Source organism: Homo sapiens, chromosome 10, assembly GCF_000001405.40.
Source record: "Homo sapiens chromosome 10, GRCh38.p14 Primary Assembly".
NCBI classification, from domain to species: domain Eukaryota; kingdom Metazoa; phylum Chordata; class Mammalia; order Primates; family Hominidae; genus Homo; species Homo sapiens.
In genome coordinates, this window is record NC_000010.11 from 26,873,663 (window position 1) to 27,450,378 (window position 576,716).

Genomic DNA, 576,716 nt, shown 5'->3' on the forward strand with positions numbered 1-576,716 from the left:
AGCCTCCCGAGTAGCTGGGATTATAAGCATGAGCCACTGCACCCGGCTATGTTTTTGTATTTTTAGTAGAGACAGGGTTTCGCCATGTTGGCCAGCCTGGTCTTGAACTCCTGGTCTCAAGTGATCCGCCCCCTTTGGCCTTCTGAAGTGCTGGGATTACAGGCCTGAGCCACCGCGCTCTGCCCCTTTATATATTTTGGATACAACTCTCCTATCACATCTATGAGTTGTAGTATTTGCTCCCATTCTGTAGATGTTCTTTTCACTTTGTTAGTGATATCCTTAGGAGCACAAAAGGTTTTAATTTCAATTAAGTTCAAAGTATATCTTTTTCTCTTGTCATTTGTGCTTTTGGTGCCCTAAGAAACCATGGCATAATTGAGGGAACAATGGTTTATGCCTAACTTTCTTCTGAGAGTTTTATAGTTTTAGCCCTTACATTTGTGTCTATGTTTTATTTTGAGTTAATTTTTATATATGGTGTGAGGTGGAGGTCCAAATGTATTCTTTTGCATGTGGCTATTCAGTTGTCCCAGCATCATTTATTGAAAAGACTATTCTTTCCCCAGTGATTTGTTTTGGCACCCTTGATGAAAACGAATGAAACAAAAGTGTAAGGATTTATTTCTGAGTTCTCAATTTCATTCCATTAATCTATAGGTGTAGCCTAGTGCCAGTGCCACACTGTCTTGATTAGTGTAGCTTTGTAGTAAGTTTTGAAATTATTAAATGTGAATACTCCAATTTGGCTCCTCAAGATTGTTTTGGCTATGCTGGGTCCTCTGCATTTCCATATGAACTTTAGGATTGGCTTGTCAATTTCTGCAAAAAGCCAGTTGGTAGTTTGTTAATCTTATTAAATATCTCTTGTATGTGATTACATCAATCTGTAGGTCAAGTTGGGAAGTGTTGCAACCTTAACAATATTGTCTCCTGGTCCATAAACATGGGATGTATTTTGTATTTTCACTTTTATTTACATCTTCTTTTATTTCATTCAGCAGTATTTTGTCACTTTTCAGTGTACAAGCTTTTTGTTTAATTTACTCCTGAGTATTTAATTTTTTTGATGCTAATATAAAAGTAACTTTTCTTAATTTCACTTTTAGATTATTCAATGCTATTGTATAGAAATACGATTTTTTTTTTTTTTTTTTTTTTTTTTGAGACAGGGTCTCACTTTGCCACCCAGGCTGGAGTACAGTGGCTCGATCTTAGCTCACTGCAACCTTCACCTCCCCAGCTCAAGCAATTCTCTCACCTCAGCCTTCTGAGTAGCTGGGACTACAGGTTCACACCACCACAACTGGCTAATTTTTTTTTTTTTTTTTGAGACGGAGTCTCACTCTGTCGCCAGGCTGGAAGGCAGTGGGACAATCTTGGCTCACTGCAACATCTGCCTTCAGGGTTCAAGCGATTCTCCTGCCTCAGCCTCCCAAGTAGCTGGGACTATAGGTGCTCGCCACCATGCCCAGCTAATTTTTGTATTTTTAGTAGAGACAGGGTTGTTGGCCAGGATGGTCTCCATCTCTTGACCTCGTGATCTGCCCTCCTTGGCCTCCCAAAGTGCTGGGATTACAGGCGTGAGCCATCGCGCCTGGCCTTTTTTTTTTTTTCGGTAGGGACAGACTTTCACCATGTTGCCCAGGTTGATCTTGAACTCCTGGGCTCAAGCGATCCACCAGCCTCAGCCTTCCAAAGTTCTGGGATTACAGGCTGGTCTTGAACTCCTGACTTCAGGTGATCTGTCCGCCTCAGCCTCCCAAAGTGCTAGTCCATTTACACTCAATTATTGATAAAGTAATACATGTTTACATTTTTTTCTATTTATTTTCTAGATGGCTTATACCTTTTTTGTTCTATTCCATGAGTAGTACCTTTTTTCATGTTAAATACATGCTTTCTACTGTACTGTTTTAATTCTCTTATTGTTTCTTTTTCTGTATATTTTTGTGTTATTTTGTTACTGGCTGCCTAGTGGGTTATAATGAACATTTTTAAACAACCTAGTTCCAATTAGTACCAAGTTAACTTCAATACTATACCAAGACTTTGCTCCAATATAGCTCCTTTCCCTCTCCCACTTTGTGCTATTATTGTCACAAATTACATCTTTAAACATTATAAGCCCATTAACGCAGCTTTATAATTATTGATCTCTGCAGTTGTCTTTTAAATCAGTTAGAAGAAAGAGTTACAAACAAAATACATTTATATTTGTTTTATATTGACCTACATAGTTAGTGCTCTTTCTTTCTTCATGTGAATTCAAGTAACTGTGTAGTGTCTTTCATTTCAACCTGAAGGACTTCTTTATTTTATTTTTAATTTTAAATTTATTTATTTATTTCTAAAATACACAGGATCTCACTGTGTTGCCCAGGCTGATCTCAAATTCCTGGGCTCAAGCAGTTCTCCTGCCTTGGCCTCCCAAAGTGCTGAGATTACAGGTATGAGCCACCCCTCCTATCCCCTTTTAGTATTTCTTGAGAACAAGTCTCCTAATGATAAAATTTTCTTAGTGGTTTTGCTGTTGTTGTTGTTTTTAAAGCTAGGAAAGTCTTAATTTCTCCTTTGTTTGTGAAGGATAGTATTGGTGAAATTGTATACAATTCTTGGTTGATAGTAATTTTCTTTAAAGACTTTTAATATGATATTCATTGCCTCTTGATCAAGAGTATGTTACTGCATTTTCTTTCTGCTCTTCCCTTTTGTGTGTGTGTTTGTGTATGTGTTTGTTACTGCATTTCAAAGCCTTCTAGAGAGGTCTCATTCCCCAGATTTTCCCTTTTTCTATCTTTCTTTCTTTTTTTAGAGATGAGGGTCTCACTATGTTGCCCTAGCTGGCGTCAACCCTTGGGCTCAAGCAATCTTCCCCCATCAGCCTCCCAAAGAGTTCGGATGACAGGTGCATGTCACTACTCTGAGCCTCTTTTAAGTTTTTTGTTCGTTTGTTTGTTTGTTTGTTTGAGACAACGTCTTGCTCTGTCAACCAGGCTGGAGTGCAGTGGTGTGAACATGGCTACTGTAACCTCGAACTCCTAGGCTCAAGCCCTGCCTCAGCCTCCTGGATAGCTGGGACTACAGGTGCATACCACAACACCCAGCTGTCTTTTTTTTTTTTTTAGAGACAGGATCTCACCATGTTGTCCAGGCTGGTCTCCTTTTAAGTTTCTGATTCAGCTTTTTATTTGCCAGATTGGTATCACTGCCTCAGTCACTTCAATTGCAAATCATTGCCACTGATTGGTTTTGACAAATGTCCTGAGGATAGGAATGTATTGGTCAAATAAAGGTGAGTCCTGAGAATGGGATCTTTCCCAGGAGCCTTCAGTCAGGTAAAATTGTGACAATTCTCTTTAGATTAGAGTTTGGGGGTTTACACCAAACCTGTTCCTCCCTCTCAAATAACTGTTATGCTGCTGCTTTTCATAGCTACCATGATTGTCAAGTTCACCTTCAGGGCTACTGTGAAGCTGGGGAGAGAAGGATAAGAGTAAGAGAAGTTAAAATATAAAAAGCTTCCTGTTTTTACTGAGATTCAGATGTTTTTCTTGAATCAATGCTGCTCAGATTATTGCAAGCCTTAATTTCCAACGTTTTGAAAAAGATGACTTTTGCAATTTTTGCCAGTGTTCTCATTGCTTCCATGGTCTTTGAAGGTGTCTACTCCACTGTTCTGGAAGTGCCATCCCTTATTTGCTCTTTTTTTGTATGTTTGTTTTTTGAGACAGGGTCTCCCTCTGTCACACGGGGTAGACTGCAGTGATCCAATCATAGTTCACTGCAGCCTCAACCTCCTGGACTCAAGCAATCCTCCCACCTCAGCCTTCTTAGTAGCTAGGACCATAGGCTAGAGTCACTGCACCCAGCTAATTTTTAAATGTTTTGTAAAGACAGAGTCTCACTGTGTTGTCCAGGCTGGTCTCAAACTCCTGGGCTCAAGAGATCCTCCCTCCCTGGCTTTCCAAAGTGCTGGGATTCTAGGCATGAGCCACCGTGCCTAACTCGCTCATTTCTTTTAAATCTAAGCTTAACTATCCACACCTGTGTGACCCTGGGCAAGGTGTATAATTTTGCCAGGACTTACCTATGTCTTGTAAACAATAAATGAAATAATATAGATAATACCGTAAAGTAGTTAGCACAACACTCATTTAGGCCCAGCGAGATGGCTCATGCCTGTAATCCCAGCATTTTGGGAGGCCAAGGCGGGGAGATCACCTGAGGTCGGACGTTCGAGACCAGCCTGGCCAACATAGCGAAACCCTGTCTCTACTAAAAATACAAAAATTAGCCTGGCATGGTGGCAGGCACCTGTAATCCCAGCTACTCGGGAGGCTGAGGCAGGAGAATCGCTTGAACATGGGGGGCGGAGGTTGCAGTGAGCTGAGATGGTGCCAATGCACTCAGCCTGGTTGACTGAGCAAGACTCCGTCTCAAAAATAAATAAATAAATAAATATAAAAAATACACATAAATAAATTAAAATAAATACATTTTTAAAAGTGAGTGCTCAGAGGCTGGGCTCAGTGGCTTATGCCTGTAATCCTGGCACTTTGGGAGGTTGAGGCAGGTAGATCACTTGAGCCCAGAAGTTCAAGACCAGCCTAGGCAACACTGTGAGACCCCAGTCTAAAAAAAAAAAAGGTGAGTGTTCAAGAAATGTAAGCACTTCTGATAGAAAGTATTTTTTTTAGATGGAGTCTCGCTCTGTCACCCAGGCTGGGGTGCAATGGCTTGATCTCGGCTCACTGCAACCTCTGCCTCCTGGGTTCAAGCAATTCTCCTGCCTTAGCCTCCAGAGTAGCTGGGATTACACGTGCACGCCACCATGCCTGGCTAATTTTTCTATTTTTAGTAGAGACAGGGATTTCACCATGTTGGCCAAGCTGGTCTCAAACTCCCAACCTCAGGTGATCACCCGGCTTGGCCTCCCAAAGTGCTGGGATTATAGGCATGAGCCACTGTACCCAGCCGCTTTTTTGTCCATTTAACCATATATTCTGGAGATCATTCTATATCAAACATTAAAAACTTCCCCATTATTTTTCGTGCTATTCCACTGGTCATAATTATTCAGTCAGTCTCATGTTGAAAGACATTTAAATTGTTTTTAATCCTCGACTATCACCACAATATTGCAATAAATAGTTTTTATTTTACACAAGGAAATCTAGCCCTGTATGTTATTAAAACAATTTAAGTGCTACTATAATTAAAATGGCTTGGTAATGGTACATAAATAGTTAAAGAGATAAGAACAAAAGAATAGAAAATTCAGAAACAGGCCCTAAAATATATACGAACCAGTATTTTCTGGTTTTGAGGACAATTCCATTATTATTTGGAACACACCAGCCTATTGCAGGCAAGAAAAACATTCAGTTTCTGAAGGAAAACAGTCCAACCTTTTAGTTCTGACTAATCCTGGCTGAAAATAGTTTACTGGATTTGGCTTTATTGAAATAAACAAAAGCTTGAGTTATCAAAAAAAGATCTGCATTGCAAAATTAATTTTTATGTAATAGAATTTCCCCCTTTTCCCACTGTTTCCAGAGTTTCCAACAGCATATAACTTTATAAAGTTAATTTTTGCTGTTATGGTAAAATATATATAACACAAAAATGAAAATGACCATTTTAACATTTTATAAGTATCCAGTCCAGTGGTATTGAGTATATTTACTGTTATTGCAACCATCACCACCTTTTTCCCGAAGTGAAACTTGGTACCCATTAAAAAATAGCTCCAGGCCAGGCATGGTGGGAGGCTGAGGTGGGGGATCACTTGAGCTCAGGAGGTTGAGCCCAGCCTGGGGAGCAATCAGGTGGACAATAACTAGAGCCAACAAGAATTTATCCATGCAGTGTATTGGCAAACACCAGATCTAATTTATTTTGAAGATGAGTAACAGAATAAAAATAATTAAAACAACACAATCTAAAACAACTTTTGAAGGTTTAGAAACACCCTACAGCATAAATGGAAAGGAATAATTAAGAAGAAAAACATATTTTTAGTATAAAACAAAAAGAAAAATTTCAGTTCAAGAAATATAATTAAATTTCAAAGAGCATGAGTTTTTTGTTTAAGAAAAATCTAGAAAACATTGACTCTGTTGACAAAAGGGATGAACAATATGAGAAGCCAACTGAAGGAGCTGCAAAAGGACCTGACTGACGGGTGTGCCCATGGAAACAAAGGAGCCAGCTGACCTGCCTGTGGCACTTGTGCCAGAGCCCCGGAAGTGTTGACGTAGAGGCCAGTCCTACAGAGGAAAGACTGGCACAGAGTAGGCTGTCAATCAATACTAAGTAGTATACTTCAAGTAAAGCTGTTAGGAAAGAGAACGGATGGTGCAGAAGTACACAAAAAAGAAAACCCCAAGGAAATGAAACAAACAAAACTGCAATTAAATGATGTGTTTATGGGAGTAGAAAGCAGAATTCACGTTGCAAAAATTGAATCAGTGATATTGGAACACAAGTAAATAAAAGTGTATCCATTTAATAGGTAAAAAGAAGAGAGTTATGCCTTTTATATTGTTAAAAGATATACATCGCACTCAAAAATAACTTTATGCATTAAATAGAAAAACTGTAAAATGTATATAATTGACACTCTTAGAAATACAGGTAGAAGTTAAGAGACATCAATTCATGGGTGGAGATTTCCCAAATGCTTTCATAAAAACACTTAAATAAACCACACACACCCACAGTTGAAAACATTTTCTAGTAATGAAAACATATATTCCAAAATTTAGTATTTTAATGATGAAATTGTGTTTCACATACTCGTGCACTCTAAACATTTTGTAATATAAAAATGTGACTTTTAAAACTGGAAAATATAATTTGTTACACATTTTCAAACACAAAGTTTTAAATGGAGCAGCAGCACAATGTAACTTGGAATCTCTCTCCTAATGTCTAAATGTAATGTGATGTTCTAAATTGTATCCTGGAACAGAAAATGAATATTAAATAAACTGAGGAATTCTGAACAAGTATGATTTTTATATATCAATAATTCATCAATATTGATTCATTAATTGTATCAAATATACCATACTAAGATATTAACAATAGAGAAAACTGGGTTTGGGGCTTTACAGGAACACCATACTATCGTCACAAATTTTCTGTAAATCTAAAATGGTTCTAAAATTAAAATTCTATTTAAATCAATGGCAATATATAAAATTAATTAAATCTGAATTGTGGAAAATATAGCTTTTATTATAATTTTCCTTGATAGCTTCTGAAGACGAAGCTTTTATTTTCTATTTTTAGGTGAAATTGCACACATTTTCAGTCTAACTGTTTATTGTAACAATATTTGCAATACTAAAAGTTTTATAACTTATAGATTCATAATGCAAAGCAAAGCATACTGTTGGTTTTATTTTTGGAATGCTATATGAAACACATAACCTCTTACTTAAGATTTATAATAACAATTCTATGGTATTTCATAAGGGAATATAATTTCCATAAAATATAAGTTAATTTTATCTCAATGATTGTGAAATGGTTAACAAATATCCAAGCTAAAATAAGAATCTGTTTCTAGATTAGAAAGAAATATAAACTATATAATTCTTTACTTTTAAAATATTATAGACATGACTAGTATTGTAATAATAACAAAAAAGTATCAAATATTTTACATATATTCTGTAATCTGCCCTTAACAAAATTCTTTAACTTAACCTTTTTGAGAGGAGCTACCTATGAAGTCTAAAAAGGTTTAATTCAAATTTGTTTTAATATCAGCAACTCTTCAAACTTTTCCTGACCCTGCCAAGAAATTTGTCTTCCTAATATCTCTTACTCTGTAAATTTCTCTCTATTTCTTAGAGAGAGAGAGAAAGAGACTAAGACAGAAAGAGAGAATTTATAGGAAAATAAGATAGGAAGGGTTATAATAACAGCTTCCTTTGATTTCTCCATCCTGAAGTCCCCATTTTCGTCTCTGAGAGCTGATCTGGAATAGGGTAGGCTATAGGGACAGAGAAAATCAGAGTGCTAGAAAGAGCTAGGAAGGGAAGAGGTGACCTGAAGATCAAATACTGAAGAAGGGGCTAATAGATGGCAAGGAAAGTGGTGAGCACAGCATGCAGTAGATGGGGTTCTAGTTAGTGAAGACCCACAGGGTGGAGGGTAATCCCATGCAAGGGTCAAGTGTAATTCAGTGACAACATAGGCAGCATGGGAGACCTACCACAGTGAACCAGCGATTGGCACGTTTGTAAGGACTGTGTTCAGATTGCGGGTTTTTTTTTTTTAAAGATTAAGTGATCTTGAAATTGACATTCCATGTCATTTTAAAAGATAAATGGTAAAGCAAATGTTTTATTCACGTGTCTTTATTTCTCCCCTCCATACTTTTCCCTCCACTCTTCTTTTTTTAATGTGGAAGTTTAAAATCCCATCTTACATTCATTTTTTTAGAAGTAGAAATAATGGGAAAACTTCACTTGGATAGGGAACGCTTGAGTAGAGCTGCGTCATTATTTAGTCTTTACTGCCGCTTAGTGGTAAGGAAGAGACAAAAGTTGACTGAGAGGATCAATTGAGCAAGTCAGCGAGTGATAGCGATGCAACCCAGATTTATTGAAGAGTAATTGTAATTACTTTTTATATTTTGTAGGCAAAGAGCTCTTACTGCTTTACACGCAAGGTTTATTGAATATACTTTTTTTTTTTTTTTTTTTTTTTTGAGACAGAGTCTCGCTCTGTCTCCCAGGCTGGAGTGCAGTGGCGCGATCTCGGCTCACTGCAACCTCTGCCTCCCGGGTTCACGCCATTCTCCTACCTCAGCCTCCCGAGTAGCTGGGACTACAGGCGCCTGCGACCACGCCCAGCTAATTTTTGTATTTTTAGTAGAGACGGGGTTTCACCATGTTGTCCAGGATGGTCTCAGTCTTTTGACCTCGTGATCCGCCCGCCTCGGCCTCCCAAAGTGCTGGGATTACAGGCGTGAGCCACCGCGCCCAGCCGAATTTACTTTCTACGACAAAGTTTTATGTTATAAGCATTGTATGACTTTTAGTATTACCTGAAACGTAATGAAGTTTGGGCAAGTGTTGTTGGTTGTTTTTGTATTGTGATTACAGAACTGCATTTTGAGAGGCTGAATATAAACTGAATGCATCCTTAGCTGCTGGCCTAGAAACTTAACGTCCCCTGAGTGAAGCTGCACATTGGGAATTGCGGGTGGTAGAACACGTTTGTTAAAATAGTTTGTTCTCTTCTTATTTTATTATATTATGCCTTAATTTGTAGTAATTTATTAATATGTCGTATTTCCCTTAAGCTTCCTAATGTCAAGACGGTTATCATTTTTTGTGTTTCTTAATGTCTTGTCCATAATTGCTGCTCAATAAATGTTTGCTCAGTTAATCTCATCGAATAAGGCAAAACAATGTCATTTTAACTATTAATTAAGACTGGCTCTGCATTAGCAGAGCAGGGACTCTAAAGTATGTGTCTCAAAAGCACTTTTTATCCCAAAATCATTAGGCAACTGTAGAACTAGAGATCACAGAAAAGGTGTTGGAGTGAAGTCATTGAATAACCTTGGATTTACTCATACGTGCTCTAACCAAATGGATACAGATCAGAGAGTCTTAGCGTTAAAACAGGCCATAGACATCACCTAAACCAATAGTTAAACCAGAAAAAATATTCCAAGGAACATTTGGAAGGTGTATTGAACTGTTAAAAACCTGAAAGTTAAGAGAACTAAGAATCCAAATGGTGATTGCTTGAAAAAAAAAAAAATGTTAGCAGGACACCATGGCTCAGTCTTGTAATCCCAGCACTTTGGGAACCCGAGGCAGGAGGGTTGTTTTAGGCTAGGAGTTCCAGACCAGCCTGGGCAACAGGTAAGACCATGTCTCTACAAAAAATGAATAAATAGCCAGATAGGGTGGTGTGTCCTTGTAGTCTCAGCTACTTGGGAGGATTGCTTGAGCCCAGGAGTTCGAGGCTGCAATGAGCTGTGATCGTACCACTGCACTTCAGCCTGGGTAACACAGTAAGACCCTGTCTCAAAAAAAAAAAAAGCCATCTCACAAAAGAATACTACTAACTACTACTGCAAAGAACATATACTTTTAACAAAGTTAGCTTCATGTGGTTTGTGTGCATTTTTAAATATTTAAAAGTGATCCATGCTTTATACGCTGTTCTAAATGCTTCTGTAACATCTCGGATTTATTTCAGTTTGAACCTTTAATGTATTGCTTAAGCAAGTGGGTGAGGGAAGTGTGAACCCTGCCTGCCTTCTCTCAGCTCTCCCTCACTGAAGATGGGAACGCAGCCCTCCTCAGTGGCACCTGGGACCCCTGGCTGCAGTGGCCAGGTGACATTCCTGTGGAGAAAAGCACTTTAGGACCAGTCTGCAGATGCCCTAGCATGAATCTTCTGCTTTACCGTGAAGCCTGGGAGAAAACAAAGGGGAAAAATGTGAGAAGAACTACGCTGCCCTTCCTGAATAGAAACCTGTTGTGCAGAGGCACATGCAGCTGAGGACAGAGCTCAGCATTTTACGTTAAATTTGCACATAGTTTCTGTGACCTCATCTGACAGACTGTTTTTGAGCTCCCTGTTGCCAATCTGTCTATTTTCCTGTTCACTTAAACCTAAGGGAATACATCAGCTGCAAGAGGTGACTCTGTTGCACTGTTGCTCCTGTATCCTCTTACGGCTGTCACAATGACACTGATATCAGACAGTGACATGAACCTTGATGTATGGTACATGCAGAGGAAGAATGTGCCATGGTTAGCCCAGCAGTCGTTACATGAGCTAAAATTGTGATAAGGGAAAAAGAAACACGTGTCAAACACCACATTCAAGGTACCCAGAAGTGAAAATGGAATAATCTTGACCGATTCATGATGGCAAAGCCACATTGCCTGTGTCATTCATGATCCTTCTCTATGATCTGTGTTTATGGAGTAGATCTATGTATAGCCTCTCTTACATAGAATAAGGTTCAATTGAAGGTGACAGAGAATCCCCAAAATAACAGTCCCTTAGAGAAGTTAGCATACTTCTTGCTCATGTAAAATCAGGCAGAGGCTTGGCCATCCAGGTTTGCTGTGGCAGCTCCGCTTCGTGAGCCATCAAAATTCCGCACTCCCCAGCTGTGCCCAGGACACAGCTCACTTCCTCATAGTCACATACGACTGCTGGAGCTCCAGGAAACACAACTGCATCCCAAGCTGCAGTCATGAAAAAGGAGTAGAAAAAACAAAAGACCTCCTCCCGTAAGGAAAGTCCCTGGAAGTCACAGACAAACAATTCCGCCTCTACCTCACTTTCCCGACTTTAGTTCCATGGCCACACTGACCTGCAAGGGAGGCTAAGAAGTGTAGTATCTACATGAATGATGATGTTATCAACTGAATATGTGGGGCTATAGTTACTAACAAAAAATGAGAGAATAAATATCGGGAAGAAACTAGGATTTTTAGACACACAGAACACTCATTCTGTAATCGTAATGATTTCTTTTTAAGAAACTATTTTACATTAACAAGAAAAGACTTGTGAAATCCAACAGAACACTGAGAAGCATATGAATAGGTAAATCAAAGTAGGAAAAACTTTAATAGGTTGAAAAGATGTGAAGGGAAACTCAGAAAAATTAGTGATCAGATAAAGGACACAAAAGAGCACTTTAGGTCAGGCACGGTGGCTCACGCCTGTAATCCCAGCACTTTGGGAAGCCGAGGCGGGTGGATCACCTGAGGTCAGGAGTTCAAGACCAGCCTGGCCAACATGGTGAAACCCTGTCTCTACTGAAAACACAAAAAATTAGCTGGGCGAGGTGGCAGGCGCCTGTAATTCCAGCTACTTGGGAGGCTGAGGCAGGAAAATCGCTTGACCCCAGGAGGGAGAGTTTGCAGTGAGCAGAGATTGCACCATTGCACTCCAGCCTGGGCAACAAGAGTGAAACTCCGTCTCAAAAAAAAAAAAAGAAAAAAGAAAGCACTTTATATCAGTTTATTAATTTTAGAAATTTGGATTATGCCAAAATTACTGGAAATGTATGTGGACATGTCATGTTTTATCTCAAGGATTCAGACACACTTGGAGATTTTCTTCGTACTTAGTGAAAATAATTATGCATATACTTTATGTCCCCAACCATCAAATCCTGGGAATATTCCCCTGACAAGAAGCCATAGAGGACATTTTCAAAGATCTTATTTGCAACATTTATTGTACTGCAAAGTATGCTAAATTTAGATGGCTTTTACTTGGAGAATTTATGCATAAGACATGGTTGTGTTTATTGTATACATTTATATTGATATACATATATATATTTCTCTGTATATATCATAGCTTTTACATACAATTTTATGTAAATGTATTTGCAGGTGGCAAGAGGACCCAATGGTCCCTAGTATAAATGTATTTGCATCTGTTTTTTGCTTGCGTGTGTTTATTTTCTGATTGTGTTTATTTTATACATTTATATAGATGTATATATTTTTCTTTATATATATTATAGCAATTACACACAATTTCATCATGATGCAATATAGCTATATTAACTATATATTCTATAGAAAATAGATATTTGTGCACATATATGCATACATACATACAAATAAAGCACTATTAGTAGGCCTCAAAAACAGTGTTGTGTGAATACAGTGAGTATATTCTAAGAACTGGATGGCTGTCTATAAATAAATGACTTAAGCATGCTATTTCTCCCACTCCTACACTTACCAAGATGAAAGGGTTTTCCCAGCTTTTCATTTGAATAAACTCTTGGAAATGGGATTCTCTTTCTTTGATTATTTCAGGTGGACAAATTTATACCAAAATCGTGGGCTTTTATAATCAATATCTTTATGATTGTTTTTCCTAAATATTATTTTTTAAAAAAAATGTTAAGTTGTATCCCGCCCAGGCGTGGTGGCTCACGCCTGTAATCCCAGAACTTTGGGAGGCCAAGGTGGGTGGATCATGAGGTCAAGAGATTGAGACCAGCCAGGCCAACATGGTGAAACCCCATCTCTACTAAAAATACAAAAATTAGCCGGGCATGGTGGCAGGGACCTGTAGTCCCAGCTACTCAGGAGGCTGAGGTAGGAGAATCACTTGAACCCGGAAGGTGGAGGTTGCAGTGAGCCGAAATTGCGCCACTGCACTCCAGCCTGGTGATAGAGCGAGACTCCGTCTCAAGAGAAAAAAAAAATTAAGTTGTCAAAAGAAAAAAAAAATTAAGTTGTACCCCTTGCTTGCCTTTTATTTTCCACAAGCAGATGAAACTCCTCCCCCACAAGCAGATGGAAGAACCTGTGCAGCGTCACTTCAGGGAAGCTACATGGCAGGGTGGAAGTAGAATGGACCTGCGCATTTTTAAAGCATTTTTTTACTTTGGTTCTTGGAGGACCCAAGGGGCTTGTAAAGAAGAAGAAGTGGGTGGACTGTGAGTTCGTAGCTAAAAGAAGGAGAGAGATGACCCAGCAACCTAGAAAAGCAGGAAGAAAGTGTGTGTTCCACCTTCCTCTCCTCTCCAGAATTCTGCAGGGTCTGGAGAAGAACAGAGGGGTCTCCGGCCCCCAGGAGAGGGCCTAAGCCAGACCCTGCTGAATGCAGAGAGCTATCTGCATGGTGAGTATCCAGGCAGACAGGACATGGGGCGGCTTCACATAGGATTCCCCCAGTACGGTGACGTGTAGAAGCAGCAGCGAGCCAGCACTCCTGAAAGAGACGCCTGAGGTCAACTCTTCTTTCCTGAAGAGGCTTTGCTCCTGAGGAGTCCCTGTACTTCTCTTTCTGCCAGAGTAAACCCAGCTCCCACACACTTACTGTCAAGGCAGGTGACAACTCTATAGCATCCCCAGGAATCATCAAAATCAGAACTGAAGACCCGGAGCATAGGCGGTTGGCTGCTGAGGAACCCCCAACGAAGGCAAGATGGTGGGGTCCTTGCAGACCTCAGGTCTTGCTATTCTCCAGTGAGGAAGGAGGAGACTCCAAATGGTTGCTATCACCCAGACCTCCTCCCCACAATGTTCATGCAGAGGGGATGAGACAGAAGAGCAACTGGCTGCCTGGCCACTCACCTCTGATACTTGGCTGTATCCTCCATGTCTCACTCTAGGACTGTTACTCACTTCCTGGTGCTCTGGGACACAGCAGAGAGGGCTGACTGGCTGTTCCGGAATGAATGGAGATGCCAAAAGCCTATGGAACAGGGTAATATCAGGTGATCTTCCATTCAAGTCCTATCTGGTTGGTACCTCCATGAGATTTTAAAAGTAGAAAAGATGGGCTTTCTGGAGGTCCATGCACTTCAGCCTGGTCTTTGGATGCAGAGGCCAGCTGGGAAGCTAGCAGTGCTTCTGGCCAAGACTAGATCCCTAGCCCAGGGTCTCAGGGCTCTCTGTAGCTTCCTGGCTTGTGCATGTGCAGTTCGTATCTGACATGATAGACTCTCATCACTGCACAAGCTAGGCTTTAGTTTGGTGACTCCATTCACTGAGTCAGCAGTGTCCAACAGACTTTTTCTGAAGTGGTTTTCTTTGCCTGCCACCTATTTTGGAGTCTAGAAAGCCAGAACCCTGTTTTCCATGTGCTTTATTCTTATGAGAGAAATCTCATGCACCTGACTCCTCAAGTACCTCAGGAACAACTGCAGAGTTTTCTCAATCCAGATGAAACTGGCTGGAACAAACTTCCTCAGAACTGAGTAGCCTTCAGAGTCTGACCCATTCTCCTGGTTCCTGAAAGCTGTCAATGGTCCTCAGCAGAGACCTTCCCTGGCCTCACTGTCCCTGCAGCCTTTCACCATCGTGCTCCTCCCGCACTCGCTACTGCCCCCAGCACATGCTGAAGGCTCAGACCTGGCCTTTCTTTCTCTCTGCACAAAGGCCCTTCTCTACCCATTTAAACAGGACACCACATATGCACTTAAGGGGTTCAAAAGGAGAGCACTGATCCTGATTGCCAGGTTCTGGGGATGTGGACAACTTTTGCCCTGGAGGGTGACAGCACCTGGGCTGGGTCTGGTTAATGGGTGATGGGCTGGGCTGGGCGAGGTGGCTCACGCCTGTAATCCCAGCACTTTGGGAGGCCGAGGCGGGTGGATCACAAGGTCAGGAGATCGAGACCATCCTGGCTAACTAACATGGTGAAACCCTGCCTCTACTAAAAATACAAAATTAGCTTGGCATGGTGGGGGGCGCCTGTAGTCCCAGCTACTTGGGAGGCTGAGGCAGGAGAATGGCGTGAACCCAGGAGGCGGAGCTTGCAGGGAGCCGAGATCGCGCCACTGCACTCCAGCCTGGGTGACAGAAGTGAGACTCCGTCTCAGAAAAAAAAAAAAAAAGGGTGATGGACTGGTGTTTGCCATCAGTGTAGGGTCACTTGGAAGTGACGGGGTAAAACTCCTGTGGTCAAGCTGGGCATGGTGGCTCACGCCTGTAATCCCAGCACTTTGGGCAGCCAAGGAGGATGGATCCCCTGAGGTCAGGAGTTCGAGACCAGCCTGGCCAACATGGTGAAACCCCGTCTCTACTAAAAATACAAAAATTATCTGGGTGTGGTTGCCCATGCCTGTAATCCCAGCTACTCGGGAGGCTGAGGCAGAATTGCTTGAACCTGGGAGGCAGAGGTTGCAATGAGCCAAGATCGCACCATTGCACCGCAGCCTGGGTGGCAGAGTGAGACCACATCTCAAAAAAAAAAAAAACACAAAACAAAACAAAAAAACCTCTTGTAGCCTTTGTGGCACCCTTCACAGTTAGCAGGTAGCAAGATGGCCTAGTGCCCCCTAGTATAAATGTATTTGCTCTGTTTTTGTGTTTGTGTGTGTTTATTTTCTGGTTGTATTTATTTTATATATTTATATTTATATATGTCTATATGTTTATCTCTATATATTATACACATATGTCTCTATATATGATCTCTATATTTATTGAGGTATAAATATATTGTACAGGCCAAGGGCAAACTTCTCCTTTTCCCTCTAGAGTTTCTCTTAAGTAACATCTGACCAAAGGCAGATTAATCTGAGAAAAAGCATGCAAATGTATTAACATGCACATGAATTGTACAGAATATAGAAGCAAAGGGTTGATATTTTATGACATCTTCAGGTAACACAAAGAATAGGGGTATGGATATGGCAAAACAGGGAATGGTGGCAAAACCAGTTATCAGAGGAGAAAGAAAGGCCTGGCTAGGAAAGGTGGTCTTGTTATTTACAAGAATCCTCACAGATAGTAGCCCTCAGAGAAAGAGACGGTAAATGTTTTTTTTTTCAGACCTCTACAGGTGTCAGACTCTCAGTTGAACTTTCTTACATCCAGACAAGGAAGGGCCTCGGAAGCTTCAATTATGACTCTATCAATGCAGCTTTTCTATAAAGTTGCAAATCTCATCTGCAAAAGACAACTTTGCAGGGCTTATTCTGATTGCAGGCCCTCTGAAGGGCCATCTCAAAATATGTCAAATAAGTATATTCTGGGTACAATATTATAGTTTCCGTGTGTGTGTGTGTGTGTGTGTGTGTGTGTGTGTGTGTGTATTTGCGCATAGATGATTCTTACTCCTTTGCATAGAGAAACAGCACTACAATCTGGTAAACAGCACTACGATGTTGTATGCACAAATATCTGTATATCAATGTTTAAATTATTTCCATGTTGATGCATATATTCATGTCAGTAGCATCCCCACTTGAGCAAGCGCACTTGAATCCACCACAATGGACCGCCTCAACCACAAGCTGGGCCCTGGCTTGGGGACAGGCATTATTCATCCAGCTGGGAAGGCAGTGCCCAGCACTCTACCACTGAACTGTTCTTCCTTGTCAACCACCTGTATTGCAGTCCAGGGGGTTTTGTTAAGCCAGACCCCTGTTTCCCTGCTGCTCACACTAGTGTGAGGTCTCAGGCTCATGGCTCTCCTACTGCCTTTCATCCAGGTATTCCTCAGGCCCGTGAGACCCTGTCCTAACAGGTTTTCTCAGTCTACGTAGGCTTAGGCATCCAGAAGCTCTCAGGGGCACCCCGCCCAGTCCTCCTCCGCCCCTCTGGCCATGTACCACCATAACCCCCCACAACTGCACTGCCCCCAGCGCATTCTGCAAGCTCAGACCCAGCATTTTCTCTTCTCCCAGGAAAGCCTCTTCTTCACCCACCGGATGTGGGACAACATCGAGTACCTTACGTACTCAAAACATGGGCGCCTAGTCTCATTGAGAGGTTCTGGAGGTGTGGGCAGCTTTTCCAACAGAGGGCAACAGCCAGTGGGCTTGTTCTGGTTAAAGGCCAATGGCCAGGTATTTGCCAACTATAAAATGTCTTATAAAACTGGCAGAAAAAGACTCTGTGGGCTTTTTGGCTCCCTGTGCTACCACAAGGTGGCAGAAAAGCACAGTGTCTCCCAGGGAACATGGAAGTGCATCTGTGTGTTTGTGTGTGTGCGCGCGCATGTGTGTGTGTTATGTGAGATCCTCCAGGGAACTTGGAAGTGCATCTGTGTGTGTGTGTATGTGCATGTGTGTGTGTGAGAGTGTGTGCGTGTTTATGTGAGATCCTCCAGGGAATGTGGAATTGCATCTGCGGTGGGGTGGGGGGACATGTGTGATTATATGAGATTTGGGGATTATGTTTTTTTAATAAATAAATATTTGTCTTTATAGATACAGAGAAATACATGTTCATACATGTAATTACATGTAGTCTCTCTAGTTATATATACATAAGTTGCTGCTAACCTCCATGAAGAAACACCACCTCAGAATAAAAGACAGCATCACATAGTTTATGTGTAAACATCTCTATTTTATTTATTTACTTATATGTTTACCATATATTTACATATGGTATATATTACTTTATATAGTAAAAAATATACACATTATCCTTGAGGAATAATGTGTGTATTTTTAACTATGCAGCCATAAAAAAGGATGAATTCATGTCCTTTGCAGGGACATGGATGAAGCTGGAAACCATCATTCTTAGCAAACTAACACAAGAACAGAAAACCAAACACCGCATGCTCTCACTCATAAGTGGGAGTTGAACAATGAGAACACATGGACACAGGGAGGGGAACATCACACACCGGGGCCTGTCAGGGGTTGGGCTGCTAGAGGAGGGATAGCATGAGCAGAAATACCTAATGTAGATGGTGGGTTGATGGGTGCAGCAAACCTCCATGGCACGTGTATAACTACGTAAGAAACCTGCATGTTCTGCACATGTACCCCAGAACTTTAAGCATAATTCTATATCTATATATATATACACACATTAACGCGTGGGTATATCGGTTTATTTCTAGTTATATTTTGGCTGGCGCCCTCTATGTGTAAAACACTCTGATTGACAGACTGAGCCTCACTGTCCAGATCAGTGATTTTAAAACCCTGGGACCCCACCCAGTGTTGATCTTCTGGTCCAGCAGGAAGATGCAGCTGCACACTGGACTTCGAGCACCAGGACCATTTCCTCCCTTCGTGGTTGGGAGAAGTCAGTCTCCCACCAAAGGAGAGGTCAGAGAGTGTTGCCTGGCTGTTTTAGGGAAAAGAGAGATTTCAAAAGACTGCAGGACCCAGTACAATTCATTAGTATTTCATTCCAGTCCTATCTAGCCGCTACCTACCTGAGCTTCTAAGAAGAGATGAGGATACTATGGGCTAGCACAGTGAAGTAAATACAAATATTTCACCCCACTTTTAAAGGAACCTCTACCATCTACCCTCTCTGAGGGCTGTTGGCTGTAAAGTATCATCTATATAACAAGACCTCATTTGCAAGCCGGGCCTTCTCTTCTCTCTTATAGCCTGCCTTGCCACTATAACCTGATCTTGCCATCACTTGTTTCTGGCCATGCCGTGAGCCCCCATTGTTTCCGTGGCCTCTAGGTGGTAGCTGTGCTAAGCACTATTGGAGGTTGGGGTCAGCACTTTGTGGTTCTCCCTTGCGCACATCAATAGCCCTGCATGCCATTTCTCCTCTTAATCTGCACTTGGCCAGTCGATTTTTCAGTGAAACTTTAGAGCGCAAAGGGGAAGTGTTCCCTTGTGCTCTATCATTTTGCGGCTGTGAGCAGAATACCGAAACCTGCTCTTCCGGAAGCTGCAGCCAAGGGAACCCAGGACCAGAGCAGCTGGCAGAAGAGTAAGAAATCCTTATCAGCCAGGCTGCCGGCCTCTGTGTGGAATCTGTTTGAGCAGATGGTGAAAATTGTTGTCTTTTATTTCTCCATAAAATCTTGATTAGTGGAAGAAAAAGATTTGTGTGACTAGTAGTGCATGTAGCGACTCTTGTGTAGTCTTTGGCATGAATAATCATGTTGTTTGATCCCTTTTCCTCCTAGAAATAGTCTCTCACTCTCTGTTTGTCTCTCTGGGTTGTACTGTCACAAAGAAGGGCACCTCAGAATAGAACAGGGGTCCAGAACCCCTAGAAACACGATTTCGAGCCACCTCTGAAGACTGGTCAGATTTATGGCTCTGATCAGACTGGTGTCTATTCAGGCAAACTTTACTATTTGTTCCCCAAATAAAACCACATGAAGTTCCCCTCTGATCTTGTTTCATGTCCTTGAGAGCTTGGCTTTTAACCAAGTGGGAGCACAGTTGGTCTCCACCATCTGAGAAGTGTGATGTTTGGGTCCCATCCAGTGGCCAGTCTAAAATTGGCTGGGGACCTCAGACGTGTAAGATTTTAGGCAGCACATTTTTTGTTCCAAATGTGTCAAGCTCTCAGGAGAGTTTGTCTTAAGAAGTTCTATCCCTATGGGGTGTGGGGAAAAGCAAGAGAGATCAGATTGTTACTGTGTCTGTGTAGAAAGAAGTAGACATAGGAGACTCCATTTTGTTATGTACTAAGAAAAATTCTTCTGCCTTGAGATTCTGTTAATCTATGACCTTACCCCCAACCCCGTGCTCTCTGAAACATGTGCTGTGTCAACTCAGAGTTGAATGGATTAAGGGCGGTGCAGGATGTGCTTTGTTAAACAGATGCTTGAAGGCAGCATGCTCCTTAAGAGTCATCACCACTCCCTAATCTCAAGTACCCAGGGACACAAAAACTGCGGAAGGCCGCAGGGACCTCTGCCTAGGAAAGCCAGGTATTGTCCAAGGTTTCTCCCCATGTGATAGTCTGAAATATGGCCTCGTGGGAAGGGAAAGACCTGACCGTCCCCCAGCCCGACACCCGTAAAGGGTCTGTGCTGAGGAGGATTAGTAAAAGAGGAAGGAATGCCTCTTGCAGTTGAGACAAGAGGAAGGCATCTGTCTCCTGCCTGTCCCTGGGCAATGGAATGTCTCGGTATAAAACCCGATTGTATGCTCCATCTACTGAGATAGGGAAAAACCGCCTTAGGGCTGGAGGTGGGACCTGCGGGCAGCGATACTGCTTTGTAAAGCATTGAGATGTTTATGTGTATGCATATCTAAAAGCACAGCACTTAATCCTTTACATTGTCTATGATGCAAAGACCTTTGTTCACGTGTTTGTCTGCTGACCCTCTCCCCACAATTGTCTTGTGACCCTGACACATCCCCCTCTTCGAGAAACACCCACGGATGATCAATAAATATTAAGGGAACTCAGAGGCTGGCGGGATCCTCCATATGCTGAACGCTGGTTCCCCGGGTCCCCTTCTTTCTTTCTCTATACTTTGTCTCTGTGTCTTTTTCTTTTCCAAATCTGTCGTCCCACCTTACGAGAAACACCCACAGGTGTGTAGGGGCAACCCACCCCTACAATGGGGCTTTTCTCATATGAACCCTTGTTGCCCGGTTAGTCCTGGGAAAGTACACTTTCAGGAGGGCCTCCCTGGTATCGCAGATTAAGGTGCCCGTGATTGGCAGTCCCCCTGTAATTTGTGGGTTACAGGAGGTACTGTATGCACAAACACCATCCTTAACCATCTGTGGCAACAAGAGCTCTTGCCGTCTTAAGCCTGTTTCTGAGAATAAATTTTTTGAGGCTCACTGGGGCTCTCTCATCTATGCTGTCTCCAGGAATACCTATTGCTTATATGGTTATATGTGGTGAAAGTTTTTCTAAACCTGTAAAATTGCCTTGTAGGCTTTTCATGAACAGGCTTGTTGGACTAAGTCACTATTGAAATAAGATCACCATTGGAAATTCTAATCATTAGTGGTTAGAAAACTGATCCTTCATGTCAGAAAGACTCCTAAATTTAGAAAAAGAGATCTCTTATTCTAAACAATTGCCTCATTTGTATTTATGGAAAGATTAACTTAAAATAAAGACTCATGGTGGTTTCATGGCTAGCCTTAGAAATTCTTTTGACAAAATTAAAGAATGAAAATCTGGCCCAAAGCAAAGTTTAAAGTTTTCATATGCTCAGAGTGCCTGCTGTGAATCTCCTGCAGAATTTGCAGTGCTGGCCACTGCACCTTGCAGCCTGGTTAAAATTCCATCCTTTCACTGCCGTAGCCTGGGTTTGAGTCCTGGTGGGGAATTAGTCACTTTGGTTGGATATTTATGTGATTTTTATCTTTTGGGGGACCATTTGTTATCCATCCTTTTCCCTCCAATGGACATATTTTTTTTTACTTTTATTTCAGGTTCAGTGTGTACATGTGCTGTTTTGCTACATGGGTGAATTATATGTCACTGGGGTTTGGTGTACAAATGATTTCATCACCCAGGTAGTGAGCATAGGTAGTTTTTTTAACCCTCACCATTCTCCTCCCCTCCCTTTTCAAGTGGGTCCCAGTGTCTATTGTTCCCATCTTTTTATTTCTGGTATTTTTTTGTCTGTGGGGGCACACAGAGATTTAGGGCCTTTGTGTGTAGATGGCCAGCTGAGAAGTTGACGCCCTAGAGGATACGGCTGAACAGATGTGAGTTGTATCCTATTTGCAGGTAGCAAAACTTTCCTTTCCTTGGGCTGTCTTTGGGGTGGTTCTGGATCTTGTGAGGACTGGTCTGCACCTCTTTGGAGATTCTGTGTGCAACCTCAATTAAGCCATAACCTTGGTTAAGGCTTACTGAAGTTGGTGAGTCACTTGAAGGAGTACCACTGGCTTAAAAAGGTTCAAAGCCAGGAATATTAGCTGCTTGCCCTGGCTAAAAAGACAGGCAGTAACAAATGCTGGCGAGGATGTGGAGGACAGGGAACCCTTGGACACTGTTTGTGGGAACGTAGTTTAATGCAACCACTGTGGAGAACAGTTTGGAGGTTCCTCAAAAAACAAAAAATTGATCTACCATAAGAATCAGCAATCCCACAGCTGGGTATACATCTAAAAGAAAGGAAGCCAGTATATCAAAAAGATATCTGCACTCCTATGTTTGTTGTAGGACTGTTTACAATAGCTAAGATTTAAAAACAACCTAAGTGTCCATCAGCAGATGAATGGATAAAAAAAAGTGGTACTTATACAAAACAGAGTACTATTCAGCCTTAAAAAGAGTGAGATCCTGTCATTTGCAGCAACATAGGTGGACCTGGAAATAATTAAGTGAAATAAGCCAGGCACAGAAAGACAAACATCACATATTCTCACTTAATTGTGAGATCTAAAAATCAAAACAACTGAACTCATGAACAGAGAGCACAGACGGATGGTTACCAGAGACTGGGAATGGTAGTGGAGAGCTTGGGAGGTGGGCATGGTGAATGGGTAAAAAAGAAGTTCAGAAAAATAAATAAGACTTACTATTTGATAGCACATCAGGGTGACTATAGTCAATAATAACTTAGTTGTACATTTTAAAATGACTTCAAGAATGTGACTGAATTGTTTGTAACCCAAAGGGTAAATGCTTGAGGGAATGGATACCCCGTTCTCCATGATGTGCTCATTTCACATTGCATATCATCAAACCATCTCATGAATCTTATATACACCTACTGTGTACCCACAAAAGTTAAAAACGAAAAATAATAAAAGAAAAATAGTCTAATCATAATTTGCAGACAACAGTTGTTTTCTGACACCACTAAATCACTGTCTCAACTAAATACAAAATATACACAAAGTAGGTATAAAGCTTATACGTATTTGCTATTTCTGCATACAACAAAATCAATCAATTAGCAACATCTTATACATTATTACAGGGATGGATGTATTTTAGAAATACCTCTGCTAATCCTAGAAATGTTCCAACTCTTGTAGAAAAGAGAGCAGCTATCAGATTAATTTTCAAATTATACTACAGAACCTTCAGAAAATAATTTTTTTTTTGAGATGGAGTCTCACACTGTCGCCCAGGCTGGAGTGCAACGGCATGACCTCAGCTCACTGCAACCTCCACCTCCTGGGTTCACACGATTCTCCAGCCTCAGCCTCCTGAGTAGCTTGGATTACAGGCACGCACCACCACATCCGGCTAACCTTTTGTATTTTTAGTAGAGACAGGGTTTCACTATGTTGGCCAGACTGGTCTCAAACTCCTGACTTCATGATCCGCCACCCTCGGCCTCCCAGATTGTTGGGCTTACAGGCGTGAGCCCCATGCCCAGTCAGAAAACAAATCTTATGGCTTCATACGTCAAAATTCAACAATGATGAACAGTGAGAATTACATAGAATTAATTTAGGAACACTTATGGATTGATTTATGGTCTTGGACATTCATTATTTTCCCACAAGTTAAGCTCATGACTCAGTAATTAATTTCCTTTTTCATGCATGGATTTGGCCCTGGTCAGTTCGTGACCCAGAATTTTTTTTTTTTTCCCAGGAAAGGGCACATATTCTGCCTATTGATCCACAGAAAATAGACTCTGCCCACAGATTGAAATATAAACTACTTGCCTGATTTCCTTCTGCTGTTGGGACAATGGGCTCAGGTTCATGTTCACAACAGCAAATGAGTGCAAAGAGGTCTGAGATATGGGCTTGTGATCCTGTGACTTTACCTCCCCAGAGAATTGCAATTGTCATCTCACCTGTAGATACAAGGACAGTACATATTTGATGAGTTAAAGTTTAAATAATGCTGTCTTAGTTTCCAATGACCAAAAAAATGACAACTTTCTACCAAGCACCTTCAAAGACATGAAAATGGGAGAGGCTCTGTTTTTCCATGATCTCTGGAGGCAGACAGGGGCTCACATGGAGAGAACAGGACATGCCGAGTCTGAGACATGAGATACTGACAGCAAAGCACATGTGTCTTACCAGATTCCGTGCTTCCCTGAGATCTGCCTCTGCTGAAAATCTGACTTGCAGTTAACCCCCAAATTCCTGAGCCAAACTATTAGTGAATTGTAAATAGATGGGACCACACAAAGAGTTTGAGAAGGAGGTGTCAACAGGTTACAGTGCAGAGAAGAACTTAAAGACAAATATTAAAATGAAAAATAGGGACAAAATTGTGTGATTCAATGCAAATTAACATTAAACTGTGGCTCATATATAGTCTAGGAATATATATTTTAAGATCATTTACCTTATAGAGATAGAGATGCTAAATTAAGTAATATTCATAAAAGAAACAGAACATTTATTAAATATTTGTTTTCCACACAAGAAAGCACCAAATTTATATTGTTCAGAAGAAAATTTTACTCAAGAACTTATTAATATACAATATGCTTTAACTATTTAATAGTTATAAAGTAACCAATTTTCCCAATAGTTTTTAGAAAGGATATATAAAAGTGATATAACTTTGTTTGCTGTTGTATAGAATATTCTAGATAATTAGAGCATATTAATATGTAAGTAAAATTTTTGAATGTTAAAAACCATTGTGCCAACCCATTAAAATATTAGATCATTAGGAAGTCCATTTATTCCTGAAATGCAAGTGAGAGTCATCGCATTAGGAAATTCATTAACACAATAAATTATGTTAATTGAATTAATGAGAATGTCTTGTTTTCATGTTCATAGACAGAAAAGAGATAATGCCAAAATTTAAAAGAAAATTATTTTAAATGATTCAATTAGTATAGAATTGGTGCAAAATATTTCTTAAAAACATAAAAATAGACTTGTATAAATGAAAATTATGACATTACATGATTAGGCAGGTCAACATTTTTAAGACATCAAAGTACTTTAATTAATAAGTTGATTTTATGGTTGCATAGTATTCCATGGTGTATATGTACCTTTGCAAGGGCATGGATGGAGGTGGAGACCCTTATCCTTAGCAAAGGAATTCAGGAACAGAAAACCAAATATGGCATGTTCTCACTTTTAAGTGGGAGCTAAATGATGAGAACATGTGGACACAGAAAGGGAAACAACACACACTGGGGCCTATTGGAGGGTGAAAGTTGAGAGGAGAGAGAGGATCAGGAAAAATAACTAATGGACACCAGGCTTAACACCTGGGTGATGAAATAATCTGTACAACAACCCCGCCCTGCTGATAGACATTTACTTATGTAACAAACCTGCACATCCTGCACATGTACCCCTGAGATTAAAATAAAAGTTAAAAAAATAAAATAAGTTGATTTTAACTCCAATTAACTTACAATTTTATTGTAAAGAAGAGCAAAAAAATTAAAGTATCCATGAAAAATCTGAAAACTAAAAGACAGTGACTTCTCCTTCAAAACATTGTAGAGACTTGGAAATTAAAATTGTGTTGTGTTGGGAGGCCGAGGCGGGCGGATCATGAGGTCAGGAGATCGAGACCAACCTGGCTAACACAGTGAAACCCCGTCTCTACTAAAAATACAAAAAAATTAGCCAGGTGTTGTGGCGGGCACCTGTAGTCCCAGCTACTCGGGAGGCTGAGGCAGGAGAATGGTGTGAACCTGGGAGGCAGAGCTTGCAGTGAGTCGAGATCGGGCCACTGCACTCCAGCCTGGAAAGAGACTCCCTTTCAAAAAAAATAAAAATGAAAATAAAAATAAAAATAAATAAAGAAAATACATTTTTCAACTTTAGAAATACCAAAGACACATCACTATAAATCCTGTACATACTGAAAAATAATGAGCAACTACTATGAAAAATTCTTGCCAATAATTTTGATAATCTAGATTAAATGGAAAAATTACTTTTAAAAGATTAAATTAGTAGAATTCACTCTAGAAGAAAAAGAAAATTGAATTGAAATAGCTCTCTAATAAGTTAAAACAAATATATAATCTAATAATTTTTCTATGCAAAACAAAGATGGAAAGAAAACCCCAAAGATGAGATTTGTCTTCACTTGTTGTTTGTCCATTATGTCCATTTTGTGCTTCTGTAACCAAATACCAGGGACTGGGTAATTTATAAAAACCAGAAGTTTATTTCCTATAGTTCTGGAAGCTGGGAAGTCCAACATCAAGGTGCCAGCAGGTTTGGTGTCTGGTAAGAGCTGGGTCTCCACTTGTAAGATGGTGCCTTAAGGGCTGCATCCTTCAGAAGGGAGAAACAATCTTCCTTACACGACAGAGGACTGGAAGAGAAAAGAGAATCCACTTCTGAAAGCCCCTTTTAAAAGGCATTACCCTCACCCATGAAGGTGGAGCACTCATGGCCTAATCACCTCTTAAAGGTCCCAGCTCCCAATACCATTACATTAGCAAAGAAATTTTGACACGAGTTTTGGAGGAGACAAACATTTAAACTATATCATTGGTGAAGTCTAGTAAATATTAAAATAAATAATCCCAATCTCACATCAGCTACTTCAAAAACAGAGAATAAGGGAACGTTTCTCAACTTATTTTATGAAGCTAGTGTTATCCAATCAAATCCTAAGACGATTTTGGAAGAAACTAAGTTTCAATTTCTTGTGTGAAAACGTACATGGAAAAATAATATAGAACAGCCAAAACACTTTCAAAATAGACAAACAGCTGGAGGGTTTGTTATATCTGAATTCAAAACCTACTTTAAAGTTTTAATAATGAAGATGGTGGGGATAGATATTTAGATAGAGATAAAGTGCAGTAGAACAATGTAAGCAATAGAGACAGTTTATTTCTGTGAGAAATAGACTCATAATTATATGAGCTATTGACTTTCAAAAATGTACCAAGATAATTAAACTGATGAACATTAAATTAAAAGGTGGAGATTTTTGTGGGAAGATGAAACTTAAAACTTGGTGGTGAGTCTTGTTGAGAGGGTGACAACTGAGCAAAGACTTGAAGAAGGTGTAACAGTTAACAGTGCAGATGCCTGGGGGAAGAGCGTTCTATAAAGAGGGAGTACCCGGGAAGGCATCCCATACAAGGCATGTACCTGGTGTTCAGAGAACCACAGGGAGGACTGTGAACTTAAGTAGTGTGAGCAGGGCAAGGTATTATGCACGAAGTCAGAGATACCGGGCTCCAGATCATGTATATCTTACACACTGGGCTCAAGTGATTCTCCGGCCATGATACTGAGAAACAAGGGGAGTCAGTTCCAGTCTTTAGCTTTGATACTGACAGAACAGGGAAGTCAGCTCCAGTCTTGATTATGAACTTGAGCTTCATGAACTTGCACAAAATGGGTAATTAAATGTGTCATCATATCTTCTAATATAAAATCAGGAAATTGTACCTTAGAACTTCTAAGATTCCCACAGACCGTGATTCTAAGATATTTAAAATCCAAACAAAGATAGTTTTTTTTGCTGTGCAGAAGCTCTGTAGTTTAACTAGATACCATTTGTCAATTTTGGCTTTTCTTGCAATTGCTTTTGGTGTTTTAGTCATGAAGTCTTTGTCGATGCCGATGTTCTGAATGATGTTGCCTAGGTTTTCTTCTAGGGTTTTGATGGTTTTTGGTTTTCCATTTACTTATTTATTTATTTATTTATTTATTTTTGAGATGGAGTCTTGCTCTGTCGCCAGGCTGGAGTGCAGTGGCACGATCTCGGCTCACTGCAACCTCTGTCTCCCCGGTTCAAGAGATTCTCCTGCCTCAGCCTCCTGAGTAGCTGGGATTACAGGTGCACACCACCATGCCCAGCTACTTTAGTAGAGATGGGGTTTCACCATGTTGGTTAGGCTGGTCTCAAACTCCCCACCACCTCGGCCTCCCAAAGTGCTGGGATTACAGGTGTGAGCCACTGCACCTGGCCAGGTTTTACGTTTAAGTCTTTAATCCACCTTGAGTTAATTTTTGTGTAAGGTGTAAGGAGGGGGTCCATTTTCTGCTTTCTGCATATCATCAGAGTGAACAGGTGATCTACAGAATGGGAGAAAATTTTTGCAATCTATCCATGTGACAAAGTTTTAATATCCAGAATCTATAAGGAACTTAAACAAATTTACAATAAAAAACAAATAACCCCATCAAAAAGTGGGCAAAGGATATGAACAGACACTTCTCAAAAGAAGACATTTATGTGGTCAACAAGCCTATGAAAAAAAAAGCTCATCATCACTCGTCACTAGACAAATGCAAATCAAAACCACAGTGAGATACCATCTCACTTAGAATGGCGATTATTATTAAAAAGTAGGAAATAACAGATACTGATGAGGCTGTGGAGAAATAGGAACGCTTTTACACTGTTGGTGGGAGTGTAAATTAGTTCAACCATCATGGAAGACAGTGTGGCAATTCTTCAAAGAACTAGAACCAGAAATACCATTTGACCCAGCAATCCCATTACTGGATATATACCCAGAGGACGAGTTATTCTACTATAAAGACACATGCACACATATGTTTATTGCAGGACTGTTTACAACACCAAGACTTGGAACCAACCCAAGTGCCCATAAATGATAGACTGCATAAAGAAAATGTGGCACATATAGGCCGGGTGTGGTGGCTCACGCCTGTAATCCCAGCACTTTGGGAGGCTGAAGCAGGCGGATCACGAAGTCAGGAGATCGAGACCATCCTGGCTAACACAGTGAAACCCCGTCTCTACTAAAAGTACAAAAAATTAGCCAGGAGTGGTCATGGGCACCTGTAGTCTCAGCTACTTGGGAGGCTGAGGCAGGAGAATGGCATGAACCCGGGAGTCAGAGCTTGCAGTGAGCCGAGATTGTTCCACTGCACTGCAGCCTGGTCGACAGAGCAAGACTCCATCTCAAAAACAAAGTTAAAAAAAAAGAAAATGTGGCACATATACACCATGGAATACTATGCAGCCATAAAAAAGAATGAGTTAATGTCCTTTGCAGGGACATAAATGAAGCTAGAAGCCATCATTCTCAGCAAACTAACACAGGAACAGAAAACCAAACAACACATGTTCTCACTCATAAGTGGGAGTTGAAGAATGAGAACACATGGACACAGGGAGGGAAACATCACACACTGGGGCCTGTTGAGGGTTGTGGGGCAAGGGTAAGGAGAGAATTAGGACAAATACCTAATGCCTGTGGAGCTTAAAATTTATATGATGGGTTGATAGATGCAGCAAACCACCATGGCACATACATATCTATGGAACAAACCTGCACATTCTGCACATATATCCCAGAACTTAAAGTAAAATAAAATATATACATATAAATATATAAAAAATATATATAAATAGAATAAAATGCAAACAAAGAAATACAGAACAAACTAACAAAAGCTACTATGAAATTAGAAAACTGACATTTCAGTGAGGATGTATTTAAAAGAGGGTAGATATTTTTAAGTGTGAAAATCTCAGAGACATAAATTTGGCAAGTGATGGCACTGGAATTTAAACAGAAAAAAAATAAAGCCTAGTCTCTACGGAAATAAACAAAAAACAAATACATAACTGAGATGAATCTCAGAACACTGGATAATTTTGGTTTGGAAAAGTGTTTCTGTTTGGGACAAGACCTTCTTTGTCTAGTTAAAGTTACTGATGAGGCTAACAGGACACATATGCTATTTATTTATTTTTACTATAGGCAGAATATTATGTCTTTATCTTGTATCTTCAAAGAAACTAATAGCTGTGTAATATGGGGGGAATTTACAAAACGTATTTAAAGGCATGTTTATCTGTTAAGACTTAACTGGCCTACAAAATAGTCGTTTGTTGGCAAACTATCAAGTTTTTATCGGGGAATTTAGACAAGTCTGTTGGGTCACAGAAGAGGGTCTATAAATTGGAGGACTGAAAGTGGATTTACAGTTCCTGATCAGTCTAGTAACTCATCCTTGCTTTTAGATGCCTTGGCTTAAAGACCTCAGCTCTTGAGGATATATTATCACACTGCCTTCAGAAAAGGGTTGAGGAGCTCCCCTTTCAAAGAACTGGCCTACACCAGTGCTTTTCTGTTCAGCTTTTCTGGTGATTACTTAAGGATTAAGGGATAAAGGATGCTATTTAGTGTCCTTGCCTCTCCTGGTCCAGTTTCAAAGAATTCTAAACCCAGAGTCCAAGAGTCAATGCTACCTCAAAAGAAAGGGAAGGTTACTTGGTGTCCAGGTACCACGTGCAGTGAAAGAGGTGTGCCTCATGGCCAGGAAACTCAGGTCAGCGTCCTGGAAGAGATGGTTCACACTCAGGGCTGGAGTCAAAGCAGAATCCACTGGGCTGTCAATCAAATGTCCAGCAATCATTACTGGGCCCATTTAACTCTCACTAGCATGCTTTTGTTTTCATGTGCTTCTAGAAGTGTCATTGGACAGGATGATTTTGGCCCAGATCAGTGCTCCTGTTTGAGACAAGAACTTCTCTGCAGGGTTAAAGCTACTCATAGATTCTCACTGACCTCATTGCCTTCAAATAACTAAAGATAAGTTTAATTCAACATATTTTTTATACTGAGTATCTCTTATGTGCCAAATGTTACTCATGGTATTACAGAAGATTATAAAAATAATAAGGTACATTGTAGAGAAATAAGTTCTAGAGCGTTTCTGTTCAAACCAGTAGCCACTTACCTATGTGTAGCTATTGAACACTTGATATGTGGTTAGTCCAAGCTGAGATGTACCTGAACTATACAATGCACAATGGATTTCAAAGACTTAGTATGAAAAATATGTAATATTTCATTCATAATTTTATATTGGTTATATGTTGAAATAATTATATTTTAGATAAAATTAAAATATTACTAAACTTGATATCCCTACATTTTTTACCTTTTCAAATATGGCTACTAGAAAATTTTAAATGACATAATCACTCACATTATATTTCTACTGGATACCTTCGCTCTAGAGGGAAAAGACTGTCATAAATTTTTAGGTGGGATTACTAACTAGATTGTGCAAAATACTATAACTGAGACCTTTTTCAATGCACTAGAAGAATAGGAAGAAGTTCATAAGTCATGGACAGGAAAAGAAGGGATTTGCTCTGTGCTCTAAAGCATGGGTAAATCTGAATATTACACAACTATAAAAACTCTGAAAACTTAATTTATCTCAGTCTTCCTTACACATAACACCTGCTGTCCTGCACTAAACTTTTCTCCTGCCAATACATCACACAATTTTCTCTTACGATTTGGAAAATTCTATTGCTGATTAAATTCTATTTTTATTATTACAAGGGATCATATGCCTTAAGGTTTTATTTTTAAAACTTTTTTCAATAATATTGTCACCAATACCAATATGGTCATCACACTGTTTCATCATCATTAGTTTTGTTTTTTTGTTTGTTTGTCTTTTTGAGACAGAGCCTAGCTCTGTCTCCTGGGTTCAAGCAATTCTCATGCTTCAGCCTCCCTAGTAGCTAAGACTACAGGTGCACCCCACCACACCCAACTAATTTTTATATTTTTAGGAGATATGAGGTTTCACCATGTTAGCCAGGCTGGTCTCCAACTCCTGGCCTCATGTGATCGACCTGCCTCGGCCTCCCAAAGTGCTGGTGAGAGGTGACAGCATGCTGGCAGCCCTCGCTCACTCTCGGCGCCTCCTCGGCCTCGGCGCCCACTCTGGCTGTGCTTGAGGAGCCCTTCAGCCCACCGCCACACTGTGGGAGCCCCGCTCTGGGCTGGCTGAGGCCGGAGCTGGCTCCCTCTGCTTGCGGGAGGTGTGGAAGGAGAGGCGTGGGCAGGAACTGGGGCTGCACGTGGCAATCGCGAGCCAGCGCGAGTTCCAGGTGGGTGTGGGCTCCGTGGGCCCCACACTCGGATTGGCTGGCCGGCACCCCTGGCCCTGGGCAGTGAGGGGCTTAGCACCTGGGCCAGCAGCTGTGGAGGGTGCACCCGGACCCCCAGCAGTGCCAGCCCGACGGCACTGTGCTCAAATTCTCGCTGGGCCTCAGCTGCCTCCCCGGGGGCAGGGCTTGGGACCTGCAGCCTGCCATGCCTAAGCCTCCCCCCGAGCTGTGGGCTCCTGTGGGGCCCGAGCCTCCCTGACGAGAGCCACCCCCTGCTCTGCAGCACCCGGTCCCATCAACCACCCAAGGGCTGAGGAGTGCAGACGCATGGTGCGGGACTGGCGGGCAGCTCCACCTGCAGCCCCTGTGCAGGATACACTAAGTGATGCTAGCTGGGTCCCTGAGTCTACTGGGGACTTGGAGAACTTTTATGTCTAGCTGGAGGATTGTATATACACCAATGAGCACCGTGTCTAGCTCAAGGTTTGTAAATGCACCAATCAGTGCTCTGTATCTAGCTAATCTGGTGGGGACTTGGAGAACCTTTATGCCTAGCTAAGGGATTGTAAATACACCAATCAGTACTCTGTGTCTAGCTCAAGGTTTGTAAACACACCAATCAACACCCTGTGTCTAGCTCAAGGTTTGTAAATGCACCAATCAGTGCTCTGTGTCTAGCTAATCTAGTGGGGACTTGCAGAACTTTCATATCTAGCTAGAGGATTGTAAATGCACCAATCAGCACTCTGTGTCTAGCTCAAGATTTGTAAATGCCAATCAGCACCCTGTGTCTAGCTCCAGATTTGTAAATGCCAATCAGCACTCTGTATCTAGCTAATCTGGTGGGGACTTGGAGAACTTTTATGTCTAGCTAAAGGATTGTAAATGCACCAATCAGTACTCTGTGTCTAGCTCAAGGTTTGTAAACGCACCAATCAGCACCCTGTGTCTAGTTCAAGGTTTGTAAATGCACCAATCAATCCTCTGTGTCTAGCTAATCTAGTGGAGACTTGAAGAACTTTTAGGTCTAGCTAGAGGATTGTAAATACACCAATCAGCACTAATCAGCACTCTGTGTCTAGCTCAGGGATTGTAAACGCACCAATCAGTGCCGTGTCAAAACAGACCAGTCAGCTCTCTGTAAAATGGACCAATCAGCTCTCTGTAAAATGGACCAATCAGCAGGATGTGGGTGTGGCGTGGTAAGGGAATAAAAGCAGGCTGCTGGATCCCGTAGTGGCAACTCTCTAGGTTCCCCTTCCATGCTGCAGAGGCTTTTTTCTTTTGCTATTTTCAATAAATCTTGCTGCTGCTCACTCCTTGGGTCCACACTGCTTTAATGAGCTGTAACACTGACTGTGAAGTTCTGCAGCTTCACTCCTGAGGCCAGCGAGACCACGAACCCACCGGGAGAAATGAACAACTACAGATGCGCCACCTTAAGAGCTGTAACACTCACCATGAGGGTCTGCAGCTTCATTCCTGAAGTCGGTGAGACCATGAACCCACCAATTTTGGGCACGCTGGGATTACAGGCATGAGCCATCGCCCCCAGCCATCATTGTAATTTAATACGTATCAACTTGTCTTGGATACTCAGTACCAATTGAATACAAGTATTCTCTTGTTAAAGAGAAACTCATTTAGTTAACAATCTAGAAATAGAATTTCTGATGCTATTTATAATAGATATCTGAGCTCCTTTCCTCTGTAAGGATCACTGGGATCTAAAATTAACCAGTCTGCAGCAGGGACCACTCACTCTTAAACCCTACTCTAGGGCACCAATTTATTAATTCTAACCACGTCACCATTTGCAACCGGTCACATTAGCTTGATTGGTAACCACCTTAAAAATACACCATAAACCTTGGAATCCAAAATTGCTATTCCTCATTTTCATTTTCTAAAACATATTTTGATCCTCATAAATTAAACAATTTGCTGAAAATTGCTGCTTTTCACTGTGAAGGAGCTACACAGAGTCAAGATCTTCCCTTTTTTGAATCTTCTCCCCATACCCCTGACACCCTCACCAGGCCCTGAAACCAATCAAAGCCATACCTGGCAAGTTTATACAAGTAAATTAAAAAAACAAAACAAAACCACTAAAATGACTGGGCGCAGTGGCTCATGCCTGTAATCCCAGCACTTTGGGAGGCTGAGGTGGGTGGATCACGAGGTCAGGAGTTTGTAACCAGCCAGACCAATATGGTGAAACTCTGACTCTACTAAAAATACAAAAATTAGCTGGGTGTGATGGCATGTGCCTGTAATCCCAGCTACTCAGGAGGCTGACGCAGGAGAATCGTTTGAACCCGGGAGGCAGTGGTTGCAGTGAGCTCAGATCGTGCCATTGCACTCCAGTCTGGGCGACAGAGCAAGACTTCATCTAAAAAAAAAAACAAAAAATGAAAAAAAAAAACCACCTAAAATTTTGTGATCTATCAAATGATCTCTAATTTCATTGAAATAGGAAGGGTCTATCCTCTACACCACATATTTAATACAGGTATACTGATGTGTGCTCTTGTCCAAGACATGGTTCCTCATGTATACAACTTTGAAGGCTTTCATGGTAGTCCACTTTTGTGGTCAGGACTTCTTTCAGTATGGACCTTCTGATTAGTCTCTAGTTGGAGGTGCTAATCCATTATTCCTTTTGCTTCAGTCTCATTAGAAGAGGGCACCAGACTGCTTTTCAATGTAGAAGCAAGAGGCGGCATAGGAAGGAAAGGGGGAGGCAACACTTTCTGAGAGCCTTGCTTCATGTCAGAAGCTGCCACTACACAAAGCTCTATTTTATCAATTTGGAAATGAAATCTCAGAAAGATCAAGTATGTGTCAGAGAGCAAGTAAGTGGAAATGGGCTTCAAGCATGGTTCCATGTAGCTCTTAACCACCCTCTTTTCTTTTATCGTCTGTTAATATATGAAAGCACATATTTGTGTGTTTTTTGAAAGTGTTTTCAGAATCAGTGATAGGAGGAAATTTGTTGAAATGGTAAATACAGAACCTAGGCATCCCTGGGACTTTGCATGCTCAGGCCTGGTGCTGAGATCAGGAGGTGATTTTCCTCATTTCACAGCAGCCCTTAGAAGTGCAGGTGATGACATCCTGGACGCCGCCCATCTCCAGGCTCTGCTTTGAATTTGTTTCCATCTGAGGCTAATATTAGGTCAAATTTCCAATCTTCAGACTTCCAATGTTTAGCAATAAAAACCAAGTTTTACAATATCTGTTTTGTTCAAACTCTTCTCTGAGGTGATTCAATACCTAGCATATCTGGAAAACTAAAATTACTTGAACTAACTGATAAAATGAAACAAAAATCTCATAATTTTTAGGCACCACCTGTTAATTTATTGGTTTGGATGTCTTAGTGTTGTTCTAATAAACGATTTGTTAGGTCTTGGTATGTGGTTAAGTTGGAATACAAGTAAGATACCTCCACACCAAAGGTCTAAAACGTTCAGCAGATGGGTTCTTGGCTATTTTCCAAAACAGCACAGTAATGTGAACACATCAATAAATGTAATTTTTGAAAACCTTTTGAGCATACATGGCCTCCATGTAAATGGCACTTTTGGCACCGTCTAAAGTCATCATGTTGTGATAGTGTGGTACCAGCTGTGCACATACATTTATATCAGGGGATTACTAATGTCTGATTAGAATTCTTGCTTATTAATAAAATTTAGGGTAGAATAGAATGCGAATTATAGAAAGGGAAGCAAAAATATACACACTTTTGAGAAAATACCTTCACCGTTTCTAAATTAAATTTAATTTTCTTGTTTCACAGATGAGAAAATCAAAGCCCGTATCATCTGCTTCACGTCCCGCATTTACTTAACGCTGTAAGCATAGAACGCTGTTCCCAGTGACTACCCCTCCATCCCCGGTTCTGTGATTTCAGAGACAGTCGTGGTATCCTTGAGGGCAGGCATTGGTTTTTTTTTTAAATTTATTACAATATTTAGCTTATTCCTAGTAGAGAGCAGTCAATGGATACATTTTCCAAATTGAATTGACTTCATGTAAGTGAATTTTTTAATAAACAGCAAATTTACACGGTGAATATTACCTTTTCAGAATCTGTTTATTATATTAATATTGATTTCTCAACATTATACCTCTATTAAAAACTCTTTGTTAATGAAGGGTTTTGACACTAAAAAATAAACTAATATATAGCATAACACTGAAGTTTAAGAAAATTATTGTATGAAACATTCAGTAAAAGCAAGCACTTACTACCCTGTCAGTCCAAAATGTAATATTGTGCAATAGCCTTTAAATTGTATTGTTATAAAAATGTTGCTTAACTGGGCCCTTAGGAATTAATAACGGTTCTAAAAATAAACTAAATGGATTATTTTCCTTGGCCTCCATTTTATGTCCTAAATGGTATTTCTGTGTTCAGTCATCTTTTTTATTGCGAAAATTTGTCTAACATCTAGGAATTGCTTTGGGAAAAGACATTCTACCCATAAAGTTGAATTTCTTTCTTTTTTTTCTCAGAAGAGAGGAAATTAGGTTACCCACACCACCACCATTCTCATTCCAGACTGAACTTTCTTTTTCTTGAAGTGCTCTTTGAGCCTATGTGGTTCCAACATGAGTCTCCATGTGGGGTATGTTAAGGGATGCTGTCAGAACAATGACTTCTATAGAAGCCCAACGAACTGGCAGAAACATGTACCCCGAAAGATGATCGACTCAGATACTGCTGCAGTGCAAAAGGACAGGCAAGGAGAAAGTGTGAGTTATAGACATGGTTCAGGCCAGCCAACTCAGGGTAACTTGAGTCTACCCATGCGAATACTAGCCACTTGCATTTTCACATAGTCCAAGAGTTGATCTGGGCTAGCAAAATTAAGCTTATTTACTACAAGGAGAAATCCACTTTCTTAAAATCCATTTTGAATAAAAGTTTGAGTACAGCCAGGTTGGAATGTACTCTTCAAGAGCAGGTATTAAGTCTTTTTTTTTTTTTTTTTTTTTTTTTTGAGATGGAGTCTTGCTCTGTCGCCCAGGCTGGAGTGCAGTGGCATGATCTCAGCTCACTGCAAGTTCCACCTCCCGGGTTCACACCATTCTCCTGCCTCAGCCTCCCGAGTAGCTGGGACTACAGGTGCCAGCCACCATGCCCAGCTAACTTTTTTGTATTTTTAGTAGAGATGGGGTTTCACCGTGTTAGCCAGAATGGTCTCGATCTCCTGACCTCATGTTCCACCTGCCTTGGCCTCCCAAAGTGCTCGTATTACAGGTGTGAGCCACTGTGCCCGGCCTTTTTAAGCTTATTAGGCCATAAAGAAGACAGCACAATGTTTTCACATTATAGTCTACTGAGTTTTACTAGAATGCTTTTTATGACATTAAATTTGTAAATATGTTTTAAAGGTAAAAATGTTGTTTGCTATTTCAAAGAATAAATTATTTTTAGAAATTTTAAAGACTGTATTTTCATGTTAGTAATTTACAGTTAAATCTCACCTCATTATCCTCATCTGTAAAATGGGATAGTAATAAATTTTGGTTGTAAGAATATGAGGACTAAGTGGTTAATGCCATTAGCACTTAGAACAGCGACTTGCAATGTAACTTCTTACTCCAGCTCCTCACACCCTGCCAGTCACTGGAACTTTAATTTCCCTGGCCTATCAGGGGCTCTCAAGGGACTCAGGAATCCCCCCAAAAAAACTACCTGAGGCTTCAAAGGAAAAAGGCTGATTTGAAACAAACTGGATGTTCTATCCACTGAGGTGAGCTCTGGAGACATCCCAACAGCTTCTTGATGTCCCCTCAGTCTCTTGTCTCCATAAGATCACACATCAGGACAAAAGAAAATCTTCAAAGTCTCCTTCAAATATGCTGGTAAAACGCACTAACCTTACATTCAGTAGGTAACCTTAACTATGCTATAATCTTTTAAATGAAAACCATAAGATCTTTATTTGCATCTGTCTTTCCGTTCAAGAATACACACATATATATACACATAATACACATATATTATATATATAATAATTCCATGTGATACAGTACTACTTCCCATATGTTATCATGTTATGTGACAATGCCTGAATAGAATTACCAATCAATTTATAGTAATAAAATTACTTTTTAAATTTCTGTCCTAATTGGCTTAGAAAGAAAGAAGCACACACATAAAATAAATCTTCCTAAATTTCCATTCAACTGTCTTTCACGTTCACATGCGTTGGATAAATCTTTGATACAATGCCTGCCTAAGAAAACTCAGGGCTGCAAAAATAACCCATTGTTTGTTCTAGCCAACACCTGAAGATAGGGCCCCTGTCTTCCAGTCTCTGTGGGAGAGTAGGAGCCTAGTTAACTTCAATAAGTGCTGGTTAACCCAGATGGCTGTCACATTTCACTTTCACTGACAATTTTCACTTCCCTAATTCCACTGAGCCCCACTCATTCCCCTCATAATTCCTTCATTCTCCCTTTAAAACACCCACTCACCTCTGTATAAATTGTAGTTGGGGTCAGTTCATCCTGGACTCTTGCTCAACCTTCAGGAGTCAGAGAAAAAACATCTAAAGGGAGTGGGAGAAAAATCAGACAAAATGTGTCAATAAAGTCAGTAGCAGAAGAAAGTGCTCGAGGAAGGAGAAGTGTTCATTCTATTAAATGAGAAGGAGGTCACTGGTGACCCTGGGGTAGGGTGATGAAGGTGAAAGCCAGATTGGAAGAGGGCAATGAGGCGGGAGGCTGTTAGGAATACATTGTCCAGGGCCTTACTTGTTTCACTAGGAAAACTGGAATTAGTCCAATCAGCATTGGGAGCTAACAGATTTCCACCTACCAGGGGGATATAATTGTTTTTGTAATACAGAGACTTAACTTGGCAGCAGTGTGTGAGGTAGATGGGCCGTGTTCGGAACAAGACTGGCAGTAGGAATGCAATTTAGAGGTCTATGGCCATAATCCAGTTAATAGAGGGCCATCACTGAATAGCATTTAAGCAAGATATATAAAGGAAACTGATCCAGCCTCTTTCTCTCATGCTTTACCCCCCACATGTACATTAAATCATCATCTTTCTTCATTTCCACTTTATATAAGGTACCACATTTTAAGAAACATCCCTTTAGAGGAGAAGTTTCCCTCCACCCTCAATGGCTTCTAAAATAAAATATAATGTTCCCAGTAAAATAATTGTGGAAAGAAGTCTAGCTATTTTAAAAAGAACTACTAGGAAATAAAAACATTCAACTTTTCAAAACTCAAGGCAGGCAAACAACTGACAGGTTCACAATCTACTCAGTATTGAAGTTCATTTCCTATTAATAAGACATTTACTGAAGAAACACAATTATGATGCATTTTAATATATTCTAAAATTAATTTTATCACGCAATTAATTAGGACAATAAAATGCTTTCTTTTAATTGACATAGGAAGCAAATGAGGGCCCTTAGGATGCTTCACGTATTACTCATTTGAAAAAGGAGTGGAGCAACTGAAACCATAGACCAGACTTTGAAATGATTAATGGTAATAAGTAATAAAAATATCCATTCCAGTATGTTTTTTGTTTTTTGTTTTTAGCTTTCCCCTAGACACTTTTCTAAAACAAGAGGACACGTCAAAAACACTTTTGAAAATTGATAGTGCTTTAGAATTAGTGAACAACATTCCAGAAATATAAATTTGACTTAGTTAAAGGGCATAAAAATAAAACTTTCAAGACAAGCCTAAATGATCTATAATGTTGTTAAAACAAAAGCAGATAGACACTCTTACTCCAGCAGGAGCTGGAGTAAGATCAAGACCATCCTGGCCAACATGGTGAAACCCCGTCTCTCCTAAAAATACAAAAACTAGCTGGGCGTGGTGGTGCACGCCTGTAATCCCAGCTACTCAGGAGGCTGAAGGAGGAGAATTGCCTGAACCAGGGAGTTGGAAGTTGCGGTGAGCCGAGATCGCGCTACTGCCCTCCAGCCTGGAGACAGAGCGAGACTCCATCTCAAAAAAAAAAGGCCAGACGCGGTGGCTCACGCCTGTAATCCCAGCATTTTGGGAGGCCGAGGCGGGCGGATCAAGAGGTCAGGAAATCGAGACCATCCTGGCTAACACGGTGAAACCCCGTCTCTACTAAAAAAATACAAAAAAAAATTAGCCGGGCATGGTGGCAGGCGCCTGTAGTCCCAGCTACTTCGGAGGCTGAGGCAGGAGAATGGCGTGAACCCGGGAGGCGGAGCTTGCAGTGAGCCGAGATGGCACCATCGCACTCCAGCCTGGGTGACAGAGCGAGACTCCGCCTCAAAAACAAAACAAAACAAAAAAAGTCAGCTCTTTGTAAAAGTCTATCTCTTTGTAAAAGTTAATTCATAATATGCCATTGCCAATAACTGAAGATGGTATCAGTGTTCTCTAGATGTTTAAAATATTGTAAGACATTTGTTCATATACAAATTGTTAATTATCTTGTTTGCTTTTCGGCTTTTTTTTTTTTTTCTTTTTAGATGGAGGCTCGCTCTGTCGCCCAGGCTGGAGTGCAGTGGCGCGATCTCAGTTCACTGCAAGCTCCGCCTCCTGGGTTCACGCCATTCTCCTGCCTCAGCCTCCCGAAGAGCTGGGACTACAGGCACCCGCCACCACGCCAGCTAAGTTTTTTTGTATTTTTAGTAGAGACAGGGTTTCACCGTGTTAGCCAGGATGGTCTCGATCTCCTGACCCCGTGATCCACCCGCCTCGACCTTCCAAATTGCTGGGATTACAGGCGTGAACCACCACGCCCAGCAGCTTTTGGGCTTTTTAAAAAGAATTAAGGGCTACTCCTTTTAGTAAACATGTACACTCTCTGTATTGAAAAAATCAGATTGTGAATTGACTTGCTATCCTTTCCTTCAATCCAAACTTTAGCCTTGAATGCAAAAGTGGCACGGGATTCGGAGTAAATTAAGTGAAAAGAGAAATGTTCAGTAGCAACAGAAGAAAATTAATGCTAATAACTCATTTTTAAAAAGCAACATATTGGCCAGGCATGGTGGCTCATGCCTGTAATCCCAGCATTTTGGGAGGCAGAGGCGGGTGGATCACATGAGGTCAGAAGTTCGAGACCAGCCTGGACAACATGGTGAAACCCCGTTTCTATTAAAAATACAAAAAACGAGCCGGGCCTGGCTGGTGCCAACCTGTGATCCCAGATACTCGGGAGGCTGAGGCAGGAGAATAGCTTGAACCCAGGAGGCAGGGGTTGCAGTGAGTCAATATGGCGCTACTGCACTCCAGCCTGGGGCACAGAGCGAGACTCTGTCTCAGAAAAAAAAGAAAAGAAAAAAGAATGCTTATGCTTAGGATTTAGGCTGAACTACCATTTAAATAATTGTCTCTATTGTATCCTTTCATTCTTCCTTTCCTAAGATTCCACATAGATTTTGTAGAGAAGTCCAAACTCAGCACCATTTGTTTACATTACTAAGGTCTTTAAAATTTTAAATAGATTTAAGTATTTACTTTAACCAAAACTAAATGCCTAGAGACTTACTTGTCTCCACAGAAAATGAACTTAATTCATATTTGTCTCAAACACTTGCCAAAACCTTAAGCTTAAACCCATTTTACAATGCAAGTAGTGGTTAACTATTTTGTGCATGTCTTTTTGTCTTTTCTGCCATTTTCTTAGCCAGATGTGCCAATATTTTTAAAAGATCAAAGGTTTATCCAAAATAAAGAGAAACTACAGGATTTTTTTCTCAGATTCAGTCAAGACCTGGTAAGACAGATCATTTAGGGCAAGCTTTGATCTTCTCAATGTTTATATCAGCTGAAAGGAACACCTGCACACTCAGAGTCTTTCCTAGTGATTAAATAATTTGATTTTAATTAAAAATTCACAGTAAGGAATTGGAAGAAAATGCTGGATTTCAATATACCATTTTCTCCTTCCTTTTGTTGTTTTAATGGCATAATATGCTATGTATAAGGTCAACAAGAGTAGAGACGAAAAGAACAAGTTTGGCGAGGTGCGGTGGCTCACAACTGTAATCCCAGCACTTTGGGAGGCCAAGGCGGGCGGATCACGAGGTCAGGAGGTTGAAACCATCCTGGCTAACATGGTGAAACCCCGTCTCTACTAAAAATCCAAAAAAAAAAAAAAAAAAAAAAAAAAATTAGCCAGGCGTGGTGGCAGGTGCCTGTAGTCCCAGCTACTTGGGAGGCTGCGGCAGGAGAATTGATTGAACCCAGGAGGTGGAGGTTGCAGTGAGACGAGATTGCACCACTGCACTCCAGCCTGGGTGACAGGGCGAGACTCCATCTCAAAAAAAAAAAAAAAAAAAAAGAACAAGTTTATAATTGTGGTTATATTGTCTCCTAACCTAGGAAAAAATGACAATATTGACATTAAAATTGTGCATTGTATATAATTTCCTGTGCTTTTAGTCATACTATTATCTGAGATCTTTTGTGCCTCTGGCTTTCATGGGATTTTTTTTTTTTTTTTTTTTTTTTTTTGAGACAGAATCTCACTCTGTCACCAGGCTGGAGTACAGTGGCGCGATCTCAGCTAACTGCAACCTCTGCCTCCCGGGATCAAGCGATTCCCCTGCCTCAGCCTCCCAAGTAGCTGGGATTACAGGCATGCACCACCATGCCCGGCTAATTTTTTGTATTTTAGTAGAGATGGGGTTTCATCATGTTGGCCAAGATGGTCTCGATCTCCTGACCTTGTGATCTGCCCACCTTGGCCTCCCAAAGTGCAGGGATTACGGGCGTGAGAGCCACAGCGCCCGGCCTAATTTTTTTTTTTTTTTTGGAGACGGAGTCTCGCTTTGCCGCCCAGGCTGGAGTGCAGTGGTGCCATCTCAGCTCACTGCAACCTCCGCCTCCCGGGTTCAAGCAATTCTCCGTCCCAGCCTCCTGAGTAGCTGGAATTACAGGCGCCCGCCACCGTGCCCGGCTAATTTTTTTGTATTTTTAGTAGAGACGGGGTTTCACCATCTTGGCCAGGCTGGTCTTGAACTCCTGACCTTGTGATCCATCCGCCTCAGCCTCCCAAAGTGCTAGGGTTACAGGTGTGAGCCACTGCCCCAGGCCTAGTGTGTCATTTTTAATGTTACCCATAACCAGCCTTAGAATCGTGTGGGAGTTTTTGTTTCTTTTGAAAGATGTGATTCTAAAAATCAAATTAACTTTTTTAGAACATAAAATTTATCAAAGCAAGGACATTTCTAAAAGAAATACTTGAAAAGAACAGTTGATCAGTGAATTCACCAGTAAGTTTAAGTCAATTTAAAATTAACTTAGCAAATGATATGTTCATAGCACTCTGTGGACCAGTAGGGAATACAAAAATGAAAAAATCCTGACACTATTTTAACAGTGGAGAGAGACAGGTCATTAACTTACTAAAATGTAAGGTAGGATAATGTAAATGCTAAATTATGACATATACAATAAAGGCTGTGGGAATCACAAATGCTAAATTATGACATATACAATAAAGGCTGTGGGAATCACAGGATACGTCAATGAGTTTCAATAAAGGTTCAGGGACATCTTCACGGAGGACAGAACACTGGAAATTTTTTAATTTAAATTTTATGGGGGATGGTAGGAAATTCCAGGTGGCCAGATGGTTTGAGTAAATGTGTGGCAGTTAAAATGTGTTGACTCTATTCATGAAACAATGAAGTCCATATGCCTGGGACATTGGGTACTGGTGTGAACATGGAAGAAAAAATGTCAGGGCAAAGGAGAAAATGGAGAAATGGGGGAAGTTCTTTTTTTTTTTTTTTTGAGATGGAGTTTCACTCTTGCTGCCCAGGCTGGAGTGCAATGGCACAATCTTGGCTCACTGCAACTTCTGCCTCCCAGGTTGAAGTGATTTCCTGCCTCAGCCTCCCGAGTAGCTGGGATTACAGGCATGTGCAACCATGCCTGGCTAATTTTTTTTTTTTCTTGTATTTTTAGTAGAGACAAGGTTTCTCCATGTTGGTCAGGCTGGTCTCAAACTCCTGACCTCACGTGATCTGCCTGCCTCGGCCTCCCAAAGTGCTGGGATTACAGGCATGAGCCACTGCGCCCGGTCTTACAAGGATCCTATAATGTGAGCAATGTATGTACAAAGCATCTTGTTATAGCCTGGGCCATAATACTCATGCAGTAAATTAGAGCTGTAGAAATCAATCACATCTATATATTGATTTTCTTTTCCTTTTTTTTTTTTTTTTGAGACAGAGTTTCACTCTGTCTTCCAGGTTGGAGTGCAGTGGTGCAATCACCGCTCACTACAGCCTCAACTTCCCAGGCTCAAGTGATCCTCCCATCTCAGCCTCTCGAGTAGCTGGGACTACAGGCATGTGCCACTATGCCTGGCTAATGTTTTTGTACTTTTAGTAGAGATGAGGTCTCACTATGTTGCCCAGGCTGGTCTCGAATTCCTAAGCTCCAGCCATTCTTTTACTTCAAACTCCAAAGTATTGGGATTACAAGTGTGAGCCACCATACTTGGCCTTGATTTTCAGTTTACTGTGTTGACTTCACACTTGGCTTGGAGAAGGGAAAAAACAGGGCTGGGCGTGGTGGCTCATGCCTATAATCCCAGCAATTTGGAGCCTGAGGCAGGAGGATCACTTGAGCCCAGGGGTTCAAGACTAGCCTGGGCAACATAGGGGGATGCCCCTCTCTACAAAAAATTTAAAAATTAGTTGGGAGTGATGTCATATGCCTGTATTCCCAGCTACTCGGGAGGCTGAGGTGGGAAGATCACTTGGGCCTGGGAGGTCGAGGCTGCAATGAGCCATGATTGTGCCAGTGCACTCCAGTGTGGGCGACAGAGTGAGACCCTGTCTCCAAACAAAGAAACAAACAAACAAAAAACAACAGAAAAAGGAACGTAATTCTTTTTGCAGTGCAGGTTCTAGCAAGATCAAAGAAGTTAAGGCAGAAGGATCTGAGGCTTTGAGTACTTCTGCCTTAGGACTTGTATAGAGAGCATGTATGTGTCATCAGGGTGGCTGATTCCTGTCCATGAAAGGATGACACTAGCATTCCATGTTAGGTTAGGGAATGAAATTGCTTCTTGAACTCAGGACACTATTGTAGACATAAAAGCAAGTTTAGTTCTTACAGTGAAGTAGGTGAGCTCTTTGGGGTTCATTTCCTTGCCAGCCATTTATGCCCGTTTGGGCAATTATACAGAACTTCCAGGCCCGCTCAGAATGTGAATAGTCCCAGCAGTTGAGAGGAAGAAGTCTAAAATATTTTTAAATGCCATGTGGTGGCAGTCCTTAGTATTTGGATTTACTTGGTTAGGATAGATTGGATGAAACGGCAAAATGAAAGAAATGAAGCGGGTTCACAGCTGTAGCTTTGCTTCTGTGATTTTAGAGAAGTAATAAATGCTAAACTGTGTGCGCTCAAAGAAGGGAAGAAATCAATTTCCGCAAAGAACAATGGTGTAATAAGAGTTTATATTGACAGTTTATTTACTTTTTAAAGGTATACTTCCATATATTCTTATATATTTAATTGATCTGTAAATGGAAATATATAAAATATTGGTTGCACATGTTTATGTAACAATGTATAGCCGGGATGTGGAGTTAAAGAATTATACAGACAGGAAGAAATAAACATCTAAGCAGGAGACAGCTGAGTAAAGTCTGATCCTCGTTTCCCTCATGGAATCTTTTTACTTCCGCGTAGCTCCTTTCTCTGGAGCAACAGCTGTGCGTGGGTCCAGAGTTAGACCAGCTATGCTTGAGTTCTGGTTGACCGAACATTTCCTAGATGACAGTAAGCCTGTCACTTGATGCCCCACTTCTTTCTTTCTCTCTGGTGTGTAATTTTTAACAGCTTTATCGACATATAATTTACATACCATAAAATTCATTCAAGTATAGAATTTTTTTTACTAAACTTAAGAAATTGTGCAATCACGGAAGTCCAATTTTAAAACATTTTTATCCACTTAACCTGTCCTAACTTTTGTGTCCTCATTTATACTATACAGTGCATATGTATAATGGGTTGTTGCACAAACTCAATAAGATAGTGGTTGGCTGGCTCGCGCCTGTAATTCCAGCACTTTGGGAGGCCAAGGTGGGTGACTCACCAGGTCAGGAGTTGGAGACAAGCCTGACCAACATGGTGAAACCCTGTCTCTACTAAAAACAGAAAAATTAGCCGGGCGTGGTGGCACGCGCCTGTTATCCCACCTACTCAGGAGGTTGAGACAGGAGAATCGCTTGAACCCGGGAGGTGGAGGTTGCAGTGACCCGAGATCGTGCCACTGCACTCCAGCCTGGGTGACGGAGTGAGACTCCATCTCAAAAAAATAAATAAAAAAAGATAGTAGTTGGCACATGATAATACTCAGTAAATACCAGCTATTGTATTATTATGGAGTGCATTAAATATCCTTTTCATGTTGCAAACACTGGGATGAAAATAATGTTTTTTAGAAACCAGAATACTAAAAAAAAAATTATATATATATATGACATATATACATATATAACATTTATATTTATTTACATAAAACTTATATATATGTTTTACATAGTTTCAAAACATGTTTTTTTTTTGTTTGTTTGTTTTGAGATGGAGTCTCGCATTGTCGCCCAGGCTGCAGTGCAGTGGCGCCATCACAGCTCACAGCAAGCTCCGCCTCCCGGGTTCACGCCATTCTCCTGCCTCAGCCTTCCAAGTAGCTGGGACTACAGGCGCCAGCTACCACGTCCGGCTAATTTTTTGTATTTTTAGTGAGACTGGGTTTCACCATGTTAGCCAGGATGGTCTCCATCTCCTGACCTTGTGATCCACCTGTCTTGACCTCCCAAAGTGCCGGGATTACAGGCGTGAGCCACCGCCACCGGCCTCAAAACATGTTTTAAAAACTCAATAGTAGATTGGGGAAGATTTTCTATTAAAAGTTTTTAGAAATGATCTAGTTGCAAGCAATGGGAACGTCAAAGATGAGTGTTTTACAGGTCTTAGAAATATTTTTTAAATGCTCAATATTTGTTATTCTTACACCTCCAAATAACTCTAAGGAAGATCATAAACCACCAGCAGGCATTGGTCATTTCTTTTTCATGCTAAGCAGTGCCCATCCCAGAATCGTTAAAACTATGTTTAAGAAATGCATCATGGTCAGGCGCCGTGGCTCACGCCTGTAATCCCAGCAGTTTGGGAGGCTGAGGCGGGCGGATCACCTGAGGTCAGGAGTTTGAGACCAGCCTGGCCAACATGGTGAAACCGCGTATCTACTAAAAATACAAAAATTAGCTGGGCTTGGTGGCGGGCACCTGTAATCCCAGCTACTCAGGAGGCTAAGGCAGGAGAATTGCTTGAACCCGGGAGGCGGAGGTTGCAGTGAGCCGAGATCGCGCCATTGCACTCCAGTCTGGGAGACAAGAGTGAAACTCCATCTCAAAAAAAAAAAAAAAAAAAAATTCATTTTCTTTACTATGATTCTCGGGACAGGCATTGTTGATTTTATATTTCAAGAAGATGATTTTTTAATGGTGTTTAGCCCTGTAACTATAAAGATTGATAGGGAAGTAGTCATTTCTATCATTTCCTTCTCTTGTTTCTTTTCTTTTTTTTGAGTTGGAGTATCGCCCTGTTGCCCAGGTTGGAGTGCAATGGCGCGATCCTGGCTCACTGCAATCTATGCCTCGCGGGTTCAAACGATTCTCCTGCCTCAGTCTCCCAAGTAGCTGGGATTACAGGTGCCTGCCACCATGCCCAGCGATTTTTTGTGTTTTTAGTAGAGATGGGCTTTCACCATGTTAGCCAGGCTAGTCTTGAACTCCTGACCTCGTGATCCATCTGCCTCAGCTTCCCAAAGTGCTGGGATTACAGGTGTGAGCCACCGCACCCACCCTCCATTTCTATAGTTTCTTTGGAAAGAATAAGATCATCAGGCTACTAAAAGAAAACAACTGATGTCCCAAAATGAAATCTTTCCATGTATTTAAGTATGTTACCCTAGATAGCGCTAGCATTGTGTGATTGGGTTTATATTGCAAAGGAGATTTTTGTAAACCCTGAAATATCTGTATCTGCAATAAAATTAGGTTGGCCATAATTCTTTTCCCAGTACTAGCTAAATTAAGTTATTTAGCAAAAACATAACAAGTCCCTATTATGTGTATTTTTCTATAGTCAAATGGTTAAAACTAAGGCCACAAAGATGAATTTCATTCCCGCCATTAAAAAGCCTATGATCAGGAAGGGCATGGTGGCTCATGCCTGTAATCCCAGCACTTTGGGATGCCAAGGCGGGTGGATCACCTTAGGTCAGGAGTTCGAGACCAGCCTGACCAACATGGCGAAACCTTGTGTCTACTGAAAATGCAAAAATTAGCTGGGCATGGTGATGCGCACCTGTACTCCCAGCTACTTGGGAGGCTGAGGCAAGAGAATCAAGAGAACCAAGAAGGCAGAAATTGCAGTGAACCAAGATAGCGCCACTGCACTCCAGACTGGGCAACAGAGCGAGACTCTGTCTCAAAAAAAAAAAAAAAAGCCTATGATCAGCTGGGCAAGGTGGCTCATACCTGTAGTTTCAGCCCTTTGGGAGGCGGAGGCAGGCAGATCACATGAGGCCAGGAGTTTGGAACCAGCCTGGCCAACATGCCAAAATTCCATCTCTACTAAAAATACAAAAAAATTTAGCTGAGCATGGTGGCACACACCTGTAATCCCAGCTACTAGGGAGACTGAGGCACGAGAATCACTTGAACCTGGGAGGTGGAGGTTGCAGTGAGCCAAGGTCATGCCACTGCACTTCAGTCTGACAGATGGAGTGAGACTCTGTCTCAAAAAATTTTTTAAAAAAATTAATAAAGCCTATGATCTAGTGCATCAGTGATTAACATATTATATGAAACTTTGGTTGAACTTTTGTTTGGACATAATCTTCATTAACCACTGCTTAAAATTTTATTGCCAAAAGACATACAAACAGAAAATTTCAAACTGGATAAAAATGTACAGAATCAGATAACGAATCTGATATAGAGATCTAGAATGTACTGGTTTCCAAGTGGTTTATATTTTTATAATTTGATTTAGGCCGGTAGCGGTGGCTCACGCCTGTAATCCCAGCACTTTGGGAGGCTGAGGCGGGCGGATCACGAGGTCAGGAGATCGAGACCATCCTGGCTAACATGGTGAAACCCCGTCTCTACTAAAAATATAACTACATTTATGTTCTATTTGAATTTCACTTTGTGTTATCACTTTTTTTCTGTTGCAGTTTTAGCCCTGTTGATTAATTTCCACTTTTGATTATTCCTTTTTGTAAAATATCACACGGGCTTCTCACTGGGAGACAAGCAGGCAGGACAAGGTTATGCTTTGCTCTCTGTATAAACTCAGTAACAAATATGCAGTGATTGGCAACAACATACTTTGAAAGAAGTGATGGGTCACTGATCATGATTCATCTGTTATTTAGGCTGTGGTTTGTGGACTGAAGAACTAACAAGAAGTGTACTTTATGTAATTACAGGTAAAATACCATGATAACTGAAATTAGAACCATGTTGGGGAACTCATGTCGTTTAATTCAATCGTGGTTATTGGAACTAGGTAGAGTGGTGATGGCCTATAACTCTTACCTTCCTGATGTTTTCTTTTTTATCTGCAATAAACATTTACATCTTTCCTTATATAGACTTTGAAATTGTCTATCAATTCTAGACATGTAGTTCTTGTTGCTATTGTGAATCACTTTTTATACTACATTTTATAATTGAGCATCACTGGTATATAGTATATAGGACAGTTTTTGGTTTCTATAATTAATAGGTTGACTTTGTTTTTAAATTTTAAGTAGATACATCATCTGAGAATTTAAAAGTCTTTTTCATTCAAATCGTTTTTCATCCTATTGTTTTTTTTGTTGTATGCATTGGCTAGAGACTTCAGGATAATGTCGAATAATATTAATGATAATATTGACTTTAATGGTGTATTAGTCATGTCTCTTACTTTCTGAATTTGATGCTTTGACATCCAGGGCTTTGTTGCCCCTGGAGGGACTGTCCCTCTCAGGATAAGCTAATTCCTGGACATAAACAACTTGCCTGCATGTATGTCTTCATATATAAACCAACCAATCCAGAGCTCATACCCCCTTCTTTATCCTTTCTTTATCACCCTCTATTCTTCTTATCTATCTTTATCCTTCTTTATCACTTTCATGTCCCAGGCCACTATCTGCCTGCCCTAATTGCCTCAGGGCCAGGTAGCAGACAACTAGGGACAGCCTCTCCTCCCCAAGACAGCATGAAATTATTCAAACTAGCCAATCCTAAGACTGGTTGCCCTGCCTTGCTTGTTCCTTCCTGTGGAAAGTGCAGTAAAGATTCTTCCTCGTGCTTTCCCCCGTCCCCTCTGTCTCCTGACTGACCGTGATGTTTCCCTGTTTTGCCTCTTGTGGTGTGAGGTGCCTACAGCTGGTAGGGAACCCTGAGTAGCAAAATAAACTGCTTCCCTCATGACACTTATTTCTGTGTTCATGTGTCCTACCATACTGATTAAAACAAATCCTTGGTGCCATAAAAATAAATGACATTTCAATTCATGCTTTATAATTAAATATGCCTTCTGCTGTAGGTCTCTAATAACTTTTATCAATATAGAAACATCTTCCTAAATTGCTAGCTTCTTATGAAGTTTTAAATTTTTTTTAACAAGGAGTGGTGTTGAATTTTATCAAGAGCTTTTTTGATGTTTATTGAAATAGTTGTTTTTTCTCCTATGAACTTTTCTAATAGAAACTATACTGATTGAAAAATAGGTTAAAATTAAAGTTTCATCAAAGACTCCCAAGATATAATAGCTATGAAAGTCTAAATCACCGTTTGTAGGTTTTCATAGCGAATATCTGAGAACCTGCTCCACAAGTATTAATTCCCCTCACCTACTTTAACAATATGAAAGGATGTGGAGTGGAGAAGACTGCAGGGAGCTGCTGCCTTGCACTCTCCCCTACCTTGCCTTTGATAGTCATATGTATGGAAAGGAAAATAATGCACACTCTTAACCCTGGGTCTAGAGGAGGACTCTTCCAGAGGCCACCAGGACAATTGACCAAAAAACTCCTGGAACTAATAAGCATTTATTATTGCTTACTAGTTGATCAATAGCTTGCTATTGATAGCAAGGTTGCAGCATACAGGATTAGTATAGAAAAATTCATTGCAGATGCTCTCCTGCACACCAACAATGAGCAATTGGAATTTGAAATTAAAAACACAATGCCATTTATGTTAACATTCCCACCACCACCAATGGAATATTTAGGTATAAATCTAACAAAATATATAAAAGATCTATGAGGAAAACTGCATAATTTTGATTAAGGAAATCAAAGAAGGACTAAATGAATAGAGAGATATTCCATGTTCTCAGATAGGGAGGCCTAGCATTAACAAAATGTCAGTTCTTCCCAACTTGCTCTCTAGATTCAATGCAATCTCCATCAAAATCCCAGAAATATATCACTTGGATATTGACAAATTGATTCCAAAGTTTATATGGAGAGGCAAAAAAAAATGGCAGCACAATATTAGAAAAGAAGAAAAACAGAGGACTAATACCACCCAATTTCAAAATTTACAACAAAGCTACAGCAATCAAGACAGTGTGGTAGTGGCAAAAGAATAGATGAATAGATCAATGGAACAGAATAGAAAGTCCCAAAATAGACCTATACAAATACTTGACAAAGGGGCAAAGGCAATACAATGAGGAAAAGATAGTCTTTTCAACAGATGGCACTGGAACAACTTAATATCCATATGCAAAATCAAAAATCTAGACACAGATCTTACATCTTCCCCAAAATTTAAGTCAAAATGGATCATAGACCTAAGTATAATGCACAAAATTATAAAACTTCTAGAATATAGGAGAAAACCTAGATAACCTTGGGCATGGCAATGACTTTTTAAATACAACACCACCAATGGCATGATCCATGGAACAAATAATTGATAAGCTGGACCTCATTCAAATTAAAAACTTCTGTGAAACGCACAGTCAAGAGAATTAGAAGACAAGCCACAGACCAGGAAAAAAACACTTGTGAAAGATGTATCTGATAAAGTACTGTTATCAAAATACATGAAGAACTCTTAAAACAACAATAAGGAACAGCCCAATTAAAAAGTTCACAAAAGATCTGAACACACACCTCACCAAAGAAGATCTACAGTTGGCTAATAAGCATATGAAAAAATTGCTCAATGTCATATGTCATTAGGAAATAGCAAATTAAAACTGATACCACTACCTACCTATTCAAATGCTTAAATAGAAGACACTGACAATACCAAACAATGACAAGGATGGGGAGCAATAAGAATTCTCATTTATTCTTGGAGGGAAAGCAAAATGAAACAGCCACTTTAGAAGACAGTTTGGCAGTTTCTTACACAGCTAAACACACTTTTTCCATATGATCCTGCAATTGCACTCCTATTTACCTAAGTGAGTTGAAAACTGATATTCACACAAGTGTGTGCGCACGTTTCTAGCACCTTTATCCACAATCGCTAAAATTTGGTGGCAACCAAGATGTCCAGCAATAGGGGAATGAATAAATGAACTATAGTTCATCCAGACAATGGAATATTATTCAGTGATAAGAAGAAATGAAGCCAAGATCACACCACTGCATTCCAACCTGGATGATAGAGTGAGACCCCATCTCAAAAAAAAAAAAAAACTTAAAGAAGAATTATCAAGCCATGAAAAGATAATGGAGTGCTGTGGTTTGACTACGGATTGGCCCTTCCAAAACTCATGTTTAGGCTTGGTCCCCAAGGTGGCAGTGCTTTAAGAGATGGATCAATCTCTTTCAGGTGCTACGGGGTTAGTTCTCATGGGAATGCATTACTTCCCATGAGATTGGGTTGTTATAAGCAAGGTTGCCTCTCCTGGTTTGTCCCCCTTTTGCATGCAGCCACTTCTCCTTCTGCTTATCTGCCATGATATGATGCAGTCAGTGGGCCTTCCCCAGACACTGGCACCATGCTCTTTGGACTTCCCAGGCTCCAGAAGCATGATCCAAAATTATCTCTTTTTAAAATAAACTACCCATGTATTCTGCTATAGGAACAGAAAATGAGACATGGAGGAACCATAAATACATATTATTAAGGAAAAGAAATCAATTAGAAATGGCTACATATGGTGATTCTAACTATATATTTTGGAAATGGTGCAATTACAGTGACAGTAAAAAAGACCAGTGGTTTCCAGGGTTTAAAGGGGAGGGAGACATTAATAGGCGGAACACAGAATTTTTAGGACAGGGAAACTAATCTATATGATTCTATAATGGTGGATACATGCCATTGTACATTTCTGAAAACCCATAGATTGTGCAACATCAAGAGTAAACCTGCAGTAAACTGTGGACTTTGGGTACTAATGATGTGTCAATGTAGGTTCCTCAATTGTTTCAGTATGATTTTTGTAGCATTTTGGTAGTGGAGGAGGCTGTGCATGTGTGGGGATGGGAAAAATGGGAACTCCCAATACATTCTGCTCAATTTTGCTGTGAATCTAATACTGGTCTAAAACGTAAAGTCTATGTCAAAAAACAGAAACCAAAAATGGATGGCTTTAACGTAGATTAGATTGTGCTGAAGAAAAGAATTAGTGAATAGAAATTAATGTCTGATTAATATACCCAGAATAGATAAAGAAATGGAAAATATACACAATTAAGAGATAGGGAGGCTAGTGTTAGAAGATCTAACATATATTTCATTAGAGTTTTAGAAGAAGCGAATAAGGAGAGGCAATGCTTGAAAACAATATAAATTACATTTTTTTTGGAATAGTGAAAGACAGATATTTCTAGATTCAGAAACCTCAGTAAAATATCTGGCAACTTAAGTAAAAAGAAACCCACAGTTATACCCACTGTATGCACCAAAGACGAAGAAAAGGTCTTAAAATCATGCAGAGGGGAAACAAAGAGATGACCTAATAGAAATAATAATTTGACAGCTGACTTCTCAACAGCAACAGTGAAAGGGAGAAGACAGTGGGGACAATTCCCTCAAAAAGCTGAGAGTTTGTACTGTCAATTGAAATTTTACATCCACTGAAACTGTCTTTGAAGAATGAGGGTGAAATAATGATAATCTAGGAAAAAAAGAAGTCAGCTATAACTCAACTACTAGGCAATAATGTGTGTGTGTGTGTGTGTGTGTGTGTGTGTGTGTGTGTGTGTGTGTGTGTTTGAAACCAAAGTGTTCCAAAGTCCCTGTATTTCCTAGGTTAAAATTGTTTAACTTGGGACTTTATTGAGTATGGATATTAGCATTATAACTGGCCATTAAAAGAATAGACACAGTATATAACTTTTCAACAAGAAGCTTAAAAACAGGAGTAAGGGAAAAATCCTAATCACATGAAGTAGACAAGAAAGGAAGATAAAAACCCCAGAAAAATCCAGGGTAATAGGAAGTACAAAATAAGATGTTAAAAACAAATACAAATATATAATCACAGTAAGAGTAGTAAGAAGAGGCCGGATGTGGTGGCTCATGCCTGTAATCCCAGCACTTTGGGAGGCCAGGGCAGAAGGATTGCTTGAAGCCAGGAGTTAGGAAGCAGCCTAGACAATATGGTGAGACTCCTGTCTCTACAAAAAATAAAAATTAGCCAGGCAGATGGCATAAGCCTGTAGTACCAGCTACTCGGGAGCCTGAGGCAAGAGGACGGCTTGAGCCCAGAATGTTGAGGCTGCAGTGAGCTATGATCGCACCACTGCACTCCAGCCTAGGTGACAGAATGAGACCCTGACTCTAAAAAAAAAAAAAAGAAAATTAAAAAAGTAAAAAGAATAAACTTGCAATTAAAAGATAATTCCTGAAGTAGAGATAAACACAACAAAATCTGCTGTCATTAAAAGTGGCAAACATAGAACATAAAGGCATAGAGAGTTTGAAAGTGCATGAATAGATTTGTCAGGCAAATACCTGAAAAAAGACGACACAGCTGCATGAGTACAAGAAAAAAAGCAGAAAACATTGCATGGTGATGGACGGTTCAACTCACCAGGAAGTCACATACATAATTTTTGTTTACACTTAATAATTAACCATGTCAGAATATATAAGGCACAATTCACCAGAACAATGAAAAGATATTGACAAATCTGCCCTCAGAAGATTTTAAAATATCCTTCTTAGTAATTGATGGATGCAGCAGACCAGATAACAAGCTGCAGGCAGAAAATTTGTGGAACATGCTAAACAAGCTTGTTCTAAGGAACACGTGTAGTACATTGTACCCAAGCACACATAAACCATCGGTAAAAATGGATCACACATCAAGCCATAAGTCTCAAGCACACTTCAAAGGCTCAATTATCATGGAATTGGGTCATTTCAGTATCATACCAGCCAAGATTCCTATGATCAAACAAAATATGAGGCTTAAATATTCATTCTCCTCTTTGAGGACCTACTGTAAAATCTTAGTTCATATTCTATCATGTGACAGATTAAATCATGTTTTCTGTAAACTCTACCAAACCCTGTGGGTTTTGCTGCAGTTGGCCTATTACATGGGTCTTTGCCCCAGTGGCAGCATTATAAAAGAAATTATGGATTTTCATAAGCTGTGATATAGCATTACTGCCCTATATCATTAATTATACAGTTCATAATATATTATTATCCTTGCACTTCCTCTCTAATGTCCAATTTCACCCCACTTTTTGCACTCCCCCCACCTCCAGTATCTCACTAAAATATTCATAAAGGAGCAAAGTTTGCTGCATTTTCAGGGTCAATCTAAATAATCCCACTCAGGTAGAGGTAGTTCTTGTAAAGACCTCTCAGCCAGACACCAAAGATTGTGTTCCACTTGAGTGAAAATCACAGGGTTGACGATTGTCATGAGAACCCTCTATTCATGGACTTGCCTGGTTCTATTTGTCAGGGTTTTCTTAACATGAGTGACCCCATTTTGATTCTGACAACTTTCACAGCTCTCTTCGCTGAACCTTTCCTGTATTGTCCCAGAGATCGGCATAATGACCATTATGTAGTCAGGTATCAGAAAAGCTGTGTCTTTCACATGGACGCAAAGAGGGGAACAACATACACTGGGGCCTGTTGTGGGGGGTTGAGGGGAGGGAGAGCATCAGGACAAATAGCTAACACATGCTGGGCCTCGTATTTAGGTGATGTGTTGATAGATGCAGCAAACCACCATGGCACATGTTTACCTATGTAACAAATCTGCATGTTCTGCACATGTATCCTGAACTTAAAGTAAAATAAAATTTAAAAAAAAATTAAAAAGAAAAGCCGTATTATTACTGTATCTGACATCAAAAGAACATGATATACTAAAACTGGAGTTACTGTTCCTGAGATAAAATTTAATGTAAAGCAAATTTACCTTCTATCCTATTTCAAGCATATGCTCAAAAAATTAAGAACACCTTGCCAGTTTTAATTACTAAATATTTTGGTTTTAAAACTAAATTTGTTTCATTTTAAATTTCCATTTAGCCTGCAGGGGTGTCCAATCTTTTGGCTTCCCTGGGACACACATAAGACCTACTAACACTCGTGATAGCTGATCAGCTAAAAAAAAAAATTGCAAAAAGATCTCATAATTTTTTTAAGAGAGAGTCTTGCCCTGTCGTCCAGGATTGAGTGCAGTAGCAAGATCTCAGCTCACTGCAGGCTCCACCTCCTGGGTTCAAAGGATTCTCCTCCTCAGCCTCTGGAGTTGCTGGGATTACAGGCATGCGTCACCGCACCTGGCTAATTTTTGTATTTTTAGTACAGATAGGGTTTTGCCATATTGGCCAAGCTGGTCTCGAACTCCTGATCTCAAGTGATCTGCCAGCCTTGGCCTCCCAATAGTGCTGGGATTACAAGTGTGAGTCACCGCGCCCTACAAAGAGCTTATAATGTTTTAATATTTGTTGGGCAGCATTCAAAGTTGTCCTGGGCCACGGGAGCCCGTGGGTTGAGACAGCATGATCTACAGCTTACTCTTCTCCAAATACTAAAACATACCATTAATTGCCTTCCTTAATTTTAAGAAAATAGCCTTTTAGCCCATCAGAAGCCAATTTGAAAGAGAAGAGATATAGGTAACAAGAGGCTAGGATAAGCTGGGCAGTAAATGTATCTCTGAGGGAAAACCTTCCAGATTGAAATACACAGCAATAAGATTGCTTTTACCTGGCCCTACATTCTTTTTTACAGGATACTAACAGCATTGTAATAATAGAGAATTCAAAAACTATCTAAAGACTATTTTTTTAAATTACTGTTATTCAAGCACTAAAAAAGCAAAACCAAAACAGCCTGTGTCCAGGGCTCCAATCAATCAAGCAACGGGAATCTCAGAGCAAGGGAACAGGCTCTGCTGGTCATATTTCCTCGTTTTTCTTTCTCGATTTTCCTGAAAATTCTGAAGGTCACAGAGGTAGAGATGAAAATCTAAGATCACCAAGACTTAAGAAGGCATGGGATGGTGAAAGCTATTTTTAATTATAGTATTGACCTCAAGATTGACTGACCCAATAATCCTTATAGAAATACTGTAGGAAGAACGTTTAACTTTTATTCATTTATTTTATTTATTTGCTGCTTCTGAACATTGATGCTTCGTGTCTCTTGCGGGGGTGGGGCATTAGGAGGCCTCTTGGCGACCGCGGGGGGAGGGAGCACGAAGTCCAGGGGCGGCGGGAGCTCTGGGTCGTCCAAGGGTGGTGGCTGTGGCGGCAGGAAGTAGTCTGGCAGGGAGGGGAAGCCCCTGCCGCCTGTGTTCTTGGCCTTGGAGGGGCGTGGCGGGGCTGCTGCTGGTATCCCTGGACCTCTGCACCAGAGGAGGCGGGGCAGGCTGGACTTGGGGCCGTGCGGGGCCCAGAGTGCTCCTGCCGGTTCCCGAGGGCTGGCTTCTTATCCTGCAAACAAGCGACGGCAGCATTCATTATTTTAAAATTTTCGAAATTTTAAATATATTGTTATTAATTAATGGAGACAGGGTCTCCCTCTGTCGCCCAGGCTGAGTGCAATGGCGCGATCTGGGCTCACTGCAGCCTCGATCTCCTGAGCTCAAGCGATCCTCCCGCCTCAGTCTTGTGAGTAGCATTCTTTATTCTTGACAAAACAGCCCCAGTGGACAGGACCATGCCATAGATAGGCGAGGTCTCTGTCTGCCCCCTGGGGAGCCTCCGTCCCTCAGTCACTGAGACCCCTGGTTGTTCATGAGCTCATCTTCACTCTGGAATAGGGAAATGACTCTAAATGGTCTTTAATATTATTATTATTATTATTATTATTGAGACGGAGTCTTGCTCTGTCACCCAGGCTGGAGTGCAGTGGCGCCATCTCGGTTCACTGCAACCTCTGCCTCCCGGGTTCAAGCGATTCTCCTGCCTCAGCCTCTCGAGTAGCTGGGACTACAGGTGCTGGCCACCACGTCCAGCTAATTTTTGTATTTTTAGTGGAGATGGGGTTTCACCATGTTGGTCAGGCTGGTCTTGAACTCCTGACCTCATGATCTGCCTGCCTCTGCCTCCCAAAGTGCTGGAATTACAGGCACGAGTCACCGCACCTGGCTTTTTTTTTGTGTGTGTGTGTGACAGGATCTCGCTGTGTCACCCAGGCTGGAGTGCAGTGGTGCAAGCTCGACTCACTGCAACCTCTGCTTCTAGGGCTCAGTGATCCTCATGCCTCAGCCTCCTGAGTTGCTGGGATGACAAGCATGTGCCACCATGCCCAGCTAATTTTTGTATTTTTTGTAGAGAGAGTTTTTTGCCATGTTGCTCAGGCTGGTCTCCAACTCCTGGGCTCAAGTGATCTGCCCACCTAGGCCTCCCAAATAACAGGTGTGAGCCACCTCACCCGGACAGTTTACCTTTTCTCAACTGCATGAAAGTTGGCTGGTTCACCGGGTATAAAATGAGCCCTGTAGTCCCTATTATGACCTGTGTCTCAGATTGTGATGAGATAAAATGAGATATATATATATATGAGTTCTAAAAAGAAAAATTATCAGCATGCTACTGGTAGAAACCAGAATGCTAAATTTGGCTAAAGTCTATTAGAGGCATAGCCCTTCCTCTGCCAATGCTGGAATACATTATAATAATTTGTATTTATATAATGAAACGTCCCCAGGCAGCTGGATTGAATCCCTCTGTTTTAGTGGTAATTATCATTCCAATTTACATTTCATCAGGGTTCCAGTTTATTTCTTCCTCTGCTTAATAGTTTCTTACCACTGAAGATTAAATCTGCAAATTTTTTTTCTAACAAAGTGCCTTGTGATTTAGTTTCTATTTTATTTAGTTTATTTACTTAGCATGATACGCTAATTAACTGGCGATGTACTTTTTCCTTTTTAAAAAATTTCTGAGCAGGTAGGTTGGGTATTGATGTTCACATATAGTTAAGTGATTTCTATTCTGGGATTCTTTTATTTCTTTCAGCATTTTTAAATGCTTTCCTTTGATTGGCATTGTAGAAATAATGAAAATAGTAATAGCTGACAGCACATTGCATGAGAAGCAGAGGCTTGAGAAGATAATGAGAACATTAAAGAAATACAACTTTTACAGGCCTGCAGTGGTTGTCAAAGTTATAAGAAGTTCAATAAATACTAAGATGTAATTGTTTTCACCACTGACTGATGGACAAAATGAAGGGGTGAAAGAAGTGAAAAATTGCTAAAGTGAAGCACCCTGCCTGTCCTAGCTGGGTAATATGCTATTGTCACAGTTATTTAAGGTTGTTTTGAATCACATGTGAGAAATACTCAACAGAATTTATACAGTCAACTGAGAGGTTTTGAACTAGATTAGTAACTAAATCATAATTATTAACTATGATTTTAAGATAGATTTAAGTGAATCCTCATTGACCTATTTGGTTGAAAAAATGCTGTGGAGGATGTCATACCTATTGGCTATTATTTTAAAATGTATTTTCTCCTCCATCACCCTGGGGATGTATGTAGGACATTAATGGGGAAAATAGACAATGCACATTTTTAGTGTAACCCTTTTTTATCTTTTTTTAAGACAAGGTCTTTAACTATCACGTAGGCTGGAGTGCAGTGGTGTGATCACAGCTCACTGCAGCCTTGAAATCCTGGGCTCAAGCAATTCAAACACCTCAGCCACCCAAGTAGCTAGGACCACAGGTGCACGCCACCACAGCTGGCTAATTTTTTAATTTCTTGTAAAGATGAGCCCTTGTTCTGTCGCTCAGGCTGGTCTGGAACTCCGGAGCTCAAGCAATTCTCCTGTTTCGGCCTCCCAAAGTACTGGGATTACAGGCGTAAGCCACCGTACCCGTACCCAACCTGTTTGCCTGTTTTCTCTCTCTCTCTCTCTCTCTCTCTTTTTTTTTTTTTTTTTTTTTTTTTTGAGATGAAGTCTCGCTCTGTCGCCCCAGGCTGGAGCGCAGTAACGGGATCTCGGCTCACTGCAAGCTCCACCTCCCGGGTTCATGCCATTCCTCGGCCTCAGCCTCCCAAGTAGCTAGGACTACAGGTTCCTACCACCGAGCCCGGCTAATTTTTTTTCTTTTTTTGTATTTTTAGTAGAGACGGGGTTACCCCATGGTCTCGATCTCCTGACCTCGTGATCCGCCCGCATCAGCCTCCCAAAGTGCTGGAATTATAGGCGTGAGCCACCGCGTGTTTTCTATTTTTAAAAGAGCAGTTATTGGAACAATGCGAATGGTTGAGAACATGGGCTTTGGGGGACGGCTGGATGGAATGTATGTCAGCTGCTTGCTGGTTTTACCTTCGATGTTTCAGCATGTGTTTGGGCCTTTTCCAGAACAGCACTGACAGAATGTGCAGCCTGGGGCATCTGTCCATTGGGCTTGGTGATGCCTTTTATAGGTCCTGAGAGGGAGGAAGTGAGAAAAGAAGAGTGAGCAAAGAATTTTCAACATTCTTGAAAGTTAATCTGAAAATACAAAGCAGTTTACATCTATAAAGCAAAGAAAGATACTTCCTGGCTACTTCTTACAAAAAATAAATAAATAAATAAAAACAAAGCAAAGAGAGCAATTCACAGGCATGACGTGGTACACAAAACCGTATGAAAAAGCTGAGGTTCTGTGACAAAACTTTATATGAGATTCAGCAAAAGATTCAGGAAGGTGAGTAGGGTATTTGATAAAGCCCACTGAGGAGGGTCTGGATTAACTGGGATTGTGGAGAGGAATAGTATGTTTTACTTTTGAAAACCTTTCAATAATTGAAGAATAAACCTTGAAAACCAATTTTCTTTCAAAAAAATTGTATTGTTGATTTCCTTAAAATGTATTTATCTAGTTTCATACCGTGCTGAGTGCAGGAACAATGTTTGAACATTGTTCTCAACAAAGAGTATATTAAGCTGAGTGCGGTGCCTCACGCCTCTAATCCCCGCACTTTGAGAGGCTGAGGCAGGCAGATCACGAGGTCAGGAGCTCGAGACCATCCTGGCCAACGTGGTGAAACCCTGTATCTACTAAAAATACAAAAATTAGCTGGGCGTGGTGGCACATGCCTGTAGTCCCAGCTACTCAGTAGGCTGAGGCACAAGTGTCGCTGAACCTGGGAGGCGGAGGTTGTAGCGAGCCGAGATCACGCAACTGCTCTCCAGCCTGGTGACAGGGTGAGACTCAGTCTCAACAACAGCAACAACAACAACAACAACAACGAAAGAGTACATTGGACACAGAAACAATGGAAATAATCTGGAATTAGATGTGAGTTTTTTTGTTTTCCCCAAAAGTCCTGGTATTACGATTTTATTTTCTTGCCTTTTTATTTGTCCTTTTGACACAAAGCTTGACTCATGGAAGGTCTGCAGTTGTTAGAGAATCAGACAGAGGAAGCTCTACGTTGATTTCTCGGCTCCTTAGAAAGGATCCCGCCAAGGATGGCCGCCTCTCCACACCGGGGCTGTTTCTCCTTCAAGTGAATTGCTGCCCAGCCCACACCAGAAGGTCTTCCGCTCCTCTCCCTGTGAATGCAGAGATGCTTTAGCCATGCTCAGCACCACTGTTCTATCTAATATTCACAAACTGCCTGTTTATTTCTTCAACTAGTTTTCCAGTAATTTGAGAAACCTATTAATCTACATGACAACTCAAAGAATGACTTCAGGAGATTAGGAAAAAAGCAAAAAAGAAGGCAGTGGGGAATATTTGGCTGGGTTCTGGTGGCTCATTCCTGTAATCACAGCCCTAGGGGAGGCCAAGGCAGGCGCATCACTTGAAGTCAGGAGTTCGAGAACAGACTGGCCAATTTGGTGAAACCCAGTCACGACTAAAAATACAAAAAATTTAGTTGGGCGTCGTGACCCACGCCTCTAATCCCAGGTACTCGGGAGGCTGAAGCAGGAGGACCACATGAACTCAGGAAGCAAGGGTTGCAGCGAGCTGACGTCACGACATAGCATTCCAGCCTGGGTGACAGAATGAGACTCAGTCTCAAAAAAAAGAATGATACCAGGGGAAAATGGTAGGAAGGGGGAGAAAGATAAGAGACTACAAATTGGATTCCGTGTGCACTGCTTGGGTGATTGGTTCACCAAAATCTCACAAATCTCCACTAAAGGAGTTAATAACTAAATACTACCTGTTTGCCAAAAATTTATGAAAAGAAAAATTAAAAATTTTTTTAAATTGTGACAATTGAGTGTCGTACTTTCAAGTTACAAAGGCACATCTATCATGAGGCTTAATTATTCTAATGTTTAAAGAAATGAAAAGAACAACCAGAGTTTAAATAGAAAAGCTGTCAGCATTTCATCTACAGCAATGAAATCTGTAGCATTCATTTTGTATTTTGAAACTTAGTTTTCAGCCAGCCTAGGGGAAGAAGAGGAGGAAACAGAACTGGGCATTGGGGTAGGTAGGAGGAAAGTAAGAAACCGGCTGGAAACAGCAGGGAAAGAAGAAGGGATCAGGACTCGAGGCAGAGCCAGTCCTCCTGGTTGGGGCCTGGGCATAGGAAAGCAAACTCTAGGCAGGAGGAAGGAGCCCCAGGCTGTGGATGCCTCTGGGGGAACTTGGGTCAGCAATGGCCAGAGGAGCTCCTGAACTTAAGCAGTATCTGCCGCCTCCCTACCTTTGGGTGTCTTCTGGTGGCCAATGTGCTGCTGTCAGGACTCTTGCTGGCTCCCAAATTCGACTGGGCAGCCTCCAAAGCAGTGGAGTCCAGCGCTACTGCTGCCTCTGCCTCGTGGATCTCAGAGCTGCAGGACAGCTTCACCCATCACACCCTCAGATAGCCCCACTTGTGGCTGGCATTGGGGGACAGCATGTTCTGGGCACCTCTGCTCCCGTATATCGCGGCCTGCATCTTCACAGTCTGCATGCTGGTAGACGTCAGAGCCACAGGCTGGCTCTGTGAACCCTTGTGCCAATTGGGGCTGGCTTTGGTGCATATGCAATAGTTCAGTGTGGGCCCCATGGGGCACCCCTACTCTTCTCAGGCAGCTTGGGTCTTCGCTTGCACCCAAGTCTGCAGGGCTCAACACCTATCGCCTCTTCCTGGCAAAAGCATGGCTGGCACGGGCAGCCCTGGGCCATGGGGTGGCACTGCGCTAGCAGCCTGCACCCCGTGTCACCCCCGTACTCTGAGCTGACTTGTCTGCTAAAAAAAAACCTGCCAACCTGTCTGGTTTATTTTAGAAGGGCCTGGATGCAACAAGCCTGAGAGCTGTGGCCTGGGGAGGAGAGAGCACAGATTCATCCTCCTTCCACCGCTGCCCAACAACTGAAAACCACCAACTGAGGACCACCAACTGAAGAGAAACAACTGAGGGTACCAACTGAGGGCACTAACCAAAGGCAACCAATGAGGACACCCACTGAAGGCCACCAAGTGAAAGCCAGTTGCCCTGCCAACCAGACTGTATCCTGGTTACAGGAAACAATCAGGCCCAGAATCCTTTGCATGTGTCCCCCCAACTTGGAATTCAGAGCTCAAGCATCAGGCTCTTAAGGCCCCGCCCTGCCAGTGGACTCGTCCCACCTCATTTATTGCTGGCTGCTGGGAGCTTTCAGGTTGCTCACTGTGATGAAGTTCCTAGGGATCATCACCTTACAATGAATTATGCTAAAATTACTGAAACCAAATCTGCTTCATGTACTATCTGGGATTCATAGAACCCCACTTTCCCCCATAACCTCTGAAATTTTTGCAAACTAAAAAAAGACAAATTTCTGCAGCTGCTTTCAGAAAAACACATTGCCATGAGCTATGCCTACACTATAATGACAAATCATATTTCATATATATGTACATATATATTCAATCCACACATATTCCATTTACATTTTTGAAAATAACACATGTATTCAATCAAATTAACAAGAGTAATAGAAGACATTTTCTAAAATATATACACTAAGTATATCACAGTTTTCTAGTGATCATTTTGATACAGCAACTTAGAATCTATGGCTTCAACACACAAAGAGGCTTACGTAAGAGAAAAGCACCACATAATTCAAGATTTGAAATGTGATCATCATTGCTACTTTTAACTGGCAATTACCCAGGAAATGTATTGTAAACTCCTTTGTGACTATGGCGACTCATTTAATCTTTGTGATCCTTGGTCTGATTTTCTCAAAAAGATGAGTAACACCATTTTATAAACTTGCTCTAAAAATTAAATGATAGAAAAATAATCCTTCTCTATATATTGAACACTAACAAAATTATAGGCATTGTGTCCAGATTTTTGCACACTTACCTTATCGAAGCCTCATAACAACCCTATCTTTTAAATTACAGGCATTTTGTCCACCCAAATTTTTACTCATTTAACTTACGGAAGCCTCATAAGAATCCCCTCTTTTATAGATAAGCAAAGTGAGGTTCTGAGGAGTTAAAAACACATTCATGATCACATCCTAATGAGTGTTGGAACTTGGATTCAACTCCAGTTCTCTCTGATGCCAAAGGTGGTGCAAACTTAATGAAGACCAAGTTATACCCAGTACATGGAGGGATCAAACATGTGAATTCCCTTTCTCTATCCTCTTATGTGTGAATTTCAATGGCTTTCACAGCCTCAGAACAATCCTAAACTCCCGCCCAGGTTGCCTTGCAGTCATTCCCTTCTTCTTGGAAATGCTGGGAATCTGCATATGTAGACCACAAGCATCTCCTTGGAAACAGGTTTGTTGATCAAGGAATGAAATTTTTGGCCTAGGATGGTGACTCACGCCTATAATCCCAGTACTTAGGGAAGCTAAGGTGAGCAGATCACCTGAGGTCAGGAGTTCGAGACCGGCCTGACCAACATGGTGAAACCCCATCTCTCCTAAAAAGAACAACATTGGTCAGGCCTGATGGCGCATGCCTCTAATCCCAGCTACACGGGAGGCTAAGGCAGGAGAATCGTTTGAACCCAGGAGGCAGAGGTTATAGTGACCTAAATTATAGGTATTGTGTCCAGATTTTACACACTTACCTTATAGAAGCCTCACAGAAACTCTCTCTTTTAAATTACAAACATTTTTGCCTTGGTTTTTACACACCTTATGGAAGCCTCATAACAATCACATCTTTTATAGATGAGAAAACTGAGGCTTTGGATGCCTCTGGGGGAAACGTGGGCCATCAGCAGCCAGAGGTGCTCCTGAATCTAAACAGTATCCGTCGCCTCCCTACCTTTCGGGGTCTTCTGGTGCCGCTGTCAGGACACTCACTGGCTCCCAAATTCGATTGGGCAGCCTCCAAAGCAGTGGGGTCCTGCGCTACTACCACCTCCACTTCGTGGATCTCAGAGCTGCAGGAAAGCTTCACCCACCGCACCCTGAGCTAGCCCAATTGCGGCTCGCAGTGGGGGAAAGCGTGTTCCGGGTGCTTCTGGTCCTGTATATCGCAGCTTGCGCCTTCGCTGTCTGCACACTCGTAGATGTCAGAGCCACAGGCTGGCTCTGCAGAACCCCTTTGCCAGCCCTGACTGGGGCTGGCTTTGGTGCACATGCGACAGTTCAGTGTGGGCCCCATGGGGCACCCCTGCTCTTCTCAGGCAGCTTGGGCCTTCCCTGGCCCCCACGACTGCAGAGCTCAACACCTATCGCCTCTTCCTGACAAAGGCATGGCTGGCACGGGCAGCCCTGGGCCATGAGGCGACACTGCACTAGCATCCCGCAACCCGCTTCACCCCTGTACCCTGAGCTGACTTGTCTGCTAAAAAAATCCTGCCACCTGTCTAGTTTATTTTAGAAGGGCCTGGAGGCAACAAGCCTGAGAGCTGTGACTGGGGGAGGAGAGAGCACAAATGGATTCATCCTCCTCCCACCACTGCCCAACAACCGAAGACCACCAACTGAGGACCGCCAACTGAAGAGAAACAACTGAGGGCACTAAACGAAGGCAACCAATGAGAACACCCACTGAAGGCCACCAAGTGAAGGCCAGTTGTCCTGCCAACCAGAACGCATCCTGGTTCTGGGGAAACAATCAGGGCCAGAATCTCCTGCATACATCCCCACAAACTTCGGACTTGAGAGCACAGGCACATGGCTCACAAGGCCTCGCCCTGCCAGCGGCCCCACCCCACCTTTCATTCATTGCTGGCTGCTGGGACCTTTCAGGTTTCTCATTGTGAAGAAGTTCCGAGGGATCATCACTTTACAATGAATGATGCTAAAATTACTGAAACCAAATGTGCCTCACGCAGTGTCTGACATTCATAGAACCCCCTTTCCCCCATAATCTCTGAAACACTAACAAACTGGAAATAAGAGTGATTTCTTCAGGTGCTTTCAGAAAAAAACATTGCCATGAACTAAGCCTACTCTATAATGTCCAGTCATATTTCATATATACACATACAAGTCCAATCAATATATATTCCATTTACGTTTTTGAAAATAACACATATTTGCAATCAAATTAACAAGACTAACGGAAGAAATTTTCTAAAATTTACACACTAACTACATCACATTTTTCTAATGATCGCTTTGGTAGAGCAACTTAGAATATATGGTTTCAAAACACCAAAAGGATTATGTAAGTGAAAACTACCACATAATACAAAATTTTCAATGTGATCATCATTGCTACTTTTAACTAGAAATTACACAAGGAACGCATTGTGAACTGCTGTGTGACTTTGATGATCTATTTATTCTTTCTGATCATTGATTTCATCGTCTAAGAAATATGAGTATCACCATTTTTATAAACTGGCTCTGAAAATTAGATGAGAGAATATAATCTCCTTCTCCATATACTGAACACTGAAAAAATCATAGGTATTGTGTCCAGATTTTTATACACTTACTTTATAGAAGCCTCATAGAAATCCTCTCTTTTAAGTTACAAGCATTTTGCCATGGTTTTTACACACTTACCTTACCGAAGCCTCATAACAAGCACATCGTTTACAGATGAGAAAACTGAGACTCTGGATGCCTCTGCAGGATTCTTGGGCCAGCAATGGCTAGAGGAGTTCCTAAACTTCAGCAGTATCTGTCACCTCCCTACCTTTGGGCGTCTCCTGGTGCTGCTGTCAGGTCCCTCACTGGCTCCCAAATTCAACTGGGCAGGTTCCATAGCAGTGGAGTCTGGCGCTAGGGCCACCACCACCTCGTGGATCTCAAAGCTGCAGGACAGCTTCACCCTCCGCATTCTGAGCAGACCCCACTTGCAACTGGCAGCAGGGGCAGCGTGTTCTGGGTGCCTCTGCTCCTGTATATCGCAGCCTGCGCCTTCGTTGTATGCACACTTGTAGACGTCAGAGCCACAGGCTGGCTCTGCAGAAACCTTGTGCCGGCCCTGACTGGGGCTGGCTTTGGTGCACATGCGACAGTTCAGTGTGGTCCCCATGGGGCACCCCTGCACTTCTCAGGCAGCTTGGGTGTTCGCTTGTCCCCAAGTCTGCAGAGCTCAACACCTATCGCCTCTTCCTGGCAAAGGCATGGCTGGCACGGGCACCCCTGGGCCATGGGGTGGCACTGCACTAGCAGCCTGCACCCTGTGTCACCCCTGTACCCTGAGCTGACTTGTCTGTTAAGAAAAACCTGCCAACCTGTCTGGTTTATTTTAGAAGGGCCCGGAGGCAGCAAGCCTGAGAGCTGTGACTGGGGGAGGAGAAAGCACAGTTTCATCCTCCTTCCACCATTGCCCTACAACTGAAGACCACCAACTGAGGACCACCACCTGAAGAGCGCCAACTGATGGTACCAACTGAGGGCACTATCTGAAGGCAACCAATGAGGACACCCACTGAAGGCCACCAAGTGAAGACCAGTTGCCCTGCCAACCAGACCACATCCTGGTTCAGAGGAAACAATCAGGTCCAGAATCCCCTGCATGCATCCCCACAAACTTGGCACTTGAGAGCACAGGCATATGGCTGACAAGGCCCCACCCTGCCAGCAGCCCCGCCCCACCTTTCATTCATTGCTCACTGCTGGGACCTTTCAGGTTTCTCATTGTGAAGCAGTTCCTAGGGATCATCACCTTACAATGAATGATGCTAAAATGACTGAAACCAAATCTGCCTCACGCAATCTCTGAAACATTAACAAACTAGAAATGAGAGAGATTTCTGCAGGTGCTTTCACAAAACAACATTGCCATGAGCTAAGCCTACTCTGTAATATGAAGTTATATTTCATATGTACACATATATATCCCATCCACATATATTCGATTTACATTTTTGAAAATGACACACATGTTCAATCAAATTAACAAGATTAACAGAAGAAAGTTTAGAAAATTTACACAGAAAGTACATCACATTTTTCTAATAATCATTTTGATAGAGCAGCTTAGAATCTATGCTTTCAACAAAGCAAGAAGCTTACGTAAGAGAAAACCACCACAAAACACGAGATTTTCAATGTGATCATCACTGCTACTGTTAACTAGAAATTACCCAGTAAATGTATTGTGAACTGCTTTGTGACTATGGTGATTTATTTAGTCTTTCTGATCATTTATTTGATTGTCTAAGAAATATGAGTATCCCCAATTTTACAAACTTGGTCTAAAAATTAATGGTCTAAAAAATGAGAGAAAGATAATCTTCCTCGTCCACCTATTGAACACTTACAAAATTGTAGACATTGTGTCCAGACTTTTACCCACTTACCTCATAGAAGCCTCATAATAACACTCTCTTTTAAATTACAAGCATTTTGCCATGGTTTTTACACACTTACCTTATGGAAGCCTCGTAACAATCATATCTTCTATAGATGAGCAAACTGCGCTCAGACGAGTTAAAAACACATTCACCATCACATCATAAAGAGTGATGGAAGTGGTATTCAAATCTAGTTTTCTCTGACACCAAAAATTGTGCGTGTTAAGGAGGACCAAGTTATACTCAGAACATAGAGGGATCAAAACATGTGGATTCTCTTTTCTACCCCCTCGTGTGTGAATTTCAATGCCTTGCACTGCCTCAGAGCAATCCTAAACTCCCTCCCAGGTTGCCTTGCTGTGGTTCCCTTTTCCTTGAGGATGATGAGGAATCTGCATATTTAGACCACAAGCATCACCTTTTAACAGGTGTGGTGATCACGAAATGAAATTTGCTAGGCCATATGTTACTAAGTGTGAATTGTCCAGCTTCTCTGCAATAAATAAAGGGGCTATTCCATGTAAAAAATCACATCATCCACTAAATTTGTGCAGAAAGATTTGGAACTATGCTGCAGGAGCATCTTACCGACAGCTGTGCAGGAAGACCAGCCAAAACACACAAAGCAGGAGCAGCTCCCAAGGCCAGGTGTGGTGGTTCTTGCCTGTCATCCCAACAAAGCGGGAGGCCAACGTGAGTGAATCACTTGAGGCCAGGGGTTTGAGACCAGCCTGGGCAACACAGTGAAACCCTGTCTCTACAAGAAATCATTTTTTATTATTAGAATGAAGAAGCGTACCTCTAACCCTCAGCCATTACTTTAGGAGAGAGAGCTCTGCTCTAGAACTCAACATATGAAATTGGGAGTCCCAATGTGGCTAGCTAAGTTTAAATACAAGAGCTGTCAGACATTTCCTCTACCGTAATGAAATCTGTGGCATCCTTTTTGTATTTTGAAAACTTAGTTTTGACAGGCCTAAGAAAAGAAGAAGAGGGCCCAGAAGTGGGCATTTGGGCAGGGCAATGAAAAGTAACCAGCTGGATGCAACATGGAAAGAAGAAGGGGTGGGAAGTGGAGTCAGAGCAAGTCCTCCTGCTTGGGGCCTGGGCCTAGGAAAGCAAACTAGGGCAGGAGGGAGGAGCCCTAGGCTGTGGATACTTGGGTCACCAGAGCTCCTAATGCCAAGCGGTATCTGTAGTCTCCCTACCTTCTGGCGTCTTCTGGTGCCGATGTGCTGCTAGTCATGTCTCCTGAATCAGACAGGGCAGACTCCAAATCAGTGGAGTCTGGTGCTACTCCCACCGCCACCTCGTGGATCTCAGAGCTGCAGGACGGCTCCAAACACCTTATCCTGAGGTGGCTCTGCTTGGGGCTGGTATCAAGGGACAGGGTGTTCCGGCCGCCTCTGCTCCTCTGTGCTGGGGCCTGCGCCTTTGCTGGCCGCCCACTCATAGATGTCAAAGCCTCAGGATGGCTCCGCAGAAGCCCTGTGGGGGCCCTGCCTGGGGCTGGCTTTGGTGCACATGCTACAGGCCAGCGTGGTCCCCATGGGGCAACTCCGCTCTTCTCGGGCAGCTTGGGCCTTCAATTGCCCCCACCCTGCAGAGCTGAGCACCTGCCACCTGTCCCCAGGAAAGGCAACCAAATGCCACCAACTGAAGGCACCCACTGAAGGCACTAACTGAAGGTCGGTTGCCCTGCCAACCAGATCACGCCCTGCTTAGGAGGAATCAATCAGGCCTTGAGTTCCCCCCACGCGCCGCCCTTCCATTTGTGACGTGCTGTGCGAGTCCAGGCACTGGCTCACAAGGCCCCGCCCCCACAGCAGCCCGCCCCACCTTTCATTTATTAGTACCCGGTAGCAACTTTCAGGTTTCCTTACTGTGAATTATGAATATGAATTATGCGGAAATTACTGTATACCAATGTACCTCGCGCACTATCTGACATTCAAAGACCCACCTTGCCCCATCGCCTCTGATTTTTTTGGAAACTAGAAAAAAGACAAGGTTCGGCAGCTGTTTTCAGAAGAAAACATTGCCATGAGCTAAGATTACTCTATGATGTCAAGTCTTATTTCATATATCAATATATATTCATATTCATAATCCAAAACACACATATTCAATCAAATTAACAAGACTAACAGAGGAAATTTTCTAAAATTTATACACTACGGACATTACATTTTTCTAATGATCACTTTGATAGAGCAACTTAGATTCTATGGTTTCCACAAATGAAGAGGCTCATGGAAAAGAAAACTGCCACATAATACAAGATTTTCAATGTGATCATCATTGCTACTTTTAAGTAGCAATTACCCAGTAAATATATTGTGAACTGCTTTGTGAGTATGGTGATTTATTTAAACTTACTGACCCTTTGATTATCTTAAAAATATGAATAATGCCAATTGTATGGACTTGTTCTAAAAATTAAAGGAGAGAAAAATAATCCTTCTTCTCCATATATTGAACGATTACCAAATTAAAGGCATTGTGTCCAGGTTTTTACACACTTACCTTATTGAAGCCTCATCATAACCCCATCTTTTAAATTACAGGCATTATTCCCAGATTTTTACATACTAATCTTATGCAAGCTTCATAAGAATCCCATCTTTTAGAGATGAGCAAACTGAGGCTCAGAGGATTTAAAAACTCATTCACCATCACTTCATAATGAGTGATGGAACTGGGATTCAAATCCAGTTCTCTCTGACACCAAAGGTGGTGCACATTCAGGAACACCCAGTTATACCCCGCACATGGAGGGATCAAAACATGTGGATTCCCTTTCTCTACCCTCTTATGGGTAGAGAAACAATCCTAAGCTCCCTCCCTGGTTGCCTGTAGTGGACATCACTTCTTTCTGGGCATGATTAGAAATCTGCATCTTTGGACCACAAGCATCTATAAATAGTTGTTTTGATCAAGAAATAAAATTTTCTAGGCCACAGGTTGCTATCTGGGACTTTTCTAGCTTCTCTGCAGTTAAAAAAAGGGCTATTCCATGTAAAACAAACAAACAAACAAACAAACAAACAAAAAAAAAAACACAGGATCCACTGAATTTGTGCAGAAAGTTTCAGAACTATACGGCAGGAGCACCTCTAGAACTCAAGATATGAAATTGGGAGTCCCAATGGGGCTACTTAAGTTTAAATACAAGAGCTGTTGGACATTTCCTCTACAGCAATCAAATCTTACTTTTCATTTTGTATTTTGAAAACTTAGTTTTCAGCCAGCCTAGGAAAAGAAGAAGAGGGCCTCGAAGTGGGCATTTGGGCAGGGCAAGGGAAAGTAACCGGCTGGATGCAACAGGGAAAGAAGAAGGGGTGGGGAATCCAGTCAGAGCAAGTCCTCCTGCTTGGGGCCGGGGATAGGAAAGCGAACTGTCTCCTCCCTACCTTTGGGCGTCTTCTGGTAGCCAATGTGCTGTAAGTCACGGCTCCGGAATCAGGCTGGGCAGGTTTCAAATCAGTGGAATCTGGCACTTCTCCCACCTCCAACTAGTGGATCTCAGAGCTGCAGGACTGCTCCCAACACTGCACCCAGTGTTGGCCCAGCTTGGGGCTGGCATTGGGGGACAGCGTGTTCCGGGCGCCTCTGCTCCTCTGTGCTGGGGCCTGCGCCTTTGCTGGCTGCCCACTCATAGATGTCAGAGCCGCAGAACGGCTCCGCAGAAGCCCTGCGCAGGCCCTGCCTGGGGCTGGCTTTGGTGCACATGTGACAAGTCATCGTGGTCCCCATGGGGCAACTCTGCTCTTCTCCGGCAGCTTGGGCCTTCGCTTGCCCCCACGACTGCAGAGTAGAGCACCTGCCACCTCTCCCCAGGAAAGGCAACCGAATGCCACCAACTGAAGGCACCCACTGAAGGCACTAACCGAAGGCCGGTTGCCCTGCCAACCCTGTCGCGTCCTGCTTAGGACGAACCAATCAGGCCTTGAGTTCCCTCCACGCGCCGCCTTTCCATTTGTAATGTGCGAGTCCAGGCACTGGCAGACAAGGCTCCGCCCCCAAAGCTCCCCTGCCCCACCTTTCATTCATTGATAGCTTCGAGCAATTTTCAGGTTTCCTCATTACGAATTATGACTATGAATTATTTTACAATTACTGTAACCCAATGTGCTTCGTGCACTCTCTGGCATCCAAAGGATCCTCTTTCGCCCATGGCTTGTGAGGATTTTCGAAACTGGAAAGAAGACTGATTACTGCAGTTGCTTAAAAAAAAAAACTTTGCCATGAGTTAAGTCTACTCTGTGATGTTAACATAAATGTATCATATATTTATGTATATGTATATGCACACACACACATGCACTCAATAATTATATATTCAATTTATGTTTTTGAAAATAGCACACATATTCAAACTAGTAAGTATAATAGGGAAATTTCCTAAAACTTTTACACTAAGTACCTCATTTTTTAAAATGATTTCGTTGATAGAGCAGCTTTCTAGATGCAGCCCTGTTCACATGTGACTGGTATTTACCTTCTTTCATCAAACATATCTTTAGAATCGACTCAAGGCAAGACGCGGTAGAAAAATGTAAGAATCAATTAGAGGAGCCATTTAACTAGTAGGTGAGACTGATAGGCATACAAGCAACTTCAATAAAAAGATATGTATTGAACGTACCTGGGGATAAGTACTAAGATGGGCTTCAAAAGCCCCGTATTCATGAAGATGCAATCTTTATATTTAAAATACTAGTGATACAATAAAATGTTCTACTTGATCTCTCACCTTTAATTTCATGGTATTATCATCCACCCTCTCTATTCTAACTAAATATTTCCTTCATAATCCCCAAGAAATAGCAAAACCACGGAAAACAAACATTTCAATCTTTGATTTATTGTTGAAAGAAGTGTGTCGTTGGTGCCTCAGTTTATTATCATAGAGCCAAATTCTCAGTGAGGAAGCGGCATGAGCTGGAATTCATGCCCTTCATTTGGAAAGATTGCAAATCATTGACCTTCTTTTTTTTGCTAAATATGTTAGAAAATTAGAATTCTCTTAATGCAGTAAAGGGATCTTAAAATGATGGGATATATGTGTACTCTCCGTGACAGTGTACATATTCCTTCTCTTAGTTTAGTATAAAAATAATACTTAAGGAACTTCTGTGCAATAATAACAATTCTAAGTAAGAAGTAGAGTTGAGATTTTTCATAAAACAAAATGTATGAACTTTTATTGCTGTTTGTTCGATATGAGACAATCTAGCTTTGTTGCCCAGGCTGGAGTATAGTGTCGTGATCTCGGCTCACTGCGTCCTCCACATTCAGTTTCAAGCCATTCTCCTGCATCAAATTCCCAAGTAGCTGGGAGTCCAGGCAGACGCCTCCATGCCCAGCTAATTTTTGCGTTTTTAATACAGACAAGGTTTCACAATGTTTGCCAGGCTGGTCTTCAACTCCTGACCTCCAGTGATCTGCCTGCTTCTGCTTCCCAAAGTAGAAACATTTTTAAACATTTAAAATTGACCTTGCCTTTTAGAAATGTAGAAATTCATCAGGGTCCTGGGTAATTATAATCAACATTTATCTGCCCACGTTATTTACCAGGTACATCTTCTCCAGCAAGTTCTTCGGCATCCTTTCGAGAAGCATTCAATAGCCAAGAAAGCAGGCTAAGACTCACCTACTCCTTCTTGGGCTAAAGATCTCAGACTTCATTCGGGAAAAATAATTAAAGAATTATTCTATCACTATACACAACATAGAATAATCTGTTTAACAAATTATTTTTGATCATCCACATTTTGATGCCAATCCCTCATTTGGTAATAATGATTATATACGTGAATATTTTGAGCCAATTAAATTGGAACATATTCTTTGAAATATCTTTATGATCATTTTTGTTCTATTCAGTAGGTTTAATGGAATAATAAGGTGTTTTTGATAAACCACATGAGTTATTCTCAATGGTTACAAGATCTTATGACAGTTGTAATCAAAAGTGTGCTGGCTCACGCCTGTAATCCCAGCACTTTGGGAGGACGAGGTGGGTGGATCACCTAAGGTCAGAAGTTCAAGACTAGCCTGGCCAACATGGTGAAACCCTTTCTCTACTAAAAAGACCCCCCAAAAAAATTAGCTGGGCGTGGTGGTGGTTGCCTGTAATCCCAGCTACTTGGGAGGCTGAGGCAGGAGAATCGCTTGAACCCGGGAGGCGGAGGTTGCAGTGAGCCGAAATCTCACCATTGCACTCCAGCCTGGGCAACAAGAGTGAAACGCCATCTAAAAAAAATGCATTATTAAATACTGATCTAGTATTTACTGTAAATTCAGCACTTTGGGGCATATCAGTGGGTATTTAGTTTTATTATGCTCCTAGAGTTTTTTATTCTATTATAGAATTTTCAAACATTTACTAAGGTACAGAAAATTTTAATGGTTTAATGAACCTAATTTACCATTTAATCAGCTTACTAGTGATTAATACCTTGCCAATTTTGCTTCACCTACACCTCCACACCCTTCCCCCATATTCCTCATTGTTGCCTTAATTGAAGTATGATATACATGTCCTCATTTTTTTGGAAAATACAGACATTGTTTCATTTCCTCTACAAATATTTGTGTTTGCATCTCTAAATATTAATGACTTAAAATACAAACAGTCCATGACATCATATGACCTTGAGACAAATTAGTAGTAACTCCTAATGTATCACATTATTCAGTTTTCAAGATTTTCCTATTTTCTTATAATTATCATCATTATCTTATAGTTATATTAATTAATTTATTTATTAATTTATTTATTTTTGACCAGTGTCTCACTCTGTCGCCCAGGCTGGAGTGCAGTGGCGAGATTTCGGCTTAATGCAGTTTCCACCTTCTGGGTTCAAGCAATTCTCTGCCTCAGCCTCCCAAGTAGCTGGGATTACAGGTGCCTGCCACCACGCCTGGCTAATTTTTGTATTTTTAGTAGAGATGGGCTTTCACCATCGTGGCCAGGCTGGCCTTGAACTCCTGACCTCGTGATCCACCCTCCTCGACCTCCCAAAGTGCTGGGATTACAGGTGTGACCCACCGTGCCCAGCCTCTTATAGTTATTTTAATTGGGATCTGAATAAGGAGTATACATTAAAATTAGATGATAATATGTCTTAAGCTTCCTTTGATATCTTTGAGTTTATCACCTACTTATGTCACCTACACCTTTTTTCACTTACAATCTATTGGTTCCTTTAGTTATGATTGAAAAAACCAGATTATTTATCCTGTGGTATTTCAGCATTCTGCATTTTTCTGATTGCATTCTATGGTATTATTTATTGAACCTGTGATACAGTTTGGACGTCCCCTCCAAATCTCATTGATATGGTTTGGCTCTATGTCCCCACCCAGATCTCATCTTGAATTATGACCCCCATGTGTGGATGCAGGGACTTGTGGGGAGGTGATTGGATCATGGGAGCAGTTTTCCCATGCTGTTCTTGTGATAGTGAGAGAGTTCTCATGACATATGGTAGTTTAATAATTGTCTGGCATTTCCTCTTTGCTCTCTCTCTCTCCTGCTGCCATGTAAGATGTGCTTTGCTTCTCCTTCACCCTCTGTGATGATTGTAAGTTTCCTGAGGCCTCCAGAGCCATGCATAACTGTGAGTCAATTAAACCTTCCTTTATAAATTATCCAGTCTCAGGTAGTTTCTTTATAGCAGTGTGAAAACGTACTAATATACTCATGTTGAGGTGTAATCCCCAATGTTGGAGGTGGGGTCTTGTGGGAGGTGTTTGGGTCATGGGGACAGATTCCTCATAACTTGGTGCTGTCCCACTGATAATGAGTGAGTTCTCAGGAGATCTGTTGTTTAAAAGTGTGTGGCACCTCCTCTGCTTGCTCTCTTGCTCCCAGTCTCTCCATGTGAGAAGCCTGCTCCCACTTTGCCTTTTCCCATGAATGGAAGCCTCCTGAGGCCTCCCCAAAAGCTGAGCAGATGCCAGCACCATGCTTCCAGTAAAGCCTGCAGACCTGTGAGCCAGTTAAACCTTTTTTCTTTATAAATGACCCAGTCTCAGGTATTTCTTTATAGCAACAGAAAAGCAACCTAACACAACACGTGTCTGTGCCTCCTGTATTTCTGTAAATATAGAGCTTCAGTCTGATTCAGAATTGATTTATTTGTCAAAAATAATTGAAATACCAAGAATACAACTGCCTCAGTGAATGGCCACTATTTCTTCTATAACTACATTTATGTTCCATTTGATTTTCACTTTGTATTATCCCTTTTCTTTTTTCTTTTCTTTTCTTTTTCTTTTTTTTTTTTTTTTTTGCAGTTTCATGTTTGTTGACCACTTCCCTCTTTGGTTATTCATTTTTGTAAAATGTCATGTGGGCTTCTCCCTGGGAGACAAGGAGGCAAGACAGTGACATGCTTTGCTCTCTGTATAAACTCAGTAACAAATATGCAGTGATTGACAACCTCATACTTTGAAAGAAATGATGGGTCACTGATCATGATTGCTTCTGTTATTTATGTTGTGATTTGTGGACTGAAGAGCTCACACAAAGTTTGTACTTTGTGTAATCACTCACAGTTGAACTGAATTTGGAACCATGTTGGGGTACTTACGTTATTTAATTAAATCATGGTTATTGAAATTAGGTGGAGCAGTGATGATCTGTGCCTCTTTTTTTCCTGATGTTTTCTTTTATACCTGCAATAAATATTTACAATTTTCCTTATATAGATTTGAAATTTTCTAGCAATTCTAAAAATATTTTAGTTCTTGTTGCTCTTGTGACTCACCTTTTATACTACATTTTATAAATGAGCTTCACTGATATATAGTACACAGGACAGTTTTTAGTTTCTATACTTAATAGCTTTTAATGGATTGTTTGACTTTGTTTTAAAATTTTAAGTAGATACATCGCCTGAGAATTTAAAAGTCTGTCTTTTCCATTCATATATTTGTTTATCTTAGTGGTTTTGCTGTTGTATGCATTGGCTAGAGACTCCAGGATAATGTTGGATAATGTTGAATAATATTAATTATAATACTGACTTTAACGGTGTATTAGTCATATCTCTTATTTTCTAAATTTGATGCTTTGACATTTGGGCCTTGTTGACCCTGGAGGGACTGCCCCTCTCAGGATAAGCTAATTGCTGGATGTAATAAACAACTTGCCTGCATGCATGACTTTCCTACTATAACCCAACCAACCCAGAGTTTATACCCCCTTCTTTCTCATCTCTTCATCACTCTTTATTCTTCTTTATCTCTGTTTATCTCTTTTGCAGTCTTAATGTTCCTTATCACTCTCACAATTCTGGCCACTATTCTACTTCCCTAATTTCTTCAGGGCCAGATAGCAGCCTCTTCTTTCCAGGAGCCAATGAAATTATTCAAACTAGCCAATGCTAAGCCTGATTGACCTGACTTGCTTGTCCCGTCCCATGGAACTGCAATAAAGCCTCTTTCCCACGTTTTCCCCCATTGACGCTGCCTCCTGACTGACCTTGATGTTTCCCTGTCCTTCTGCTTGTGGTGTGCTGTGCCCACAGCTTCTAGGGAACTGTGAGTAGAAAAATAAACTACTTCCCTCATGACAGTCATTTCTGTGTTTGTGTGTCTTGCCATTACTGATTAAAACAAATCCTGGGTTTTATGAATGCAAATGACATTTCTGTTCATGCTTTATTGTTAAATATGCCCTTTGCTGTAGGTTTTGGGCACCTTTTATCAAGGTTTTGGGCACCTTGATGTTGAATTTCATCAAGAGCCTTTTTGACATTTATTGAAATAATTATTTGTTTTTTTCTTCTATGAGATTTTCCAATAAAACTGATACTGATTGAACAATAGCCAAGCTTGCGCCACTGCACACCAGCATAGGCGACAAAGCGAGACTCTCTCTTAAAAAATAATAATAAAATAAAACAAAGATGCTGTAGTATTGCAAGGCTAAGTAGGGACAGCAGATGAAGTTCCTCAAGACTTCCAACATTACTGTATAGCTAAACTCTTGAGAAAAAACAGTAACCTACCAATTGGACATACGGCATTCACAAGTAGTTCTTTTGACCCAACTAGGCCAAGCATGAGTTGAGGAAGTTAAAAACATTATCTGAGTTATGCTGGTAACTGCTAAAGAACAGACTTCTCTTGTGCAGTCTGAAGACATCTTTGGTCTATTTTGCTGCCCTTAGACAAACGAAAAGAGCCAATACAGATGGATCAAAATGGCCTATGTGTAACTGAAAGTGACCAAGGCTGTTGTATTGATGTCAGAGTGTTAGCTACCCTCGAAGACATTTTCTTCCAATATTGATTATACCGTTTAAAACATAATATTGATTATACTGTTTAAAACATAATATCTACAATAAGACCAGGTTTTATAGCCAAAGAGATTGTAAATATAATACCAGGCCAGACAGAGTGGGTCATGCCTGTAATCCCAGCAATTTGGGAGGCTGAGGTGGGAGGTTCATTTGAGGCCGGGATATCGAGACCAGCCTAGGCAACATAAGCAAGACCCTGTCTCTACAAAAAATAAAATTAGCCAGGCGTGGTGGTGTGTGCCTGTAACCCTAGCTACTCAGGAGGCTGAGGCAGGGATGTTTGCTTGAGCCCAGAAGTTCGAGAGTTCGAGGCTGCAGTGAGTTGCGATCGTGCCACTGCTCTCCAGTGTGGATGAAAGAGTGGGACACTGTCTCCAAATAAATAAATAAATAATCCTATGTATTACTGTGTCTTGGTTTACAGTACTGTGTGAAACATCTCATCCTGATGTTACTAGATAAATGATCAATGAATTATCCAAATTATCTTACTCTGGTAAGCACATTTATTGGGAGAAAAGGTTCAAACATTTGCAGTGAAAGGTTAGTTTCACTAATCTTTATTTTTGTTGTTAGTTTTTGTGAATTTCATAGTCTTATGCAACACTGAATTCTAAAGAATTTAATTTTGCCAGTACTGATTTTCCTGAGATCTTAAGAGAAGGGGTTAGTATGCTTTTGGAATTTTCTCTGGGGTTTTTAGTCTATGACTTATTAGCTTGTTAAAGCATCACATGGGTGAGGGTTTAATATGCCTGAAATAGCCTTTTTTGTTCCATGGCTGGTGATCACATGTATTGCCCAGCAGCTATCTTGCTGGGACGTGCATCAAGCAGTACAAAATTATAACTACTAATGGAACGTGATATGCTGCTCCTGCCCTACCAATGTGAGAGCATCATAAGGGAGATTGAGTCAATCATATAATCTAGTTAATTCCACACAGAGGCTCTCCTACAAAACAAGAAAATACACTGTTGGTTCTTTCACTTATATTGTCTGGTTTTCTGGCGTGAATGTTAAAATCTGCCACTTTTTGATTGACTACACAGTTATTCCCCCAGGATGCTACCTTGTAATACATCATGGTCTTAAGTGGACATATAAAGGGTGAAATGTGGCCCATATTAGCCAATTTTTATTATTCATTTCAGGAAGTTAGAAAATTGCTGTTGTAACTGATATTTAATTCACTTAAGCCTGGGTGGAATAAATTGGCATTACTCCAGACAGGGAGCAAATTGTCCTAATGCTACCTTTCTCCAGTGATTTGAAATGTCATTTTCACTATACAGGAAATTCTTTTATAGCTTTGGGTTGTTTCTGTGCTTTTTATTGAGATCCATTGATCTTTGCATCTATTTTTAAGACAGTAATATTTTTAGTTATTGTATTCTTTTAACATAAGCAAACTTGTTTCTCTTGCTTAAAAAAACTTACCTGTTTATTTTTTCAGATTTGTACACTAAGATTGTCTATTTCTTAAAAAAAAAATCCTGCTAGCGTATTAATTGGATTTCTATTATGTTTATTAAATAATTTGGTGATACACTTTGACAATAAATCTGTATCCAGAAACAGGTTTTCTTGTCCCTTAGTCTTATAGTTGTATTAATACACCTACTCTCTTCTATTTGTTTTTGTTTTAATTGCTTTGGATTGGAAAAACAGATTACGAGTTTAGGTATTGTTTATAAAATAAGAGTAGATATGTTCTGAGAATCTAAAGCATGTTCAAAGCTTTCTTTTCCTCTACAGCTTTTAAAATATGGTACATGTGTTTTAGTGTATGGACTTTATGAAACATAGTTTGTCTCTGCAGAGGCAATTTCTAAACTTTTAGCTTTGTGGGCGGGCAGCTATCAAATGCGGGATCTATAGCAGTTTTGTGCATCTAGTAAGCCATGTATTGCCTGGTCTTAAAGTTATTTATGTCTCTTGTCCATCTGTTTCCTTTAGCTAATTGTGTTTCCAAAGGGCAGAATGCATGTGATTGTGTGCCTGATGGATTTTGGTTCCATTGAATTAACTAGTACTATACTTGTAATTCTATAATGCAGCTCACCTCCATTTAAAAATATATATTTTGGGGTTGGGCGCAGTAGCTCATGCCCATAATCCCAGCACTTTGGGAGGCCGAGGTGAGCAGATCACCTGAGGTCAGGAGTTTGAGACCAGCCTGACCAACATGGTGAAACCCCATCTCTACTAAAAGTACAAAATTAGCCGGTCGTGGTGGCACATGCCTGTAATCCCAGCTACTTGGGAGGCTGAGGCAGGATAATGGCTTGAACCTAGGAGGCGGAGGTTGCAGTGAGCCGAGATCGCACCATTGCACTCTAGCCTGTGCAACAAGAGAGAAACTCCATCTCAAAAAAAAAAATATATATATATGTGTGTATGTATATATGTACATATATGTGTATATATGTGTGTGTATATATATATATGTGTATAAATATGTTCCAATCCAATTTGCCTTCCATGAGTGAGAAGATCTTTGAAGACAGGGTATGTGTCTTCCTGTATTAAACTTTTTCCATTTCCTAGCCTCTTGAACAGTTCCATGTACTGTCCTAAATGAATGTTGGCTAGATCGTGTTGAAATGGCAAAGTAGCCTTTAAATAACAAAGCATAAAGAAAATAGTGACTTGAGTTTCTTGAAGAACCATACACTTTCTAAGGGATATTAGTCCTGTGTATGCAACAAGTGAGAACATTAAGAAGGCTGTTTTATTTTATCAGCTGTGGTTCCTGTTGATCCTGTGGAAGAAAATTATGTTCATAAAGTGGAAACTGTATTTTTTTCAATCTCCTTCCCAACTCCTTTCAAATCAAGAGTACGTCTTGTAGCAGTTTCAAAGGTTAGGCAATATTTTTTCATAACACAAATACTTAACTCACTAAAATATTTGTTTAAAATAATTTTTTAAAGTTAATATTATTAGTCTAATTATAAATGACTATCTGTGTTTAAAATTCAAATATTTAGAGATGTCATTCTTAGAAATCACACTTTGATACTTACTCAGTTTCATCTTAAAGTGGTCTTACAAGGAAAATATGCTTTTGTGAAAAAGAAGAAAATGAGTTAAATTGTTATCTTACATATCCTTTATCTAATGGTTTAGAACAATAAATTCTAAATTGTTCTCTCATGATATAAATGAATTTGGGCTAAAAATAGGATATTTACTTTTTTCTATTTCCTTAAATGAATTTGTGCTAGGAAAAACATTGTTTTACCATATGTCATAAGAAAGCCATAAAAATTTCTGAACCATCTAATAAGAACTAATTTTTCCCAAATAGCATAAACATAGAAAGTATGGTACATCTCTTATGAAAAAATATTAATAATATATTTTCAGAAGAGGTTTATTCTTTGAATTTTCTTCCATTAAGTCTCTATTTTTAAAAATTATTAGGCCAGGCACAGTAGCTCACTTCTGTAATCGTAGCACTTTGGGAGGCCAAAGTAGGAGGATCACTTGAGCCCAGAAGGTTAAGGCTGCAGTGAGCCATGATTGTGCCTCTGCACTCCAGCCTGGGTGACTGAGTGAGCTTGTGTCTCAAAAAAAAAAAAGTACTGAAAGAAGACTTAGGTTTGTAAATTTGTTTTTCCTGCCTCAGGAAGTTCTAGAAGATATTTTGGACCTTGATTTATCAAGGTCCCTTTACCAAGATCCATTCCACTGGCTCACCGATATGGAGGCCACCAGGTAAGAGTAGCAACAGTACCATTTCCCTTATGCAAATAGAATTATTTGATGGAAATGCTGTCCTACTAAAGAAATTATTTTGCATTAGTTTTTAAAATAGTGCATTGGGAGTTCAACAAGGTGTGTCTAAAGGAATATGTCATCAGAAGATGTTTATAGATTAGCTGATGTGATTTCTTGCTGTGCTAAAGCTAGAACCTAATACTTTGAATGACATTGAGAATACTGGAGCAGCAAAAACAGAAAATTTCTGTGGGTTATTGCTAGAGAACTCATTCAGTGCACTTTTGGCAAGAGATTTTGGCAAAATGAAGCAGTACAACATGTCAGTATAAAAGGACAAATAAGCCAGGTGCGGTGGCTCACGCCTATAATCCCAGCATTTTGTGAGGCAGAGGCAGGCAGATAGCTTGAGACTAGGAGTTCAAGACCAGCCTGGGCAACATGGCTGTACAAAAATTAGCCAGGCATAGTGATGTGTGCCTGTGGTCCCAGCCATTTGGGTGGCTAAAGCAGGAGGATCTCTTGAACCTCGGAGGCAGAGGTTGCAGTGAGCCAAAGTTGGGCCACCACACTACAGCCTGGGTGACAGAGTGAGACCCTGTCTCAAAAAATAAATGAATAAAACAGACAAAAAGAAAGACGAATAGATTATAATTATATCAAGATAGCCATAGAACAAAGTTGTACAACTACTACAGTAGGAGTAAATCAAGATTCCTTGTAGGTGTTATATGGGCTGCAGAAATCAGGAAGCAATTAAGGCACATTCTGGAAATAAAGCAAGATGTTGAAACAAGTTCAGGGTATGGTATCTGACTAATTAAAAAAAGAAACGGAACATTGGACCAATCATTGAAATTTCTGTGACTTTCCTGTAAGCTAGATAAGATTAACACTCTCTGGTCGTTTGGGGGCTTTTTGGTTGAGGCTGGTTTGCTCAGGAACAATTTTTAAGACAAATAGTAAAGTATCATAGGGTTGGTGTAGGATTAGATTAGGAAATATATGAAAAGTGCTTAACATGTTAACTATTACAATTATTGTAACATCAGGTTCTGGTTTGCTGGGTTAGTTATTTCCTTTCTTCTTCAAAGTCCTGTAGGCTAAGAGGCAAAGTAATACAAGCCATTAGGAGGACTTTTAAGGGTCACCTGTGACAAACTTGAACACCAATTTCTTTTTCTTTTCATCTTTTAAGTTCAGGGGTACCGGTGCAGGATGTGTAGGTTTGCTACATAGGTAAATGTGTGCCATGGTGGTTTACTGCACAGATCATCCCATCACCCAGTTTTATATATATATATATATATTTATTTTTGAGACAGAGTGTTGCTCTGTCGCCAAGGCTGGAGTCCAGTGGCACCATCTCAGCTCACTGCAAACTCTGCCTCCTGGGTTCAAGTGATTCTCCTGTCTCAGCCTCTCAAGTAGGTGGGATTATAGGTGCGTGCCAGCATACCCAGCTAATTCTTTTTGTATTTTTAGTAGAGACTGGGTTTCACCATGTTGGCTAGCCTGGTTTCGAACTCCTGACCTCAAGTGATCTGCCTGCCTTGGCCTCCCAAACTGCTAGGGTTACAGGCATGAGCCACCGTGTTCAGCCCCGATCACCCAGTTATTAAGCCCAACATCCATTAGCTATTCTTGCTGATGCTCTCCCTCCCCTTAACCCCCTACAGGTGCCCAGTGTGTGTTGTTCCCCCCAGTGTGCCCATGTGTTCCCCCTGGCATGTCCATATGTTCTCAGACTAGCTCCATCTTATAACTGAGAAGGTGCGGTCTTTGGTTTTCTGTTCCTGTGTTAGTTTGCTGAAGATAATGGCTTCCAACTCCATCCATGTCCCTGCAAAGGACATGATCTTATTCCTTTTTATGGCTGCACAGTATTGCATGGTGTGTATACCACATTTTCTTTATTCAGTCTATCATTGATGGGTATTTCAGTTGATTCCATGACTCTCTATTGTAAACAGTGCTGCAATGAACATACACGTCTATGTCTCTTTACAACAGAATGATTTATATCCTTCTGGGTATATACCCAGTAATGGGATTGCTGGATCAAAAGGTATTTCTACCTCTGGTTCTTTGAGGAATCACCACACTGCCTTCCACAATAGTTGAAGTATTGACACTTTCACCAGCAGTGTAAAAGTGTTCCTTTTTCTCCAGCATCTGTTGTTTTTTGAGTGTTTAGTAATAGGCATTCTGATTGGCATGAGATGGTATCTCTTTGTGGTTTTGATTTGCATTTCTCTAATGATCAGTGATGTTGAGCTCTTTTTCATGTTTGTTGGCTGCATATGTCTTCTTTTGAGGAGTGTTGAAACTACTAAAAATACAAAAATTAGCCAGGTGTGGTGGCAGGCACCTATAGTCCCAGCTACTTGGGAGGCTGAGGCATGAGAATCACTTGAACCTGGAGGCGGAGGTTGCAGTGAGCCGAGGTCACGCCACTGCTCTCCAGCCTCGGTGACAGAGTGAGATTGTGTCTCAAAAAAAAAAAAAAAGAAAGAAAGAAAAAGAAACTACTTGGAGAGGCGAAATGAACGTAGTGAAAGTGGAGGTTATATACTCACAAAATGACAATATCAAAAGGAATTATTTGTACAAGAAAAGCCATGTGAACCCAGATTCAGGAGAGCTCATCTTAGGATGGGGAAATGGCAGAATCAGAAGTCCTTGATTATGAGAAAACTTTGTGATTTGACTTTCTACATAAGTAGATAAGTAGAACATCAGCTGGTAGAGAAAGTAAGCTAATTGGGCTATAACTATGAAGAGAGAAAGCAATATAAATTATTTGTTTAGGAAAGCTTCCGTTTTATGGAACAGTAGTAACCACATAATTCGAATGCACTTTTTTTTTTTTTTTTTAGTAGAGACGGGGTTTCACCAGGCTGGCCAGGCTAGTCTCGAACTCCTGACCTCAAGAGATCTGTCCTCCTCAGCTTCCCAAAGTGCTAGGATTACAGGCATGAGCCACTGGGCCTGACTTTGAATGCACTGTTGAGGTTCCTCCTGACAAACGTTTGTGGACAAAGGAAGCTGCAGTCCTATGCTTCCAATTTAATAGTTAACTTATAACTTAGTAAAGACTTAATTGATGCGTATATGTTTTATGGCTGATTAAAGATGACCACAAATTATTTGACACCTCTCCCATCAAGAGGTGGTGTCAGCCTATGCAGCATAGTGAGACCTCGTCTCTACAAAATGAAAAAAAAGAGTTAGCTGGAAGTGGAAGCACACGCCTGTGGTTTCAGCTACTCAAGAAGCTGAGACACGAGAATCACTTGAGCCCATGAGTTGGAGGCGACAGCACCATTGCACTCTAGCCTGGGGGACAGAGCAAGACCTTGTCTCCAAAAAAAAAAAGGGGGGGTAGTGTCTATTTTCCCTTCCATTGAATCTAGGCTAGCCCGTGATTGCCTGAAGCAAAAGAAGGTGGCAGAAATGACCCTGTGCCAGCTCTGGGAGCCTAGCTTTTAAGAGAACCGGCAGCTTTTGCCTTGGCTTCTTGGGGCCCTGAGCGAAGCATTAGCTTACCCTGCCGAAGGGCCACGTGGAGAGGCTCTGAGACTCCATGAAAAATAGACGGCCCCAGCTGAGCGCAGCCTTCCAGGTGTTCTGTGAAGGCACCAGGCTCATAAGAAGCATCTTGGCTCCTCCAGACCAGCCTAGCTGCCAGCTGAACACCACCCGACACCCAGTCCATATGACCACAGAACAGAAGACTCACCCAGCCAGGCTCTGCCCAAATTTCTGGCTCACTAAATCCTGACATATGATGAAATAGTCATTGTTTTAAACTACTAGACTTGCGGCTGTTCATTACAACATGTTGGTAACTGAAATATGCTAATTTATTACTCTTTTGATAATCTTTTAAAGGAGAGAACTGTTTTCTATTTTTCTCTTTCCATCTTATAAATACTATCCTATATTTACTTGAAATCTCAAATATGTAGAGATAACATTCACTTGAGTAACACTTGGCAGATTCTGTGAATACAAGGCTTGTGGGATTGATTCCATGTGGAAAGGAATTCTGAAGTTACCCTTCCTGCAGACAGGAACAACAGTGGGGGGTAGCCTCAATCCTATGACTTTCATCCTCTTTGCTAGGGCTTTAAATTAAGTATAAAATTTCTGGCTGGGCACAGTGGCTCATGCCTGTAATCCCAGCCCTTTGGGAGGCTGAGACGGGCAGATCACAAGGTCAGGAGATCCACACCATCCTGGCCAACATGGTGAAACCCTGTCTCTACAAAAAATACAAAAATTAGCTAGGTGTGGTGGTGCATGCCTGTAATCCCAGCTACTCAGGAGGCTGAGGCAGGAGAATCGCTTGAACCTGGGAGGCGGAGGTTGCAGTGAGCCGAGATCATACCACTGCACTCCAGCCTGGCAACAAAGCGAGAATCCATCTAAAAAAAAAAAAAAAATCCTAAGAAGACTTTCAACATGCAAGATCTTCAATCAAAAAGAAATATAATACTTAAAATTTGGTTTATTTGTCCCAACTATTCTATGCATAAAAATAAAAACTTAAAATAGAATAAAATAAAATTCTGTCCCCAACTTTGAATCAAAGGCAATTTTCCCAAAAGTAAGCATGACTTCCATAGAGCAAAGTGAGATATAAGCGTGGGATCCTATGTGACAGGACTCGCTGGGCTTGAATCCCAGCTCAGCCACTTGCTCAATGGGACCATCCTGGGTGAGTTACTTAATTGCTCTGTGTTTTACCTTCTTCGTGTATAAACTGGGGAGTATTGGCCAGGTGTGGCGGCACATGCTGTAATCCCAAAACTTTGGGATGCCAAAGCAGGAGGATTGCTTGAGCCCAGGAGTTCAAGAACAGCCTGGGCAATATAGTGAAACCTTGTCTCTACAATAAAAATAATAATAATAATAAAATGGGGACTATTAACATACCTATCTCAGAGGGTCTAGGGATTAAATTAGTTACTCCATGCAAAATGCTTCAAGCAGCACCTGGTAGGTGGAAACAACTCCATAACCATTGTTATCTCTAGGTGTGCAGCAGGACCCAGCAGTTAAGCACACAGTCTCTGGAACTGGAAGGCCTATGTTCAAATACATGCTGGTGAAGAATTGCCAATATATATTAAAGTGACAACAAAATATATGTGTATAACAAGAACCACGGGATTTTAGAGGAAGGAAAACACATTCTGAGGGGGAAAGTGGGAAGGGCTTCATTGAAGAGTTTTGAGGACTAACTTGGATCCCAACAGAAGATTTGGGCACTTGTGATATGGTGGATAGACAAGGGCTTTCCAGACAGAGGGGATGGCCCAGTCAAAGGCTCAGACCCTGGAATTAAAAGACATGTTTGGGCCAGGGGTGGTGGCTCATACCTGTAATCCCAGCTCTTTGGGAGGCTGAGACGGGAGGATCTCTTGAGCCCAGGAGCTTGAGATCAGTCTGGGCAACATAGTGAGATGCCCATCTCTACAAAAAATAAAATTTTTAATTAGCCACGCGGCCAGGTACAGCCCACGCCTGTAATTCCAGCACGTTGGGAGGCTGAGGCGGGCAGATCACCTGAGGTCAGGAGTTCAAGACCAGCGGGGCCAACATGGTGAAACCCTGTCTCTACTAAAAATACAAAAATTAGCCAGGCGTGGTGGCGGGTGCCTGTAATCCCAGCTACTCGGTAGGCTGAGGCAGGAGAATCACTTGAACCCGGGAGGCAGAGGTTGCAGTGAGCCGAGATCACGCCATTGCACTCTAGCCTGGGCGACAGGAGTGAAACTGTCTTAAATCAATCAATTAATAAATAAATATTAGCCAGGCATGGTGGCACACAACCATAGTCCCAGGTACTTAGGAGGCTGAGGCAGGAGCATTGCTTGAGGCCAGGAGTTCAAGGTTGCAGTGAGCTGTGATCATGCCACTGCACTCCAGCCTGAGTGACAGAGCAAAATCCTGTCTCTAAAAAAACAAAACAAACAAAAAAGCTGTGTATGGAACAACAACAACAGATAAATCGCTTGGCTGGAGCAGTTTACATGAGGAAGATATGGGAGAAGTTAGGGAGGAGGTTTGCATCTGTGTTCCATGCACTCGGTCTTTAATAGCAATAATAACAGCAACAACAGCTCATATATCATGCTTACTACATTCTGGGCACTTTTCTAGGCACCTTTCAGTATTAACTTATTTAACTCTTGCTGCAACCCTACTCGGTATACACTATTATTGTCATCCCCATTTTACTGAGCACAAAACTGAGGCATAGAAAGGTTAAGTTGTTTGTCCAAGATCACAAAGGAAAAAGGTGACAGAGTTCAGAATAATGATTATAATCAGCTCATTTCCAGATGGTTCTTTACTCCAACGGCCACCTCTCCTCCCCACTTTGCCTCATTCTGTCTCAGGATGCCTGTCTTTGTGCATGTTGTTCCATTTCCTAATAAGCCTTTATTCTTTTCACATCACCCACAATCTATTGCTTCTCCAAATTTTACTTAACCTGAAAAACTCAATTCCTGCAAACTGACCTAGGCAACACTCCAGGTCTAACCTTGAATTTGCCACACTGTACTAGAGCCACAAATTTCCTTGAATGCTCCCCCTACCAGACTGTAAATGTGAATCTGCTCTGGCACAGTCTTGTAAAATGCAGTGTCTGGGGGAGCACCTGAGACTCTGTATTCTGACGAACACCTAGTGAAGCTGATGATGCTACCATGCTGCCCATTCCTGGATAGCACATTGAATAGCAAGGCTGTGCAGAGTAAGTACAGGATCTTGATTAAGTTAGTGCACTGCCCTGCAACCAGTCCATTCATTCCCCAGGATCCACAGGGGATTGGTTCCAGGAATCCCAGGATACCAAAATCCGCGGTCCCTGATATAACAGGGTATAGCGGTCTCAGTTCAAGTCCCTAATATAACAGGGCATAGTGTTTGCATATAACCTACACACACCCTTTCAAATACTTTCAATCATCTCTATATTACTTATAATACCTAATACAATGTATTTACATTGTAGTTACCTTGTAGTTTAACAGTTGTTAAACTCTATTGGTTTTGTTTGTGTTATTTTTATTGGTTTTTGTTTGTTTGTTTGGATGGTTGGTTGGTTTTTTTTTTTTTTTTTTTTTTTTTTGAGACAGGATCTTTTTGAGACACCCAGGCTGGAGTGCAGTGATGCGTTCTCGGCTTACTGCAACCTCTGTCTTGCAGGCTCAAGAGATTCTCTTGCCTCAGCCTCCCAAGTGTAGCTGGGATTACAGGCGCACCACCACACTGGCTAATTTTTGTATTTTAGTACAGACAGGTTTCATCATATTGGCCAGGCTGGTCTCAAACTCCTAACATCAAATGGTCCACCTGCCTCAACCTCCCAAAGGGCTGGGATTACAGGCATGAGGCACCATGCCTGGCCTGTTGTATTGTGTAAAAAATATTTTCCATTAAGGTTAGTTGAATCCATGGATGAAGAAGCCATGGGTACAGAAAGCTGCCTGTAGCTGATCAGAGAACCACTCCAGACTGATTTTTAAGTTGACTGACCTTCCTTAGAGGTTTCAGCAGGACAACACCACACCCTTCTCCACATCCATAGCCACCTACCCTTTTAGAGAAAAGTTTACTCATCCCATCTGGAGATATCATTTTGGCTTTGCTCAACATGACATTAAACGAAGGGTCTAACATGCAGCTCACTCCACCACAGAGAGCTGTTTCACAGTCTCCTGCAACCAAGCAACAAATAGCAAACCCAGTGAGAAGAAATAGTGTTTGATTCATATACACAGTGGCTTCCCATCTCATCAGAGATTACCTCTCTTGGGAGGTAAACACTAAGGGTCCCCTTCTCATGGAATATAATGTGAATGGGGTCCCCTGAGGTTGTATAGTGTAGAGATACAGGACTGGAAAAATAACAGAACTGAGAATTTAGAGATTTGGAGTCTGGTCTTAGCTCTGTCACCATTTAGGGGTGACATTTAAGGATGGATATTAATCAAGTCATTTAATCTTACTGGACTCATTTCTTGGCACCATAACACAGATGGGTTAAACCAGAGATCTCTAATATTATTAATATCTCTAGCTCAAATATACAAATCTGAGATAAACTTTGATAGTGAGCTTTCTTCATTTAGTTTAAAGAATCTTGCAAAAGGGCCAGGCGTGGTGGCTCACACCTGTAATCCCAGCAGAGCAGCTGTCAGTGCAATACTTTCAACAGCCTTGTCTTTTGCCAATTGAAAAGCTTGGGTCAGGGACAAGGTAATTTATAGATTCAATGCCATCCCCATCAAGCTACCAATGACTTTCTTCACAGAATTGGAAAAAAACTAATTTAAAGTTCATATGGAACCAAAAAAGAGCCCTCATTGCCAAGTCAATCCTAAGCCAAAAGAACAAAGCTGGAGGCATCACGCTACCTGACTTCAAACTATACTACAAGCCTACAGTAACCAAAACAGCATGGTACTGGTACCAAAACAGAGATATAGACCAATGGAACAGAACAGAGCCCTCAGAAATAATGCCATATATCTACAACTATCTGATCTTTGACAAACCTGACAAAAACAAGAAATGGGGAAAGGATTCCATATTTAATAAATGGTGCTGGGAAAACTGGCTAGCCATATGCAGAAAACAGAAACTGGACCCCTTCCTTACACCTTATACAAAAATTAACTCAAGATGGATTAAAGACTTAAATGTAAAACCCAAAACCATGGAAACCCTAGAAGAAAACCTAGGCAATACCATTCAGGACATAGGCATGGGCAAAAATTCATGACAAAAATGCCCAAAGCAATGGCAACAAAAGCCAAAATTGACAAATGGGACCTAATTAAACTAAAGAGCTTCTGCACAGCAAAAGAAACTATCATCAAAGTGAACAGGCAACCTACAGAATGGGAGAAAATTTTTGTAATCTACCCATCTGACAAAGGTCTAATATCCAGAATTTACAAGGAACTTAAACATATTTACAAGGAAAAGACAAACAACCTCATCAAAAAGTGGGCAAAGGATATGAACAGACAATTCTTAAAAGAAGATATTTATGCAGCCAAGAAACATATGAAAAAAAAACTCAACATCACTGACCATCAGAGAAATCCAAATCCAAATCACAATGAGATACCATCTCATGCCAGTCAGAATGGTGATTATTAAAAGTCAGGAAACAATAGATGCTGGTGAGGCTGTGGAGAAACAGGAAAACTTTTACACTGTTGGTGGGAATGTAAATTAGTTCAACCATTGTGGAAAACAGTATGGCGATTCCTCAAGGACATAGAACCAGAAATACCATTTGACCCAGCAATCCCCTTTCTGGGTATATATCCAAAGGGCTATAAGTCATTCTACTATAAAGACACATGCACACGTATGTTTACTGCAGCACTATTTACAATAGCAAAGACATGGAACCAACCCAAATGCCCTCAATGCTACAAAGGATAAAGAAAATGTGGTACATATACACCATGGAATACTATGCAGCCATAAAAAGGAATGAGATCATGTCCTTTGCAGGGACATGGATGAAGCGGGAAGCCATTATTTTCAGCAAACTAACACAGGAACAGAAAGCCAAACACTGCATGTTCTCACTTATAAGTGGGAGTTGAACATTGAGAACACATGGATACAGGGAGGGAAACAACACACACCAGGGCCTGTTGACAGGTAGGGGGTGAGGGGAGGGAACTTAGAGGATGGGTCAATAGGTGCAGCAAACCACCATGGCACACGTATACCTATGTAACAAACTTGCACGTTCTGCACATGTATCCCAATTTTTTTAAGAAGAAATAAAGAAAAAAATTGTTCAATTTTTTGGTAATCATGCCTCATGTCTTGGTTACCTAACTTCAGCATACCTTGTTTAATTGCAAGGAAGGCGTAGTACAGTGCAACAAAAGATGATGAGCATGCAGAATCTATAGCAAAAGAGGGGCCAGTTAGGTTAAACACATAAGAAATCCTGTTAGCAGCTATGCTCATTGCAGATCCAGTGGCATTACGGTGGTTTGCATTCTTGGAGTTCTACGGGACATAAATTCATAGTCTTGATTCATAATACCTATAAAAAATCAAAAAGATTTTCAGTGAGTCTCTTACTAAAAGGAAAAAAAAGCTTTCTTGCTTTTTTACTTACCATGTAGATTTAAAAACATATTAAGATATCCATCTCGTCTCTTTCATTTACATTGGCCACGACCACTAATCATAATAAAAGAATGTAAAACCCGATGACGTGTGAGTATCCTTTACTTCTGGGAGTAAGTAAGTTTTTGTTAAATTTCATATTTTTATGACAAGTGATATAACATAGACATTCTTCTTACAACAAAATAACATTTGCCATCTCTAAAAGCACTTGTCAGTTTTGCAAAATGCTTTCGTAGACATTTCACCATCCGAGTTCACATCCTCCCATAGCTAAAGGACAGATAGATAGATATTTTTAGCATAATCTTAGAACCCATGTAAATTGAAGCCCAGAAAAGCTAAAGAAAGTCATTTAAGGTCATTTAATTTTATAAAAGAGATGAGCCAGGATGCTAGTTAAATGCTTCAGATTCAGCACACTGAAATATATTCACTTCCCTTAAAGGCTGAGCTGTCACATCACTTCAGACCACAATCTTTTTTTCTTCCTTTCTGCCTCTACCTGGGAAATCTCATTCATTCCCACGGCTTCAGTTACCATCTAGTTCTGATGACACTCAATTATCTCTCTAGCCCAATCTCTCCTACATTCCAAAAACATGTTTCTAAATCATACTCCACATCTCTCCTCCAATGGTCTACAGACACCTAAGATTCAACCACCTTACCAAGGTTGATCCACAAGAATCTCAGACTCAACGGATTCAAAACAGAATTCAACTTCTTTCCACTTCCTCAAACCCAAACTTGTACATCCTACCTATATTGTGAGTGCTTCCACCAAGCCACAAACCTCAGTGGAATCCTGGACTCCTTTCTACTCTTAATAACCTACATCTAATCATTTACCATGTACTGTCCATTGGGCCTTTATAAATTTCTCTTAAATCTGCAGACTCTTCTACCTTACTTCTGGACAGCATCCTCTCTTCCCTGAATTACTAAATTAGTCTCCAACTTGATGTTTCTGCCTCCAGCCTTGCCCCCTCCCTGCAACCCCTCAATCCGCATTCGACTCTGTGGCCAGTGTGATCTTTGAAGAATAGAAATCCAATCATGATCTCCTCTGGGTCACGCTTTTCTCCTGCTTTCCAACACTTCAGTGTCTTCCCACGGTCCTCAAGAAAGTCCAACTCCTTTATAGGTCTCCAAGTTTTCCACCACCAACCTCTCCAGACTTGTTTCCTCAAGAGATATTGTACTCTAGGACTGGCCATACCAAACTTTCCATTCCAGGAACTCAACCTGGGTTTTTTTACCTCCTCACCTCTGGAAAGACTATTCTTAAAATTCCCTATTTCTGGATGCTCTTCCTTTCATTCTCTCCCCACTTATTGGGTCACTTCTGGGCATCCTTTAGGTTTCAGCTTTGATGTTACTTCTTCCTGTGCAGCCTGCCCTCACTCACCAAGACTGAGGTTGGCACTCTCTTCCCTGTGGATTCCACAGCCCCTGTGCTCACCCTGAATGTGCTACTTGTCACTCATATAAAAATCATCTCCCTCCATGTAACTTCATGGTAACCTCGCTGTGATTCTCCCAGGTATAAATCTTCAGTAGGTACGGACAAATTAGCCCCAACACACATGAACCACATAAGCCTTCATATTCTAATCATGGTTTAATACCAAGACAGTTTCAGTTGAATTGTCTAGACACAGTGGAAAATATGAAGAAAGAAAGACTTAGTTGAGGAAACGTGGAGGCTGACTTTGATGAGTTTCTTGGTAACTTGATAAGGAGAAAATACTTAGGGCAGCCTTAAATTGAGAAGCTTGGTAAGCTTTAGTTAGTAGAATTTAGCTAGTGGCATTCCACCCTAAGTTGCTTTTTATTATAAAACAACTATTGCTGTAATACATTATTACTTTTATTAACAAAAATTAAATTTCACCAGTGCCTTATTTGAGGCTTAGAATAAAGGTTGAGAACAAGATAGGTCTGCAAATTTAAGTGCCCATTACCTAGAGGGTACCTGCCCTGGATCCGAAGTTAATTTCAAAAGACATCTGGGAGTAGGAAATCTCAGATTTCAATTGGCTCCAAGAAGTTCCTTAGGGATCCAGATCCCGTTTAGACTCTGGAATTCAGAAGCTCAAAGTTAGCCTAATATATACTCCTTGAGTCAATATATTTTCCTAATATATACTCCTTGAGTCATTGCGGTCTACACTGATCCACTAGGGTCAATGAAGTGCCCGGATCTCTGCAATCTATCAAGTTGTCTGATGTGTGGCTCCTATGGACCTATAGTCATTGACACTCATTCCAGGCTGTCAGGAAATATCTCTGTGTATAGAGGTTTTACTGGTCTTCCTGGAAACCCTGGGGAATACTGAGAAGAGAAATATGAGTGATAACTACACGGTTTTAGAAAGAGAAATGTTTTTGTGGCAAGGCTGGAGAGGAGGCAAATACTCAGTGATCATAATTGAAACCAGCCACACACATCAAAACCATAGCAAAGCTGGCCTGAGAATTGTTGTTTGATGGTTTTTGGTTTCTGTTCATTGCTCTCTCACCAATGAAGACTCCTGTCCTGGAACCAGCCACCTCCTTGGCAGGGACTCCAGCACTCTCCAGGGCTCCATAGGTGCATTCCAGAAGCAATTTCTGCTGAGGATCCAGACATTCAGCTTCCAAGTCACTAATTCCAAACAAGTTATTGTCAAATTCATTCAATCTACAAAGAACAAAATGGCATTAAATGGCCTCTGAAGAATACCTACTTAGATTAGTATTTATGCATTTTTTTTCTTCTGTAAAATGTGGTTGCCAAACTTTCAGATTATGTTGGCTCATCTCATGTAATCATTAGTTTCTGTTACCTTTTACTTTCTGTTTTTTTTTTTTTTTTAATTTTTATTTTTTTGAGATGGAGTCTCGCTCTGTTGCCTAGGTGGGACCAGGCTGGTGTGCCGTGATGCGATCTCGGCTCACTGCAACCTCTGCCTCCCAGGTTCAAGCGATCTTCCTGCCTCAGCCTCCTGAGTAGCTGGGATTACAGGTGCGTGCCACCATGCCCAGCTAATTTTGTATTTTAGTTTTGTCATGTTGGCCAGGCTGGTCTCAAACTCCTGACCTCAAGTGATCCTCCTGCCTCAGCCGCCCAAAGTGCTGGGATTACAGGTGTGAGCCACTTCGCCCGGCCCTAGTTTCTGTTAGCTGTTATTTTGTTTAATACTAGATAATTGTAAAGTACATCATAAACTAGGTGATTTCTTTGGGGCCCTGATAGAGTTTGGATATGTGTCCCACCCAAATCACATCTTGAATTATAATCTTCAGTATTGGAGGTGGGGCCTGGCGAAAGGTGATTGGATCATGGGGGTGGAATTCTCATGAGTGGTTTAGCATCACCCTCTTGATGCTGTCTTCACCATAGTGAGTGTTTTCTCGTGAGATCTAGATAGTGAGTGTCTTCTTGTGAGATCTAGCTAGTGAGTGACTTCTTGTGAGATCTAGCTGTTTGAAAATATGTGGCACCTCATGCTGTCTCTCAATACTGCTTTCCCCATGTGAGGTGCCTGCTCCCCCTTTGCCTTCCACTATGATTGGAAGCTTCGTGAGGTCCCCCAGAAGCCAATGCTACTATACTTCCCATACAGCCTGCAGAACCATGAGCCGATTAAACCTCTTTTAGGAATTACCCAGTCTCAGGTATTTCCTTATAGCAATGCAAGAATGAAATAATATAGGCCCACTCCTGCTCTCTTCTGTCTTACCAACAATACTGGGTATAGTTCAAATGGAATTACTGGATCAAGTATTAGATTAAAAGGTTCAAGGAATTTCCGTATACACTCTCGCCCGTTTATATCAGTTTCAATCAAATACGGAGCCAGCACATTTGCTTACTAAGAAATATAAGAAAGACAGTAAAAACAGGAGTTGCAGGTTGAGGAAAGAGGAAGTAAGGGGACATGATTATTTAGGTTTCTAGTTTGGATGACTACAAAAAATATAAGACAAATGAAGGCAAGAGAGACTTTGTAATAGGGCAATTTTAGGTCTACCCAGGATAGATACAGGAGTGGGGAACAGACTTGGGTGGAAAATGTAAAGAAATAGCATGTTGAGAAGAAATTAAAAAGTTAAAGTGCCCTACCAATAAATCACTAAAGAATTTCACTGGCTGGGTGCAGTGGCTCACACCTGTAATCCCAGCACTTTGGGAGGCCAAGGTGGATATCACTTGAGCTCAGGAGTTTGAGACCAACCTGGCCATCATGGCCAAACCCTGTCTCTACTAAAAATACAAAATTAGCCGAGCTTGGTGGTGTGCACCTCTCGTCTCAGCTACTCAGGAGGCTAAGGCAGGAGAATCACTTGAACCCAGGAGGCAGAGGTTACAGTGAGCCGAGATTGCTCCATTGCACTCCAGCCTTGGCAACAAAGTGAAACCTTGTCTCAAAAAAAGAGAGCCAGGCGTGGTGGCTCATGCCTGTAATCCCAGCACTTTGGGAGGCTGAGGTTGGCAGATCACCTGAGGTCAGGAGTTCGAGACCAGTCTGGCCAACATGGTAAAACCCCATCTCGACTAAAAATACAAAAATTAGCCAGGTGTGGTGGCACATGCCTGTAATCCCAGCTACTCAGGCAGGCTGAGGCAGGAGAATCGCTTGAACTCAGGAGGTGGAGGTTGCAGTGAGCCGAGACCACACCACTGCACTCCAGCCTAGGTGACAGAGTGTGACCATGTCTCAAAAAAAAAAAAAAAAAAGAAAACATAAAGAATTTCATTAACAGGATTTTAAATAAACTAACCAGATGAACTATTTTTGGAAATTCCAGCAATAATCTTACCTTTCAATAGAAGCAGCTCTTCCTGCCCAGCTTTTACCTGGCTTGGTGTCATCTGCATCATACCATCCTTCAATATTAAGCCTTTCTGGTAAAATCTCTACCGTGCAGTTTCTGCCTTCCATAAGCACTTGCCAGAAGTTGTCAATTCCCTCTCCTATTAGAAAATTATAGTCCAGTGGCCGGGCGCAGTGGCTCACGCCTGTAATCCCAGCACTTTGGGAGGCCAAGGTGGGCGGATCACAAAGTCAGGAGATCGAGACCATCCTGGCTAACACGGTGAAACCCCGTCTCTACTAAAAATACAAAAAATTAGCCAGGCGTGGTGGCGGGCGCCTGTAGTCCCAGCTACTCGGGAGGCTGAGGCAGGAGAATGGCGTGATCCCGGGAGGCGGAGCTTGCAGTGAGCCGAGATCGTGCCACTGCACTCCAGCCTGGGCGACAGAGCGAGACTCCGTCTCAAAAAAAAAAAAAAAAAGAAAATTATAGTCCAAAAAATTATTCACTCTGGTTGTAAAATAAATACACAGAAATCAAAACTTTTCCTAATTACTGTCGGTAATAAGTTAGGAATTATAATTCAGAAGTATACTCTCAAAATTCTAAAATGAAAAACCGAGGAATAAATGTACTAAGAAATGTGCAAGATTTATGTGAAGAAAAAAAACTAAAGCTAAAAATGGGCATGAAACAAGCCTTGAAGAAATTAAGAGATACAACCGCTTCTTGCTAGACTCGTTCAAGATACTGATTCTTACTTAGTAAAACAACTATAACCAACCATTTGTTCTTTTTTTAACTTGACAAAGTGATTCTTTTTTTTTTTTTTTTTTTGGAGACAGAGTCTCACTCTGTCGCCCAGGCTGGAGTGCAGTGGTGTGATCTTGGCTCACTGCAAGTTCCGCCTCCCAGGTTGACGCCATTCTCCTCCCTCAGCCTCCCGAGCAGCTGGGACTACAGGCGCCCGCCACCGTGCCCGGCTAATTTTTTGTATTTTTAGTAGAGACGGGGTTTCACCGTGTTAGCCAGGATGGTCTCGATCGCCTGACCTTGTGATCTGCCCGCCTCAGCCTCCCAAAGTTCTGGGATTACAGGCCTGAACCACCATACCCGGCTGAGGTTAAATATTTTTTCAAGCTATCTTAATGCTGGTAGGTAGTAGAGTTGGAATTCAAACAAAAAGTCTAGCTTCTGACTCCATGTTCTTAACTACCACTTGCCATACCATGCTCATATCCAGATTCCTGACCTCATTTTTTTTAAATGTTGCCTGTGTGCTTGTCAAGAATGTGTAGCCTTTCCTTGTTGAGTTCTGGCCTCGATATATACCTGTTAAAACAAATGTGTTCATTATGTTGTTCAGATTGCCTATATCTACTTTTTTGCATTTTAAAAAATTTCCTTTAGTTATTAATAATTGAGAAAAGTGTATTAAAATTCTATGAATTAATTTGTCACTTTCTTTACAAAACTCTATAAATGCTTGCTTTATCCATTTTGAGTCTATTTCATTAGGTATATATAAGTTTAGATTGTTACCTACCTAATAAATCAAATTCTTTGCAATCATTGTAGTTACCTACTTTTTCCCTAATGATGCTTTCTTTATTTCTTAAAGGTTGTCTGATTTTAATATAATTGTTATTTTGATTAATATTTGCTATTTGCCATATATATCTTTCCTTTTTTTTTTTACTTTTAATCTTTCTGTTTTTCTGGTTCAGGTGTATCTCCTTATGGCATAAGAGGCTGATTTTGTTTTATAATTTAACCTGATAATCTCTTTTTAAAATGGCAACTGTAGCCCATTCAATTTATTGTAATTATTAATATATTGAGATGTTTCCAATATTTTACTTTTGTTTTTTATTTGTCCTTTTTTTTTTTTTTTTTTTTGTGAGGCAGAGTCTCTTTCTGTCAACTAGGCTGGAGTGCAGTGGTGCAATTTTGGCTCACTGCAGCCTCTGCCTCCTGGGTTCAAGTGATTCTGCTGCCTTAGCCTCCTGAGTAGCTGGGACTGCAGGCACACACCACCACGCCTGGCTAATTTTTGTATTTTTTTTAGTAGAGACGGGGTTTCGCCATGTTGGCCAGGCTGGTCTCGAACTCTTGACCTCAGGTGATCCACCCACCTCGGCCTCCCAAAGTGCTGGAATTACAGGCGTGAGCCACTGTGCCTGGCTTTGTTCTTTTTTCTTTTTCATTTTCTCACCTGCTTCTAGGATTCATTGATGCTTCCTTAATATTTTCTCAAACCATTTTTATATTTCTATTGGTATGAATGTTACATACTCTATTCTACTCTTTTAGCAATTATCCTAAAATGATACCCTGAATACCTGAGTTAATAAGACCTAAATTGAATATATTAACCCCTTTCCTGAAAAATACTCACCACCCCTCTATACTTACATGCTATTGTTGCTCAATATTTTACATGTTCCTTTTTTAACGCCACAAATTAGACATCACATTATTATTTTTTACAATGTTCTTTTAGATTTACCTACATAATTACCAATGTTCTGGGTCATCATTCCTTTGCACATTCTAGACATTACTTCTGCATTTTTTTTTTTTTTTTTGAGATGGAGTCCCGCTCTGTTGCCCAGGCTGGAATGCAGTGGTGCAATCTCAGCTCACTGCAAGCTCTGCCTCCCGGGTTCACACCATTCTCCTGCCTCAGCCTCCAGAGTAGCTGGGACTACAGGCACCCGCCACCACGCCTGGCTAATTTTTTGTATTTTTAGTAGAGATTGGGTTTCACCGTGTTAGCCAGGATGGTCTTGATCTTCTGACCTCCTGATCTGCCTGCCTTGGCCTCCCAAAGTGCTGCGATTACAGGCGGGAGCCACCGTGCCCGGCCTACCTCTGCATGTTTATCCTCCTTCCTGAAATAGATTCTTTAGACATTACTTTAGTCCCTTGGTAATAAATGCTGCAGTTTTTGTTTATCTACAAATTGTCTTTATTTTATCTGCATTCATAGAAGGTACGCTCTCTGGAATACTTCTAGGTTGAGAATTCTTCGCTCTCAGCGTTCTGAAGATATCGTTCCACTTCCTTCTGGCTTCTATTGTTGCATTTAGAAAAGTGCTATCAGTTCATCGTTATTGTTCTTTGTGGGTGATCAGTCTTTTCTCTCTCACTATTATTAGAATCTCTTTTTCTTTGATATCTGCAGTTTTATTACAATATGTCTAGACTTGAATTTCCTATTTATCCTGTTTTATAGGGCCTCTTGTATCACTAGATTCTAATTGAAATAAACCAGGGGGTTGTGTTACAGGAGACTTGTCTTGAGTTATGCCTCCTCAGCTAGGGCATGGTTTTAACTAAAAGTGTATGTTAAATTAGGGGAATTGTTTGACTCTTTAACCAGAATGACTTCGCTAATACAATGACAGAAATTTCATGAGTTTCTGAGAATTGAATTTATGTCTACACACAGTTTCTTTTTTTATTACTTTTTAGAGGTAGAGTCTCTCTCTGTCACTCAGACTGAAGTATGGTGGTGTGATCATAGCTCACTGAAGCCTTGAACTCCTGGGCTCAAGCAATCCTCCCACCTCAGCCTCCTGAGTAGCTGGGACTGCAGGCATAAGCCACCTCGCCCAGCTAATTTTTGCTTTTTTTTTTTTTTTTTTGGTGTAGTTGAGGTCTCTCTATGTTGCCCAGGCTGGCCTCAAGCAGTCCTCTCATCTCAGCCTTGCAAAGTGCTGGGATAACAGGCATGAGCCACTGTGCCCTGCCCTCTGCACACAGTTTCTAAAGAGGAGCTCTACAGGCCTGGCATCGTGGCTCACACCTGTAATCCCAACACTTCGGGAGGCCAAGGCAGGTGGATCACCTGAGGTCAGGAGTTCGAGACCAGCCTGGCCAACATGGTGAAACCCCATCTCTAAAAAATATACAAAAAATAGTCAGGCATGTGGCAGACACCTCATAATTGCAGCTACTTAGGAGGCTGAGGCAGGAGAATTGCTTGAACCCAGGAGGCAGAGGTTGCAGTGAGCCCAGATTGCCCCACTGCACTCCAGTGTGGGTGACAGAGTGAGTATCCACCTTAAAATAAATAAATAAATAATAAATAAATAAATAAATAATAAATAAATGACAACTTACCACAAGGGTTGTTTTAGTAACGTAGGCATTACGTAGGATAAGATTATTGTTGCTTTATCACTCTTACCTCCTGGAAAATTGCATCCTATTCCCCCAATTGCAACCTCATCTTTTTTTTCCATGTTTGATTAATCTGATTGGCAGCTAAAAAAAATAAATAAAAGAACAAAAGATCAGGAAAATAAAATCTCTTTCTTCGATTAAGAAACCAATGGGGGCTTGGTTAAATTACTCAACTTATACATCACATTCTTGTTAGAACTAACAATTCCTCATCTTGCATTCTTTGCACCTCTTGTATCAGCATATCTTGTAATTTTTTTCTTTTTTTTTTGAGACAGAGTCTCATTTTGTCACCCAGGCTAGAGTGCAGTGGGGTGATCTCGGCTCACTGCAACCTCCACCTCCCAGGTTCAAGCGATTCTCCTGCCTCAGCCTCCGGAGTAGCTGGGATTACAGGTGCCCACCACCACGCCTGGCTAATTTTTGTATTTTTAGTAGAGATGGGGTTTTGCCATATTGGCCAGGCTGGTCTCGAACTCCTGACCTCAGGTGATCTGCCCGCCTCAGCCTCCCAAAGTGCTGGGATTACAGGCCTGAGCCACCGCATCCAACCATATCTTGTATGTTTCCAAGGATGTTTGCACAGCAAACATAGGAATAATGTCTTCCTCTAGGTCAGAGGATAGATTTGTTTGCTGTACAATGATAATGACTTTCTGGAAGGGAGGGCGGTTTGTTTGTAGCACTTCATATTTTGTAGCACTTCAATTTTTTTTTTATTGAGGTTTCTTAAGTTTAAGGCTTCTTAGCCGTCACACAAGCTCACTGCGTGTGCAAAGGACTTTCTCGTGGCACAGCAGCCAGGATGGGCTTCATGTGCATGTTCATTCTCCTTGGTCCCCCACACTCCTTCCAAGTCTCACTGCACAAAACAGAGCAGCCAGATGGAAGGTGCACCTGCCATGTGTTGGTCACAGCCAAGGAACCTCACACGTAAGAAATCCACTATTTTCAGAGGACTACGAACACACCTGCCCATCACAGCATCCGTGATAATGCGGCAGGCTCACCTTTAGACGATGAGTAGGGAAAGCTCAGTTCCTTCAGTGTTTGGCAGTTTGGCATTTATCAAACCGTCCCCACCCCCGGAAACTTCGATGCTTCAAGCAATAGATTTAGAAATTTGCTTAATACCTATTCTGTTATTATAACCTGAGTTAATAATACTTCCCATTTGAAGGTATACTTCAAATTATTTATAAATAGCCATTGCTTGCTTACCCAGGACCGGAACTTTTTGTGCATCCCAAAGAAAACAGATCCCATTTCTTTACTACCCGTGTATTCCCTAGGAGTAAAGTGGGTCAAATGGAGAAAAGGTCAGGTGAATGTACATCTTTATCTACATGTCTAAAATTGTATTAAAGTCTCAAAAAAGTGTTTGGAGCCAACTGGTGGATTATAACTTTCATCTATTTGAATCGAAATGAGTTCAAGTCATGGAGCCAGGGATAAACCTTTTTATATCGGCTTCTCAGGGATTTGTGGGCCACAGACTCAGAAGATATAATATTTTCTCTTTTCTTCAGAGCATAATGATATTTTGTTACATTTTGTAGCATACACACACAAAGGGATAAAATACAGATAAAAATATGCATTTTGCACAGGCAAAAGGCACTGTACTAATGCACGTTTATAATGCATCTCTTACAACTCAGGGATGTAAACTAAGGATTGATTGCCTTGTATACAATGGTAGGCTAAATTGAGACAGAGACACAAGTCCATTTTGGTCCTCTCATTAAGCACCTGATTTAATACAGGATTCACTTCAGCCAAGGCAGGTGCATTACTTTTTCCAGCTGCCTGCAGAAGGCCCTGACAAACTATACCTTCAGGGCAAAGGAGAAAGCCCGCTACTGCCCTGCAGAATGTGCCCTGCCCTACTTCTGAACGCCCTAACACTAATCCCATGTTGCATAATCAGATATTATGGCTACTTGAGAGGAGACCAAAAACAAAACAAAACAAACAACAACAACAAAAAAAACAGGCTCCCAAATTCCCCAGGAATAAAGCTTTGAATGCTTCTTTTGACTTTGCAAAGCTGTCTCTACAGTTCTATGCATGCCTGAATAAGACCTGTAATTATTTTAGCAACCATCCTTTCTCTACACTGCTGCCTTGTCATGATCGCAAACCATTCTGAGCAATTAAACCTAGAATAATTTTGCAAAGGTAAACGAGCATCTAAAGTGTTTGGAGGCAGGGTGCAGTGGCTCATGTCTGTAATCCCAGCACTTTGGGAGGCCGAGGTGGGTGGATCACCTGACGTCAGGAGTGATCCACCCACCTGCCTGGCCAACATGGTGAAACCCTGTCTCTAGTAAAAAATACAAAAATTAGTCAGGCATGGTGGCACGTGCCTGTAGTGCCAGCTACTGGGGAGGCTGAGCTAGGAGAATCGTTTGAACCCGGGAGGCAGAGGTTGCAGTGAGCCAAGATCATGCCACTGCACTGCAGCCTAGGTGACAGAGTGAGACCCTATCTCAAAAAATAATAATAAAATAAAATAAAATGTTTGGCTTATAGAAATTTGCTGTGGCCCATGTTTTGAGTTGCTGGTCATTATTCAATCTGGTCATAACTTTCTGGTATCTCCCAATTACAAGCCCCAGCCAAGAGGTGCATCCTCCCTCCTACTTGCAGAATCTGAAAATCATGGCCTGTTTCATCCTCTGCCTGGTCCTGTCTGGTATCCCTGGGATCCACGCCCTGATGGAAATGTAATGCTCTGGCCCCCTGGGCATGTATGCGCAAGCCACATGCACAGACTCTACTTATGAACAGCAACACAGTTACAATGCGGCTGCAACACAGTAATCACCGTTGGACAGAGATAAACATTTTATATCTGCTTGTCAGAGTTCTAGATTCCATTTAAGTGGATTCATAAGTGTTGAGGCCTTAGGGATATAAACTGATAACATACCCTCCTGTTTCAGTCCTACACCAACTTAGAAATAAAACCAAAAGGGCCGGGCGCGATGGCTCAAGCCTGTAATCCCAGCACTTTGGGAGGCCGAGGCGGGCGGATCACGAGGTCAGTAGATCGAGACCATCTTGCCTAACACAGTGAAACCCCATCTCTACTAAAAATACAAAAAATTAGCCAGCATGGTGGCAGCCCCTGTAGTCCCAGCTACTCCGGAGGCTGAGGCAGGAGAATGGTGTGAACCCGGGAGGCGGAGCTTGCAGTGAGCCGAGATCGCGCCACTGCACTCCAGCCAGGCGACAGAGCGAGACTCCATCTCAAAAAGAAAAGAAAAAGAAATAAAACCAAAAGGTCACATCAATATCCAAAGATGCTATTCCTGGTGAAGGATATCAAGCCAAATGTGACTTGATGCCTTGACCAAAAAAGACTTTTCTAGTATTTTCTCCTAGTCTTGACTCTGGAAACTGAACAAAGAGAAGGCTGGTCCACAAAACAGACACTTACCCAGCATATTAGGAACACATGGGACTGACTGACTGTTGTATTTAGGGCCCTTGATTGAGGGGGTGCTAAACCTGACAAAACGGTAAGGTATAGGTTTGGATTTAAAGCATGAGATAGTTTTCTTAGACACACCCATCATGCTAGTCCTTTTATTACTCTGAGGAACATGGTTTCTAAAGCAGGTGGGATTTATGACAGATATAGTTGCTCCTATGTCAAGTAAGGCAATGGAGAGCTCACGTTATGATTATATTAATCTTTCCCAATTTGTCAAGGTAGAATACTGGGAGAGGTGAAACCCTTTAACTTCCTCAGAGCACCCCTAGTCTTCCTGAGTTGTATCCTCCTGCTGTGGCTTCCACTTCCACCTAAAGCAGTCCTGTTTAAGGTGTCTTGGTCTTTTACAATAGTAACAGGCTGAGGGAAGAGTCCTCAGACCGAGAGGGCTTTTCATTATTCTGAGGCTAACAGGTTTGAGAAGTTAATTGCTTTAACTATAAATGCATAACTCTGGCAGTCTTTTGTTTTTTTTTTCCTTTATCATAGCACAGGATAATTGGTCAGCTAAGTTAACTAGTTCCTTAGTTCTGACCATGGCCCAATTTGTTATGTGGTGTTTTACAAGAGTGGCTAAATCATCATCTGGTCTGTTTTGAAAGTTTGCATTTAATAAGCGCCATTTTTATTGTTCTCAAGGCAATCAGCTGACATCCCATAATATTGTCTCAAAGTTTTATCAAAACATGAAAAATAATCTCAAACTAATTCCTTTGGGTTCTGGTGGCATTGCTGGATTTTATTCCAATCCACAAACCTTTGGAATGCTGAAGGAATTATAATTAACAGAGCAGTGGCTCATGCCTTGGCATCTTTGAGCCTGTCTTCTGAACTTTTGGGGACTTGTTGTCATCCTATTGGACCTTTGGAAATTGACTCTGCTAAATGGTCTGACCACTGTGCTTTTTCCAGCCATTCCTTAGCTTTAGCATCCAAAACCAACATGTGGAACAGCTGGTAAGGGTCTGAATGACACGGGCCATATGACGAGTGACCTGACAATGAGCTCAAATTCTTGGGCAAATCTTTATGGGAGTCAGGAAATTTTTTAACTTTGCCTCCTAGCTCAGCCTTTGACCAGGTTTGAAAGACCATCACTGGGGTTTCCCTACCTGTTACTGGTCATTCCCTATATGGTGTGATCATGAGAGATGTTCCTACAGGTTCCCCCTTTTCCACTTCTTCCAGATGAAAGGCTGCCAGGGAGACTGTTGTGAAATCATCAGGAGACGGAGTTGTAGAAGTAGACCACCCTGTTGCCTTCTGTTGAGTGAGTAGCAGACAAGGAGAGGAAGATGGTAGGCTAGAGCATGCAGGCAGAGGAAACAGATCTGGTCCAGGAAGTTCAGAGAGGTCGGAGTAAGCTGGGGATGTACCTGGAGGTGGGGGAAGAACCAAGGGGGATGTAAGCAATTCTGAAGATTTCTTTAAGAGAGATAAAGCACTAGAGAGTTATCAGTTAGTATCTCTAAGTTGTTTGTTGGCCTCCTGTAAGGAGGTGAGGCAGTCTTCCCCCTTTTTGCTACCTCTCTAGGTACCACTGAAAGTAGCTCTCCCATTCTGGCTGTTGAGTTTTTGTGCATGCATTTTCCATCCTAGTTCCCAGGTACACTAATTTGGGCATCTCAGATGATCCCCATCTAGGCCACTGTTAAGTTAGAACCTCTGTGGTTATAATGGGCCACTGTCACAGGTATTGACTATCTGGGGCTGATGTTGCATGGGTGGTAAAAAATACTTACCAAAATGGTTGCAGATTTTTAAAAGGCAGATTTATTAGACAAAGTAGGGAAATGTGTTTCAAAAAAGCAACAGGCAAGTCAGCAAAAGAGGAGCTAACTGCAAGGAGACAAAGGCATCCTGAGGATTTTATAGGATGGTCTTTGTGCTGTGTGCTGAAGAGGGCTGTGTGCAATACTGATAACAGCAAGGTTGCAGTGAGCTAACTTACGTGTTCTTTTTGATTAGTTAAGATGTCTGGTGACAGCTGGGTGCAGGAAGATTGTGACTTATTTGCGCAGTAGGGCTGTGTGTCCTGGACCACGAAAAAAAGGCAGATTTATGGCTTATTTGGTTTTTGTTCTTGCTTTCTCCTGCTCCCACCAGCCTGACTTCTTATCCCTAATTAGAACTCAACATCCACTTGACTAAATATTTGAATGATTTACCATAAGTATTTTGCATATACCCAGCGGGAGTTTCTAAGGGTAGAACTTCATGTTCTGCAGCTGCAGAGGCTTAAGCCAACTTAGAGGCCTTGTTCCCCAGAATTCAGAGTTTTCCTTTGAATTTAACCAATTCAAGGAGTGTGTCAGACCCAATGGGTTCTGCTTGTGGACCTAGCTTTCCAGGGCAATTACTCCCTGAACTAGTTTGGTCCACTCATGTCGTGGCTACCTGAATCTGTGTGGCAGGGGCTCAAGGCGCAGGAGGGGCTGACCTGTTGGGTGAGATTAGACCCTAATTATGTTCCTCTGAAGAAAAAACCTAATCAGAGCCACTGGATCTCTTAGGAATCAGTCCTCCCAGACATCCTCATGTTAATTCTCAGGAAATAGTCACCCATGTTTTTGTCTGGCTCAGTGAATCTTTATTTTAACATAAGACAACATAGACAATATGGCAGAAGAAGCAGTCAGATATGTGTTTGTCTCAGGTGAGCAGAGAGATGACTTTGATTTCTGTCCTCTGTTCTGCACCTGTGAATATAAGTGATCAATTTACATTGCCAGAGTGAATTCAAGAGAACTGTTTTAGGGTAAAGATCTTGGGCCCCAAAGGTAATTTTCTTCTGGGCAAACTGTGAGGGAGCTAAGTAGCCTTTTATCTTTGCAGCCATCTTATTTACAAACCAAATAGGAGGCGGGTTGGTGTGACCCAGTTCTCTGCTTGACTTTTCCTTTTTGCTTGATGAGTTTGGGGTTCCAAATTTATTTTCCTTTCATATTCCCCCAGCTTCCTTTTCATACTTAAAATCATTTGGAGAAAGCATTTTAAAAAGAAATGAGTCTCTAGTCTCAGGATTTTTCTTTTATGAGCTGGTCCCTTGTACCTAGGATGTTTTATTCCTAGAAGTTAAGGTTCCATGGTGCTAGAAAGGCTCATTCTTAGGTGGTCTTGTCTCATGGAGATTTAAAAAAAAAAAACAGGAGAAGGAAAGAAGAAAAAAAGAAAAACAATATGTATGTGGAGCTAGGCCAGATTTATAGCAACATAAGGGAAAGTAAACCTGGAAGTTGGTTCAGGCTATGCTACTGCCTCCTCAGTTAGAGCACTTCTTTGGGCAACCATTACTCTAGACTTCTCAGTTGCACATTGTCTTAGTTGCAAGCACATACCATTACGACAACCTAAGTAAAAAAACAGGACAGAACACAAATTATTATTATGATTCCTATTATGAGCAATAGCTTCTGCCACCAAGTTCCCCAGGATCCAAACAAACCACTCAACTAGTCGATTCGTAAGGGCTTTGGATCTGACAGGTTGGTTATCTGGGTTTTTATGTCAGTCATAAGTCAGGTTTTGTCATTTGATTCCTCTAAGATATAAATCCAAAATTCAGTTTTGATTGTGGCAAAGGTTCCACCTTGGGCTGCAGTGAGCATATCTAACGCCATACAATTTTGCAGCATGGTTTTTCTTATACGTGAGTCCTCATTGTTTAGCAAAGAGATAGCCATGCAGCTATCATTTAGGGCCTTTTGGGTATTATTTGTTAAGGCCTCTATATGCCATAGAACATCTTTAATATCTATTTGTGGTATAAAGATAGAAGCTGAGTAATCATACCATTGGAATACAGAATGTGTCCAATGAGACTGCAAATGAAAAAGGTCTGCTGGTTTGGCAGAGTCTGAATTACTCATCCTTGTGCCCAAGCATAACCTAGGGAACATTGTCCTAACCATCCTGGGGTTAACTGAGGCCATAAATTAGTGCTACATAGCCAGTATGTCCTATTTGGAGCTAGCTAATAAATACCATGTTGCTGTACCCAATTCGTGGTATGCTAGCCAGTGTCTTGTAGTAATAATATGGTCACAATGTTCTCCAAGTATCCACCACATGTCTCCTGCACTGTTTGGTCTGGGTCTTTAATGTGGTTTCTTGGTTCCCAGCATAAAGGAGCATTTTTAGCTGAGTTGGCCAAATGAAAGGGTAAGACAGATCAACCCATCCCAAATTTGCATTACCCCATTTTGAAAATGGGCAGATACTTTGGGTGTGGTTATCACCCACTCTTTTCACTGGATGGGGGGATACTTAGGTAAGTGCTAGTGAGCTGGTCCTTTCCTCTGAAAAGCTTTTCCCATGTGCCTTTCTCCTAAGAGTCTTTTCAATGGGCTAATGATACGTATTGTCCTTTTTTATGCCAGCACTAAGGACACCAGACCATTTCTGTGATGTAATACATTTTGGTGTTATAGCTAGTCCTGACCTCAGAAGGGAGATACCCATCATGACAGGCTGGAGCCACTGGAAATAGGCATGGTTGGCATATTCAGCAGGCATCTTTTTGGAATCTGTGTGTATAATCCTGAGCCACTGTAGAAACAGGTTTATTTCACGGGCTACAGCAGACGGCAGTGGCAAGAAGGCAAGAAGGCAAGAAGGCATAGGAAAAGAGCATAAATAGCTGCAGCGTTTTGAGATTCACTTTAACTACTGCAAAGACACTAAATCAGATAAACCAGGTGCTGGGTTCTCCATAAGATAGCAATTGCCAGTATCCCTAGGATAATCATCATAATGGCTAATACACAATAAACACAGGTGTTCTTTTGTACATAGGCATGGGTGGGCCAGTGTCTTGGGTTAAAGCTGTCAACAACAGCTGTTATCTGCTTCTAGTCCCAAGTCAAAGGTTGATATTGTTTAGTGAACTGGAGGCTAAGATCCTTGGCTGGAATCACTGTTCACTCAGGAGGATGTGCCTTTTTAAGATGAGACATGTAAATACATAAGTCTATACCCCCTAATTGTGCAGCACATGAATTAGTCAATACTACCTGGTATGGACCCTTCCATTGGGGATTAAGGGAGTCCTTTACCAAAGACTTTCTCTTTTGTAAGAGACAAAGTCTCTAGGCTACAGATTATGACCAGAAACCTCATCTTCAGGGAGGGCACTGTAAAAAGAATCCTTTACCAAAACTTGGCTTTTCATAAGGTGATGAATTAGTCCCTTACAATATATTGCAATATATCTCCCTGGAGAAAAGTTGGGTCGGTTATTTGGGTTCCTGACACATGGGCCTTCCCATTATAATTGTATAAGGGTATAGTTGATGTTTCACAAAATGGTGGATCAGAGTGTAAGGAGTGCCAGGAGGAGTTCTAGGCCAGGACAGGTGAAAAGCCCCTATGAACTTAGCCAATTGTGTTTTAATTATACCATTGGTCCTTTCCACCAGCCCTGAAGACTGAGGGTGGTAGGCACAACGGAAATGTTGAAGTACGAGGAAAATTTTACAAACAATTTGAAAAACCTGGCCAGTAAAATGAGTTCCCCTATCACTGTGAAGTTCAGAGGGGACTTCACAGAGTGGAATCATTTTTTCACATAGGATTTTTCCAACTGCCATCGCTGTTGCTTGCCTGCAGGAAAAAGCTTCAACCCAGTGGGAAGACACGTAGATAGTTACTAAAACATACTTTTAAACTGGAGATAATGGCAGCTGAATACTATCAAGCTGCCATACCTCAGAAGGTCCAGCCAGAAGGGGAAAATGATCCTGGGCACCATGGAGGGGGTTTCCTGGGTTATCTTTGGGAGAGAGAACACATGGAGAGTAAATATTTTGTGGCACCATGAATGATAGTTTCCAGTAATATTGTTTACACCAGGATTACATTTTCTCTGGATTCCAATGGGTCAGATTATTAACATATTCCACAAGAGGCATCTGACATCCCATTGGAATAATGGGTTTATTATTAGGTTCACATCATATTTCGCTTTCCAGTGACAGGTATCCCCCTTTCTGTTTCCAAGTAGATTTCCCTCTCATTTGGGCTATGCTCTGGGTTTTCTTCAACATGTTTTTAAGTGTTTCAGGTTTTATGACCATTCCCCAGATTGGAGCTGGTGGCTTAAATTCTGCTCTTTTAGCTGTAGCATCAGCAGATTGGTTACCCTGCTTTCAGTGGTGTCCAACTTAGAGTGACCTGGAATTTTTATAATTGTCAAAAGTTTCTGTTTTTGAATGACTTCTAACAGCTCTGACACTTCTTGTCCATTTTTTATGGGTCACCCCAAGAAGGTTAAATATCCTCTCTCCTTCCGTAGCATCCCAAAGTCATGAGCAACACCAAGTGCAGAGCAGCTGTCAGTGCAATACTTTCAACAGCCTTGTCTTTTGCCAGTTGAAAAGCTTGGGTCAGGGACAAGGTAATTTATAGATTCAATGCCATCCCCATCAAGCTACCAATGACTTTCTTCACAGAATTGGAAAAAACTACTTTAAAGTTCATATGGAACCAAAAAAGAGCCCTCATTGCCAAGTCAATCCTAAGCCAAAAGAACAAAGCTGGAGGCATCACGCTACCTGACTTCAAACTATACTACAAGGCTACAGTAACCAAAACAGCATGGTACTGGTACCAAAACAGAGATATAGACCAATGGAACAGAACAGAGCCCTCAGAAATAATGCCATATATCTACAACTATCTGATCTTTGATAAGCCTGACAAAAACAAGAAATGGGGAAAGGATTCCATATTTAATAAATGGTGCTGGGAAAACTGGTTAGCCATATGTAGAAAGCTGAAACTGGATCCCTTCCTTACACCTTATACTAAAATTAATCCAAGATGGAATAAAGACTTAAATGTTAAACCTAAAACCATAAAAACCCTAGAAGAAAACCTAGGCAATACCATTCAGGACATAGGCATGGGCAAGGACTTCATGTCTAAAACACCAAAAGCAATGGCAACAAAAGACAAAATTGACAAATGGGATCTAATTAAACTAAAGAGCTTCTGCACAGCAAAAGAAACTACCATCAGAGTGAACAGGCAACCTACAGAATGGGAGAAAATTTTTGCAATCTACCCATCTGACAAAGGGCTAATATCCAGAATCTACAATGAACTCAAACAAATTTACAAGAAAAAAACAAACAACCCCATCAATAAGTGGGCGAAGGATATGAACAGACACTTCTCAAAAGAAGACATTTATGCAGCCAAAAGACACATGAAAAAATGCTCATCATCACTGGCCATCAGAGAAATGCAAATCAAAACCACAATGAGATACCATCTCACACCAGTTAGAATGGTGATCATTAAAAAGTCAGGAAACAGCAGGTGCTGGAGAGGATGTGGAGAAATAGGAACACTTTTACACTGTTGGTGGGACTGTAAACTAGTTCAACCATTGTGGAAGTCAATGTGGCAATTCCTCAGGGATCTAGAACTAGAAACACCATTTGACCCAGCCATCCCATTACTGGGTATATACCCAAAGGATTATAAATCATGCTGCTATAGAGACACATGCACATGTATGTTTACTGCAGCACTATTCACAATAGCAAAGACTTGGAACCAACCCAAATGTCCAACAATGATAGACTGGATTAAGAAAATGTGGCACATATACACCATGGAATACTATGCAGCCATAAAAAATGATGAGTTCATGTCCTTTGTAGGGACATGGATGAAGCTGGAAACCATCATTCTCAGCAAACTATTGCAAGGACAAAAAACCAAACACTGCATGTTCTCACTCATAGGTGAGAATTGAACAATGAGAACACATGGACACAGGAAGGGGAACATCACACACCGGGGCCTGTTGTGGGGTGGGGGTATGGGGGATGGATAGCATTAGGAGATATACCTAATGTTAAATGACCAGTTAATGGGTGCAGCACACCAACATGGCACATGTATACATATGTAACAAACCTGCACGTTATGCACATGTACCCTAAAACTTAAAGTATTCAGCCACTTGAGGTGATCTGGCTTGGGGAAGAGGACCAGCTTCAATTACCTCTAATAAGGAAACCACGGCATAGCCTGTTCTAACATTTCCACCCTCTCCTCTTAAATCAGACCGATCTGTATACCAGTCTATCTCAGCATTATCCAGTGGCATCTCCTGTAGGCCTGTCCTGGGGGTGAGAAGTTAGTCAGTCATCAGAACAGTCATGAGGGGTTTTGTCAGAAGGGCCCAGGAACAGAGTAGCAGGATTTAGACTATTACAGTGGGATGAGGTAATATTTGGAGATGATAAAAGCAAATCTTCATAGAAAGTTAATCTATTGACAGACACATATTAAGTATGATGAGAGTTTAGAAGGGTCTCAAGAGAATGCGGTACATAAATGGTAAGGGAAGAACACGTAATAATATCTTCAACAGACTTCTACAGAATGGAAGTGCCTGATACAGCTCTCACACAGTGAGGTAAGGCCACAAGGTCTAGCTGTTGGCTGTAATACCCTATAGTTATCTGGTGATCACTAGGTTTCTGGTCAGTAGCCCAGGTGCCGTTTCTCCACTTTTGTGTATGAATAGGGAGAAAGGCAATTTGTAGTTAGGGTGCCCTAAGCCTGGGGCATTTTGAAACTTTCCTTTATTTGTTGCACAGCTGATTGTCCCTCTGGAGTAAACATGATGGGATCAGACTGTTCATCTTTTAGGTATGCATACAGAGGTTGAGCCATAAGGGTGAAATCTGGTGTGCAGTTCCTACAATAGCCAGCCAGCCCCACAAACCCTCTATGTTGTTTCTTAGTGATGGACATTGGGAAAGCTAAAATTTCTCTCACTCTACTAGGGTTAATACTCAGTTCTTTGATGGAGATAATATGCCCCCAAATTCTTAACTTGGGGTGAGCACAGCTGAAGTTTATCTTGGGACACTTTGTCTCTTACTGGCTTATAGTTTGAGTAAATATGAAATATATTCCTGAGAGGAAGAGAGTGTGTCTGACCCAAAGAGAATGCCATCCACTTATTGGATAAGCATAGAGCCTCAGGGAAAAATTGAGTCCTCTAAATCACACTTTAATATTTCAGAAAAATAAGTGGGACTTTCCACGCACCTTTGAGGCATTACAGTCCACGTATATCATGTAGATTGCCATTCTCTTCAGGTGAAGGCAAACAAATATTGGCTGTGTGGATCTACAGGAATACTAAAGAAGGCACTGCAGATGCACAACTGAGAAATACTGGCTGGGAGTGGGTACAGCTGATAGAAGGGTATGTGAGTGTCTAAATATTATGCTATTGTTTACTGCTCTCAGATCCTGTATAAATCTCCATACTCAAGCCGGGCATGATGGCTCACACCTATAGACCCAGCATTTGGGAAGGCCAAGGTAGGAAGATCACTTGAGCTCAGGAGTTCAAGACCAGCCTAGGCAACATAGTGAGACCTCTTCTCAAAAAAAAAAAAAAAATGTATCTTCTCCTGTTCGTTTTTATCTTCTCCTGTTTGTTTTTTCTACAAAGAATATGGTGGTGGGGAAGGGGAGTGTTGCAGGGGATGGTACAGGAAATAATGAGGACACAGCCCCCTTTTGAGATAATCTTCTATGATAGGGACAATTCCATCTATGGCTTCCTTTCTGAGAGGGTATTAATATCGGGCAAGATATTTTTTTTTCTGTTTATCTCAACATCTATTGGAGTGGCTGAGAATATTTTTTCTAAGTCTGTCTTTGACTTGGACCATAAGTGGGTGAGGATGGCCTTAAGCAAATGTTCCCCTTTTAGGGTTAATATGAATTTTGGGGGGGACTAAAGGGAATCATACAGTTCCCTGCCTTTTATTCCATTTTTCTCTTTTCTCCTCTAACATTTTCTTGGCTGTCTCTAGTTCATTTTCTCAGTCACAAGATGATGTTTTAACATTACTAAATCATGGTAAATTGTCAAGACTTTTTAAAATTTGTTATTTTTGGTCTCCTGGCTCCAATTCCAAAAAGATTCACCTTTGATGAAAAAGACTTATGGGCATTAAGGATGTTGAGAAGATTGCAGCCCAAAAGATTGACAGGGTTCCCAGGACATATTAGGAACATGTGAGACCTACCAAGTGGGTCACATTTAGAGCCCTGGGAACAGTAAATTCTTTATGCTTCGCAACTCAACCTTTGACCAGGGTTGACAGACAATTGCTGGGGTTCCCCTACCTGTTACTGATTGTTCCCTAAATGGGCAATCATGAGGGGTGTCCTTGCAGGGTCCCCCTTTTCCCATCTTCCTGATGAGAGGCTGCCACGGGGGCTGTCATGGAATCATCAGGAGGTAGGGTCTTGGAGGTTAGACCTCCTGCTGCCTTCTGTTGAATGAGCAGCAGATGAGGACGAGGGGAAGATGGTAGCCTGGAGCATGCAAGAGAAGGAAGGAACAGATCTTGTCCAGGAAGTTCAGAGGAGGCGGGGTAAAGTGGGGGTGTAAATGGAGGTGAAGGAAGCACCAAGGGGGAAGTAAGCAATTCTGAAGATTTCTTTAAGAGTGATCAAGTGCTAGAGAGTTCTCGGTTAGCATATCTAAGTTGTTTGTTGGCCTCCTGTAAGGAAGTGAGGTAGTCTTCCCCCATTTTGCTACTCTCTAGGTACCATTGAAAGTAGCTCTCCCATTCTGGCTGTTGAGTTTTTGTGCATGCATTTTCCATCCTAGTTCCCAGGTGCACTAATATGGGCATCTCAGAAGATTCCCTTCTAGGCCATTGTAACTTAGAGTCTGCTTTGGTTATAGTTGTCCACTTGACTAAATATGTGCATGGCAATTCACTAGAAGTATTTTGCAAATACCCAGCCAGAGTTTCTAAGGATGAAACTTATGTTCCACAGCTGTGTGGGGGCTTTGGCGAACTTAGAGGCCTCATTCCTCCTAACTTAGAGTTCTCTTTAAGATTTAACCAAGTGTAGAAAAAAAGGAAAACTAAATTTAAACAAGTTGGGGAGTGTATCACACCCAAAGTGTGCTGCTTGTTGACCTAGATTTTCAGGGCCATTAGTTCTTGAACCAGTTTGGTCCACCCATATCACTGCTACCTGGCACAGTGTGTCAAGGGCTTAAGGTGCAGGAGAGGTCAGTTCCTTATATGCACCTACAAGCTGAGAATAGACCCTAAGTATGTTCTTATAAGGGGGAAACCTAATCCGAGCCATGTCTATGGAGTATTCCTCCCAGACACCCTCACATGATCTCAGACACATGAGAATGTCCAGAAAGACTGAGAGGAGCAAGATGCTCTTCTTGTCTCCAGAGTGGAAATTTTACACTCATAGGCTACAGGGATTTAGACTTGGTCAAATATGATAGAAGAAAGATAAAAACATACCAAATTAAAAACCTTAACAAAACAAGCAAAAACAGATCAGCAAAATAAACACTGATCACACCAATTATGCTTTCTGAGCACTTTAATTGTAAGGAGAAATGAAGAATAAACTAACGTTTAGTCATTAAAGAGAATTAGCAAGACAAAATCCCAACTCAGCTCCTTACCTAATAATGGGGACCAGGCTAAAGACCACTCTCTGCCTGCGCAGAAGCAGACAAGCTCGACTTCCTTGATGGAAGCCAGCTGAAACTCCCAGGAAAAGGAGTTTGTTTTTTTATAGCAAAATAAACCTCAGACCCTCCCCCTCAACTAAACAACAAAATTGGGGAGGTCAGGGATCCCTGGAGGAAGGAGGTCCCAGACCTCAGCAAATCGTCCCATCGTTTAGGGTGATAAACACAGCCCAAGCCAGTACCAAGCACCAATAGGAGAGTTGCTGCAGGCCTGGGCCACCTTCATTCAGGAATCCCTTCGTGGTTGCTAGATGTAAATAAAAGAAAATGACCACGGCAACTCTCGGTCATTGTAGGAGGTTTATTTGCCAAAATTAAGGATGTGTGCCCAGGAGACAGGTCTATGCTTTTCTCCAAAGATGATTTTGAGGGCTTCAATATTTAAAAGGGAAAGGGTAGATATTGAAGGAAGGTAATTTTTTTTTTTTTTGAGACGGAGTTTCACTCTTGTTGCTCAGGCTGGAGTGCAATGGCACGATCTTGGCTCACTGCAACTGCAACCTCTGCCTCCCAGGTTCAAGTGATTCTCCTGCCTTAGCCTCCCGAGTAGCTGAGATTACAGGCATGCGCCACCATGCCCAGCTAATTTTGTATTTTTAGTAAAGACGAGGTTCTCCTTTTTGGTCAGGCTGGTCTCGAACTCCCCACCTCAGGTGATCCACCTGCCTCGCCCTCCCAAAGTGCTGGGATTACGGGTGTGAACCAAAGAAATATTTTTAAAACGTGTCTCAGTAGATAAAAAGACAAAATGGTTGCATCCTATTGAGCCTTTGATCAGCCTTTCACTGAATACACAATTTTCATGTGTGAGGGAGGCAGAGGAAATAGACACTCATGACTTCATCTGGCTTGCTGAAGACATCAGTACTTTATGCATTTTAACAAAAAATGACATAGACAATAGGGCGGAGGAAGCACTCAGATACACATTTGTCTCAGGTCAGCAGAGGGATGACTTTGAGTTCTGTCCTTTGTCCTGCACCTGCGAAGATAAGCTATCAATTTACATTGCCAGAGTGAAATTCCACATAACTGTTTTAGGGTAAAGATCTTGGGGCCCATAAAAGAATCTCCTTGTGGGCAAATTGTGAGGGAGGTATGTAACTTTTTTATCTTTGCAGCCATCTTATTTAGGAAGCAAATGGGAGGCAGGATTGCCTGATCTAATTCTTCGCTTTATTTTTCTTTTGGCTTTATGAGTTTGAGGTCCCAAGATTTCTTTTCCTCTTACATTTTCCTCCCATTTTTTCTTTAAAATCTTATGGAGAAAGAATTTTAGAGGTAAATAAGTCTCTGGTTTCAGGTTTTTTCTTTTTTCTTTTTTGAGCTTGTCCCTTGTCGCCAGGATGTTCAGGTCCCACATTACTTGGAAGGCTTATTCCTAAGGTCATGTTTCATGGAGATAAAATATGATACGTAAAAAAGAAAGATAAAATACACACACGTACACACACACACACACACACACACACACACACACACACAGAGAGAAAAAGAGAGAGACTTTCCCAGATTTACAGCAAAATGGAAAGCAAACCTAGAAGCTGGTTCAGGCTATGCTACTGCCTCCTCAATTAGAGCAGTTCTTTGGACAACTATTACTCTAGCCTTTTTGGTTGCATGTTGACTTACTTGCAAGAATATACTATTACAACATTGTAAGCAAAAGCATGGCAGAACACTAATTATTATTATTATTCCTATTATGAGCAATATCTTCTGCCACAAGTTCCCCAGGATCCAAACCAACCACTCAACCAGTCAATTACCAAGGGTTTTAGATCTGACAGGTTGGTTATCTGGGTTTTCATATCAGCCATAAGTTAAGTTATATTATTTGATGTATCTGGAATATAAATACAACATTGAGTTTTTATGATGGCACGGGTTCCGCTTTGGGCTGCTGTGAGTATATCTAAGGCCATATGGTTTTGCAGCACAGCTTTCCTCATTAGTAAGACTTCATTGTTTAGCAAAGAGATACTCATGTGTCTATCATTTAGGACCTTTTGGGTATAATTTGTTAAGGCCTCTGTATGCCATATAACACGTTCAATAGCTATTTATGGTACAAAGACAGAAGCTAAGTGATCATACCATTGGAATACAGAACGTGTCCAGCAAGACTGTAAGTGAAAAAGCGTTGCTAGTTTGGCAGGGTCTGAATTACTCATCCTCGTGCCCAAGCTTAATCTAGGGAACATCATCTTAACCATCCTGGGGGTAATCAAGGCCATAAGTTAAAGCAACATAGCCAATATGTCCCATTTACTGCTAGCCAATTAATATCTGGTCACTGTACCCAATAGGTGTCATGCCAGTGCCTTGTAACGTAATAATGTGGTCACAATGCTTTCCAGGTATCCACCCCATATCTCCTGGACTGTTTCACCATTGGCCCTTTGTGTGGTTTCTTTCTTTGCAGAATAAAGGAGCATTCTGGCTGAGTTGGCCTAATAAAGGGGTGATTCAGTTAAACTAATCACAAATTTTGCAGTATCTCATCTTGAAATTCAGCAGTTACTTGGGGTGTGGTTACCAACTTCTCTATTAGTTGCAGAGAGGGGACTAAGGTGAGGGTTGCTGAGCTGGACCTTTCCTCTGAAAACCTTTTCCCATGTGCCTTGCTCTTAAGTGTATTTTCAATGGGCTAATTATATATATTGTATTTTCTTACACCAGCACTGAGGATACCAGACCATTTCTGTGATGTAATACATTTTTGGTATTCTATCCAGTCCTGACCATAGAAAGGAGATACCCAACATGGAAGGCTGGAGCCATTGGAAAGAGGCATGAGTCTGCATATCCAGGAGGCATCTTTTTATAATCTGTCTGCATAATCCTGAGCCCATTGTAGAAACAGGTTTGTTTCATGGGCCACAGTGGGTGGCAGTGGCAAGGCACAGGGACAGAGGATAAACAGAAACAAGGTTGTGAAATTCATTTTAACTACTAAAAGGATATTAAATCAGACAAGGCTGGTGCCTGGTTCTGCATAACACAGCAATTGCCAGTATCTCTAGGACAATCATTGTAATGGCTATCATACACTAAATATAGGCATTCTTTTGTATACAGGTCTGGGCTGGTGTCTTGGGTTAAAGCTCTCCACAGCAGCTCTCTCCAGTCCTGTGTGAAGATCCTCTAAATTTGTGGATAAAATGTTATGGCTAAAATCAAGCTGCCAAACCTCAAAAGGTCCAGCTAGAAGGGGAAAATGACCCTTGGCCCCATAGAAGGGCTTCCCTGGCTTATTTTGGCAACAAAAAACAGATCAGGAGTAAACCTTTTGTGCCACCAGGAATGACAGTTTCCAATAATATTGTTTACACCAGGATATCATTTTCTCTGGATTCCAATGGGTCTGATGATGAACATATTCCATAAGGGGCATCTGACATCCCATTGGAATAATGGGTTTATTATTAGGTTCACATCATATTTCAGTTTGCAGAGACAGGTATCCCCCTTTCTGTTTCCAAGTAGATTTCCCTCTCGTTTGGGCTATGCTCTGGGTTTTCTTCAACATGTTTTTAAGTGTTTCAGGTTTTATGGCCATTCCCCAGATGGGGGCTGGTGGCTCAAATACTGCTCTTTTAGCTGTAGCATCAGCAGATTGGTTACCCTGCTTTCAGTGGTGTCCAATTTAGAGTGACCTGGGATTTTTATAATTGCCAGAAGTTCTGGTTTTAGAATGGTTTCTAACAGCTCTGATGCTTGTTGGTCATTTTTTATGGGTTGCCCCGAGAAGGTTAAATATCTTCTCTCCTTCTGTAGCATCCCAAAGTCATGAGCAAACCCAAATGCAGAGCAGCTGTCAGGGCCTATGTTCACAACCTTGTGAACATAGAGCTCGCCAATTGAAAAGCTCGGGTCAGGGAAATCAACTTGGCTACTTCAGCTGATCTGCCTTGGGGAAGAGGACTGGCTTCAATTACCTCTAATAAGGAAATCACAGCATATCCTGCTCTAACATTTCCATGCTCCCCTCTTAAATCAGACCCATCTGCATACCAGTCTATCTCAGCATTATCCAGTGGCATCTATTGCAGGTCTGTCCTGGAAGTGAGACATTGGTCAGTCATCAGAACATAGTCATGAGGGGTTTCATCAGAAGGTCCCTGGAATAGAGTGGCAGGATTAAGGTAATTACACTGGGATATGATAATATTTGGAGATAAAAGCAAAACTTCACGGAGGTTAACCTATTGACAGGTGTTGAGTTATGATGAGAGTTTAGAAGGGTCTCAAGAGAATGCGGTACACAAACAGTAGGAAGGGAACCCATGATTATTTCTTCAACAGACTTGTATAGAAGGGAAGTGGCTGATGTTGCTCTCATACAGTGAGGCAGCCCTTGAGCTACAGGGTCTAACTGTTGCCATAATAGCCTACAGTTCTCTGATGGTCATGATGTTACTGGGTCATTACCCCAGATGCAATTCCTCCACTTTCATATGCTAAAAAAAGGAAGGCAGAGAAAAGAGATCAGACCATTCACTTCATAGGTATGCACAGAAGTTGGTGGGCAAGGGAGAAATATGGTATCCAGTTCCTACAATAGCCAGCCAGCCCTGAAAACCCTTTAAACGTTGATTTTTAGTGATGGTCATGGGGAAAGTTAAACTACGCTCACTCTATCAGGGTTAATGCTCAGTCCTTGGACTCAGATAATATGCCCCCAAATATTTGACTTGGGGTGAACACAGTTGACATTCATCTTGAGACACCTTGTCCCTTATTGGCTAATTGTGTGAGTAAATATGAAATATCTTCCTGAGGGGAAGAGAGTGTGTCTAACCCAAGGAGAATGTCATCCACGTATTGGATGAGCACTGAGTCCTGGGGAAAAATTGGGTCCTCTAAATCGGCCTTTAATATTTGGGAAAAATAAGTGGGACTTTCTGTGCACCCTTTAGGCATTACAGTCCACGTATATCATGTATATTGCCATTCTCTCCAGGTGAAGGCAAACAACTATTGGCTGTGTGGATCTACAGGAATTCTTGAGAAGGCACTGTAGATGCACAACTGAGAAATACTGACTGGGAGTGGGTACAGCTGATAGAAGGGTATGTGAGTGTCTAAATATTATGATATTGTTTACTGCTCTCAAATTCTGTACAAATCTCCACCCTCAGCCCAGGCATGGTGGTTCATAACTAATCCCAGCACTTTGGGAGATCAAGAAGAGAGAATATCTTGAGACCAGGAGTTTGAAACCAGCCTGGGAAATATAGTGAGAAAAAAAAAGGCCGGGCACAGTGGCTCATGCCTGTAATCCCAGCACTTTGGGAGGCCAAGGCAGGAGGATCACAAGGTCAGGAGATCAAGACCATCCTGGCCAACATGGTGAAAACCCATCTCTACTAAAAATACAAAAATCAGTTGGGCGTGGTGGCTCATGCCTGTAATCACAGCTACTCAGGAGGCTGAGGCAGAAGAATCACTTGAACCACGGAGTCAGAGGTTGCAGCGAGCTGAGATTGCGCCACTGCACTCCAGCCTAGCAACAGAGCAAGACTCCATCTCAAGAAAAAGAGTCTTCATTCTCTACCATTTGGTTTTTCTACAGGGAATACAGGGGTGTTGTAGGGCTTGGTACAGGGAATAATGAGATAATCTTGTATGATAGGGACAATTCCATCTATGTCTTACTGTCAAGAAGGATACTATACAATGTTGGGGAGCAGTATCTTTAGGAATATTTTTCCTGTGTCTGTATTTGACTGTGACCATAAGTGGGAGAGGATGGCCTTAACCAAATGTTCCACTTCTGGGGTTACAGGAAAACTGGGGAGGCTAAAGGGAGGTTTACGGCTCCTTGCCTTTTATTTCACTTTTCTCTCTTCTCCGCTAATGTTTCCTTTTTCTGTCTTTAGTTTATTTCCCAGACACAAGATGATATTTTAACATTACTAGTACTAAACTATGGTACATTGTCAGGATGTTTCTCTAATTTCTTGTTTTGTTTGTTTTGGGTTGTTTTTGTTTTGTCTCCTGGCTCATATTCCAAAAAAAATCCACCTTTTGATAAAAAAAAATATACGGTCATTATGGATGTTGAGGAGATTGTGGCCCAAAAGATTGAAAGGGATCTCAGGGCATATTAGGAACATGTGGGACAGACTGAGTGGGTCACATTTAGGGCCCTTGGTTGGTAGGGCACCAAACCTGACAAAACTGTAAGGTATAGGTTTTGATTTAAAACCTGAGATAGTTTTTCTAGATACACCCATGATGCTAATCCTTTCATTACTCTGAGAAATGGGATTTCTAAACAAGGTGGGATTTATAACAGATATGGCTGCTCCTGTGTCAAGGATGGTTAATGATTATATTAATCTCTCCCAATTTGTTTTGTCAAGGTAGAATACTAGGAGAGGTGAAACACTTTAACTTCCTCAGAGCACCCCTGGTCTTCCTGAGTTGTATCCTCCTGCTGTGGCTTCCATTTCAGCCTAAAGCAGTCCCGTTTCAAGTGTCCCAGTCTTTTACAGTAGTAACAGGCTGAGGGAAGAGTCCTCTGAGGCGGTTTAACATTTTTCTGAGACTGAGAGGTTTGAGAAGTTAATTGTGTTGGGAGAAAAGCTGAGTGTTGGGAGAGAAGCTGAGGCAGGGCTTGGAACATGTCCGGGGTCCAGGGTCTAAAATCCCTCGTGGCCTTTGGAATGTGTCTGGACTTGCTGGCTTCTTGCTTCTAGCACTCCCATTGTCTCAGGTAGCCATGTGTTTCGGAGAAAATGCTAAACCGCCACAGCTGTGGCTTGTTTGCTTGATGCACTGCTTCCTTTCAACCCCCACATCCTCACCACTTGTTTCTTTGTTTGATCACTGATAAATAGCATGGGCTCCCAGAGCTTGGGGCCTTCACAGCATCCATACTAGCGTCGGCCCCCTGGTCCCACTTTCTCTCGTCTTTTCTCATTCCTTTGACTCTGCCGGACTTCATAGCCCCCACGGCCTGGTGTTGGGTCTGATTACCCCAACAAATTGCTTTAACTGTAGATGTATAACTGGGCAGTCTTGTTTTTTCTTTTTTATCATAGCCCAGGATAACTGGTCAGCTAAGGTAACTAGTTTATTAGTCCTGGCCATGACCCAATTTACTAGGGTGGCTAAATCGTCATCTGGTCTGTTTTAAAAGTTTGCATTTAATAATGTATCATTTTTACTGTTTTCAAAGCAATCAGCTGACATCTTGCAATACTGTTGCAAAGTTTTATTAAAACATGTAAAATGATCTAATCTGATTCTTTTGGGTTCTGGTGGCACTGCTAGATTTTATTCAATCCACAACCCTTTGGAACACTGAGGGAATGACATTTAGCAGAGAAGGTGCTCGCTCCCAGGCATCTTTGAGCCTGTCTTCTGGACTTTTGGGGGCTGATTGTTGTCATTCTATTGGGCCTTTGAGGATTAAGTCTGCTAACGGGTCTGACCTCTGTGATTTTTCTAGCCATCTCTTAGCTTTAGCCTCTGAAACAAGTATGTGTACCAGCTGGTAAAGGTCTGAATGACCTGGGTCATAGGTTCTGATAATGAGCTCAAATTCGTGGGCAAACCCAATTGGATCTTTATGGAAGTCAGGAAATTCTATAACTGTGCTTCGCAGCTCAGCCTTTGACCAGAATTGATAGACAAACGCTGGGGTTCCTCTATTATTGGTTGTTTTCAAACCAGGGCAATCATGAGAGATGTCCCTATAGGGTCCCCCTTTTCCCATCTTCCAGATGAGAGGGTGCCATTGGGGCTGTCAGAGAATCAGCAGGAGATAGAGTCTTGGAAGTTAGATCCCCAGCTGCCTTCTGTTGAGTGAGTAGCAGTCGAGGAGGGGAAGATGGTAGAATGGAGAATGGAGCACGCAGGAGGAGGGAACAGATCTGGTCCAGGAAGTTCAAAGAGGTCGGGATAAAGTAGCGGTATACGTGGAGGTGGGGGAGGCACCAAGAGGAAGTAAGTGATTCTGAAGATTTCTCTGAGATAAAGCACTAGAGGGTTCTCAGCATCTCTAAATTGTTTCTTGGCCTCCTGTAAGGAGATGAGGCAATCTTCCCCCATTTTGCTCCTCTCCAGATATCACTCAAAGCAACTCTCCCATTCTGGCTGTTTAGTTTTTGTGCATGCCTTTTCTGTTCTAGTTCACAGGTGCACTAATATGGGCATCTCAGAAGATCCCCATCTAGGCCATTGTAACTTAGAGTCTGCTTCAGTTATAGTTGTCCATTTGACTAAATATTTGCATGACAATTCGCCATAAGCATTTTGCAAATACCCAGCCAGAGTTTCTAAGGTTGTAACTTTTTGTTGCGCAGCTGCTGGGATTTTAGCCAATGTAGAGGCCTCGTTTCCTATAGTTAGGGTTCTCCTTCAGATATTATTAAGTCAGTGAGTGTGTCAGACCCAAAGTGTGCTGCTTGTGGACCTAGCTTTCCAGGGCAATTACTCTCTGAACTGGTTCGGTCCACCTGTGTCACAACTACCTGGCACAATATGTCAGGGGCTTAAGATGTGGGAGGGGTCAGCTCCTTATATGCACCTGCCAGGTGAAAATAGTCCCTAGTTATGTTCTCCTGAAGGAGAAACCTCATTGGAGCCACTGCTGCTCTTAGGAGGCATTCCTCCCAGACACCTTCACATGATTCTCAGTCACATGAGAATGCCCTGAAAGGCTGAGAAAAGCATGGTGCTCTTTTTTCCTTTGGAGTGAAAATTCCACACTCATAGGCTAGAGGGGTTCAGAATTCATCAAATCTGATAGGTTTGAGACCAAAACCAACCAAAAAAAAAAAAAAAAAAAACCCAACAAAATCCCAAGAAGACAGAAACAAACAAGCAAAACCAGCTAAGCAAAACAATGATCACACAAATTATACAATTTCTGAGAACTCGAATTGTAAGTAGAAATTAAGACCAGCTGGTTGTTAAAACTTTTAGTCATTATAGAGAATTTGCAAGACAAACTCCCAGCTCAGCTCCTTACCTAGCAATGGGGCCCAGATTGAAGATGACCCTCCGCCCACACAGAAGCAGACAAGCTCAGCTTCCCTGATGGAAACCAGCTGAAACTCACAGGAAAAAAGTTTTTTACAGCAAAATAAACCTCAGATCTTACAATTGCTTTGTGAGACCCTGGGCAGAGGACCCAGATAGACCATGCCTGAACTCCTGACCCACAGAAACCGAGAGATAAGTGTGTGTGATTTTAAGATGCTAAGTTTGTGATGGCCTATTATGCAGCAATAGGAAACCTATACAATAATGAAGAATATTCATCATAAAAACAAAAGCCTGCCATCTACATACTTATTGAAAAATATTGTTTCCCCTTTGCAATTTCAACAAAATGTGGATGCCTACTGTTTCCCCTTTTATTCAACATCATTCTTGAAGTAGGAAAGAAAAACAAAAACTCCAGGAATTGGAAAGGATACAATACTGTCACTATTACAGATATTTTTTGTGTGTATATGGGAAATCCAAGACTCTACAGATAAAATACTCAAATAAAAAATATGAATTTAGCAAGATAGCTGAATCCAAGTTTAATACATAAAATACAGATTTTACTTCTATAAGAAACAGGAAATAAAATGTAAGGAAGGTAACATAATAGAATCAAAAGTATCAAATAACTGGGAATAAATCTAAAAATGTATATATGCAAGATCTCTATAAGTTAACAAGACAGAATAGGCCAGGCACGGTGGCTCACACCTGTAATCCCAGCACTTTGGGAGGCCGAGGCAGGTGGATCACCTGAGGTCAGGAGATCGAGACCATCCTGGCTAATGTGATGAAACCTCGTTTCTACTAAAAATGCAAAATCAAAATTAGCCAGGCATGGTGGCGGCACCTGTAATCCCAGCTACTGGGGAGGCTGAGGCAGGAGGATGGCGTGAACCCAGGAGGCGGAGCTTGCAGTGAGCCAAGATCACGCCACTGCACTACAGCCTGGGCAACAGAGCGAGACTCTGTCTCAAAAACAAACAAACAAACAAACAAAAGACAGAATAACTCAATATTCTAAATGTCTTTTCTCCCCAAATTATAGATTCAATGCAATTCCAATAAAAAATGCTTGCTTTGTAGAGCTCGGCATGTTGATTATAAATGGTATATGGAGTCCTATTCTCCTTTCTCTTCCTGAACATTTCGGTTCAAAAGTATGGGGACTAAGCCTGGAAACAAAATTAGAGTTGTGGTGGCCCAGAGTTAGGGGCTGGAGTCTGGATAAAATGAGAAGGGCCTAAGCGTGGGAGTGAAGCAGCATCACTGATGGAGTAATATCTGAGGTTCATTGTCTCATGCCAAAGAAATCAAGGATGCGGACACACAAGGGGTGAGGCTAAGAGCAGAGGTTTAATAGGTGAGAGAAAGAAAAGCTCTCCCCTGCAGAGAGAGGGTCCTGGGCGGGTCTTCCAGTCCGTGGTGAAATGCACAGGGTTTTATAGATGAACTTGAGGTGGTGGTGTCTGATTTACATAGGGCACAAAAGATTGGTTAGACCAGGTATGCTATTTGTATAAGGTGCAAAAAACTGGTTAGGGCTAGGTGTGCCATTTGCATAGTGCAGAAAATCTGGCCGCCCCCACCCTAATCTTTTATTATGCAGATGGGTTCTCTGCCTGGCCAGTGCCATGTTGCCTGTTCCTTTACTGTACAAAGAATAGGGAAGATGAAGCCTCCATGTTGAACATCCCCAGCCCTGAGGTAGCCCTTTTCTATTGGCACAATTTCCGGCATTCACCCATGCAAGGTTTCAGCTTGCTTATCTATGTCAGCAGCTCGATTTTTCAGGCTGCTCCTTGTTAGAAAAGAAATGATTTGGGGCCTGCTTTTTGTTAAAAGGGAAATTTTGCCAAGGACTCTTTTACCCTTGCTATCTGCCTAAATAATTTCTTTCTATCTCCTGTATCAGGAGTGTCACCCTCTACAGGGTTGGAGGTCAAGTAAGGGCACTCCTGAAAAGTAGATGGGATAGAATGAGGTATCAAAGATGAACAGAGTCAGGAGGCAACCATACGGGGGAAAGGATAGTCCCACGTGGGTTTTCAGCACCTGAGGCAGAAGCATCAGCATAAGAGGGTGGCCTGGCACAGGGTGTCTGGGAAAGGATGGGGTGAAGACAGCATCAGCTTGGGAGGAAAGTGGTGAAGGCAACCTGATAAAGGGTGCTGGAGTCCAAGGGGGAGTGGGAAGCACAGCTGCTTAGGGGCCGGGACACAAGAGACTGGTTACACACAAGAGGATTGAACAAATCAGTAAATACAGCAGATTCTTGAACAACATCATTTCATTGTCATGCTGAGGAGAGAAAGAATTCCCAACTGGGGCCCCATCTGGGTGGAGTTTGCACGTTCTCCCCTTGTCTGCGTGGGTTTCCTCCAGGTATTCTGGTTTCCTCCTACATCCCAAAGCTGGGCATGTTAGGTTATCTGATGTGCTGACGTCATGACATGGTCCCAGTTAGAGTGAGGGTGGGTGTATGTGAGTGGCCCTGCAATGGGATATGTCCTGTCCAGGGCTGGTTCCCACCCTGCACCCTTAAGTGCAGGAGAGGCTCTGACCATGTGTGACCCTGAACTGGGATAAGCAGGTTAAGAAAGGAATGAATGAATGCAAATTACTATAAAATAAAATGTTGTAGGGTCTATGGTCATAACACAAATGCTGTGGTACACAATTATGTGGTATGAAAGTGCTCCATGAGCCTGCCATATTTGTGACTATTTTTGAACACAAAAATAGTGTTCAAATAGCTGCATGATGGCAGCAGGTGCTCCTGACAATTTTTTCACTTTGCAACATTTATTCCTTGATTTAACACAGCACCACCACTACAACCACTATCACTCACTGACGCACCCAAAATTGGGTAGTATCTTAATTTTTTAAATTAATCTTTCCTAATATATGTAGAGCTCACATTTATTTCAATGTTTAGTATTCATGTTTTGGGGTCTTTACTTAGAAGATTAGTGATGTTTTTGTGACCAACAATATGTCATAGGAACGTTATGTTTTATTTGTATCATTTAGCCTATGCCAAATTGGTTCTGTTATATGTCATTTCACTTACAGTCAGATTCCAAAGCCTATCGACGGCATTAAATGAGTACTTAATATATATTCAGGATGAAGGGAGCCAGGTTGCTGTCAGAAAAGGAAGTTAAAAATACAGTTGACCCTTGAAGTGCTCAAAGAATAAGGGGGACAGGTCAGAAGGACACAAAGTCAGCTTGAAATGGCTACTACTGGCCAAGTCCAGGGGGCATCTGAACACCAAATTAGTAAGCTTTCCCTTCTCCCCCTATTTGTTCACTGATTTTGTTCTATTTATCAATATAGAAGGGATGAAGGAATAAGAAAGTCATCATTTGGCAACCATCATAATAATAATTGATTCAAGCACAAATCACCAATGAAATGCTTTATCTTGTGGGTGAAGTTCTGAGTAGTAGCCAGATATTTACAAAGCCTCAAAGTATCTTTATACAAGATATTTATGAAATACAAAGTATATAGTAGCTTAACCATGGACAAACATGGCAGGATGTTGACTTTGATTATTTCAACAAATCAAATAATCAAAGTCAACATTGGCCAGTAATGGAAGTGAGTGACAGCAGATGCCTCCAGATGCTGCATTGCAGAGAACTCAGCCTGTGTGAAAGCCCCGCCCGAATGGCACAACCTAAAGCTAATCATGAGGAAACACTGTACAAACCAAAATGGAGAGAACGCCTACAAAACAGCTGACCTATACTCTCCAAAAACATAAATGTCATTACAATCAAAGAAAGACTCAGGAACTATCCCAGATAAAAGGAGACTATAGAAACGGAACAATTGGACCAACACATCACACCTGGTGAAAATCCCCCATCTTGAATTTTCCTCGGCTATCAAGGATATTTTGGAGACAATTGGCAAAATCTGCGTAAGGTCTATAGATTAGATATTAACATTGAACCAGTGTTAATATCCTGATTTTGACCATTATACTACAGTTATGTAAGGTAATTCCTTTTATTTAGGAAATACACATTATTTAGAAATAAAGAGGCATCGTGTCTGCAACCTACAAACAGTTTAGAAAAAAAATCTGTATTAAGTACCTATATTCATATTCATCTAGAAAGACAGGAGGAGAAGGGGGAGAAAGGATAAAGTAAATGCAGTAAAATGTTAACATTTGGGGAATAATATCCAAAAATTATTTGTACTACCTCTTATAATCTTTCTGTAAGTCTGAAGTTGTCAAAATATAACATTTCTTAAAAGAAAAACAAATTTTTAATAACAATATTAATGAATTATAACTCACTGAATAAAATAAACCATGAATCCATGGTTTATTTGATACAAGCAAATGAATAAATTGAGGGTTCGATGGGGAGTAGAGATATGTACATAGTCTCAAATTACCTCCCTGTAAAATACTAATTAACCACAAGGTGAAAAAATAACATTACAGAGGAGAAATTCAGCAGATACCACTGTTAGTGATCAATGCTAACATTACCAGTAACAGGGCAAATCAAAACTGTAGGGTCACAGGTAAGATGCAATGAGAAGATCACTGGGTCACTTCTGTGATACTCCTGCCAAAAAATCATATAATCTAAATCTAATCACCATGAAACCCAATTGAGGGACATTCTTATATTACCAGACTTTACTCTTCAAAATATTCAAGGTCATGAAGGTCAAGGAAAGACTGAGGAACTGTTCCAGACTGAAAGATCTAACAGATACAACAACTAAATACAAGCCATGGATTAGAATGGGATCCTTTTGCTATAAAGGACATTACAGAGAAGTAACAAACTAGAATGTATTAATGTTGACTTTCTGATTGCAAGGTTTGCACTGTAGTTATGTAGAATGTCCTGACTTGTAGGAATGCCCACTAAAGTAATCAGGGGTGATGACATAATGTCAGCAATTTACTCTCAAATTGTTCGGAGGAGAAAGTCTTTGTACTAAAACTTCGAAATTTTCTCTAAACTGAAGGCTATTTCCAAAAGGTTAATTAAAAATAAATAAACAAACAGAAAAGGTGAATCAGGCAAATCTTGTTTCTCCCTGAGAACAGCTATATAAATCAGTGCTTAAAATTAAAATTATGTAAATTTGATGGCACTGTAACAATTGTAATACATCCAAACATGAACAATGACCACAGTTCCTGCACAACAAAATGATGTCTAAGTCCAATTAGACATCTACCACTACATATAGTGATAAAAATTACAAAATACAAATAAGCCATCAATTAACTGCACTAAAGTATTAATGACAACTTAGTGGTTTGGCTGTTTAAACAGCTCACATTTGGGCAGTTTGAGTATGTAAAACTCAATATTCCTGGTTTTCATTGGCAAAATCCACTTAAAAGTTAAAGAAGCCAAGTAACATTGTTTAAAATACTATATAAATTTTGATCTGACATATATGATACAAAAATACGTTCCTTTAATATTTTTACATGTCATATATTAATATTTAATGAGAAACAAAATGTCACATAAACAGCCCAGTAATAAAATCTTATCTTTCAGATCATATAATTTTTCTTTAAAACCTGTACATATTCTCTTGATGCTTTCCAAACTAGATCTTGATTTAGATTTGACTCATCAGTAGACCCTAGAGGGGAAGCTATTGATCCAGATTCCAATTCAGCAGCAGCTAGAATGAAAAAGAAAGAATTATATTCCTTACCTAAAAGATTTCATAGTTAACTAAGTGGAAGTCAGTAAAAGAGTTGAGAATTTTGTCAGTATTAATAAGAAAGAAAAATATGTATGCACAACTATTATACAATATTACTATTAAATATAATTTGCCCATGGTTGCACACTGAATTAATTATCCTTGTGGTTAAATATCAGAGCTTCTGGCTTTCTCACTCTTCATTCATTTATTCAACAACCATGAGCAAAGTAAGCACTAGAATTACAAGATGAAGATGATATGATCCACCTCTAACAAACATATGCTATAATCTGAAAAAAACAGACAAACATACAATTTCCATACAAAGTCACAGATATCATGACAGGTATAAGACAGGGCACTACTGGAACACACAGAAGGGACACCTATCCCAGTTCTGAGTCAATAACGTAGGCTTTTTGATGGAGGCAATATGTAGACTGATACCTGAAGTACAAGGAAAACATATGCCAGACGGAAGGAAGAAGCAAATGCCAAGAGCTGGAGCTGAGGAAGCTCCCTGTGGAATTCCACGTGGTCTAGGGTGGCTGGATGCCAGAGCAAAGGGGCCCGAAGAACAGCAAGGGGTGAGAAATAAGGTTGAATAACGTCACAAGGACCACATTGATGTGGGTATTTTTATTCCATGCTAAGGAATTTGGAACTTCTCCTGAGGGCAAAGGGAAACCAATGACAAAGTAAATGACTGGAGATTTCAAATGTCACCTGTCAAGCAACTGCTTATGAACTGTAATTCCAGACTAGATATTACTAGTGAGTCTGGGGTCTTTGGGCCTTAAATCACCACCATAACCTTGAGAAGTTGATGATGTCTTTGTTTTCTAAGAATAATTTCTGCATGCTGGCTACAGTTCTATGGGGATGGCAGAAGTGAAGAAAGTGTAGAGCCGGAAAAAAAAGAGGTGCAAAGATTTCTTGAGTTTTTTTAAAGCTATGGAACATGATGAATTAATGAGACAAAGTAAGTATACTCTTCACTATGAATATTCATGTTTTCACATCTTTCATTAGATGTGTGTAAGAAAGAACATTTAATGTAGTATCTATTAGCCAAACAATGGAAAGGGATCCCACTCACGATTTACAATTTATTTCAGAAATCAATTAATTAATCTAAATTTAATTCATGAAGTTTGGCAACATACCTTCTTTGAGTTCTCTAGTTATATTTTTTTCCAACTCCTGCTGCATCTGAAAAAAGTCAAATGTTATTTATAATGTTTAAGTTAGACAAGAGACATTAACATAGAAATGATGTATCACTTACAAAATGTGGCCTGTAATACTCTTAAAGACTACACTTAACTTGATTGCTTAAATATAAAAATAATCACATAAATAAAATTCCTACTTGTTTTAAGTTTAGATTTAAAAAATGTGTAATGTTGTTTAATCTGATAAAAAGTACAATTAATATTGGTCTACTGCATATATATAATGTCAGAAAGGTGATATTTTCTCTTATTTGTACAAGTTCAAACAACTGAAGTCATAGTTTGAAATGAATGCATTACTTTGTAATTCTTAGCAAAACTCTGACCTTTATAAAGCTTAATCAGTTTTTTCACTTTAGTGGATTTTTCCTTAAAATAAACTTTCTGGTGGGGCACAGTGGCTCAAGCCTATAATCCTAGCACTTTGGGAGGCCAAGACAGGCAGATTGCCTGAGCTCAGGAGTTCGAGACCAGCCTGGGCAACATAGTGAAATCCCGTCTCTATTAAAATACAAAAAAAATTAGCCAGATATGGTGCCTTGTACCTCTAGTCCCAGCTACTTGGGAGGCGGAGGCAGGAGAATTGCTTGAACACAGGAGGTGGAGGTTGCAGTGAGCCGAGATTGCACCACTGCACTCCAGCCTGGATGACAGAGCGAGACTCCGTCTCAAAAAAACAAACAAAAAAACCACTTTCCATTGTCTACTTTTAGAGAATTAAAATTTTAAAGTATGTTCTATGCTATTTTTTGGTACAGAATCATCAATATATACATGAAGAAAGTGATGCTATTATAATGTCATGTGAAAATTCTACTGGCAAAAAAGTGAAAATAAATATTATCCTATCTATATATTATAAATAACATTTCTTTATTCATGTAAACACAAAATTTGCTCAAAAAATGATAAATATAAGTTGGAGCTAGTTTTCAAGCTTAGTTTCTTTGATTCACAACTTGGTAGAATTATAAACAAAAAATATATAGCTCTTTAATTGTAATTTTGATTTCAGAAATTAGTACCAATTTTTTAAATATCTAATTATATTTATATACTTAATTATGAAATGTGTGGGAATATTTCAAACTATATTGCAAGTGGCCTATTTAGAGTGCTCTTATTTAAATCTTTTTTATAAAAGGTATTCTCTCACTAAATACCCAGAACATGGTCTGAAATAGTACACTATATAGTGAGCATAATAGGTACTTTGTGGTGATAATGATAATATGATATCCAATGCCTTTAAAAATGTTAGGTATGAAGATTAAATTTTTTGACTAACAGGTTTTCCAATATTTTGTAAGACTGTTTTCCATATATTTCTGTGACAATAACATTATAGATAGGCCTTATACAATGAATAATGTGACAATAGCATTAGTAGACAGGTCCTGTAAAAGTAATAACTCAATACCAAATAAAAGGAGAAGTCTTTATTGAACGAATCTTATATTGCTATTCATTAATAAACATGACGTAAAATATACATTTTTACATGACTTGTATTAAGGAACTACTAATGTAATGTAGTTTCTCACTTCTCCTAAATATTTACTTCCTACGTGTAATAAATTTTATTATTTCTTTATACTCTATTTACAAATACTTCCATAATATGTACGTTTTGCTTAGATAAAAATGAAATACTCTTAACAAATTGCTTACTCTAATATTGAAGAAATCTTAACTGTCTAGACAGAGAAACTTCCTGCATAACAAATTTAAATACAGGTTATTTTTCTCGCCTAACACTTAAAGGGTATATGGTATAAAGTTGTTGCCTCTATTCCAGCCCTGGAGTGGCCTCCCGCTACATAAAGTCTCTTCCAGCCTCTCAATGACCCTTGAATTTATTTTTTTTCTTTTGAGGTGGAGTCTCACTCTGTTGCCCAGGCTTGAGTGTAGTGGAGTAATCTCGGCTCACTGTAACCTCTGCCTCCTGGGTTCAAGCAATTCTCCTGCCTCAGCCTCCTGAGTAGCTGGGACTACAGGCGCGCAACACCACGCCCAGCTAATTTTTGTATTTTTTAGTAGAGACGGGGTTTCACCATATTGGACAGGCTGGTCTCAAACTCCTGACCTCGTGATCCGCCCACCTGGGCCTCCCAAAGTGCTGGGATTACAGGCAGGAGCCACCATGCCTGGCCAACCCTTGAATATTTTACCACATAAATGACAGCTGAGGGCAACTACTTTTGAGAAAAGGACACCAGGTCAGACATAAAGGCTCAAAGGGAAAAGGGGCAGACCCAGAACCCAGGAGGGAGGTGCTCTGGGAGGGACACTTGAAAGCTTAGGAAAAGGGTCTTCTGTGTTGACAAGTCTGGTTTTGTCCTGGTTGGTGGGAAACTGGGATGGTTTTACCTATATTAAAAGTGAAAACTGGCAAACATTAAATGACTTTGAAAAAGTCCCTTTCATTTTATTCCTAATTTCCCATTAAATCACACATTTTCCTCATATTTCCCTTAATACAAATTTAAAATTATTGTCTCCAGTTAAATAACTTAACACAGTGCCTGATACAGACTATGGAAGAAAAAAGGAGAGAAAAATGTCTTGGTGACATTAATAACTGTCCTATTGAGGTAGACAAGGTGCCATCGATGGTTTTTGAAATGTATAGAGCAATAGCTTAGGAGAAACTGAACACTGCTAGAGGAAATTAAAAAGCTTAATAAATTACTAATCTCTTACGCTAATAATTTAATGCATAATACAAAATCGAAAGCTATTATGGAGTAAAATAAATAAACTACGTTTTATAAAAATGCTCCTCCTTTCTCTGTGGACTTTGTTTATTTCCAGGTGGGGGTTATGCTTCAGGTGGCGGAGGCAGCCTGAGGTCCAACATTAATAAAGGGAGCACATCTGCAACTTCATGTATACTTTTTCATTTTAAAATATAAGAATAGGAGAAAATTATAAAAGAACAATGTACCAACAAGTTTTGGCTAATTAGAAGGATTCTTTCATAACCAGTAGTTTTCAAACTATGTCCCACAGAAATCTAAGGTTCTACAGAGGATATTGCAGGATTAAGGGATAAGGAAGTCACAGCTTCAGAGCCCCTACCTGTCCTTTAGCCAGAGAGCTCTACTTCTATCTGTTTTATGTAATATAGTTTCATGCCATTTTTTAAAAGTTCTATTCTTTCAAAAAAATTTTTTTAATGTATGAAAGTCACTTGACCTGACAGAATGGTTCTTTTTAATCTCTTTTGTTAAATCTAACATGGTTTGGCAAACCAGTGCCCCACAAAGAAACCATGTATACCAATGGAATATTTTTCAGCTTATCTAGAAATACTAAAAATAAACACCTCCTTGCTCCCCAAAAAAATCAATTAAGGAAAAACATTTCCTCAAAAATCTTCCCTTACATTGCGTATCTACATATTCTTTCATCATCTTATAAAATGTTGTTACCTGAGTTTTCTGGTAGGAACTAATGAGAAAATTTTATATTTGCATCATGCTTAGTAAGTTACAGAAGGTTTTTTGTTATTGTTTTGGATTTTTTGAGACAGGGTCTCACTCTGTCATCCAGGCTGGAGTGCAGAAGCACGATCATAGCTCACTGTAGCCTTGAGCTCCTGAGCTCAAGTGATTCTCCTGCCTCAGCCTCCCAAGAAGCTGGGACTACAAGCGTGCACCACCATGCCCAGCTAATTTTTTTTAATTTTTTGTAGAAATGAGATCTCACTATGCCTCACTATGTTTCCCAGCCTGGTCTTGAACTCCTGAGCTCAGGTGATCTTCCTGCTTCGGCCTCCCAAAGTGTTGGGATTATAGGCATGAACCATTGCACCCGGCCTACACAAGTATTTGACATTCATTTTCTTTTTGTACCCAGTAGGAAAATTTCATGACTCTGAAGCATTTAGACCCTGATCATCTCATTGTCAGAAAAATAAGACAAAACTAAGCTAACAAAATGATGAAAAAAATTAGCTGGATAGATCTTATAATTTATGTATTAAAACAATCATTTGATTTGTTCCTTGTTAAGCCACTTGGCTGCAGTGCTGTCTAAGAAACCTTAGACTTGGTCTTCTATGATTTGTTAGGACATGAGGCCTGGTAAAGAAACAAGGTTGAGGTCTCATTTAACATGAGTCTACACTTTTTTTCTCTGCATTAAGATCATGAAAATACCATTAAATCTTAAGCTAACGTGCACTGATTAAAATGGATATTTTCATAATGATACACAACAAAAACTAGTTGCTATTTATTTATTTTTGTTCAAACAAATGTTTTATGCTTCTTGTAATTTTTTAAGAGACAGGGTCTTGCTATGCTGCCCAGGCTGGAGTGCGGCTGCTATTCACAGTTGCAGTAAAAACACATTACAACCTTAAACTCTTGGGCTCAAGCAATCCTCCTGCCCCAGCCTCCCAAGTAGCTGGGATTACAAGTGTTCACCATTGCAACCAGCTTTTGTAATTTGTTCCCCCAGTCAAAAATGGTCAAAAGTTAGACAAGTATCTTAAACTGGATCAAGCATAGTTGATTTTTTTTTTCCCTACCAAGTCTACAATTGATAAAACTTGTCATTGTTGAATTCATCTTGAGATCCCCAGAAATGAAGTCGTACTATGAGTGAAATCGTAAGGCTGGATTGCAAGGTTCCTCTTCAATGGGTTTTCTATTGTTCTAGAAGAGCAAGACAAAACTAAGCTAACAATATGAACATAATATTGGCTAGCTAGGACCTTGTTACTGTAAAGCTAGGATCCAGGGGAGATGAGGACCCTGTGAAGCTTAACATGAAATTCTGGGTAGGAAGAAAATAATTGTTTGATCATACTTACTAAACACTCTTGATATCACTGCCATCTTAGACATCAATCATTCAAGTAATGGCACAAGTGCATTTTTTAAATTCACATATTTGCTTGCTTTAACTATTTAAAAACCACTGTGCAATTGCCCAGTAATAGACACATTTTACAAAAATTGAGAGAAAAATGCTGTAACAATAGCAACTAAGAATGTACTCCTAAGTAAGAAAATGACAAAACTTAAAAATACAAATTAATCAGTGTTAGAGTTTGTTTAATTCATAAGAAGTATTTATCTTGGAGTTCTTTAAGTAATAAATTTCCATATGTGGTTAAGTGTTTGGATGCCAATCATTCATTCACTTATGATTAAGGGTGGAACACTTGAGATGGTGCCAGAAAACTATCAAAGTGCTATCAACCACAGCCAAACTCAAATCCATTAGAAGGAAAGCCAAAGTATCTCAACGTATACCTTTTGCTATCAGGCAATAGGCAATAATATTCCATTTCTAATAAATTCAGCTTTTAAAGAAATTTAAAATGTGACAGTTCAGTTACATTTATTGAATAAAGTTAACAAATGGTACCTCTTGAAAATGAGAGCTCTAGGGACTAAAAAAAAAAAAAACTAAAATTTCTGTTTCCTCACTTTATTAGCACAGATAATTATGACCTTTACTTATCAAGCATAAGTCAATTAAACAACTCGGTATTTCACCAAATTAAAAACAAGAATTATATCAGAAATTTGAGGCTGGGCATGGTGGCTCACACCTGTAACCCCAGCACTTCGGGAGGGTGAGGCAGGCAGATCATTTGAAACCAGAAGTTTGAGACCAGCCTGGCAATATGTGAAACCCAGTCTCTACTAGAAATATAAAAATTAGCTGGGTGTGGTGGCACACACCTGTAATCCCAGCTATCTGAGAGGCTAAGACACAAGAATTGCCTGAACCTAGACATAGAGGTTGCAGTGAGCCAAGATGGCACCACTGCACTCCAGCCTGGACAACAGAGTAAAACGCTGTCTCAAAAAAACAAACAAAAAAAGAATTACATGAGAAATTTGAAACCCAAAGGAAAAAAGACAACATAACTAACCTTGCTCAAGTAGTTCTCCATGCTATTATTTGAAGCCCGTGGATTTGAGGTAGAGATCACTAAGTTTTCTCTTGGAATAAGTTTTCTGTTGAGATCTAAACTATTATTAAGATTTCCCACACAAGGTGGCTCCATGACTGGCCTGGTAGTGAGAGTGGTGAACAAAGATCTGCTCTGCTGTTTTTCCACAAGAAGTTTGGTGTTGACCTCTGCTAGCCTCTCATTAGTTCTGTGAAGATTGCAGAAGACACATGCTTAGTATTTTACTTTTCCCTAAATGATTCCTAAAAGACTTGCAATTTTTAAAAAGTTACCATAGGAGTAAATGAAATTTCCCATTAACCAGTATTTTAACACTGAAAAATGTGTCAGACCATGCCTACTGTATGCAATTATAATTTTTAGACTGTTCTAAAGAAGTGCATATGTTTCTAGGGTAGTTTCCAACAAACAAGTAATTCAAGCAAAGTAGGGAAGGGAAGAAAATGGCTACCAATGATGTATAACTTCACAGGTAACACCTGCTGCCTTCTGGAATGCTCCACTGGTAAGATTCCTGAGGATGCCATTAAAAATACTTGTCTTTAAAGGGTAAATATGTGACATGATAAATATGTTAATTTGCTTGACTATAATAACCATTTCACCATGTACAAATATATCAAAAACATCATGTTTTGATACATACAATTAATAAAACTAATAACAAAGGAAAAAGCCCAGCTAAAAATACTTGTATTTAGTAAACCAGTTTAGAGATTAAAAAATTCCTCAAGACATGTGCAAGCATTTGCTTTCACCACCCTTTTACATTTATTTCACCCATTATCTGGAAAAATATTAGGCATCTGGCCCCAAGGAATAATTCAGAGCAAAAAATTGTAGGGGAAAAGAAGATAGCTGAGTTGGTGATCAAAAAGAACTAAAGAGTCTCAAAGGCAGTTAGCTCCTAACATTGTCCCCAAGGCATCAGAGGTGGGGCCTGACCTGTTTTCCACACACTCCCTCAGGCTGACCAAGGTGTTATTTTTAACCACTTTATAAAATATACTTCCCTTCATCCCTACGTTAATCATTCCCTATTTCACTAGCATGCCTTTAAGTAGTAGAAAAACTATACAGGGTAGTTTGTCTCATGGCACCCTGTAGTGATAATACCAGATATCACAATCAAGGAAAGTTCATTTATGGAGTGCCAGAATGTGCAGAGTAGTAGTGATACTTGACCCTTCTGGTTTAAGTTGTAATTTTCCAAAAAACAGCCCAACTCATTAATAATTATATTTATGGCAATGCTGATAAGCAATCTGATGACAATATCAATGTCTAAATTACAAAGTTTTAAAAGCACATAGCTGAAAGACATAGATCCAGTTAACTACCTAAGAATATTAACGGAAAAGCCATATAAAATTAAAAAAAAAAAAACAGAGGAAAGACATAAACTGTCCTGGACTCACATTTTAAAGGTAAGTTAATTTACTAACATTTTCCAAAATTATATTACCTATTTAGCTTTCACTTCCCATTAATCTCATGAACCTAAGAATTATGCTTTCAAGGCAAATTAATGAGCTTAATTTATTTCCTATGATTCTATATTTTGACTTACTTGGTTAGTTTACTTGACAAAGATTTTCTAACTTTTAATTCTTCTAGATAGAGTTGCTTATATTTTTCCAGTTCGGTTTTATTAAAGTCTTCTTGAGAAGTTTTTATTTTGGAGAGTTCAGATTCCAGATCTTTAATTCTGAGTTCCATCTGACTTTTCATTGAAGCAAAATTATTCTCTCTAAACTGCTCTAAGTTTTCTTGAGATGCTGCTTGTGCCTAAAACAAATTAAAAGCATATGTTTTAAAAATATATAACCTGAGTAAGACCATGGTCACCTACTCGGTGTCTAAGGGCTGTTTTGTTTTTAACCCAAACTCCAAAAAGAGAAAGATCTCTGTGCCAGCAGGCATTGGTCAAAGAGATAAGAGGACATCCCAGGGTTCTAATTGAAAAGGGAATCCAAATACTTCCAAAGAAATGAAAGTGAGTTTCTACTAGAGAAGCATTTTCATCCTTGATGAAGTAATCAAAACAATAAAGGCTGACTGGCAACCCAGATGTCTAACGATGGGGGGAAATGTCATATAGAAAATAAAAAATTATAATTGGTAACATAAGGAAAACCTAAGAAAGAAAATGACTACAAATGTGGAGATATTTTCGAATGAAAAATCTTATAAAAATTATTTTTGTGTTAAAATATATTCATGGGGAAGACTTGAATATGCTTAAAAATTTTGATGTGATATTCCATTTTATGAATACACCTGGCAAAGTAAATTAAAGCAATCATCTGTATGTAAGATACAGGAACTTAGAGCTTCTTAGGGATAAATGCTGTGCGCATCAATACATGCTGAGAAAAAAGCCCAAGGTGTTGGATCTCTTACAGTAATTCTACCTGCTGGAGCATAAGGTTATGGAATCACCTGGACTACAAGTAAAGGAATGTGGAGTGTGATCCTGAGCCTGACTAGCTCTATGGCTTGGGCCCTGCTGTTTAACCTTTCCCTAGGTCTCTTCATCTGTAAAATGGGAAACTACACTGGCTTATCACTAAGATTTCTTCCTATTCTCATTCCATGTCTCTAAGAGCTAACATGCAGAGCTTTGTAAGACTATCATAAATACCATGTGAAGAAATCTGTGTTATCATGGATTGTTACCACCTTGGCCTTGTAGATTGTGTTCCAAGACTCCTATCTCTCACTAGCCTGAGGGAAGGGAAAGAGCTGAGAATGAGGAGTGAAGACTTTCTACTCTCACAACGGCTACATATTTTCAAGTGGCCCAGTTGAAATTTCTCTGTTAATTTTCACATCCTTTCCACCAGTTTGCACCCTCCATCCTCTCTCATAAGCACAGGGGTCCCACGCAGTTCTCAATCGCTCTTTATCCCAACTAAAACAAATTTGTTAAATTATTGAGTTTTAATCACTCATAGACACACAAACTCATGTTATTAAGTAGATTTTTATCACTCACTCAGACACACACACACTCACACACTCATATACCCATGTGGGTAAGAGAGGAAAGACATTCCTTTGGCTTTGTTTATTTTAGAGACAGGGTCTCAGTCTGTCGCCCATGCTTCAGTTCAGTGGCACAATCATAGCTCACCGCAGCCTTGAAAACTCCTGGGCTTACATGATCCTCTCACCTCAGCCTCCCAAGTACCTGGGACTACAGCCATGCACCACCATGCCTGGCTAATTACTTTTTTAAATTTTTGTAGAGATGGGGTCTCACTTTGTTGCCTAGGTTGGTCTTGAACTCCTGGGCTCAAGTGGTCCTCCCGCCTCAGCCCTCAAAGTGCTAGGATTACAGGTGTGAGCTACCATGCCCAGCCTAATTTGTTTGTTTTGTTTTGTATTTGAGACGGAGTCTAGCTCTCACCATCTTGCCTCACTGCAACCTCCGCCTCCCAGATTCAAGCAGTTCTCCTGCCTCAGTCTCCCGAGTAACTGGGACTACAGGCATGTGCCACCACGCCTGGCTGATTATTTTTTTAAATTTTTTAGTAGATATGGGTTTTCACTATGTTGGCCAGGCTGGTCTGGAACTCCTGACCTCGTGATCCGTCCACCTCGGCTTCCCAAAGTGCTGGGATTACAGGCATGAGCCACCGTGCCCAGCTTTGTTTTTTTTTTTTTAAGGCAAAAACAACACAAGTTGTGTTAAAGTCCCAGTGGTTTCCTGGGATGAAGTAGGGGGAATTAACTGCAAAAGGGCAAGAGAGAACTTTCTGGAAATGTTCTCTGTTGAGAGGGTGGTTAAGCAAGTATATACTTGGGTCAAACTGTTAAAATGGTTGTGTTTAATTATTTGTAAATTATCCCTTAATAAAATTTAATTTATATAAAACCTGGGTAATTATTGTGTATTTTTTTCCTTTACTTTTGAGTTAGTGATTCAGAGAGTAATTTTAAATATGTGAAAAAAAAGCTGAAGTTTAAAATATTTATCAGCCAGGTTTGGTGGCTCATGCCTGTAATCTCAGCACTTTGGGAGACCTAAGCAGGAGGATCACTTGAAGCCAAGAGTTCGAGACCAGCCTGGGCAACAAAGCAAGACTCTGTTTCTACCAAAAATAAGAATTAAAAATTTAGCCAGGCATCGTGATGTGCACCTGTAGTCCCAGCTATCCAAAGGCTGAGGTATAAACATTTGAATCATTGTTTCATTAGTACTCATGAACTCTGATAATTTAAAGATAAAATTAATTAAAAATTTTAAAAAGTGAGCAATGTAATTTAAGAACAATTCAAGAATATGGTATAATTTCTAAATCACAATACTTTCTTTTCCTGATGGTTTTGTTTTATGCCAACTGGTCTTAATAGTCAAATAATTCTCTGATGAAAATCATTATTCTAAATCATCAATTTAGTTATAATAATGATGGAAACTGGAATATCTAAAGGGAGAAACAGATGCCATCATCCTTCTAGAAATCTACAGAACAAATTGCTATAAGGGATGTAGAGGAAACACATATAATGTATATATCCAAAATACAATTTGCAGTGAAATGAACAAAGGCACACTACACATAAGCTAACCTGTAAAAATAGATTGACTTCTTTTAATTTTTCTGCTATTTCCTGTCTTGCTCTTTCTTCAATCTCCTGTTTATACTGTTTGACTTGACCAAGTTCTACCATATTCCTTTCTATATGACTTCTCAGGTTGATCACTTCTTGTTCCAACTTCTTTTTATTCTTCTGTAGTTTTTCACATTTCTTTTGTACTGTTTTCATAGATAACAACTCCTCTTGAAGAATTTGGTTCTTTGTATCCAGATGTAGACATTTTGAACCTGCAGTCTCCAGTTCTGCTGTAAGATCATCAATCTGAATGAAGACAATAATATAGTGTAATAATGAAGGAAGTAGCCTGAGAATAGCCTAACATAAAACCAAGAACAAATTTTGAAATAAATTCAGTTGCAATAAAATGTCACCTGAACCATAAAAGATTCTTCAAATGTGGACCCTTAAATTACCCAGAAAATCAAGAACAAAGTCAAAGCCACCAGGAGTCACAAAAATATATTCCTTATTTTTATCATCTCTGCCACACAACATTTGCACTTGATCTTCGACTTGTATTTTTCTATGATTGTTTCATGTCTTTCCTCCTTAAATGGCTCTAAGGGGTAGCAGAAAGTCTTACTACTTCCCCCATAAACATGCCCTATAATTTTTTTTTTTTTTTTTTAGTCTTGCTCTGTCGCCCAGGCTGGAGTGCAGTGGTGTGATCTCCACTCACTGCAAGCTTTGCCTCCCGGGTTCATGCCATTCTCCTGCCTCAGCCTCCTCAGTAGCTGGGACTACAGGCACCCACCACCAGGCCCGGCTAATTTTTTGTATTTTTAGTAGAGACAGGGTTTCACCATGTTAGCCAGGATGGTCTCAATCTCCTGACCTCATGATCTGCCTGCCTCAGCCTCCCGAAGTGCTGGGATTACAGGTGTGAGCCACTGCTCCCAGCCCCAACATGCCCTATAATTTCTAAAGAAGTTTTCGGACATCCTATTGAGTTATTTAGGCCTCATCAAAAAAAAAGGCTCCCAGAATAAGACTTTTAAAATAAGACTCTAATTAATGAATCTTGTAATATAGATTCTAATGCCATAAGCCTTTTTCTGAGCTGCAAATGTTTTATGCTAATTTGACTTGCATTCCAAGGGGTAATAATTATTGGTGTTAAGGCCACAGAATAAAGAACCTAGAAATAAATTCGTGTATTTACAGCCAACTGATTTTAAACAGATGCTAAGAACATACATTGGGGAAAGGACATCCTCTTGAATAAATAGTGCTGGGAAAACTGGATATCCACATGCAGAAGAATGAAACTAGACCCCTATCGAACACCATATACTAAAATCAACTCAAAATTGAATAAAGATGTAAAAAAGTAAGACCTTGAAACTATAAAACTACTAGAAGAGACAGGGAAATTGCTTCAGGACATTGGTCTAGGCAAAGATTTTATGGCTATTTTCAAAACCGTAGGCAAAAAAACAAAAATAGAAAAATGGGACAATACTGGCCAGGTGCGGTGGCTCACTGAGCCTGTAAATCCCAGCACTTTGGGAGGACAAGGCGGGTGGATCACGAGGTCAGGAGATTGAGACCATCCTAGCTAACACGGTGAAACCCCATCTCTACTAAAAATACAAAAAATTAGACAGGCATGGTGGTGGGCACCTGTAGTCCCAGCTACTCGGGAGGCTGAGGCAGGAAAATGGCATGAACCCAGGAGGCGGAGCTTGCAGTGAGCTGAGATCACGCCACTGCACTCCAGCCTGGGTTAAAAAAAAGAAATTAATAAAATAAAATTTTAAAAAATAGTAATAAAAAATAAAGATGGGACAATATTAAACTGAAAAGCTTCTGCACAGCAAAGGAAATAATTAATAGAGTGAAGAGAGAATCTGTAGAATGGGAGACACTATTTGCAAACTATTCGAGTAGGTGCTCAGGGTTCCTGCCCCAACCAAAGTTCCAGCCAATGGCCACCATCAGCAACCAGACACATTAGTGCACAAACCAGAAGATTCTAGTCCCCCTCTATCTAGAAGCTTTAATTCTTCTAGATAGAGTTGCTTATATTTTTCCAGTTCAGTTTTATTAAAGTCTTCTTGAGAAGTTTTTATTTTGGAGAGTTCAGATTCCAGACCTTTAAATCTGGAGAAAAAACTTTCTCCTCAATAGCTCTTACGTCTTTCTCCTGGCTATCTGCTTAACATTGTTTGCCATGAATAAATTAATCTCAACATTTATCAGATTCTACTTTAAATGAGACTAATTTTTCCTGTGTAAGTTATGTTTCTTATTGTCTCTTTTTGTAAAATACATTTTTTCTGCTTATTGCTTCCTAACAAAGTACCCAAAATTTATGGCTTAAAACAACATTTATTCTGTTCAGGAATCTGTGGTTTGGGAAAATCTCGGCCAGGACAGCTTGTCTCTGTTCCCCTCAGGTTCCCTGGACACAGCTCAAAGCCTGAGGGACTGGAACTCCTAGGCTGCCTTTGTGTCCTGAGCTTCCTCACAAGATCGGGGCTGGGTTCCAACGGCAAGGAGTCTGAGATAGGAAGCCTCTTCTAATCTAATGCCGAAGTCACATGTTGTCACCTTTACCACATTCTATTCATTAGAAATGAGTCACTGAGTTTGGCCCATGTTCTATTTTATCATGGGATGAATTATTTTCTCCTTTTTAGTTGACACACAACATTGTACATATTTATGGCTAGAGAGATATTTTAATAGATGTATACAATGTATAAGCGAATTAGCATATCCATCACCTCAAACATTTATCATTTATTTGTCTTGTGAACATTCAAAATCCTCTTTTTAGCTTTTTGAAAATACACAATAAATTATATTTAACTGTATTCGCCCTGTGGTGCTATAGAACACCGGAATGCATTCCTCCTAGCTAGCTCTAATTTGGTAGCCATCACCCAACACCTCCTCCCTTCCCCGCCCCTTTGCCTGCCTCTCCTCCCTCCTGCTTTTCCCAGCCTCTAATACCCATGATTCTACTCTGTACTTCCATGAGCTCGGTTTTCTTTTTAGCACTTGCATACGAGTGAGAACCTTAGATATTTATCTTCCTTGCCTGACCTATTTCACTTAACATAATGTTACTGACATGATTTCATTCTTTTGGCTGAATAACATTCCATCCTGTATATACACCACATCTTTCTTTTTTTTGAGACAGAGTTTCACTCTTGTCACCCAGGCTGGAGTGCAATGGTGCAATCTTGGCTCACTGCAACCTCCGCCTCCAGGGTTCAAGCAATTCTCCTGCCTCAGCCTCCAGAGTAGCTGGGACTACAGGCGTGTGCCGCTATGTCCAGCTAATTTTTTTGTATTTTTGGTGGAGACGGGGTTTTGCCATTTTGTCAAGGCTGGTCTCGGAACTCCTGACTTCAGGTGATCAGCCTACCTTGGCTTCCAAAATGCTGGAATTACAGGCATGAGCCACCGTACCCAGCCACCAAATCTTTTCCTTTAAAAAAAAAAATTCCATTTTTATTTTAGATTGAAAGGGTACATATGCAGGCTTGTTACTATACTGCAAAATGCCGAGGTTTGGACTTCTGTTGATCCTGTCACCCAGATTCTGAACACATTTCTTGGCACAGATCCTGCATTCTTGGAAACCTCAGCGTCTGTTGTTTTCACCTTTATGTATCTGTATACACCATATTTTCTTTTCCATTGTCTATGGACATTTAGGTTGATTCCACATCTTAGCTATTGTGAATAGTACTGCAATAAACATGGGAATGCAGATATCCCTTTGATATGCTGATTTCCTTTCTCCTGGATAAATACCTGGTAGTAGAACGACTACATCATATGGCAGTTCTATTTTTAGTTTTCTGAAGAAACTCCACATTGTTTTTTATAATGGCTGTACTACTTTACATTCCCACCAACAATGTCTAAGAGTTCCCTGTTCTCTGCAGCCTTGCTGGCATTTGTTATTTTTTGTCTTTTGATAGTAGCGATTCTAACTGGAATAAGATCATATCACTTGGTGGTTTTGATGTGCACTTCCCTGATGATTAGTGATGTTGAGCATTTTTTCCGTATACCTTTTGGTCATTCGTATGTCTTCTTATGAGAAATGTCTGTTTCAGATTTTTTGCCTACTTTTGAATTAGAATATTCTTTTTGCTGTCGAGTTGAGTTCCTTGTATATTCTGGATATTAGTCCCTTGTCAGATGAATAGTTTGTTATTTTTTTGACTTTTTAATAATAGCCATTCTGGCTAGTATGAGATGGTATCTTGTTGTGGTTTTGATTTGCATTTCTCTAATGATCAATGATGTTGAGCTTTTTATCATGTTTGTTGGGTTGCATGTATGTCTTCTTTTGAGAAATGTCTATTCATCTCCTTTGCCCACTTTTTAATGGGGTTGTTTTTTCCTTGTAAATTTGTGTAAGTTCCTTATAGATGCCGGATATAAGACCTTTGTTAGATGCATAGTTTGCAAAAATTTTCTCCCATTCTGTAGGTTGTCTGTTTACTCTGTTGATACTTCCTTTGCTCTGTAGAAGCTCTTTAGTTTAATTAGATTCTATCAATTTTTGCTTTTGTTGCAATTGCTTTTGGTGTCTTGGCCATGAAATCTTTGTCTGTTCCTATGTCCAGAGCTAGAAGCCATTATCCTTAGTAAACTAACACAGGAAGAGAAAACCAAATACTGCAAGTTCTCACTACTAAGTGGGAGCTAAATGATGAGAACACAGGGACACACGGAGGGGAACAACAGACAATGGGGCCTCCTAGAGGATGGAGGGTGAGAGAAGGGAGAGGAATCAAGAAAAATAACTAATGAGCACTAGGCTTAATACTTGGGTGACAAAATAATCTGTTTAACAAACACCCGTGACACAAGTTTAACTACATAACAAACCTGCCCATGTACCTCTGAACTTAAAAGTTTAAAAAAAGTTTTTTTATTAGTATCAAGTCCCTAAAGTTAAAAAAAAAAATCTTTATTTCACTGTTCAAAGCATTGAGAAGTCTATATTTCCCAAAATTAAGTGACTTTTTTGGTCCCAAAACTTATTAAAAATTACCTTATGTTTTAGCTTATTAATCTGAATATCCATTTCAAATTGACTAGTTTTTAAATCTCCATGGAAACTAAATTCTCCATTTTCATATTCATTTAACTTCTTTCTTGTCATTTTTAAGAGGTTCTTAAATCTGCAGGAAGGTACAAAATGAGTAACTCAAGTTTTAAAAAGGCAAACATTTAATAATTATTTAAACAGATATTATGTTTTAGCATGTAAGAAAAACAAATGAATCATGATTCTCTCGTTTATTTCAATCTGACATAGTTTGAAAACACTCTAATGAAATTATAATCTTAGGTAAATAATGTGAAGAAAAATTATATGACATATATGGCAGATAAAGAGTTAACATTAAAATCACATGAAGTTTTTATAAATAAATTATTCCTATCCATTTTAGTATGTTAATATAAAACATTAACTTATTATCAAATATTAGCTATAAACCAGAGATCAGAGTCCAAGGTGAAGAGGAAAATCATACTTAGGCTGGACCAGTGGCTCATGCCTAAAATTCCAGCACTTTGGGAGACCGAGCCAGGCGGATCACTTGAGCTCAGGAGTTCAAGACCAGCCTGGCCAACATGGTGAAACCCTGTCTCTACTAAAAATACAAAAATTAGCCAGGCGTGGTGGTGCATGTCTGTAATCCCAGCTATTCAGGAGGCTGAGTTGGGAGGCGGAGCCAGGAGAATGGCTTGAACCCAGGAGGTGGAGGTTGCAGTGGGCCGAGACTGCACCACCACACTCCAGCTTGGGCAACAGAGAGATTCCAGGGAAAAAAAAAAAGAAAAGAAAAGCATACACATACTTATACATGAATGGTTGAAAAAGACACAAAAATACATTTGATATCCGTTGACCACTGTTTATAAGAAGAAAAGTACAAAAAAAAAAAGAAAGTACACACAAAAAACATCAAGATCATTCAAAGTAGATAAGAGACAGGAAAGAAACATTTTTGACGTCTGAGTTAAGGGGAAAAGGAAACAGGCAGAGTTTTAGAAGAAAGGAAATGAGCAGAGAAAGCATGTATAAAGACACAAAGGCTGCTTTCAGAAGAGATCCAGAAATCTTTACTAGCACAACGTTAACAAAGTAAAAGGGATGCCAAACCACGTTAGAGAAAGACAATGAGAGAAAAATAGTAATTAGAATCAGAACAAACGTAAGTACTCAGCAAATAAACAGAAAAGCAGCCATGTTAGGGGCTTCCAAGGCAATGGGTAACATTCCATTTTTAAATCTGGATAGTAGAAACATGATTGCTCATTTCACTCTTAAATCATACATACTTTTGTATATGTATGAGGCATATATGTTTTAAAACAAACAGAAGTTTAATAACATGTATACCTCAGGTATACATGGGGGATATCCATGGGAAATGAGTAAATTTTCATGATATATTTTATTACTACACACACACACACACACACACACACACAAAGAGGCAGAAAGAAAGCATAAGCTAAATCAAGATAATTTTTGATGCTTCCAAAGGATGACACAGATAGGTTTTTAGATATTAAAAGATTTGAATATCTTCTTTGAAGGGAAGGACACTACCAAAGAGAGAAAGATTACCAAAGAAAGTGAAAATATCTTCAGAAATAAAAGTTCAAAGTAAAAGATGAAGAGTGCAGTTGACATTATATGCCAAAGGCATTGTTACTGCTTTCAAAATCATTAAAGAATAAGTGTAATATTTAGGCATTCCAAAAGTTTCAGATTGTGCTGCAACTTTCTAAAACCATTTTAAAAGAGAATAATTTCATTAAGAAAAAGTAGATATTAAATGAATTTATATCTAGTTTTGAACAAAGTAAAATTATATTAAATCAATTAATGAATGGTTAAAATGATCTGAAATATTAAAATCTTACCCAGTTATCTCTCTTTCTAATTCAACATTTTTCTTCATTTCTTGATCCAAATTACATTCCAGTGACTGTTTTAATTCCATAAGTTTCTTTAATTGTTCCTTTTCATCTTCAGACTTTGAAACAAAATATTTTCAATTACTTTTAAAACTCTGGAAACACTTTTTTTCTTAAAACTATTATTTCTTATGAGTTCATGAGTAACATATGTTTAGGCATATAAAATGCAGTTTATAAACCTAATGGCAATAAGAACGGATTTGAAAAAATGACTTTTCTTAAAACAGCTCATATCTCTTTTCTGGAATTTAAATTACCAAAATTTGTTAAAAATAGAAGTTTTTACATATAAAATACTAAGTGTTAATGAAAATTCCTTTTTAAAAAGTTATTTTAGATGTACGTTCTCATTTCTGAAGTTGCTCTAGAAACACTGTCATCAGTAGTTCAAGATATTCCAGTTTTTGTTAAATCAAATCTTACTAAGACAATTTTTAGAAAACTTTCATCTGGTTCCCGTTACATTTTTTATACTCACCTGACTTCAAGATGAGCTATCTCTCATTCTCTATAAACATTCTTCTATGGGTTTCAATTTTTCCTGTTCTATTAACCATTTCTCTTTAAATAAAGTTTTTCTTCTCCACAATAAACAAAAACATAACTTTTGCCTGATTCTTGTGGCTTTTTTAATCAACCTGTTTTTCCATTGGACTCTCTTTTTTGTTTGTTTGTTTGTTTGTCTGTGACAGGGTCTCACTCTGTCAACCAAGCTGGAGTGTAATGGTGCAATCATAGTTCACTGCAGCCTTGAACTCCAGGGCTCAAGCAATCCTCCCACCTCAGCCTCCTCAGTAGCTAGGATAACAGGCATGCACCACCACATCGGCTAATTTATTTCATATTTTTTAGAGACAGAGTTTTGCTATGCTGCCCAGGCTGGTCTTGATTCCTAGTCTGAAGCGATTCTCCTGCCTCAGCCTCCTAAAGCACTGGAATTACAGGTGTCAGCCACTGTGCTCATCAGGCTCTAATATTTTTTAATACACGGTCTCATCTAGAGATCTACTTCTTCATCACTTGTCTTCTTTTATACTAAAATCTAATTTTCAGTCTTATAATTCTCATTTTAAAATTCTGAAAGTCATCAAGGCCCTATTTTTTAGTCTTTAATCTGCTTTACTTCTCAGCAGCAACTACTATCAGTGACCATACCCTCCCCTAGGCGTCTCTGACCTCACTTCATTTCTAAATGCAGCAACCCTTCATGCTGAGTCCTGTCCCCTTCCATTCCTCTTTTTTAAATTCTCTAAGAGCTCCTTAAATCTCAAGGCTTCATCCCAGATTCCCTAATCTAGATTTCCAGCCCAGACCTCTTTCCTGAGGTCTCTTCCTTCTGTTTCACTTCTCATAAACCATATTCTCAACCACACACTCATAAACCATTACTTGGTGCAGATTCCTTTTGTAGGTAGCTAATCTTGTACATTTTATGTTGATTCTTATTGGTGTTATTTTGAGTGTAGTGTTATTTTCTCATCTTGTGTGGGCACACTCACCCTTAGGATGTTGACCAGCATACTTTGTCTTTGTTTTTCTTTCATAATGCAAAACTTTTCCACAAGGGTCAGATTATTGATTGTTTGCCTTTGCTTTCTTTTGACTAATTCCCTTTTCCATAAAGACATGAGATGAGAACCTTCTGGAAAAGTTAGGGGCTATTGATGAGTTGGTTGAAAGCGGTCTCTATTAAATTTTTGATTCACAGTGTACATTTCAAAGTGACTAATAATTATATGCCATATTCCTAACTCATTTCTATGGGAATCTACAGAAAATCCCCCATTATTTTTGAATAAGCTTAGCAGGTTTTGAGTACTTTTACTAAATTTTCCATTTCTGAGATGTTGATATATTCCTGGATGACATCCATATAAGGGGATGTCCCCCACACTCTCATTCACAGGAGACTTCATATCAATATATTGTCATGTCACTTGTGTGAAAAGGATGCCAATAAAGTAGGACTAACACATGAAATCTAGAAAAAAAACTTGTCAATGTTTCTTCTGATAGGTGTATCTGTATAGGAGAGTAGCATAAATCTTCCTGTTGTGACTTAAAGAAACTCATTAGTAGAAGCATCAACCTCATTGCTCCACTTTAGTATTTACAATGCAACCTTCTGATCTTCATTTCTACACAGGAAAGTGTGAATGACCAGAGAATCCTGTTCTGCTTGTTAAACATCAAGCAGAACATCAATAAATAATCACTAAATTGGTACATCAATAAATTGGTATTGTGGATTACACGGCCATCCTTTCTGAGACTGGACTGTTAAGGTTTTGGTTTTTTTTAGTTTTTTTTTTTGAGATGGAGTCTCACTCTGTCACCCAATAGCACAATCTCGTCTCACTGTAACCTCCACCTTCTGGGTTCAAGCAATTCTCCTACTTCAGCCTCCTGAGTAGTAGGATTACAGGGGCCTGCCATCACGCCTGGCTAATTTTTGTATTTACAGTAGAGACAGGGTTTTGCCATGTTGGCCAGGCTGGTCTCAAACTCCTAACCTCAGGTGATCCACCCGCCTCGGCCTCCCAAAGTGCTGGGCATGAGCCACTGCGCCTGACAGGAACTGTTAAGGTTTTGAAAGACTGATGAACACAGATAAATGGGAAAAAAAGTTTCTGAATCTGCAATGCTAGGAGCACTGTGTTATTCTGTAATGTCCTGCTGGAGCAGCCATTTCTACTTTTTCACAGGTTTTTCTTTTTTAAAATCCAAAGAGAAAAACACATTACTTTGGGGGAAAAGAATGCTTGTATAATGACATAGTATCCATTCTTGATGAGGAATAAAAACTACCATGTTAAAAGCAATTCATTCTGAAATTCTCACTGAAGGGTTTAGATTATAAAAGAAATTCAGAATTGTAGATCAAGTCACTACTCAAATTTCTTAGAATTTCAAAAGATATTACAAATATTAGCAGAGACTCAGACAATTGTACACCATATCCATAGCAGCATTATTCACAATAAGCAAAAGGCAGAAATAATCCGAACGTCCATCAATGGATGAGTGAACAAACAAAATGTATATAAAAAACACTGTTTTTAGTCTATCATAATCTTTTTTATTAAAATCTTACTACCAAACTCATTAATGTTATGAATTCAGTCAACTTCTATAAAGTCAAGAGGACTTGCACTACTAGTAGCAAGTAGTATTACCATGAATACAATAAATATTTTTATCAATAAGGATTTTCATATTATCTAAAATATTCTTACATACAGATAGTCCCCAACTTACAATAGCCCAACTTACAATTTTTCAACTTTAAGAGTGTGTGAAACCACTACAATTTGGATTTACTTACCATGGGTCAACTTATTAATACAACTTTTTGACTTTATAATGGCGTGAAACCATCACAATTTCAACATACTTCAGATTTTGAATTTTATCTTTTCCCAGGCTAGCAATATGTGGTATATGAGATATCCAATACTTATTATAAGATAGACTTTGTGTTAGATGATTTTGTCCAACTGTAGGCTAATGTAAGTGTTCAGAGCAGGTTTAAGATAGGCTAGGCTAAGCTATGATGTTCAGTAGGTGTATTAAATTTCACCTTATAATATTTTCAACTTACAATGTGTTTATGAGGATGTAATCCCATCATAAGTGGAGGAACATCTGAAAATTTGAAATCCAAAATGTTCCAAAATCTGAAACTCTTGAGTGTGGACAGGATGTCACAAGTGGAAAATTCCACACCTGACCTCATGTGACATGTCACAGTGAAAACACAGTCAAAACTCTGTTTCATGCATAAAATTATTTTTAAAATATTCATAAAAGTGGCCGGGCACTGTGGCTCATACCTGTAATCCCAGCACTTTGGGAGGCCGAGGCGGGCGGATCATGAGGTCAGGAGATCGAGACCATCCTGGCTAACACGGTGAAACCCTGTCTCTACTAAAAATACAAAAAAATTAACCGGGTGTGGTGGCGGGCTCCTGTAGTCCCAGCTACTCGGGAGGCTGAGGCAGGAGAATGGCGTGAACCCGGGAGGCAGAGCTGAGATCGCACCACTGCACTCCAGCCTGGGCGACAGAGTGAGACTCCATCTCAAAAAAAAAAAAAAAAAAAAATTACATAAAAGTAACTTCAGGCTACATATATAAGGTATATATGAAAAATCAATGAATTTCATGTTAGGCTTGGGTCCTGTCTCCAAGATATCTCATTATGTATGTACAAATATTCCAAAATAAAAAAAAATCCAAAATCTGAAACACTTCTGGTCTCAAGCATTTTAAATAAGGGATACTCAACTTGTCCTACTAAAGCAATAAAATTCCTTTTCAGTACGACAGAAATTAAGTGGCTGACTTACCAAATTTGCATTTAACAGGTTTTTCTGAAGCTCCTCAATTTTGTCCATTTGCTTTTTGACTGTAACTTTTAACTTGGCATTATCTTTTTCAAGCCTGAAATGTATATTTTAAAATAATTATTCTCACAGATAAATTTTTAAAATACTGTGTAATTTCTTAGCAAACACCTGAAGGCATAATTACATAAATTCTTAAAGATTTCAAAAGTAGGTGATTTGGCAACTCTATCGTTTTTCTAGTTGTGGTTTGTGGATAATGCACAAAATTCTAGGATAATATAAAAAAATCCGCATTTCAAAATTGCTTAATGCTGAAATTTTTCCTTGACTTCACACAGATGTACTTATGATCATAGCTGATATAATTCTCATACTACACTGCTTATTTGCTCTATAAATAATCATGTTTTTCTGTGTGCTGCTTTAAATTTTACTTTTGCTTGTGATCTTGCATCTTCTCAGCACATCTGACAGCTTCTGTATGTCGATCCTGTGCTTCTTGCAACTAAAACAAAGAATAAAAAAAACCCACTTTACTAATAATCTAGTACACATCTGTCCATTACCTGTTTTTGTAACTAAACCTTATCGGAACACAGTCATACCCCTTCAATATGCATATTGTTTATGGCTACTTTTGTGCTGTGACTGTAGAGCTGATCTGTTGCAGCAGGTGGTATCTACGGCTCCCAAAGCCTAAAATAATACTATCTGGCCCTTTACAGAAAAGTTTATCAACCTGCGTTCTAGAACTAAAACATATTACTCTTGTTTTCAAACTATATTTTATCAGATAAATACTCAAATTTACAAACTTGGTAAAATGTAGAAAGATAGGAAATTACCTTACGATAAGCATTTATATTTTTGCATTCCAAGCACCACCACATGAACTATAAGTTTAAATATTTATAGATGTGAATGACCATGGCAATGCCAGTGATTATAAAAATTAACATGATGACATGTTAGGTGACAACTAGATATTCATGAAACTGAGAGGCCGTATCCACACAGAAGCGGGAATGGCCGGGTGGGAATCCCAGCTCCACCAGTTACCAGCTGTGTGACCTTGAGCAAATTAACATTCAGTGTCTCAATTTCTTCAGTGGTAAAATAGAAACAGAGACAGTAATACTATTACTTCACTGGGATGGTAAGAAGATTCAGTCAAGGAATATATACATAAAGTACTTAGATGAGTACATGGCATATAGTGAGCTATATATAATATTTGCTGTTTGTGTGATTCTTTTTACTGTATTTTATGTTCTAATAAAATTGTATATTTTAGGCAGATGGCATGCCAATGGAAGTGGTCTACTATAGCTGCACTGAATCATTCTTCACACCACTGAAAGTGAAAGCAAATGGGGAGCATGAGGCCCAGAATACACCCCTAGTACTTCACAGAACTTTTGCCAATTCCACTAAGCCGACAGTACTTTAAACAATTATAGATTACTTTCTCTCTGCTTTACTCAGTGGGCAATGACCACAATGCAAACAGCACCTCCTGGAATAAGTAATACATAACTTACATGGCCATCAGAGCACTGGACTGAAAACACTGGACTCTGCTGCGAAACAAGGTTCCCAAATCAAGTCATTTGCAACAACTGTCTATGCTGAGCTGCTTTAGCGAGCACTCTGGTGGGCTTAAGGCTAAGGTTATGTCGTACGGTGTAGGAGAAAAGCTGGAGCTCTTTGGGTGGGAAAGCGGTATGAATCTACGGATCCCAGCTCTGGCTACGTAATAAAGAAATGGAAATGTAGATTTCTTTTCAGGGTGAAAAACATGAGCATTTGATTGAATAACTTTCCTTTACTAGATTAAGTGGTTTCTACTTATATTTAATTACTTAAAATATATTTAGAATAACCACCTATGTTAGCTGTGGCCTTGTAAAAAAATAAAATAATAAAAATAGAATAAAAGCTTTATTATATCAATGTCTCAAAGAAGAAATTCTTAGTATAATATAAAGTAATTTTAACCTAACAATTGCTAAGCTAAAATATTTTCAATTTATACAAGGATAGGTGACAGGCATATCAGATATTATTCACCTCGTAGGCAAATTTATAATTAGACAAGTTTCTCTCTTATGAAAAAAAATAAAAGTGAAGTTAAATTAAGGGCAAATTGTTCTACACAGACTAGACAAAGAGTGCTAAAATGTGAGGTCAATGAGATCCAGAACAGTCAGAGAAAGCTTCCGAAAGGAGGGGGAATTGTGTGCCAGGTCTGAATGAATGAGGCTAGATGAACAGAAACTGCAAAGGCAGGAAGAACAGCAGGAGTCAAGCAGAGAGATGGTGAAAGCAGCCTGATTAACTCTGAAGATAAAATCCAGTGGCAGGAGAATAAAAACATATGTCTTATAAATGAATGTTCATCGCAGCATTATTTACAGTAGCCAAAAAGTAGAAACAATCTAGAGGCCCATCCGCTGATGAATGGATAACTGGTATAGCCATACAATAGAATATTATTAGACAATAAAAAGAAATGAAGTACTGATATGTGCTACAACACAGATGGACCCCAAAAACATGCTAAGTAAAAGAAGCCACTCATAAAAGACTGCATATTGTATGACTCTATTTATATGAAATGTTCAGAACAGGCAAATTTAAGGAGACAAAAAGTAGATGGTGGTTGCCTAGGATTGGAGAAGGTGGAGGGACATGGACAGGGATGGTGGTGATGGCTAAGGGATGTGGGGTTTCTTTTCAGGGTGATAACAATGTTCTAAAATTGACTGTGGTGATGGTTACACAACTCTGTAAATAATCTAAGAGACACTGAATTGTACACCTTAAATGAGTGAACTGTATGGTATATAAATTATATCTCAATAATGTTCTTTAAAAATCCAGTGGAGGGATCTAGATAATTTTCTTAATTCTCTAGTTTAGATGTACATGCTATACATAATCTAAATATTTCTATGTTTTTATAATATATTTTAAATGAAAGGAAAATGAAGGAAATGCCTATTTCAAATAGTTTATAAATTAACCTAAAACATTTGCATTTTGGAGAAAAGTTAATGGCCTTTCTGTACAAATTAATTTGAAATCCATAAAATAAATCAACACAGACTCTGTATCCATTCACAAAAGTGAAAATAAGAAATAAGACAATTTTCTGGAACATTCCATTAAACATTATCCTCTAACTTAATCTGGCTTGCCATGACAATAGAAAAATCACTATAAAATACTGTTTAACAGGAAAAAACTCTCTCAACTTCCATGAGGAATGATGTATAATTCTCAACTTTCCTAAGACTAAATATTATTTTTAAAAATGTGCAATTATAAGAAAAAAATGGCAGAATGAAAGAGTTTAATAAACAAGATGGGTGCGGTGGCTCACATCTGTAATCCTAGCACTTTGGGAGGCCCAGGCAGGTGGAACACCTGAGGTCAGGAATTCGAGACCAGCCTGGCCAACAGGGTGAAACCCCATCTCTATTAAAAATACAAAAATTAGGCCAGGTGCGGTGGCTCACACCTGTAATCACAGTACTCTGGGAGGCCGAGGGGGGTGGATCACCTGAGGTTAGGAGTTTGAGACCAGCCTGGCCAACATGGCAAAACCCTATCTCTAACTGTAAATACAAAAATTAGCCAGGCGTGGTGGTGGGCACCTGTAATCCCAGCTACTCGGGAGGCTGAGGCAGGAGAATTGCTTGAACCCAGGAGGCGGAGGTTGCAGTGAGCCAAAATTATGCCACTGCACGCCAGCCTGGGCTACAGAGCGAGACTCTGTCTCAAAAAAAAAACAAAAAACAAAAAACAAAAATTAGCTGGGCATGCTGGCACACACCTATAATGCCAGCTACTCAGGAGGCTGAGGCAAAAGAATCGCTTGAACCGGGGAGGTGAAGGTTGCAGTGAGCTGAGACAGTGCCACTGTACTCCAGCCTGGGCAACAGAGTGAGACTCTGTCTCAAAAAAAAAACAAATAAATAAAGAAGCAAGTGTATTATAAAGACAATAAAATTTAGACCATCCTGGCTAACACGGTGAAACCTCGTCTCTACTAAAAAAAACCACAAAAAATTAGCCAGGTGTGGCGGTAGGTGCCTGTAGTCCCAGCTACTCGGGAGGCTGAGGCAGGAGAATGGAGTGAGCCCGGGAGGTGGGGCTTGCATTGAGCCGAGATCGCGCCACTGTGCCACTGCACTCCAGCCTGGGCAATAGAACGAGACTCCATCTCAAAAAAAAAAAAAAGATAATAAAATTTAAATTAATTATAATGAAAACACAAAAGAAGGCTACCCACTAAATTAGTATGATAAAACACTATATATTTAACCAGTTATAGATTAACTGTTTGACATGTTAAATTTCATACATACTTGATTTCTGATTTGACCTAATTTCTTCTTTAAATCCTGTGTCTCATCTTCTAAATTAATACGATAACGTGACGTAACCTCCAGTGAAGCCTCTGACATAGATTGTTTTTTTAGGGTATCAGCTAGTTCTTGTTGAAGTTGTCTCACAACAACCTGATAAGACATTTTGTTACTGATTTTATAAATCACCTTATTATTAAGTTATGTTAAAAAATAAATTATGTTAATAATATTTAACTATGACATATACAACTTAAAAAATATTACCACATACATTGATTCACCTTCTTGTCCTCATATGTACACATTGCTGTTTATTACTGAATTCAGTTAAGGACACAGGTGTTATCTTCCTGCCAATTAGGTATGACGTTACTTAAACAACAGATTCAGCCCATTATTCATTCATCCCCCCATGAATTTACACTGCTTAACAATCTACTGAAGTCTCGAAATAGTTATGTGAGTGGAACTGGTAGTGATTAATTGTACCCTATGAAACATTTTTGCTCTTTTTTATTAGAACATCAAATCAACTTCAGAGCTCCTCAGATACTTAATTGCTTGCTCAAATTATTCCAATAGATTCCTATCTCAGAATACAGGTAAATTCCAATGGCCTTAGAGGCCCTAGGTAACCTGGCCTCCACTTGCCTCCCTGACCTCGGCTGCTATGACTCTCCCCTACTCACTCCATTCTTGCTGCCTGTGCATCCTGCCACCCCTCATTAGTGTGAAAATGGTGGTCCAATGCCAAACTAATAAATCACAAATCGCTACACTTACTTATCTTTATACTGAACAAAGTTATACCCAAATGATAGTCATTGGGCACTGAAATGAAAATTATGAGCAAATTATTTGCTCATAATATATTCAAAGTAAATTATAAATACCACTGGGGAGATTAAGTCAAATATGGTTGCTAAAATTCACATTTGTCCCAAATTATGGTTTAATAAAAAGTACATGCTTTAAAGAATTGAGAGATCATAACAATATGTAATTTGAGATTGAAATATTTTTAGACAAGTCAAATTGACAAGAATAAAAATAAAATCACATCAACTGAAATATATAAAAAGCTACTGACAGAAAAGTATTAAGAGATATAGCAATATACTTCAGTTTATCTGGAAATCTGGAATTAACTGTCAAAATAACACACTTAATTGAACCTTAACTTCAAAATCCTCATTTCAGGTATAAGCATTTCCATTTATCTGTTTCATGGTGGCAGACAAATGGAAATGTTCTTAAGATGTGGCAACATAAAGACACTAAAATTATTACTTCAGCAGTAAAAGACTACATTATTCACATTAGTTTACTATTCATACTAGTCTATAACAATTCATAACTTAAAACTCAAAATTTCATAGATGATACAATATCTTTACTCAAAGTAAAGCATCTCTCAGCTCTTTTATTTGCTGAAAACAAGGGATGTTTCTAAACTGATAGAGTAAATAAGCTTATCTATTTATTTTTATAGTTAACTACATAACTATATATTATTTTAAATTTTCTTTCAGGAGGTTTGAAAAATATTTATCTTTCTTGATACTTACTTCTCTTTCTGCCTTTTCATTTTCATATTGATACTGTCTTTCTTTTAAGTGATTACATTCACTGATTAACTCCTTATTTCTTTCTTCTAGCAGAAGACTTTGCTTTTCACTCTCAGCTTGAAGTTTTTGCACAATAGCATGAAACTGGTCTTGGATATTAATCACTGTCTTCTCTTTATTGTCAGCCTTGTTGTGGGCATCATCCAGTTGTTGTCGAAGCAACATATTCTCACTTTGTAGTTGAGACAATCTCTCCTCTACAGACTCCTGCTTTCCAATGTATTTATTCACTTTAACTTGTTCATTTTGATACTTTTGTTCCATTTCCTTCATTTGACACTGTGTTTGGCTTAGGTCCTTTTGTACCCGTTCTAAACCCAAAGTCTTTTCTCTGAGGGCATCTCTCGTGTGATGGAACTCAATTTCTAGGCTATTGAGTTTACTTTCAGTTTTAAATAGTTGTTGAGAAAGAATCTCATTGTTATCTTTTAGGTTAGACACATCAAAATTCATTTTGTCCTGTAAACGAGAACATTCATCTCTTGCTCTCTGGAAAGCAAGTTCTAGTTCTCTTTTTGATGTCTCACTTTGATCACGATCATGTATAGCAGCAGCCAATCTAGAATGGTATGATTCAACTTCTGCTTCCAGTCTTTCCTTGCTTTGCTTTTCATTCTCCAGTTTAGAATTTAGCATTGCATTCTCAGCTGTCAGAACACTAAGCCGTCCATTATACTGGGATATTGTTTGTGTTAATGTTTCCTCATTCTGTTTTATAGTCTTCTGAAGGTCTTCATTCTTTTCTTTTACAATTTTAAGGTCCTCAAAACATTTCTTTTCTTTTTCCTGGTTTTGATTTTTTATTGTGTCTATTTCTAGTCTTAGCATAGCAATTTCTTCCTGCAACATGCTATTTTTATGCGATAGGTCTTTTTCTTCTTCATGACTATGAGAATTCTAAGTAAAACAAAGGAAACTTTGAGCTAGCACCCAAGAAAATGACAGATCATGATTTCCTCTGAAATTAAAGAATAAACTGTACATTTTACAATAAAGGGTTGCAATAAGTGTATATCCAATTGAAAAAAAAAAAGTTGGATCAAAACTCAAACCGTATAGAGCATAAACTCCCAAAAGTTCAAAAATTTATTTGAAGACAATTAATCCATGAAAGTAAAAAAGAAACCACTAGAAAATTTTTAAGAATCACAGAATTGGAAAGGCCTTTTACTGAAGTACAACAAATTCAAAAGCATAAAAGATTAATAATTTGACCACATTAAAAAATTGGGTTTATACTCTGATATCTAACCCATACACCAACCCATAGTAAGAGCCTTGGCTCTACATATATTTGGACAGACGAAATTTCCTGAAGTTTTTCAAGTTCCTTTTTTCTGAGCATATTCTATAGATACTCTACTTTTCTCACATCTTTATAGTCAGTTATCAATTACGTTTATTGATGAATAATAAATCTAGGCATTGTACTAAGCACTTCTACATATATCAATGAACTCATTTAGTATCACAGTTTTGAAAAGGAAAAGTTAAAAAAAAAAAGCAGCTGTATGATTTTCCCTGGGTCTTCTGACTCTATTTATAGTGTTCTTTCACTAAATCAGTTATTTCTGTGGTATAAATATTTAAATACAAAAGAAGCCTTTTATTTTACAACACTAATGGTAAATAGGACAAAATTTGTAGAGTTCCTCTTGGAAAATCACGAGATTATTTGTTGTCGCAATAACTTTTGTTTCCTCTTCATAATGTTTGAAAATGTAATAATGTGAAACAGGGAGAAATATGCTGAACTGTTTTACTAGGAACAAAATACTTATCACTAAATTATCACTAACTATATATCATGGCATATCATTGTTTCAAAAGCTCTTTGTACCAAAATAAGATACTACTTGCAGTAAACCATTACTCTTCTCAACAGTGAGAAGAATAACATCCAAAATATGTCACTGAACTGGCTGTACTTTTCCTCCTTTCCTATGGGTAGAAGCAATAAACTAACCTCTCCATTAATATATCAAGGTGATGAAATCACTTCCAAAATCTCAAGCATCTATTGTTAGTAGCAAGGGTTTTGAGATTGTGGAAAGACCATCAATTCTTACGGAAGATATTATTAAAAGCTTCTCCTTTGGATGAGGCCATTCTGAATGTCATTACTTGACTGCTGCAGACAAGTGGAGCTGAATTAAGAACATCACTTTATCCAATGGACCAAAAACACTACCACTACCCCAAGATACACATATATGGTTTAAAAATCCTCGACACTTTCCAAGATGCATATATAGTTGGTTTTTAAAATATATACACATATAAATACATATACACACATATTTGAAAATGACTAAAGGAAATAGAAATACCTCAGAATTCATTTTCTTTTGAGCCATTTCAATCTCCTTTTGTTTGGAAAGGTGATTGGTCAGAATTCCATCTTGTAACATTCTGGCATTCTGTTCTCGAGAAAGTTGCCTCTGAGCGTCATTTCGCTCTTGAACGACCTAGAGATACATTAAGTTTTAGGTCTATTAGCATTTTGTAAAAGTCTAAAAGGTTAACAAGAGCAGAATTTTAAAACAAAAAACTTATAAAAAGGAAATAGCACATTAAAATGCAAGAACCTTTATTACTCAAGAATTACTCAAATTTTAATCACCTAAGTGACAGCTAAATTAATCAAAAAGCAAAAATGGTTCTTAATAAATACAGGCAAATATAGAATTGTGAAATAAAATGTCAAAACATTTTACTAGTTTCATCATAATTTTAGAGCTATTTAGCCTGTATTTTAACATTAAATGCCTAAATTAACATTTATGTTAGTGATTAAACTCAACTTACCCTCCATTCCTTCATTCAGAAAACAGAGACTAAGCATCTATTAGGTGCCAAGATTTATCATGAATAATTTTAGTTATAAAGGTCACAGGTCAGCTTGAGATAACAGTTTTGTTTTAAACCTAGATAACATATATTAAATCAAAAGGATGTGATAATAGTGATGAAATAAAGTTAAAAATATAAAATTTTTATCAAAAATTAATTTACCTGATTCAAATTACTTTTTACAGTCCTCAATTCCATCTCCAGTGTTTGGAGACTCAGTTCAAGCTGTTGTTTCACTTCAACTTCTTTCCTATATTGCTCTTCTTTTCTTCTTAACTGTTCCCTAATTTTTTCATACAACGTATCAGCATTTCTTCTCTTCTCTTCTTCTTGGTTTAAGCTAAATCTGCAGTTAAATATGTTTATCTTAAAATCTGTATTGTTACAAAATAAAAAGTTCATTGTGTGATATGCCGCTTTGTATGTTGGTTTATTACCCTAATACAATTTCTATGTTCTTGAATATTTTTCCTTTCTAGTTCTCTGATTTTTAATTTCTCACTTCAGTCTTTTCCAAAGGACATATATACTTGAAAGGTAGTGATGAAAGAACATTCTGCTAACTGGTAAGTTTCTGTTATGAGTACCTCTGATAAATATTATGGAAAAAGATATTGGAAATGATTCAGTAAAGATGCAAGTTGAAAATTATCTTTTTGGCTGGGTGCCAGTAGTTCATGCCTGTAATCCTATCACTTTGGGAGGCCGAGGCGCGCAGATCACTTGAAGTCAGGAGTTCGAGACCAGCCTGGCCAACAGGGTGAAACCACATCTCTACTAAAAATACAAAAAATTAGACAGGTGTGGTGGCAGACACCTGTAATCCCAGCTACTCAGGAGACTGAGGCAAGAGAACCGCTTGAACCCGGGAGGCGGATGTTGCAGTGAGCCGAGATTGTGCCACTGCACTCCAGCCTGGGCGACAGAGTGAGATTCCATCTCAAAAAAAAAAAAAAATCTTTTTTTAATTAGTCATAATTACTCCTCAATTAGGAAAGATCATTAAACTAACTAAAAAGAAGTTAGTTTACTAAAATGTTTATAAATCCAATAGAAATATATTTTTGTTTTTATGAAATATTGCAAGTATCCCTAAAAATTATTACAGTGTAAGATAACACCCTCAGATGCTTTCATACAACATATATCTGTATAATAGCATAATTAAAGATTAGGCTAACGAGCCTAATACTGGTTACCCCATACTTTTTATGTTTCTTTTTTCTGGTAACACTTTCGACATACCTTCTTGATTATTACATATTGCATAAACAATTTTAAAATCTCTTTTGGAACAAAACAGGATCTAATATTTAAGTAAACCGTAAAGAATAATATGCATTTTCAACACAGAACTTTGAATGAATTTTATCTGTGTATTAGAGAGAGATCACTTTCAGTAATCACTCACCATTTTATTTTTTAATTCATGCATCTTAAGAGTAAAGCTATAAAATTGTTCTGGCCGGGAACGGTGGCTCATGCCTGTAATCACAGCACTTTAGGAGGCCAAGGCGGGAGGATCACAAGGTCAGGAGTTCAAGACCAGCCTGGCCAACATGGTGAAACCCCGTCTCTACTAAAAAAATACAAAAATTAGCTGGGCATGGTGGCGTGCGCCTGTAATCCCAGCTTCTTGTGAGGCTGAGGTGGGAGAATTGCTTAAACCTGGGAGGCGGAGGTTACAGTGAGCCAAGATTGCGCCACTGCACTCCAGCCTGGGCAACAGAGCAAGACTCCATCTCAAAAAAAAAAAAAAAATTTAGGTTGAAAAAATGGCCATTTCATTCTCTATTGATTGAAACGTAAATTAACTAAACTTTCCTGAGAACAATTTAAAAATCTGGACCAAAGGCCTTTTTAAAAAAAATTCCTATACTTTAAACGAATAATTCTATATTGAAGAATTTATTCAAAGTAAATAATTAGAAATGTAGAAAAAGATTTATAAAAAGGTATTCCTTCCAGCATTAACTATAATACAAAAAAACTGTAAACCCAAAACTTACTGTATTAAATAATGAGTCTTCCATACGACAAACTTCTACATAGCCATTAAAGTGATTTAAAAGAATATATATTTAGTAGAAGTTCATAGTTAAGAACTAGTTATATTATTTCCAAGAATTTCACACTCCACAAGACTAAGAAGTTTTCTTCCCTGCTAAGCCCCAGAAGATAAGTCAGCAATTACAAGAATTCTATATATCTTTAGTACAAATAGTTAAACATTTCTTTAAAACTAGGCTATCATACCTCAAAGAGCACAGTTCTCGTTCCCATTCAACTTTTTGATGCTCTAACTGTGATTTTATTTCTTTTGTTTCAGATAGCTCCCTTTGTAGTACATTAACCTTGTCTTCCATTTTTTTAATTTTTACTGTAAGTAGTTCACAGTGATTTTTTTTAAGTTCTAATAATCTTTCACATGAAAGAGCTGCATCCTGGATTTTCAATAGGCTAACAGAATCTGTATCAGGAAGAAAACAAGATAGAAATATATGAGCATTTTTCCATATAACACACTGTGCACTATAACATTCACTCATTAAGACACTGACCAATTACATATTGAGGGCCTACAATGTGGAAGACATTAAACTAAGCTCTGAAGATAAAACAGGCAAGACCTCTGCACTTGCTTAGCTTAAAGTATAGTGAAGACAAAAAAAGTGACAAAATACAAAAAAAGTGACAATTATGAATTCAGATAGATGCTGTAAGGAAACAGAGTTCTATGACCACAAAAGAGAATTTGATCTATACTGGGTCCAGGGAAGATTTCCCTGAGGGAGAGGTGGCTACACTGAGAAATGAAGGACGAGAAGGCAGCAGTTAAGCAAATGGGGAAGAAAAGCATTCCAGGCAGTCTGCAGCGTGTGCTGAGGCTCTACTGCAGTCTGCTTCAGGTACTAACTTTCCTTCTTTCCTGAAACGACCAAAGACAAAACAGACAAAATACATGAAACAACGAGTTTCAAGAGAGTGGACTCAGGCAATGAACACAAGGATCCCTGACAGACAAGAAACAAAGGAAGTGGCCGGGCGTAGTGGGTCACACCTGTAATCCCAGCACTTTAGGAGGCTGAGGTGGGCGGATCACCTGAGGTTAGGAGTTCGAGACCAGTCTGGCCAACATAGTGAAACCCTGTCTCAACTAAAAATACAAAAATTAGTGGGGCGTGGTGGCAGGCACCTGTAATCACAGCTACTTGGGGGGGCCGAGGCAGGAGAATCGCTTGAACCCAGGAGGTGGAGGTTGCAGTGAGCTGAGATTGCGCCACTGTACTCCAGCCTGGGCAACAGAGCGAGACTCTGCCTCAGAAAAAAAAAAAAAAGAAAAGAAAACAAACAAAGGAAGTAAGTTTTATGGTCTTATGAATGCCCAGAGACCCGCTTTCAGAGTTTCTAGGTCATGATGCGGGGAGGAAAAACTGACATAAAGTCCAGCAGACTCCCTGAGTTGAAGTGATGAAGCTGAGAGTCTGGTAAACGCAAAGTAGACAGAGATCACAGGACACTAGAGAGGAGCGAGAGGTACAGAGAACCCTGGAGATCTACAGAGATCCCCTCTTGGGTATTGAGCAAAGTAATAAACAGTGCATGTATGCTAGGAAACTATCTGAAACCAAAGAAAAAACCCCATTAAAAAAAGGAGAGGAAATCCTGCCTGGTGCTTCCACAGCACCAGGAAGAGTGTTCATTCCCACAGTCAGGCTGAAAAAACTCATACTTCTCAAGACAATGAATAATCAGAAAGGTATTGCCTCAGGAGTGGGGAATTAGCCCAAATCATAAAAGCAATATAGGAAAAAGTCAAGCTGTTTATATGTAACTCAACTGTACCTCAAAATAAAGCTCAAGAAGATAAGTGGAGGCATGGAAGATATTTTTTAAAAACCAAATTGCACTTGTAGAGATGCAAATTACAATGTCAAAGATGAAAACTAAATTAGATGAAAATAAACACAGATTAACCATCACAAAAGAAAAGATTCATAACTTTGAGACATCAATGAACTACGGAAAAAAATCCAAGCAGCTAATATATAAGCCCCCAAAGAGGAAGGAAGAGAGACAGAAAAAAAATGTGAAGAAAAATTGGCCAAAACTTTCTAAACTTAATAAAAACTATAATCCCACAGATTCAGAAAGGATATGGCCAGGAGAGAAAAAAATGAAAGCAAACTATTATAATTATACCATATATCAGAACTATAACAAAATTATACCATATATGATGTGGTATGATATTATTTGAAGGTGGACTGTGATAAATTCAAGTCATATACTATAAATCCTAAAGCAACCACTAAGATAGCAAAACAAAGAGTCATAGCTTATAAGTCAAAAAAAAAACAAACCCAAAAACCTGAGATAAAACTCAGGAGCATCTGTAGATCAATGGAACACAACAGAGTCGAGAAGCAGAACCACATGTACGCAGCCAACATATTTTTGACAAAGGCACAATGGCAAATGCAGTGGGAAAAGGCTAGCCTTTCTGATGTATGATGCTGGAACAATATGTCCATATCCAAAAAAATGAACTTGAATCCATACTTCAATCCATACAAAAATATGAACTCAAAATGGATCACACACCTAAATGTAAGACGCAAAACTGGCTGGGCACGGTGGCTCACGCCCGAAATCCCAGCACTCTGGGAGGCCAAGGTGGGCAGATCACTTGAGGTCGGGAGTTTGAGACCAGCCTGGCCAACATGATGAAACCCCGCCTCTATTAAAAATACAAAAAAGCTGGCAGGGCGTGGTGGCTCACGCCTGTAATCCCAGCACTTTGGGAGGCCAAGGCGGGTGGATCCGGAGGTCAGGCAATTGAGACCATCCTGGCTAACACGGTGAAACCCTGTCTCTACTAAAAATACAAAAAGTTTGCCAGGCTTGGTGGCGGGCACCTGTAGTTCCAGCTACTTGGGAGGCTGAGGCAGGAGAATAGCGTGAACCCAGGAGGCAGACCTTGCAGTGAGCGGAGATCGCGCCACTGCACTCCAGCCTGGACGACAGAGCGAGACTCCATCTCAAAAAACAAACAAACAAACAAACACAAAAAACAAACAAAAAAATACAAAAAAAAAAAAAAAAAAAAAGCTGGGTGTGGTGGCACACGCCTATCATATCAGCTACTCAGGAGGCTGAGACACAAGAATCGCTTGAACCCGGGAGGTGGAGGTTGCAGTGACAGTGCACTCCAGCCTGATTGACAGAGTGAAATTTTGTCTCAAAAAAAAAAAAAAAAAGACCTAAATCTATAAAATTTCTAGAAAAAAAGCATAAGAGGAAATCTTTGTGACCCTGTGTTATGCAAAGACTTCTTAAATGCGATACAAAAAGCAAAATCCATAATTAAACAGATAAATTGGACTTCATCAAAATTAAAAACTTCTGCTCTTCAAAAGATACCATTAACAAAATGAAAAGTCAACAAAAAAATAAAAAATTAAAATGAAAAAAAAAAAGAGAATGAAAAGTTAAGCCACAAACTGGGAGAAAAAAATCCCTGCAAAAAATATAGCTAATAAAGGAATAATATCAAGAATATATCATATAAAGAACTCTTCAGCTTTGCACAGTGGCAGCATCATAGCCACCAATGAAGCACTGCAAAATGTATGCTAAATGTACATACATTTATTACATTACATACATTACAATGGGATACATAAAAAGGCCTTAAATTTATGCAATGGTCCTACCTTTACACTCCATTCCAAGTTGTTCAATGAGCAACATAAAATTCTTGTAACTAGAGTGGGGTAGCTCACAATCCTCTGAGGCTGTTTCAGATGACTGAGTTAAGTCATCAACATCATCCATAGACTGTATTTGGTTTTTGACCTATGAAATAAATAACACTGTTTCAAAATGTCCCCAGAATATTTATAGCACATACAGAAGTGGTAATTATCCATCTTTCTAAATGAGCAAAAACACAGGTATTTCTTAAAAAGAACTGATTTTTGTTAAAAGGATTTATTTATCAACAGCTAGTGCTTCTTAATCACTTTTTCAAAGTAAATGTCTTTACAACAAAAGATTCTCTTTTTTTTAATTTCATGTTTTTGTTTTTGTTTTTTTTTGACATCGGGTCTCGCTCTATCACCCAGGCTGGAGTGCAGTATCGTGACCATAGCTCTCTGAAGCTTCAAACTCCCAGGCTCAAGCAATCCTCTCACCTCAGCCTCCCAAGTAGCTGGGACTACAGGCATGCTCACCACGCCTGGTTAATTTTTTCTTAATTCTTGTAGAGACAGGGCTCCCACCATGTTGCCTAGGCTGGTCTCAAATTCCTGGAGTCAAGCAATCCTCCCGCTTTAGCCTTCCAAAGTGCTGAGATTACAGGTGTGAGCCACTGTGCCCAGCCCACTTTATCTTTTATAATGTATTTTTTTAAACAATAATTTTGATAATTTATTTTTTACAGTACCTTGTTCTTTTCATTAGATGTTTTCTTAGTAGGCCTAAAAAAAAAAAATACCTTTCAGGCAAATAGTAAACATGTAAAATGCAAGGAATATCTAAAACTATTGTTTTTTTAAATAAAAGCTCTGCATTTGTAATTTATTTACCCTATTCATAAAGTTTACAGGAATCTTTTTTACAGGTAATATAAAAGATAATAACTTTCTACAAGGGGTATTAAACTATATACAGAAAAAGTAAAAGTAAGGGACAAGAAAAATATACTAACAATATCATAACAAACAAATTTAGATCAAGCTTCCTGACAGTCAAAGCAAAATGAAAACATAGTGTTACTTGCATTATTCAATAGAAAGAAATATACCAGGTTTTTTTTTTTTGCTGTCGACCTTTTCAATAAAAACAAGCTTTTACGGGCACTAAAACCTATTTGGAATATATTACTTAACACCCTTACATGATGGAAACCCTTTTTGAATGACGGTATTAGTTAGCTTTTTTCAGGACTCACAATGCAGGTACTATGCATTATCCTAAGCACTGTACATATATTAAACTCATTTTAATCCTAACAATAATTCTGTGAGGTTGATAACATATTAGGTATTTTATAAAGGAAGAAAGTAGGCACAGGAAAACCAAGTAACTTGCCCAAGCACATATAGCTGGTCAGTAGCAGACCCAAAATTCAAACCCAAAAATTCTAGCTCCAAAACATATTTTGCTGTGCTGTGAAAGTAATATTTATTTTCAAGTGTTTTTAAGTGATATGATAGCAGATGAATCTATATTTTCATTCTATTTCTGGTTATAATTATAAATAATTTCTGAATCTTGCAAATATTTTTAAAATAAAAAGACCTTAAATCTAGCCAATTTGGAAATCTACTTTCAATAAGCTCAACATTTATTTTTTCTAAAGAAATTCATCAATGTTCATTCATTCATCTACTCAACTCTTTATTCATGCATTCAAAAATCCTTATTGAAGCTGGGCGTGCTGGCTCACGCCTGTAATCTCAGCACTTTGGGAGGCCAAGGTGGGCAGATCACTTGAGGTCAGGAGTTTAAGACCAGCTTGGCCAACATGGCGCAACCCTGTCTCTACTAAAAATACAAAAAATAGCCGGGCATGGTGGTGTGCACCTGTAGTTCTAGCTACTTGGGAGGCTGAGGCATGAGAATTGCTTGAACCCAGGAGACGGAGGTTGCAGTGAGCTGAGATCACGTCACTGCACTCCAGTCTGGGCAACGGAACAAGACTCTGACTTAAAAAAAAAAAAAAAAAAATCCTTACTCAGCATACATGTCAATGACACTATTAGCATAAGGCAACATGGTTTTTAATATTTTAGAACTTTATAATCTAAAAGTAATAGTCTGTGATAGATTGTCAATAGTTTAATTTTCTACTGTACATAAACAAAATCCTCCCCTTCTCCCCAGAATCTAAACAACTATTAAGTTAATACACCTGATCTTTTAGTCTTACAAAATCATAGCTGTTCATGATGCTACTGTCAAAAGTACTCTGATATCTTCAATTATCAAGAAATGTTTAAATTCAATTCAGTATGGCCTATATGTTTGCATGTTTATTATTAGATAATTTTTTAAAATCCATATATGATAGTTTAACTTTAAGATCATCATTGACACATTCAATTATATTACAATACTCCATTTTTGAAACAATTCCAAATGAACAACCTCTTAGCAAAAAACTACATTAATAGAAGTTCTAAGGACAATTAGTTTATTATAAATCTTTAAAAGATAATGGATCAAGCTTTCTGAGGCTTTGACATGCAAACAAAACTAAATTTCATAAGCATTTCCTTCTCTACTGGGTCACTCCCAAAAGCATGCAAATAAACTCTAAAAGCTTGCATTTTAAAATAAAAAAGAAAGAAGGCTCCCTTGAATCCCACATTCTTCTTCAGTTACCACCCATTTACCTATTGCCTCTCAGTCCAAGTTCTCTCAAACGCCGTCTGTGCCCATCCACTATAGTCAGGGCTCCATGGTGACCATTTATTGAAATGGCTGCTTGTCAAAGTCACTTGTCCTCATCTTAATCTTTCAGCAGCATGGAAACAGTCGATATTCTCTAGCTTTGGGAGACTACATCATTCTATTTTCAGAAAAAAATTACTACTAACCTTCCTCCATAGAAAAATAAAGAAATCATAGATTTTACCTTCCTTCATCCTCATCTATTTCACTTAAACTGCTGTCATCATCCACTTGTAGCAGGCCACCAGTTAGTAAACTGGCCTTCCCAAACACTGGTGAATTCACAGATTCTTTCGAGGTCCGTTTTTCTTTTTCAGTGCTCTTTACTTCCTTCATTTGCAAGGCAGGACCACTACTTTAAAAAATCCATGGGAAATGACAGTTACATAAGAAAAAAGAAAAAAAGAAACAACATGCAGAAAGAGAGTTAAGGAAAAGAAAGAATAAAAAATCCATTAAAAAGCCAATGTTTTCTAGTAATTCTAACAAAGAATAAAAATAATTTTTTATAAAATTCCAACATTTCCCCCATCTCAATTCATTCACTAATTCAAAAAACACGAATTACCAACAACATAAGAGAAAATGTATATTCCCTGCTTCAAAAACCATAATTTTATCATACCATTATGATAAAATGTGATATGTAAGGTTGATATATGAAAAGATATATCTGAACACAAGGACAGCTTTAAAACAGAAGAGACAAAATAGAGGAGTTCATGAGACAAAAAATGGGAGAAAACCATTCTACTTAGAGAATAGAAGGTGAGCACAGATTAGGCACACGGCATCTAGATGTTTCCTAGGAACTTGAAAGAAAAAGAGAAAGAAACTAGAGACAGGTGAATGCTACACTAAACTTGAATGTGACAGTAAAAGGCTGGAGCTCATTGCCTACAAACAATGGTCTTTAGACATGGAAGTAGCAATTAGATTTGGGCTATATTTTTTGTTTTGTTTTTAAACATCATAATGTTTCATTTAAATGAAGTTTATTTTAAATGAAGTTTTAAAAATAGCATGATACACATATAACATGGAAGAAGAAATCAGGAAAATATCCTGGGTGGGGGAAAAATCCTTTTAGAATACCTATATGTCATTATATGCAGTTCCAAAATAGCAATATTCTGATTAGTTATGATTTTGTTTGCAAATAAAATAATGGGCTGGTCACGGAGGCTCACACCTGTAATACCAGCACTTTGGGAGGCTGAGGCGGGTGGATCATGAGGTCAGGAGTTCAAGACCAGCCTGGCCAAGATGGTGAAACCCCATCTCTACTAGAAATACAAAAAAATTAGCCTGGTGTGGTGGTGCGGGCCTGTAATCCCAGCTACTCGGGAAGTTGAGGCAGGAGAATTGCTTGAGCCCAGGAGACAGAGGTTGCAGTGAGCTGAGATCACACCACTGCACTCCAGCCTAGGCAACAAAAGCAAAACTCCATCTCAAAGAAAGAAAATAAAAGAATTTGGTAACTTTTATAGACTTTTAGCCTAGTTGGATTTACCACCAGAAAAACTGTAATAATACTACTACTACTACTACTACTAATAATAATAATAATAATTATTATTATTATTATTATTGGAGATGGAGTCTCGCCCTGTCACCCAGTTTGGAGTGCAGTGGCACAATCTCGGCTCACTGCAACTTCCGACTCCCGGGTTCAAGTGATTCTCCTGCCTCAGCCTCCCCAGTAGCTGGGTTTACAGGCGCCTGCCACCATGCCTGCCTAATTTTGTATTTTTAGTACAGATGGGGTTTCACCATGTTTTCCAGGCTCATCTGGAACTCTGACCTCAAGTGATCCACTTGCCTCGGCCTCCCAAAGTGCTGGGATTACAGGCATGAGCCACCGCACCTGGCCATAACTACTTTTTTACGGTCTAAAAACATGCACAAGGATATCACTATCATATACCTATATAATTTACAGAGACTGAAATTTCCCACTGTGTTAAGAGTTGAGCATGAGCCCCTAAAAATACCCAGTATACTGAAATGTTTACATGTACTACAGATCTCTCTGTGCAATCCCTTGGCAAAATTCAAATTAATTTGAGAGCCCAACATTTGGGATACTATAATAAATATCCTTAGCAACATGTGTATATATGTAATGTGTTTATATAAATATCCTTAAAATACATACATTATTTAACATGTTATACATATATTATACATAGGCTTACTGTGTATTACACATAATATATAATAAATGTCCTTAACTTGTGTGTGTGCATTTTTATGTAAGTCATATTTTCCTGTAGAATCTAGTCCCAGAAGTGAAGCTGTTAGGTTAAAGATAGGAAATATTTGAAATTTTGATACATACTAAATTATCCTTCAAAAAGGATTTACCAATTTCATTTACCAACAGTGTATGAGAATGCCTTTTTTCTCACATTTGCCATCACTGGGTATTATTTTTTAAATAAAATATCAATATGATTGAAAAAACTGGTATCTCATTGTTTGCTAATTTGCATTTTTCTAATTGCAAGGCAAGGTTGCATATCCCTTGCATAGTAAAAGTATAAAATTTATTAATCATGAATATTAGTCCAAATTAGAATTTTTATAGCACAATAACAATTATCTGCTGTTAAATATGCTATCAGCTTACCTAGCATACTCTTTATTTTCCTTCCTGGGAAATTGCTGATGATCAGTTTCTCCACTCTTTCTTTTTTGAATTAATCCATCATCATCATCATCATCTTCAGCATCATCAGTAGCACCATCATGTATGTTTGCTGATACTTCCATTTCATTATTTCTGTGTTTTTTCCTTTCTTCTTCAACCTTTAATGAAAGTTTGATACTAAGGAATTGCTATTACTTTATTCAATAATAATTTCTTTGTTTTCATTGAGTTTATCATTTGACTCAGTTTAACTATGGTAACTTTAGCCAATAAAAATATTTTCTGCTTACTCTAATGGGATCATTGTATACATAATTGTTATATAATTATCAGCTATTATTATAATTTTATCAACGAAATTTTTGTAAAGTCTGCTTCATTTCTGTTTGGGTAAAACAGAATTTTCCAAAATTTCAAAGGCTCTTCTTAATTTTGTGCTTTTATTCCCATCCAATCTTCACTATCTACTATGAATTTTCACCCCATTTTACTGGCAGAAACAGAGAAATAAAAAGACAAAGACACAAGATGCATCTTCTTCTGCCTTTTTACCACCTGGATTTTACACTACGCAGCCAGGAAGAGAAAGGAATCTTCCCCCTTTCTGCACTAAGATATTCTTTTCCCCAGTGTCTTTTATAATTCTTTTTTTCGTTTGGATCCTGGGATATCAACAAAGTGAAGGTGCTCACTGAAATACAGAAACCAAGGTTTGCCACAACATAAGGAACAGAGTGAAACTGCTGAGTTGCTGGTGTGGAATTCTGGAGAATGAGATGCTTCCCGAATTTCACATTCAATAACTAAAATTTTATAGCTGGAGGATATATAGTATAAGTATTAATTATCTAAGTTAACCTCATTATCTACTGATTAAATGATCCATCCAGATTAAAACAAGAAAGATTAAATGATCCATCCAGAGCTCCTAAAGTGGCATTATCTAGCACTTTATGGCACCAAAAGAGATGATATAACTCCATAATGCTGAATCAGATAAATTACCAGATAAATTCATCAAATTAATCAGATGAATTAAGTGTGACACTGGCAAAGTAATTTAATGCCATAGCAGGGTGTGGGAAGTCTCGTCTGCTTTTACTTTTAAAGAAGAATATTGGCCGGGCGCAGTGGCTCACGCCTGTAATCCCAGCACTTTGGGAGGCCGAGGTGCGTGGATCATGAGGTCAGGAGTTTAAGACCAGCCTGGCCAACATGGTGAAACCCCATCTCTACTAAAATACAAAAATTAGCCGGGTGTGGTGGTGGGCGCCTGTAATCCCAGCTACTCAGGAGGCTGTGGCAGGATAATTGCTTGAACCCGGGAGGCGGAGGTTGCAGTGAGCCAAGATCATGCCATTGCACTGCAGCCTGGGCAATAGAGTAAGAATCTGTCTCAAAAAAAAAAAAAAAAAAAAAAAAAAAAGAAAGAAAGAAAGAAAAAGAAGAATATCTGCAGATTATTGTTTATCTTTACAACTCAATGTACAGAACTCAGCTTTCTACTTTGGAGTTAAATACTAAATTTCTGGCTGAGGATTTATGCTACTGATAGGGTATACATGCCCAAACTTATCATACTTTATTAAACAACATAATGTAAAGGTCTGGTTCAACAGAAACATTTGACTGGTGTTTTAAAAAATATGTGAAAGTACATGTATTTGTTGTCAAAAATCTTTAAAGTGATCAGAATGGAATTATAAGTTCCAACAGTTTGAGTCAAACAGATAAGCTTTACACACACGAAAGCACATTAAAAAGATCCCTTTGGCTGGGAATATTTGTTAACAATACTCAGGGCTAGATATATTTTTATATCTCTTCTCAGTCACTGCTTCTCTCCCACTGTATTGCCATGTTGTTGTTTAAATAAAAGAAATTCATCTTTAAGAAAATAGGGAAAAAAACCCTAGCACTTATTACCTTTCATAAGGCAATTTCCTTTATGCTTATACTGGTTCACAAGGTCACACGGTATATGGCTAAATTAGTTTCCCAGTCCATATGTCACTTGGAAGACTGATAGACTTCTTAGGTTGATTAAGGAACAAAGATTTTGAGAATGTTTTCCTTAACTCTTGTTACTTAGATAGCAGAATAATATCTATTTCTAAACACAATTACATATTTAGGTAACACCATTTTATACATGAGCTCTTCATAAGCAGAAAATCAGAATGGATCAAATAATTGATAGAGAAAAAAACAAAGAGTAGCAGCAAGCAAACCTCTACCTCTTTTTGAAGTTGGACTTTTTCTTTCTCCAAAGCCTGGAACTCTACTTTTAACATGCCTATCTCATTTTTAAACCTTTGCATATCTTGCTGTAATTCTTCTTTTAGAGATACTTTTGATGTTCTGTCACCACGTGGTGGAGAAGACCTCACATTTTCTAATTCAGGTTCCATGCTTTTATAGTTATTAGCACTGCAATGATCATATAATGGCTTCTGGAACAAGTTCTGTATTGGTTTTGTTTTCTTGTAAGCGTCTGTACCAGCAGAAATACTATGCCTTTTTATGTGAAACATATGATTCATTTCTTTGGAGCAGATCAAATCAAAAGGTCTTTTTGGATCACTATACTGAGGCACACGTCTGATGTCTAATTTCCAGTTAGTGGTATTTCGGTTCATATTTTTTGTCTTATCAAACTCTTCTTTCATTACACCTGTAACTACTTCTGGGTTCCTTACTTTTTTATTTTCTGTATCATTATAAAAATTCTCATCTGTGTTAAAAACATGTTCAGTGTCTGGTTTGTTAACATTTTCATGGCCTAATTTATTTTCATTTAAATAAGGCTTAGAAGATGACTGGCAAGCATATTCTGGGGACCCAGAGTATGAAGGAAATGAAAAGCCATTTTCGAGACTGAGTACTTTTTGTTCAGGCAATGCCTGGAATAGTACAGAGACAGGAGAATCTTTTTCATCGCAATCAAGTATATTATTTGTCAAAGAAGAAGGTATTTCCTTTAAGTTTGTGCCTCCTTTAGAGTTATCATGTAGTGACTCTTCCCCAGGAGAAGCAGTAATTTTGTATTTTTCACAAGTTTCACCACAGCTCTGCTTTAACTCATTTGTGATGAGTTTTAAGTTATTTTTCCACTCTAATTTGCCTTGTTTGGTCCACATTTCTTCATCATTTTGCACACAAGGAAGTCCTGAATATACAGATACATCCTCTCTATCACACTCCTTATTCAGTTCTGGTTCTTGAGACATCTTTTGCAGACATGAAAGTGGACGATTAATTTGCTTGTTTTGTTTTTCAGATGTCTTTTCTGTCAGGGTGCATGTTTTTAAAATAACTTTATCCTTGAGTAATCAAGTACGGACAAAGAAAAATTAGGAAATAATTAAAATTCAACTGTTAAACTTAGTCTATGTTTAGTTACTCCCAAATCACTGGATTGTAACTAAGAAGTAAAAACTAATTTGCCTTAGCCTAAAATAGGAGAAAAACATGAACCAGCAAAGTTAAGTTTATCACTGTTCCTTTGGATTAAACTTAATTCATTATGTGTTAAATCTACCAAAAATAAATTAGCAGATGATTTGTAGCATTATAAAGGCATCCTCATTTTAAAAGATTTTACCTTACCATACCTCAAATACTGAGCCCCTACAGTGCATTTAAGTACTTTTTGTAAAGATTTCTAACTGGAGAGTAGGGAAAGTTTAAATTATTAGGAGCCAAAATAAACACCAATCAGAAAGAAAAGTTAACTCTTACATTTTAATTGAAATTATATACCATAATATGGTGTTATGCATCTGTATAAACTATATAAGACTTAAGTCTAATTCTTAAATATCCTAAGGTTCATTAATAGTGGATTTAAAAATTCTATAATATTTACTGATTTCCTAGACTGAAATAATCAGAAAGTTATTGTGTATATCCTAACAATGGAAAGATCCCATTCTGAAAGGAATGATTCTCTTAATAACTGGGTTGATTTTCTGACCTCATTCTTTCCCTGAATGTAGACACTGAAATCAACAGGGATCACAAGGCAGAATAAATCTTTAACCTTGGAATCAGTGACCAGCAATATAAGAATGTAAATCCTGAACCACTGGGAATGATTACTCCTTTAAGATGAATCCAACTCAGTGGCCATCAGTGTTAAAATGTTCATAATTTCTACTGCTTAATAATATGATTCAATATTTGATGTTACCATCTTTATCATATAAGGAAGTTATAAAAATGAAAGAGGAAACAATACTCAGGAAATTTCTGGCTTCAATTCCAAGGGTAAAGATTAACTATAACAAAAACAAAAACAAAAACAAAAGATTAGCTATAGGTTACTACACATTCTAAGAACATTTTAACTAGTCAAAACGTTTTTAATACTAAATATTAAATGATGATCTATTGATTCTAAAAGGCTAGTCTGAAAAGTAATTTCATTTGGACTATGTTACATCATTAAAGCAAAGAAAACAATATTAAACCAGAAATTTTTAAAAATATATAATACCTGTGGCTGGTTATTTTCACTCCCTTCCCTTTCTTGCTCTTCTTCTGATGCTACTTCTAAGTCATGTTCAGCTGAAAAAATCCAAATATTTAGTTTAATGAACTACTTAGAACAGTTAGGTAAAAGGTATAGTCTTTACAGAAATAGAAAATAATATTTATTTTATTTTATAAATCGAGAGGGTTTTCTTCTATTTGTTTATGAGACAGGGCCTTACTCTGTCGCCCTAGCTGGAGTGCAGTGGCGCAATCACAAAGTTTCAATGAAGCCTAATCTTTAGTGGAATATTTACTTCTCAGTAAGAAATACTTCTAAGTATCAACTTAATGAGGTATCTAATTAAAATTTCAACCATTATCTAAAACTTCAACAAACCACTTGGGGAAACTAGTAACACTAGACAATACCAGGTTCAACCCATACAAACATCTCAAATATTCACTCACAAATTCATTCACCCAACATAAATAAGCTAAACTGTCAGAAACAAAACAAAATTTTATGATACAGTAGGAATATATAAAGTAACATTGTATAATGTTCTCTATAACAGTATCTTTTTAACAAGGCACAAAGAGTGTTTTTCATTATTAATGAATTCCAAAATTACTGCTACTTTTTACATCTTTATCATTGTACATCACGCTCCTTACATCTGAAATGTTTTCTGCTATTTTGACAAATTTTTTTTCATCTTTTAAGACTAAGACAGCTATGTGAAGTCTTCCTCGATTAGAGCTATCTTCCCCCAGATAAACAGGTGTCTCCTTCCTTGGGGCTGCCTTAGTACCTTATCTTTGTACTGTATCTTTTCCATCTGAACTGTATATTATTTATTTATATGTTTATGCCCTTGCTCCCAGACGGTAGGGGACAATCTTTCAAGTTATCTTTGTATAAACAGTCTTTATCTATTTTACTCGATAATTATTTACTGAGTTCCTGCTAAGTTCTAAACACTGAGGTTTAAAGAATGTAAATAAAACCGGGTACGGTGGCTCACATCTGTAATCCCAGCACTTTGGGAGGTCGAGGTGGGTGGATCACTTGAGGCCAGGAGTTCCAGACCAGCCTGGCCAACATGATGAAATGCCCTGTCTACTAAAAATATAAAAATGAGCTGGGCGTGGTGGTGTGTGCCTGTGATCCCAGCTACTCGGGAGGCTGAGTCAGGAAAATCACTTGAACCCGGGAGGCGGAGGTTGCGGAGAGCCAAGATCGTGCTGCTGCACTCCACTGAGACTCCATCACACACACAAAAAAAGAATGTAAATAAAAGTGTCAAAGATGGCTTTGCTAGAGATCATGCCTGAGTTGAGACTTAAAAAGTGAGGTTAGCCAGACTAAAAGGGGTAAAGGGCAGGAAAGGGTAACAGCATGCAAGGCAGCAACAAGAGAGGGAAAGAAGCCTCAAATAGCGTTATATATTTGTCTAAAATACAAGCACCAGAGAAGAGAGCATCACCAGCAGTTGAGTAATCCCAGAGAAAAGGGCAGAAAGGGGAAAGGGCTAAAGATGGAGAGTTAGGCAGAAGTCAGATGATGAAAGCCTTATATGTAATCTTAAGATGTTTGAACATTTATGCTTTCAAGAGGGACTCAAGGTCCTATTTGCATTGGAGACAGATCACCCTAAATACTGTGGAGAGAATGAATTTCAGGGGCATATGAATAAATAAAGGGAGATTAATTAGAAGACAATATTGCAGAACAAGGATAATGCAGGCCTAAACTGAGGGAATGTTTCCAAAAATATTTAGGATATAGAATATCAGTACCCAATACAGAGTGAATTTTTATTAAATGAATAGATGTATATATCTGGGTCCCTGGAGAGCTAGACTCTATTCATTACCTTATAAAAGGTATTAAATGAGAAGTGAAACAATCTACAGGCACTGTTTAAGTTGTTTACTTCATACTTTTTCTGTTTCATGTCTTCCTGTGTTAAGGGATTTCATTTAGGTATTTTGTTTTAAAAGTCCTGCTTCTTGGATCTACTAAGCTCATGAAGAAATGAGAGCAAACAAGCATATATATGTATAGGTGAGTAACTTTAGATTTATAGCTTGCAGTCACTACTCTAGGGGATAACTGATCATCTTCTGTAAAATACAACATTAATTCTACAAGTAAGGGGGAAAAAGAAAACAAAACTATTGGGATAAAAAAATTATATGATTTATTACTGTAGACCAGATCACATGATTAAGGGCACCGAGTTAAACTGGTACATAAAGTAAAACACATTAGATGCAGTTAATCAACAGACTGGGTGTCCTAAAAGAATTATTAATAAAATTGAATTTCATATATCTTTTTTAAATGATAGAGCACTCCTTAAAACAAATATTCCTAGTGAACAACTATTCATTAAAACAAGGTGACAGACTATGTGTACACAGCTGGGGATACACTATAGAGCAAATTCTCAATGATTCCCACTAATACGGGGCAGTCCACTCTATAATATCTAAAGCCATAGAAATTATAAGAAATAATATTTGATTTGAATGGTGCTTTTTTGTTACATTACATGTAGTTATAACTAACACTTGTGAATTCAGAGCTGTAAAAATAAAGCATAAAAACCACATTGTGCTTGAGTAGGCAATCTTTAGATCTCTACCTAGTTTTCCATCCAGTCCCAAAACTCTAAATATAACCCTGCTACTGACTCTCAAGTTTATGCTCTATACTGGCCTAAACAAAATTACTGTCCCTCCTAATTCTCTTTGTGATTCATAGATTGTTTTTGTTAGAGGAAGACTACAAATGCCCTGCTAAAAGGTATTTTGTCCGGTTGTAGGTTACATAAGGAGAATAAACACAAAGTACTTTCGCTAAAAATGATTCTTTTTCTTCTTTCTTTTTTTGAGACGGAGTCTTGCTCTGTCGCCCAGGTTGGAGGGCAATGGTGTGATCTTGGCTCACTGCAACCTTCGCCTCCTAGGTTCAAGTGATTCTCCTGCCTCAGCCTCCTGAGCAGCTGGGATTACAGGCGCCCGCCACCACACCCAGCTAATTTTTGTATTTTCAGTAGAGATGGGGTTTCACCATGTGGGCCAGGCTGGTCTTGAACTCCTGACCTCAGATGATCCACCCGCCTTGGCCTCCCAAAGTGCTGGAATTACAGGTGTGACCCAGCCAAAAATAATTTTTTTTAAAGTTATAACTAGGCTGGGCAAGGTTACATGCCTGTAATCCCCACAATTTGGGGGGCTGAGGTGGGTGGATTACCTGAGGTCAGGAGTTCAAGACCAGCCTGACCAACATGGTGAAACCCTGTCTCTACTAAAAATACAAAATTAGCCAGGTATGATGGTGCATGCCTGTAATCCCAGCTACTTGGGAGGCTGAGGAAGGAGAATCGCTTGAACCCGGGAGGCAGAGGTTGTAGTGAGCTGAGATCATGCCATTGCACTCCAGCTTGGGCAGCAAGAACAAAATTCTGTCTCAAAAAATAAAATAAAAAATAAAAGTCATAACTATGATATTATGAAGCCAAGCAAAGGTACTCTAGGACTGAATTCTCTGTGCTTCTGTGTTACCTTCTTTGCTTTTTGTTTTCTGGTAGCTGTGATTCACAAAGGTCATGGAGAGTATTATTCTCTAATAGAAACTAAGCTCCAATAGTAATCTTTCCTTTAGCTGTTTGTCCCAGTTCTGCGGATGCTGACTGATTTTTGGTCACTGACTGTGATACAGATAGATATTTATCATTGATTTTCAAAGTCCCAGGTCTTTGGCAAGTCTTATTACTGAGGGTCAAACTAGTAGAGTCCCAATCTGAAAACTCTGAAAATAAAGTTTTCACTTATTAGAATGTAAATAATATAGGTTTGACTAACTTTCTTCATAGAAGAAGTCCCATGTCAACCTCTATGCTACAAACACACTACTCCTCCATGGTGAATTGTATTTTACATGTCCTTTACTTGCCATTTGCTCACAGAAGTTTAACTGACTGTCATCTCTCGGATTTTTTTCTGTTTTTATTTTTCAGTATTACTTATTTACTTTGATTCACTCAGCAATGTCTGTTACCTATTTTGTTTTCCATAAGAGATTTGTTTATTAATAATTAAGATTCTTCAGGGATATGAATTTTTTTATGAACAAACTTTATGTCTAACCATTTTAGGTTTAAATATGGATGACAGTATTGTGTGTGTGTGTTTGTGTGTGTGTTCTAAAGACAAAAACATTTAATAAATAAACTTTAAATAAAAACTTATTACAATGAAATGCTCTTTCCTCAACGTACCACTATGTTCAGAATTTACTTTTTAAGCCTTGGGTAAACATCAGAAATTTATAGACAAAATGATGGCCTTGGCCAGGCACAGTGGCTCACACCTGTAATCCCAGCACTTTGGGAGGCCAAGATGGGTGGATCACGAGGTCAAGAGATCGAGATCATCCTGGCCAACATGGTGAAACCCCATCTCTACTAAAAATACAAAAATTAGCTGGCCTTGTTGGCGCGCGCCTGTAGCCCTAGCTACTCAGGAGGCTGAGGCAGGAGAATCGCTTGAACCTAGGAGGCAGAGGCTGCAGTGAGCCGAGATCGTGCCACCGCACTCCAGCCGGGTGACAGAGCGAGACTCCATCTCAAAAAAAAAAAAAAAGAAAAAAGAAAGAAACAATGATGGCCTTAAGTGACCTAATTGTTCCCACGTGAAAATAAATCTAGGTGCACACTTGATCCAGAGAGTACACAGTGCCATGAAACAAGAAATGAGTATATAACAAAAATATTTTCCTTTTTTCTTTATAAACAAAATTGTTGGATTTAAACATTTTAAGACAAGCAAAAGAAAAAAGTAAAAACCATAGAAGTGAAACTTTAAAGGCCATTTCATCATCAAGGGACCATTTATTATTTGACATCTACAAACCATACATATGGTTTAAAACTGTGGTTCTAAATTTTGATTTAAGAATCCCTAGAATCCAATATCCATTCAAGGGTACAAGAGGTCACATAATGCATAATATATTTGACATTTTCACTCTCATTTTCTGAGAAGTGTACAGTAGACTTTTTCGAAGCTAGGATGTATCGTAACATCATAAGCTAATGGTTCATGGGTCATAGCTCTAAAGTCTATTCAAATGCGTGGCTGTACATGCATGTATTTTCTATTTTTCAGTTTTAATTTCTAATATAATACATATCAACAGCTACAAACCACTTAAAAATCACTTTTCTCCTCATTGGTAAGCATGATTTTCATTTCAAAAATGAACTCCACCATGATTTTTTTTTTTTTCAGACCAGTCTCACTCTATCGCCAGGCTGGAGTCCAGTGGCGCCATCTCGGCTCACTGCAACCTCCAACTCCCTGGTTCAAGCAATTCTCCTGCCTCAGCCTCCTGAGTAGCTGGGGTTACAGGCATGTGCCACCATGCCCAGCTAATTTTTGTATTTTTTTAGTAGAGACGGGGTTTCACCATCTTGGCCAGGATGGTCTCGATCTCCTGACCTCATGATCTGCCCGCCTCAGCCTCCCAAAGTGCAAGGATTATAGGCGTGAGGCACCGCGCCCAGCCCACAGTGATTTTTATGTTTTTTTGTTTGTTTGTTTTTTGTTTTTTTGTTTTTTTTTTCAGACGTTGTCTCGCTCTGTCACCCACACTGGAGTGCAGTGGTGCAATCTTGGCTCACTGCAAACTCCACCTCCCGGGTTCATGCCATTCTCCTGCCTCAGCCTCCTGAGTAGCTGGGACTACGGGAGCCTGCCACCACGCCTGGCTAATTTTTTGTATTTTTGGTAAAGATGGGGTTTCACCGTGTTAGCCGGGATGGTCTCGATCTCCTGACCTCGTGATCCACCTGCTTCAGCCTCCCAAAGTGCTGGGCTAACAGGTGTGAGCCACCATGTCTGGCCTGATTTTTATGTTTATTATTGTTTATCCGAATGAAGAGAGTTTAATTAAATGTACAGTAATAAAATGGAATACTATAAAGAACTTAAACCAGAGCTACTTGTGTCGATACGGGTAGATCTGAAAAATATAATGCTAGGCAAACAAAAGAAAGTTGAAGAATGATATGTACAATGTACAACCATTTATATAAAATTCTAGGACATGTAAACAAATTCTATGTATTATTTATAGACGTATACATACACAGGAAAATGTTTTAAAAGAGCATGGGAATGGGAACGATAGCGAATTCAGCGTGTTGGTTACCTCTATGCAATAATTTTTAATAGCATAAAAGGACCCCAAAGTCAAAAAGTTTCAGAATTGTTGTTTTAAAAGACTATGTCTACCAAATAGTAATTAAAAATAATTACTGTCCGGGCATGGTGGCTCATGCCTGTAATTCTAGCACTTTGGGAGGCTAAAGCGGGCGGATCACCTGAGATCAGGAGTTCGAGACCAGCCTGGCCAACATGGTGAAACCCTGTCTCTAAAAAAATACAAAAATTAGCCGGGCATGGTGGTGTGTGCCCGGGGAGCTTGAGGCAGGAGAATTGCTGGAACCCAGGAGGCGGAGGCTGCAGTGAGCCGAGATCATGCCACTGCACTCTAGCCTGGGCAACAGAGTGAGACTCTGTATCAAAACAAAAAACAAAAAACAAAAAGCCGGGCATGGTGGCTCATGCCTGTAATCCCAGAATTTTGGGAGGCCGAGGCGGGTGGATCACCCGAGATCAGGAGTTTGAGACCAGTCTGGCCAACATGGTGAAACCCCATCTCTACTTAAAATACAAAAATTTGCCAGGCGTAGTGATGCACACCTGTAATCCCAGCTATTTTTCAGGAGGCTGAGGCAGGAGAATCACTTGAACCTGGGAGGCGGAGGTTGCAGTGAGCCGAGATCACGCCACTGCATTCTAGTCTGGGTGACAGAGCAAGACTCGGTCTCAATTAAAAAAAAATTTTTTTAAATCCTTCCAACAAATTTGGAGAAAAAAAGAATTAGGAATAAGAAAACTGTGAGCATTTCAAATATTTCAAAAATTTTAACGTACTTCCTTCCAAGATTAAATATATATTGCAACATTTACCTGCTTTGGATGTTTGTACATCCTTCATTCCTCCTGCTTTATTTGGAACAGAATCTTTCATTTCAATGGTAGGCTGAATGGGTTTTGAAACAAAATGATTAATAAATAATGTATACTTTATACAATATGCACTTAATAATTCAAGATAAAAATATAAAACTTATTACCTTCAAGTGAAGATATCTCTCAGGAGACTCTAAAAACCAAAAGGGACATATAATCAATTATACATAAATATGACAAAGTCAATCATAAATTCATGCAGTGTTAGTATGACCAGAATCATCACGCTTGGTTTGAAAATGATTATGTTAATTTTTGGGATGTTTTTTATTTTGGTTAGGACAGCAACATGACAGAAGTATACTGGAGAAAAAAACAGGAATATAGGTTTAATAAAACATGCAGTTATGATTTGAATGTAAGATTATGTTCCAAGTGACTATAACTAAAATAGAAAAGTGCACATATACCAATGTGAGCATGCTGGTCGATGTGGAGAAAAGTAATCTTTAATTAGAGGAGCAAATCATGACCCTGAGAGGAGAAATGTCAAGGCTGATGGTAAAATGCGACAGCATATCTTTAATGCAACACATCAGAATCATTTATACCATTATACTACAAGTATTTATCATGTTCTTCAACTTGTCCTGTAATTTAGGAAGCACACAGTTATGATGCCACTTTACTTGGATATATAACTTATTTCTCATCAGAGAAAGTGTTCTGAATTGATCAGCTTGGATATACACTTGTAGAATAACAGTTAACAAAAATACGCATTTTTTTTCCATACCCATGTGGGCTACTGGCATGCCTACATTTCTTGTATCCTCTAGTTTAGCCATCTTAAAGTTTCTTGATCCACTCATGCAAGAAGGTATATAAAACACATCTAAGAAATAATACATAATAAGCTTTCAATATTGTAATATTTATCAAAAGGAAAAAATTTAATTGCCACAGAATTAGATATTAATAACATTTTATATTTCAAAATTAGTGCAGTTTTTTAAAATCAATGCAGTGTTTATTTAAAATAACAATTTTAGTATTCAAGGAATTATTAACTGTAATTTTTTCATTTCTAAAATGTTATCCTCTAAAGGATTTTATGAAACAGCTATCGTTATCAAAAAGCAACTTTAAGAAAAAAGCCAATGCTTCTATATTCAAATTAAACTCATTTGATTAATATCAATGCAACATCTATTTTTTTTTTTTTTTTTTGATACAGAGTCTCACTCTGTCACCCGGACTGTAGTGCAGTGGCAAAATCATGGCTCATTGCTCCCTGCAGCCTCAACCTCCCAGGCTCAAGCAATCCTCCTGCCTTAGCCTCCTGAACAGCCGAACTACAGGCCCATGCACCACCACGCCTAATTTTTGTATGTTTTTGTAGAGATGCAGTCTTGCCATGTTGCCCAGGCTGGTCTCAAACTCCTGGGCTCCAGCAACCCACCCACCTTGGCCTCCCAAAGTGCTGAGTGACAGGCAAACCACCAAGATCAGTCCAAAGCAACATATATCTTTGATGTCTGATAGTTATAGAAAGGAGATATGAATCACTGTAGTTTACCCCAATTCTAGCATGCCCTCCTGCTTGCAATAATCTCTGGAGCAGAAATGATCTAATCGTCTGTTTGAGTGTAAATGCAATGAATCCATCTGAAATGAGTTCTCTCAAGTTTCCTCATCGTTAACTCCAAGATGACTTAGCTAACTTCTTTCTTTCTTCTCTTTCCCCACTCACGATCTCTCTTCTTTTGCAAAAGTAATCTCCAGATCTGTGGTCTTGATTCTTCCCATTCTATATTCTTTTTATGGAACATTCTCAGCACTTCTTTCCTCTTCATTTAACAATAGTTATCTTATATCTACAATTTCTATTTCTCCATCTCTTTGTTTCTTCTCCTCTGGAAGAAACATGCTCAGAAATAAAAGAAAAATAATGCTTTATTCTGATCCTGTTATGCCTTGAATTATTGTCCAATGACGCTTCTTTCAGATTTCTCAAAAAGGAAGTCTATACCCTTGTTACTCAGAGTGTGGTCCAAGGACCAGAAGCATCAGCATTATGTGGGAACTTACTAGAAATGCAGAACCCCAGGCCTGCTCAATCAAAATGTACATTTTAAACAAGATCCCCAGCTGATTTATTAAATTTTAAGAAGCTCTGGTCCATACTTAGTTTGCTTCCACATTCTTTTATGTTAGATTGCCCTCTTGGAATCTGGTGTCAAGCTCCTCCCTACTATGTCCCCCAAACTGAAATTGTATTGCAAGTCATAAAGTTGCTAGTGGGCTTTTAATCATAGTATGGCTTCCTTGATCTCTCCATAACCAACCCTACTCTCTTCTTTCCAATTCTTTTCTTTTGGCCTTTGAGATACTATCCTATGAAGTAACACTTTCTTTCTTTCTTTTTTTTTTTTTTTGAGACAGAATCTTGCTCTGTTGCCCAGGCTGGAGTGCAGTGGCACAATCTCGGCTCACTGCAACTTCCGTCTCCTGGGTTCAAGTGATTCTCATACTTGAGCCTCCCAAGTAGCTAGGATTACAGGCATATGCCACCATGCCTGGCTAATGTTTGTATTTTTAGTAGAGACGGGGTTTCACCATGTTGGCCAGGCTGATCTCGAACTCCTGACCTCAGGTGATCTACCTTCCAAAGTGCTGGGATTACAGGCGTGAGCCACCGTGCCCAGCCTGATGTAACATTTTCTATGACATTAAATTCTAGATATGTATGGCTGACCACATATGCCTGTATTCATCTACAGCAGATGAAATGTGCCATAGATGGTCCAGTACCTCCATCCTTGCCTTCCCAACAGTGAGGTGGATGGGAAGAGTGGGTAAATTTTGCTCTATTTCTCTGACAAGTTTTGGTACTGGAAGCTCATTTTAAACTCTTCCTACCTTTCTAATACCCTGCTTTTCCATTTTCTAAAGAATTATTTTATTTTATTTTTTAATTTTTATTTTTTTGAGATGAAGTCTTGCTCTGTTGCCCAGGATGGAGTGCAGTGACGTGATCTCAGCTCACTGCCACCTCCACCTCCCAGGTTCAAACAAATCTCTTGCCTCAGCCTCCCAAGTAGCTGGAATTACAGGTGCGTGCCACCACACCCAGCTAATTTTTGTATTTTTAGTAGAGACAGGGTTTCACCATGTTGGCCAGGCTGGTCTCGGACTCCTGACCTCAAGTGATCTGCCCGCCTCGGCCTCCCAAAGTGTTGGGATTACAGGCATAAGCCACGCGCCTGGCCCTAGAATTATTTTATTTTACCACTCTCCATTACATACACTTGCTTCTTTGCCCTTCATTCACTCCCTGTACTCTCTGCCTTCCTCACTCTCATGTCCTCTTTTACTCCTCTCCTCTTCCTTATTTCCTGGCTCCCTCAGGTCTTAATGTATTTTGAAATGGATCTAATAATTCAGTTCCCTTAGTGGCACTAGCAATTTAATCTGTTGCTGACACCTAAGATATACAACTTATCACAATTTTACCTCTCTTTATTCTTACTATGCATTTAATAGGTGATTTTCTTCGGCTATTAGAATATATCAACAGTCATGTTTTTAAATAAACACTCTGTCCAATGGCTTTTTAAAAATGAAATATAGCTCTTACCTTCTGCTTGTTCATTTCCTATATTTTTTTCTTTTCCGTCTGCAGCCCCAGCTAAAGGATCAACATACTTCTGTGGAAAATTCTCAGAGATACTCTGTTAAAATTAGTATCAATAATGAGTTTCAATTTTACAAAAAGAATGAATTGCTAAAGATTTTCTAATCACTTTCAAATATAATATGAATTTCCTATTTTAAAAGCAATTAGGCTTAAAAATAAGATAAGCATGTATTGAAAACCAAAACATTTCAATAAAGAACCTCATATATGCTCACTAGATTAAGCTTATCTTTTCATCTTCAGATGGCTATTGACTCTGCAAACCAAACATGGAAGTCCCAAGGACACATATTAACAGACAAAATATTAACTTACGCGCACAGTTCAACAAGGAACTAATATCAAAAGACCTAACTCTACTTTGTATTCCCCACCAAAAATAAGAGGGGAGCTTCTCTGAACTTATTCCGGTTCGGGGGATGCCTGATTAAGAGGGAAAAAAAAGTGTATTTTAAAAAATAGAATACACTTGCTATAGTACAGCGTTAAACATTTAAAATATTTCTAATTATAGAAATATTTAGTGTTAAGATATGTGGCATGATAAGAAACTCTGGAGTATGCCCTGTTAAGTATAAATAGAACACTGCAGAAGCTGCTTCATTTAAGTAAACAATGGCTTAGAAAAATCTAAATACTTTTTGATACAACTTTTACTGATAGGAAAATGGTTGACTAAAATGAGAAAGCAGTAAGAAAAATTTTGCTTTATGTTATGTCTAAAGAAAAGCAAGGAAATACAAGATACAGAATACAAACTCTCCCAATTAAGAAATAATTTCAAAAAAGTATAGCAAGCCTTCATAAAAATAGAAGAATAAGAACATTTATGTATTAAGCATGTGAAATGTGCCAGGCACTTATTTGCACATTTTCTTTTCTATGCCCTATAATAATAAAAATGATGGTGATGATGGTTACCCCGCTTCCTGCTTCTTGGTCATTCTAAGATGTTAAAAGCAAAATGATGAACAGATTTGAAGATTGTGCCCTCTGCCCAGAATGCCCTCCTTCTAGCCTTTCGGATGGCTGCTCCTTCTCTTCCTTTAGTTGGCAATCTAAGGTCACACTCAGAAAGATCTTCTCTGACTACAGAATTTCACTCCCATTTTGATCCCCATCCTAACTACAAACTCCCTCAATTTTCTCTAACCTAATACTTTGTTTTCTTCATATGAAGCACTTATAGTGACTTATAAGTGTTTGTGGTTTACTTGTTTTTCAGTTCCTACTAGTAGAGCATAAGCCCCCACCTTGTATATGCGGTGTCTAACAGCCTAGCACATGGTTGGTACTCAATAAACAGAAATTTATTCAAGTTCAAACATTTAAAATCTCATTGGGAAGGTCTCAAGCGTCAATTCACTATATTCCTATAGGATATCTCCAGTAACTGTCTACTGAAACTTATACCCCAAATTAGAAATCCACATTCCTGTTCCAACTTTCCCTTTCTTTTCTTGACACTACTGCCTTCACGTTTACAAAAAGTACCCTGAATATTTATTGTCACTGGAAATGATTTTGAAAATCATTTCTACTTATTACACTACCACTCAACCAAATTGTTATTATTTTCCATATTCTTCTTTCTCCTGAAATGTTCCCTGCAGATCTATACAAATATATATTAATACTTTAAAGTACCAGGCATTATCTTTTCAAGTTCTAAGTTGTCAAAAAACAAAAAAAAAAAACAAAAAAAACTACATTCCAAACTGTTTCTCTCTGAATCTCATTAGGCCGTTTACTCATCCATACATAACACAGAATCATACACTTGGCCATAGGCTAACCTGAAATAATTCTTTCTTTTTTTTTTTTTTTTTTTTTTTTTGAGATGCAGTCTTGCTCTGTTGCCAGGATGGAGTGCAGCAGCGCGATCTCAGCTCACTACAACCTCTGCCTCCCGGGTTCAAGCGATTCCCCTGCCTCAGCCTCCCGAGTAGTGACTACAGGCACACGCCACCACACCCAACTAATTTTTTGTATTTTTGTAGAGATGGGACTTCACCATGTTGGCCAGGATGGTCTCCATATCCTGACCTCATGATCCGCCAGCCTCGGCCTCCCAAAGTGCTGGGATTACAGGCATGAGCCACCTTGCCTGGCCGACCTGAAATAATTCTTTAGTTTTTAGATAAACTTAACTTCAGAACCCATACTGATTCCATGTGACTTCTAAGCCTTTTCTTTTCTTTTTTTTTTTGCACTATCCTTCACTGGATTCTTAAATGAATCCTGCAAATTAGCAGAATTATACTATGCAGCAGTAATATACTTAGCACATACTTTATTAATTATGAACTGAAAAATATAAGAAAGTAGTTCCTTATGGATGTATGCAGAGGTAAAAAAGTCAAGTCAAAGCATCTCTTTATGTTTTAACATCACTCAATGCTTATATTTTAAAATAATAGTAACAACCATAGAAAGTACCTCAGAATCCCAAGGTGATTCTATATCTTCCTCTTGTCCTAATCCTAATGCGGACATCATATCTATCAAATGTGATACACAGATATATTCATGAGAACATTTACTATTGTAAATTTTAAATACATAATTAAATACATATACAAGTCTATCTCCATTCATGAATATTTCAATAAAATAAAAATAATAGCAAAAAAAGAATTTCACAAGGTTGATGCAGTCTCAGGAAAAAATTGGTAATATGAAGAAAGACAGCAAAAGAAAAATATTTTTAAAATGAATATAATATTTGGGTCTGCATATGTTAATTGGTTGTCTTAGAATAGATTTTTTTTTTTTTTTGAGACAGAGTCTTGCTCTGATGCCCAGGCTGGAGTGCAGTGGCGCAATCTCAGCCCACTGCAACTTCTGTCTCCCAGGTTCAAGCAATTCTCTGCCTCAGCCTCCCGAGTACCTGGGATTATAGGCACGCACCACCACACCCAGCTAATGTTTGTATTTTTAGTAGAGATGGGGTTTCATCATGTTGGCTAGGCTGGTCTCGAACTCCTGACCTCAGGTGATCCACCTGCCTCAGCCTCCCAAAGTGCTGGGATCACAGGTGTGAGCCACATCTGGACCCCAGAATAGAACTTAAGGATAGAAAAATATTCAGAGATATCCACTAACTTACCACTTCTATTATTTTTGTGCACTTCATCAACATAAGTCAAATTGTCATTATTTGTTTGCTCTAGTGGAGCACTTTCAATAATATCAATACCATTTTCTTTTTTTGCAATGCCTGGCTTTGTTGGTTCTTCCTATTAAAAACAAAAACAAACAAACAAAAAACTTCAGAAAACACTGTATTTATTCACTTACCCATTCAATCACTGTATTAGTCCGTACTTGCACTACCATAAAGAAATACCTGGTCATCCAAGATGGGGGCATAGTTTTTTTTTTTTAAAGAAACACCTGACGGGGTAATTTATGAAGAAAAGAGGTTTCACTGGCTCATGGTTTTGCAGGCTGTATAGGAGGCATAGCAGCTTCTGCTTCTGGGGAGGCCTCGGGAAGCTTATAATCACAGCAGAAGGCAAAGAGGGGGCAGGTGTCTCACATGGCAGAGCCAGGGCAAGAGAGCAAGGTGGGGAGGTGCTGCACACTTTTAAAGAAGCAGATCCCATGAGAACTCACTTGCTATCTCAAGGACAGGACCAATGGGGATGGTGCTAAACCATTCACTAGAAATCTGCCCCTGTGATCCAATCAACTCCCACCAGGTCCCACCTCCAACACTGGGGATTACATTTCAATATGAGATTTGGGGCAGGACACACTTCCAAACTATACCAGTCAGTAAGACAATAAGCACTTATGTGTCTATCACATCATAGGCACTATCCTGGGAAAAACTAAAAATATAAACAGAAGACAGATTCTGTCCTATATTCATCAAGTGCGGGTAGAGATAAATAAAACCAAGTAAGAACAGAAAAGTATAATTCACTAGTTCTACAACCGAGGTGAATAAAGGACAGTAAGGGCACAAAAGAGAACAGTAAGTTCCACCTGGGAAGCTCAGGAAATGATGCAAAGATAGGGCCATACTATGAGGTAGACCCAGTGCAGTGATATGGTTTGGCTCTGTGTCCCCACCCAAATCTCATCTTGAATTGTAATCCTCATGTGTCAAGGGAGACACCAGAGGAGATAACTGGATCATGCGGTGGTTTCCCCCATGCTGTTCTCATGATAGTGAGTGAATTCTCATGAGATCTGATGGTTTTACAAGTGTTTGGTAGTTCCTCATACATTAATTCACCTCCTACGGCCTTGTGAAGAAGGTGCCTGCTTCCCTTTTGCCTTCCACCATGATTGTAAGTTTCCTGAGGCCTCCCCAGCCATGAGGAACTGAGAGTCAATTAAACCTCTTTCTGTTATACATTACCCAGTCTGGGGTATTTCTTTTTAGCAATGTGACAACAGAGTAATACATGCAGAGTGGGAATGTAAAAGGTTTCTAGACAGGGCACCATAAACAAAAGGATGAGGCATGAAACAACACGACAAATGAGGGTACCAAAGTAATGTGGTAAAACTGGAACACAGTCAGAGGGAACAGGATGAGGAGAAAAAACAGAAAAATCAGGCCAAACCACCAAGGACCTGTGTTATGCTAGAATGTGAACTTTCCCTTTCATGTACTGGGGATCCAGTCAGTAAGCAGGTGAGTTAGAGCATCACAGATACATTTCAGAAAGGTCACCCTGGCAGCAATGTAAACATAGATAAACATGGGGGTTGGGGGAGTGGTCAGGACAAAAATAGAGAAGATTATTCCAAAATTACAGGTCAGAAAGTGAACTGTCACATTTTCTTTGGGCATCCTAAAAAAAAAAAAAAAGTGAATTGCAATAATAAGATATGAGAAACGAGGTCGGGCGCAGCGCGGTGGCTCACACCTGTAATCCCAGCACTTTGGGAGGCCAAGAAGTGGGCGGATCATGATGTCAGGAGTTCGAGACCAGCCTGGCCAATATGATGGAACCCTGTCTCTACTAAAAACACAAAAATTAGCTGGGTGTGGTGGCACATGCCCTGTAATCCTGGCTACTCGGGAGGCTGATGCAGGAGAATTGCTTAAACCCAGGAGGCAGAGCTTGCGGTGAACAGAGGTGACGCCATTGCGCTCTGACCTGGGCAACAGAGTGAGACGTCGTCTCAAAAAAAAAAAAAAAAAAAAAAAAAAAAGGATATGAGAAATGATAAGCAGGTAGAAAATAAAGAACTTGGTGAGTGACTGGATTCGTAATTTGAGGGAAAACTGGAGTGCAAGATTTCTCCTGCTTCAATGTTTCAGTGCTACTTCCTAGGTGTTATTTACTAGGATGGGGAAACCAGAGGACTGAGTAAATTACAAAGAATCAGGAAAGCGTCAGGAACAATGTCCACAGTTTGGGACATATTAATATAAAATTTGAGGCACCCAGGGAACTTAGGTTTTTGGTGGTTTTTTTTTCAGAGACAAGGTTTCACTGTGTTGCCCAGGCTGGTCACCAACCCCTGAGCTCAAGTGATCCACCAGCCTTCGCCTTCCCAAGTGCTGGAATTACAGGCGTGAGCCACTGGACCCCGCCTACCCAGGGGATTTAGAAGACAGATTTGGATAAATACGTTTAGAGTAGAAGTAGATGACCTCAGGAAAAGCATATGGTCTTAAGTAGATAAATATTTGTAAAATACACTAAACTGGTAGAATTAAATAATATGAACCTACACAGAACTCTGAAATTTTGAAAATGAAAAGACAAAGAGGGAAAAAAACATGGGATTTAAGGTTTCAATTACATATTTCAACATTTGAGGATGGGTGCAGTGGGCCCCACCTGCAATCTTAGCACTTTGGGAGGTCAAGGTTGGAGGATCACTTAAGCCCAGTGGTTCAAAACCAGCCTGGATAATATAGCGAGACCCCATCTCTACAAAAAATAAATAAATAGCTAGGCATGGTGGTGCATGCCCATGGTCCCAGCTACTTGGGAAGCTGAAGCCAGACCCAGAAGATTTAAGCTTCAGTGAGCCTTGATCATGCCACTGCACTCCAGCCTGGGTAACAGAGACTCTGTATTTAAAAAAAAAAAAAAAAAAAAAGGCCAGGCGTGGTGGCTCATGCCTGTAATCCCAGCACTTTGGGAGGCTGAGGTGGGCGGATCACTTGAGGCCAGGTGTTCAAGACCAGCCAACATAGCAAAACCCCATCTCTACTAAAAATACAAAAATTAGCCATGTTTGGTAGTACACACTTGTAGTCCCAGCTACTCAGAATGCAGAGGCACAAGAACTGCTTGAACCCAGGAAGCAGAGGTTGCAACAAGCTGAGATCCCGCCACTGCACTCCAGCCTAGGCGACAGAGCAAGACTCCGTCTCAAAAAACAAAAGAAAAGAAAGCTATGATTATCCAAGTTGAAGATTTAAAAGTCTTCAAATATATCTATGATTATCAAGCAAGACCAGTATTCACACACAGAAAAGGACTAAAAAATCAAGTCAACAGGATTCTGAGTTTTAGAGATGAATGAATTTATGAGCAAGGTTTAACAACTATGAATACTAAAGTTAACAAAGCTTCCTGACGAGAATATAAAATGTCCTCATTGCTGGAGGTACTTTTAAAAGTAAAAAATCATCTTCTAGAGATTTTTTTTTTTTTTGAGATGGAGTCTCGCCCTGTCGCCCAGAATGGAGTACAATGGCACGATCTTGGCTCACTGCAACCTCCACCTCCTGGGTTCAAGCAATTCTCTTGACTCAGCCCCCTGAGTAGCTGGGATTATAGGCACGTGCCACCACGCCCGGCTAATTTTTTGTATCTTTAGTAGAGACAGGGTTTCACCATATTGGCCAGGCTGGTCTCGAACTCCTGACCTCATAATCTGCCCGCCTTGGCCTCCCAAAGTGCTGGGATTGCAGGTGTGAACCACCATGTCCAGCCTAGAGATAATTTTGTAAACTCCCTTGGCAATCTTTCCTTCCTTATGATTCTATAATAGGTAGTTTATTTTAGAAAACAATAATAAATTTTGACCGCTTTCATTTGGTGTATGCGTATGTGTCCATTACATACAGATATTAATTATTAGCACAAGATAAATCAGAATATTGCAGAAATAAACAATTGCTACATTCATTTTTTTTTTTTTTTTTTTTTTTTGAGACAGAGTCTCGCTTTGTCGCCCAGGCTGGAGTGCAGTGGCGCGATCTCGGCTCACTGCAAGCTCTGCCTCCCAGGTTCACGCCATTCTCCTGCCTCAGCCTCCCGAGGAGCTGGGACTACAGGCGCCCGCCACCAAGCCCGGCTAATTTTTTGTATTTTTTTTTTTTTTAGTAGGGACGGGGTTTCACCGTGTTGGCCAGGATGGTCTCGATCTCCTGACCTCGTGATCCGCCCGCCTCGGCTTGCCAAAGTGCTGGGATTACAGGCATGAGCCACCACACCCGGCCGGGACTACATTCATTTCTCTAACAATGCTTATACTAAAATTAATTTTCCCTAATTTTTTTCCCAAGATGACAGATGGGAGGCACTGTGACCAAGACTCTCCCTCTTGGAAAGGCAAAATAGTGTGTAGGGATTTGCGCTGCAAACTTTTTTCCAAGAAGCAACACAGGACCTTAACAGAAAAACTTAAAGAAACCAGAGACCCTGTGAAAGAACAGGCGGGCAGCAGTGTACACGATGAACCAGGTAGAAAATCGTGAGCCTCTAGAGTGTGAACGGGAGAGATGGTCCCTGGAACACACTTCCACTGGGAAGCCCGGCAATCCAGGCCACGGGGAAGCCCTAACTCCCCCCGCGCTGGAGCTGACTGAGTGAGCAGTGGGGGCACACAAGAAAAAGCGGCATCCCCATATACATTGCATGCATTCCCTGACTCCAGGAGGGACAGAGGGAAGCCATTCTTGATCCTACCTCACAGGCGTCCTGCCGGAAGTCAGCCAGCTGACCCAGGCTGCCATCACAGGTGGAGAGAAGCTCCCAAATGAGAGCTGCCATATCATCTTGAGTGGGGATAACCCCATCGGCCAGAACCACAGGGTGAACAAGAAGTGTGCCCAGGCTGCAGGAGCTGGATGCCCCTTGTTCCACAGGCGGATCAGGAGGGGCATGGCTTGAAAGTGCGGTTTCTGTCCCTCAGGAAGGCTTATGGCCTGGGACAATTTTGAGTTCCAAGCACAAGCTGACTGGAATCCAGCTTGCTGCTGCCAGCAGAACCCTATAGGCGTGAGACCTGCCTTGCCAAGCCCGTGCTGCATGAGACATACTGTTGCCTGATATCCCCAGCTCCTTCTGTGGATTCTTTTGTGCAGCAGAGGCAGCTGAGCTTCTCCCTGGAACACTACTCTAGCAGCCAGGGAACTGCCCTCTGATCCCCAATGGGGCCGCTCCACTGCTTGCACCCACATGTGGGGAGCCAGAGTGTGGACTGGCCTCACCCAGCCCCCACCCGGCTTTGCCCTCCACCTGCCATGGTAGCATAACACAATGGACAGGGACTTTTGGGAGATCCATGGCCCCAACCATTGTCTGAGACTCCAGAGTATTTCCCTTGGGTAACCTAAGGCAATCAAATCCCACCACTACCACTGCAACTGGCGCTCTTTTGCAAGCGCCACCTCCTGGCTAAAACTCAACAAGCACAGCCCATCACAACGTCTGCAAGCACAATGACACAGCACCAAGGAAGTAGGAAACTTCTGTGCATCTTCAGTTAATCACCACTGCCTGCATCTTTCTGGCTAACCAGGAGGTCCTGCAACTGTCTATGTGCCCAGCACATTAATACTACAGCTGGCATTTGAAAAAACACACAAAGGCTATTTGTAATGCAGGAAATCTCACAGAGTCTACATCATTCCCCTTCCCACCCTATCAGAGCAGGTGCTGGTACCCGCTGCTGGGAGACTCGAGGACAGGTCATCTCACTGGATCCCTTGCAGACATTCCCCAGCACCACCCTGGAGTATGGCAGCCCACTGGGTGGCTAGACCCAGAGGAGCAGCAGGATTCACAGCAGCCAGGTTCTCAGGGGCTGCTACTCCCAGGGGAAGGAATGCACCACATTGAGAGGGCACCCCATGGGAAAAAAAGAAACCAGACTGCAGGCCTTCCGCTTGTGGGAAGTTTCCTTCAGCAGAGGGACAGGTGCAGTGCTGGGCTCAGTGGAGAAAATCTAAGGCTTTCCCTTAACAGGTAGCCCTGGGGCATGTGAAGGGTCTTGGAGAAGAGAACTTCTCCCTCTTGCCCACCACTGCAGACACAGCTGGGGCTTTTCCCACGACAGCATGATGTGCGTGCATCTGTAGACAGCCTTCCTGAAGCACTTCAGGGTGACTGCATCCCACAGGACTGCCCTCCACGTTCAGGCTTGCATGAGGACCACAATCCCTCTCTATATGGAACATCAGTATTCCTGAAGATTAAAAAAGGTGCCTGTCTGATCTGATTAGCTGGAACACCTGGTCAAGAGTGTGACTGGGAGGCAGACTGCTTTCCTGTGGCTCCCTCCCTTCCCCCTGAAAACACTTTAGTGCATATCACTGAGAGCTCCCCCTGCCACATTTGTCAAGGCCAAACTTGGGGTACTGCATTTATCCACCTGCTTTAGCTGCAACCAGTTTTTACCCATGGGCTCCTTCAGCCTGAGGCCTGAAATGTTCAATCCAGTAAATAAAATACTGGGGAAAAAAATGTTTTAGGAAACAGAGTAGGCATCTGAATTTTTAAGTGCACAACACTGGAGAATGAGATAAGATTCGTGAGACTTCTGCCATTCCAGTCCCACAGGAAACAGTAAACCTGCTCACAGACCCAGTACATCGTTATTACTACCAACATCTGAGAAAATCATCACACAAAGATTCTCTGTAACGAAGGAGCTCACTACTACAAGGTCTTCACTACTGAAAGCACCCAGAGCTGAAGCTAGGTGACAATAAACTATAGACATTCAAGTCACATCCTCAAGGGGGGAAAAATAAATAAAAAAAAACCCAGTCAAATCAAAAATAAATTCAAAAATAATTACAAGAAATAGTCCACCCAAATTAGAAGGAACCAGAAAAATAATTCTGGTAATATGAAAAAACAGCATTCTATAATCCCCCTAAAAGATCACACTAACTCTCCAGCAATGGATACAAAACAAGATGAAATCTTTGAAATACCAGATAAAGAATTCAAAAGGTTGATTATTAAGTTACTCAAGAATATACAAGGGCAAGGTAAAAACCAACATAAAGAAATTTTTAAAAACAATTCAGGATCTTAATGAAAAATTTTCTAAAGAGAAAGATATTTTAAAGAAAAACCAATCAGAACTTCTGGAAATGAAAGACACATTTAGGGAACTACAAAATGTAGTGGGGGGCTGGGCATGGTGGCTCACGGCTGCAATCCCAGCACTTTGGGAGGCCAAGGTGGGTGGATCGCTTGAGGTCAGGAGTTTGAGACCACCCTGGCCAACATGGCGAAACCCTGTCTCTACTAAAAATACAAAAATTAGCTGGACATGGTAGCGTATACCTGTAATCCTAGCTACTAGGGGGGCTGAAGCAGGAGAAGTGCTTGAACCCAGGGGGTGGAGGTTGCAGTGAGCTGAGATCACACTACTCCAGCCTGGGTGACAGAGAGACTCTGTCTCGAGGGGGGAAAAGAAAAAAAGTAGTGGGAAGTTTTAACAGTAGGCTATGCCAAATAGAAGTAAGAACTTTAGGGTTTGAAGACAAGGCTTTCAAATTAATCCAATCAGACAAAAATAAAAAGAATAAAATAAAATAAATAAATAAGATTAAATAAAAAGAATTTTTAAAAATAACCTGTAAAGGAAAACCTATCAGACTAACAGCAGACTTCTCAGCAGAAACCTTAACAAGCCAGGAGGGACTGGAGTCCTATCTATAGTCTCCTTAAATAGGAAAAAAATCATCAGCCAAGAATTCTGTATCAAGCAAAACTAAGTTTCATAAATGAAGGAAAAATAAAGTCTTTCTTGAACAAGCAAATGCTGAGGGAATCTGTCAATACTAGACCAGCCCTACAAGAAATATTTATAAAAGTTCTCAATGTTGAAATAAAAGGTTGATACATAACAGAATAGAAACTTCTGAAAGCATACAATTCACAAAGTTTATAAAACAATAACATAATGGAGGAAACAAAGTCACTAGGTAACAATCAACACAATGACTGGAACAGTACCTCAGATCTCAATATTACCATTGAAGTAAATGGTCTAAATGCTCCACTTAAAAGATGCAGGTTGGCAGAATGGATTTTTAAAAATCACAAGCCAAATTCTCTGCTGTTTTCAGGAGACACACCTATCATGTAAGGATTCCTATACTCTCAAGATAAAGGGGTGGAAAAAGATATTTCACACAAAGAGAAACCAAAAGTGAGCAGGAGTAGCTATTCCTATATCAGATAAAACAGAGTTTAAAGCAACAACAGTAAAAGTAGATAAAAATTGTCACTATATAACGATAAAAGGATCGATTCAACAAGAAGATCTAAGAATCCTAAATATATACGCACCTATCTTCAGAGCTCCCAGATTAATAAAACAATTACTACTAGACCTAAGAAAACCTAAGAAAAGAGATAGCCACACAATAATAGTACAGGACTTCAACACTCCACTGACAGCACTAGACAGGTCATCAAGGTAGAAAGCCAACAAAGAAACATTGGACTTAAACTGCACTCAAGAACAAATGAATCTAACAGATATTTACCAAACATTCTACCTGAGAACTGCAGAATATACATGCTTTTAATAGGCATATGGAACATTCTCCAAGATAGACCATATGATAGGCCACAAAACAAGTCTTAATAAATTTTAAAAAACTGAAATCATATGAAGTATCTTCTCAGACCACAGCAGAATACATAGAAATCAATTCCAAAAGGAACCCTCAAAATTATACAAACATATGGTAATTCCCATTTAACTTAATGATCTGCTCCTGATTTCGGAGTTAATAATAAAATCAAGAAGGAAATTTTAAAATGTTTTGAAATAAATAACAGTGCTACAAATTATCAAAACCTCTTACAGCAAATCAGTACTAACATCACACCTCAGGAAATTAGAGAAACAAGGACAAACCAAACCCAAAGCTAGCAGAAGAAATGAAATAACAAAGATCAGAGCAGAGCTAAATGTATTTATAACCAAAAACACAATATAAAAGATCAATGAAACAAAAAGTTTGTTTTTTGTTTGTTTGGTTTTTTTTTTTTTTTAGATGGAATTTCACTCTTGTCACCCAGGCTGAAGTGCAATGGCGTGATCTTGGCTCACTGCAACCTCCACCTCCTAGGTTCAAGTGATTCTCCTGCCTCAGCCTCCCAAGTAGCTGGGATTACAGGCACCCACCACCATGCCTGGCTAATTTTTCTGTATTTTTAGTAGAGACGGAGTTTCACCATGTTGGCCAGGCTGGTCTCGAACTCCTGACCTCAGGTGATCTGCCCGTCTAGGCCTCCCAAAGTGCTGGGATTACAGGTGTGAGCCACCGTGCCCAGTAGCTTTTTTTTAAAAGATACACAGTTGATAGACCACTAGCTACATTAACTAAGAAAAGAGAGAAGATTCAAATAAGCTCAAGTAGGAATGAATGTGGAGACAGTATAACTGATACCACCGAAATACAAAAGATAGCTCAAGACTACTATAAAAACCTCTATGCACACAAACTAGAAAATCTAGAGGAAACTGAAAAATTCCGGGAAACACGTAACTCCTCTAGCTTGAATTAGGAAAAAATAGAAATCCTGAACAGACCAGTAATAAGCAGTGAGATTGAATCAGTAATTTTAAAACCGCCAACAAGAAAAAAACCCAGGGCCACACGGATTCACAGCTAAATTCTACCAGACATTCAAAAAAGAACTGATAACAATTCTACTGAAACTACTCCAAAAGGTTGAGAAGGGGGAAATCCTCCCTAACTCATTCTATAAAGCCAGTATCACCCTAATACCAAAGCCAGAAAAGGACATAACAAAAAAAGAAAACTGCAGACCAATATCTCTGATGAATATAGATACAAAAATCCTCAAGAAAATACTAGCAAACCGAATCCAACAGCACATCACAAAGTAATAATTCACCATGATCAAGTGGGTTTCATTTCAAGGATGCAGGGATGGTTCAACATATGCAAGTCTTAAATGTGATTCATCACATAAACATAATTAGAAACAAAAACTGTATGATCATCTCAATAGATGCATCATTATGAGGATTGTTGGGGCAGGGGAAGGGTACATGAAAAAAGTTTTTTAAAAAACAACTTACCTTCATAAGACCAGGGTTTGCTAACGACTTGTGGGAAGGTTTTGGAAGAAGGTCAGGTGATTGATAGGTAGGATGAGAAAAGCACTGGACTTTGATTGATGTTGTAGGAAGGCTTTCAACCACAACTTCATCTTGACTATCGGAATCTCTATCCTCAAACAAAGTTCTATTTCCTGTTCTCACAGTGCCATATGTTGCTTCTACTACAGTAAAAACAAAATAAAGAGTAAATGAAAATATATGTAATTAAGAATCAGTGAATAACACAAGAATAAGCAGTTTTCAAACAGCTTACAATTTTTCCTGGATTGCTGAGAAGCAGTCATTAGCTTTGCTAAGCTTGGTTTTGGGACATTCTAGAAAACAAAAATAAGAATAACAAGTTTTAAAAAAACAAGTATCAAATTTGATAAAATAATCGTAATAGATAGTCACCATTACTACATGATCTAACACAAAGAACAAAGATTTTGGAGTCACTCAGATGTAGATTTAAACCTCAGTTCTGCCCTTTGCTACATCTTCTCATGGGGTAAGGATTATGAGAGATGATACAGATATCCTCCAAAGGTTACTCCCCTTACCCCTAATTGATTATTATATAAATACTATGATATCTGTTCGATTATTTTCTTAACCACAGTAGCCTAAAATGAAAATTTTTTCCTAGGTAGAGTATTATAAAAGTCAAACATTAAAACATTTAAATTAATTACATATTATTTTCTGAAATGTGTATGCATGATTTATATTTGCATGAATTACCTCTTGTGAGAAAAACTGTGAGCATTTTGTTCTTAGTATATTTTATGAAAGTGGGTTGGCACTGCAAATAGTATAGGCTGCTTCTATTCTGTCAAAAAGCTAAAAATAAATGATTGTATAAATTCAGCTCCTTACAAGAAACAGAGAAAAAAACAAAAATAATCCTTGTGGGGCAATGATTGCTGAACAAAAGCCACACATAACTACATAAATAGAAAGCTGCACCTAAATATGCTGCAAATGGAGACAGACATGGACTGAAATAACAGAACTGAAGAAATGTATTCTGCAAGGAAACATTTAGGCTGAGATAAATCATTTTTAAAAGATGAAAGAGTAGGGAGAAAAAAAATAGAGGCATGACCATTCGAGTGTGAGCTTAAGTCAAGGAAGAAAAGGAAAGGCTTTAAGTATACTAAGGCACACTGAGAAACACAGACCTGTAACAGACTTTTGTTCATAGGATATCCCTGATAATACTGATTAGTATTTACAACCAGTTTTTTAAAAAATACTTCTGTAGTAAACAGTTTAATTTTAAGTCATCCAATTAGTTAAAAATGATCATCTACTACTACCTGAAAGCTGTAACATTCTTACTACAGAGAGAGAAAAATGGAAAAAGATTTTAAAATCATAGTAGGAGTGCTTATCCATATAAACTTTGACCAAATTTCATATTTCCTCTATTGTAGGAAAACTTTTCCCAATATAATTTTCCTGTCACTATGTATTTTCCAGTATATTCTTTTTTTTGCAATCCCCACTCCCTCAAAGTACTTATCAATCCTTTGTTATTTACCAAAGTAAAAAAAAAAAAAAAAAAAGAATTCAACTGGCCATATTTCTATAAAATGGCTTCCCCTGACCACCTTTCCATTACAAACAGAAAACAATGATAAGTAGACCACTGCAAAATTTTAAGAGAATACTATACGAAACTAGATTCAGAGTAAGAAAATTAAGTTCATGAGAGAGCACTTTACCTTAGTATCAAAATTGAGGTCTTCGTCATCTGAGGTAGGCCATGAATCATCAACACCCGGTTTGCCAGAAAGCCTTTAGAACAAAAATATAGAAAAATGAGTGAATTCATTTCTTTAAAAACAAAACAAAAACCAGCTTACAATTTTCAATCTGGATGCCCCCTCCAAAAAAACAAAAACCTGGTGAAAGGTCAACTGTCTGCATATTAAATGATGTTTCTTGATCTAATTAAAATTTGATCTTGTTTTTGAAAAATATTTTAGTTACCAATTGCTGCCTCTACCTCTCCGAAACTATAAAATATTCGATAAAGACTCAACCTTAGTTCTATAACTAATAGTGACAGCCAAGATAATGGCAGAACCTGGGAATACTTTGTCTTCACAAATTGTCCCGAAGGCTGAACTGAAAATCCAATTAATGGCTGATATAACTTTCGTTACCTGAACCAGCACAAACCTGATAATCTAAAACAAGGTGGAGATCAGATGCGGTGGCTCGTGCCTGTAATCCCAGAACTTTGGGAGGCGGAGGCAGGAAGATAACTTGAGCCCAGGAGTTCGAGATCAGCCTGGCCAACATGGCGAAACCCTGTCTCTACTAAAATACAAAAATTAACCAGGCGTGGTGGCATGTGCCTGTAATCCCAGCTACTAAGGAGGCTGGGGCAAGAGAATTGCTTGAACCCGGGAGGCAGAGATTGCAGTGAGCCGAGATCATGCCACTGCACTCCAGCCTGGGTGACACAGCAAGACACTGTCTCAAAAAAATAAAAATAAATAAATAGGCTGGGCACGGTGGCTCATCCCTGTAATCTCAGCACTTTGGGAGGCCGAGGCGGGCAGATCACGAGGTCAGGAGTTCAAGGCCAGTCTGACCAACATAGTGAAACTCTGTCTCTACTAAAAATACAAAGAATTAGCTGGGTGTGGTGGTGTGTACCTGTGGTCCCAGCTACTTGGGAGGTGGAGGCAGAAGAATTGTGTGAACCCAGGAAGCAGAGATTGCAGTGAGCTGAGATCATGCTGTAGCACTCCAGCCTGGGCAACAGTGCAAGACTTTGTCTCAAAAAAAATAAAATAAAATAAAATAAAATAAATAAATAAATAAATACATAAAACAAGGTAGAAAGATACACTGTCCTTTCTCCACTATCTATCTCCATTTCAAAGACTAATATGTGTCACTCAAAAATGGCAGTCTTGGTTCTTCAACATGAAAACCACTTAAGGCCTCATTGCTTCCCTTCACCCTAAAACAGTATAAGGAGTCCCCTGAAATGTGTGAAATGTTTGAAAGCTAGATGGGCAAAAGTCAAAACACATACGTATATGCTGTTATTGGGACTACTCACCCCAGAAATATTAAAACATTAAAAGTTATAAAATCCAATTATTTTCCCTATAGAGGTCCTGCCTTAAACTAGCAAGCCCTTAAAAATCTTTACAGGCACTCAGATACCTAAAGAGAAAGAATGCTGGAGAAAGAGTCCTGGTAGTTGTACCTATATTTCCCTAAGTACTATCTAAACACCTTCCTTCCTATAAGCTCCCACTTACAGATCCCTCTTCTGCAGGGCTCCATAGCATCTCCAACCTTTAAGTCTTCAGCCTATGAAGGCACAAATTCCTGAAAGGATGGTCTCAAATGCCCAAGAGTAGAAGCTCTCTATATCTCTGCTCCTGGAAAACAAGCTAAATGGAGTCTCTGTCATCTGCCAGCAGCACAGGCATGTTAACAACTACCCAACTCCATGATTTGGGTTGCTCCATGACTGACTTGCCAGCTAATCCTACCCCTGCCCTACCCTACATGTCCATGAGAAGGACATCAGAGAATTGGGAAAGGAGGCAGAGGTGAGGGGACACCTGCCCTGGGCCACAGATCTATGTAGTTCAGCAGCCTCCAGCTCCAAAGTACTTGAGGGGCTCAAAGCCACCGATAAGTTGAGGCAGAAGTAGTTATAGTACATTCCTACTGGCTGTAGAGACTCTTCCCAGTGGCTCAAATTATTTTAACATTTTTCAGTAGAAACCTTGAGAGTTTGTCAGTTCCTCCAATTATATAAAAAAGCAACAACCTGTTCAGGACTCCCCTGAACCCCCTATTTTAATATGCCTTTCTAGATAATTCCAAACATCCTGTATCCTTCATTCCAGTAATTTATCATTATCGAACTTGTCAAAAACCCCAATATTCTGATCTCTTTTCCAAAAGCCCGGTTCCTATCCAACCCAGTGCTGTTTCTCTTCAAACCTGGCCTTCCTCTGCTAATTCCATTCTTTCCTTTTCCGCTGGGTTCACTAGATCCACTCACCCTTTCTATTATTAAAATATTAACCTGTAGGATGATAAAGAAGGAAGAGTACTGGGCTCTGAAATTAGTTTGAATATCATATCCAAATAAATCCCCTTAATCTCTTTGAGTTTCAGGTTCTCCATCTGAACCATTTGACCAAGATGTTAAACACAGATTGAAGTACTAGATGGCATTCTGATTAGTCTGATTCCTTAAAATCCTGAAATTCTAGGTGCTTTTGATTCTGTTGATAGGAAAATGAGGAATACTTAGCTGGCAGAAATGGAAAAAAATAATAGGAACACAGTTGGCTGGATAAAGAAAATGTGGTATAAATATTCCATGGAATACTATGCTTTTTTTTTTTGAGACAGAGTCCCGCTCTGTCACCCAGGCTGGAGTGCAGTGGCGCAATCTCGGCTCACTGCAACCTCCGCCTCCCGGGTTCAAGCCATTCTCCTTTCTCAGCCTCCTGAGTACTGGGACTATAGGCGTGCGCCACCACGCCTGGCTAATTCTTTGTATTTTTAGTAGAGACAGGGTTTCACCGTGTTAGCCAGGCTGGTCTCGATCTCCTGACTTTGTGATATGCCCACCTTGGCCTCCCAAAGTGCTGGGATTACAGTTGTGAGCCACCACGCCCAGCCCTATGCAGTTATTTAAAAAAAAAAAAAAAAAAAAAAAAAGGGAGAGAGAGAAACAAAATCATATCCTTTCCAGCAACTCAGATGGAGCTAGAGTACTAGCCTAAAGGGAAAACCAAACTGGGAAGTCAGTAGGTAGAGAAATAAACCAGAAATATCCTCTAACTGGATGCTAAATATAATTAACACAATATGGTCTATAGGTAAATAGTTTTCACTTACAGTAAAATAATTCCTTTATAGGACTTGTGTGGTCTGCTTATGTAAAATGTATGGCCCTGTGGCCACAGCTAAGTGAGATCTGGCCTAAAACCTTTGATGATAAAGTCAAAGTACTAATTACCACTGCAATTATCAAGCATATTAGGACAAATTGTTGGACTAACCAGGCTCCTAAGAAAAACTCTGAGAGTTAACATAGAACTAAATGTAGGTCTCTGAATTGATCTGATTTGGACCTGTACCTTGATCCAGCACCGCACAGGTCTCTATCAATCTATGCTGAGGGGCAAGAGAAGGGATTTGGGAGCCAAGCAGGCTGATGGTCAAATCATGGGTCAGCTGCTTGCTCACTGTGAGGTCATGGGCCAATTAATCAACCTCTCTGAACCACACAGTTGGGTTGTAATATAGCACAGATACTTTGCAAAGCTGTTGGGACGACTATATGGAGAAGCACATAATATGGTGTCTACCCAGAGTAGGGCACTCAACAGTTTCTTTTCTCTGTATTCCTTTAAATATATTTTTAAAAATCTGTAAAATACTACCTGCTTAAGGAGTCTTCAGAGCTTTCATCCACTATTAAAGAGAAAAGTAAAACACACTTTAAATCAACAATAGAAAAATATATAAAATTTAAAGCATAAGACTGATAGTTTGTTACAAAGTATCCCTCTGGGACCATATCTGGAGACTATAATAGAATTAATATCCTCTATAAATATTCCATTATACTCACATGTATAGAAAAAAGTTAATCTTCCCTGCAGACCTGCCACTCTTCTCTACTCACCTGACAATTTCCTACTCCTCATGTCCAGTTTAAATGCTTGTGCACAACCTGGAAACCTAGGAATCAGCTGAGATTTCTCTCTGCCCCCTAACTTTTTACACTCAATAATCACTAAATCCTATTAACTGTACCTCTCTTCTGCCTTTGCCTTACATTTCCACTACTCCTGGAAATATAAACATATTTACTTAATGTGTTATTTACTTAATATAATATTTACTTAATATGTTTATATTTCCTAGTTAAACATGCACTCTTAACTGATAGCTTTCACAAGGAAAAAAAACCCATGCACTCTTAATGTTATTTCTTAAATGAAAAAAAAAATTTAAGCAAAACTAATAAAAAAGTTATAACATGAAGAAAAAGACCAACATTTTAAAATAAATAAACTGGCCAGGTATGGTGCCTCATGCCTATAATCCCAGCACTTTGGGAGGCCAAGGCAGGAGGATCACTTCAGGCCAGGAGTTTGAGACCAGCCTGGCCTAACATAGTGAGACCTCATCTCTAAAAGAATAAATAAAATGAAATAAAATAAAATTAATAAACTGAGCTTCCTAACTTTATGTATTTCACCATGGATGGTGAGAACCTCATAATGGATAAATACTAGTCCAAGGATTAGTGACAAAAAAACTATGGCTTTAACTACTGCAAAAGCTTCCTTGTTTCCCAATCCCTTTACATGGTTACCTTCCATCTATCCTGTATATAAGAGGCCAGCAAACTAGAGGCCACAAGCCAAATCCAGCCAGCCATACGGTTTTGTAAATAAAGGTTTACGGAAGCACAGTCATGTTATTCACTTACATATTATTTATGACTGCTTTCACATTACAATGGCAGGGTTGCATAGCTATGACCTAAGTTGCATAGCACCTAGGCCGGGTGCAGTGGCCCATGCCTGTTATCCCAGCACTTTGGGAGGCTGAGGCGGGCAGAACATGAGGCCAGGAGTTCAAGACCAGCCTGAGCAACATGGAGAAACCCCGTCTCTACTAAAAGTACAAAAAGTAGCCAGGCATGGTAGCACGCACCTGTGATCCCAGCTACTCAGGAGGCTGAGGCAGGAGAATCGCTTGAACCCAGAAGGCGGAGGTTGCAGTGAGCCTAGCCAAGATCACACCACTGCACTCCAGCCTGGGCAACAAGAGCAAAACTACATCTCAAAAAAAAAAAAAAAAAGAAAAAAGAAATAAAATGTTTGCATTCTGTAACGTTAGAAAAATGCTTAGTATCTAAAAGATACTTGACAGTTATTTGCTAAGTAAACAATTATAGAAATCAATTAAAATACTTTCATTGAAAAAACACAAATGAAATAGAACAGCTCTATTCTATTATGAAAACTTTGAAGACCAAAACTAATCTGTTCCATATTCATATTTCTTGCAACTTGCAAAACCTAACCTATGAAAGTTCTTTGATAAATATGTACCAAATTAAATGTGTCTTCATGCAGTTCAGATTATAAAATGCATTTGGTGTCACATCCAGGTAGCATAGTAGCATTTTTGTTATGGCGAAACATTTCTGGCCAGGTGCGGTGTCTCAAGCCTGTAATCCCAATACTTTGGGAGGCCAAGGCGGGCAGATGTCCTGAGTTCAGGAGTTCCAAGATCAGCCTGGCCAACATGGTAAAACCCTATCTCAACTAAAAATATAAAAATTGGCTGGGCATGGTGGCGGGCACCTGTAATCTTGGCTACTTGGGAGGCTGAGGCAAAAGAATTGCTTGAACCCAGGAGGCGGATGTTGCAGTGAGCCGAGATCGCACCATTATTGCACTCCAGCCTGGGCAACAAGAGTGAAACTCCATTTCAAAAAAAAAAAAAAAAAATTTCTGTACTTACTTTTTTTTTCCTGTTTTTTTTTAGAGTCTCCCATTGGACATTTTTGTACTTTCATTATAATTTGTTGAGCGCAGAGTTGAGATATTTGAATATTCATTATGATAATCTTTTGGCTAATGATAACAGAGTGTTTCATTCTAGCAAGATTACTGTTATCATGACAATTATTCAGCAGACAGAAGAACACACTTGTTTTTTTTGTTTGTTTTTTTTTTGAGATGGAGTCTCGCTCTGTCACCCAGGCTGGAGTGCAGTGACACAATCTCGGCTCACTGCAACCTCTGCCTCCCAGGTTCAAGCCATTCTCCTGCCTCAGCCTCCTGAGTAGCTGGGGTTACAGGTGTGCGCCACCACGCCCAGCTAATTTTTGTATTTTTAGTAGAGACGGGGTTTCACCATGTTGGCCAGGCTGGTCTCGAACTCCTGACCTCATAATCCACCCGCCTCGGCCTCTCAAAGTGCTGGGATTACAGGCGTGAGCCACCGCACCTGGCCAGAAGAACACATCTTGTTCTAACGAAGTAAATGTATCTCATTCTATTTCAACTTAGGCTGAATAAAGTCAGTAATAATAAGATTTTGTTGGTATAAGAATAAGTAACATGACTTGTGCTTCTCAACAAGGAATTGTTTTTCTGACTTCTGTATTCAGTATCTTTAAAAAATAATTTCCTATTGGTATTGGTGCACACTGGCTAAGTTCTGCAGTTCTTATTGCCATTTGTTTATGGTACCAGAAAGGTACTGTTGAGTTCCCCCTTTTAAAGATAGTTAATTTTTAGTGACCCAAATCACTATGTAATGACCCTTGAACAATATAGGTTTGAACTGCACAAATCCACCTATATGTGGATTTTCTTCATCTCTGCCACCCCAAGACAGCAGGACCAACCTCTCATCTTCCTCTTATTTCTCAGCCTACTCAACATGATGACAACCAGGATGAAGACCTCTATGATAATCAACTTCCACTCAATGAGTAGTAAATACATTTCTTCTTCTTTAATGATTTTCTTAATCATAATTTCTTTCTTGTAGCTTACTTTACTACAATACATTATATAATACATATACATAATACATGTTAATTGACTATTTATATTATCATAAGGCTTGCAGTCAACAGTAGGCAATTAGTAGTTAAGTTTTGGGGGACTTGAAAGTTAGTGCAGATTTTCAGCTGCACAGGGATCACCAGTCCTAATATGCACGTTGCTCAAGGGACAACTGTAATTAATATTCATTTAATAAACACAAACCATTTATTATAAAAATTAAATAGAAGATCCATTTTTTATAACAAGTCTAGTTCATTATAATGTAATTATAAAGGAAACACATAACATACTAACTTAAACACCTTTTTTATTTATACAAAAATTTCATATAGGAATTTAGGGATGATAATTAAGTAAATGAATTTTTTTCAGATAGTACCATTTGGCATCATAAATATCTACATGTAACTTCTTAAATAATTCTGAATTCTAGATTACCAAGAGAAATTAAGAAAAAATACACATGCACCTTATACACTGATTTTTAAAACTGCTTTTCTGTGATCAACACTTCCTTACTTTTACTTTTTTATCCATGGTACTATTACCAAGAGAAATTCACTATTGGAAGTCTTACCTGAATTACTATTTTGAGAAGAATGTTTAGGTATCCTTTCTTCTTTATATTCTGAAATTAGTTGGTGACTGCTATGTATAGAAAAATGTAACAAAATTATGTTAATACTGATACAAAAAATATTTACCAAATATCTCAAAATCTTGAGTATTTCAGCCATTATCAGAGCTAACAGCAGAATTTTAATTATCCCATACACTTCAAATATGTAAGCTCTACAAACTTTTTTGTTTTTTTTTTTTTTTTTTTTTGAGACAGAGTCTTACTCTGTCACCCAGGCTGGAGTACAGTGGTATGATATTGGCACACTGCAACCTCCGCCTCCCGGGTTCAAGTGATTCTCCTGCCTCAGCCTCCTGAATAGCTGGGATTACAGGTACCCGTCACTACGCTCAGCTAATTTTTTTGTATTTTTAGTAGAGACAGGGTTTCACCATGTTGGCCAGGCTGGTCTTGAACTCCTGACCTCATGATTTGCCTGCCTTGGCCTCCCAAAGTGCTGGGATTACAGGCGTGAACCACTGCACCCAGCCCAAACTTCTTATTAAGCTTCAAATTAAAGGAGAAAAAGATTAAAGTGAAATAGTTATGAAGTGAGGGCAGTGGAGCTCAGCAAATTAACTAGAGTTAGCTTGACATAATGGAAAGTGTCCTGAACCCAGAAGAAGTCCTGGCTCTGTAACCAACAGCTATTTGTTCTTGGACAAGAGGCTTCCCTTAGGCTCAACATCTTCTTCTAAAACATAAGGATTTTACTGCCTTATTTCACTAGGGTTATAAAGATTTAACAAGATAACACTTTTCAAATGCTCAGAGAAATAGTAAAGAAATGGAATAATTTGTTCCTGAATTTTATTGCTAAAACTATTTTGGAATCCCAAATAAAACCCAATTAAATGTTTCTCCAAAGGTTCTAATATTCAAATGTTGCCATTTTCAGAAAATGTTACTAAGTCCTAATTTTGGTTATTAGTTATTCTATTCTTTGTGGTTTCCAATCCCAGTGAATTTCATAATTTGTAACTGAATTCACTTATAAATATAGCATCTCATTAAATTAGATAACATAATTGTCCCTTATTACTGAACTAACTGATCACAGCAAGGGCAGAAAACTAACAGATGTTAAGGCCTGGTTTAGACAACGACTTTTGCTTCTCTACCTCCTCAAACTCTGAACCAGCAGATCTTTGTTAGAACGGTGCTTAATCTTCATGTTCATCATTCCAACTGACGTGGAAAACAAAACTCTACTTTTATTTAGAGACAAGGTATTCTATCACCCAAGATGGAGTGCAGTGGCATGGTCATAATCCACTGCCGCCTGGAACTCCTGGGCTCAAGCAATCCTCCTGCCTCAGCCCCACGAGTAGCTAGGACTCCAGGTGCACACCATCACACCTGGCTAATTTTTCTTCATTATTTTTTGTACCAATGGGGTCTTGCTATGTTGCCCAGGCTGGTCTTGAACTCCTGGCCTCAAGCAATTCTCCTGCCTGTGCCTCCCAAAGTGCTGGAATTAAAGACGTGAGCCACTGCACCTGGCCTCACTTTTATTTTAAGTTCCATGAAGGAGATGTGAATTGACATTTTCTCATTTCTGTGATACCTACTAACAACATATTTGCACGTAACATCCCATGTGTTAGCTCCATTCTCATTTCACAGATCACCTTACATGAATATTTTTGTCATGAAAATCACAATTTCAATACTGGGTGCCACCCTTTTGCTTTGACTCACACTGTTAGCAAATAGTAAAATGGCCTTCCAGGGACTGTGCAAAATATGGAACGCTTCAAGAATGTGTGTGTCATCTTTATACAGGGGCCATGCTGATCTTCTCTACATTGTTCAAATTTTAGTATATGTGCTGCTGAAGCAAGCACAAAACCCGACTTTTATACATGGATACTGATGAGTCATGGAACAGGCTTAGCTCTGTTCAATCCAACTAACCTACTTTACGCTCAGAGAATTCTGTTGAATGGCTTCCTTGTGAGGTACAATCTGAAAATATTTTAAAAACTTAAGGTAGAGATGCAAGCAGCTTGGGAGATTTTCATTATGAAAAACAGATCACTTTAGGGGTCAACCACAAGTTGGTGGCCACTACTCCAGCGAAGGACAATATGGAACCTTTCACTACCTAAGAAAATGTGCTACACAGAATGTAAAGGGGCTTTGGAGTACATTCCTGGTAGCAAAGAAAAAAAGAAACTCTGATCTCTTCCTGCAACATTATTTGAACCTGACAGTTGAGAACAATCCCAACTAATATTTGCTAGAGAAAAGACAAACAAAAGCCTCCATGGGTAACTTACCATGAAGGTCAAGGCTAAGTCAAGGCTAAGATATGGTCTCCATATAAGGTTTTGAGTGTAGGTGGAAGGGTCAATTTGCTCACTCTGTGTGTGGCTAAAGCTTCCAGGAGGCCAGCTGCCAGAGCAGGGTGCTGGTGCTTTAGGAACAATGGCTGGGCATATAAACACTTGTATGTGAACTGAAAAAAAGTCCTAACTTTGAAGTCTACCTATGGATCACCATGAAGGCTGAGGGATCTCAATCAGTAAGAGCATCCTTGTAGCAAAGGTCAATCATTTCCAGACTGCAGGACCAGTCTCAGTGGCAACAATGCAGCAACAAAATCACTGGTAACAAAAGAATGATTAGAATGTCCTTTGTCCCCTCCTGATTTATAAAAGAGGACTGTCTTCCTTGGACTTAAGGAACCCCTTCGGTTCCTGAAAAATTCAAGGCAGAGGGCATAGCAGATGGCCCCCAGGGGGACAGTTCAAGATTATCTGCCAAACTGGACATTTCAAGACTCAAATAACCAACTAGAAAAATTAAACATGTGATAGTATTTTTTATCCCATGCATAGGGGTTATAATTGGAATGAAATGAATGATATTGGGACCCCTATGGATTAAGTTCGTAAAAGTCCTGAGATAAAAAAATTCTATACCCGGTTGGACACAGTGGCTCATGCCTATAATTCCAGCACTTTGGAAAGCCAAGGTTGATGGATTGCTTGAGCCTAGGAGTTTGAGACCACCCTAAGCAACATGGCAAAACTCATCTCTACAAAAAATACATAAAATTAGCCGGGCATGGTGGTATGTGCTTGTAGTCCCAGCTACTTGGGAGGCTGAGGTGGGAGAATCTCCTTAGCCCACGGCTTGAAGCTGTGGTGACCTGTGATCGTGCCCCTGCACTCCAGCCCAGGTGACAGAGTGAGACCCTGTCTCAGAAACAAAACAAAACAAAAAGAATCCTACATGCATTGCTGCTTCTAACTAGTCTAGCCTTTTGCTTGATTTCTGGCTGATGAAGTAGGCTAATTCACTGCCATTCTAAAATTACCTGACCCAAACTATGAAATCTCAACTGATGTATAAGATGCAATCATGATAATTATTTTAAACCTCTATTTAGTGTTAACTAGCCTTTTATTGTAAACATTTACATACTAAACCACTAACAACAGCATATTTTTCTGTAGTCCATCCCTAGACATATTAAGAAAAAACATCAAAACTCTGCTGAACAAAAAGCCTGACTATACTTGATGATTCATAAAATATAGTGGGCATGAGGGGTGTTCTAAAATAAGAGAGATATGGCCAGCCATGGTGGCTCATGCCTGTGATCCTAGCACTTTGGGAGGCCAAAGCGGGTGGATCACTTGAAGTCAGGAGTTCGAGACCAGCCTGGCCAACACAGTGAAACCCCATCTCTACTAAAAATACAAAAATTAGCCAGAAAATGCTTAAACCCGGGAGGTAGAGGTTGCAGTGAGCCGACTGTGCCACTGCACTCCAGCCTGGGCAACAGAGCAAGACTCCATCTCAAAAAATAAATAAATAAAAATAAAATAAGAGGTAATTTCACCCCAGGAACTTTAATAAGGTTATGTGCACAGATAATTTGATATACTTTACCAATTTAGTATCTTGCCTGTCTGTGTAGAATTAACTATTTACATCTACTAATAGACATAAGCATCTTGGGTGCTCAAGTGCTCATCTTTGTAAATTACCACCAAGGCTAAAAGGAAGGGACAAAAAAGAGGCCTCTTGTCTCACTGGGGTATTACATACTAGAAGTCCTTTCATGGCAAAAACCTATGCTGAGTTTACTTATCTAAAGTAGGCAAAGATTTAAATGAAGAATTCTCCATTTCTTCTCTAGTCTGATATATTACAATTGCAGTCAGCTAGGGGTCAGATAAGAGCTATCTGCAGGCTTAAAACAGTATTAATAATAATGGTAGCCAGGTGCAGCAGCTCATGCCTATAATCTAAGCACTTTGGGAGGCCAAGATGGGTGGATCACTACAGTCCAGGAGTTTGAGGCCAGCCTGGGTAATATGGGGAAATCCCATCTCTACAAAAAATGCAAAAATTAGCTGGATGTGGTGGCACATGCCTGTAGTCCCAGCTACTCAGGAGGCTGAGGCAGGGGGATTGCTTGAGCCCAAGAGACAGAGGTTGCAGGGAGCCAACATCACACCATTGCACTCCAGCCCGTGACAGAGCCAGACCCTGTCTCAAATAATAATAATAATAATAATAAAGGTAATAATAGGAGTCACAGTAGTTTCAGCCAATGATGCTGATAAGCGTGGGCTAGGCACTGAATCAAATGCTATATAATCTTATTTAAATACAACCACCTTGAGATATATTTAGTATCCCCCTTTTTATATCAGAAAACATATTTGGTGATAAGTAAGGTCCCCAAGCTTACACACTTAACAAGTGGGAAAGCAAGGAATTAAATCCAGTCTCGTGTGAATTTAAAGCCTCTTTTCTCTTTATCACCCATCTATGGCTTGTCTTCAATAAAGGAAAAGTTTATCCAATAAAAGCTGTCTTTCTTCCCTTTGCCCATACCAATTAAAAATAAAAACATCAAAATATACTAGAAATAGAAAAGGAAAAAAATAATGAAACTATAGTATCTGGCAATAGCGATCAACAATCACCTAGGGATAACCTAACATCCGTACTCTTCAAAGAAAGCAACTTAAAGCAAAGAGGCACTCAAAAGACAAAAACTGCTATTGATGTTTAACACAGCATTTCTGAAGGAAAAGTACATAAGCAGAGGTTAGAACAATACCATAAAAGGGTGAAGAAGTTCAATATTGAGTTAAAAAGTGGCCGGGCGCAGTGGCTTAATGCCTGTAATCCCAGTACTTTGGAAGGCCAAGGCGGGTGGATCACGAGGTCAGGAGTTCAAGACCAGCCTGACCAACATGATGAAACCCCATCTCTACTAAAAATACAAAAATTAGTCAGGTGTGGTGGTGTGCACCAGTAATCCCAGCTACTCAGGGGGCTGAGGCAGGAGAATCGCTTGAACCCAGGAGGTGGAGGTTGCAGTGAGCTGAGATTGCGCCACTGCACTCTAGCCTGAGTGACGGGGGAGACTCCATGTAAAAAAAAAAAAAAGTAAACTAAAAGTTAAAGTCCGCATTTTATAAAACTAATAAAACTGATAAGAAACCTCTTTAGCTAACAGATCACATGGCCAAAAACATGGGTTTACAAATAACAAACATCAGTCAATATTATAAGAGAAGATGAATCCTACTGTATAGTCTTCTTTTATATTGCCCAATCCAAGCAACTGCTTTTCTTCCTAACTGATTTGTGTTGCTATTTGTCACTATATCCCCATAATTATGTTAACCTTCTTATTAAATTAATATTTCTGACTTGAGTGAGAAACACCAACGAATCACTGTTGCCCCTCAAGAACAAGCAGGTTTAAAAAACCTGTAACATGCAAAACACAGATCTAAAAAAACTTTTAAACATACAAGTTTAAAAATCCAAAACAAAACCAGCTACTGTACCTTTCCAACTTATCTACTGCATTTACATTTGCTTTTTTCTTTATTAAAAATTCCACCATTTGCTGCTTTTTTCCACTTACTGCAAGTAAAAGTGGTGTGAGGTCATCCTGTAAGACAGCAAAAACAAGTTAAAATGCATAAAATTACATAATTCTCGGCTGAACTGAAAACTCTATGTCAGATCCTTTGAACTGAAACATATAAAATAGAAAACAAATAAAAAACACTTGCTTCCCTTGGAAACACCCCTCCTCTGCCTCACCACATGAACTCCACTCATCTCCAAAACTCACTTCAAATTTTTACCGGTTCTAAGAATATTTGCTTCTATCACATCATTTGGCATGGCATATTGTATTCATTGTATTGTTTCCCATCAAAACCAAGAGCTTCTAGGCTGAGCACAGTGGCTCCCACCTGTAATATCAGCACTTTGAGAGGCTGAGGCGGGTGGATCACCTGAGGTCAGGAGTTCGAGGCCCGCCTGGCCAACATGGCAAAACCCCATCTCTACTAAAAATACAAAAATTAGCTGGGCATGGTGGTGGGTACCTGTAATCCCAGCTACTCAGGAGGCTGAGGCAGGAGAATTGCTTGAACCCGGGAGGCAGAGGCAGAGGTTGCAGTGAGCCGAGATCGCGCCTCTGCACTTTAGACTGGGAGACAGAGCAAGACTCTGTCTCAAAAAAAAAAAAGATTTGCCTTTAACAAATTGTGTTTTCACAAGTATTTACAATAAATGCATAAAAGAAAGGTGTACTGCCTAATGCTTCTTTAAAAGTATCAACATTTAAAGTAAAATCTTAGACAATTAAGTTATTTTAAAATACTTTCAGTCAGGGAATGCTTGCGCTTCCAAATACAGAAAACTAACCCTTACATATGTCACTGTTGAAACAAACGCATTTCAAATACTGTAAAAATAAAGTTGGTTGATCTATACCTTGTTTTTTGCTTCAATATTTGCATCATACAAAAGCAGCTTTGTTGCTACTGATATGTCCTCATTATAGACAGCATAGTGAAGAGCAGTGTTGCCATGGACATCCGCAAGATTTGGATCAGCACCATGTTCTAGCAGAATAGTTGCACATTTCTCTTCCTGGCATTGTACAGCCTGGGAGTATTAGACCAAGAAACAGATCATAAATTCTAGGAATGCAAAATAAACACTCCACAGGTTTCACCAATTAGTTATATTTTAATGAGATAAATTCATTTTCATTCTATGTATTTAAGTCAAATCCATCTGATGCTGAAAGAGCTGGCTACTATATACCTTCATCAGAGCTGTCCTGTTTTCGTTGTCACAGACATTGAGCTGGCATTTTCTGTCCACCAGGAGAGTTACTACTTCTGGATGACCATTGGCACAGGCCAAATGTAGAGCCGTCCTATGAGAGTGACAGGACTTTTTATAAACTGTAGTGCACTGTCTCAAAACATACAATGGTTCATAAAATTATAAACATTAAATAGCATGTTGATATGGTTTGGCTGTGTCCCCACCCAAATCTCATCTTGGCTGTGTCCCCAACCAAATCCCAAATTGTAGTTCCCATGATCCCTACGTGTGGTGAGGGGGACTCAGTGGGAGGTAACTGAATCACGAGGATGGTTCCCCCGTGCTGCTGCTCTTGTGATAGTGAGTTCTCACAATATCTGATGGTTTCTTAAGGGGCTTTTCCCTCTTTTGCTTGGCACTTCTCCTTGCTGACACCATGTCAAGGACATGTTTGCTTCTCCTTCTGCCCTTATTGTTAAGTTTCCTGAGGCCTCCCCAACCAGGCTGAACTGTGAGTTAATTAAACCTCTTTCCTTTATAAATTACCCATATAATAAAGGGTATGTCTTTATTAGCAGCATGAGAACAGACTAATACACATGTTAATCCTCCGCCTTCAAAACAAGTATTTAATTTTCTTCTGAAAACAGTACAATATTTATTAGCTCTTACTACTCACCACATTAATGAAAGAGCAACCTATCTGAATAGAAAAGGCTTGACCTTTAGATTCAGTTCAACTTGGGGTTGAATCCTACTTTAAGCTGTCACTTACTCATTATGGCTTAGTAAGTGCCTCAGTTTCCTCATCAATAAAATGGGGATCAAAATAGTAGCTATCTCATAGGACACCACTGGGATGCTTACATGAGAATCTATGCAAAATGTTTAGAACAGTTCCTAGCACAAATAACAGCTCAATAATTGTTAGATATAATTACCATTACTACTGTTTAATAAAGATGTTTTAATTAAATGAAATGATACAATTATACCTAGTTGACAGTATGTTTTAAAGATCAGCGATAAGGCCAGGCATGGCGGCTCATGCCTGAATCCCAGAACTTTGGGAAGCTGAGGTAGGATGACTGCTTGAGTCCAAGAGTTTGAGACCAGCCTGGGCAACATAGTGAGACTCCATCTCTATAAAAATTTAAAAAGTAGCCAGGCATGGTGGTGAACACCTGTGGTCCCAGCTACTCAGGAGGCTAAGGCCAAAGAATCGCTTGAGCCCAGGAGGTTGAGGCTGTAGTGAGCTGTGATTGTGCCACTGTACTCTAGCCTGGGCAACAGAGAGAGACCCTGTCTACAAAAAAAAAAAAAAAATTAGAGATAACACAGTATTTCAGTGATTCTAAGATGCTCATTTTCTCACATTTCAATATCTCTGACATTGGAATGCCACTTGTAATTCATGATTTATTACAACTATAATTGGAAGCATTTTTAAAATTGAAAAACAGATTTTTAAAACAAAGTAATTCTTATTGTGTTTTCAAGAAACTTCAACACAAAAGAAACTCAGGATTCAAATGAATAGGTTGGCTCATTTTATTCAATATTTAGATTTATAGAATATATGCAGATATTTCCAATGACTAATATTCGTGTTTAAGACATAAATTTTCAAAAGGGTAATTAAAGGTTATTTCTTATAATTTTCTACCTTCAGAAACACTTTTGTTTATAAAGAGGGGTTGGGTGCAGTGGCTCACGCCTGTAATCCCAACACTTTGGGAAGCCAAGGCAGGCAGATCACTTGAGGTCAGGAATTCAAGATCAGCCTGACCAACATGGTAAAACCCCATCTCTGCTAAAAATACAAAAAGTAGCCGGACATGGTGGTACATGCCTGTAATCCCAGCTACTCGAGGGGGCTGAGGCAGGAGAATCACTTGAACCCTGGTGGCAGAGTTGGAGTAAGCCGAGATCATGCCACTTTACTCCAGCCTGGGTGTCAGAGCATAATCTCCTCTCAAAAAAATAAATAAATAAGAGGAGGGAGGAAAAGCTTCAATTGAGATTGCCCTAATAGTCTAATTTTAAATCTCTCAACTTGCTCAGGCTGGGCAGGTATGCAAACATAAAGGTTTTGAAGATGGAAAGGTCCTGAGAGATAGTAGACTATGTTTTCACCTGCAATTGCCTTGACCTGAATGAATGCACTCCACTCTGGCCTTTCTTTCCTCTTAGCTCCTAAGGAATCCACAGATCCACTTTGGATTACCCTCTTCTAAGGCCTGCTCACACCCTTAACAGGACTTTTCATATGGGATCCCAAATGGATTCTCCCTCCCACCAACAGCTCTCATACTTGACCAGAGCTCTCATCTGTCCTCTATAAACATCCAAACATTCTTTGCCAAAACAAATGCTAAGAGACCAGACCAGTCTCAACACAGGAGCCAAGCAGCTCACCAGAACTTCTCTCAGGCTTGATTTCCTGGGGATGAGTTAAATACCTGCTTCCAGAAGTGCAGGAGATTCACATCAAGCTCTATGAAGACAGTTTTATATGAGAAATCAGCAACTTTCCATCTTCCCTGACAGCTCTGTAAATTTGTCATAAAATGCATTCCCAAATTCATAGCAGATTAGCTACATTATGTATTACAATGCTAATGCAAGACTGAAATAGTTTAGAACACCACACAGCACTTATATACATATATATGAAGTTCCTGTTGTGAAAGGGGAATAAATATCATATTCATGACTAAAATAGGGATTCACCTCTGACAGAAAAGAATTTGCATAGAAGTAAAATCCTCACTTCAAAGATATCAACTCTGGCCTGGTGCAGTGGCTCATGCCTGTAATCCCAGCACTTTGGGAGGCTGAGGCAGGCAGATCACCTGAGGTCAGGAGTTTGAGACCAACTTGGCCAACGTGGTGAAACCCCGTCTCTACTAAAAATACAAAAAAAATAGCCAGGCATGGTGGTGGGTGCCTGGAATCCCAGCTGTTTGGGAGGCTGAGGCACGAGAATTGCTTGAACCTGGGAGGAGAAGGTTACAGTGAGCCAAGATCATGCCAACTCACTCCAGCCCAGGAGACAGAGCGAGACTCCATCTCAAAAAAAAAAAAAAAAGAAAAAAAAATCAGCTCTGCAAATCTTCATGTCCACTACTGTTATGTTTCCAATTCAAAGATCAAGTCTATATTCTACCACATTTTATTAAAATACTACGCACTTACATTAATATGCTTATAACTAGCGGTGGTTCACGCCTGTAATCCCAACACTTTGGGAGGCCAAGGCAGGCAGATCACTTGAGGTTAGGAGTTTGAGACCAGCCTGGCCAACAGGGTAGAACCCCATCTATACTAAAAATACAAAAATTAGCCAGGCATGGTGGCACGTGCCTGGAATCTCAGCTACTAGGGAGGCTGAGGCAGGAGAATTGCTTGAACCCAGGAGATGGATGTTGCATTGAGCCGAGATCACACCATTGCACTCCAGCCTGGGCGAAGAAGCGAGACTTCACCTCAAAAACAAAAAAGGCCAGGCGCGGTGGCTCAAGCCTGTAATCTCAGCACTTTGGGAGGCCGAGGTGGGCAGATCACAAGGTCAGGAGATCGAGACCACCCTGGCTAACACAGTGAAACCCTGTCTCTACTAGAAATACAAAAAAAAAAAAAAATTAGCTGTCCCAGCTACTCAGGAGACTGAGGCAGGAGAATCGCTTGAACCCAGGAAGCAGAGGTTGCAGTAAAGCTGAGATCTGGCCACTGCACTCCAGCCTGGGCAACAGAGGGAGACTCTGTCTAAGAAAAAAAGAAAAAAGAGATAGTAGACTATGTCTGCTACATAACAGGTATTCAGGTTATGATTGATGAATAAATGGATTGAAAGAATGGAAAAATCATTAGGGAGTTCAATATTTTTAAATAAAATTCTTATAAAGTAGAGTAATTCTTTTATTCTTTTGCAATAATATTTATCTTTTTTTTGTTTTGTTTTGTTTTGTTTTTTTGAGATGGAGTCTCGCTCTGTCACCCAGGGTGGATTGCAGTGGTGCAATCTCAGCTCACTGTACCCTCCGCCTCCCAGGTGCACGCTATTCTACTGCCTGCCTCAGTCTCCCAAGTACCTGAGACTACAGGTGTGTACCACCACACCTGGCTAATATTTGTATTTTTACTACAGAAGGGTTTCACTACGTTGGCCAGGATGGTCTTGAATTCCTGGACTTAAGTGATCCACCCTCCTCAGCCTCCCAAAGTGCTGGGATTACAGGCCTAAGCCATTGCATCCAGCCTAATTATCATTTATATTTGGTATTTTTATTGTCATAAGGACACAACTAAAATAAAATGATTGTACCTGTTTGCATATATAATAAATCTATAATAAAAACATGTATATGATAAAATGTATACATAAAATCTATAAATACAGATAAAAAGATACCCTTTACTTTTTCTTTTTTTATTTTTATTTTTTATCTTCTTAATTTTTGGTGGCAAGAACAAAGATCTGCTTTACCTTTCATTTTTAATAGAGACAGGGTCTTGCTATGTTGCCCAGGCTAGTTTCGAACTCCTGGGTCAAGCAATCCTCCTGCCTGGGCCTCCCAAAGTGCTGGGATTACAGTCATGAGCCACAGGTGCCCAGCCAAGATCCCCTTTACTTCTGAAAAGGATAAAAGTTGTCAGACGATAGCAATCCACCAAAAAAAGAAAAAAAAGAAAGTGGGAAATGATTTTTATCTGTGCAAGATTCATATTCCTCTCTTCCCAAGGATTACTTCATTAATAATAAATTTTCACTAGAACTTTTATACATACTCATTGCAGAAATCATAAAGAAAAAAGTTTGACTTATTATACAAATGCCCAGAAATAACAAATTTTACCACTTTTTTTTTTTTTTGAGACGGAGTCTTGCTCTGTCGCCCAGGCTGGAGTGCAGTGGCGTGATCTCCGCTCACTGCAAGCTCCGCCTCCCGGGTTCACGCCATTCTCCTGCCTCAGCCTCCGGAGTAGCTGGGACTACAGGCGCCCGCCACCATGCCCGGCTGATTTTTTTGTATTTTTAGTAGAAACGGGGTTTCACTGTGTTAGCCAGGATGGTCTCGATCTCCTGACCTCGTGATCCGCCCGCCTCGGCCTCCCGAAGTGCTGGGATTACAGGCGTGAGACACCGCGCCTGGCCAAATTTTACCACGTTTTGTACATATTTTCAGCTAACACAAGACCACAGTCTGTATGTATAATCAAACTTTTTTTCTCACTTGAGATACCAAAGTATATCCTCACATGCCAATACACTTCTGTATCTATTGCCACTTTCTTTTCTTTCTTTCTTTTTTTTGAGACAGAGTTTTGCTCTTGTTGCCCAGGCTGGAGTGCAATGGCACGATCTTGGCTCACTGCAACCTCTGCCTCCCAGGTTCAAGCGATTCTCCTGCCTCAGTCTTCGGAGTAGCTGAGATTACAGGCTCCCACCACCATGCCTAGCTAATTTTTGTATTTTTAGTAGAGACGGGGTTTCACCATGTTGGCCAAGCTGGTCTCGAACTTCTGACCTCAGGATATCCGCTTGCCTTGGTCTCCTAAAATGCTGGGTTTACAGGCGCGAGCCACCACGCCTGGCCTCTACTGCCACTTTCAATGGTCACATATTATCATGCACTGACATTTATTCACAAAATCCATTCTATGGGTTCTCCTTAATACACTGCTTAAGCAATGCTGAGAAAAACAAATTACTTGTATATCTATTTCCTAAAGGCATTTTATTTCTTTTTCTTTTTGAAAGATAGGGTCTTGCTCTGTTGTCACTGACATACCTCACTGCAGCCTAGAACTCCTGGGCTCAAGTGATGCTCCTGCCTCAGCCTTCCAAGTAGCTGAGACTATTAGAGTTGGGGGGGGGGGTCTCGCTATAATGCCCAGGCTGGCCTTGAACTCCTGGCCTCAAGCAATCCTCCCGCCTCAGCCTCCCGAAGTGCTGTGATTACAGGCGCGAGCCACCGCGCCTGACGAATAACAGATTTTATAGAAATAATTTTTAACCCAGAAGTTGCTATATTATGGAAACTGCTTATCTCATTATGCACCTTTCCATAAGTGTATGACATTGTATCTTAAATGTGTACATTAAAAATAAAACGCTGTACGTGCTTTTGTTCGTTAATTCACTTTAAAATTGTCACTTAAGTGCTCTCTAAGGGATTTCGGGGGGATCGGAAACCAGCTAGAGTTCTGTTTTTGTTTTTCTGCTCAGAAAGGCGGCCTGGGCGCTGGAGCCCTGCAAGGTGTCACCGTCCCAGGGGCTACGGAGCCCGCGGGAGGCTGATCCAGGCCCTGGGTGGCTCCCACAAAAGGGGCCCCTCTTCCTGCCCGCCTACTCCAGTGGCACTCAGTCCGGGCTTGCGACGCCTATTACCTGTTCATCTTGTCTCTATCGTTCAAGCCATTCTTCCTGAGCAAAAGGATCTGCTGCACTTTCGCCACATTACCCGCGCTGGCAGCTTTGTGGATCTTGCCGAGATCTCGGTCTCGGACGTGGTAGCCGGGCTGCGAGTAGGCGCCCTCCCCCGGCTCGCCCCCGCCTCCCGCGCTGCTCCTCTGCCGCCGCGCGAAGGAGCCCAAGGGCGACTCGCCCTTCTTACTAAAAATCTTCTTCATGGCCCAGGCGACCGGGCTTCAGAGACACCTCATGTCTCTCTCGGCTCTTAACGGCCTCCGGAGCCCAACATAACAAGTCAGCCCCGGCTGGCCGCAGCCTCCCAAAGGAAACTCCGCGGTTTCCAATCTCTCCCTCCGGGTTACCAAGCAAGCGATCCCGCTAGACACAAGTGCGCATGCGCACCTCAGATGGCAAGGTCCACGCGCGTGCGCACGAAGGCCCAGTGGTCAAGTGTGCTCCATGCGCATGTGCAAGGCCCAGACCTCGCAAATCTCGGCGACTGGGACGAGCCCTGCGTTCCTGTCAAACAAATGTCGGTGGGAGTCTGGCTGAGTGTTCAGGACGTTTGCGAAAAGAAGCCTCGCGCCTGTGGGGAAGCAGCCTTTACGCATGACTGGGACTGGAGTAGCGTGGAGTTTTAAGATGCTGAAAGCCTCTTCTCCGAGAAAACTCCCCTAAGAAACTCTCTGAATCTCCCTATCTCTCAGTTTATTCCCCTTCCATGTCCCTTTGGGTGCCATCTGGTCTCCATGAGAACTTAACAGATGCAACAACAGAGGGCACAGGATTTCGGAGATCGTGGCATATGTGTCAAGTGCAGAGGGCACAGGATTTCGGAGATCGTGGCAATATGTGTCAAGTGCAAACTTACGAGGAGAAACCAATGCACATTCTCCAGAAGAAATGAGAACGCATTTCTGCATGCCTCCTTCCCCCACCCCTCTGCCTTTGGCCCAGCCTTATGTTTTATTTTTTGCTTTTGATTTTCCAAGGTTACATCTCTTTCTTCTTTTTTTTTTTTTTTTCCCCAACAGAGTCTCGCTTTGTCGCCCAGACTGTAGTGCAGTGGTGCAATCACGGCTCACTGCAGTCTCCACCTCCTGGGCTCAACGATACTCCCACCTCAGCCTCCTGAGTGAGTAGCTGAGACTACAGACGCAAGCCACCACGCCCGGCTATTTTTGCATTTTTTGTAGAGACAGGGTCTCACCATGTTGCCCAGGCTGGTCTCCGACTCCAGGGCTCAAATGATGCTCCCATCTCAGCCTCCCAAAGTGCTGGGATTACAGGTGTGAACCACCACGCCCAGCCTAGATTGAATAATTTGACAACAAATTGGAATTAGCAACGCAGACGTCAAGTGGAGTCTCAGCAGAAATTGCTGCTGGAATGCACCTCCATAGCTCTGGACAGCTCTAGGGTCCCTTGTGGAGGAGGTGGCTGGCCCCAGAACAGGCGTCTTTATTGCCAAGTGAGAAATGAGCAAAAACAAAACAACACTTCTCAGGCCTCTCCAGCTTAGCTAGATCAAATGGTTTTGATGTGGGAGAGTGGTTTCCACTATCGTCACCAAGAATTTTCCTCCTACACTACCCCAGCTAGAAAGTTATGTTGTCTCCTCAACACTCCCCAAGGTGATCTATGAAGCTAGTCAAGTCCCAGCACTTTAGGAGGCCGAGGTGGGTGGATTACCTGAGGTCAGGAGTTCGAGACCAGGCCAACGTGGTGAAACCCCGTCTCTACTAAAAATACAAAAATTAGCTGGGTGTGGTGGTGCATGCCTGTAGTCCCAGCTACTCGGGAGGCTGAGGCAGGAGAAACACTTGAACCTGGGAGGCAGAGGTTCACACCACTGCCTCTGGAGTGGAGACTCTTGGATGGAGACCACGACTCTCTCTCAAAAAACAAAAACAAAAACAAACAAAAAATACTCAAGTGTGGAGAACACTGACTCTGAACAGAGGACTCTGACATTTCCTAATGCAGCCTGAAATTAAGGCCAAAGACATTACCAGTCTGGATGGATATAGGAATCACACACCACTCTCCAGGTAAGTTGTAGAGATTTGGTTGACTATAGTGTTTTTGTATAGACCAGAGATACCCAAGGACTATATGTTAGGCCAGCTCTGAGGTGTTGAATTCATCAGCCAAATGCTGGATCCCCAAAAAGTTTCTTGGAGTTCATTGAAAGCTAAGATCTCCCATTCATATGGAAATTAATTTCAGATCCAGAGCAGACACCCTCTAGAAAGTTGTCACTTGGAACTCCCATGCCTATCTAAGGCTAAAGTAATGCCCTGGTTCAGTTTTCCTATACCCTCATTTAATAATTATGTCAATGAAATTAATGTGTTAGGGGAATATTTGTTTTATAGTGAAAATCAACTGAGATATGAATGCCTTAGCAAATCCCTTAGATAAAGCTCTTTTTTTTTTTTTTTTTGAGATGAAGTCTCGCTCTGTCTCCCAGGCTGGAGTGCAGTGGCACGATATCTCGGCTCACTGCAAGCTCCGCCTCCTTGGTTCACACCATTCTCCTGCCTCAGCCTCCTGAGTAGCTGGGACTACAGGCGCCCACCACCACACCCGGCTACTTTTTGTATTTTGTTTAGTAGAGACGGGGTTTCACTGTGTTAGCCAGGATGGTCTCAATCTCCTGACCTCGTGATCCGCCCGCCTTGGCCTCCCAAAATGCTGGGATTACAGGCGTGAGCCACCGTGCCTGGCCAGATAAAGCTCTTTAATTCCAGTTCAAGGCTGTCACACGTGTTTTCTCCTTTTAAGAGTTACCAAGAAACTCATCAAACCCTTTTCCAAAACTGGTTCATTCATTCTTTGAAATGTGTCTTCCCATGCATTCTGCTGTGTCTATTGAGGAATAATGAAACTATAATTAAACCATGATTAGAACATAAGGGCTCAAGTGTGTTGAGGCCCATCTACCTGTATCTCCTGGAGATCCAAGACCTGGGATGATCACAGTAAGGAGGCCACCACATTAAACAGAAACATGTTCTGGGAACCTTCTTTATTCTAGGTATTGTGAGAGTCAGTGAGGAAACAACAGATGTGTTATTCTTCACTTCAGGGAGGGAGGCAAATTTCATGTTTAGTGCCACATTAAGGGGGAGCACAGAGGGCCTATAGAATCATGTCAAGAGAAGGGTGGTAGGTCATGGAGAGAGGCACATGAAGAAGTGATGTCAAAGCTGAAATTTAGGGCTGGGCATGGTGGTGTACACCTGTAATCCCAGCACTTTGAAAGGCTGAGGCTGGCGGATCACTTGAGCTCAGGAGTTCGAGATCAGCCTGGGCAACACAGCAAGACCCTGTCTCTAAAATCAAATTAAATTAAATTTTAAAAGCTGAGACTTAAAGAATAAACAGGAGTTTGTGAGAGGGGAGAAGATGGAAAGAAAAAAAAAGTACATCCTAGAAAGAGATAATGTGTCTGCCAGGTTTCAATCAGGAGAGAAACCACTTAGTAACCTGAACAAGAACAATTTAATACAAATAATTATTTGCTATAGAAGTTTGGCATGGTAGCTTGTGCCTGTAATCCCAATTACTTGGGAGGCTGAGGCATGAAGATGGCTTGAAGCCAGGGGTTTGAGACCAGCCTAGGCAGCATAGCCAGAACATGTCTCCAAAAAGTGTTTTAAAATTACCCATGGCCAGTGCCGGGCGTGGTGTCTCACACCTGTAATCCCAGCAGAGATTACATACCTTGGGAGACCGAGGTGGGTGGATCACTTGGGGTCAGAAGTTGGAGAGCAGCCTGGCCGACATGGTGAAACCCCATCTCTACTAAAAATACAAAAATTAGCCAGGTGTGGTGGCAGGCGCCTGTAATCCCAGCTACTCGGGAGGCTGAGGCAGGAGAATAACTTGAATCCAGGAGGCGGAGGTTGCAGTGAGCCAAGATTGTGCCATTGCACTCCATCCAGCCTGGATGACAGAGCAAGACTGTCTCAAAAAAAAAAAAAAAAAAAAAAATTAGCCATGCCCAGACATGGTGGCTCATGCCTGTAATCCCAGCACTTTGGGAGGCTGAGGTGGGCGGATCACTTGAGGTTAGGAGTTCAACACCAGCCTGGCAAACATGGTGAAACCCTGTCTCTACTAAAAATACAAAAAAATTAGCCAGGCATGGTGTTGCATGGCTGTAATCCCAGCTATTCAGGAGGCTGAGGTGGGAGGATCGCTTGAACCCAGGAGGCAGAGGTTGCAGGGAGCTGAGATCGTGCCTCTGCACTCCAGCCTGGGTAACATAGCAAGACTCCATCTCAAAAAAAAAAAAAAAAAAAAAATTATCCAGGCTCAGTGGCACATACCTGTAGTTCCAGCTTCTTGGGAGGCTAAGGCAGGAGGATCACTTGAGCACAGGAGTTTGAGACCAGCCTGGGGAATATAGCAAGACCCATCTCGGGCCGGGCATAGTGGCTCACACCTGTAATCCCAGCACTTTGGGAGACCGAGGTGGGTGGATCACGAGGTCAGGAGTTCGAGACCAGCCTGGCCAACACGGTGAAATCCCATCTCTACTAAAAATACAAAAATTAGCTGGGTGTGGTGGTGCATTCCTGTAATCCCAGCTACTCGGGAGGCTGAGGCAGGAGAATTGCTTGAACCAGGGAGTCAGAGGTTGCAGTGAGCTGAGATTGCGCCATTGCACTCCAGCCTGGCAACAGAGTGAGACTCCATCTCAAAAAAAAAAAAAAAGACCGCATCTCAAAGAAAAATTATTATTAACTGTAACAGTAGTATAAAAGTGAAAAGAAAAATCTAAAGAATCCTTTAGGATGAGATTACACCCAAAGTATGAACAACTTAAAATGAGTGGCTTCACAAGGCTGGGGATTCAGATGTCCTTGGAGAAGGTGTGGTTGCCAAGGCCAGAGCTGGTCCACAGTCATCGAGCAAACAGCAAACGCCCTTCTGGAGTACCAGGGGCCCAATCTGATACGTGCATAGATGGTGTGAGGAGGCAGGAAGCCCAGTTCCCCACACAGCAGTACAAGGCTTGAGGGCAGGAAGTTGTTACAAGCCTGCTCACGAAGACCATGGTGTCCATGTTAAAAGGGTTACTGGCTGGGGCCAAAGCTCAGGGTACTCAAGGAACTGCATGCTCTGGGAATGCACAGCCTGGGCAGAGTACTACTGACATTGGTGTAGAAGGAACACGAAGAAGCAACCCAGCAGCACAGCAGAACCTGGGCCAGGGCCACCCCTTGGTCTCTAGGCAGGCAGAAACAACCTACTGGGATGCAGATGAAATGAGGTTGGTAGTCAGATGCAAGGGAAAGTCACATGCAAATGGAGTCAAACTTCTCTGCCACCTAGCAGGCTGTAATCCCACCTCCTTCACCAATGTTTGAACCCCCCTCCCAAATTAACCCCTTCTTGAGTACTCTCCTTCAGCCCTAAGGTACCCTTTAGACTTCTCTTTCCATCTTTATAATTACTCTCATCTCATAGCTTAGTAATTCTTTATATTAAACCACGCTAAATTGCTGTGTGGTTTCTATGCTGTCATTGGACCCAGATTGATACAAAGGCCGTGGAGTCACACTGTTTGGATCTGTCTTCAGGAGACCCTATTGTGGAGTGCACAGTTGAACTGTAGCCTCCAGCTGGTGCTTTCACCAGGACCTTGCTTCTGCCAGGATACAAAGAGGATACAAAGCCAAGTCATTTCTGTCTGGCATAGGACTCCTCTACAGGCTTATGCTGTAATCCCAGTACTTTGGGAGGCCAAGATGGGTAGACCACTTGAGGTCAGGAGTTTGAGACCAGCCTGGCCAACATGGTGAAACCCCATCTCTACTAAAAACACAAAAAAATTAGCCAGGCATGGTGGTGCGCACTTGTAATCCCAGTTACTTGGGAGGCAGAGGTTGCAGCGAGCTGAGATCGCATCATAGCACTTCAGCCTGGGTGAAAGAGTGAGACTCCATCTCAAAACAAAACAAAAACTGAAGAGGGTGGTTCTTATCTGGCTGATAACTGTTGTGAGATGATTTTGAATATCTGATGTGGCCTTTCTTTGAACGCTGACTCTTGCAGGGACAATTCTGTTCCCACAGCTGTTTTCACCTGCAATTGCCTTGACCTGAATGAATGCACTCCACTCTGGCCTTTCTTTCCTCTTAACTCCTAAGGAATCCACAGATCCACTTTGGATTACCCTCTTCTAAGGCCTGCTCACACCCTTAACAGGACTTTTCATATGGGATCCCAAATGGATTCTCCCTCCCACCAACAGCTCTCATACTTGACCAGAGCTCTCATCTGTCCTCTATAAACATCCAAACATTCTTTGCCAAAACAAATGCTAAGAGACCAGACCAATCTCAACACAGTAGCCAAGCAGCTCACCAGAACTTTTCTCAGGCTTGATTTCCTGGCGATGAGTTAAATACCTGCTTCCAGAAGTGCAGGAGATTCACATCAAGCTCTCTTAAGACAGTTTTATATGAGAAATCAGCACCTTTCCATCTTCCCTGACAGCTTTGTAAATTTGTCATAAAATGCATTCCCAAATTCATAGCAGATTAGCTACATTATGTATTACAATGCTAAGGCAAGACTGAAATAGTTTAGAACACCACACAGCACTTATATATATATAAGCACCACACAGCACTTATATATATATATATATATAATCATATATATATAATCATATATATAATGAATATATATATATAATCATATATATAATGAATATATATATATAATCATATATATAATGAATATATATATATAATCATATATATAATGAATATATATAATGAATATATATATATATATATGAAGTTCCTGTTGTGAAAGGGGAATAAATATCATATTCATGACTAAAATAGGGATTCACCTCTGACAGAAAAGAATTTGCATAGAAGTAAAATCCTCACTTCAAAGATATCAACTCTGGCCTGATGCAGTGGCTCATGCCTGTAATTCCAGCACTTTGGGAGGCTGAGGCAGGCAGATCATCTGAGGTCAGGAGTATGAGACCAACCTGGCCAACGTGGTGAAACCCCGTCTCTACTAAAAATACAAAAAAATTAGCCAGCATGGTGGCGGGTGCCTGGAATCCCAGCTGTTTGGGAGGCTGAGGCACAAGAATTGCTTGAACCTGGGAGGAGAAGGTTACAGTGAGCCAAGATCATGCCAACTCACTCCAGCCTGGGAGACAGAGTGAGACTCCATCTCAAAATAAAAAAAGAAAAAAAAGAATCAGCTCTACAAATCTTCATGTCCAGTACTGTTATGTTTCCAATCCAAAGATCGTCTATATTCTACCACACTTTATTAAAATATTAGACACTTACATTAAGAAATATGCTTATAACTAGCTGGCTTGAAATAATGCAGAATTACCTTTAAAATGAATATGAACAAATATTAGAGAGTATCTAGCAATAAAATATGTATCAGTTACTAAAAGTAATAATGATATAGATGATAGGTGAAATTCTGGCATTCTGATAGCTTTGAGTGAATAGCTATGAAAAGTTTAAGTCTTCTTTAGGTTCACTCTTAATAATAAATTGCTTTATCTGGAGTGTGGTTCCAAAATAAGTCACTAAGGAAGAAAAGTATTCAAGAGAAACTGCCCGAGTATCCTTAGCTATTGGATTTAGCAGACTTCATAAACATGTTCAAAATGGAAGTCTGTTTATTATATTAAAGAAAACTTATAATAATCCAATGAACAAAGAATCTCAATAAAGAGGTACAAAGTTATGAAAGAACCAAATGGAAACCTGGGCGCTGAAAAATTCAACTTACGAAACAAAACAATGCAAGTAGATTTGAGATGGCAGACGCATCGGTGAGCTTGAGGAAAAATCAACGTTACACAACCTGAGAAATAGAGGGAGAAAAAGACTGAAAAAAATGAACAGAGCCTGAGACCAGGGTAACAGGAAATGTACCAACAAATGCATAAGGCGAATCACAGAAGAGCAAAGGGCAGAAAAATGTAACTAAGAAATAATGTCCAAAAATCTCTCAAATTTTATAAAAAACATTATATATCCAAGAAGCTAAAACAAACAAAAACCAATAACAACAAACCCAAGTAGGATAAACACTATGAGATCCACACCTAAAAACGTCTTAGTCAAACTGTTTAAAAGACAAGGCCCAGAAAAAAAAAGCCCAAAAGCAGTGAGGAAAACAATTACACAAAGGAGACCAAAAATAATTAACAGCTGACTTTGCACCAAAAGTAATGGAAATCCGGGTGCACTGGGATGACATTAAAAGAGAGTCAAAGAAAAAGTTGTCAGGCACAAATTCTATATCCAGCAAACTATCCTTAAAAAAAAAAAAGAATCAAGGCAAAACCAGACATTCCCAGATAAAGATTAAGGACATTAAGATCGTATAAAGCAGTAGTTCCAACCATTATTATTATTATCATTATTATTATTATTATTATTATTACTATTATTGGAGATGGTATATTGCTCTGTCACCCAGGCTGGAGTATACTGGCATGATCTCAGCTCACTGCAACCTCTGCCTCCCAGGTTCAAGTGATTCTCCTGCCTCAGCAACTTGAATAGATGCAATTACAGGCATGCACCACCACGCACAACTAATTTTTGTATTTTGGGTAGAGATGGGGTTTCCTCATGTTGGCCAGGCTTGTTTCAAACTCCTGGCCTCAAGTGATCTGCCTACCTCAGCCTCCTAAATTGCTGGGATTACAGGTGAGTCACTGCGCCCAGCCAGTAGTTCCAATTATTTAAAGCAAAAGAAGGTAGGAAAGGAGGAACAGCAGAATCTCTTTAGGTATGAGGAAAAAAAAATAGCAAAAGACAGGTATAAATTCAAATATATCAATAATATTAAGTATAAATGAACTGAACACTCCACCAAAATGGCAGAGATTGTGAAACGGGATAAAAAAGCAAGATCCAGGCCGGGCGCGGTGGCTCACACCTGTAATCCTAACACTTTGGGAGGACGAGGCGGGTGGATCACGAGGTCAGGAGATCGAGACCATCCTGGCGAACATGGTGAAACCCTGTCTCTACTAAAAATACAAAACAAAAAATAAGCCGGGCGTGGTGGCGGGCGCCTGTAGTCCCAGCTACTCAGGAGGCTGAGGCAGGAGAATGGCTTAAACCCGGGAGGCGGAGCTTGCAGTGAGCCGAGATCACGCCACTGCACTCTAGCCTGGGCGACAGAGCAAAACTCCATCTCAAAAAACAACAACAAAACAAACAAAAAAGGCAAGACCCGGCCAGGCGCGGTGACTTACGCCTGTAATCCCAGCACTTTGGGAGGCCGAGGAGGGTGGATCACGAGGTCAGGAAATCGAGACCATCTTGACTAACAGTGAAACCCTGTCTCTACTAAAAATACAAAAAATTAGCTGGGCGTGGTGGCCGGCGCCTGTAGCCAGTCCCAGCTACTCGGGAGGCTGAGGCAGGAGAATGGCGTGAACCCGGGAGGCGGAGCTTGCAGTGAGGCGAGATGGCGCCACTGCACTCCAGCCTGGGAAACAGAGCCAGACTCGTCTTAAAAAAAAAAAAAAAAAAAAATCAAGATCTGATAAAGGACTTGCATTCAGAATATATCTTTTTTAACTTGTAAGAACAAGACAACCCAATTAAAAGAAGTAAAAGATCTGAATAGACACTTCTCCAAAGAAGATATACAAATGGCCAATAAGCACCGGAAGATGCTCAGCATCTTATGTCACTAGAGAAATGATCTAACTTGGATGAGATTAATTTGGATATGAGTGGTCCACTAGAATGGCCATAATTATAAAGGCAGACTATAAGCACTGCAAAAGATGTGGAGAAACTATAACCCTCCTACATTGCTAGTTAGAACATAAAATTATAGTCACTTTGAAAATAGTTCATAAGTTTCTTAAAAAATTAATCCAAACACTTGCATGACAATGTTTTGGGTGATGGAAATGTTCTAAAATCTAATTGTGGTGATGATTACACACACAACATCTTTCAACTCTACATTTAAAATGAATTTTATCATATGTAAATTATACCTCAACAAATATGTAAAAAAATTTAAGACAGATAAGACTTTATCAATATTTTATACGTGTATGTATGTACATACAGAGAGGGAGACAGAACAGGTTTGGGGCAATAAAAAACGGGCAGAATGATAACAACTGGTAAATCTGGATGCAGGGTATATGAGACATCCATGTATTATGCTGGCAACATTTCTGCCAGTTTGAAATTACATTAAGATTTAAGATTATCAACCAAAAGGTCAAGAATATAATGTAACAAGCTTCCTGTAACAATATCTATCTTTTTTCAATGAAGACCATATACAGCTTAAATTATTAGGAAATTGTAGATAATTTTAATGAAGTCAACGTCAAGAATATAATCTGGTTGTAATACCAATACAATGTGTTCTAAAATAATTTTTCTATTGAGTTAAATATTCATCTGTAGATCCTATAACAGCATGTTCATATTCACAAAATCTGAATGAAAAGTAAACACAACTTGGCATTTCTGACGCAGGGTAACACAAAGTTCACTTCGGAGGGGACTGAGATTTTTGTTTAATTTTGCTTTTGAAACCAAGCACAGTTATAGTCAAAATGAGGGACATTATTCAGAATGAGGTTATGTATTTATTTAACAAAATACTGCTTCTCTGAAGTACATTTCATTAGGGAGAGTGACAGTAATGCTAAAAAAAAGAACATGAAAATGCACACAGCATTTCTGAAAGGTTATAATAATTTATTTAATTTTTTTTTGAGACAGAGTCTCACTCTGTCACCCAGGCTGGAGTGCAGTGGCTCCTGTGATCTTGGCTCACTGCAACCTCCACCTCCTGGGTTCAAGCAATTCTCGTGCCTCAGCCTCTCAAGTAGCTGGGATTCCAGGCATGCACCCCACACCTGGCTATTTTTTTTTGTATTTAAATTTATTTTAATTTTTTTTTGAGGCAGAGTCTTGCTCTGTTGCCCAGGCTGGAGTGCAGTGGCATGATCTCAGCTCACTGCAACCTCCATCTCCCAGGCTCAAGCAATTCTCCTGCCTTGGCCCCCAGAGTAGCTGGGATTATAAGCACCTGCCACCATGCCCAGGTAATTTTTGCATGTTTAGTAGAGATGGGGTTTCACCATGTTGGCCAGGCTGGTCTCAAACTCTTGACCTCAGGTGATTTGCCCGCCTTGGCCTCTGAAAAGTGCTGGGATTACAGGCGTGAGCAACCGCGCCCAGCCCTATTTTTTTGTATTTTAGTAGAGACAGCGTTTCACCACGTTGGCCAGGCTGGTCTCGAACTCCTGGCCTCAAGCAATCCACCCGCCTCAGCCTCCAAAAGTGCTGGGATTACAGATGTGAGCCATGGCACCATGCCAAAAGGCTATATTCCTGGCTCTGTGTTTCCGAGACTGCTTTTAATCCCAACTTCTCTACATTTAGATTAAAAAATATTTTATTCATGGTCAATCTGGAACATAATTACTGCATCTTAAGTTTCCACTGATGTATATAGAAGGCTAAAGGCACAATTTTTATCAAATCTAGTAGAGTAACCAAACATAAAATCATTAATTACTTTCAACTTAATAACTAATTGACATTCCTCAAAAGAGCTGTTTTCAATCCTGATAGTTCTTTATTTTTTCAAAATATATTTGCCATGGGATGCTAATTTGCAATAGGTGTCATAATGAGAATAACCCAAACTGGATAAATGTGACAAATGATTGACAAAGCATTTCACACCCTTCAATTACACCACATCAAGAATGAGGGGAAAGCGTTGTAAAAGTAGACTACTGCAATGCTACTTGTATTCTTGCAATAAAACCAGCAAGCATCCATATCAAGAGAGTTATCATCTCACTTCCAACTTTTTCCCCTCAAGAACAATTTGAATCTCTTTGGCATCCAAAGTCTCATAGGTCAATAAAGCTTCTGCGAGATTCTTATGCTCCTTTGCATGAGTTTTCAAGATATGTTTTGCTCGTTCATATGAGTCCTGAAACAGAAAAGGAGATACGTAAGCAGCAGCAAATGCAGGGATGCGAAAACCAGTCAATGGGAAGAGAAAGAAAAACTTTATGTACCCTAAAAAATATGAAATCTGTTTATATTTATAAAATCATGTAGAATCTTGATTCTACAGTAGAGATAATTTGTGCATTATAACATAGTAAGGAAAAGAGAATAAACACCTGAGAAGGCAGAGACCACCTCTTCTATAACACTCTCTAAACCTTTCCATCATACAAACTTTCTGTATCCTTAACTACTCTAAAGCATTCCCTCTACTTCCTTGAAATAATCAAACCCATGGTCCCTCCTGTGGAGAATGCATTCCCTAAGCCCTCTCAAGTGCTATTTGTTCATGTTTACCCTAGTTACTTCACAGTAAACAGCTGAGCTCATTGTTCCCATTACCTCTTTCAGACCATTACTAACCTACCCTCTTATATAATGCACTCTTCCTATTCTGTTGAAGTCCAGGCCATTTGACTATGGAGCTATCCAACCGTCTTCATTGTGCCATCTGACAAACATAGTCCTTACTCACTAAAGACTTTGGCACTCAGCTCTGTCACTCTCTCTCTCTCTATTTTTTTTTCAGTCTCACTGTTGCTTAGGCTGGAGTGAAGTCAGGCAATCACAACTCACTACGGCCTCAACCTCCCTGGGCTCAGGTGATCCTCCCACCTCAGCCCAAGTAGCTGGGACTACAGGCATGAACCACCATGCCCAGCTAATTTTTCTATGTTTTGTAGAGATGAGGTTTTGCCATGTTGCCCAGGCTGGTCAGTCTTACCCTTAAAACCTGCCTGGCTGGGTGCGGTGGCTCACACCTGTAATCCCAGCACTTTGGGAGGCCAAGGCAGGTGGATCGTTTGAGCCCAGGAGTTCGACACCAGCCTGGGTAACATAGTGAAATGCTCTCTACAAAAAATAACAAAATTAGCTAGGCATGGCAGCATGCGCTTATAGTCCCAGCTACTCAGGAGGCTGAGGTGGGAGGATCACTTGAGCTTGGGAGACAGAGGTTGCAATGAGCCAAGATCACAGCACTGCACTCCAGCCTGGGTGACAGGGCAAGATGCTGTCTCAAAAAAAAAAAAAAAAAAAAAAAAAAAAAAAAAAAAAAAAAAAAGACCTGCCTTCATGAATGGGTAGCTTCAACATTCAAATGCAATACATAACCAATCTCTCCACTAAGTTCCCACATCTATTTCCAACTAAGATGCCTCAAATTCAACATACATAATACTGAAATTGGGCCGGGCGCAGTGGCTCATGCCTGTAATCCCAGCACTTTGGGAGGCCGAGGTGGGTGGATCGCCTGAGGTCAAGAGTTTGAGATCAGCCTGGCCAACATAGTGAAACCCTGTCTCTACTAAAAATACAAAAAATTAGCCAGGCATGGTGGCACGCGCCTGTAATCCCAGCTACTCAGAAGGCTGAGGCAGGAGAATCACTTGAACCCAGAAGGCGGAAGTTGCAATGAGCCGAGATAGCACTACTGCACTCCAGCCTGGGCAACAAGAGCAGAACTCTGTCTCAAAAAAAAAAAAAAAAGAAAAAACAAAAACAAAAAACTGAAATCATAGAGCTAGGCATAGTGGTGTGTGCCTGTAGCCCCAGCTACTTGGGAGGTTGACTTGAGCCCAGGAGTTCAAGTCCAGCCTGGGCAATATAGCAAGACCCATCCCCTTAAAAAAAAAATGACAAAACCCACAAAAAACCAACAATAAAACACCTACTAAACTTATTTCTTAGGTTGCAGTGAGCCGAGATCATGCCACTACACTCTAGCCTGGGCAGCAGAATGAGACTCCATAAAAAAAAAAAAAAAAATTTATTTGTTGAATACATGTCAAAGACTCAATAAACAATACTCTTCCCATTCTATTACCTCTTACAGTTTTGCAGCTAAAGTACAATTGAATTTTATATACATATAAAATTTTATATATAGATTTTATTTCAACAGCTTATGGGGTACAAGTGGTTTTGGTTACATGGATGAATTGTATAGTGGTAAAGTCTGGGATTTTAGTGTATCCATACCTACATAGTGTACACTGTACCTAATACCTAATATGTAGTTATTTTGTCCCTCACCCTGAGAATTGAATTTTTACAACCATGCAATATAGAACTGTTCTTAGCCCGTGTCCAGGTTCATGAACAGAGAGGTGCCTTAATAACATTTAAATCATTGCTGAAATGCTGCAACTATTATCTTTATTTTTTAATTTTTTCCCCAGACACCATGGTGACTATTATCTTTATTTTATAAAATGATGTTTCTAGTGAACAGAGGGCCTTCAGCTGTTATTTTTTAAGAACCTGACTATTTAAGCACATTGTTCCTAAGAAAATAAATAAGCACAAAAAATATTATTACCCTTAGAAGGATTCTTATTTCTTGTTCGATGGCAGATTGGGTTTCTGGACTTAGTTTCCCTGTATCACTGTAGGTCATAACTCCAAGCTAAAACCAAAAGGAAGAAAGTAATTGAACAGAAAACCCCCAAACACCAACAAATTTGAAAGAGAAAGTACTATCCTATATATAAGGAAACAAATATATGGGGGACAAGAAAGAAGTACAATAGAAAACTGCATTTGAGGCCGGGCACAGTGGCTCACACCTGTAATCCTAGGATTTTGGGAGGCCGAGGCGGGTGGATCACCTGAGGTTAGGAGTTCGAGACCAGCCTGGAAACACGGAGAAACGCCATTTCTTCTAAAAACACAAAAAATAGCTGGGCATAGCGGCACGTGCCTGTAATCACAGCTACTCAGGAGGCTGAGGCAGGAGAATCGCTTGAACCCAGGAGGCGGTGGTTGCAGTAAGCTGACATTGCGCCACTGCACTCCAGCCTAGGTGACAGAGCGAGACTCCGTCTCCAAAAAAAATAAAAATAAAAACTGCATTTGAGGGCAAAGAAATTTCCACATTCTTCTGAAAGTATAAAGACTAACATTTAGCCAGGCATGGTGGCAGGTGACTGTAATCCCAGCTACTTGGGAGGCTGAGGCAGGAGAATCGCTTGAACCCGGGAGGCGGTAGCTGCAGTGAGCCAACATCACGCCACTGCACTACAGCCTGGGCAACAGAGCAAGACTCCGTCTCAAAAACAAAGAAACAAAAAAACACTAATATCAAAATAGTAAAAGTATGAGCAAGACAGAACATTTAAAATCTTTTTTTTTTTTTTTGGAGACAGGGTCTTGCTCTGTCACCCAGGGTAGAGTGCAGTGGACTCACTGTAGCCTCGACCTCCTGGGTTCAGAGAATCCTCCCACCTCAGACTCCCAAGTAGCTGGGATTACAGGCACACACCACCATACCTGGCTAATTTTTGTATTTTTTTAGAGATGGGGTTGTGCCATGTTGCCCAGGCTGGTCCAGAACTCACTCCTGGGCTCAAGCAATACAGTCTCCTCAGCCTCCCAAAGTGCTGGGATTACAGATGTGAGCCACAGTGCCCAGCCTAAAATCATTTTAAGTCTGGTTCTCAGTACTTTCTTGAAAAACCTTGGCAGCTACTTCAAATATAGAAATCCATAATTCACAGAGTATAGTAGTGCTTCAAGGAACAATGACAAGATGAAAATATGAAATAGAGGGAAACAGTAAAGTAACCAAACTTAGAAAGTAGACTCTTTCATGCCACATGGAAAAGCTAAGGAATTCACCTTGCTTTATCACTTAATTAACTCGTGAAGTAATAGTTACTATCTGGGCAGCTCATTCTCAGCAGCTAAGAGAAGGTCCATTTTCTTTATTCAGAGAATAACAATGTTCAGAATAAAGAGCCTCAAATCCATTTGGAGTGAGAGAAAAAGTGAATATTACCAATTTATAATCAGAACCAGCTCTCAAATCAACACTTGACACATAATTTGATACATGAAAAGGATTTAAAAAATCTATTACCTTTTCACTCATTCCAAATTTGGTAACCATCCGCTTTGCTATTTTAGTGGCATTATCAAAATCACTGGAAGCACCTAAAATAAAATAAAAACATACCATTTTAAAACATATCTTTAAGACCACATATAATTTGAACTAAAGCCATTCTTTAAAGCTAACCTGTTGTAATATGGTCGGTTCCAAATATAAGCTCCTCTGCCACTCTTCCTCCCATACTAACATCCATTTGTGCAAGCAGCTGGGCTCTAGTTTCATTCCATCTGTCATTCTCAGGTAACAGGGACACCTAGACAATTAAAAATTAATCAGATAAAAAATAAGCAAAGAGGCTGGGTGCGGTGGCTCACGCCTGAATCCCAGCACTTTGGCAGGCGAGGTGGGTGGATCACCTGAGGTTGGGAGTTCGAGACCAGCCTGACCAACATGGAGAAATCCTGTCTCTACTAAAAATACAAAATTAGGCAGGCATGGTGGTGCATGGCTATAATCCCAACTACTTGGGAGGCTAAGGCAGAAGACTCACTTGAAGCCAGGAGACAGAGGTTGCAGTGAGCTGAGATCATGCCATTGCACTCTAGCCTGGGCAACAAGAGTGAAACTCCATCTCAAAAATAAAATACAATAAATAAAATAAAACCAAATTAAATTAAAATAAAATAAAATGTAATGAAAGAAATTCAGATACAGGCTGGGTGCAGTGGCTCATACCTGTAGTCTCAGCACTTTGGGAGGCTGAGGTGTGAGGATCACTTGAGCCCAGGAGTTTGAGAGTAGACTGGGCAACATCGCGAGACTCCATCAATATAAAATAAAATAAAAATTTAAAAAAAATTCAGATACAGTTCTGATATAGTTACATTAAAAACCAGAATTTCAGCACCGTAAGACTGGGCAAAATAAAAAAATACAAACCAGAATTATCATTTAGCTCTCACTAAAGTACTTTATACCATGTTGCTGAAAGCTGGTCATCAGGGGACTGATGAAAAACCAGCAATTAGAGAATAAAAACATCCTTTATAAAGCAACAACAATAGGTGGATAATGCTGCAATAGGACTGTTTTCTCCCCAGGTGCATAGAAATTTTTTAAATGTCTACAATGTTGAAAGATCTGATAAACTTGTACTAAATGATAAAAATCTTAGAGAAACTACTGAATCAGTTACTACAAAACATAATGTTTTCCCTTTTGGGGCAGCGGAGTAATTAGATATTTAAGAATTAGGCAGGGCATGGTGGCTCACGCCTGTAATCCCAGCACTTTGGGAGACTGAGGCAGGTGGATCACCTGAGGTCAGGAGTTCTAGAGCAGCCTGGCCAACATGGTGAAACCCCATCTCTACTAAAATTACAAAAATTAGCTGGGCGTGGTGGTGGGCACCTGTAATCCCAGTTACTTGGGAGGCTGAGGTGAAAGAATCGTTTGAATCCGGAAGGCAGAGGTTGCAGTGAGCTGAGATCGCGCCATTGCACTCCAGCCTGGGTGACAGGGCGAGACACTACAAAAAACTTACATGTCCAAGTGTTGGCCCCCGTGGCATGATTGTAGCTTTGTTGATAGGCATTGCATCTTTTGTGTAATATGCAATAATGGCATGACCAGATTCATGATATGCTGTGATGGTTTTGTTTTTGTTATCAATTTCCACACTTCTTCTTTCAGGCCCTAAGATAAATTTAATTGAGTAAATACTCCATTAGAAAGGTATATTTAAATCAACAAAACACATTCTTGTCTGCAAATCAAATACACTCCACCCTTCCTATCAGCAGATTCTGCATCCATAGATTCAACCAAATAAGGATTAAAACTATGGGGAAGAGGAACAATAAAAAATAATACAAATGAAAAAAATACATTATAACAACTATTTACAGAGCATTTATATTGTATTAGTAATCTAGAGATGATTTGAAGTATACAGGAGAATTATGTAGGTATATGCAAATAGTACACCATTTTATAAAAGACACTTGAGCATCCCTGAATTTTGGTATCCACATGGGTCCTGGAACCAATCCCCACCCCTTCAGTGGATACTGAGAGGTGAATGTATCTGATATGGGATTAATATTATAAAACAAAAAACTCATTCTCCTTAAAGTCATTCTTATTATAGCTCACTCCAACCTTGAACTCTTAGCCTCAAGCAATCCACCCACCTCAGCTTCCCAAAGTGCTGGGATTACAGGCATGTGCCACTGCACCTAGCTTTAGTAATTTTTAGTAATTTTGTTTCTTTTTAAACAGGGTCTGTAACCCAGGCTGGAATACAGTGGCATGATCATGGCTCACTGTAGCTTTAACTTCTTGGACTTAAGTAATCCTCCCACCTAGGACTCCCAAGTAGATGGGACCACAGTCGCATGCCACCCCACCCAACTAATTTTTAAAATTTTTGGTAGAGATGGAGTCTTGCTATGTTGCCCAGCTGATCTTGAACTCCAACGATTCTGGGCTCAAGCAGTCCTCCTGCCTTGGCCTCCCAAAGTGCTGGGATTACAGGTGTGAGCCACCACGCCCAGTCTACAAAGTTTTTTAAAATGGGCAGAATTCATTCCTAACACATACAAACTTTAACAATTTAACTGAAAACCAAAACTGTCAAAACTATCATCTTAATTCAAAAGGGAAAACTTATTTCTATTTCTATAAAATAAACTTCCAGTTTAACAAGAATATCATAATTAATGTGATTTTAAGCCAATCCAAGATTTAAAATCGAAATTAAGCACAGAATAAAGTATCCTTTTTCGCAGCAATGTCTGACAAGAGGAAATGTATACGTGCCTCATCTCCCCACTACCAGTTTAACTATATAATTACATAAGCAACTAGAATATATTTGTTTCGTAAGATGCCAAATTGTGGTGTTGTCAAGTATATATTTTCATGTTCCCATCACTTTTTAAAGCTTTCCAGTCAGAAAAAAAGGTTTTCTAAGAAAGAGACAAAACTAATAAATGTGGTACACTATAAAATCAGTTCTGTATCACTGACAAGATTATTGTCAAGAAAATGTTACAGTTTAATGGCATTTGTTTGATGTTAAGTTGGGAATTTTGTAAAATCATTTATTACAAATCTTGAAAACCCAGACACTGAAGTTTTAGAGTAAGATTAGATTCAACATAGCCATGGCTTTAGCTGTTTGAATAGAGTATTTGCCCCTAAATGAATTATCTAACACAATGAAAAGTAAAAGACAGAAAAAAAAGAAAGGAAACCTACCCATTAGAATTTTGTCTTTGGAAAACTCCAGCTCCTTCATGGTAACCATTTCTTTTCCATCAACAGCTGCTTTTAATGCAGCCTGGTTCACAAGATTCTCCAACTCTGCTCCGGAAAAGCCAACAGTACCTCGAGCTATAATTTCTGGATCAACGGCTAATGTAAAAAGAGAACACAACGCTAATAAGTCTAAAACAGGTAAAAGAAAGCTCTTCACAAAGAACTCACATTCCAACTGGGTGCGTTGGCTCATGCCTGTAATCCCAGCACTTTGGGAGGCTGGGGCAGGCAGATCACCTAAGGACAGGAGTTGGAGACCATCCTGGCCAACATGGTGAAACCCCATCTCTACTAAAAATACAAAAATTAGCTGGGCATGGTGGCATGCACCTGTAATCCCAGCTATTCAGAAGGCTGAGGCAGAAGAATCACTTGAACCCGGGAGGTGGAGGTTGCAGTAAGCCAAGATTGTGCCACTCCACTCCAGCCTAGGCAAAAAGGGCAAAACTCTTGTCTCAAAAAAAAACCAAAAAAAAAAAACACCTCACATTCCAAGGGAAAAAAGAAAATAGCTAGCTATTCTGAGCCATAGTTTAGTCACTTTTTCTCTGAATTTCATCTGGAAATACTTTAGACATAAAAGCTGCCCTTATAGGAAACATGTATAGTTTAATGAATTGATACAGCTATCTCTGAAACTACTGCAGCTTTAATAATTTCATTTATTACTCAAGTGAGTAATAAATTTCCATGTGTTTTGTTTTATAATTTGCTTTCTTCTCTTTTGGCCCCACACTGACTATATCATGAGTTACTGTTTCTGCAGCTTTTTTAAATTATTTTGCATTTTACATTCATCTTAAAAAAATGTGTGTGTGTGTATGTATATGTATGTATCCTCAAATATTATCTGTCTGAATACTCTAAAAAAACCTTTCTTTAGACTCAGGGTTCAAAACAATAGAATCTCCTGGATATACACTAAGGAATGGACTTTTAAACGAACATACTAATGGAAAAAAAAAAGACAAAAATGAACTGGTCTTTTAATGTTAATACATGTATCATGAAAGGACCACAAACAGGGTGAGTGGTATATTACCACTTTACAGAAATGACAAATGTTTGTTTTGATACTTACATTGATCAAACTTTATTTTATTGAGATACCATTTCAAAATTTCTGTTCGACCTTTTACATCTGGCCTTGGAACTGTAACTTGCATGTCAAAACGACCAGGACGTATTAAGGCACTACAGGAAGAATGCAAAAGGAAAATATAAATTAAAACTATTTAAGCTCAAATTCAACAGGACTGACACCCTAATGACGTGACTGGGAAGCCAATGGCAGCCAGAGCGCAGATGGAGTTTTGTACATAAATATTCAGATAGTTCCTTTAAAACATGGCTCAAGTAACAGTGTCAATAACCAGAAAGCAGAACAAAGGTTCATTTAGATACACGTGTGTACCTAGGTAGCCTACCCCTCAGAAACAAAAGCATGCAGGTAATTCAGTCCAGGAACAAATAATTCCACAACAAACTATTATGAGAACCACACATCCATCTCAACTGCTAAGTACAGAATGTTAGACTAGAGTCTTAGGCAGTGACAAACTACTGATCAAATGAAAATACGAATAACTTCTACAGTAAAATTTTTTCATAGTAACTTTAAACCTAGTTATAATACTACAGTTAATTTATTTTAAAAACCCTCTCTACATACAACTTTTGTGACATATAACAAATAAATATTTTAAGTTTTATTGAGATGTAATTCACATAATTTAAAGTGGATACTTCAGTGGTTTTTAATACATTCAGAATTGTACAACCATCACCACAATCTAATTTTAGAATATTCCCATCCCCCACAAAGAAATCCCATATCCAATGACAGCCATTCCCCATTCTCCCTAACCTCTGGTAACCGCTAACCCAATTTGTCTCTGTGAATTTGCTTATTCTGGATATTGCATATAAATGGAATCATACAGTGTTGATGTGATCTTTTGCAACGGACTTCTTTTAGCACAATTTTGTAGCATGTAACAGTACTTCACAAAAATCTTCTTTTAATACTTACTTATCTAATGCCTCTGGGAAGTTTGTGGCTCCTATTATGATAACTCCTTCATTGGGTTTAAAACTATATTGGAAAAAAAATAGTATCTTTTACTAACACTGAAGCACAGCACACATGTAGAAATGCTCTACACAAAACTGGTTTGTTTTCTTTTTTTGAGACTAGGACTCGCTTTGTGGCCTAGGCTGAAGCGCACCAGTATGATCATAGCTCACTGCTGCCTCAAACTCCTGGGTTGAAGTGAACCTTCTGCCTCAACCTCTCAAGTAGCTGGAATGACAGGTGCATGCCAACATATCTGACTAATTTATTTTTTATTTATTTTTAAATCTTTTCTCCCCAATTTCTAGGTACAAGCCACTATTTTTTTTTTTTTTTGGAGATGGAGTCTCACTGTCACCCAGGTTGGAGTTCAATGGTGCTCACTGCAACCTCCATCTCCCAGGTTCAAGCAATTCTCATGTCTCAGCTTCCTGAGTAGCCAGGATTACAGGCGCCTGCCACCACACCCAGCTAATTCTTATATTTTTAGTAAAGACGGGGTTTCACCATGTTGGCCAGGTTGGTCTTGAACTCCTGACCTCAAGCAATACACCCGCCTCAGCCTCCCAAAGTGCTAGGATTATAGGCTTGAGCTACTGTGCCCGGTGACTGTTTTTATTTTTAGTAGAGATAGGGTCTTGCTATCTTGACCAGGCTGGTTTTGAACTCCTGGCCTCAAGCAATCCTCCCACCTTGGCTTCCAAAAGTCCTGGCATTACAGGCGTGAGCCACCATGCCCAGCTTCATTAATCAAATAACAGCCAAGAAAAGAAACTGATAATAAACCACCAATTCATCTCTGACTACATACCTTCACAATTATCTGGTCTATGCAGGAAAAGATAACCTGATATAAAAAGCTTAGGTGCCTGGTTAATTTTTGAAAAATTACTTTCAAGTATACCAATTCAAATTATTTGCTCCTGGGCTTCCTATGTGGTTTCAAAATGTCTTATATTGAGTTTTAAGATACTTCTTTCAAAGCAACATCACCTCTTGCTTCTTATATTATGAACATTGATGTAAGCTTTAAATCTGCCACAACACTCAAAGTTAGTCATAAATTATGTAGAAACAACTGTATTTCTTCAAATAGACTACTAGTCTCGGCATAAATCATTGTTTTTCTGTCATAAGTGTAACAATAAATGAGAAAGGATATAAATACCATAAATTAAATAAGATGAGTTGATATTCAAATATCCAGTTAGTAATGAAAACAATACAATACTGAGAGAAAAAGCTTGTCTTGAGTTCTTGCATGAGGGACTACTCTGTTTCCTATACACATCACATTTTTCATATCTCTAGATATGAAATGCCTTATGGAAATAATTTGCATAAGATCAATTCTACGTATATCAAATGCTGGGAGGCATCACCATATTCTAAGAAAAAAGAAGACTCAATTACCCATCCATTTCAGCAAGAAGTTGATTTATGGTCTGCCTTGAATATGGATGCATTGGAGATTCAATTCTCTTCCCACCAACAGAATCTAATTCATCAATAAATATAACACAAGGAGCATTCGCCTTTGCTTCCCCTAAGAAAACAAAAAACATTCAAATAAGCTGAAAGAAAGTCAACACTTTTGAACAAAACGAGATAAATATTAAAATCCTATACAACTGTCAAAAGCCAACAAAAAATATTCACTGAAAGAAAAGGACGTCATTTTTTACTGACTTAAAAATAGTATCTTCAGGGGGGAAAAAACTATACCAAAGAAATGATATAAAACAAAACAGTTGGGCATTCATTCATTCTTTCCAGCTATACAAATATATACAATCAGGTTTGAAGCTAATTACTCCTTAATTCCATACTACAAAATTGATGAATAAAATGAAAAAACACTAAGAGATTTTTGGTAGCCTCCAACTTCATCTTGCACTTCCACTAGCTCTTCCGATAATTCATATAGTAAGTTACCCAAACCAAGGTCCCACAATGGCTATTTTAACTATCAATCAAAACTAATTAGCATGCAAAGCTGGAGGCCCCAAAAAATAGAAATTAAAAAAAGGAAGAAAAAAAGTAATTAGCAAAGAAAGGGTAAGATACACACTTCCCTTAACAAAATTTAGCACTGCATCAAAGATACACCAAAACGTACTAAAAAGATTTCTGATACGGCTGGCTCCCACACCCACAAACATCTCATCAAATTCGGATCCAGAAGCATAATAAAAAGGAACATCAGCTTCTCCCGCCACAGCTCGGGCAAGAAGTGTCTTTCCAGTCCCTGGGGGTCCAACTAAAAGAATTCCTAAAAGAAAATGAAAACGAGAATGATTCAAAGTATTTTTAAAAAATCCCTCGATATGAACCTATAAAATAAATAATTATTCATTTATATAATTTTCAGGCTGAGGTCACACCAATAACCAATATTTTGAAACACAGCAAACCGTACTTGTCTCTGCTAATGGTTCACTTCAGAATCTTGTCCAAAATTAATGTTCCTGTATTATATAAATATTGTTTCCATATCAACAAGAGACATGACAGGGAGAATCTTGAGGCAAAAAAATATAAACCCATTTATCACTAAATAAGATAAAATTCATGTAAAAATAGATTAAAAGACTAAACAACCAAATGTAATTAGTGAATCCTGATTTGATGCTTTTTCATAAAGAACAAAAAATTCTAGAGACATCTGGTGAAAACATTTAAACAAGACTGAGAGTACATGATATTAAGGAAATAGGCATAATTTCCTTTGGTGGGATAAGGTTATTATGTTTATTTAGGACACTGTCCTTATTCTTAGGTGATGTACAAGAAAGTCTTTAGATGTCAAGTAGTTGACGTTTATAGTTTTCTTTCAAATGTTCAGGGGGAAAAATACACACATAACACAGAAAGCAAATATGACAGAATGTTAACAATTGTTGAGTCTAAGTGGATAGGATATGGATGTTAATTGTACTGTTCTTTCAAGGTTTTCCATGTTTGCAAATTTTCATAACACCAAAGATTTTCACGTTAGAAAAACAGAATTACCTGATTTATATGTTTTTATAAATATACATATTACATTTAAAAAGCAACAAAACTTCTTTACATACATGTTTGCTGCATTTTAACATAAAAAAAATTTTAAAGAAAGCTCAAGCTCAAAAATAGCTTTAAGACTATCCTAGTATTGTCATGTTTTAGTTATACTTAACTGGTTTAAATCATATTAATTTCTGTGGATTACATCTTGGTATCTGAAGATTTTTCTACAAATTTATACTACTCAAATTTTCTACAAATTTAAAATACTCCTTGTGATTAGAAAGAGGAAGAGTGTAACTATTAATACTTCTATGGTTTTAAACATTCACTCTGTGATGTTTAAATAAATGTAAAGGTGGTATGTGGAATGTCTCCTGATATGGGCTTTTCCAGTGTTTTCTCATGATTGTATTGAGATTGTGCTCTTTTTTAATTCCTTTTTGCGTGGACACCACATAAGCCATCACTTGGGTCCTTTCTAGAGCATCAGGAAGTACATGATGTTGATAAGGCTTTTGCCAGTGATATTAGCTAAAGTTATCATTATTAAGCACTGATTTAATAAATGTACCCTAAATTAGCAAAGGTTACTGCAAATAATTTCATACACTGCTGTATTTTCAGTGGAGATAGTTGGCAGCATAAAAACAAGCATTAAAAAGGAGTGTCATCCTTTAACTCAGCAATTCCATTTCTAGAAATTTATTCTAAAGAAATAATTAAGCATGCAGGCAAAGCCTTGAATTAAGATGAAACACAGCACTATTCTTAATAGCAAAAAAACTGGAAACCATATAAAAATTCAATATAAATGGTTAAATTGTGATACAACCATAAATTAGAAGGATACTGTGAAGTCATTAAAAGTCATGTTAACCATGAGAAAACATCAGACAAAGCTAAACTGAGAACATTCTATAAATAATTAGGCAAGTACTCTTTGCAACTGTAAAAATCATGAAAGATCCTCTTCTCTCCACTCCCTCACAAAAGGCTAAGGAATTGTTTCATTGTTTCATTTGAAAAAAAAAAAAAAAAAAACAATAAAAGCCTAAATGTTACCTGTGATCCTGGATTAGGTCCTGAACTGGGGAAGTGGGTAGGGATCAGGGCAACACTACAAAGGATACTATTGGAGCAAATGCTGAAATTTGAATATAGACTCTAAATTTGATAATGGTTTTGTATGTATGTTAAATGTCCTATTTTTTTTTTTTTTTTGAGACAGAATCTTGCTTTGTCACCCAGACTGGAGTGCAGTGGGAACAATCTCGGCTCACTGCAACCTCTGCCTCCTAGGTTCAAACGATTCTCCTGCCTCAGCCTCCTGAGTAGCTGGGATTACAGGCGCCTGCCACCAAGCCCAGCTAATTTCTTTTTTTAGTAGAGACAGGGTTTCACCATGTTGGCCAGGCTGGTTGGAACTCCAATGGCCCCTGGTTCAAGACCAGACTGGTCTCGAACTCCTGATCTCAAGTAATCCACCCGCCTCCACCTCCTAAACTGCTGGGATTAAAGGCGTGAGCCACCACACCCAGTAATGTCCTAATTTTAATATTATTCTGGAGTTACATAGAAGAATATCCTTATTCTTAGGAAATACACACTTGGGGTGATTGTTTACAATTTACTCTCAAATAGTTAAAAATTTATTTATTTACAAATAATTTTTATATTTATATATACATAAAGAGACAAAGTGAATGATTTTTAAAATGGAGTTAGGTTGAGTGCGCTGGCTCATGCCTGCAGTCCTAGTACTTTAGGAGGCCAAAGTGAGTGGATCGCTTGAGCCCAGGAGTTCAAGAGCAGCCTGGGCAACATGGAGTAACCTCATCTCTACAAAAAATACAAAAATTAGCCGGCATGGTGGTGTGTACCTGTGGTCTCAGCTACTTGGGAGGGCCGCCTGAACTCGGGAGGTTGTGGCTACAGCGAGCCATGATTGCATCACTGCACTCAAGCCTGGGTCTAAAAAGGAAACTAAATATTAAAAATTTGTGAGTCTAGGTAAAGGGTATGAGGAGCATTCTATGTACTATTCTTGTAACTTTAAATTTGAAAGTATATAAAAACTTGCAGTTACCAAAAAAAAAAGGCTATGGAATTGTATGTTCAGAATGAACATCTATTTTGTAAAATAGCAATTAAGACTTAAACTTTAATCAGTTAAAATTAAATAAGTAATATAGGTTTTTTTTGTTTGTTTCTTTGTTTTTGTTTTTTCCATCAAATCATGATAAAGAAAAGATATCTTACCTTTTGGAAGTTTACCTCCAAGAATAGTAAATTTTTGTGGATTTTTCAAGAATTCAACAACTTCCTGTAATTCTTGTTTAGCTTCCTCCACCTAAAGTGACACAATTTTCCAAATAACTTTAGATAATGGACACGTTTGGTTAGATTATCAAGGCTTCCCTTTTGAAAATCATAAATTTAATTTGGATATGGAATTAACCTGACCTTCTCTGTTTCAGTAAAAAAAGCATACAAAAATGGCCCCTTATAAAACAAAGGGTTTTCCCCTGACCATTATTTCCCATTATGCAAAGTCTCCTTACTATCCCCAAAAAAATCATTCTGAACTTTCATTTTCTCAGTGAGAAAACAAAAGTCAAGTACATTGGACAGGGTTAAAAAGAAAGTACCTAGAGAGGAGCATTCTAAAACATGAAACATAGCTTCACGCCAAAGGGCATTCTGAAAATGTCCAATTAATGTCAAGATTCGCTTATTATTTCAAGAAAAATTCCCAGGCATATTTCCAGGAAATATTACACTTATTAAAGAACAAAGTTATGTTTTTTTGTTAGACTTGAAATGATCTTTGAAAGTTATTCTGATTAAATAATTAAAAATGTAATAATGTTTTAATCAAGTTAATGGTTAAAAACATAGCATTTTCTTTTCAGAGTATTTAAAAAAATACAAAACAAAGCTTTGTCCATTCCTAGGTCCAGGAGAAGCGTGTACATATGTTCACCAAGAGACTTGTATAAAAATAGTCACACCAGCTGTATTTGAACCAAAAACTAGAAATAAATGTCCACCCTAAAGTAGTGTAATTGCACCGTGTTGTAGTATTCTTATAATGGGATACTATGCAATAAAGGATAAATAAACCTCAACTCCAAGTAACATAGATGGATCTCACAAACATGTTGAATAAAAGAAGCCTCATACAAAAGAGGATATTCTATATGGATTACATTTATCTAAAATTCAAAAATAGGGAAAATTCATGTATGGTATTAGACAGGAAATTGTCCCTAGGTTAGTAACCAGAAGGAGGCATCAAGGAGGTTCTGGGCTTCTGCTAAGGTTCTATTTCTTGAGCTGGGTACTTATAACACAGACAGTTTGTGAAAATTTATGGATTTGTGCACTGTTGTGTGAATTTGTTAAACTTCAATGAAATTTATGGTTAAAAAAAGACTTGGCTGGTTTATTAAAAGAGAACTTGAAAGATAATATCCATGTACTAAAAGAAGACTAAAATATATTTGGTCAAAATAATAGATATAATTCCAATTTTAAGCTGTAGGAATAAAGAAGAGATTAAACATAATTTAATACTCAAATAAACTATATTCTCTCTCCAAATTCTGTGGCAAGAGAATCCCCACTTGAGGAACATAAGATCTATCAAGGAAAATAGTTAATGGGATCAAGGTAATGAATCAAGTTATTAAATGCCCTTATTAATATTTTTAAGGCTATATATATAAGTGTGCCCATATATTCAGAAATTCTAGGCAAGGAAATGACATTCCTATACAAGCTCTTTGAGATTTGGTAAACATTTGTCACAGGAACTACCTAATGGCAAACCTGTTCTGGTAAATGCTACTGAATTACTTTGCTCTATATAAATTTAGGTCTTACAGCAATTATAAAATTGATTCATTTTAGCATGGAAAACTTGGTAAGGATCTACCTTAATTGTGATGTCTACTTTCACTATGCTTAGTTATCAGCATGGCTTTAGTTTAGTACTCAGAAATCCCCACATTCCAGGACAGGCGTGGTGGCTCATGCCTGTTACCCCCAGCACTTTGTGAGGCTGAGATGGGAGGACTGCCTGAGCTCAGGAGTTTGAGACCAGCCTGGACAACAAAGTGAAACTCTGTCTCTACACCGCTCCCCCACCCCCCAAAAAAAAGAAGAAGAAAAAGAAAGATAAATCAGCTGGGCTTGGTGGCTGATGCCTATAATCCCAGCACTTTGGGAGGCAAAGATGGGTGGATCACTTGAGCTCAGGAGATCAAGACCAGCCTGGGCAACGCAGCTAAATCCCGACTCTACAAAAAAAAACTACAAAAATTAGCCAGGCATAGGGGCACACGCCTGTAGTCCTAGCTACCTGAGAGGCTGAGGCGGGAGGATGGCTGGAGCCCAGGAGGAGGAGGTTGTTGTGAGCTAAGATCACACTACTGCACTTCAGTCTGGGTGATAGAGCCAGACCCTGTCTAGAAAGAATAATAAAATTAAATTAAAAAATTAGCCAAGTGTGGTGGTGCATGCCTGTGGTCTCAGCTACAAGGGAGGTTAAGGCAGGAGTATCACTTGAGCCCAGAAGGTCAAAGCTGCAGTGAGCCATGATCATGCCACTGCACTCCAGCCTGGGCAAGAGAGCAAGACCCTGTCTCAAAAAAAAAAAAAAAAAAAAAAAAAAAACTCTCATTCCAAAAGAAGTGTGATATATTCAGTAAGTATGTAAGTACATTACAGACAGAGAATAACAATGCTGTGTCTGACCTCAGCCTTAATACAGGCTCAATTTAGAAAAGGCATGCAGACCTCAAACACAATGAGAAGGGCCCTCCACGCTGATGACTGAAGTTTTCAAATAATCACTGCACCAACCTCTTCCTCAATTGTTCCCTTTATACAATTCCAACAGGGTTCATAGCCATTTAAACTGGAAAGGAAAGGAAAGAACTACTTGGTTGTAAAACTATCATAATGATTCCCAATGCCTTATTCCCCAATAGTCAAGGCTGAAAAAACATGGTTATGTATAAACAGAGACACGAATAAGTAAAGAAGAAAAGCAGAAATAATAACATAACCAATCTCTTCAGAGTTGGAAGAGTCCTCAGATCACGTACTTCAAATCCCTCCTGCGGAAGAATTTCTTCTAAAACACTCCTGAAAGATAATTACCCAGCCACTACAGTTCTGAGAAATCAAATGTAATAGAGCAGATATAATGGCAAAGCACAGAGAAGAGCACAGTGTGGTACTAAAGTTGCAGAATTCACATTTGGAAAAGATAAAATAAAAAAAAAAAATCAGTAGAAAAACCACTCATTTTGACTTAATATAAATTCATGATCCAAAATTTCAAGTGAGCACAACAGTTTTATTTCCTGTTTCCATTCATTCTCCTATTGCTACACAATTTACTTCCTCCATTAACCACTCATTCCTCCTCTCCCAGCCATATTCTCTCTGCTGGTGACCTTGATTCTATCAATTTCCACAACCCCCCACCTAACAGTTTACCAACATTCCAACTTTATTTTGTATTATGAGATACATTATCTGTGCTCTTCTGTCAGACAAAATCCAAGAATTGTTTGCAATCCTCTATTCCATCTCATTTCTTTCCACCTCTTGTAAACCCACTGCAATTGGAATTTAACCCCTGCTACTCCACTAACATTGCTCTTTATCAGGTACACCAATGACCTACTGCTAAATCAAATGGTTAGTTCTCACTTGGCCCATCAATAGCATTTCACATTGCTGATCACTCCCCTCATCATAGAAATATTTTCTTCCAGGATACCATTGTCACCTAACTCACTGGCAGCTCCTTCTCATCTTGGTTCCTGGCTTCTCTTCTCTGTCTTGTGAACCTTCAAGTAAGTGCTCTGTAACTCGGTATTTAAATCTCTCTTCTGGTTACACTCACTCCCTGGGTGATCTCATCCAAACATGTGGACTTAACATACATATAAATATAATCTCCTATTTTTAATTCTAGCTCAGACCTCTCCCATACCTCCAAAGTGGTATATCCAAGTTACTCAACACTTTCATTCGTATCTCTCACACTTAACATACCTAAAACTAAATTTCTAACCTTTGTCCCCCAGATCTGCTCCACTCACAGCCTTTTAAAACCTCACTAAAGGCCGGGCACCGTGGCTCACGCCTGTAATCCCAGCACTTTGATCTGCGTGGATCACCTGAGGTCAGGAGTTCAAGACCAGCCTGGCTAACATGGTAAAACCCTGTTTCTACTAAAAACACAAAAAATTAGCTGGGCGTGGTGGCTCGTGCCTGTAATCCCAGCTACTCTGGAGGCTGAGGCAGGAGAATCGCTTGAATCTGGGAGGTGGAGGTTGCACTGAGCCGAGATCACGCCATTGCACGCCAGCTTGGGCAACAATAGCGAAACTCCGTCTCAAAAACAAAAACAAAAATCTCAGTAAATGTCAATTCTATCCTTCTAATTGCTGAGACCAAAAATCTTGTGGCTCTTTTTGACTCCTCTTTTCTCTTACACCCTACGTTCCAATAAGAAATCCTATTAGTTCTACTTTCAAAAATGAACAAGTCAGACACCCTATTACTTGAGAGCCTTTGCTCAAACTGTTCCTTTGGTCAGAAACGTTCCTTTCTCAGATAAATGCAGTTTATTCCATCTTCTCCTTCAGATTTTATCTCAAATGTCACCTTCTCCATCAATCACACCTTGAACACTCCATTTAAAACTGTAAGCCTTCTCTCAAAACTCCCAATCCTCTTTACCCTGCTCTACTTTTTCCTCCATACACTTTTATTCTTTTAACATACTCTACTTTTTCTTACATCACATATCAGTGTCCAATTACTGCTTTTAGAGTTTAAACTCTAAGAATGCAGAGATTATTTATTCTATCCCAGCAGCTAAAATAGGGCCTAGCACTTAATACTATTAAATATTTAACAAATTAATCAACTATAAACTAGCATTTATCCATTCTATTCATTCAAGAAATATACATTGTCTAACATGTTTTAGATAGTGGAGTTACAAAGATCAGTAAGAGGTACAGGTAAAGAAGGACCATTTATTAAATATCTACTATGTGTCAAGCACATACATTATCTGTCAGGATCTAAAGTAATTTCTTCAAGGTCTCATAGCTAATAAGTATAAAAATGAATTTCAAACATTAGTCAGCTTGACTCTGAAGTCCACATTCACTCCACTACACCAGGCTGCTCCTTCATAAATTATACTATCCCCTGCCATAAAGCAAGATTTGATCCTTGGCTATTATTATTTATCCCAAAATACTAATGTTTCTAATACTTTTGGACACAATTTTACCTATTCTAGAATACACTGTAGAATCAAATATCGACCTCATATAGAGTATCAATTAGAGGATGTATGAAGAAGGCAAGGCAATCTTCTTAACTTACCCCTTTAACATGTTCAAAGGTGACATTTTTCATCTGGACAGGATCTACTGCAGAATCAAGCCCTGTTGTTGTCCGGAAGCGGACTAAAGGGAAGAAAAGAAATGTTTATATTTGATAGATTAATAACATTCCAATCACCTTGTTTTTTAGATGCAAGAAAGCAAAGCCTAGAAAAATTAAATGTCTAAGTGACCTAACTTCACATATCAAATCAGAGTGAGGAATAGAAACTAGGTCTTCTGGATTTCTTTTTTTTTCTTTTTGACAGAGTCTTGCTCTGTTACCAGGCTGGAGTGCAGCGGCACGATCTTGGCTCACTGCAACCTCAACCTCCCAGGTTCAAGCGATTCTCCTGCCTCAGCCTCCCAAGTAGCTGGGATTACAGGCATGCGCCACCAAACCCGGCTAATTTTGTATTTTTAGCAGAGACAGGGTTTTCCATGTTGGTCAGGCTGGTCTTGAACTCCTGACCTCAGGTGATCCACCCGCCTCAGCCTCCCAAAGTGCTGGGATTACAGGCGTGAGCCACTACGCCCGGCTGGTCTTCTGGATTTCTAAACCATCTTCAAAGAGTAAGTGATTCACGTTAAAAAGACATATTTCGGCTGCTCTGCCTATGGAGTAGCCATTCTTTTATTCCTTTACTTTCTTAATAAACTTGAAAAAATAAAAAATAATAAAGACTGGGCGTGGTGGCTCACACCTGTAATCCCAGCACTTTGGGAGGCTGAGGCGGGCAGATCGCAAGGTGAGGAGATCGAGACCATCTTGGCTAACGGTGAAACGCCGTCTCTACTAAAAACACAAAAAATTAGCTGGGCATGGTGGCGCAAGCCTGTAGTCCCAGCTACTCGGGAGGCTGAGGCAGTGAAATTGCTTGAACCCCAGGAGGAGGAGGTTGCAGCGAGCCAAGATTGCCCCACTGCACTCCAGCCTGGGCAACAGAGCGAGACTCCATCTCAAAAAAAATAAATGAAATAAAATAAAAAAATAAAATAAAATGACCTATTTGTACTTTTCAGTTAATAAAATCAAAAATTATTTTCTACTTCTTATTGTAGTATCTAATGATAGAAATCTTAAATCAAAGTTTCTCAAACTTTGGTGTGAATAAAACTCACTTGAGAAGTATGTTAATTCTCAGGCCACAGCACAGGGCCCAGGAGAATTTTCATTTTTAACAAACACTTCAATTATTCTAATTGGTCACAGGTCTACACTTTGAAACACATTGCCTTAAAGTTAGCAGAAAACATTGACACACATTAATAAAAAATTGAGGCTTAACACATTATTATACTTTTCATGTAGTCTTCTTCCTCTGACAACTGTTATTACTTGCCCTCAAATGACCTATCAATTATGACAACATTAAGTCTGACAAGCAAGACAGAAAAAGTCTGATAGGAGAGTAAAATATTTGAGATCAATTTTGGAGAACTATTACAAGGATTTCTTAAGTCTTTCCCACTCAGGTAGAAACTTCCAAACTAGAGCAGTTATAAATGAGTAAATTGAGCAATTTCTAATTTCCTCAGAAGAAGCCCAAAATACTGTTAAGATAGGCTGAAAAATGAGCTGGCAAAATATGGGGTTAAGGAGAAATGCTTAATAAATCAGGAACATAGAAGCTGGGAAAACAAATTTAAAATAGTAATTCTAGAATGAACACCAATAGTTTTGGCCCACAAAGTATTTTTTAAGAATCTGTACATATCCTTAATATTTAAGAGAATAGGCAACACAGGGTGAAAACTGCACAGTAGTGGAAAAGGTAATTGGAACCACGTAAGTCTGACACTATTGCTTAATTTCAGATAAGCAAACTAAAAAAAAGGGAAACATTTAATGTGATTTTATGAATAAACTGAATTTGTTTATCTTTGAAATAGAAGACTATTTCAGCTTGTATTGCCATTATAAAATTCTTCTACATAATTTTAAAATTAATTAATTAATTTTCCTTTCACCCTGTTGACCAGGATAATTTTTAAATTTTATAATTGGACAGGTATCATTTTCTAAAAATCTGGGAAACTAACCACTACTAGGAATGAAAGCCTAATTCTAGTACTGTAAACATTAATATGTTCTTTCTTTAAGGGTTAGATTAGGCATTAAAAGGAATCATGTATTTAAAGGAATAAGAAATAAGTTAGACAAATAAAAAAAGCTTTTACCAGATAAAAATGGGTTTTTTAGAAGTCCATAAATGCCGAATAGCAGCAGAACGAAGAGAATCAGACGGGTTCGCCTTAGGGAATCTAGGAGAGAAAGAAAAAGCTTTACATGAAATCACATTTATGAAATATGACAGCTCAATGAAATGCAAATATTAGGTTATTGTTAATAATCATATTTCATCACATCCAATTTTGGAATCTGGCATTCTTTCTCACAACTGCTATGATTTCCTGTAAGTACCCTATTATCAAAAACTTAAGGCCAAGCATGGTGGCTCATGCCTGTAATCCTAGCATTTTAAGAGGTCAAGGCAGGAGGATCACTTGATCCCTGGAGTTCAAGACCAGCCTGGACAACAGGGCAAGATTCCATCTCCACAAAAATTAGCTGGGCGTGGTGGCACATGCCTGTGATCCTAGCTACTCAGGAGGCTGAGGTGAGAGGATCACTTGAGCCCAGAAAGTTAAGGCTACAATGAGCCATGATTGCACCACTGCACTCTGGCTTAGGCAATGAAGCAAGACCGTGTCTCAAAAACAAACACAAACAAAAAATAAAGAAACAAAAACCTTTATGAAGCCATTCACACTTCCTGTTCTCCAATTTGTTTTCTCTCTTGAGAAAGGGAAACCATCAGCAGTATCGCCATTTCTACATAGATTAAGTTACAAATATAGTGGAATTTAATCAATAGATGGTCTTAGAAAAGTTACTTAAAACTTAAATGTAGGACTATGACTTCCTTTCAGTTACTCTTCTCAAACACGGATGGTGTCAATTCAACTTACCATTGGTTTTTTGTGTGAGTGCTTGAGCTTTCAGAAAACCTTCCGCAAAACCAGTTTTAAATGCATCTTGGTGAGCTTCAGGTATATTTTTGGTTTTCATGAGTTTGTCCAAACTCTCAACATCTGATCCTCTGTCCCGCAAAAGAAACCCCTGAATACACAAACAACACATCAGTACTGGTTAACAACACAGTGATACTTCCCAACAATATTGTGACCACTCAAAAAAATTCACTAAAATTCTGTATAATTTTTACTGTCAATGTGAAGAAACAGATTAAGACTCAGCAATGAATTAATCAATAACTAGGAAACTAACACTAGATCCCATTCCTGCATCAATCAATTAATAATATAAAGAAAGTGGCATTATTCTCTGCACGAACACTACACTGAAAACAGGTCACATATTATTTTAGGGTTTGATTGGCTTAATGTTCATATCCCTCTATCTTTGCTAGAGGAAAAAATCTCATTAATTTACTAAATGTCTACTAAGCACCGTTCATATACTTGGCCTTATATAAGTTCTGAAGATGTAAAGATAAATAAACCACTGATCTTAAAGTTTTCAGTCTACTGGAAAAAGATATATAAATAACTAAGTTTCTTAAATCATTTTGATATTATGTTAGAAGTATTATGTATGGTGGTAAATCAATGCTACCTCAGGAATATGGAAAAGGCCTTACAGAGAATAGGACATCTAAAACACAGGGAATAAACACTATGAACAATCTGACGGAGGCATGAATCAATAGCCTTCAGTGCTCAAGAACTGTAAGCAATCTTATATAAGACTTCAATGCCAAGAGAGGAGCAGGGAAACAGAGGGGCATATTGAATGGTGAGAAGAGAAACATGGCAGGTAGAGATCAAATGATGAAATTCCCAGTGTATCAGGTGGAGGTAAGCAATAAAGCAGAGTAATATAACTAGATCATTATTTTAGAAAGATTGATGGGTGGCAGTCTGGAGGCTGGACTGAACGCAGCAAGACTAGAGGCAAGGAGACTAAACAAGTATTCATTACAGTAATTTAGGCAACAAATAGTTATAGCCTATCTATGGCAGTGGAACAGATGTAAGAAATATTTAGGAGGTTGGATCAACAGGACTTTAGTGGTTAATGGATGTGGGAGGTAAGGCAACATGGACAAACGTAGGTTGATAGCCAGGTTTTTAGCTTGGGTGGATGCTGCTCATTAATACAGAGAACACCTCGACAGGTGTAGGTTTGTGGGAAAAAAATCTAGTAAGTGGAGAGGCAAGTCTGGTGCCCAGAAGAGTTAGAGGTATAATGATTACACAGGTTACTAATCCCTTATTATTAGTGGAAAGAAGGAAGAATATCTATCAGCCAACAAAAGAAATCAGATATTGAAGCTCCTCACTCTAACAACTTGAAAATATTTGCTTTTTGGATCATAAAAAGGTCTAATTACCTTCACGAATGATGGCGCTATATTCTGTGTTTCAGCTAATCTCTCGGAGGTAGACTGGAGACGTCGTGTCCTTGATTTCAAAGTTTTAAAACCCCGAGACTGTATGAAAACTAAATAAAACAATACCATTCACTGTCACTATAAATTGTTACAGGAAAAGAAAAATGCCTAAGATTCTAAAGTCTGACACCCTACCTGTATATCCTAGTCTATCTAATTTGCCTGACACTTCAATACGTTTTCCTTTGTTTCCTTCTTTTTTGTAGAGACGGGGTCTCCTTTTATTGCCCAGGCTGGCCTTGAACTCCTGGGCTCAAGCAGTCCTCTTGCCTCAGCCTCCCAAAGAGCTGGGATTAGGTCTGAGAACTTAAATCTATCATGCCCAGCTTATAGTTTTTTCTATCCTCCTTTTTTCAAAAGGAACTTTATTTATTTATTTATTTATTTATTTATTTATTTATTTATTTATTTGAGATGGAGTTTCACTCTTGTTGCCCAGGCTGGAGTGCAAGGCATTGCTGCTCACTGCAACCTCCGCCTCCTGGGTTCAAGCAACTATCCTGCCTCAGCCTCCTAACCTCAGGTGATCCACCTGCCTTGGCCTCCCACAGTGCTGGGATTATAGGCGTGAGCCACCGCGCCTGGCCTATTTTTTATGTTGATAGGGGATAAAGGTAAATAGAGAAGTCAGAGGGTTATACAATATAATTTAAAAAACTGAGTATCAACTCTGATAAACTGTGATTTCAAAAAAAAAAAAAAACCCAACCAAGTAATTAAAATAGATTGAATCTACACAACTGATTTTTACATGTTTTTGGTAATTACATAATGTTTTTGAAAAAAGGGTAAGTGTATCAAATTAGTGTCTTCTAATTTCTCAAGCCCCAATCCCACTTCCCAGAAGTATAACCTGTTAACAATTCTGACTACCCTTGTATGCATGCACACAGGTGCTCTTTCTATAAAAACTACTCTAGAAATAGTACCTAATTTTTTGCAATTTTCATTTTTCGTGCATATTTTTCAGAACAGAACAGTGCATTCAGTTTAATGGCTGTTTACACTTTTCCAATTTATCACAGTGCAATTCATTCAACCATTTCCCTGAACATTATTTGTTTTCTGGTTTTTATTGCTGGAAACAATACTGTGGTGAACATTCTTATATATGTATGTCAGCAGATGTAGACTGAATTCCTGAAAGAAACACTGTTAAGGTTTAAATTTTGTTTGACACTAAGAGACTACTTTCTAAAAAAGGCTGTTATCAATTTATGTGCCCACCAATGCTTATGAGTTTCCTTTTCTTCATATCCTTGCCGACACTAAATAATATGAATCTTTTAAATTTGTGCAAGTCTGACGGGCAAAAATAACAGTACCTTGTTTTACTTTGCATTTCCCAGATTACAAGTGTGGGAAAATTTTGAAAAGCTTCCTCTGTATTTTTATTGACTATTTTTATTTTTATTTCTTTAGTAAATTGACCATGCATGTCCTTTGCACATTTTTCCATTTTTATTTAGATAATATGGATGTTACAGATAGTAATCTTTAGTTATATATATTGTAAACATTTATTTTAATGTGTCTTTGTCTTTCGATCATATACAGTAATTTATTAGCTCAGTGCAGCCATACCTTTGCTGTGTTTTCTGCATTTTAACTTGATTAGAGTTTCATTGCCAAACTAAGATTTTAAAGGTAGTCTACTTACTTCTAATATTTTCAGTTTTATATTTTTGTTTTCAACCCTTTAACATATTTGGAACTTTTTTTTTTGGTATGATGTAAGAAAAGAACTTGATTTTTCCAAAACAGCCACTTAGGCTGATAACATTTGATAATCCATCATTTGCTTATTGATTCAAAATTCTTAATTTTGTTGCACTGATGTATGTCAGCACTAGGTTAAATTTTTTAATTTTAGTTATTTGTAATACTACACTACTGATTTCCATGGCTAAATATCTGTATTTTCATGTACTTAAGTAGGATAAAATCCCCTTCATTAGTATTCTTTTAACATGTACTCAGTTATTCCAAATTAAGTTTAAAATCAACTTCTCGATTTCCCAAGTGGGTCATTAGAGTTTTGATTGGGGTTGTATTGACTTTACAAATTTGGGTGTAAATTGATACTGTTGTAATACCTAGTTCTTCCAAATAGGATTATGGCCTTATTTTATTTCACTCAGTTCCTCTTTCATTTCCTTCAGTAAAGCTTCATACACACACGTGTGTATGTGTGTATATATCTATGTTGTATATTTCCTGTCAGGATAAAACATTTACTGGGTTTTAAAGAAATTGTAAATAAAACCTGCCGCTAGAATATAAGAAAGCTATTGATTTTTATGCATTTATCTGGTATGGACAATGCAGTGAACTCTTTATTTCAACAGCCTTTTGGATGATTTTCTTGAATTTTCTGGTAAACAATCGTTATCACCTGCAAATTATAATTTTACTCCTTCTTTTGACTTACATATGGCTCATTTCGTTTTCTTTTAAATCATATTGTTCAGAATCTCCAAATTAATGCTGAAAAAAAAACCAGGATACTCCATGTTTCTCAAATTAACAGGAACATAATAGATGTTTAATAAATTTTAAGTTTCCTTCCATTTCTAACTTTCTAAGAGTTTTCAGGAAGCACAGCAATTAAAATATATCATGTCTTTTTATCATACATTGAAATAATGATATTTTTCTTTTCTAATCAATATGATAAATTGACTTACTAATAATCTTAAATCACTTTTGTATTCCTTAATCATGATATAATATTTTTAGCACATTTCTAGATTTGCTTTCTTCAGATTTTATTTAGGATTTCTGTTAAGTGAAACACATCTATTTTGTTCCTCTGTCGTGCTTGCGTGTGTATATACATTCAGACACAGATACATACATATATACATATATATATTTTTTAGATAGGATCTTGCTGTCACTCAAGCTGAAGTACGGTGGCATGATCATAGCTCACTGTAACCTTGAACTTTGGGCTCAAGCAAACCTTTCACCTCAGCCTCCCAAGTATCCAGAACTACAGGGGCATGATACCACGACGGGCTAATTTTTGTTGCTGTTGTTGAGATGATGTCTGGGCTTGTTTTGAACTCCTGGCTTCAAGCGATCATCCCAAAGTGTTGGGATTACAGGTGTGATCCACAGTGCCTGGCCTTATGCTAATACTAAAAAGTTTTACTAACAGCAATCTCATGGAATAAATAGGGAACTCTATCTTTTTCTTTTTAATAAGGTTTTAAATTAAAAAGAAACTCAAGATTCTAGAAGAATGCAGCCATAAAAATTATCTGAACCTAGTGCCTCTGGGGCAAAGGGACAATATTTTTAAAATACTGTCTTTTAAACTTCATGGTTATTATCCTATCTCTTCTTGGGTTAACTTTGTTAATTAATTGCTTAGACAATTGTCCATTTCAACATATTTTTATTTTTGACATAAAGTTACACATACTACCTTGCAATTTTAAAACCTTCACATATCCATGGCAATTCCCACTCATACTTCTAATACTGTCTGTATTTTCCTGTTGTTTCTTAATCAGAATTGTTAAATTGTTCCTTTTTTTATACTAAATTTGTTTTTGGTTTAATTAAAACTATTTCCACCTATTATTTTAAAATGTTTGCTTTGTGTGTATTAATTTCTTCTATTATTTTTCAGAAATTCAATTTATTTTCTATCTTTATATCTTAAATTTTTTTTTCTTTTTGAGACAAAGTCTTGCTCTGTTGCCCAGGATGGAGGTGCCATCTTGGCTCACTGAAACTTCCATCTCCCAGGTTCAAGCGATTATCCTGCCTCAGCCTCCCGAGTAGCTGAGATTACAGGCATGTGCCACCACACCTGGCTAATTTTGTATTTCTTTTTTAGTGGAGAACGGGGTTTTACCATGTTGGCCATGCTGGTCTTGAACTCCCGACCTCAGGTGATCCACCTGACTCAGCCTCCCAAAGTGCTGGGATTACAGGCATAAGCCACTGCATCCAGCCTGATTTCTCAGTAAATTATATAACGCCCTCAATGTCATTTTGTCCTCACCAAGAGTCTGATATACAGATTTTCACTGTGGTTCATTACTGAGTGTCTGTAATCCCGGTTTTATTTCCATTCAGTCGTGAGACATTTAGAAAAGGGTTTTAAAAATTTCAAGTATTTAGGTTTTTTTTGTCTTTTTTGTTTTTTGAGACGGAGTCTCGCTCTGTTGCCAGGCTGGAGTTCAGTGGCGCGGTCTCGGCTCACTGCAACCTCCGCCTCCTGGGTTCAAGTGATTCTCCTGCCTCAGCCTCCCAAGTAGCTGGGATTACAGGCACACGCCACCATGCCTGGCTAATTTTTGTATTTTTAGTAGAGATGGGGTTTCACTATGTTGGCCAGGCTGGTCTTGAACTTCTGACCTTGTGATCCACCCTCCTCGGCCTACCAAAGTGCTGGGATTACAGGCATAAGCCACTGTGCCTGGCCGTATTTAGGTATTTTTTTAAGCTGTCTTTTCTGTTACTGGATTTTTATCTTTATTTTCTGACATTGAGAGAATCTAACCTCAGAGTTACAACATTAGGAAAATTTATTAAGATAGTTTTCATACCCTAGGTAACACACGCTCAGTTTTTATACATCTTCCAACAATAGCTAAAAACGTATCAGCTGTCTTCTTCTGTCTTCTGCATTAACTATTTCTTTAGAGGGTTATTAGTCTCTTTGCTGAAATTGGTGCCTCTCTTTTATGCTTTAAGTTTTCCTCAAATATGTGGATTCTTGGTAATCCATTTGTATTTATAAATAAGAATACAGTGATCAGGGCCTGGCACCGTGGCTCATGCTGTCATCCCAACACTTTAGAAGGCCAAGGCAGGCGGATCACCTAAGGTCAGGAGTTCTGAGACCAGCCCGGCCAACATGGTGAAACCCCGTCTCTACTAAAAATACAAAAATTAGCTGGGCCTGGTGGTGGGAACCTGTAATCCCAGCTCCTCAGGAGGCTGAGGCAGGAGAATTGCTTGAACCCAGGAAGTGCCACTGCACTCCAGCCTGGGTCACAAGAGGAAAACTCCATCTCAAAAACAAAACAAAACAAAACAAATACAGTCATCAGTATTGACTACAAATGGGTATCCTCAACACTAGCAAAAGTAAATATACTTAGAATATAAAACATGGACTATGCTAAATGAGCAGAATACTTTAGCGAATGTGTAATTCAAAACCAAAGTAATCTGGGGTGCTAGCTTCTTTCTTTCCTTGGCATCAATGCTCAAACCAGGAGTCTCCACAGACAGATGTCCCTCGACACACACACACACACACACACACACACACACACACACACACACACAGACGTCTTATTAGAAAGGTGTTTTTTGCTAATTTATCTAAAGGTTAAAGGCCATATCTGCACTGTGATTGGCCCATTTCTGGCAATCTTCAACTGTTTATTCCATCCCATCCCAGTGCCCAATTTTACTGGCTCTGGAAGTGGGGTTTTTCCTGAGTTCTACTACTGGAAACAGAAGTACTCACCTCTTTCATGACACCATTAGTCCCATGAAGGTAGAAAACATGTCTTTTTCATTTACAGTGATCACTATCACCTGACATCTATCACTAGTGCCTTGTATTCAAAAATTATATGAATAAATGCAAATTTGATTTTACTGTCAATTTGATGTCACTTATTTTACAACTTACTGAAAGCCCTCAAATTTCTCGTCCGTTAACGGAACGCTTCTGTTGTTGCTCTTTTTTTCTCATATATATATATATAAAATTAATTTCAATGGGCTTTTGAAAGTGAGGATGAGTAAGCAAATGTGGTTAGTCATTTATCTTGAAACAAGCGTAGATAAGTTCCCTGGAGTTTGATTTATTGTGGCACTATCACGCTCAAAATTTAGCTCCTATATATTTTCCAGATTAAAAATTATACAGAAGTACCCAAACTCATTAATTCCAAATACTCTTTAGGTCCTGTGAATTGCAAATGAATGTTTAGAATTAATACCATTAAGAAAGACAAATCAGACTATAGTAAATAAATATTTTTTTTTCCACAATTTATGGTTGTTGCTTCATACCTGGCCAGTACTGAAGATCTGAACAAATGCTTTGAAGAGCTCTTGAATGATGTCGATACAAGCAAGAGGAACGTAATGTACTAAATATATCTAAGTTACCTGGAGGGAAATTGCAAAAAGTAAATTTTCTAATTTCCAAACCAAAAAACAAAAATCCTATGAAATATAAATAATTCTATCAAATATTAGGGAAATCACAATATGAGTTTCAACTTTTATTTATCCATGATATGACTGCTTTTATGAAAGTATCTAAAGCATCGCTAATTTAACTACATCTCACAGTTCTTCCATTTACTAGCTATCACTTGTTGGTTACATTATTTTTATTTATTTATTGTTTTTTTGAGACGGAGTCCCGCTCTGTCGCCCAGGCTGGAGTGCAGTGGCACGACCTCGGCTCACCGCAAGCTCTGCCTCCCAGGTTCACGCCATTCTCCTGCCTCGGCCTCCCAAGTAGCTGGGACTACAGGCGCCCGCCACCATGCCCGGCTAATTTTTTGTATTTTTAGTAGAGACGGGGTTTCACTGTGTTAGCCAGGATGTGGTCTTGATCTCCTGACCTCCTGATCTGCCCACCTCGGCCTCCCAAAGTGCTGGGATTACAGGCGTGAGCCACTGTGCCCAGCCTACATTATCTTTTTTATCTGGCATACAAATGTAGCTAATGAAACTAAATTCAAATAAACAGTGATAAAAATGGCCTGGTGTGGTGGCTCACGCCTGTAATTCCAGCACTTTGGGAGGCAGAGGTGGGTGGATAACCTGAGGTTGGGAGTTTGAGAGCAGCCTGAGCAACATGGAGAAACCCCGTCTCTACTAAAAATACAAAATTAGCCGGGTGTGGTGGCACATGCCTGTAATCTCAGCTACTCAGGAGGCTGAGGCAGGAGAATCACTTGAACCCGGGAGGGAGAAGTTGTGGTGAGCTGAGATCGCGCCATTGCACTCCCGCCTGGGCAACAAGAGTGAAACTCAGTCTCAAAAACAAAACAAAACAAAACCAGTGATAAAAGATGTACTGTGTTTAAGGCCAGGCGCGGTGCCTCACGCCTGTAATCCCAGCACTTTGGGAGGCTGAGGCGGGCGGATCACGAGGTCAGGAGATACAGACCATCCTGGCTAACATGGTGAAACCTCGTCTCTACTAAAAATACAAAAATTAGCCGGGCGTGGTGGCGGATGCGTGTAGTCCCAGCTGCTCGGGAGGCTGAGGCAGGAGAATGGCGTGAACTGGGAAGGCAGAGCTTACAGTGAGCCGAGATTGCCCCACTGCACTCCAGCCTGGGCAACACAGCAAGACTCGTCTCTTTAAAAAAAAAAAAAAAAAGATGTACTGTGTTTAGGCTAAAATTACTTTTAGTTAAGAACATAAAGAGATAAAGAACTGCTGTTTCTTAGAGACAATTTCAAAAGCTCTAATGGTATAATAAAACACTGTGAATCATAGCTACTATTATCTTTCCCTCATAAAGCTTCCCTAGTCATTGGGTAAAAAGAAAGGTCAAGCCATGAATACTTCACTGATCCTTCCTAACTGCTTCTCTTGACTAGTGTGTCTCATCCTATTTTATATCCAAGATCCTAGGGAAAAGATCATCAGCAGCAACAGCAGAAACAAACAGTGGCTATCATCTATTTGTGTGTCTCAGTTAGAATTTAGGGACTTTTTTCAAGGTCCCTTAGCATCCAGTCAAAAAATCTCTTCCTAATACCTCTGCCTGCCTAAACCTAGCAAGCAGCTGGTGGTATGAGGAACAATCTTAAGAGTAAATGTAAATATGCAGACTAGAAGAGCAGTAGGAATAATCATAATAACATAGTAACAAAAAGAATTTTATTCTATTGAACACTTGGTATGGGCCAAATATTTTATAAGAAGGCAACTTTAGGCAGAGGCAAACTTTTAGTCTAAGCCCCCAAGCTCAAAACCATTTCATTTTTTCCTCACACTTACGGTTTTTTATGCCCTTACACTGAAATAAAGGCAAAGGAAGGGTCAAGAATTAATGAATTAAGTTTATGCAAAGGACAGCTTCAAATCAAACCTTCATTATAAACTAGTCAAACCTGCTATTTTGTTCCTGGATTTTTATGGCCTGTTTAAGTGCCATCCAAAGAAAAACTCATAAAGTTGACATCCCTTTTCAGACTAGTATGAACCCACTTATTATACTACCATACTGTTATGAGATTCAAGTAAAAAAAAATGTAGACATTCCACAAAAGGGATAACAACTGTTTTTTTAATCAATGTATTCTCAAAGATTAAGTATGTTTCCTGGAATTAAATGTGTGTCACCTAAAATTAAAACAAACAACGCCCCCCCATTCTGCTAAATGCAATGTGGTATGCTGGATCAGATCCTGGAAAAGAAAAAGGACACTTGCAGAGAACTAGTGATTTGGTGAAAACAAATTTTGTTGAAATTCAAATAGTCTGTAGTTTAGTTAAAAATAAGGTACCAATGTTAGGCCTGCACGGTGGCTCACGCCTATAATCCCAGCACTTTGGGAGGCTGAGGAGGGTGGATCACGAGGTCAGGAGATCAAGATCATCCTGGCTAACACGGTGAAACCCCATCTCTACTAAAAATACAAAAAATTAGCCGGGCGTGGTGGCGGGCGCCTGTAGTCCCAGCTACTTGGGAGGCCGAGGCAAGAGAATGGTGTGAACCCGGGAGGCGGAGCTTGCAGTGAGCGGAGATTGTGCCACTGCACTCCAGCCTGGCTGACAGAAGGAGACTCCGTCTCAAAAAAAAAATTATTGTACCAATGTTAATTTCCTAGTTTTAACAAATGTAACATGATTATGTAAGATGCCAAAATTAGTGGAAGCAAAATTCTGTACTATCTTTGCAACTTTCCTGTAAATCTGGTACTATTTCAATATGAAAAATTGCAAAAAAAAAAACAAAAAAAAAACACTTCAGGAAAGAACCCAGCCCACAATAAACGCTACTGTGAAAGCTAAGAAATGGTATCTATAATTATTAATAGTGCTAAAATATTTAATTGGAACAAAAAACACATTAACATACCATATTTATTTTCAAAGAAGGATTGTGCAGAGACATGGGATGTATGCCAATGGGAAGAAATGTTTTTGCCTTTACAAAATCCAGGAAGTAGATTTTCTACCAGCTGATCAATCTGTCCAATTTTTAGTTCAGATAATCCAAGGTCCCTTAAGTTAAGTGAAGGCTGTAAAAGATTGGGTCAACCAGGTATGCATTAATATTATCAAGATATTTAACCTAAGGAGTACATATTATCAGTTAAAACAATCAGATTTTAAAAGTCTAACAAATATATTTCCTTTTTTTAATATTTAAAAATAAATTGATGCAAATATTTTCACAGTTCGTTTTACTGAGATCAGTCATATGAGGTTTGACATAGGTTAAAAAATTATATTCCTAATGGTATCCTTAAATAAAGAGATGACATTTCAGCATGAATGAGAAAAACTTTTTTTTTTTTTAAATCAAACCCAAACCACTACTGTCCTAAGCATTATGGTTCACAGAATCAAGTGAAATGTATGGCATTTTTTCCTTCTCTCCATACAAGGGTACTCTGATCAAGAGCTAGTCTATCAACTATTGATCAAGCATTTATAATGACAAGAGTGTAAGAGTAACTAACTGCAGGGTTACAAAGTATGTTATATAAGGTCCAGGGGATTTTCCCCAACAGTGTAGAACTGATTGGAGGATAATAGTAAGGTTCTTGAATTGGGGAAATTCCATTCAAATGATAATCCTCACCAGTCCATGGAGCTTTTAAGCCCCTAAGCAGCCATAAACAAAAGCCCACTTGACAAAGAAATGGTATGCTTGGTTACCATAGGACATCTCACTCCTCTGGCCTCATTGCTTAGATCCTTCCTTGAACTCAGAGGTTCTAAAGTTACCCATATCTTCTAATAAAGAAGAAAATTAAAGTCAAAACTGTGTGAAAATCAGGCAAAAAAGTCTAAAAATCACAAAAATGTGTGTATACCCACTTTTAAACAACAGGATAGGGATTATTTTCTTGTCCACATGAGCTGAAAGAGAGGCACTTAAAGGCAAGTAACAATTACATGTTACTCAAACCCAAAACAGCTAAGGTGGGAAGATCGTTTGAGGCCAGGAGTTTGAGACCAGCCTGAGCAACATGGTAAGACATCATCTTGATGAAAAATTTAAAAATTAGCTGGGCATGGTGGTATGCACCCGCAGCACCAGCTACTCAGGAGAAATGTTTGAGCCCAGGAGCTGGAGGTTGCAGTGAGCTATGACAGCATCACTGCACTTCAGCCTGGGCTACAAAGGGGAGACCCTGTCTCTAAAAATAAAGTTTTTTTTAAAAGAGGCATGGACACGGATTATATAGCTCTGGACTGATGTCTGGGAATACGGTACTTTTTAAATTAGCTATAACTCATATTCTTAGAATTCATTTTCTCAATACTAACATAACTATAAAATACACCTTATTTCCTAATAGTAAGGATCAAAGGCAGAGATCATGCCTTACTCATCTACGTATCCTAGCATACAACATGACAGCACATAGTAAAAGACAGTTAAAGGCATGATGAAATAAAATACTTAAAAGTACTTTTTAAGCTATTAAAAATGATCAAGGCGGCTTAGGGACGGGGGCAAACAAAAAGCCATCCAAGGGTCTGGAATATCTCAAAAAATTCAAGGAAAGAAAAAATTAAAGAGATAGGTTATGGCCAAACTGTGAAGAGCCATGTTTGAATTTAATTCTCTAAGTAACATGATTAGTTCTGTCTTATAGAAGAAAATGGAGAACTAAGGAAGATAGACTGGCCTAGCATGGTGGCTCGAGCCTGTAATCCCAACACTTTTGAGAGGCTGAGGTGGGAGGACTGCTTCAGGCCAGGAGTTCGAGATCAGCCTGGTGAAGAAAGCAAGACCCTGTCTTTACAAAAAATTTAAAAATGATAAAACAAACAAACAAAGAAACTAGACTGGATGAGAGAGAAGGCTGATGGAACAAGTGAAAGATGGCAAGAACCTGAACTAAGCCGTGACTAAGAACGATGGACAAAACAAATCATAGACAATAGGCATTTGGAGAAACCCGCAGTGTACAGGGATTGAGAGGGAGAAGGGTTCTGGACGGATGTGCCAGTTATCGGTTGTGTCCAAGCTCTTCTTCATCCTTTTTGCTGGCTCCATGAACATGGATCTGTACCCTTCGAATATTTTTCCTTTGCCAATTGAAACAATGTTAAGCTTCGTCAGGAAGTCACTGAACATACACTGTAGGAAGAGAGGTTTTGATTCCTGGTTGTGGTATGCTCATTTAGCAAGTTCCTGTCTGTAACACCCGTGGTTTCTATAGCATCTGGCTCCTGTCAATTGTGCAGTTTCACCAAACCCTGGCTCCTGGCGTGCACAATGGCCAGCAGGACCTAGCAGCTTCCCCTGGCACCACTCGTGTAACAGCTTCTCTAGTAGGACACATCCCCAGGAACAGCTTTTCCCAGTATCCTAGAGGGCAGACTTCCCAGATTTCTAGCACGTTACCCTGGCATGACATCACAGCAACTTTTCTACCATTCAGTGAGCCAAGGCCATGCCTTCGCCAACAATGTCAGGATCTCAGCCCTGGGGATGGAGAACTCTTCCTGACTCTATCTCAGCCCTAGAAGTATGAGCTGCTCCCTAAATCTGCTGGTCCTTTATTTTTTTAAGAGTTTTATTTACTTCTTAAATCCCTACCTATTCCACTTCCCTGTAAAAACAGGTGTTTTTTTTTAGATTAAACCAAAAAATGAGATTACATTTTTATATTTATTTATTTATTTATTTTTGAGACAGAGTCTTGTTGTCACCCAGGCTGGAGTGCAGTGGTGCGATCTTGGCTCACAGCGACCTCTGCCTCCTAGGCTCAAGCTATTCTCTTGTCTCAGCCTCCTGAGTAGCTGGGACTACAGGCGCACGCCACCACACCCGGCTAATTTTTGTATTTCTAGTAGAGATGGGATTTCACCATATTGGTCAGGCTAGTCTTGAACTCCTGACCTCAGGTGATCCTTGAACAACACAGATTAAAGCTGCACAGATCCACAGATACGTGGACTTTCTCCGGTCTCTGCCACCAGAGACAGAAAAACCAACCCCTCCTCTTCCTCCTCAGCCCACTCAACTTGAAGATAATGAAGATCTTTATGATGGTCCACTTCTACTTAATGAATGGTAAATATGTTTTCTCTTCCTTATGATTTTCTTAATAACATTTTCTCCATCTTACTTTATTGTAAGAATACAGTACACAATACATAAAATATACAAAATATATGTTAATGGACCCTTTATTTTATCGGTAAGGCTTCCTGGTCAATAGTAGGGTATTAGTAGTTAAGTTTCTCAGGAGTCAAAAATTATACTCAAATTTTTGACTACGGGGGAGGGACAATATCCTTAATCCTTCATTTGTTTAAGGGTCAACTGTATATCAAAAAGGCTTTCTCACACAACCAGGATAAAGACTTACCTCACTGCTGGGAGCCTCATGCTCAGGAACTACATCTCGATGCTGGTTTTGAGAAACTGACACTCCACTGAGAGAAACAGAAGTGTTTTTTGGTGTATGGAAGGCATTGATGAGATGACTCAGAGGAACTGTAACCTAGAAAAAGATAAAAGTTAAAAACTAAGTAGTTTTTTTTTAAATAAACAGAACAATCTCCTTTTTTTGTCAGGATTTGTTAAGAGTTAAAGGTACATTATATATCAACTCTGTATACTAAAAACTGTAAGTACTCAGATTTACTGCTGGTGAGACGAAAACTGGTATGTTCTTTCAGGATATTATTCTGAATATGTAAATCAAAAGTATCAAAAATACATACATTTCTTGTTTGTAGCAATCCACCTTCTAGGAATTTATTATAAGGAAATAATCTGACAAGTACTTGCACATGCATAGAGAACAACTCTCATCGAAACATTTAAAAAATAGTAGAAAGCTGGAAACATCCAGCATTAGGGGAGCGGCAAAACAAATGATACCACTGGTCGAGTGCAGTGGCTCACGCCTGTAACCCCAGCACTTTGGGAGACCGAGGTGGGTGGATCACTTGAGGTCAGGAGTTCAAGACCAGCCTGACCAACACAGTGAAACCCCATCTCTACCAAAAAATACAACAATTAGATGGGTGTGATGGTGTGCGCCTGTAGTCTCAGCTACTTGGGAGGCTGTGGTAGAAGAATTGCTTGATCTCAGGAGGCGGAAGTTGCAGTGAGCTGTGATCATGCCACTGCACTCTAGCCAGGGCAACAGGGTGAGACCTGTCTCTCAAAAAAAAAAAAAAAAAAAAAAAAAGAAACTACCACAGAATGAAATACATCCAACATTTAAAAAAAAAAAAATAGTAAGTAGGCCGGGAATGGTGGCTCATGCCTGTAATCCCAGCACTTTGGGAGGCCAAGGCAGGTAGATACCTGAGGTCAGGAGTTCGAGACCAGCCTGGCCAACGTGGTGAAATCCCATCGCCACTAAAAATACAAAAAAATTGGCCAGGAATGGTGTTGGGCGCCTGTAATCCCAGATACTTGGGAGGCAGAGGCAGGAGAATCACTCGAACCTGGGAGGCGGAGGTTGCAGTGAGCCAAGATCATGCCATTGCATTCCAGCCTGGGTGACAAGAGCAAAACTCCATCTCAAAATAAATAAATAAATAAAAATGAAAACAAAAAAAACACTTGAGCCCAGGAAGTTGAAGCTGCAGTGAGCTATCATGCCACCACACTCCAGCCTGAATGACATGGCAAGACCCTGTCTCAAGAAAAAAAAAAATTTACTTAATAAATATTTGTTGAGTAAATGAATACATTAAATGGGTTCTTATTATATACCAGGTTTAGTACTACAGGCTTTACTTCTATCATCCCATTTAATCCTCAAACAGCTATAATAATGAGTAACAATTATACTTCTTGTTACAGTTCTGTCAGAGACTTTTGAACCAGAGTGACTCCATCTGGAGTAGGGGCAAAATGAGGGTAAATGAGGCTGAGACCTACTGGGTTGCATTCCCAGGAGGTTAGGCATTCTAAGTTACAGGATGAGATAGGGTGTGGGCACAAGATACAGGTCATAAAGACCGTGATGATAAAACAGGTTGTAGTAAGGAAGCCAGCCAAATCCCACCAAAACTAAGATGGAGAGGAGAGTGACTTCTGCTAGTCCTCACTGCTCATTATGTGCTAATTATAATGCATTAGCATGCTAAAAGACACTCCCACCAGACCATGACAGTTTAAAAATGCCATGGCAACATCAAGAAGTTACCCTATGTGGTCTAAAAAGGGGAGGAACCTTAGGGGTCCCCCTTTCCCTGAAAACTTATGAATAATCACACATTGTTTAGCATAAAATCAAGAAATAACTAACTGTAGGTATCCTTCGTGGACAAGCCCAAGCAGCTCCTCTGCCTATGGAGTACCCCATTCTTTACTCCTTTACCTTCTTAATAAACTTGCTTTCACTTTATAGACTCTCTCGCCTTTTTTTTTTTTTTTTTTTTTTTGAGATGGAATCTCGCTTTGTCGCCCAGACTGGAGTGCAGTGATGCAATCTCGGCTCACTGCAACCACCGCCTCCTGGGTTCGAGTGATTCTCCTGCCTCAGCCTCCCGAGTAGCTGGGACTACAGGCGCAGGCCACCACACCCAGCTATTTTTTTGTATTTTTAGTAGAGATGGAGTTTCACCATGTTAGCCAGGATCTTGATCTCCTGACCTCGTGATCCGCTCGCCTCTGCCTCCCAAAGTGCTGGGATTACATGCGTGAGTCCCCGCGCCTGGCGACTCTCTCGAATTCTTGTGCGAGATCCAACAACCCTCTCTTGGGGTCTGGATCAGGGCCCACTTCCAGTAAAAATTCCAGTGTTTATCTCCTTCAAAACTCAAGTTTGAGTTGAGAACAATGGCAAACTTAGTTGCCACTGTAATCCTGTTAAGAGGTGGGACCTTTAAGAGGCATTTAGTTCAGGAGGGCTCTGCCCTCATCAATGGACTAACGCCATTATTGTGGGTACAGACCATTTAATAGATGAAGACAACAAAGATTTAGAATCTGACTCAAAATTCCAGACTTCTCATCCCATGGATATTGATACACAAATAAATTCGTGACATACTAAGGAATAAAGCTGACCGTAAAACTACCTTAAGTATGCATACCCGTGGGGGCGCGGTGGCTCACGCCTGTAATCCCAGCACTCTGGGAGGCCGAGGCGGACGGATCACAAGGTCAGGGGATGGAGACCATCCTGGCTAACACGGTGAAACCCCATCTCTACTAAAAATACAAAAAATTAGCCGGGCGTGGTGGCGGGCGCCTGTGGTCCCAGCTACTTGGGAGGCTGAGGCAGGAGAATGGCGTGAACCTGGGAGGCGGAGCTTGCAGTGAGCGGAGATCGCGCCACTGCACTCCAGCCTGGGCGACAGAGCGAGACTCCATCTTAAAAAAAAAAAAAAATTAAAATAAAAAAAAGTATGCATACCCGTGTTTGTTTATAGAAAAAAATGTGTGAAAGAATTTAGTCTAAGATACGTATCCCTGAGTAATGAGATTATGGGCGATCTTATTTATACTTTCAGCATTTTTAGCAAAAAAACATGGATTTGTTTTAAGGCTAGTCAAGTGAAGCAATGTATCATTTTTAGAGTCAGAAAGAAACAGTAAGTTCCTTACAGCCTGGGGGCAGTAAAAAGAAAAAAAAATAAACAGTAACTTCTTTTGAAACTTTAAAAATAATCAAATCATTTCAAGATACATATTTTCTACCTCTTTGAAAAGATTTATTTGAATTAGTTATATCTCTTTTATTTGAATTAGTTATATCTCTTTTCTTTCACAAAAGGATTTAGAGTTGAGCTCTTCTCAATGAAAAAGTTCATTTTCTGTGTCTTCCTTTTTACCATTTAATTTCAAGTGTATTCAACCAATTAAGCAACAAGGAATTCCAAATGTGTTACCATCCTTCAAAGCAAGAAATGCCTGAGAGTCCTCACTATATTTGAGCCCTGTTAAGACTGCCTAGGGTACATAAAAATCCCTTTATCATCTCTACCAACATCACATACTACTAACTGTCCATTCAGTTGATGGTAAATTCTCCTAAAATCAGGCCTCTTGATGTGAACTAAGGCAAAGAGTTGAGTTTCAAAAACTTCAATACCATATTCAATAGGCCATGTCAGACTTCTTTTTCAAACAATTACTAGGACTTCTCCAGACACTGTCATCTTGGTAAATAGCACCTTCAATGCATTCATCTGATCAAACCCAGAAACACCTCTCCCCATCATCTCTCTGATCTCTCATGCAATTCCACTTTCTTCAAAATATATCTCATTCTCTTCTTTCCATAACCACTGCAACAGCTTTAATTGGGGGGTGGGTGGGTATTTTTAGCTGATAACATCTTCCACTCTTGCCCTCTCCTATTCTCCATATAGCAAAAGCCAGTCATCTCTTAAAAATGAAAATCTAATCATGTTTTAAAACTTTCAATGGTTCCCAATACACTTAAAATGAAATCAGCCATAATATATCCTTTACTCCCTGTATGATCTGCCTCAAGTCTTTTCTCCAACCTCTTCTGTCACTACCCCCTTTAACTACTATGTTCTAGCCACACTAGCCTTATTTTTGTTCCTTCAACCTGCTAAACCCTTTCCTAACTCAGGACCTCCAGGTATTTTTCTGTATGCCTGTGATACCTGTTCACTCTTCACCTTGCTAAGTCCTACTCATATTTACTTCATATCAATATTAAGAGAAGATTCCACATTTGCTTTGCTCACCTGGTACATAACTGATGCCCAATAACAAGCAGCTGCTTCAGTTTGTTAGCCAGTACTAGCACAAAAAATTAAAAATTCTTAAAATGAGGGGGAGTAAAAGTTACACAAAGGAACACAATCATATGCTTAAATCAAGAACCTAAGAGTGTCGATTTTCTTAAAAATTATGTTTTAAAAAAACTCAATGTTTTAAAAACTATTTCTTTGCAAAACTGTAGGAACTCTCAAAAAATCTATTAAAATGTTACCATCAAAAAAAGAGACTGGAATGAAGCAAGAATAAAACATTGTCACAAGTGATTGCCCAAGAGCGTAATGAAAACCCTTGAAATCATTTTTCTCTTCACTACCTTTTGTTTTACAAAACGATGAGGATGAGGCTGAATCAAAATTTTAACTGCAAACAGTTTACGACTCGGAAATACACATTTTAGTTACTTCTGGTCAAAATGAGAAAAAAACTTGCATGGCTGGCCATCCGAAATATTATACCATGTTTGGGTTAAATTTAAATTCCATTTAAAAGGAAATAAAGAGCAGGGGATAGGGGCTGTGAACACTAAAGCCACTGGAAAGTCGGAAAAAAGGGAACATTACCTGCTCCCTTTAATGTATGGTACAGACATTTTCCCACCCCAGAACGCCGGACACTGAACAATGCCGGACGGATTCTCTAGCAGAAATTCCACGCAATCAGTTCGATAAGCCAGGGTCTCTCTCTATCACTGAGCTCACATCCCGCCTCTGCCCTCAACAGCTTCATCGTCAGCACTGAAGTCTCCGGCCCACTCTCAGCGTCGTCCCCTGATCCACTCCTCAATCCTGGGATTCGCATTGAGTACATCACTTCATTTCTAGAGTCCCTTCTGAGAAATCGCTTCCACGAGCGCAATTTGCAAACAGCCACGGGCAGGGCGGGAGGAAAAAAAATGGGCTGAATGCCTGGCTTACCTGGGGTTGCACCGTGCTCGACAAGGAAAACATCTCCGGCGGGCCCTCAGCGACCTCACCCGCCTGCCGAAACTGTGCCCCTCTGTCCACGGCCCGGCGGGGAGGCGCTGAGCCCTTCTTTTTTCCTTTTTCTCCGACCCGTTGCCCCTCACTCCTCCCAGAAACGGAAAATGGCCTCCCCTTCCTACAGCTACTGCAACGACAGACAATCCGCCCCGGAAGGCGAGGCGCTAACTCAACAGTACTTCCGGGGCAAGTGAGCGCCCACAAGGCCAAGTGCCTGCGCGTTCTTTCCCGCGGAAGTAGTTGACATTTACAAGGAGCAGCGCCCCCAAAGGTCTTTAGCTGTTTTTTAAGGGGAGAACAGCCTTTACCCTCTTTGGACTTTTTCTTCGTTTTTTTTTTTTTTGGAGACGGAGTTTCGTTCTTTCGCCCAGGCTGGCGTACAGTGGCGCGATCTCGGCTCACTGCAACCTCTGCTCCCCGGGTTCAAGCGATTCTCCTGCCTCAGCCTCCCGAGTAGCTGGGATTACAGGTGCCCGCCACCACGCCCGGCTGATTTCCTCTTAAGACTTTCTACAGCTTCCTTATGAAATCTTCTGACTGGGCCTTGAGCAATAAGGTCTTTTGCTACAATTTAGTGCTCTTTTCCTCACACTAAATCGAAAACTCTCCCTGTTGGTCCTGATCTGTTTCAGTCAGGCAAATTACATCCTGGGAAAACGTCAGATGACAGGGGAGGCCACTCGCTTCCTGCTCATCCAGTTTCGACACTTTCTGTGCTTTCATTAGCTTCCAGACCTCAGCCCTGGCCCTCGCTTTACTGTACAGTCAGAACTGGTTTCTACGCCTCGCGAGGGTGGGAGGTCGTGTATGGGAGGAGGACCGCTTCCCACCAGCCTCGTTGGGAAGCCAGGAGAAATCTCTTCAAATCCTGCGATTCAGAGTCAAGTCCCAGTCGTCCTTTTTCTGGTCGGCCCAGAACTGTTTGTGCCTCCTCCCTCATGAGGAATGATGTCAGTGGGGCCGCGGTCGCCGCCCACGAAGAGTGTAAGGCTGCGAAGTCGGGGCTTTCCCGACGCCCCCTCCGTCCGCGTCTGCGTAGGGGAGGTGACGAGGGCGGGGCGCGGCGGCGGGGTGACGTCACGGCCGCGCGCGGCGTGGGCGGAGCCTCACTTTGAACCCAGTTGGCGGGAGTGGCTGCTCGCGGAGGGGCAGTGTCTGCGGGGCCGCTGTATGCTGTCCAGCGATGGATCCCACCGCGGGAAGCAAGAAGGAGCCTGGAGGAGGCGCGGCGACTGAGGAGGGCGTGAATAGGATCGCAGTGCCAAAACCGCCCTCCATTGAGGAATTCAGCATAGTGAAGCCCATTAGCCGGGGCGCCTTCGGGAAAGTGTATCTGGGGCAGAAAGGCGGCAAATTGTATGCAGTAAAGGTAGGAAGTCAACGAGTAGCAAGGAAGGGGTTAGGCCCTTCGGCCCTCCTTCCTGCCCCACCGGCTTGGGCAGGCCCCGGGGTTGCTGGAGCGAGGAGTCTGGGTGGCCTGGCTTGCTGAAGCCTCCAGAGCCCTGCGAGCTGACTTCTTTTTGGGGCGACATCAGCGGTCGGGTCGGGTGTCTCGCCTCTGTTCCGCCCTTCCCTCCATATCTCAGATGCCCAGTGAGAACAGCAAAGTTTGACTCTCTTCTCCCTGCCCAGCGTTAGCAAATGAGGAAACTGAGGCCAAAGGCAAAGGGACTTGACCGAGGTGATTACATCGGTCTTAGTACAACAGGCACTTAAAGCCAAAGCCGTGATTCGTAGTCTCACCCTGGCTTGAGTTAGGTTTCTTTTTTATTTTTTTTTGAGGCGGAGTCTTGCTCTGTTTCCCAGGCTGGAGTGCAGTGGCGCAATCTCGACTCACTGCAAGCTCCGCCCCCCGGGTTCACGCCATTCCCCTGCCTCGGCCTCCCGACGAGCTGGGACTACAAGCGCCCGTCACCACGCCCGGCTGATTTTTTGTATTTTTAGTAGAGACGGGGTTTCTTTAGTAGAGACGGGGTTTCACCGTGTTAGCCAGGATGGTCTCGATTCCCTGACCTCGTATTCCGCCCGCCTCGGCCTCCCAAAGTGCTGGGATTACTGGCGTGAGCCACCGCGCCCGGCGAGTTAGGTTTCTAAATCCAAAAGGTTTTTAGTAATTAGTGGTTTTGTTTACCTTGTTTGCTTTGACGTGCAGAATCGTCGAAATTTTTCTACCACAGAAGAGTGATTAATCTGTAGGCACTGATAACTTTTTAAGTTTTATTCTTAACCAGAAGAAAGATTACTATTTTCTGAGAAGTCTTTAATAATTTTTTTTTAAGACAGTCTTTCTCTGTCGCCCAGGCTGGAGTGCTGTGGTGCAGTCTCGGCTCCCTGCAGCCTCTGCCTCCTGGGTTCAAGCGATTCTCCTGTCTCAGCCTCCCGAGTAGCTGGGATTACAGGCGCGCGCCACCATGCCTGGCTGATTTGTGTAGTTTTTTTTTTAGCCGAGATTGAATTTAGCCAGGTTGTTTTGGTTATGTTGGCCAGGCTGGTCTGGAGCTCCTGACCTCAGGTGACCCGCCCACATCGGCCTCCCAGAGTGCTGGGATTACAGGTGTGAGCCACCGCGCCCTGCCCTGCTATGAATTTTTTTTTTTTTTTTTTTGAGATAGAGTTTCACAGTGACGTGATCTCAGCTCACTGCAACCTCCACTTCCCGGGTTCAAGCGAGTCTCCTGCCTCAGCCTCCCGAGTAGTTGGGATTCCCGCCACCACACCGGGCTAATTTTTTGTATTTTTAGTAGAGACGGGGTTTCACCATTTTGGGCAGGCTGGTCTCAAACTCCTGAGCTCAGGTGATCTGCCCGCCTCAGCCTCCCAAAGTGCTGGGATTACAGGGGTGAGCCACCGTGCCTGGCCTTATGCTGGTTCCTTTTTAAGTGCTTTTCTTCTACCCTTTTGTGCTCTTCTCCACCTGTCTTATTCATGTATTAAGATTCATCTTAGCTCCCCTTCACACCTTCCCTAATCTTTCAGAATTGGAAGATCTGATTGAATTGGTTACTTTATATGTTCCTGAGATTTTTACTTTTCCTTCTACAGTACTTAGTCATGATCAGTTGAAATGAAAACACCAATCCATGTGTTCAGTCAGTATTTGCTTAGCACCCACCCTCTTTGTGTCTACGAACTGGACAACAATGGGGAACAAAACACACATGCCCTCATAGCCAGTGGAATGATAGGAAAAATCATGTTACCAGCTTGCTTTGTCAGTTTCCCTCAGTTTTCTTAAAGAAAGGAGTTAAGGCAGGAATTTATCATGTACTAATGATTTTATTAAGTACTCGAATAAATCTTTGAAAGAAATATGCCTTTTTTTCTTATAGCAGTCCTGAGAATTGATCCCAGTGTTACTGACTATTCAGTTTAGTGCTCCAACTTTATTTTTATTTATTTATTTATGTATTTTTAATTTTTCTTAGTGCTCCAACTTTAATAGTTCTGTTTCTGTACAGATTACCTTGAAACTTGAAAAGAGTAATTAGTTTTCTGTAAGACAGCATTTGGGACTGTTAAATTTCAGTAGTTCTAATCATTCCAACTTAAGATTTTTTTTTTCTAGGCAAACTTCCGACATTCTTCCTCTTTCTGATTCTATCCCCATCTATCAAAAAATCAGAAGTTAAAAAAAAAAATTAAGTAGTTACTCCACGCCCAGGTGCTAGTTATCTGTGGGCTTATGAGGAATGTAACTGTCTTTTGACTTCGTTATCAGAACAGTGGAACAGAATTTTTTTTCTATTAATATGCAGGGCAGTCTGGGAATATTTAATTTTTTTTCCTTCTTGAAAGAGATTATGATACTTCTGCCATTTAATACCAAGATAAGCAATTCTATCTTGAAGATTTTTTTAAACCGTCTTAACTATTTTTTGTACGTGCTTTCCTGATAGCAGTGTAAGGTCCACATGACATCTATATGTGTTCTCTCTGTTAGCGTTTTCATGATGGCAACTTTGAAACCTGAGATCACTCTGTAATTTAAAAACAAGGCAGGGAGCTGTGGCTTCCACGTGTAATCCCAGCACTTTGACAGGGGTATTGCTTGAGGCTCATTTTGGGCCAGCCTGGGCAACGTAGTGAGACCTTGTCTCTACAACAAAATTAAAAAGTAGCCAGATGTAGTCATGTGTGCCAGTAGTCCCAGCTACTTGGGAGGCTGAGGTGGGAGGATAACTTGAGCCTAGGAAATCAAGGCTGCAATAAGCTTTGATCATGCCACTGCACTCAGCCTGGGCAAGAGAATGAGACTCTGTCTCAAAATAAAATAACATGATATCACTTTTATTTTATCTATTACAGGTTGTTAAAAAAGCAGACATGATCAACAAAAATATGACTCATCAGGTCCAAGCTGAGAGAGATGCACTGGCACTAAGCAAAAGCCCATTCATTGTCCATTTGTATTATTCACTGCAGTCTGCAAACAATGTCTACTTGGTGAGTAAATAATTTTTATGTTGTTTCTTTATCCATTAAGCAGTCATTGAACCTAGTGATTTAAGAGAACCATGTTTTGGTTCAGAGTGCTTGCATTTGAATTCTGGCTGCACTCACTGCCTTGGCAAATTTACCTGTTATATTAGTTAGAGTTCTCCAAAGAAAAAGAACCAATAAGATATATGCATACGGTGCGTGTGTATGTGTATGTATATGTACATAGAGAGACAGGCCAAGGGGCCATGGCTCACACCTGTAATTCAAGCACTTCGAGAGGCTGAGACAGAAAGATCACTTGAGGCCAAGAGTTCAAGACCAACTTGGGGAACATAAGGAGACTCCATCTCTACAAAAAAATTAAAGTAAAAATTAGCTGGGCATGGTGGTATGCAGCTAGCTAATAGAGATACCATTGCACATAATTGCACCCCAGCCTGAGATAGAGTCTCCCTCTGTTGCCCAGGCTAGACTGCAGTGGTGCAATCTTGGCCACTCTGCACCTCCTGGGTTCAAGCAATTCTTGTGCCTCAACCTCCCAAGTAGCTGAGATTACAGGCCCAGCTAATTTTTTGTATAAATTAGCTGCCACCAGGCCCAGCTAATTTTTTGTAATTTTAGTAGGGACGGGGTTTTGCTATGTTGGCCAGGCTAGTCTCGAACTCCTGGCCTCAAGTGATCTGCCCATCTTGGCCTCCCAAAGTGCTGAGATTATAGGCGTGAGTCACTGTGCCCAGCCTAAACAGTTTAATTTTTAATTAAAAACTGTTATGGCAACATGAATAAACCTAGTATTAATGTATTACGAGTAATAGCAAGAAAAGGTCGTTTCATTACAGAGCCATGCCAAATATTGTAACTGTAATGCCCAAATACTAGATTTTTAAAGTAATCATATTGTTTTTATTTCACAATATTAAATTCTTTTTTGAAAGGTAATGGAATATCTTATTGGGGGAGATGTCAAGTCTCTCCTACATATATATGGTTATTTTGATGAAGAGATGGCTGTGAAATATATTTCTGAAGTAGCACTGGCTCTAGACTACCTTCACAGACATGGAATCATCCACAGGTAAAGACTGACTTCTCCAAATTATTACTTAAAAATTCAAGTAATCAAATTACATATTTGAGTCTCAGATATTCACAGTAACCACTTGCACTTATTTCCAGGTTATCTAAAGTTTACTAGTAACTTGTATTCATTTAGAAATTAACTCTTCTTTCATCTCCCTGTGTTTTTTAAAATATATTGCTTTGAACATGAGTATAGCATGTATTTATTTATTTTTGTATTTACATATTTATTTATTTTTTTCTTTGTTGAGACAGGGTCTCACTTTGTCATCCAGGTTGTGCAGTGCAGTGACTTGACCTTGGCTCACTGCAGCCTCGACCTCTGGGGCTCAAGCAATCCCCCTGCCTTAGCCTCCCAAGTGTCTGGGAGTAGAGGTGTGTGCCATTACTCTTGGCTTTTTTTTTTTTTTTTTTTTTTTTTTTTTGTAGAGACAAGGTTCCCAGGCTGCTCTTTAACTCCTGGGCCCAAGGGATCCTCCCACCTCAGCCTCCCAAAATGCTACGATTACAGGCATGAGCTACCACGGCCCATTAAGTATGGCATTTTATGTGAAGAGTATTGAATCCTTTCCGCTCCTCTGCATTATACAAAAGTGGTATATTTTGTAGTCCAACTGATTTACAATGTTTTTCTCTATGCAAAGAAAGTCAGATTAAGTGACTTATTAAATCTCAATCTTACCTTCCTTTAAGAAGGTAAATGTAGGCCAGGTGTGGTGGCTCATACCTATAATTCCAGCACTTTGGGAGGCTGAGGCGGGCGGATCACCTGAGGTCGGGAGTTTGAGACCAGAGTGGACAACATGGTGAAACCCTGTCTCTGCTAAAAATACAAAAATTAGCCGAGTGTGGTGGTGGGTGCCTGTAATCCCAGCTACTCGGGAGGCTGAGACAGGAGAACTGCTTGAACCCGGAAGGCGGAGGTTGCAGTGAGCCGAGATTGTGCCATTGCACTCCAGCCTGGGTGACAAGAGTGAAACTCCATCTCAAAAAAAAAAAGAAAAGAAAAAAAAGAAAGTAAATGTAAATTTGAACTGGCTTGAGGTTGATTTTATCTAATAAGGTTTCTTTATTTTAATGGAATATCTAACCAATGATACCAAAGATAATCTAGTATTAATTTATCTTTTTTGTAGATTCTGATAAACAGTACGAAAGATGTTTTGCTTTTGAGAGATGTTTTCTGTACTTTTCAAAGCCATCAATGAGTATCTTTATTTTGGAGGAAATAAATAGGGTTTGCCTCCTTTGTAACTCTTTTTTTCTGGAAATTCTAACATTAAAACTAGCCCTTTTTTGGTTATCTAATATTTGCCTTTTGTGTGTGCAGGGACTTGAAACCGGACAATATGCTTATTTCTAATGAGGGTCATATTAAACTGACGGATTTTGGCCTTTCAAAAGTTACTTTGAATAGAGGTAAGAAAAATATCAAGTAAGTACTTTTTTAAAACATCCAACAGGCCAGGCGTGGTGGCTCACACCTGTAATCCCAGCACTTTGGGAGGCCAAGGCGGGCAGATCACCTGAGGTCAGGAGTTAGAGACCAGCCTAGCTAACGTGGCAAAACCCCATCTCTACTAAAAATACAAAAATTAGCTGGGCGTGGTGGCATGCGCCTGTAATCCCAGCTACTAAGGAGGCTGAGGCAGGGAGAATCACTTGAACCCAGGAGATGGAGGTTGCAGTGAGCTGAGATCCCGCCATTGCACTCCAGACTGGGAAACAAAGTGAAAATCTCTCTCAAAAAAAAAAAAGTCCAACTAAAAATAAATATAAAAAATTAAAAAAAATGAAAAGTCTAACAAATTATAGAGACTACATTTCATTAACTTCCACTGTTTTCTTTGTTAGTTTACACTAAATAAAATTTGTTATTTATCCCAGAATAGGCTAGAAAGGTATAACGGGTTCTTTTTTCCACTGAAGATGAAAAATAGGAGTGATTATTCTTGGCTATTCAGAGGTCCTTGAAGGTCCTTTGATCTTCACAGAGGAACTCACAATTTCTGTTTTTCTGACTTTTATCCCAAGTGAAATTGATTCTTACCAATTAAGCATCAGTAAAATGACCAGAATAACTATAACATGATGAAGGGTTAATAACTGAAAACATATTCAAATATACACGGCCACCACTAAGACCTTGATCAACAAAAGGACAAAGAAAATGAATACACAGTTAACACATATATGTATATATGGGACTGTGTTCTTTTCACTAGTAGTAATTAAATAAATGCTAATATAAGAAAGAGTAAATGAACCATCTTACACTATTAAATGGGCAAAAGAAAGGAATACCGATGGTCCAGTTAGTAATACTACCAAAAAAGCACACTAATATTTTTCTGGGGGCATTGTAAATTAGCATAGTGCTTTCTGGAGGAAATCTGCCAATATGTTTTTAAATATAAAAGTTTTTAATTCTCTTTGATCTAGTGGCTTATGCTTTGGAATTTATTCTAAGGAAATTGTTCAAATGAACAAAATACACATAAATGAAATCACTTGTAGCAACATTGTTTCTAATAGGGAGAAACTAGAAATTACTTAAGTTCATCATAGAAACATGGATAAATGATTGATTATCAACTTAGAAACATATTGTATTCTTGGCCGGGTGCCGTGGCTCATGCCTGTAATCCCAGCACTCTGGGAGGCCGAGGCGGGTAGATCACTTGAGGTTGAGGTCAGGAGTTCTAGACTAGCCTGGCCAACCTGATGAAACCCCATCTCTACTAAAAATACAAAAATTAGCTGAGTGTGGTGGCACACGCCTGTAGTCCCAGCTACTTAGTAGGCTGAGGCAGGAGAATTGCTTAAACCTGGGAGGCAGAGGTTGCAGTGAGCCAAGATCACGACACTGCACTCTAGCCTGGGGGACAGAGCGATACTCCATCTCGAAAAAAAAAGAAACATATTGTATTCTCTATTAGAAAGTGTAGACGGATGGGAAAGTATTAATAATGAAAATAACCAGAAATTGGACTTAAAAACTCTGGAATTATAACTATTAATATTTGAAAATATATGCAGATCTACAATTCTTCATGTGGAAGTACAAAGTTCAACAGTTATGAATACCTAAAACTTTTTACTAAGTTTGGTAAAATCTGATCTATGCTGATGTAGGGGTATTTATAGTCTTTTGTTTGTTTGTTTGTTTTGGGATGGGGTTTTTGCTCTGTTGCCCAGGCTGGAGTGCAATGGCGTGATCTCGGCTCACTACAACATCCACCTCCCGGGTTCAAGCAATTCTCCTGCCTCAGCCTTCTGAGTAGCTGGGATTATAGGTGCCCGCCACCACGCCCAGCTAATTTTTGTATTTTTAGTAGAGACACAGTTTCACCATGTTGGCCAGGCTGGTCTCGAGCTCCTGACCTCAGGTGGTTCACCCGCCTCGGCCTCCCAAAGTGCTAGGATTACAGGCATGAGCCACCGTGCCTGGCCAGGGGTATTTATAGTCTGTTGATTCCAGTTCATGTGATTATTCATATGATTTGCCACTAGGGATATTTCATAATATGCAGTATATTTACCACATTACTTTTCTAAAATCTAAACATTTTTGAATTGTGATTTCAAAGAAATCTGACTTTGAAATCTTATTTCGAAATCTGATTCTAAGGATTTCAGATAAGCTATTGGAAAATATCACAAATGACAAAAATTTTGCATTAAGATAAAATTGTTGATAAATTTAAGTCACTTTGTTTATCATAAGGGTCTAATTTTAATAAAACTTTTTTTGTAAAATATCATATACGTGTATTATTATTATCACTTCATCAATGTGAGGCATAAATGACATTTGTTGTTAAAACTTTCAGTATACTTTCATTTATTTACTTATTTGTTTTTTTTTTTTTTCTTTGAGACAGAGTCTCGCTTTGTTGCCCGGGCTGGAGTGCTGGAGTGCAGGGGCACAATCTAAGTTCACTGCAAGCTCTACCTCCTGGGTTCACGCCATTCTCCTGCCTCAGTCTCCTGAGTAGCTGGGACTACAGGCACCCACCACCACGCCCGGCTAATTTTTTGTATTTTTAGTAGAGATGAGGTTTCACCATGTTAGCCAGGATGGTCTTGATCTCCTGACCTCGTGATCCACCCGCCCTGGACTCCCAAAGTGTTGGGATTACAGGCGTGAACCACCGCGCCCAGCCTATTCATTCATTTATTTATTTTGAGAGAGAGTCTTGCTCTGTCACCCAGGCTGGAGTACAGAGTACAGTGGCATGATCTAGGCTCACTACAACCTCTGCCTCCCAGGCTCAAGCGATTCTTGTCCCTCAGCCTTCCGAGTAGCTGGGACTAGAGGCATGAGCCACCACACCCAGCTAATTTTAAAAAGTCCTATAAGAACATTAGAGTTCTGGGATTATTTTTGTTTGTTTAAGAGACAGGGTCTCACTGTATTACCCAGGCTGGAGTGCAGTGATGTGATCATAGCTTACTGTAGCCTTGAACTCCTGGGAAAAGCAATTCTCCCACCTCAGCCTCCCCAGTAGCTGGGACTACAGGTGCTTGCCACAATGCCCAGCTAGTTTTTAAATTGTAGAGATAGGTCTCACTATGTTGCCCAAGCTGGTTTCAAACTCCTGGGCTCATGGGATCCTCTCCATTTGGCTTCCCAAAGTGCTAGGATTACAGATGTGAGCCACCATGCCTGGATAAGAACATTAGACTTCTCTTACCATTTTTTATATCTAAGTGGAATAGTATAGTATTATGTGTCAGTGTTGAATTATTTTAAAATATTATGCACTGAAACATGCTAATAATCTGGGTCAGTTTCTATCTTGACCTAGGCTTAAACATATTAGCTAACGTGAGGGGCCTAAAATTAATATTGATTCCATACCATCTCCTTATTTATTTATTTAGTTTTTGAGATAGAGTTTTGCTCTGTCGCCCTGGTCGGAGTGCAGTAGCGCGATCTCGGCTCACTGCAACCTCCGCCTCCCGTGTTCAAGTGATTCTCCTGCCTCAGCCTCCCGAGTACCTGAGATTACAGGCGCCCACCACCAAGACCAGCTACTTTTTGTATTTTTAGTAGAGACAGTGTTTCACCATGTTGGCCAGGCTGGTCTCGAACTCCTGACCTCAAGTGATCCATCTGCCTCAGCCTCCCAAGGTGCTGGCATTATAGGTGTGAGCCACCGTGCCCAGCCACTGTCTCCTTTTTTAACATTTGGTTTACAAAAAATTGTTTTGTTGTCATATACATAACATTCATTTTTAGTCAATGGGAGGTAAAGGTTTTAAATACATTTATATACTTTTCTTTGCATACATAGATATTAATATGATGGATATCCTTACAACACCATCAATGGCAAAACCTAGACAAGATTATTCAAGAACCCCAGGACAAGTGTTATCGCTTATCAGCTCGTTGGGATTTGTAAGTACTTGAGAAGAAAATTAACATGACATACCCCTTCATGATCACCACTTAAAATTTAAAATCACCTTTAAAAAAAAAGATCAAAATAGATTTAAATATCAAGCATTTGGATTTACTTTAACAGTTTGTCTACTTAGGTGGTATAACAGTCTATGTACTTAGGTGGTGTTTTGGGGAAGGTAAACCTGTTGTTTTTATTTTTCTCTTTTTAATAGAACACACCAATTGCAGAAAAAAATCAAGACCCTGCAAACATCCTTTCAGCCTGTCTGTCTGAAACATCACAGCTTTCTCAAGGACTCGTATGCCCTATGTCTGTAGATCAAAAGGACACTACGCCTTATTCTAGCAAATTACTAAAATCATGTGAGTATAAAAGAAAAGGTAGGCCAGGCGCAGAGGCTTACACCTGTAATACTACCACATTGGGAGGCTGAGGCAGGATTTCTTTCTTTTTGAGACGGAGTCTTACTCTGTCATCCAGGCTGGAGTGCAATGGCGCGATCTCGGCGGCTCACTGCAACCCAGGAGTTCAAGACCAGCCTGGGCAACAAAGTGAGACTTCATCTCTACAAAAATTAGCTGGGCATGTTGGTGCACACTTGTGGTCCCAGCTACATTGGAGGCTGAGGCAGGAGGATCGCTTGAGCCCAGGAGGTTGAGGCTGCAGTGAGCCTTAATAGCGCCATTGCACTCCAGCCTTGGTGACAGAGTGAGACCCTTCCTCAAAAAAACAAAAAATGCCCCAAAATTCAAAACATTTTGAGTACCAACATGACACCCAGCAGTTTGGGCAGCCGAGGCGGGCGGATCCCTTAAGGTCAGGAGTTCGAGACCAGCCTGGCCAACATGGTAAAACCCTGTCTTTACTAAAAATACAAAAATTAGCTGGTCGTGGTGGTGGGCACCTGTAATCCCAGCTACTCAGGAGGTTGAGGCAGGAGAATCGCTTGAACACAGGAGGCGGAGACTGCAGTGAGCTGAGATCATACCACTGTACTCCAGCCTGGGTGACAGTGAGACTGTCTCAAAACAAGCAAGCAATTTACCATTATTTATTTGCTTTATCCAGTAGTATTTTTTAAAAATCCCTTGTAAGTGTGTATAATTGACATTTGTAAGCGCATAAACCTCAGTGTTAATAAATACAAGTTGAATTAAATACAAGTGTTAAATTAAATACAAGTTGAATTGAGTAAATGTAGTCATATTCTAACCTTATAGCACGTCTGGATATACCACATCAATAATGTTCCTTTGTCAGGAATGGGTTCAAATTGGATGATAGCTATTCCAAATTGATTTGCTCCTAGTTATACATTAATTTGGTGGTTCATACCTGTAAGTACAGCACTTTGGGAGGCTGAGGCGAGAGGATCACTTGAACCCAGGAGTTTGAGACCAGCCTGGGCAATATAGTGAGACCCCCATCTCTAGAAAAAATTAAAAGCATTAGCCAGATTTGGTGGTCCTCACGACTCAGGAGGCTGAGATGAGAGTATCGCTTGAGCCCAGGAGGTCAAGGCTGCAGTGAGAGTAATCATACCACTGCACTCTAGCCTGGATGACAGAGGGAGATCCTGCCATGAATTAGTCAATCAATCGACCATTCCCTTGTTCTTATTCTTTACTGAATGAACGTTAAGGGGATTTTGTTCGGTTCTAACTTTCATAGCAGTACTTGTGTCTAAACATAGTGGGATATGTTTAGATATATTAATAGTATATGTATCTAAACATAATGGGAAGCATGCCAGCTGTTCTTGTGGACTAGATAGTGTTTACAAAGAAATAGTTCTGATATGTAATTCTTAATACATATTAATATGTAATTCTTGATACTTTGCTTAATTATATGTAAAGATTCAGGTTCAGTAAGGAACTAAGAAAGCTGTAACATGGAATTCAATATTGTCTCTTCTCTATAGGTCTTGAAACAGTTGCCTCCAACCCAGGAATGCCTGTGAAGTGTCTAACTTCTAATTTACTCCAGTCTAGGAAAAGGCTGGCCACATCCAGTGCCAGTAGTCAATCCCACACCTTCATATCCAGTGTGGAATCAGAATGCCACAGCAGTCCCAAATGGGAAAAAGATTGCCAGGTTTGAGGGACATTTATCTTAATGAAAATCAATTATGTATGTCAAATGAATGTGAGAAATATTATACCTTTTCATATAAATTCCATAAAGAAATGAAATTGTTACATGAATGGCAGTCATAGTATTAATCAGAAATTCATTTTCCTGCACATTCTGTCAAATTCTTTTGAAATATTTCATTTCTCATTCAATTGTGACATTGTTCTTACTTGATTATATAATGAGATTCTTGCAGTAAATTGATAATAAATGCTTGGCTTCTGTGTATCTAGGTGGACCTCACTTGTTTTTAGAAGTCCTTCCCATGATACAGACATTGGCTTGTTGGTTTTGTTTTATTTTGTTTTTAACCTATGTCATTTAAAAACTCATATTACCTCCTTCTATACTGTTTCCTGTCAGTTTCTTGTTTAATGGAATGGTAACTCTTCTGGATCAGAAATAACTTTTAGACCGGAAAGGTAACGTGGGTGTGCCCTTAAAGTGTCTGTTCTGAGGATATTGCTTGCCAAATGAATGGACTTACTTAAAGTCACTTTACTTAACTTACATATTGTTTTTGCCTTTTTAAACAGTTATTAGAGCTAAGCCCTTAAAGTGTCTGTTCTGAGGATATTGCTTGCCAAATGAATGGATTTACTTAAAGTCACTTTACTTAACTTACATATTGTTTTTGCCTTTTTAAACAGTTATTAGAGCTAAGAGATACTAAAGGTGGTAGGAACTAAAATTTAAAATCATAATAAGGTTTCCTTCATAGAAGGCTGATAAAATAATGATAGATTAGGATAACACTAATATCCAAAGAATAAACCTTTTATTTGCTAAAATAATTTTGATTCTATTTGCTGCTTATTCTCAGCAATAGAATTTTATTATTATTGGATATTTGTATTCTATAAGCAAGATCAAATTAACGTTTAACTAAGGCAGAGTTTCTTAATCTTTTTTCCTTCTGTCTTTATAAAGTAAAGGTACTATATGCTGCAAGATAAACAGATTTCCATTCCCAGTACTATTACTGCACTCCTTTCCTATTGAAGAAAACATATTGTTTACTATTTCAAATTATACACAGCTTTACTATCCTCCCACTTCTGCATCCCTGAGGGATGCACCGATGGGATTATAGTGGTGCTTCTCAAGTTATGATCAGAGGAATGATAAGGCACCCTCTGAAAAACCTTACACTGATCCCCACATGCATCATTTTCTGTGCTTACAGATCAGTGAGATATAATTCAAGAATATCCTTTTTTAGGCCAGGCGCGGTGGCTCACGCCTGTAATCCCAGCACTTTGAGAGGCTAAAGTGGGTAGATCACCTGAGGTCAGGAGTTTGAGACCAGCCTGGCCAACATGGCAAAACCCCGTCTCTACTAAAAATACAAAAATTAACTGGGCGTGGTGGTGGGCGCCTGTAATCCCAGCTACTCAGGAGGCTGAGGCAGGAGAATTGCTTGAACCCGGGAGGCAGAGGTTGCAGTGAGCGGACATCATGCCTCCAGACTGGGCAACGAGCAAAACTCCATCTTCAAAAAAAAATATCCTTTTTGCTTGAGACTAAATGCTCATTATTATTACTAAGTTAATGATAGTTAATAAAGTTTACTATTCATTTACACATCAAAAATAAGCACTATTAGAGTTTACTGAAGACTCACTCTACTTGACTAATCTTGTAAAAATCTTGATCACCAAGCACCAATTTGCAATATTATATACAAAGCTGAGTACCCACAAATACCCACAGATAGTTGGAATTCAGAAAAAAAAATCATTATTAATGCATTATCAGTTCATCTTGTTGACAATGGACTTTAATTTCTGCTCTTTGGGGTTTGTAATTATTAATTACCATTAATGTCATTTCATCCTTATCAGCTTGGTTTTTTAATACTTATATGAAGTGATATATATTTACACTGACAATATTTTAGGTCTATAATTTTTCATTGACTAAATTTCAAGCCCTGTGCATTTTGCAGTTCAAAACAGAATCATCCAGGCCAGGTGTGGTAGCTTACACCTGTAATCCCAGCACTTTGGGAGGCCTAGGCAGGTGGATCACCTGAGGTCAGGAATTTGAGACTAGCCTGGCCAACATAGTGAAACCCCATCTCCACTTAAAAAAAATTATGCAAAAATTAGCCAGGTGTGGTGGTGTGCCCCTGTAATCCCAGCTACTTGGGAGGCTGAGGTGGGAGAATTGCTTGAACCCAGGAGGCAGAGGCTGCAGTGAGCTGAGATCGCACCACTGCACTTCAGCCTGGACGACAGCAAGACCCCATTTCAAAAAAAAAAAAAACAGAATCATCCATATACCTATTGCAAAATAGATATGTACGTAATGCAGCCTTACCCCAAAATGTGCCTGAATATGTTGCCTGTTAATTTGTCCTGTTTAAGTAGCCTGTGATATACAATCAAAATAAGTATTATAGAATAATTTATTTAAAGTTTAGACCGTTTCATTCAGAATAATGTATATAAGCTTATAATTGCTTACATTGCTTTTTAATTCTCTGTTGTTTATTTTTTCCATTTGAAAGTGGCAACAGGTAGCATAATAGTTTATGGGGTCATTTATCCTACCTTAACGGACCATAGTTAAAAGGTCAATGAATCTCAGCTTTATATAACTAAAACAAATATTTTTTTCCCTCTTAGGAAAGTGATGAAGCATTGGGCCCAACAATGATGAGTTGGAATGCAGTTGAAAAGTTATGCGCAAAATCTGCAAATGCCATTGAGACGAAAGGTTTCAATAAAAAGGATCTGGAGTTAGCTCTTTCTCCCATTCATAACAGCAGTGCCCTTCCCACCACTGGACGCTCTTGTGTAAACCTTGCTAAAAAATGCTTCTCTGGGGAAGTTTCTTGGGAAGCAGTAGAACTGGATGTAAATAATATAAATATGGACACTGACACAAGTCAGTTAGGTTTCCATCAGTCAAATCAGTGGGCTGTGGATTCTGGTGGGATATCTGAAGAGCACCTTGGGAAAAGAAGTTTAAAAAGAAATTTTGAGTTGGTTGACTCCAGTCCTTGTAAAAAAATTATACAGAATAAAAAAACTTGTGTAGAGTATAAGCATAACGAAATGACAAATTGTTATACAAATCAAAATACAGGCTTAACAGTTGAAGTGCAGGACCTTAAGCTATCAGTGCACAAAAGTCAACAAAATGACTGTGCTAATAAGGAGAACATTGTCAATTCTTTTACTGATAAACAACAAACACCAGAAAAATTACCTATACCAATGATAGCAAAAAACCTTATGTGTGAACTCGATGAAGACTGTGAAAAGAATAGTAAGAGGGACTACTTAAGTTCTAGTTTTCTATGTTCTGATGATGATAGAGCTTCTAAAAATATTTCTATGAACTCTGATTCATCTTTTCCTGGAATTTCTATAATGGAAAGTCCATTAGAAAGTCAGCCCTTAGATTCAGATAGAAGCATCAAAGAATCCTCTTTTGAAGAATCAAATATTGAAGATCCACTTATTGTAACACCAGATTGCCAAGAAAAGACCTCACCAAAAGGTGTCGAGAACCCTGCTGTACAAGAGAGTAACCAAAAAATGTTAGGTCCTCCTTTGGAGGTGCTGAAAACGTTAGCCTCTAAAAGAAATGCTGTTGCTTTTCGAAGTTTTAACAGTCATATTAATGCATCCAATAACTCAGAACCATCCAGAATGAACATGACTTCTTTAGATGCAATGGATATTTCGTGTGCCTACAGTGGTTCATATCCCATGGCTATAACCCCTACTCAAAAAAGAAGATCCTGTATGCCACATCAGGTATATTTATAACTTTCTAATACTGTTTTTTGGATTTTAGAAAAACTATGAAGACAGACATTTGCCTCTAAGCTAGACTATGCGGTATTAATCATATAGTTCTGTTCTTCTTGTTGAGAATCTGTGGGCTGTTGGAAGTTTTCACCCAGAAAAGTAAAGCTGGTAGAAATCATGTTTATTATTTTTAGCTGTAATGCCTCCTTCCATTTGTGTCGTTTTATGTACTTTCCTAAGAAAATACAATCACATATTTTCACTTGATCCCCACAGTACTATGAGTTACAAAATTAATTTTCACTTGATCCCCACAGTACTATGAGTTACAAAATTATTATTATTATTATTATTATTATTATTATTATTATTATTGAGACAGTCTCGTTCTTTTGCCCAGGCTGGAGTGCAGTAGTGTGATCTTGGCTCATTGCACACTTCACCCCCAGGTTCAAGCGATTCTCCTGCCTCAGCCTCCCAAGTAGCTGGGATTATAAGGGGCCCACCACCACACCTGGCTAATTTTTGTATTTTTAGTAGAGTCGGAATTTCACCATGTTGCCCAGGCTGATCTCAAACTCGTGACCTCAAGCAATCCGCCCACCTCGGCCTCTCAAAGTGCTAGGATTACAGGTGTGAGCCACCTCACCTGGCCAGAGATAATTTAAGTCCGCTCTACCTTACTGCCTTCCAAGGACATATTTAGATGATCTCTTCTTAAGAGAATAAAAGTTGAAAAATATGTTTCTTTTTTTTTTTTTTTTTTTTTTGAGACAAAGTCTCGCTCTGTCACCAGGCTGGAGTGCAGTGGCGCGATCTTGGCTCACTGCAACCTCCGCCTCCCGGGTTCAAGCGATTCTCCTGCTTCAGCCTCCTGAGTAGCTAGGACTACAGGCATGTGCCACCATGCCCAGCTAATTTTTGTATTTTTAGTAGAGATGGGGTTTCACCACGTTGGCCAGGATGGTCTCGATCTCTTGACCTTGTGATCTGCCTGCCTTGGCCTCCCAAAGTGCTGGGATTACGGGCATGAGCCACCATGCCCAGCGAAAAATATATATTTCAAAGCTTACTCTCTATATTCTAAACCTTTACCAACCCAAAGTTTTACTTTTTTTCTTCCTTTGGGAAAACATCATAACATAAAATGTGTAACCCCTGAATTTATGTTTCGAAACTTGAGTTTTCTACCCAAGACTTACTATTAAATGACTTAGAAGTCCCTTAACCTCAGACCTGCAATTTTTCTAAATGTCTGTAAGGGATAATGGCACCTGTCTTGCTGGTCTTACAAAGTTGTTGTGAATGCCAGGCGTGGTGGCTCACACCATCTTTGGGAGGCCAAGGTGGGAGGATCACCTGAGGTCGGGAGATCGAGACCAGCCTGACCAACATGGAGAAACCCCGTCTCTACTAAAAATACAAAATTAGCCAGGCATGGTGGTGTATGCCTGTAATCCCAGCTACTTGGGAGGCTGAGGCAGGAAAATTCCTTGAACCTGGGAGGCGGAGGTTGTGGTGAGCCGAGATCGCACCACTGCACTCCAGCCTGGGCAACAAGAGCGAAACTCCATCTCAAAAAAAAAAACTTGTTGTGAAATAACAAATTATCCTAAAAATTTTTAAATGCTATTTAGTACAATAGGTTATATGTAGTTCTGTCTTACGTGTTGTCTTAATCATTTGTTAGCCATAGCCTTCCTCAGTGGCTCTTCTTAAGCTTGTATTAGTCCATGCTATCAGTCTTCTTGCAGATTTTTTCACTGAACATTTTTCTTGCAGATTTTTTTTATTGTTTCTTATCTAGATCTTATTGGAATAATCAGTGTTGTCTAAGCTTTTGAACTTCACCAGATAAAAGGACTTTTTCATAATTATAACTAATTATGCATTCATTTTCAAAACTTATCAAAAATTTGACTACATCCTTTACGCCTAGTAGCCTATGAGCTAGTTATTTGGCTTGTGTGTTTCACCATTTTCTATTCGGTGTAAAAGGAATTAAGATATTTGTTATCTCTTAAACCCTTTTTGAATTAGCAGACCCCAAATCAGATCAAGTCGGGAACTCCATACCGAACTCCGAAGAGTGTGAGAAGAGGGGTGGCCCCCGTTGATGATGGGCGAATTCTAGGAACCCCAGACTACCTTGCACCTGAGCTGTTACTAGGCAGGGCCCATGGTAAGGCATGCATGTCTTGAGTTTTTGAAGTGTTATCTATCACTACATTATCTTTCAAGGTTAAATTTTAAAAAATTTCTTCAGTACTTACGTTACCTAAAGTAAAAGAAAATGAACTCATCTAGTATATATATGGCATTTGTCATAGGAAAATAAACTAGCAGTAGCCATGGCTGTCCCACTCTCTGAATGTAAAAGACCAGATGCTGGAGTACATGTAGTCATTTGTCCTTTGCCTTCTGGTTCAGTCTCAATGTTCCAGAGAAGCCCCACCTGCCACCCTTGATATTATCTTATCTCTTTTTTTATTTTTTTATTTATTTTTATTTTTATTTTTTGAGACAGAGTTTCTCTTTTGTCACCCAGGCTGGAGTGCAATGGTGCAATCTCGGCTCACTGCAATCTCTGCCTCCCAGGTTCAAGTGATTCTCTGGCCTCAGCCTCCTGAGTAGCTGGGATTACAGGCATCCACCATCATGCCCGCCTAATTTTTGTATTTTTAGTAGAGACAGTTTCACCATGTTAGCCAGACTGGTCTTTAACTCCTGACCTCAGGTGATCCTCCCACCTTGGCCTCCCAAAGTGCTGGGATTACAGGCGTGAGCCACCGTACCCGGCCTATCTTACCTCTTAATGTTTCTTCAGGTTGGATGGAGTTTGGGCTCAGGACCACAATGTTGGGTCTAAATTTCTGTTCAGTCTTCAGAAGCCTATTCCTGTTTAGAACTTATTCTCAGTTATATCCTTACCAGAAGAGTCAAGCCAGAAATGAACCATCATCCTTCAAAACAGAACATAAGTATAGAAAGATAGGGCTGGTTACGGTGGCTCACGCCTGTAATCCTAGCACTTCGGGAGGCCAAGGCAGGTGGATCACTTGAGGCCAGGAGTTCGAGACCAAGCTGGCCAACATGGTGAAACCTCACCTCTACTAAAAACACAAAAATTAGCTGGGCATGGTGGTGCATGCCTGTAATTCCAGCTATTCGGGAGGCTGGGGCATGAGAATTGCTTGAACCTGGGAGGCCGAGGTTGCAGTGAGCCAAGATCGTGCCACTACACTCGAGCCTGGGCAACAGAGCAAGACTCTGTCTAAAAAAAAATAAAAATAAAAATAAAAAGATGACATTTTCACCTATCTTCTTTTCTTCCCTTTCTCTCTGAAAACTGTTCCCTTCCTGCATTCTGAAATGAACTGTATTCATCTTCCTAGGGATGCTGTAGCACAAACTGGGTGTCTCAAACCAATAAAAATTCATTGTTTCACAGTTCTGGAAGCTAGAGTTCCAAAATCAGGTGTCCACAGGGCTATACTACCCCTGAAACCTGTAGGGAAATCCTTCTTTGCCTCTTCCTGGCTTCTGGTGGCTTGCTGGCAATCCTCAGTGTTCCTTGACTTGAAGATGCCTCATTCCAGTTCTCCCTCTTTCTGTGATGGTGTTCTCCCTGTGTCTCTATCATCATAGAGCTGGCTTCTGAGAAGGACACCAGTCATTAGGAGCCCATCTTACTCCAGTATGACCTCATCTTAACCTAATCTTAACCTAATTAATCATAGTTGCAAAAACCCATTTCCAAATAAGGTCACATTTTTAGGTACGGGTTAGGACTTAAACATAGCTTTTTTGGGAGGGACACAGTTCAACCCATAACATCAACCTCTTCTACATGTTGATGTTAGTTACTTCCCTTTTCTTTGAGCTCTTTTCATGATCATCTGTTTCATCCTCCCCACCCCACCTCTCACACCCTTTCTTCTGTTTGTATTTCCTTGCCGGCTTTTATCCTCAGCCTGAAAATAAGTTTCCACCCTTGTCTCCCCAACATTGCCTAACTTCTCAAAGGTTTCCTCTTTGTTTGATTATTTTGCTCTGGCAACTTATCATCTCACTATTTAACTGAAAATTCTTTTATTTATTATTTATTTATTTATTTATTTAGAGATGGAGTTTTGCTCTTGTTGCCCAGGCTGGAGTGCAGTGGCACGATCTCAGCTCACTGCAACCTCCGTCTCCCGGGTTCAAGATATTCTCCTGCCTCAGCCTCCCGAGTAGCTGGGATTACAGGCATGCGCCACCATGCCCGGCTAATTTTGTATTTTTAGTAGAGATAGGGTTTCTCCATGTTGGTCAGGCTGGTCTCGAACTCCCGACCTCAGGTGATCTGCCTGCCTTGGCCTTCTGAAGTGCTGGGATTACAGGTGTGAGCCATGGCGCCCGGCCTAACTGAAACTTCTTAATGGGCACCAGTGATTTCCTTATTGTCAAATCCAATTGTCTCTTCTCATTCCCCTGACCTCTGTTGCTGCTCTTCAGTTCCTTCCTTACCTCTTCTAAATATAGTTCTTGGAGATTCTGCCTTTACCCTTTTTGCCCTACACGTGCTCCATGTTCATCTCATCACTCCCATGATGTCAGTTTGTCACCTCCATGTTGATGATTCCCAAATCTCTGTCTCTAATCCTGACTTTCTCTAGGCAGCAGACAGACAGCCAATCTGGCTATTCAGTATTCTACTGATCTTTCAAATGTTGGGTCTCAAAACTGGACTTGTGGGGCCTGGTGCTGTGGCACATGGCTGTAATCCCAGCACTTTGGGAGGCCAAGTTGGGTAGATCACTTGAGGTCAGGAGTTCAAGACCAGCCTGGCCAACATGGTAAAACCCCATCTCTACTAAAAATACAAAAATTAGCCAGGCGTGGTGGTGTGCATCTGTAATCCCAGCTACTCAGGAGGCTGAGACAGGAGAATCGCTTGAACCCGGGAGGCGGAGGTTGCAGTGAGCCAAGATCGTGCCACTGCACTCCAGCCTGGGTGATAGAGCAAGACTCCATCTCAAAAAAAAAAAAAAAAGAAAACACTGGGCTTGTTACCCAGCTAGCTCTTCCTCTGTTCCCTACCTCAGTTTCATCACCTTCATGGTGACACAATCTTTGTTCCTACATTCAAGCATTTAAATCCAGCCAATTAGATCTCTGCAGCATTTCACCTCTCATTTTCTTCTCTGCCACTGTTCTCTTTAAGAACTCATCTTTCTCTTTTATTATTTTAGTGCCCTTCTATCTGATCTCTTCAACTTCATCTTATTATCAATAATCATTGCCACCGGATTTTTCTTCCAAAACCATCACATGGCTTATTCTATTTCCCTTCTCAGAAAACTACAGTGGCTCCCTCTTAGCTGCTAAGTAAAATCCAAATTGATCACGACATTTGAGGTTATAGCTCTCATACCAGCCTTGTCTCTCAAAGAGTCTCTTTATATGCCTTATGTTCCCATTCCATTTCTTAAATACATTTAATTTTCAGGTCTTCCCTATTTTGCTTGTGTATTAAACCTTATTTGAGCAAAGCCAGTTTCCTAGTATCTTCCAGTCAAATTCCTTCTCATTTCATCATTTCAAATGTTACCTCTTCCATAAAGCATCCCTTGATCAACTACTGGGAATTATTCACTTCTATGTTACCTTATTAGAAACTGTTTAAAATTTATGCCATTCTTCCTGTGTTGTAACTAATTGTTTATTTATCTCCACTACAAAAGCTTAAGAAAACTTTTTGAGGAGACTGTGAGTTTTCTTTCTTTTTTCTTTTTTTTTTTTTTTTGAGACAGTCTCAGTCTGTTGCCCAGACTGGAGTGCAGTGGCGCAGTCTTGGCTCACTGCAACTCCCGCCTCCTGGGTTCAAGCAGTTGTTTGCCTCAGCCTCCCAATTAGCTGGGTTTACAGGCACCTGCCCCCATGCTCGGCTAATTTTTGTATTTTTAGTAGAGACGGGGTTTCACCATCATGGCCAGGCTGGTCTTGAACTCCTGACCTTGTGATCCACCCAAAGTGTTCAGCCTCCCAAAGTGCTGGGATTACAGGTATGAGCCACCACACCCAGCCAAGAGTGTGAGTTTTCTGCCTTCTGCATAGCACTCCTGAATTCCTTGGAAGCACTCAGTAACTGATATTAATAATCTCTACAATATTGGCAATAGACATATTTAGTGTTCCTCTTTCTCGCTTAGCCAAAGCAAGTAAATTCCTATGAGCACTGATTTTTATATAGTGCCTCTTTTGCTCTGTCACAGATTTGCTAGCCCATTTTCTGTATTATAATTTGCATTATCTCTAACTTAGGACACAGTGTGAAAGTAAGCTTCAAACATAAAGATGTATTTTATAGCATCTTGCCACTATTTTAGTGAGACATCTAGCTCCCTCAGCTAAACAACATGCTGACAACATGCTGAGGCCCAGCCATGACCTTCTTGATGCCCCTCCATCTTGCCTCTCAGCCGAGATGAGCCAGGGAGTCTGTCCTGAGTTTTCCGTAACTTTATGTGCACCTTTTTGTTTCAGCTTAGTGTGTTAAAATTGTCTGTATTGTCTCTTCCAGAGTAGGCTGGTTTCTCTTTGGGAAAAGAGATTTTTCTTAATCGTCTTTGTATCCTTTATATCTGGCACAATACCTGGTGCCCAGTTCAGTGAATGATGAGGGAAGGGACTCTAATAATTTTAATACAGTGTACCTAACTACTGTTTTCTTACATGCAGGATTTCTGACTTCCGGTGAGTGAGCTTCTCTATAAAGTAATGCGGCAAAGCACATTAAACTGAACAGTCAAAGTATAACTAGATCACATTGCATAAAAAACTATTTTTCCTTTTAGCTCACTTGTGAAATACAAAAATGAACCGTCTTCTGTTTTCTGAGCAGCAAGACATCCAGAGAGGTGGTTCTTCTCTGTGAAAAGAAATATAGGCCTGAGGCGTTTTTCATCAACTTTTAAAGGTAGCACAGAGTGAAGACGCAGTCTTTTTTATTATAACAGAAAAAATAGTATTGATACAAATATTAAAAATGGCTGGGCACTGTGGCTCACGCCTGTAATCCCAGCACTTTGGGAGGCCGAGTCAGGCAGGTCACCTGAGGTCAGGAGTTCGAGACCAGCCTGCCCAACATGGCGAAACCCCGTCTCCACTTAAAAAAAGGATAAAAATTAGCTGGGTGTGGTGGCTTATACCTGTAATCCTAGCTACTCAGGAGGCTGAGGTAGGAGAATCACTTGTACCCAGGTGGCAGAGGTTGCAGTGAGCTGAGATTACACCACTGCACTCCAGCCTGGGTGACAGAGCGAGACTCCATCTCAAAAAAAAAAAAAAAATTGACAACTACAGAAGGGCTCTAATTTTCCAAATCTTTTCATTTTATTATCATTAGAAAATAAAAAAGTGTAACAATATCAACATATCCCTATAAACTAAAGAAATGAGTTTTGAATTAGAAAGCCAGCAATGTAAAACAAATCTGTTCTTTTTCTGTGGCTAATAACATATAATTGCAAAGTTTTATTCCATTATGTGATCTTATTAGACTTTGACTTAAGTATATGGGTATGTGTGGCATATCCATAGAGAAATCATGTATTTTTTTTTTTTTTAACACAAGTATATTTTGGCTGAGCTGGTAAAAGGGGCCTAATTTCTAACCTAAGTAAAATAAGGAAATTTTTTTTTTCTAATTCCCCCCTACTTTTCTGTTATTTGGTTACATTATCTAATCCATTGGGATAATTCTTTCTCAGTGCTGCTTGAAAGGCCTACTAACTGAGGTGGTTTGTATGTTTTTATAGTATTATAGAAATAGAAGCCTATAGAATATTTGCATTTTGTATTCCTTTAAGGGAAGATGGGATTATATGGCTCGCAGGTAAAATGGCACTCTAAATGCATGCAGCTATTTTTCCTAAAATCAGATTCCACAATGCTTTCCTAGTTGTCTTAAAATGCAGTGGTGGCAGTTGTTTAACCACAGTAAAGAATTTTGTGAAGTTGTCTTTAAAGAGTAACTTTCAGGCAAATTTAGCACTAGACTAGGATGCCTATTCTTAATTTATATTGAAGTTATCCATTTTTGAACTAAAATTAACCTTTTCTTAGGAAACACTTTGTTCATAGAACTAAAGTATAAACCAGTTTATAGTTTATAAGATCATATTTAAAATAATCGTTAAAAACATCTTTGTGGCCAGGTGCAGTGGCTCACGCCTGTAATCCAAGCACTTTGGGAGACTGAGGCAGGTGGATCGCAAGGTCAGGAGATCGAGACCATCCTGGCTAACACAGTGAAACCCTGTCTCTACTAAAAATACAGAAAAAAATTATCTGGGCATGGTGGCAGGCGCCTGTAGTCCCAGCTACTTGGGAGGCTGAGGCAGGAGAATGGCGTGAACCCAGGAGGCAGAGCTTGCAGTGAGCAGAGATTGCACCACTGCACTCCAGTCTGGGTGACAGAGTGAGAGTCCGTCTCAAAAAACAAACAAACAAAGAAAAAAAACTTTGTATATAAATTTTGCATCCAATGAATATTTTATTTAGAAATCAGTTTTACCTATATCTTAAGACATCTCCTACTTACCTCTTGAAACCATAGTTTAAGTGAATATTCTTTGTTAAACTAATTTGTCCCTCTCTGTTCCTAAAAGGAATAAAGCCACATTAAAATACTCTGTAATTAAGGCCTTCCCTAGTTACCAGGCTTTCCTCCAATTACTATAAATGTTGCTGCCTTATCTCATACCTTGTGTGGGATACAGAATAATCATGTAAATGTTTACATTTCCTGATATGAAATTGAGTAGTAGTCTGCCTATTTTAGAGAATAATTTTAGGATTTAAGATACATAACATATCCAGAATATCAGAAATTATTAATAAATGAAAAAAATGGCTTTATCTTCTCTTTAACCAGCTGTGGTAATTGGTAATCTAAACTTCTTGGAAAATAAAGAGGAAAGCAGTTGTCACATTGCCCAAGTGAAAACAATGTGGGTTTTTGCACTTTTGATTATACCAAAATGTTCACATACTAATGTTGCAGATAGTGACTATCTGGGGCTGATGGCGTGGGCAATAAAGGAATTGATGAAGACAGTTGTAGGTAAAGAAAGGCAAATTTATTAGACGAAGTAGGAAAATACATTGTAAGGTTGTAACGAGCAAGTCACCAAGAGGGGAGCTGATCACAAGGCGACAAGGGCTTGCTAGAGATGTTACAGGGCGGTGCTTGTCCCGGAGAAGGCCGCATGCTGCGCTGATAATGCCAAGGTTGCAGTGAGCTAACTCGCATTTTTCTTTTCTTTTCTTTTCTTTTCTTTTTTTTTGAGACAGAGTCTTGCTCTGTCGCCCAGGCTGGAGTGCAGTGGCGTGATCTCGGCTCACTGCAACCTCTGCCTCCCAGGTTCAAGCGATTCTCCTGCCTTAGTCTCCCCAGTAGCTGGGATTATAGGCATGTGCCACCACGCCTGGCCAATTTTTGTATTTTTAGTACAGACAGGGTTTCACCATGTTGGCTGGGCTGGTCTTGAACTCCTGACCTCAGGTAATCCACCCTCCCCAGCCACCCAAAGTGCCAGGATTACAGGCATAAGCCACCGCGCCCAGCTCTACCTTGCATTTTTGTATCAATCAAGGGTCTGGTGATACGTGGGCACAGGACAATTGTGAGTTATTTGTACAGGAGGGCTGTGCGTCCTGGACCATGAGGAAAGGCAGACTTGCAGCTTATCTGCTTTTTCTTTTTGCTTCCCCCTGGTCCTACCAGCCTAACTCGTTTTCCCTAATTAGGACTCCACAATTAATATTTCTGTTCATCAAATATTTGTAGAGAATGCTTGCAACTTTAGCTGTTTCCTCTTCGATTACAGGTCCTGCGGTAGACTGGTGGGCACTTGGAGTTTGCTTGTTTGAATTTCTAACAGGAATTCCCCCTTTCAATGATGAAACACCACAACAAGTATTCCAGAATATTCTGAAAAGAGGTGATTCTTTTTCTCCTATTAAGATAGTCATTTACTGGCTGGGCATAGTGGCCCATGCCTGTAATCCCAGCACTTTGGGAGGCCAAGGCGGGTGGATCGCCTGAGGTCAGGAGTTCGAGACCAGCCTGGCCAACATGGTAAAACCCCATCTCTACTAAAAAAAAAATACAAAAAATTAGCCAGGCATGTTGACGGGCGCCTGTAATCCCAGCTACTCGGGAGGCTGAAGCAGGAGAATCGCTTGAACCTGGGAGGTGGAGGTTGCAGTGAGCTGAGATCACGCTTTTGCACTCCAGCCTGGGTGACAAGAGTGAAACTCCATCTCAAAAAACAAAAAAAAGTAGTCATTTATCTCTGGATACTATTATTTTGAGCAGTAATAAACAAGTTTATTTGTATATGTATAATTTTAGATATCCCTTGGCCAGAAGGTGAAGAAAAGTTATCTGATAATGCTCAAAGTGCAGTAGAAATACTTTTAACCATTGATGATACAAAGAGAGCTGGAATGAAAGGTATGGTTTTGTGTTAATACATTGTTTTACCATTGATTTTTTGCAGATGGTGAATATTTATAAAAATAGCAAGTTCTGGCTGGGCGTGGTGGCTCACGCCTGTAATCCCAGCACTTTGGGAGGCTGAGGCGGGCTGATCACAAGGTCAGGAGTTCAAGACCAGCCTGTCCGATATGGCGAAAGCCCATCTCTACTAAAAAATACAAAAATTGGCCGGGTGTGGTGGCTCAGGCCTGTAATCCAAGCACTCTGGTAGGCCGAGGCAGGCGGATCACGAGATCAGGAGATCGAGACCATCCTGGCTTAACATGGTGAAACTCTGTCCCTACTAAAAATACAAAAAAGTAGGCAGGCATAGTGGCGGGTGCCTGTAGTCCCAGCGACTTGGGAGGCTGAGGCAGGAGAATGGCATGAACCTGGGAGGCAGAGCTTGCAGTGAGCCAAGATTGTGCCACTGCAATCTAGCCTGGGCAACAGAGCGAGACTCCCTCTCAAAAAAAAAAAAAAAAAATACAAAAATTAGGCCCAGCGTGGTGGCGTGCACCTGTAGTCCCAGCTACTCTGGAGGCTGAGGCAGGAGAATCGCTTCAACCCGGGAGGCGGACATTGCAGTGACCAGAGATCACACCACTGCACTCCAGCCTGGGCGACAGAGACTCTGTCTCAAAAAAAAAAAAAAATCAAGTTCCAATATAATACTACAGATAATCTGACTGCTAAATTGGTACAAAGATAATTCGATTTATTTCTCCCCTCTAGGTATGCATTGATATATTGGTCCTTATTCTACATGAAAATTCAATGTGTCACATGGTAGAAGAGGCAAAAAAAATTTAGTGTGGTCAAATGGCAATACTGTATTCATGCATTAGATTTTATTAATCGGTGGGTGTGGTAGCTCATGCCTATACTCCAAGCACTTTGGGAGGCTGCAGCTGGCAATCGTTTGAGCTCAGGGGTTTGTGTCCAGCCTGGGCAACATGGTGAAACTGTCTCTACAAAAAATACAAAAAATAGCCAAGCAAGGCAGTGCGCACCTGTAGTTCCAGCTACTTGGGGGCTTAGGCAGGAAGATTACTTGAGCCCAGGAGGTCGAGGCTACAGCGAGCCATGTTCACGCCACTGCATTTCAGCCTGGGAAACAAAGTGAGACTCTGGCTCAAAAAAAATTATTTATCTCAAGTATCTAAAACAATCTTACCTCTTTTTTTTTTTTTTAACATACGTTATTATTGCTATTTATTTATTTAAAGACAGTGTCTCACTATGTTGCTTAGGCTGGTCTTGAACTCCTGGGCTCAAAGGATCCTCCCACCTCAGCCTCCCCAAAATGCTGAATTACAGGTGTGAGCCACCTTGCCTGTCCTAAAACAATCTTGTTAGTGTCTTGGGTTTTTCAAAGCCTGATAAAGTTAAGGAAATACAGGAAATCTTTTTTTATGAAACCCTCTGTTCTGTCATTTTTAAAAACAAATTTATTTTCCCTAATCTTGCGAGAGAGATGTTCTGTAATTTCTTATTGCTTCATTTTTGATACTATTATTTATTGATAAATGTACTGGATCCCAGGTTGGCTCAAGACAAACTTGGTATATTATATACCACTCAGTAGTTTTCTCAATGCAGGAGTATATTAAGCCCTAATTTGGAAACTAGTAAATCTCATTAGCAGCTGCCTTAAAATTCTTTTGTTGTTGTTGTTGTTGTTGTTGTTGTTGAGACAGAGACTTGCTCTGTCACCAGGCTGCAGTGCATGCAGTGGTGTGATCTCGGCTCACTGCAACCTCCGCCTCCCAGGTTCAAGTGATTCTCCTGCCTCAGCCCCCCAAGTAGCTGGGACTACAGGCATGTGCCACCACGCCCAGCTAATTTTTGTATTTTTTAGTAGAGATGGGGTTTCACCATGTTGGCCAGGATGGTCTCGATCTCTTGACCTTGTGATCCTCCTGCCTCGGCCTCCCAAAGTGCTGGGATTTTAAAATTCCTTTTGTAACGAGGTATGGTAATATAGAGAAAAGCATTACGTCCCAAAATGCATTTCTTTATCAAGTAGAATGTATTCAGGAAAATGAGCTTCAGAAATGTGTCATTTGCATCAGCTTCTAGGTGTTCCCTGTAATAATTTCTTTCTTTTTTTGGTTTTGGGATTTTTTTGAGACAGGATCTGGGTCTGTCGCCCAGGCTGGAATGTAGTAGCACAATCTCGGCTCACTGCAACTTTCTGGGCTCAAGCAATTCTTCCACCTCAGCCTCCCAAGTAGCTGGTACTACTGGTGCACACTACCACACCCAGCTAATTTTTGTATTTTTAGTAGAGATGGGGTTTTGCTGTGTTGCCCAGGCTGGTCTCGAACTCCTGGGCTCAAGCCATCCGCCCACCTTGGCCTCCCTAAGTACTGGGATTACAGGCATGAGCCACCACGCCTGGCCCAGTTTGTTTACTCACTGATTTAACCAATCCTATAGAGTGCCTTCTAGGAGCTAGGTGATATTGCTTCAGGCCCTGGGAATACCCTAGGGATGATCTAGACTCAGATCCCTGTCCTCGTGGAACTTACATTCTAGTGGAAAGAGAGACAGTGAACAGTTACAGACACAACATAATGTCATGTAGTGGTAAATACTAGGAAGAAAAATAAAGCAGGGTGAGAGGATATGAAGTGATGGCACGAGACTTCTTTTTAGACAGTGTGGTCAGGAGGACCTCTGTGAAGAGGGGCATTTGAGCAGAAACCTGTGTAAAGTGAGGGAGCAGACATTTGGAAAGTCAGCTCTAGCTTTTTCAAGGCACTTCAGACTTAGATTATACTACTTAAAACATATAAACACACACACGTTTCAACTTCTGATGCTGTACATTGGATTTGGACATACTGAGTCCTTGTAGTATTATTTCAGAATAGATGTGAGTGTCTGAATGCAACATATTGGTCAGATTGCCATTATAAAAAACACTATCACATATAAGAAGGATTTTTTTTTTTTTTTTTTTTTTTTGAGACGGAATCTCGTTCTGTTGCCCAGGCTGGAGTGCAGTGGCATGATCTCGGCTCACTGCAGCCTCAGCCTCCCAGGTTCAAGTGACTCTCCTGCCTCAGCCTCCCAAATAGCTGGGACTGCAGCTGCATCCCACCACACCTGGCTAATTTTTGTATTTTTAGTAGAGACGGGGTTTCACCATGTTGGCCAGGCTGGTCTCGAACTCCTGACCTCAAGTAATCCGCCCACCTCAGCCTCCCAAAGTGCTGGGATTACAGGCATGAGCCATTACTCTGCCCAAAAGAGCATACTTTTATTTTACTAGGTAGAAGGAAATAGGAACAATGACAGGTAATGAAATGGCAGTAAAGAGGTGAGGAAGGCTTTGAAATCTTGTAAGCAGAGCAGCTCAGTGATATAGAGCTTCCAATGTAGCCATAAGCTAGAAGTCAATATGTTGTAGAGATGCAAGTCAGTGAAATCAAGGAAGTCAAAGAACCATGAAGAGAACGTGTCAGAACTGTCATCAGTATCTATTCTTGAAGTCACCATGAAGGATAAGGATGGAGCACAGGGAAGAAAGGGAGAAGGGGGTGAGCTTCATGCTAAAGCTGTCTAGGGCAATAGATACTGCTAAGGAGCGTGGTGATAGAAACAGGTGGCAAGGCCTTAGAGTCAAAACTGGAGCATTCATCATGGAAGATCAATGGCATGGAAGGTTTATCAAGGAGCAGAAAGTAGGCCACACTCTCTTCCCCTGAGTCAGGGATTCTTTAACAAGATGCAGGCAGGGTGGGCGCGGTGGCTCACACCTATAATCCCAGCACTTTGGGAGGCTGAGGCGGGTGGATCCCCTGGGGTCGGGAGTTCGAGACCAGCCTGGCCAACATGGTGAAACCCCATCTCTACTAAAAATACAAAAATTAGCCAGGCTTGGTGGTACACATCTGTAATCCCAGCTACTCAGGAGGATGAGGTGGGAGAATCGCTTGAACCCGGGAGGCAGAGTTTGCAGTGAGCCGAGATTGTGCCATTGCACTCCAGCCTAGGTGACAGACAAAAAAAAAAAAAAAAAAAATTAGCCAGGCATGGTAGCACTCACCTGTAGTCCCAGCTACTTGGGAGGCTGAGGCACGAGAACCACTCAACCTGGGAGATGGAGGTTGCAGTGAGCCAAGATTGCACCACTACACTCCAGATTGGGCACTGGAGAGAGACTCCATTTCAAAAAAAAAAAAAGATGTGAGTGCCGGGCATGGTGACTCACACCTGTAATCCCAGCACTTTGGAAGGCCAAGGTGGGCAGATCACCTGAGGTCAGGAGTTCGAGACCAACCTGCCCAACATGGCGAAACCCCGTCTCTACTAAAAATACAAAATTAGCCTGGTGTGGTGGCACACACCTGTAATCCCAGCTACTCGGGAGGCTGAGGTAGGAGAATCGCTTGAACCCGGGAGGCGGCGGTTGCAGTGAGCAGAGATCGCGCCACTGCACTTCAGCCTGGGCAACGGAGCGAGACCTCGTCTCAAAAAAAAAGCTGTGAGAAAGATAGGCTTCTAAGTTAAGGCAAATCATTCATTCTGTCATTAAACAAATACAAACCAGGCACCTGTCATATGCCAAGTGATATTCAAAATGGCCCATGTAGACCTTTGTGAAGTATGTGGCCTAACAGACATTAAACAAATGTCTGTGAAACTGACATAATAAAGTAAGGTAAGTTATATGTGAGACATTCTCTTTTTATAATAATTCCTGTAAAGCAGTACTTACTTAGGTAATGATATCATACTGTTTTGTTTTATATTTTTCCTAAGAGCTAAAACGTCATCCTCTCTTCAGTGATGTGGACTGGGAAAATCTGCAGCATCAGACTATGCCTTTCATCCCCCAGCCAGATGATGAAACAGATACCTCCTATTTTGAAGCCAGGAATACTGCTCAGCACCTGACTGTATCTGGATTTAGTCTGTAGCACAAAAATTTTCCTTTTAGTCTAGCCTTGTGTTATAGAATGAACTTGCATAATTATATACTCCTTAATACTAGATTGATCTAAGGGGGAAAGATCATTATTTAACCTAGTTCAATGTGCTTTTAATGTACGTTACAGCTTTCACAGAGTTAAAAGGCTGAAAGGAATATAGTCAGTAATTTATCTTAACCTCAAAACTGTATATAAATCTTCAAAGCTTTTTTCATTTATTTATTTTGTTTATTGCACTTTATGAAAACTGAAGCATCAATAAAATTAGAGGACACTATTGAGAGTGAGCCACTAGCTTGATTTTCTTTCTCCTCTGATTTCAGTTCACTGTTCAGTTTAGCATTAAAATAATAAAATAATCATACAGTTCCATTTGATTGTAATTTACTTGCATATGATTACCTTCAAAAGCTGTGTTCTTGAGGGCAATCATTTAAGGCCATACTTGTGACCTCAGAAATGCAGCTGGAAGGCCGGGCGCAGTGGCTCACGCATGTAATCCCAGCACTGTGGGAGGCCGAGGCAGGCTGATCTTGAGGTCAGGAGTTCAAGACCATCCTGGCCAACATAATGAAACCCCATCTCTACTGTAAATACACAAATTAGCCGGGCATGTTGGTGGGCGCCTGTAGTCCCAGCTACTCTGGAGGCTGAGGCAGGAGAATCGCTGGAACCCAGGAGGAGGAGGTTGTGGTGAGCCAAGATCGTGCCACTGCACTCCAGCCTGGGCAACAGAACAAGACTCCGTCTCAAAAAAATAAAGGCAGCTGGAAAATTCCTTCACTTAGTAACTCCTTTGGGGAATAAGGAATAAACAAAAAGACTAAGGCTTTCACTTACTTTACTAATGATACGGTTTTGCCACCTTAATTTCTATTGGTGCGTAGTCCACAATATGTATTTGTTTAAAATGGTACTGGAGGACGGGTGCGATGGCTCATGCCTGTAATCCCGGCACTTTGGGAGGCTGAGGCAGGCAAGTCGCTTGAGGCCTGGAGTTTGAGACCAGCCTGGCCAACATGGCAAAACCTGGTCTCTACTAAAAATAGAAAAATTAGCCAGGTATGGTGACGCACACCTGTAGTCCCAGCTACTTGGGAGGCTGAGGCATGAGAATCGCTTGAACCCAGGAGGTGGAGATTGCAGTGAGCTGAGATCACATCACTGCATTTCAGCCTGGGCAACAGAATGAGACTCAGTCTCAAAAAAAAAAAAAATACTACTGGAACAATTAGGTGTGATATAATGTAGCAATTTGAATAGCTTGTTCAATTTTAATAGAAAATGTGATGCTTTACATCTTATTGTCATTTATTTAAAACATGCAACATTATCAGAAACAGATTGGTCCTTAAAAAACAAAACATAATTTTCTTTTGCTTAATAAATATAACTATCACAAGTACATTATCTGTCAACATCATTCTTTTCAACAAAGCGAGACCCCATTTCCGGGGGAAAAAAAACTTGTTCCTTTTGCACATCGGGTTTAGTGTTTTTACTTTCCATTACCATCCCAATCAACAGCCCTGTTGCAATGTAGTTGACAAAATGTACAAATTTAAAATGGTTACAGTGAAAGATACACCATTATAATTAGTGCTATATAACTGAATCCATGGGTTAATGGTTTTACTGAGCTTGTTTTAGTAATAACTACTTAGATTTAATGGTCACTTCTAGTAAAATGTTCAAAATACAGTTGTTCAAAACTTTGAATTACATCTTTCCCTTAAATTAGGCAAAAGCATAGAATTATCTATTATCCTTTTATGGTATTTGCCAGTAGTAGAAAGAAAAAAAGTTTGGGAATCAAACACAAATTGTTGAAATCACTGCTCTGCCACAATAAAAGGCCTCTGGCAGGTTAAACTGAGCTATTGATGACTCACTGTATAGTGGGGATTAATAGTGATTAATTTGGAGAGTTGGAATGAACAGAGTAGATTGAGGAACAAGCCAATTTAGTTGCTACCCAGGATATTAACCTTAACAGGGACTTGAAACATTACTGAATAATCGGGGAAATGTTCTCTGAGCATATTCCCAATGCACAAGACAATGGCCTTGAGTGGAAAGTTACACTGTTTACTAACAGACCTAGCATGTGAAGCTATAGTCACTTGAAATTCAGCCACAGGTAAGGCATGCTGTAATGGTATTTATTGGGAACAGGTGACTTATTATCTAAATTTATACCTGTCAAGATGTAGATTCAGACACTTGCTAGGGAAAAACCTAAGAGGAAAGAACAATGGGAAAAAGGGGATGGTTTTGACAGCTGATGTATATGTGTGCATGCACGTCTTTAAAAAACACCAACGGCCACCAATAGAAATCCACTCATCTTTTGCTATGAAGGAAATCAGAACATATCATCCTAAAATGCCTCTTTGACATAAAAATATTTTTGAGCTAAAGGCAGTTAAGAAGCAGCAAACTGAGGAAAGCTCTCGCCATCCCCCTGCCTTTCTGCCCAAAGGCAGGATATAACTTCTCCTTTGCTGGAGACAATTCTAGAGTCTTATCTACCAGGGACAGCACCAGAGGAATTGGCAAAGAAACCTTATTCAATTAGTTTCCTCCCACATACAGTGTTTGCCTTCCCAAAGGTTCCAGTCCTTGGAAGCCTAAAACCACTTTCCTTTGTCCTGTCATTTCTCTACAAATGTATTGTTCTTTGTTGGCCAGGCTGGTCTCAAACTCCGGACTTCGTGATCCACCCGCCTCAGCCTCCCAAAATGCTGGGATTACAGGCGTGAGCCACCCGGCCAGCTATATACAGTTTGTATTAATAAAAAATAATTTGTGGCTGGGCATAGTGGCTCACGCCTTTATTTCCAGCACTTTGGACAGCCAAGGTGGGATGATTGCTTGAGGCCAGGAGTTAGAGACTACCCTGGCCAACATAGCAAGACCCTGTCTCTATCTAAATTTTTTAAAAACCGTCATTCTCAGCAAACTATCGCAAGGATAAAAAACCAAACACCGCATGTTCTCACTCATAGGTGGGAATTGAACAATGAGAACACATGGACATAGGAAGGGGAACATCACACACTGGGGCCTGTTGTGGGGTGGGGGGGAGGGATAGCATTAGGAGATATACCTAATGTAAATGACGAGTTAATGGGTGCAGCACACCAACATGGCACATGTATACATATGTAACAAACCTGCACGTTGTGCACATGTACCCTAGAACTTAAAGTATAATAAAAATATATATATATATATATAAATAAACTTTTGTTTTCACAACGGCATAATGTTTATTGGATGAATTTAGAAAAAGAGTAAAAAGAAAAAATAAGTTGGTATCTGTTAAAGGAAAATGTTTTATTCTTACATGAAAAATGCAAAATAATAGATGTGACTTGTTTTCCTTTGGAGCTCCAAAATAAAAATATCAGTAAACACTTATCTAAAAAAATAAAATAATAATTGTTTTTTAGGCTGGGCATGGTGGCTTACGCCTGTAATCTCAGCACTTTGGGAGGCTGAGACGAGTGGATCACAGGAGGTCAGGAGTTCGAGACCAACCTGGCCAACATGGTAAAACCCCGTCTCTACTAAAAATATAAAAATTAGCCAGGCATGATGGTGCGCGCCAGTAATCCCAGCTGCTCGGGAGGCTGAAGCTGGAGAATTGCTTGAACCTGGGAGGTGGAGGTTACAGTGAGCCAAAATGGCGCCATTGCACTCCAGCCTGGGTGACAGAATGAGACTCTGCCTCAAAAAAAATTATTTAAAAATGTTTTGTCCCACCCCCATTAAATGTTAAACAAATCCAGAAATTATGTTTGAAGAATGTCCTGTTTATCTTGGCCCACCTATGTTAGAATTAAGTAAGATGAAGTACATAGCAAACATAAAAGGTGTTTAATAAAATGATAATTATTTGAACCCTAAGTACCCTACTGCCTCCTGGAATATGTACTTTAATTTTGGGTTCGGGAAGTGGTAACTATATAAAGCCTTACTATTATGCTCCAAAACATCTTGAAGGACATTCGGGTCTAATTCCTCTATTTGCTACAAAGAACTGTCTTATTTTTAGCCATTTATAAAAATGCTGAGAGTCCAGAATATAGTACAAATATATTTACTGTTTACACCAGGTCTTTCAATTAATACCAAGCCAACCATGGATGAGTCATTCTTTTAACTGTGTGGAAAGTGTATTGTACGGGACAACATTTGAAGGAAGGAGACTGAATAAAAGGCTTCTGCACCAGCCCACCTGGATTCAAGACATATTTTAGAGGTAGGAGCAACAGGACTTTACTGATATATGGGATGAGACAGGTGAGAGAATGGAAGAGCCACATTTGACACCTAACTTCTGGCTTGAGCAGTTGGGTGGATTGTGGTGCTGCACCCTGAACTGGAATGAGGGACAGGATGGGTAGACATACTAAGTTTGAGATGTCTGTGAGACACCCAAATAAAGAATTCAAGAAATCAGTTGGACACCTCCAAATAAAAATGGTATGTCTGCAAATTCTTTTACACTCTTCCTTCAACAGGTGAATGAATAAACAGAGGCACATCTATATAATGGGCTATTATTCAGCGCTAAGAAGAAATGAACTACAATGAAAAGACACAGATGAATCTTAAGTGCATATTACTAACTGGAAGAAGCCAGTCTGACAAGGCGACACACCGTATGATTCCAAATATACGACACTGTAGAAAAGGCACAACTATAGAGACAGTAAAAGGATCTGTGGTTGCCAGAAGTTAGGAGGGAAGGATGACAAGGTGGAGCACAGAGGATTTTTTAGGGCAGTGAAACTACTCTGTATGATATAATGGTGGATACATATTTTAAATTTGTCAAAACTCATAGGATGTACACTAAGAGTGAGCCCCATGGTAATGATATGTCCATGTTGGTTCATCAGATGAAACAAATGTACCACTCCACCAGATGTTGACGGTGGAAGAGGTTGTGCAGGTGGGGCGGGGGGAGAGGAGGGTAGAATATGGGAGCTCTACTTTCCACTTGATATTGTTGTAAACCTAAAACAGTTCTAAAAAAGTCTATGGCCAGATGCGGTGGCTCACGCCTGTAAGCCTAACACTTTGGGAGATCGAGGCAGGCAGGTCACCTGAGGTCAGAAGTTTAAGACCAGCCTGGCCAACATGGTGAAACCCCATCTCTACCAAAAATACAAAAAATTAGCTGGGTGTGTGGTGGTGGGTGCTAATGATCCCAGCTACTCAGGAGGCTGAGGCAAGGGGAATCACTTGAACCCGGGAGGCAGAGGTTGCAGTGAGCAGAGATTGCACCTCTGCACTCCAGCCTGGGTGACGAGAGGGAAACTCTGAATCAAAAAAAAATAATAACAATAAAGTCTATAAATAACCTAACAACGCATCTTAACTAGGAAAGCAAAAACAAACCCAAAATTAGTAGAAGAAATAATAAGATACAGCAGAAACAAATGAAACTGAAACTCCCCAAAATACAAAAGATTTTTAAAAATGAACTTGGTTTACTTTGAAAACAAAATCAACAAACCTTTAGCCAGACTAAGAAAAAGGAATACCCAAGTAAATAAAATCAAAGATGGAAAAGGAGACAGGACAACTGATACCGCAGAAATATGAAGAATCATCAGAGACTACTGGGAATAAATATATGCCAAAAAACTGGAAAACCTACAAGAAATGGATACATTCCTTGACACTTTTTTTTTAAGTCTACATCCAAAGTAGGGATTGTGAAAAAAAAAATTTATAATAATGAAAAAAAAAGTCTACTGGGGGCTGGAGATGGGGTGGCTTAAACACTCTCTCTCTCCTAGTTCCATGAAATAAATCCCAGAGAGTAACTGACTGCTGGTTCTATGCCCATCACTGTGATGTCACTGTGGTCAGGAGAATGGGATATAAGCTGACCAGGCTGAGTCACATGTCCATTACTGTGAGTCACGATGGGGCAGCAATGGGCATAGCTGGGTGTTCCATTTAGCAGCCTCACCAGAATCACTGGATTCTCGTGGAGGAGGAAGAGCGCTCCAAGGGAAGAGGGGAGGGGACAGAAGAGAGGGGAAAGGGTGACCAGTAAAATTTAAAAAATAACTGATACTCCCTTGCCTGATTTTATGTAGGTATAAAAAGTTCTCTTCAGGCTTGGCACAGTGGCTCACAGCAGTAATCCCAGCACTTTGGGAGGCCGAGGCGGGTGGATCACGAGGTCAGGAGTTCAAGACCAGCCTGGCCAATATGGTGACACCCTGTCTGTACTAAAAATACAAAAATTAGCCGGGCGTGGTGGCGGGCGCCTGTAATCCCAGCTACTCAGGAAGCTGAGGCAGAGAATTGCTTGAACCCAGGAGATGGAGGTTGCAGTGAGACGAGATCACACCACTGCACTCCAGCCTGCTGGGTGACAGAGTGAGACTCCGTTTCAAAAAAAAAAAAAGTTCTCTTCAACACATGTTAAAGAATTGAAACAAGTGAGGAAATTTCTCTATTTCTCTTTTTTTATGTTTTTCTTTCTTTTCTTCCTTCCTCCCTCCCTCCCTCCCTTCCTCTCTCTCTTTCCTTCCTTCGTGTGTGTGTGTGTGTGTGTGTGTGTGTGTGTGTGTGTGTGTGTGTGTGTGTGTGTGTCTTGCTCTGTTTCCCAAGCTGGAGTGCAGCGGCAAGTTAATCACCTGAGTTTGAGACCAGCCTGGCCAACATGGAGAAACCCTGTCTCTATTAAAAATACAAAAAAATTACCCAGGCAACGTGTCTGGCACCTGTAATCCCAGCTTGAGAGGCTGAGGCAAGAGAATTGCTTGAACCTGGGAGGCGGAGGTTGCAGTGAGCCGAGATTGCGCCACTGCACTCCAGCCTGGGCAACAGAGCGAGACTCTGTCTCAAAAGAGAGAAAAAAAAAAAGAACTGATAAGAACTGATACTACCCTTGATCTTAGCCAAAAGGCTAAGAAGTGATTAAATAATTTTGTATACAAAAATATAACTATGAGAGCCAGTTCTTGCCAATGAGATGTGAGGAGTCTCCTGTGTGGGACTTTCAAGAAAGTTACTGTTTCCTGATCAGATGGAAAAATACAACTGTTAATTGCTTTCTGCGCTTCACTCTGTGCCTGCCTATAATGTAGACATTAGATCTAAATGTACTTCACTATCTTGCAAGCATGAAGATAAAAGCTACACACTAAAGATGGGAGAAAGAAAGACAGGAGGAGCCTGTCTACCTAATGGCATTGTGGAAGCACCTTCCCGGCCCTGGACTTCTATCTCCAGACTTATATCGAAGGAAAAGACCCAGTTACTTGGTCAAGCCACCACAGCTGGGTTTCTATTACATGAAGCAGAATAATGATACCTTAAATGATACATCACTTTTATTACTCTGTAGAAGTTACAAGTCATAGATGGGTATTAAAAACAAAACCCAGGCCAGGCGCGGTGGCTCACACCTGTAATCCCAGCATTTTGGGAGGCTGAGGCAGGTGAATCACCTGAGGTTGGGAGTTCAAGACCAGACTGACCAACATGGAGAAACCCTGTCTCTACTAAAAATACAAAATATTAGCCAGGAGTGTGGCATATGCCTGTAATCCCAGCTACTCAGGAGGCTGAGGCAGGAGAATCACTTGAACCTGGGAGGTGGAGGTTGCAGTGAGCCGAGACGGCACCATTGCACTCCAGCCTGGGCAACCAGAGCGAAACTCCGTCTCAATTAAAAAAAAAAAAAAAAACCCTCTCATCATTTTCCACATAAGACCAGAGATGTGTATTTAAGATGGTTGATTAGGGCTGGGTGCGGTGACTCACGCCTGTAATCCCAGCACTTTGGGAGGCAGAGGCAGGAAGATCACCTGAGGTCAGGAGTTCAAGACCAGCCTAGCCAACATGGCAAAACCCCGTCTCTACTAAACGTACAAAAAATTAGCCAGGTGTGGTGGTGGGTGCCTGTAATCCCAGCTATGTGGGAGGCTGAGGCAGGAGAATCACTGGAACCTGGGAAGCAGAGGTTGCAGTAAGCTGAGATCACACCACTGCAATCCAGCCTGGGCGGCAGAGCAAGACTCCATCTCAAATAATAATAATAATAATAATAATAATAATAATAATAAGATGGTTGATTAGGGTTCATTGTGTGGCTGTGGGAAGCTATTTATTTGGTGTAAGAACTGAAACCGGCTGGGTGCAGTGGCTCACGCCTGTCATCCCAGCACTTTGGGAGGCCGAGGCGGGTAGATCACGAGGTCAAGAGATGGAAACCATCCTGGCCAACGTGGTGAAACCCCGTCTCTACTAAAAATACAAAAATTAGCCGGGAGTGGTGGCACGTGCCTGTACTCCCAGCTACTCGGGAGGCTGAGGCAGGAGAATCGCTTGAACCTGAGAGGCGGAGGTTGCAGTGAGCCGAGATCACGCCACTGCACTCTAGCCTGGCAACAGAGCGAGACTCTGTCTCAAAAAAAAGTAAAACCAAGAATCTGACTGGATTGCTAATATTCTCAACCAGATGACTAAATAAGTTAAATTTCATCCCAGTTTCTGATTTTTATCAAATTGTGTGGAATAGCATGGCTTTATTTTGAGAGTCATAATTACTTTATGTGCGACTACTACTTACTCTCATTGAATTCTTACCTAATCAATGGGCTAATAGTAACAAGTAATAAAAGCCATATCATTTCTCATTAACCTTTTATTTTTAACTTAGTTTTACAATAAACAGAAAAGAAGTTATCATTAAAAAAATACCATAGCTGTCAAGTTTAAATGAGGTTCTTATTAAACAAAGCAGGAACACTATATCCTATAATTACATCTTTACTTTTATATACAAGAACTGTGTGCAAAGTGCTTTTCAAACTATAAAATAAGACTTTGGAACAGGATAGAAATGGTTATCCCTAGGAGTTAGTTATCCCAGACTGCTTGTAATGATTCACAACTGCTTACACTCTTAATTTGCATTTTATTTATTTATATACTAAGAGAAAAGACACTTTTTACTGATACCAAATTGATATCTCATTTTTGAAAATAATCTTTGATCCACAGGTCTAAATGTTATTTTTACATATAAATTCAGTTGCTTGCTTCACTTTTTCCTAAATAAATAGGGAACACTTTTTTAAAAGCAAATAGTAGTAGATCCCTTTAGACAGACATATTTTAATCAGTATGGGATTAAATAATTAAAGTTATTTGAAAGAAAAAAATAAGGAAAAAGAGTTTGGGAAAAGTAAATTGTATTCTTATACTTTTCAGGCAAACAAAGAACCATTCTGTATACTAAAGACAGATTATTTCTTATTTAAAACACTGTGAACATATGATGTTAAACCCAACATCATACATCTTGAGAATGCTTAAAAATTATTTGCTACAGGCCAGGTGCAGTGGCTCACGCCTCTAATCCCAGCACTTTGGGAGGCCGAGGCAGGCAGATCACCTGAGGTTGGGAGTTTGAGATCAGCCTTACCAACATGGAGAAACCCCGTCTCTACTAAAAATACAAAATTAGCCAGGCATGGTGGTGCATGCCTGTAATCCCAGCTACTTGGGAGTGAGGCAGGAGAATCACTTGAACCCAGGAGGTGGAAGTTGCAGTGAGCCAAGATCACGCCATTGCCCTCCAGCCTGGGCAACAAGAGAGAAACTCCATTTAAAAAAAAAAATTATTTGTTACAAAGACTGCATCAAAGAAATCTTCAAAGCACAAGGTACATCTAAGTGAGCAGGAAGTTTTGGAAGGCATACAGGAAAAGTCTCCAAGGATCTAAATTGTAGTCTTCTTTTTGGTCTAGATGAGAGAGGTGGGGAAGAGGGACTTAAATTTCTGTTAGCTGGGCATGCCTTATTCCTATGGAAGCATTTGGCCCGTTAGCTTGCAAATCCCTCCAGTACTCCTGTGAAGTAGGTGTATCTAAAATAGTATACCCCGAAGGAAAAACTGAGGCACTAAGAGGTTAAGAGTCCAGTCTATATAGTTCATCAGTTGCAGAAAAGTGATTTTCGTGTGTTTCCTTTTTGACTGTTGTAAAAACAGTATAAATAAGTTTTCATTTTATATTTCAAAGCACCCTATGAAGCAGACACTAGATATCCTCAGTTAAACAAAAATGATTACAAAGGAATACATTTATATGATTGAATAAAAACCTGATTAATCATCTACAGGCTCAGAATACACTTTTAAACCTACATGAAGCTCATTCTTCACCATTTCCATCAGTGGGTTATGTCTAGCCTGCAAATCATTTGTAAAAACTCAGTCTGGTACATAGGACTCCACTTTTTAATAATGATGCCTGAACACCAAACTCAAGAGTTGTGAATGCCCAAGAAAGATTATGGGCAGCCCACAAAGTGAATATGACCATTCTTCCTGTGGTTTTCTACTACATGCCATGGCAACTCCGTGACTAAGATATAAAGTCGATTACATCTCATTTGAAATTCACTCCTGGTTTGCATTCTTTCTTTTATTTAATTTAGAAAATTAAAAATAATAACTTATAAATTTGATCTCATTATCACAATGGTACCTTTGAAAAGCAGCTTATGTTACTCTATGGAAGATAATCAGGTAAACATGTTACCAAATGATCATTAATAATTTAATGTCCTTCAAGTTCAAGGGCAGGGTAAATCTGTGTATACTACTTATAACCTAGTAGAGATTGATTATTCAAGTATCAGCAATATTAGTCCTTAAAATGTTATCGTTTGTGTAGTGCAAAATATATATGTGTATATATGTACACAAACTAAACTACTGGACAACAAAAAGCAATGTAATCATCACAAACTAAGATTTTCTTGTGAACACCACAATCCAGTTCATTCTGAGGTCATCCAGTTCCAGTAGTCTTCTTGAGGAAAACACCATTTTCCTCAGTTCAGTTTTCTTTAAAAAGAAAATAAAAACCAATTTCCTGTGAGTATGAATGCAAATAATTCTCTGGATGGTAACATAATAATAATAACATACAAATTCAAAATAAAACCATAATATTACCAACAGTCTTTATAGAACTACATCATATGACTTGCAGCCTGATAGGAAAGATCCAATTACAAGTGCTGAAATTACCAAACAGTTTTAAATTATTTATTTATTTATTTACTGGGGCAAAGTCTTGCTCTGTCGTCCAGGCTGGACTGCAATGGTGCCATCTTGGCTCACTGCAACCCTCCGCCTCCCGGGTACAAGCGATTCTCCTGCCTCAGCCTTGCAAGTAGCTGGCATTACAGGTGTGTGCCACCACACCTGGGTAATTTCTGTATTTTTAATAGAGACGAGGTTTCGCCATTTGAACTCCTGACCTCAGGTGATCTACCCACCTCAGCCTCCCAAAGTGTTGGGATTACAGGCGTTAGCTATGGCGCCCAGCCATCCTGGCCAGTTTTTAATAAATAATTTAAATGTACATTCATCCTCTCTTACTTTCTAGATTCTTACCCTTTTCTAATTGGCTATTACACAATTAAGATTTGTGGAAATGATTTCATAATTTTATCAAAATGGAAAAGTTATGAAACAAATGCGTAACAAAACTGTAAGAGGATAATAGATGTACGACCTGGAGTATTCACTTAATCAACATGGATTATGTTTCTATTACTTTCCAGGCTCTGTGCCAGGCCCTGGGCATTCAGAGATAAATGAGGCAGGCTCTCAGGCCTCAAGACAGCTCTCAGTTTAGGTGGTGGGGGAGGAAGAGGCATATAAATCCCAAACTTGGATATATATAATATGATGGTTTCAAAGACAGAAGAGTGAATGAGCTATCAGAAAAGGCTGAGCTTGTTAGCACCTTACACCATCACATATGATCTGAGTTCTGCTCTAAAATCTACAAACCCTCCCCAGCACTCAAGATGCCAAAATGCCTGAAACTCTCATAACAGATTGATTCCTCTCTGTAGAAATACCCTTATGCAACTCCTTTGGCAGGAGTGATATTTTAAACAATCAGATCATTCCTTATCCTCTGCAGAAATCCTCTTATGTACACCTCCTTGGCAGGAGTGACATTTTAAATAGTCAGATCAACTTTCACAAAACAGAAGGAGATCCCAGCAGCATAAAGAAAACAGGCCCCTGGAGGAAGAGAATTGAAATGGTTGACAAAGACAAGAGAGATGTGGGTTGTAAAGACAACCTGCCTGAGTGAGGTTTTAGCAAAAATGTTAGCTTCAGGGTGCCTGAACAATTAGCAACACTTATTAAGAATCTGCGGGATGCAGATTACTACACACAATCCTTTGCAGATTTATAGAAGGGCAGACAAAGCCGGAACTGTAGCTCACGCCTGTAATCCCAGCACTTTGGGAGGCCGAGGCGGGCGGATCACGAGGTTGGGAGATCAAGACCATCCTGCTAACACGGTGAAACCCCGTCTCTACTAAAAATTCAAAAAATTAGCAGGGCATGGTGGCACGCACCTATAGTCCCAGCTACTTGGGAGGCTGAGGCAGGAGAATCGCTTGAACCTGGGAGGCGGAGGTTGCAGTGAGCTGAGATCGGGCCACTGCACTCCAGCCTAGGTGACACAGCAAGACTCTGTCTCAAAATAAATAAATATACAAATAAATAAAAATTAAAAAAATTAAAAAGGGCAGAAAATTTGGTCTCGATGAACCCCCAATCTTTTTTTCTTTTTTTTTTGAGATGGAGTCTCGCTCTGTCGCCCAGGCTGGAGTGCAGTGGCGCGCGACCTCGGCTCACTGCAACCTCCACCTCCTAGGTTCAAGCTATTCTGCTGCCTCAGCCTCCTGAAGTGCTGGGATTACACATGTGAGCCACCGTGCCCAGCCTGAACTCCCAGTCTTCTAAGGTAATAGAGTGAACATAAATCACTGTCTTCAGAACTTTAGAATTGTTTTCAGGCTCTTTGTGAGGTCTTTCTGTTTTGTTTTGTTTTAAATCAACTTGCAAAATGGAGGGTATAGTGTGATAGAAGAAAAGTCACAGGAAACAACAGATAAGGGAACAGGAATAAATTCTGCCTTTCCCTTCGCCGCGGTGAATGCTGCTCTAGCTGCACTGCTGCAATTCCTTCCCCTCCTCAGAAGCCAGGGCCTGACTTTTTGTGTCAGTGCCTTCTGCCCTAGGCTCCATTTGGAGAATAATCCTCCTGAGACCCTCCCCACTCCCAACAAGTTTGTATTTATTACCTCTCTACTGAAGGCTGAATGTCCCCAAGAAGATTACATGATAGCAATTTAGGAATCTGGGCAGGCTGCTTAAGAAAACTGGTTAGACGAGACTATCCTGGCCGTCTCTACTAAAAATATAAACAAATTAGCCGGGCGTGGTGGCGGGCGCCTGTAGTCCCAGCTACTGGGGAGACTGAGAGACAATAGCGTGAACCTGGGAGGCGGAGCTTGCAGTAAGCCAAGATTACGCCACTGCAATCCAGCCTGGGCGACAGAGCAAGACTGTCGCAAAGAAAAAAAAAAAAGGAAAACTGGTTAGAAACATCCTTTCCTTCAAAGTAATGTCAGAGGCATGTGAACCAGAGCAACTCCATTTTGAATAGGAGCTGGGTAAAATGAGGCAGAGACCTACTGGGCTGCATTCTCAGGTTAAGCCATTCTAAGTCACAGGATGAGATAGGAGGTCGGCACAAGATACAGGTCATAAAGACCTTGCTGATAAAACATGTTGCAGTAAAGAAGCTGGCTAAAACCCACCAAAACCAAGATGGTGATGAGAGTGACCTCTGGTCGTCCTCACTGCTACACTCCCACCAGCGCCATGACAGTTTACAAATGCCACGGCAACGTCAGGAAGTTACCCTATATGGTCTAAAAAGGGGAGGCATGAATAATCCACCCCTTGTTTAGAAATAACCACAAAAATGGGCAATGAGCAGCCATTATTCTATCCCTCTACTTTCTTTTTTCTCTCTTTTTTTTTTTGAGATGGAGTCTCACTGTGTCACCCAGGCTGGAGTGCAGTGGCACGATCTCAGCTCACTGCAACCTCTGCCTCCTGGGTTCAAGCAATTCCCCTGCCTCAACCTCCCGAGTAGCTGGGATTACAGGTGCCTCCCGAGTAGCTGGGATTACCACACCCAGCTAATTTCTGTATTTTTAGTAGAGATAGAGTTTCACCATGTTGGTCAGGCTGGTCTCGAGCTCCTGACCTCAGGTGACCGGCTCACCTCGGCCTCCCAAAGTGCTGGGATTACAGGCGTGAGCCACCGCGTCCGGCCTATTCCTCTACTTTCTTAAACTTGCTTTCACTTTACTTTATGGACTTGCCCTAAAGTTTTTCTTGTGTGAGATCCAAGAACTCCCTCTTGGGGTCTGGATTGGGGCCCCTTTCTTGTAACAATAATAATTTAGGCCAGGCATGGTGGCTCAGTCCTGTAATCCCAGTACAAGAAAGGCTGAGGTGGGAGGATCTCTTGAGGGCAGGAGTTCAAGACTAGCCTGGGCATTATAGTGAGACCCCCATCTCAACAAAAATAAGACAGTTAGTTGACACCTGCCTATAGTCCCAGCTTCTCAGGAGGCTGAGGCAGCAGGATTGCTTGAGCCCAGGAGTTTGAGGCTGCAATGACCTCTGATTGTACCACTACACTGCAGCCCAGGCAAGAGAGTGAGACCTTGTCTCAAATAGATAAATAAATAAACAAAGTAATAGTTTAAGAGTAGTTTCTTAGACTTAACAGGTCTGCTTTCGGTATTTTAACTCAAGGATAATTTTAATAGCAGAGTTGTCAGGCTAGACAACCAGGGACAGGTGTTACCACAGGAGACTGTTCAGGGCCTATTTCTGAACAAGAAGTCTGCAGGTATTGTTCTTCCTATCACATACAGAATTTTCTTCTGATCCACTGCAGAGTGATAGCATAAGAAATCTCTTTTACTTTTAAATTTATATTATTCTACGCTAGAAAAAAAACCAGCAGACTTTATGTATTAATTTTAATGTTGAAGGAAAAGATATTTATTTTCAAAAGCTTATCACAGCTTGAGTGTGCTGGCTCATGCCTGTAATCCCAGCACTTTGGGAAGCCGAGGCGGCTGGATCACCTGAGATCAGGAGTTCAAGACCAGTCTGGTCAACATGGCGAAACCCTGTCTCTACTAAAAATACAAAAATTAGCTGGGCGTGGTGGCACATGCCTGTAGTTCCAGCTACTCAGGAGGCTGAGGCAGGAAAATCACTTGAACCCAGGACTCAGAGGTTGCAGTGAGCCGAGATCACGCAAGTGCACTCCAGCCTCCAGTCCTATATGTTTTATACATATATAGGACTACCCTATATCTATCTATCAGACATATCCTAGTATGTCTGTGTCCACATGCATATTTATTCAATAAAATGAAAGCTTTTCCATGTCTTATGGTACTTCCGTTTGCCATCTTGCCCAAAAAGGGATTCAGTCATAGACTCAACACACATTTATTGAGCACCTACTACATGCCAGACACTGTTTTGGGGATGAGCTATAGGATGATCCCTATTATGAGTAGGGCACACCCTCTACTTGCCCACACTTTCCCCATCCTAATCAGATTTCTAGACCTTTCTTCTCATCTCTAACACAGAACCTATCTCTTCCAAACCATACAACTGCTCTCTGGTCTTCATTCCTTTAACTATCAGATTAAAAATTGCTAAACAATGTTAGATTAAAAGATGCCTAAATCCCCTCAAGGCTAAAACTTATTTCCACCATATCAAATATGGCCCTACTTCCAACCACAGTTAATCTATTACATATATAAGCAAACAATATGTAAAAACACTATACCTCGTCAAAATGAAGTTGCACAGTGCTACAGAATTTGCAGTTTGGAAGGATCAAACAGTTAACATACAGTAAAAAACTTATAAAGGTTCAATAATAACCAAGTAGAAAATTAAAAATAGGAAAGCGTTTCTCCATTCAGAGACATCTGTGAACAGCTAAAAGGGATATTTAGGAGAAATAGTGAACAACCTTTTACAAAACTTCTATTAGTAAAGAACATTTTAAACATTTTTAGAAAAACTCCAATTTTATGTGACTGTTGATGTAGAGTGTAGTTTGTTTTTTCAATCTTTAATGAAGTAATAAGCTGCTTCCATCTTAAGCATAAAATAAATTATTAACCAAAGTAAGCTTTAGAGTTTTTTTTTTAAGCAAATTCCTCTACTCTCCAACTCCCAACTTTCTACAACGGAAACATGAAAAGGAACTTTGAGATGCATTAAAAATATGTAAACATCTCCCCATAAGCAGCAGTGGCACTGAGCCCTGCTGCTTATATCCAGCATTACTACATATCTAACAAACGGTTGGTTCTTCTTTCCTATTACCAGGGATATTTAAATGTAAAACACTGTAGAGCACTAAACCCAACCATCATAGGAGGAATTGAAAATGTATAGAAGAAGAAAAGAAAGGATTTAAATTCAGGTCTATATCCTCTTTTTTTTTTTTTTTTTTTTTTTTGAGACAGTCTCACTCTGTCACCCGGGCTGGAGTGTAGTGGCATGATCATGACTCAGGGCAGCCTCAACCTCCTGGGCTCAAGTTGATCCTCCCGCCTCAGCCTCCCGAGTATCTGGGACTAGAGGTGTGCACCACCAACCTGGCTAATTTTTTTATTTAATTTTTTAAATTTTTTGTGGAGACAGTCTCACTTTCTTGCCCAGGCTGTTCTTGAATTCCTGGGCTCAAGCAATCCACCCATCTCAGCTTCCTAAAGTCCCGGGATTATAGACATGAGCCACTGCACCTGGCAACTTTTTAGATTTAAGGATTTTCTTGAATCCAAGGGTTTGGCCTCAGGTTATTCCTAACATGGACAGACTCAGAATTACTTTCAGGGATTCCAATCTATTATTTTCTGACCTATTTGAGGTACCTTGTCATCCCAAACTGGAAATCTGGCCCTTAAATTAAAGTAACCTCCGGATGGGCACAGTGGCTCGTGCCTGTAATCCCAGCTCTTTGGGAGGCCAAGGCGGGCAAATCACCTGAGGTCAGGAGTTTGAGACCAGTCTGGCCAACATGATGAAACTCCATCTCTACTAAAAATACAAAAATTAGCTGGGCATGATGGCACATGCCTGTAATCCCAGCTACTTGGGAGGCTGAGGCAGGAGAATCGCTTGAACCTGGGAGGCAGAGGTTGCAGTGAGCTGAGATCGTGCCACTGCACCCCAGCCTGGGCAACAAAAGCAAAACTCTGTCTCAAAAAAATAAATTAATAAAATAAAATAAATTAAAAAAATAAAAGTACCTCCAAATTCCTTTTTAATTAATTGTTTAAAATAGAGACAGCATCTCCCTATGTTGCCCAGGCTAGTCTCGAACTCCTTTGCTCAAGTAATCCTCCTGCTTCGCCCTCCCCAAAGTGCTGGGATTATAGGTGTGAGCCACCGTGCCTTTCAGAACACTGTTTCCTCACAAACCATAAAATTTAAAATGCATATAAACCGCACCCAGTGACATATGCCTGTAGTCCCAGCCACTCAGGAGGCTGAGGCAGAAAGGATCACTTGAGCCAAGGAATCTGAGGCTTCAGTGCACATGATCATGCCTGTGAACAGCCACTGCCCTCCAGCCTGGGCAACAAAACGGGACCCAGTCTCAAAAAAAAAAAAAAAAAAAAAAAAAAAGATGCATGTAGTCATTTTTGTGTGGTTGCCTAAATCAAAGGTGTATAAATCCATCAGATGCTCTCAAGTGAAAATGTTTTTAAGTCTAACAAGTACCTAGGAATCCACAAGATATCATTTCCAAGGCAGTTTCAGTCTCAGGATAAATATAGAATGTTCACTATGACGATGTATCTATAAAATGGACCTAGCATCCCTTAATTGCTGCTGAAAACTCTGTCTACTATAGGTTATGAGAGTTATACACCATTTCAAATGATGAAACTGGTCTTACCTTCTCCTTCTTTGATAGTATAAATACACCAACCACTGTGCAATAAAAGGCCATATGATGGCAAACGTTAGCACACCAGGAGACATCTCGAAGGGCCACCAAGATGGTCTCTGAGAAAATACAATAAGCTTGTCACCAATCTATTCAATACTGCATGTATAAACTTAAAAACATACCTAATTCATAATTTTGAAAGTAGAAAAGAAAATTAGTAACAAATCTCACTCCTGCTGAAAGAAGAAAGATATTCTGCATTTCAGAGTATAATTCAGGAAACAGGCTTTCAGGAGTAGTTCAGACTTAAATAAACACAAAACAAGTATTTTTTAACTGCAAAGGTAGATTTCATTTGGAATGATTTAAAGATTTTGTATATTCTAAATGTATTGTAACATATGAAACCATGGGCCGGGCGCGGTGGCTCACACCTGTAATCCCAGCACTTTGGGAGGCCGAGGTGGGCAGATCACGAGGTCAGGAGATCGAGACCATCTTGGCTAACATGGTGAAACCCTGTCTCTACTAAAAATACAAAAAATTAGCCGGGTGTGGTGGCGGGCACCTGTAGTCCCAGCTACTCGGGAGGCTGAGGCAGGAGAATGGCGTGAACCCAGGAGGCAGAGCTTGCAGTGAGCTGAGATCGCACCACTGCACTCCAGCCTGGGCAACAGAGCGAGACTCCGTATCAAACAAAAACAAAAACAACAACAAAAAACATATGAAACCCTGGCATTTAAATTTTTTAAAAAATGTCTTACCTGTGAGGTGGGCTGAGGAGCAGTCTGCAATGTTGATGTTGATGATTTTGCCTGTAAATGCAAATGAAGGTGACTTAGCCTTGAAAAAATGAAAAACACAGTAATTATTCTATTTCCTATCTTTTTTTAAAAGGCAGAAATATTGAGGTTTTTTTTGGTTGCTTTTGTTTTCTTTATGTATAGAACAGTTGGAACGTAGAAATATTAGTTTATTCAGTATTTTTCTGCTAACTATACTTTGATTATCCTGAAACTAATACTTACCAAAGGACAAGTTCCCTAAAACAGCAAGCCAAACAATACTTTAATGCTTTATATTTTTAGTTCAAATTATATAAGACTATGAAAATAAAACCTCAAATCAATCTAAACTCTTATGTTTACAGTCTTATTACATTACCTATTCAACTTTTCTTTTTGAGACACGATCTTGGCTCACTGCAACCGCTGCCTCACAATTAGCTGGGAGGCAAGCACCACCACACCCAGCTAACTGGTGTTGGCTGGGTGTGGTGGCACCATAGTTGTCACTATGTTGGCCAGGCTGGTCTCGAACTCCCGACCTCAGGTGATCCACCCACCTCAGCCTCCCAAAGTGTTGGTATTATAGGCATGAACCACCATGCCTGGCCCAATTTATTTCTTCTATGAGTCATCCAAGTGAATTATGCAAATTTTAAGGAAAAAAGTCCTTAAAATCTTTTGAACTTTATTTTATTATTGTATTGTATTTTTGTAGAGATGAGGTCTTGCTCTGTTGCCCAGGCTGGTGAGATCGTGGCTCACTGCAGCCTTGAACTCCTGGGTTCAAGCTATCACCCTGCCTCAGCCTTCTGAGTAGCTGGGCCGACCACCAAGCCTAGCTATTTTAATTTTATTTTATTGGTAGACACAGGGTCTTGCCATGCTGCCTAGGCTGGTCTTGAACTCCTAGCCTCAGGTTATCCTCCTGCCTTGACCTCCCAAAGTGCTGAGATTATAGGTGTGAGCCATGGGCCTAGCCTAAAGTTTTCTATCACAGTGAAAAAAGTAAATGTCTAAGAAAATACATCAAAAGAATTTTAGCAGAATTTCAATATCACTAAAGATATTGAATATATGTAAAATATTCTTTAAAAAAAAAAAAACATAGAGCATGCCAGGCTCAGTGGCTCACGCCTATAATCCCAAGCACTCTGGGAGGCTGAGGTGGGCTGATTACTTGAGCTCAGGAGTTTGAGACCAGCCTGGGCAACATGGCAAAACTCTGTTTCTACAAAAAGTACAAAAATTAGCCAGATGTGGTGGTGTGCACCTGTAGTTCCAGCTACTTGGGAGGCTGAGGTGGGAGGATGACTTGAGCCCAGGAGGTGGAGTTACAGTGAGCCAAGGGCAGTGACGTGATCTAGGCTCACTGCAACCTCCGCCAACAGGGTTCAGGTGATTCTCATGCCTCAGCCTCCTGAGTAGCTGGGATTACAGGCATGCACCACCACGCCCAGCTAATTTTTGTGTTTTTAGTAGAGATGGGGTTTCACCATGCTGGCCAGGCTGGTATCGAACTCCTGGCCTCAAGTGATCCACTCGCCTCGGCCTCCCAAAGTGCTGAAATTACAGGTGTGAGTCACCGCGCCCGGTCATAAGGCACTATTTTAAACTCTTTCCTTATACACCTTCTTGAGGATCTGATGAAGACAACAAGTCCTCTCCCATCAAAAATGCAAGATCAAAGACAAATGTGCATAGTATTTTAGGGTGTTCATGGACTCCTGGAAGTCTAGGAATTTGCAGTCTGATTAATAATAATATGTAACTGAGAGGCCGGGCACGGTGGCTCACGCCTGTAATCCCAGCACTTTGGGAGGCTGAGGCGGGTGGATCACGAGGTCAGGAGATCAAGACCACCCTGGCCAACATGGTGAAGCCCCGTCTCTACTAAAAATACAAAAATTAGCTGGGCATGGTGGCGTGCGCCTGTAGTCTCAGCTACTCAGGAGGCTGAGGCAGGAGAATCGTTTGAACCCAGGAGGTGGAGGTTGCAGTGAGCCGAGATCCCGCCACTGCACTCCAGCCTGGTGACAGAGTGAGACTCCATCTCAAAAAAAAACCCATAATAATAATAATAATAATAATAATAACATGTAACTGAGAATTGTGGAGATACATATAATTTTTAAAAACATGATAGCTTGAGTAACTTACTGATTAGGTAAAGAGAAAGATATTCACAGTGGTTGTTTAGGAAAGCCTGCTATCAGTTTCTTTACATGAGTCACAATTAATGTATTTATCTTGCAATGGAAGCATGTCTTCTTTGATTAATCCCTACAAATACTTCTTAACATCTGTTACAGCATGATGCTTCAATGCTGTATAATGTTTGCAGCTAGGTCAGACAGTCAATGCTAATTACCTCTTTACTCTCTCTAACAAATGTTACTCAAGAAGCGGCAGCTGAGTCCCGGGATTATCATAGGCCACAGTTGAAACTATAAATCAAGCTGTAGTATCTCTTCCTATGAACCCTTTTCATTTTATTTATTTATTTATTTACTTACTTACTTATTTATTTATTTGAGACAGAGTCTCACTCTGTCACCCAGGCTGGCGTGTAGTAGTGTGATCTCGGCTCACTGAAACCTCTGCTTTCTGGGTTCAAGGGACTCTCCTGCCTCAGCCTCCTAAGTAGCTGGGATTACAGGTATGCAACACCACACCTGCCTAACTTTTGTATTTTTAGTAGAGACAGAATTTCACCATAGTGGCCAGTCTGGTCTCAAACTCCTGAACTCAGGTGATCCACCCACCTCGGCCTCCCAAAGTGTTGGGATTACAGGCGTGAGCCACGGCGCCCAGCCATTTTTCTATTATTTTACCATTTTTCTATTATTTTAAGCAGTAATTAGTTTCTGGGTCAGTCTTTTCTTAAACAATATTTTCAAAACCAAGTTCTATTTTCTAAAAAAATCAGTAAAATACATTAATTTATGTCAATATGATCAACGCAGACTCCACATTGCTTTCCAGAATCAATAAGCACAAGAAGGTATGATACATTTGGAAGTTTACCTGCAAAGCAGTCAGCGTTTCCAGTTTCTGCAGTCTCTGAAGGACATTCTGCATGTCCTCCTGCAGTCTCATCAGCACGAGGGCGATCTGCTCATTGAGGCTGCCTCGGGACCCTCTGTCGGAGCCCCAGCGCTCCCCATCACCTCCACTTCCCACCTGCCGGCCCTTGGTTCCTTCGCTCAAGTGTTGCATCCTATGTCCTATTTTAAGAGGCAAAAATAAGCTTGTTTTAAATAATTCTTATACAAGTAAAACTGTGTTTTATTCATTTTCCTCTGTTATTTCTTTGAGATCTAAATCTCCAAAGTGTGGCCAGGAGCTGTGGCTCACACCTGTAATCCCAGCACTTTGGGAGGCTGAGACGGGCGGATCACCTGAGGTCAGGAGTTCAAGACCAGCCTGGCCAACATGGCAAAACCCTGTCTCTACTAAAAATACAAAAATTAGCCAGGTGTGGTGGCATGCAATTGTAATCCCAGCTACTCAGGAGCCTGAGGCAGGAGAATTGTTTGAACCCTGGAGGCGGTGGTTGCAGTGAGCCGAGATCATGCCACTGCACTCCAGCCTGGGCGACAGAGCGATACTCCATCTCAAAAAAATAAAAAAAAACTTCCAACGTGGAGTAGAAGCAGTCAGGAAGTACATAAAATAAACTGCTGAGCTCAAAGAAATTGATTTGTAAACTTCTATTCATATTGATATATTCTAAAATTTTTTGCTAAGGTTCTATAATATACATAATATACTAATACATTATGCAAATAATTCACAAATAATACACATATTTGGAGTGCCTGCTCAAAAATTCTTTACTAATAAGGTAACCAGACTGAAAAATTCAAAGACTTTTTTTTTTTTAAATAGAGATGAGGTCTCCCCATGTTACCCAGACTGGTCTCGAATGCTTGGGATCAAGCAATCCACCTGCCCTGGACTCCCAAACTGCTGTGGGATTACAGGTATGAGCCACCACTCCTGGCCCTGGAGACTACTTCTTTAGGTATTAAAAGTTACAGTAAAGAGCTACGTTTGCCTTTTTGGTCATTTTTGTTTGTTTGTTTAATTACATTATAAATCTCCAAAGGTATTTGTCTGTTTGTTTGTTTCTGAGACAGTCTCACTCTGTTGCCCAGGCTGGAGTGCAATGGCTCACTGCAACCTCCGCCTCCCAGGTTCGGCCGATTCTCCTACCTCAGCCTCCCAAGCAACTGGGATTACAGGCGCATGCCACTACGCCCGGCTAATTTTTGTATTTTTAGTAGAGACGAAGTTTCACATTGTTGGCTAGGCTGGTCTTGAACTCCTGACCTCAAGTGATCTGCCTGCCTTGGCCTCCCAAAGTGCTGGGATTACAGAAGTGAGCCACCACGCCCAGCCATCCAAAAGATTTTAAATGTGTTCTTCTTATTCTAAATTGTGTGTTCCTTATAGAAATCTCACTACTATTAAGATTTTGTTATATATTCATCCATTCTTTTCTCTGGGCATATATTTACAAAATTGGCATTACCCCTTATACATGATTTTATGTCCTAGTTTTAAAATCATATTATGAACACTTATCTGCCTCATTAAATTTTATTCCAAAAACACTTAAATGGTTACATAAATTCCCTAGTTAGGTTATGAAATAATTCACTCAACCATTCTCCACTTTTGGATAGGTAGGATGAGTTCAAATTTTTTCTGTTACAAACAAAATTGCAGTGAATGGTTTTGTATGTAAATACTCGTCCAAATTTCCCCTGATCTCTTTAAGACAGATTCCAAAAAGAATCATTACTGGATTAAAGGATAACAACTGGGTCAAGGTTCCCAAGCTATTTATCAGAAGGCTGAAACAGTGTTATATTGCAGAGTATAAAAGATACTATTGTGTTACCCTAGCCTTGTAGGAATGGAATATTACAAAATTTTACATTTGCTAATATAATGGGCAAGTTTTGTTTTGAATAATAAATAGGAAATTGTCTAGCTCATTGCCCTTTAGCATCCTGGACCTCCACTGCAGCAGAATTCCCATAGCTGAACCTGCATCAAGCATTGTTGGGGATTAAAAGGGAAACCGAATTAGAGCTATTTGCCAAGTTAAACCCCAAAGAGGGCACTGAGGTGCCTGATGCTGTTTTCAAGACTTCTATTGTTGTATCTAAAGGAGGTAAATTTTGAGATCAGTCTGGGCAACATAGTGAGATGCCCATCTCTACAGAAAAACTTTTTAAATTAGTCAGGCGGCCGGGCACAGCTCACGCCTGTAATCCCAGCACTTTGGGAGGCCGAGGTGGGTGGATCACCTGAGATCAGGAGTTCGAGACCAGCCTGGCCAACATGGTAAAACCCCATCTCTACTAAAAATACAAAAATTAGCCAGGCATGGTGGTGGGTGCCTATAATCCCAGCTACTCAGGAGGCTGAGGCAGGAGAATCACTTGAACCCGGGAGGCAGAGGTTGCAGTGAGCCGAGATTGCACCACCGCACACCAGCCTGGGCGACAGAGCGCGAGACTCCATCTCAAAAATAAGTAAGTAAATCAATAAAGGTGAGGGAAGAAAAAAGGTAATCCACACCTCTTCCTCTTCTAACATTAGAGAATTCGTCAGTTTCTCCGCCTCGCTTCTCCCGGTGTGGTGCTCCGCTGTTATTCCTGCCATCTTCTCCTCCATGCTTGACTTCACCTTTTCCTTCAACTGCAACCACCTGCATATTCCCAATGTTGCCATTTCCAGGAGGTACTTGAATATCTTCACGAAATCCAGAATTTTCCATGGGTTGACTGGAATGACCACCCAAGTAATACTGAAATGGTCCATTGTTGGACGTAAAGCTGTCTAAAGACTACAAATTAGAAATGACACTTAGTTAAAAGCTAGAAATGTGAATTATACACCACAAAGTTTTTACAGCAATAGGAGAAATACTGTTTTCCTAAAATGTTCTTTCATGTTATTATTGGAAATATTCTTTTTCTAAAAAATGTCTTCAATTCATATGCTGCTTCCTACCTGCAGGGAAGAAATAGGACAAGAATGATTTGTCCATGAACAGAGTCAAGAAGCTTGGGTAGTAAATTGTTTTGTTTGTTTGTTTGTTTTTGAGATGGAGTCTCGCTCTGTCACCAGGCTGGAGTTCACTGGCACGATCTCGGCTCACTGCAACCTCCACCTCCCGGGTTCAAGCAATTCTCCTTCCTCAGCCTCCCGAGTAGCTGGGATTACAGGCACGCACCGCCATGCCTGGTTAATTTTTGTATTTTTAGGAAAGATGGGGTTTCACCATGTTGGCCAGGATGGTCTCAATCTCCTGGCCTCATGATCCGCCCACCTCGGCCTCCCAAACTGCTGGGATTACAGGAGTGAGACCCCACGCCCGCCCAGTGAGTTGTTTTTGTGAGTCAGTTATTAAAGAAACATCTACATTTCTATGCTTACCTTATTCTTAGAGATTACTACCTAAATTTTTTTTTAAGTCAAAGCAAGCTTATTTAGAAAGTAAAGGAATAAAGAATGGCTACTGTGTAGGCAGAACCTAAATGTGTTTTTAAAAGAACCCACCTAAGACATCGATGGATGACAACCTATAATTAACTGGACTTGATGAAGGTGGTGATGAGGTGAGTTGTATCTTATCTAAGGTTTCCTTCAGGAAGGGACATCTGAGTTAGGGTATAAAGGGTATATAAGAGTCCTCAGTGAAGAGGGAGGATGTACAAGTGGGGGTGGGGGTAGGAAGGGACTTGACACATTAGAGAAACAGAGAGAAGGCCAGGGTGGGTGGTGAGCAACGACCAAATAGGAGAGTGGTGTTAACAGAGGCCAGCAAGGGGCCGGCATGGTGGCTCACACCTGTAATCCCAGCAGTTTGGGAGGCCAGGGTAGGCAGATCACTTGAGGCTAGGAGTATGGGACCAGCCTGGCCAACATGACGAGACCCCGTCTTTACTAAAAATACAAAAATTAGCCAGTCAGGGCGGCACATGCCTGTAGTCCCAGCTACTTGGAAGGCTGAGGCACAAGAATCACTTGAACCCAGGAGGTGGAGGTTGCAGTGAGCCCAGATTGTGCCACTGCACTCCAGAAGCCAGGTCAGACAGCCCCTTGAGCTTTAGTCCATCAACTGATTGAGAGAGAAAACAGGAACAAAACTAGAATGTAGCAGCTGGATATTTACTGAGATTAATCTCTATCTGGTCCCTTTCATCAACCTTCCCCAAATATCTCTTTTTTAAAAAGAAAAAAATAAAAGGGAATCTGAGTTTTTCATCCTTTTCATTTTTCACTAATTTCACTCATTCTCAGTTTGGCCTCCTTATCATTATTCTTCCAATTTATGCTGCTTTTTTTTTTTTTTTTTGAGACAAGTTCTGGCTTTATAGCCCAGGCTGGAGTGCAGTGGTGCGATCTTGGCTCATTGCAACCACTGCCTCCCAGGCTCAAGCCATCCTCCCTGAGTAGCTACCATGCCTGGCTAAGTTTTTTATTTTTTTGTAGAGACGGGGTTTTGCCATGTTGCTCACGCGGCTCTGAAACTTGTGAGCTCAAGTGATCCACCTGCCTCGGCCTCCCACAGTGTTGGGATTATAGGTGTCAGCCACCATGACCAGCCTACGCCACTCCATTTGTGTTTGACCTTAAGTAAAAGATATTTTATTCATGTGTTTTTAAAATTTGAGAAAAGGGGTAGATTTAATTGCATTATGAAATGAGAAAAGGAGAAAAACACAAAAAGTTAAAATCATTTCAGGGAGGCAAAAGATAAATGATTTTCTATAAGACACACTGAACTGTATTAGAACAGGGTAGGTAGGTAGGAAACAGAATGGGGAGAGGATATAAAGAGGCCAAACAGAAATATAGCTGTCAAAACCACCTTTGTCAGATTAATAAGTAGAATACATAAGGAGCGTAAACAACTCAATAGGAAAAAAATCTAATAACCTGATTAAAACTGGGCAAAAGATCTGAATAGACATTTCTCAAAAGACCTACAAATGGCCAACAGGTATATGAAAAGGTGCTCAACATCACTGATCATCAGCGAAATGCAAATCAAAACTACAATGAGATATTACCTCGCCCCAGTTAAAATGGCTTTTATCCCAAAGACAAGCAATAACAAATGCTGGCAAGGATGTGAAGAAAAGGAAGCCCCTGTACATTGTCGGTGAGAATGTAAAATTAGTACAGCCACTGGGGAGAACAGTATGGAAGTTTCTTAAAAAACAAACAAACAAGCCGGGCGTGGTGGCTCACGCCTGAAATCCCAGCACTTTGGGAGGCCAAGGCAGGCAGATTACCTGAGGTCAGGAGTTCGAGACCAGCCTGACCAACATGGAGAAACCCCGTCTCTACTGAAAGTACAAAATTAGCGGGGCATGGTGGCGCATGTCTGTAATCCCAGCTACTCGGGAGGCTGAAGCAGGAGAATCACTTGAACCCAGGAGGCGGAGGTTGCAGTGAGCCAAGATCATCCCATTGCACTCTAGCCTGGGCAACAAGAGGGAAACTCCGCCTCAGAAAAAAAAAAAAGTACCAAAAATAGAGTTACCATATGACCAGCAATTCCACTGCTGGCTGTATACCCAAAAGAAAGGAAATCAATATATTGAAGAGATATCAGCACTCCCATGTTTATTGCAGCACTATTCACAATAGCCAAGATTTGGAAGCAACCTAAGTGTCCATGAACAGACGAATGGATAAAGAAAATGTGGTACATATACACGACAGAGTACTATTCTACCATAAAAAAGAATGAGATCCTGTCATTTGCAATATGGATGGAATTGGAAGATATTATGTTTAGTGAAATAAGCCAGGCATAGAAAGAAAAACTTCAAATGGTCTCACTTATTTGTGAGAGCTAAAAATTAAAACAATTAAACTCATGGAGATAGAGATACAATGAATAAGATCTAGTACCTGATAGCACAGCAGAGTGGCTATAGTCGGCAATACTTTGTTGTACATTTTAGAATAACTGAGGGAGTACAATTGGAATGTTTGGAACACAAAGAAATGATGACTGTCTGAAATAATGGATACTCCATTTACCCTGATGTGATTATTACACATCATATGCCTGCACCAAAATATCTCATATACCCCATAAATATATATTTATTATATTTTTTATATTTTACAAAAATAAAGTGGAGATGGGGGTCTCGCCTTCTTGCCCAGGCTGGTCTCAAACTCCTGGTTTCAAGCGAAGTTCCTGCCTCAGCCTCCTGGGATTACAGGTGTGAGCCACTGAGCCCAGTCTAACCCATGAATATATATACCTATGTGCCCATTAAAATTAAAAATTAAAAAATTAAAAATTAAAATACTGCTATCATCATTATCAGAAAAAGTTGAGAAAAAGGATTCATGGATGTCCTATAATTTGTTTTTCAAGTTTTCTCTCCCAATACTGGATCTTAATTAACTGAAATTTAAAAATTATTTCCACTAAAAATTTCAATCCAGTGAATTACAGTCAATGTGGAGAACAGACTTATTTGTTTGAAAATTATTCAGGCCAGCCTTGGTGGCTCACACCTGTAATCCCGGCATTTTGGGAGGCTGAGGTGGGAGCACTGATTGAGGCCAAGAGTTTGAGACCAGCCTAGGCAACATATCAAGAACCCATTTTTAGGTTGGGCACAATGCCTCACGTCCATAATCCCAGCACTTTGAGAGGCTGAGGTGGGCAGATCACTTGAGGTCAGGAGTTTGAAACCAACCTGGCCAACATGGTGAAACTCTGTCTCTACTGAAAATACAAAAATTAGCCAGGTGTGGTGGCACATGCCTGTAATCCCAGCTACTTGGGAGGCTGAGGCAGGAGAATTGCTTGAACCTAGGAGGCGGAGGTTGCAGTGACCCGAGATTGCGCCACTGCACTCCAGCCTGGGTGACAGACAGAGACCCCATCTCTAAAAAACAAAAAAAACAACAAAGAAGATCATTCAATTTTCCTGAACATTAATAAATGTTTCAAACATTGGGACTAGCATAAAAAGTGTTTTCTCTGCATCCCCATCCCACGTCTCCTAGAATATTTATAAATATATGTATATTATTAGTTATAATGGAGTAGTTAATATTATTAATTTTTCTTTGACTTTTCCAGAATTTTACCTATTTTTGAATTCATAAAAAATAGTTTAAAATACAAATGTTTAAACATTTTAGGAGTATCTTTTCAAAATGAAAAATAGCATGTATATTTGCTACTAACAGAAGTTACGCATTGAATTCTAATACACCACTTTGAAAATACACCAATCAGAAAATGTCATTTTTACCTCTTCTTGTCCAAATTGTTCCATAGAATCACAGTAAACTTCACTGTCTGAATCGCTTGTCAAATGCTGAATTCCTGTAACATCTTCAACATGATCATCATTTATATCTAAATATGAACAAAAGTGCAGATAGGGTAATTATACTATAGTAGAAGAAAAACAAATTTATTCCTTTGTTTTTTTGAGATGGAGTCTTGCTCTGTTGCCCAGGCTGGAGTGCAGTGGTGTGATCTCGGCTCACTGCAACTTCTACCTCTCGGGTTCAAGTGATTCTCCTGCCTCAGCCTCCCAAGTAGCTGGGATTACAGGTGCCCACCACCATGCCCAGCTAATTTTTGTTTCATTTGGTTTTGTTTTGAGACGGAGTTTTGCTCTTGTGGCCCAGGCTGGAGTGCAGTGGTGCGATCTCGGCTCACAGCAACCTCCGCCTCCCGGATTCAAGTGATTCTCCCGCCTCAGCCTCCCGAGTAGCTGGGATTACAGGTATGGGCCAACACACCTGGCTAATTTTGCATTTTTAGTAGAGACAGGGTTTCTCCATATTGGTGCGGCTGGTCTCAAACTCCTGAGCTCAGATGATCCACCCACCTTGGCCTCCCAAAATACTGTTTATTTTTGGTTTTTGAGATGGAGTCTCGTTCTGTGGCCCAGGCTGGAGTGCAGTGGTGTGATCTCGGCTCACTGCAACCTCTGCCTCCTGGGTTCAAGTGATTCTCCTGCCTCAGTCTCCAAGTAGCTGGGATTACAGGTGCACACCACCAAGCCCAGCTAATTTTTTGTATATTTACTTGAGATGGGGTTTCACCATGTTGGCCAGGCTGGTCTCGAACTTCTGACCTCAGGTGATCCGCCTGCCTTAGCCTCCCAAAGTGCTGGGATTACAGGCATGAATCACCGCACTCAGCCAACTTTTGTATTTTTAGTAGAGACGGAGTTTCACATTGTTGGTCAGGCTGGTCTCGAACTCCTGACCTCAGGTGATCCACCCGCCTCGGCCTCCCAAAGTGCGGGGATTACGGGCGTGAGCCACTGTGCCTGACCTTTGTTCCATTTTCAAAATTCATCAGCCTTATATTATTTTTATACTGAGAGACGAATTTGATTTATCAAGCCACACTTTTTAAAATTTACCAAAACTTTAAATTTAGTTGATAATTTTTATTTGAAAAGATTACAAAATATTTTATCATTGAATTCCATAAAGACAGCCTAGATGAAATCTTATAAAACCTAATAACCCTGTAAGAGAAAACTACCTACCAAGCAGGATGCCTAAATGTAAGATCCAACTAGGCAAGTTTGGTTCTTACATTACGAAATGATGTTTCTTGGCCGGGCACTGTGGCTCACGCCTGTAATCTCAGCACTTTGGGAGGCAGAGGAGGGCAGATCACAAGGTCAGGAGATCGAGACCATCCTGGCTAACACGGTGAAACCCCGTCTCACTAAAAAATACAAAAAATTAGCTGGGCATGGTGGCGGGCACCTGTAGTCCCAGCTACTCGGGAGGCTGAGGCAGGAGAATGGCGTGAAACCAGGAGGCGGAGCTTGCAGTGAGCTGAGATCGCATCACTGCACTCCACCCTGGGCGACAGAGCGAGACTCTGTCTCAAAAAAAAAAAAAAAAAAGATGTTTCTCGGCCGGGCGCGTTGCCTCACACCTGTAATTCCAGCACTTTGGGAGGCCAAGGCGGGTGGATCACTTAAGGTCAGGAGTTTGAGACCACCCTGGCCAACATGGTGAAACCCCGTCTCTACTAAAAATACAAAAATTAGCTGGGCATGGTGGCACGTGCCTGTTATCCCAGCTACTGGGGAGGCTGAGGCAGGAGAATTGTTTGAACCCAGGGGGCAGAGGTTGCAGTGAGCCGAGATTGCGCCACTGCACTCCAGCCTGGGTGACAGAGCGAGACACCATCTCAAAAAAAAAAAAAAGAGAAAAGAAAAAGAAATGATGTTTCTCACATGTACTATTATGTATCCCTAAAAATTAAAAAATAAGCCAGTGCATGGCTCAAACCTGTAATCCTAGCACTTTGGGAGGCCAAGGCAGGCAGATCACTTGAACCCAGGAATTCCAGACCAGCCTGGGCTACCTGGCAAAACCCTGTCTCTACAAAAAATTTAAACATTAACTGGGCATGATGGTACATGCCTGTAATCCCAGCTACTTAGGAGGCTGAGGCAGAATTGCCCAGGAGTTCAAGGCTGCAGTGAGCCATGACTATGCCACTGCACTCCAGCCTGGGCAACAGAAAGAGATACATATATAACCTTGGCCCTAATTCACTCTTTTTCAAAACTATAAATGCTTATAATATTAATAAGCCCTAAGATATTATTAAATAAGAGATTTTTAAATTAAACTGATCCTAAAGATCCTATAATTACTAAAAGACTATTCATAGGAAAGAGGCTGGACACAGAATTATTTGGGGACAATACCTTGGTGAATGCAAACAGCAGATTTTCCAGTTTGCCCCAAGTTTTCATCAATGGGCTTTACTTCTTCAGTGCTTCTGCCATTCAGGGAAGAACTGGCATGAATGTCATTCTGTATATCCTGAACAAAGCCATCTTTATCATAGCCATTAGTGACAATGACTTCCAAATTCTTATGGTCTGCTGACTTCTTCATCATTTTCTTATCTTTTACGAGAAAATGGGAAAGATTCATAAAAGTTCACAGTAGGTCACCTTCTGCATACCATGTTTTAATATCCAGCTGTTATTTCCCTAACCTACCACAATCCCTTTGAAGGGTTTCCTACTTGGATCAAAGAGAAGGCGTGCTCCTTGAAATGGGGTTTACTATACGCTGAGAGCTCACCCAAACTATGTTGGCTTCAAAACTGTTTCAGTTCCCTGTCAATCTTCTAGAATTTCTTTTAAAAAGTAATCTCTCAAAGTCTTTTTACTCCCTTAGGCATAAGCAAATTGCTCTATGAGACCTAGCAGTGCGAAGGGGTCCACATAGCTGATAAAAAGGATCCTTAAAGAAGGCGCTATTTGTCATACCTTACTGGAAAGGGAAGGCAAAACTAAGTTACACAGTTTTTTTTTTTTTTTGAGACAAAGTCTCGCTCTGTCACCCAGGCTAGAGTGCAATGGCATGAGCTTGGCTCACTGCAAATTCTGCCTCCCGGGTTCAAGTGATTCTCCTGCCTCAGCCTCCCAAGTAGCTGGGATTACAGGCGCCCGCCACTATGCCTGGCTAATTTTTGTATTTTTAGTAGAGACGGGGTTTCACCATGTTGGTCAGGCTGGTCTCGAACTCCCAACCTCAGGTGATCTGCCCGCCTCGGCCTCCCAAACTGCTGGGATTACGAGTGTGAGCAACCGTGCCCGGCCGCAGTTTGTTTTAGTGTCTTTCTGTCTCCCCTTTTGAAAACAGTCTTCCCGTGTGTTATTGGTATTCCAACAGGGCCCTCAATGCTCTAAGCCATAATTCCAATGTTCCTTCTTCATGAAAATTTATGCCTGTAGGCCGGGTGCGATGGCTCATGCCTATAAGCCCAGAACTTTGGGAGGCCGAGGTGAGCAGATCACTTGAGGTCAGGAGTCCAAGACCAGCCTGGTCAACATGGTGACATCCTGTCTCTACTAAAAATACAAAAATTAGCGGGGTGTGGTGGTGCATGCCTGTAATCCCAGCTAATTGCGAGGCTGAGGCAGGAAGACGGCTTGAGGCTGCAGAGGGCGGCAGAGGCTGCAGTGAGCAGCGATCATACCACTGCACTCCAGCCTGGGCAACAGAGCGAGACTCTATCTCATAAAAAAACAAAAAAAAAACACTATGCCTTTATCCTATTCTCTGGATTCCATTCTATTTTTGGTAAGATATTGAGAGTCTAACTTGTCTCCTATCCTTAGTAACTTATGCAGATTCATGTTGGGAACAACACTTTAAAATAGCACATGTCTAATGCAGCATTTCAGGCCATCCATTTGGAGGAGTGGCCTATTCTTGTCAACCTTCAATTAACACCTATTCCATTTACGCATAAGGTTGGCTGTTCCTATACTATGTAGTAGAGCCTTTTGGTCCACAGCAAACTTGTTTATAAGGTCAACAGCTTACATCCCACCACCTGCTTTAATCTTCTACAATACCAAATCAGCCCAAATGTCTTCATACCCTCTTAGTTTATTTATTGCAAAATTACTAACTGATTTTCCAAACATTACCATTATCACTTTGTTCTGCTCCTTTCACTTCTTCTTGGGCCTCTTCTTCCTCAGACTCGGCTCCACTGTCACTGCTTTCAGCTTTACCATTAACGGTTTTGGCGTTTGGAGTAGAAGTGAGAACATTACCAAGATCTAAAACATGAAATGACCACTTACTCACAATGTGATAATATACAATAATGTCATAATTTCCAAGTAATACTAATAAAATTTACAAATAACTAATAAAATAATTTTGAATTAAAATGTTATATATATAATAGTATTATTTTCTTTGACTATAAACATACATATATTACAAGACAAATTCCTTCAATTATCACCTTATGATCAAGCTATCTTAAATCCTTTCTGAATCAGGCAGAGGGTAAATTATTTTTAAGTTAATATCAATCAAAATAAAGTTAGAGATCAATGGATCTTCATACATGGCAAGTGAAGAGATACTTCCTATATGCTAGGATGCTGAAAACAAAAATATGTTTTTGGTTCTACCAACAATCTCATCAATATTACAGTTGGGGTCCATTTTACAAACTTTATTCCTGTATTACCTTTAGGACTTCAGGTGCACAACTCACATTATCTGTCTTTATGATATTTAAGTTTTTTTCTTAAAGTATCCATTAATGTGATCAATCACTTACAAAAGCAAATTGTCCAAGTGGCCAAAGCTATATCCCGAGGGTAAATACATCAGAGCTTCTCAACTTTAATGTGCATACAAATCTTCTGAGAGCTATTTAAGATGCAGATTCTGAATTAGTATGTCTAGGGTGATCTAAGATTCCAAATTTCTATAAAGATCACATTTGTTACCAATGCTGTTGGTTACTGGACACTGTTTTGAGAACATGGATTGAAAGACAATATTTTTGAGGTAACAATACTCCCCAAAATGATCTGCAAATTCACTGCAATCTGTATCAAAATCCAAGCTGGCATTTCTGCAAAAATTGACATGCAGATTCTAAAATTCATATGAAAATGTGAGGGATCAAGATTAGCCAAAACAATCTTGAAAAATAACAAAATTGGAGGACTCATCATTCCTGATTTCAAAACTTACTGTATATGTATATTCTGAAAATGGCAATGTAAAACTGATACATCTGTTCTATTGGACCTAAATGGCTACTTTTAAGGAAATGCTTTGTTTAGAAAAAAAAAGGCAAGACTGCAAACTGTTTTGCAATTTGGTAATATCTTACAAAATTACAAACATCAAACATTTCTAACTCCATTTCTAATATTTCTTACAGATATGCTTTCACATATGTGAAATGACAAATGTACGTGGTTATTCTCAGCAGTATTTTCTGAAGATCAAAGGAGTAAATAACCTAAATGTCCACCAGAATGGCTCAGGTTAAAAAAATTATGGTGCAGGTCCACAATCCCTTACTTACAACCCTTGGATCCAGATACATTTTGAAATCTCAAGTTTTCTAATTTTGCAAAGGTTATATGGTACATATGCCATTTGGTATATTATGTAACACATCCAATAGAGTCTAAGGCAGCTCTCACTAAAAAGAGAATGTGATTTTTGCAGCAAAACATATAAATAGTTACATTAAAGAGGAAAGAGACTCAAAATACCCTCGTTTTACTTCAGGTCAGGTTTTACTCCCCAGATTTTTAGTTCATATCAGACAGGTTTTGCTGCCAAATGAGTTTACCAAAAAACTTCTGGTCTTCAAAGATTTTTAAAATTGTAAGTTATAGCTAGGTAGCTGTGAGCCTGCACCTTTATTACTATTATTTACTCTTCTTTGTTTTATAATTAGCTGTTTAAATATCTGCCTCTGGCCAGTGGCTGGACACCACAGCAGCAGATCCAGATTTATTTCCCTCTGCATCCCAACATGCCTGACATACATAAAACATTTAATTTTTTTTTTCTGGCAGGGTACAATTGCTCATGCCTTTAATTCCAGTGCTTTGGGAAGCTGAGTTGGGAGGATTACCTGAGGTCAGGAGTTCGAGATCAGCCTGGCCCACATGGCAAAACCCTGGCTCTACTAAAAATACAAAAATTAGCCATACAAGAATACAAGTGTACACTTGTAATCCCAGCTACCTGGGAGGCTAAGTCAGGAGAATTGCTTGAACCCAGGAGTTGGAGGTTGCAGTGAGTCAAGATGGGACCACTGCACTCCAGTCAGTGTGACAGAGGAAGACTCCATCTCAAAAAAAAAAAAAAAAAAAAAAGAAAAGAAGAAAACATTTAGTTTTTTCTCTGAATTGAATAAGCATGCCTTATAAGAAGGACTACTTGTTAATATTTGACTTCTGTAAGCAAATCAGATGTAGAATGATGTGGTAGAGTTATGCCCAGTAAGCAGTCAGTACTACTTGCACGTGGTTTATGACCGTGACAAGGACCGATTTCAGCACAGGAAGATTACTATTCTGAAATGCTGCCATTATTGTCAATTATTAAAAGATGTCTTATAAATAGGGATGTCAAGGGAAAAAAAGGGGATGCCAGGCGATTTTTATTTAAAGGGTATATAATTTTCTCTTAAATTGACTCTTGTGGTCTCATTTCACTCTGCTTTCTAAAAAAAATTCAAGATCAAATGTTTAGTTAATACCAACAAATCTCCCATTTTATTCAACTCCTACAAGTATGCAAAACACAACCCTTTCAATCCTTTGTGTACATGAAGACAAAATTCTAAAAAAAAAAAAAAAATAGAAGTTGTAATCCATGCAGAGATGCTTGAACCAAAATAAAGAAAAAAGAAAACAAGCTAAATGAATTAACTGTCTTGCATTAGCTTATATGCTATAGTTAAACCACACCCTAAACACATCTATTTTTAATTTCTTTTTTTGTTTGTTTTTTTCTTTTTTTGAGACAGCATCTCACTCTGTTGCTCAGGCCGGAGTGCAGCAGAGTGATCTCGTCTCACTGCAAACTTTGCCTCCTGGGTTCAAGTGATTCTTGTGCCTCAGCCTCCCAAGTAGCTGGGATCACAGGCGTGTGCCACCATGCCTGGCTAATTTTTGTGTTTTTTGTAGAGACGGGGTTTCACCAAGTTGGCAAGTCTGGTCTTGAACTCCTGACCTCAAGGTGATCTGCCCGCTTTCGCTTCCCAAAGTGCTGGGATTACAGGCATGAGCCACCACACCTGGCCAACATATCCATTTTAAAATTAGCTAGTAAATCATTGAATTCAAAGTACTATTAACGTAATTCTCAAAGCAAAATAGAAAACATGACCTATCAAAATAAAACCATGAATTCTGCTATAATTTCGAATATACTAAGTAAACTACCTGGTGTATTTTAATAGCTTACCACTTAAGGGTTAAAATTTTAAGGGTTTATAATGTTTTGGAACTTCATATAATGTGTTTGCCTGGAATGAAAACTCCTGGGTGACAAGATTGTAAGTTCTGTAAGTTTGTGCAGAATTCTTTTGACATGTAAATTTTAAACAAAACTTTTACATGATTTCATGATTCCTACCTTCTAAACATTTAGAGATTTTCTCCAGTCGGACTGGCGCGTGAAAGTAAGAAAAAAAATCAGAGATACAAATATTAATATGTGCATAATATATCAGTTGATGAATTTAAAAATAGGTAAAATAGTCCAACCTGAGGTTATATCAGAACTCCTGCCACTCTTTTTGTCCTCGACAATTTCATAAAATGGACCTATGACACGCAGCAATTCTTCAACTTTCTCAGTCATTGGCATAGTTTCAATAATCTGTAATCAAAAGAAACAAATATTGTGAAATCACAAACTCTTAATTTGATCTCCACTAATATCAAATAATCTCCTATTTCCAATTTGTCAATAATTTTAATATTTGACATTCATAATAGACTCTCTGAAGGATCTACATTAATTACATACTTAATGTATACACACTGTGGCCGGGCTAAGTGGTGGCTCATGCCTGTAATCCCAGCACTTTGGGAGGCCAAGGCAGGAGGATGGCTTGAGCCCAGAAGTTTGAGACCAGCCTTGGCAACACAGTGAGACCCTGTCTCTTAAAAATTTTTTAAAAAACATTAACCAGGCACGGTGGTGTGTGTCTGTGGTCCCAGCTACTCCAGAGGCTGAGGTGGGAGGATTACATGAGCCTGGGAGGTCGAGGCTACAGTGAGCCATTATGGCACCACTGCACTCCAGGCTTGGTGACAGAGTGAGATGCCATCTCCAAAAATTAAAAAATAAAATAAAAGGAATCCTTTAAAAAAAGTATATACACTCCTAGAAAAGCTTCAAGTATATTAAAGATCTAAAAGTGTTCTCATTTTGAAGATTATTTTACATGAGCTTCATGTAAAATTTTATACAATAACTTATAAATTGTGTATTACAGCTAGGGGGCGCAGTGCAATGGCTCACACCTGTAATCCCAGCACTTTGGCAGGCCAAAGCAGGAGGAGGATGGCTTGAGCCCAGGAGTTCGAGACTTGCCTGGGCAACATAGTAAGGGCCCATTTCTACAAAAAAAAAAAAAAAAATTGTCTAATTATCCAGACATGGCGGTGCACGCCTGTAGTCCCAGCTACTCGGGAGGCTGAGGTGGAAGGATCTCTTGAGCCCAGGAAATTGAGGCTGCAGTGAGCCATGATCACACCACACTGCACTCCAGCCTAGGCAACAGAGCGAGATCTTGTCTCCAAAAAAATAAAGGAAACAAACAAAAAAACTAGGGGCTTTCATTAAACGAAATAGAAAACTGAAGTTAGAGTAAAATTATGATGTCTGTTCTTTAACAATAAGGTAGCGTAGTATTTCTAACAGGGCACAAAAGTAAAGTAGGAAATTGTAATCACTTTCAGACACCTTCATAAATATGGGCCAATTTAGAATCACCAAATTTAAAGAACAAGGTAAATTAACTGAAAAGGTATTTAACTAAACAGCCATCAATTGGTGACTGATCAAAGAAATTAAAGTATTTCTAGATTTGAAATATTTTGCATATATTAAAAAGAATAAAGTCAGCTCTGTGTGTGCCAATCACAGGATGTTTAATATGATAACAGGGGCCGGGCGTGGTGGCTCACGCCTGTAATCCCAGCACTTTGGGAGGCTGAGGCAGGAGGATCACCTGAGGTCAGGAGTTTGAGACCAGCCTGTCCAACATGGTGAAACCCCATCTCTACTAAAAATACAAATATTAGCCGGGCTTGGTGGCATGCACCTGTGATCCCAGCTACTTGGGAGGCTGAGGCGAGAGAATTGCTTGAACCCAGGAGGCGGAGGTTGCAGTGAGCCAACATCACACCACTGCATTCCAGCCTGGGCAACAAAGTGATACTCTGTTTCCAAAAAAAAAGATACCAGAACTGGCTCCCTCTCTCTCGCTCTCTTTCTTTTTTTTTTTTTTTGGAGACAGCGTCTCGCTCCATCATCACCCAGGCTGTAGTGCAGCGGCACGATCTCGGCTCACTGCAACTTCCACCTTCCTGGTTTGAGCAGTTCTCACCTTCAAGCAATTTCAGACACCTTCATAAGTGATTTGCCCACCTCGGCCTCCCAAAGTGCTGGGGTTATAGGTGTTAGCCACTGCGCCTGGCCAAAACCCTAAAATTCTTGTTCAAACAACATGCTTTTATTCCTAAACCAAATACAAGATGGATCATTGGTGGTCTATGGTAGTCAGCAACTCTGATAGGATTACATGCTCATCAACACCATTCCCCACTGTGTTATATGTGTAGGAGGAGGTTGTTGAGAGAGATTACACAGAATGAACTATGTTAACAATAACTGGTTCTAGTGATTATAATTTAATTTTACAGCTTGTAGTAAATTATCTGATTGCTGCTCCTCTGAATGTACTGTGAAAGGAATGCTTTAATCACAAAATTTCTTTTTGCTAAAGGAAACATTTGTTATGAGGCTAGGGCCATGTGGAGGAATGTTTTATTATTTATTATAAATATCTGAGTTGTAATATATTTGAATTATAATAATAATTCTGAGATAAATCAGATTCAAACCAAGAGAAATGTTTAATGTGACCAAGTCACAACTAATAAATGGCAGAGAAATAATTCAAACATAAATCAGCACCCTTTACACTATCCCACACTGCCGTAATATAAAGACTTCAGTTAGCAGAATCTAGTAAGCCAATTGCATACCACATCCTGACCACCAAGCAACACCTCTACTTCTCAAGGCTTATTAAAAGATCTCTTTCTTAACTTTGTCCTTATTTTTAAGGCTACTAAATTCGGCATTTGGGTTTCTCATGCCCCATAGGGTAAAAGAGTAAACTGTGGACTGAAGTCTCAGAACGAAATAAAAGGAGTATCCATTGGCAGTAAGCAAATATTAACTGAGTATTCATTCTCTCAACAAACCAGAATTTCAGTAGTTAATATAGTGAAGACACAGTAGCCAAAACAAGACACATCCAAAATTGATGAAGTTACTCTCTTTGTTTTTTCTTTTTCTTTTAGATTCAGAGGGTACATGTGCAGGTTTGTTACAAGGGTATACTGTGTGATGCTGAAGTTTGGGCTTCTATTGATCCAGTCACCCATACAGTAAACACAGTACCCAATAGGAAGTTTTTCAGCCCTTTCCTCCACCCTTTTGAAGAGGTTATTCTCTGAGGAAGCAACTTTAAACATACACAAACCAAGAATGATCCCCAGCCATTTGCAAAATTATCTCCCTGACACCAATATTGAAATACAAGAAATGGTGCACATGTACACACATGAGATACAGACTACACACACACACACACACACACACACACACACACACACAAGCAGACACAGGCAAATCTCAGTCTAGGTAACTACTACCTACCCTCAGAGAAGATGTTATCTAAACCAAGCTTGTCCAATCTGCAGTCCTCGGGCAGCATGTGGCCCAAGACGGCTTTAAATACCCAACACAAATTCGTAAACTTTCTTTTTTTTTTTTAATTTTTTTTGTTAATTTTTTTGCGACAGCGTCTCACTCTGTCGCACAGGCTGGAGTGCAGTGGCATGATCTTGGCTCACTGCAGCCTCTGCCTCTGGGGTTCAAGCAATTCTCCTACATCAGCTGCCCGAGTAGCTGAGACTATAGGCATGCACCACCATGATCAGCTAACTTTTTTGTATTTTTAGTAGAGACGGGGTTTCACCATGTTACCCAGGCTGGTGTGGAACTCCTGACCTCAAGAGATCCACCCACCTCGGCCTCCCAAAGTGCTGGGATTACTAGCTGGGATTACTAGTGTGAGCCACTGCGCCTGGCCCAAATTCGTAAACTTTCTTAAAACATTCTGATTTTTTTTGCGATTTTTTTTTTTTTTTTTTTTTTTAGTTCACCAACTATTGTTAGTATCAGTGTATTTTATGTGTGGCCTAAAATAATTCTTCTTCCAGTGTGGCTCAGGGAAGCCAAAAGATTGGCCACCCCTGGTCTAAAGTTATAAGTTAACTAAGCTAATTTAATATATTATAACCCAACCAAATGAAGAATGTTTTGACAGAAATATCTGGTAAGCTGCATGGACACCAGAAAAGAGGCATCCAAAGCCCCATAATTTTTCTAGGTCTGTCCAGCACTTTTCCTCAGTGAGAGACATCATTTCTACATGATGAAAATATACTGGAAAGGTGTAGATATACTCTTAAGAAAGCGAAGACTAAATTCCTCAGGCTTTTTTGGTCCAAAATTACCACATCTCTTAAAGCCATCCAAATCCTAATGCTCTACTCTCTGTTCAATGGAATCACTAACTCAGTCTCCCAAGCACTTCTAACCTTTTGAAGAGTGACCTAGATATCACTTCTGAGTATGCTGATCACTAGAAGCCTATCACTCACTTTAAGAAACTGGCATTTGTTTTTTCCCTCAATCTGCAAAAGATGTTTACTATGAGTGAAACCTTAAAACAAAAGCCAACCCTCAGTACTCAGAGACAGTTGGTGTTCTAGAGTTGTTGAGCTATGGACTAGACCCTCTGCCATGGCAACTTTCAGGTTCCATCTTTATTTATTTATTTATTTATTTTCTGAGACAGAGTCTCGCTCTGTTGCTCAGGCTGGAGTGCAATGGTGTGATCTCGACTCCCTGCAACCTCCGCCTCCTTAATTCAAGTGATTCTTCTGTCTCAGCCCCTCTAGTAGCTGAGATTACAAGCGCCCGCCACCACGCCCAGCTAAATTTTTGTATTTTAGTAGAGATGGAGTTTCACCATGTTGTCCAGGCTGGTCTCCAACTCCTTACCTCAGGTGATCCGCCTGTCTCAGCCTCCCAAAGTGCTGGGATTACAGGCATGAGCCACCGCGCCCGGCCGAGATTCCATCTTTAATGAGACCATCCTCTAATCCTCCCTCTATTACAGTGATTATCCCAATCTCTTAGAAATCCTGAAATAATTAGTCTGGGGTCATCCTGGGGCATTTCTATTTTTTCACAAGATCCCCTAGTGATTTTAATGTGTAGCCAGGGTTTAGTACACCCATCTCTTTTTAAATTCAACAGACATAAGGCACATTATTCAAATGTTAGCTGAATATTCTGGAAATCCCCAGAAGAGAGCCTAAATTTGTACAAAAAAAAAAAAATAGAATTTTGGCCGGGCGTGGTGGCTCATGCCTATAATCCCAGCACTTTGGGAGGCCGAAGTGGGAAGATCACGAGGTCAGGAGTTTGAGATCAGTCTGGCCAACATAGTTTGAAACCCCGTCTCTACTAAAAATACAAAAAATTAGCCAGATGTGGTGGTTTGCGCCTGTAATCCCAGCTACTCGGGAGGCTGAGGCAGGAGAATGGTGTGAACCGAGGAGGCGGACGTTGCAGTGAGCCAAGATGGCGCCGTTACACTCTAGCCCAGGCGACAGTGCGAGACTCCGTCTCAAAAAAAAAAGAATTTTATACTTCTATAAATAAACCTTATTGAATGAAACATGCATTTCTCCCACTCCTCAAACCACATTACTTTCCCTCAAAGCTAAAATCCTATTACATTATATTAAAATAATGTTTTATTCCATTAAGTTTTTCAGTGACATTTTATGGGACACTATCAATTATGAAAAGCAATTTTCTATAAAACATAATCCTATTATGTTTATATATATATATATATATATATATTTTTTTTTTTTTTTTTTTTTTTGAGACAGATTATTGCCGTTACCCAGGCTGGAGTGCAGCGGCGCAATCTCGGCTCACTGCAACCTCTGCCTCCCGGGTTCAAGCGATTTTCCTGCCTCAGCCTCCCGAGTAGCTGGGATTACAGGCGTATGCCACTACGCCAGGCTAATTTTTTTTGTATTCTTAGTAGAGACGGGGTTTCGCCATGTTGGCCAGGCTGGTCTCAAACTCCTGACCTCAGGTGATCCGCCCGCCTCGGCTTCGGAAAGTGCTGGGATTACAGGCCTGAGCCACCACAGCCGGCGTTAAAAGAATTTTTTATTCAATCAACTTTCTCAGTGATATTTCATGGGACAACTTATAAATTATGAAAAGTCACTTTCTACAAAACATCATTATAAAATATAGTTAAATTAATAAGATTGCTGAAACCTCTGACTGCAAAGACACAAAATGAGATTTATACTGTAAAGAATAATGACAGTGACAGGCCAGGCACACGGTGGCTCATGCCTGTAATCCCAGCACTTTGCAAGACCGAGGTGAGTGTATCACCTGAGGTCAGGAGTTCGAGACCAGCCTGGCCAACATGGTGAAACCCCCATCTCTACTAAAAATACTAAAAATTAGCTGGGCGTGACGGCATGCCTCTGTAATCCCAGCTACTCGGGAGGCTGAGGCACGCACCACTGCACTCCAACCTGGACAACAGAACCAGATCCTGTCTCAAAAAAAAAAGAATAATGACAAAAACTATATTTAAGGAGGTAATTTAACAAGTGCTTCAATTAGTAAATTATTGAAATTAGAATAAGTCCCAAATTCAATAATCAAATCTTTGGGATAATGTACTATCCCACAACATTATTTAGAAACACGCAATTTTATTAACTGATAGTCATAAAGCTAAACTCTAAAAATAATTCAAAAGAGTAATCAAATTTTCAATTTATGGATATCTTGATATTTTTAGGTTTACCTCTAAAATTGCACTGTAAACTTTGTCATATTCACAATACGCAATGAAATTTTTAAAGTGTGAATGAAAAGAGTAAATTATTTTAATTAAAGGAGTTACAGGTATTTCAGCAGCAATATAGTTTTAATCTTTCTTAGGGAAAAAGGCAGAATACACATTGCCTCATCGTCCTCCAACTTTAAAATGTGGCTATACCATTAATTAACACAATTGAATAGGACAAATGAGTAAATTTTACTTAATGTGTCAATTCAACATTATGTTATAGAAGTATGTCCTAAAAATTATAAAGAAATTTAAGGTAAAAAAAAAAAAAAGAGAAATAGTTATGAAACCAAAAGGCTTTAGATTACCTTTCATTCTCTGCTTTTGAAAGGCCTATTTGTTATTGTGTTATTGACATAGTTAATAGCCAAAAGAACGAAACTCTGCCCTTGGTTACAAAGTCTACCAAATAAAAACTGCAAGAATGTAATAAAGGGCATGACTATGAGCAATGTAGAAGAAATTTAAAAAGAAAAAAAAAACAAGTCTAAATCTAGTAATAACAAATAAAAATTACTACAGAGATTAATACCATCAAATCATGTGGCAAAAAACTATTCCTTTTTACAGATTTTCTTTATGTTCAAAGATAATTTATTTAAAATTATCAAACTTAGATTTCACAACCTCTGATCCATGTCTAACATAAAAATGGTTCTTTATAAAAAAGTCTCTGCCGGGCATGGTGGCTAACGCCCGTAATCCCAGAACTTTGGGAGGCCAAGGCAGGTGGATCACCTGAGGTCCGGAATTTGAGACCAGCCTGGCCAACATCGTGAAATCCCGTCTGCACTAAAAATACAAAAATTAGCCAGGTGTAGTGGTGCGCGCCTGTAATCCTAGCTACTTGGGAGGCTGAGGCAGGAGAATCTCTTGAACCCAGGAGGTGAAGGTTACAGTCAGCCAAGATCATGCCACTGCACTCCAGCCCGGGTAACAGAGTGAGACTCCATCTCAAAAAAAAAAAAAAAAAGACTCTATGATCATCTTTAAAATTCATGATTTCTTCATATACTTGCTCCTCAAAAGAATGCCTTTGACACACTTAAAAGAGCTAGTTAATAATGAATGCCCCTTCCTTACTAGTTAGCAGAGAACCTGAAAACTTCCTTATCTTATTCTGCTTCTGAAGGATCTATGTACTCACAGAAAAATGTGACTTCTTACAACAGTCCAGGGAAAAGAATACCTACCTCAATTTACGAGTGAAAACTTGCATGAGAACATTGTTGAACTAAGTAAAAAGTTCCAAAGCAGAAATACTTTCAAGAGAGTCCAGCTACTTCCTAGACTCCTGAGTAAGGGATTTCAATATTTTCAAAGATTACTATTTCTACACTTTCTCCAGAAGTTGACTATAGAGAAAGATAGGGGAGATTAAAAACCAAAAAACAGGCTAGGCGCAGTGGCTCATGCCTGTAATCCCAGCACTTTGGGAGGCTGAGGCAGGTGGATCACTTGAGGTCAGAAGTTCAAGACCAGCCTGGCCAACATGGAAAAACAACATCTCTGCTAAAAATACAAAAATTAGCTGGGTGTAGTGGTGTGCACCTGTAGTCCCAGCTACTCGGGAGGCTGTGGCAGGAGAATTGCTTGAATTTGGAAGGCGGAGATTGCAGTGAGCCAATGTCATGCCACTGCACTCCAGCCTGGGCTACAGAGAAAGACTCCATCTCAAAACAAAAACAAAATAAAACATCACATCATCACAGTGTGATATATCTTAGGGAAAAAACACTTAAGATGAACTTTAATGAAGCAGAAAAGTCCTAACAAATCCAATAATCTAGATTCTATTGTATAACATACTACAATCTCCTTAAAGCAAAGCAGCTAATTTGTCTGATAACCAAATTAAATTAGAGCTGCTCTGAATTTTCATTTTAACTGTGAATTATTTTCCCTACCTTTTTCATTTCTTCAACATATGCAATCATGGCTTCCTCTTTGGTCATATCACCCAGTGAACTCCAAGCATCCCTAGAAATGAAAGTATCCACAAAATGACAAAGAGACATCTGATTTTAATTGCTCAGAATACAATTTATAGTTGATGCTATAGGGTTACTAATTAAAACAGGTTCTACTTAAAGCCATAACAGGATTGTCTTAAATGTGCTACCATGAAGAAAATTATCACAGCAAATAAACTAGCAAATTAAATAGTATTTAAAACAAATAAGTATATAACCCGTCTATGTAGTAATGTACCAGAGACTACAGACCATTCATAAATATTTGATAAGAATCCTTCAAAGTTTTTATATTATTACAAAGAACAGTAACAGAAATACACATTTTAGAAGACTACATTATTGCTTCTCAGGTTTTGGCTAAGATCAAGTGTAGAAGACTACATTAATTGTCACAGGCATGTTTTATTTTTTCTTTTTCTTTTTAATATAAATTTCTCAATAGGCTTTCCGGTAAAGACCGGAAAGCCTGCTAGAAAAATTCTAAAAGAGCTGTAACACTCAGGCATGGGTTTTTTTTTTTTTTTTTTTCTGAGACAGAGTCTCGCTCTGTTGCCCAGGCTGGAGTGCAGTGGTGTGGTCTTGGCTCACTGCAACCTCCACTTCCTGGGTTCAAGAGATTCTTCTGCCTCAGCCTCCTGAGTAGCTGGGATTACAGGCATGCACCCCCACACCCAGATAATTTTTGTATTTTAGTAGAGATGGAGTTTCACCATGTTGGCCAGGTTGGTCTCGAACTCCTAACCTCATGTGATCCACTGTTTTGACCTCCCAAAGTGCTGGGATTACAGGGATGAGCCACTGCGCCCAGCCAGCCATGTTTTAAATGAACAGACATTTTGGTTAACAGGTTCTATTAATTTAAATAAGAGCCTAACTTGTACATTTGAACTAAAAATGGAAATGGTTTCTCACTTCTAGGATACTGAAAATGTGAGAGACAGGAAATTTTTAAACCCCTAAATAATAATAGTTCTTTCAAATTTTTGCCCGACATGTAAACCTCCATTTTTATATGTTTTTCCCCGAAGGAGTTTAACTCCACCAAAGGTCAATTCTAGGGGAAAAACATGAAGCAAATAATTAAATCTTCTTAAAATGGGCAAATCAAATTATATTAAATAATATTTAATACTACTAAAATTAAGTTATATGAAATAATAACATATTACTATTTCATTTAACCTGTTATTTTGTGACAATTCATAAAGATCTTAAAGGAAAGTAGAGAACTAAGAAATCTTAAAACAAGCTTATGGCACTTCCAGTTCAGGGTGAAGAAACTGAGCATCACAGTGTGTGGGGAAAAAACAAACAAACAAACAAAAATGGGCAGGGCACAGTGGCTTATGCCTGTAATCTCAGCACTTTGAGAGGCCATGGCGGGCGGATCACTTTAGGTCAGGAGTTCGAGACTAGCCTGGCCAACATGGTGAAATTCTGTCTTTACTAAAGACATAAAAATTAGCCAGGCGTGGTGGCACGCGCCTGTAATCCCAGCTACTCGTGAGGCTGAGGCAGGAGAATTGCTTGAACTTGGGAGGCGGAGATTCAGTGAGCCAAGATCGCGCCACTGCACTCCAGCCTGGGCGACAGAGTGAGACTCCGTCTGAAGAAAAAAAAAAAAAAAAACTGGTGTGGCATGGTGGTTCACACCTGTAATCCCAGCCAAGGCAGGTGGATCACTTGAGACCAGGAATTTGAGACCAGCCTGGGCAACACATGCAAACCCCGTCTAGGAAAAAATTTAAAAAATTAGCCGGGTGTGGTGGCACAAGCATGTGGTCCCAGCTACTAGGGCGGCTGAGGTGGGAGAATTGTTTGAGCCCAGGAGGCAGAGGTTGCAGTGAGCCATGATGGTGCCACTACACTCCAGCCTGAGTGATGGGAGTGAGACCCTGTGTCCAAAAAAAAGGTGTGGGTTTTAAAACATGCTTCACCACTGGGGCGGGAGCGGGGGGTGGCTCACGCCTATAATCCCACCACTTTGGGAGGCCGAGGCGGGCAGATCACCTGATGTCGGGAGTTCAAGACCAGCCTGACCAACATGGAGAAACCCTGTCTCTACTAAAAATACAAAATTAGCTAGGCGTGGTGGCGCATGCCTGTAATCCTAGCTACTCAGGAGGCTGAGGCAGGAGAATCGCTTGAACCTGGGAGGCAGAGGTTGCGGTGAGCTGAGGTCACGCCATTGCACTCCAGCCTGGGCAACAAGAGTGAAACTCCATCTCAAAAATAAATAAATAAATAAAACATGCTTCACCAATTAGCATATTCTGTTCATAACGTACAGTCTAAAATTGACTTTTCTCAGACATTTGTGAAGGCTTCAATTGTATTAGAGTATCAACTGTTAGTCAACTGGGAAAACAGCACGGATGAGTACAGGTACCTGTATCTATAATTCTTTTAGTTTATAGTTTATAATTCATTTAAGTATACTTTTTAGTTTAGAATTCTTTTAAGTATATAAAAGATCAAATTTCTATTCAATTACAGTAGGTCAGAAGTGACAGCTTAGATAAAAAGTTAGCATGGCAGTACCTGAGTCATATTCCTAGTTATTTATTATCTTCAAGGCTCAGTACAAACAAGGAAAAGCCATTATTTTTCTTGCAGGCAAAAGAGGCAGTTAAAAGTTTGTTTATTTAACTTAGGTTGGGAGTTGCTCTTGCCTTAAAAAAAAAAAAAAAAAAAGGGAAAACTCCATGAAAGTAAAGATTAACTGATAATGCTTCTTTATCTTTGATGCACCTATCCCTTTTGGTTTTACTGTTTTCCTCTCCTCCCCAAGATTTTCCTATTTGTGTAAAATTGTACTAAGAGCACCTGGGAAGGCTGGGCATGGTGGCTCACGCCTGTAATCCCAGCACTTCGGGAGGCCGAGGTGGGCGGACCACCTGAACCCAGCAGTTCGAGACCAGCGTGGCCAACATAGTGAAACCCTGTCTCTACTAAAAATACAAAAATTAGCTGGGTGTGGTGGCGCGCACCTGTAATCCCACCTACTCAGGAAGATGAGGCAGGAGAATCACTTGAACCCAGGAGGCAGAGGCTGCAGTGAGCCGAGATCCTGCCACTGCACTCCAGCCTGGGCAACAGAGTGAGACTCCATCTCAAAAACAAACAAACAAAAAAGAAAACCTGGAGGATAAAAATTGTACCCAATACCTAGGACACTTTCTGCACAGAATAATATATAACCACTTAAGTAATAGCCATATGATAATTATGTCATTAAAATTTAAATTCTTGCATAGCTCTACACAAAAAATTACCATTTATATCTTCCAATAGGATCCCAAAATCCAGGCCTTGAAAGTTTACAGGGTCCTTCAGTTGCCTGCTTATAGAAGCTATAAAATTTAAGCATCATTTCATTTGTTGGCTGGAATGAACCTGTTGGAAACACACATTAAATACAAATCACCTGGGGAATACAACTGATAATCAGGTTATAAATTAGCTTAGCTATACTAATAGTGATTTTATATTGCATTAATACTTTAGATAATGATTTATTTCTAGCTTATAGAAACAAAAGTTATGGTTCTGTTAGTTGCTTGCTTCTTTGATTTCAAAACACTCTGAGATTTTAAACTTTAATAGCAATGCCTAAGATGGTTCAATAAATAAAAGAATACATGAATAGACATGCTGTAGATATAACCAAAATAACCTGCAAATGTCTCTTTAAAAACATACTAAAATATAGAATAACTATTATTAAGCAATCGTAATAAGGTACTTTTATTCAAAGCTTATGACAAATCAAAACTGACTAGTGTAAGTGAAAAAGTTATATGTATACTCTGCCAAATTTCAAATTCTCAGTAGATAAGGAATTTGGGGCTAAAGCCAAAGAGTATACACTATGGTAGAAAAAGAATTAATCTAAGATAAAATAGATTTCTCACTTCCTACCTCTGTAATTTTGGAGACATCAATTTGAGGATAATTCTTCATATATGTTTCTAGCATATCTATAGTTTTTCTCATGTTTAAAATTTTTAAATTGGCCAGTTGTGGTGGCTCATGTCTGTAATCCCAGCACTTTGTGAGGCTGAGGTGGGTGGATCACCTGACCCCAGGAGTTCAAGGCCAGCCTGGGCAACATAGCAAAACCCTGTCTCTACAAATAAAAACAAAAATTAGCTGGGTGTGATGGCACACCCTGTAGTCCCAGCTACTCAGGAGCCTAAGCAGAGAGGATCTCCTGAGCCTGGGGAGGTCAAGGATGCAGTGAGCTGTGATCACACCACTGCACTACAGCCTCGGTGACAGAGAAAGACCCTGTCTCAAAAAAAAAAAAAAAAAAATCAAATTGTATAAGCAAGTGCTATAAGTTGCAGTATTCTCAATAACTGAAAAATTGGAATGTTAATGTTTTATAATAGCTGTTTAAATAATTATGATATATAAATATAACAGGACAATTTATAACTGTAGCCCTAAAAAGTTATATTGTAGAAAAATATAAATAATGGTATAAGTTCCATGATCTACTATAAATTTAGAAAAATAAGTTTAAAAACAACATATGTAATATGATACCTTTTGGCAAAATATTTATATACATAAAAAGTACAGTAGAAAGATAAACATAAAATGTTTAAAGACTATCTCTGAATAGTAAGTATACAAATTATTTTCCTTTTCACTTATGTGTTTTTAAAAAAGTTTTAAACATCAGTGTATATTACCTTTATAACAAAATTTTAAAAATAACAATTGTAACAAGATATTTTTTAAAATTTGTAAATTGCATAAGCTAGCAGTTTATAAGAGCTGTGGGCCGGGCACAGTGGCTCACACCTGTAATCCTAGCACTTTGGGAGGCCGAGGCAGGCGGATCACCGGAGGTCAGGAGTTTAAGACCAGCCTGGCCAACATGATGAAACCCCGTCTCTACTAAAATACAAAAATTAGCCGGGCATGACGGTGGGTGCATGTAATCCCAGCTACTCAGGAGGCTGAGACAGAATTGCTTGAACCTGGAAGACGGTGGTTGCAGTGAGCCAAGATCACACCACTGCACTACAGCCTGGGCAGCTGAGCAAGACTTGGTCTCAAAAAAAAAAAAAAAAAAAAAGCTGTGCTGTGGAAATTACCACAGAGATAAACTGAGAACTAGTGTTTCAGGTTTGGCCGAGAGTGCATAATTAATTCTCAAATCACTATAATAATTATCTGTATAATATATGCACATTTAGGAGTACCTAATAGATAGTGTTCTAATGATACAATCCTTTATAAAGCAGAGGGAAAAAAATGGAGAAACCACAGTTTAAAATGGTCACTTATTTAAATAACACAAATCTAAATTTAAAACATCAAAAGTCTAATCTCAAAATATCTTCAGTAAGTCAACCAAATATGTTTATTGGCTTAGGTGAATGATATTAAAAATACAAAAACCGAGAACATTTATTGAGTGTAGTCTGTGTGTAAGACACTCAAGTAAGATTTCTGTCCTCAAGGTGCTCACACATGATGTACTTCATATGTATTTGAAATATTAGCTAAGAATTTTAATTTTAAAAGGTTAAGGTCATACCAAACATAGATGTCATAGGATTCATTACTATTTCAGGCCTTAAATAAGGATTGAGAAACAAGGAACAAAAAACTCCAAGATCTTGCTCTTTGCATAATGATTCAGAGCAAATCAAATGGTTTAAAAGTAGTATTACAAAAATATTTATAATCCATTATAACAAACTTCTGCTTCAATTAATATCAACTTAGTTTCAGGGGATAACAGTATACTGGATGTTGTCCAACACAAGTACCATTTGATAGGATATCTTTTTTTTTTTTTTTTGAGTTGGAGTCTGGCTCTTGTCACCCAGGCTGGAGTACAATGGCGCAATCTCAGCTGACTGCAACCTCCGCCTCCCGAGTTCAAGCGATTTTCCTGCCTCAACCTCCCGAGTAGCTGGGATTACAGGAACTCGCCACTACACTCAGCTAATTTTTGTATTTTTAGTAGAAGTGGGGTTTCACCATGTTGGCCAGGCTGGTCTGGAATTCCTGATCTCAGGGCCTGCCTCGATCTCCCAAAGTGCTGGGATTACAGGTGTGAGCCACCACGCCTGGCCTGATAGGGTATCTTTTTTTTTAAATTTAATTTAATTTAATTTTATTTTATTTTTTCGGAGACGGAGTCTGGCTCTGTCACCCAGGCTGGGGTGTGATCTAGGCTCACTGCAAGCTCCGCCTCCCGGGTTCACGCCATTCTCCTGCCTCAGCCTCCCGAGTAGGTGGGACTACAGGCGCCCACGACCACGCCTGGCTAATTTTTTGTATTTTTAGTAGAGACGGGGTTTCACCGTATTAGCCAGGATGGTCTCAATCTCCTGACCTTGTGATCCGCCAGCCCCGTGATCAGCCCGCCTCAGCATCAGCCTGCCTCGGCCTCCCACAGTGCTGGGATTACAGGCGTGAGCCACCGCACCCGGCCGATAGGGTATGTTAACTTTGCAATACTTTCTTAAATGTTATGTACATACAAACTGTACTTTATACAGGTTTCCTAATAAGTGGTACATAATGTCAACAGGCATAGTGGCCTAGAGACATCAGTCTAGCTTTACCAATTTTCAAAAAACTATAAAAACGTGTGCTTTAGAAGAAAGTATAAACATACTACTTACATAAAACTCTTAGAATCATACCTTTCTATAAACACTAATAATTAGGGACTTAAAAAATCAATACCTAAATAAGTTCATGCTTTTTTTTATATTTTATTTGTTCTTTCTTATCTTTCAGTCCCCCATATGCCCTCCTCCAATAGAATGTTTGAAATTACAAAAGGTTCAGACAACACCATAGAAGGAAAGAAATTACAAATGGAACACTATTTTGTGTATATTTGTTTTTAAAAATTTCTGAATCTGCATTTAATGAATTTTTATTGAATGATGTGTTGAATATTTGTTACCTATAATTATTGAAATTATTGATAATTAATGATAATTAATGAAAACAGAAATCATGATATTAAATACTATAGTAACATATTATTGTTGTATTCAGTTAGTTTTACAACTGTGGCACAGTAGTAGCACCTATAATTACTTTCTAAATATGTTTATTGGGCCGGGCGCGGTGGCTCATGCCTGTAATCCCAGCACTTTGGGTGGCCCAGGAGGGCAGATCACCTGAGGTCGGGAGTTCAATACCAGCCTGACCAACATGGAGAAACCCCGTCTCTACTAAAAATACAAAATTAGCCGGGCATGGTGACGCACGGGTGTAATCCCAGCTGCTGGGTAAGCTGAGGCAGAAGAATCGCTTGAACCTGGGAGGTGGGGGTTGAGGTGAGCTGAGATTGTACCATTGCACTTCAGCCTGGGCAACAAGAGCGGAACTCCATCTCTAAAGAAATAAATATGTTTATTGTGAAATATAATTCATATAATGTAGAAAGATATGAATTGAAAAGTACGTCTTGCTTCTAAGACTCTGCATTTAGAACAGAGAAAAATATTTAATGGCCAAAAACTTCACATTGGTCTATGACATAAAATTACAAATTCAAAAAGCTCTGCAAATCGTGAACAGGGTTAATATGAAGAAAAACCACATCTACTAGTCAAATTGCTGAAAACCGAAGATAGAAAAGAAATCTAAAAAGCAGCCAGAGAAATAGCACATTAAATACAAGAAGGAGATCAGCCACTGGAATGACTTTTTTCTCACCAGCTGCAAAGAAGGTCCAATATGAGTATAAAAAAGAACATTATACAATGGAATAGCAAATAAAAAGGTAGAAAATATATATTTATTAAAATAGAAATTACTTCACAATTGACTATAGTTATTCTTTCTTTTCTGTCCCTTCATATCAAAAGTTTTCAAAACGCTTAAGCTGGTAGACCCTATGAGTGTGTGGCATTAGGCATCCCCAGCCTAGATTTTTGTTTGTTTGTTTGTTTGTTTGTTTGAGATGGAGTCTGGCTCTGTCGCCCAGGCTGGAGTGCAGTGGCACGATATCGGGTCACTGCAACCTCTGCCTCCCGGGTTCAAGCAATTTCCCTGTCTCAGCCTCCCGAGTAGCTGGGACTACAGGCGCACGCCACGAAGCCTGGCTAATTTTCGTATTTTTTAGTAGAGACGGGGTTTCACCATATTGGTCAGGCTGGTCTTGAACTCCTGACCTCAGGTGATCCATCCACCTCGGCCTCCCAAAGTGTTGGGATTACAGGCTTGAGCCACCGCGCCCGGCCCGGATTTATTTTTTAACACACCCAAATCCGCAGTCATTAAGTGACAAGACTTTTGTTTTCAACAATATGAAGTACTTAAAATCTGGATATTAGATTTTTCTCCGGTTTGGAAGATCAAAAGGTAATTAATTCATATTCAATAGCTCCCCTTCCACTACATGGCTCCTACACAGAAAAAAAGGCTAAATAAACAACACTAGAACCAGAAAGTGAAAGGGGGCTTTGGGGCTCTCTGCAGGAGGCGTCTACAGCCGGGGCCCAGCGCACGTACCATTCTTCGGCAAACTCTGGATCACCTTCACGGCCGCCTCAAACCTAGTCTCGTGCACGGATCTCGTGTCCGCCATCTCCAGCTGCCAGTGTTGGCCCCGGTCCCAAGGTCTGTCGGCGGGAATCAGGCAGCAGCAGCACCAGCTTTCCCAAGAGCCTGCATGAAACTGGAACATGGAGCGCAGCCGCGGATCAACATGCCCCAAAAGGAGGAGGCCCGGGAGCGAAGCGGGTCAGTTCCCCTTTGCCCTGCCCTATCCAGGCCACACAGATCGAAGCGGCCCGGCTCCTTCCTCCTCCCCCGGGGCGTGACTAAGGCCACGAATCCGGCCCGCGACGACAGCAAAACAACTCACCGAGAGGAAGAGCATGTCTAGCAGAAGACAGAGGGGGTCCGGGCATCGGTGGCCGCGGAGCCGCTCTCCCACCCTGGGGACCCTGGCGGAGCAGCCACACCCCCCATTCCGCCGGAGTCCGTCTGTCAGTCCGTGCCCTCCCCACAGCCCCGCCCCAGAGTCACCGGAGGACCCACTGGCGCCGCCGCCGCCGCAGCAGCAGTGCAGCAAACCCCACCCACCCGACCCGCCGCCGCGGCAAGGACGCGCGCGGTCCGTCTGTCCCCAGAGGAGGGTCCGGGAAGCGGGGAAAGGGGGCCACAGTCCCGGCTTGGTGCGGGGAGCACACTGTGCGCGCTTTTGTTCAGAAGGGGGAAACCGAGGCCGGACCGATGTGTCCGCTCTGGCAGCCGGGTGGACGAAGTGCGCGCTGGGGATGCGCGGTTGGGTTCTGCACCTGGGCCCAAAGCTGCACGCGACGGCACCGCTGGGCAACAAAAATGACTCTGCGGTCCCCAGCGCCTGCACTCTCCTAAGTTAAGGTTTGAGGAAGTTAAATGGGGCCTAAGCAAAGGGCTTTAAGTCGGGACAGGTTCTGTGAGAAACTCCAGTTCTGCCATTTAAATTATGTGACCTAGGGCAAGTCACTTAGCCTTTCCAGTGGCAATCGTGACACCCACTCTAAAGGGTAGATGGAGAAAAGCATTGGGGACCTTGGATGGAGGTGCTCAGCAGTCCCTGGCCCGCAGGTCTTCGACAGTTTTCGCTGCCCTGAGCCAAGAACGTCCGAGGAGCAGCCGAAGGAGAGAGGAGGTCGCCGGCTCCTAAACTGGGCTGGGACGGAGGGCAACTTCCCCTACACTACCCTTTCCACCCAGCCCCAGGGAGCCAGGCACCTCCAGCGGGATTTAATAGGAGACTGGGCATGGGGACGGCCGGGCACAGTGGCTCACGCCTGTAATCTCGATACTTTGAGAGGTCGAGTGGGGAGGATTGCTTGAGGCCAGGAGTTCAAGACGAGCCTGGCAACATGGCGATACCCTGGCTCTATTTAAGAAACCAATAATTAAAAAAAAAAATAAAAATAGGATACTGGGCGTAGAGGGCGGGGCCAATGAGGAGTCTTTACGGGTCGTCAACCCTAGAAAGGGGGTGCCCTGGGCCTTCAACTTACTAGCGCAACCCCCTGCGTCCTTAGGCATTTGGGAAGTGCCCCAGGCCGAACGTTGGTGGTGGGACTGACTAGGTTGTGGGGGGTGGAGTCCTGTAGCCCGGAAATCCCAAAGTCTCCCGGATGGAAGAGTCGTTTTTGTCAGTTAGGGGGATGGGTTAGGAGGGTTACTAGGAAAAATCTAGGCGCAGATCGTAAGTTACTCTTCCCTCTGAGCCGCGGCGCCGGCATTTACCTTGGTATTGCCGGACAAGGCCTGTCCGGTAATGTCCCCGACGCCCGCCCCTCGCCCTGCCCCGCGGGCTTATGGGAAATGTAGTCCGCCGTTCCGCCGCGCTTCCGGACACGTCCCAGCGGCGTCCGGCGTTCCTGCTAGCTCTTCCGGTTAGGCGTCTCTGTCCCGCGGACGCCGCAGCCGTGCGGCGGAATCCCTCCTTCCTAGCCGGTTGCATTTCGTGCCTCTTTGAAATGCCACATTCGCTTCCAGCTTAAGTGTCTTGAGATTGTCGCGGTGTCTGCAGCTGCGGCTTCTCCAGCGCCCTCCGGAGGCTTTGCTTCGGGTTTGTCTAATACAACACAGGGGGAAATCATTTGATCGTGGACGTTTCACGTTTCTTTGTCTTCAAAAATGAAGAGGACATTTTGTAAAATTATCACACAAAGATGAGAAATAGATTAGAGAACCAACTTTGGGTTGTAAATACTAAAGAATTCCAAATGGTAATGTATGAATGGCTAAAAAGCAGTGACACTTATCTAACGCGTTATTACTTTATTCCATAAAAGGAACAAACCTAAATTGAAGGAATATTCATTTCCCCCTTATTGGATTTAATAGAACCCTTTTCATTTTTAATGGGAAATAATCAATGTGACCTATAGATGTTTCAATTTTTTTTTTAAATAAATAAACCTCTTTAGGGTGATTTCTGGTGGGATTGAGGAAAATGAACGGGTTTAGGGTTATCTTGGCCCAAAGTCTATCTTGGATTTGCCGCTAGTTCACTGTGTGACTGCGTCAGGAAACAAGCTCTGAAAAATTTCGTTTTCTCCAATAAAGTATGTGAAATTACCTAGCATGTAGTAGCCTTCAAGATTTTTGTATTTCCTCTTTTTTGATACTTAGCTGAGCAATAAATATTGGACAGCAGCACCAGGGAAGAATCTGAATCAGGCAGGGAGGATGAGCACTGCCCAGGAGGAAAAAGCGAAAAGGAAAGTGTGCTGAGCAGGTGCCTTGGCGGGGGAGAGAGGAAAAGGAAATGACTTCACACACACACACACACACACGCGCACACACACACAGAGAGAATGAAGTTTCTTTCTGTCTCTTAAGTGATGTGTGAGTGGATGGACAGATTGCCCTCAGCTTTAAGGGCAGTTCAGGATGATCTGTCTTAAGATCGATGCTCTGTGGAATGAGAAAAATGCGCTCTGCAGGGCATGCCCACTGCATGTGCTGGGAGGCTCTCCTACATCCAATGGGCAGATGCGCAGTCTCCACGGAGGCCTCAGGCCTCGGTGTGAGCCAGGGCTGCTTCAAACATGTCGGCTATCTAAAGTAAGTCCCAGCAGGGGTCATTTATTTAAGGACCGTGGTGCTTTCCATGGCTGATTTGCTGGTAAATGACAGGTGTGAGTGTAGTGAACATGTCTTGCCTCCACCTACTTCACCCACCATCCTGTGCATCATGGAAACCTGTCTCGATGATCAGCAGCCATGTGTGGTGGGGTGGAAAGGACAGTCTCCAGAGACAGAATCCTGGGACCATCCCTGACTTTGCAACTTACTAGCTTTCTTGCCACACTATTTAGTTTTTTCAAGCTGTAATTTCCTTAAAATGGGGAATATGATCAATCTCTATCCCACAGAAAATTTGGAGCACATGAGTTCATTCAAGTAAAGTATACCATTAGCAGGCCATAACACAGGCACGAAGAAGGAAATACAATAATTTGTGCGTGTGTGTGGTGGGTTAAGTGTCACATCTTCATAAAATTCAACCCTACCCCCATTTCAGTCACTTGTCAGAGAGGAAAGCCAAGAAGCCAATTCCAAGAGTTTAGTGTGACATCAGTGTCTAGGTCATCTAAATCTGGCCATCTTTCTGCCATACCTATCTAAGTCCTGTGGCAATTAACACAGTAGAGCTATATTTGCATAAGTAACTTTATAGTCTCTGTGTATATGCTGAGCAGAGCTGATTCATTTTACAATCATTTGCACTTGTCATAGAGCTCCTTCAATACTACTACCCAAACATGTTGGACAAAGAAAAGAAGATAGACACTTTTGTTTTGTTGCTTGTTTTCTACTGATTTTGTAATACTGTATTTTCAACTTCTTAGCGACATTGGCCCCATGTTAAAGGCCTATGTCACACAGCCTGTTGTGAATAAGAAGTTTTTTTTAACAGTTGCCCTTGCAATAATAAACTTCTATTTGCATTGAAAGCAATGTTATTGCCCTTTCCATATAAAATTGTACTCATAGATCATTTTAAAGTAACACATTTTTTTTTCTTAAAGAGATGAAATTGGAAAATAAAGTGGTAATAGTGTGTTTAATTTGTAAGTAAACCCTAGGAACACAATTCATTTTACTTTGTTATTATCACAAAACAGTAAAAATTTATCTTGTTTTTAACAGATTCCGATTATTAACAAATCCGATTTGTATCCTATTTATGTATTTGTCACATACGTGAAAGTCGTCTTTTTCTTCTTGCTAGAGACCTAAACTGTGATGATCAAATTGAACAGTATAAACAAGCAATTAGATGATTAATTTGCTACAACCTACTCCGAAATATGAGACATTTTATCCACTTATGTATATTCAAGGCCAAGGTTATCAATAAAATACAGGCAGAAGTTATGCCGAATGAAAAATAAGACATACACCTGTGTAATCGTCAAGTCTGTTTTTTTCTTATTTTCTCACATCATTCAAGTCATCAAAATTTTATTGCTTATTACATGACAAGAAATACAATGTTAGACATGAAATGAATAAAGAAAATTCTCTATCAAGAAATTTACAATGTGGAGAAAAAGATGCAGTAATATAACATTATAATACAATATAATCCAATGCATATCATATACTGCAATGAATTCTATGAAAGATTTGTTAACAAAGTGCTTGGGGAAAACAGAGGAGGTATAGTGACTCCTGATCCTGGCTTCTGGAGAAGACCAGAAAATATTAGAGAGGATGAAGCATATTTACTGACCTTGAGGAACAAGGAGGATACATTCTGTGGGAAAGAGGTGGGCTGGGCACAGTGACTCACATGTGTAATCTGAGCACTTTGGGAGGCCAAGGCAGGAGGATCGCTTGCACCCAGGAGTTTGAGGCTACAGTGAGTTATGATCACACCACTGCACTCCAGCCTGGCCAGTAGAGCAAGGCCCTGTCATTACCAAAAAAAAAAAAGTTGGGCATTCCACATAGACCACATGCAAAGGCAGAGGAGGAACAGAGTTTTGGGAGATAAAGAGGATTTGGAAGGAACATAGAATGTATGACAAAAATTAGTGAGATGAGAATTTGGAACAAAACTTGGAGGCACCTTGTCAGAAATTCAGACGTTATCATGGAGGCTTTAGAGAGCCATTACCTAAATTTGAACAGGGCTGTGGTGATACTTTTTTCTAAAAAAAACAACACAACAAAATTGAGAGCACTTGGGAGGAAGAATTTGGAAATGGCAGAATCACCATAAAGGTGGAAAATATTTACTTTTGACTAAATTGCTAAATTGAGGCATGTTAAATAGAGAATTCATGAGTGTGTTTTTAAAAGAGCCTAAGCTTCTTGAATTATTATTCACTTTAGTTAGAATCACTGCAGTTCTATGCATAAAATTAAGACAAAAAGACAAAACAGATACATTGAAAGTTAAGAAAACTGAACAAGTAGATTAGTCTATTCTTCCAGTGTCTTGTGGACTTCTCAGGATGATAAAGAAATTCTACTATGTCACTGTTAGTGCACAATATATAATATACTAATGATTTTTTTTCACCAAGAACAATGGTATTTAATTGTAAAATCTCCACCCCCTGAGGATATGTTTTCAGGTCTGGGTGATTAATTAGACTGGGAAACAAAGGAGGGAACGACGGCCCTGTGCTTCCTCCGCCGGCTGCCTCTGTGGATGCGTGGGCCGCTGGCTTCAGTCCTGCTTTTCTTTCTGATGGCCCTTGTTGTTTACGCTAAGTATTTTTGCAGGACGCCTGAGGTGGGCTGGGGTCACTCTGTGTTCTCCTCCCGTGGCAGGGCTTCACTCTCCTCCCCGTTCTCTGTTGGGGTTTCGCTGTCCTCATCAGATGGGGATCTCATCCTCATTAGATGACTTCTTGTGCAGCTTCCATGCCTGGTTATTTACTCTTGTGGCACTGAGAGGTTTGTACATATCTTTAAGCCAGAGTGGCTGTCTGAATGAGAAAGATTCATCCTGAGTCTCACTTCGTGAAGAGCATCTCCTCTGTGGCAGAAATCTGAAAATGCCCCTTGAGAATCCTTCTCCATCTTCTTGTGATGACCATCGGTGAGAATAAATCTCAATGAGGCAAAAAATTATAATCAAAGTCGTTAGTATTTCGGTCACAAATATTGCCAAGATGAGTTTGTTGTTATAGCCATATCCTGGAACTTCTTTTGTGAGCTCACTCGACTTCTGCTCTTTCTGTTCATTCTGGGCTTCTGTGCTGTCATTGATATAGTTCTCAGTTTTCCACTGGTCCGTATCCCATTCTGCCTTGGACACCTTTACTTCTTGCTGCTCACTGAGAAGCTTCATCAGGAGGCCTGTCCTGGAGATGAGCTTGGCACAGGTCAATTGCACATGGGTCTCAGAGCAGTCCATCTTCAAGGTCCGGATAACATGAGAAATGAGCCTTCTCACATTGTTGTTGGGGATGAGGGAACGTGGCTGTTGGGTTAGCTGAATTTCAAACTGATCACCTGGGGACGAGAACAATGGGTAATTGAAGCTTTTGGGCTCGGGGGACAGGTCAGTGCCCACGTTGTTGTATTCCCATTTTGTCTCAGTTTGCTTAATAGTTGGCCCTAAGTTGAATGCAGTCCCAGCGGAATCTGCCTCAGGAGGATGATTGTGGGTTGTGTTTTCAGAGATGGTGCCTTATGGCCTAGTAGTGTTTTCCATAAAAATGTTTTCTTCAAAGGCATTTCTTGCAGTTGTGTTTTTTACATTAGTGTTTTCTATAAAACGTTCTGAAGGAGCAAATACTTCTGGAAAAGGATTTTCCTGAGGACTCGGGTCTCCTAAAGATGAAAAAGCCCTTTGGGAAAGGGAATTTATGAGGCTCTTCACTGCAGAGAATGGAGGCCTCTTTGCGAGCATCAGTCTAATGAGGTAATTTTTCTTTCTGAACTTTGGACTCTTTTTGGCCTTGAGTGTTCTGTGGGCCATGCGGGAGCAAGTTTTATGAAAGCAGTATTTTTTTCTGGAATGTACGATTGGTTTAGCAGCCTTCATATTTTTAACTCTAGCCTTTGCATTTTCTAAAATGAAAATGGTGTAGGTTAAGTCTTTTGCTCTGTCTCTGACCTGAGGTAGGGCTTTTGCAGGGGTGGAGGCAGAAGGCACACCCATGGAGAAGGGTTTCAGCACAGAGGAGACTGCGGCCTTATGCTCTTGGATGAATGAAGGCTTGGTGTAGATGGTGTTTCCCACTAACTTGTCAGGCCCCTGCTCTATGTGAGGCTGTCTCAGCTCCCTTGGGGCTGGACTCCCGAGCCTTTTTTCTTTGGCAGCGTTCTCTGCAAATGCCTGGGCACCCTGTTCCCTCCTGATCCTCTGCTTTCCACCTCTTTGAAGTGCCTTTTCAAGATGCTCCTTGGGCCCATGAGGACTCTGTTCACTCTCTGCAGGTTTTTGCCTACACTTTGAATCTTTGCCAGGCTGCTTTCCTGTGGTTAGATAGTTTCTAATTTCTTTTCAAATATTTGGCATTTAAATTTGTTACCTAGAAGGCTGGACTGCATAAGCATGGCAGTTTTTTCTTCCCTTTTAACTTCATCAATTTTTTCTTGTATTTCTGCATCTAACATACTTTCCAGCAAATACAGCTTTCTCAATTTATTTTCATAAGTTGAGTTGTTGGATGCAGGTTGAAGAGAGGGGCTCTTTGTATTGTTATTCAAAATACCCAGGAGCCTATCTCCATCTTGCACATTTGAAGAAAGCAGATTAATGAAGGGTAACAACATTGATTTCACATCTAGATTTACCGCTGAGAAATAAAGCAAGATGTAACTTAGTGCACTGATAACATCCCTCTCATCATTGGTGTCTAGCTGCCCACTCCCAAAGCCTGACAAATTGATGCCATTGCTGTCTGAGGCTGCCTCCGGCTCAATAGTCAGCTCAGTGCTCGTGTGCTTCTTCTGGGCTTGTAACACCTTCATGAACACTCCTGGATTCTCTACAGATGCTTCTTCAGACAATGTATGGTGTTTGTCAGAAATGCACTGCTGCAATGCAGCTTGACTGTCTTGCAGACAGCCTCAGTGCTATTTTTAAATTGGCAGAGGCAGCAGGTCATATGGCTAGGTAAGATCAGTTTCTCCAGTTCAACAGTCATCACGAGAATGTTCTCAATTGTTGTAAGTGGGACTTGCATTGTTCCCGTGTCTAGATATTTAAATGCTGACAATTTAAAGAGATATGGATCTTCAACAGTTGTCAGAGGATTGCGATTGAGAATTAACTTGTGTAAAAACTGCATTCCATGCCAGGCCTGAAATGTTCCAAAGCTCAGTTCTGTGAGTAAATTGCAACCAAGATTTATAAACTGCAAAAATGGTAGTGGTTCAAATGTATGTCTTTCGATAGACTGTATTTTATTGCAGGATAAATCTAAATACTGGAGGGATAGCAGGCCTTTAAATGAATCGTTATGTAATTCAGTCAAATAATTTTCATTGAGAATTAGTTTCCCGGTCCAACTGTATGCTTTCCATACATTTCCATCAATGTAAGAAATATAGTTTCCTTGGAAATTTAAGATGGTGAAGGTGCCATGGTAGGTGTTGGGCTCTGGCACAGGCACTTGGCAGAGCCTCTGTTTTGGGCTGAGATCAATACACGACAGCGTCTCACCTCCGCAGGTACAGAGCTCACATATGTTGGTGCTTGTGGAGGCCTACTGTTCCTCTGGTGCGGTTAAAGCCTTATTTTGGGCGTAACTTTCAGACTGCACCAGTGAATCCTGAGTAGGTTCTAGTTCAGTAGGTGGACCTGTGACTTCAGTCAGTTTTCGATGCAGAGTCTGAACCTGGTCTGGATGAGGAGCTGTAGTCTTCTCCAGGGCTGTAGAATGTCCAGTCTCTGTAGTGGGCTCTGGAGTTATGGCAAGCCCCAGGTCTGGAGGCTGAGTTGAGGTCTCCTCCGTGGTTGGAGACGGTTTAACCTCTGTAGTAGGTTCTGTAGTTATGGTAAGCTCCAGGTCCAGAGGTGGAAGTGTGACTTGAGTCAGGTTTGAATGCTGAGCCCGACCCTTGTCTGAAGGTGGAAGTGTCACCTCAGGGTGTTCTGGAGGAGGAGCTGTAGTCGTCAGGGCTGCAGAAGGTTCAATCTCTGTTGTGGATTCTGGAGTGGTGGTAAGCCCCAAATCCAAAGGTTGAACTGTGGCTTGAGTCAGGTTTGAATGCTGAGTCTGAACCTGGTCTGGATGTGGAAGTGTCACCTTAGGGTGCTTTGGAGGAACTACATTCTTCTTCAGGGGTGTAGAATGTCCAACCTCCGTAGTGGGTTCTGGAGTGATGGTAAGTCCCAGGTCCAAAGGTTGAACTGTAATGCTGGGTGACATTGGATGCTGAGCCTGATCCTGACCTGGTGTTGGAATTGTAACCTCTTGATATACTGGAAGTTGGGGTACAACTTTCTTAGGAGGATGAGTTGGGGTCTCCTGCATGGTTGGAGAAAGTTCAACTTCTGTTGTGGATTCTGGAGTGATGGTAAGCCCCAGGTCCAAAGGTTGAACTGTGGCTTGAGTCAGGTTTGAATGTTCCGGAGATTGAGCTACAACTACATTAGGGAGCTCTGGAGTCTCAGCTGGGGCCTCCTGCTGGGTTAGAGAAGACTTACCCTTCTCAGCAGTCTGTGGATGCTCAGCTGCAGCTTCCTGCTGGGTTGGAGAGGGGTTCTCATTATTAATAGGTTCCGGAGATTGAACTGAAGTCTCCTGTTGAATTGCTAAAGGTCCAGCATCTTCCGGTGACTCTGGAGGAAGAGGTGGGCCCCCGTGCTGGATAGTGGGAGGTTCTACATCATTACCTGGTCCTGAGAGCTGAGCTGTAGCCTCCTGGTGGACTGGAGAAGTTCCCACCTCTGCACTAGGCTCTGTTGCTATGGTGAGCTGCATGTCTGGAGGCTTAACAGAGACATTGGGCAAATCTGAATGCTGAGTTTGATGGTGACCTGGAGGTGAAACGGTGACTTCATGATGTTCTGGAGGCTGAGCTGGGGTCTCCTGCTGGGCTGGAGAAGATTCAACCTCCCCAGAAGGCTGAGCTGGCTGCTCCTGCTCACTGGGGGAAAGTTCAGGCTCTACAGGAGGACCTGGAGGCTCAGTTGGGGCCTCCTCTTGGTTTGCAGGAGGTTCCATCTCTTCTGGAGGCTGAGCTGGGGTCTCCTGCCGAGTCTGAGAAGATTCAACCTCCCCAGAAGACTCAGAAGGCTGAGCTGGCTGCTCCTGCTCACTAATGGAAAGTTCACGCTCCGTAGGATGACATGGAGGCTCGGTTGGGGCCTACTGTTGGGTTGCAGAAGGTTCCACCTCCTCTGGAAACTGAACTGGAGCCTCCTGCTGGGCTTGGGAAGATTCTTTCTCATTGGTAGGCTCCGAAGTTATGGTAACCTCCACATCTGCAGGTTTAACTGTAATGTTGGGCAAGTTATAATGAGCTTGATCCTCACCTGGAGGTTGAACTGTCACCTCATGATTTGGTAGAGTTTGAGCTAGACTCTCCATAGAGGACTCTGGAGGCAGAGCTGGGGCCTCCTGCTGGGTTGAAGAAGGAGGTGTGGAAGCTGCTCTGGGGCTTCTTCCTGGAGTGAAGAGGACTGGATATCTTCAAGGGTCTCTGGATTTTGAGTTTCAGGCTCTAGATGGAATTGAGAAAGTCCAACTTACTCAGGGGACCCTGGAGGCTCATCTGAGTTCACCCGGAGTTCTGGAGGCAGGCTGCCAGGATACTGTGTATCCATACTCGAATATTCATCCTGCAAAGTCTGTTTCTAACGCTGTGGTTTGGATAATTGCTGTGGAATTCCAACAATATCAGCAATGCTCCAATGCTGAGCTAGATCTTTCTTCAGGTTCCTGGGTGAAACAAACAATAAATAAATTTGGTTGGTTTTGAAACCTTACTGTCTAGTGGAACAAGTATTTCATCTGCCTGATGACCTGCAGCCCCATCTAGATCTGCAGTTTGAACCTTACTTTTGAGGCGAGGAGGCTGAACTAGGGTCTGGTTCTGATCCCTGTCCAGCATTGGAACCACCTCTGGGAGCCTTTCTTGCAGAGTCAGCTTGTCATTGAAATCCTGGTGTGCAACTGAGAACTGCCCTGGCCCTAGGGGCAGCTCTCCAGCTGAATCCGTGTCCAGGAATGGAACCAAATTTTCAGTTGATTCCTGGGGTGGGGCTGACATCTGCGAGGAAGCAGAGGGCCCCAGGTAATCAAAGTCCCCCGGATCTGCTGGGGCAATAGGGGCATGGGGAGATTCCCATGGGAGATGGGAGGAGCGGAAGACCAGGGCTCAGGCGGCCCCCGGGGGTTAGAGGTCAGCTGGAGCAGATCCTTGACCCACTCCAGAGGCTGAGCCTCCTTGACTAGTAGCCACAATAGTTGCCACGTGAGCAGGGGCCATAGGCCCCAGAAACACAGCCGGGACATGACACATGCTGGCACCGCGCAGTGAGCGAGAGCCATTCTGGCAGCCCCGAAACGCTCGTGTCCCTTATAAGCGTGCGCCCTGCCCTGTCTTTATGACACCTTTATTTAATGCCACCTTTATTAGGCTCGGGTCTAAATCTGCTCCATGTCACCATGGCAATCTTATGTCACAATCCTGTCCAAGCACCCCTTCCCATCCCGCCCCCCCGGAACCCCCTCCCCTCCCCTTAGCGAGGAAGGATTTGGGTCGCAGACCTGGGTGGTCCCAGGACTCCAGGGCCTGCAGTGGTGGGGTAGGGTGGGGTGGGGGCACTGCAGAGCTTCCCAAGGAAGTCAGGCGACCTCGCCTCCGGATATTCAGAAGTGCTAGTCCACTTCTGGCAGCCTGAACTCTTCCTCCTTTTTTTGAAATCCGAGAATACTCTTCCTTCCAGGGAGAGAAACTGACCTGTAATCCCAGCTACTCAGGAGGCTGAAGCAGGAGAATCGCTTGAACCTGGGAGTCAGAGGCTGCAGTGAAGCGAGATCGCAACATTGCATTCCAGCCTGAAGTGCTGCTGTAGGTACTATGGCTCCTGAAGTTGCTTTCCCTGCAGTAACTGGAGTCCTCCTCGTCGTCTTCCAGCTCCTCCGGGTAAGGGTAATCGAAGTCATCGTCGTCCTCCTCCATCTCATCCTCCTAGTTGTCCTCAGACTCCTGGGTCTCCTCAGCGTCGCCGTACTCCTCCTCCTCGCTCTTGAGGTCATCGTATACCACTTTGTTAACGGCCGAGGGCCTCGGTGGTGCACGCCAGGTGGCTGCCCCAGCCCCGCCGCCCCCGCCGCCGCCGCCAGGGGCGCTGGTGTGTGTGGTGTGGTGTGCGTGTGTGGGGGCGGAAGGCAGCGGCAGCTTCCGCCAACTACTGCTGCCCACCCTGGCCGAGCTCAGCCGCGTCTTGGGCGCCACCTCATCCTGGCGGCGGCCCACCTGCCCCGGCTGCTACTGCGTTGCCGCTAGCTGAGCCCCCGATGGGTTCGGACGTGTGCGGCGGCGGCGGCTGAGACCGGGGGAGAAGGGAAAGCGGACGAGGAGCGGCGGGCGCAGTGGAGGCAGTGGGGAGCGCCGGGGCCTGACGAGGAGGCCCGAGGGGCCGGGCGCCTGGGCGGTAGAGACCCGGCCTGCCGAAGCGGGTGGAGGGAGAAGGCTCAATCCGAATCGCTGGGGCCCCACTCTGGATCACCTTCAGCCGCCATCTTGTTTCTTCCCGTTCAATATACTAATGATTCTTAAATCCATGTAGATTTCAAGAAAAAAAAATCAATATATATATAGTCTTAATTCCAGCCGCGCATGGTGGCTCACGCCTGTAATCCCAGTACTTTGGGAGGCCGAGGCGGGTGGATCACGAGGTCAAGAGATCAAGACCATCCTTGCCAACATGGTGAAACCCCGTCTCTATTAAAAATACAAAAATTAGTCGGGTATGGTGGTGGGCGCCTGCAGTCCCAGCTACTCGGGAGGCTGAGGCAGAAGGATCACTTGAACCCGGGAGGCGGAGGTTGCAGTTGAGCCACTGTACTCCAGCCTGGCGACAGAGCTATACTCTGTCTCAAAAAAAAAAAAAAAAAAGCCGCAGTTGGACTCATGGAGCCCTGGGGAAATCTTCTCAAGATGCAAAGGAGGTACTATGCCAAAAGAGACATTCTGAAAGCAGGAGGCATCATCTTTTATACATATTCAATCACAGATCTTTATATAGTAGTTCTTCATAGGAAGAATCTACAGGAAACTGAGAGGTAGAAACAGGAGTGTCCCCAGTTACAAATGCTCCCAATAATCTTCTAAGGTTTTCCTGTGCTTCTCATCACTGCAGCTCTGGGATCTGGAAGGCAGGCAAGTCCTGTTCTCTAAAGGTTATGGGTTGGGTGCTTTAGATTCTTTGGGTCCAGTAACCAAAAGACAAGAAATACATCACCACTGGGGCAGGATTCATATACTCTGATCAGCAGGAGGAGGCGGGGCTGCTTTTCCACAAAAGAAGCAGAGATAATCTCTCTCTCTCTCACACACACACACACTCCCCACCCCCATAGTCTCTCTTTCACACATGCACACACACACATACACACACACACTCTCTCCACACCCTCTCTGTCTCTTTTTTGTTATTAATTTCCTGTTGGAGTGCAGTGGCAGGATTTCGGCTCACTGCAACCTCCGCCTCCCGGGTTCAAGCGATTCTACTGCCTCAGCTTCCCGAGTAGCTGGGACTACAGGCACAGGCCACCACACCCGGCTAATTTTTGTATTTTCAGTAGAGACGGGGTTTCACCATGTTGGCCAGGATGGTCTCAATCTCTTGAGCTCGTGATCTGCCAGCCTCGGCCTCCCAAAGTGCTGCGATTACAGGCATAAGCCGCTGCGCCCAGCCTATCTTCCTTAATTCTATTGTGTGTTGAGAAGTTTATTAACTTTCCCAAATAGTCGATTATTTATTTATAGGTTAGATTTATCTTCTTATAGTAATTTCACTTGGAGGATAAATTTTATTTCTTTTTATTACACTTTTAAGTTCTGGGATACGTGTACAGAACGTGCAGGTTGGTTGCACAGGTATACGTGTGGCATGGTGGTTTGCTGCATCCATCAACCCGTCATCTACATTAGGTATTTCTCCTAATGTTATCCCTCCTGTACTTCCCCACTCCCCGACAGGCCCCAGTATGTGGTGTTCCACTCCTTGTGTCCATGTGTTCTCATTGTTCAACTCCCACTTATGAGTGATGTATCTCAAAATAATAAGAGCTATTTATGACAAACCCATAGCCAATATTATACTGAATGGGCAAAAGCTGGAAGCATTCCATTTGAAAACCGACACAAGACAAGGATGCCCTCTCTCACCACTCCTATTCTACATAGTATTGGGCGTTCTGGCCAAGGCAATCAGGCAAGAGAAAGAAATAAAGGGTATTCAAATAGGAAGAGAGGAAGTCAAATTGTCTCTGTTTGCAGATGACATGATTGTATATTTGGAAAACCCATCGTCTCAGCCCAAAATCTCCTTAAGCTGATAAGCAACTTCAGCAAAGTCTCAGGATACAAAAGCAATGTGCAGAAATCTCAAGCATTCTATACACCAAAAATAGAGATCCAAATCATGAGTGAACTCCCATTCACAATTGCTACAAAGAGAATAAAATACCTAGGAATCCAACTTACAAGGGATGTGAAGGACCTCTTCAAGGAGAACTACAAACCACTGCTCAAGGAAATAAAAGAGGACATAAACAAATGGAAACATTCCATGCTCATGAATAGGAAGAATCAATATCATGAAAATGGCCATACTGCCCAAAGTAATTTACAGATTCAATGCTATCCCCATCAAGCTACCATTGATTTGCTTCACAGAATTAGAAAAAACTACTTTAAATTTCTTATGGAACCAAAAAAGAGCCCGTATAGCCAAGACAATCCTGAGCAAAAAGAACAAAGCTGGAGGCATCACGCTACCTGACTTCAAACTATACTACAAGAAGGGTAAGTTTTAAAAATGTGAAGCACAATAATTTTTTGTTGACCTTTAAAAAGTATATTTTTAATTTGTAAGGTACAGTGTTAGATATTTTTACTAAAATAACACAATCATTTGCACACTCTCTCATCTAATTACTCTGTTTTAGTTCCTATGAACCTGATTATAAACCAACAATATTTCTTTTGGTCTATTTATAAGCTTTTGTTTTTATATTTGAATAAACATTTAATAAAAAAACCATTGTATAATTTTAAATTATAGACTCTACATTTACTCAAATAAAAATTTCTTCTCTCTTCTGATAAACCTATTTCTGACTAGCATTTCTCTAGTTTATATATCTATAATCACAGCTGTTTCCTATACTAATATAATCTTTTCTGCACATATATTGAGGGTGTCTTATTTAAAATATATCAAAAAATATTTTAACAACCTAAGAGTTATTGTTTTCTAATTGTGGAGTATAGTTTTTATTTTTTTCATTCTTTATTGTTGAAGATGCTTATTCTTTTTCATAATTTACTATACTTTTTTTTTTTTTTGAGACAGAGTTTTTGTGCTGTTGCCCAGGCTATATACCTATTAGCATAAGCCCCTTTCTCACTGGTTGCAAGCCTAAGCTTCTCTGCAGGTAGAAGCTCCTTTAGGCGAAACTATTCAATTCCCAACAACTTTTGCACTTTCAAAAAGAGAAGAAAAGAACCCAAAACAGGCCAGGTGCAGTGGCTCACACCTGTAATCCTAGCATTTTGGGAGGCCTAGGTGGGCGGATCACTTGAGGTCAGGAGTTTGAGACCAGCCTGGCCCACATGGTGAAACCCTGTCTCTACTAAAAGTACAAAAATTAGCTGGGCATGGTGGCACATGTTTGTAATCCCAGCTACTCAGGAAGCTGAGGCCGGAGGATCACTTGAACCCAGGAGGCAAAGGTTGCAGTGAGCTGGGAGGCACAGGTTGCAGTAAGCAGAGATAGCACTCCAGCCTAGGTGACAGAGCCAGACTCCATCCCCCTGAGAGACGACAACACGCTAGCAGCCCTTGCTCGCTCTCCGTGCCTCCTTGGCCTCAGCCTCCACTCTGGCCACGCTTGAGGAGCCCTTCAGCCCGCCGTTGCACTGTGGGAGCCCCTGTCTGGGCTGGCCGAGGCCTGAGCCAGCTCCCTCTGCTTGCCGGAAGGTATGGAGGGAGAGGCCTGGAGGGAGAGGCGCGGGTGGGAACTGGGGCTGCGCAGAGCACTCGCGGGCCAGCGTGAGTTCCGGGTGGGCGTGGGCTCGGCGGGACCTGCACTTGGAGTGCCCAGGGCAGTGAGGGGCTTAGCACCAAGCCAGCAGCTGCGGAGGATGCCCCGGGACCCCTAGCACTGCCGGCCTGCGCGCACCACTCTCGAATTCTCACTGGGCCTCAGCCGCCTACCCGCGGGTCAGGGCTCAGGACCTGCAGCCTGCGGCATATGCCCAAATCCGCCCCGCGCCCCCCACCCCCGCTCCCGCCCCGCCCCCCACCCCCGCTCCCGCCCCGCCCCCCTCCCCCGCTCCCGCCCCGCCCCCCCCGCTCCCGCCCCGCTTCCCCCACCCCCTCTTCCCCCGCTCCTCCCCTGGCTCCTCCCCGCCATGGGCGCACTGCCCACTGCTCTGCAGCGCCAGATCCCATTGACCCCTCAAGGGCTAAGGAGTGCCCGCGCACCGCCTGGGACTGAAGGTCAGCTCCGCCCGCGGCCCATGGCGCAGGATCCACCAGGCCTATGTAAAGCCAGCTGGGCTCCTGAGTCGCTTGGCGACTTGGAGAACTTTTATGTCTAGCTGGAGGATTGTATATGCACCAATCAGCACTCTACGTCTAGCTCCAGGGGTTTGTGGATGCACCAATCAGCACTCTGTATCTAGCTAATCTGGTGGGGACTTGGAGAACTTTTATGTCAAGCTAGAGAATTGTAAACGCACCAATCAGCACTGTGTCTAGCTAAAGGTTTGTAAATGCACCAATCAGTGCTCTGTGTCTAGCTAATCTAGTGGGGACTTGGAGAACTTTTATGTCTAGCTAGAGGATTGTAAATGCACCAATCAGCACTCTGTGTCTAGCTCAGGGATTGTAAACACTAATCAGCACCCTGTCAAAACGGACCAATCAGCTCTCTGTAAAACGGACCAATCAGCTTTCTTTAAAATGGACCAATCTGCAGGATGTGGGTGGGGCCAGATAAGGGAATAAAAGCAGGTTGCCTGCGCTAGCCACCGCAGCTTACTGTGGTCGTCTTCCTGACGGTGTGTTTTGTTCTTTCCGCTTTTTGCAATAACAGTTGTTGCTGCTGAGTCTTTGGGGCTGTGCTGTCTTTGTGAGCTGTAACACTCACTGTGAAGGTTTGCGGCTTCACTCCTGAAGGCAGTGAGACCACTAACCCACCAGGAGGAACAAACAACTCCAGACGCGCACCGTTTTTATGAACTGTAACACTCATCATGAAGGTCTGCAGCTTCGTTCCTGAGGCCAGCAAGACCACAAACCCACCGGAAGGAAGAAACTCCAGACACGTCTGAACATCTAAAGGAACAAACTCCAGACGCACCATCTTTAAGAACTGTTAACACTCACCGCCAGGGTCTGCGGCTTCATTCTTCAAGTCAGCGAGGCCAAGAACCCAGCAATTCTGGACACACCCGACCCTCCAAAAAACTGAAAATAAAGGACAAATATTTAGGTCTCATATCCCTACATGTTTGCAGGAAGGTTCTGCTTTGAGCTGTATCCGTATAATGACAGGTGATATCCTGAGGACATTCCACATTTGCCTCTTTGGCATCTGGAAAAGAATCCAGTTTCAATTCCGAAACATCCCATCATCGTAAATGCTCTGGCACTGGCCTCTAAGCACAGTCTCCCTCCACCCCAAGATAGTGCATTCTTCCCCACCCACCCCCGCCTCAATATTCCTACTCCCTTGTCCCTCACTGGTTTTCCAGTTGGGACTCTTGCTGGTAGGGTGTCTAGAGGTGGGGTCAAAACCATCTTAATGGACAAAGGTAAAAGCCATTTAAAAAAAGAGATGGGGGACGTGTTTTCATTTCACTCCGATCCTCTGCCCTATTGAAGAGCGCTTTCTGCTTTCCAGGTGAGTATCAGAGTATTCTAACATATTCGTTTTTTGGAGAGAAACATGTAAGCCTCAAATATCCTAGGAGAAGCCCTATGCTATTTGGGGGTACTCAGTGAAGATTTCAGGTACATACAACGCACTTGTCTGGAAGCCTGTGGAGAAATGTAAAAAGGGTTTCTAAGGAATATTTTCTCTTTCCTTTCTGCTCTATTTTAAGTTTCTGCTAACTTGTCCCCGACCCCACAACTGCTCACGACCTTCGTGAAGGTCAACCTTTCCTACCGCGTGGAGTGAGTTGGGATGCATACTGGGGAGTTGTATAAGAGTGTCTGAGAAAGGGAAATGCAGAGTTGAATGAAAGTGTTTCCCGGGAGGGGCCGAGTGGAAAGCAGCAGGTGGCCGGCGCGGGTGGAACCCAGCGCGGGCGCAGAGCGTCTCTGGCGTGGGCATTCGGTGCAGCGAGTCCGCGGGAATCTTGGATGCGCGGAGGTCCCCGGACCGCGGTGACGGACGGGGCTGCGATCGTGGCCGGTGAGACTGGGAGCGGAGGGCTGGGGCGGCGCCCGAGGGAGGGCACAAACCCGGGAGGCCTCAGCCGACGGCGCAGCTTTACGCGGCCGTAGGGCGCCCGGGGTTGAGTGGTGTCCTAGCAACAGGTGGGCGCCGACTGCGGCGGGGCAGGGCGCTGCAGGTGACTTCGGCCGGGGGTCCCCAGGCCCACCCCATGGGGGCTCTGCAGCCGGCCGCGTAGATCGGGAAACCGGGGCCGCTCTCCGGCCCCGCCGCTGCTGCTCTCGCCTGCTTCCCTTTCCCTCCCGGGGGCCGAGACCTGCCCCCTCCCCTTTTCTCTCCCAGGCCCATCTCGCTCCTTCCTCCCCGCGAGACCCTGCCTCGGCCCTCGGTTGGGGACCGTCTGCTCCTCAGTCCCTGCGCCCCTCTCTGCACTACCCTGGACCCATCACCTCCCGGATCGGTTCTCCACTTACCCCGCTGTTTCCCTGTCTCTCCTTCCGCGAGCCCATCTTTCTCCTTCGCCCTTGCAGCTCGGCCTCCCGCTCCCAACGTGGTGTTCGCCGTCACTTCCCACCTCGTCCCTTTACCGAATCCATTCTTGGAAACTTAGGGTCTCAGCTCTGACGCCCCCTTCTTGTAACGAGTCTGGTGGGGGCCGTCATCCCACACTAGGCTTAGCTTTGATTTTACTTAGGGCCCTGTTCATGCCAGTTCTAAAAGTTCGATTTTCTGTAGGTCTTACTGAGTAACTTCTGCATTCTCAGAAAGCCGTGTATGCGCGGACTCCCGGTGGATGTTACCAATCACATTCATAGATCTCAGAGCTGATGGCTGCCTTTCCATAGCCCCCTAAAGAATTCGGTCGTGCTTCTGCATAAGTGTTAACGACATGATTCCCGAATGGGTTTTATTTCACTAATGATGCTGGAAGCTTAAAATTGACCATTAGAAAGAAAAACAATCTATGGTATCTATTGGATAGAGAGAAAAATGAGTGTTAACTGATTCCCAGTTTATGTAAACACGTAATCAAAGCTTTTTCCTTTTTAATCTTTAAACTTATTTTCTTTACTTCAAAGGTATGTGCTATTTACATGGATTCATTTTAACTATGGTTCTTAAGCCAAAAGAGCTAATGGATTGGCAATGGGTAGGAACTGGGGAGCAACTGCTTTTGATTTTAAAATCTTAGTTTTGAGTTATACCGACCATTTTGGAACACCATTTATTTATTTTCTAATAACATTGAACTTGCCTTCTGGATTGTCATAGGCCACCCTGAGGGTTTTTTTTTTTTTTTTTTCTTTTTGAGATGGAGTCCACTCTGTCGCATAGGCTGGCGTGCAGTGGCGCGATCTCGGCTAACTGCAACCTCCACCTCCCTGGGTTCAAATGACTCTCCTGTCTCAGCCTCCTCAGTAGCTGGGATTACAGGCGCGCGCCACCAAGCTGGCTAATTTTTGTATTTTTAGTAGAGACGGGCTTTTCACCATGTTGGTCAGGCTGGTCTTGAACTACTGACCTCGTGATCCACCCGCCTTGGCCTCCCAAAGTGCTGGGATTACAGGCGTGAGCCACCGCGCCCGGCCTCACCCTGAGGTTTTCTTAAGCTGACCAACCTTCTTTAATAAAACTGTGCATTGCTACCGTTCACTGGACTTGGAAATACAATTTGAGTAGATTCAAATGCTACATTTCTGTCAAAATTTATCTTGACGGAAATAAGAACGATTTTGCATTTCTTAGTTCTGTGCTAAGGGTCCTTCAAGAAGTTACTATATGGTATATTGACTAGTATAGCGTTAATAATCTGTTTAATTTCACATTTTTTCTTTAAAAATGTGCAAGAAGCAATCTTTATAAGATTACCAAAACAAATGTTATGCTTAAGATTAAAGACGAGCTGTTCACCTGTCTTTCTGTGTAAGATAAAGCTATTTGCAGTTATTTTACACTATTTTACACTTATTTGTGCTTATTTTATGCAACGTTGGGAAACGCAAGTCTCACACATACACATCAGAACATGTTTATGTGTTTAAAGCATTTCTCATCAGTTAGCAATAGAAACAAAATGCTGGAATACTAAAACAAACGCCCAGAACAAATTCGTGCACTAACTTCTACGCTTTATTTCATGAACACTTTGGTATATATGTCTGGATCAGTTGTTCTCGACCCTATCTGATCCAGTACTCGGTTTTTATAACAAAATTTTGTAATGCTGCTTTACGATCCTGAAATCAAGATCATAGATTATAATCGTACATATTTAATAAAGTTTTCAATATCAATAGCGTGCTAACTATAAAGAAAATAATTGTAATAAAATATCAGCATGTAAACGCTTGAGTTACCACTACGCTAGAGTATATAAGGAAGTAGTCAGATGTCCAGCCTTACACAGAATTACTGTAAACACAGCAGCCCCAAATGCAGACTGGTAACAGACGTGCCATTGCAACTTAAATTTCTCAAATAACCTTGCTATCAATGATGTCTTGGTAAAATTCCATGTAAAACAAAGTATGTACTACCTTCCTTTCATTTATGAAAGCTACAATTCTGGAAAATTCAGGGTATAATAAAACTGTGACAAAATACTTTGCGATTTTTGCAAAGTGTAGAAAAACTCTAGGCTCAGGTAGTGCTTATCTGAAGCTTTTCACTTATCAGATACCTGGAGGTTACAGCAGAATTCTTCCTTCTGAGGTACTGTCCTGCACAGAAGGGTATTTTACATCCTTGGTCCTCATCACTAAAGGCTGATAATGCCCCCTTTCCTATCGTGTTGGTAACTAGACATCTCTATAATATTTCTATACTCTATCAGCAGAAAGTACTGCCCTGTTGTGATCCAATGATCTCCTGTGATTGAATTTAATAGATAGTTCTAAGATTTAATACAGTGCAGAATGTAAAATCTCCAAGTCTAATCTTTGTACTTTGAGCCTTTGTAAAAATATAATGATCGGAAAAAACCTAATTTTATTCTATTTTTAATTGTATAACCATTCATCTAACATTATGGAAGAAATATTTTATCAACAAGTGTTATTACAATGACAAAGGAAACAAATATAGCTTATCTGCAAAAAAAGCCTTAAATGTTCATTATAAATTAAAGTCAGAAGTTGCGTTCTAACTTGGCTCTTATTTAATGTTACAGATACTGTTATTTTTTAAAAGATCTTCTTTTACAGACTAATTTCTATTTAGCCAATGTGAAGTTTGTTTCACTTGAATTTGTTTTAAATTTTACTGCTAGACTCTTCCGGTAACTAATTTAGATAAAAAGGCAGAAAGACTCTCACTTATTCCTACCTCTCTCACATTAACTCTTAAGAAGGTTGCAAATTACAGTAAAATGTCATTCTGGGCAGGATATATGGGCAGAGAATATAGTATTTGGATTGTCCAGATAGTCTGGTAATAGGATCAATGTTTCCTACATCAATTTTCAGAAAAAAATTATATTTCACAATACTGTTCTTATTCTATTTCTTTTTTTTTTTTTTATAACTCAGAAGGCACTTGGGGAAACCAGAGCTATCAGAATCATGTTCTTCAGTCATCATTGTGATGATGCAGGTATTATCACTATAAGAAAGTCAGGATAACAATATTCAGTTTAATAGTATAATTCTAAACAATGTGAGTCCTGGCTCAAAGGAGCATTTGTCCTTGAAACTGCTGGCTCCCAACAGAGCTGTGAACAAAAGCCCTTAATGCCAACCTCTTCCACTTCTTTTTTTCCACTCTTGGAGTTTTCTGTTTGGGTTTTATGCCTATCTGTTTGAATCCTCTCTCTAAGGCCCCAGGAAAATTAGAAAGAAGTTATTAATTTCAGAGCAGACAAATACAAGAAAGTTCTTAAATACTAGTCAGTTTTACCTAGTGCTGGTTTACTACTTTATTGAACTGAAGAGCAATTAGATAATGTTAAAAGAATCTTCCAAGATTAATAAGCAGAATGTGGGATGGGGAGTACTAGTTTAAAGTCTTGAAAATGAAAAATGTTCCAAGGAAAAGGTGGACGCTATTGTCTCTTTCTCTTTCTGCTCTGATGTAGTGCGTGTGCTAAGCTCAGGTCTGAGCACTGGCGGATCCCATGGGTGTGGCTCTGAGGAAATTGACGCAGTGGACTGCTGCCGGACATGGAACTGGAATCCTCGAAATCACCCCTCTAAATGAAGTGATATTGAAAGAAATTATTGTTTGTGGAGAATTTTATCTATAAACATCCCCAAGAGGCAAAATTTGTTTTTGTGGAACCACTTGAGTGGAACACAAGTTTGGCGCCCTCCGCATTTGAATCAGGTTATGTTAGGTAAGCCAGTTACTTGCTTCTAGGATTTGATATCTTCATTGTACATATTTTTATCGATTGGTTCTAGGTTTGGGGGCAAGTCACCTAACCTCTCTGAATCTCCGAAATCCTCTAAACCAGGGATTGCGAACCAGAAACACACCGGTGAAGTCTGAGGATATTCAACTTGGCCAACACAGTATCTTTCTAAGTTTTAAATTTAAAGTTTTTAAACACAATTTTAATTTTTAATTTTTGTGGGTAAATTTCTTTTGACAGGGTATACATTATCCAGGTCACTACACTGCCAACATCCATTGCTGCTTTATGCCTAGTCTTTCCACCCATATGTGTATATATATGTGTGTGTGTGTGTATATGTGTATATATATGTACTTTTTAGAGATAGGGTCTTGCTATGTCTCAAATTCCTGGCCTCAAGTGATCCTCCTGCCTCAGCCTTCTAAAATGCTAGGATTACAGGCATGAGCCACCACACCGGGTCATCCATATTCTTCTGAATTTTATTTCTATAAATGTGTGGGGTACTTCCGTATTACCTGCCAGATGCCAGGAGCCATTGGTTCTGTGACCTCTGATGTAGGCGAAATCTCTTCTGGTATTTAAATTGATCAATTTCTGGGATAGCAGCAGGAGGTGTGGGGGGGTGATGAATGATGAATTTTGATTTTGCTCAATATAAGGGAGACACTTCTTAATAATTAGTGCTATCCTCAGATTAGAGCCTTTCAAATCTGAGATGAGAAAAAATTGCTCCATCTCAAACAGTGAACTATCAATCTATCTCATTCAAACATGGCTAATATATATATACCACACACATATGCATAAATTATATGAACATAATTATAGTCGTATAAGAGTATTATTTCATTACACATAATTATACAATAAATAAGCTAACATTATGTGTGTGTACATATATATATATATGTATTTTTTTTTCTTTTTGCCAGCCTCAAGTTTATTTTGCACCTTAGGCATTCTATTTTCTACCACCTTGTTCTTCTTTGTTCTGGATATGAACTTTTAAAGTCCGATCATACCAAAAACAGTTCCCTAGCTAGCCAAGGCTTCCTGTAGATGCCTTTTCCGTTTTATCCCTTTGGGATTATTTGTGAGAATAAAGTCAGAATTTCAATTTTAGAACTGCAGCAAAACCATTCTTAAACTGCATTTCAAGAGCTCTTTAATTTTTATATTGGTCAGCCTTCTCTCTGAGTTGTTTGAAATCTTTATTATTATTATTATAATTTTTTTTTTTCTGGAGACAGAATCTTGCTCTTTTGCCCTGGCTGGAGTGCGGTAACGCTATCTCGGCTCACTGCAACTTCCACCTCCCGGGTTCAAGCGATTCTCCTGCCTCAGCCTCCCGAGCAGCTGAGACTACAGGCGCCCGCCACCACGCCTGGCTAATTTTTTGTATTTTAGTAGAGACAGGGTTTCACCGTGTTGCCAAGGCTGTTCTCAAACTCCAAGGCTCAGGCAGTCCACCCGCCTCAGCCTCCCAAAGTGCTAGGATTACAAGCGTGAGCCACTGAGCCCGGCTGAGATCTTATTTTTTTTAATGGTGCATTTTATTTATAACTATGCAAATGGTAACTTTCTCCAGAAGTGCTTGTCATTTCTGTATTGTTCAGCTTTTTTTTCCTAACCTTTGAAATATGATCTCCTACATAAAACCAATTAAACATATAATAACTATTCAGCTGATCGCAGTGGCTCGTGCCTGTAATTCCAGCACTTTTGAGAGGCGGAGGTGGGCAGATCACTAGAGATCAGGAGTTCAAGACCAGCCTGGCAAACATGGTGAAACCCCGTCTCTACTGAACATACAAAAATTAGCAGGACATCGTGGCGGGCACCTGTAATCCCAGCTCTTCAGGAGGCTGAGGCAGGAGAATCGCTTGAACTTGGGAGGCGGAGGTTGCAGTGAGCTGAGATTTCACCACTGCACTCCAGCCTGGGCGACAGAGTGAAACTCCATCTCTCTCTCTCTCTATCTCTCTCTCTCTTTCTCTCTCTCTCTCTATATATATGTGTGTGTGTGTATATATGTGTGTATATAAAAATTACTGTTTTTACAAAAATGCATATAAAGCAGATGACAGAAAAGAATATCATGATTGTAATTGTTTTGCCTCTGTATGAATTTTGTGCTCCAACCACAAAAATGACCACATCTGGCCCCTAGTTAGGTGTTCTGCGACACACACCGCTCAAATCAATCACTGTTTCTTTCCTATTCTTGTCCAGATTCTTTTTGCTTTATTTCCATTCTTGTATCTCAGCACTTATTTATTTGTTTGTTTATTTCTTTATTTATATGAGACAGGGTCTGGCTCTGTTGCCCAGGCTGGAGTGCAATGGCATGATCATAGCTCACTGCAGCCTCAAACTCCTGGGCTCAATGGATCCTCCCTCCTCAGCCCCCCAGGCAGCCAGGACTATATAAACATACTACCATGCCCCATCAATTTTTCCATTTTTTTTTGTAGAGACAGGATCTCACCATGTTGCTCTGACTGGTCTTGTACTCTTGGCCTCGAGATCCTTCCACCTTGGCCTCCTGAATTGCTGGTATTTCAGACCTGAGCTGCTGTGCCCAGCTCTGCATGCAGTGTTTATGCACTATGTTCCCTCCTGAGAAGGACATTTTGAAACAATTACCCCTTGATCTTTATACTTTTGTCACGTTTACTATGCAACTTTTCCTTGGGCTAATTTCTCAATCCATTCTTTTTGTGTCTGCCATTATTGATATCTTCGATGTTGGAAGGGTAGAGAGAGGTATTACTGTTGTATTTGAAGGAAACTGTGCTTGCCTGGCTCTGATGAAAACCAAGATTGCCTTGAAGAAGGCAAAGGGTACAGCTGAGATTTTGGTCATAATGGAAAGTACCAGATGCTTTAACATCCAGGTCTTGACTGTGCCCTTGACTGTGTCCCCAAACCAAAGAAAGTTCAGTAACCCGTAGCCACTCAGTGTTTGCTACGACAACAAGTAATGTCAACAAGAGATATTCTCAATTGCCCAAAGAATTTATTATCAAAACAGTCCCCGTGACCTCATTCATTGCCCTTTGGACCAAGCACACTCTTCTGGCTTCTCTGCTGTTAGTACACTATTATACATTTATTGAAAGTGGGGAAGCTACTTTCCTTCCAGACAGGACTCAGGTCTGGGCATCCATGTGTAAGGCCAAGATTATCCTGGAGGATTTGAGCTTGGAGTCTCTGGATGTGTTTCTACCAAATAGGAATGTCCTTGGATACTTTAAAGTAAAGGCGGATGCCTCTCCTTGTGGGTAGACCTCTCAGACCTCTTGTTCCAAAACAAGTTAAGTTTTATCTGCACTGAAATTCTGCCGAAGTAGATAAACTACCCCTTTTTTGTTGGTCTCTGTGGACATTGATGGCAATATATTTATATTTGTGGCCTTAGTTCTCATTTGATGTTGCACATTCAAAATGCACTGTGGGCAACAGTCAATAAAAGTTTGATCATCCTTTTTCTGATTAGGCTAATGAGCATCTGATACTGAAACTGATACTTTAGTCACACACTGGAAAGGTTTTATGTTTCATCAACCGCCTTCTGTCCTTTTGTGCAGATCGTTATTAATTGAATAGATGGGCATAGCCCTGTTCATGTTACGTGATTTGTCTTTTCCTTAGAATGATTCCCAGTGTTTTCATCATGTTATAACATTTGTCATCATCTTTCCACGTTTAATTTTGGGGTGGGGGCTGGGGGTCAAATAGCTCTACTTTCATTTCATGGAAATCATAGGTCTCTTTGTATTACCATTTGCAATTGCTTTTGTTCTTATCAGACAGGATGAAATTAATAGTCTTCCTAAAACACCTCAGAATGAAGCTTAAATTTGCTGTAAACTAAGAACAAATGACACCACTCAATGGCAATACCATCTGTGGTACATAGAACCCAAGCACTTTGATTCTTTCTAATGTAGCTTGGGAAATTTATAAATTGGATAAACATTCAGCATCATGTTGTGAAAATATTATTACCTGATTTTTTTTCCTTCTGTGGTAGAACTACAGTATGTTTTTTGAATCAAATGTGCTATAATATTGCCATATTTTAGTTTTAAATCTCACTCCACTGAATCTTAGTGATATATATGTGTTGAGATAAAAATATATTCTGGTAGGAGTTGGGACAGGAAATCAGGTCGCCTGAGCGATGGCTGTCTTCCCTGCAAGAATGCGCAATTCACACACAATTCACACCTCTCTGGACCTTAGTTTTGTGATCAATATCATGAAAGGCTGAATTTACATGATCTCTAAGGTTACACTCAAACTGTAAAATAATATTGTTTTATGAGACAATAATTATTGCATTTTGGTAAAATTTCTAAGTCACAGTAGTAGGGTCAGTGGCCATAAGTTTTGTTACTGAGCTGTTTATTTTTTGTCCTTGAAAACTGCTAAATAGTTTCTTAGCTATAGCCTTATTTTCTATATTACTATTTAGACATGCATTTATTAAGTAATAAGACACTAAATGAGGCCAGGTGCAGTGGCCCACGCCGGTAATCTCAGCACTTTGGGAGGTGGACATGAGAGGATCACTCAAACCCAGGAGTTCGAGGCTAGCCTGGGCAACATAGCAAGACCCTGCCTCTAAAAAATAAATAAATAAATAAACAGACCAATAAATAAACAGCCAGGTGTGGTGGCGTGCGGCTGTAGTCCCATCTGCTTGGGAGGCTGAGAGAGAAGGATCCCTTGAGCCCAGGAGTTTGAGGCTGCAGAGAGCTATGATTGTGCCACTGCACTCCAGCCTGGGTGACAGAGCAAGATCCCGTCTCTTAAAAAAAGACACTAAACTCGATACTGGGGATTAGAGAAAAAAGACATTTTTCTGCTTTTTTGTTTTAGAGTATAAACAGAATTTTTAGCTCCCTTCCATGATTCTGGTTTAAAAGTGTCTCCATCAGGTCACTGGAGTTTTTGATAGCTCATTCTTCCTGATCTTCCCAAGGTGAGTGCAGCATTTTTCTTTCCAAGAGCTCATTCTTCAGGTGTTAGAAACTGTGAGCCTGAAAACTGAAACTTCCTCTTCAAAATCTTGTCCATAGCTGGCGTTTTTTATTTTTTAAATCTATTTTTACTTTATTTTTTGAGATGGGGTCTCACTCTGTCACTCAGGTTGGAGTGCAGTGGTGTGATGTTGGCTCACTGCATCCTCCCGCCTCCCAGGCTCAAGTGATCCTCCCACCTCAGCCTCCCAAGTAGCTGGGACCACAAGCACGTGCCACCATGCCTGGTTAAGGTAGCTGGCATTTTATTTCTGACTTCTCTGTTAAGTTACAGGCTTCAACTGGTGGGAGCAATGAAAAATGTCACCTGTGCCCTTTGGTTTCTCACCAGGAGTTTCACTCTCTCTAGTTAAGTAGCTTGGTATCTTTGGTATTTGGTCAGCCTGTTACTTAGTCCTCTCACCATCCACTTAGTGTGATGGCCAGCCCTTGATGTGAGTAACCTTTAGGTAACAGGCCTTTAAGAAATCTCTTCAGTTCTAAGGACATTATTCTAGAAGCTTAATTTTAGAGAAAATATACATTTTGTACACAATGCATGTCATTGGCAAGTCTAGAAATATTTTATTCATTAATTTATTCCACAGATATTTACTAAATGTCTTCTATGTGCAGTTCCTATCTGAAGTGCTGGAGATAGGGGCAGTCCCTATCTGCACCCAGCAGAATCGGACTCATAAAGTCCCTCTGTGAGCCCTCTTTTGCTACTGTAACACATTGCCACAAACCTAATGGCTTAACACACACAAATGTATTATCTTACAGTTCTAGAGGTCAGAAGTCTAAAATGAATCTGCAGGGCTAAAATCAAGGTATCAGCAGGGTTGCATTCCTTCCGGAGGATCAAGGAGAATTTATTCTTCGCTTTTCCAGCTTCTAGAGGCCCCTATGTTCCTTGGCTCATGACTCTTGGCTCATGGCTCCACATCACTCTGACCGCTGCTTCCATCAGCATATCCCCGTCGCTGCCTGTGTCCCTCCTGTCTTTCTCTTATAAGAACCCTGGTGATTATGTTTGGCTTCCTCCAAATACCCAGAATAGTCTCCCCATCTCAGGATCCTTGACTTAATTTCTATGCAAAGTCCCTTTTGCATAGAACATACAACATTCACAATGTTGTACAAATATCACTATTGTCTATCTCCAAGTCTTTTTCATCTCCCCAACTTAAATTCTGCACCCATTAAGCAATAATTCCCCATTCCTTCTCCACCGACTTCCTGGTTAACTCTAATCTGCTATTTCTATCAGTTTGCTTATTTTAGATATTTCATGTCACTGGAATGATATAATATTTCCCCTTTTGTATCTGGCTTCTTTCACTTAACCTAGTGTTTTCAAGGCTCATCCATGCTATAGCATGTATCAGAATTTCATTCTTTTATGGTAGAATATTATTTTGTGTATGTATAGACCACATTTGGTTTATGCATTCATCCCTGGATGGACACTTGGGTTGTTGCCACCTTTTGGGTATTGTGAATAATGCTGCTATGAATATTGGTGTACAAGTATCTGTTGAGTTCCTATTTTCAATTCTTTTGGGTCTTTTCCTAAAAGTGGAATTTCTGGGTCATATGGTAATTCTGTATTTAACTTTTGGAGTAAGTGCCAACCTGTTTTCCATGGGGCCACACCATTTTCATTCTCAACAGCATTATCCAAAGATTCCACTTTCTTCACATCCTTGTTAACACTTCTTATCTTCTAGGTTGTTGTTTAATTACAAACATCTTGGTCAGTGTGAAGTGGTATCCCATTGCGGCTTTGATTTGCATTTCCATAATGATTAGTGATGTACACCATATTTTTATGTATTTGTTGGTTATTTGTATATCTTCTTTGAAGAAATGTCTGCTTGAGTCCTTAGCCTATATTTTAAATTGATTCTTTTTGTTGTTGAGTTGTAGTTTTTGTGTATACTCAATATTAACCCCTTATCAGATAGAAGATTTGCAAATTTTTTCTCTTATTCTGTGGGTTGCCTTTTAACTTTTTTGATAGTATCCTTTGATGCACATTTTTAATTTTGATGAAGTCTAATTTACCTATTTTTTCTAATGTTGCCTGTGTTTTTGATATCATATCATTGTCAAATCCAAGGTCATGAAAATTTGCCCCTATGTTTTTCCTCTAAGGATTGTATAGTTTTTAGCTCTTAAATTTAGGCCCTTGATCTCTTTTGAGTTGATTTTTGTCCATTTGGAGCCTAATGAAATTTAGGCTCCAATTTCATTCTTTTGCATGTGGATTTTCAGTTTTCCCAGCACAATTTGTTGAAGAGATTGTTATTTCTCCTTTGGATGGTCTTGGCATTCTTGTTGAAAATGAACTGATAATAGATGGAAGAGTTTACTTGGGGACTTTTAATTCTCTTCCGTTGGTCTATATGTCTTTCTTTATATCAGTATCACACTGTTTTGATTACTATAGTTATAATAGTTTTGACATCAGGAAGTGTGAGTCCTCCAACTTTGTTCTTGTTTTTTAATACTGTTTTGGCTATTTGGTATTCCTTGACATTCTGTATGAATTTTAGGGTTGGTTTTACATTTCTGCAAAAAATGCCATTGGGATTTTGATAGAAATTTCATTGAATTTATGAATTGCTTTACATAGTATTGCCATCTTAACCATATTAAGTCTTCCAGTTTATGAACAGGAGATAGCTTTCCATTTATTTGTATATTTAATGGCTTTCAGCAATGTTTAGTGTTTTCAGTGTACAAGTTTTTCTCCTTCCATATGTTTACTTGTTAACATTTTATTATTTTTGATGCTACTGTAAATGAAATTGTTTTCTAAATTTTATTTTTGATTATTCACTGCTAGTGTACAGAAATACGACTTTTGAGTGTTGAAATCAGATCTAATTTTTGAGAGTTAAAGTCAAGACTGAATTTCGCAACTTCATTGACTTCATTTAACTTTCTGTGTGTGTATATGGGTGTGTGTGTGTATTCTTAGGTTTTTCTGCATACTAGGTAATGCCATCTGCATACAGAGATAGTTTTACTTCTTCCTTTCCAATTTAGATGCTTTTACAACTTCTTTTTCTTGACCAATTACTGTGGCTTGGGCTTCCTGGACTATGTTGAATAAGAGTGTCGAAAGCAGGCATCCTTGTCTGATTCCTGATCTTTTTTTTTTTTTTTTTTTTTTTGAGATGGAGTCTCACTCTGTCACCCAGGCTGGCTGGAGTGCAGTGATGTGATCTTGGCTCACTGCAACCTTCACCTCCCCTCCCAGGTTCAAGTGATTCTCGTGTCTCAGGCTCCCAAGTAGCTGGGATCACAGGCACCTGCTACCATGCTCTGCGAATTTTTAGATTTTTAGTAGAGATGGGGGTTTCACCTTGTTGGCCAGGCTGGTCTCGAACTCCTGGCCTCAAGTAATCTGCCTGCCTCAGCCTCCCAAAGTGCTGGGATTACAGCTGTGAGCCACCATGCTTAGCCTGACTCCTGATCTTAATTGAAAATCTTTTAGGCTTTCACCATTGAGCCCGATGTTAGCTGTGGGATTTTCCTATATGGCCTTTAGCATGTTGAGGAAGTTGCCTTCTATTCAGTTTTCCTTTTCTTTTCTTTTTTTGAGACAGAGTCTTGCTCTGTCACCCAGGCTGGAGTGCAGTGGTGTGGTCTTGGCTCACTGCAACCTCCGCCTCCCGAGTTCATGCGATTCTTCTGCCTCAGTCTCCCTAGTAGCTGGGATTCCAGGTGCACACCACCACACCAGGCTAATTTTTGTGTTTTTAGTAGATATGGGGTTTTGCCGTGTTGGCCAAGCTGGTCTGGAACTCCTGACCTCAGGTGATCCACCTGTCTTGGCCTCCCAAAGTTCTGAGGTTACATGTGTGAGCTACCATGCCCGGCCCCAGTTTTCCTTTTCTTGGTGCACCCATCATTTGTTAGACCCTCCTGAGTAAAAGACGCACATGGGAGGGAAAAAATTGAGGATTCGCATGTTAGAGAATACCTTTATTATTTTCTCTCAGTTGTTTCTAGAGTAATGGTTTGAAATTAATTTTTAGTTAGCATTTCAAAGGCTTATGTTTCCATGTGAACTGTTTGTTTTGGCTTTTTCCCCTCTTTGGAAGCTTTTAGGGACTTCCTTGGTGTTCTGTAATTTTTGTGGTATGGTTTATGCAGATTTTTGTTTGTTTTTGAGATTCATCTATGCTTTTGCATCTATCATTAATTTATTGCTTTTATGGATGTGTATTATTCCATTGTATGGGTATGCCACAATTTGTTTATCCACTCTCCTGTTAACGGGTGTGTGGTTATTTCAGGTTTTGGGCTATTACAAATAAAACTACCAAGAACATTTTTGTGCAAGGATTTGTATGATCATATAGTTTCATTATGCCTAGATAAAAACCTAAGAGTGAAATGGTAAGGTCATATGGTAGTTGTATGTTTAACTTTTTAAGCAACTGGTAAACTGCTTTCCATAGTGGTTGCAATATTTTACATTGATGTTGGCAATGTATGAGAGTCCCAGTTCTTCCACATACTCATCATTAACTGATATGGTCAGTCCTTTAACTACAGACATTCTAATAGGTGTGTACTGGTATCTCATTTGGTTTTAATTTGCAGTTGTTGAATGCATCTTTTCATGTGTTTATTGTCCATTCACATATCTTATGTGGTAAAGTGTCTATTCAGACTCTTTATCCATTTTTTTATTGGGCTATTCAGTTTTTTATTGAGTTGCGACAGATCTTTATATATGTTCTTGGCTTATATATTCTGTCAGATATATGATTTATAAATATTTTGTCCCAATCTGGGTCTCATATTTTTATTCTCCAAACAGTGTCTTTCAAAAAACAAGTGTCTTCAATTTTGATAAAGTACAACTTATTTTTTCCTTATAGTGTTTTATCTTATAATGCTTTTCCAAACCCAGTATAATGAAGAATTTCTCCAATATTTTCTTCTAGAGGTTTTTCAGTTTTACCTTTCCAATCTATGTCTGTGATCCACTTTAATTTGGTTTGTGTATATGAGGTATGGATCAAAGTTCATTTTTTTCTTTTGCTTACCTAGTTGTTCCAGCATCATTTGTCAAAAATAAACCTATTGTTTCTCCACTGAATTACCTTTATAACTTTGTCAAAAATTAGTTGTCTATTTGTCTGTGAATGTATTTCTGAACACTTCCTACTGTAACTTTGATTTCTCTATTTTTACACCAATACCACACTGTTTTGATTACTCTAGCTTTATGATAAGTCTTGAAGTTGGGTAGTTTAAATCCTCCAATGGTGTTCTTTTTAAAAAGTTTTTTGGCTATTCTAGGTCTTTTGCAAGTCTATAAGAATATTAGAGCCAGCATGTCAATTTCTTAAAAAAATACCTGATGGAATTATGACTGATGATATTGCCTTGAATTTATAGACGAATTTAGGAAAAATGGACATCTTAACAATATTGAATTTTCTAATCCATGAACATAGTATGTCTCTCAATTTATTTAGGTCTTATTTAATTTCTCTCACTAATGTTTTGTAGCTTTCAATATACAGGTCTTATACATCTCTTTTGAAACTTATCTGTATTTCATATTTTGGGGCTATTGTTAATGAGTTTTAAATTTTCCATTTCTAATCATTTGTTGCTATTGTATAAAAATACACTTGATTTTTGCATACTGATTTTATATCCTGAAATTTTGCTAAATTCACTTATTAGTTCTGGTATCTTGTTTGTACATTCCAGAGGGTTGTCTATGTAGATGATCTTATTGTCAGTGAATAAAGTTCATTTTCTTACTTCTTCCTTTCTAATCTCAACTCTTCCTTCCCAATCTCAACTTATTTGTATTTCTTTTTTTTTTCCTTAATGCACTAGCTGGAACCACCAGTAAAAAATTGAATAGAAATGATCTCTTGTTCCTGATATTAAAGGGAAATGTTTCAGTTAAGTTTGATGCTAACCATTTACAAGGTTAAGGCTTCTATTCTGAGTCACTGAGAACTTTTATTAGGAATGAATGTTGGATTTTATCAAATGTTTCTTTGTGTACTATGGAGAGAATCTTGTTTTTTTCCTTTTAGTTTGTTAATGTGATTAATTACATTGATTAATTTTTCAAGTGACAAACCAACCTTACATTTCTGAGACAAACCCCACTTGTATCTTTTATATACATTATCAGATTTAATTTGCCAAGATTTTGTTAAGAAGTTTTGCACTTATATTCATAAGGTTATTAGTGTGTAGTTTTCTTTAGTATCTTTGTCTGGTTTTGGTATTGAAGTAATACTGACATTATAGAATGATTTGGAAAGTTTAATCTCCTCTTCAATTTTTTGGAAGAGTTTGTATAGAATTAATATTGTTTGTTTATTAAATGTTTGGTAGGTTTATTAAATGTTTGGTAGTAATGTTTGGTGAAAGCCATCTGGGACTGGAATATTCTTTATGGGAAAAATTTTAAGTACAAATTCAATTTCTTTGATAGTTATGGCACTATACAGGTTATGTATTTCTTCCTGAGGGAGCTTTGGTAGATTAGATTGTCCTTAAAGGAATTTGTTCATTTTGTGTAAGTTATCAGATTTATTGGCATAAACTCGTTCATAGTATTCTCTTACTGACCTTTTAATATCTGCAGAATTCGTAGTCATTGTTACCTCTCTCATTCCTAATATTGGCCATTTGTGGTTTTTTTATTTTGATCCACCTATAGCTATAGGACTACAGATTTACTACATTTTCTCAAGGAACTAACTTCAATTTTTATCTTTTCCACTTTACTTTGATATTTATGTATCTTAATTTTGGGTTTTATTGATTTATTTCTCTAGTTTTTTAAAAATGTCAGGATACATTTAATTTAATGTAGTCATATTTGCATTTGAAGAAATTTTGATGAATTCAGTTGTGAATAATGTTTTACTTGGAGCATATAAAACAAGGCGTCCTCAGCCTAAAAGCTCCTTTAGCTGATAAACAACTTCAGCAACGTTTCTGGATACAAAATCAATGTACAAAAATCACCAGAATTCCTGTACATCAACAACAGCCAAGCCAAGAGCCAAATCAGGAATGCAATCCCATTCACAATTATCACAAAAAGAATAAAATACCTAGGAATACAGCTAACCAGAAAGGTGAAAGATCTCTACAATGAGAATTATAAAACACTACAAAGAAATCAGAGATGACACCCAAATAGAAAAACATCCTATGCTCATGGATTCAGAGAATAAATATCATTCAAATGGCCATACTGCCTGAAGCAATTTATAGATTCAATGCTATTCCTGTCAGATTACCAACAACATTCTCATAGAACTAGAAAAAACTATTTTAAAATTCACATGGAACCAGAAAAGAACCTGAATAGCCAAGGCAATCCTAAGCAAAAAAAAAAAAAAAAAAAGAAACAAAAACAAAACAAAAACCACAAAGCTGGAGGTATCACGCTACCCAACTTCAGACTATACCACAGGGCTACAGTAACCAAAACAACACGGTATTGGCATAAAAAGCAGACACATAGACCAATGGAACAGAATAGAGAGCCCAGAAACAAGGTTACATACCTACAACCATCTGATCTACAACAAAGCTGACAAAAACAAACAATGGGGAAAGGTTCCCTGTTCAATAAATGGTGCTGGGATAACTGATGAGCCATATGCAGAAGATTGAAACTGGACCCTTCTTATGCTATATACAAAAATCAACTCAAGAGGGATAAAAGGCTTAAATGTAAAACTAAAAACTATAAAAACCCTGGAAGATGACCTAGGCAATACCATTTTTGACATAGAAACTGGCAAAGATTTCATGACAAAAGATGCCAAAAGCAATCGCAACAAAAGCAAAAATTGACAAGTGGGATCTAATTAAACATAAGAGCTTCTGCACAACAAACTATCAACAGAATAAGCAGACAAACCACAGAATGGGAGAAAATATTTGCAAACTATGCATCTGACAAAGGTTTAATATGCAGTGTACATAAGGAATGGATTTACAAGAAAAAAACAACCCCATTAAAAAGTGGTCAAAGGACATGAACAGATATTTTTCAAAAGAAGACATATATGTGGCCAATAAACAAGTGGGAAAAGCTCAATGTCACTGATTATTAGAGCAATGAAAATCAAAACCACAATGAAATATCATCTCACACTAGTCAGAATGGCTATTATGAAAAAGTCAAAAAACAGCAAATGCTGGTGAAGTTGCAGAAAAAAGAGAATGCTTATACACTGTTGTGGGAGTGTAAATTAGTTCAATCGTGGAAAGCAGTGTGGCAATTCCTCAAGGAGCTAAAAATAGAAAAACCATTTAACTCAGCAATTTCATTACTGGGCATATACCCAAAGAAATATAAATCATCACATAAAGACACATGCACACATAAGTTCATTGCAGCACTATTCACAGTAGCAAAGACATTAAATCAACCTAAATCCCCATCAGTGGTAGACTGGATAAAGAAAATGTGGTACATATATGTCATGGAATACTATACAGCCATAAAAAAGAATGTGATCATGTCCTCTTTAGGAAGAAAACCAATTACCACATGTTCTCACTTACAAATGGGAGCTAAATGATGAGAACACATGGACACAAAGGGGAACAATAGACCCTTGGGCCTCCTTAAGGATGGAGGGTGGGAGGAGGGAGAAGATCAGAAAAAATAACTATTGGGTACTAGGCTTAGTACCTGAATGATGAAATCATCCGTACAACAAACCCCTGTGACATGAGTTTATCTGTATAATAAACCTGCATATGTACCCCTGAACTCAAAATAAATTATTTTATTTTTGGTAGAGATGAGATTTCACTATGTTGGCCAGGCTGGTCTCGAACTTCTGGCTTCAAGTGATCTGCCTGTCTCAGTCTCTTTATTTAGTTATTTTGGACATAAGATTTCATGCTGCAAATTTCTTTATGAGCATTGTATAAACTGTGTTCCACAGATTTTGATATATGATGTTTTTATTCAATATATATGAGGAGTTTCTGTAGATCTTTCTTTTACTAATTCCTAGTTCAATTCCAATGTATGAAGATATTTTATATGACTTTAGTTACTTTAAACTTGTTAATGTTCATTTTATGGCCCAGAATATGGGCTATTTTGGTGATTTTTTCCTTGCACATTTGAAGAGACTGTGTATTCTGGTGTTACTGAGTTGTGTGTCTTTTAAATGTCAATTAAGTCAAGTTGTCTGATTGTGTTGCTCAGGTCTTCTATATCATTATTGATCTTTTGTTTGCTAATTTTATTGATTGCTGAGAGAGTTTTGAAGTCTACCAATTACGGATTTATCTACTTTTCCTTTTAGCTCTGTGTTTCATTCATATATTATGAAATTCTGTTGTTTGGTGAATATACATTTACAATTGTGTGCTAATTGATCCTTTATTGGTATGTGTGCTCCTCTTTGTCCCTGTTAATATTATTTGCTTTGGAGTCGATATTGTCTGATTTTAATATGGCCATTCCTGCTTTCTTTTGATTATTATTTGCATGAACTATTCTTCTCTGGCCATTTACTTCTGATGTATTTGTATCTTTATATATAAAATAGTTTCTTTAGGCCACAAATAGGTCTCCTTTTTCATCCAATTTGATGATTTCTCATTTAATTGATGTGTGTAAACCATTTTCATTTGATGTAACTACTAATACAGTTAAATTTCAATTTACTATCTTGCTACTTGTTTTCTATTTGTTTCATCTGTTCTTTGTGGTTTTTTTCCTTTCTCTGCCCGTTTTGAATTGAGCTTTTAAAAATGATTCCATTTTATTTATGCTATTAATTTACTGCTTATATTTCTTACTAAAAGTTTCTTAGCTGCCCTCTGGCTTATGATATATATCTCAAACTTATCACGTCTCCTTTAAGTAAAATTCTGAAATTCACAAATAGTTTAAGAAACTTACAACAATATTCCTTGAATACCCCTCCCTATACTTTGTGTTATTGTTTTCACACATTTTATTTCTACGTCATAAACCCTTCAAAACGTTGTTACTATTTTTGCTTTAGACAGTCAATTATATTTTAGAATGATTAAAAAAATACACAAAGTCCTGTATATTTATTTTTTACCATTTCTGCAGCTTTTAATTTTTTGCATAGATCCATGTTTCTGGCTGGCATGGTATTACTCCCGACAGAATAATTTTATTTAACATTTCTAGCACAGGTCTTCTGGCAGTGAATTCTCTGTTTTTGTTCATCTGTGAAGGTTTTTATTTTGCTTTCATTTTTGAAAGATTTTTGTTTTAGTATAGAATTTTGGGTTGACATGGTTTTTTTTTTTTTCATTTTTAACGCTTTAAAGATGTTACTCTCTTTTCTTCTGGTTTGCGGTGTTTCTGATGAGAGGTCTCTTAAAATTCTTATGTTCATTCCTCTGTATTTAATATGTCATACCTGTCTACCTTCAAGATGTTCCCTTTATCTTTGGTTCAAGCCATTTAAATATGATGTGTTTTAGTCAATAGAGGCTTTTGGTTGAATTTTTTGGTGGTGGTGAGGAATGAGCAGGTCCAGCCCTGCTGTTGTATCTGTTGTGCTGCAGCAGAGGTGTGAGTTTAGGAACATCATGTTCCTGTCCACCTAACTCCAACAGAAGCCTTAGTCTTGACATTTCCCTTATTTAGCTGTTACTAAGGACCACAAGTTAGATGCATCCGAGACTTCCTTTCCTGAATTTACCACTGGCGTTAATCTACAGAGAACACTAGATAATTCAGATATCATTAAAAATTATCCTCATTTTTTCAATAAAGGGGATTAGCTTCAATGAAGACCAGCAAAAGGAAAAGGATCAGCTTGGCAAAGCCCCCAAGAAGGAAAAAGCAGCTGCCCTCCACAAAGACATTTCTGGTTCAGGCAAGAGGTCACTGGAGAAGAACCAAATTAATTTTTGGAGGAATCAAATGACCAAGAGATGGGAACCAAGCTTAAACTGGAAGACCACTGTTAATTACAAAGACTATGTAGACATTTGCATTTGCTTTCAGATGCATCTTTAGTAACAATATTCACCTAATGTTTCACATAACTTTATTTATTTATTTTTGAGATGGAGTCTTGCTCTGTTGGCCAGGCTGGAGTGCACTGGTGCAATCTTAGCTCACTGCAACCTCCGCCTCCCAGGTTCAAGTGATTCTCCTGCCTCAGCCTCCTGAGTAGCTGGGATTACAGGCATGTGCCACTACGCCTGGCTAACCTTTTTTTTTTTTTTTTTGTAATTTTAGTAGAGACAGGGTTACAACTTGTTGGCCAGACTGCTCTCAAACTCCTGCCCTCAAGTGATCTGCCCACCTTGGCCTCCCAAAGTGCTGGGATTACAGGTGTGAGACACTGCATCCGGCCAGAACTTTATTTTATAATAGAAAAATACCGAGTAGATAGTTACATGTCCCTCCAAGGAACAGGTTTATTCCTTTCTGCTCCTTTTTGTATTCCAAGCAGAAAGATTTGATAGAGTTTGTGTGTGGAGCACCATGAAGGGAAGGGAAGAACACAATTCACTTTTATATAGTTGGTGAGTCGGGACAAATAATATGCAGAAAAGATGATAAAACACATGGAGAAGTCACAGGAGAAATGTAAAAATCATGGTAGGGACCTGATTAAGTAAGCACTGGGAGAATGTGGAATGATGAAAATGATATGGAGTTAGTCAGGGAAACTGTCATAGAGAGAATGTCTAACAGAACTTTAATACTATGAAAAGGCTAGAGTCTCAAAAATATGAATGGGCCTATATAAAGTGGACACTGGCTTAATGAATGTATGAAATATACAAAACAAGTGCCATTTAGGACCCTCTATAAACAGGCATCAAAGCAAAAATTGAGGGCCAATGCTACTTAAATGCTGGGGCAGTCTGAAATACCTTGAGCATTATTTATTTATTTATTTATTGAGACAAAGTCTTGCTGTCACCCAGGCTGGAGTGCAGCGGCATGAATTGGCTCACTGCAACCTCTGACTCCCAGGTGCAAGCGATTCTCTTGCTTCAGCCTCCCGAGTAGCTGGGATTACAGGTGTGTGACACCACGGCTGGCTAATTTTTGTATTTTTAGTAGAGATGGCGTTTTGCCATGTTGGCCAGGCTAGTTTCGAACTCCTGAGCTCAAGTAATCCGCCCACTTCAGCCTCCCAAAGTGCTGGGATTACAGGTGTGAGCCACTGCACCCAACCCACTTTTTAAAATTTAACAAATAGTTTACAAGTCGCGGCCTGTAGGTGATATTCTATGTTGTCCCATTTTTGGGTTAAGAACTGACTCCTGGTTGATCACACGGGGACCTTCTCCTGCAGGGATTCTGAGAACCACAGAGTGATTGTGTTTTGGAAGCAAACCCAGAGAGCTGTTTGAAGAACGGAGTCATGTGGAGAGGGGAGACACTGGCTCCTCTGATTGATTCTCATCAATTTTGGGGTGTTTGACTTTTGTGGCTCTGTTTGAAAGAGTCAATGTGAAAATGAAAAATGCATGGGCAACTCTGTTGACTGGCAAGTGAGTTGCTTTTTCCATATTCTTACTCTTTCAAGCATGAGATTCCTTAGCAGGTATTCAAGGGAGAACACAGAATGCCAAGGACTATGCAAAGCCTGCGAATACCTGGAAAACCAGGTGCAGGCCCTGTTGCAACGTTGGGTGGGGAAGATAAGAAAATAGAAAACTATAATTGGGGGCAATCCGTACCTAGAGTAGAAGGCATTGGATGCAGGATTCACACCAACAGTGGCAGCCTGTGAAGACCTGTTCCTAGGTGCTGGACAGAAAGTTTCTTCAATATGTAAAACATAGGGCTGTGCTGAAAGAGTGAAAAAGACAGCTCCGAGTGTCAGAATGAGGCTGGAACTCTTGTCAGGAACACACATCATTTGAGCACATGGAAATAACGGAGTATATATCTACATTGCCATCTTTTATTTTTTATTAATTAGCATAAAGCAATAAAGCTAATATATTTGTATATTTTTTTAAAGCAAAGGCTCAGCAAAAGAAATCCAAGAGGACAAACACACAGGAAAACTTGAAAAACCAAGACCATCTGTTTCACACGGAAGAGCACAATTACTTCGGTATGTTTCTGGTCAGCAAGACGAGTTCCCTAAAGCCACCCTCACGCAGTGGGCTACTGAGCATGCAAATTAATGGCATCCTTCCTATTAGGGTCCCCAGATGTTTACACTGACGGTTACTAGGAATGTTAGTAAAAGTGGTCACACTGGATTTCTTTAAATACTTTTTCAAGATATTCTTCTAATGCAGTTACCCAAAATACAGTGATTTACTAGTATTAGTTGACTGTGGGAAAAGAAATGTATTTAATGCAAAGAGCAGTGAACTAAGTTTAGGAACACTGGGCTCTTAACTGATGTCTTGCCTCTGAACAATCATGTCCTGGCAAAGTTATGTATCTGTCTGAGCCTCCCTTTGCTGATCACAAAAGACTGCCGATTTTGAAGTGGTCTATGTTATTGCTAACGAAAACAATTAAAAATTGAATATGAGGCCAACTAGTAAATTTTTACTTGATTTTCAGTTTGACAAAAAAAGTGACATGTCTGGAAGATAAGGGTCAGCCACTTTTATTAGCTTCAGAGTGGTGGATATTAGCGCTTTTGTTACAATCTCACAGTTCCTTGAGGCTGCGTTCACTGATTTTTTCAGTTATTTTTTTCTCTACGTTGTTCAGATTGAGCCAATTCTGTTGTTCTATCTTCAAGTTCATTTATTTTTTCTTCTGTCCTATTCTTCTGCTAATTTCATTCAGTGAGTTTTTAATTTCACTTATAATTTTTAGTTCCAAAATTTCCATTTGGTTTTTCTTTTCTATCTTCTCTTTCTTTGCTGAGACTTTCTATTTTCTTCATTTGTTTCAAGCATGTTCATATAGCTTGTTGAAATATTGTTATGATGGTGCCTTTCATATCTTTGTCAGATAATTCATACTTCTTCGTCACCTTGATATTGGCATTTTAAAATTGTCTTTTCTCATTTAAGATGAGATCTTCCCCATTCTTGGTATGACAAATAATTTTCAGTTGAAATGTAGACATTTTGGTTATTATGAGACACTGGATCTTATTTAAATTATTTATTTATTTATTTGAGACAGAGTCTTGTCTGTCACCCAGGCTGGAGTGCAGTGGTACAATCTTGGCTCAGTGCAACCTCCGCCTCCCGAGTTCAGGCAGTTCTTCTGCCTCAGCCTCCTGAGTAGATGCAATTACAGGCGTGCGCTACCACACTCAGCTAATTTTTTTATTTTTAGTAGATACGGGGTTTTGCCATGTTGGCCAGGCTGGTCTTGCACTCCTGACCTCAAGTGATCTGCCTGCCTCGGCCTCCCAAAGTGCTGGGATTACAGATGTGAGCCACTGCACCTGGCCTAAATCTTTTATTTTAGAAGGCCTTCTCTGCCACCATATTGGCAGGATGAGGTATGTGTTGCTTCTCCAGGCTGGTGAGGAATTGAAATAGCAGGTTTTCCCATTGGCCTTCACTGATGCCTGGGGGGTCAGGCAAGGGAGTCCTCATTATTTCTGGAGGGTAGTGGGAGTTCATGCTCCACCTATGCCTCTGGTGATACCAGCCGGACAGTGTGACGGGGGAGTCCTTCGTTACTTTGTCAGTGGGCTCTACTGATATCACAGTTCGGATAAGTGACTTCATTTTTGCCACGATGTAGTGAGCATCTGACTCCCTGTCAGGCCTTCTCTGAGGCCACCCCAGCAGGTGGGTTGCAGCGCTTTCTTACAGTCTGATAAAGGTAGAGCCCTAGGCTCTTCACTTGGCCTTTGCTATAAGAGGTAGACTTGGGCCACGCTGTTATGTGTGGTCTTGATTGACATAGATCATTTGTTGTCTAAACATTTTCTGTCTTATTAGGCTTTCCTTTTCTGGCCCTTTGAATTAGACAGAGCAGGACTTTCTTAGGTCCTTTTTTTGCCTGCACCTCCTGGAGTTTCTGCTTTGCCGGCTTTTCCAGTACCCAGTCTAGGAAGAATGAGACAAAAAGAAAACCCAGGGAATGCACCGCTGTGTTGAGCCACAGGTCTTCAGATCCCTAGGTAGTGCTCTTCTTTTTCTCTACCTTTCAGAGTCACCTTATGTTTGTTTTATATACAATATCCAGATTTTTAGTTGTGCTTGGTGGGAGAAATAGGGAAAAGTATATCTACTTCATCTTTCCTGAAACAGATATTGGGCCAAAAGTATTTCAATTTTTAGTGAGTTAGAGAGCTTCAGGGTAGTAGATAAGGTAAAGTTGTAACATATCTAAGCAACAGCTATTACTCAATGATAAAAATGAAACTTCTCTGTGTCTAATCTTGCCTAAGTGGATAGAATTCTGTGGTAGAGAAGTATTTCTTAAGGTGGAGTTTGTAGATCAATTCAATGTTGACATTTGCTTCTTTTTAACTCCTGAATATGTAGTTGCCATGGAACAGGATTGGAAAGAATCATATCAAATAGGAAAAGCATTTTAAAGTTAGCTATCAAAGGATTCATCAATTGGAAAAAAAAAGCTTTTCTTTGGGGCGCTGCTTTTTAAAATGGGATTGTGGAGTGATTGGGTAGACCTAATTCACTCTGCCCTCAACTCCAGGAGCTTGTTAGACTAAGGGAAGGTAAATTTAGGCTTTCCCCAAAGAATTTAGGCTTATTCTACTATATGCTTCAATCTGGAATCTTTGAGTTAAGTTTAAGTCACTTCTTGAATAAGGCCTGATATACTGGAAACTTCACTCAGGTGGCTCATTAAATGGGAACAGATGCTTGAATTCAGGCTTTCCCTCTTCCAGGGTCCAGAGAGCATAATCATAGTGTTTTACACACAAATTGGCTTTTGGAAGCGCAGAAATTGGGGGTTCTCTGTGCCAAAAAAACTGTAAGAAATTAAGAAAATCATGGAACCTTACAAATTAATAAAATTTAAAAATTGCCCATCCTCTTTCTATGCTCCGAAATGGAATAGACTAGAAAAGACTTTTATGGATGAGAACCCACTGGGAGTTGGAGAGAGGAGAGGAGGGAGAGAAACAAAGAAAATGAGAATGAATTGATATGAGCATGAAGGCTTAAATGGACTAGTCCTTGCCCATGAGCTTAATGTTGAGTTAGAAACTTCTAGAGCGATGAGGAATAAAGTGTACTTTCTCATAAGTCTTTTTATAATTAGACCACAATGATCGTGATTCCACTAATTCTATTTTTGTAAATCCAAGTTAAACATCTGCAGATGGCCCGTTTTCAGCCCTGGTTGATTTCACTCCAGGTTTGCACTGTGTCAATAACCTTTTTATGGATTACTGGGGACCCAGATATGTTTTCTAAAGATTAATGGGAGCCCAGAATGAATACACTACTCCAGGGGGTGGCTGGCAGGGTCCTTGGGTTCCTCTTTCCCACAGACACCACTCTAAATGCAAACTCGAATGAGTCCTGTCTCCTCCTGGACTCTCCTCTGTATCTTGCTCTGCAATAGCCCAAATGAATCATTCTTCCACTTTGCTCTCTCTTCTACATTTTTTTCCTTGCCCCCACCTCATACTACAAGGAAATGAATTTTCTTATATCCTAACCCTATGCACCAAAGCCTCCACTCTCTCCTTTCTTGCATTTATTGAAACTTTTCCATGACAGCAGCGATTCTCCTTCAGATCTTCTTTTCCCTAGGCTCTGTGTAACCACAGGGCATGGGGACCGTAGGCGGAAATCTCCTCTTTATTGCTTCAAACTACCTTACTCTTCAGATTAGATCTCCTTTTCTATGAGGCTGATGTAACCCTCTGTCTTTCCTGGTTGCTGTTTTCTATGGACCCATTGTCACTGACGATTTTGACATTGACTCACTATCACTTTCATCCTATGTCCCATCATCATCTTGAAAAACCTGAAACCCCAGGAGGAAAACCAATACCAAATCTTGGCCTGCGCACTCCCTGGTTTCAGTCTCACTGACTGTTGCCTCCTCTCCATCAAGCTGCTGCTACTGCCACCTCCTGGAATTATCACCAGAAGTACCCTTCTTCCAAAATCTAAACCTAGACTGAATTTTGTTCATTCACTTATTCATACCTGCTTTAATTTATTAATTCTTGTAGCAATTATTTACTGACTTCCTTGTGCTAGGGGAGACAGTATAAAAAGTATAAAAGACAGAAACGGTCCTTGCCTTCATGGAACTTACGAAGACACTACAAGAAAACACAGAAATAAAAATTTTCTGATGGTGACCAAAGTGGACAAGGTACTGAGCTACAAAATAATGGGAACTTAGGTAATTACTCATAGACCACAGATTTGATTCTGTTCTTGCTGAACATCGAGGTAAACACAAAAACCTAACCAGTTACTTAATTTATGTGGTCCTTAAGATGAAAACAGATCAGATCTTCAAAGACAAAACCACACCTTTTCCTTGGAGTTTAACAAAGATACTGAAATACAGTATTCTTCAATAGCATTCCCTTGATACCTGGCAGCCAGCAGGCCCTCCATGCATGTGTGGTGAATGAATATGCATGATAATACAGAACTATCTAACACGTATTTCATGCTTTTTGTATGCCAGGCACTGTTATAAGCTTTTTACATACTAACTGCTGTTATCATCCTCAATTTGCAGGTGAGGAAACCGAGGCACGCACAAGTTAAATGACTACCCCAGCTCCTCTAGGAACCAAGATGAACAGCTCTCATTACGAATATTTGTTTTAACACAGCCACTTTACTAACCATGGAGCTTTGTTCAAATTGTTATTATTACAGAATCTTGCTCTGTCATCCAGGCTGGAGTGCGGTAGCGCAATTTTGCCTCACGGCAACCTCTGCCTCCCAGGTTCAAGTGATTTTCCTACCTCAGCCTCCTGAGTAACTGGGACAAGAGGCACATGCCACTACACCCAGCTAATTTTTGTATTTTTAGTAGAGACAGGGTTTCACCATGTTGGCTAGGCTGGTCTCAAACTCCCAACCTCAAGCAATCCACTCACCTCGGCCTCCCAAAGTGCTGGGATTACAGGTGTGAGCCCACCACACCCGGCCCAAATTATTTTTAACTCATTGTCTCTATAATGAGAGTAATAACAACCTCATAGATTGTTGAGTGAATTAAAATGAGACATTTAACCCACAGTCTGTTGTCCTGAACTCTCGTGGCCAAATGCATGCGGTTCTGAAAAACTCACTTTAAAAAAGGGTAATGAAATTCATATAATATATATTATATGATAACCTCTATTGGAGTGTGAGCCAATACCCTATAATCAAAAACATGAGCATTTCTGTAGTGAAACATGAATATTCACACTGAATGAGAGGAATAAAGACCATAAATAGTCTAGTATCAATTCATATAAGTCTTTAGCAACAAGTTAAGTCCAGTGGGGAAAAAAATCAGTTTTCAGAGATTTTTCAATTTCAGAATTAGAGGAAAAGTATTGTGGACTTGTGTGATCTATAATGGTCATTGACTTTATGACTTTGATATTTAAGGACACCTTAATATGTGATTGGCAAGGGCCACATTTTAAGTAATTTTGGATCCTTCAATGTGAATGGTTTTTTTTCTCCTCTTAATTTCTCTGAGGTTTCCTTGCTTGTAGAATGTGGATGATAGAGCCTGCTTTGCAAAGTGGTTGTGAGGTTTAGAAATAATAAATATAAAGTGCCTGGGACAGGCCGGGCGCAGTGGCTCATACCTGTAATACCAGCACTTTGGGAGGCCGAGACGGGAGGATCACGAGGTCAAGAGTTTGAGACCAGCCTGACCAACATGGTGAAACCCCGTCACTACTAAAAATAAAAAAATTAGCCAGACGTGGTGGCGCATGCCTATAAGCCCAGCTACTCAGGAGGCTGAGGCAGGAGAATCACTTGAACCCGGGTGGCGGAGGTTGCAGTGAGCCAAGATTGTGCCAGTGCACTCCAGCCAGGGCGACAGAGTGAGACTCCATCTCACAAAAAAAAAAAAAGTACCTAGGACAAAATAGACCAACCTACACAAAAATGGTGGCTGCTGTTGGTATTATTTAATATTAAAAATAGCTAGAAGATTTAAAAGTTTGCTTCTGTCCTGTGAGATGAGGAATATGTGGGAAACAATATCAGGATAAATATCCTGGGTTCAGCACCTCTCCACATGTGAGTGATGGATGAGTAGTTCCTGAGACATCACTGTGGATTTGGTGACCCAATGGCAGTAACCTGGCATCCGGCAGTGGGAGGTGGAGACAAGTTGGTGTGATGAGTGTGCATGTGCATGAGGGACCTCTGCAGGGACATAGGGCATATATTGGATTCCAGAAGGCTCTTGTAATACTGTTGTCCATGCATCAAACCATAGAATGTGGTGTACTTCTGTGGAACTCAACACTTTGCATGGTAATGTCTCTCAGAGTTGGTGGCTAACTCTTTGGTCCTGAACCTGATTATGTTCATGTTATTGCTGTTCTTTGGCACCTTGTGCCCTTGCAAGTACTTCAGTGTAGGCATTATGGAGGGATGTGCTGAATATTGACTCTCTTTGGTAAAAGAGACTCTTTCACTTTAGGGCCTTGTGGCACTGCCCAGTTGAACTTACTGGAATAATAGAAATAGTCAATATCTGAGCTGTCCAGTATGGTAACCACGAGACACGTGGGCCATTGAGCACTTGAATGTGGCTAGTGTGATTGGAGAACTGGATTTTTAATTTTCTTTAATTTTAGTTAAATAAATAAGTTCAAATATCTGTAACTATAGACGACCACATGCAATGAGTGGCAGTCTTATTGAAAAGTGCAGCCTTAAGACATTCACTGAATACCCTTGTTTATTTCTCACTGTTTTCTTTATTATGATTATTGCACCCAGAGCAATTGCACCTGCAATAGAGACAGGTTTATTCACCTCACGCAGTTCCTTTTTATTTTATTTTATTTTATTTTTGAGAGAGAGTCTTACTCTGTCTTCCAGGCTGGAGTGCAGTGGTATGATAATGTAATAATGGTTTACTGCAGCTCAAACTTCTGGGCTCAAGCGATCCTCCTGCGTCAAGCCTCCTGAGTAGCTGGGATTACAGGCATGCACCACCATGTCTGGCTAATTAAAATTTGTTTTTGTAGAGACAGAGTCTTGCTATGTTGTCCAGGCTAGCATTGAACTCTTGGCCTCAAGTGATCCTCCCACCTCAGCCTCCCAAAGCACTGAGATTATAGGCATGAACCACTGCACCTGGCCTCATGTAGATCTTAACAGAGATCTACTAGAACTCAGAAGGTGTTGGTATCTGATCCATTGCTTGTGCCCATGTTGCCAAAATATGATTATAACCATCTCCACACTGTAGCTTACATGTGTATGTGTGTTGTTATTGTTCTTAGGAAGAGTGCTGAAAAGATTGAGGAAACTGTTAGCGATAGCTCCTCAGAAAGTGAGGAAGATGAAGAACCACCTGACCATCGTCAGGAAGCAAGTGCAGATTTGCCATCAGAATATTGGCAAATTCAGAAGCTGGTGAAATATTTAAAGGTAAGAAAGGCCTGTGGTAGTATGTTTGCAATGTTCATTTAAAATACTTTCCCAAGGATGTATATGCTGATTCCAAGTTTATGTTTCTTTCAAATAAGAGTAGTAAGCATTCCTGTTGTTTTATCTAAGTGTGTGCAGGGAAAGGTCTTATTACCCTGAGGATGCAAGATTCATCCTCATGGAGCAACCAGGCTGCCTGGTACCAACCCTCTCTCCTGGCTGGGGAGTGCCCATGGTAAACAGCTGACACTGAGACTTGCTGCCATTTTATGATTTGTAGTATGGTATGGAAGAAATAACATGGATTTTTAAAGCGGACTTTGGTTAAACTCCAGGCTGTTTCCCTTACTAGCAACGTAGCTGTTGAAACGTTACAGTTTTGAGCCCTAATTTTCTCAACACTTGGAATAAAATTAATATACCTGTACTACAGGACTATTATAAAGTTTAAGAAAACACACTTGAAACATACAGCGTGGTTTCTGAGACATTGTGGGTGTTTATAATGTGGATTGGTTCATTTTCATTTCTCTCAAGTCAGATAGCATATATGAGAATATTTTACATAATAATTGGCCACGTAATGTATTTAAGTACTTGAATTTGCAGGAGGGCAAGGGGAATGACTCACCAAAACCCAGATTAATATTCATTTCTGATGTCAGATAGCAAGTATTGATGATATCTAGGCCTTGTGTAAAGTCGACGTCCAGAGTATTTGAAAAAGCATTTGACTCAACTCATGTTTTCTTTCTGCTTTTCCATGTCTTTGGTCAAATCAACCAAGGGCATTTGCCAGTGGCTTTGCTTGATTCAATCATTGCAGTGTAAACATTTATCAAAATATCACATTGTACTCCACAAAAATACACAATTATTCTTTGTCAATTAAAAATAATTTGTATTTTGGCTGGGCGTGGTGGCTCACGCCTGTAATCCCAGCACTTAGGGAGGCCGAGGTGGGTGGATCATCTGAGGTCAGGAGATCAAGACTAGCCTGGCCAACATGGTGAAACCCTGTCTCTACTAAAAATACAAAAAAATTAGCCGAGTGTGGTGGTGGACGCCTGTAATCCCAGCTACTTGGGAGGCTGAGGCAGGAGAATCGCTTGAACCCAGGAGGCGGAGGTTGCAGTGAGCCAAGATCGCACCATTGCACTCCAGCCTGGGTGACAAGAGCAAAACTCCATCTCAAAAAGTAAAATAAATAAAATTTTGTATTTCAGAAAGGACATGAGCTTATACAAAACAAGCCCTAATGCTCAACTTGGAGATCCTTTTGGCAGGCTCTTAATGATTTTACCAACATCAATGCAAAATGAAAAATATTGTTTTTTGGTCTGGACTGTTTGTCATGAAACAAACCTCTAGACTACTGGAGAGAACAGTTAATATTTTGTGAGTTTTAAAATTTCATGTTAAGCGTGATACTTCATAAATATTAAATATTTTTATGGCATCTGTCAATTTTTAAAATGTTTTTTATTTGGCATTTATTTTGTGTTAATGTTTCCCTCATTTAGTGTTTCATATTATGAAATTCCTATATCAGGTGCACATTGTTGTTACATGTTGTTGCAGTATATAATTATGTCACATATTTTGGCTCATAATAATAATAAATCATGCATTTATTACATAAGTTTTTTTTTTTTACAGAAAACCTCTGAAATTTTTAGCATAACTCTACCACAAAAAATGATTCACTGTTTATTATGATAGAAATGATTCACTATTATTACAGGCATTCATTATTATTTAAAGACATGTAAATTAAATGTTAGGAAAAATACAGAATAATATAATTTTGGGAACTCATGAAAATTCCTAGGAATTTTGATTGTATATTCCTGAATCTTGAAGATGAACCTGTCGGGAATTTGGAAACACTAGCATGGAGCACAGGCTAGATTCAGGCCACACGTTTCTGCACTCCCCTTTGGCAGGAGTATTTGTGCACAAACCACATAGTTCAACACAGAGGTCCCGCCTGGCACACATGGCGACCATGTCCAGCCTTGGGACATTTAGGACAACCTTGCAACAGTGCCTCTGCATCTTTACTGAACCCCAGGGCCTCCTGTAATTACCTCTCCTGGACTTCTAAAAAGCATGCCATCTGGGGAAAAAAAAACAAAACTGGCAGTGGAGAACTTTGCCAACACCACTCTCTCTCTGAGGCGGGCAGCTCTAGACAGGGTGACTGAGGCTTAGACATGGTCCGCCCTTCTTCCTCTCCTTTCCTCTCCTTTCCTCTCCTCCCCTCTCCTCCCCTCTCCTCCCCTCTCCTCCCCTCCCCTCTTTCCTTTTCTCTTTCCTAGGCTGATCCTGAACTCCTGGCCTCAAGCAGTCTTCCCACCTTGGCTCCCAAAGTGCTGGGATTGCAGGCATGAGCCTCTACACCCGTCCAAGACATAGCCTTTCAGAAGATGAATTAAGAGAGGCCTGAGTTTTTCCCAGGAGTCCTGGTCCATTATCTTTATTTCATTAGCAAAAGGAAACAGAGTCAAAATGGCAGAAGCAAAAGATGGGCTAGGAAGCAGAATACCAGAGTAATTAGAAGCACGATCTTTGACGTTGGAAAGACCAGTTGAGTTGAAATTCTGCCACTTACTCAATAGCCTTGGATGAGTTGACTAACCCCTCTAAGCTTCAGTTTCCTCATTGGTGAAGGTGGAAAAATAAAAGTTCTCTTATATTAGGATTATTAAGAATGTTAAATGAAATACAACACATGTAAAGTGCTTAGCACAAAGTAGTAACTGTTGGCAATAATAATCATTGCTATTGCTTATTATTATTGTAGCAAATGTGTGGCATGGAGACTTAACTGACTCGTGCAGGTGGCCTTCAACTTTTACTTTCAGTTCTCTAGCAACCAATAAAAGGGGGGAAATAGAGTGAGTTAATACAGGGAGGGAAAGTCTCTCAACGTCTTAAAATAAAAACAAACCAGTTGCCAGTGAGTATAACTGATCCTGGTGCTAAGAGCAGGAAGAATTTTCTCCCTTAGGATTTAATGGGGCAGGCACAGAGTGAGAGAGTGAACAGCCGCAATAATACCCTCCCAGTGAACATGGCAAAGAGAGTTTCTCATAATAGCCTAATTACTGGATAACTGTCTTGAGTTTTTCAACTATTTAGGATAAGTCCAGGTAGCATTAGGCCAAAAAGAGATGCACTATTTCTGTCCCAGTACAGCTAAAAAAAACATTTATTGATGAAGTGCTACTTAAATTTGCACGAGTTATTCATCAATAAATCATGTGCAAATGTGATACTCTTGGCCAGACAGTAAATTGCTTGGAATTCTTATAGTTCCCACAGGTAAATATTCTTCATGTAGCCAATAAAAGGAAAAGTATATCTTTAAATGATTTCAAGGTTTTCGACACAGATAAATATTCTATCTGGAGACATAAAATGATACTAGAAGTCTATGAAATGCAAAGTTGAATGTCTCTAGGCAATCTCAAAATAAATACACTTAACATTTTAATTTATGAAATTATGATTTAAATGTAGATTTAAGCTAGCAGAGAAATGTTCATGTTGACCTGACTTTCTATTTACCATTTTCTAAGTAATGTCTGTGATTGTTGGGGAAAAAAAAGAGATTTAATGAGCTCATTAATACCCAGACAGGTCAATGAACTATAGCTTATTAATTGTCCAGAGCTATGAGCTCATATCTTGGCACATCAAAATAGTTTGTATTTAATTATTTGGTTTGACATATGTTAATTTCAACCTGCAAGTTTTATATATGTATATATTCTTTTCATCTGGATTTTTTGAACACAATTTAATTTTTAAATTAATGAATGTATCACATTTTTACTCACCAACCTTCCAGCTTCTTCTCTCTCCCATAGCTGATGATGCTGTACCCTAATTCTAAAGGAAGCAAGGAACCCCCTTTTCAGCTACCTTACTGATAAGCACTTATGTTCTGCCTTCTGCCATCCTGATGGTTCAGGTTGTCTGTCTTACTACCTACTTCTTGAGTAGAGAGATCACATTAAATTTATTGCTGTATCTCGCAGGGCATCTTGCTAATGTGCACAGGCTCGCCTCCCTACCTCTGCCCTAATGGTGCGAAGGGGAGAGAGCGAGGTTCCTTAGTGGCAGGGCTTTGCTGTTCTTCACTCTCAGCCCCCTGAAAGCAGTTCTTCCTGCCTCTGAGCCTGTCTTTCCTTCTGCTGTTGACTTCTTTCCTACTTTTTTTGCATCCCTCTCTCTTCCTTTTCCTGCCGTCTTTCTTGTAGACATACTAGTTGATTGCTGTATTTGCTGACTTTATATGGATATTATTTTCTCCCTTGGCCAAGATTGTTTTAAAATCTTGCAAGGAAAATGTCTTGCTTTTGATCACTTCTAGCGATTAAAGGAGATGGTTTGTTAATGTCTCTATGCTCCATACTAAATCTATGAGTCTCTCTAAAACTTCAGTGAAATCATGCTCATTTCTAAATAAGGTATGTGGAGAGCCCCTTTGTGAAATACGAGAAGGGATGTAGGATATTTTCTTTGTTTGGAAATGTGGAAATAAATATTAGTTACAAGTACTCTATGTTATAAATTCATACAAATGGGTATTCTGCAGTAGAGTGGGGTAAAATGTTGAAAGGTCATAATTATAAGTAGGTTTGCATTTTATACACATTATAATGAAAAAGAATTTCTGGACCCAAAGTCAAAAACATGTTGAAATCCATTTCATGTAATCCCAGCACTTTGGGAGGCCAAGGCGGGCAGATCACGAGGTCAGGAGATTGAGACCATCCAGACCATGGTGAAACCCCGTCTCTACTAAAATACAAAAAATTAACTGGGAATGGTGGCATGCACCTGTAGTCCCAGCTACTTGGGAGGCTGAGGAAGGGGAATCTCTTGAACCAGGAGGCAGAGGTTGCAGTGAGCTGAGATGGTGCCACGTCCCTCCAGCCTGGGCGACAGAGCAAGACTCCGTCTCAAAAACAAACAAACAAACAAAAAAACAAAAAAGAAATCCATTTCAATGTGGATTGAAGGTAGAGTGGATATAGTATTTAACACTTATAGGATCAGTAAATCCAAGAAGAAACTGAGAAGACTAGAATAATGCCAAGAACATGGTTGGTTGTCAGCTTTTTGGTAGTTTAGAGGCATTTCAGAGGCTGGGCCTAGAATTATGCTTTCTTTCCCTTGAAGATATTTCCTAGAGCTGTCACTAGAGGGTAAGATGCCCGTATTATCCAGGCACCAGCTCTAGGCTCACGAAGGGTTACATTGGCAAGCACAGTTGGATATCTGCCCATACTCTGAAATGCTTCATCCAGCCTGTCTTATTCCTGAGTACTTGCTGCAATGATGGAGGCCTCTAGGGCTCATTCCCAGGGCCATTTCTCCACGTGTACCTCCTCCCTGTGGGATGCCAGCTTCTGTACCTGGGATTTTGATCAGAGTCCAGGTGGGAGAGTGGGGAAAGGGATGATGAAAGCACTGATTTGGAAAGATGAATCCAGCAGCAGGTGGTGTGCCAAGTGAATCTAATGGGAAGGGATGAGAAGACAGTGACAACGGGTTTACACTGGTAGAAAGGATGGCCATTACCACACATTCATCCTCACCCCTGACCCACGATGGGTTGGTGAGGGGTAGCATAAGCCTAATTTGTTTGTCCTATATCATCAAATTCATCAAACACTGGAGTTGATTTCACCTTTCACATGAGCCACATTGCTTGCCATGCTTCTGCTCTGTAACCATAAATTGAGAATTTTCAGGCCACCAGATGCCTGGTGGATCCCAGCTTAGCAGTGGTCAATACTCTATTCCTGAGTGGCATCTAAAAGACATTCACATCAGAAATGCCACCGGGCTGCCAACTTCAGAAGGGACTCCCAGAGCTCTCTCCCTGGTAGGTTTTGGGTTTCTTCTCTGGAGGTGGATTCTTGGCAAGGACATTTTTCAGACTTGAAACCCTTTGTTAAAGACTGCATTTGTGGGGCTCAGTTCCTTAATGATCTTACGTAAACTGATTAAACACACACACACACATAAATACATACACATACACACACACACACACACACACACACACCCCTGGGCTTAAAGCGTGCTTTCGAGTGGTAATTGGAAGTTGTGTGAGTTTTTGTTGTAGGAATTTGATGTACTTTGCAATCAATTACAGTTAATTCAATTCCTTTCCCATTACTTGAGTTTTGGGTATGGAGTGGCAGGTAGTTTGATCCTTGTTTCATTGGTGGAAAAGCTGAGAAATTCTTTGCTCCAGGACACACAGAAGGCAGCTGCAGGACTGAGTCCAGGCTTCTATCTTTATTGCCCATTGCCTGGTTGTTTGGTTCCACTGTCAAGAAATTCAGGACCCAGGAGGCCTGCAGAACCTACTGTTGTATCTTCCTGTCTTTCTCTTGTTTGGATTTCTTCATTTGAGTGAGAGTCAACAGGGAGCCCTTCCCATAAAGGAACTCAGTATTCATGTTTGGAAGGCCATATTAGACGGTGCTCTTCTGCTGTCTTTACTTAAAAAAAAAATAGAAAAGAACGTGATGGCACAGAGTTATTCTTGTTAAAAAGAGTATTTCAAAAATGGAAAACGATGGTCCCTGTTCATCCACTCAAATCAACTCCAGTAGTTAGAAAGGCAAATGAGTACCATGTTCCTGAGAAACATTCTTTAAGTTAGTACATGTGTTGCTACATTGATGTGGGTTGAGCTTTCTTTTTTTTTTTTTTTTTAATTTTTTTTTTATTGATAATTCTTGGGTGTTTCTCACAGAGGGGGATTTGGCAGGGTCATGGGACAATAGTGGAGGGAAGGTCAGCAGATAAACAAGTGAACAAAGGTATCTGGTTTTCCTAGGCAGAGGACCCTGCGGCCTTCCGCAGTGTTTGTGTCCCTGATTACTTGAGATTAGGGAGTGGTGATGACTCTTAACGAGCATGCTGCCTTCAAGCATCTGTTTAACAAAGCACATCTTGCACCGCCCTTAATCCATTTAACCCTGAGTGGACACAGCACTTGTTTCAGAGAGCACAGGGTTGGGGGTAAGGTCACAGATCAACAGGATCCCAAGGCAGAAGAATTTTTCTTAGTGCAGAACAAAATGAAAAGTCTCCCATGTCTACTTCTTTCTACACAGACACGGCAACCATCCGATTTCTCAATCTTTTCCCCACCTTTCCTGCCTTTCTATTCCACAAAGCCGCCATTGTCATCCTGGCCCGTTCTCAATGAGCTGTTGGGCACACCTCCCAGACGGGGTGGTGGCTGGGCAGAGGGGCTCCTCACTTCCCAGTAGGGGCGGCCGGGCAGAGGCGCCCCTCACCTCCCGGACGGGGCGGCTGGCCGGGCGGGGGGCTGACCCCCCACCTCCCTCCCGGACAGGGCGGCTGGCCGGGCAGAGGGGCTCCTCACTTCCCAGTAGGGGCGGCCGGGCAGAGGCACCCCTCACCTCCCGGATGGGGCGGCTGGCCGGGCGGGGGGCTGACCCCCCCACCTCCCTCCTGGACAGGGCGGCTGGCCGGGTGGGGGGCTGACCCCCCCACCTCCCTCCCGGATGGGGCAGCTGGCCGGGCAGGGGGCTGACCCCCCCACCTCCCTCCCGGACGGGGCGTCTTGCTGGGCAGAGGGGCTCTTCACTTCCCAGTAGGGGTGGCCGGGCAGAGGTGCCCCTCACCTCCCAGACGGGGCGGCTGGCCGGGCGGGGGGCTGACCCCCCCACCTCCCTCCCGGATGGGGCGGGTGGCCGGGCGGGGGGCTGACCCCCCCACCTCCCTCCCGGACAGGGCGGCTGGCCAGGCGGAGACGCTCCTCACTTCCCAGATGGGGTGGCTGCCGGGCGGAGAGGCTCCTCACTTCTCAGACGGGGCAGCTGCCGGGCGGAGGGGCTCCTCACTTCTCAGACGGGGTGGTTGCCAGGCAGAGGGTCTCCTCACTTCTCAGATGGGGCGGCCGGGCAGAGACGCTCCTCACCTCCCAGACGGGGTCGTGGCCGGGCAGAGGCGCTCCTCACATCCCAGACGGGGCAGTGGGGCAGAGGCGCTCCCCACATCTCAGACGATGGGCGGCCGGGCAGAGACGCTCCTCACTTCCTAGATGTGATGACGGCCGGGAAGAGGTGCTCCTCACTTCCTAGATGGGATGGCGGCCGGGCAGAGACGCTCCTCACTTTCCAGACTGGGCAGCCAGGCAGAGGGGCTCCTCACATCCCAGACGATGGTTGGCCAGGCAGAGACACTCCTCACTTCCCAGACGGGGTGGCGGCCGGGCAGAGGCTGCAATCTCGGCACTTTGGGAGGCCAAGGCAGGCGGCTGGGAGGTGTAGGTTGTAGCGAGCTGAGATCAGGCCACTGCACTCCAGCCTGGGCACCATTGAGCACTGAGTGAATGAGACTCCGTCTGCAATCCCGGCACCTCGGGAGGCCGAGGCTGGCAGATCACTCGCGGTTAGGGGCTGGAGACTGGCCCGGCCAACACAGCAAAACCCCGTCTCCACCAAAACCAGTCAGGCGTGGCGGCGCGTGCCTGCAATCGCAGGCACTCGGCAGGCTGAGGCAGGAGAATCAGGCAGGGAGGTTGCAGTGAGCCGAGATGGCAGCAGTACAGTCCAGCTTTGGCTCCGCATGAGAGGGAGACCGTGGAAAGAGAGGGAGACTGTGGGGAGAGGGAGAGGGAGAGGGAGAGGGAGAGCGGGTTGAGCTTTCTTAAAAAAGTCAGTGACAAACGAATAGGACAACTTTTGTGACTATTTTTTTAAAATTGCCATGTTTGAAATCATAAGATATTTAAATTCCATCAGCTAAAAAAAGTCTACTCAGAATCTGCATTTATGTTTTCATAAATATTGTAGTGTAAGAAATGAATGCATTTTAAGTATTTGGATTATTGGTAATGTGTGTTACTTGTATGGTTATATTGCCCACAAAAGAATTTGTCATCTTTTATTTTTGTTATAAAGGAGATTGTGGAAGAAATGGAGAAGCTCATCTCCGTCATTCCCAAAGGGGAATCTGTATTTAAATTCTTGAGCTTTAAGCTTTCCTTGCCTCTTGGCATTCATAAGTAAATACGTGTGGAGAAAAAGCAGAGTAAAGACAATTAGATCAGTATGATAACACAATGCTACTGACTCATAACAGTTTATATGACCACTAGCTAGCACTATGCTACCACGTCAACTTAACGACTGAAAAATGACAATATTGAAAATCTCAGGGGAGTTCCCTTAAGCTTTAACTCATTCATTCATTCACTCACTCATGTGTTTATTCATGAACGTGTGCTATGAGCCAGCACAGCTAGAGCATACTGATGATACACATACCCATCTAGTTATTTGTAAGATTTTTGATTGGCATGAACTGTGATATCTAAGGCAGTTTTATGTAGTAGATCTTTTCGGGGAATTTCTTGCCCCATGTTTTTGCAACAACACTTATTTTTGTTCCTTAAAATATGCTTTTCCCCTAAAATTCATTTGAGAAAGCTAAGTAGATTGGAGAAGAGTAGTGGTACTGGCTGGTTCCCAGTTTCTATAATGTGCTAGGCTGCTTTGCTTTCTGTTTTAAAAACGCACACTCATGGCCTGTTACAGAGCCTGCATGCTGAAGAATTTTTAGTATATGAGTTAAGGAGTGAATAAGAGGCATAAGATTTGGTATAAATGATTTTTCATTTTATATCTCTCTATAGATCTATTGTCATTATTTAAAATTGCATTTTGCAGGAAAAATATTAAACTGCATGTCCCTTTTTGGTCCATTGGCCTGTGAGATTTCTCTCGCAGGGCTGTGGTTCTTCCCAGCTCTTGCTCCCGGGGTGGGTGTGGCTGTCTGGTTGTGGCTGCTGATGTTTCTGTGACACAGGACATAGCAGAAGCACGTGGTATTCTTCCCGTTTCCCTTACTCCCTTCTGTGTTTAAAATCTTTAAATATTATACAAATAGCACACTCATATATGCTTAATATAAAACTTCAAGCCATGCAAAGTGAAAGCCCCTTCCAGATATTTCTCTGTTTATATACATATACATATACATATATCATTTATATACATAAATGAAATCCTACTATTATTCTACATTTTGCTTTTTATATTTAATATTCTGTCTTGGTGATCTTTCATATCTGCCTCACTCCTTTTAATTACTACATAGTATTTCATTAAAGGTATATATCATTAATTTATTGAGCAATTGCCTTATTGATAACATTTAAGTTGTCCCTCAAATCACTTTTTGTTACTACAAACAATACTGCAGCTAATATTTTTACATATTCTTTGGATATGTGCATTATTTCTATAGGATGGATTCTTTGAAATGGAATTGCTTGAGTCAAAGAGAATGCACATTTACATTTTTGATAGCACTAATAGGGAGTTCTATACACATGCCAAGACATATATAAGATTTTTGAGATGGAGCCAAGATGGCCGAATAAGAACAGCTCCAGTCTATGGCTCCCAGCATGAGCGATGCAGAAGACGGGTGATTTCTGCATTTCCAAGTGAGATACCGGGTTCATCTCACTGGGGAGTGCCGGACAGTGGGTGTGGGACAGTGGGTGCAGCGCACCCTGTGTGAGCTGAAGCAGGGCGAGGCATCGCCTCACCCAGGAAGTGCAAGGGGTCAGGGAATTCCCTTTCCTAGTCAAAGAAAGGGGTGACAGACGGCACCTGGAAAATTGGGTCACTCCCACCCTAATACTGCGCTTTTCCAACAGGCTTAACAAATGGCACACCAGGAGATTATATCCCGCACATGGCTCGGGGGGTCCTACGCCCACGGAGCCTCACTCATTGCTAGCACAGCAGTCCGAAATCAAACTGCAAGGTGGCAGCGAGGCTGGGGGAGGGGTGCCCGCCATTGCCGAGGCTTGAGTAGGTAAACAAAGCTGCTGGGAAGCTCAAACTAGGTGGAGCCCACCGCAGCTCAAGGAGGCCTGCCTGCCTCTGTAGGCTCCACCTCCAGGGGCAGGGCACAGACAAAAGGCAGCAGTAACCTCTGCAGATTTAAATGTCCCTGTCTGACGGCTTTGAAGAGAGTAGTGGTTCTCCCAGCACACAGCTTCAGATCTGAGAACAGGCAGACTGCCTCCTCAAGTGGGTCCCTGGCCCCCAAGTAGCCTAACTGGGAGGCACCCCCCAGTAGGGGCGGACTGACACCTCACACGGCCAGGTACTCCTCTGAGACAAAACTTCCAGAGGAATGATCAGGCAGCAGCATTTGCGGTTCACCAATATCCACTGTTCTGCAGCCACCGCTGCTGATACCCAGGAAAACAGGATCTGGAGTGGACCTCCAGCAAACTCCAACAGACCTGCCGCTGAGGGTCCTGACTGTTAGAAGGAAAACTAACAAACAGAAAGGACATCCACACCAAAAACCCATCTGTACATCACCATCATCAAAGACCAAAGGTAGATAAAACCACAAAGATGGGGAAGAAACAGAGCAGAAAAACTGGAAACTCTAAAAATCAGAGCACCTCTCCTCCTCCAAAGGAACACAGCTCCTCACCAGCAATGGAACAAAGCTGGACGGAGAATGACTTTGACGAGTTGAGAGAAGAAGGCTTCAGAAGATCAAACTACTCCGAGCTAAAGGAGGAAGTTTGAACCAATGGTAAAGAAGTTAAAAACCTTGAAAAAAAATTAGACAAATGGCTAACTAGAATAACCAATGCAGAGAAGTCCTTAAAGGACCTGATGGAGCTGAAAACCATGGCATGAGAACTACGTGACGAATGTACAAGCCTCAGTAGCTGATGCGAACAACTGGAAGACAGGGTATCAGTGATGGAAGACGAAATGAATGAAATGAAGTGAGAAGAGAAGTTTAGAGAAAAAAGAATAAAAAGGAACGAACAAAGCCTCCAAGAAATATGGGACTATGTGAAAAGACCAAATCTACGTCTGATTGGTGTACCTGAAAGTGACAGTGAAAATGGAACCAGGTTGGAAAACACTCTTTAGGATATTATCCAGGAGAACTTCCCCAATCTAGCAAGGCAGGCCAACATTCAAATTCAGGGAATACAGAGAATGTCACAAAGATACTCCTTGAGAAGAGCAACTCCAAGACACATAATTGTCAGATTCACCAAAGTTGAAATGAAGGAAAATATGTTAAGGGCAGCCAGAGAGAAAGGTCGGGTTACCCACAAAGGGAAGCCCATCAGACTAACAGCTGATCTCTCGGCAGAAATTCTACAAGCCAGAAGAAAGTGGGGGCCAATAATCAACATTCTTAAAGAAAAGAATTTTCAACCCAGAATTTCATATCCAGAGAAACTAAGCTTCATAAGTGGAGGAGAAATAAAATCCTTTACAGACAAGCAAATGCTGAGAGATTTTGTCACCACCAGGCCTGCCCTAAAAGAGCTCCTGAAGGAAGCACTAAACATGGAAAGGAACAGCTGGTACCAGCCACTGCAAAAACATGCCAAATTGTAAAGACCATCGAAGCTAGGACAAAACTGCATCAACTAACAAGCAAAATAACCAGCTAACATCATAATGACAGGATCAAATTCACACATAACAATAGTAACCTTAAGTGTAAATGGGCTAAATGCTCCAATTAAAAGACACAGACTGGCAAATCGGATAAAGAGTCAAGACCCATCAGTGTGCTGTATTCAGGAAACCCATCTCATGTGCAGAGACACACATAGGCTCAAAATAAAGGGATGGAGGAAGATCTACCAAGCAAATGGAAAACAAAAAAAGGCAGGGGTTGCAATCCTAGTCTCTGAAAAAACAGACTTTAAACCAAGAAAGATCAAAAGAGACAAAGAAGGCCATTACATAATGGTAAAGGGATCAATTCAACAAGAAGAGCTAACTATCCTAAATATATATGCACCCAATACAGGAGCACCCAGATTCATAAAGCAAGTCCTTAGTGACCTACAAAGAGACTTAGACTCCCACACAATAATAATGGGAGACTTTAAGACCCCACTGTCAACATTAGACAGATCAACGAGACAGAAAGTTAACAAGGATATCCAGGAATTGAACTCAGCTCTGCACTAAGCAGACCTAATAGACATCTACAGAACTCTCCACCCCAAATCAACAGAATATACATTCTTTTCAGCATCACACCACACCTATTCCAAAACTGACCACATAGTAGGAAGTAAAGCACTCCTCAGCAAATGTAAAAGAACAGAAATAATAACAAACTGTCTCTCAGACCACAGTGCAATCAAACTAAAACTCAGGATTAAGAAATCACTCAAAACCGCTCAACTACATGGAAACTGAACAACCTGCTCCTGAATGACTACTGGGTACATAACGAAATGAAGGCAGAGATAAAGATGTTCTTTGAAAACAACGAGAACAAAGACACAACATACCAGAATCTCTGGGACACATTCAAAGCAGTGTGTAGAGGGAAATTTATAGCACTAAATGCCCACAAGAAAAAGCAGGAAAGATCTAAAATTGACACCCTAACATCACAATTAAAAGAACTAGAGAAGCAAGAGCAAACACATTCAAAAGCTAGCAGAAGGCAAGAAATAACTAAGATCAGAGCAGAACTGAAGGAAATAGAGACACAAAAAACCCTTCAAAAAATCAATCCAGGAGCTGGTTTTTTGAGGAGATCAACAAAATTGATAGACCGCTAGCAAGACTAATGAAGAAAAGAGAGAAGAATCAAATAGACGCAAAAAAAAATGACAAAGGGGATATCACCACCGATCCCACAGAAATACAGACTACCATCAGAGAATGCTATAAACGCCTCTACACAAATAAACTAGAAAATCTAGAAGAAATGGATAAATTCCTCGACACCTATACCCTCCCAAGACTAAACCAGGAAGAAGTTGAGTCTCTGAATAGAGCAATAACAGGCTCTGAAATTGAGGCAATAATTAATAGCTTACCAACCAATAAAAGTCCAGGACCAGATGGATTCACAGCCAAATTCTACCAGAGGTATGAGGGAGGAGCTGGTACCATTCCTTCTGAAACTATTCCAATCAATAGAAAAAGAGGGAATCCTCCCTAACTCATTTTATGAGGCCAGCATCATCCTGATACCAAAGCCTGTCAGAGACACAACCAAAAAAGAGAATTTTAGACCAATATTCTTGATGAACATTGATGCAACAATCCTCAATAAAATATTGGCAAACTGAATCCAGCAGCACCTCAAAAAGCTTATCCACCATGATCAAGTGGGCTTCATCCCTGGGATGCAAGGCTGGTTCAACATATGCAAATCAATAAACATAATCCAGCATATAAACAGAACCAAAGACAAAAACCACATGATTATCTCAATAGATGCAGAAAAGGCCTTTGACAAAATTCAACAACACTTCATGCTAAAAACTCTCAATAAATTAGGTATTGATGGGACATATCTCAAAATAATAAGAGTTATCTATGACAAAGCCACAGCCAATATCATACTGAATGGGCAAAAACTGGAAGCATTCCCTTTGAAAACTGGCACAAGACAGGGATGCCCTCTCTCACCACTCCTATTCAACATAGTGTTGGAAGTTCTGGCCAGGGCAGTCAGGCAGGAGAAGGAAATAAAGGGCATTCAATTAGGAAAAGAGGAAGTCAAATCGTCCCTGTTTGCAGATGACATAATTGTATATCTAGAAAACCCCATCGTCTCAACCCAAAATCTCCTTAAGCTGATAAGCAACTTCAGCAAAGTCTCAGGATACAAAATCAATGTGCAACAATCACAAGCATTCTTATACACCAATAACAGACAAACAGAGAGCCAAATCATGAGTGAACTCCCATTCACAATTGCTTCAAAGAGAATAAAATACCTAGGAATCCAACTTACAAGGGATGTGAAGCACCTCTTCAAGGAGAACTACAAACCACTGCTCAATGAAATAAAAGAGGATACAAACAAATGGAAGAACAGTCCATGCTCATGGGTAGGAGGAATCAATGTCGTGAAAATGGCCATACTGCCCAAGGTAATTTGTAGATTCAATGCCATCCCCATCAAGCTACCATGACTTTCTTCACAGAATTGGAAAAAACTACTTTAAAGTTCATATGGAACCAAAAAAGAACCCACGTTGCCAAGTCAATCCTAAGCCAAAAGAACAAAGCTGGAGGTATCACGCTACCTGACTTCAAACTATACTACAAGGCTACAGTAACCAAAACAGCATGGTACTGGTACCAAAACAGAGATATAGACCAATGGAAGAGAACAGAGCCCTCAGAAATAATGCCACATATCTACAACTATCTGATCTTTGACAAACCTGACAGAAACAAGAAATGGGGAAAGGATCCCCTATTTAATAAATGTTGCTGGGAAGACTGGCTAGCCATATGTAGAAAGCTGAAACTGGATCCCTTCCTTACACCTTATACAAAAATTAATTCAAGATGGATTAAAGACTTACATGTTAGACCTAAAACCATAAAAACCCTAGAAGAAAACCTAGGCAATACCATTCAGGACATAGGCATGGGCAAGGACTTCATGTCTGAAACACCAAAAGCAATGGCAACAAAAGCCAAAATTGACAAATGGGATCTAATTAAAGAGCTTCTGAACAGCAAAAGAAACCACCATCAGAGTGAACAGGGAACCTACAGAATGGGAGAAAATTTTTGCAACCTACTCATCTGACAAAGGGCTAATATCCGGAATCTACAATAATCTCAAACAAATTTACAAGAAAAAAAAACAACCCCATCAAAAAGTGGGCAAAGTATATGAACAGACACTTCTCAAAATAAGACATTTATGCGGCCAACAGACACATGAAAAAATGCTCATCATCACTGACCATCAGATAAATGCAAATCAAAACCACAATGAGATACCATCTCACACCAGTTAGAATGGCGATCATTAAAAAGTCAGGAAACAACAGGTGCTGGAGAGGATGTGGAGAAATAGGAACACTTTTACACTGTTGGTGGGACTGTAAACTAGTTCAACCATTGTGGAAGTCGGTGTGGCGATTCCTCAGGGATCTAGAACTAGAAATACCATTTGACCCAGCCATCCCATTACTGGGTATATACCCAAAGGATTATAAATCATGCTGCTATAAAGACACATGCTCACATATGTATATTGTGGCACTATTCACAATAGCAAAGACTTGGAACCAACCCAAATGTCCAACAATGATAGACTGGATTAAGAAAATGTGGCACATATACACCATGGAATACTATGCAGCCATAAAAAATGATGAGTTCATGTCCTTTGTAGGGACATGGATGAAACTGGAAACCATCATTCTCAGCAAACTATCGCAAGGACAAAAAACCAAACACCGCATGTTCTCACTCATAGGTGGGAACTGAACAATGAGAACACATGGACACAGGAAGGGGAACATCACACACCGGGGACTGTTGTGGGGTGGGGGGAGTGGGGAGGGATAGCATTAGGAGATATACCTAATGCTAAATGACGAGTTGATGGGTGCAGCACACTAACATGGCACATGTATACATATGTAACCTGAACATTGTACACATGTACCCTAAAACTTAAAGTATGATAATAATAATAATAGTAATAAAAAGAAGCTGTCAGGATGTCTCCAGAGCTCATCTGAGTGGATAAAATATCCAGTTTGTTTCAAATCATCCTTTTTCATTTGAATCCTCAGGTATTATTTTTGTGTGTGTGTGTTGGGGGGTGTTCCTGAGACCCTTGAAGGCCCCTGATAGGCCAGGGAAATTAAAGTTCCAGTGACTGCAGGGAGTGAGGAGCTGAGTAAGAAGAACTTACGTTGCAAGTCACTGTTCTAAGTGATAATGGCAAAAACCATTTAGTCCTCATTTTTACAACCAAAATTTATTACTATCCCATTTTACAGATGAGGATAATGAGGTGAGATTTAACTGTAAATTATTAACATGAAAATACAGTCTTTAAAATTTCTAAAAATAATTTATTTTTGAAATAGCAAACAATATTTTTACCTTTAAAACATATTTACAAATTTAATGTCAGAAAAAGCATTCTAGGAAAACTCAGTAGAATTTAATGTGCAGACCTCTTTATGGCCTAATAATCTTAAAAAGACTTAATACCTGCTCTTGAGCACATTCCAACCTGGGTATACTCAAACTTTTGTTCAAAATGGATTTTAAGAACGTAGATTTTTCCTTGTAGTAAATAAGATTAATTTTGCTAGCCCAGATCAACTCTTGGACTATGTGAAAATGCGAGTGGCTAGTATTCGCATGGATAGACTCAAATTACCCTGAGTTGGCTGGCCTGAACCATGTATGTAACTCACACTTTCTCCTTGCCTGTCCTTTTGCACTGCAGCAGTATCTGAGTTGATCATCTTTTTGGTAAAGGTTTCTGCCGGTTCCTTGGACTTCTCAAGAAGTAGTTGTTCTGACAGCATCCCCTAACATATCCCCCAAGGAGACTCATGCTGGAACCACATAGGCTCAAAGAGCACTTCAAGAAAAAGAAGGCCTGGTCTGGAATGAGAATAGTGGTGGTGTGGGTAACCCAATTTCCTCTCTTCTGAGAAAAAAAGAAATTCAACTGTATGGGTAGAATATCCTTTCCCAAAGCAATTCCAAGATGTTAGACAAATTTTCGCAGTAAAAAAGATGACTGAACACAGAAATACCATTTAGGACATAAAATGGAGGCCAAGGAGGCTGGGTGCGGTGGCTCACGCCTGTAATCCCAGCACTTCGGGAGGCCAAGGCGGGTGGATCACCAGGTCAGGAGATCGAGACCTCCTGACTAACACAGTGAAACTCCATCTCTACTAAGAATACAAAAAATTAGCCGGGTGTGGCGGTGGGCGCCTGTAGTCCCAGCTACTCGAGAGGCTGAGGCAGGAGAATGGCGTGAACCCGGAAGGCAGAGCTTGCAGTGAGCGGAGATCGCGCCACTGTACTCCAGCCTGGGTGACAGAGCAAGACTCTGTCTCAAAAAAAAAAAAAAAAAAAAAAAATGGAGGCCAAGGAAAAGAAGCCATTTAGTTTATTTTCAGAACCATTATTAATTCCTAAGGGCCCAGTTAAGCAACATTTTTATAACAATACATTTTAAAGGCTATTGCACAATACTACATTCTGGACTGACAGGGTAGTAAGTGCTTGCTTTTACTGAATGCTTCATACAATTTTCTTAAACTTCAGTGCTATGCTATGTATTAGTTTATTTTCAGTGTCAAAATCCTTCATTTACGAAGAGTTTTTAACAGAGGTATAATGGTGATAAATCAATATTAATATAAAAAAACAGACATTATGAAAAGGTAATATTCACTGTGTAAATTTGCTATGTGGTTATTAAAAAATTCACTTACATGAAGTCAATTCAATTTGGAAAACGTATCCATTGACTGCTCTCTACTAGGAATAAGCTAAATATTGTAAAAATAAAATAAAATAAAATAAAAACAATTCCTGCCCTCAAGGATACCACTACTGTCTCTGCCCTCAAGGATACCACGACTGTCTCTGAAATCACAGAACTGGGGATGGAGGGGTAGTCACTGGGAACAACGTTCTATGCTTACAGCGTTAAGTAAATGCGGGACGTGAAGCAGATGATACGGGCTTTGATTTTCTCATCTGTGAAACAAGAAAATTAAATTTAATTTAGAAACAGTGAAGGCATTTTCTCAAAAGTTTGTATACTTGTGCTTCTCTTTCTATAATTCACATTCTATTCTACCCTAAATCTTATTAATAAGCAAGAATTCTAATCAGACATTAGTAATCCCCTGATATAAATGTATGTGCACAGCTGGTACCACACTATTACAACATGATGACTTTAGACGGTGCCAAAAATGCCATTTACATGGAGGCCATGTATGCTCAAAAGGTTTTCAAAAGTTACATTTATTGACGTGTTCACATTACTGTGTTGTTTTGGAAAATAGCCAAGAACCCATCTGCTGAATTTTTTTAGACCTTTGGTGTGGAGGTATCTTACTTGTATTCCAACTTAACCACATACCAAGACCTAACAAATCGTTTATTAGAACAACACTAAGACATCCAAACCAATAAATTAACAGGTGGTGCCTAAAAATTGAGTTTTTTTGTTTCATTTAATCAGTTAGTTTAAGCAATTTTAGTTTTCCAGATGTGCTAGGTATTGAATCACCTCAGAGAAGAGTTTGAACAAAACAGATATTGTAAAACTTGGTTTTTATTGCTAAAAATGGAAAGTCTGAAGATTGGAAATTTGACCTAATATTAGCCTCAGATGGAAACAAATTCAAAGCAGAGCCTGGAGATGGGCGGCGTCCAGGATGTCATCACCTGCACTTCCAAGGGCTGCTGTGAAATGAGGAAAATCACCTCCTGATCTCAGCACCAGGCCTGAGCATGCAAAGTCCCAGGGATGCCTAGGTTCTGTATTTACCATTTCAACAAATTTCCTCCTATCACTGATTCTGAAAACACTTTCAAAAAACACACAAATATGTGCTTTCATATATTAACAGACGATAAAAGAACAGAGGGTGGTTAAGAGCTACATGGAACCATGCTTGAAGCCCATTTCCACTTACTTGCTCTCTGACACATACTTGATCTTTCTGAGATTTCATTCCAAATTGATAAAATAGAGCTTTGTGTAGTGGCAGCTTCTGACATGAAGCAAGGCTCTCAGAAAGTGTTGCCTCCCCCTTTCCTTCCTATGCTGCCTCTTGCTTCTACATTGAAAAGCAGTCTGGTGCCCTCTTCTAATGAGACTGAAGCAAAAAGGAATAATGGATTAGCACCTCCAACTAGAGACTAATCAGAAGGTCCATACTGAAAGAAGTCCTGACCACAAAAGTGGACTACCATGAAAGCCTTCAAAGTTTTATACATGAGGAACCATGTCTTGGACAAGGGCACACATCAGTATACCTGTATTAAACATGTGGTGTAGAGGATAGACCCTTCCTATTTCAGTGAAATTAGAGATCATTTGATAGATCACAAAATTTTAGGTTTTTTTTTTTTTTGAGATGAAGTCTCGCTCGGTTGCCCAAGCTCAAGGGCAGTGGTGCGATCTCGGCTCACTGCAATCACTGCCTCCCGGTTTCAAACAATTCTCCTGCCTCAGCCTCCTGAGTAGCGGGATTACAGGCGCCCGCCACCATGCCCAGCTAATTTTTGTATTTTTAGTAGAGACGGGGTTTCACCAGGTTGGTCAGGCTGGTCTGAAACTCCTGACCTCGTGATCCGCCCGCCTCGGCCTCCCAAAGCGGCAATTTTCAGCAAATTGTTCAATTTATGAGGATCAAAATGTATGTTTTATAAAATGAAAATGAGGACTAGCAATTTTGGATTCCAAGGTTTATGAGAGACAGAGTCTCTCTGTGTCGCCCAGGCGGGACTGCAGTGGCGCTATCTTGGCTCACTGCAAGCTCCACCTCCCGGGTTCATGCCATTCTCCTGCCTCAGTCTCCCGAGTAGCTGGGACTACAGGCGCCTGCCACCGCCCAGGCTAATTTTTTTGTATTTTTAGTAGAGACAGAGTTTCACCATGTTAGCCAGGACGGTCTCGATCTCCTGACATCGTGATCTGCCCGCTTTGGCCTCCCAAAGAGCTGGGATTACAGGCGTGAGCCACTGCGCCCGGCCTGGTATATTTTCAAGGTGGTTACCAATCAAGCTAGAATAACCTGGTGCAAATAGTGAAGTGGTTAGAATTAATAGAGAAACTTGGTCCCTAGAGTAGGATTTAAAAGTGAGTGGTCTCTGTTGCAGATTTTGGTTAATTTTAGATCCCAGTGATCTTTACAGAGGAAGGGAGCACAAATATCTATTATAAATAGCATCAGAGATTCTATTTTTAGATTGTTAACTAAAGGAGTTTCTCTTTAATTTAGCAAGAGAATGCTTGTATTCCATTGTTACTGAGTATCCAAGACAAGTTGATTATGTATTAAATTCCAATGACGACTGGGGGCAATGGCTCATGCCTGTAATCCCAGCACCTCAGGAGGCCGAGGGGGGTCGATCACATGAGGCCAGGAGTTAGAAACCAGCCTGGCTAACATGGTGAAACCTCCTCTCTCCTAAAGATATAAAAATTAGCTGGGTGTGGTGGGGTGCACCTGTAGTCTTAGCTACTAGGGAGGCTGAAACATGAGAATTGCTTGAACCTGGGAGATGGAGGTTGCAGTGGGCCAAGATCCTGACACTGCACTCCAGCCTAGGAGACAGAGCTAGGTTGTGTCTCAAAAAGACAAACAAAAAAAACTAATGATGATGAAACAGTGTGATAACCATATTGGTATTGGTGACAATATTATTGAAAAAAGTTTTAAAAATAAAACCATAAGACATATGATCCCTTGAAATAATAACAATAAAATTTAATCAGCAATAGAATTTTCCAAATCATAGGAGAAAATTGTATGATGTATTGGCAGGAGAAAAGTTTAGTGCAGGGCAGCAGGTGCTGTGTGTAAGGAAGATTGAGATAAATTATTTAAGTTTTCAGAGTTTTTATACTTGTGTAATATTCAGATTTACCCATGCTTTAGAGCACAGAGCAAATCCCTTCTTTTCCTGTCCATGACTTAAGAACTTCTTCCTACTCTTCTAGTGCATTAAAAAAGTCTCAGTTATAGCATTTTGCACAATCTAGTTTGTAATCCCACCTAAAAATTTATGACAGTCTTTTCCCTCTAGAGCAATGGTATCCAATAGAAACATAATGTGAGTGACTTATGTCATTTAAAATTTTCTAGTAGCCATATTTGAAAAGGTAAAAAATGTAGGGATAACAAGTTTAGTAATATTTTAATTTTATCTAAAATAGAATGATTTCAATGTATAGCCAATGTAAAATTATTAATGAAATATTACATATTTTTCATACTAAGTCTTTGAAATCCATTGTACATTATATAGTTAAGGTACATCTTAATTTGGACTAACCACATATTAAGTGTTCAATAGATACACATAGGCAAGTGGCTACTGGTTTGAACAGAAACGCTCTAGAACTTATTTCTCTACAATGTACCTTATTATTTTTAGAATCTTCTGTAATACCATGAGTAACATTTGGCACATAAGAGATACTCGGTATAAAAAATATATTGAATTAAGCTTATCTTTAGTTATTTCAAGGCAATGAGATCAGTGAGAATCTATGAGTAGCTTTAACCATGCAAAGAAGTTCTTGTCTCAAACAGGAGCACTGACCTGGGCCAAAATCATCCTGTCCAATGACACTTCTAGAAGCACATGAAAACATAAGCATGCTAGTGAGAGTTAAATGGGCCCAGAAACAAGTGCTGGGCATTTGTTTGACGGCCCAGTGGATTCTGCTTTGACTCCAGCTCTGAGTGTGAACCATCCCTTCCAGGACGCTGACCTGAGTTTCCTGGCCATGAGGCACACCTCTTTCACTGCATCTGGTACCCGGACACTGAGTAACCTTCCCTTCCTTTTGAGGTAGCACTGACTCTTGGACTCTGGCTTTAGAATTCTTTGAAATTGGACCAGGAGAGGCAAGGACACTAAATAGCATCCTTTATCCCTTAATCTTTAAGTAATCACCAGAAAAGCTGAACAGAAAAGCACTGGTGTAGGCCAGTTCTTTGAAAGGGGAGCTCCTCAACCCTTTTCTGAAGCCAGTGTGATAATATATCCTCAAGAGCTGAGGTCTTTAAGCCACGGCATCTAAAAGCAAGGATGAGTTACTAGACTGACCATGAACTCAAAATCCACTTTCAGTCCTCCAATTTATAAACCTTCTTCTGTGACCCAATAGACTTGTCTAAATTCCCTGATAAAAACTTGATAGTTGGCCGGGCGCAGTGGCTCACGCCTGTAATCCCAGCACTTTGGGATGCCGACGCGGGTGGATCACGAGGTCAGGAGATCGAGACCATCCTGGCTAACAGGGTGAAACCCTGTCTCTACTAAAAAATACAAAAAATTAGCCGGGCGTCCTGGCGGGCGCCTGTAGTCCCAGCTACTCGGGAGGCTGAGGCAGGAGAATGGCGTGAACCCGGGAGGCGGAGCTTGCGGTGAGCCGAGATTGCGCCACTGCGCTCCAGCCTGGGGGACAGAGCGAGACTCCGTCACAAAAAAGCAAAACAAAACAACAACAAAAAAACTTGATAGTTTGCCAACAATCCACTATTTTGTAGTCTAGTTAATTTTTTTTTTTTAAGACGGAGTCTTGCTCTGTCGCCAGGCTGGAGTGCAGTGGCCCAGTCTCGGCTCACTGCAGTCTCCACCTCCCAGGTTCAAGCGATTCCTCTGCCTTAGCCTCCCGCATAGCTGGGACTACAGGCATGTGCCACCACGCCCCGCTAATTTTTTGTATTTTTAGTAGAGATGGGGTTTCAACATGTTGGCCAGGATGTTCTCGATCTCCTAACCTCGTGATCCGCCCGCTGTGGCCTCCCAAAGTGCTGAGATTACAGGCGTGAGCCACTAATGTTTATATATGTTATATATTTATATATATAAATATGTTATATATTTATATATAATATATATATCTATGTTATATATTTATATATAATATATATATCCTGGCCAATATATAATATATATAAATATATAATATTTAATATGATATATATAATAAATATATAATTATATATTGTATATTTATATAAAATATATTATTTTACATATTTATATATTATATTTTATATATTTATATATTATATTATATATATTATATATTTATATATTTATATATATATAAATATATATAAATTTTAAAAATCATTTTAAAATCATTTTGTTTAAAATCATTTTGTCTTTAGGACGACAGTTTGCTTTAAGTTGTTTTCTTTGAAGAATATTAATTTTAGGTTATCCCTACGTGACTATTAATTGCTGTCACCAGATACTGTGAATTTATCTTTTTTTAATTCATAGTGTATTTTTATTTTTAATTTGTATAGGTAGAGGGAAGAAAGACATCTTTAATTGGATTAACATTTTAGTTCATTAGATAAGCCCGCCTGCGAAGTGGCTCACGCCTGTAATCCCAGCACTTTGGGAGGCCAAGGTGGTGGGATTGGCTGAGGTCAGGAGTTAGAGACCAGCCTGGCTAACATGGTGAAGCCCCATTTCTACTAAAAATACAAAAATTTAGCAAGGTGTGGCTGCAGGCGCCTGTAATCCCAGCTACTCAGGTTGCTAAAGCTTGAACCCCAGGAGGCAGAGGTTGCAGTGAGCCAAGACTGTGCCACTGCACTCCAGCTTGTGCAATAAGAGCGAAACTCCATCTCGAAAGACAAACAAAAAAAAAGGTAAGCCATAGGTGAGCAATAAAGAGAAAACAGATAGGCTTTTGATTCACACAAGACTGGGTTTAATTTCTAGCTTCCTCACTTCGCAGGTGTGACTTTGCAAACATTACTTAACACCAAGTATGATTTTCTATACAAAAAGGAGAATAATAATATGTCCTTTAAGGACAGTTTTGTGGGAATAACATTATGAATATTAGCAGCATTTAATTCAGTGTCTCATACATTCTCATTAGCATCATTAACTGAACTTGCTATGACTACTACTAATATCATTACTCCTAATATTGTTTTAAGCCTTCAGATGGCTCTCATTTGTCTGACTTCTAGCTGATTTTGAAGAACAAAATATTTTATCAGACTAAGGAAGAAATAGAGAATTCTTCACTTAAATCTTTGCGTCTTTAAGATTCGTGAACAGAGCATATTTTCTTGCCCTTCAAAGGACTTTATGTTAGCCACTTCTAGTATGCCATATCCCAGTGGGACGTGAGTCTTTCTGCCCCTTCCTTTCAGCCTTGGTGGTGATTTACAAGGATAAACACTTGAGCACTCAACATACTTATGTTTATTAGTACACGTAAATGGTTAATTCTACACTGACAGGCACATATTAAATTGGTTCTGTTCCTAATAATGAAGTTATATCTTTGTTATTTTAGCACAGCCCTCATGCTTGCCGTATGTCATGGATCATCAGAGATAGTCGGCATTCTTCTTCAGCAAAATATTGACATCTGTGCTGAAGATATGTGTGGAATGACTGCAGGAGGTTATGCTGTTGCTAGTAGATTTAATCCATTAGTGTTTATATTTAAAGGGTAGGTGAGATTTCATAGTTTGTTTCAGGTAATTTTTGAATGTCAGTGAGTTAGTTCACTTCATCAGCCAGAAACTAGGCAAAAAGCTAAACTAGTCGGAAGGAGTAATGGGTCCAGGATTCTTTATTTTAGGACTTCCAACAACTTTATCCCTAGGGATCCTAATGTTGTCTACTTGATTTGCAGTATAACCCCCATCCATGGGATAAACATAGTGTCACAATTTTGATTTTTCTAATTAGTTATTTGGGTCTTGAAATGTCCACTTCAGCAGAAAACCTGATAGTGTCCCTGGGGGCTGTCTTCCATACCTTCATCCTTGAATTTTTAAAAAGAATCTAAGGGGTTCCCTAAGTCCAAGGAAGACATTCCTTTTGTTTAAGTCAGAAGGATTGGGGGCGGGTGGGAAATGCCCGTTCTCTTCATTTTGTTGTTTCCATTGATTCTGTTGCTGCATTGGTGCCATTGAAACTACTCTTGCAGTCTGGTAATGATTGACCTTTGCCACCAGGATGCTCTTACTAATACAGATCCCTCAGTCTTCATGGTGATCCATATGTAGACTTCAAAGTTATTTCATTTTTTTAAAGTTCACATACATATTCTCAGCCATTGTTTCCAAAGTACCAGCACCCTGCTCTGGCAGCTAGGACGTTTAGCTTTAGCCACACACATAGTAAGCAAATTGACCCTTCTCCTCCCACTCAAAACCTGATGTGAAACCCACATCTTAGCCTGGACTTGGCCTAGACCTTCATGGTAAGTTATCCTTTGAGTGGCTTTTTTCTGTTTTCTCTAGCAAATATTAGTTGTGATAGTTGGAAACTGTAAGTCAGGTTGAAATAATTACAGGAAGAAATTAGAGATCCTTTTTATTTTGTTACCACATCTATATCCCTGGACCTTTATAATCTGTATAGCACCATTTTGTAGGTAGTGGAAGGTCTCATCTTATTCTGGAAGATCCCATGTCATCTTTCTCAAGTTACAGTGGGTTCCAACTTGTGCTTGTCCCCTCAAGTGATTCTTTTTTTCCTAAAAGTAAAAATCTCCCATGCTACCTGCATCTCTACCTCAAGTTTTTAAAATATTTTCAAATTCTGCATCACCATGAAGCCATTCAATAGACTTCACAAAACCCCAGGTAAGTTGGTTAGATTTAACAGAGCTAAGCCTCATCCATCACTGATCAGTCTTCAGGTATAAAAGTAGGGATTCATGCTGGCATCAGCAGTACATATAGTAAAATTGAAACAACTTTGAGAAGATCAGCATGGCCCCTGCACGAGGATGACACACAGATCTGTGAAGTGTTGTATATTTCTTGCAGTTTCCAAAAGGGCATGTGACTACTTTCTAACTAGCTCCAAGGAAATGGTGTGAGTCAAAGCAAAATGGTTGTCACCCAGTATTGCAGTTGTGATTTTCATACAAGAAATATTGATGCAAGGTGATATATGAAATGAGATGTGGTAACACATAGGATCTTGTGTGCAATATGCTGTTAGTGCATCTCAGAAATGAGGAAATACCAACTTGCATCTTCCTTGTGGAACTTACAAAAAATAAAGGTAGCGTTTTTTCTTCCACAGCAGCTGGAAATGAGCATAGTGACTAAGCATCATTCTAACAAAGATTTGTTGATTCAGAGTTTCAGGAGGTAGATAAAGAGTAGTAATAGTCCAAGCCAGATGCTGACATCTATTAGTTTTCTGCCCTTGGTGTGATTGATGAGCTCAGTAATAGAGGCTAATCAGGTTATCCAATTTAATGAATTCATATATTTATAAATAAATTTCATTACAAATTATAAAATAGCTTAGATGCCTTGAATTACAAGCCACAAAGAATAGAACATCTAATAACCAAAAGTAGGAGTTAATAACAGAAAAGTGCAACTTTTGAACATTATAACCTACGAAGAAACTTTTTTTTGAAATTTATTTATGTTTTGTAGAGACAGGGTATCCCTATGTTGCCCAGGCTGGTCTTGAATTTCTGGGCTCAAGTTGTCATCCTGTCTCAGCATCCTAAAGTGCTTGCATCACAGGCATGAGCCACTGCACCAGGCCAAAACATTGGATTTTATTGGGAATTTTAAAATAGTTTCAGCAATAAGGTTGAACAACAAGGTATTTCATTGCTTCACTATTTATTCGAGCATTTTAAAAACATTATCATGTTGAATCTTTATAATAAGCTAGTGAAATCAGGCTCTAAAATTCTCATTTTTAGAAGACGTTGAGCCTAACAAGCAACTTGTTCAAGAAAAAATACCTGTTGGTTACCACACTAGGACTTATTCTGAATTAAGGACATTTTCCATTATGCCAAGCTAACTCTAGTTAATTTACGGAATTATGCTGACCTCAATTCATGAGTATTTCATCTTACTTTCTTTCTTCTTTTATTAGCAGCTTAATAAGTTCCTAGAGCTTACAAACTTAAAGTCTCTGGAATAAGTAATGTTCTGCTGTTAGCTCTGATATTGTCTGAAATAGTCTAAGAACTTAATAAATTTGGAAAATTTGGTAAATGTTAAAATAGTAATTTTATTTATTACATTTTTATACATAGCATTCATCAATGTCTTTTGGAATATAAACAAAAGATATCTAAAAATCCTCAAAATAGCAATCCAGGTAAGACTTCTGATAGTAAACTACTCTTGGTGGTGCTACCATAAGGTTATGGAAATGTTGATCATACAATAGCAATTAAAAAAGCAATGTGGAAATAGGATGTGTTTACATATATACATATGTGTGTGTGTACATATATATATATAGCTTTGATTCAATTTTTTAGTTTATAATTCAGAATTAGTTATAGGTAGTTTATAATCTCAGAAAATATTATCTGAAAAAATATGTTTTTAATTATGGTCCCTAAAATTTTATATAATACTTTTGTATAAATAAGTAAAACAATTTTTTTTTTTTTTTTTTTTTTTTGAGACGGAGTCTCGCTCTGTCACCCAGCCTGGAGTGCAGTGGTGCAATCTCTACTCACTGCAGTCTCCGCCTCCCAGGTTCAAGCTATTCTCCTGCCTCAGCCTCCCGAGTAGCTGGGATTACAGGCACCTGCCACCATGCCCAGCTAATTTTTTTGTACTTTTGGTAAGACGGGGTTTCACCATGTGGGCCAGGCTGGTCTCAAACCCCTGACCTCAGGTGATCTGCCTGCCTTGGCCTCCCAAAATGCTGGGATTACAGAGATAAGTTAGGTTCTTAAGAGATGTGTATTAAAAGCTCCTACTTTAATTATATTTTTATCCAAGTTTTTTTTTTAATTGTTTAAAATGTACACATTTTACTGTGTATTATTGTACATACAGATTTTTTACTTATATTTTCTTCAAAAAATAGCTTTTATCTTAACAATGATTCTATTTATTCTGATTTATACTTATAACTATTGATTTCAATTCACCTGACATTAATATTGCCATTCGTGCTTTCTTTTTGTTGAGTTTGCTTTGTTCTCACCTTTTTTTTACCTTTATCTACCTATCTTTATTTGTTTTAAAGTGTTCTTCTTATAAAAACAAACATGGTATAAACATATTCTGATTAATGTGATAGTTTCCGTCCTAATAGAAGTACGCAGACTGATCACATTTATTATAACAATTGATATATGTGATTTATTCCTTCTGTCTTACATTGTGCTTCATCTTTATTTTACTGTTGGCCTCCCCTAGACTTTCTTATCTTTTTCTGATTTGAAATCCACTCTTTTCCCCGATACCCCACACTGCTGTTGATTTGGAAACTTGACTGAAAAACAATTCTACAATTCCATTCATAGTTATCTTCTTTATTTGCCACTTTCATGGGAAAACAAGTTTTTCGATTTTTTCCTCACTAAGATTCTATTTGTCCATTGCTTTCCCCTTCATCCCAATAGATGAGACCTTTAGAATGTTTTTATGTTTTGCATCTAGTTACGTAGCTGCTAGATTTTGCTGAGATAGTTTAATATTTTGAACTTCAGATTATTAGTTTTTCCCTTGAAGTGTATCTGTTCTGTTTAAAGTGTCTTTGCCTTTGACACTCCCCCATTTCTCTGCTCACCACCACCCTTTTTTCATGGTTCCATCTTCAAGTCCCTGTCTTGATTATTTTCTTAAGTGTTTTGCCCAAACAGGATGGATAGGTGATATATTCTCTGAATCTTTGCATAACTGTTAGTACAGTTTTTATTTTGCTCCAACAGTTGATTGATATTCATTTGCATGTAACATATCATCATGCCTCTTTATCTACCGCCTGAGCCATATTCTCCAGGCTAGCTTTTATCCGTAGTAAGCTGATATTTTAATCTCTGTCTATCTACTGCGTGGTCTCTTATTCTGAATTTCGACTGAAGAGAAAAAGGAACATGGTTGCTTTTTTTTTAATGCAGCAATAAAGAATAAATAGAAAAATTTGCAATGTTTATAATTGCTTAAATTGAAATATCATATGTATATATATGAATAAGCAAGAATAATATTCTGAGTACATTAGTATTATATTGAACGTTAAATACTGATTGATCCAACTACTAGTCATTGAGCTCCTGGAAGCCAGGGACAACATTTTAAACATTTCTGTGTCTCTAATGTATTTGCTGGAAGACAAAATATATTTCTCTTCCTACCCTTCCTCTCCCCCAACTCCTCCAATCTAAAATTGACCCTGTTTTCAGTACAACAAGATTCCAGATGGAAGTCAAGGTATATAGTGATTTTATTAACCCCGGTAGCAAAAATATTGTTTCAATAAAGATAAAAATTTTACATTCCATCTATGGTTTCCTTAATTTAAAAATATATTGGTAATACAGTTATATAGTTCAAAATCAAAGTGATATAAAATGATATTCATTAAGCCATCTTGCTCCCACCCTTGTCTCTATCAGGTTTGTACCTGTTTTTCCCTGCAGAGTTCATGCATTCAACAAATATTTATTAAATATTTATTGAGTACTTAGGTGCTCATTGTGTGCCAGACACTGTTCTAAGTGCTAAGGGCACAGCAATGGAAACAACAACAACAACAAAAAAAAACCAGGAAAAATAATTGTGGCCGCAAGATGCTTACGTCTAGTAGGAGAGACAAATTAACAAAACAAATAAGTTATATCGAATATTAGGAGATAAGTGCTGCAAAGGAAAAGAAAACAGGTGTGCACCACCGTGCCTGGCTATTTTATTATTATTGTTTTTTTAGAGATGAGGTCCTGCTACGCTGCCCAGCCTGGTCTCAAACTCCTGGGATCCAGCGATCCTCCCCTCTTTGCCTCCCAAAGTACTGAGATTACAGGCATGAACCATGTGCCCAGCCAATATATATATTTTTTCTTTTGAGACAAGGTCTGGCTCTGTCGCCCAGGCTGGAGTCCAGCGGCTCACTGCAACCTCCGCCTCCTAGGCTCAAGGGATCCTCCCACTTCAGCCTCCTGAGTAGCTAGGACTACTGGTGCATGTCACCACACTTGGCTTAGTTTTGAATTTTGTTTTGTAGAAACAGGGTTTTGCCACATTACCCAGGCTGGTCTCAAACTCCTGGGCTCAAGAGATCCAGCCACCTTGGCCTCCCAAAGTGCTGGGATTACAGGCGAGAGCCACCATACTGGGCCAAGATTTTTTTTAATTGGTTAAAACAAAGGTTTGGTATTGCCTAAAATAACTAAACAAGGTGGTATTTTATACACAGTTTAGTCAAACTGAGTATTTTCTGTCTTCCTTTCAAACACTGATTCAATGTGATTTTTGAGTGTGTTTTTCTCATTATTTGTCTTGCGAAAGAATTTCCTCCTTATTTGAAGAAAAGATATAGTTTGAGGAGACAGTAGTGGCGCTTCGGCCGCGCCCAGGGCCGCGGTTCGCTCTTCCCCGCGTGCGACCAGGCTGCCAGCACTGGGGACCTCTGGCGCCCGCCCGTCCGCAGCCAGCGGGGACAGCGGCCGCTCTGGGGAGGCGGCGGGGCAGGGGCGAGGGGAGGCCCAGCCCGGGGTCCGCCGAGCGTGACCTTCCCCGGGGCGAACCTCCTATCCCCACCCCTTCCCGGAATCCGTGCAGGGGCACTGGCCACGCCTGCAATCATAGCAAAAATGTCCCAGTGGGGACCATTCAGTAGCAAGAAATAGCACGGCGCGCCACCCTTACAGTCACTAACTCTTTTGTTCTCCGTGTTTAGGTAGAAACATGACTCAGAGAATCGGGTTCCCGCTCTGCAGCCTAAGCCAGAGGCGATGGTTTCCGCTTCTGCTTCTCTTGGCAGTGACCTGCCTTGACTTGGTCTGCTGCCTTTTGCAATCTGCTCTTGAAGGAAGGGCCAGCCTCTCGCATCTTCCTAGGAACAAGTCCGACCACGATCAGGGCTATTGTGAAATTAGCTAAATTAGTCCGTTCTCTCGACTTTTGGACTCTCTCCTCTGAATGCCTTATAGGTATAGTTTGGCAATCTCGCTCACACCTGGGTGTGAACCTGCGTGTACCCAGCCCGGGAGATATCGGGGTCTGTACAGGATTGGTACCCCTTATGGGTTAGAGAGACCTTCTTTCCTTAGCTCCAAGGCCAGATCTACGGGTGCTGTTCCGGTGCTGAGAGACAGCGTGTTTCTAACAGAAAATAAGTGATATAATTAAGGACTCAGCGCATGCACTCAAACACACAGAGCCAGTGAGATAATGGGTAAGCATTAGAGATACAGAAATGCAATTTAGTCCTCAAAAAATTCACTCTAATGAGGAAACAGACCAGCAAGTACGTAACTGCAGTTCTCTGATTCATGTATTTTCTTATTCTTCTTGCATTAAAGAATGCGATAGCCTCATAGCTGGGTACATTAATTTCATATTTAATCGTGTGGGTTTTTTTATGGAATGAAGACATCATAGACCATGTAAAGACATCTGAGAAAATAAGCCAGTTTGATGGTGTTTTTTGCATCTTGAAGAATAGTATGTAAAAATATGCAAAGTGCTTTACAAGCAAAGATTGTTAATAAGTACCTGTAGCTTACCTGGTTTAGATTAGGTTTATATGTTAAGAAACATCCAACAGGTATAATTTGCCAAGTAGAGTGTAGCAATAAGCACTCAGATTGTACTTGACAATCCTATGACTAAGACATTATCATTTGTCCTTTTTTTATTTTTTAAAGATAAGGAAACACATAGAGGAAATACCATATTGTCAAATAAGTATCACACTCAAGCTCACACAGTTGGCAAGTATGGCACTACACAATTTTGTCAGGCCATTTTCATATAGAGATTGCTTGGCCACATTAAAACAGAAAATGTTGCTTTTAAAATGATGCTGTAGGCCAGGTGGGGTGGCTCACGCCTGTTATCCCAGCACTTTGGGAGGCCGAGAGGGGTGGATCACTTTAGGTCAGGAGTTCCAGACAAGCCTGGCCAACATGGTGAAACCTCTACTAAACCTCTACCAAAAATACAAAAATTAGCTGGGCATGGTGGTGCATGTCTGTATTCCCAGCTATTTGGGAAGCTGAAGCAAGAGAATTGCTTGAACCCAGGAGGCAGAGGTTGCAGTGAGCCGAGATTGCGCCACTGCACTCTAGTCTAGGTGACAAAACGAGATTCTGTCTTTAATAAATAAATAAATAAAAAGGTGCTGTAGTATTGCAAGGCTAAGTAGGGTCAGCAGATGAAGTTCCTCAAGACTTTCAACATTACTGTATAGCTAAACTCTTGAGAAAAAACAGTAACCTACCAATTGGACATATGGAATTCACAAGTAGTTCTTTTGACACAACTAGGCCAAGCATGAGTTGAGGAAGTTAAAAACATTATGTGAATTGTGCAGGTAACTGCTAAAGAACAGACTTCTCTTATGCAGTCTGAAAACAACTTTAGTCTATTTTGCTGCCCTTAGACAAATGAAAAGAGCCAGTACAGATGTATAAAAATGGCCTATGTGTAACTGAAAGTGATCAAGGTTGTCGTTTTGATGTTGGAGTGTTAGCTACCCTCGAAGACATTTTCTTGCCGTATTGATGGTAGTATTTAAAACATAATATCTACAATAGTACCAGGTTTTATAGCCAAAGAAATTGTAAATATAATACCAGGCCAGGCACAGTGGGTCATACCTGTAATCCAAGAACCTTGGGAGACCGAGGTGGGAGGATCGCTTGAGGCCAGGATGTCGAGACCAGCCTAGGCAACATAAGCAAGACCCTGTCTCTACAAAATAAAATTAGCCAGGTGTGGTGGTGTGTACCTGTAGCCCTAGCTACTCAGGAGGCTGAGGCGGGGAAGGTTGCTTGAGCCCAGAAGTTCGAGAGTTCGAGGCTGCAGTGAGTTGTGATCGTGCCACTGCAGTCCAGCCTGGATGAAAGAGTGAGGCACTGTCTGTCTCCAAATAAATAAATAAATAATCCTATGCATTACTGCGTCTTGGTTCACAGTACTGTGTAAAACGTCTCATCCTGACGTTACTAGATAAATGATCAATAAATTATCCGAATTATCTTACTCTGGTAAGAACATTTATTGAGAGAATAGGTTCAAACATTTGCAGTGAAAGGTTAGAAGTTTTTGTGGATTTCATAGTCTTATGCAAAACTGAATTCTAAAGAATTTAATGTTGCCAGTACTGATCTTCCTGAGATTTCTCTGGGGTTTTTAGTCAATGACTTCTTAGCTTGTTAAAGCATCACATAGGTGAGGGTTGAATATGCCTGAAATAGCCTTTTTTGTTCCATGGCTGGTGAACACACGTATTGCCCAAGCAGCTATCTTGCCAGAATATGCATCAAGTGGTACAAAATGATAACCACTAATGGAACGTGATATGCTGCCCCTGCCATACCAATGTTAGAACATTATAAAGGATATTGCGTTAATTATATAATCTAGTTAATTCCACACAGAGGCTCTCCTACAAAAGAAGAAAACATACTGTTGATCTTCCACTTATAATCATATTGTCTGGTTTTCTGGTATGAATGTTAAAATCTGCCATTTTTTGATTGAGTACACATTTATTCCCCCAGGATGCTACCTTATAATACATCATGGTCTTAAGGGAACATATAAAGGGCTAAATGTGGCCATATGGCCCATATTAGCCTGTTTTTATTACTCATTTGAGGAAGATAGAAAATTGCTGTTGTAACTGATATTTAGTTCACTTAAGCCTGGATGGAATAAATTGGCGTTACTCCAGACAGTGGAGCAAATTGTCATAATGCTACCTTTCTCCACTGATTTGAAATGTCATTTTCACTATATAGGAAATTCTTTATAGCTTCGGGTTGTTTCTGTGCTTTTTATTGAGCTCCATTGATCTTTGCGTCTATTGCATCTATTTTTAGGATAGCAATATTTTTAGTTACTGCAGTCTTATAATTTTTAATATAAGCAAACTTGTTTCTCTTACTTAAAAAAATGTTATCTGTTCATTTTTGCAGATTTGCACATTAAGATTGTCTATTTCTTCAAAAAAATCCTGTTAGGATGTTAATTTGATTCCTATTATGTTTATTAAATAATTTGGTGACACATTTTAACAATAAATCTCTATCCAGAAACAGGGCTTTTTTGTCCCTTAGTCTTATAGTTGTATTAATACACCTACCCTCTTCTATTTGGTTATTGTTTTAATTGCTTTGGATTGGAAAAACAGATTAAGAGTTTAGATATTGTATATAAAATAAGACTAAATATGTTCTGAGAATCTAAAACGTGGTCAAAGCTTTCTTTTCCTCTACAGCTTTTAAAATGCGGTACATGTGTTTTAGTGTATGGACATTATGAGACATAGTTTGTCTCTGCAGAGGCAATTTCTAAACTTTTAGCTTTGCGGTGGGGCATCTATCAAATGTGGGATCTACAGCAGTTTTGTGCAGCTAGTAAGCCATGTATTGCCTGGTCTTAAAGTTATTTATGTCTCTTGTATATCTGTTTCCTTTAGCTAATTGTGTTTCCAAAGGGCAGAACGCATGTGATTATGTGCCTAATGGATTTTGGTTCCATTGAATTAACTAGTACTATACTTGTAATTCTGTAATGCAGCTCACCTCCATTTAAAAATATGTATTTTTATTTATAAATATGTTGCAATTTAATTTGCCTTCCATGAGTGAAGATCTTTGAAGACAGGGTATGTGTCTTCCTGTTTTAAACTTTTTCCATTTCCTAACCTCTTGAACAGTTCCATGTACTGTCCTAAATGAATGTTGGCTAGATCGTGTTGAAATGGCAAAGTAGCCTTTAAATAACAAAGCATGAAGAAAATAGTGACTTGAGTTTCTGGAAGAACCATAGCCTTTCTAAGGGATGTTAGTGCTGTATATGCAACAAATGAGAACATTAAGAAGGCTGTTTTGTTTTATCAGCTATGTTGCCTGTTGATCCTGTGAAAGAAAATTTTATGTTCTTAAAGGGAAAACTTTTTTCAATTGCCTTCCCAACTCCTTTCAAATCAAGAGTACCTCTTGTAGCAGTTTCAAAGGTTAGCCATTATTTTTTCACAACACAAATACTAAACTCACTAAAACATTTGTTTAAAATAATTTTTAGAGTTAATATTATTAGTCTAATTATAAATGACTATCTGTGTTTAAATTTCAAATACTTGGAGATGTCATTCTTAGAAATCACACTCTGATAGTTTCATCTTAACATTGTCTTACAAGGAAAATATGCTTTTGTGAAAAAGAGGAAAATGAATTAAATTGTTATCTTAGATATCCTTTATCTAATGGTCTCTAACAAATTCTACATTGTTCTCTCATGATATAAATGAATTTGGGCTAAAAATAAGATGTTTACTTTTTTCTAGTTCCTTAAATGAATTTGTCCTAGGAAAAATATTATTTTACCATGCATCATAAGAAACTAATAAAATTTTTAGAACTATCTAATAGAACTAATTTTTCCTAAATAGCATAAATAATCATGGAATGTATGGTACATCTCTTATGAAAAAATATTAATATTTTCAGAAGAGGTTTATTTTTTGAATTTTCTTCCATTAACTGTCTATTCTTTCTTTTGTTTGTTTGTTTGAGACGGAGTCTCGCTGTGTTGCCCAGGCTGGAATGCAGTGGCACGATCTCCACTCACTGCAAGCTCCGCCTCGAGGGTTCACGCCATCCTGCAGCCTCAGCCTCCGGAGTAGCTGGGACTACAGGCACCTGCCAACACTCCCGGCTAATTTTTTTTTTTGTATTTTTAGTAGAGACTGGGTTTCACCGTGTTAGCCAGGACGGTCTCGGTCTTCTGACCTCGTGATCTGCCCGCCTAGGCCTTCCAAAGTACTAGGATTAAAAGCGTGAGCCACCGCGCCCGGCCATTAAATCTGCATTCTTAAAAATTATTAGGCTGAGCGCAGTAGCTCACTACTGTAATCATAGCATTTTGGGAGGCCGAAGCGGGAGTATCACTTGAGCCCAGGAGTTTAAGGCTGCAGTGAGCCATGATTGTTTCTCTGCACTCCAGTCTGGGTGACAGAGTGAGCCTGTGTCTCAGAAAATAAACAACTACAACAACAACAACAACAACAAAAACAACAAAAACTGAAAGATGACGTCGGTTTGTAAATTTGTTTTCCCTGCCTCAGGAAGTTCTAGAAGATATTTTGGACCTTGATTTATCTGTCTCAGAAACAGACGATTTTATCCAGCTTGTAAGTGGCGAAAAGACAGTGTTTGGATCCATTCCACTGGCTCATCCATATGGGGGCCAGCAGGTAAGAGTAGCAACAGCACCACTTCCCTTATGCAAATAGAATTATTTGATGGAAATGCTGTCCTACTAAGGAAATTATTGTGCATTAATTTTTAAAATAGTGCATTGGGAGTTCAGCAAGATGTACCTAAAGGAGTATGTCATCAGATGATGTTTATAGGTTAGCTGATGTGATTTCTTGCTGTGCTAAAGCTAGAGCCTAATTCTTTGAATGGAACTGAGAATACTGGGGCAGCATAGATAAAAAATTTCTGTGGATTATTACTAGAGAACTCATTCAGTGCACTTTTGGCAAGACATTTTGGCAAAATGAAGCAGTACAATGTGTCAGTATAAAAGGACAAATAAGCCGGGTACAGTGGCTCATGCCTATAATCCCAGCACTTTGGGAGGCCGAGGCAGGCAGATCGCTTGAGCCTAGGAGTTCAAGACCAGCCTGCGTAACATGACGAAACCCTGGCTCTACAAAAATTAGCCGAGCATGGTGATGCGTGCCTGTGGACCCAGCTATTTGGGTGGCTAAAGTGGGAGGATCGCTTGGGTCTGGGAGGCAGAGGTTGCAGTGAGCCAAAGCTGTGACACTGCACTGCAGCCTGGGTGACAGAGTGAGATCCTGTCTCAAAAAATAAACAAACAAAAGGGATAAAAAGAAGGACAAATATATAATGTATATAATATAATCTATAAATAGATTATAATTATATCAAGATAGCCATAGAACAAAGTTGTACAACTACTAGAATGGGAGTAAATCAAGATTCCTTGGGGGTGTTATTTGTGCTGCAGAAATCAGGAAGCAATTAAGGAATATTCTGGAAATAAAGCGAGACGTTGAAACAAGTTCAGGGTATGGTATCTGACTAATTGAAAAAAGAAACAGGAACATAGGACCAATTGTTGAATTTCTGTGACTTTCCTGTAAGCTAGATAAGATTAACACTCTCTGGTCGTTTGGGGGTTTTTTTGGTAATGCTGGTTTGCTCAGGAACTATTTCTAAGATAAATAGTAAAGTATCATAGGGTTGGTGTAAGATTAAATTAGGAAATATATGAAAAGTGCTTAACATGTTAACTATTACAATTATTATAACATCAGGTTCTGGCTTGCTGGGTTAGTTATTTCCTTTCTTCTTCAAGTTCCTGTAGGCTAAGAGGCAAAGTAATACAAGCCATTAGGAGGACTTTAAGGGTCACCTGTGACAAACTTGAAGCACAATTTCTTTTTCTTTTCAACTTATAAGTTCAGGGGTATGTGTGCAGTATGTGCAGGTTTGTTTAAACGTGTGCCTTGGTAGTTTACCACACAGATCACACCATCACCCAGTTATTTATTTATTTATTTATTTATTTATTTATTTATTTATTTATTTTTGAGATGGAGCCTTGCTCTGTTACCCAAGCTGGAGTGCAGTGGCACGATCTCAGCTCACTGCAACCTCCGTCTCTTGGGTTCAAGCAATTCTCCTGCCTCAGCCTCTCAAGTAGCTGGGATTACAGGCGTGTGCCACCACGCCTGCCTTTTTTTTTTTTTTTTAATTTTTAGTACAGATGGGGTTTCACCATGTTTGTCAGACTGGTATCTAACTCCTGATCTCAAGTGATCTGCCCACCTCAGCCTCCCAAAGTTCTAGGATTACAGGCGTGAGCCATCATGCCCATCACCCAGTTATTAAGCCCAGCATCCATTAGCTATTCTTGCTGATGCTCTCCTACCCCTTAACCCCCTACAGGTGCCCAGTGTGTGTTGTTCCCCCTGGCGTGTCCATGTGTTCTCAGTCAGCTCCAACTTATAAATGAGAAGATGCAGTGTTTGGTTTTCTGTTCCTGTGTTAGTTTGCTGAAGGTAATGGCTTCCAGCTCTATCCATGTCCCTGTAAAGGACATATGTTATTCCTTTCTATGGCTGCACAGTATTGCATGGTGTGTATATACCACATTTTCTTTACTCAGTCTATGATTGATAGGTATTTAGGTTGATTCCATGACTTTCTATTGTAAAGAGTGCTGCGGTGAACGCACACATCTATGTATCTTTACAATGGAATGATTTATATCACCCTGGGTATATACCCAGTAATGGGATTCCTGGATCAAATGGTATTTCTACCTCTGGATCTTTAAGGAATCACCACACTGCCTTCCACAATGGTTGAGCTATTGACACTTTCACCAGCAGTGTAAAAGTGTTCCTTTTTCTCCACAACCTTGCCAGCATCTGTTGTTTTTTGACTGTTTAGTAATAGGCATTCTGATTGGCATGAGATGGTATCTCCTTGTGGTTTTGATTTGCATTTCTCTAATGATCAGTGATGTTGAGCTCTTTTTCATGTTTGTTGGCTGCATGTGTGTCTTCTTTTGAGGAGTGTTGGTTCATATCCTTTGCCCACTTTTTAATGGGATGTTTTGTTTTTTTTCTTGTAAATTTCTTAAGTTCTTTATAGATTCTGGATATTAGACCTTTGTCAGATGGAAAGATTGCAAAAATTTTCTCTCCTTCTGTAGGTTGTCTCTTCACTCTAATGATGACTTCTTTTGCTGCACAGAAGCTCTTTTGTTTAATTAGATCCCATTTGTCAATTTTTGCTTTTGTTGAAATTGCTTTTGGCAATTTTTTCATGAAGTCTTTGCCCATGACTATGTCCTAAATGGTATTGCCTATATTTTCTTCTAGGTGAACCTCAATTTTTTTATCTGTAATGTGAGAGGGCTGATCCAGGTCATTCCAGTTGTGAGAAGTGCTATGGTGAAGACATTGGCTTAATTTTATTTAATGCACCAATTTCCAAATAGTTGACTGCAGTGTTTTGTTGTTTTGTTTAAGTCATTACTATTAACATTTTGCTGAACTGTTTCTCTGTTTAGAAACTTCTGAACTAAATGACCCTTTTGGTCTTTTCTAGTGCCCAAATGCAGGGATTCCACGGTTCAAAAAGCCATCTCCCATCTGGATTAAATGTATTTGAAAGCATCTTATGCTGGTACTCACATGCACCATTGAAGTACAAATACAAGCCTTAAGCCCTGCAGAGTTTTGTTAAGCTATTCTTTTTTTGTAGGTGTGTGTTTTTTTTTAGTACATTATATAAAAGCTCTTAATCAGTTTCACTTTTGTGCTTCTTCTTGATCTGAAATTGTGTTATAAATATTTATTTGTAAGGATGACTTTGCCATTTTAAATGAACAGTGCAGAAAATGGTTTCTCTTTTATTGGTGGAAAACTAGCTTTCTGATTCCCCTGATTCACTTCTAGCTCTGCAAGTATCATTCTTTCTACTTCCTTTTCACATTGTGGAATATACTTAAGGTATTGTGGACTTTAGAACTTTCCAGAGCAACTCTCAGTCTTGTGTTCTTGCACTTATTCCATGGATAAAATTAATTACTGGTGGTCTGTTACTGATTAAAATGAAAAGTTAAAATACTGGATAGATTTATCTTAATTTATTGTTTTTCTTCCAGAAATTAGACATCTTCTGCATCATGGATAAGCTCATTGAGATCTATGACTTTGCCTAATAATTATAATAAAATTATTCTAAGCCTGCATCTCCAACCAGATTTCTATCTCCAGCTAGAAATGCCTATAATCCAATTACCTACTGAAAATATCCCACATGATTGTTTCACTGAACTCAACATGTAAAGAAAACTGCTGGTCTGTCCCATGACTGTTTGCACTTCGCTGCTGACCTGACAATTTCCTACTCCTTCCCCATGAGCATTGTAAATGTTCATGCACAATCTGGAAACGTATGAATGACCTGAGATTTTCTCTGTCCCCTAGCTTTTTAAATTCAATAATCACTAAGCCATATTAACTGTACCTCTTTTCTGCCTTTACTTTATGTTTCCATTGCCACTGGAATACAAACTTATTTATTTTATATTTTTATTTCCTGGTTAAACACGGCCCCTTAACTGATGGCTTTTATAGGGAAAAGGAAACCCTACCAAATACTATTGTTATATTTTAAGTTAAAAAATTCAGTAAAACAAATCAAAATAAAATAATGGCAAAGAAAGACCTACATGTTTAAATGTGTAAATTGAACTTCTGAACTTGATTCATTTTACCTTGGATGGGTCAAACTTTCATAATAGATTGATACTAGGCCACAGATTGGTGACAAAAAAAAAAAAAAAAGACTATAGCATGAACTACTACAAAAGCTTCCTTTGTCTTTAAATCTTTTTTTTTTTTCTTTGAGACAGAGCCTCACTCTGTGGCCCAGGCTGGAGTGCAGTGGCACGATCTCGACTCACTGCAAACTCTGCCTCCTGGGTTCATGCCGTTCTCCTGCCTCAGCCTCCCAAGTAGCTGGGACTACAGATACCCGCCACCATGCCCAGCTAATTTTTTTGTATTTTTAGTAGAGACGGGGTTTCACTGTGTTAGCCAGGATGTTCTCGATCTCCTGACCTCATGATCCGCCCGCCTCGGCCCCCAGAGTGCTGGGATTTCAGGCGTGAGCCACCACTCCAAGACTGTCTTTAAATCTTTTTATGTGATACTCTCCATCTATCTTCTATATGACGGACCAGCAAACTGGAGGCCACAGGCCAAATTCAGCTTATGAAATTTTTCTATACAAAGTTTTATTGCAGTGCAATCATGCAGGTCTTTGCTCACACGTTATCTATGACTGCTCTCACCCTACAATGCAGGGTTGAATAGCTGTGATAGAGACCACATGGCCTACCATATTTCCTATCTGGTGCTTTACAGGAAAAGTTTGCCAATCTCTGCTTTATACCATGACCAGAATGCCCTGATACTCAAATCTAATCTTGTGACTCCCCTTCTCAAACTTCTCCAATGAATCCCTGCAGAAAACATTGTTGACTTCCTATGCATAGCCATTATTTATTCTTTCTTGCTGCAGAAACACAAGTTTATTTAGATATTTATTATTCCATTACCCCCACCCCATCTCCAATTATTCTAAGCTAATCACAGTAATTACATTTGGTTTCCTAGTGACTGGTTTTGAAAGGAGCATGTGGTATAATCCAGCCAATAAAATGTTACAGGAAGATTACTGCAAGCTTACAAGTTTTCTCCCTATTTAAAAGAAACAGGTGAACAAAAGCAGCCCTTCCAGCCTTCAAATATTGTCTTGAGAGAGCATGATGATTGGAGCTGTTGCTAATTAGTCACCAAAAGTGGAATCCTGGCCAGGCACAGTGGCTCACGCCTGTAATCCCAGCACTTTTGGAGGCCGAGGTGGGTGGATCACAAGGTCAGGAGTTCGACTCTGGCCAACATAGTGAAACCCTGTAAAAATATAAAATATTAGCCAAGGGTGGTGGTGGGCGCCTGTAATCCTAGCTCCTCGGGAGACTGAAGCAGGAGAATTGTGTGAACCCGGGAGACAGAGGTTGCAGTGAGCTGAGATTGCACCATTGCACTCCAGCCCAGGTGACAGTGAGAGACTCTGTCTCAAAAAAAAAAAAAAAAAAAAAAAAATAGCAGAATCCTATGATATCCCTGGACCACCAAAACAAATTTGGTTCCTATGTTTTTAGCCATTGTTTGTTCATCTAGTATTTACAGCCAGAATTATTGTAAGAATTTTTCCGGGGCCTACAGAATAAGATCTACTCGTTCCTATACTATTAAAAAGTGTTGCCTAAGCTTGCCTTATCTACATATTCAAGTCATTCCCAACTACTCCCATATCACACTATTTCCGCTTGGAAACCCAAAGTGCCAATAAACCCTACAAAATTCACTCACGCATCTTACCATTTGTATTTGCTTTTGTAGATGTTTCTTTTCTAGGATATGCGATAATCTCAGATGTTCCCTCTACGAAGGGTGTAGCCTCGTTGGGTGTTCTTTTCGCCAAGCGTGCAGCCTCATCAGGCGCTCCCTCCACCAAGTGTTCAGCCTACTCAGGCTTCTTTCCGCCAAGGGTTCAGACTCGTCAGGCGTTCCTTCAGATGTTCCTTCTGCCAAACACACAACGTGGTTAAATTTTCCTTCTGCTAAATATCATCCTTCTGACTCTTTATCTGGCAAACTTCTACTCATTCTGCATGCTTTCCTTAAATACTACCAAACTTTTCTCCTTCTTCTATTTATTTATTTATTTATTTATTTATTTTTTTTAGATGGAGTCTTGCTCTGTCGCCCACGCTAGAGTGCAATGGCACGATATCAGCTCACTGCAACCTCCGCCTCCCGGGTTCAAGCGATTCTCCTACCTCAGCCTCCCAAGTAGCTGGCATCACAGGCGCACGCTACACGCCTGGCTAATTTTTCGTATATAGTAGAAACGGGTTTCACCATGTTAGTCATGCTGGTCCCAAACTCCTGAGCTCAAGCAATCTGTCCACCTTGGCCTCCAAAATGCTAGGGTTACAGGAGTGAGCCACCACTTCTGGACACTACCAAACTTGTTAAGGCTTTAATTGTCACCTTGGATATAAAATGTCTGACACATACTGAATATGGTAATGACATAATAAGTGATAATTATAAGCTCCCAAAGGGGTTCTGGCACAGAGTGAACATTAATAAATTAGTAAATATTAGAAAAAAATAATAACAAGAAAAATGCTTAGTACCTTAATAAGTAGTAAATAATAAAAAATGACAATGATAATAACAAGGACAATGCTTAGTACCTTAAAGATGCTTGGCATTTATTTGTTAAGTGGACAAGTGGATAAATGAATAAAAAACATTTTTTTAGAAAATTTTGTTGGAAAAATGCAGAAATTCAGTAGAGACAGCTCTACTGTATTATGAGCACCTTAAAGACATATGGAATATGTGTATTCCATATTTGTCTCCTGCAACTTGCAAAAACCTAACTTATAGAAGTTCTTTGATAAATATATAATAAAGATATGCTCATACCGTTCATATTGAACAATGCATTGTGTCACATTTAGGTATCACAGTGACACTTTTGCTATTGTGAAAAATTTTTGTATTTTTATTATAATTTGTTGAGCCTAGAGTTAAGCTATTTGAATACTTATAATGTTAATATTTTGGCCAGCAGGAACAGAGTATCTTTTTGTAACAAAATTACTATTAACACACTAATTATCCAGCAGATAGAACAACACATCTTGTTCTAATGAAGTAAATATATCTTATTTGGTTTCAACTTAGAGGGAATGAAGTTGAAAATAGTGAGATCTTTTGGTACAAGACTGTGTAACATAACCTGCGCTTCTCAACAAAGATTTGCTTTTCTCACTTCTGCACTCAGTAGGTATCTTTGAAAAATGATATCCTATTGGTACTGATGCACCCTGGCTAAGTTTTGTAATTCTTGTTGACATTTGTTTATGGTGTCAGAAAAGTATTATTGAGTTCCAAATTCTAAAGATACTTACTTTTCTGTGACACAAGTCACTATGTCACACAGTTGATCCTTGAATAAGGGTTTTACTGTAGGAACCCACTAATAGACAGATTTATCTTTTCCTTTGCTGCTGCAAGATAGCAAGACAAATCTCTCCTCTCCCTCTCCCTTATCAGCCTACTCAACATGAAGGCAATGAGAATGAAGAACTTTATGAATAATAATTCACTTCCATTTAATAAATAGTGAATATATTTTTTCCTCCTTAAAACAGTTTCTTTTCTCCAGCTCACTTTATTGTAAGAATACAGTATATAGTACATATGACATAGAAACTATGTGTTAATTCACTGTTTATGCTTTCAGTAAGGCTCCAGGTCAACAGTAGACTATTAGTAGAGTTTTGGAGGAGTCAAAAGAAACAGATTTTCCTATAAAGCAGATTTTCAGCTGCTTGGGGGATCGGCACCCTAACTCTCATGTTACTCAAGACTCAACTGTAATTAATTCTCATTTACTAAATGTAAACCATTTATTGTAAAAATTAAATAGAGCCCAGAAGTTCAAGACCAGCCTAGGCAACATAAGGAGACCCTGTCTCTACAATTAAATAAATAAATACATACATACATACATACATACATACATACATACATAATTATTTCTTCATAGGTTATAATACTGAAATGTTGCAGTTTTTGTTATTAATTCCTACTTTTCATTATTAGATGTTCCATTCTTTGTGGCTTGTAATTCAGGGCATCTAAGCTACTTTATAATTTGTAATAAAATTTATTTATAAATATTAATTTATTAAATTGGATAACCTGATTATCCCCTATTACCAAGCTCATCAATCACACCAAGTGTTATACATTTTATCACAAACCTAAGTTGTTATGACAATTGAGGAAACATACAATATACAAACTTAAAAATTGTTTTACTTATTTATACAAAAGTATTATATAAAATTTTAGGGAACATAATTAAGAAAATTTTTTTCGGATAATTTCTGAGATTATAAACTACGTACAACTAAATTCTTAACTAATTCTGAATAATAAACTAAAAAAATTAAATCAAAGCTATATATATATGTACACACACACATATGTATATATGTAAACACATCCTATTTCCACATTGCTTTTTTAATTGCTGTTGTATGATCAACATTTCCATAACCTTATGGTAGCACCACCAAGAGTAGTTTACTATCAGAAGTCTTACCTGGATTGCTATTTTGAGGATTTTTAGATATCTTTTGTTTATATTCCAAAAGGTGTTGATGAATGCTATGTATAAAAATGTAATAAATAAAACTATTATTTTAACACTGATATAAAAACATTTACCAAATTTATTAAGTTCTTAGAGTATTTCAGACAATATCAGAGCTAACATCAGAATATTACTTATTCTATTACTTTAAGTTTGTAAGCTCTATGAATTTATTAATCTGCTAATTAAAGAAGAAAGAAAGTAGATGAAATACTCATGAATTCAGGGCAGGGTAACTCCGTACATTCACTAGAGTTAGCTTGGCATAATGGAAAATGTCCTTAACTCAGAATAAGTCCTAGCGCAGTAACCAACAGGTATTTTTTCTGGAACAAGTTGCTTCTCTTAGGCTCAACGTCTTCTAAAAATGAGAATTTTAGAGCCTTATTTCACTAGGTTATTATAAAGATTTAACAAGATAACATTTTTTAATGCTCAAATAGTGAAGCAATGAAATAATTTGTTCTTGAATCTTATTGCTGAAGCTATTTTTAAATTCTCAATAAAATCCAATGTGTTAGCCTGGTGCAGTGGCTCATGCCTGTGACATAAGCACTTTGGGATGCTGAGACAGGAGGACTGCTTGAGCCCAGAAGTTCAAGACCAGCCTGGGCAACATAGGGATACCCTGTCTCTGCAAAACATAAATAAATTACAAAAAACAAAAGAACAAAAAAAAGTGTTTCTTCATATGTTATAATGTTCAAATGTTGCACTTTTCTGTTATTAACTCCTACTTTTGGTTATTAGATGTTCTATTCTTTGTGGCTTGTAATTCAAGGCATCTAAGCTATTTTATAATTTGTAATGAAATTTACTTATAAATATATTAATTCATTAAATTGGATAACCTGATTAGCCTCTATTACTGAGCTCATCAATCACACCAAGGGCAGAAAACTAATAGATGTCAGCATCTGGCTTGGACTATTACTACTCTTTATCTACCTCCTGAAACTCTGAATCAACAAATCTTTGTTAGAATGATGCTTAGTCACTATGCTCATTTCCAGCTGCTGTGGAAGAAAAAACCCTACCTTTATTTTTTGTAAGTTCCACAAAGATGCAAGTTGGTATTTCCTCATTTCTGAGATGCACTAAGAGCATATTGCACACAAGATCCTATGTGTTACCACATCTCATTTCATATATCACCTTGCATCAATATTTCTTGTATGAAAATCACAACTGCAATACTGGGTGACACCCATTTTGCTTTGACTCACACCATTTCCTTGGAGCTAGTTAGAAAGTAGTCAAATGTCCTTTTGGAAACTGCAAGAAATATGCAACACTTCACAAATCTGTGTGTCATCCTCGTGCAGGGACCATGCTGATCTTCTCGAAGTTGTTTCAATTTTACTATATGTACAGCTGATGCCAGCACGAATCCCTACTTTTATACCTGAAGACTGATCAGTCATGGATGAGGCTTAGCTCTGTTAAATCTAACCAACTTACTTGGGGTTTTGTGAAGTCTATTGAATGGCTTCATGGTGATGCAGAATTTGAAAATATTTTAAAAACTCGAGGTAGGGATGCAGGTAGCATGGGAGATTTTTACTTTTAGCAAAAAAGAATCACTTGAGGGGAGGAGCACGAGTTGGAACCCACTATAACTTGAGAAAGATGACATGGGATCTTACAGAATAAGATGAGACCTTCCACTACCTACAAAATGGTGCTACACAGATTATAAAGGTCCAGGGATGTAGTTGTGGTAACAAAATAAAAAGGGATCTCTAATTTCTTCCTGTAACATTATTTCAACCTGACTTACAGTTTCAAACTAATATTTGCTAGAGAAAATAGAAAGAAGCCACTCAAAGGATAACTTACCATGAAGGTCTAGGCCAAGTCCAGGCTAAGATGTGGGTTTCACATCAGGTTTTGAGTGTGAGGAGAAGAGTCAATTTGTTTACTATGTGTGTGGCTAAAGCTAAATGTCCTAGCTGCCAGAGCAGGGTGCTGGTACTTCGGAAACAATGGCTGAGAATATGTATGTGAACTGTAAAAAAATGAAATAACTTTGAAGTCTACATGTGGATCACCATGAAGACTGAGGGATCTGTATTAGTAAGAGCATCCTGGTAGCAAAGGTCAATCATTATCAGACTGCAGGAGTAGTTTCAACGGCAACAATGCAGCAACAGCATCAATGGAAACAACAAAATGAAGAGAATGGCCATTTCCCACCCCTCCAGTCTTTCTGACTTAAACAAAAGGAATGTCTTCCTTGGACTTAGGGAACCCCTTAGATTCTTTTAAAATTTCAAGGATGAAGGTATGGAAGACAGCCCCAGGGACACTATCAGGTTTTCTGCTAAAGTGGACATTTCAAGACCCAAATAACTAATTAGAAAAATCAAAATTGTGACACTATGTTTATCCCATGCATAGGGGATATACTGCAAATCAAGTAGACAACATTAGGATCCCTAGGGATAAAGCTGTTGAAAGTCCTAAAATAAAGAATCCTGGCCCATTACTCCTTCCAACTAGTCTAGCTTTTTGCCTAGTTTCTGGCTGATGAAGTGAACTAACTCACTGACATTCAAAAATTACCTGAAACAAACTATGAAATCTCACCTAGCCTTTAAATGTAAACATTTACGGATTAAATCTACTAGCAACAGCATAACCTCCTGCAGTCATTCCACACATATCTTCAGCACAGATGTCAATATCTTGCTGAAGAAGAATGCTGACTCTCTCTAATGATCCATGACATACAGCAAGCATGAGGGCTGTGCTAAAATAACAAAGAGATAACTTCATTATTAGGAACAGAACCAATTTAATATGTGCGTGTCAGTGTAGAATTAACCATTTACATGTACTAACAAAGCTAAGTATATTGAGTGCTCAAGTGTTTATCCTTGTAAATCACCACCAAGGCTAAAAGGAAGGAGCAAAAAGACTCATGTCCCACTGGGATATGGCATACTAGAAGTGGCTAACATAAAGTCCTTTGAGGGGCAAGAAAATATGCTCTGTTCACGAATCTTAAAGAGGCAAAAATTTAAGTGAAGAAATCTTTATTTCTTCCTTAGTCTGATAAAATATTTTGTTCTTCAAAATCAGCTAGAAGTCAGACAAATGAGAGCACTCTGAAGGCTTAAAACAATATTAGGAGTAATGATATTAGTATTAGTCATAGTAAGTTCAGTTAATGATGCTGATAAGAACGTGTGAGACATTGAATTAAATGCTGTTGATATTCATAATGTTATTCCCACACAACTGTCCTTAAAGGACATATTATTATTCCCCTTTTCATATAGAAAATCATACTTGGTATTAAGTAATGTTTGCAAAATCAAACATATCAAGTGAGGAAGCTAGACATGAATCCATTCTTATGTGAGTCAAAAGCCTATCTGTTTTTATCACTCACCTATGGCTTGTCTTTTTTTTTTTTTTTTTTTTTTGAGACGGATTTTTGCTCTTATTGTACAAGCTGGAGTGCAATGGCACAATCTCAGCTCACTGCAACCTCCGCCTCCCGGGTTCAAGTGATTCTCCTGCCTCAGCCTCCCAAGTAGCTGGGATGACAGCCACCCGCCATCACACCTGGCTAATTTTTTGTATTTTTAATAGGAACAGGGTTTCACCGTGTTACCCAGGTTGGTCTTGAACACCTTACCTCAGGCGATCCACCTGCGTCGGCTTCCCAAAGTGCTGGGATTACTGGCGTGAGCCACCGCGCCCGGCTGGATTATCTTAATTAACTAAAATGTTAATCCAATTAAAGATGTCTTTCTTCCCTCTACCTATACAAATTAGAAATAATAATACACTACGAATAAAAAAGGAAAAAAATGAGAAATTCACAATATCTGATGATAGCAATTAATAGTCATGTAGGGAAAACGTAAAATTAATATTCTTCAAAGAAAACAACTTAAAGCAAACAGTCATCCTAAAGACAAAATGATTTTAAACTCCTATTTCAGATTAATATTGCTTTTTTTTTTTTTTTTTTTTGAGACAGAGTCTTGCTCTGTTACCCAGGCTGGAGTGCGGTGGCACAATCTTAGCTCACTTCAACCTCTGCCTCCCTGGTTCAAGTGATTTTCGTGCCTCAGCCTCCTGAGTAGCTGGAACTACAGGCATGTACAACCATGCCCGGCTAATTTTTGTATTTTTAGTAGAGATGGGGTTTCACCATGTTGGCTAGGCTGGTCTTGAACTCCTGGCCTCAAGTGTTCCAACCACCTTGGCCTCCCAAAATGCTGGGATAACAGGCGAGAGCTACCATGCCCAGCAAATATTGCATTTTTTAAAAAGTGTATAAAAAACAGAAGTTAGAAAAATACTATAAATGTGTTAATCATTCAATATTTAGCCAATAGAAAATAATGCAACCAAAAACATCAGATTAAAAATAAGAATCAGTCAGTATAATAAGAGAAGATAAATCCTACTATATACTGTTCTTTATGTTGACCAGTCCAAATAATTGCTTTTCTTCCTAACTGATAATTTGTGTTGATAGTTTTCACTATAATTTAATAATTTTAAGTAAAGGTTATTAATATTTCTGACTTGAGTGTTATTACTCTAGAACACTACTCAAGTGTTTTTTAATAAAAAAAGAACTACTATACCATTTAAACTTATCAACTGCATTTGCACTGGCATTTTTTGTCACTAAAAATTCCACAATTTCCTCGCTTCTTTTCGTTATGACCAGTAAAAGTGGTGTGAGGCAAGCCTGTAAAACAGCAAAGACAATTTATAATTCATGAAATTACATATTTCTCAGCTGAACTGAATACCTTGTATAATATCCTATGAACTTAAACTTAAAATAGAAAGTAAATCAATAGCAGCCCCTTCTTTCTCCCTTTTCTGTGCTTTCCCATGCACTGCACCTTCCCTTGGAAACATTCAGCCTCTGCATCACCACATTAACTCTGGTTATCCCCAAGAATCTTTATATTCTAATGGTTTTATTGTTTCCCATCTAAAGCAAGAGCTTCTTGAGGAGAGGGGCTGTGTCTTTTATCTCTATATCCTTAAACCCCAAGATACAGTAGTAAATACTTTGTTTTTTATTAAATTACTAATCTAAATTATTACCTGTAGAGCAGTGTTTCTTAAACTATATTCCAGAGAATAATTACCTTACCAGAAGCATTGTACCCCAACAGATTCCACATTATCTATGTTCAAGAAATATTATAAAACTGTGAATTAAATGTCCGTTATCCAAGAAATGACCTGAACTTTGCCTAATCCTTATTTGACAATATATTTTTGTGGCAGACATTAATATTTGACAAATTAGAATTTCAGGGATACGGTTTTGAAAGCTTCCCAAGAAAAATGGAGGTTTCCTCTGGTGATACAAACTCGCTGATTCTCTTCTATCAATGATCCTAAGATCCCAGATGCCAGTGTCAGGCACTCCTGCTCTAAATGGGTCACTAAAGAAGTAGGCTCTAAATTAAAAGAGATTGGCTTTAAATGAACTTTGATTGCTTATTATAAGTGGTCCATGGGGTTTCTCCTATTACAAGACAATAGAATTTTATCTCAGCTATTAGAAATTCAGTATAAAAGTTTATTCTCAATTATAATGATAATACTAGCACCCTAATGCATATCTAATTCTTAAAATGCAATAATCCATTTTGATTCTGGTTTGTATTGTAATTGCTACTTAATTTTTGGGAAAATATCAGAAATATGAATAAAATGGCTTATTAATGAAAGTTCTAACTCATCTATATAGATTAGCATAATAGAAGCCACAAAATCACTTGAATTTTAAGGGACAATTCTGAGGAGAAAGATATAATATTTTCTGCAATAGGCATAACCTATTCAAATATAACCATGATTAATCTAAAAAGGCTTAAAGGCCTTCTAATAGAAGATGATTATTTATGGTTTATATAAGGAAAAATCATTGTTTAAAAAATCTAAATTCTAGACGTTAATGCCATTATTAATGATTTAATGTAAAATATAAACTATATATTATAAACACCTATCAACTGTCTTGAACACCTTGAAATCTTTACCATAATATACTATGAGAGAGGAATTGATAACTGAAGTATTTACAGAGGCAAAAGGGGTAAGTTGAGTAAGTGATGTGCCTAGGTGGGCACAGCAGCAAACTGGAAACATATGCTTTGTGTAAAGCTAGAACCTCTTCAGAGCATACCAGTCATATGGGCTCAAGAGACACCAGATTCTATCCTTTAAGAGGAAATCCAGATTTCTGCATGTCTCCTAAATTTTACACGGTGACTTAATTTATGCAGGCAAATTTTGCTTTCTTGTAGTTTTACACTAATTGGAAAGAAAAAAAAACTTGGGTGGGAAAAAATGTTTGAATAAGTTTTACCTTTAACAAATTCAAATATTTATCATAAGTGCACAGAAAAGCCATACTCTCTAATAGTTCTTGTAAAAATATTAATATTAAAGTAAAATCTTAGACAAGTTCTTTCAAACTATTTTCATTTGAGGAATGTTTGAGCTTCCAAATATAAAAAAACTTGCATATGTTAATGTTAAAACAAACAGATTTCAAATATTTTGAAAATAACATTGGTTAAGGTCTACCTTGTTTTTCACTTGGATGTCTGCACCACGTGACAGCAGTTTTGCCACCACTGACAAATTCTCACTATAAACAGCATAATGGAGAGCCATGTTGCCATACACATCTACAATATTTGGACTGGGACCAGAATCTACCAGAATATTTGCATAAGCCTCCCTCCAGCATTGTAGAGCCTGTCAGTATTAAAGCAAGAAGTGAATTATAAATTATAGGAAATCAAAATAAATATTTCACAGGTTTCAGAAACTAGTTGTATTTCAATGAGATAAATTCATTTTTATTCCACGTATTTAAACCAAATCCATCTCCTGCTGAAAGGACTGGCTACTATTTACCTTCATCAGAGGTGTCCTGTTTTCACTGTCACGGACATCAAGCCGGCACTTTCTGTCTGCCAGAAGTGTTATTACTTCCACATGGCTGTTGACACAGGCCCCATGTAGAGCAGTCCTATGAGAGTGAGAGGACTTTTTAGGAAAGTTTAGTCCATTGTCTCAAAACATACAATGATTTATACAATTGTAAACATTAAATACCATGCTCTTTCTCTGCCTTCAAAACAAATATTTAATATTCTCCTTAAGAAAGTACAACATTCATTCACTCTTATTACTCACTACATTAATGAAAGAGTGGCCTATTTGAATAGAAAGAGCTTGGCCTTTGGACTCAGTTCAACTTGGGCTTGAATAAACTTTACGGTCTTTCACTTACTAGCTGTCTCTTAACCTCTCTGTGCCTCAATTTTCTCATCAATAAAGTGAAGATGAATACAGCAGTTATCTCACAGGACATCACTGTGATGCCTCGATGAGAATCTATGCAAAGTATTTTGAAGAGTTTTTAGCACATGTAACAGCTCAGTAATTGTTAGATATTATAATTATAACTTCTACTTAACAAAGACAACATTTTAAGTAAAATAATACAATCATGCCTACTTTGTGGTGTGTTTTAAAGGTTACAGATAACACTGTATTTTAACGGTTCTAAGATGCTCAATTTCTCATATTTTAGCATCTCTGACATTGAAATGCCACTTACAATTCATTATTTATTAGAACTATATTTGGCAAAAATTTAAACAATCTTTTATTGGTACATAAAATAAGGAGGCATCACACAATTCAGGGTGCCTTCCATGAAGTGGAATATGGTATATACAACAGGACGATGGTAGTCCTAATCACAGGATTTACACTTAAAGAAATTTTAGCTTTTAAGAGTACTACGCAAAAGGAGAGTTGAAATAAAAACAACAAATTGTTAAAACAAAGTACTCCTTTAATATTTTAAAAACTTCAAGCCAAAGAAAACTTGGGATTCAAATGAATAGGTATGGCTCATTTTATTTTGTATTTAGATTTACAGAATGTATATTAATTCATATTTAGATTTATGGAGGGAGTACATGTAAATTAGGTATTTCCAATTATTCATATTACTATTTAAAGCTGTTATAAATTTCCAAAATCGTGGTTGGTAGTTATCTTTTACTAATTTCTCACTTCAGAAGTATTTTTGTTTGAAAGATGAGAGGAAAAGCTTCAATTGAGATTCAGTCCTATTACTCCAATTTTAAGCCTCTCATGTTGCTGAGGCTGAGCAGGTAAATGTGAAATTTTTAAGGATGAAAGGGTCTTGAGAGTTAATAGAATGTGTCTTCTACATAATAGGCATTCAGCTTACATGTGATAAATGGATTCAAAGAATGGATAAATATAGTTGGGAAGTTCAATATCTTAAAAAACTGCTATAAATAAAGCACTTATATTTGCTACTTTATTTTCCTAATAACAAAACTACACTAAAATGATTAATCTGTAATTATTGACATATATATAATAAATCTAGATATAATAAAAATATGTTTCTAATAAAATGTACATGTAAATCAACAAGCACAGATAAAAAGTTTCTCTTCTGAAAATGCTAAAAGTTCACAGAATATACTAATCCACAAAAAATAAAAATTAAAATATAGAAAGTGAAAAATTATTTTAATCTGTGCAAAATTCATATTCCTGCTCTTCCCCAAAATTATTTCATTAATAATAAACTTTTACTAATAACATTGTACTTGTTCAATGCAGAAATCAAAGATAATAAAAAGGAAAAACATTTTATATTAAAACAAATGCCCTCAAATAACAAATTTTATCATATTTCGTACATAATTTCAGATAACACAAGACCATCATCTGTATGTATAAACAAACTGAACTTTACCCTTACTTGGTACACCAAAATACATTTTCAAATGTCAACATACTTCTGTATATGTTTCTACATTCAGTGGTCACATTTTATCCCACGCTGTAAATTCACTGAAATGTATTTATAAAAGCCATTGTATGGATTCTTCTTAATACACTGATATTTTAAGCAGCGCTCAAAAAAGAAATTGTGTGTATGTTTCCTTATTTTCTAAAAATATCTTAATGTAATAGAATTGATCACCAACAGGCATATACAATTTTTTAAATATGGTACTTACCACCAAATTGTCTATTTGAAAAGTCATCTGCAACTTAAACTTTAAGCAGCAGTATAAATATCACTGCTCTTTATCCTCATAAACTTTGTGGATAGAAAACAGTATTTGATTCCTGTTTTAACTTAAATGCCTTCTCTAACGAGGAACACTAAATATTGTTTCCTGTGTGCATAAGTCACTTGCAGATCTAGAAGAAGGAGTTTGCCCAATTTTAAATTAGAGGCAAAGTACTTTTCTTAGATCTGCAATTTACATCTCTAATTTAAATTGCCCAATTTTAAATAGAGGATTTTTTTGTTGATTTGAGTGAATTCTCTGTAAAATGAAGATTTTTAAATCTGCTATATATACACACATGCACATACATGTGTAGTAAATATTTTACAAGTATGCTGCCTTTTATTTTTTCTCAAATGCAGGGTAATTTTTGTTTTGCTAAATTAACCTTCACAATGCTTATTTCTGAGAGTCTTAGAAAGGTTTTGTCAACATAAAAATGTATCTGTGTAAATAGGCATTTATATTTTCTTCTGATTTTTTTTCATTTTGTATATTAAAAATTTTTAATCTATATTCCATCAGGAACTTATTTCTTTTATGTACTGTAACTTTGGCATTTTTTTCTAGAGATCATCAAACCCAAGAGAGTCTAGATTTTCTCCTGTTATTTTCCAGAAGTTTTATAGTTTTGTATTTGACATTTAGGTCCGTGATTCATTTTGACTTAATTTTTGTGAGAAGGTAAGATCTGATTCATTTTTTTTACATGTGGGTATTCAGTTGTTCCAGCACCACTTTCTGAAGAAACCAACCTTTGTTTCATCATGTTGCCTTTACTTTTTCATCAAAGATTAATTAAATATATCGATGTGTCGCTATTTCTAAACTCTCTGTCTTGTTTCATTAACCTGTCTATTCTTTCATCAATATGATACTGCCTTGATTACCGTAGCCTTACAGTAAGTCTTGAAGTTGAGTAGTGCCTGTCTGTCCTCCAGCTTTGTTCTCCTTCAATATTGTGTTAGCTATTCAAGGTCTTTTTCTTCCCCATATAAGCTTTAGAATTACTTTTTCTATATCCATAAAATAATTTGCTTCCATTTTGATTAGAAGTGCATTGAATCTGTACATTGGTAAGAAATGACATCCTGATGATACTGAGTTATTCTATTCATGAATATGATGTATCTTCTCCATCTCTTCAGTTCTTTTTTTATTTCCATCATCACATATGGACAGTTTATGAAATTACATAACTCCCTCTACCTTGACCAAAGGACAGTGATGAATTCCTCGTTCTGCAGCCAACAAGTCACCTCTGAGGGCCATGTGTCTAAACATAGACAGGAGGGTAAGAAAATGATAAAGACATCCTGGGAAAAATAGGAAATTCGAGAATCAGCAACTGTGTCTAAGTAACTCCTTTCCATTTCCCCAGGACACCTGTTGCTTCAGCCAACACCTGCTGGCATGTGCTGAGGATGCTGGTGCTGCTGGCTTTCCCAGCCCTGCCCCCGGGGCTGCTTTGGGTGTGTGCCTCTTGACTTTAGTGAGAATGTACTTTTTCATCCCTACCATGGGTGAAAAGTTTTCACAAATAAAAACTTTTTAAAATAATGCCAACTTTTGTATTAGATAGAGGTGCTGCGTGTGCAGGTTTGCGTGTGTCTTTTTGGTAGAATGTTGTATTTTCTTTTGGGGATATTCCCAGTAATGAGATTGCTGGGTCAATTAGTAGCTGTGTTTTACATCTTTTGAGAAATCCCCAAACTGCTTTCCACAGTGGCTGACCTAATTTACATTCCCAGAGACAGTGAATAGGAGTTTCCTTTGCAGCCTCGCCAGCATCTGTTAACAAATGACCACTTTTATTCCAGACATAGATCATCTGTTAGTTTTGATTTTAGCACATCCTCTGAAGAAGATAGTGTTTTTCACAACCAAAGATGATTTCACCTTCCAAACGTGTTTTTTTTTTCTCATTTTCTGATGGCATGCGGAACTTTCTGTCTGCATCAGTTTGGGTATAAGTTAAGAGCATTGTACCTTGAAGTGTCCCATCTCACTGTTCCCATGCAGTGTTCTGTCCCAGAACTCTTCACTAGCTTTTTACCCCTGTGGGCCCAGTAGGGAGAGGAGCCCCCCAGAAAGTCTTTCACCAGGCAAGTGACGAACTAAAGAATTACACAATCATGTGTGACTGTTCTCAAAGCTCCCAAACATAGAAAGGGGGACAGTTGCAGGCAATACAGCTTTATTAATGGCAGTAACATCTCAGCTCAGCAGGAAACATACTGTGGGCTATGAGAACAGGTTACAATGAATATTGAGGCAGAAAAAGTCACATTAATCACATATTAGCCCCAAAATGCTCTTGCTCAAATGGTAACTGTCCTTCCTGCACATGTGGCAATACCAGACTTGCAGAAAGCACACGTGGTGAGAGACAAAGCCTGCTGCCTGTCTGTGAGCTTCAGTGCCCAATGAGACGCAGCAAGCTTTCGCCTCTTCTTTCTACACTCCTGCTTTTATTGCACAGTACTTTTTTACATATGTTTTATTCCATTTTTGAATGTTGTATTCCATTGGTCTTTCAGACTAATGATGAAACAACACAACACAATTTTAATTTCCAAGTCTCTACAATATTTTAAAGGGGAAGTCACTCTCTTTTAATTCTCAGACTTTTCATGGATATTTTAATTTGTTTGCTCTTCTTTACAATAAAATTTCTATATCCAGAACACAGATGTTATCTATATTGGAGTTAAAATCAACTTATTTTATTTTTTTTATTTTTTGACTTTTATTTTAATCTCAGGGGCACATGTGCAGGATGTACAGGTTTGTTACATAGGGAAATGTCTGTCAGCAGGGCGGGGTTGTTGTACAGATTATTTCATCACCCAGGTGTTAAGCCTGGTGTCCATTAGTTTTTTTTCCCGATCCTCTCTCTCCTTCCACCTTCCACCCTCCGATAGGCCCCAGTGTGTGTTGTTTCCCTCTATGTGTCCATGTGTTCTCATCATTTAGCTCCCACTTACAAGTGAGAACATGCTGTATTTGGTTTTCTGTTCCTGAATTCCTTTGCAAGATAATGGTCTCCACCTCCGTCCATGCCCTTGCAAAGGTACATATACACCATGGAATACCATACAGCCATAAAATCAACTTATTAATTAAAGTACTTTTGATGTCTTAATAATGTTGACCCTGCCTAATCATGTAATGTCATAATTTTTCATTTATACAAATCTATTTTTAGGTTTTTAAGAAACATTTCGCACCAATTCCATACTAATTAAATTATTTTAAATAATTTTCTTTAAAATGTTGGCATTATCTCTTTTCCATCTATGAACACAAGACATTCTCATTAATTCAATTAACATAATTTGTTGTGTTAATGAATTTCCTAACGCGATGAGTCTCACCTGCATTTCTGGAATAAATGGACTTCCTAATGATCTAATATTTTAAAGGGTTGGCACAATGGTTTTTAACATTCAAAAATTTTACTTTCATATTAATATGCTCTAATTATGTATAATACTCCATGCGGCATCAAACAAGTAAAGTTATCATATCAGTTTTTTTCATTTTTAAAATAGTTCAGTTTTATTCTGCTAGTACCATAAAAACAATGTAAACACAAGCGCTTTGTACATCTTTCTGGTGAATTCACATAATGCTTAGTTCCCTGATCCTTTGACCTCCTCGTCTTCTCCAGTTATTTTCTGTTTGAACCACTGGCCTCAGGAGTGGAGTAGGTTTGGTGCTTAGGAGAGAGCAATGTGGCTTTTTGGTATGACTCGTTTGCCCTCTCAGCACACTCCCGTTACTCCTAACACAAAGCTTGAGGTTTAAGTCCTTAAACCTGTAGGTTTCACCATCAGCTTTTTCTTTCTTTCTTTCTTTCTTTCTTTCTTTCTTTCTTTCTTTCTTTCTTTCTTTCTTTCTTTCTTTCTCTTTCTTTCCTTCCTTCCTTCCTTCCTTCCTTCCTTCCTTCCTTCCTTCCTTCCTTCATTTCCTCTTTCTTTCTCTTTCTTTCTTTCTCTCTCTCTTTCTCTCTCTCTCTTTCTTTCTTTTTTCTTTTTCTTTTTTTTCTTTTCGCATAGGCATTACTAGGGATGTGAATGGGAGACTGGTGTAGAAAGTGCTGAGGAGCCGAAGCCAACAAATTGCTTTAAACACAAGATGAAAATGCTCTGTTCCATCCACACAAAGAATCACCTAATACTGGTGTGAGGCATCTCACTTAGCTGTGGAGGAGTCCTTGGAATTAGATCTCAGAAAGACAGTTCTGGCTTTAAGACAGTAAAACCTTTTGGCAATGGGCCAATTGCCTTGAAAAAAAAAAAAAACCAGAGTTCTACTTTAAAGACCTTGCAAGTGGAGAATTGTCCTACAAAGATTCTTGGAAATGTTAACAGAGATAACTGACATGGGTAACTGGGGGCCAACCAGGAACTGTCAACAGCCAGATCTCAGCAAACACAGGACAGCCAGTTAATAGTTCCTTCAGTTCTCTGATGACCACAAATGTAATTTTATTTTATTTAGCCTTGTGGAGGTTCTGCAACAAATGTAATTTTAAAGGAATTGGGAGCCAGAAAGATAAATGCAACTCCTTCAACTGTGTGACACGGCAGACTGATTAATCTGGGTTCCCAGAGTGTGGAGCAAGTGCCCTGCATTTGCACTTGCAGATGCAGAACGGCCCAGGGGGAACTTGCATGATGCTGAACCCCACAGGACAGAATTACTTCAATCGCCTGCTCCTGACTACTATAAGGAAGAAGTCTCAGTGTCTCAGTTTGGATCTACACTCGGATTTACTTGTCTTTTCTTTCCTTTCTTTCTTTCCTTTCTTTCTTTCTTTCTTTCTTTCTTTTCTTTCTTTCTTTCTTTCTTTCTTTCTTTCTTTCTTTCTTTTCTTTCTTTCTTTCTTTCTTTCTTTGTTTCTTTCTTTCTATCTTTCCTTCTTTCTTTCTTTCTCTCTCTTTCTTTCTTTCTTTCTTTCTTTCTTTCTCTCTTTCTTGTTCATTTCTTTCTTTCTTTCTTCTTTTTTTTTTTCTGGAGATGGAGTTTCCCTCTGTCACCCAGGCTGGAGTGCAGTGGTGCAATCTTGGCTCACTGCAACCTCCACCTCCTGGGTTCAAGCAATTCTCCTACCTCAGCCTCCCCAGTAGCTGGGACTACAGGTGTGTGCCACCATGCCCGACTAATTTTTGTACTTATAGTAGAGACAGGGCTTCATCATGTTGGCCAGGCTGGTCTCAAACTCCTGAGCTCAAGTAATCCACCTGCCTCAACTTCCCAAAGTGCTGGGATTACAGACATAAGCCACCGCACCCGGCCTCTATGCTTGAATTTCTACCCTTAGCTAATCTCTCTAACACACATGCCTTTCATTGGATAAAACTGGCTAGGCAGACTAATTACACCTTCCTGTGTAATACAAGCCCCTCCCTGGCTTGTATAGTTGCCTTCCACTTGTGACAAGTGCTATGAATTTTCCTTTTTAGGAAGTGATACACAATTTTTTTCTTGAACAGGATTTTTAACTCAAAATAATGAGATAGTGTAAACATCATGACAATTCTGGAATGTCTGAAGTTTGAGATAAAGATTGTCTAAGAAAAGCTAAGATTGTCTTAACTGTTTATATGTGGTATCTGGAACATGGGCATCAGGAATCAAGTGATGCCACTGCTACTGGGCAGAGTTTTCATATTTTATCTAAACAAATGACACTGACCTACTTTAATAAAATTTCAGAAAAGCCATCTGGAATCAGCCCCATCATGTCCAGATTGGAAGGTGTTTGGGGACCAATGAAACATACCAGAAATACTTTTCTTCCCCCAAAACAAATGTAATGAATGTCAAAGTATTGATACTAATTTAGATTGTGAATACATATTAAGTTTTGCTTCATTGATTGTAGCACTGGCAGCTGTTTTGCAGAACACTGCATATTAAACTGTAGGCAGCTGACAACAAATATCAGCGGAAGGGGATATTTAAAAGCCAGTTAAATTAATCATTGTTTTTTAGGAACCTGAGTCACGATTAATCCCCTGGAGCTTTTACAGACAGACCCTTGCCAAAAATCTCCCAGAAGGAACATCTGTAGGCTATTTTGTTTTGAGATGTAAACCCATCTGTGATGTCTTGCTGACATTTTAGATTATATATACAAGTCCTATAATGAATAGCATTCACAAAATTTGTGAAGCAAAAAAATTAAAATTGTTCAAAAGCCTGATTTTTGCTGGCAAAGTTTATCCATGAGAACATAGCAATTAGCCCCTTACCCCTCCAAAAGAAACCCTACAACCCTAAAACCAATCCAAATTGTGTAATTTAGAAGAAATAGGTTTTCAGTGCCTACGACTGAAGAGTTCATTAAGGTTTTGCAGCTGGAGGTTTTAAAAAATCCCACTTTTCGAAACTATCTGACGATCAAGGGCACAGAGACTAACGTAATGCTGATTCTCACTGGCGCAAACAGCTTGTGGATTGCATAGGCCACCACAAAGGTACTTGTGCCTGCTGCCATTTTTGACTGTACGAGGGACTCTTTAAATCCGAGTTTCAGCAGGACTGCAGACATGTCCACACCACTTGACACAACCATGTAAAATATGACCAAGGAAATGAATGAGATTCCAGTGTACAACGACACGCCAACAGTGTCATATTCTTGAAAAATCTTTTTCAGTTGCTGTGACTTGCTTTGCTTTTTCTCCTCTGTGCAGCTGACGCTGCTGCCTGTTCTCTCCGTGGCCTGGCTGAGGTCCTGGCTGCCGCGGCAGTCCCCACGGCTGTGCGGAGCAGCCGGGCATCTGGCCTGGGCAGGAGCAGGGCCAGGGCCAGGGGCAGCGGGGCACAGGGGGTGGTCGCGCCCAGGAGCCATGTGGCGCAAGGCCGGACCCAGGCGCCCACCCTGCCTGCCGGGCCCAGCCCCGCCAGCAACACGGCCATGGCGCGCAGCTGAGCTCTGCCCATATCACTTTTATATCCTTCCTGGAAACGATTGGGAAGATTGGTTACTTTATAACTTTTAAATAGTTTAAGAGTATTGGTATATTAATTAGTTCATGAGTAAAATTTTCTTCTGGACAATATAAATTTGGTGCTCTCTTGTGCGGAAAACAAATCTTTAATAAATGTTGTTTTTTCTATGAATATTATTTAATTTAGCATCTCTATCTCCGTAAGTATCTAAAAATACATATTCCTAGACTATATATGAGCCACATTTTAATGTTAATTTGCATCGAATCACACAATTTTGTCCCTATTTTTCATTTTAATATTTGTCTTTAAGTTCTTCTCTGCACTGTAACCTGTTGACACCTCCTTCTCAAGCTCTTTGTGTGGTCCCATCTATTTACAATTCACTAATAGTTTGGCTCAGGAATTTGGGGGTTAACTGCAGTCAGATTTTCAGCAGAGGCAGATCTCAGGGAAGCACGGAATCCGGTAAGAGACATGTGCTTTGCTGTCAGTATCTCATGTCTCAGACTCGGCATGTCCTGTTCTCTCCATGTGAGCCCCTATCTGCCTCCAGGGATCATGGAAAAACAGAGCCTCTCCCATTTTCATGTCTTTGAAGATGCTTGGTAGAAAGTTGTCATTTTTTTTGGTAATTGGAAACGAAGACAAAGTTTTTCCAAAATAATTTTAAGTCATCAAATATGTACTGTCCTTGTGTCTACAAGTGAGATGACAATTGTAGTTCTCTGGGGAAGTAAAGTCACAGGATCACAAGCCCATATCTCAGACCTCTATGCACTCATCGGCTGTTGTGAACATAAACCTGAGCCCATTGTCCCAGCAGCAGAAGGAAATCAAGCAAGTAGTTTATATTTCAGTCTGTGGGCAGAGTCTATTGTCTGTGGATCAATAGACAGAATACGTGCTCTTTTCTGGAAAAAAAATTCTGGGTCACGAACTGACCAGGGACAAATCCATTCAGGAAAGAGGAAATAATTACAGAGTCGTGAGTTAACCTGTGTGGAAATAACGGATGTCCAAGATCATAAACCAATTCATAACTGTTCCTAAATGAATTGTATGTAATTCTCACTGATGTCATTGTTGGATTTTGATGTATGATGCCACAGAATTTGTTTTCTGAAGGTTCTCTAGTATAATTTGAAAATTAATCTGATAGCTGTTCTATCTTTTCTACAGGAGTTGACACATTTCTAGGATTAGTAGAGGTAGTTCTAAAATACCTCCATCCCTGTAATAATGTATAAGATGTAGCTGATTGATTTTATTTTATTCAGAAATAGCAAATATATATAAGCTTTATACGTACTTTGTGTATATTTTGTATTTAATGGAGACTGATTTAGTGGTGACAGAAAACAACTGGTATCTGCAAATTATGATTAGACTATTTTTCTTTTATTATTTTTCGTTTTTAACTTTTGTGGGTGCACAGTAGGTGTCTATATTCGTAAGATTCATGAGATGTTTTGATGATGTGAAATGTGAAATAAGCACATCATGGAGAATGGGGTATCCATTCCCTCAAGCATTTATCCTTTGTGTTACAAACAATTTAGTCACACTTTTGAAGTCTTTTAAAAATGTACAACAAAGTTATTATTGACTATAGTCACCCTGATGTGCTATCAAATAGTAAGTCTTATTTATTTTTCTGAACTTTTTTTTTTACCCACTAACCATGCCCACATCCCAAGCTCTCCACTGCCGTTCCCGGTCTCTGGTAACCATCCTTCTATGCTCTCTGTTCATGAGTTCAGTTGTTTTGATTTTTAGATCCCACAATTAAGTGAGAACATGTGATGTTTGTCTTTCTGTGCCTGACTTATTTCACTTAATTATTTCCAGGTCCACCTATGATGCTGCAAATGACAGGATCTCATTCTTTTTAAGGCTGAATAGTACTCTGTTTTGCATAAGTACCACATTTTTTAATCCATTCATCTGCTGATGGACACTTAGGTTGTTTTTAAATCTTAGCTATTGTAAACAGTCCTACAACAAACTTAGGAGTGCAGGTATCTTTTTGATATACTGGTTTCCTTTCTTTTGGATGTATACCCAACAGTGGGATTGCTGATTCATACGGTAGCTCAATTTTTTGTTTTTTGAGGAACCTCCAAACTGTTCTCCATAGTGGTTGCACTAAACTACATTCCCACCACCAGTGTCCAAAGGGTTCCCTGTCCTCCACATCCTCGCCAGCATTTGTTACTGCGTGTCTTTTTAGCCAGGGCAAGCAGCTAATATTCCTGGCTTTGAACTTTTTTTTTTTTTTTTAGACAGAGTCTCACTCTGTCGCCCAGGCTGGAGTGCAGTGGCTTGATTTCGGCTCACTGCAACCTGTCCCTCCAAGTTCAAGCAATTCTCCTGCCTCAGCCTCCCAGGTAGCTGCGATTACAAGTGCCTGCCACTGCACACAGCTAATTTTTTGTATTTTTACTAGAGATGGGATTTCACCATCTTGGCCAGGCTGGTCGTGAACTCCTGACTTCATGATCCACCCGCCTTAGCTTCCCAAAGTGTTGGGATTACAGGCATGAGCCACTGCGCCCAGCTGGCTTTGAACCTTTTTAAACCAATGGTACTCCTTCAAGTGACTCACCAAATTCAGTAGGCCTTAACTAAGGTTATGGCTTATTTGAGGTTGCACATGGAATCTCCAAAGAGGTGCAGACCAGTCCTCGCAAGATCCAGAACCACCCCAAAGACAGCCCAAGGAAAGGAAAGTTTTGCTACCTGCAAATAGGATACAACTCACATCTCTAGGGCGTCAACTTCTCAGCTGACCATCTACACACAAAGGCCCTAAATCTCTGTGTGCCCCCACAGACAGAAAAAGACGAGAAATAAAAAGATGGAAAAAATAGACACTGGGACCCACTTGAAAAGGGAGGGGAGGAGAATGGTGAGGGTTAAAAAGCCTACCTCTTAGATTCTATGCTCACTACCTGGGTGATGAAATCATTTGTACACCAAACCTCAGTGACATACAATTCACCCATGTAGCAAAACAGCACATGTACACACTGAACCTGAAATAAAAGTAAAAAAAATATATGTCCATTGGAGGGAAAAGGATGGATAACAAATGGTCCCCCAAAAGATAAAAATCACACAAATATCCAACCAAAGTGACTAATTCCCCACCAAGACTCAAACCCAGGCTACGGCAGTGAAAGGATGGAATTTTAACCAGGCTGCAAGGTGCAGTGGCCAGCACTGCAAATTCTGCAGGAGATTCACAGCAGGCACTTTGAGCATACGAAAACTTTAAACTTTGCTTTGGGCCAGATTTTCATTCTTTAATTTAGTCAAAAGAATTTCTAAGGCTAGCCATGAAACCACCATGAGTCTTTACTTTAAATTAATCTTTCCATAAATACAAATGAGGCAACTGTTTAGAATAAGAGATCTCTTTTTCTAAATTTAGGAGTCTTTCTGACATGAAGGATCAGTTTTCTAACCAGTAATGATTAGAATTTCCAATGGTGAACTTATTTCAATAGTGACTCTGTCCAGCAAGCCTGTTCATGAAAAGCCCAGAAGGCAATTACACAGGTTTAAAATAACTTTTACCATATAAGCAAAAGGTATTCCTGGAGACAGCATAGATGAGGCTAATGATCCTCAAAAAATTTACTCTCAGAAATAGGCTTAAGATGGCAAGAGCTCTTGTTGCCACAGATGGTTAAGAATGGTGTTTGTGCACATAGTACCTCCAGTAACCCACAAATTACTGGGGGACTGCCAATCACGGATGCCTTAATCTGTGATACCAGGGAGGCCCTCCTGAAAGTGTACTTTCCCAGGACTAACCGGGCAACAAGCGTTCATATGACAGAAGCCCCATAGGGATAGGACTTCTTAAGACAAACTCTCCTGAGAGCTTGACACATTTGAAACAAAAAGTGTGCTGCCTAAAAACTGATGTGTCTGAGGTCCCCAGCCAATTTTAGACTGGCCACTGGATGGGACCCAAACATCACACTTCTCAGATGGTGGAGACCAACTGTGCTCCCACTTGGTTAAAAGCCAAGCTCTCAAGGACATGAAACAAGATCGGAGGGAAACTTCATGTGGTTTTATTTGGGGAACAAATAGTAAAGTTTGCCTGAATAGACACCAGTCTGATCAGAGCCGTAAATCTGACCAGTCTTCAGAGGTGGCTCGAAATCGTGTTTCTAGGGGTTCTGGACCCCTGTTCTATTCTGAGGTGCCCTTCTTTATGACAGTACAACCCAGAGAGACAAACAGAGAGTGAGAGACTATTTCTAGGAGGAAAAGGGATCAAACAACATGATTATTCATGCCAAAGACTACACAAGAGTCGCTACATGCACGACTAGTCACACAAATCTTTTTCTTCCACTAATCAGGATTTTATGGAGAAAGAAAAGACAACAGTTTTCACCACCTGCTCAAACAGATTCCACACAGAGGCCGGCAGCCTGGCTGGTAAGAATTTCTTACTCTTCTGCCAGCTGCTCCGGTCCTGGGTTCTCTTGGCTGCAGCTTCCGGAAGAGCAGGCTTCGGTATTCTGCTCACAGCCACAAAATGATAGAGCACAAGGGAGCACTTCCCCTTTGCGCTCTAAAGTTTCACTGAAAAATCGACTGGCCAAGTGCAGATTAAGAGGAGAAATGGCATGCAGGGCTATTGATGTGCGCAAGGGAGAACCATAAAGTGCTGACCCCAACCTCCAATAGTGCTTAGCACAGCTACCACCTAGAGGCCACGGAAACAATGGGGGCTCACAGCATGGCCAGAAACAAGTGATGGCAAGATCAGGTTATAGTGGCAAGGCAGGCTATAAGAGAGAAGAGAAGGCCCGGCTTGCAAATGAGGTCTTGTTATATAGATGATACTTTACAGCCAACAGCCCTCAGAGAGGGTAGATGGTAGAGGTTCCTTTAAAAGTGGGGTGAAATATTTGTATTTACTTCACTGTGCTAGCCCATAGTATCCTCATCTCTTCTTAGAAGCTCAGGTAGGTAGCGGCTAGATAGGACTGGAATGAAATACTAATGAATTGTACTGGGTCCTGCAGTCTTTTGAAATCTCTCTTTTCCCTAAAACAGCCAGGCAACACTCTCTGACCTCTCCTTTGGTGGGAGACTGACTTCTCCCAACCACGAAGGGAGGAAATGGTCCTGGTGCTCGAAGTCCAGTGTGCAGCTGCATCTTCCTGCTGGACCAGAAGATCAACACTGGGTGGGGTCCCAGGGTTTTAAAATCACTGATCTGGAGAAACAGTGAGGCTCAGTCTGTCAATCAGAGTGTTTTACACATAGAGGGCGCCAGCCAAAATATAACTAGAAATAAACCGATACACACACATGTTAATGTGTATATTTTAAAATATATAAAGAAATATATACCACATGTAAATATATGGTAAACATATAAGTAAATAAGAATTAAAATAGAGATATTTACACATAAAGTATGTGATGCTGTCTTTTATTCTGAGGTGGTGTTTCTTCATGTAGGTGAGAGGCAACTTATGTATATATAACTAGAGATACTACATATAATTACATGTATGAACATGTATTCCTCTGTATATATAAAGATAAATATTTATTTATTAAAAAAACATAATCCCCAAATCTCACATAATCACACATGTCCCTCCTGCCCACCGTAGATGCAATTCCACATTCCCTGGAGGATCTCACATACACACAAACACACACATGCACACACACACACACACACTTCCATGTTCACTGGAGGATCTCACATAAACACACACACACACACACATGCACACACGCACACACACAGATGCACTCCCAAGTTCCCTGGAGGATCTCACATAACACACACACACACGCACGTACGTGCACACACACACACACACATACACACGCAGATGCACTTCCATGTTCCCTGGGAGACACTGTGCCTTTCTGTCACCTTGTGGCAGCACAGGGAGCCAAAAAGCCCACAGGAGTCTTTTTCTGCCAGTTTTATAAGGCATTTTATAGTTGGCAAATGCCTGGCCATTGGCCTTTAACCAGAGCAAGCCCAGTGGCCATTGCCCTCTAGTGGAAAAGCTGCCCACACCTCCAGAACCTCTCAATGAGGCTAGGCACCCATGTTTTGAGTACATAAGGTGGTTGCATCCAATGGTGTCCCACATGCGGTGGGTGAAGAAGAGGCTTTCCTGGGAGAAGAGAAAATGCTGGGTCTGAGCTTGCAGAATGTGCTGGGGGCAGTGCAGTTGTGGGGGGTTATGGTGGTACATGGCCAGAGGGGCGTAGGAGGACTGGGTGGGGTGCCCCTGAGAGCTTCTGGATGCCTAAGCCTACGCAAACTGAGAAAGCCTGTTAGAACAGGGTCTCACGGGCCTGAGGAATACCTGGGTGAAAGGCAGTAGGACAGCCATGAGCCTGAGACCTGACACTAGTGTGAGCAGCAGGGAAATAGGGGTCCGGCTTAACAAAACCCCCTGGACTGCAATACAGGTGGTTGACAAGGAAGAACAGTTCAGTGGCAGACTGCTGGGCACTGCCTTCCCAGATGGATGAAGATGAGTAATGCCTGTCCCCAAGCCAGGGCCCAGCTTGTGGTTGAGGCTGTCCATTGTGGTGGATTCAAGTGCGCTTGCTCAAGTAGGGATGCTACCGACAACCCTCAGGACTTGGGCCGCGAACACTGTTAGCTTCCTGGCTGGCTTGCGCTTGCCAAAACAAGGCTGGAAAATGCATGGCTGCACAAGCTGAAAAAATGAATGATCTCTTCTGTTATTAGACCTTCAGAGAGACGGTGACCGGGTGGAACTTGAATGGAAGAACACCTAATGTGATCAGCTATCGTAGGCTTTGGACGCTCCCATTCATGCCAACACAGCTGGTCAGCACTCCCTGTTGATCTCCAAAACTCTGAGTGCAAGCTGGCCCAAACACCAAGGGAAATAATGTCTCTGATCTGGACGTCCAGCGTGAAGCTGCGTCTTCTCACGTGACCAGACGATCAACACTCAGTGGGTCTCAGTGTTTTAAAATCACTGATCTGCAGAAACAGTGCAGCCCAGTCTGCTAGTCTGAAATGTCTCATACATACAGGGCACCACCTATGATATAACTAGAAATAAATATACTCGCACACATAAATGTGTTTACATTTAAAGGTATTCTGAGGTGCCCTTCTTTATGACAGTACAACCCAGAAAGTGTGTAGCATGTAAACATGTGTATCAACAAATAAATTGAAATATACATGTGTCGACGTAGATCTTTGCTGCACTCTCCACCAGTCTACCTTGGTGTTTCTCCATGCAGGTGATTACAAAACATAAAATATACATATTCTTATGAAGGAATAAATTTGAATATTTGGTATAATTATATAGATTTATATATAAATAGATATATTTAAAATAAATATATAAATACAAACAATATATTTAAAATAAGCATGTAAATACAAACACCTATGTATAAAATAATCATTATCCAAAACTCACTGAAAAACCCACATGTGCTACAAACAGATGTACCTGCGTGAATATTAGGGGCCATTGGTCCCCTGGGGCCTTCATGCCACCTACTAGCAGCCTAGGAAACCCTAAGGCCAGCAGGAGTCCTTTCCTGCCAGGTCCATGTCACTGGTCGTGGATGGGAAACACCTGGCCATTGCCCTTTAACAAGAGGCAGTCCAAGGGCCATCACCCTCCATTGAGAAAAATGGGCAGTTTCCCAGAACTTGTGCATCAGGTTAGCTGGGCTTCTTTGGAACACTTCAGGTGTGGGCAATATGATTAGTTTGGTGAGGAGAGAAGAGGCTTTCCATGGAGAGAAAGAAGGGTCTGACCCTCAGGATGCACTGGGAGCGGAGAAAGGCAGGTGCAGTAAGATGGCGCAGGGTGGAGGGACAGGCAGGCCACAGTGAGACTGCACCGAGTGCCTTTGAGAGCAAGTGCCTTGGGGACCAAGAGCAGCAGCGTGACTTCCCCCAAACACCGAGGGAAGCAATGGTCCTGACGCCCAAAGTCAAATGCACAGCTGCATCTTCCCTCTGGGCCAGAGAATCAACACTGGATGGGGCCTGAGCTTTGGGAATCACTGATCTGGAGGAACAGGGAGCCCCAGGCTGTCGATCTGGAGTGTTTCACACATGCAGGGCCCCAGCTAAGACATAGCGAGAAATAGATATATCCACACACAGAAATGTGTGTTTGTTAAAGATAGAAGGGCATGTGTGACATGTGAATATATGTGTCAGCATATAAATAAAGATTCATATATATACATATATATATTCATACAGGAAACTGTGTAGTGCTTTCTGCCTGTCCATGGTGGTGTTTCTCCATTTAGGCAAGAAGAAAACCTATCTCCCTATGTATCTATCTATCTATCTATCTATCTATCTATCTATCTATCTATCCATCCACACACATAAATACAGACATATTTATATACATAAGTGAATGTAAATATTCTGTGTAATTATCTATATTTATATATAGAAAAACGTGAACAAATATATAAATATAGGTATATATGTACAAGTCTCTATGTATAAAATAAACATAACCCAAACATGTCACCCCAAGTCCACACAGATGCACTTGCACTTATACTAGAAGCCGTTGGGCCCCCTTACTGCAGACTGGCAGTGGAGTGAACAAAAGGCCTGAAGCCTCCTTTCTGCCAGTTCCGTGTGAGCCTCCACAAATGACAAACACCTGAACATGGCCCTTTGACCAGATCCAGTCAAGGGCCATCGTCTTCTAGTGGGAAAGCTGCCCACTTATGCAGAAGCTGTCAGTCAGGACAGGGCCTCCTCTTTTGATAGTTGAGGTGGGGACATAGAGAGGCGTCTCAGTTTGGGTGGAGGCAGGGGAGGCTTTCCAGGAGGATGAAAACAGGCTAGGTCTGAACACACAGGAGGCACTGGGTGCAGCGTGAATCTGGGTGGGGTAAAGGGCTCTTGGGCCAGAGGGACAGCGAGGCCAGGACAGGATGGCTCTGAGTGCTCCTGAGAGCATTTGGGGAACAGGAAAGTGACCCCCAATTTATTCTGAAGACTGCACAGACCTGCATGAGCCTGTTACCACAGGCCCCAGCTGCATCTCGAGAAACCAGGGCAGACCCGGAGAACACTTGGATTAAAGACACCTGAGAGGGAGGCCAAGGCGGGCGGATCACTTGAGGTCAGGAGTTCGAGACCAGCCTGGCCAACGTGGGGAAAACCCATCTCTACTAAAACTATAAAAAAACTAGCGGGGCATGGTGGTGGGTGCCTGTAATCCCAGCTACTCAGGAGGCTGAGGCAGAAGAATCACTTGAACCTGGAAGGCGGAGGTTGCAGCGGGACAAGATCGCACCACTATATCCAGCCTGAGCGACAGAGCGAGACTCCATCTAAAATAATAATTAAAAAAAAAAAAAGACACCTGGGAGCCTATGGGCTCGAGGCTTCGTCCAAAACTTAGAGAATCATGGAAACGGGTCTGGCTTGACAAAACTTTCTGGTCCACAGTGTAGGTGGCAAACGAGGAAAACCAGGTCAGAGGTAGATGCTAGATATGGCCATCCACAGGGGATGGATGATGCCTTTCAGAGAATTCGGGTCCAGCTTGTGGGTGACGCAGGTCCATCCCAGGAGGCTGAACTGCACGCGCACAAGTGGGGAGTCCCCAGGGAGCCCTGAGGTTCCGGGCCTGGCATCTGGCCTTGGGACAGCAGCAGTGCTAGCTTTCTGCACAGACTTCGGGTCGCCAAGTCTAGGCTGAAAAATGTATCGCCTTACACCCAAAAGAAAGCCCTATCTCTTCTGTTTTTTGAAGCTCAGGGAGGTAGCAACCAGATGGAACAGCTGTGCCTTCCACTCTCCCAGAAGGTAAACAATTGGTGGGGCTCAGTGTGTGGAAACTGCTGCTCTGGAGAATGGAGCAGTGCGGTCTGCCGGTCTGGAGTGCTTCACACATACAGGGCACCAGCTAAGGCATAACTCAAATAAACACATACACAAATCCATGTCTATATTTTTAATATACGAAGAAATAGATAACATATATAAATATTTGCATCAACATATACATAAATACAAATTAAAACATAGATATTTATGCATGGAACTTTTTAGAGCTCTTTCCCTTTGTGGTGCTGTGCCTCCAGGCAGGAACAAGAAAGCCTACATATGTAAATTAATACGTAAAAACATGTATTACTTAGTAAACATACATAACCACATAGATTTATATACAAATATGGATGTATGTATGTACATATATTCATATATAAATATTTGTATGTATGTATATTCATATATAAATTATACACCCCCAAGCATGTGGGCATACACACACACACACACACACATAAACTGTACATAACCCAAAAATCTCACACAAAGACACACACCCTCCCACACACAGATGCACGTACTTTTACACTCCTGGCTGTTGGGCAATGCTGCCACCTACTGGCAGGGAGCCAAAAAGCCACATTACATGGCCCCTTTGCAGATGGTAAACACCCACTGTTTTTGAGGCCTACCGATAGTGCTTTGTTTGTATGTATGTATGTATATATGTGCACATATATATATTTCATATAGAATATACAGTTAATATAGCTATATTACATCATGATGAAATTGAGTGTAATCTCTATAATAGAGAAAAATATATACATCTATAAATATAAATGTATAAAACAAACACAGCCAGAAAATAAACACACACAAACAAAAAACAGATGCAAATACATTTATACTAGGGATCATTGGGCCCTCTTGCCACCTGCAAATATATTTATGTGAAATCGTTTGTAAAAGCTATGATATATAGTTAGAAATATATATACATATATAAATATAAATGTATACAATAAATACAACCCTGTTTTATGCAAAAAATCTCCAAGTAAAGGGCATCTAAATTTAGTAAACTTTGCTGTGCAATAAATGTTGCAAATAAGATCTTTGAAAATGTCCTCCATGGCTTCTTCTCTGGGGAATATTCCCAGGATGTGATGGTTGGGACATAAAGTATACGCATAATTATTTTCACTAAGTGCGAAGAAAATCTCCAAGTGTGTCTGAATCTTTGAGATAAAGCATGAACATGTCCACCTACATTTCCACTAATTATGGCATAATCCAAATTTCTAAAATTAATAAATTGATATAAAGTGCTCTTTTGTGTCATTTATCTCATGACTAATTTTTCTGAGTTCCCCTTCACATATTTTTAACTATTAAAGTTTTTCCTACTTTGAATTACCTATTCATATGCTTCTCGGTGTTCTGTTGGATTTCCCAAGTCTTTTCTTGTTAATGTAAAATAGTTTCTTAAAAAGGAATCATTACAATTATGGAATGAAGTGTTTTGTGTGTCTAAGAATCCTAGTTTCTTCCGGGTATTTTTTTCTCCCATTTTTTCTTAGTAACTACAGCCCCACATATTCAGTTGCTAACATCATCATCCATGTAGATACTACACTTCTTAGCCTCCCTTGCAGGTCAGTGTGGCCATGGAACTAAAGTCAGGAAAGTGAGGTAGAGGCGGAATTGTTTGTCTGTGACTTCCAGGGACTTTCCTTATGGGAGGAGGTCTTTTGTTTTTTCTACTCCTTTTTCATGACTGTAGCTTGGGATGCAGTTGTGTTTCCTGGAGCTCCAGCAGTCGTATGTGACTATGAGGAAGTGAGCTGTGCCCTGGGCACAGCTGGGGAGTGCGGAATTTTGATGGCTCATGAAGCGGAGCTGCCACAGCAAACCTGGATGGCCAAGCCTCTGCCTGATTTTACATGAGCAAGAAGTATGCTAACTTCTCTAAGGGACTGTTATTTTGGGGATTCTCTGTCACCTTCAATTGAACCTTATTCTATGTAAGAGAGGCTACATATAGATCTACTCCATAAACACTGATCATAGAGAAGGATCATGGATGACACAGGCAATGTGGCTTTGCCATCATGAATCGGTCAAGATTATTCCATTTTCACTTCTGGGTACCTTGAATGTGGTGTTTGACACGTGTTTCTTTTTCCCTTATCACAATTTTAGCTCATTTAACGACTGCTGGGCTAACCATGGCACATTCTTTTTCTGCATGTATCATACATCAAGGTTCATGTCACTGTGTGATATCAGTGTCATTGTGACATCTGTAAGAGGATACAGGAGCAACAGTGCAACAGAGTCACCTCTTGCAGCTGATGTATTCCCTTAGGTTTAAGTGAACAGGAAAGTAGACAGATTGGCAACAGGGAGCTCAAAAACAGTCTGTCAGATGAGGTCACAGAAACTATGTGCAAATTTAATACAATTAGTTTGGTGAGGAGAGAAGAGGCTTTCGTGGAGAGAGAGAAGGATCTGAGCTCTCAGGATGCACTGGGAGCAGAGAAAGGCAGGTGCAGTAAGATGGCGCAGCTCTGTCCTCAGCTGCATGTGCCTCTGCACAACAGGTTTCTATTCGGGAAGGGCAGCGTAGTTCTTCTCACATTTTTCCCCTTTGTTTTCTCCCAGGCTTCAGGGTAAAGCAGAAGATTCATGAGAGGGTGTCTGCAGGCTGGTCCTAAAGTGCTTTTCTCCACAGGAATGTCACCTGGGCACTGCAGCCAGGGGTCCCAGGTGCCACTGAGTAGGGCTGCATTCCCATCTTCAGTGAGGGAGAGCTGAGAGAAGGCAGGCAGGATTCACACTTCCCTCACCCACTTGCTTAAGCAATACATTAAAGGTTCAAACTAAAAGAAACCTGAGATCTTACAGAAGCATTTAGAACCATGTATAAAGTGTGGATCACTTTTAAATATTTGAAAATGCACACAAACCACATGAAGCTACTTCAGGTGAAGGATTTCTGGCTAAATGGACTTGACAAGATTCTTGCTGAATGCAAGCTGGGGTGATAAGATAATCACTGGGGAAATGGTGGGGAATAAGGAATTGGATCAGATATCAAGGGTGGGAGATTCTGGCAAAACCAACTTGGCAGGAGTCTTGCTAAAACTGGGCTCTGGAGAACACTCTAAGGATGAGGCCTAGTCAAAAAAGAGCTCAGAGAAGCCTGTCTAGAGTTTTGTTAGGGACAGCCTCTTTGTCGTTGTTTGTATACATACACAGATACACAAATAAATACACATATATAAATACAATTAGTTTATTCCAGTTGATATACTTATTTAAAGTTGCATTGGTTTTTGAGTACCGCAAATTTACCAGCTTAAAACAACACAAATGAATTATCTCATAGTTCTGTGGGTCAGGAATCTGGGCACAGGTTGGCTGGGCCCTCTGCTCGGGGTGGCGTCTCATTTCAGAATTCAGATCATCTTTCAAGCCATGTAACTAGGTAAGTGGAGGCTCCTGATGAAATGTCCTACAGGGGCATGGATTAGGAGAAACCCCATGAGCTTTAAACCCTGAGAGTCAAGGCTAGATTCATTCCCAAAGAGCATACTTAAAGAGTGGAAGAGGCACTTTCAGAAGAGGCTGTGGGACAGAAACCAAAAAAGGCAGTCTTTGTTGTTGCCAATAACAACAGAAATGTCATTTGCCCCATCAGTACCTTGAAATAACGCAAGATAACAACCTCCTTTTGTCTAAGTCCTAGAAACGTCATAACTTGCTTGTCCTGCACAGTCTGGGTTTATAGCTCTTGAACCACCCCCTGTCCATTTGGCATTGGCATGAATAGTGATGTTTTCTCATTTAAAATAAAATAAAATATTTAACTGCTGCCTTAAAAATACTCTAGGATGGATTTTAATACTGTTCCCTTTTCACTTCTGGCTTCTGCCCCTCTTTCCAAACTGACCTAGCATCTCAGTGTCACTGGCCTCACGAAGGGTGCCTGTGGCTGTAATGAGGTTGTGCACTGACACCGATGCCTGGGATAGCAGAATCCTTCCACGCCTGGGTGGAGGTGGGAGAGTCAGCTGCTGTCCCTGGTGCTCCCACAGCTCGACCTCAGCTCACCTCGGCTGCTTGAGCCACAGTCCTTGCTAGGGCCTGGAGATGCACAAGGCCAGGTGGAATGGTCAGAGGGACACCCGCGAAACTACAGGTTAAGTGCAAGAAAACAAATGCAGGCAAAGAAGACCTCGCTATAGTGACTCTGTGTAGAAAAAAACTGTAATTATTTATTTTACTGTTTGTAACTTTTTTTGCAATAATCCTTGCCGTACAAATGATCTAAAAAAGTACATTTTGGTTTGAAAATAAACACATAACTGGATTTCCATTCTCAAGAAAGCAGATGATAAATATATAACCTATGTAAAATGTTTATAGCCTCATCCACTAAGGGTCTATAGTGATATCACTGACCACATAAATATAGAAGACACATGTCTCTTAAAAAAGTGTTATCATAAACTTGAACATGTGATAGTTATTTTAAGGAACCTATGCCTATAAAGAACGTAAAACATGAAAATATGTAAAGTACATTTACCTATTACACTGCAAAAAATGTTTCATATTTATTTAGATTGACTGTTTCTCTAAATTAATTTTGTTCACTTTAGATTGTAAATTCTTGGCATATAAAAAAATTAAGTGATAGCTGTAAGAGGTTGTCTGGAATACCCCAAAGAGAATTGTTCACACTGTGAAATAATGTCACTACCATACTGATGTCACGAGATGCTTCAAATTAAAGAGCAGTTAATTCTAATAATAGGTTGCTTTTAATCCTTTTTATGGAATCAAAGTATAGCTTTTCATCCTGTCAAAGGTGAAATTCCTGACATTATTTTAGATGCTACTGTAAATTTAGAAGAACAAAAAATTCACTGATTTTTAGTATATTAACTACGTTGCACAACCATCACTATTATCTAACTCCAGAGTATTTCCATCATCCCCAAAAGAAACCCTGTACCTATTAGCAGTCAGTCCCAATTCTCCCTTCCTCCCATCTCCTGGCAACCACGAATCTACTTTTTGTCTCTATGAATATACCTATTGTGGACATTTCATATAAATGGAATCATAAAATATATGGTCTTTTGTGCCTGGCTTCTCTCACTTAGCACAATGTTTTCAAGGCTCATCTATATTGTAGCATGTAGCAACATAAATTCATTTTTATAGCTGAATAGTTTTTGGATAGATCACAGTTTTGTTTATCCATTCATCAGCTGATAGGCATTGAATTGCTTCTTTTTTTTTTTTTTTTTTTGTCTATTTTGCGTAATGCTGCTCCAAACATTCTTGCACAGTCCTTATTGATTTTTAGGGCGACGATCATGGATCCCAGGCAACCATCATGGGTTGATCAGCAATTGAGTAAATCTGAAACCAGTATTTTATTTTTAGGTACTTTTCAGTTTCTGTTATGATCTTGACAACAGGGAGTGCTGGGTTCTGGAACATGATTATGTTCTAGGAATTGGAGATTGCTATATTTTCTAAAATCTGTAGATGTGGAACACAGTGAGGTCTAATTTTGTATGCTCTGTGAATGCTTTGGATCCTTAAAAAGGGAGGCTCCTGAGGGACTTAGCAGCAAACAGACACAATTTCTGAGGTCCAGAAGGAACTGCACCCACTCCACAGAAAGACAGTCAGGCTGCAGTCCCTGAAAAAATGCAGGTGGAGAATTCATAGAATTGAAATTGAACAGAATGAGAAGCTGGGGAGAATGATTTTGCATTTAAGGTTGGGATTTGGGACTTTCATTTATTTGGATTCATACCACACAACAAAGACAGCAGGTTTTTTTTTTCTTTCAGATTTTCACCCTTTTAGACTTTAAATTAGATATTTGGGATTTTAATTTTTTAAAGGTTTTCATATTTGAATTTAATCATATCATTGGAAATTATTAATGGGAGGGAGATTATATTTAACTTTAGAGCATCAGTATGTATTAACATATGATGGTTGGAATATTTTAGTGTTGTTATTTAATCTCATAGCATAAACTTTGAGGGCTATATTGGGCAATATATAGCTGGACAAAATCTGAAATATGAAATAGAACAGAAATGAAGTTTCAGCTTTAAATTCAGAATGGCCATCAATGACCTTAATGACTTCAATTAATATACAATCCTGTTCCACATCAGAGTCTGGAGCAAAATCTAATTCTTTCAGCACAAAGAAAGATCCCAGAAGGTCCCAGAAAAATCCACAAAAGAGAATACAAGGGCAACTATTTTATTAGAACAAATATTTCTTTATGATGGTTAATGTATACATGATAGTTCTATGCTAAGAATGCCTCACTGGCGTAATCTTTTGAGGGCATCCAAAGAAATAATTAGAGACCCACATTTAGAGTAAAAATTTAAAAGATGTAACACAAGATAAGTCTTCTATTCAAAGGTAAGAAAAAGCACAGGAAATGATGATTATATTATCACTTACTCTTCCATCTGTACGATGGAAAGTTTGTTTTGCTGTAGATTTTTAAAGCAGCTTGAACTTAGAAATATTAAAGTGTGGAAAAAAAACCCTAAGAACTTTCCTCTCGTAGTACAATCTTTGTTTGCATCCTCCATTACCAGGTGTATAAAAGTGGTGATCAGTGTTTTCACCTTGGACCAAAGTGGAGGATAAATTTGCCAGCTCTTCCAGTGTGGGCCCTGGGAAATAGGCTGGAAACCCACTATGTTCTTTCTGCCTCCTGAACTGCCCATACTAAGTGGGGTTTACCCACATTTCTTTTATTTGCTTCTTCTTTGCATACTTCTTTCTTGAAAGTGAGTCACTTTTCCAGTTCAGTTATTTTATCTAAATTTGGTTCTAGGTTTGTGGTATAAGTTTGGACCTGTTTCTAGCTTCAGTATGGAATTACATGCTTCTCAATGTTTTTACTTTTTAGATTCACTTTGGGGGGAAGAGACATTTAAAGAATCTGTGATTACATGGCCATTGAATCCAATAGTATTCTACTTCTAAAAATGTTTCAGACTTTTTGAAAAATATCTGGCATATTCATTTGATTAATGAATGTGCATTATGGCAGGTGCTGATGAAGAATGCCATACATATTTAAAGTGATCTGTAGATTTTTTTAAGTTGGAAAAAAATTCTATGAAAAGTCTCATCTAGCTGCCAAAGTCTAGTAGTGTTGGGGAAAATCACATTGTTGTTGTTTTTTTTTTTTTTTCCAAACAGGATTAAATGAAATGTTGCATAACTAGAGTTTACTATTCCACCTGGCATGGGGTGAGTGTCCAAAAAATGTTGCCTTTTGTTACTATTACTCCTTTTTGTTTTTTTTGTTTTTTTTTTTGAGAGTCTCACTTTGCTGCCCAGGCCGGAGGGCAGTGGTACCATCATAGCTCACTGCATCCTCGAACTGTGGGGCTCAAGCCATCCTCCTGCCTCAGTCTCCTGAGTAGCTAGGACTACAGGTATGCATCACCACAGCAGGCTAATTTTTTAGAAAACTTTTTTTTGGGTAACGATTCTTTTTTTCAAGTGATTCTCCTGCCTCAACCTCCCAAGTAGCTGGGACTTCAGGTGCATACCACCATGCCTGGCTGATTTTTAAAACATTTTTTTTTGAGACAGAGTCTCGCTCTGTTGCCCAGGCTGGAGTGCAGTGGTGCAATCTCGGTTCACTGCAACCTCCGCCCCCCAGGTTGAAGCAATTCTCTGCCTCAGCCTCCTAAGCAACTGGGATTACAGATTCCCACCATCTGTATTGTTAGTAGAGACAGAGTTTCACCATCTTGGCCAGGCTGGTCTTTAACTCCTGGCCTCAGGCAATCCTCCTACCTCAGCCTCCCAAAGTGCTGGGATTACAGGTGTGAGCCACTGCAACCAGCCTTATTATTTCTCTTATTCTGCTCAGCCGCATATAATCTAAGGCACATGCGTTTACCCTACGCTTACATAAGACCTTCTCACTTTCTCTTTTTCTCTTCCACTTCTTCTCCCCAAACCCCACTCTCTCATTCCTCACTTCTCTCTCTTTCTCTTTGATGTGGCCATTTCCACAATCATGCTCTAAATCGTGGTCTATTTTGATTCCCATCTTTTCTATCAATAACTCTACCAGGCAGTTAATTTCTATATTTATGTTTTGTTCTTATAAAGAATTTTCTATTAAATATTGAGGTATGTTATTAAACTTAAAAATAAATTATTTAAATTATGATATCAATTTAGACTGACGTCCTATCTCCTAGTATAAATACAAGCCATCCAAACATTATTGCTTTTGGGGAAATTCCTTTAATTTTCATGACCTGATCTGCCCATGGGTTTACCAGACTGTCTTTGTAATGCAGAGGAAAGCCTTCTCTGCTTTTCTTTCTTTTTTAAAAATATATTTTATTTGTAATTTTATTTTTTTAATTTTATTTATTTATTTATTTTTTGAGATAGAGTCTCACTCTGTCACCCAGGCTGGAGTGCAGTGGCTCGATCTCTTCTCACTGCAGTCTCCACCTCCCAAGTTCAAGCGATTCTTGTGCCTCAGCCTACTGAGTAGTGGAATTACAGGTGAGTGCCACCATGTCCGGCTAATTTTTGTATTATTAGTAGAGACAGGGTTTCACCATGTTGGCCAGGCTGATCTCGAACTCCTGATCTGAAGTGATCTGCCCACCTCAGCCTCCCAAAGTGATGGGATGACAGGCGTGAGCCACTGCGCCCGGCCGGCTTTTCCGTGGCACCACTTGACATTCATAGTGAGTCCGCCCTTGGCACTTCCTCCAGTCTAGCCCCACTTGCATTTGTGTAGGAAAAGTTCCACAAAATATGAGGTATTTCGGATGACATCTTGGCTCATGCCTATCTTGGCTTTTTTTTTTTTTTTAAACAATCCAACAATTTCTGAGAAGGTGTTTGACTCTTCTCTTCTCAGAGCACTATGTCTTCTGGAAGTCAATCTGCATTTTCAGGGACTGTTGAAAGTCAAGTTATGTGCTGTTTCTAATGTCCTGGGCCATCTCTCAAGACATTCGCTGATTACTGTGTTAATGTCTAAAAATTGGTTTGAGCTTTTTTTTTTTTTCTTTTCTTTTCTTCCATGAATGCATCGTCTCAGCTTTCAGAATTAAAGCCTGCCTCTGATCCAAAAATTAAAGTGTAATCATGGACACGATTTTTACAGGAAATCGGAGTTTCCTAGCTGAAAAAGCAGTGAAATTGACTGTCAAGGAAAGGTGTCTACACTTTTAACAAATATTCTAAAGAAGAAACAAAGAAGCTTTATTGGGGTGTATCAGAATACTGAGGGAAATGATTACTTAAAATGGGCCTGATTTTGGCAATGATTATTTAATATATGAAAAAAGTGAGGCCGGGTGTGGTGGCTCATGACTGTAAACCCAGTGCTTTGGGAGGCTAAAGCAGGAGGATTGTTTGAGCCCAGGAGTTGGAGACCAACCTGGGCAGCATAGTGAGACCCCACTTTTATACAAATTTTTAAAATAATTCGGCCAGGCATGGTGGTGTGCACCTGTAGTCCCAGCTATTTGGGAGGCCGAGGCAGGAGAATCACTTGAGGCTAGGAGTTCGAGACCAACTTGGGCAACACAGTGAGACTGTCTCGAAAAATAAATAAATACATTAGCCGGGCACGGTGGTGTGCAGCTTTATTTCTAGCTGCTTGGGAGGCTGAGGCAGGAGGATCACTTGAGCCCAGGAGTTTGAATTGCAGTGACAGCTATAATCAAGCCACTGCACTTCATAAGCCTAGGTGACAGAGCGAAACCATCTCTAAAAAAAAAAGGTAAAATTTTTTATTTTTACATATTTGTAACCACAAGATGGCACCAATTTCCCATTTAAAAGCTTGGCATATGGGTGTTTTTCATTTTTTACATATTTTTCCAAGATTACAAGCTGTTGGGTGAGGTTTGGTTACCACCTTCCCTCAAATATGGACTCCTAGACTATAAAACTAGGGCCATTGCATTAAGTAAGAATCCATATGTGCAATTAGGTTTGTAATTTGCATTCTCTGTATCACGACTTCAATGTGGAAGGAGTGACTCTAATGAATAAGGACGAATGCTTAGTGCATTTCTTCACAAATGTTAAGTTCCAGAGTAAGTTTCAAACCCAAAGCCACATATTGGCAATTTTATGAGGCTTCTCTCATGCAAAGTCCTCAGATCTTTGTTCTTGAAAAGGAAAAAACTGTATGACTACACCTATTCACCACCCAGCCAATTAAAAGCAGGAAGCACTTTGGATATCTGTTTGCATGCTTCAGGATCAGGCTATATGTGTTGTCTTTGTTATATGATTTCTAATGCATTTATGAGTTTTGATGGCCAAGACCAATAATCAAAGCAGATTGCATGTAATTACTCTCTTGGTAGTTTTTCTTGATTATCCCATAAATGGGATTTGCATTTCTGAAAATGCCTACAAAATAGAATTTGGCCAAACATTCTATGATCACATTTTCTGTGATGTTGGTTTTAAAGTGACTTGAAATTGTGAAATCCTTCTGTGTCAGTTTTATTGCTCTGAGACTCTAGCCTCTGGTGAGTTTGGGAGGGGGCCTGGAAATGAGATGGCATCAGATTAAACGTGTCTGTTATATACTTATTTCTGTATTAATTTACAGGTGTTAGAACATCTGCTCCAAAAGACTTCAGGCAAAGATGGAATTTATTTTCTCACTTAACTGAAAAAGTCCACAGGTAGCCTTGCTGCCAGTATAGTTGGATTCTGGGCTCAAACAATATCGTTAGGGCTTGGGTGTTTTTTTTTTTTTTTTTTTTTTTTTTCTGTGTTTCTCCTCTCTGCCTCCCGCTGGATTGAATTCATGTGCAACCTCCTCGTCATCACTTCTGGAACTTCTAGGCTCTCTGTGCTTTATGACAAGATGACTGCAGCAGTCCTAAGCTCAGGTGAGTCCAAGATGTAAGCCCAGTAGGAAACAGGGAGCTCTTTTGCTTACAAGGCTAGGAATTATTCTTGTGTCTGCAAGCACCAAGGCCAGGGGAACGTGATGTGCTTACTGGCTTGGGCCTGAGACATGTGGTCCACGCCTGAGGCAGCAATAGAGCCCACCTAGCGCACGTGAACTAGATTGAAGAAGGAATAATCTGCAAGTTAAGCTAGGAGGGCTGTTATCAGAATGGATGTGGCAAAATCTAATTCTAGAAAGGTTTTATATAGCCCTGAGCCTAAGCATAAAATATACTGAGTTCAGAGGTTGATATGGTTTGGCTCTCTCCCCATCCAAATTTCATCTTGAATTGTAGCTCCCATAATTCCTACATGTTGTGGGAGGGGCCTGGAGGGAGATAATTTAATTAAGGGGGCGGTTTCACTCATATGCTTCTCGTGGAAGTAAGTCTCACGAGATCTGATGGCTTTATAAGGGGAATCCCCGTTTGCTTGGTTCTCATTTGCTGTTTGTCTGCTGCCATGTTAGATGTGCCTTCCACCTTCCGCCATGATTGTGAGGCCTCCCCAGCCATATGGAACTGTGAGTCCATTAAACCTCTTTTTCTTTATAAATTACCCAGTCTGGGGTATGTCTTTATCAGCAATGTGAAAACAGACTAATACAGAGGGGTTCTTCATACCTTGAAAATATTATTCTTCGAGTGACAATTTTAAAATCTTTGGAAAATGACAAAGCTAACAGGTCGGTGACTGGGTCATCACTTGCATTCTTACTTAGGGCAAACACTGGTAAAATTATGTAGGCAGAATTTTCTCTGGTGGCATCTCACATATCTTTTCTTTATTTATCCTCACTGGTATCTCTCAGTTGAGATACCAGTTCTCCAGTTCTTCTCCAGCATCTGTGTACATTCCAGAACTTTCTTACACCCTACCCTGGAAACTCATCTTTCCTGAATATCCTTCGTGTTTGTTGTAATTTAGGGACTTGATATTACCTACTGGACTTTCAATGCTTTAATTCAAAGACTGACCAATAATATCGATTAATCCTATGCGTGTTCATATGACTCATTATGTTATGAACTTATTGAGTGCATGGAATATGTTTTATTCATCTCTGTGACTCATGCTTAGCTCTCAATAGACATTGGTAAAATGAACAAAAAGATCTGAAATTTAAGACAGATGTTACCGGAGTCTGTTCTTCTCAGAGCTTGTAAACACTGCTTATGCTGACAAAGAATTCCTAACCTGCGTGCCTAATGATAGCTCTTAAAATATTGTTGCACATGGTGGTTAAGGCCAATACTGTAGGATCTACGGGAAAGCTACTACTGCAAGTGTTGTTTTGGGGCTTATCAAATGGTATCTTCTTTTCTAATTCATGTTAATCCTTTTGTATTCTTTCATTTTTAGAGGTAACAGGGAACCATCTTAGCTGTTCACATTACTTTCAAAAATAAGCTGGCACAGAACATTATGTGATCATCTATGAGTTTTCTTTTCTCTGGATTAGAGTAAAATAAATAGCTTGTGCCAGGTAAACAGCAGGGATTGCACAGGTGAAATGTGGTAACCTGGGATTACTATTAAATGCAGGCACTTCATGGTCCATGCCTGGTAAAGAGATCAGAGGGCTATTCAAGTGAAGGATGATTGGTTCCAAAGTGAGTATGATTGAATTAATGAGGAGATGTCTGGATTAATTTAGAAAATGTCTGATTAAGGATAATAAATAATATCAAATATTATCTATAATTCATGCAAAGGGTTTAGTAGGAGACGTGTTGCCTAAATGTGGACAAGGGTCATAATTGTCCTTTTCTTTTCCTTAGAATACAATTTTTTTTTTTGAGACGGAGTCTCACTCTGTCTCCAGGCTGGAGTGCAGTGGCACAATCTTGGCTCACTGCAACCTCCGCCTCCCGGGTTCAAGCGATTCTCCTGCCTCAGCTTCCTGAGTAGCTGGGACTACAGGTGTGCACCACCACGCCCAACTAATTTTTGTATTTTTAGTAGAGACAGGGTTTCACCATGTTGGCCAGGATGGTCTCGATCTCCTGACCTTGCGATCTGCCCACCTCGGCCTCCCAAAGTGCTGGGATTATAGGCGTGAGCCACTGCACCTGGCTTTTTTTTTTTTTTTTTTTTTTTTTTTTAGAAGGAGTCTCACTCTGTCACCCAGGCTGGAGTGCAGTGGCATGATCTCAGCTCACTGCAACCTCCGCCTCCGGGGGTTCAAGCGATTGCTAGCTTATTTTTGTATTTTTAGTAGAGACAGGGTTTCACCATGTTGACCAGGTTGGTCTCAAACTCCTGACCTCATGTGATCCAGCCGCCTCTGCCTCCCAAAGTGCTTGATCTATTTGAGTTCATGTAGAAGGAGTATATTCTGAAGGCAAGTGCCACAGCATGTAGAAGTGTGCTTTGTTACAAGGGTGGGATTAAAATACTTGGAATCTCAATGGAAGAGAAAGGAGTATCTCTTGGAGTTTTGCAGGCAAATAGGCAAGTAGGCAATCTAAATGGGTTTATGCAAAGAGAAGCCAAATATAAAGTGGTTTTGGCCAGGAGTTCCCCGGCTAAGTCCAAGGGTATGAGTTGGCTGAGCCTATTGCCAGGGTGAGAAGGGTGCAGTGGCTCATGCCCGTAATCTCAGCATTTTTGGAGGCTGAGGCAGGTGGATTGCCTGAGTCCAGGAGTTTGAGACAAGCCTGGGCAACACAGAGAAACCCTGTCTCTACTAAAAATACAAAAAAATTAGCCAGGCATGGCCGTGCACCTGTAGTCCCAGCTACTCAGGAGGCTGAAGGAGAAACACCTGAGTCCGAGAGGTTGCGGCTGTAGTGAGCCATGATTGCAACACTGCACTCCAGCCTGGGCAACCAGAGTGAGATCCTGTCTCAAAAAAGAAGTCAAAGAGCTGTACTCAAAGTTAGGATCTCCTGGAAACAGTATTTTAAAGTGATGGGAGTACTGTGGGAGTTTGAGGAGGAAGAAAGAAGAGGATAGGGGAGGAGAAACATGCCCAAGGGAGAAACAAAAATATACAAGACAACTCCACCTACTTCTCAGCTGCGGTCTGACTTTGCTGACATATTCCGGCTTGGCCAACTGTCCTCAGGCCTTCAAAAAGTGAATGAAGGGAACCAGTGAGGAACCACCTAACTTCTTGTCATAAGTGTTAATTTTTCTTTTTTGAGACAGAGTCTCTCTTTGTCACCCAGGCTGGAGTGCAGTGGCACAATTTCAGCTCACTGCAATATCGACTTCCCAGATTCAAGTGATTCTCCTGCCTCAGCCTCCTGAGTAGCTGGGATTACAGGCATGTGCCACCATGCTCAGCTAATTGTTTTATTTTTAGTGGAGACGGGGTTTCACCATGTTGGCCAGGCTGGTCTTGAACTCCCGACCTCACGTGATCCACCAAAGTGCTGGGATTACAGGTGTGAGTTACCACGCCTGGCCTATAAGTGCTAATTTTCTAGCTACAGTCATGAGAACCTCCTATGTATGCCATACATTCTCTTTATCATCTGGTTTCCTCAAGAAGCAGGCATGCTTCTTGAATTTGCAAACAAAAGCTATTTTTACATGATTTTTCCTAACCCTGGATGATTTTTACATTCACTAAGACTTAGTTATTATTGGGCAAAAGCTGGTTAAGAAACATTGTTCATATATTTTTCTGAGTGCTTATGAGGGATACCTAAATATCAGTTTTTAAAAAACATTATTTGATAGGAAAATAATATTAGGATAAGTAGCTGGGCACAGTGGCTCACGCCTGTAATCCCAGCACTTTGGGAGGCTGAGGCAGGAGGATCACCTGAGGTCAGAAGTTCAAGACCAGCCAGGCCAACGTGGTGTAACCCCATTTCTACTAAAAATACAAAAATTAGCCGGTTGTGGGGGCAGGTGCCTGTAATCCCAGCTACTCAAGAGGTTGAGGCAGGAGAATAGCTTGAACCCAGGAGGTGGAGGTTGCAGTGAGCTGGGATCGCGCCACTGTACTCCAGCCTAGGTGACAGAGCAGAACTCCATCTCAACAAAATAAAATAAAATAAAATAGAAAAACATATAGAAGTAGACAATAGAATGGTGGTTACCAAGAAACGGAGTTAGGGAGATACAGGAAGTTGTTGTTCAATGCATGTAAAGTTACAGTTATACAAGATGAGTAAATTCCAGAGATCTGCTGTGCAACTTAGTATCTACAGTTGGCAATAAGGCATTGTGCACTTAAACATTTGTTAGGACAGTAGATCTCATGATAAGTGTTCCTTTTTTTCTTATAGTATTGGCTTTACTGGTTTTTGGAATTAAAACCATCTTGTAACTATTAAGAATTAGGAAGAAGAAACAGTAGTAGAAGTTATAAAATCCCTCTGAAAGGGCAACTAATTTCTCATCAAAATTAAAAACCTTTAAAGTAGCTGAGGTAGTTGGAGTCACTTTATGGGGAGGATGAAGTCAAGATAGGGTAAGGAGCATTCAGAAAGAATTATTTTCGGCAAGGTAAGATGTTTTTCCTTTCAGTAGGATGTATTCATAAAGCAAGGTAGTCACTAATAGCTGGCCTTTAAGACTTAACTGTAGTATGGATAGGGTTAGATACCCACTGCTTGAGCTTTTTAGTTGTACTCCAGGAATCTAAAATCTGTCCTGGCAATTAATGAATTAGAACATCCTTCTCACCCCGTCAATTGAAACTGAGAAGGTTTGTTCAAGGTATTTCCTACAATTTTCCCCAAAAGTCAGGTTCAGAAGTGAATTTCTGGGCTGGCATATGCAGCTTCCACACACAGACCTCTCAATACGACTTATTAAAAGAACATTGTTGGCTTGGAGCTGGTTTATTTTGAAGACTCCACGGGACAGTTTGTGGCAAGGTTCAAGAGGCTACAGGGTATTTTGTAGTAATTACATTCAACTGGTAATGCAAGGGTAAGGCACATGGACAGCCATTTACGGTAAGGAATAAAGAATCCTGTTATCTTTGCCATTATGTGATATAACAGCCTGCACTTCTGATCTCTGTAGAGCTATTTTGCTTGTGGCCAGTCTGAGTTTAGGACAAATGTCCTTTAGCTTGTTGCCTGCCTCCTTCGGCTGGGTTCCATGTATCTGTTATAATCCTTGAATAATGAACCCCAACCAGTCAGAAAATATCCATGAAGAATGTTTTGAAATGACATTAAGAGCTGGTAACATTAAATATGAAGTAGTAATTGTAACTGGTAGAGACAAGATAATAGAATTTAGGTTTTCAGTAAATCAAGGGTGGGTTTTTTTTTTTTTTTTTTTTTTGCGTGTGTGTTTTGAGACAGGGTCTTTACTATGTTACCCAGGCTGGAGTGCAGTGGTGTAATCTTGGCTCACTGTAGCCTCAACCTCTTTGAGCTCAAGCAATTCTCCCATCTCAGCTTCCTGAGTAGCTGTGACTACAGGCATAAGCCACCGTGCCTGGCCAGTAAATCAAGTTTTGTACTTTTCTTTGGCATCTAATAAATTAAACCAAGTTACTCAAGAGATGCACTTTTGGGGATTACATGACACTCTAAAGCATGTAAATATTTTCTTGATCTTGACATTTTTGGTTCCATAATGTAAATTTATTTTAAGGTATTTGTGTAGCCTATTCTGGAAATACATGTTAGAAATCAGTGAGGTTTCTAATTGCCATGCCATACCACTTAGCTGAGACAAATTACTCTTTCTTCACCTTTAGATTGTAAAAGATAAAACTCTCCTTAGTTCATATATGAGATATGTGGAGTAACAGGGTAATAGTTGTTCTGTACTGAATTCCAAGGGCAAATAATGATAGAAATGAAATGTTACACTTTATTCCATCTCCATGATTTCAGACATTATAGGACAGGGTGAGTAAACAAGGCAAATAAAGCAAACACCTTTTCCCCCATTTAACCATATGCAGCAGTTTGACATTTTTTATGATCTGCAGGTTGACTTAATTCTTGACTTGAGTTGAAAGCTGCCAGCAGCAAACTGTGCAATTTAGACTTTTCCTCCATAGCCACTCTGAATATCTTTATTCCTGAACTACACTGTGAGCTCTGAAATGGTGTTCACTGCAACATTCTTGAAGCTTTCACATCTTAACCTCTTGTTAAGGCAGGGGATTGTTTTAAAAGCTTCTTCTTTGCTTATCCAGGCTGCCAGCAATCTTAACTGCAAGTTACCATGTAAAAATAAAATTCTGCTCTGAAGCACTGACTGAAACTGTTGTGCCCAGATCCCTTTCAGAGCATTAGTTCCCTGAGAGAAAAAGGAGGTCCTAACCAATTGCTTTCATGAACAATGACCCCAGTACAAGTGTACATAATGTCACTTGTAGCAAAAATCAAGAGGTCAGGCAACCTTGATCATCCTGACTAGTTTATCATTATTTTCATACAAGGTATATTTACAGCTGATCCCAGACTAAGTATTGCAATCATAATCCCAAGAAATTGTTCAGTTTTAGCACCCTGGGTTCCTAGAAGATACCAGAGCAAGTGAGAAATCATCATCTTTTTTTGTTGTTGTTGAGACAGAGTCTCGCTCTGTTGCCAGGCTGGAGTGTGCAGTAGCACTATCTCAGCTCACTGCAACCTCCGCCTCCCTGGTTCAAGGGTTCTCCTGCCTCGGCCTCCTGAGTAGATGGGACTACAGGCACGTGCCACCATGCCCAGCTAATTTTTGTATTTTTAATAGAGACGAGGTCTCACCATGTTGGCCAGGATGGTCTCGATCTCTTGACATCATGATCTTCCTGCCTTGGCCACTCAAAGTGCTGGGATTACAGGCATGAGCCACCATGCCCGGGCCGAAATCATCATCTTCTACAAGTGAGAGGAAAACATCAAGAAGAAGGAAACGAAACTCGCCTTGCCTAAATTCCTCATCAAATCTGATGGCTGTCTTCACAGACTTAGTTGACAAAATCCAGAGTTCTCAATTTCTTGATTTGAAGAATCCATTTTCAAGGTGACCATCAAGGTCAAGAAGACTCTTCATACTTTTCTTCACCATGGCCCGTGAACTCAGTCCTTCAACAGAGATTCTCTCTGTTGTTGCTTTCTGAACACACTGCAGGTAATGCTTGAAGAGGTTGGAGCACGGCTCCCCAGAGCTGTCGCCCTTGAGAAGCTTCTCCACAAACCAACAACTGAAGCATTGATCATACGATTGAAGCTCCATGTGTGTGTGAGTCTGTACGACATTGTTCATGGCAATGGTGGTGGTGGTGGCAATGGCGGCATACTCTCTCATGTTAGGTGTTCTTACCATGAAAACAGCAATACTGAAGCAACAAAGGGACACAAAGAAACTTTTGGAGATGATGGATATACTTGTTACTTCGATTGTGGTGATGATCACATGAGTGTATACATATGTCCAAGCTCGCCATATTATATACATTAATTATGTGAAGTTTTTAATTTATTTAATTCCAACTTTTATTTATTTATTTATTGAGATGGAGTCTGCTCTGTCACCCAGGCTAGAGTGCAATGGTGCAATCTCTGCTCACTGCAACCTCCGCCTCCCGGGCTCAAGCAATTCTCCTGCCTCAGCCTCCCGAGTAGCTGGGATTACAGGCACCCACCACCATGCCCAGCTAATTTTTGTATTTTTAGTAGAGACAGGGTTTCATCATTTTGGCCAGGCTGGTTTCAAACTCCTGACCTCAAATGATCTGCCCACCTTGGCCTCCCAATTGCTGGGATTACAGGTGTGAGCCACTGTGCCCAGCCTCAACTTTTATTTATTTTTAACTTTTATTTTTGTTTCAGGGGGACACATGCAGGTTTGTTCTACAGATAAACTGCATGTTCTGGGGGTTTGGTGTACAGAGTATTTCATCACCCAGGTAATAAACACAGCATGAATGAAACTCAGTAAGTAGCTTTTCAATTTTCACCCTCCTCCCACCTCCACCCTCAAGTAGGCCCCGGTGTCTACTATTCCTTTCTTTGTGTCCATGTGTACTCGGTGTTTAGATGTGACTCACAAGTGAGAAGATGAGGTGTTTGGTTTTCTGTTCCTGAATTAGTTCCCTTAGGATAATGGCCTCTGGCTCCATCACATTGCTGCAAAGGACATGACCTTGTTCTTTTTTATGGCTGCATAGTATTCCATGGTGTGTATGTACCACATTTTCTTTATCCAATCTACTGTTGATGAGCATTTAGGTTGATTCCATGTCTTTGCTATTGTGAATAGTGCTGTGATGAACATATGTGTGCCTGAGTCTTTATGGTAGAACAATCTATATTCCTTTGGTTATACCCAATAATGGGATTCCTGGGTCAAATGGTAGTTCTAAATTCTTTGAGACATCACCAAACTACTTTCTGCAGTGGTTGAACTAATTTACACTCCTGTCAGCATTAGCTTTTCTCTGCAGCCTTGCCAGCATCTGTTATTTTTTGACTTTTTAATAATAACCATTCTGACTGGTGTGAGATGGTATCTCTTTGTGGTTTTGATTTGCATTTGTCTAATGATTAGTGATCTTGAACATTTTTTATGTGCTTTTTGGCCACATATATGTCTTCTCTTGAAAAGTGTCTGTTCATGTCCTTTCCTACATTGTAGTGGGGTTGTTCTTTGCTTGTTAATTTTCCATTTTTATTTTTGATACAAGGGGTATGTGTGCAGGTTTGTTACATAGGAATATTGTGTGTTGCTGAGGTTTAGGGTATGGATCCTGTCACCCAGGTAGTGAGCACAGTACCTGATAGGTAGTTTTTCCACCCACCTGCCCACCTCCCTCCACCCTCTAGTAGTCCAGTGTCTATTGTTACTGTGTTTATGTCTGTGTGTGCTCAATGCTTAGCCCCCACTTATATGTGAGAACATGTGGCATTTGGTTTTCTGTTCCTGTGTTAATTCGCTTAGGATTATAGCCTCCGACTCCATCCATGTTGCTGCAAAGGAAATTATTTCATTCTTTTTTATGGCTGCATAGTATTCCATGGTGTATATGTACCTATGTGCAGTTTTTAAAAAGCCGATTATATCTCAATAAAGCTGATGGGAGAAGTCACTTGGAGAGTATCTGCATTGGGGAATGTTAAAAAAAAAAAAACAAAAAAACCCAAACAACCACAGACGGGATTCACAGAGAAAGCCTGCCTTCACAGAGTGAGCAACAGCCATGTTATGGTAACAGCAGGAATTTCCAACTGTGTGTCGTCTCCCTCTGCCATAGCCTCTGGAGGAGCTGGCCACAGGATGAGGAAAGGAGTAATGGAAGAGTAAATTGGAGGGAAAAAATATAATGCAACTCTTAAAACCCTTAATATGTCACATTTATAGTTTAAAATAATAAACTCTGGCTTTAGGAGAGGAGCCTCCTACCTGTCAGAATAAATACCACATGCCAAAAAACAAAACAAAAGGTCAAAGTCCGTGTCTCTTAACCGTGAATAAGCAATGTATGTATTTTGCCATTTTGTCCTTAGGATTTGTTGCAGTATCCTAAATGTGGGTTGTTCCCTGATCTTTAGGAAATAAAATGGGGTCACTGTAGCAGTAGATACAGTCATTTCTTCCTTTATCTGTGGACACTGTCTCTGTATAAAGTGGCATTGGTCTGTGCAGATCTGTGGCTGGAGATAGCCAGGAGAGGTGACCAAAAGCGAGGAAAGTCCATATGACCATCCTTACATAGGTTGACTCTCTCGGATCTTCTTTAAAGACACAGATAGAGTTATCAGCTCTGCTCTTCTGAACACATAGATGTAAATACAGGCATCTCCAAGCTTCATTTGTAAGAGTATGTGCCCAACTGCTCCCAGCCTAGTTAAACCCAGAAGAAATGTGGTAAAGCAGTACGCAGTACAACGTATCCTGTGTTGATCTTGGATCTTACATACGCACCCCTTTGTGCTGCCAATCATCAGTGATCTGACGATTTCTTTCTTTGGTCAGTTGAGGATGACTTGGCTAAACTAAGGCAAATAGCCACTGTTGATTAGTAACTTTCAAAATTCACTGTTTCCTTCTAACCAGTGACAAAGGGGACAGAGCGAGAAAAACACACCATGTGATAAATAGAGCTTTACCCTAGTAAAAAACAATCTGCTGAACAGTATCTGGTCTCAAAACATGTTTACAAAAGTCAATTAATTGGGAGCAGAGTTCATAGGAAGGAAACAACGAAGCTATTTCTTAGAGGACAGACAAAACAGTATTTCTCAACATTCCTGAAAGTTAGCATTTCATTACGTTTCAGCAAGAAAATAAGAAAGGACAGTTGGGCTAGGGCTCATGTTGAAAATATTTGTGTGAGGATAAAATAAGCCATCAATTGGGTGGAAAGTCTGCAAATATTACTGAAAAGGGTATTAAAATCATAGATAATACTTATTCACTACTCATAGGTGAAGAAATTCTGTAATGTCCTAGTTTTATTCATTTTATTACTGAAAAATTGTTGGCAGTGGGCCTCAGTAAAGTGTTTCCTTTTAAATACCAGCCCCCAAAAAAGCTGTGAAATAAAAATAAGCTATTGTTTTTTTTTTAAGTTCCCATATTTCTGCCTCAGAAATACAGTGACTTTCATTTTAAACAATATTGATAATGGAGGAAATGAATGATATTTCTTGGTCAGCAATATGAAAAATTCATAATGCCTTGTCCCCTCTTTGACTCTTGAACTAGCAGTAGGAGTTTGCTTGCACATAATTTCCGTTAAAGTTGATGAAAGATACAGGTGCACTTTCAGAGGGAACAGTATCTGGTAGCCTGTTATTTGAATAACATTATAAAAGACTGCTCTTGAGGTGTAATCAGTGTAGGTAGAAGACAGAAGCTGAGAGCGCAAAACCTTGTGTTTGTTTACGTCGGTATATATTTGTATGATTTCATTTGTTGCCCAGTTCAGAGAAATAAAGCATTTATAGAGAAGACCATTATGAGACAAATAATTCAGTATAAAGAGAAAAACGGAAAATAAAACCTCAAAGTATTAATAAATTTGAGGGATGTAGTTTGCCATTGCAATCATCTGTGTTGTGAGGGGGTGTATGTGTTTGCATGTGTACGTGCATGCACGTATGTTTGTGTGTGTGTGAGTAATGGCTGCCACCTTTACTAGTAACATCTACAAAAAAATCATGCAATCTCCTAAGAGTGTATTAGGCTCAACCTGCTTTATTCCAAATGTCTGTTTCTTCCATAAATGATTCTTAAAAAATCCTCAACAGCTTCATCATGGCCCACAATTGATTCTTGGCTCAAGCTTTAGTTGGCTTTAGGTTTTTATTGACGAGTTGTATGTTTTTCCTATTAACATTTCTTTTATGATTTCCATAGCAGTTTAACACCTGGAATGTAGTTTATGTTTTGGAGGAAAAAGACTTATTTATTTCATTTTATTGATTTTTTTTCAAGATCTTTTAAAATCATGACCTTGGTGATTTTCCTTACTGTGTTATTGATGATAGTTATTAGTTGAAGGACTTGATAAACACATGGATTACTCAATTTACTCAACCCAAGCTTTAAGCGTGTTTCATTTTGTTGAACCGATGTTACAACAGAGGAAGAAATAAATTGCACCATTCTGAATCGCTTAAGGAAGTCTCTGGACATTTAGTATACCTGGACAAAACATAAACACCTATTTTTCTTTTTCTTTTCTTTCCTTTTCTTTATTTTATTTTATTTTATTTTATTTTGAGACGGCATCTTGCTGTTTTGCCCAGGGTGGCGTGCAGTGGTGCAATCTCAGCTCACTGCAACCTCCGCCTCCTGGGTTCAAGCTATTCTCCTGCCTCAGCCTCCGGAGTAGCTGGGATTACAGGCACCCACCACCACGCCTGGGTAATTTTTGTATTTTTAGTAGAGGTGGGGTTTCACCATGTTGGCCAGGCTGGTCGCAAACCTATTTTTCCCTTGAAGCATATTACCAGGCTTTTCACAATATTTCTTGGCTGCTAGATATTAGATTTTGCATATCCCCAAAGTCAGTCTACTTCTGTATGCTTTGTAGTGTCTGATACACTGATTCTTTGCAATGGCTTAGGGGGCAGATACTACATGGAATTGGGAAAACTATCCCTTTGATTGGATTTTGGTGTCACATTATGAAATTCCTTTAGTTTTCTCTGCTGTCTCCTTTCAAAAACATAGTTCTCCATAAAGCCAGTTTAATGATTCCTGCACATACAATAATATCTTCCAGCACACAGTGGGCCTAACATCTAGAGGGCTTGGCTGGGGTGTCCGGTGAGTGAAGACTTTTGTTATGGCAAAATAATGAGGTGTGGGCTTTTTATTATAAAATCCCCCCCTGGAATATCAGTTCTCATTATTGTTTTTCTGCTTACTCAAAACTGAAGTCCTTACAGTGAACCCTTAAATATAATGAATTCTGTTAAAATAATTGTTTATACTTTATAATTCAAAATCAGTGTCCTTGTTAATACCCAGAAGGTTGATGCTGAGCCCAAGCCATTTTAGAAAAGAGAATACAACAATAACCATGATTGATAATATGTAGGAGTACTGTACTTCCTTTTTCCTAATTTATTTTCCAGGTTTATATATGTAATAGGCTTATAAGAATAAGTTTTCATTTCTCCCCAGTTTGGTCCTACGATGTAGCGGCAATGACCTGCCCTTCCATCAGCACATGCTGTGCACATGCATGGACACTAACACGTGTGTACTTGCACACACTTGCCTGTTTAGTGATGAGGACTTTACATTAGCTTGCTGACTTTCATGCTAATTGTTTGTACATTTCTCCATGATAGTTACCACCTCCTAACATACTACCTATTTACTTATGTATCTTGTGTGCTTTCTTCCTTAGGCACTAGAATGTAATTTCCTTTGTGGGGATGAGGTGGGGGAAGACTTCTGTTTATTTGTTCATTGCTTTGTAATCAGTGCCTGGAAGAGTATCGGTCACAATGTAAACACTTGAGAAATATTTGTAAAAGGCATGAATGAATCATACACTTTTAACACTAGGTGTCTAACAGTAGGCATTTAGCACTGGGAAGGAAGTCCACCACTACTGTGATTAAAAAGAAGGAAGTGTTACCAACCACTCAGCTTCTGACCTCCCTTTTCTAATGTAGGGGATTCTTTAAATTCATTGTTTCTGGCAGGACAGAGATAGCTAACAAGAAATGTTAGCCATTCCCGGTTGGTGACTTCATCTGCCAGTCCCTGCCCTGCCTCTTGACCTGAAGAAAGTCTAGGCAGAAGGATGGCATCTCAGGGCATCATCCATGCAAAGTGAGGGTGATGAGACCTGCAGTAGCTTCCAGTCTATGACAAGGGTTCAGGCCAGATCCCCTTTGAGAACATTCTGAACTTTAGAACTCTCAAAACCTTTCTCTTTTCAAAGAAAGGAATATCTTCTTTTCAATTATCTATATGAAAAGAGAAAATGAACTCCATAATTCTTTATTGATATTAGAAAAATAAAAAGTAAGTTATTTTACATTGACAGTTGCCAGGAACATCAGCTCCCTTCTGCACAGCATTAGATGATAAGTGTTTTATTTTCATTTTTAACCACAATATATGTAAAAAATAACATATATCATTTACAGACTGATATGATTTGGCTGTGTCCCCAGCCAAATCTCATCTTGAATTCCCATGTGATGTGGGAGGGACCCGGTGGGAGATAATTGAATCATGGGGGGAAGTCCTTCCCGTTCTGTTCTTATGATAGTGAATAAGTCTCACAAGATCTGATTGTTTTATAAAGAGGAGTTCCCCTGCATGAGTTCTCTCTTCTCTTGCCTGCCGCCATGTGAGACGTGACTTTCACCTTCCATCATGATTATGAGGCCTCCCCAGGCACATGGAACTGTGAATCCAATAAACCTCTTTCTTTTGTAAATTGCCCAGTCTCAGGCATGTCTTTATCAGCAATGTGAAAACGGACTAATAAATGGACTTAATATCAAAGCAAAATGATAATTATAAATGTGTGTGTTGTTTATGAATGTGTTACAATTTGATTCTTATATGGCCAGCAAATCCTTTAACTTTAGAAAGCATAACTACATATTTTGACAGACATTAACCAACAAATTTATACTTAAATTGCTCATCCACATCAAAGATCTTCCTTCAGAGAAGGGAAGAATGCGTGTGTATACAGGGAATGGAGGAGGAGAGTCATGCTTTCTTGCACACTTGCAGCATAAAAGGATAATATTTTCAGTGGTGAATTATTCTGAAATTTTGAGGCAAAAGTGTTACTTGGAAGATTCCCTTTGAATTTTCTGGGCAATTGGTATAGTATGTATCAGTGTCTTTTGCAGTGGTGTTGAAAGCCTACTTACTTTGTTCAGGAAGTTTTTTAAAAAAATTTAAGGAGACTTAAGAGCCTATCTAGGAAACCACAAAAATATTTGTAGTATCATATTTCTATTAATTTATTAAGAGAAAAAAGGGAATTTCCAGATATTTGAAGTTTCATATTTACTTCAAAGGTTGCTTCAAGGAGATGGACTACAGAAAATCAGACTGTAAAGTTAGACAACAAAATGAATGATATAAACATGAAAACAAAAAGATAGAGGACATCTGTTTCCAGCCATGATGAGATAATTGGAAGAGAGCTTGTCCTGTTATTGTTAATAACTGGGCAAGACTGGGTGTGGTGGCTCATGTCTGTAATCCCACCACTTTGGGAAACTGAGCCCAGGAGTTCAAGACCAGCCTGGGCAAAATGAAGAAACCCCATCTCTACAAAAATTAGCCGAGTGTGGTGGCATGCGCCTGGAGTCCCAGCTACTCTGGAGGCTGAGGCGGGAGGATTGCTCGAGCCTGGGAGGTTGAGGCTGCAGTGAGTCATGATTGTGCTACTGCACTTAAGCCTGGGCAACAGAGTGAGACCTTGTCTCAAAAAAAAAAAAAAAAAAAAAAGAACTGGACAAAGTGTGTCAAACAATGATTTTGAGGCACCGGACAAGAGACAGTGAAGAATTATGATCCCTGAAAGACAGAAAACAAATGAAGTGAGTCCTATAATCATCCTCATTTTCTTCATGGAGACATTTTCCAAACCACAGAATATGAAGGTAAATCCAGGCAGAGCATGGCATTTTCTTTATAGGGCAGAGTTTAGGGGCTCTGGGCAGGCTAAAATATGTAAGTCAAAGTGCCAGAGTAGAAGGTACCATGGGGATAAAGCACTTCCTAAATCTGCACGGGGCCCCTTTTAGCATGTCTCTAAATACCTTGTCACCTCTGTGTAAGATAAATGTCCATGAAGTCAGGCTTTGCAAAGCTTGACCAGAGAATCTATTACTAAATACTTAGCCACATATGGCACATGCAGAGGATGAAGTTCTATGAGACAAGGCAAAGCATAACCAGAGAGGTATACCCTAAATCTCCAGCATTCTCACAGAGCTGGGAGATGTTTAACTTTTGATCAGGCAGAATGTAGATTCCTCATTGAAAACCTGGGAGATTCAGTAGAAACCCCAGAGGGTTGTGCCTAGTAGTAGGGCAAAGCTAGCCTAGAACTAAAGACTGTTCTAGATTCATCCTAAGAAGTCCTAAAAATGAGCTTTGAAAAGACCAACCTGATACACAGATAACTTTGTCAGATCCAATAGTATTTAGAGAAAGCAACAAAATCTAGTACTCAACGACATATATTCCATAAGGAGCATCCAATAAAAACGTACCAGACATGTGAAGAAGGAAAATGTGACCATAACTGGGATAAAATTAATCCATACAAACTCACAGCCAGCCTCTATGATGGTCCCTAATTTTTATCACCTCCTGGTATTCATTACTTTGTTTCTTTGCACATTGAATTAGAACTGGTCTGTGTGACCAGTGGAGTAGCAGATATGATTCCGTGTGGCATCCTAAGCTAGAGCATAAAGGACATTTTGGCTTCCATTCTCTTGGATCACTTGGTCCAGGGGAATCCGGCAGCTGTCAGGAACAGCCCTGTGATGGGGCCCATATGGAGAGGAACTGGGGTCTCCCACAAATAGCCAGCACAACTTGACAGTCATATGAGTTAGCCATCTTGAAAATGGATCTGATTCCAGCCCCAGTCAAACCTTCATATGTGTGCATTCTCAGCTGACATCTGACTAAATCTCATGAGAAACTTCAAGATAGTAAAAACCCATTAAGGCTGGGCACGGTGGCTCACGTCTGTAATCCCAGCACTTTGGGAGGCCGAGGTGGTGGATCACTTGAGGTCAGGAGTTCAAGACCAGCCTGGCCAACATGGTGAAACCCCGTCTCTACTAAAAATACAAAAATTAGCTGGGCATGATGGTGTGTGTGTCTGTAATCCCGGCTGTTTGGGAGGCCGAGGCAGGCTGATCACCTGAGGTCAGGAGTTTGAGACCAGTCTGGCCAACGTGGTGAAACTCTGTCTCTACTGAAAATACAAAAATTAGCCAGGCATGGTGGGGCGTGCCTGTAATCCCAGCTACTCGGGAGACTGAGAGGCTGAGGCAGGAGAATCGCTTGAACCCAGGAGGCGGAGTTTGCAGTAGTGAGCCGAGATTGCGCCACTGCACTCCAGCCTGGGCGACAGAATGTCATTCCATTTCAAAAAAAAAAAAAAAAAACTGGACATATTTGGAGGGTATTATTGTATTATTCTGCCTCCCAAAGCTGTTAAAATAATTAAGTGAAAAAACTGATGAAGTATTTTGTAATGGTTGGACCAGGCTGACAATACCTAAACACATTAGTGAATTTTACCATCTTAAACAGAGAGCCAGTCGTTAAGCACCTCCTAACATAATGGATTGAAAGCCCACAATGCCACCTTGCAAAAACAAACAGCAAACAAAACGAAGCACATCTCTGATCAAACCTGTCTTACCCATGTCAAGGGGTCAGAGGAATGTGCTAAAACATAATGCCATCAACAAAAGCCAAAATGTAGGATTCTAACTCTCCAGGACAAATGACCTGGTTTCTTTAAGAAATAAACTACAAGAGGGAGAAATAAAAAGAGGAGGGAGAATTTGTAGACTAAGAGTCTTAAGAGACACATTAACTATGGACTTTGTTTTGATTCTTATCAAACAAAGGTATTTAAAATATATGACTTGAGAAATTTTTAAAATATACTTTATATTTTGTTTAGGGCAATTTTAGGTTCATGGTGAAGTTGAGCAGAAAGTACAGTGAGTTCCCATATAGCCCCTGCCCCCTGACCTTCCCACTTGCAGGCTCTCACACTAGCAACCTACCACACTAGAGTGGTACTTTTGTTACAGAAGATGAATTTACATTAACACATTATTATCACCTGAATCCTATAGTTTACATTAGGGTTTACTCTTGGTGTTGTACATTCTATGGGTTTTGACAAATGCAAAATGACTTGTATCTACCATTACAATATTGTACAGAACAGTTTCACTGTCCTGAAACTCCTCTGTGCTCGGCCTATTTATCCCTCCCTCTCCCAAACCCCTGGCAACAATTGATCTTTTCACTGTCTCCAAAGTTTTGCCTTTTCCAGAATGTCCTACGGTAGGAATCATACAATATGTAGGCTTTTCAGATTGGCTTCTTTCACTTAAGATATATTTAAAGTTCCTTCATGTCTTTCATGGCTTGAGAGCTTGTTTCTTTTTAGCATGGAATAATATAACACTGATGTACCACGGTTTACCCATTTGCCTGTTGAAGGATGTCTTGGTTGCTTCCAAGTTCTTGAAATTATGAATAAAGCTGCTATGAACATCTGTGTGCAGGTTTTTGTGTGGACATAAGTTTTCAGCACATCTGGCCAAATACCAAGGAATGAGATTGCACAAGGATCTTGTGCAACAAGAGAGGCCAGAGCTGGAATTGGACCCCCTTGGGATCTGCTGTGGGATGGAGGCTGGAGAGCCCATATCGAAGAATCAGGGGGGCACTTTGTTTCCCAACACGTTTCAGCATAGATGGGACAGTTACCTGATGGCAGCAGGAGCTGAGACCGGGCCTCCTTGGAATCTGCTGTGAGACAGAAGTTGGCAAAACTTTCAGGGAAGCTCAGGCTCTTGAGCTGTGAGATATGGGCAAGTGTCCCTCTGGGTCCTTGTGTGAGCAGTTCTGAGCTGGGCCTCAGCTGAGGGGGGCTAATGCTGAGCCACAGAGCAACTTTCAGGTTCACTGCCAGAACTGATGTCAGCAGGCAGGTGAGCCTTTCCACCAAGATCCTAGTATGTACAATTCCTCCTGGACCTTTGGAAGATGGTTTTGGTTGTAGGCTCAAGGCCAAACAGGGCTGTAGTCAAAGCCCTTGTGGGACTGGGCCATTTCTGTGCTTGAACTTGGGAGCACACTCAATGGATTAGCTACCTGGCTGTTGGTCTGCAATCTCAAAATGACTCTCATAGGTCTTGGGCTCACTGGGGTTTCACAAACTCCAACCCGAATAATGAGGCTCCTGCAGAGAGACTTTTGACTGTGAATAGGTATAGAATCCTTATTAGGGGGTTAGGAGTGCATTACCTTCTATTCCACCATCTTACTAATGTCCAATTATACTTCTTTTAAAACACTTTTAAATGGTTGCCCTAGAGTTTGTAATACACATTTACAACGAATACAAGTCTACTTTCAGATAACATTATTCTGCTTCAGTGGTAGTGTAAATATCTTATAAGAATAATGTATTCCTAATTCTGTCCTTCATTCCTTTAATCATTTCTGCTATTTGTTTCACTTATGTGTAAGCTATAACTGCCAAATATATTGTTTTTATTTTTATTTTGAACAAACTGTTATCTGTTAGATAAGAATAAAAAATAAAAATTTTCATTTTACCTTTACTTATTCCTTCTACAGTGCTCTTCCTTTCTTTACGTAGATAGGAGTTCCCAACCTATATCATTTTCCTCCTCTCCAAAGAACATTAAGATTTCTTGCAAGGCAGGTCTGCTGCCAATAAATCCCCTCAATTTTTGTCTCTTTCACTTTTGAAGGATAATTTTGCAGGATACAAAATTCTAGGTTGGTGTTTTGAACTCTCAACACTCTAAATATTTCACTCCACTCTCTTGTTGCTTGGATAGTTTCTGAGGATGAGTTGAATGTAATTCTTATCTTTACTCCTCAATAGGTAAAGTAGTTTTCTCCTTTAGATTCTTTCTTGTTTTTCTCTTTGTTTTTCTGATGTTTGAATATGAGGTGCTTGGTGTAGTATTATTATTATAATTACTGACATTTATCCTGTTTGGTATTCTCTGAGTTTCTTGGGTCTGTGGTTTGGTGTCTGACATCAATTTGGGGAGATTTTAAGTCATTATTGCTTCAACAATTTCTTCGTTCCCTTCTCTCTTTCTTCTCCTTCTGGTATTCTCATTATGCATGTGTTACAACTTTTGTAGTTGTCCCACAGTTCTTTGACAGCCTATTCTTTTTTTTCCCCCAGTCTTTTTTTCTCTTTGCTTTTCAGTTTGAGAAGTTTTATGGATATATCCTTAAGCTTAGAAATTCTTTCCTCAACTGTGTCCAGTCTACCAATATGACTACTGAGGGCATTCTTCATTTCTGTTACAATTCCATTTCTTTTGGATTATTTCTTAGAATTCCATGTCTGCTTACATTACTCTTTTATTCTTGCATGTTTTTGTGAAGCAAATTTACTGTGTACTGGTTTATCAAGTCATCTGAGTCCAGTGAGACAGAACGTACTCATATGCAACAAGCTACATTAAGTGGATTTATTACTTAAGGATAGGCAATAACAGACAGCAGATGCCTGGGATTCATTGTGAGTCAGTCCCCCCAAGGCTTGGAAAGCTTCCTGGGATGGATGAAGCCTTGACTGTGCATGCCCTACTTGTACTGCAGCTGAGGGACTCCAGAAAGCAACCCACTCTGGGTTTTGTATCCCAGGGGCAACATTGGGGTATAAAAGCTGTAGCCCTTGGATGCATATAATATCCCTTTCCTCATTTTATTGTTCCACATTGGGCTGAAGCATTGATGGACATTCTGTTTTTAGAATGGGGCTGGAATGAGCCTGAGCTATTCCGGCAAACTCCCTCTCATCTCAAGGTGTTGCATTCCCAGCACATTCTACAGTTCTTCTTGAGAACTATGAGGGAGTAAGGGAAGATGAAGAATGGGGTTGGTCCAAGGACACCTAGAGAACTGTCTTGCAGTGCACCCCACCTCACTTCCGCAAGATATTACCCTTAGCAAAGCCAGTCCATATCATATGCTCACCAACCATATGCCCAAATCTGGAGGTGGAGGTTTGTCTTATCAGATTTGTGTAACATCTTGACCAACACATCTTCATTCAGTGCAACACCTTTGGGCCATAGCCAGAATACATTTCACTAGGCTCAGGAGGACTACGACCACAAGCATGACCAAGCCTGCCTGGAGTAGTGACCTAGCCCAGAATCCAAACAATCTAGGTAAGAAATTGCCAAAGAGGTGAAAGAGGAATTCTTCAGGTGGTTCCAGTCTGTGGCCAGTGAACCTGCTTCTGAATCTCCTTCACTTTTGTTTCCATCATACCTGTGGTATTAATCCAGGTATGGCAGGCAGTATTGCCAATTGCATGCACTCCTCCCAGTTGGGTTAAAAGAAAGTCTAGGTAACTTATATCATCTGAAACAGCCTTCCTGAGGGAGTTGAGGGATGTCTGTTGGGCTGTCAAGGCAGTGACAGTGGAGGAAGCAATATCTGCCATGGTCAGGGACAGATTTCTTATCACTTTTTCCTAAGCACTGACTCTGATGCATGGTCTCAAAGATCTCATAAAGGACATAAGCCCACAGTCAGTTCTACCTCCTGGAAGGTTCCTAGTAAGTCTGGTGTATGGCTTTGGGCTGCAGGCCCAAATGGGGGCATCTCATTATTCCCAGGGGTGGTATCTTGGGGCACCCCCAGTACATGCAACATGCAGGATCCCTCTATCTTACAGATTTTCAGGCATGACAAAGCCCGACCTGTATTTGGGTTACTGCCAGACCATCTGCAGAGAAAGTTTCAGGCATGACAATGCCCATCCTATATTTGGGTTACTGCCAGACCATCTGCAGAGAAAGATGTAGCCCTCGGCTGCACATAACTTACCTTTCCTCATTTTATTGTTCAGTGGCCCATACAAGGGGATAGATGCATTGGCTTTCACCAGCCAAGTCTGATTGATAGCATAGTTGCATGAGCTCAGTTTCTCCCATACAATATTGTTCATGAATCCTACACAGAGCGCTAGGGGTAGTCTGGTCTTTGTTTTCATTATCACTACTGGGACACTTGTAGTCCATGTAATCAAAGGAGTGTGTCCATGAAAGTACCTGCCCACCAAGGTTTTGTTAGTTGTGGTTGTGACATTTTGCCACAGAGTCAGTTAATAGGGCACCTCCAGTTCCCTGTCATGTGGCAGGTGCCAGATCCTTGCTTAGTAAGCCACGCTCAGGTGTTATTGCCTTACACTCTGACAATACTCAGGGAATAATGGTTGATATAGTTTGGTTGTATCCCCACCCAAATCTTGAACTGTAGCTCCCATAATTCCCATGTGTCATGGAAGACCTGGTGGGAGGTAATTGAATCATGAGGGTGGGTTTTTTCCTGTGCTGTTTTCATGACAGTGAATGAGTCTCATGAGATATGATGGTCTTATAAAGGGGAGTTCCCCTGCACATGTTCTCTCTCTTGCCTGCCGCCATGTAAGACGTGCCTTTCTTCTCTTTCACCTTCTGTCATCATTGTGAGGCTTCCCCAGCCATGGAACTGTGAATTCATTAAACCACTTTTTCTTTAAAAATTACCTAGTCTTGGATATGTCTTTATTAGCAGCATGAGAACAGACTAATGGTTTAGTTTACCACTGGCAGAAGGAGAAGGTTGCTGTGGTCTGTGACAGGAGGAGGTCCAGGGTGGCAGATCCAACACTTCGTCAGGTTGCCTGCCATGGCCATAGCTTGAAAGAGCCCACCAAAGCATTACAATTCCAGGCTTCTGCTGCCACATCCTTGTGGAAAAGCAGACTGACAGGTTCGTGCCCCACCCCTACCCCTTCCAGGAGGCCCAGGTGTTTCCTACCCATCAGATATGAATTGGGCTGAGGTGGTGTAGTGACGTAGCCTGTCTGTCCCTCTCCTGAGGCTGCCACTTCTGAGGACACCCCTTGCCCTTGCTGCTTAACCCAGACCTTTTGGCCTCAGTTGTCCAGTGTAGGAAGAGAGATCATGTCCTGTACAAACTTAACATGCCTGATAACACTGCCCACTTGACTGGAAGGATCAGATGTCCCTACTGCCTCTAGAGGGACCCTAGCACCCTTGTATTCCTTGGTTTTGTCGCCCACCCTTGTGGGATCACATAGAGGGGAAGGGAGGCACCAAAGGGAAGCATTGCCTCCAGATTAGAGTCAGAGGGCCCCCTGTCTGGGGGTACTGTGGCAGCCTGAACTGCAAACCACCCACAGGATATGCTCTCTAAAGCGAAAAAAGAATTGTTGGAAACATGAGGATTTTGCAGGCTCAGGCCAATTAGGGAGCTGCCTGGTCCACCACCACCCTTACCAAGTTCAGTGTTTCTCAACATGCGTTGCAATGCTGTGTTTTCCTTGTGTTTAGTGCCCATATTACCCTAGTCAGGTGGGGGTACCACCCCACCAGCAGGTTGTCTTGATGTTCTCTCTTCAGTTGCTGTGTGAATCAGCTGTTCCATCATTTAACGGTTTCACTGGCCTGTGCATAATAGAGTGTATGGAAAGCCCATCATATCTTGTGATCATATCCTCTGAAAGTGTAGCCCGTGTCATGTTGCTTGGGCAGTGAAGTATGCTGTTTGGTTAATGGGACATCTCACAGAGTATCCAAAAAACATGAGATAAGTTATCTCAAGGGTGACTATGGTATTCCTATGAGTGACATGTATTTGTCCCTTTAAGACAGGAAGCTGTTGGCATAGTCCTCGTCCTCACACAGGGGATCCTTTAATAGCCTGGTCACTGAGCCGCTGTTCTCCTGACATTTTAGCTAGGCTGCTGGCAATGGCCCATGACTCAGTGAAAATGTAGCAATATGGTGGTAGGGGTGGCCCTGCTTGACCATCACCACTGCAGGTAGTTTGGCCGGTTGGTTGTAACATCTGTATTCAGTCTGAGTCAAACGATGGCCATCCACCTTTGCAGCCCAATGAACCCCATCTGCTTTTAGTTTCACAGAGCCATCACTAAATGATGCCATATTTTTGGAAGGCATGTGTTTGAATCTTGGGCCCTAGGTAGCCGCAGGAAGAGCTACAGTATCCCCTATGAGTAGCTTGGCCTCTTCTGGGAATACAGCCGTTTGTTCATGGAGACTACTAGTGCCACTAGAGAGACCCAGCACCCTGGTATTCCTTGGTCCTGTCCCCTACCCTTGTGCAATCCCATACAGGAGAAGTACCCCAGGGAAGCATCGCCTTGGTAGGCATACCCCAAGGGAGCCACAGCATCCCCTTCACTTCCTGCTGGACTGTAGTGATTAGCCAGAGGTTAAAGCTTTGAGTTTGTGCAGTTATTTTCTGAGTACGTGTCCTGCCCTGAGCATGTGCATGGCTTTAAAATTTCTAGTATACAGATCACCTGAGGTCGGTAGTTCAAGACCAGCCTGGCCAACATGGCAAAACCCCATCTCTACTAAAAATATAAAACTTAGCTGGGCGTGGTGGCGCCCGTCTATAGTCCTAGCTACTCAGGAGGCTGAGGCAGGAGAATTGCTTGAACCCAGGAGGCAAAGGTTGCAGAGAGCCAAGATCACACCACTGCACTCCAGCCTGGGTGACAGAGTAAGACTCTGTCTCAAAGACAAAAAAAAAAAAAAAAAAATTCCCAGTACATAAAGGTGCTTTTGAATGCCTTAATTTGACAAAGAAACTCTTTGCCCAGCCTTTCCTCCCTGGCTTATAGGGCACTATTGAATACCTCAACAGTAACGTTTTGCTCCTGATGCTTGTGGGCTGTTTATTTGGCTTACAATGTTTTAAGGAAATTCTTGCTCCCTTTTCACCATGAGTGAGTTCTGGGGAAGGTGAAACAAGGATAAGTGCTTTGTGTCAGTCTTCCGATAGCTCGTAGACATGTTTAAACAGAAAAACTCTTTGTGAATGAGGTCTTTTCTCCCTCTGGAAGTAGGAACCTGGGTCCCACACGTGGTAGGAATGAAAAAAGGTAGGTAGGCTACCTTTTTTTTTTTTTTTTTTTTTTTTGAGACCGAGTCTTGCTCTGTCACCCAGGCTGGAGTGCAGTAGCGCGATCTCAGCTCTCTGCAACCTCTGCCTCCCGGGTCTCAAGCAATTCTCCTGCTTCAGCCTCCGAGTAGCTGCAATTACAGGTGCGCGTGCCACCACACCTGGCTAATTTTTGTATTTTTAGTAGAGATGGGGTTTCACCATGTTGGCAAGCTGGTCTCGAACTCCTGACCTCAGGTGATCCACCCCCCTCTTCGACCTCCCAAAGTGTTGGGATTACAGGCCTGAGCCACCCTGCCTGGCCTAGGCTACCTTCTTAGGACCACCATCACTATCAAGCCAGGGAGGGGGGTGTGAGACAAGGGCAAATAAAAACGCCACAAAATTTTCCTACCATTTTTAAGTTGCTTTTTTTCTGATTTGGTGTCCACTTGGTTGGTGTAAACCTTGGACCGTTTTCAGAGTTCAATTAGAGTCTTTTCTAACAGTTGTTGCATTTTTCAATTTTTTTATTTTTGTGATGAAATGGGCTCTTGGAGCTACATTCTACCCCGTTTATGCTGACATCACCCCAAATATTTTTGGTGAGGAAAAGAAACTAATTTGGAATTGACGTCTAGGAGAGATAACTAAGGAGCTGGAGCCACTGATTGCAAAACAGCAAAAACATGGCTAAAGCCTTTAGGCAAGGTCACATTTAAATAGCCAGCGTTTCTAATCATTAATACAACTTCTACACTGTTGCTGTTTTTCACTTTTCCCAACCCATTGGTTGGTGTGATGAGTTAAATTCAAGGCCCAAAACCAACAAGTTCCAGGGTAAAAGTGAATTGCTTTGTTACAGTATAGTTTTATGATGATGAATACCTTCTTTAAAAAAAGCAATGTTGGTTTATAGAGTTTAAGATAAAAAAGTAACCAAGTGTTGGTATGGTGGCTCACACCTGTAATCCCAGCAGTTTTGGAGGCTGAGGCGGAAGAATTGCTTGAGGCCAAGAGTTCAAGACCAGCCTGGCCAATGCAGAAAGACCCTGTCTCTTAAAAAAAAATTAAAACAAAAAATTAGTCAGATGTAATGGCATGACTGTAGTCCCAGCTACTCAGAGGCTGAGGCAGGAGGATCACATGAGCCCAGGAGTTTTAGGTGCAGTGAGCTATGATCGCACCACTGCACTCCAGCCTTAGTGACAGGGTGAGACTCTGTCTCAAAAAAAAAAAAAAAAAAAAAAAGAACGTAACAAAGATAAACTTTGAAATCAGAAAGATTAATAAAAATAAAAGTGGACAACATACACAGCCTAATTTCAGTAATTAATAAAAAGCTTCAGTAATGAAGGCTGTGTGGTGGTATTGGCCTTAGAGCAGACAAACAGATCGATGGCACAGAATTAGAACCACACATATATTGTCAACTGATTTTTTTTTTATATAGATGCCAAGTTAATCCTATCCTGAATGACAGTCTTTTCACAAATGATGCTGAGACAAATGGGCAGCTTTTATGAAAAGGGAATGGACCTCTATCGATACTGCCCAACAAATACATGCGTATGGATCACAGGCCTAAATGTAAGATCAAAACTATTAGCTTAGAGGAGAAAACAGAGATGACTTTAATTGTAACCTTGGAGTAGTCAAAATATTTCTTAGGATAAGAAGGCACTAACCATGAAAAAAATATGATAAATTGGATTTATAAACTTTAAAAACTTCTTATCGAAATATACCATTAACAAAATGCATAGAAAAGCCCCTGAATGGGAAAATAAATGATAAGATGCATTTTCACATATGAATGCATGTAGCAAGTGCAATGAAAATAATATTCCATTTATAGTATGAACAATACATACAATAGTTGAATTTCAGGCATAAATATAAAGGGAAAAAATAACAGAAAAGTTGTACCTTGTACTTGATTGTAAAGACTGTAAGAAAGATAACACTTCCTAATTTAGTGAAGATATTTTAACATAAGACTAATTAATTTTTATCAGTATATTTTAAATAATAATTTAAAATGGGATTTCCAAGTCAAGGAAACATGCCCTTGTTTTTGGTTTGTTGACTTTTTTTTTTTTTTCTGAGACGGAGTCTCATTCTTGTCACCCAGGCTGGAGTGCCTGGTGCACTCCAGCTCACTGCAACCTCCATCTCCCAGGTTCAAGCGATTCTCCTGCCTCAGCCTCCCAGGTAGCTGGGATTATAGGTGCACGCCACCATGCCTGGATAATTTTTGTATTTTCAGTAGTGTCGAGGTTTCACCATGTTGGCCAGGCTGGTCTCGAATTCTTGACCTCAGGTGATCCACCCACCTTGGCCTCCCAGTAGTTTGTTGACTATTCTTAATAGTGCATTTAAAAAAATCAGATTGGAATAGGGCAATCAGGAATTCTAGAATTGGTCTTTGACTTGTTAGTGGATATTCAAATAAACCTTCCAAAAAAGGTTAAGAATACTGGAATAAAAATTAGGCCATGAGCTGCCCCAAATATCATAACAAGAAACATAATCTTAAAAAATGTTCTGAAGATGTATGCTTTCGCTGCAGCTAAAACACACACCCCTATTATTGTTGAAATTGCACTTTGTAACACTGGGTAGCCTAGAAGATACAATGCCTCAACTGATTTTTGGTTTACTGAGGGTTGAGAACTAGAAACAAATGCATAGGAAATGTGTACAGAAAAATCGAAAGAAAACCCTATACAAATGACAAGATTAATCATGGATATGGAATCAAGATTGACTTTCCAGAATGCCATGAAACCCGTTACCCCTACAATCACAGAACCAATAGCAAAAGTCACCCACAAGGAACACAATGGATAAGGGATTAACAATAAGGAAACAATGAACATAGCTGCTGATGCAACCAATACATTTCTAACAGTGTCTTCTAATATTGCAGCATACTGATCAAAATATATAAATGCCTGGTTATACACCATTAGGGGAATTTGACAGTCTTCAGCTATGCGTCGTAATTAGAATAACAATATTTTCTTTTTGGCTGAGGAAGAAACATCTGTTGTCTGAATGAAGCCCCGGGAAGAAATGATTTCATTTGATGAAGAAATATTAATATCATGCTGAAAATTTGGAAAATTGCTTAAAAAATCAGGAATATTGTTCATAAAAGTATTCTTCTCATTAGGATCTTGGCTGTTACCTTTTAAATATTGCACATATGCATCTAACCAAAACTCTGTAAGATTTTTATCTACATAGACATTTTTTTCAAAAATTTTAGTACAGTTTTCCAGTTTTTGCCTAACATCTTTATCCCAGTAGTCAACTTTTTTAGTAACAATAACCATAACCCTGGGACCATAATCTGAAAAATAATTCTCCTCTACGTTAAAATATGGTGTGATGTAGGAATCGTCACTTGCCAGATTTCGAAGGTCTAAACCTTCCTGCACATGGAAACACCCATATATACTGCTTATGATGTACAAAACATATATAAAGACTACAAAATACTTGGACTCACTCCTTGTGAGAAAGGGGCCAAAATAGTCTCTAAAAAACAAACTTATTGGATGGATATCAGTTCCATGTTCATCTGGGACAGAACCAAATGGGAAACAGCAGAACTTTTTAAATGAGGGCCATTTTGGGTCAGCCTTTTTCAACCAGCATAGGCAGACTACTTCTCTTTTACCATCCAAGGCCATAAATGCTCCAAAACACGTGATGTTATAAAAATAGCAAAATAACAGGGTCATTCCTGTATAGATGCAAAAACATTGTACAGACCTAAAAGAGCTCATAATCCCTGTATATAAGGCCAGGATGTTAGTGATGGTGGTGATTGTAATAGACACTGCCGCTTTTGAATAGACATTGGACATCCGCTCTCGTATGTCATCTGCAAGGTTGGTCTTATGCCAGGCAGAAATCATGATAAACATGTCATCGACCCCAACACCTGTAAAAAAAAAAAAAAAGAAAAGAAACAGAATCTTCATCTTCATACATATTAGTATCCATTAAAAATTAAACAGGTTGATTCAAACCATTTTCTTTTTCTGTCTCTTAAGGTTTTATTTATCTTGTCCAACCTCTGATTAAATACTACCTTCTCTGTGATGCTTTCCCTGGTTGCCTCTGAATTTACGACAGAACTCATCACTCCTTCCTTTGTAATAAGTCTTTGCTTTGTACATACTCCTATTATTGCACATAGCACAGTATACTCTACTCTTCACTTAGGGTGTTTCCATGATGAGGTCAGGAAACCTGGCTTCATGGGTATTGGTCAAAGCAGCATTGGCAACGTGTATCTTTGATTCCAATAGATTGCTAGAGAGATCATTTTCTCTTGTAAGATATTTCATGCTCATGTACAGACACAGCCAGCCAACATTCTGTTGCTTGAAATATAAGCTGGACTTAACGTGTTCTACAGTTAGCATCTGGCTGTCTCTGTGGTATGATTTGAGAGGCACCACATAGTTTATAGACACACATAGGCACATGCACAGATGTAGTTTTCCTGCTAGTTTGTTTCTGATACCTAGAATGTTGGTATTCAAATTTCACTTGCCCAGTTCATTATAATGAGATCAGAAATATGTGTCAAGGTAAATCTTAAGAATTCTTTACATATTAATGCCTACTAGATAATTAGCTCCTTTCCTCAGTGATGTTTCAGATTGGTTGGAATAGAGCATCTGAGGATTTTCAAGTCATGACTGAAGCCTGGGGAAGGAGGATTACAAAAAAAGGGAACTGGAAAGTGCAGCATGAGCATGTTGCAGATAAATTTCACCTCCCTCCAACTTCCTACCAGACATGTGAGTAATGAATTGAGTTATGACAATAGGATGGCTATGATAACAATAGATGATAGGAATTTTTCAGCTCCATTATAACCTTCTGGGACTACTGTTGTATATGTGGTCTGCTTTGTATACGCAGTCTATCTTTGACCAAAACATTGCTATGTAGTGCATAATGGTATAAGAAAAAAATATTTGACCTTTCAGTTAATCAAGGGATGCAAATTAAACCACAAGTGAGACACTTGGTTTTCTTATTAATCAATATTAGCAAGACTGAGGATTTTTGGAAGTTTTTCTGCAAATGAAGACACTCATAGTCTACTAAGGAGAAATGGAAATTGGCACACAATTTTTCAGTCCAAGTTTGCAACAAAGCAAAAGACTTAAAAAGGGAGTACCTTTGACTATCAAATCTACTTCTAGGAATTTGTCCTAATTGGACAAATGCTCAAAAGTAGGACAAGTGTTTGGTGTAATTTATAGTAGGAAAATATAGAAAACAACATAATCCCATAACAATATGAGGTTGGCCAAATCAAACATAGTGTTAGATTAGAGTCATATTCAGTCTTTTTAAAAAGAGGTAGATATTCAATGTTAAATGAACATTTCTTGTTATAAAATAAGATATTTGAAATGGAGAGAGAGCTATATGTGTATATTTGCATAGACCAAATTCTGGATGGATATACATAAAGATATTAGCAGGAATTATCCCTGAAGGGTGGAATTACAGTTGTTTTCCATTTTTCTTTGTATTTTTGGTAAGCTCAGAATTTATTTTAGTAAGCATTAGAAAATAAAGGTGTTTATATTTTGGAAAGTAAGCATCTTGGAAAAACTAATATTTGGTTTTCTGGGGGAGATAGTGAGTTGTGTACTGGATATTAGCTTATTTATTCTAGCTTTTCAAGGCATACCTTCCTCGTATGCACTCACACCTAATCATCCAGTGTACCCCACAGCCATAAATAACTATAGTTAAGATATATATAATTGATTTAATGTAAGCCATTTTGTAGAGTTTGCAGGGAGGCCTAGGACATTCCTGTATATAACTGTAGACTTTATAAACACCAGATACTTAGGTTATTTTTAAAATTTAAAATTTAAATTTTAAAATTAAATTATTAAATTTAAAATTTAAAATTATTTTAAAATATATTTTTCTTCAATAATAAATTAACCTTAGCTTACTGTAACTTTATTATTTTATAAACTTTTAAGTTTTTAAAAAAGTTTTTGGCTTTTTATGATAACACAGCTTAAAATACAAAAACATTGGACAGCTGTACAAAATATTTTCTTTACTTATATCTTTAATCTATAAGCCTTTTTCTATTTTTAAAAATCTTTATTTATGGCTGGGCACGGTGGCTCACGCCTGTAATCCCAGCACTTTGGGAGGCCAAGGTGGGCGGATCACGAGGTCAGGAGATCGAGACAATCCTGGCTAATATGGTGAAACCTTGTCTCTACTAAAAATACAAAAAGAAATTAGCCAGGCGTGGTGACGGACGCCTGTAGTCCCAGCTACTCGGGAGGCTGAGGGAGGAGAACGGCGTGAACCCGGGAGGTGGAGCTTGCAGTGAGCCAAGATCACGCCACTGCACTCCAGCCTGGGCGACAGAGCGAGACTCTGTCTCAAAAAAATAAATAAATAAATAAATAAATAAATAAAATAAAAAATCTTTATTTTTATTTTATTTTTTTACTTTCTAAACTTTTTATTAAAAACTAAGATACAAAAACACATATGAGCATAGTAGTGCATGCCTGTAGTCCCAGCTACTCGGGAGGCTGAGGCAGGAGAACAGCTTGAACCCGGGAGGCGGAGGTTGCAGTGAGCTGAGATTGAGCCACTGCACTTCAGCCTGGGTGACAGAGTGAGACTCCGTCTCAAAAAACAAACAAACAAACCAAAAACCACACACATTAGTCTAGGCCTACATAGGGTCAGAATCATCGCTATCACTGTCTTCCATCTCCACATCCTGTCCCACTGGAAGGTCTTCAGGACACGTGGAATTGTCTCCTATGATAACAATGCCTTCTTCTGAAATATTTTCTGAATAACCTACATGAAGCTATTTTACAGTTAACTATTTTTTTCATAAGTTAGAGTACACTCTAAAATAATGACATAAAATTTAGCATAGTGAATACATAAAGCAGTAACAATTGTTTATTATTATGTTGTGTACATAATTGTATGTGCTATACTTTCATAAGACTGGCAGAGCAACACGTTTGTTTACACCAGGACATAAGGAAAGAAAATACTATTGTACAGCTGTCCATTGTGTTTGTGTTTTAAGCTGTGTTATCACAAAAAGTAAAAAAGTTTAAAAGAAACTTTAAAGTTTATAAAATAATGAAATTATAGTAAGCTAAGGTTAATTTATTATTGAAGAAAGAAAAATACATTTTTAAATAAATGTAGCATAGCTTAAGTGTCCAGTGTTTATAAAGTCTGCAGTAGTGTACAGGAATGTCCTATACCTTATGTTCACTCAACATTCATTCACTGACACCCAAAGCAACTTCCAGTCTTGCAAGCTCCATTCGTGATAAGTGCCCTATACAGGTGGACCATTTTTCATATTTTCTACCATATTTTTACTGTACCTTTTCTATGTTTAGATATATTTAGATATACAAATACTTACCATTGTGTGACAGTTACCTATAGTTTTCAGCGTAGTAACATGCTGTACAGGATTGTAGCCTAGGAGCAAGAGGCCCACATAGCCTAGGTGCGTTGTAGGAAATATAATCTAGGTTTGTGTAAGTACACTCTAGGAAGTTTACACGATGTTAAAATTGCCTGTGGATGCATCTCTCAGACCCTCAATGTTAAGTGATACATGACTGTATTTTTAATGACGCGTATTTTGTTTTTTACATGTGAACTGCTGTTCACGTACATGGTCTGTTTTTCCATTAGGATACTCGATCTTTCCACCTCTAGAGATATCCAGTTCAATTTCATTTCCCTGTTTCCTGGCACCTCATTTTTGAACTGTAGAGCCACCTTAATACAATTCTTTCCCTTATATATATCCCCTACCCCACCACATACACGGTGTGCAGCCTCCCGTTTTGTTTTACTCACCTAGAATAAGAAATGGTGAATTGGCAACTATGATGACAAATGGCACCCCAATGTGCAACAGCAGGCCAAAGCCGCTCACCACTGCCAAGAAAGCAGAAATCACTCCAAAGGCCGCAACACACATTTTGTTTCGTATGCAGTCAAACCTGTAAATTTGGAGGGAAAAATCATGGAATTTGTGGTGGTAGCTTTCATCAATGGATAACATTCTTGACTTGGACACCTAGTCATAAATCTCTAAGACAGTAATTTCCACACATATCTGCTGGAGACCTTTAATTCCCAGGGACTATCTCAGAACAACTGAAAAAAAAAAAAGGAAAGAAAGGGAGCAGAAAAGTTAGAAATCTGTAAATCTGTACTTCTACCGACTCTGCTATATGTGATTCTTTGCAGCCAGCCAAGCACTAAGTCACTGACTAGCATTTTGGAACCACAAAGAATTACTAAAACACTGCTAATGGCTAATTCCACTCTGATCTTCAGAAGGGTGTGAATGGAATATAACAGATAATGAAGAGCAAGCTGTACTAGAGAAAGAACATAGATCCAATTATCTTTTTATCCATCCCTGGTCTCTAACTAGCCATAACACAACATTAAATGCCTCCTGTATTTCAAAGTTAGTACAATGTGTATTGTTGTTAACATAAAGTAGGAAAGTCTTTTAAGTTACTTTCAGGATTCTTCTCTACTGGTGAAGTGGGCTCTGTGGAAAAGTTGCTACGAATTTGGAAAAAATTAAAATGTGCTATATTTTAAATGACCCAAACTGTGCCTGTTTCCTTGGCAAACCAACAGAAACAGGACTATATACAAAATATTTTAAAGCATGATTCAGTGCTTTACCTCCTCAGCAACCATAACATTACCTTTTAAAAGATTGGCAACAACCTCTGGTTTTAGATTTTGCTTGTTAGAAATTGCTTCAAAACAAATGACTGATACCTGCATTCAGATATTTTAGTAGGGGAGAGAAACTAAGTTTGGAATTTTAGTCTAGGAGCTGAAGAACTGGAGCCACTGGTTTCAAAACAGCAGGAACATGACTGAAGACCTGCAGGGGAGATCACATTTAAATAGATAAAATTCTTCTTCTTAATAAAATGTCTATACTGTTATTGTATTTCACTTTTTCTTAACCTGGTACTATGAATTAAGGTCGGGGCCCCAACTCAACACACATACACATATAAATTCCAGGGCAAAAGTAAATTGCTTTGTTATAATAAAATCTCTTACTATAATTCTTTCTTTCTTTCTTTCTTTCTTTCTTTTTTTTTTTTTTTTGAGACAGACTTTTGCTTTTTTTGCCCAGGCTGGAGTCTCACTCTGTCACCCAGCCTGGAGTGCAATGGTGCAATCTTAGCTCACTGCCACCTCTGCCTCCCGGGTTCAAGTGATTCTCCTGCCTCAGCCACCTGAGTAGCTGGAATTACAGGCATGTGCCACCACACCTGGCTAATTTTGTATTTTTAGTAGAGATGGGGTCTCACCATGTTGGCCAGACTGGTCTTGAACTCCGGTGATCCGCCTGCCTCGGCCTCCCAAAGTGCTGGGATTACAGGCATGAGCCACTGTGCCCGGCCTAATATAATACGTTCTTAAAACAACAATATTGGTTTATAGGAGTTTAAGATAAGAAAGTAAAAGAGATGAATTTCAAAATCAGAAAGATTTTGGATAAAAGGATAAAAGGTATATATGACAAGGTTATGCCCATTCCTCCTTTTGAGTTTCTGGATTTCTTAGGTGTGAATTTTTCAGAGGATAGGGGAGTGAAGTATAGTATTGATTATAGAGACTTTGGCTAGATATAAATAAAGTTCAGGACTATCTGTGGTTTCAGGCATCCGTTGTATGTCTTGGATAGTATTCCTGTGGAAAAGCAGGGGATTACTATACATAAAATAGCATGAGCTATAATTGAGTTCAATTTAGAGCACAGACTTTTGAAAAAGTCTTATTTAAATGACTTCATTGCAAGACAATAAATATAGAACCCTGAAATATGTTTCAGTAAGTGTCTTAAATGAGCTAAAGGCAGGTATGCAAGGTATAACCTTCATATATGAGAGTGTGTGAGACAGGCAAAATGGGGATATGTCCTAGAACTGTCTAGGAAGCTCCACCCAGAACGGACATGAGACCCTCTGTGATAAGGAAAGAGAGGGAGCGAGAAGTGTCCAGGGAACTTACAAAAGCACTTGCAGGCAGCCGGGTGCGGTGGCTCACGCCTGTAATCCCAGCACTTTGGAAGACTGAGGTGGGCGGATCACCTGAGGTCGGGAGTTCGAGACCAGCCTGTCCAACATGGTGAAACCCCGCCTCTACTAAAAATACAAAAATAAGCCAGGTGTGGTGGTGCATGCCTGTAATCCCAGCTACTCAGGAGGCTGAGGCAGGAGAATCGCTTGAACCTGGGAGGCAGAGGTTTCAGTGAGCCGAGATTGCGCCATTGCACTCCAGGCTGGGTGACAGAGTGAGACTCCATCTCAAAAAAGAAAAAACACCAAACAAACCAATACTTGCAGAAGGATCAGTTTCATATTCAAAGCCAGAGAAGACATATATTAGACTGTCATGGCAGCATTCATGTCTTAAGAATTTTTCGATTCCATTTTTCCTACTGTTTGAGCATGCTCCAGTCTGTGAACCACTCAGCAAGATGGATAGTGAGAGAAGTGATAGGAGAGGTCTGGAATATCCCTTTTTCCCCATTAAAGGCTATTCCATGTAGCATGCTTCAGCTAGGAGAGGAGGAAAAACCTTAGCTTCAAATCAAGTTACCACTTTTGTTTATGACATGAACATGAACATGAACATGGACATTTTAATTCTGACTGGAGGACTTTTTGTCTTGCCTAAGAATTACCGTAACGTAGGGATTGCCTGAATTTTCATGAGGCAGAGGAAGAACTTGCTCTACCTAGTAAACTTACAAACTTACAGGAAACAAAGGGAGACAAAAATACAACTGCTTTATGTTTATACCTTATGAGTCTTGTGTTCAATATGGTGGTTACATAAGCATAGAAGAGTCTTTGGAGACAACTATAAATCATTTTCCAATTCCCTTAAATAAAATATTTTTGTGCATTATTGTCCAAAATCACTTGTAAAGATATGTAAGAACTGACTAGAGTTTGTATTTTCAAAACCAACTATCTAGTAGAAAAGTTTTGTTAAACCAATTATTGGTAACATGTAGACTGAATTTTTAAAATGCTTTATCCTACTAACTTTAATAGCCTGAATTTTGTGGGGTTTTTTTGTTTCTTTTTAAAGTTTCTTTGTTTTCTAAGTGATGTGGTCTTCCTTTCCAGAGTAACAAAATTATGAGGTAGTTCATTGACCCTAAAGAGGTCCCCAGTGTCTTCACATCCCTTTACCTACTGAGACTTCATCTTTCTTTTCCTTACATCTAAATAGTTAAATTATATTATTTGTTCCTAAACCTACCTACACATAAGAATCAGCTAGAGAAATTTTTGAAATATAGAGTTCCAGATTTAACCCCAAGATATTTTAATTTGATAGGGCGGGGCCTGAGAATATCTGGTTTATGGCTCTCTGGGTGACTCTGATGTAAAATAATCTATTTATTTTAATAGAATTAGAATATAATCTATGGGGTTCCTCCTACATCTAAATTCTGTTGTTTGATGATATCTTTCATATTTAGTTTGAACTCAAGAACACAAACTACCCCTAATGCCTAGAGAACAATTTTTAAGTGCTTAACAAGGTAAACTGCACATCAGAACGATGGAGACACTTAAGTCAATTAAATTAGAACTTAATTTTTTATATAGTGAAAAGTACTATTTCAAATTAGCAGAAATAGGACATGCTTCTTGGTTCTACCAACTTATCTGCCTTCCAAATGGAACAATTAATCATAACTGATGCAATATGTAAGGTAAAAAAGATATGCCAAATCAAACAAAACCAGCCACAATTTCTTTTACTATTCCATTTGATTAGACACTATTGCTGATGGGAAAAAATGTTTTTAAAAGTCACCAGGTTTAAAAAACAAGAGTTTAGCACTGGATGTTAGGAAGAATGGCAGAAAAAAAAGCTCTTGTCCTCTCAAAGAATTATCAAAAAAAAAAAAAAACAAGCAGAAACTGTCAGAACCAATTTTATGAACCCTGGAAAATAGTCGAAAAGTTACAGCAACCAAGCGAATGATGAATCCAAAAAAAAAAAAGCCCCCCCTTTCTGGCATGGTGGCAGTCTTAAAGCAGTAAGTCTTAAAGTGGCATGGGTGTTAAAGTGGTCACACTCTTAAAGCGGCCATAGTCTCAAAGCAGCAGCAGTATAAAGTGGTCACAGCCTGAGTTCCCAGTGTGAGAGTGTTTCACTGGATCTGGAGGGGGCAGAGCAGATTTTACTCAAAAAATATTGTATATGAAAATTAGCTGGGCATGGTGGCGCACGCCTGTAATCGCAGCTACTCAGGAGGCTGAGGCAGGAGAATGGCGTGAACCCAGGAGGTGGAGCTTGCAGTGAGCCGAGATCGTGCCACTGCACTCCAGCCTGGGCTACAGAGTGAGATTCCGTCTCAAAAAAAAAAAAAAAAATTGAAATGTGGCTAGGCATAGTAGCTCATGCTGCACGCACCAATGGGGGTGGCTCACAGTGTAATCCCACCACTTTGGGAGGTTGAGGTGAGAGGATCACTTGAGGCTAGGAGTTCAAGACCAGCCTAGGCAACACAGCAAGATCCTGTCTCTACAAAAAATAATAAAAATTAGCCAGATGTGATGGCATGTGCCTGTAGTTCCAGCTACTCAGGAGGCTGAGGTGGGAGGATTGCTTGAGTTTAGGAGTTCAAGGCTGCAGTCAGTTATGATTGTGCCACTCCACAGCAGCCTGGGCAACAGGAAAAGACCCTGTCTGAAAAGAAAAAAGAAATGTGAAGAAAAGAAAGCATAATAGAGGAAATGAAGGACAAAAAAGTTATAAGACAGATAGAACATAAATTTAAAAATGTTACAAGTTCTTTCTTGTCAGCAATTACCTTAAATGTAAATAGATTAAACTCTCCAATCAAAAGACAGGTTGGCAGAATGGATAAAACAACATGATCTAACTATATGCTGTTTACAGACTTACTTTATTGCCAAAAATATAAGTAGATTGAAAGTACATAAAAGGATACTCTACACAAATAGTAACCAAAATAGAGCAGGAATGGCTACACTAACATCAGGCAAAACAGACTTAGAGACAAAGGAGTACATTATATATTGATAAACGGGCCAATTCCCCAAGAAGCTATAACAACTGTAAACATATGTGTACTGCATAACAGATACCCAAAATATATGAAGTAAATATTGACAGAAGTGAAGGGGGAGATAGAGCGCTCTACAATAATAGCTGGAGAGGACTAGGCGTGGTGACTTACACCTATAATTTCAGCACTTTGGAAGGCTGAGGTGGGTGGATCACTTGAGGTCAGGAGTTCGAGACAAGCCTGGTCAACATGGTGAAACCCCATCTCTACTAAAAATACAAAAATCAGGTGAGCATGGTGATATACACCTGTAATCCTAGCTACTCAGGAGGCTGAAGCAGAAGAATTTCTTGAACCTGGGAGGCACAGGTTACAGTGAGGCAAGATTGTGTCATTACACTTCTGCCTGGGTGACAGAGTGAGACTCTGTCTCAAAAAAAAAAAAAAAAAAAAAAAGAAAAAAAACTGGAGAATGCAATATACCACTTTCATCAATGCATGAAACATCTGAGAAGAATATCAATAAGGACATAGAGAAATGAACAACACTACAAACCAATTAGACCCTACAGAATTATATAGAAGACTCAACCCAATGACAGCAAAATATACATTCTTCTCTAGTGCCCATGGAACATTCTCCAGGATAGATCATACATTCAGCTGTAAAACAAGTCTAAATAAATTTTAAATGATTGAAGTTATACAGTGTACGTTTTTCTAACCAACAATAGAATAAAGCTAAAAATCAATAATAGGAAAACTGGAATATTAACAAATCTACAAAAATGTAACAATACACTATTAAACAATCAAGAGACATTAGAAAATACTTAGTTAAGAATGAAAATGAACACACAACATACCATAACTTATGAGATACAGTGATAATAGTGCTCAGAGGGAAATTTATAGCTAAATACCCACATTAAAAAGAAAAAGGATTTCAAATCAATAACAACTTGTGGATCTAGGGAAAGGAGGGAAACCAAACCCAAAGCTAACAGAGGTGTGTTAGTCTGTTCTGCCCACTGTAACAAAATATCTTAGACTGAGAAACTTATAAACAACAGAAAATTGCTCCTTACAGTACTAGAGGCTGAGAAAGCCAAGGTCAGGGCCAAAGATTTGGTGTCCAGTGAGGATTTGCTCTTTGCTCCACAGATGGTGCCTTCTTGCTATGTCCTTACATGGTAGAAGGGGCTAATAAGCTCCCTCGGAATTATTTTTAAGAGTATCAATCCCATTCTAATCACCTCTCAAAGGCCCCACCTCATATTACTATCACACCAGGAATTAGGTTTCCACATAGGAATTTTGGGAGGACACAAACATTCAGGCCACAGGAAGAAGGAAGGAAAGAATAAAGATTAGAACAGAGGTGAATACAGAATAGAAAAACAATAGAATGAATCAATCCAAAAGTTGGTTACTTGAAAATATCAACAAAATTGACTAAATTTTACCTAGTGTCACGAAGAAAAAGAGAAGACACAAATAACTTAAGCTGACATGAAAGCGGAGACGTTACTACTGACCTTATAGAAATAGAAAAGTTTATAAGAGAATATTATCAAAAACTGTATGTCAACAAACTGGATAACCTAGATGAAATGCATGAATTCCTACAAAAACACAAATGACCTAAACTGACTTAAGGTGAAATAGAAAATCTCAAGGCCTATAACAAAAGATTAAACCAGTAATAAAAAAACTCCCAATAAAGAAAAGTCCAGGACCAGATTTCACTGATGAATTCTACCAAACATCTAAAGTGGAGGTAACAGGAATCCTTCTCAAACTCTTCCAAAAAATTGAAGACGAGGAAATATTTCCTAACTCACTCTGGGAGACCATCATTACACTGACACAATACCAGACAATGACATCATAAGAAAAGAAAACTACAAACCAATAGCTCTCATGAATATAGGTGCAAAAGTCATAAACAAATACTAGTAAGTCCAATCCAAAACGTATTAAAAGGATTATACATCATAGCCAGCTGGGATTTATCCCAGAAAGGTCATCGGGAGAAAGTCAGTCAATGTAACATACCATATTTATAGAACAAAGGACAATAACCACATGTTCATCTCACTAGATGTTTAAAAGGCACTTGACAAAATCCAATACCCTTTCATAATAAAAACACTAAAAAACTAGGAATATGAAGGAAAATTCCTCAAAATAATAAAGGCATTTATAAAAATAGTAAAACTAACATCATACTCAAGGGTGAAAGAATGAAAGCTTTCCTCTAAGATCAGATCAGATCAGAAACAAGACAGAAAAGACTCCCACTTTCCCCATTGATATGCGATGTTGTACTGGAAGTTCTAGCCAGAGCAATTAGATTAAAAAAAAAATAAAAAGCATCTAAATTGGAAGGGAAGAAATATAACTCTCCCTCCTCAGAGATCACATGATTGTATATATGAAAAATACCAAAGAATCCAGAAGAAAACTACTAGAGTTAACAAATTCAGCGCAGCTTCAGGATATAAGAGCAACACCAAAAAATTAGTTGTGTTTCTATACATAGGCAGTGAACAACCCAAAAAGGAAATTAAGAAAGCAATTCTATTTAAATAGCTCTAAATGAATGAAACACCTAAGAATAATTTTAACCAAGGAGGTGAAGGATCTGCACACCGAAAACCAGCAAACATTGGTAAAAGAAACTTAAAAAGACCTGGATAAATGGAAAGATCCTTAGTTCCTGGGTTGGCAGACTCAATATTTTTAAAATGCCAGTCCTACTCAAAACAATCTGCAGATTCAACACAATCCCCATCAAAATTCCAACAACCATTTCCCCCCCAGAAATAGAGAAGCTGATTCTAAAATTCATATGGAATTGCAAGGAGTCTAGGATGATCTATATAATCTTGAAGAACAACAAAGTTGAAGGAATCAGTATTATTCAGCCATAAAAAGCAATGGAGTTCTGATACACGCTACAAGGATGAACCTTGAAAATATTATGCCTAGTGAAATGAGCCAGTCACAAAAAGATAAATATATGATTCCACTATATGAAATCTTGAGGAAAATTCACAGAGACAAAGTAGATTAAAGTTAACTGGCACTGGGTTGGGGGTGGTGGTGGTGATGGGGAATTTATTGCAAAATGTTAACAGAGTTCTTGTTTGGGATGATGCAAAATATTTGAAAACAGATCATTGTGATGGTTGCATGCCAATGTGGATGTAATTAATGCCACCGAATTTTACACTTAAGAGTGGCTATAACATCATATGTTATGTCATATATATTATTATATTTTACCACAATAAAGTATTTTTCATAAAGTAAGAGATTTAAAAACTAATCAAAGCTTTTTACCTAAAGCATGATGTGACTGCAAACAGAATGATGAGAATGTATGCCAGGTGAAACACAGGGATCACAGTCACAGAAGTTGCCTCAAATTCCAGTTGTCTGGAAAGCGATGTAAAGTGGACTACCTGCCACAAAAATATACTCAGATAAATAGCTTTTAATTACAATATTTGTGTGTGAGTTACAAAAACTATTGAAACACTTTATCTTAGTGATGAAACAATATGTATGTTAAAATTCAGCAAAAGATAAAAATACATGGATTATGACTTCAGAATAGAGAAAATAATGTAGATTTGCTTCTTTCCACACATCTATGGATTCCCCAAGTTTCTTTCAAATTCAAAGTTTAAATAAAACTCCTGAATAAACAAAATCTGAATTTTATATAAAACTTTGAAATCTTTTTTTTTTTTGAGACAGGGCCCTCAACCTCCTGGGCTCAAGTCATCCTCCTGCCTTGGCCTTACGAATAGCTGGGACTACAGGTGTGCACCACCACGACTGGCTAACTTTTGTAATTTTTGTAGAGATGGGGTTTTGCCAGGTTGCCGAGGCTGGTCTTGAACCCCTGGACTCAAGCAGTCTACCTGCCTTGGTGTCCCAAAATGCTGGGATTATAGGCGTGAGCCACCACACCCAGCCTAAAACTGTTTAATCTTGTTCTCATTAATAGCTGCAGAAATTGTAACTTTTTCTAAATTTGTATTAGGTTAGTGTCTTTTACTATTTCAGTTGCATAAATATTTCAGGAGGGCCTGGTCTTTGAAAGCTCTTTCCAGCAGGTGTCTCTTTCACTAGGCTTATTTATACATCTGAATAGTGTTGCAGATCCACCAATAACTGAACAGCTAATATGTACCTCACACTAAGCCAGGTGCTGCTTCGTATGTATCTAACTTGAAAAATGCTAAGCTAGTTATCTTCTTAAGGCTATGGAACTTTTACTTAAAAGACGGTTTGTTTTTTAATCCCAATGAGCTCCAAGCAAGTTTTAGGGGTTCCCCCAAACCAGTGAAGACTTTAACTAAAAGTAGAATTTCAGAATACTGTAATTTGATTAGAAACCAAACCCCAAAATTAAACATGAAGATCAATGTCTGTACTGAACAGGCCCATCTGGTGGACATAGGATTTGTGTTATCGACTAGAATGCTACCAAGGATTCACAATTTCTGGCATCCGTCGGTGTTAAGAAAATTGGGTTGAGTACCAAATACAGTAGAGCACACCCAGCCTAGAGGCAAGGGCCCCGTAAAGTAGTCAGGAAGTGCTTTTGTTACGATTCTGGGGAGCAAGTCTTCCTCATCCCTCTCACCTTCTCCTGGCCTCCCTGTAAACCCACACCACCAGGTACCTCAATTTTTTTCAAGGCCAAGATGTTCTTAATGTTGGTAAATTGATCGAGCAAATGGGTGAGCCACTGCTTGCTCTGCACGTCGTACTCAGGGTCCTCGGTCTTCAGGTAGTACAGCAGCCGCATGGCTTTGGCCCGCAGGAGTAACTGGCCCATTCCTAGGCTGCCCCCCAAGATGTATCCTCCGAAGAAGCCGGTCAGGTAGAGGGGATGCCTGCCGTGGTTGTAGGCGGGGAAGGAGATGCTGCTCAGGTTGAGCGTTTTGTTCACCTGCCAGGCGTACAGGATCGGGTTGGGGGGCACGCAGAGCGCCCTGTACCTCGCGCACACCTGCTGGTACTGGATCTGGCTTCCCTTTTCCCGCGCCACGCGCAGATCCTGCACCGCGCCGTCCAGTTTGCTGACTTCTGCAAAGGTAGCTGGGTCCAGCAGTGAGTCGCTGTAGGAGACCACCAGAAGCGAGACGAAATTGGCTTCGGTGCTCCTCCTGGAGGCGGAGAAGCGGTAGGAGTCGTTGGTGGTGAAATGGCCCTGCACGAAGCGCCGCTCCGCCTTGGCCGGGCTCCCCACAGGGGTGTAATGCTCCTCTAGGTCTTCCTCTTCGTCCTTGGGTAGGTACAGGAAGCCGGTGCCCAGCGCGGCTGTCAGCATCAAGGGCGCCAGCAGGAAGATCCAGGGGTGCGCGCCCACCTGCCACCCCAGCCACTGGAAGGTGCGGGACAGCAGCCCCTCTAGGCAGTCGGTGTGACAGCGGTGCCGGTGCCTGCAGATGGCCGTGGGTTCGGGGGTTTCCTCCTCCGGCAGGGGTGCATCGTCCAGCTCCAGCGGCAGGCGGGGTGCATCGTCCAGCATCGACGGCCGGGGGGGTGCATCGTCCCCCTCTGGCAGGGGTGCATCCTGCTCCGACGCCAGGGGTCCTGAGGGTTCGGGGGATTTCGGGGGTGCCAGGGGTCCCGGGGGTGGCTGCTTGCCTTCCGACTCCGATTCCTGAGATTCCTGGTACCACTGCGGCCCGGTGGCAGAGTCCGGTTTGGTGAGCTTGGGCTTCTGCTCCGGCCCCGGCCTGGGCTTGGGCTCCACCCACGGCATTGATTCTTCCTCTTAGGAAGCGCAGGAGGAACAGCAGGTGAAAAGCAGCTGCGGAGATCCCACCAGACGGTTTCCTGGCCCCACCCAACGCTCTCCTGGCCCCACCCAACGGTTTCCTGGAGAAATTCTAGGGGAGTTTGCCCTCCAGCCGCGCTCCGGAAGCGGAGGCTGCGTTGGGAGCACGTGGTTTGCCCCGTCGCCCAACTAATCTGAAATGTGTTTGTGGCGTGCCTGGTTTCTCAGGGGTTCTGCACATACAAGGAACGCTTCTTCAAGGCCATCAAATGCGTGCCTATCCTATGGACTCGCAATTTATTGGGAGAATGTGGGTGTTTCTTCCATGCACACAAATGGCACAGAAATTCCACGTGTCCTGAGTGACAGATTTTACCTTTCTTGGCATTCACCCAGTAACAGTTTCAAGTAAGACTTTTATGAATCTGACACACTTGACTTAGTTATTATTTTTATTTTCTGTCCACAAGTGTAACATGTACATACATTCTCCTAGTAAAAAGAAGTAAATGCATAGAATGAAAAGTGGGGAAAAAAAAATCAAAATCTTTCACTCCCATTCCTCTTAAAAGAAGTGTTAAAAAGTGGGTCTACATCCTTGCAAACCCTTTCTATGCATATACATGCATATCAAAGATATAGCAAATATACCTTTTTCATAAATACTACTTCACTATTCATGTTATGTAGATCACATTTTTCATCTACAGTGGCAGAAGATTTGAACATGTCAGTGCATATGGATTTATCTTATTTTTTTGAACTGCTCTATACTTTTCCAATGTATGGATGAAACATAATTTAGCCAGAATTTTACTGATGGACCCATACATTGTTTAGTCATTTGCTTTTATAAACAGTGCTCAGTAAATAAATATCATATTTTAACCTGTACACAGCAACCATATCTGTGAGAGATAATTCTTTAGAGTGGATTCACTAGGCCAAAGGATAGGTTCTTTTAAATTTTTAGAGCTATTGAGAAATTAAAATCCAAAGAAGTTGTATTGATTTATACCCTCATAAGCAATATATGAATTTGCCACAGCCTATCCTACAATGTCAGCAAAGTGGTTTGTGCCACTGGCATCTTACTTTGGTTTAATTTTGAATGTACTGCTTAGTATCCTTATCTTTCCTTTTTGAGTGAACTATCATATCTTTTGCGTGCCTATTCCATTCAATAGTTTTCCTATTGGATTTTGGGATTTTCTTCTTGATTTATATGTTAAAGAAATGACCACTTTTCTTGTGGTCTGAGTTACAAGCCTCCCCTCTCCCCTCATTTTTCTCATTGCCATGGCTTATTTTTGCAATTCAATTAATGAATACTTTTCTTTCATGAATTCCATTTTTTGTCATAACAAATTTTTCTTTTTTTGTGATTATAATTGCTGCGATTTGAATGAATGTGTCCCTCCAAAATTCAAAGGTTGGAACTCAAACCCCAATGTGATAGTCTTTAGGGGTGATTAAGTCATGATGGTAGACCTCTTATGAGTGGGATTAGTGACCTTATAAAAGGGCTGGAGATAACTAGCTAGGCCCTTTTGCCCTTCCACTCTTTCGCCAGGTGAGGACATAGCCTTCCTTCCCTCCAGAGGGTGCAGCAACAAGGCACCAACTTGGAAGCAAAGGCTGGGCCCTCCAGACACCAAACCTGCCAACATCTTGATTTTGGACTTCCCCCATCCAGAATTGTAAGAAATAAATTCCTGTTGTTTGTAAACAGGATCTTAGATATTTTGTTATAACAGCACTAATGGACTAATACAATAATTATCTGCTTTTTAAAAATTTAAATATTAATCCATCTGGAATTTATTTTAGTTTAATGTAGGCAGTTAAGAATCAATGACATTAAGTGATAGTTGCCAACTGAAAACTATGCTACCCTTTCCATCATAATATGGAATTGTAATTGAAATATGGCTGTCCAATCAAGGATTACATTTTCAAATCTCCTTTGTTCCTTTGTGTGGCCTTGTGACCAGTAATCAGCTACAGAATATAAGTGGAAGTGATGGGTGTTTCTTCCAGACCAAGACCTTTAAGAATTGCTCTATCCCATCCCATCATCTAGACATAGGTGACAGAGGAACCTACTTGAACTGTGGTACATAAGCTGGCAGGAACCTGGGTTCCTGAAGCATCATGGGCAGGATACCTAGTCACTGACCAGGAACATCTGTAGTGACTGTTACATGAGTGAGAGATATATTTGTATTGTGATAAGCCACTAAAATGTCATGGCTTATTTATTAAAATGATTAGTTTGGCTTTACTACTAGATAATCCATGAAGATATAGCTGTCCCTAACACTCATATCTGAGCACACTTTAGTTTACTTAGCACTCTACCTGTTGACATTGAAAGAGAGGTGTTAATTACATAGCATTTGAAAAAGATCTGGAAGAAAGGTGGTTTATCAGTGGGTGTACTTCAGGGTTAACCAGATGTTAAAATGAGAATTCTATTCAGTGCGCTTGTGTCATCCACATCAGTAGATCTGACTATGGCAGTATCAGAAAGCAAAAAACAGACGTATATCAAACCAGTCCCTGCTTATTTTAATTCAACTATCAATAATAATACTTCATTTAAAATAAGGCATCCAAAACAAATTTAAATTAGATGGTTTGCCAGGACTATAACCTATATTAAGCAAAATACCCCTTTTTTGTAAATATAAGTGAATAATCATGAGGAATAACATGAAGAAGGAGGAAGATGAGCTAATAAAATATCTAAAGTAATTGAAGGACAAATATTTGGTGATTAAATCAATGTTGAATTAAAAAATGATGACATATGGCCAGGCCCGGTGGCTCAGACCTGTAATCCCAGCACTTTGGGAGCCCAAGGCAGGTGGATCACTTGAGGTCAGGAGTTTGAGAGCAGCCTGGCTAATATGGTGAAACCCTGTTTCTACTAAAAATACAAAAAATTAGCTGGACATGGTGGTGCATGCCTGTAGTCCTAGCTACTCTGGAGGCTGAGAAAGGAGAATTGCTTGAACCCAGGAGGCAGAGGTTGCAGTGAGCCAAGATCGTGCCACTGCATGGCAGCCTGGGTGACAGAGTGAGACTTCGTCTCAAAAAAAAAAAAAAAATGAAGCATGAAAGTATGCACTTTAGTTTGTTGTCCAAAGTCAGTCACATTTTACAAATGCTTGTCTTTGAAGAAAGACTTTGAAAATCAATCTAGTGCCTTACAATGTATTGAACTAGTTTGTAAATGAGTCCTCTATTCATTTTTGTTGCAATTTGTTCAAAATCAGTTGTGGATCTTTAATCAAAGTGTTTATTGGATAGAATTTCAACCAAACTTAAAGTTTTGAAACTTTTAACAAATTTCAATTATTAAAAACAAAATTTGTATTAGAAGCCATTGAAATTGTCACTACAAAAGTGAGGAAGGAAGTGAATATATGCTATGAGAATAAAACACTGTACAAGATTTAAATTAGAAATTTTATAATTGTGTTTTTGAATGTGAACTTGTAAGAAGAATTATTTTTGGGCTGGGCATGGCGGCTCACGCCTGTAATCCCAGCACCTTGGGAGGCTGAGGTGGGTGGATCACTTTAGGTCAGGAGTTTGAGGGCAGCCTGAACAATATGGTGAAACCTGGCCTCTATTAAAAATACAAGATTAGCTGGGCATGGAGGTGCACACCTGTAACCCCAGCTACTTGGGAGGCTGAAGCAAGAGAATTGCTTGAATCCGGGAGGCGGAGGTTGCAGCTAGCTGAGATCATGCCACTGTACTCCAGCCTGGGCAATGAGAGTGAAACTGTCTGAAGCTTCTATTTTTATTTGGACAAATATATATTCTGTAATGAAAGGAATATTGAAAATGCCTATTTTGCAGCATCTCATTTGGTTTGGCAAAACATTCAAGATAATTAGAACTAGAGATTACTTATTTTATTTGTTTTGCTTTATCAAGTGTTTCTTAAGAATGATACTCTGAATGAAGTAAAGAAGACAGTACCAGCGCGGTTCCAAGATGGCCGAATAGGAACAGCTCCAGTCTACAGCTCTCAGCGTGAGCGATGCAGAAGACGAATGATTTCTGCATTTCCAACTGAGGTACCGGGTTCATCTCACTGGGGACTGTCGGACAGTGGGTGCAGGACAGTGGGTGCAGTGCACCAAGCGTGAGCTGAAGCAGGGCGAGGCATCGCCTCATCTGGGAAGTGCAAGGGGTCAGGGAATTCCCTTTCCTAGCCAAGGAAAGGGGTGACAGATGGCACCTGGAAAATCGGGTCACTCCCACCCTAATACTGCGCTTTTCCGACGGTCTTAGCAAACGGCACACCAGGAGATTATATCCCGCGCCTGGCTTGGAGGGTCCTACGCCCACGGAGCCTTGCTCATTGCTAGCACAGCAGTCTAAGATCAAACTGCAAGGTGGCAGTGAGGCTGGGGGAGGGGAGCCCGCCATTGCTGAGGCTTGAGTAGGTAAACAAAGCGGCCAGGAAGCTCGAACTGGGTGGAGCCCACCACAGCTCAAGGAGGCCTGCCTGCCTCTGTAGACTGCACGTCTGGGGGCAGGGCATAGCCAAACAAAAGGCAACAGACACCTCTGCAGACTTAAATGTCCCTGTCTGACAGCTTTGAAGAGAGTAGTGGTTCTCCCAGCACACAGCTTGAGCTCTGAGAATGGACAGACTGTCTCCTCAAGTGGGTCCCTGACCCCCAAGTAGCCTAACTGGGAGGCACGCCCCAGTAGGGGCAGACTGACACCTCACACAGTGGGGTACTCCTCTGAGACAAAACTTCCAGAGGAATGATCAGGCAGCAACATTTGCTGTTCACCAATATTCACTGTTTTGCAGCCTCCACTGCTGATACCCAGGCAAACAGGATCTGGAGTGCACCTCCAGCAAACTCCAACAGAGCTGCAGCTGAGGGTCCTGACTGTTAGAAGGAAAACTAACAAACAGAAAGGACATCCACACCAAAACCCCATCTGTATGTCACCATCATCAAAGACCAAAGGTAGATAAAACCACAAAGATGGGGAAAAAACAGAGCAGAAAAACTGAAAATTCTAAAAATCAGAGCACCTCTCCTCCTCCAAAGGAACGCAGCTCCTCACCAGCAACAGAACAAAGCTGGACAGAGAATGACTTTGACGAGTTGAGAGAAGAAGGCTTCAGACGATGAAACTTCTCTGAGCTAAAGGAGGAAGTTCGAACCATCGCAAAGAAGTTAAAAACCTTGAAAAAAGATTAGACGAATGGCTAACTAGAATAACCAATGCAGAGAAGTCCTTAAAGGACGTGATGGAGCTGAAAACCATGGCACAAGAACTACGTGATGAATGCACAAGCTTCAGTAGCCAATTCGATCAACTGGAAGAAAGGTTATCAGTGATGGAAGATCAAATGAATGAAATGAAGTGAGAAGTTTAGAGAAAAAAGAATAAAAATAAATGAACAAAGCCTCCAAGAAACATGGGACTATGTGAAAAGACCAAATCTACGTCCGACTGGTGTACCTGAAAGTGACGGGGAGAATGGAACCAAGTTGGAAAACACTCTTGAGGATATTATCCAGAAAAACTTCCCCAAACTAGCAAGGCAGGCCAACATTCGAATTCAGGAAATACAGAGAATGCCACAAAGATACTCCTTGAGAACAGCAACTCCAAGACACATAATTGTCAGATTCACTAAAGTTGAAATGAAGGAAGAAATGTTAAGGGCAGCCAGAGAGAAAGGTCGGGTTACCCACAAAGGGAAGCCCATCAGACTAACAGCTGATCTCTCGGCAGAAACTCTACAAGCCAGAAGAGAGTGGGGGCCAATATTCAACATTCTTAAAGAAAAGAATTCTCAACCCAGAATTTCATATCCAGCCAAATTAAGCTTCATAAGTGAAGGAGAAATAAAATCCTTTACAGACAAGCAAATGCTGAGAGATTTTGTCACCACCAGGCCTGCCCTAAAAGAGCTCCTGAAGGAAGCGCTAAACATGGAAAGGAACAACTGGTACCAGCCACTGCAAAAACATGCCAAATTGTAAAGACCATCGAAGCTAGGAAGAAACTGCATCAACTAACGAGCAAGATAACCAGCTAACATCATAATGACAGGATCAAATTCACACATAACAATACTAACCTTAAATGTAAATGGGCTAAATGCTCCAATTAAAAGACACAGACTGGCAAATTGGATAAAGAGTCAAGATCCATCAGTCTGCTGTTTTCAGGAAGCCCATCTCACATGCAGAGACACACATAGGCTCAAAATAAAGGGATGGAGGAAGATCTACCAAGCAAATGGAAAACAAAAAAAGGCAGGGGTTGCAATCCTAGTCTCTGAAAAAACAGACTTTAAACCAAGAAAGATCAAAAGAGACAAAGAAGGCCATTACATAATGGTAAAGGGATCAATTCAACAAGAAGAGCTAACTATCCTAAATATATATGCACCCAATACAGGAGCACCCAGATTCATAAAGCAAGTCCTTAGAGACCTACAAAGAGACTTGGACTCCCACACAATAATAATGGGAGACTTTAACACCCCACCGTCAACATTAGACAGATCAACGAGACGGAAAGTTAACAAGGATATCCAGGAATTGAACTCAGCTCTGCACCAAGCAGACCTAATAGACATCTACAGAACTCTCCACCCCAAATCAACAGAATATACATTCTTCTCAGCACCACACCGCACTTACTCCAAAACTGACCACATAGTTGGAAGTAAAGCACTCCTCAGCAAATGTAAAAGAACAGAAATTATAACAAACTATCTCAGACCACAGTGCAATCAAACTAGAACTCAGGATTAAGAAACTCACTCAAAACTGCTCAACTACATGGAAACTGAACAACCTGCTCCTGAATGACTACTGGGTACGTAAGGAAATGAAGGCAGAAATAAAGATGTTCTTTGAAACCAACGAGAACAAAGACACAACATACCAGAATCTCTGGGACACATTTAAAGCAGTGTGTAGAGGGAAATTTATAGCACTAAATGCCCACAAGAGAAAGCAGGAGAGATCTAAAATTGACACCCTAACATCACAATTAAAAGAACTAGAGAAGCAAGAGCAATCACATTCCAAAGCTAGCAAAAGGCAAGAAATAACTAAAATCAGAGCAGAACTGAAGGAGATAGAGACACAAAAAACCCTTCAAAAAATCAATGAATCCAGGAGCTGGTTTTTCGAAAAGATCAACAAAATTGATAGACCACTAGCAAGACTAATGAAGAAAAGAGAGAAGAATCAAATAGAGGCAATAAAAAATGATAAAGGGGATATCACCACCAATCCCACAGAAATACAAACTACCATCAGATAATACTGTAAACATCTCTATGCAAATAAACTTGAAAATCTAGAAGAAATGGATAAATTCCTTGACACATACACCCTCCCAAGACTAAACCAGGAAGAAGCTGAATCTCTGAATAGACCAATAACAGGCTTTGAAATTGAGGCAATAATTAAGAGCTTACCAACCAAAAAAAGTCCAGGACCAGATGGATTCACATCCGAATTCTACCAGAGGTACAAGGAGGAGCTGGTACCATTCCTTCTGAAACTATTCCAATCAATAGAAAAAGAGGAAATCCTCCCTAACTCATTTTATGAGGCCAGCATCATCCTGATACCAAAGCCTGGCAGAGATACAACAAAAAAAGAGAATTTTAGACCAACATCCCTGATGAACATAGATGCAAAAATCCTCAATAAAATACTGGTAAACCGAATCCAGCAGCACCTCAAAAAGCTTATCCACCATGATCAAGTAGGCTTCATCCCTGGGATGCAAGTCTGGTCCAACATATGCAAATCAATAAACGTAATCCAGCATATAAACAGAACCAAAGACAAAAACCACACGATCATCTCAATAGATGCAGAAAAGGCCTTTGACAAAATTCAACAACCCTTCAAGCTAAAAACTCTCAATAAATTAGGTATTGATGGGACGTATCTCAAAATAATAAGAGTTATCTATGACAAACCCACAGCCAATATCATACTGAATGGAGAAAAACTGGAAGCATTCCCTTTGAAAACTGGCACAAGACAAGGATGCCCTCTCTCACCACTCCTATTCAACGTAGTGTTGGAAGTTCTGGCCAGGGCAATCAGGCAGGAGAAAGAAATAAAGGGATTCAATTAGGAAAAGAGGAAGTCAAATTGTCCCTGTTTGCAGATGACATGATTGTGTATCTAGAAAACCCCATTATCTCAGTCCAAAATCTCCTTAAGCTGATAAGCAACTTCAGCAAAGTCTCAGGATACAAAATCAATGTGCAAAAATCACAAGCATTCTTATACACCAATAACAGACAAACAGAGAGCCAAATCATGAGTGAACTCCCATTCACAATTGCTTCAAAGAGAATAAAATACCTAGGAATCCAACTTACAAGGGATGTGAAGCACCTCTTCAAGGAGAACTACAAACCATTGCTCAATGAAATAAAAGAGGATACAAACAAATGGAAAAACATTCCATGCTCATGGATAGGAAGAATCAATATCGTGAAAATGGCCATACTGCCCAAGGTAATTTGTAGATTCAATGCCATCCCCGTCAAGCTACCATGACTTTCTTCACAGAATTGGAAAAAACTACTTTAAAGTTCATATGGAACCAAAAAAGAGCCCACATTGCCAAGTCAATCCTAGGCCAAAAGAACAAAGCTGGAGGCATCATGCTACCTGACTTCAAACTATACTACAAGGCTACAATAACCAAAACACCATGATAATAGTACCAAAACAGATATATAGACTAATGGAACAGAACAGAGCCCTCAGAAATAATACCACATATCTCCAACTATCTGATCTTTGACAAACCTGACAAAAACAAGAAATGGGGAAAGGATTCCCTATTTAATAAATGGTGCTGGGAAAACTGGCTAGCCATATATAGAAAGCTGAAACTGGATCCCTTCCTTACATCTTATACAAAAGTTAATTCAAGATGGATTAAAGACTTACATGTTAGACCTAAAACCATAAAAAACCCTAGAAGAAAACCTAGGCAATACCATTCAGGACATAGGCATGGGCAAGGACTTCATGTCTAAAACACCAAAAGCAATGGCAACAAAAGCGAAAATTGACAAATGGGATCTAATTAAACTAAAGAGCTTCTGCACAGCAAAAGAAACTACCATCAGAGTGAACAGGCAACCTACAGAATGAGAGAAAATTTTTGCAATCTCTACTCATCTGACAAAGGGCTAATATCCAGAATCTACAAAGAACTCAAACAAATTTACAAGAAAAAAACAAGCAGCCCCATCAACAAGTGGGCAAAGTATATGAACAGACACTTCTCAAAATAAGACATTTATGCAGCCAACAGACACATGAAAAAATGCTCATCATCACTGGCCATCAGAGAAATGGAAAGCAAAACCACTATGAGATACCGTCTTACACCAGTTAGAATGGCGATCATTAAAAAGTCAGGGAACAAGAGATGCTGGAGAGGATGTGGAGAAATAGGAACACTTTTACACTGTTGGTGGGACTGTAAACTAGCTCAACCATTGTGGAAGTCAGTGTGGTGATTTCTCAGGGATCTAGAACTAGAAATACCATATGACCCAGCAATCCCATTACTGGGTATATACCCAAATGATTATAAATCATGCTGCTATAAAGACACATGCACACGTATGTTTATTGCGGCACATTCACAATAGCAAAGACTTGGAACCAACCCAAATGTCCAACAATGATATACTGGGTTAAGAAAATGTGGCACATATACACCATGGAATACTATGCAGCCATAAAAAATGATGAGTTCATGTCCTTTGTAGGGACATGGATGAAGCTGGAAACCATCATTCTCAGCAAACTATTGCAAGGACAAAAAACCAAACACCGCATGTTCTCACTCATAGGTGGGAATTGAACAATGAGAACACATGGACATAGGAAGGGGAACATCACACACTGGGGCCTGTTGTGGGGTGGGGGGGAGGGATAGCATTAGGAGATATACCTAATGTAAATGACGAGTTAATGGGTGCAGCACACCAACATGGTACATGTATATATATGTAACAAACCTGCACGTTGTGCACATGTACCCTAAAACTTTAGTAATAAAAAAAAAGACAGTACCTATGTGTGATGGTTAATTTGTCATGTCCATTTGTCTGGACTACAATACCCAATCATTTAATTAATCAATACAATACCCAGTCATCTAGATGTTGCTGTGAAGATAACTTGTGAAGATTATTAACATTTGCAATCAGTTCGCTTTAAATAAAGTAGTTATCCTTTATAATATGGATGAGTCTCATCCAATCAATTGAATTGCCTTAACAGCAAACACAAGATTTCCCCCAGAAAGAAAAAGTTCTAACTCCAGACTGACATCAGCTCCTGCCCAGGAGTTTCTAGCTTACTGGCCTGCCATACAGATGTTGGTCTTGTCAGCCCCCACAATTCTAACAGCCAATTCCTTGAAATATGCCAGATAGATAGATGTTAGAGAGAATCCTACTGGTTCTGTTTCTCGCAGGACTCTAACCTATCTATATATATATATAGATAGATAGATATATTGGTAGCAAGAGTTATTCCGTAGAAATAGAGTCTTAAGGTTGAGTTTTATTAATTGAGTTTGAGTTTTCTGGAATGGTTCTCTAATCTGATTATATTTAAAGGCACAAATGACTGTATTTCCAGTGGTAAAGAGGGTATTAATAGACCATGCTGTGAGGTGGCAGTAGATACGCAAAATATTATCATTGGTTACTCTTAAACACATGCTTATGAAAGGCAATGTCCTGCATGACCATGTATTTGATACCTTAAAACATATTAGTTTAACTAGTATAATACAGTTGACTAGTTGCTCCTAACTGCACTGGAGAAAGTGGGGAAAGAAAAGGATGATCTCAGAGCTTCACATTCTCAGCTCAAGCCCTTCCTAAAGGAACTGAAAGTTTTAATGTCTGTCCTTAAGGAAACCCTTATCTCCAGTATCTGTAGGACTGAGATTTCTGAAAACCAAACCCAGAGTTTCATTCTGCGAGTGGCTAAATTACAATGCAAATTGAATTTCCAGCTTTGCAAGGTGTCTTCTGTTAAAGTGCAGACATTGATTAGTTAGGAATGGGATCCTGAAAATTCGAATGGGGATATATAGGAAGATGCTGATGAAGTTGGCTGGGGTCTTTAAACTCCTATATTCTGCTGAATCTTTTTTACCAATAGAAGCAGCCTTCCTACCCCTGTCTGAATAAGTTAAGCTGATTTTCCTAAGGAATCTGTAATGGTTTTCCTGGAGGTTGTTTCCTTGCAAGATACTGTTGATTATTCTCAAAACTTATCCCAGATACCCCTTTTGATTTTAGGCATATACATAGACTTAATTAAGTCCTAGTTGTTCCCAGTGGGTTGGGTACAAACTGTAAACCATGAAGAGTAATGTTACACACCAAAAGGACCACATGATTTTTCCAGTTTATACCGATAGAAATTTGGGGAATATGTGTGGCAATGGATATTAAAGCTGTGAGATAATGGTGGAAAGAAAATACAGTTGGGTCAGGCTGAATTTACTGATATGGATTTACTAAACAGAGATTCTGGATTCAATGTTGAATCTCAAAGCGTTAGAAAGGGCTTTAACAGTTTGATTGGCTGGTTGGCTGAAACATGGACCAAAAATTGGCCCACACTAAATGAAATCGAAATGCTAGAACTGCCTTGATATATTGCAGATGAGGTTATATATACTGGATTAGAATGTTAGGGTGGGTTCATTATGTCAAACTTGCATATCCACCAAGAGCAAGAGGACTAGAGGACACATCTTTCACCAAATTTGTGAGGATTGAATTTGTGAAAAAGGTCCAGCATCCTTGAAGATCTCTGTGTTCACTTTTCTTTATAAGCTGGAAATTACAGTGGGAACTTCTGCCACTGAAATGGGGATAATTGAGTCCTAGGGTGACAGAAGTCATGCGGTGACACTTAATTGCCAAAGACAAGGTGGGTGTGGTTACCAGAATCAAAACAGTAATAAGAATATTCTAACTTGCAGAAACCCATTGCAGAGACCCAACCATCTAGCATTGGCTACTTGATTATGGTGTCTCTACAAGAGAAATACATGTGTAGACTATGAAATTTTACTAAATTTTACTGTATATGTGGAAGAATTTTAGGTCAAGTATACAGAAGTTTAACTTGAATCATCAAAATAGAGAGCTGCAGCCACTCAATCAATTTCCAGACTTGATCCAGTTTGTAGACCCAGAACCCTTTAGATGAATGGGAGGCTGGGTCTCCTTGATAAAGGATTTAACTGCCAAAAATTTGTGCTGTTAATCTTTCTCCTATCTTTCCCACAGGAGACTAAAGCCATTTACTAGGTGACTGTGCATTTGGCAAAAGGAAAAAATTGTATTTTGTGGGGATTAATGGACACTATCTCTGAACTGACAGGACCCAAAATTTCACTGTGGTCCACCAGTCAGAGTTTTGTCTTACGGAGGTCAGGTGATCAATAGAATTTTAGACATCTCACAGTGTGTTCAGCGTGTCTCTGGATCAATATTGTTGTTATTTCCCCAGTTCCAGAGGGCATAATTGGAAGAAATACTCAGCAACTGGCAGAATTCCCACATTGGTTCCTTGACCTGTGGAGTGAGGGCCATTATGGTGGGAAAGGCCAAGTGGAAGCCACCAGGACTGCATGTACTTAGGATGTAAACTTAACCAGTGGTGATTCCAATTGCAGCTGTTGTTTCAGATGTGACTTTATTGCTTGAACAAGTGCTTTTTTTTCCCCTCCGTACTTTATAGTAAATATCACCAGAAGTTGTTTTGCTTTAGCTGACAATGCCAGCAGTATACCTTTACTGTCCTACCTCAGAGGTATATAACTGTCCTGCCTTGTATCATTATTGAGTCTGCATGGACTTTGTTTGCCTTTCCATTCCACAAGACGTCACACTGGTTCATTACACTGATGACATTATGCTGACTGGACTTAATGAGCAAGAAGTTATAACTAATCTTAACTTACTGGTAAGACATTTTTATGTCAGAATGTGGAAAATAGGCTGGGCAGGGTGGCTCATGCCTGTGATCCCAACAATTTGGGAGGTCAAGGTGGGAGGATTGCTTATGGCCAGGAGTTTAAGACCAGCCTGATCAACATAGTGAGACCCCATCTACCTAAAAACAAAGAGGGCCGGGCACAGTGACTCACACCTATAATCCCAGCACTTTGGGAAGCGAGTCAGGTAGATCACCTGAGGTCAGGAATTCGAGACCAGCCTGGCCAACATGGTGAAACCCGTCTCTACTAAAAATGCAAACAATTAGCTGGGTGTGCTGGCAGGTGCCTGTAATCTCAGCTACTTGGGAGGCTGAGGCAGGAGAATTACTGGAACCTGGGAGGCTGATGTTGCAGTGAGCCAAGATCGCGCTATTGCTCTCCAGCCCAGGCTGACAGCAGTGAGACTCCATCTCAAAACAACAACAAAGAGGATGGAAAATAGATCCCACAAAAATACTGGGACTTCCACAGCTGTGAAATTTCTGTGGATAAATGATTGCATCTGTCTCTTCCTATAGCTAAAAATGAGGTACAATGCCTAGTGGCCGTCGCTGATAGAGGCGACATATTTTTCATTTGGATATGCTACTCTGGCACATTTGCCAAGTGACCTGAAAAACTGCTAGTTTTTGTTGTTGTTGTTGTTGTTGTTGTTGTTGTTGATGATGATGAGATGAAGTTTCGCTCTTGTTGCCCAGGCTGGAGGGCAATGGCATGATCTCTGCTCATTGCAACCTCTGCCTCCTGGGTTCAAACGATTCTCCTGCCTCAGCCTCCCTAGTAGCTTGGGTTACAGGCATGCACTACCACGCCTGGCTAATTTGTATTTTTAGTAGTGATGGGGTTTCGCTATGTTGGTCAAGTTGGTCTCGAACTCCGGACCTCAGATGATCCACCTGTCTCGGCCTCCCAAAGTGCTGGGATTACAGGCGTAAGCCACTGCGCCCAGCCCGACTGCTGGTTTTGAGTGGGACCTGGTTAAGAGAAGGGTTCTGCAGCAGGTCCAGACATACAAGCTGCTCTGCCACTTGAGCTGTATGATCTAGGAGATCTGAGCACCACTGGCATATAGAGATGCTATCTGTAGCCTTTGTAAGGCTTCTATAGGTGAATCACAGTGCAGAACCTTACAATTTTGGAGGTAAGCCCTGCCATCCTCAGTGGATAACTACCCTCCTTTTGAGAAACAGCTTTTGTCTATCTACTGGGCCTTAGAAACTGAATGCTTAACCATGGGCTACCATGTGATCTGAACTGACTCTTACAACCTGAGTGTTGTCTGAGCCAACAAACCATAAACTTGGGTGTGCAGAGCAATACTCCATCATCATACAACAGTGATATATACAGGATCTGGCTTGAGGAGGCTCTGAAGGCACAGTAAATTACATGAAGTGGCCCAAATGCCCATCGTCCTTGCTCCTGCTACATTACCTTCTCTGCCCCAGCCCACCCTTATGATTTCATGGGGAATTCCCTATGATAGTTGACTGAGGAAGAGAAAACTAGGGCTTAGTTTATAGGTGGTTCTGCACTATGTGCAAGCACTACCCACAAGTGGATAGCTACAGCACTACAGTCCCTTTCTAGGACATCCCTGAGGGACAGCAGTGAAGGGAGGTCCTCCCAGAGCGCATTTGGCTGTTAATTTTGCTTGAAGGAGAGATGGTTAGAGGTATGAGTATATATTGATACACGGACTGTGGCCAGTGGTTTGGCTGGATGGTCAGGTACTTGTAAGGAACAGAAGTGAAAAAATTGGTGGCAGGGACATCTGGGAAAGACGTATGTCTTGTGGAAAGATAAGCCTTTCTGAGTGGGGAAAAAATGAAGGTATTTGTGTTCCATGTAAATGCTCACCAAAGGGTAAACTGCACAGAGGAGGATATTTAAAATCAAGTGGATAAGATGGCCTATTCTGTGGATAGTAGTCGGCTTACTTTCCTCCTCAGCCAACCCTATCATCCCCCAATGGGCTCATGAACAAAGTGGCTATGTAGCAGAGATGGAGGTTATGCATGTGCTCAGCAACATCGACTTCCACTCACCAAGGCTGATATGGCTACAGCTATTGCTCAGTGCCCAATCGGCCTGTAGCAGAGACCAACACTGAGTCCCTGATATGGAGCCATTCCCTGGAATGATCAACTATCTACTTGGTGTCAGTTTGATTACATTGGACTGCTTTTATCTTGGAAGGGGTGGACTTTTATTCTTACTGGAATAGACACTGTAGATACGGATTTGTCTTCCCTACACACCATACTTCTGGCAAAACTACCATCTGTGGATTTGCAAAATGCCTTTTTCACTATCATGACATTACATGTAGCATTGCTTCTGCTCAAGGAACTCCAGAGCAAATGAAGAGTGGAAATGGGCCCATGCTCATCAAATTATAGTAACTGTTTCCTATCATTTTGAGGCAGGTAGATTGATAGAACAGTGGAATGACTTATGAAGTCTCGGCTTCAGCTAGATGACACTACATTGCAGATCTGGGGAAATGTCCTCCAGGATGCCACATATACTCTAAATCAGTATCCAACATATGGTACTTTTTCTCCTATATCCAGGATTCATAGGTCTAGGAATCAAGGAGTGGAAATAGGAGTGTCACTTGCCATTACTATTACCCTTACTGATGCACACTATTTTTTTCTTGTCTGCACAACTTTATGTTCTGCTGGTCTAGAGTCTCAATTATAAAGGTATGCTTCCACCTGGAGACACAACAATGATTTCATTGAGATGGAAGTTCAGACTTCCACTTGGCCACTTTAGACTCCTGATGCCTCTGAATTAACAGGCAGCCAAGGAAGTTACTGTACTGCCTGGAAGGACTGATCCTGATTACCAAGGAGAAATTGGAGTGCTGCTACATAATGGAGGTAAGGAAGAGTATGTATGGAATGCAGAAGATCCTATAGCATGTCTGTTAGTATTATAATCCCTGTGATTAAAGTCAATGGAAAACTACAACAGTCCAATTCAGGCAGAACTACTAATGGCCTAGACCATGGGTCTCCAGCCTTTTGGCTTCCCTGGGCCACATTGGAAGAAGAAGAATTGTCTTGGGCCATACACTAACATTAACAGTAGCTGATGAGCTATTAAAAAAAAAAAGTCTGTGCAAAATTTTCATGATATCCACCACTACAGATAAGCAAAAAAGTCCTCATGTTCAAAGGGTTGGACACAGCTGGCCTAGACCCTTCAGCAATAAAGGTTTGGGTTTTTCTGCTATGCAAAGAACCACAAGCAAGCTGAGGTGCTTGCTTAGGGCACAGAAACTATGGAATGGGTAGTGGAAGAAGGTAGTTATAAATACTACCTACAAATATACGACCAGTTGCAGAAACCAAGACTGCAATTATTAGGAGTTTTTATATTTTTCCTCTTTTATCCCCCTGTAAGATAAGATATATTAATTATAGTTAATTTTACATCACAGTATTTAAAGAGAAGAATTAACATGAATATTACCCAAGGACTTTGTATACTTTGCTGGGGAAAATGCGGGTGCATCTTCAGTTGCATCCAGGATAGTTGTGTCAGGTTAGGTGGAATTAAAACTTTTTTTTTTTTTCAACGAGACAGAAAGTCAACAAGCATACCCAGGAATTGAACTCAGCTCTGCACCAAGCAGACCTAATAGACATCTACAGAACTCTCCACCCCAAATCAACAGAATATACATTTTTTTCCAGCACCACACCACACCTATTCCAAAATTGACCACATAGTTGGAAGTAAAGCTCTCCTCAGCAAATGTAAAAGAACAGAAATTATAACAAACTGTATCTCAGACCACAGTGCCATCAAACTAGAACTCAGGATTAAGAAACTCACTCAAAACTGCTCAACTACATGGAAACTGAACAACCTACTCCTGAATGACTACTGGGTACATAACAAAATGAAGGCAGAAATAAAGATGTTCTTTGAAACCAACGAGAACAAAGACAAAACATACCAGAATCTCTGGGACATATTCAAAGCAGTGTGTAGAGGGAAATTTATAGCACTAAATGCCCACAAGAGAAAGCAGGAAAGATCCAAAACTGACACCCTAACATCACAATTAAAAGAACTAGAAAAGCAAGAGCAAACACATTCAAAAGCTAGCAGAAGGCAAGAAATAACTAAAATCAGAGCAGAACTGAAGGAGATAGAGACACAAAAAACCCTTCAAAAAATTAATGAATCCAGGAGCTGGTTTTTTGAAAGGATCAACAAAATTGATAGGCCGCTAGCAAGACTAATAAAGAAAAAAAGAGAGAAGAATCAAATAGACGCAATAAAAAATGATAAAGGGGATATCACCACCGATCCCACAGAAATACAAACTACCATCAGAGAATACTACAAACACCTCTATGCAAATAAACTAGAAAATCTAGAAGAAATGGATAAATTCCTCGACACATACACTCTCCCAAGACTAAACCAGGAAGAAGTTGAATCTCTGAATAGACCAATAACAGGATCTGAAATTGTGGCAATAATCAATAGCTTACCAACCAAAAAGAGTCCAGGATTCACAGCCGAATTCTACCAGAGGTACAAGGAGGAACTGGTACCATTCCTTCTGAAACTATTCCAATCAATAGAAAAAGAGGGATTCCTCCCTAACTCATTTTATGAGGCCAGCATCATCCTGATACCAAAGCTGGGCAGAGACACAACCAAAAAAGAGAATTTTAGATCAATATCCTTGATGAACATTGATGCAAAAATCCTAAATAAAATACTGGCAAACCGAATCCAGCAGCACATCAGAATTAAAACTTTTAAATTATCTTTATATGGAGATTATGTATGGTTTAAGGAAATGTGTATGGGTGCCAAGTTGATGAGGGAGTAGACTATGATAACTTATGGTTAGTTTGTTGTGTCAATTTGGCTAGGCTATAGTGCCCAGTAATTTAATCAAAGAATTATCTAGGTGTTGCTATGAAGATACTCTATATATTTATTTTATTTTTGAAGATATTTTGTAGGTGTTATTAACACCTACAATCAGTTGACTTTAAGTAAAGGAGTTACCCTCTATCATGAAAGTGGACCTCATCAAATCAGTTGAAGGGCCTTAAGAACAAAACTGATGTTTCCCAGAAAAAGAAAAAAATACTGTCTCAAGACTGCATGTAAATAACATCAGCTCCTGCCCAAGAGTTTTCAGCCTGCCAATCGGACATACATTTTGGATTTACAGCCCCCACAAACGTGTAAGCCAGTACCTTCAAGTCTCTCTCTTTCTTTCCCTTCCTCCTTTTCTCCCTCCCTCCCTCTCCATGTGAGTGTGTGTGTGTGTGTGTGTGTGTGTGTGTGTGTGTGTGTGTGTTTAAACACACTGTTCTGTTCCTCTGGTGAACCTTGGTTCTATTTCTCTGGCGAACCCTGAAATAATGATAATAAACAATGAAAATAATTGTACTTAAGTATTTTAAGATTTCAGTAAAAAAAAAAAAAAGAGCAAAATTCACATAGCAGATTCTTCTTGAGTTCACCAGGAATCTCAACGTCTCTAGAGAGAGTATTTTCTCAATAAAATAGGCTGCATAAAGAAGGTTCCATTGAAGGTGTCAACAGATTCAAATTAACTACCAAAAGATACAAATTTAAATAAAATTGCAGATAATTTTATGCACCAACTAAAATAAATTCAAGGTCATATTTGTAGTTGAGTCCCAGATGGAGAGAAGAGAGAAAAGTGGCATAAAAACATTTTAAGAAATAAAGGCAGAAAAATTTCCAAATATGATGGGAAAAAATCAAGCCACAGATCCTAGAAGCTGCAAGAAACCCAAGCATTTTAAATACAAAGAGGACCACACTTAGGCACATCATAGTCAAATGACTGGAAACAAAAGATAAAGTCTTAAGTCAGCTAGAGAGAGAGAGAGAAAAAAAAAGACATTTTTACATTGGATAAAACAAACTAAGAATGAAGGCTGACTTATATTCAAATACTGTAGTAAGAAGACAATTGCAATGAAATCTTAAAATGCTGAAAGAAAGAAAAAAATACCTTTCCACCTAGAATTATATATCTGGTAAATTTATCATTAAAAAGTGAAGAGAATATAAACATTGTTTGAGTTGTAGGCCAAAAAAGATATAACAAAGGAAAGAACATATTTTGTAATAAATGATAATGAATGCTGGCTATATCAAAATTTATGGATGAAGCTAAAGCAGTGTTTAGAAGGAAATTCATAGCTTTGAAAATTATGTTAGAAAAATAAAAAGGTGTAAAATCAATTACTTAAGCTACCACCCTAAAAGGGTAAAAAAAAAAGTGAAAATTAAACCCAAATTAAGTACAAAATGAGAAGAAATAAATATAAGAGGATAAATCAGTGAATTAGCAAATAGAAAAATAATAGAGAAAATTGATAAAACTGAAAGTTAATCCTTTGAAAAATTTAATAAACTTTGTAAGCCCATGGCTGCACTGATAAAAATAAAAGAGATATGATACAAATTAGCAACATCAAGAATTAAAGAGGGCATGCCACTAGAGAATCTAGAGACATTAAAATTATAATAAAGTAATCAATTCACCTCATAGCTGAAATGGGTAAATTCCTTATGAGAAAAGACGTACTAAAACTGAAGCAAGAAGAAATATAATATCTGAATAGCCTTATATTTGTGAAAGAAAATGAATTTGAAAAAAAAATCATTCCGGAAAGAAAACTCCAGGTCCAAATTGATTCATTGCTAAATTCTACCAAGCACTTAAGGAAGAAACAATGAAGAAATTATGTAAACCATAAATCATCTATTTCAGAAGACAGGATGAGTAACACCAGCTCATTTCCTGAGGGTAGCATAACCCTGATCTCAAAATCTGAGAAAGACATTATAAAAACAGGGAATTGCAGACCAATATCCATCACGATCATAGGAATAAATATAGTTGACAAAATATTAACAAATGAAAAATAGCAGTATATGAAAATAATATCCCATTACCAATGTGAATTATTCAAGGAATTTCAGTTTGGTGTAATATTTAAAGACCATTCAGGTTGAATTACCACATTAACTAAAAGAGAAAAATGACACAACAATCCTAATAGATGAACAGAAATCATTGACAAAATTCAGTACTCATTCATGATACAACATTTGAGCAAACTAGGACTAGAAAGGAGCTTCCTCAATCTGATAGGAGACCTCTATAAAAAACTTGTAAATAATCATTATACTTACTGATGAAATATTGAACATGTTCCCTCTGAAGTTGGGAACAAGGCAATTATGTTTGCTCTTTGTTTTTAAACAATTTATTGAATGTTTTAGTCAGTGCATTAAGACAAGAGATAAAGATTATAATTGTGTAGATTAAAGTGCTAAAGAAATCATAAAAATTTGTAAGAGCTAATAAATGAGAATAACGAGGTTACACAACGTAAGGTAGTTATACCAAAATCAATTATATTTTTTGTACTAGAAAAAAATTGGAGAGGGATTTAAGATTAATGTTATTTTTAATGGTACAAAAATAAAATATTCAAGAATATGTCTACTGAAGAGCACAAAATATCTCAGAGAAACTAAAGAATACCTAAGTAAATGGAGAGATAAATGATGCTAATGGTTTAGAAAACTCAATATTGCTAAGATATCCATTTTCCCCAAATTGATCTGTAGATTTATTACAATATATTCAAGATCCCAGCTGGCTTTGGAGGTATTGACAAGTGATTCTAAAATTAGAAAGTAAATACAAAGGACCTGGAATAACCAAGACAATTTGGAAAAGAAAAAAAATGTAATTTTTGACCAATCTACACAACTGAATTTAAGAAAACTAATATAACATTTCAGTAATCAAGGCAGTGTGATATTGGCCTTAGAATGGGCAAACAAATCAATGGCATAGAAGTAGAAGCACATATAAATGATCAACGGAATTTTTTGACAAAGTTGCCAACTTAATCCTATAGCGAAAGGATAGTCTTTCCACAAATGATGCTGGAACAACTGAGTAACTGTTTTGGGAGGAAAATAAACCTGTATCCACACTTTCTAGGAGATGTAAAAATGTATTCATGGTGGATCATAGACCCAAATGTAAAAATTAAAACTCTTAAGCTTTGAGATGAAAATAAAGATTCGTTTTTTGGTCACTTTGGAGTAGGCAGCAGTTTCTTAGGTAGAACACACAAACCATTAACCATAAAAGGAAAAATTAATGAATTGGACTCTATAAACTAAAAATTTCTGCTCATCAAAAAGCACCATTAAGAAAATGCATAGGAAAGCCCCTGAGTGGGATAAATAATTTTTTTTTTTTTGAGACAGAGTCTCGCTCTGTCACCCAGGCTGGAGTGCAATGGCACGATCTCCACTCACTGCAAGCTCTGCCTCCCAGGTTCACGCCATTCTCCTGCCTCAGCCTCCCGAGTAGCTGAGACTACAGGTGCCCGCCACCATGGCCAGCTAATTTTTTGTATTTTTAGTAGAAATGGGGTTTCACCATGTTAGCCAGGATGGTCTCGATCTCCTGACCCGTGATCCACCTGCCTTGGCCTCCCAAAGTGGAGAAATAATTTTTAATATGCATATTTGAAAAAGGCCTTGTATTCAGGTTATATAAAAAACTTGAAAATTACAAACAACTAGGCATTGTGAGGCCCAGGCGGGAGGATTGCCTGAGGCTAGGAGTTTGAGACCAGTCTGGGCAACATAGCAAGATCCTATCTCTATAAAAAATTATTAAAAATTAGCTCGTATGGTGGTGCCTGCCTGTAGTCCTTTTATGGTGGTGCATACCTGTAGTCCTTGGTACTTGGTGGCTGAGGCAGGAGGGTCTTGAGCCCAGGAGTTCCAGGTTACAGTGAGCTATGATTGTGCCATTGCATTAGCAACAGAGCAAGACCCTCTCTCAACAAAAAAAAAAAGTTACCAACAACCCAATAAAAATGAGCAAAGGGCTTTGACAAAGCTCTTCACAAAAAGAACATAAATGAATGATCAAAAAGCACATTAAAAAGTCATCGGGGAAATAATTAAGAACACAGTGAGTTACCAGCCCACCTTCAGTAGATGGCTAAAATGAAAAAGACTGGCAATACCAAATAGGAACAATGATGTGGGACAACTCTGGGGGTCTGGGCGGGCTTGGTGGTCCATTCTCAGATGGGCCCCACCCTTTACTTAATGCTCTGCTGTTGCTGACTTGAAATTCTGAATATTTTTATCTTTGAACTTATGTATTCAAAGTGAAGTCTAATGAGTGAATGAAGCATAAGACATGTATCCAACGGCAGTGTGTGCGTGTGCTGCTCAGTTCCATGGGCATGGCTGGTATGAAACAGTGTGTGTACTAAACTGTAGACTTGGGTGCCTGGTGCACACATGCATGCCAAGGGGAGTCAGGGGTGCCACAGGGTCCCAAGGGAGCAGCTAGGACCAGGATCTGGGCCAGATTCGTGGTGGCAGCAGGAACAGCAGTAGAAGTAGTAGCAACTGTGGAGGAAGCTGACTTGCTGGTGTGTCCCCGGAGCTTATTCCTGTGACAGCTGCATATATTTACTTGCAAATCTGTGTGGAGGCAGAAACTGCTGGTGCTCAGGCGGTAACCTTTGTCAGTAAATTATTACCAAATAAAAGCATTCAGGCCGGGCACAGTGGCTCACGCCTGTAATCCCAACACTGGGAGGCCAAGGCGGGCAGATCATTTGAGGTCAAGAGTTCGAGACCAGCCTGGCAAACATGGCGAAACCCCATCTCTACTAAAAACACAAAAATTAGCCAGGCCTAGTGGTGCATGCTTGTAATTCCAGCTACTCAGGAGGCTGAGGCAGGAGAATCACTTGAACCCGGGAGGCAGAGGATGCAGTGAGCCGAGATCGCGCCACTGCAATCCAGCCTGGGTGTCAGAGCCAGACTCCGTCTCAAAAAAAAAAAAAAAAAAGTCCTCACGTGGACATTTCAATAAAGCATATCAAGGAGTTAGAATTCTTCAAATAAGTTAGAACCTCTGGTTTTGACACTGCTGCAACATTACAAGGCAAATCTCTACAGGCTTAGAAACAAAAATTAGACTTGAAAGATTTTTGCATTCAACAGGAAATAACACTATTTTCGAATGAAGTTTTGGATAAACCAATTATTAATTAGGACAATATTGAAATTAATTTTTTCTTATAATTGAAGATACAGTAATAGAATGAGTACATAGATATTTTGAAATATATACAAATCAAAAAGACACTTTTAATATTTTACACAACCTCCATAAGTTACAGGAAATTTCAGAGGAAACATTAACATTCTATTGTATAAATTTAAAATTAAACTCAGATGTACATGGAACTGATTTGTATTACAAGGTAAATGCTGTAAGAAAAATTACAAGAGTCATTAGTTCTAGTTGTACTAAAACTTGTATTTCAAAACAATTTATGATAAATATATCCAAATGTTGTCATGACCTATAAAATACTCCTAGCAACTCCAGCAACACTTATCATTAAGATCTTTCTCAAGGTTAAAAATCATTAAAATTGTTTATGATATTGCATTTATTAAGATGTTGGCAAATATTAGCTTTCAATTATGTTATTTGATAATGAAGTTACTAAAGGTATATATTTTGATGACCTAATGAATTTGTAAAAAAAGAAAGCTAGAAAAATCTTATGACCAATCAAGATATCATATTAGTAAATTATATGCTAAAAGATAATGATAAAAGATGTTAATAATTTAAGAAGTATGATAATGAAAGTATTTAAAAATTTATAATGCAACATTCATATAGCAAAAAGTTATAACTATTTTGAACTTTTATGTAACTAACCAAATAGACTAAAAATATGTAATGCAAAAGTGGACAGAATTAAGAAGAGAAATTGCAAAAGAAACAAAAGGCATCCAGATTGGAACAGAAAAAGTAAAAGCATCTCTATTTGCAGATGACATGATCTTATATGTAGAAAATCCTAAGAATTTTGCACACACATACACACACACACACAATTAGAACCAATAAATGAATTCAACAGTGTTGCAGGATTCAAGATCAATATTAAAAAAAATCAATTGTGTTTCTATACTTTGTCAATCAACAATCAAAAAATGAAGAGAAATAGAAAAATATCTAGTGAATAAATACTAACCAAGAGAAAGTTGAAGTATGTAGATTATTCTCAGGAAAAATATATATAAAATGCAATAAAAAGTAATTATTAGAGATAAAGAGATGACTACATAATGACAAATAGTTCAACTTACAGGAAAATTCTAATATCTGCCAGAAAATACTTGCTGGTGTAAAAGAATGTAGTTAACAAACTTGACTTATTAGGTATTTCTAGTACTCTTCACCAACAATTCGAGAATGCACATAATGTTGGACAATAGTTAACTTATAGGTATGGATTTTCCTAATGTTAAACTATTGTTTATGTTAAATTGTTCACATAACAATTATTATACATTAATTATAACATAACAATTAATAGCATTAATTATAACAACAATTTAACATAGGTAAACAATAGTTTACATAATATTTCATATAAAGATAAATTCCTAATCAGTTAAAGACTTAAATTAAAAAGCCAAAACTTTGGGGAAATTTATAGAAATCTGGAAATATAAAACCTAACAAAACAAATGCAAATAGAAATGAGAAACTTTGATAGTTCTATAACTCTAAAGGAAATTAACCCAGTATTTAAACACAGACATACATACATCTTTAGGTTTTCATTTGCCTTGTTTATTTTTGACCACATTTTCTTTAATCTTTTTTTGTCTGTTTATTCCTGATGTGCTTTTTGTATACATCATACAGGAGTAGGATAAATATTACTAGTGCGTACTAGCATTTCTACTTGTCTTTTCCCTTTTAAACACAAGGAAAATATTATTTCCCAGTCTCTAGTGTCATGTGACTAGCTCTGACTAATGAGTTATAATGAAAAGCTTTGTGTATTACTTTCAGTCCAACACACTTCAGAGCCACTGTTCTAATTCTCTGTGTCCTAATCTAATGCTTTATGTTGAGGTGGAGGTGCTATAAGATAGAGGCAGCCTGGAATTCTTAGCCATTGCACAGAATAGAAGTCAGCCTAAACATTATATGGAACAAGAATTGAACTTTTGTTAGGTTGCTGAAATGTTGTTTTTTTGTTCTTCCTGTAGCATTACTATTACCTAGCCTATCCCGACTAATAGAAGATGATTCGCTTTTTACTCAATCTAAGAATGATTATCTTTTAATAATTTATTCTGTTTATATTTACTGACATTTCAGTTATGTTTGGTTTTAAGTCTCTAATTGTGGTTTATATTTTATATCTTCAGTACCTAGAAAAAAGCCTGGACATATCAGGTACCCAATAAATATTGTTGAAAAATTAATAAATTTTAAATGATATTCTTAAACATGTACTTCATGATTTTTTGACTTTGGACTTTCTAACCTGAAAGTAGAGAAGTTTCTTCTTTTCTGTCCTTTTCCCCACCAACCACTGAGTTTGGTGAAAAATACCATTGTGTTTTACATTGTTATAATTTATTCAGCTTACATTCTATTCTGTAGCCAAAATTCTTGCAGCTGCTTACATCTGTAGCTCTATTTTTAATGGATTCAATATTTTCTGTAAGCTCCTTTACCATGACTTCTCTATTTCTGAGGTCTTAATTTTGATTTATTTATTAGCTGAACTGATTTAATTGCCAAGAAGTTTTAGTTTTTTAAAAATAAGGACTTACATCTCTTTGCATCTTGTATCTTTGAAGATATGTGTGTAGTCTTCTTTTACTTTCTAAGAGAATTTTGTAGACATTGCTTCACTGTCTCCTGGCCTTCAGTGTTTTTGTATGACATCATTCCCCTATCTCTCCCTTTGTAGGTGCCTCCCCACTACCCTTTTTCTGGCTGGTTGTCCACAGTAGTCTTTATTTATGTTTGAAAATCAGTACCTTCATTAGCATATGTTGCATTTGTCAATTTCTCCTTTTCAATGTGAATATTCAAGTCTTCATTTATTTAATAAACTTTTCTTTTCCAATTTTGTTTTTGAATTCTTTCCTGAGGGTTTTCTGAGGGCTTGGATAAAGAAATGTTTATTAGATTCTTTTCTTTAGCAACCCCAGTTATAGAAATGCTGAATTACATACATTATCTTCTGTATCTATTATCATCTTTTTAATTACTTTTATATATTTGCTTTTCTCCAGTTTATATTTAATATTTCCTTAAGGCTGACTTTTAAGTTTCTCTAAGTTCACTAGGAATGTTGACATTTTTGGCATGGGTTCGTTTTGGCATGGGCTCACTCAGCAAAAGTGAGGTTAGGAATGATAAACATAAGCCCAGGGAATTATTGGCTGCAGGTATTCTCTAGCTGCAGAGAAGGCTGTTAGATATGTACATGCCTCTGTGAGCTCCCTTCGGGAACTATGTAAGTGTAAACCCATAAGAATAAGGAATTGAGAGAGAAGACAACAGAAAATGAGAGCTATCAGCTGTAGCAGCTGACCTAGAAGAGCAGATAAAGATAAGAAATATTGCCTATAATCCGAGCGCTTTGGGAGGCAAAGGCAGGAGGATAGCTTGAGGCCAGGAGTTCCAGACGAAACTGGACAACATAGTGAGACTTGTCTCTACAAAAAAAAAATTTTTTTTTAATTAGCCAAACATGGTGGCATGTGTCTGTAGTCCTAGCTACTTGGGAGGCTGAGGACAGAGGATCACTTGAACCCAGGAATTCAAAGCTGCAGTGAGCTATGATTGTGCCAGAAGGCTGCAGTGAACGATGATCCTGCCAGAAACTGGTAAGGCTCAGGAATGAAAGCACCAGGTACCTCTGAAAAACAGTGCCAGGTAGAAAGCTAAATGTAGAATGGGTTGAAAGTCTGTGTAAAGATTAGACCATCAGGTTACTCATCCACAGCCTCTGTAGTCAGATGACTGCTCCTCCTCTATCCCGGTAGGAAACAATATCTTCCCTTGAAGCAGTCAAGCTAAGGATGCCTGGGTTCAGGAGCACCAGACCCAGGTGAAGGCAAGGGGATGGGATTGCCAGTTTTCTTTGTTCAATTTTTTCTTTTAATGGATTGTAAATTATAATTCTACTTTTGTTAGTCTACTTATAACTCTTTCTATTACTTTGTTATTATTATTATTATTTTAATTTTTAGTCAGGATGTGGAGGTTGACCAGGCTAGTCTCTAACTCCTGGGCTTAAGCCATCCTCCTGCCTTGGCCTCCCAAAGTGTTGGGATTACAGGTGTGAACCATTGCACCCAGCCTGTTTATGACTCTTAGATTTTACAAAGATTCTTAAGGTTATCTTTTTGAAACAATATCAGGAATATATATATGTGCTCTAGTTGATATAAGAAATCTAATACATTCAAAAAACCTCTTTACTCCTCCTCTGCATTTCCCCAGCATCCTTTTCCTTCACAGCTACCGCCCATATTGATCATATCTGGGATTTGTGTTCCTGGTTTTGCTATTAAAAAAACAACAACAACAACAAAAAACAAAAACAAAAAAGACCTAGTAGATTGGTAGTTACCAGAAGCCGGGAAGGGTAGCAGGAGAGGGGATGAAGAGAAGTTGTTTGATGAGTACAAATATATGGTTTGATAGAAGAAATAAAACCTAGGTCAGGCGTGGTGGCTGTAATCCCAGCACTTTGGGAGGCCGAGGTGGGTGGATCACTTGAGGTCAGAAGTTCGAGACCAGCCTGGCCAACATGGTGAAACCCTGTCTCTGCTAGAAATACAAAAATTAGCTACTAGAACTACAAATCGCTTGAACCTGGGAGGCCAAGGTTGCAATGAGCCGAGATTGCGCCACTGCACTCCAGCCTGCGTGACAGAGTGAGACTCCATCTGAAAAAAAGAAAAAAGAAAAGAAGAAATAAAACCTAGTGTTAGATAGATCAGTAGGGTTACTATAGTTTACAGTAATCTATTGGATATTTCAACATAGCTAGAAGAGATGAGTTTGAATAGTTTCAGCATAAAGAAATGACAGATATTTTAGGTGATAAATATCCCAAGTACATTGATTTGATCTTTACAAATTATATGAATGTATTAAATTTTCACATGTACCCCAAAACTATGGACTTCTATTATGCATCAATTAAAAAAAACACGGGAAAAAGAGAAAATTGGGATTATTCCTTAAAATTATAAATTATGTTTTTTCCGTGAAAAAAAAAAACCCAAACCTATTTAGTTTTAAGCAATAAAATATATCCTAATCACTTAGCTCACTGTAGCATTTTGTAGCTCATTTGAATGATTATTTGTCTGTTATCACATTTGGGGGTCAATATTTTTGTCTATCAAAACTTTAGAGATATTACTCTATCATCTTCCTGCATTGTTTTCTTCCAGCATTGCTGATAGGAAGCCTGATATGAATCTCATTCTAATTCCATATATATATATACACACACATATACACACACATATATATACACACACATATATATACACACATATATACACATATATACACACATATATGTACATATGGAATATATAAACATGTATATGTATATGGAATATATATACATGTATATGTATATGGAATATATATACATGTATATGTATATGGAATATATATACATGTATATGGAATATATATACATGTATATGTAATATATACATGTATATGTATACGTAATATATATACATGTATATGTATATGGAATATATATACATGTATATGTATATGGAATATATATACATGTATATGTATACGTAATATATATACATGTGTATGTATATGGAATATACATATATACATGTATATGTATATGGAATATACATATATATATACATGTATATGTATATGGAATATACATATATATACATGTATATGGAATATACATATATATACATGTATATGTATATGGAATATACATATATATACATGTATATGTATATGGAATATACATATATATACATGTATATGTATATGGAATATACATATATGTATATATACACACATATATGTGTATATCTGGAAGATATATATGGAATATATACATACGGAATATATACATACGGAATATATACATACGGAATATATACATACGGAATATATACATACGGAATATATGCATACGGAATATACATACATACGGAATATACATACATACGGAATATACACATACGGAATATACATACATACGGAATATATACATACGGAATATACATACATACGGAGTATATACATATGGAATATACATACATACGGAGTATATACATATGGAATATACATACATACGGAATATATACATATGGAATATACATACATACGGAATATATACATATGGAATATACATACATACGGAATATATACATATGGAATATACATACATACGGAATATATACATATGGAATATACATACATACGGAATATATACATATGGAATATACATACATACGGAATATATACATATGGAATATACATACATATGGAATATATACATATGGAATATACATACATACGGAATATACACATGGAATATATACATACGGAATATACATACATATGGAATATATACATATGGAATATACATACATATGGAATACACATATGGAATATACATACATATGGAATATATATGGAATATATACATATGGAATATATATATATTTTCCCTCCCTCTTTCTGTTTTTTTGTTGTTATTTTTTTATTTTTTGAGACGGGGTTTGGCCATGTTGGCCAGGCTGGTCCTGACCTCAAATGATCCATCCACCTCAGTTCCCAAAGTGCTGAAATTACAGGAATGAGCCACCGCATCCAGCCTCTCCCTCCCTCTTTCTGAAAGTTCCTATTAATGGATTTTACTCGGCAGGGTGCAGTGGCTCATGCCTGTAATCCCAGCACTTTGGGAGGCCAAGGCAGGCTGATCACCTAAGATTAGGAGTTTGAGACCAGCCTGGCCAACATGGTGAAACCCCATCTTTACTAAAAATACAAAATTTAGCTGGGCATGGTGGCGGGTGCCTTTAATCCCAGCGACTCGGGAGGCTGAGGCAGGAGAATCGCTTGAACCCAGGAGGCGGAGGTTGCAGTGACCATTGCACTCCAGCCTGGGCAATAAGAGCGAAACTCCATCTCAAAAAATAAAATAAAATAAAAATAAAAATAAAAATAATTAAAAAAAGAACTATGAGGGGAAAGGAATCCTATTGTTAAGTAGTTAACCAACTGGCTGGAGGTGCAGTGCTTTTAGTCATCAATGGAGATTGTACTGCATGTGTTATCTTTAGATTTGAAGGTGATCCCAGTACAAGAACTGAAGATGTTAAACTAATTTTGCTGAGGTAATAACTGATCTGAGGCAAGAAGAGTAAGTCTAGTTTACTGGATCAAGGGATAGGTTATTCTATTAGGGTTCTCCAGAGGGAGAGAAACAATAGGATATATGTATATGTAAAAGGGGGTTTGGGCCAGTTGCGGTGGATCATCCCTGTAATCCCAGCACTTTGGGAGGCTGAGGCAGGTGGATCGCTTGAGGTCAGGAGTTCGAGATCAGCCTGGTCAACATGGTGAAACCCCATCTCTACTAAAAATAGAAAAATTAGCCAGGTGCGGTGGTGCCGGCCTGTAGTCTCAGCTACTTGGGAGGCTGATGTAGAAGAATTGCTTGAACCCAGGAGGCAGAGGTTGCAGTGAGCCACTGCACTCCAGCCTGGGTGACAGATTGAGACTCTGTCTCAAAAAAATTAAAATTAACAAAAAAAAAAAAAGTAAATAAAAAGGAGGTTTATTAGGGAGAATTGGCTCATGGAATTACAAGGTGAAGTACCATGATAGGCCGTCTGCAAGCTGGGGAGAGAGAAAAGCTGGTAGTGGCTCAGTCCACGTCTGAAAGCCTCAAAACCAGGAAAGTCAACAGTGCAGTCTGCAGTCTGGCCGAAGGCCCGAGGAACATCCTCCCACACTGCCCTAGGAGCCACTGGGGCAAGTCCCAGAGTCCAAGAGCTGAAGAACCTGGGGTCTGTTTGATTTAGTCAAATTGTATTTGGAAAATCTTATACCCAAGTCATTCTCTATCCTCATCCACAACTTCCACATGCAAGCCATGCATACGTCTACAGGTGTCACAAGGATACATTTTGTTATTTTCTTTCTCATTTCAGAGGAATATATTGGTTAACAGTATTTCCTTTTTCATTTAATGTATTTTGTATTCACATATGTAAGTTACCATTCTTATGCTGGTAATTTTGGCTAAGAGAGCATACTTTCAAGGACTGATATATACATTCTTTTAATGATATTAGGAATCTGTGAATAAAACAAATGCATCTATCTAGTCATGTTTAGAGGACTTGCCTGCACCATTTATCCCAGCAATTAATTATGAGTAGTTGAGTAGTCCATGGGATCATTTTTTAAATCTGATTTCCTCTGAATTCTATCTGAAAGAAACTCTCCAAAATTTGTAAGATATGAATGGTACCACCTCCCGTCTCCAGCATTTTTGTAAGCTTGTCCCTTTTTGTTCAATTTCTTTGGTGTATTCTGCAGTTCCTATGTCACCATTTTAATGAAAATCCTACCTTTTAACATGCACTGAACTCAGTTATTGAAAGGCAGGTCATGTGTACTTTCTAGAATTATGAAAATTGCTTGGTGCTTTTTCCGTGGTTAGCAATCACTTAATTAGCATTAATAGTTTAATACTAATTGTGTTTTCATGTGGGTAGATGCAGCATTTTAACGAAATCTCCAGATTGTAAGAGAAATGTGTCTAAAAGTCCAGGGGAAATATCTTTAACAATATTTTAAAGGAGAAAGGAAGAGGATCTTTTGTTTGTTGGCTTTCCAGAATTTTAGTTGCGTGACCTTATTAAACTAACCACAAGATGGCATCGGTTTTCTATTTTAAAATAAATATGGTACATTAGACTGAGAATCCCTTTCGTCTTTCATCTTTGCATGTTCCAAGTCCTAGTTATAGCTGTCTCTTGAGTTTATCATTCATGAGCTATAAACCTAGTAGCAGCTGGATCACATTTAAAGTTGGTAGATAGAGTAATCAGTTTGTGAATTCCATTTCTTGGACCATATCCATGTTAAGGAGAGAATGGCTCAGCTGCTCTCCTAAGCATTTCAGATGAAATGTCAGAGTGCAGGAATTCACCAGTAATATGCAATGGAGCAAGTCTAAACCCAGGCTCACCGGGTATTTATGGTCCTTCCTTCCTTCCTTCCTTCCTTTCTTCCTTCCTTCCTTCCTCCCTTCTTCTTTCCTTCTCCTCCTGCTCCTCCTCCTCCCCCCCTTCCCTTCCCTTCCCCTTCCTTCCTTCCCTTCCCCTTCCTTCCTTCCTTCCTTCTCTCTCTTTCTTTCTCTCTCTTTCCTTTCTTTCTTTATCTCTTTCTCTCTTTCTTTCTTTCCTCTCCTTCCTTCCTTCCCTCCTTCTCTTTCTTTTCTCTCTTTCTCTCTCTTTTTCTCTCTCTCTCTTTCTTTCTCTCTTTCCTCTCCTTCCTTCCTTCCCTCCTTCTCTCTTTCTCTTTCTTTTCTTTTCTTTTCTTTTCTTTCTTTCTTTCTTTCTTTCTTTCTTTCTTTCTTTCTTTCTTTCCTTCTCTCTCTTTCCTTCCTTCCTTCCTTTCCTCTCTCTCTCTTTCTTTCTTTTCCTCCTTTCTCTCTCTCTCTCTCTCTTTCTTTTTTGAAATAGGGTCTTTCTGTCACACAGGCTGGAGCATAGTGGCATGATCATGGCTCATTACAGCCTCCAACTCCTGGGTTCAAGTGATCCTCCTTCCTCAGCCTTCAGAGTAGATGGAACTACAGGCGCATGCTACCACACCCGGCTATCTAAAAAAAAAAAAAAAAACTTTTTTAGAGATGTTGTCATGCCATGTAGCTCAGGCTGGTCTCAAACGTCTGGACTCAAACAATCCTGCTGCCTTGGCCTCCCAAGGTGCTGCTATTACAGGCCCCAGCCACCGTGCCAGGTCTTATGGTATTTCTTTATTACACATCAGCAGATTTTTCTACCCCTTCAAAACACAGCAACTAAATGTCTACAATTACTCAACAAATCAGTCACTACAAAGTACTAAATTTTATAGTAAAACATGTATGTTTCAGGATCTGGTTCAATCTACTCTCCTGACTTTAGATGATCTATTCTGATTATTTTATTTTAGTAATCCAGATATCCAGATTACTTATGCTTGTGTGGGTTTAGTAAGTCAGTTGAAAAAGACCACCATTTGTTACTTTCTTACTGGTTTTTTTGTATCATTCTATAGAAGGAATTTGGCTTTCTTAAAATGTGTAGAAAATAAAATCAGGCCAAATGTTCTATGAGCCCCTCTGCTGTGTTTGAGTTGTGCAACCCTTTCCTGTTGGTTTCAGAGCTCTAGACTCTGCTGCGGGTGCAGCCGTAACATGGCCTAGAAGCTACATGGCTTCTGGTGAACATGTCTGTTCGGGTTCTTCCTCTCAATTTCAGCCAACCCTTCTGGCCTCTAATCTGGGAATGATGTCCACTTTTCAGGATGGGCTTCTCTATAGGCCAGAAAATATTTTCTGCATGAGAAGGGTGAGGGTATTTGGTAATTCAAGAACATAGCTTAGAAATGAAAAACTTGTTTATTCTCTTAGTTACCCATATTCAGTTCAGATAAAGTTAATCAAGTAAAGCATCACTTGGTGCTAAGTTATCTCTCCTTCCTTTATCTCCTGCCATATGCAGATTCCATTTTCCTCCATTTCTTCCCAAGCAGCCCTCGTGTTCCGTAATTTTCTGTTCCCTGCTTTCTCTATCTAAGTCCCATTCCCTTAGGTCAGCTAAACCAAACTTGACATAAATAAAGTAAAATTGCCCACTAGTAACTACGTCTCTTTTAAAATTATACTTTAGTTATGGATTAGCTGTCTCTTACACTACGCTTGATTATGAGCAACTCAGAGACAAGGGCTGTGTCTTACTCATCCCAGCATTCAGTACTTAGAGAACACTCCACTGTTAGCCAAGATGGGGTGAGGGTAAAGGCATCAGTTGCAAAGATAAGAATGTTTTCTTATGTCAGTATCCCCTATTCTCACTACTTAGCTGTTGCTGCTTGCTTTCCCATAGCTCCTGAAATTATATAATTAAAATAGGCGGGTATAGGCCAGTCATGGTGGTTCATACCTGTAATCCCAGCACTTTGGGAGGCCAAGGTGGGTGGATCGCTTGAGCTCAGGAATTCGAGACTACCCTGGGCAACATGGTGAAACCCCATCTCTGTTTATAAAAACAAACAAACAAACAAAATATGGCACGTATAATGGCTGAAATGGATTCTGTGATAAATAGGTCTTCTAGGATCTGTTCAGATGCCTCTGTTCTAACGGAAATACAAGTTGTCTTTGCATCTTCTCGTCTGCCCCATCTTCAGCTTTTTCTCCCTTCCTTTCTTGTTGGGAATTTAAATGATATAAAATCTCCTATAAAAATTTTTCTTCACTTTTATAATAGTCTGCCACAGAACATTATAAAATCACTCAATTTTCTTTTTATAGGTTAAAAAATCTAAAGATTCAGTAAGTTGTATCAGATATTGAGGAGAGGATCTAAAACTGATATGTGAACAATTACGAAAGAAACTGAAGGAGGAACTAAAGTCCACAGCAGCAGGAAATGACCATGAATATAGTCTATGAATACAGGGGAAGCATATTGTTAAAATGCATATAATGTTATGGGCAGGTGGTAGACTCATTGATGGCCTCCACTGAATCATGGATCCCAACATATATGACCTTTTGTGGTTCCCTCCCACATTGGCTCTGGCTTGGCCATGTGACGCTTGGTCTAGTAGGGCATTAGCAAGTATGACACATGCATTTGGGATTTGCTTGCTTGGAAGCAAGAGAATGCAGGCTCCTATTGACTTGGTGGTGAGGTTCACAATGCTGATTGTAAAACTCTTAGAAGCATTTACATTGTTTTTGACTTTCATTAAATTCCTTTTTATACAATGAAATGAATCTTTAATTTCCTGTAGTATAGTGATACCAAAAAAAAAAAAAAAGATGCCCCAGGAATCAGCAGAAGACAAACTGGGGACTGCTTAAGGTAACGAAAAATAGAGATTTCTTTAATAGAAGTGTTACAGTTTTGAAGCTCAAACTAGGCAGAAAAGGACAAATGAGATCTTGAAAGCCACACTCAACATACAAAAAGGAAAATAAGATAAATTAGACTCGACTGCTCTTTGAGATTGAACTATATAAAAGGTAAATCACGGAGAGTGACTAGAATCTGAAGAAATCTCAGAGAGGAAACCAGAGTGATGTTCCCAGAGGGAGCCCAAATCCAGGAGATACCTGAGTTCATTCCCATGGGCAATGGGAATTCAGAGGTTTGGGATGTGCTCCAAGGTTTTATGACATCCTGGTTAAAAACATGGACTCGGGCCAAGGTGTTCAAATCTCAGATGTACCTCTTCCTATTTCTATGACTTGAGGCAAGTTACGGAATCTCACTCTCTTGCAATTTCTCCAACTATCAAATGGAGAAGAGGATATGTAGCTCATGAGGTTGTTACCAAGACCAAGTTATTTAAAATGTGAAATTATTTCAAACATGTGAAATTCAATAAGGGCTATGTGTTTGTTAGCTGTTATTATTTGAAATATTTTCAACATTAAGATTAAGGTGGGTTTTTTGTTTGTTTTATACATTTATCAAGGTAAGGAAAATTTTCTACAATTTTTTTCTTTTAATCATGAATGAGTTAAATTTTATCAGATCATCTGTGTGATACATTGGGAAGATCATATGATTTCCTCCTTCAATCTGTGTATTTGGTAAATGGTGTTATTATGTTTTCTGACCTCGAAGGATGCTAGAAAACCCTATATGTGAAAATACAATGTGGATTCAATTTACTAATAGTTTATATAGCATTTCTGCATCCATGTTTTTAGGTGAGATTGGCCTACAATTTTATTTTATTATTTAATGTGGGTAAGTAACAATGTTATTAAAAAGTTGCCTCACTTCTC

At 40.0% G+C, this 576,716-nt stretch overlaps 5 protein-coding genes, 4 long non-coding RNA genes and 9 pseudogenes across 99 annotated transcripts, besides 26 other annotated features; 4 read left to right on the top strand and 14 right to left on the bottom strand.

Moving 5' to 3' along the window:
* Nucleotides 1-12,225: 12,225 nt before the first annotated feature.
* On the bottom strand, nucleotides 12,226-14,229 carry LOC124902398 (uncharacterized). The gene is made up of 2 exons (XR_007062093.1): nucleotides 14,109-14,229; nucleotides 12,226-13,743 (listed from the first exon to the last, which is right to left on the bottom strand). It is a non-coding gene; the product is annotated as an uncharacterized LOC124902398 (long non-coding RNA).
* Nucleotides 20,306-20,921: an enhancer, noted in NCBI's record as "OCT4-NANOG-H3K27ac hESC enhancer chr10:27182897-27183512 (GRCh37/hg19 assembly coordinates)". NCBI's record gives its function as "activates a minimal SCP1, AML or CMV promoter by ChIP-STARR-seq in naive H9 embryonic stem cells {active_cell/tissue: H9 hESC(naive)}" and the evidence as "EXISTENCE:reporter gene assay evidence [ECO:0000049][PMID:30033119]".
* Nucleotides 20,922-21,537: an enhancer, noted in NCBI's record as "H3K27ac hESC enhancer chr10:27183513-27184128 (GRCh37/hg19 assembly coordinates)". NCBI's record gives its function as "activates a minimal SCP1, AML or CMV promoter by ChIP-STARR-seq in naive H9 embryonic stem cells {active_cell/tissue: H9 hESC(naive)}" and the evidence as "EXISTENCE:reporter gene assay evidence [ECO:0000049][PMID:30033119]".
* Nucleotides 38,590-38,639: an enhancer, noted in NCBI's record as "active region_3177". NCBI's record gives its function as "activates an Ori minimal core promoter by ATAC-STARR-seq in GM12878 lymphoblastoid cells {active_cell/tissue: GM12878}" and the evidence as "EXISTENCE:reporter gene assay evidence [ECO:0000049][PMID:35858748]".
* FAM238C (family with sequence similarity 238 member C) lies at nucleotides 57,544-68,339 on the bottom strand. Its single transcript, NR_026795.1, has 5 exons — nucleotides 65,634-68,339; nucleotides 63,075-63,324; nucleotides 61,763-61,965; nucleotides 60,751-60,854; nucleotides 57,544-57,900 (listed from the first exon to the last, which is right to left on the bottom strand). It is a non-coding gene; the product is annotated as a family with sequence similarity 238 member C (long non-coding RNA).
* Nucleotides 65,745-65,914: an enhancer, noted in NCBI's record as "experimental_11703 CRE fragment used in MPRA reporter constructs". NCBI's record gives its function as "activates a minimal promoter by MPRAs in K562 erythroleukemia cells, with activity observed for both the introgressed and non-introgressed 10:27228421 variant alleles {active_cell/tissue: K562}" and the evidence as "EXISTENCE:reporter gene assay evidence [ECO:0000049][PMID:34662402]".
* Nucleotides 65,931-66,100: an enhancer, noted in NCBI's record as "experimental_11711 CRE fragment used in MPRA reporter constructs". NCBI's record gives its function as "activates a minimal promoter by MPRAs in K562 erythroleukemia cells, with activity observed for the introgressed 10:27228607 variant allele {active_cell/tissue: K562}" and the evidence as "EXISTENCE:reporter gene assay evidence [ECO:0000049][PMID:34662402]".
* Nucleotides 68,340-73,919: 5,580 nt separating the features above from the next.
* ANKRD26 (ankyrin repeat domain containing 26) lies at nucleotides 73,920-226,832 on the bottom strand. Of its 19 annotated transcripts, none has more exons than XM_017015929.2 (41): nucleotides 226,423-226,832; nucleotides 220,023-220,137; nucleotides 219,687-219,860; nucleotides 218,744-218,850; nucleotides 212,877-212,947; nucleotides 209,141-209,171; nucleotides 205,427-205,499; nucleotides 203,971-204,031; nucleotides 203,676-203,878; nucleotides 193,495-193,624; nucleotides 192,825-192,886; nucleotides 190,326-190,419; nucleotides 187,507-187,580; nucleotides 187,156-187,168; nucleotides 186,850-186,878; nucleotides 186,683-186,755; nucleotides 179,658-179,728; nucleotides 177,397-178,482; nucleotides 175,139-175,317; nucleotides 172,691-172,861; nucleotides 170,495-170,528; nucleotides 169,764-169,905; nucleotides 166,303-166,516; nucleotides 164,209-164,392; nucleotides 163,524-163,661; nucleotides 161,134-162,090; nucleotides 159,563-159,715; nucleotides 155,624-155,694; nucleotides 155,190-155,283; nucleotides 150,785-150,897; nucleotides 148,896-149,025; nucleotides 143,840-144,130; nucleotides 140,832-141,049; nucleotides 139,220-139,448; nucleotides 133,255-133,300; nucleotides 106,914-107,177; nucleotides 102,304-102,380; nucleotides 95,831-95,991; nucleotides 95,273-95,388; nucleotides 93,017-93,219; nucleotides 73,920-82,461 (listed from the first exon to the last, which is right to left on the bottom strand). In XM_017015929.2, the coding sequence occupies exons 1-36, from the start codon at nucleotides 226,662-226,664 to the stop codon at nucleotides 106,924-106,926; spliced, it is 6,327 nt and encodes a 2,108-aa protein (XP_016871418.1). In that variant the 5' UTR covers nucleotides 226,665-226,832; the 3' UTR covers nucleotides 73,920-82,461; nucleotides 93,017-93,219; nucleotides 95,273-95,388; nucleotides 95,831-95,991; nucleotides 102,304-102,380; nucleotides 106,914-106,923. The 19 variants fall into 19 exon arrangements, with proteins under 19 accessions (XP_016871418.1, XP_047280777.1, XP_016871417.1 ...); XM_047424821.1 differs by lacking the exon at nucleotides 187,156-187,168 and having other exon boundaries at nucleotides 73,920-74,757; nucleotides 77,676-77,760; nucleotides 187,482-187,580; XM_017015928.2 differs by lacking the exon at nucleotides 187,156-187,168 and having other exon boundaries at nucleotides 73,920-77,760; nucleotides 187,482-187,580.
* Nucleotides 97,544-97,653: an enhancer, noted in NCBI's record as "active region_3178". NCBI's record gives its function as "activates an Ori minimal core promoter by ATAC-STARR-seq in GM12878 lymphoblastoid cells {active_cell/tissue: GM12878}" and the evidence as "EXISTENCE:reporter gene assay evidence [ECO:0000049][PMID:35858748]".
* Nucleotides 176,211-176,380: an enhancer, noted in NCBI's record as "experimental_11810 CRE fragment used in MPRA reporter constructs". NCBI's record gives its function as "activates a minimal promoter by MPRAs in K562 erythroleukemia cells, with activity observed for the introgressed 10:27338887 variant allele {active_cell/tissue: K562}" and the evidence as "EXISTENCE:reporter gene assay evidence [ECO:0000049][PMID:34662402]".
* Nucleotides 198,858-199,391: an enhancer, noted in NCBI's record as "H3K27ac-H3K4me1 hESC enhancer chr10:27361449-27361982 (GRCh37/hg19 assembly coordinates)". NCBI's record gives its function as "activates a minimal SCP1, AML or CMV promoter by ChIP-STARR-seq in primed H9 embryonic stem cells {active_cell/tissue: H9 hESC(primed)}" and the evidence as "EXISTENCE:reporter gene assay evidence [ECO:0000049][PMID:30033119]".
* Nucleotides 204,355-204,524: an enhancer, noted in NCBI's record as "experimental_11814 CRE fragment used in MPRA reporter constructs". NCBI's record gives its function as "activates a minimal promoter by MPRAs in K562 erythroleukemia cells, with activity observed for both the introgressed and non-introgressed 10:27367031 variant alleles {active_cell/tissue: K562}" and the evidence as "EXISTENCE:reporter gene assay evidence [ECO:0000049][PMID:34662402]".
* Nucleotides 214,659-214,765, bottom strand: RNU6-490P (RNA, U6 small nuclear 490, pseudogene; annotated as a pseudogene).
* Nucleotides 226,269-226,328: an enhancer, noted in NCBI's record as "active region_3179". NCBI's record gives its function as "activates an Ori minimal core promoter by ATAC-STARR-seq in GM12878 lymphoblastoid cells {active_cell/tissue: GM12878}" and the evidence as "EXISTENCE:reporter gene assay evidence [ECO:0000049][PMID:35858748]".
* Nucleotides 226,499-226,678: a silencer, noted in NCBI's record as "silent region_2243". NCBI's record gives its function as "represses an Ori minimal core promoter by ATAC-STARR-seq in GM12878 lymphoblastoid cells {active_cell/tissue: GM12878}" and the evidence as "EXISTENCE:reporter gene assay evidence [ECO:0000049][PMID:35858748]".
* YME1L1 (YME1 like 1 ATPase) lies at nucleotides 236,449-280,722 on the bottom strand. 4 transcript variants are annotated; one of them, NM_139312.3, is made up of 20 exons: nucleotides 280,516-280,722; nucleotides 275,244-275,378; nucleotides 273,836-274,006; nucleotides 271,766-271,928; nucleotides 268,725-268,823; nucleotides 262,614-262,723; nucleotides 261,169-261,319; nucleotides 260,377-260,460; nucleotides 258,197-258,279; nucleotides 253,034-253,124; nucleotides 249,885-250,037; nucleotides 249,179-249,311; nucleotides 247,724-247,786; nucleotides 246,773-246,885; nucleotides 245,632-245,787; nucleotides 243,914-244,065; nucleotides 242,557-242,683; nucleotides 242,398-242,471; nucleotides 240,859-240,945; nucleotides 236,449-238,458 (listed from the first exon to the last, which is right to left on the bottom strand). In NM_139312.3, the coding sequence occupies exons 1-20, from the start codon at nucleotides 280,546-280,548 to the stop codon at nucleotides 238,315-238,317; spliced, it is 2,322 nt and encodes a 773-aa protein (NP_647473.1). In that variant the 5' UTR covers nucleotides 280,549-280,722; the 3' UTR covers nucleotides 236,449-238,314. The 4 variants fall into 4 exon arrangements, with proteins under 4 accessions (NP_647473.1, NP_055078.1, XP_011517602.1 ...); NM_014263.4 differs by lacking the exon at nucleotides 273,836-274,006; XM_011519300.4 differs by lacking the exon at nucleotides 268,725-268,823.
* Nucleotides 261,814-261,983: an enhancer, noted in NCBI's record as "experimental_11825 CRE fragment used in MPRA reporter constructs". NCBI's record gives its function as "activates a minimal promoter by MPRAs in K562 erythroleukemia cells, with activity observed for both the introgressed and non-introgressed 10:27424490 variant alleles {active_cell/tissue: K562}" and the evidence as "EXISTENCE:reporter gene assay evidence [ECO:0000049][PMID:34662402]".
* MASTL (microtubule associated serine/threonine kinase like) lies at nucleotides 280,817-314,291 on the top strand. 23 transcript variants are annotated; one of them, NM_001372029.1, is made up of 14 exons: nucleotides 281,690-281,950; nucleotides 284,887-285,024; nucleotides 285,957-286,096; nucleotides 286,357-286,476; nucleotides 287,432-287,520; nucleotides 291,402-291,508; nucleotides 291,727-291,877; nucleotides 293,440-293,612; nucleotides 296,282-297,421; nucleotides 299,456-299,597; nucleotides 304,139-304,153; nucleotides 307,291-307,404; nucleotides 307,818-307,919; nucleotides 312,717-314,291. In NM_001372029.1, exons 5-14 carry the CDS (start codon nucleotides 287,451-287,453, stop codon nucleotides 312,872-312,874), a joined length of 2,172 nt encoding a protein of 723 aa, NP_001358958.1. In that variant the 5' UTR covers nucleotides 281,690-281,950; nucleotides 284,887-285,024; nucleotides 285,957-286,096; nucleotides 286,357-286,476; nucleotides 287,432-287,450; the 3' UTR covers nucleotides 312,875-314,291. The 23 variants fall into 23 exon arrangements, 22 of the variants coding, with proteins under 22 accessions (XP_016872342.1, XP_047281872.1, XP_047281873.1 ...); XM_017016853.3 differs by lacking the exons at nucleotides 281,690-281,950; nucleotides 286,357-286,476 and adding an exon at nucleotides 280,817-281,565; NM_001372030.1 differs by lacking the exon at nucleotides 304,139-304,153.
* Nucleotides 281,452-281,511: an enhancer, noted in NCBI's record as "active region_3180". NCBI's record gives its function as "activates an Ori minimal core promoter by ATAC-STARR-seq in GM12878 lymphoblastoid cells {active_cell/tissue: GM12878}" and the evidence as "EXISTENCE:reporter gene assay evidence [ECO:0000049][PMID:35858748]".
* Nucleotides 281,572-281,781: a silencer, noted in NCBI's record as "silent region_2244". NCBI's record gives its function as "represses an Ori minimal core promoter by ATAC-STARR-seq in GM12878 lymphoblastoid cells {active_cell/tissue: GM12878}" and the evidence as "EXISTENCE:reporter gene assay evidence [ECO:0000049][PMID:35858748]".
* Nucleotides 281,579-281,777: a silencer, noted in NCBI's record as "fragment chr10:27444170-27444368 (GRCh37/hg19 assembly coordinates)". NCBI's record gives its function as "represses an EF-1alpha promoter that drives an FKBP-Casp9 reporter gene in an ReSE screen in K562 erythroleukemia cells {active_cell/tissue: K562}" and the evidence as "EXISTENCE:reporter gene assay evidence [ECO:0000049][PMID:32094911]".
* Nucleotides 282,132-282,381: an enhancer, noted in NCBI's record as "active region_3181". NCBI's record gives its function as "activates an Ori minimal core promoter by ATAC-STARR-seq in GM12878 lymphoblastoid cells {active_cell/tissue: GM12878}" and the evidence as "EXISTENCE:reporter gene assay evidence [ECO:0000049][PMID:35858748]".
* Nucleotides 309,176-368,449, bottom strand: ACBD5 (acyl-CoA binding domain containing 5). 45 transcript variants are annotated; one of them, XM_017016884.3, is made up of 14 exons: nucleotides 368,397-368,449; nucleotides 366,657-366,812; nucleotides 361,430-361,550; nucleotides 358,086-358,158; nucleotides 349,676-349,790; nucleotides 349,545-349,577; nucleotides 346,061-346,195; nucleotides 344,318-344,521; nucleotides 341,873-341,979; nucleotides 337,152-337,419; nucleotides 334,584-334,783; nucleotides 331,536-331,586; nucleotides 330,778-330,887; nucleotides 309,176-310,653 (listed from the first exon to the last, which is right to left on the bottom strand). In XM_017016884.3, exons 2-14 carry the CDS (start codon nucleotides 366,730-366,732, stop codon nucleotides 310,614-310,616), a joined length of 1,533 nt encoding a protein of 510 aa, XP_016872373.2. In that variant the 5' UTR covers nucleotides 366,733-366,812; nucleotides 368,397-368,449; the 3' UTR covers nucleotides 309,176-310,613.
* On the bottom strand, nucleotides 319,696-319,838 carry RNU2-24P (RNA, U2 small nuclear 24, pseudogene; annotated as a pseudogene).
* Nucleotides 358,597-358,654, bottom strand: RNU7-12P (RNA, U7 small nuclear 12 pseudogene; annotated as a pseudogene).
* Nucleotides 366,187-366,689: an enhancer, noted in NCBI's record as "H3K27ac hESC enhancer chr10:27528778-27529280 (GRCh37/hg19 assembly coordinates)". NCBI's record gives its function as "activates a minimal SCP1, AML or CMV promoter by ChIP-STARR-seq in naive H9 embryonic stem cells {active_cell/tissue: H9 hESC(naive)}" and the evidence as "EXISTENCE:reporter gene assay evidence [ECO:0000049][PMID:30033119]".
* Nucleotides 366,647-366,906: an enhancer, noted in NCBI's record as "active region_3182". NCBI's record gives its function as "activates an Ori minimal core promoter by ATAC-STARR-seq in GM12878 lymphoblastoid cells {active_cell/tissue: GM12878}" and the evidence as "EXISTENCE:reporter gene assay evidence [ECO:0000049][PMID:35858748]".
* Nucleotides 367,027-367,136: a silencer, noted in NCBI's record as "silent region_2245". NCBI's record gives its function as "represses an Ori minimal core promoter by ATAC-STARR-seq in GM12878 lymphoblastoid cells {active_cell/tissue: GM12878}" and the evidence as "EXISTENCE:reporter gene assay evidence [ECO:0000049][PMID:35858748]".
* Nucleotides 368,357-368,606: an enhancer, noted in NCBI's record as "active region_3183". NCBI's record gives its function as "activates an Ori minimal core promoter by ATAC-STARR-seq in GM12878 lymphoblastoid cells {active_cell/tissue: GM12878}" and the evidence as "EXISTENCE:reporter gene assay evidence [ECO:0000049][PMID:35858748]".
* Nucleotides 368,737-368,846: an enhancer, noted in NCBI's record as "active region_3184". NCBI's record gives its function as "activates an Ori minimal core promoter by ATAC-STARR-seq in GM12878 lymphoblastoid cells {active_cell/tissue: GM12878}" and the evidence as "EXISTENCE:reporter gene assay evidence [ECO:0000049][PMID:35858748]".
* Nucleotides 369,612-369,881: an enhancer, noted in NCBI's record as "active region_3185". NCBI's record gives its function as "activates an Ori minimal core promoter by ATAC-STARR-seq in GM12878 lymphoblastoid cells {active_cell/tissue: GM12878}" and the evidence as "EXISTENCE:reporter gene assay evidence [ECO:0000049][PMID:35858748]".
* Nucleotides 372,191-378,644, bottom strand: LRRC37A6P (leucine rich repeat containing 37 member A6, pseudogene; annotated as a pseudogene). Its single transcript, NR_003525.2, has one exon. The product of NR_003525.2 is annotated as a leucine rich repeat containing 37 member A6, pseudogene (transcript).
* Nucleotides 378,626-378,785: an enhancer, noted in NCBI's record as "active region_3186". NCBI's record gives its function as "activates an Ori minimal core promoter by ATAC-STARR-seq in GM12878 lymphoblastoid cells {active_cell/tissue: GM12878}" and the evidence as "EXISTENCE:reporter gene assay evidence [ECO:0000049][PMID:35858748]".
* Nucleotides 378,826-379,055: a silencer, noted in NCBI's record as "silent region_2246". NCBI's record gives its function as "represses an Ori minimal core promoter by ATAC-STARR-seq in GM12878 lymphoblastoid cells {active_cell/tissue: GM12878}" and the evidence as "EXISTENCE:reporter gene assay evidence [ECO:0000049][PMID:35858748]".
* On the top strand, nucleotides 385,100-461,393 carry ODAD2P1 (outer dynein arm docking complex subunit 2 pseudogene 1; annotated as a pseudogene). Its single transcript, NR_138082.1, has 5 exons — nucleotides 385,100-385,240; nucleotides 389,295-389,552; nucleotides 407,626-407,721; nucleotides 415,015-415,162; nucleotides 458,067-461,393. The product of NR_138082.1 is annotated as an outer dynein arm docking complex subunit 2 pseudogene 1 (transcript).
* LOC102724245 (uncharacterized) lies at nucleotides 423,788-433,841 on the bottom strand. 2 transcript variants are annotated; one of them, XR_001747397.2, is made up of 3 exons: nucleotides 433,701-433,841; nucleotides 432,450-432,642; nucleotides 423,788-423,824 (listed from the first exon to the last, which is right to left on the bottom strand). It is a non-coding gene; the product is annotated as an uncharacterized LOC102724245 (long non-coding RNA). The 2 variants fall into 2 exon arrangements; XR_428682.4 differs by lacking the exon at nucleotides 423,788-423,824 and adding an exon at nucleotides 424,704-425,095 and having other exon boundaries at nucleotides 433,701-433,840.
* RNU6-666P (RNA, U6 small nuclear 666, pseudogene) lies at nucleotides 441,458-441,564 on the top strand (annotated as a pseudogene).
* Nucleotides 461,839-461,945, bottom strand: RNU6-452P (RNA, U6 small nuclear 452, pseudogene; annotated as a pseudogene).
* Nucleotides 469,774-471,255, top strand: LINC02673 (long intergenic non-protein coding RNA 2673). The gene is made up of 2 exons (NR_187428.1): nucleotides 469,774-470,989; nucleotides 471,077-471,255. It is a non-coding gene; the product is annotated as a long intergenic non-protein coding RNA 2673 (long non-coding RNA).
* A 4,597-nt stretch (nucleotides 471,256-475,852) lies between these two features.
* On the bottom strand, nucleotides 475,853-476,648 carry FAM210CP (family with sequence similarity 210 member C, pseudogene; annotated as a pseudogene).
* TRIAP1P1 (TP53 regulated inhibitor of apoptosis 1 pseudogene 1) lies at nucleotides 503,289-504,712 on the bottom strand (annotated as a pseudogene).
* Nucleotides 511,319-511,488: an enhancer, noted in NCBI's record as "experimental_11902 CRE fragment used in MPRA reporter constructs". NCBI's record gives its function as "activates a minimal promoter by MPRAs in K562 erythroleukemia cells, with activity observed for the non-introgressed 10:27673995 variant allele {active_cell/tissue: K562}" and the evidence as "EXISTENCE:reporter gene assay evidence [ECO:0000049][PMID:34662402]".
* Nucleotides 523,459-540,685, bottom strand: PTCHD3 (patched domain containing 3 (gene/pseudogene)). The gene is made up of 4 exons (NM_001034842.5): nucleotides 539,500-540,685; nucleotides 538,146-538,267; nucleotides 529,550-529,695; nucleotides 523,459-525,578 (listed from the first exon to the last, which is right to left on the bottom strand). Exons 1-4 carry the CDS (start codon nucleotides 540,586-540,588, stop codon nucleotides 524,632-524,634), a joined length of 2,304 nt encoding a protein of 767 aa, NP_001030014.2. The 5' UTR covers nucleotides 540,589-540,685; the 3' UTR covers nucleotides 523,459-524,631.
* Nucleotides 539,738-540,032: a silencer, noted in NCBI's record as "tiled region #9566; K562 Repressive non-DNase unmatched - State 20:ReprD". NCBI's record gives its function as "represses a minimal TATA promoter and a strong SV40 promoter by Sharpr-MPRA in K562 cells {active_cell/tissue: K562}" and the evidence as "EXISTENCE:reporter gene assay evidence [ECO:0000049][PMID:27701403]".
* Nucleotides 540,686-576,716: the final 36,031 nt, after the last annotated feature.

Excerpts from the sequence above, each read along its gene's own strand:
- ANKRD26 (XM_047424821.1), bottom strand. The coding sequence starts at position 226,664 with ATGAAGAAGATTTTTAGTAAGAAGGGCGAGTCGCCCTTGGGCTCCTTC. Across the intron at positions 169,906-170,494 it reads CATCTAATGAAAAGAACAAG|GTCAAAAACCAAATACAGTC; the intron begins GTACTGTAAAAA and ends TTTATTTCATAG. Across the intron at positions 141,050-143,839 it reads AAGTCAATCTATTTTTACAG|GCACAAGCAGCATCTCAAGA; the intron begins GTTAGCTTATGT and ends AATTTGTTTTAG.
- YME1L1 (NM_139312.3), bottom strand. The coding sequence starts at position 280,548 with ATGTTTTCCTTGTCGAGCACGGTGCAACCCCAG. Across the intron at positions 250,038-253,033 it reads TGGAGGTAAACTTCCAAAAG|GAATTCTTTTAGTTGGACCC; the intron begins GTAAGATATCTT and ends ATTTTCTTTTAG. Across the intron at positions 247,787-249,178 it reads CTTCTTGCTGAAATGGATGG|TTTTAAACCCAATGAAGGAG; the intron begins GTAATTGAGTCT and ends TTTCCAATATAG.
- MASTL (NM_001320757.2), top strand. The coding sequence starts at position 281,765 with ATGGATCCCACCGCGGGAAGCAAGAAGGAGCCTGGAGGAGGCGCGGCG. Across the intron at positions 285,025-285,956 it reads CTGCAAACAATGTCTACTTG|GTAATGGAATATCTTATTGG; the intron begins GTGAGTAAATAA and ends CTTTTTTGAAAG. Across the intron at positions 286,097-287,431 it reads AGACATGGAATCATCCACAG|GGACTTGAAACCGGACAATA; the intron begins GTAAAGACTGAC and ends TTGTGTGTGCAG.
- ACBD5 (XM_017016887.3), bottom strand. The coding sequence starts at position 367,057 with ATGCCCGGACCCCCTCTGTCTTCTGCTAGACATGCTCTTCCTCTCG. Across the intron at positions 344,522-346,060 it reads AGCAGAACAAAGTGATAATG|ATAAGAAAATGATGAAGAAG; the intron begins GTAATGTTTGGA and ends TTCTCGTAAAAG. Across the intron at positions 334,784-337,151 it reads TAATGTTAGAAGAGGAAGAG|GACATAGGATGCAACACTTG; the intron begins GTGTGGATTACC and ends CTCTTAAAATAG.
- PTCHD3 (NM_001034842.5), bottom strand. The coding sequence starts at position 540,588 with ATGCCGTGGGTGGAGCCCAAGCCCAGGCCGGGGCCGGAGCAGAAGCCC. Across the intron at positions 538,268-539,499 it reads TGGCCTTGAAAAAAATTGAG|GTAGTCCACTTTACATCGCT; the intron begins GTACCTGGTGGT and ends TTTTTGTGGCAG. Across the intron at positions 529,696-538,145 it reads GCAGTCACATCATGCTTTAG|GTTTGACTGCATACGAAACA; the intron begins GTAAAAAGCTTT and ends CCAAATTTACAG.